General features: G+C 39.8%; 2 long non-coding RNA genes across 2 annotated transcripts; both read right to left on the bottom strand.

Moving 5' to 3' along the window:
• Window positions 1-73,486: 73,486 nt before the first annotated feature.
• On the bottom strand, window positions 73,487-403,110 carry LOC145459873 (uncharacterized). Its single transcript, XR_013921581.1, has 2 exons — window positions 392,223-403,110; window positions 73,487-73,560 (listed from the first exon to the last, which is right to left on the bottom strand). It is a non-coding gene; the product is annotated as an uncharacterized LOC145459873 (long non-coding RNA).
• LOC145459872 (uncharacterized) lies at window positions 245,813-261,341 on the bottom strand. Its single transcript, XR_013921580.1, has 2 exons — window positions 257,559-261,341; window positions 245,813-246,767 (listed from the first exon to the last, which is right to left on the bottom strand). It is a non-coding gene; the product is annotated as an uncharacterized LOC145459872 (long non-coding RNA).
• Window positions 403,111-443,782: the final 40,672 nt, after the last annotated feature.

The following is a 443,782-nucleotide window of genomic DNA, read 5'->3' as shown; positions in this document are numbered from 1 at the left end:
TGCTACCAGATTTTCGCAATGCAAAAGTTACATCGAATGAGCCTATCGGCGTATTCCTGGCTATTGTAGTTTAGGAGATATTGGCAGATTTAGCCATTTTGGGGGGTATGAGGATTTATGAAAAGTTCAATTCCACCAAGATTTCTCTATGTTCCCGAGGGCCTACAGTTACAACTCTGCTACCAGATTGTAGCAATTCAAAAGTTACATCGAATGAGCCTATCGGCGTATTCCTGGCTATTGTAGTTTAGGAGATATTGGCAGATTTAGCCATTTTGGGGGGTATGAAAATTTATGAAAAGTTCAATTCCACCAAGATTTCTCTATGTTCCCGAGGGCCTACAGTTACAACTCTGCTACCAGATTGTAGCAATTCAAAAGTTACATCGAATGAGCCTATCGGCGTATTCCTGGCTATTGTAGTTTAGGAGATATTGGCAGATTTAGCCATTTGGGGGGGTATGAATATTTATGAAAAGTTCAATTCCACCAAGATTTCTTTATGTTCCCGAAGGCCTACAGTTACAACTCTGCTACCAGATTGTAGCAATTCAAAAGTTACATCGAATGAGCCTATCGGCGTATACCTGGCTATTGTAGTTTAGGAGATATTGGCAGATTTAGCCATTTTGGGGGGTATGAAAATTTATGAAAAGTTCAATTCCACCAAGATTTCTCTATGTTCCCGAGGGCCTACAGTTACAACTCTGCTACCAGATTGTAGCAATTCAAAAGTTACATCGAATGAGCCTATCGGTATATTCCTGGCTATTGTAGTTTAGGAGATATTGGCAGATTTAGCCATTTTGGGGGGTATGAAAATTTATGAAAAGTTCAATTCCACCAAGATTTCTCTATGTTCCCGAGGGCCTACAGTTACAACTCTACTACCAGATTGTAGCAATTTCAAAGTTACATCGAATGAGCCTATCGGCGTATTCCTGGCTATTGTAGTTTAGGAGATATTGGCAGATTTAGCCATTTTGGGGGGTATGAAAATTTATGAAAAGTTCAATTCCACCAAGATTTCTCTATGTTCCCGAGGGCCTACAGTTACAACTCTGCTACCAGATTGTAGCAATTCAAAAGTTACATCGAATGAGCCTATCGGCGTATTCCTGGCTATTGTAGCTTAGGAGATATTGGCAGATTTAGCCATTTTGGAGGGTATGAAAATTTATGAAAAGTTCAATTCCACCAAGATTTCTCTATGTTCCCGAGGTTCTACAGTTACAACTCTGCTACCAGATTGTAGCAATTCAAAAGTTACATCGAATGAGCCTATTGGCGTATTCCTGGCTATTGTAGTTTAGGAGATATTGGCAGATTTAGCCATTTTGGGGGGTATGAAAATTTATGAAAAGTTCAATTCCACCAAGATTTCTCTATGTTCACGAGGGCCTACAGTTACAACTCTGCTACCAGATTGTAGCAATTCAAAAGTTAAATCGAATGAGCCTATCGGCGTATTCCTGGCTATTGTAGTTTAGGAGATATTGGCAGATTTAGCCATTTTGGGGGGTATGAAAATTTATGAAAAGTTCAATTCCTCCAATATTTCTCTATGTTCCCGATGGCCTACAGTTACAACTCTGCTACTAGATTGTAGCAATTCAAAAGTTACATCGAATGAGCCTATCGGCGTATTTCTGGCAATTGTAGTTTAGGAGATATTGGCAGATTTAGCCATTTTGGGGGGTATGAAAATTTATGAAAAGTTCAATTCCACCAAGATTTCTCTATGTTCCCGAGGGCCTACAGTTACAACTCTGCTACCAGATTGTAGCATTTCAAAAGTTACATCGAATGAGCCTATCATCGTGTTCCTGGTTATTGTAGTTTAGGAGATATTGGCAGATTTAGCCATTTTGGGGGGTATGAAAATTTATGAAAAGTTCAATTCCACCAAGATTTCTCTATGTTCCCGAGGGCCTACAGTTACAACTCTGCTACCAGATTGTAGCAATTTAAAAGTTACATCGAATGAGCTTATCATCGTATTCCTGGTTATTGTAGTTTAGGAGATATTGGCAGATTTAGCCATTTTGGGGGGTATGAAAATTTATGAAAAGTTCAATTCCACCAAGATTTCTCTATGTTCCCGAGGGCCTACAGTTACAACTCTGCTACCAGATTGTAGCAATTCAAAAGTTACATCGAATGAGCCTATCGGCGTATTCCTGGCTATTGTAGTTTAGGAGATATTGGCAGATTTAGCCATTTTGGGGGGTATGAAAATTTATGAAAAGTTCAATTCCACCAAGATTTCTCTTTGTTCCCGAGGGCCCACAGTTACAACTCTGCTAGCAGATTGTAGCAATTCGAAAGTTACATCGAATTAGCCTATCGGCGTATTCCTGGCTATTGTAATTTAGGAGATATTGACAGATTCAGCCATTTTGGGGGGTATGAAAATTTATGAAAAGTTCAACTCCACCAAGATTTCTCTATGTTCCCGAGGGCCTACAGTTACAACTCTGCTACCAGATTGTAGTAATTCAAAAGTTACATCGAATGAGCCTATCGGCGTATTCCTGGCTCTTGTAGTTTAGGAGATATTGGCAGATTTAGCCATTTTGGGGGGTATGAAAATTTATGAAAAGTTCAATTCCACCAAGATTTCTCTATGTTGCCGAGGGCCTACAGTTACAACTCTGCTCCCAGATTGTAGCAATTCAAAAGTTACATCGAATGAGCCTATCGGCGTATTCCTGGCTATTGTAGTTTAGGAGATATTGGCAGATTTAGCCATTTTGGGGGGTATGAAAATTAATGAAAAGTTCAATTCCACCAAGATTTCTCTATGTTCCCGAGGGCCTACAGTTACAACTCTGCTACCAGATTGTAGTAATTCAAAAGTTACATCGAATGAGCCTATCGGCGTATTCCTGGCTATTGTAGTTTAGGAGATATTGGCAGATTTAGCCATTTTGGGGGGTATGAAAATTTATGAAAAGTTCAATTCCACCAAGATTTCTCTATGTTGCCGAGGGCCTACAGTTACAACTCTGCTCCCAGATTGTAGCAATTCAAAAGTTACATCGAATGAGCCTATCGGCGTATTCCTGGCTATTGTAGTTTAGGAGATATTGGCAGATTTAGCCATTTTGGGGGGTATGAAAATTTATGAAAAGTTCAATTCCACCAAGATTTCTCTATGTTCCCGAGGGCCTACAGTTACAACTCTGCTACCAGATTGTAGCAATTCAAAAGTTACATCGAATCAGCCTATCGGCGTATTCCTGGCTATTGTAGTTTAGGAGATATTGGCAGATTTAGCCATTTTGGGGGGTATGAAAATTTATGAAAAGTTCAATTCCACCAAGATTTCTCTATGTTCCCGAGGGCCTACAGTTACAACTCTGCTACCAGATTGTAGCAATTCAAAAGTTACATCGAATGAGCCTATCGGCGTATTCCTGGCTATCGTAGTTTAGGAGATATTGGCAGATTTAGCCATTTTATGGGGTATGAAAATTTATGAAAAGTTCAATTCCACCAAGATTTCTCTATGTTCCCGAGGGCCTACAGTTACAACTCTGCTACCAGATTGTAGCAATTCAAAAGTTACATCGAATGAGCCTATCGGCGTATTCCTGGCTATTGTAGTTTAGGAGATATTGGCAGATTTAGCCATTTTGGGGGGTATGAAAATTTATGAAAAGTTCAATTCCACCAAGATTTCTCTATGTTCCCGAGGGCCTACAGTTACAACTCTGCTACCAGATTGTAGCAATTCAAAAGTTACATCGAATGAGCCTATCGGCGTATTCCTGGCTATTGTAGTTTAGGAGATATTGGCAGATTTAGCCATTTTGGGGGGTATGGAAATTTATGAAAAGTTCAATTCCACCAAGATTTTTCTATGTTCCCGAGGGCCTACAGTTACAACTCTGCTACCAGATTGTAGCAATTCAAAAGTTACATCGAATGAGCCTATCGGCGTATTCCTGGCTATTGTAGTTTAGGAGATATTGGCAGATTTAGCCATTTTTGGGGGTATGAAAATTTATGAAAAGTTCAATTCCACCAAGATTTCTTTATGTTCCCGAAGGCCTACAGTTACAACTCTGCTACCAGATTGTAGCAATTCAAAAGTTACATCGAATGAGCCTATCGGCGTATACCTGGCTATTGTAGTTTAGGAGATATTGGCAGATTTAGCCATTTTGGGGGGTATGAAAATTTATGAAAAGTTCAATTCCACCAAGATTTCTCTATGTTCCCGAGGGCCTACAGTTACAACTCTGCTACCAGATTGTAGCAATTCAAAAGTTACATCGAATGAGCCTATCGGTATATTCCTGGCTATTGTAGTTTAGGAGATATTGGCAGATTTAGCCATTTTGGGGGGTATGAAAATTTATGAAAAGTTCAATTCCACCAAGATTTCTCTATGTTCCCGAGGGCCTACAGTTACAACTCTACTACCAGATTGTAGCAATTTCAAAGTTACATCGAATGAGCCTATCGGCGTATTCCTGGCTATTGTAGTTTAGGAGATATTGGCAGATTTCGCCATTTTGGGGGGTATGAAAATTTATGAAAAGTTCAATTCCACCAAGATTTCTCCATGTTCCCGAGGGCCTACAGTTACAACTCTGCTACCAGATTGTAGCAATTCAAAAGTTACATCGAATGAGCCTATCGGCGTATTCCTGGCTATTGTAGTTTAGGAGATATTGGCAGATTTAGCCATTTTGGAGGGTATGAAAATTTATGAAAAGTTTAATTCCACCAAGATTTCTCTATGTTCCCGAAGTTCTACAGTTACAACTCTGCTACCAGATTGTAGCAATTCAAAAGTTACATCGAATGAGCCTATCGGCGTATTCCTGGCTATTGTAGTTTAGGAGATATTGGCAGATTTAGCCATTTTGGGGGGTATGAAAATTTATGAAAAGTTCAATTCCACCAAGATTTCTCTATGTTCACGAGGGCCTACAGTTACAACTCTGCTACCAGATTGTAGCAATTCAAAAGTTAAATCGAATGAGCCTATCGGCGTTTTCCTGGCTATTGTAGTTTAGGAGATATTGGCAGATTTAGCCATTTTGGGGGGTATGAAAATTTATGAAAAGTTCAATTCCTCCAATATTTCTCTATGTTCCCGATGGCCTACAGTTACAACTCTGCTACCAGATTGTAGCAATTCAAAAGTTACATCGAATGAGCCTATCGGCGTATTTCTGGCAATTGTAGTTTAGGAGATATTGGCAGATTTAGCCATTTTGGGGGGTATGAAAATTTATGAAAAGTTCAATTCCACCAAGATTTCTCTATGTTCCCGAGGGCCTACAGTTACAACTCTGCTACCAGATTGTAGCAATTTAAAAGTTACATCGAATGAGCCTATCATCGTATTCCTGGTTATTGTAGTTTAGGAGATATTGGCAGATTTAGCCATTTTGGGGGGTATGAAAATTTATGAAAAGTTCAATTCCACCAAGATTTCTCTATGTTCCCGAGGGCCTACAGTTACAACTCTGCTACCAGATTGTAGCAATTCAAAAGTTACATCGAATGAGCCTATCGGCGTATTCCTGGCTATTGTAGTTTAGGAGATACTGGCAGATTTAGCCATTTTGGGGGGTATGAAAATTTATGAAAAGTTCAATTCCACCAAGATTTCTCTATGTTCCCGAGGGCCTACAGTTACAACTCTGCTACCAGATTGTAGCAATTCAAAAGTTACATCGAATGAGCCTATCGGCGTATTCCTGGCTATTGTAGTTTAGGAGATATTGGCAGATTTAGCCATTTTGGGGGGTATGAAAATTTATGAAAAGTTCAATTCCACCAAGATTTCTCTATGTTCCCGAGGGCCTACAGTTACAACTCTGCTACCAGATTGTAGCAATTCAAAAGTTACATCGAATGAGCCTATCGGCGTTTTCCTGGCTATTGTAGTTTAGGAGATATTGGCAGATTTAGCCATTTTAGGGGGTATGAAAATTTATGAAAAGTTCAATTCCACCAAGATTTCTCTATGTTCCCGAGGGCCTACAGTTACAACTCTGCTACCAGATTGTAGCAATTCAAAAGTTACATCGAATGAGCCTATCGGCGTATTCCTGGCTATTGTAGTTTAGGAGATATTGGCAGATTTAGCCATTTTGGGGGGTATGAAAATTTATGAAAAGTTCAATTCCACCAAGATTTCTCTATGTTCCCGAGGGCCTACAGTTACAACTCTGCTACCAGATTGTAGCAATTCAAAAGTTACATCGAATGAGCCTATCGACGTATTCCTGGCTATTGTAGTTTAGGAGATATTGGCAGATTTAGCCATATTGGGGGGTATGAAAATTTATGAAAAGTTCAATTCCACCAAGATTTCGCTATGTTCTCGAGGGCCTACAGTTACAACTCTGCTACCAGATTGTAGCAATTCAAAAGTTACATCGAATGAGCCTATCGGCGTATTCCTGGCTATTGTAGTTTAGGAGATATTGGCAGATTTAGCCATTTTGGGGGGTATGAAAATTTATAAAAAGTTCAATTCCACCAAGATTTCTCTATGTTCCCGAGGGCCTGTAGTTACAACTCTGCTACCAGATTGTCGCAATGCAAAAGTTACATCGAATGAGCCTATCGGCGTATTCCTGGCTATTGTAGTTTAGGAGATATTGGCAGATTTAGCCATTTTGGGGGGTATGAGGATTTATGAAAAGTTCAATTCCACCAAGATTTCTCTATGTTTCCGAGGGCCTACAGTTACAACTCTGCTACCAGATTGTAGCAATTCAAAAGTTACATCGAATGAGCCTATCGGCGTATTCCTGGCTATCGTAGTTTAGGAGATATTGGCAGATTTAGCCATTTTATGGGGTATGAAAATTTATGAAAAGTTCAATTCCACCATGATTTCTCTATGTTTCCGAGGGCCTACAGTTACAACTCTGCTACCAGATTGTAGCAATTCAAAAGTTACATCGAATGAGCCTATCGGCGTATTCCTGGCTATTGTAGTTTAGGAGATATTGGCAGATTTAGCCATTTTGGGGGGTATGAAAATTTATGAAAAGTTCAATTCCACCAAGATTTCTCTATGTTCCCGAGGGCCTACAGTTACAACTCTGCTACCAGATTGTAGCAATTCAAAAGTTACATCGAATGAGCCTATCGGCGTATTCCTGGCTATTGTAGTTTAGGAGATATTGGCAGATTTAGCCATTTGGGGGGGTATGAAAATTTATGAAAAGTTCAATTCCACCAAGATTTCTTTATGTTCCCGAAGGCCTACAGTTACAACTCTGCTACCAGATTGTAGCAATTCAAAAGTTACATCGTATGAGCCTATCGGCGTATACCTGGCTATTGTAGTTTAGGAGATATTGGCAGATTTAGCCATTTTGGGGGGTATGAAAATTTATGAAAAGTTCAATTCCACCAAGATTTCTCTATGTTCCCGAGGGCCTACAGTTACAACTCTGCTACCAGATTGTAGCAATTCAAAAGTTACATCGAATGAGCCTATCGGTATATTCCTGGCTATTGTAGTTTAGGAGATATTGGCAGATTTAGCCATTTTGGGGGGTATGAAAATTTATGAAAAGTTCAATTCCACCAAGATTTCTCTATGTTCCCGAGGGCCTACAGTTACAACTCTACTACCAGATTGTAGCAATTTCAAAGTTACATCGAATGAGCCTATCGGCGTATTCCTGGCTATTGTAGTTTAGGAGATATTGGCAGATTTAGCCATTTTGGGGGGTATGAAAATTTATGAAAAGTTCAATTCCACCAAGATTTCTCTATGTTCCCGAGGGCCTACAGTTACAACTCTGCTACCAGATTGTAGCAATTCAAAAGTTACATCGAATGAGCCTATCGGCGTATTCCTGGCTATTGTAGCTTAGGAGATATTGGCAGATTTAGCCATTTTGGAGGGTATGAAAATTTATGAAAAGTTCAATTCCACCAAGATTTCTCTATGTTCCCGAGGTTCTACAGTTACAACTCTGCTACCAGATTGTAGCAATTCAAAAGTTACATCGAATGAGCCTATTGGCGTATTCCTGGCTATTGTAGTTTAGGAGATATTGGCAGATTTAGCCATTTTGGGGGGTATGAAAATTTATGAAAAGTTCAATTCCACCAAGATTTCTCTATGTTCACGAGGGCCTACAGTTACAACTCTGCTACCAGATTGTAGCAATTCAAAAGTTAAATCGAATGAGCCTATCGGCGTATTCCTGGCTATTGTAGTTTAGGAGATATTGGCAGATTTAGCCATTTTGGGGGGTATGAAAATTTATGAAAAGTTCAATTCCTCCAATATTTCTCTATGTTCCCGATGGCCTACAGTTACAACTCTGCTACTAGATTGTAGCAATTCAAAAGTTACATCGAATGAGCCTATCGGCGTATTTCTGGCAATTGTAGTTTAGGAGATATTGGCAGATTTAGCCATTTTGGGGGGTATGAAAATTTATGAAAAGTTCAATTCCACCAAGATTTCTCTATGTTCCCGAGGGCCTACAGTTACAACTCTGCTACCAGATTGTAGCATTTCAAAAGTTACATCGAATGAGCCTATCATCGTATTCCTGGTTATTGTAGTTTAGGAGATATTGGCAGATTTAGCCATTTTGGGGGGTATGAAAATTTATGAAAAGTTCAATTCCACCAAGATTTCTCTATGTTCCCGAGGGCCTACAGTTACAACTCTGCTACCAGATTGTAGCAATTCAAAAGTTACATCGAATGAGCCTATCGGCGTATTCCTGGCTATTGTAGTTTAGGAGATACTGGCAGATTTAGCCATTTTGGGGGGTATGAAAATTTATGAAAAGTTCAATTCCACCAAGATTTCTCTATGTTCCCGAGGGCCTACAGTTACAACTCTGCTACCAGATTGTAGCAATTCAAAAGTCACATCGAATGAGCCTATCGGGGTATTCCTGGCTATTGTAGTTTAGGAGATATTGGCAAATTTAGCCATTTTGGGGGGTATGAAAATTTATGAAAAGTTCAATTCCACCAAGATTTCTCTATGTTCCCGAGGGCCTACAGTTACAACTCTGCTACCAGATTGTAGCAATTCAAAAGTTACATCGAATGAGCCTATCGGCGTATTCCTGGCTATTGTAGTTTAGGAGATATTGGCAGATTTAGCCATTTTGGGGGGTATGAAAATTTATAAAAAGTTCAATTCCACCAAGATTTCTCTATGTTCCCGAGGGCCTACAGTTACAACTCTGCTACCAGATTGTAGCAATTCAAAAGTTACATCGAATGAGCCTATCGACGTATTCCTGGCTATTGTAGTTTAGGAGATATTGGCAGATTTAGCCATATTGGGGGGTATGAAAATTTATAAAAAGTTCAATTCCACCAAGATTTCTCTATGTTCCCGAGGGCCTACAGTTACAACTCTGCTACCAGATTGTAGCAATTCAAAAGTTACACCGAATGAGCCTATCGGCGTATTCCTGGCTATTGTAGTTTAGGAGATATTGGCAGATTTAGCCATTTTGGGGGGTATGAAAATTTATAAAAAGTTCAATTCCACCAAGATTTCTCTATGTTCCCGAGGGCCTGCAGTTACAACTCTGCTACCAGATTGTCGCAATGCAAAAGTTACATCGAATGAGCCTATCGGCGTATTCCTGGCTATCGTAGTTTAGGAGATATTGGCAGATTTAGCCATTTTATGGGGTATGAAAATTTATGAAAAGTTCAATTCCACCAAGATTTCTCTATGTTCCCGAGGGCCTACAGTTACAACTCTGCTACCAGATTGTAGCAATTCAAAAGTTACATCGAATGAGCCTATCGGCGTATTCCTGGCTATTGTAGTTTAGGAGATATTGGCAGATTTAGCCATTTTGGGGGGTATGAAAATTTATGAAAAGTTCAATTCCACCAAGATTTCTCTATGTTCCCGAGGGCCTACAGTTACAACTCTGCTACCAGATTGTAGCAATTCAAAAGTTACATCGAATGAGCCTATCGGCGTATTCCTGGCTATTGTAGTTTAGGAGATATTGGCAGATTTAGCCATTTTGGGGGGTATGAAAATTTATGAAAAGTTCAATTCCACCAAGATTTCTTTATGTTCCCGAAGGCCTACAGTTACAACTCTGCTACCAGATTGTAGCAATTCAAAAGTTACATCGAATGAGCCTATCGGCGTATACCTGGCTATTGTAGTTTAGGAGATATTGGCAGATTTAGCCATTTTGGGGGGTATGAAAATTTATGAAAAGTTCAATTCCACCAAGATTTCTCTATGTTCCCGAGGGCCTACAGTTACAACTCTGCTACCAGATTGTAGCAATTCAAAAGTTACATCGAATGAGCCTATCGGTATATTCCTGGCTATTGTAGTTTAGGAGATATTGGCAGATTTAGCCATTTTGGGGGGTGTGAAAATTTATGAAATGTTCAATTCCACCAAGATTTCTCTATGTTCCCGAGGGCCTACAGTTACAACTCTACTACCAGATTGTAGCAATTTCAAAGTTACATCGAATGAGCCTATCGGCGTATTCCTGGCTATTGTAGTTTAGGAGATATTGGCAGATTTAGCCATTTTGGGGGGTATGAAAATTTATGAAAAGTTCAATTCCACCAAGATTTCTCTATGTTCCCGAGGGCCTACAGTTACAACTCTGCTACCAGATTGTAGCAATTCAAAAGTTACATCGAATGAGCCTATCGGCGTATTCCTGGCTATTGTAGTTTAGGAGATATTGGCAGATTTAGCCATTTTGGAGGGTATGAGAATTTATGAAAAGTTCAATTCCACCAAGATTTCTCTATGTTCCCGAGGTTCTACAGTTACAACTCTGCTACCAGATTGTAGCAATTCAAAAGTTACATCGAATGAGCCTATCGGCGTATTCCTGGCTATTGTATTTTAGGAGATATTGGCAGATTTAGCCATTTTGGGGGGTATGAAAATTTATGAAAAGTTCAATTCCACCAAGATTTCTCTATGTTCACGAGGGCCTACAGTTACAACTCTGCTACCAGATTGTAGCAATTCAAAAGTTAAATCGAATGAGCCTATCGGCGTATTCCTGGCTATTGTAGTTTAGGAGATATTGGCAGATTTAGCCATTTTGGGGGGTATGAAAATTTATGAAAAGTTCAATTCCTCCAATATTTCTCTATGTTCCCGATGGCCTACAGTTACAACTCTGCTACTAGATTGTAGCAATTCAAAAGTTACATCGAATGAGCCTATCGGCGTATTTCTGGCAATTGTAGTTTAGGAGATATTGGCAGATTTAGCCATTTTGGGGGGTATGAAAATTTATGAAAAGTTCAATTCCACCAAGATTTCTCTATGTTTTCGAGGGCCTACAGTTACAACTCTGCTACCAGATTGTAGCATTTCAAAAGTTACATCGAATGAGCCTATCATCGTATTCCTGGTTATTGTAGTTTAGGAGATATTGGCAGATTTAGCCATTTTGGGGGGTATGAAAATTTATGAAAAGTTCAATTCCACCAAGATTTCTCTATGTTCCCGAGGGCCTACAGTTACAACTCTGCTACCAGATTGTAGCAATTCAAAAGTTACATCGAATGAGCCTATCGGCGTATTCCTGGCTATTGTAGTTTAGGAGATACTAGCAGATTTAGCCATTTTGGGGGGTATGAAGATTTATGAAAAGTTCAATTCCACCGAGATTTCTCTATGTTCCCGAGGGCCTACAGTTACAACTCTGCTACCAGATTGTAGCAATTCAAAAGTTACATCGAATGAGCCTATCGGCGTATTCCTGGCTATTGTAGTTTAGGAGATATTGGCAGATTTAGCCATTTTGGGGGGTATGAAAATTTATGAAAAGTTCAATTCCACCAAGATTTCTCTATGTTCCCGAGGGCCTACAGTTACAACTCTGCTACCAGATTGTAGCAATTCAAAAGTTACATCGAATGAGCCTATCGGCGTATTCCTGGCTATTGTAGTTTAGGAGATATTGGCAGATTTAGCCATTTTGGGGGGTATGAAAATTTATGAAAAGTTCAATTCCACCAAGATTTCTCTATGTTCCCGAGGGCCTACAGTTACAACTCTGCTAACAGATTGTAGCAATTCAAAAGTTACATCGAATGAGCCTATCGGCGTTTTCCTGGCTATTGTAGTTTAGGAGATATTGGCAGATTTAGCCATTTTGGGGGTATGAAAATTTATGAAAAGTTCAATTCCACCAAGATTTCTCTGTGTTCCCGAGGGCCTACAGTTACAACTCTGCTACCAGATTGTAGCAATTCAAAAGTTACATCGAATGAGCCTATCGGCGTATTCCTGGCTATTGTAGTTTAGGAGATATTGGCAGATTTAGCCATTTTGGGGGGTATGAAAATTTATGAAAAGTTCAATTCCACCAAGATTTCTCTATGTTCCCGACGGCCTACAGTTACAACTCTGCTACCAGATTGTAGCAATTCAAAAGTTACATCGAATGAGCCTATCGACGTATTCCTGGCTATTGTAGTTTAGGAGATATTGGCAGATTTAGCCATTTTGGGGGGTATGAAAATTTATGAAAAGTTCAATTCCACCAAGATTTCGCTATGTTCTCGAGGGCCTACAGTTACAACTCTGCTACCAGATTGTAGCAATTCAAAAGTTACATCGAATGAGCCTATCGGCGTATTCCTGGCTATTGTAGTTTAGGAGATATTGGCAGATTTAGCCATTTTGGGGGGTATGTAAATTTATAAAAAGTTCAATTCCACCAAGATTTCTCTATGTTCCCGAGGGCCTGCAGTTACAACTCTGCTACCAGATTGTCGCAATGCAGAAGTTACATCGAATGAGCCTATCGGCGTATTCCTGGCTATTGTAGTTTAGGAGATATTGGCAGATTTAGCCATTTTGGGGGGTATGAAGATTTATGAAAAGTTCAATTCCACCAAGATTTCTCTATGTTCCCGAGGGCCTACAGTTACAACTCTGCTACCAGATTGTAGCAATTCAAAAGTTACATCGAATGAGCCTATCGGCGTATTCCTGGCTATTGTAGCTTAGGAGATATTGGCAGATTTAGCCATTTTGGAGGGTATGAAAATTTATGAAAAGTTTAATTCCACCAAGATTTCTCTATGTTCCCGAGGTTCTACAGTTACAACTCTGCTACCAGATTGTAGCAATTCAAAAGTTACATCGAATGAGCCTATCGGCGTATTCCTGGCTATTGTAGTTTAGGAGATATTGGCAGATTTAGCCATTTTGGGGGGTATGAAAATTTATGAAAAGTTCAATTCCACCAAGATTTCTCTATGTTCACGAGGGCCTACAGTTACAACTCTGCTACCAGATTGTAGCAATTCAAAAGTTAAATCGAATGAGCCTATCGGCGTATTCCTGGCTATTGTAGTTTAGGAGATATTGGCAGATTTAGCCATTTTGGGGGGTATGAAAATTTATGAAAAGTTCAATTCCTCCAATATTTCTCTATGTTCCCGATGGCCTACAGTTACAACTCTGCTACTAGATTGTAGCAATTCAAAAGTTACATCGAATGAGCCTATCGGCGTATTTCTGGCAATTGTAGTTTAGGAGATATTGGCAGATTTAGCCATTTTGGGGGGTATGAAAATTTATGAAAAGTTCAATTCCACCAAGATTTCTCTATGTTCCCGAGGGCCTACAGTTACAACTCTGCTACCAGATTGTAGCATTTCAAAAGTTACATCGAATGAGCCTATCATCGTATTCCTGGTTATTGTAGTTTAGGAGATATTGGCAGATTTAGCCATTTTGGGGGGTATGAAAATTTATGAAAAGTTCAATTCCACCAAGATTTCTCTATGTTCCCGAGGGCCTACAGTTACAACTCTGCTACCAGATTGTAGCAATTCAAAAGTTACATCGAATGAGCCTATCGGCGTATTCCTGGCTATTGTAGTTTAGGAGATACTGGCAGATTTAGCCATTTTGGGGGGTATGAAAATTTATGAAAAGTTCAATTCCACCAAGATTTCTCTATGTTCCCGAGGGCCTACAGTTACAACTCTGCTACCAGATTGTAGCAATTCAAAAGTCACATCGAATGAGCCTATCGGGGTATTCCTGGCTATTGTAGTTTAGGAGATATTGGCAAATTTAGCCATTTTGGGGGGTATGAAAATTTATGAAAAGTTCAATTCCACCAAGATTTCTCTATGTTCCCGAGGGCCTACAGTTACAACTCTGCTACCAGATTGTAGCAATTCAAAAGTTACATCGAATGAGCCTATCGGCGTATTCCTGGCTATTGTAGTTTAGGAGATATTGGCAGATTTAGCCATTTTGGGGGGTATGAAAATTTATAAAAAGTTCAATTCCACCAAGATTTCTCTATGTTCCCGAGGGCCTACAGTTACAACTCTGCTACCAGATTGTAGCAATTCAAAAGTTACATCGAATGAGCCTATCGACGTATTCCTGGCTATTGTAGTTTAGGAGATATTGGCAGATTTAGCCATATTGGGGGGTATGAAAATTTATAAAAAGTTCAATTCCACCAAGATTTCTCTATGTTCCCGAGGGCCTACAGTTACAACTCTGCTACCAGATTGTAGCAATTCAAAAGTTACACCGAATGAGCCTATCGGCGTATTCCTGGCTATTGTAGTTTAGGAGATATTGGCAGATTTAGCCATTTTGGGGGGTATGAAAATTTATAAAAAGTTCAATTCCACCAAGATTTCTCTATGTTCCCGAGGGCCTGCAGTTACAACTCTGCTACCAGATTGTCGCAATGCAAAAGTTACATCGAATGAGCCTATCGGCGTATTCCTGGCTATCGTAGTTTAGGAGATATTGGCAGATTTAGCCATTTTATGGGGTATGAAAATTTATGAAAAGTTCAATTCCACCAAGATTTCTCTATGTTCCCGAGGGCCTACAGTTACAACTCTGCTACCAGATTGTAGCAATTCAAAAGTTACATCGAATGAGCCTATCGGCGTATTCCTGGCTATTGTAGTTTAGGAGATATTGGCAGATTTAGCCATTTTGGGGGGTATGAAAATTTATGAAAAGTTCAATTCCACCAAGATTTCTCTATGTTCCCGAGGGCCTACAGTTACAACTCTGCTACCAGATTGTAGCAATTCAAAAGTTACATCGAATGAGCCTATCGGCGTATTCCTGGCTATTGTAGTTTAGGAGATATTGGCAGATTTAGCCATTTTGGGGGGTATGAAAATTTATGAAAAGTTCAATTCCACCAAGATTTCTTTATGTTCCCGAAGGCCTACAGTTACAACTCTGCTACCAGATTGTAGCAATTCAAAAGTTACATCGAATGAGCCTATCGGCGTATACCTGGCTATTGTAGTTTAGGAGATATTGGCAGATTTAGCCATTTTGGGGGGTATGAAAATTTATGAAAAGTTCAATTCCACCAAGATTTCTCTATGTTCCCGAGGGCCTACAGTTACAACTCTGCTACCAGATTGTAGCAATTCAAAAGTTACATCGAATGAGCCTATCGGTATATTCCTGGCTATTGTAGTTTAGGAGATATTGGCAGATTTAGCCATTTTGGGGGGTATGAAAATTTATGAAATGTTCAATTCCACCAAGATTTCTCTATGTTCCCGAGGGCCTACAGTTACAACTCTACTACCAGATTGTAGCAATTTCAAAGTTACATCGAATGAGCCTATCGGCGTATTCCTGGCTATTGTAGTTTAGGAGATATTGGCAGATTTAGCCATTTTGGGGGGTATGAAAATTTATGAAAAGTTCAATTCCACCAAGATTTCTCTATGTTCCCGAGGGCCTACAGTTACAACTCTGCTACCAGATTGTAGCAATTCAAAAGTTACATCGAATGAGCCTATCGGCGTATTCCTGGCTATTGTAGTTTAGGAGATATTGGCAGATTTAGCCATTTTGGAGGGTATGAAAATTTATGAAAAGTTCAATTCCACCAAGATTTCTCTATGTTCCCGAGGTTCTACAGTTACAACTCTGCTACCAGATTGTAGCAATTCAAAAGTTACATCGAATGAGCCTATCGGCGTATTCCTGGCTATTGTATTTTAGGAGATATTGGCAGATTTAGCCATTTTGGGGGGTATGAAAATTTATGAAAAGTTCAATTCCACCAAGATTTCTCTATGTTCACGAGGGCCTACAGTTACAACTCTGCTACCAGATTGTAGCAATTCAAAAGTTAAATCGAATGAGCCTATCGGCGTATTCCTGGCTATTGTAGTTTAGGAGATATTGGCAGATTTAGCCATTTTGGGGGTATGAAAATTTATGAAAAGTTCAATTCCTCCAATATTTCTCTATGTTCCCGATGGCCTACAGTTACAACTCTGCTACTAGATTGTAGCAATTCAAAAGTTACATCGAATGAGCCTATCGGCGTATTTCTGGCAATTGTAGTTTAGGAGATATTGGCAGATTTAGCCATTTTGGGGGGTATGAAAATTTATGAAAAGTTCAATTCCACCAAGATTTCTCTATGTTCCCGAGGGCCTACAGTTACAACTCTGCTACCAGATTGTAGCATTTCAAAAGTTACATCGAATGAGCCTATCATCGTATTCCTGGTTATTGTAGTTTAGGAGATATTGGCAGATTTAGCCATTTTGGGGGGTATGAAAATTTATGAAAAGTTCAATTCCACCAAGATTTCTCTATGTTCCCGAGGGCCTACAGTTACAACTCTGCTACCAGATTGTAGCAATTCAAAAGTTACATCGAATGAGCCTATCGGCGTATTCCTGGCTATTGTAGTTTAGGAGATACTGGCAGATTTAGCCATTTTGGGGGGTATGAAGATTTATGAAAAGTTCAATTCCACCAAGATTTCTCTATGTTCCCGAGGGCCTACAGTTACAACTCTGCTACCAGATTGTAGCAATTCAAAAGTTACATCGAATGAGCCTATCGGCGTATTCCTGGCTATTGTAGTTTAGGAGATATTGGCAGATTTAGCCATTTTGGGGGGTATGAAAATTTATGAAAAGTTCAATTCCACCAAGATTTCTCTATGTTCCCGAGGGCCTACAGTTACAACTCTGCTACCAGATTGTAGCAATTCAAAAGTTACATCGAATGAGCCTATCGGCGTATTCCTGGCTATTGTAGTTTAGGAGATATTGGCAGATTTAGCCATTTTGGGGGGTATGAAAATTTATGAAAAGTTCAATTCCACCAAGATTTCTCTATGTTCCCGAGGGCCTACAGTTACAACTCTGCTAACAGATTGTAGCAATTCAAAAGTTACATCGAATGAGCCTATCGGCGTTTTCCTGGCTATTGTAGTTTAGGAGATATTGGCAGATTTAGCCATTTTGGGGGTATGAAAATTTATGAAAAGTTCAATTCCACCAAGATTTCTCTGTGTTCCCGAGGGCCTACAGTTACAACTCTGCTACCAGATTGTAGCAATTCAAAAGTTACATCGAATGAGCCTATCGGCGTATTCCTGGCTATTGTAGTTTAGGAGATATTGGCAGATTTAGCCATTTTGGGGGGTATGAAAATTTATGAAAAGTTCAATTCCACCAAGATTTCTCTATGTTCCCGAGGGCCTACAGTTACAACTCTGCTACCAGATTGTAGCAATTCAAAAGTTACATCGAATGAGCCTATCGACGTATTCCTGGCTATTGTAGTTTAGGAGATATTGGCAGATTTAGCCATTTTGGGGGGTATGAAAATTTATGAAAAGTTCAATTCCACCAAGATTTCGCTATGTTCTCGAGGGCCTACAGTTACAACTCTGCTACCAGATTGTAGCAATTCAAAAGTTACATCGAATGAGCCTATCGGCGTATTCCTGGCTATTGTAGTTTAGGAGATATTGGCAGATTTAGCCATTTTGGGGGGTATGTAAATTTATAAAAAGTTCAATTCCACCAAGATTTCTCTATGTTCCCGAGGGCCTGCAGTTACAACTCTGCTACCAGATTGTCGCAATGCAAAAGTTACATCGAATGAGCCTATCGGCGTATTCCTGGCTATTGTAGTTTAGGAGATATTGGCAGATTTAGCCATTTTGGGGGGTATGAAGATTTATGAAAAGTTCAATTCCACCAAGATTTCTCTATGTTCCCGAGGGCCTACAGTTACAACTCTGCTACCAGATTGTAGCAATTCAAAAGTTACATCGAATGAGCCTATCGGCGTATTCCTGGCTATTGTAGCTTAGGAGATATTGGCAGATTTAGCCATTTTGGAGGGTATGAAAATTTATGAAAAGTTTAATTCCACCAAGATTTCTCTATGTTCCCGAGGTTCTACAGTTACAACTCTGCTACCAGATTGTAGCAATTCAAAAGTTACATCGAATGAGCCTATCGGCGTATTCCTGGCTATTGTAGTTTAGGAGATATTGGCAGATTTAGCCATTTTGGGGGGTATGAAAATTTATGAAAAGTTCAATTCCACCAAGATTTCTCTATGTTCACGAGGGCCTACAGTTACAACTCTGCTACCAGATTGTAGCAATTCAAAAGTTAAATCGAATGAGCCTATCGGCGTATTCCTGGCTATTGTAGTTTAGGAGATATTGGCAGATTTAGCCATTTTGGGGGGTATGAAAATTTATGAAAAGTTCAATTCCTCCAATATTTCTCTATGTTCCCGATGGCCTACAGTTACAACTCTGCTACTAGATTGTAGCAATTCAAAAGTTACATCGAATGAGCCTATCGGCGTATTTCTGGCAATTGTAGTTTAGGAGATATTGGCAGATTTAGCCATTTTGGGGGGTATGAAAATTTATGAAAAGTTCAATTCCACCAAGATTTCTCTATGTTCCCGAGGGCCTACAGTTACAACTCTGCTACCAGATTGTAGCATTTCAAAAGTTACATCGAATGAGCCTATCATCGTATTCCTGGTTATTGTAGTTTAGGAGATATTGGCAGATTTAGCCATTTTGGGGGGTATGAAAATTTATGAAAAGTTCAATTCCACCAAGATTTCTCTATGTTCCCGAGGGCCTACAGTTACAACTCTGCTACCAGATTGTAGCAATTCAAAAGTTACATCGAATGAGCCTATCGGCGTATTCCTGGCTATTGTAGTTTAGGAGATACTGGCAGATTTAGCCATTTTGGGGGGTATGAAAATTTATGAAAAGTTCAATTCCACCAAGATTTCTCTATGCTCCCGAGGGCCTACAGTTACAACTCTGCTACCAGATTGTAGCAATTCAAAAGTCACATCGAATGAGCCTATCGGCGTATTCCTGGCTATTGTAGTTTAGGAGATATTGGCAAATTTAGCCATTTTGGGGGGTATGAAAATTTATGAAAAGTTCAATTCCACCAAGATTTCTCTATGTTCCCGAGGGCCTACAGTTACAACTCTGCTACCAGATTGTAGCAATTCAAAAGTTACATCGAATGAGCCTATCGGCGTATTCCTGGCTATTGTAGTTTAGGAGATATTGGCAGATTTAGCCATTTTGGGGGGTATGAAAATTTATAAAAAGTTCAATTCCACCAAGATTTCTCTATGTTCCCGAGGGCCTACAGTTACAACTCTGCTACCAGATTGTAGCAATTCAAAAGTTACATCGAATGAGCCTATCGACGTATTCCTGGCTATTGTAGTTTAGGAGATATTGGCAGATTTAGCCATATTGGGGGGTATGAAAATTTATAAAAAGTTCAATTCCACCAAGATTTCTCTATGTTCCCGAGGGCCTACAGTTACAACTCTGCTACCAGATTGTAGCAATTCAAAAGTTACATCGAATGAGCCTATCGGCGTATTCCTGGCTATTGTAGTTTAGGAGATATTGGCAGATTTAGCCATTTTGGGGGGTATGAAAATTTATAAAAAGTTCAATTCCACCAAGATTTCTCTATGTTCCCGAGGGCCTGCAGTTACAACTCTGCTACCAGATTGTCGCAATGCAAAAGTTACATCGAATGAGCCTATCGGCGTATTCCTGGCTATCGTAGTTTAGGAGATATTGGCAGATTTAGCCATTTTATGGGGTATGAAAATTTATGAAAAGTTCAATTCCACCAAGATTTCTCTATGTTTTCGAGGGCCTACAGTTACAACTCTGCTACCAGATTGTAGCAATTCAAAAGTTACATCGAATGAGCCTATCGGCGTATTCCTGGCTATTGTAGTTTAGGAGATATTGGCAGATTTAGCCATTTTGGGGGGTATGAAAATTTATGAAAAGTTCAATTCCACCAAGATTTCTCTATGTTTCCGAGGGCCTACAGTTACAACTCTGCTACCAGATTGTAGCAATTCAAAAGTTACATCGAATGAGCCTATCGACGTATTTCTGGCAATTGTAGTTTAGGAGATATTGGCAGATTTAGCCATTTTGGGGGGTATGAAAATTTATGAAAAGTTCAATTCCACCAAGATTTCTCTATGTTCCCGAGGGCCTACAGTTACAACTCTGCTACCAGATTGTAGCATTTCAAAAGTTACATCGAATGAGCCTATCATCGTATTCCTGGTTATTGTAGTTTAGGAGATATTGGCAGATTTAGCCATTTTGGGGGGTATGAAAATTTATGAAAAGTTCAATTCCACCAAGATTTCTCTATGTTCCCGAGGGCCTACAGTTACAACTCTGTTACCAGATTGTAGCAATTCAAAAGTTACATCGAATGAGCCTATCGGCGTATTCCTGGCTATTGTAGTTTAGGAGATACTGGCAGATTTAGCCATTTTGGGGGGTATGAAAATTTATGAAAAGTTCAATTCCACCAAGATTTCTCTATGTTCCCGAGGGCCTACAGTTACAACTCTGCTACCAGATTGTAGCAATTCAAAAGTTACATCGAATGAGCCTATCGGCGTATTCCTGGCTATTGTAGTTTAGGAGATATTGGCAGATTTAGCCATTTTGGGGGGTATGAAAATTTATGAAAAGTTCAATTCCACCAAGATTTCTCTATGTTCCCGAGGGCCTACAGTTACAACTCTGCTACCAGATTGTAGCAATTCAAAAGTTACATCGAATGAGCCTATCGGCGTATTCCTGGCTATTGTAGTTTAGGAGATATTGGCAGATTTAGCCATTTTGGGGGGTATGAAAATTTATGAAAAGTTCAATTCCACCAAGATTTCTCTATGTTCCCGAGGGCCTACCGTTGTTACAACTCTGCTAACAGATTGTAGCAATTCAAAAGTTACATCGAATGAGCCTATCGGCGTTTTCCTGGCTATTGTAGTTTAGGAGATATTGGCAGATTTAGCCATTTTGGGGGGTATGAAAATTTATGAAAAGTTCAATTCCACCAAGATTTCTCTGTGTTCCCGAGGGCCTACAGTTACAACTCTGTTACCAGATTGTAGCAATTCAAAAGTTACGTCGAATGAGCCTATCGGCGTATTCCTGGCTATTGTAGTTTAGGAGATATTGGCAGATTTAGCCATTTTGGGGGGTATGAAAATTTATGAAAAGTTCAATTCCACCAAGATTTCTCTATGTTCCCGAGGGCCTACAGTTACAACTCTGCTACCAGATTGTAGCAATTCAAAAGTTACATCGAATGAGCCTATCGACGTATTCCTGGCTATTGTAGTTTAGGAGATATTGGCAGATTTAGCCATTTTGGGGGGTATGAAAATTTATGAAAAGTTCAATTCCACCAAGATTTCGCTATGTTCTCGAGGGCCTACAGTTACAACTCTGCTACCAGATTGTAGCAATTCAAAAGTTACATCGAATGAGCCTATCGGCGTATTCCTGGCTATTGTAGTTTAGGAGATATTGGCAGATTTAGCCATTTTGGGGGGTATGAAAATTTATAAAAAGTTCAATTCCACCAAGATTTCTCTATGTTCCCGAGGGCCTGCAGTTACAACTCTGCTACCAGATTGTCGCAATGCAAAAGTTACATCGAATGAGCCTATCGGCGTATTCCTGGCTATTGTAGTTTAGGAGATATTGGCAGATTTAGCCATTTTGGGGGGTATGAAGATTTATGAAAAGTTCAATTCCACCAAGATTTCTCTATGTTCCCGAGGGCCTACAGTTACAACTCTGCTACCAGATTGTAGCAATTCAAAAGTTACATCGAATGAGCCTATCGGCGTAATCCTGGCTATCGTAGTTTAGGAGATATTGGCAGATTTAGCCATTTTATGGGGTATGAAAATTTATGAAAAGTTCAATTCCACCAAGATTTTTCTATGTTTCCGAGGGCCTACAGTTACAACTCTGCTACCAGATTGTAGCAATTCAAAAGTTACATCGAATGAGCCTATCGGCGTATTCCTGGCTATTGTAGTTTAGGAGATATTGGCAGATTTAGCCATTTTGGGGGGTATGAAAATTTATGAAAAGTTCAATTCCACCAAGATTTCTCTATGTTCCCGAGGGCCTACAGTTACAACTCTGCTACCAGATTGTAGCAATTCAAAAGTTACATCGAATGAGCCTATCGGCGTTTTCCTGGCTATTGTAGTTTAGGAGATATTGGCAGATTTAGCCATTTTGGGGGGTATGAAAATTTATGAAAAGTTCAATTCCACCAAGATTTCTCTATGTTCCCGAGGGCCTACAGTTACAACTCTGCTACCAGATTGTAGCAATTCAAAAGTTACATCGAATGAGCCTATCGGCGTATTCCTGGCTATTGTAGTTTAGGAGATATTGGCAGATTTAGCCATTTTGGGGGGTATGAAAATTTATGAAAAGTTCAATTCCACCAAGATTTCTCTATGTTCCCGAGGGCCTACAGTTACAACTCTGCTACCAGATTGTAGCAATTCAAAAGTTACATCGAATGAGCCTATCGACGTATTCCTGGCTATTGTAGTTTAGGAGATATTGGCAGATTTAGCCATTTTGGGGGGTATGAAAATTTATGAAAAGTTCAATTCCACCAAGATTTCTCTATGTTCCCGAGGGCCTACCGTTGTTACAACTCTGCTAACAGATTGTAGCAATTCAAAAGTTACATCGAATGAGCCTATCGGCGTTTTCCTGGCTATTGTAGTTTAGGAGATATTGGCAGATTTAGCCATTTTGGGGGGTATGAAAATTTATGAAAAGTTCAATTCCACCAAGATTTCTCTGTGTTCCCGAGGGCCTACAGTTACAACTCTGTTACCAGATTGTAGCAATTCAAAAGTTACGTCGAATGAGCCTATCGGCGTATTCCTGGCTATTGTAGTTTAGGAGATATTGGCAGATTTAGCCATTTTGGGGGGTATGAAAATTTATGAAAAGTTCAATTCCACCAAGATTTCTCTATGTTCCCGAGGGCCTACAGTTACAACTCTGCTACCAGATTGTAGCAATTCAAAAGTTACATCGAATGAGCCTATCGACGTATTCCTGGCTATTGTAGTTTAGGAGATATTGGCAGATTTAGCCATTTTGGGGGGTATGAAAATTTATGAAAAGTTCAATTCCACCAAGATTTCGCTATGTTCTCGAGGGCCTACAGTTACAACTCTGCTACCAGATTGTAGCAATTCAAAAGTTACATCGAATGAGCCTATCGGCGTATTCCTGGCTATTGTAGTTTAGGAGATATTGGCAGATTTAGCCATTTTGGGGGGTATGAAAATTTATAAAAAGTTCAATTCCACCAAGATTTCTCTATGTTCCCGAGGGCCTGCAGTTACAACTCTGCTACCAGATTGTCGCAATGCAAAAGTTACATCGAATGAGCCTATCGGCGTATTCCTGGCTATTGTAGTTTAGGAGATATTGGCAGATTTAGCCATTTTGGGGGGTATGAAGATTTATGAAAAGTTCAATTCCACCAAGATTTCTCTATGTTCCCGAGGGCCTACAGTTACAACTCTGCTACCAGATTGTAGCAATTCAAAAGTTACATCGAATGAGCCTATCGGCGTAATCCTGGCTATCGTAGTTTAGGAGATATTGGCAGATTTAGCCATTTTATGGGGTATGAAAATTTATGAAAAGTTCAATTCCACCAAGATTTTTCTATGTTTCCGAGGGCCTACAGTTACAACTCTGCTACCAGATTGTAGCAATTCAAAAGTTACATCGAATGAGCCTATCGGCGTATTCCTGGCTATTGTAGTTTAGGAGATATTGGCAGATTTAGCCATTTTGGGGGGTATGAAAATTTATGAAAAGTTCAATTCCACCAAGATTTCTCTATGTTCCCGAGGGCCTACAGTTACAACTCTGCTACCAGATTGTAGCAATTCAAAAGTTACATCGAATGAGCCTATCGGCGTTTTCCTGGCTATTGTAGTTTAGGAGATATTGGCAGATTTAGCCATTTTGGGGGGTATGAAAATTTATGAAAAGTTCAATTCCACCAAGATTTCTCTATGTTCCCGAGGGCCTACAGTTACAACTCTGCTACCAGATTGTAGCAATTCAAAAGTTACATCGAATGAGCCTATCGGCGTATTCCTGGCTATTGTAGTTTAGGAGATATTGGCAGATTTAGCCATTTTGGGGGGTATGAAAATTTATGAAAAGTTCAATTCCACCAAGATTTCTCTATGTTCCCGAGGGCCTACAGTTACAACTCTGCTACCAGATTGTAGCAATTCAAAAGTTACATCGAATGAGCCTATCGACGTATTCCTGGCTATTGTAGTTTAGGAGATATTGGCAGATTTAGCCATTTTGGGGGGTATGAAAATTTATGAAAAGTTCAATTCCACCAAGATTTCGCTATGTTCTCGAGGGCCTACAGTTACAACTCTGCTACCAGATTGTAGCAATTCAAAAGTTACATCGAATGAGCCTATCGGCGTATTCCTGGCTATTGTAGTTTAGGAGATATTGGCAGATTTAGCCATTTTGGGGGGTATGAAAATTTATAAAAAGTTCAATTCCACCAAGATTTCTCTATGTTCCCGAGGGCCTGCAGTTACAACTCTGCTACCAGATTGTCGCAATGCAAAAGTTACATCGAATGAGCCTATCGGCGTATTCCTGGCTATTGTAGTTTAGGAGATATTGGCAGATTTAGCCATTTTGGGGGGTATGAAGATTTATGAAAAGTTCAATTCCACCAAGATTTCTCTATGTTCCCGAGGGCCTACAGTTACAACTCTGCTACCAGATTGTAGCAATTCAAAAGTTACATCGAATGAGCCTATCGGCGTAATCCTGGCTATCGTAGTTTAGGAGATATTGGCAGATTTAGCCATTTTATGGGGTATGAAAATTTATGAAAAGTTCAATTCCACCAAGATTTCTCTATGTTTCCGAGGGCCTACAGTTACAACTCTGCTACCAGATTGTAGCAATTCAAAAGTTACATCGAATGAGCCTATCGGCGTATTCCTGGCTATTGTAGTTTAGGAGATATTGGCAGATTTAGCCATTTTGGGGGGTATGAACATTTATGAAAAGTTCAATTCCACCAAGATTTCTCTGTGTTCCCGAGGGCCTACAGTTACAACTCTGCTACCAGATTGTAGCAATTCAAAAGTTACATCGAATGAGCCTATCGGCGTCTTCCTGGCTATTGTAGTTTAGGAGATATTGGCAGATTTAGCCATTTTGAGGGGTATGAAAATTTATGAAAAGTTCAATTCCACCAAGATTTCTCTATGTTCCCGAGGGCCTACAGTTACAACTCTGCTACCAGATTGTAGCAATTCAAAAGTTACATCGAATGAGCCTTTCAGCGTATTCCTGGCTATCGTAGTTTAGGAGATATTGGCAGATTTAGCCATTTTGGGGGTATGAAAATTTATGAAAAGTTCAATTCCACCAAGATTTCTCTCTGTTCCCGAGGGCCTACAGTTACAACTCTGCTACCAGATTGTAGCAATTCAAAAGTTACATCGAATGAGCCTATCGGCGTATTCCTGGCTATTGTAGTTTAGGAGATATTGGCAGATTTAGCCATTTTAGGGGGTATGAAAATTTATGAAAAGTTCAATTCCACCAAGATTTCTCTATGTTCCCGAGGGCCTACAGTTACAACTCTGCTACCAGATTGTAGCAATTCAAAAGTTACATCGAATGAGCCTATCGGCGTATTCCTGGCTATTGTAGTTTAGGAGATATTGGCAGATTTAGCCATTTTGGGGGGTATGAAAATTTATGAAAAGTTCAATTCCACCAAGATTTCTCTATGTTCCCGAGGGCCTGCAGTTACAACTCTGCTACCAGATTGTAGCAATTCAAAAGTTACATCGAATGAGCCTATCGGCGTATTCCTGGCTATTGTAGTTTAGGAGATATTGGCAGATTTAGCCATTTTGGGGGGTATGAAAATTTATGAAAAGTTCAATTCCACCAAGATTTCTCTATGTTCCCGAGGGCCTGCAGTTACAACTCTGCTACCAGATTGTAGCAATGCAAAAGTTACATCGAATGAGCCTATCGGCGTATTCCTGGCTATCGTAGTTTAGGAGATATTGGCAGATTTAGCCATTTTGGGGGGTATGAAAATTTATAAAAAGTTCAATTCCACCAAGATTTCTCTATGTTCCCGAGGGCCTGCAGTTACAACTCTGCTACCAGATTGTCGCAATGCAAAAGTTACATCGAATGAGCCTATCGGCGTATTCCTGGCTATTGTAGTTTAGGAGATATTGGCAGATTTAGCCATTTTGGGGGGTATGAAGATTTATGAAAAGTTCAATTCCACCAAGATTTCTCTATGTTCCCGAGGGCCTACAGTTACAACTCTGCTACCAGATTGTAGCAATTCAAAAGTTACATCGAATGAGCCTATCGGCGTAATCCTGGCTATCGTAGTTTAGGAGATATTGGCAGATTTAGCCATTTTATGGGGTATGAAAATTTATGAAAAGTTCAATTCCACCAAGATTTCTCTATGTTTCCGAGGGCCTACAGTTACAACTCTGCTACCAGATTGTAGCAATTCAAAAGTTACATCGAATGAGCCTATCGGCGTATTCCTGGCTATTGTAGTTTAGGAGATATTGGCAGATTTAGCCATTTTGGGGGGTATGAACATTTATGAAAAGTTCAATTCCACCAAGATTTCTCTGTGTTCCCGAGGGCCTACAGTTACAACTCTGCTACCAGATTGTAGCAATTCAAAAGTTACATCGAATGAGCCTATCGGCGTCTTCCTGGCTATTGTAGTTTAGGAGATATTGGCAGATTTAGCCATTTTGAGGGGTATGAAAATTTATGAAAAGTTCAATTCCACCAAGATTTCTCTATGTTCCCGAGGGCCTACAGTTACAACTCTGCTACCAGATTGTAGCAATTCAAAAGTTACATCGAATGAGCCTTTCAGCGTATTCCTGGCTATCGTAGTTTAGGAGATATTGGCAGATTTAGCCATTTTGGGGGTATGAAAATTTATGAAAAGTTCAATTCCACCAAGATTTCTCTCTGTTCCCGAGGGCCTACAGTTACAACTCTGCTACCAGATTGTAGCAATTCAAAAGTTACATCGAATGAGCCTATCGGCGTATTCCTGGCTATTGTAGTTTAGGAGATATTGGCAGATTTAGCCATTTTAGGGGGTATGAAAATTTATGAAAAGTTCAATTCCACCAAGATTTCTCTATGTTCCCGAGGGCCTACAGTTACAACTCTGCTACCAGATTGTAGCAATTCAAAAGTTACATCGAATGAGCCTATCGGCGTATTCCTGGCTATTGTAGTTTAGGAGATATTGGCAGATTTAGCCATTTTGGGGGGTATGAAAATTTATGAAAAGTTCAATTCCACCAAGATTTCTCTATGTTCCCGAGGGCCTGCAGTTACAACTCTGCTACCAGATTGTAGCAATGCAAAAGTTACATCGAATGAGCCTATCGGCGTATTCCTGGCTATCGTAGTTTAGGAGATATTGGCAGATTTAGCCATTTTGGGGGGTATGAAGATTTATGAAAAGTTCAATTCCACCAAGATTTCTCTATGTTCCCGAGGGCCTACAGTTACAACTCTGCTACCAGATTGTAGCAATTCAAAAGTTACATCGAATGAGCCTATCGGCGTATTCCTGGCTATCGTAGTTTAGGAGATATTGGCAGATTTAGCCATTTTGAGGGGTATGAAAATTTATGAAAAGTTCAATTCCACCAAGATTTCTCTATGTTCCCGAGGGCCTACAGTTACAACTCTGCTACCAGATTGTAGCAATTCAAAAGTTACATCGAATGAGCCTATCAGCGTATTCCTGGCTATTGTAGTTTAGGAGATATTGGCAGATTTAGCCATTTTGGGGGGTATGAAAATTTATGAAAAGTTCAATTCCACCAAGATTTCTCAATGTTCCCGAGGGCCTACAGTTACAACTCTGCTACCAGATTGTAGCAATTCAAAAGTTACATCGAATGAGCCTATCGGCGTATTCCTGGCTATTGTAGTTTAGGAGATATTGGCAGATTTAGCCATTTTGGGGGGTATGAAAATTTATGAAAAGTTCAATTCCACCAAGATTTCTCTCTGTTCCCGAGGGCCTACAGTTACAACTCTGCTACCAGATTGTAGCAATTCAAAAGTTACATCGAATGAGCCTATCGGCGTATTCCTGGCTATTGTAGTTTAGGAGATATTGGCAGATTTAGCCATTTTAGGGGGTATGAAAATTTATGAAAAGTTCAATTCCACCAAGATTTCTCTATGTTCCCGAGGGCCTACAGTTACAACTCTGCTACCAGATTGTAGCAATTCAAAAGTTACATCGAATGAGCCTATCGGCGTATTCCTGGCTATTGTAGTTTAGGAGATATTGGCAGATTTAGCCATTTTCGGGGGTATGAAAATTTATGAAAAGTTCAATTCCACCAAGATTTCGCTATGTTCTCGAGGGCCTACAGTTACAACTCTGCTACCAGATTGTAGCAATTCAAAAGTTACATCGAATGAGCCTATCGGCGTATTCCTGGCTATTGTAGTTTAGGAGATATTGGCAGATTTAGCCATTTTGGGGGGTATGAAAATTTATAAAAAGTTCAATTCCACCAAGATTTCTCTATGTTCCCGAGGGCCTGCAGTTACAACTCTGCTACCAGATTGTCGCAATGCAAAAGTTACATCGAATGAGCCTATCGGCGTATTCCTGGCTATTGTAGTTTAGGAGATATTGGCAGATTTAGCCATTTTGGGGGGTATGAAGATTTATGAAAAGTTCAATTCCACCAAGATTTCTCTATGTTCCCGAGGGCCTACAGTTACAACTCTGCTACCAGATTGTAGCAATTCAAAAGTTACATCGAATGAGCCTATCGGCGTAATCCTGGCTATCGTAGTTTAGGAGATATTGGCAGATTTAGCCATTTTATGGGGTATGAAAATTTATGAAAAGTTCAATTCCACCAAGATTTCTCTATGTTTCCGAGGGCCTACAGTTACAACTCTGCTACCAGATTGTAGCAATTCAAAAGTTACATCGAATGAGCCTATCGGCGTATTCCTGGCTATTGTAGTTTAGGAGATATTGGCAGATTTAGCCATTTTGGGGGGTATGAACATTTATGAAAAGTTCAATTCCACCAAGATTTCTCTGTGTTCCCGAGGGCCTACAGTTACAACTCTGCTACCAGATTGTAGCAATTCAAAAGTTACATCGAATGAGCCTATCGGCGTCTTCCTGGCTATTGTAGTTTAGGAGATATTGGCAGATTTAGCCATTTTGAGGGGTATGAAAATTTATGAAAAGTTCAATTCCACCAAGATTTCTCTATGTTCCCGAGGGCCTACAGTTACAACTCTGCTACCAGATTGTAGCAATTCAAAAGTTACATCGAATGAGCCTTTCAGCGTATTCCTGGCTATCGTAGTTTAGGAGATATTGGCAGATTTAGCCATTTTGGGGGTATGAAAATTTATGAAAAGTTCAATTCCACCAAGATTTCTCTCTGTTCCCGAGGGCCTACAGTTACAACTCTGCTACCAGATTGTAGCAATTCAAAAGTTACATCGAATGAGCCTATCGGCGTATTCCTGGCTATTGTAGTTTAGGAGATATTGGCAGATTTAGCCATTTTAGGGGGTATGAAAATTTATGAAAAGTTCAATTCCACCAAGATTTCTCTATGTTCCCGAGGGCCTACAGTTACAACTCTGCTACCAGATTGTAGCAATTCAAAAGTTACATCGAATGAGCCTATCGGCGTATTCCTGGCTATTGTAGTTTAGGAGATATTGGCAGATTTAGCCATTTTGGGGGGTATGAAAATTTATAAAAAGTTCAATTCCACCAAGATTTCTCTATGTTCCCGAGGGCCTGCAGTTACAACTCTGCTACCAGATTGTCGCAATGCAAAAGTTACATCGAATGAGCCTATCGGCGTATTCCTGGCTATTGTAGTTTAGGAGATATTGGCAGATTTAGCCATTTTGGGGGGTATGAAGATTTATGAAAAGTTCAATTCCACCAAGATTTCTCTATGTTCCCGAGGGCCTACAGTTACAACTCTGCTACCAGATTGTAGCAATTCAAAAGTTACATCGAATGAGCCTATCGGCGTAATCCTGGCTATCGTAGTTTAGGAGATATTGGCAGATTTAGCCATTTTATGGGGTATGAAAATTTATGAAAAGTTCAATTCCACCAAGATTTCTCTATGTTTCCGAGGGCCTACAGTTACAACTCTGCTACCAGATTGTAGCAATTCAAAAGTTACATCGAATGAGCCTATCGGCGTATTCCTGGCTATTGTAGTTTAGGAGATATTGGCAGATTTAGCCATTTTGGGGGGTATGAACATTTATGAAAAGTTCAATTCCACCAAGATTTCTCTGTGTTCCCGAGGGCCTACAGTTACAACTCTGCTACCAGATTGTAGCAATTCAAAAGTTACATCGAATGAGCCTATCGGCGTCTTCCTGGCTATTGTAGTTTAGGAGATATTGGCAGATTTAGCCATTTTGAGGGGTATGAAAATTTATGAAAAGTTCAATTCCACCAAGATTTCTCTATGTTCCCGAGGGCCTACAGTTACAACTCTGCTACCAGATTGTAGCAATTCAAAAGTTACATCGAATGAGCCTTTCAGCGTATTCCTGGCTATCGTAGTTTAGGAGATATTGGCAGATTTAGCCATTTTGGGGGTATGAAAATTTATGAAAAGTTCAATTCCACCAAGATTTCTCTCTGTTCCCGAGGGCCTACAGTTACAACTCTGCTACCAGATTGTAGCAATTCAAAAGTTACATCGAATGAGCCTATCGGCGTATTCCTGGCTATTGTAGTTTAGGAGATATTGGCAGATTTAGCCATTTTAGGGGGTATGAAAATTTATGAAAAGTTCAATTCCACCAAGATTTCTCTATGTTCCCGAGGGCCTACAGTTACAACTCTGCTACCAGATTGTAGCAATTCAAAAGTTACATCGAATGAGCCTATCGGCGTATTCCTGGCTATTGTAGTTTAGGAGATATTGGCAGATTTAGCCATTTTGGGGGGTATGAAAATTTATGAAAAGTTCAATTCCACCAAGATTTCTCTATGTTCCCGAGGGCCTGCAGTTACAACTCTGCTACCAGATTGTAGCAATGCAAAAGTTACATCGAATGAGCCTATCGGCGTATTCCTGGCTATCGTAGTTTAGGAGATATTGGCAGATTTAGCCATTTTGGGGGGTATGAAGATTTATGAAAAGTTCAATTCCACCAAGATTTCTCTATGTTCCCGAGGGCCTACAGTTACAACTCTGCTACCAGATTGTAGCAATTCAAAAGTTACATCGAATGAGCCTATCGGCGTATTCCTGGCTATCGTAGTTTAGGAGATATTGGCAGATTTAGCCATTTTGAGGGGTATGAAAATTTATGAAAAGTTCAATTCCACCAAGATTTCTCTATGTTCCCGAGGGCCTACAGTTACAACTCTGCTACCAGATTGTAGCAATTCAAAAGTTACATCGAATGAGCCTATCAGCGTATTCCTGGCTATTGTAGTTTAGGAGATATTGGCAGATTTAGCCATTTTGGGGGGTATGAAAATTTATGAAAAGTTCAATTCCACCAAGATTTCTCAATGTTCCCGAGGGCCTACAGTTACAACTCTGCTACCAGATTGTAGCAATTCAAAAGTTACATCGAATGAGCCTATCGGCGTATTCCTGGCTATTGTAGTTTAGGAGATATTGGCAGATTTAGCCATTTTGGGGGGTATGAAAATTTATGAAAAGTTCAATTCCACCAAGATTTCTCTCTGTTCCCGAGGGCCTACAGTTACAACTCTGCTACCAGATTGTAGCAATTCAAAAGTTACATCGAATGAGCCTATCGGCGTATTCCTGGCTATTGTAGTTTAGGAGATATTGGCAGATTTAGCCATTTTAGGGGGTATGAAAATTTATGAAAAGTTCAATTCCACCAAGATTTCTCTATGTTCCCGAGGGCCTACAGTTACAACTCTGCTACCAGATTGTAGCAATTCAAAAGTTACATCGAATGAGCCTATCGGCGTATTCCTGGCTATTGTAGTTTAGGAGATATTGGCAGATTTAGCCATTTTCGGGGGTATGAAAATTTATGAAAAGTTCAATTCCACCAAGATTTCTCTATGTTCCCGAGGGCCTACAGTTACAACTCTGCTACCAGATTGTAGCAATTCAAAAGTTACATCGAATGAGCTTATCGGCGTATTCCTGGCTATTGTAGTTTAGGAGATATTGGCAGATTTAGCCATTTTGGGGGTATGAAAATTTATGAAAAGTTCAATTCCACCAAGATTTCTCTATGTTCCCGAGGGCCTACAGTTACAACTCTGCTACCGGATTGTAGCAATTCAAAAGATACATCCAATGAGCCTATCGGCGTCTTCCTGGCTATTGTAGTTTAGGAGATATTGGCAGATTTAGCCATTTTGAGGGGTATGAAAATTTATGAAAAGTTCAATTCCACCAAGATTTCTCTATGTTCCCGAGGGCCTACAGTTACAACTCTGCTACCAGATTTTAGCAATTCAAAAGTTACATCGAATGAGCCTATCAGCGTATTCCTGGCTATTGTAGTTTAGGAGATATTGTCAGATTTAGCCATTTTGGGGGGTATGAAAATTTATGAAAAGTTCAATTCCACCAAGATTTCTCTATGTTCCCGAGGGCCTACAGTTACAACTCTGCTACCAGATTGTAGCAATTCAAAAGTTACATCGAATGAGCCTATCGGCGTATTCCTGGCTATTGTAGTTTAGGAGATATTGGCAGATTTAGCCATTTTGGGGGGTATGAAAATTTATGAAAAGTTCAATTCCACCAAGACTTCTCCATGTTCCCGAGGGCCTACAGTTACAACTCTGCTACCAGATTGTAGCAATTCAAAAGTTACATCGAATGAGCCTATCGGTGTATTTCTGGCTATTGTAGTTTAGGAGATATTGGCAGATTTAGCCATTTTGGGGGGTATGAAAATTTATGAAAAGTTCAATTCCACCAAGATTTCTCTATGTTCCCGAGGGCCTACAGTTACAACTCTACTACCAGATTGTAGCAATTTAAAAGTTACATCGAATGAGCCTATCGGCGTATTCCTGGCTATTGTAGTTTAGGAGATATTGGCAGATTTAGCCATTTTGGGGGGTATGAAAATTTATGAAAAGTTCAATTCCACCAAGATTTCTCTATGTTCCCGAGGGCCTACAGTTACAACTCTGCTACCAGATTGTAGCAATTCAAAAGTTACATCGAATGAGCGTATCGGCGTATTCCTGGCTATTGTAGTTTAGGAGATATTGGCAGATTTTCTCTATGTTCCCGAGGGCCTACAGTTACAACTCTGCTACCAGATTGTAGCAATTCAAAAGTTACATCGAATGAGCCTATCGGCGTATTCCTGGCTATTGTAGTTTAGGAGATATTGGCAGATTTAGCCATTTTGGGGGGTATGAAAATTTATGAAAAGTTCAATTCCACCAAGATTTCTCTCTGTTCCCGAGGGCCTACAGTTACAACTCTGCTACCAGATTGTAGCAATTCAAAAGTTACATCGAATGAGCCTATCGGCGTATTCCTGGCTATTGTAGTTTAGGAGATATTGGCAGATTTAGCCATTTTAGGGGGTATGAAAATTTATGAAAAGTTCAATTCCACCAAGATTTCTCTATGTTCCCGAGGGCCTACAGTTACAACTCTGCTACCAGATTGTAGCAATTCAAAAGTTACATCGAATGAGCCTATCGGCGTATTCCTGGCTATTGTAGTTTAGGAGATATTGGCAGATTTAGCCATTTTCGGGGGTATGAAAATTTATGAAAAGTTCAATTCCACCAAGATTTCTCTATGTTCCCGAGGGCCTACAGTTACAACTCTGCTACCAGATTGTAGCAATTCAAAAGTTACATCGAATGAGCTTATCGGCGTATTCCTGGCTATTGTAGTTTAGGAGATATTGGCAGATTTAGCCATTTTGGGGGTATGAAAATTTATGAAAAGTTCAATTCCACCAAGATTTCTCTATGTTCCCGAGGGCCTACAGTTACAACTCTGCTACCGGATTGTAGCAATTCAAAAGATACATCCAATGAGCCTATCGGCGTCTTCCTGGCTATTGTAGTTTAGGAGATATTGGCAGATTTAGCCATTTTGAGGGGTATGAAAATTTATGAAAAGTTCAATTCCACCAAGATTTCTCTATGTTCCCGAGGGCCTACAGTTACAACTCTGCTACCAGATTTTAGCAATTCAAAAGTTACATCGAATGAGCCTATCAGCGTATTCCTGGCTATTGTAGTTTAGGAGATATTGTCAGATTTAGCCATTTTGGGGGGTATGAAAATTTATGAAAAGTTCAATTCCACCAAGATTTCTCTATGTTCCCGAGGGCCTACAGTTACAACTCTGCTACCAGATTGTAGCAATTCAAAAGTTACATCGAATGAGCCTATCGGCGTATTCCTGGCTATTGTAGTTTAGGAGATATTGGCAGATTTAGCCATTTTGGGGGGTATGAAAATTTATGAAAAGTTCAATTCCACCAAGACTTCTCCATGTTCCCGAGGGCCTACAGTTACAACTCTGCTACCAGATTGTAGCAATTCAAAAGTTACATCGAATGAGCCTATCGGTGTATTTCTGGCTATTGTAGTTTAGGAGATATTGGCAGATTTAGCCATTTTGGGGGGTATGAAAATTTATGAAAAGTTCAATTCCACCAAGATTTCTCTATGTTCCCGAGGGCCTACAGTTACAACTCTACTACCAGATTGTAGCAATTTAAAAGTTACATCGAATGAGCCTATCGGCGTATTCCTGGCTATTGTAGTTTAGGAGATATTGGCAGATTTAGCCATTTTGGGGGGTATGAAAATTTATGAAAAGTTCAATTCCACCAAGATTTCTCTATGTTCCCGAGGGCCTACAGTTACAACTCTGCTACCAGATTGTAGCAATTCAAAAGTTACATCGAATGAGCGTATCGGCGTATTCCTGGCTATTGTAGTTTAGGAGATATTGGCAGATTTTCTCTATGTTCCCGAGGGCCTACAGTTACAACTCTGCTACCAGATTGTAGCAATTCAAAAGTTACATCGAATGAGCCTATCGGCGTATTCCTGGCTATTGTAGTTTAGGAGATATTGGCAGATTTAGCCATTTTGGGGGGTATGAAAATTTATGAAAAGTTCAATTCCACCATAATTTCTCTATGTTCCCGAGGGCCTACAGTTACAACTCTGCTACCAGATTGTAGCAATTCAAAAGTTACATCGAATGAGCCTATCGGCGTATTCCTGGCTATTGTAGTTTAGGAGATATTGGCAGATTTAGCCATTTTAGGGGGTATGAAAATTTATGAAAAGTTCAATTCCACCAAGATTTCTCTATGTTCCCGGGGGCCTACAGTTACAACTCTGCTACCAGATTGTAGCAATTCAAAAGTTACATCGAATGAGCCTATCGGCGTATTCCTGGCTATTGTAGTTTAGGAGATATTGGCAGATTTAGCCATTTTGGGGGGTATGAAAATTTATGAAAAGTTCAATTCCACCAAGATTTCTCTATGTTTCCGAGGACCTACAGTTACAACTCTGCTACCAGATTGTAGCAATTCAAAAGTTACATCGAATAAGCCTATCGGCGTATTCCTGGCTATTGTAGTTTAGGAGATATTGGCAGATTTAGCCATTTTGGGGGGTATGAAAATTTATGAAAAGTTCAATTCCACCAAGATTTCTCTATGTTCCCGAGGGCCTACAGTTACAACTCTGCTACCAGATTGTAGCAATTCAAAAGTTACATCGAATGAGCCTATCGGCGTATTCCTGGCTATTGTAGTTTAGGAGATATTGGCAGATTTAGCCATTTTGGGGGGTATGAAAATTTATGAAAAGTTCAATTCCACCAAGATTTCTCTATGTTTCCGAGGGCCTACAGTTACAACTCTGCTACCAGATTGTAGCAATTCAAAAGTTACATCGAATGAGCCTATCGGCGTTATCCTGGCTATTGTAGTTTAGGAGATATTGGCAGATTTAGCCATTTTAGGGGGTATGAAAATTTATGAAAAGTTCAATTCCACCAAGATTTCTCTATGTTCCCGAGGGCCTACAGTTACAACTCTGCTACCAGATTGTAGCAATTCAAAAGTTACATCGAATGAGCCTATCGGCGTATTCCTGGCTATTGTAGTTTAGGAGATATTGGCAGATTTAGCCATTTTGGGGGGTATGAAAATTTATGAAAAGTTCAATTCCACCAAGATTTCTCTATGTTTCCGAGGACCTACAGTTACAACTCTGCTACCAGATTGTAGCAATTCAAAAGTTACATCGAATAAGCCTATCGGCGTATTCCTGGCTATTGTAGTTTAGGAGATATTGGCAGATTTAGCCATTTTGGGGGGTATGAAAATTTATGAAAAGTTCAATTCCACCAAGATTTCTCTATGTTCCCGAGGGCCTACAGTTACAACTCTGCTACCAGATTGTAGCAATTCAAAAGTTACATCGAATGAGCCTATCGGCGTATTCCTGGCTATTGTAGTTTAGGAGATATTGGCAGATTTAGCCATTTTGGGGGGTATGAAAATTTATGAAAAGTTCAATTCCACCAAGATTTCTCTATGTTGCCGAGGGCCTACAGTTACAACTCTGCTCCCAGATTGTAGCAATTCAAAAGTTACATCGAATGAGCCTATCGGCGTATTCCTGGCTATTGTAGTTTAGGAGATATTGGCAGATTTAGTCATTTTGGGGGGTATGAAAATTAATGAAAAGTTCAATTCCACCAAGATTTCTCTATGTTCCCGAGGGCCTACAGTTACAACTCTGCTACCAGATTGTAGCAATTCAAAAGTTACATCGAATGAGCCTATCGGCGTATTCCTGGCTATTGTAGTTTAGGAGATATTGGCAGATTTAGCCATTTTGGGGGGTATGAAAATTTATGAAAAGTTCAATTCCACCAAGATTTCTCTATGTTTCCGAGGACCTACAGTTACAACTCTGCTACCAGATTGTAGCAATTCAAAAGTTACATCGAATAAGCCTATCGGCGTATTCCTGGCTATTGTAGTTTAGGAGATATTGGCAGATTTAGCCATTTTGGGGGGTATGAAAATTTATGAAAAGTTCAATTCCACCAAGATTTCTCTATGTTCCCGAGGGCCTACAGTTACAACTCTGCTACCAGATTGTAGCAATTCAAAAGTTACATCGAATGAGCCTATCGGCGTATTCCTGGCTATTGTAGTTTAGGAGATATTGGCAGATTTAGCCATTTTGGGGGGTATGAAAATTTATGAAAAGTTCAATTCCACCAAGATTTCTCTATGTTGCCGAGGGCCTACAGTTACAACTCTGCTCCCAGATTGTAGCAATTCAAAAGTTACATCGAATGAGCCTATCGGCGTATTCCTGGCTATTGTAGTTTAGGAGATATTGGCAGATTTAGTCATTTTGGGGGGTATGAAAATTAATGAAAAGTTCAATTCCACCAAGATTTCTCTATGTTCCCGAGGGCCTACAGTTACAACTCTGCTACCAGATTGTAGCAATTCAAAAGTTACATCGAATGAGCCTATCGGCGTATTCCTGGCTATTGTAGTTTAGGAGATATTATCAGATTTAGCCATTTTGGGGGGTATGAAAATTTATGAAAAGTTCAATTCCACCAAGATTTCTCTATGTTCCCGAGGGCCTACAGTTACAACTCTGCTACCAGATTGAAGCAATTCAAAAATTACATCGAATGAGTCTATCGGCGTATTCCTGGCTATTGTAGTTTAGGAGATATTGGCAGATTTAGCCATTTTGGGGGTATGAAAATTTATGAAAAGTTCAATTCCACCAAGATTTCTCTATGTTTCCGAGGACCTACAGTTACAACTCTGCTACCAGATTGTAGCAATTCAAAAGTTACATCGAATAAGCCTATCGGCGTATTCCTGGCTATTGTAGTTTAGGAGATATTGGCAGATTTAGCCATTTTGGGGGGTATGAAAATTTATGAAAAGTTCAATTCCACCAAGATTTCTCTATGTTCCCGAGGGCCTACAGTTACAACTCTGCTACCAGATTGTAGCAATTCAAAAGTTACATCGAATGAGCCTATCGGCGTATTCCTGGCTATTGTAGTGTAGGAGATATTGGCAGATTTAGCCATTTTGGGGGGTATGAAAATTTATGAAAAGTTCAATTCCACCAAGATTTCTCTATGTTCCCGAGGGCCTACAGTTACAACTCTGCTACCAGATTGTAGCAATTCAAAAGTTACATCGAATGAGCCTATCGGCGTATTCCTGGCTATTGTAGTTTAGGAGATATTGGCAGATTTAGCCATTTTGGGGGGTATGAAAATTTATGAAAAGTTCAATTCCACCAAGACTTCTCTATGTTCCCGAGGGCCTACAGTTACAACTCTGCTACCAGATTGTAGCAATTCAAAAGTTACATCGAATGAGCCTATCGGTGTATTTCTGGCTATTGTAGTTTAGGAGATATTGGCAGATTTAGCCATTTTGGGGGGTATGAAAATTTATGAAAAGTTCAATTCCACCAAGATTTCTCTATGTTCCCGAGGGCCTACAGTTACAACTCTACTACCAGATTGTAGCAATTTAAAAGTTACATCGAATGAGCCTATCGGCGTATTCCTGGCTATTGTAGTTTAGGAGATATTGGCAGATTTAGCCATTTTGGGGGGTATGAAAATTTATGAAAAGTTCAATTCCACCAAGATTTCTCTATGTTCCCGAGGGCCTACAGTTACAACTCTGCTACCAGATTGTAGCAATTCAAAAGTTACATCGAATGAGCCTATCGGCGTATTCCTGGCTATTGTAGTTTAGGAGATATTGGCAGATTTAGCCATTTTGGGGGGTATGAAAATTTATGAAAAGTTCAATTCCACCAAGATTTCTCTATGTTCCCGAGGGCCTACAGTTACAACTCTGCTACCAGATTGTAGCAATTCAAAAGTTACATCGAATGAGCCTATCGGCGTATTCCTGGCTATCGTAGTTTAGGAGATATTATCAGATTTAACCATTTTGGGGGGTATGAAAATTTATGAAAAGTTCAATTCCACCAAGATTTCTCTATGTTCCCGAGGGCCTACAGTTACAACTCTGCTACCAGATTGTAGCAATTCAAAAGTTACATCGAATGAGCCTATCGGCGTATTCCTGGCTATTGTAGTTTAGAAGATATTGGCAGATTTAGCCATTTTAGGGGGTATGAAAATTTATAAAAAGTTCAATTCCACCAAGATTTCTCTATGTTCCCGAAGGCCTACAGTTACAACTCTGCTACCAGATTGTAGCAATTCAAAAGTTACATCGAATGAGCCTATCGGCGTATTCCTGGCTATTGTAGTTTAGGAGATATTGGCAGATTTAGCCATTTTGGGGGGTATGAAAATTTATGAAAAGTTCAATTCCACCAAGATTTCTCTATGTTCTCGAGGGCCTACAGTTACAACTCTGCTACCAGATTGTAGCAATTCAAAAGTTACATCGAATGAGCCTATCGGCGTATTCCTGGCTATTGTAGTTTAGGAGATATTGGCAGATTTAGCCATTTTGGGGGGTATGAAAATTTATGAAAAGTTCAATTCCACCAAGATTTCTCTATGTTCCCGAGGGCCTACAGTTACAACTCTGCTACCAGATTGTAGCAATTCAAAAGTTACATCGAATGAGCCTATCGGCGTATTCCTGGCTATCGTAGTTTAGGAGATATTGGCAGATTTAGCCATTTTGGGGGGTATGAAAATTTATGAAAAGTTCAATTCCACCAAGATTTCTCTATGTTCCCGAGGGCCGACAGTTACAACTCTGCTACCGGATTGTAGCAATTCAAAAGTTACATCGAATGAGCCTATCGGCGTATTCCTGGCTATTGTAGTTTAGGAGATATTGGCAGATTTAGCCATTTTGGGGGGTATGAAAATTTATGAAAAGTTCAATTCCACCAAGATTTCTCTATGTTCCCGAGGGCCTACAGTTACAACTCTGCTACCAGATTGTAGCAATTCAAAAGTTACATCGAATGAGCCTATCGGCGTATTCCTGGCTATTGTAGTTTAGGAGATATTGGCAGATTTAGCCATTTTGGGGGGTATGAAAATTTATGAAAAGTTCAATTCCACCAAGATTTCTCTATGTTCCCGAGGGCCTACAGTTACAACTCTGCTACAAGATTGTAGCAATTCAAAAGTTACATCGAATGAGCCTATCGGCGTATTCCTGGCTATCGTAGTTTAGGAGATATTGGCAGATTTAGCCATTTTGGGGGGTATGAAAATTTATGAAAAGTTCAATTCCACCAAGATTTCTCTATGTTCCCGAGGGCCTACAGCAGAGTTGGATCAATTGTAATTTGTAATTGTAATTGAGTGTAATTAATTACATTTTTCAATGTAATTGTAATGTAATTGTAATTGAAGCATTTTTATTTTGTGTAATTGTAATTGTAATTGTAATTTGACAAAAATTTTGCTCAATTACAATTTCAATTACATTAAATTGCTATTGAGACCTGACAAGCACAACATAAAATAATTGACTTATAATGCATTCTCTTTAAATGCCGACAAGGAATTTGGTGGATCCATTCGCGGAAGCCCTTGACTTGGCCCTTGCGGGCGAAGTTTTTTTTTAATTTTTACCGCTATGCTGGCCTCGGCTGCCATTGTATACAATTTTTAGATTACTAACCAACGGATGGATTCGCAACACGTGACTCACGATTGAATACGCCGAGCAGCGAACTGCTGAGCCGGCTAAAAGCAGCAGAATTGATAGTCCCATAGCTGGCGATCCAAGCGTCGAAATTTGATATGTATGGTCCTAATCGAAAGCTAGTGTCGCATTGATTCCGCAATAAAAGTATATTTCCAGGCAATGGTACCATCCCAAAATAGTCGTGAAAGTCTGGGAATCGGCATTGTTCTGAACAATCGCTGGGCGTAATTGGTAATTGTTGTGGCCATGCTGATGCAGCGCTCTCACTTTTCAGAACAGTCGGCCTTAAACGGCTATTTTGGAGCAGTTACATTGCCCTGACGAGATTTTTTTTGTATTTTCGGAATCAGTACATCAATAGCTTACGATAAAGACCAGATGCATCAAATTTGGACGCATGGATCACCAGCTCTAGGACTACAAAGTTTTCTGTTTTAGCCGGCTCTGCAGTACGTTTGTCGGTGCATTCATCCGTGACTCACATCTTGCGCATCTATCCGTGGGTTGGCAATCTACAATACGATTTCAGATCACGATACTGCATCGTTACTTCGTCTGGCTAACTAACCAGACCACTGGATATTATATAACGTCTTATCTGACAAAGCACGGTTTTGTTTTACTCCTCATCCTAATTCCTACGTCCCTCGATAAAATTAATATTATTTCTTTAATTATATACTATATACGCAAATCGAACAAGTGCATATATTATAATACTTTTTCAACGACATACTGCACCCTATGCTTAATCCTAGCCCATAGGAAATTAGGTAAATAACATTTTACATTTCCAATTACGTGAGCCATAATTACCGAGCATACAAAACACGCTTATATTACGTCACAATGACATCTTACATAGCATACTATGTACGCACATAAACGCATTTATTACTACACAATCTGAACTAGACTTGAATTGTTGTTAAATACGACGCTACGGTTGTCCAGGAGCACGGTTGAATTTATGATTATTCAATTACATGTTCAACAGCAGCAATTGTAATTGTAATTGTAATGTAATTGAAGCATGCAAGGAGTAATTGTAATTGTAATTGTAATTTGATATTTTTAGCATGGAGTAATTGTAATTGTAATGTAATTGAAACATGCATGAAAGTAATTGTAATTGTAATTGTAATTGAACTGAAATAATGTAATTGATCCAACTCTGGCCTACAGTTACAACTCTGCTACCAGATTGTAGCAATTCAAAAGTTACATCGAATGAGCCTATCGGCGTATTCCTGGCTATTGTAGTTTAGGAGATATTATCAGATTTAGCCATTTTGGGGGGTATGAAAATTTATGAAAAGTTCAATTCCACCAAGATTTCTCTATGTTCCCGAGGGCCTACAGTTACAACTCTGCTACCAGATTGTAGCAATTCAAAAATTACATCGAATGAGTCTATCGGCGTATTCCTGGCGATTGTAGTTTAGGAGATATTGGCAGATTTAGCCATTTTGGGGGGTATGAAAATTAATGAAAAGTTCAATTCCACCAAGATTTCTCTATGTTCACGAGGGCCTACAGTTACAACTCTGCTACCAGATTGTAGCAATTCAAAAGTTACATCGAATGAGCCTATCGGCGTATTCCTGGCTATTGTAGTTTAGGAGATATTGGCAGATTTAGCCATTTTGGGGGGTATGAAAATTTATGAAAAGTTCAATTCCACCAAGATTTCTCTATGTTCCCGAGGGCCCACAGTTACAACTCTGCTAGCAGATTGTAGCAATTCAAAAGTTACATCGAATTAGCCTATCGGCGTATTCCTGGCTATTGTAATTTAGGAGATATTGACAGATTTAGCCATTTTGGGGGGTATGAAAATTTATGAAAAGTTCAATTCCACCAAGATTTCTCTATGTTCCCGAGGGCCTACAGTTACAACTCTGCTACCAGATTGTAGCAATTCAAAAGTTACATCGAATGAGCCTATCGGCGTATTCCTGGCTATTGTAGTTTAGGAGATATTGGCAGATTTAGCCATTTTGGGGGGTATGAAAATTTATGAAAAGTTCAATTCCACCAAGATTTCTCTATGTTCCCGAGGGCCTACAGCTACAACTCTGCTACCAGATTGTAGCAATTCAAAAGTTACATCGAATGAGCCTATCGGCGTATTCCTGGCTATTGTAGTTTAGGAGATATTGGCAGATTTAGCCATTTTTGGGGGTATGAAAATTTATGAAAAGTTCAATTCCACCATAATTTCTCTATGTTCCCGAGGGCCTACAGTTACAACTCTGCTACCAGATTGTAGCAATTCAAAAGTTACATCGAATGAGCCTATCGGCGTATTCCTGGCTATTGTAGTTTAGGAGATATTGGCAGATTTAGCCATTTTAGGGGGTATGAAAATTTATGAAAAGTTCAATTCCACCAAGATTTCTCTATGTTCCCGAGGGCCTACAGTTACAACTCTGCTACCAGATTGTAGCAATTCAAAAGTTACATCGAATGAGCATATCGGCGTATTCCTGGCTATTGTAGTTTAGGAGATATTGGCAGATTTAGCCATTTTGGGGGGTATAAAAATTTATGAAAAGTTCAATTCCACCAAGATTTCTCTATGTTTCCGAGGACCTACAGTTACAACTCTGCTACCAGATTGTAGCAATTCAAAAGTTACATCGAATAAGCCTATCGGCGTATTCCTGGCTATTGTAGTTTAGGAGATATTGGCAGATTTAGCCATTTTGGGGGGTATGAAAATTTATGAAAAGTTCAATTCCACTAAGATTTCTCTATGTTCCCGAGGGCCTACAGTTACAACTCTGCTACCAGATTGTAGCAATTCAAAAGTTACATCGAATGAGCCTATCGGCGTATTCCTGGCTATTGTAGTTTAGGAGATATTGGCAGATTTAGCCATTTTGGGGGGTATGAAAATTTATGAAAAGTTCAATTCCACCAAGATTTCTCTATGTTGCCGAGGGCCTACAGTTACAACTCTGCTCCCAGATTGTAGCAATTCAAAAGTTACATCGAATGAGCCTATCGGCGTATTCCTGGCTATTGTAGTTTAGGAGATATTGGCAGATTTAGCCATTTTGGGGGGTATGAAAATTAATGAAAAGTTCAATTCCACCAGGATTTCTCTATGTTCCCGAGGGCCTACAGTTACAACTCTGCTACCAGATTGTAGCAATTCAAAAGTTACATCGAATGAGCCTATCGGCGTATTCCTGGCTATTGTAGTTTAGGAGATATTGGCAGATTTAGCCATTTTGGGGGGTATGAAAATTTATGAAAAGTTCAATTCCACCAAGATTTTTCTATGTTCTCGAGGGCCTACAGTTACAACTCTGCTACCAGATTGTAGCAATTCAAAAGTTACATCGAATGAGCCTATCGGCGTATTCCTGGCTATTGTAGTTTAGGAGATATTGGCAGATTTAGCCATTTTGGGGGGTATGAAAATTTATGAAAAGTTCAATTCCACCAAGATTTCTCTATGTTCCCGAGGGCCTACAGTTACAACTCTGCTACCAGATTGTAGCAATTCAAAAGTTACATCGAATGAGCCTATCGGCGTATTCCTGGCTATCGTAGTTTAGGAGATATTGGCAGATTTAGCCATTTAGGGGGGTATGAAAATTTATGAAAAGTTCAATTCCACCAAGATTTCTCTATGTTCCCGAGGGCCGACAGTTACAACTCTGCTACCGGATTGTAGCAATTCAAAAGTTACATCGAATGAGCCTATCGGCGTATTCCTGGCTATTGTAGTTTAGGAGATATTGGCAGATTTAGCCATTTTGGGGGGTATGAAAATTTATGAAAAGTTCAATTCCACCAAGATTTCTCTATGTTCCCGAGGGCCTACAGTTACAACTCTGCTACCAGATTGTAGCAATTCAAAAGTTACATCGAATGAGCCTATCGGCGTATTCCTGGCTATTGTAGTTTAGGAGATATTGGCAGATTTAGCCATTTTGGGGGGTATGAAAATTTATGAAAAGTTCAATTCCACCAAGATTTCTCTATGTTCCCGAGGGCCTACAGTTACAACTCTGCTACCAGATTGTAGCAATTCAAAAGTTACATCGAATGAGCCTATCGGCGTATTCCTGGCTATCGTAGTTTAGGAGATATTGGCAGATTTAGCCATTTTGGGGGGTATGAAAATTTATGAAAAGTTCAATTCCACCAAGATTTCTCTATGTTCCCGAGGGCCTACAGTTACAACTCTGCTACCAGATTGTAGCAATTCAAAAGTTACATCGAATGAGCCTATCGGCGTATTCCTGGCTATTGTAGTTTAGGAGATATTGGCAGATTTAGCCATTTTGGGGGGTATGAAAATTTATGAAAAGTTCAATTCCACCAAGATTTCTCTATGTTCCCGAGGGCCTACAGTTACAACTCTGCTACCAGATTGTAGCAATTCAAAAGTTACATCGAATGAGCCTATCGGCGTATTCCTGGCTATCGTAGTTTAGGAGATATTGGCAGATTTAGCCATTTAGGGGGGTATGAAAATTTATGAAAAGTTCAATTCCACCAAGATTTCTCTATGTTCCCGAGGGCCGACAGTTACAACTCTGCTACCGGATTGTAGCAATTCAAAAGTTACATCGAATGAGCCTATCGGCGTATTCCTGGCTATTGTAGTTTAGGAGATATTGGCAGATTTAGCCATTTTGGGGGGTATGAAAATTTATGAAAAGTTCAATTCCACCAAGATTTCTCTATGTTCCCGAGGGCCTACAGTTACAACTCTGCTACCAGATTGTAGCAATTCAAAAGTTACATCGAATGAGCCTATCGGCGTATTCCTGGCTATTGTAGTTTAGGAGATATTGGCAGATTTAGCCATTTTGGGGGGTATGAAAATTTATGAAAAGTTCAATTCCACCAAGATTTCTCTATGTTCCCGAGGGCCTACAGTTACAACTCTGCTACCAGATTGTAGCAATTCAAAAGTTACATCGAATGAGCCTATCGGCGTATTCCTGGCTATCGTAGTTTAGGAGATATTGGCAGATTTAGCCATTTTGGGGGGTATGAAAATTTATGAAAAGTTCAATTCCACCAAGATTTCTCTATGTTCCCGAGGGCCTACAGTTACAACTCTGCTACCAGATTGTAGCAATTCAAAAGTTACATCGAATGAGCCTATCGGCGTATTCCTGGCTATTGTAGTTTAGGAGATATTATCAGATTTAGCCATTTTGGGGGGTATGAAAATTTATGAAAAGTTCAATTCCACCAAGATTTCTCTATGTTCCCGAGGGCCTACAGTTACAACTCTGCTACCAGATTGTAGCAATTCAAAAGTTACATCGAATTAGCCTATCGGCGTATTCCTGGCTATTGTAATTTAGGAGATATTGACAGATTTAGCCATTTTGGGGGGTATGAAAATTTATGAAAAGTTCAATTCCACCAAGATTTCTCTATGTTCCCGAGGGCCTACAGTTACAACTCTGCTACCAGATTGTAGCAATTCAAAAGTTACATCGAATGAGCCTATCGGCGTATTCCTGGCTATTGTAGTTTAGGAGATATTGGCAGATTTAGCCATTTTGGGGGGTATGAAAATTTATGAAAAGTTCAATTCCACCAAGATTTCTCTATGTTCCCGAGGGCCTACAGTTACAACTCTGCTACCAGATTGTAGCAATTCAAAAGTTACATCGAATGAGCCTATCGGCGTATTCCTGGCTATTGTAGTTTAGGAGATATTGGCAGATTTAGCCATTTTGGGGGGTATGAAAATTTATGAAAAGTTCAATTCCACCATAATTTCTCTATGTTCCCGAGGGCCTACAGTTACAACTCTGCTACCAGATTGTAGCAATTCAAAAGTTACATCGAATGAGCCTATCGGCGTATTCCTGGCTATTGTAGTTTAGGAGATATTGGCAGATTTAGCCATTTTAGGGGGTATGAAAATTTATGAAAAGTTCAATTCCACCAAGATTTCTCTATGTTCCCGAGGGCCTACAGTTACAACTCTGCTACCAGATTGTAGCAATTCAAAAGTTACATCGAATGAGCATATCGGCGTATTCCTGGCTATTGTAGTTTAGGAGATATTGGCAGATTTAGCCATTTTGGGGGGTATGAAAATTTATGAAAAGTTCAATTCCACCAAGATTTCTCTATGTTTCCGAGGACCTACAGTTACAACTCTGCTACCAGATTGTAGCAATTCAAAAGTTACATCGAATAAGCCTATCGGCGTATTCCTGGCTATTGTAGTTTAGGAGATATTGGCAGATTTAGCCATTTTGGGGGGTATGAAAATTTATGAAAAGTTCAATTCCACCAAGATTTCTCTATGTTCCCGAGGGCCTACAGTTACAACTCTGCTACCAGATTGTAGCAATTCAAAAGTTACATCGAATGAGCCTATCGGCGTATTCCTGGCTATTGTAGTTTAGGAGATATTGGCAGATTTAGCCATTTTGGGGGGTATGAAAATTTATGAAAAGTTCAATTCCACCAAGATTTCTCTATGTTGCCGAGGGCCTACAGTTACAACTCTGCTCCCAGATTGTAGCAATTCAAAAGTTACATCGAATGAGCCTATCGGCGTATTCCTGGCTATTGTAGTTTAGGAGATATTGGCAGATTTAGCCATTTTGGGGGGTATGAAAATTAATGAAAAGTTCAATTCCACCAGGATTTCTCTATGTTCCCGAGGGCCTACAGTTACAACTCTGCTACCAGATTGTAGCAATTCAAAAGTTACATCGAATGAGCCTATCGGCGTATTCCTGGCTATTGTAGTTTAGGAGATATTATCAGATTTAGCCATTTTGGGGGGTATGAAAATTTATGAAAAGTTCAATTCCACCAAGATTTCTCTATGTTCCCGAGGGCCTACAGTTACAACTCTGCTACAAGATTGTAGCAATTCAAAAATTACATCGAATGAGTCTATCGGCGTATTCCTGGCTATTGTAGTTTAGGAGATATTGGCAGATTTAGCCATTTTGGGGGGTATGAAAATTTATGAAAAGCTCAATTCCACCAAGATTTCTCTATGTTTCCGAGGACCTACAGTTACAACTCTGCTACCAGATTGTAGCAATTCAAAAGTTACATCGAATAAGCCTATCGGCGTATTCCTGGCTATTGTAGTTTAGGAGATATTGGCAGATTTAGCCATTTTGGGGGGTATGAAAATTTATGAAAAGTTCAATTCCACCAAGATTTCTCTATGTTCCCGAGGGCCTACAGTTACAACTCTGCTACCAGATTGTAGCAATTCAAAAGTTACATCGAATGAGCCTATCGGCGTATTCCTGGCTATTGTAGTGTGGGAGATATTGGCAGATTTAGCCATTTTGGGGGGTATGAAAATTTATGAAAAGTTCAATTCCACCAAGATTTCTCTATGTTGCCGAGGGCCTACAGTTACAACTCTGCTCCCAGATTATAGCAATTCAAAAGTTACATCGAATGAGCCTATCGGCGTATTCCTGGCTATTGTAGTTTAGGAGATATTGGCAGATTTAGCCATTTTGGGGGGTATGAAAATTAATGAAAAGTTCAATTCCACCAAGATTTCTCTATGTTCCCGAGGGCCTACAGTTACAACTCTGCTACCAGATTGTAGCAATTCAAAAGTTACATCGAATGAGCCTATCGGCGTATTCCTGGCTACTGTAGTTTAGGAGATATTATCAGATTTAGCCATTTTGGGGGGTATGAAAATTTATGAAAAGTTCAATTCCACCAAGATTTCTCTATGTTCCCGAGGGCCTACAGTTACAACTCTGCTACCAGATTGTAGCAATTCAAAAATTACATCGAATGAGTCTATCGGCGTATTCCTGGCGATTGTAGTTTAGGAGATATTGGCAGATTTAGCCATTTTGGGGGGTATGAAAATTAATGAAAAGTTCAATTCCACCAAGATTTCTCTATGTTCACGAGGGCCTACAGTTACAACTCTGCTACCAGATTGTAGCAATTCAAAAGTTACATCGAATGAGCCTATCGGCGTATTCCTGGCTATTGTAGTTTAGGAGATATTGGCAGATTTAGCCATTTTGGGGGGTATGAAAATTTATGAAAAGTTCAATTCCACCAAGATTTCTCTATGTTCCCGAGGGCCCACAGTTACAACTCTGCTAGCAGATTGTAGCAATTCGAAAGTTACATCGAATTAGCCTATCGGCGTATTCCTGGCTATTGTAGTTTAGGAGATATTGGCAGATTTAGCCATTTTGGGGGGTATGAAAATTTATGAAAAGTTCAATTCCACCAAGATTTCTCTATGTTGCCGAGGGCCTACAGTTACAACTCTGCTCCCAGATTGTAGCAATTCAAAAGTTACATCGAATGAGCCTATCGGCGTATTCCTGGCTATTGTAGTTTAGGAGATATTGGCAGATTTAGCCATTTTGGGGGGTATGAAAATTAATGAAAAGTTCAATTCCACCAGGATTTCTCTATGTTCCCGAGGGCCTACAGTTACAACTCTGCTACCAGATTGTAGCAATTCAAAAGTTACATCGAATGAGCCTATCGGCGTATTCCTGGCTATTGTAGTTTAGGAGATATTATCAGATTTAGCCATTTTGGGGGGTATGAAAATTTATGAAAAGTTCAATTCCACCAAGATTTCTCTATGTTCCCGAGGGCCTACAGTTACAACTCTGCTACAAGATTGTAGCAATTCAAAAATTACATCGAATGAGTCTATCGGCGTATTCCTGGCTATTGTAGTTTAGGAGATATTGGCAGATTTAGCCATTTTGGGGGGTATGAAAATTTATGAAAAGTTCAATTCCACCAAGATTTCTCTATGTTTCCGAGGACCTACAGTTACAACTCTGCTACCAGATTGTAGCAATTCAAAAGTTACATCGAATAAGCCTATCGGCGTATTCCTGGCTATTGTAGTTTAGGAGATATTGGCAGATTTAGCCATTTTGGGGGGTATGAAAATTTATGAAAAGTTCAATTCCACCAAGATTTCTCTATGTTCCCGAGGGCCTACAGTTACAACTCTGCTACCAGATTGTAGCAATTCAAAAGTTACATCGAATGAGCCTATCGGCGTATTCCTGGCTATTGTAGTGTGGGAGATATTGGCAGATTTAGCCATTTTGGGGGGTATGAAAATTTATGAAAAGTTCAATTCCACCAAGATTTCTCTATGTTGCCGAGGGCCTACAGTTACAACTCTGCTCCCAGATTATAGCAATTCAAAAGTTACATCGAATGAGCCTATCGGCGTATTCCTGGCTATTGTAGTTTAGGAGATATTGGCAGATTTAGCCATTTTGGGGGGTATGAAAATTAATGAAAAGTTCAATTCCACCAAGATTTCTCTATGTTCCCGAGGGCCTACAGTTACAACTCTGCTACCAGATTGTAGCAATTCAAAAGTTACATCGAATGAGCCTATCGGCGTATTCCTGGCTACTGTAGTTTAGGAGATATTATCAGATTTAGCCATTTTGGGGGGTATGAAAATTTATGAAAAGTTCAATTCCATCAAGATTTCTCTATGTTCCCGAGGGCCTACAGTTACAACTCTGCTACCAGATTGTAGCAATTCAAAAATTACATCGAATGAGTCTATCGGCGTATTCCTGGCGATTGTAGTTTAGGAGATATTGGCAGATTTAGCCATTTTGGGGGGTATGAAAATTAATGAAAAGTTCAATTCCACCAAGATTTCTCTATGTTCACGAGGGCCTACAGTTACAACTCTGCTACCAGATTGTAGCAATTCAAAAGTTACATCGAATGAGCCTATCGGCGTATTCCTGGCTATTGTAGTTTAGGAGATATTGGCAGATTTAGCCATTTTGGGGGGTATGAAAATTTATGAAAAGTTCAATTCCACCAAGATTTCTCTATGTTCCCGAGGGCCCACAGTTACAACTCTGCTAGCAGATTGTAGCAATTCGAAAGTTACATCGAATTAGCCTATCGGCGTATTCCTGGCTATTGTAATTTAGGAGATATTGACAGATTTAGCCATTTTGGGGGGTATGAAAATTTATGAAAAGTTCAATTCCACCAAGATTTCTCTATGTTCCCGAGGGCCTACAGTTACAACTCTGCCACCAGATTGTAGCAATTCAAAAGTTACATCGAATGAGCCTATCGGCGTATTCCTGGCTATTGTAGTTTAGGAGATATTGGCAGATTTAGCCATTTTGGGGGGTATGAAAATTTATGAAAAGTTCAATTCCACCAAGATTTCTCTATGTTCCCGAGGGCCTACAGTTACAACTCTGCTACCAGATTGTAGCAATTCAAAAGTTACATCGAATGAGCCTATCGGCGTATTCCTGGCTATTGTAGTTTAGGAGATATTGGCAGATTTAGCCATTTTGGGGGGTATGAAAATTTATGAAAAGTTCAATTCCACCATAATTTCTCTATGTTCCCGAGGGCCTACAGTTACAACTCTGCTACCAGATTGTAGCAATTCAAAAGTTACATCGAATGAGCCTATCGGCGTATTCCTGGCTATTGTAGTTTAGGAGATATTGGCAGATTTAGCCATTTTAGGGGGTATGAAAATTTATGAAAAGTTCAATTCCACCAAGATTTCTCTATGTTCCCTAGGGCCTACAGTTACAACTGTGCTACCAGATTGTAGCAATTCAAAAGTTACATCGAATGAGCCTATCGGCGTATTCCTGGCTATTGTAGTTTAGGAGATATTGGCAGATTTAGCCATTTTGGGGGGTATGAAAATTTATGAAAAGTTCAATTCCACCAAGATTTCTCTATGTTTCCGAGGACCTACAGTTACAACTCTGCTACCAGATTGTAGCAATTCAAAAGTTACATCGAATAAGCCTATCGGCGTATTCCTGGCTATTGTAGTTTAGGAGATATTGGCAGATTTAGCCATTTTGGGGGGTATGAAAATTTATGAAAAGTTCAATTCCACCAAGATTTCTCTATGTTCCCGAGGGCCTACAGTTACAACTCTGCTACCAGATTGTAGCAATTCAAAAGTTACATCGAATGAGCCTATCGGCGTATTCCTGGCTATTGTAGTTTAGGAGATATTGGCAGATTTAGCCATTTTGGGGGGTATGAAAATTTATGAAAAGTTCAATTCCACCAAGATTTCTCTATGTTCCCGAGGGCCTACAGTTACAACTCTGCTACCAGATTGTAGCAATTCAAAAGTTACATCGAATGAGCCTATCGGCGTATTCCTGGCTATTGTAGTTTAGGAGATATTGGCAGCTTTAGCCATTTTGGGGGGTATGAAAATTTATGAAAAGTTCAATTCCACCAAGATTTCTCTATGTTCCCGAGGGCCGACAGTTACAACTCTGCTACCGGATTGTAGCAATTCAAAAGTTACATCGAATGAGTCTATCGGCGTATTCCTGGCGATTGTAGTTTAGGAGATATTGGCAGATTTAGCCATTTTGGGGGGTATGAAAATTAATGAAAAGTTCAATTCCACCAAGATTTCTCTATGTTCACGAGGGCCTACAGTTACAACTCTGCTACCAGATTGTAGCAATTCAAAAGTTACATCGAATGAGCCTATCGGCGTATTCCTGGCTATTGTAGTTTAGGAGATATTGGCAGATTTAGCCATTTTGGGGGGTATGAAAATTTATGAAAAGTTCAATTCCACCAAGATTTCTCTATGTTCCCGAGGGCCCACAGTTACAACTCTGCTAGCAGATTGTAGCAATTCGAAAGTTACATCGAATTAGCCTATCGGCGTATTCCTGGCTATTGTAATTTAGGAGATATTGACAGATTTAGCCATTTTGGGGGGTATGAAAATTTATGAAAAGTTCAATTCCACCAAGATTTCTCTATGTTCCCGAGGGCCTACAGTTACAACTCTGCCACCAGATTGTAGCAATTCAAAAGTTACATCGAATGAGCCTATCGGCGTATTCCTGGCTATTGTAGTTTAGGAGATATTGGCAGATTTAGCCATTTTGGGGGGTATGAAAATTTATGAAAAGTTCAATTCCACCAAGATTTCTCTATGTTCCCGAGGGCCTACAGTTACAACTCTGCTACCAGATTGTAGCAATTCAAAAGTTACATCGAATGAGCCTATCGGCGTATTCCTGGCTATTGTAGTTTAGGAGATATTGGCAGATTTAGCCATTTTGGGGGGTATGAAAATTTATGAAAAGTTCAATTCCACCATAATTTCTCTATGTTCCCGAGGGCCTACAGTTACAACTCTGCTACCAGATTGTAGCAATTCAAAAGTTACATCGAATGAGCCTATCGGCGTATTCCTGGCTATTGTAGTTTAGGAGATATTGGCAGATTTAGCCATTTTAGGGGGTATGAAAATTTATGAAAAGTTCAATTCCACCAAGATTTCTCTATGTTCCCTAGGGCCTACAGTTACAACTGTGCTACCAGATTGTAGCAATTCAAAAGTTACATCGAATGAGCCTATCGGCGTATTCCTGGCTATTGTAGTTTAGGAGATATTGGCAGATTTAGCCATTTTGGGGGGTATGAAAATTTATGAAAAGTTCAATTCCACCAAGATTTCTCTATGTTTCCGAGGACCTACAGTTACAACTCTGCTACCAGATTGTAGCAATTCAAAAGTTACATCGAATAAGCCTATCGGCGTATTCCTGGCTATTGTAGTTTAGGAGATATTGGCAGATTTAGCCATTTTGGGGGGTATGAAAATTTATGAAAAGTTCAATTCCACCAAGATTTCTCTATGTTCCCGAGGGCCTACAGTTACAACTCTGCTACCAGATTGTAGCAATTCAAAAGTTACATCGAATGAGCCTATCGGCGTATTCCTGGCTATTGTAGTTTAGGAGATATTGGCAGATTTAGCCATTTTGGGGGGTATGAAAATTTATGAAAAGTTCAATTCCACCAAGATTTCTCTATGTTCCCGAGGGCCTACAGTTACAACTCTGCTACCAGATTGTAGCAATTCAAAAGTTACATCGAATGAGCCTATCGGCGTATTCCTGGCTATTGTAGTTTAGGAGATATTGGCAGCTTTAGCCATTTTGGGGGGTATGAAAATTTATGAAAAGTTCAATTCCACCAAGATTTCTCTATGTTCCCGAGGGCCGACAGTTACAACTCTGCTACCGGATTGTAGCAATTCAAAAGTTACATCGAATGAGCCTATCGGCGTATTCCTGGCTATCGTAGTTTAGGAGATATTGGCAGATTTAGCCATTTTGAGGGGTATGAAAATTTATGAAAAGTTCAATTCCACCAAGATTTCTCTATGTTCCCGAGGGCTACAGTTACAACTCTACTACCAGATTGTAGCAATTTAAAAGTTACATCGAATGAGCCTATCGGCGTATTCCTGGCTATTGTAGTTTAGGAGATATTGGCAGATTTAGCCATTTTCGGGGGTATGAAAATTTATGAAAAGTTCAATTCCACCAAGATTTCACTATGTTCCCGAGGGCCTACAGTTACAACTTTGCTACCAGATTGTAGCAATTCAAAAGTTACATCGAATGAGCCTATCGGCGTCTTCCTGGTTATTGTAGTTTAGGAGATATTGGCAGATTTAGCCATTTCGAGGGGTATGAAAATTTATGAAAAGTTCAATTCCACCAAGATTTCTCTATGTTCCCGAGGGCCTACAGTTACAACTCTGCTACCAGATTGTAGCAATTCAAAAGTTACATCGAATGAGCCTATCAGCGTATTCCTGGCTATTGTAGTTTAGGAGATATTGTCAGATTTAGCCATTTTGGGGGGTATGAAAATTTATGAAAAGTTCAATTCCACCAAGATTTCTCTATGTTCCCGAGGGCCTACAGTTACAACTCTGCTACCAGATTGTAGCAATTCAAAAGTTACATCGAATGAGCCTATCGGCGTATTCCTGGCTATTGTAGTTTAGGAGATATTGGCAGTTTTAGCCATTTTGGGGGGTATGAAAATTTATGAAAAGTTCAATTCCATCAAGACTTCTCTATGTTCCCGAGGGCCTACAGTTACAACTCTGCTACCAGATTGTAGCAATTCAAAAGTTACATCGAATGAGCCTATCGGTGTATTTCTGGCTATTGTAGTTTAGGAGATATTGGCAGATTTAGCCATTTTGGGGGGTATGAAAATTTATGAAAAGTTCAATTCCACCAAGATTTCTCTATGTTCCCGAGGGCCTACAGTTACAACTCTACTACCAGATTGTAGCAATTTAAAAGTTACATCGAATGAGCCTATCGGCGTATTCCTGGCTATTGTAGTTTAGGAGATATTGGCAGATTTAGCCATTTTGGGGGGTATGAAAATTTATGAAAAGTTCAATTCAACCAAGATTTCTCTATGTTCCCGAGGGCCTACAGTTACAACTCTGCTACCAGATTGTAGCAATTCAAAAGTTACATCGAATGAGCCTATCGGCGTATTCCTGGCTATTGTAGTTTAGGAGATATTGGCAGATTTAGCCATTTTGGGGGGTATGAAAATTTATGAAAAGTTCAATTCCACCAAGATTTCTCTATGTTCCCGAGGGCCTACAGTTACAACTCTGCTACCAGATTGTAGCAATTCAAAAGTTACATCGAATGAGCCTATCGGCGTATTCCTGGCTATCGTAGTTTAGGAGATATTATCAGATTTAACCATTTTGGGGGGTATGAAAATTTATGAAAAGTTCAATTCCACCAAGATTTCACTATGTTCCCGAGGGCCTACAGTTACAACTCTGCTACCAGATTGTAGCAATTCAAAAGTTACATCGAATGAGCCTATCGGCGTATTCCTGGCTATTGTAGTTTAGAAGATATTGGCAGATTTAGCCATTTTAGGGGGTATGAAAATTTATGAAAAGTTCAATTCCACCAAGATTTCTCTATGTTCCCGAGGGCCTACAGTTACAACTCTGCTACCAGATTGTAGCAATTCAAAAGTTACATCGAATGAGCCTATCGGCGTATTCCTGGCTATTGTAGTTTAGGAGATATTGGCAGATTTAGCCATTTTGGGGGGTATGAAAATTTATGAAAAGTTCAATTCCACCAAGATTTCTCTATGTTCCCGAGGGCCTACAGTTACAACTCTGCTACCAGATTGTAGCAATTCAAAAGTTACATCGAATGAGCCTATCGGCGTATTCCTGGCTATCGTAGTTTAAGAGATATTGGCAGATTTAGCCATTTTGTGGGGTATGAAAATTTATGAAAAGTTCAATTCCACCAAGATTTCTCTATGTTCCCGAGGGCCGACAGTTACAACTCTGCTACCGGATTGTAGCAATTCAAAAGTTACATCGAATGAGCCTATCGGCGTATTCCTGGCTATTGTAGTTTAGGAGATATTGGCAGATTTAGCCATTTTGGGGGGTATGAAAATTTATGAAAAGTTCAATTCCACCAAGATTTCTCTATGTTCCCGAGGGCCTACAGTTACAACTCTGCTACCAGATTGTAGCAATTCAAAAGTTACATCGAATGAGCCTATCGGCGTATTCCTGGCTATTGTAGTTTAGGAGATATTGGCAGATTTAGCCATTTTGGGGGGTATGAAAATTTATGAAAAGTTCAATTCCACCAAGATTTCTCTATGTTCCCGAGGGCCTACAGTTACAACTCTGCTACCAGATTGTAGCAATTCAAAAGTTACATCGAATGAGCCTATCGGCGTATTCCTGGCTATCGTAGTTTAGGAGATATTGGCAGATTTAGCCATTTTGGGGGGTATGAAAATTTATGAAAAGTTCAATTCCACCAAGATTTCTCTATGTTCCCGAGGGCCTACAGTTACAACTCTGCTACCAGATTGTAGCAATTCAAAAGTTACATCGAATGAGCCTATCGGCGTATTCCTGGCTATTGTAGTTTAGAAGATATTGGCAGATTTAGCCATTTTAGGGGGTATGAAAATTTATGAAAAGTTCAATTCCACCAAGATTTCTCTATGTTCCCGAGGGCCTACAGTTACAACTCTGCTACCAGATTGTAGCAATTCAAAAGTTACATCGAATGAGCCTATCGGCGTATTCCTGGCTATCGTAGTTTAGGAGATATTGGCAGATTTAGCCATTTTGGGGGGTATGAAAATTCATGAAAAGTTCAATTCCACCAAGATTTCACTATGTTCCCGAGGGCCTACAGTTACAACTCTGCTACCAGATTGTAGCAATTCAAAAGTTACATCGAATGAGCCTATCGGCGTATTCCTGGCTATTGTAGTTTAGAAGATATTGGCAGATTTAGCCATTTTAGGGGGTATGAAAATTTATGAAAAGTTCAATTCCACCAAGATTTCTCTATGTTCCCGAGGGCCTACAGTTACAACTCTGCTACCAGATTGTAGCAATTCAAAAGTTACATCGAATGAGCCTATCGGCGTATTCCTGGCTATTGTAGTTTAGGAGATATTGGCAGATTTAGCCATTTTGGGGGGTATGAAAATTTATGAAAAGTTCAATTCCACCAAGATTTCTCTATGTTCCCGAGGGCCTACAGTTACAACTCTGCTACCAGATTGTAGCAATTCAAAAGTTACATCGAATGAGCCTATCGGCGTATTCCTGGCTATCGTAGTTTAAGAGATATTGGCAGATTTAGCCATTTTGTGGGGTATGAAAATTTATGAAAAGTTCAATTCCACCAAGATTTCTCTATGTTCCCGAGGGCCGACAGTTACAACTCTGCTACCGGATTGTAGCAATTCAAAAGTTACATCGAATGAGCCTATCGGCGTATTCCTGGCTATTGTAGTTTAGGAGATATTGGCAGATTTAGCCATTTTGGGGGGTATGAAAATTTATGAAAAGTTCAATTCCACCAAGATTTCTCTATGTTCCCGAGGGCCTACAGTTACAACTCTGCTACCAGATTGTAGCAATTCAAAAGTTACATCGAATGAGCCTATCGGCGTATTCCTGGCTATTGTAGTTTAGGAGATATTGGCAGATTTAGCCATTTTGGGGGGTATGAAAATTTATGAAAAGTTCAATTCCACCAAGATTTCTCTATGTTCCCGAGGGCCTACAGTTACAACTCTGCTACCAGATTGTAGCAATTCAAAAGTTACATCGAATGAGCCTATCGGCGTATTCCTGGCTATCGTAGTTTAGGAGATATTGGCAGATTTAGCCATTTTGGGGGGTATGAAAATTTATGAAAAGTTCAATTCCACCAAGATTTCTCTATGTTCCCGAGGGCCTACAGTTACAACTCTGCTACCAGATTGTAGCAATTCAAAAGTTACATCGAATGAGCCTATCGGCGTATTCCTGGCTATTGTAGTTTAGGAGATATTGGCAGATTTAGCCATTTTGGGGGGTATGAAAATTTATGAAAAGTTCAATTCCACCAAGATTTCTCTATGTTCCCGAGTGCCTACAGTTACAACTCTGCTACCAGATTGTAGCAATTTAAAAGTTACATCGAATGAGCCTATCGGCGTATTCCTGGCTATCGTAGTTTAGGAGATATTATCAGATTTAACCATTTTGGGGGGTATGAAAATTTATGAAAAGTTCAATTCCACCAAGATTTCACTATGTTCCCGAGGGCCTACAGTTACAACTCTGCTACCAGATTGTAGCAATTCAAAAGTTACATCGAATGAGCCTATCGGCGTATTCCTGGCTATTGTAGTTTAGAAGATATTGGCAGATTTAGCCATTTTAGGGGGTATGAAAATTTATGAAAAGTTCAATTCCACCAAGATTTCTCTATGTTCCCGAGGGCCTACAGTTACAACTCTGCTACCAGATTGTAGCAATTCAAAAGTTACATCGAATGAGCCTATCGGCGTATTCCTGGCTATTGTAGTTTAGGAGATATTGGCAGATTTAGCCATTTTGGGGGGTATGAAAATTTATGAAAAGTTCAATTCCACCAAGATTTCTCTATGTTCCCGAGGGCCTACAGTTACAACTCTGCTACCAGATTGTAGCAATTCAAAAGTTACATCGAATAATCCTATCGGCGTATTCCTGGCTATTGTAGTTTAGGAGATATTGGCAGATTTAGCCATTTTGGGGGGTATGAAAATTTATGAAAAGTTCAATTCCACCAAGATTTCTCTATGTTCCCGAGGGCCTACAGTTACAGCTCTGCTACCAGATTGTAGCAATTCAAAAGTTACATCGAATGAGCCTATCGGCGTATTCCTGGCTATCGTAGTTTAAGAGATATTGGCAGATTTAGCCATTTTGTGGGGTATGAAAATTTATGAAAAGTTCAATTCCACCAAGATTTCTCTATGTTCCCGAGGGCCGACAGTTACAACTCTGCTACCGGATTGTAGCAATTCAAAAGTTACATCGAATGAGCCTATCGGCGTATTCCTGGCTATTGTAGTTTAGGAGATATTGGCAGATTTAGCCATTTTGGGGGGTATGAAAATTTATGAAAAGTTCAATTCCACCAAGATTTCTCTATGTTCCCGAGGGCCTACAGTTACAACTCTGCTACCAGATTGTAGCAATTCAAAAGTTACATCGAATGAGCCTATCGGCGTATTCCTGGCTATTGTAGTTTAGGAGATATTGGCAGATTTAGCCATTTTGGGGGGTATGAAAATTTATGAAAAGTTCAATTCCACCAAGATTTCTCTATGTTCCCGAGGGCCTACAGTTACAACTCTGCTACCAGATTGTAGCAATTCAAAAGTTACATCGAATGAGCCTATCGGCGTATTCCTGGCTATCGTAGTTTAGGAGATATTGGCAGATTTAGCCATTTTGGGGGGTATGAAAATTTATGAAAAGTTCAATTCCACCAAGATTTCTCTATGTTCCCGAGGGCCTACAGTTACAACTCTGCTACCAGATTGTAGCAATTCAAAAGTTACATCGAATGAGCCTATCGGCGTATTCCTGGCTATTGTAGTTTAGGAGATATTGGCAGATTTAGCCATTTTGGGGGGTATGAAAATTTATGAAAAGTTCAATTCCACCAAGATTTCTCTATGTTCCCGAGTGCCTAAAGTTACAACTCTGCTACCAGATTGTAGCAATTTAAAAGTTACATCGAATGAGCCTATCGGCGTATTCCTGGCTATTGTAGTTTAGGAGATATTGGCAGATTTAGCCATTTTGGGGGGTATGAAAATTTATGAAAAGTTCAATTCCACCAAGATTTCTCTATGTTCCCGAGGGCCTACAGTTACAACTCTGCTACCAGATTGTAGCAATTCAAAAGTTACATCGAATGAGCCTATCGGCGTATTCCTGGCTATTGTAGTTTAGGAGATATTAGCAGATTTAGCCATTTTGGGGGGTATGAAAATTTATGAAAAGTTCAATTCCACCAAGATTTCTCTATGTTCCCGAGGGCCTACAGTTACAACTCTGCTACCAGATTGTAGCAATTCAAAGGTTACATCGAATGAGCCTATCGGCGTATTCCTGGCTATTGTAGTTTAGGAGATATTGGCAGATTTAGCCATTTTGGGGGGTATGAAAATTTATGAAAAGTTCAATTCCACCAAGATTTCTCTATGTTCCCGAGTGCCTACAGTTACAACTCTGCTACCAGATTGTAGCAATTTAAAAGTTACATCGAATGAGCCTATCGGCGTATTCCTGGCTATCGTAGTTTAGGAGATATTATCAGATTTAACCATTTTGGGGGGTATGAAAATTTATGAAAAGTTCAATTCCACCAAGATTTCACTATGTTCCCGAGGGCCTACAGTTACAACTCTGCTACCAGATTGTAGCAATTCAAAAGTTACATCGAATGAGCCTATCGGCGTATTCCTGGCTATTGTAGTTTAGAAGATATTGGCAGATTTAGCCATTTTAGGGGGTATGAAAATTTATGAAAAGTTCAATTCCACCAAGATTTCTCTATGTTCCCGAGGGCCTACAGTTACAACTCTGCTACCAGATTGTAGCAATTCAAAAGTTACATCGAATGAGCCTATCGGCGTATTCCTGGCTATTGTAGTTTAGGAGATATTGGCAGATTTAGCCATTTTGGGGGGTATGAAAATTTATGAAAAGTTCAATTCCACCAAGATTTCTCTATGTTCCCGAGGGCCTACAGTTACAACTCTGCTACCAGATTGTAGCAATTCAAAAGTTACATCGAATAATCCTATCGGCGTATTCCTGGCTATTGTAGTTTAGGAGATATTGGCAGATTTAGCCATTTTGGGGGGTATGAAAATTTATGAAAAGTTCAATTCCACCAAGATTTCTCTATGTTCCCGAGGGCCTACAGTTACAACTCTGCTACCAGATTGTAGCAATTCAAAAGTTACATCGAATGAGCCTATCGGCGTATTCCTGGCTATCGTAGTTTAAGAGATATTGGCAGATTTAGCCATTTTGTGGGGTATGAAAATTTATGAAAAGTTCAATTCCACCAAGATTTCTCTATGTTCCCGAGGGCCGACAGTTACAACTCTGCTACCGGATTGTAGCAATTCAAAAGTTACATCGAATGAGCCTATCGGCGTATTCCTGGCTATTGTAGTTTAGGAGATATTGGCAGATTTAGCCATTTTGGGGGGTATGAAAATTTATGAAAAGTTCAATTCCACCAAGATTTCTCTATGTTCCCGAGGGCCTACAGTTACAACTCTGCTACCAGATTGTAGCAATTCAAAAGTTACATCGAATGAGCCTATCGGCGTATTCCTGGCTATTGTAGTTTAGGAGATATTGGCAGATTTAGCCATTTTGGGGGGTATGAAAATTTATGAAAAGTTCAATTCCACCAAGATTTCTCTATGTTCCCGAGGGCCTACAGTTACAACTCTGCTACCAGATTGTAGCAATTCAAAAGTTACATCGAATGAGCCTATCGGCGTATTCCTGGCTATCGTAGTTTAGGAGATATTGGCAGATTTAGCCATTTTGGGGGGTATGAAAATTTATGAAAAGTTCAATTCCACCAAGATTTCTCTATGTTCCCGAGGGCCTACAGTTACAACTCTGCTACCAGATTGTAGCAATTCAAAAGTTACATCGAATGAGCCTATCGGCGTATTCCTGGCTATTGTAGTTTAGGAGATATTGGCAGATTTAGCCATTTTGGGGGGTATGAAAATTTATGAAAAGTTCAATTCCACCAAGATTTCTCTATGTTCCCGAGTGCCTAAAGTTACAACTCTGCTACCAGATTGTAGCAATTTAAAAGTTACATCGAATGAGCCTATCGGCGTATTCCTGGCTATTGTAGTTTAGGAGATATTGGCAGATTTAGCCATTTTGGGGGGTATGAAAATTTATGAAAAGTTCAATTCCACCAAGATTTCTCTATGTTCCCGAGGGCCTACAGTTACAACTCTGCTACCAGATTGTAGCAATTCAAAAGTTACATCGAATGAGCCTATCGGCGTATTCCTGGCTATTGTAGTTTAGGAGATATTAGCAGATTTAGCCATTTTGGGGGGTATGAAAATTTATGAAAAGTTCAATTCCACCAAGATTTCTCTATGTTCCCGAGGGCCTACAGTTACAACTCTGCTACCAGATTGTAGCAATTCAAAGGTTACATCGAATGAGCCTATCGGCGTATTCCTGGCTATTGTAGTTTAGGAGATATTGGCAGATTTAGCCATTTTGGGGGGTATGAAAATTTATGAAAAGTTCAATTCCACCAAGATTTCTCTATGTTCCCGAGGGCCTACAGTTACAACTCTGCTACCAGATTGTAGCAATTCAAAAGTTACATCGAATGAGCCTATCGGCGTATTCCTGGCTATCGTAGTTTAGGAGATATTGGCAGATTTAGCCATTTTGGGGGGTATGAAAATTTATGAAAAGTTCAATTCCACCAAGATTTCTCTATGTTCCCGAGTGCCTACAGTTACAACTCTGCTACCAGATTGTAGCAATTTAAAAGTTACATCGAATGAGCCTATCGGCGTATTCCTGGCTATTGTAGTTTAGGAGATATTGGCAGATTTAGCCATTTTGGGGGGTATGAAAATTTATGAAAAGTTCAATTCCACCAAGATTTCTCTATGTTCCCGAGGGCCTACAGTTACAACTCTGCTACCAGATTGTAGCAATTCAAAAGTTACATCGAATGAGCCTATCGGCGTATTCCTGGCTATTGTAGTTTAGGAGATATTAGCAGATTTAGCCATTTTGGGGGGTATGAAAATTTATGAAAAGTTCAATTCCAACAAGATTTCTCTATGTTCCCGAGGGCCTACAGTTACAACTCTGCTACCAGATTGTAGCAATTCAAAAGTTACATCGAATGAGCCTATCGGCGTATTCCTGGCTATTGTAGTTTAGGAGATATTGGCAGATTTAGCCATTTTGGGGGGGTATGAAAATTTATGAAAAGTTCAATTCCACCATAATTTCTCTATGTTCCCGAGGGCCTACAGTTACAACTCTGCTACCAGATTGTAGCAATTCAAAAGTTACATCGAATGAGCCTATTGGCGTATTCCTGGCTATCGTAGTTTAAGAGATATTGGCAGATTTAGCCATTTTGTGGGGTATGAAAATTTATGAAAAGTTCAATTCCACCAAGATTTCTCTATGTTCCCGAGGGCCGACAGTTACAACTCTGCTACCGGATTGTAGCAATTCAAAAGTTACATCGAATGAGCCTATCGGCGTATTCCTGGCTATTGTAGTTTAGGAGATATTGGCAGATTTAGCCATTTTGGGGGGTATGAAAATTTATGAAAAGTTCAATTCCACCAAGATTTCTCTATGTTCCCGAGGGCCTACAGTTACAACTCTGCTACCAGATTGTAGCAATTCAAAAGTTACATCGAATGAGCCTATCGGCGTATTCCTGGCTATTGTAGTTTAGGAGATATTGGCAGATTTAGCCATTTTGGGGGGTATGAAAATTTATGAAAAGTTCAATTCCACCAAGATTTCTCTATGTTCCCGAGTGCCTACAGTTACAACTCTGCTACCAGATTGTAGCAATTTAAAAGTTACATCGAATGAGCCTATCGGCGTATTCCTGGCTATTGTAGTTTAGGAGATATTGGCAGATTTAGCCATTTTGGGGGGTATGAAAATTTATGAAAAATGTTCAATTCCACCAAGATTTCTCTATGTTCCCGAGGGCCTACAGTTACAACTCTGCTACCAGATTGTAGCAATTCAAAAGTTACATCGAATGAGCCTATCGGCGTATTCCTGGCTATTGTAGTTTAGGAGATATTAGCAGATTTAGCCATTTTGGGGGGTATGAAAATTTATGAAAAGTTCAATTCCAACAAGATTTCTCTATGTTCCCGAGGGCCTACAGTTACAACTCTGCTACCAGATTGTAGCAATTCAAAAGTTACATCGAATGAGCCTATCGGCGTATTCCTGGCTATTGTAGTTTAGGAGATATTGGCAGATTTAGCCATTTTGGGGGGTATGAAAATTTATGAAAAGTTCAATTCCACCAAGATTTCTCTATGTTCCCGAGGGCCTACAGTTACAACTCTGCTACCAGATTGTAGCAATTCAAAAGTTACATCGAATGAGCCTATCGGCGTATTCCTGGCTATTGTAGTTTAGGAGATATTGGCAGATTTAGCCATTTTGGGGGGTATGAAAATTTATGAAAAGTTCAATTCCACCAAGATTTCTCTATGTTCCCGAGTGCCTACAGTTACAACTCTGCTACCAGATTGTAGCAATTTAAAAGTTACATCGAATGAGCCTATCGGCGTATTCCTGGCTATTGTAGTTTAGGAGATATTGGCAGATTTAGCCATTTTGGGGGGTATGAAAATTTATGAAAAGTTCAATTCCACCAAGATTTCTCTATGTTCCCGAGGGCCTACAGTTACAACTCTGCTACCAGATTGTAGCAATTCAAAAGTTACATCGAATGAGCCTATCGGCGTATTCCTGGCTATTGTAGTTTAGGAGATATTAGCAGATTTAGCCATTTTGGGGGGTATGAAAATTTATGAAAAGTTCAATTCCAACAAGATTTCTCTATGTTCCCGAGGGCCTACAGTTACAACTCTGCTACCAGATTGTAGCAATTCAAAAGTTACATCGAATGAGCCTATCGGCGTATTCCTGGCTATTGTAGTTTAGGAGATATTGGCAGATTTAGCCATTTTGGGGGGTATGAAAATTTATGAAAAGTTCAATTCCACCATAATTTCTCTATGTTCCCGAGGGCCTACAGTTACAACTCTGCTACCAGATTGTAGCAATTCAAAAGTTACATCGAATGAGCCTATTGGCGTATTCCTGGCTATCGTAGTTTAAGAGATATTGGCAGATTTAGCCATTTTGTGGGGTATGAAAATTTATGAAAAGTTCAATTCCACCAAGATTTCTCTATGTTCCCGAGGGCCGACAGTTACAACTCTGCTACCGGATTGTAGCAATTCAAAAGTTACATCGAATGAGCCTATCGGCGTATTCCTGGCTATTGTAGTTTAGGAGATATTGGCAGATTTAGCCATTTTGGGGGGTATGAAAATTTATGAAAAGTTCAATTCCACCAAGATTTCTCTATGTTCCCGAGGGCCTACAGTTACAACTCTGCTACCAGATTGTAGCAATTCAAAAGTTACATCGAATGAGCCTATCGGCGTATTCCTGGCTATTGTAGTTTAGGAGATATTGGCAGATTTAGCCATTTTGGGGGGTATGAAAATTTATGAAAAGTTCAATTCCACCATAATTTCTCTATGTTCCCGAGGGCCTACAGTTACAACTCTGCTACCAGATTGTAGCAATTCAAAAGTTACATCGAATGAGCCTATTGGCGTATTCCTGGCTATTGTAGTTTAGGAGATATTGGCAGATTTAGCCATTTTAGGGGGTATGAAAATTTATGAAAAGTTCAATTCCACCAAGATTTCTCTATGTTCCCGAGGGCCTACAGTTACAACTCTGCTACCAGATTGTAGCAATTCAAAAGTTACATCGAATGAGCCTATCGGCGTATTCCTGGCTATTGTAGTTTAGGAGTTATTGGCAGATTTAGCCATTTTGGGGGGTATGAAAATTTATGAAAAGTTCAATTCCACCAAGATTTCTCTATGTTTCCGAGGACCTACAGTTACAACTCTGCTACCAGATTGTAGCAATTCAAAAGTTACATCGAATAAGCCTATCGGCGTATTCCTGGCTATTGTAGTTTAGGAGATATTGGCAGATTTAGCCATTTTGGGGGGTATGAAAATTTATGAAAAGTTCAATTCCACCAAGATTTCTCTATGTTCCCGAGGGCCTACAGTTACAACTCTGCTACCAGATTGTAGCAATTCAAAAGTTACATCGAATGAGTCTATCGGCGTATTCCTGGCGATTGTAGTTTAGGAGATATTGGCAGATTTAGCCATTTTGGGGGGTATGAAAATTTATGAAAAGTTCAATTCCACCAAGATTTCTCTATGTTCCCGAGGGCCTACAGTTACAACTCTGCTACCAGATTGTAGCAATTCAAAAGTTACATCGAATGAGCCTATCGGCGTATTCCTGGCTATTGTAGTTTAGGAGATATTGGCAGATTTAGCCATTTTGGGGGGTATGAAAATTTATGAAAAGTTCAATTCCACCAAGATTTCTCTATGTTGCCGAGGGCCTACAGTTACAACTCTGCTCCCAGATTGTAGCAATTCAAAAGTTACATCGAATGAGCCTATCGGCGTATTCCTGGCTATTGTAGTTTAGGAGATATTGGCAGATTTAGCCATTTTGAGGGGTATGAAAATTAATGAAAAGTTCAATTCCACCAAGATTTCTCTATGTTCCCGAGGGCCTACAGTTACAACTCTGCTACCAGATTGTAGTAATTCAAAAGTTACATCGAATGAGCCTATCGGCGTATTCCTGGCTATTGTAGTTTAGGAGATATTGGCAGATTTAGCCATTTTGGGGGGTATGAAAATTTATGAAAAGTTCAATTCCACCAAGATTTCTCTATGTTGCCGAGGGCCTACAGTTACAACTCTGCTCCCAGATTGTAGCAATTCAAAAGTTACATCGAATGAGCCTATCGGCGTATTCCTGGCTATTGTAGTTTAGGAGATATTGGCAGATTTAGCCATTTTGGGGGGTATGAAAATTTATGAAAAGTTCAATTCCACCAAGATTTCTCTATGTTCCCGAGGGCCTACAGTTACAACTCTGCTACCAGATTGTAGCAATTCAAAAGTTACATCGAATCAGCCTATCGGCGTATTCCTGGCTATTGTAGTTTAGGAGATATTGGCAGATTTAGCCATTTTGGGGGGTATGAAAATTTATGAAAAGTTCAATTCCACCAAGATTTCTCTATGTTCCCGAGGGCCTACAGTTACAACTCTGCTACCAGATTGTAGCAATTCAAAAGTTACATCGAATGAGCCTATCGGCGTATTCCTGGCTATCGTAGTTTAGGAGATATTGGCAGATTTAGCCATTTTATGGGGTATGAAAATTTATGAAAAGTTCAATTCCACCAAGATTTCTCTATGTTCCCGAGGGCCTACAGTTACAACTCTGCTACCAGATTGTAGCAATTCAAAAGTTACATCGAATGAGCCTATCGGCGTATTCCTGGCTATTGTAGTTTAGGAGATATTGGCAGATTTAGCCATTTTGAGGGGTATGAAAATTTATGAAAAGTTCAATTCCACCAAGATTTCTCTATGTTCCCGAGGGCCTACAGTTACAACTCTGCTACCAGATTGTAGCAATTCAAAAGTTACATCGAATGAGCCTATCGGCGTATTCCTGGCTATTGTAGTTTAGGAGATATTGGCAGATTTAGCCATTTTGGGGGGTATGAAAATTTATGAAAAGTTCAATTCCACCAAGATTTCTCTATGTTCCCGAGGGCCTACAGTTACAACTCTGCTACCAGATTGTAGCAATTCAAAAGTTACATCGAATGAGCCTATCGGCGTATTCCTGGCTATTGTAGTTTAGGAGATATTGGCAGATTTAGCCATTTTTGGGGGTATGAAAATTTATGAAAAGTTCAATTCCACCAAGATTTCTTTATGTTCCCGAAGGCCTACAGTTACAACTCTGCTACCAGATTGTAGCAATTCAAAAGTTACATCGAATGAGCCTATCGGCGTATACCTGGCTATTGTAGTTTAGGAGATATTGGCAGATTTAGCCATTTTGGGGGGTATGAAAATTTATGAAAAGTTCAATTCCACCAAGATTTCTCTATGTTCCCGAGGGCCTACAGTTACAACTCTGCTACCAGATTGTAGCAATTCAAAAGTTACATCGAATGAGCCTATCGGTATATTCCTGGCTATTGTAGTTTAGGAGATATTGGCAGATTTAGCCATTTTGGGGGGTATGAAAATTTATGAAAAGTTCAATTCCACCAAGATTTCTCTATGTTCCCGAGGGCCTACAGTTACAACTCTACTACCAGATTGTAGCAATTTCAAAGTTACATCGAATGAGCCTATCGGCGTATTCCTGGCTATTGTAGTTTAGGAGATATTGGCAGATTTCGCCATTTTGGGGGGTATGAAAATTTATGAAAAGTTCAATTCCACCAAGATTTCTCTATGTTCCCGAGGGCCTACAGTTACAACTCTGCTACCAGATTGTAGCAATTCAAAAGTTACATCGAATGAGCCTATCGGCGTATTCCTGGCTATTGTAGTTTAGGAGATATTGGCAGATTTAGCCATTTTGGAGGGTATGAAAATTTATGAAAAGTTTAATTCCACCAAGATTTCTCTATGTTCCCGAGGTTCTACAGTTACAACTCTGCTACCAGATTGTAGCAATTCAAAAGTTACATCGAATGAGCCTATCGGCGTATTCCTGGCTATTGTAGTTTAGGAGATATTGGCAGATTTAGCCATTTTGGGGGGTATGAAAATTTATGAAAAGTTCAATTCCACCAAGATTTCTCTATGTTCCCGAGGGCCTACAGTTACAACTCTGCTACCAGATTGTAGCAATTTAAAAGTTACATCGAATGAGCTTATCATCGTATTCCTGGTTATTGTAGTTTAGGAGATATTGGCAGATTTAGCCATTTTGGGGGGTATGAAAATTTATGAAAAGTTCAATTCCACCAAGATTTCTCTATGTTCCCGAGGGCCTACAGTTACAACTCTGCTACCAGATTGTAGCAATTCAAAAGTTACATCGAATGAGCCTATCGGCGTATTCCTGGCTATTGTAGTTTAGGAGATACTGGCAGATTTAGCCATTTTGGGGGGTATGAAAATTTATGAAAAGTTCAATTCCACCAAGATTTCTCTATGTTCCCGAGGGCCTACAGTTACAACTCTGCTACCAGATTGTAGCAATTCAAAAGTTACATCGAATGAGCCTATCGGCGTATTCCTGGCTATTGTAGTTTAGGAGATATTGGCAGATTTAGCCATTTTGGGGGGTATGAAAATTTATGAAAAGTTCAATTCCACCAAGATTTCTCTATGTTCCCGAGGGCCTACAGTTACAACTCTGCTACCAGATTGTAGCAATTCAAAAGTTACATCGAATGAGCCTATCGGCGTATTCCTGGCTATTGTAGTTTAGGAGATATTGGCAGATTTAGCCATTTTGGGGGGTATGAAAATTTATGAAAAGTTCAATTCCACCAAGATTTCTCTATGTTCCCGAGGGCCTACAGTTACAACTCTGCTACCAGATTGTAGCAATTCAAAAATTACATCGAATGAGTCTATCGGCGTATTCCTGGCGATTGTAGTTTAGGAGATATTGGCAGATTTAGCCATTTTGGGGGGTATGAAAATTAATGAAAAGTTCAATTCCACCAAGATTTCTCTATGTTCACGAGGGCCTACAGTTACAACTCTGCTACCAGATTGTAGCAATTCAAAAGTTACATCGAATGAGCCTATCGGCGTATTCCTGGCTATTGTAGTTTAGGAGATATTGGCAGATTTAGCCATTTTGGGGGGTATGAAAATTTATGAAAAGTTCAATTCCACCAAGATTTCTCTTTGTTCCCGAGGGCCCACAGTTACAACTCTGCTAGCAGATTGTAGCAATTCGAAAGTTACATCGAATTAGCCTATCGGCGTATTCCTGGCTATTGTAATTTAGGAGATATTGACAGATTTAGCCATTTTGGGGGGTATGAAAATTTATGAAAAGTTCAATTCCACCAAGATTCCTCTATGTTCCCGAGGGCCTACAGTTACAACTCTGCTACCAGATTGTAGTAATTCAAAAGTTACATCGAATGAGCCTATCGGCGTATTCCTGGCTATTGTAGTTTAGGAGATATTGGCAGATTTAGCCATTTTGGGGGGTATGAAAATTTATGAAAAGTTCAATTCCACCAAGATTTCTCTATGTTGCCGAGGGCCTACAGTTACAACTCTGCTCCCAGATTGTAGCAATTCAAAAGTTACATCGAATGAGCCTATCGGCGTATTCCTGGCTATTGTAGTTTAGGAGATATTGGCAGATTTAGCCATTTTGGGGGGTATGAAAATTAATGAAAAGTTCAATTCCACCAAGATTTCTCTATGTTCCCGAGGGCCTACAGTTACAACTCTGCTACCAGATTGTAGTAATTCAAAAGTTACATCGAATGAGCCTATCGGCGTATTCCTGGCTATTGTAGTTTAGGAGATATTGGCAGATTTAGCCATTTTGGGGGGTATGAAAATTTATGAAAAGTTCAATTCCACCAAGATTTCTCTATGTTGCCGAGGGCCTACAGTTACAACTCTGCTCCCAGATTGTAGCAATTCAAAAGTTACATCGAATGAGCCTATCGGCGTATTCCTGGCTATTGTAGTTTAGGAGATATTGGCAGATTTAGCCATTTTGGGGGGTATGAAAATTTATGAAAAGTTCAATTCCACCAAGATTTCTCTATGTTCCCGAGGGCCTACAGTTACAACTCTGCTACCAGATTGTAGCAATTCAAAAGTTACATCGAATCAGCCTATCGGCGTATTCCTGGCTATTGTAGTTTAGGAGATATTGGCAGATTTAGCCATTTTGGGGGGTATGAAAATTTATGAAAAGTTCAATTCCACCAAGATTTCTCTATGTTCCCGAGGGCCTACAGTTACAACTCTGCTACCAGATTGTAGCAATTCAAAAGTTACATCGAATGAGCCTATCGGCGTATTCCTGGCTATCGTAGTTTAGGAGATATTGGCAGATTTAGCCATTTTATGGGGTATGAAAATTTATGAAAAGTTCAATTCCACCAAGATTTCTCTATGTTCCCGAGGGCCTACAGTTACAACTCTGCTACCAGATTGTAGCAATTCAAAAGTTACATCGAATGAGCCTATCGGCGTATTCCTGGCTATTGTAGTTTAGGAGATATTGGCAGATTTAGCCATTTTGGGGGGTATGAAAATTTATGAAAAGTTCAATTCCACCAAGATTTCTCTATGTTCCCGAGGGCCTACAGTTACAACTCTGCTACCAGATTGTAGCAATTCAAAAGTTACATCGAATGAGCCTATCGGCGTATTCCTGGCTATTGTAGTTTAGGAGATATTGGCAGATTTAGCCATTTTGGGGGGTATGAAAATTTATGAAAAGTTCAATTCCACCAAGATTTCTCTATGTTCCCGAGGGCCTACAGTTACAACTCTGCTACCAGATTGTAGCAATTCAAAAGTTACATCGAATGAGCCTATCGGCGTATTCCTGGCTATTGTAGTTTAGGAGATATTGGCAGATTTAGCCATTTTTGGGGGTATGAAAATTTATGAAAAGTTCAATTCCACCAAGATTTCTTTATGTTCCCGAAGGCCTACAGTTACAACTCTGCTACCAGATTGTAGCAATTCAAAAGTTACATCGAATGAGCCTATCGGCGTATACCTGGCTATTGTAGTTTAGGAGATATTGGCAGATTTAGCCATTTTGGGGGGTATGAAAATTTATGAAAAGTTCAATTCCACCAAGATTTCTCTATGTTCCCGAGGGCCTACAGTTACAACTCTGCTACCAGATTGTAGCAATTCAAAAGTTACATCGAATGAGCCTATCGGTATATTCCTGGCTATTGTAGTTTAGGAGATATTGGCAGATTTAGCCATTTTGGGGGGTATGAAAATTTATGAAAAGTTCAATTCCTCCAATATTTCTCTATGTTCCCGATGGCCTACAGTTACAACTCTGCTACCAGATTGTAGCAATTCAAAAGTTACATCGAATGAGCCTATCGGCGTATTTCTGGCAATTGTAGTTTAGGAGATATTGGCAGATTTAGCCATTTTGGGGGGTATGAAAATTTATGAAAAGTTCAATTCCACCAAGATTTCTCTATGTTCCCGAGGGCCTACAGTTACAACTCTGCTACCAGATTGTAGCAATTTAAAAGTTACATCGAATGAGCCTATCATCGTATTCCTGGTTATTGTAGTTTAGGAGATATTGGCAGATTTAGCCATTTTGGGGGGTATGAAAATTTATGAAAAGTTCAATTCCACCAAGATTTCTCTATGTTCCCGAGGGCCTACAGTTACAACTCTGCTACCAGATTGTAGCAATTCAAAAGTTACATCGAATGAGCCTATCGGCGTATTCCTGGCTATTGTAGTTTAGGAGATACTGGCAGATTTAGCCATTTTGGGGGGTATGAAAATTTATGAGAAGTTCAATTCCACCAAGATTTCTCTATGTTCCCGAGGGCCTACAGTTACAACTCTGCTACCAGATTGTAGCAATTCAAAAGTTACATCGAATGAGCCTATCGGCGTATTCCTGGCTATTGTAGTTTAGGAGATATTGGCAGATTTAGCCATTTTGGGGGGTATGAAAATTTATGAAAAGTTCAATTCCACCAAGATTTCTCTATGTTCCCGAGGGCCTACAGTTACAACTCTGCTACCAGATTGTAGCAATTCAAAAGTTACATCGAATGAGCCTATCGGCGTATTCCTGGCTATTGTAGTTTAGGAGATATTGGCAGATTTAGCCATTTTGGGGGGTATGAAAATTTATGAAAAGTTCAATTCCACCAAGATTTCTCTATGTTCCCGAGGGCCTACAGTTACAACTCTGCTACCAGATTGTAGCAATTCAAAAGTTACATCGAATGAGCCTATCGGCGTTTTCCTGGCTATTGTAGTTTAGGAGATATTGGCAGATTTAGCCATTTTAGGGGGTATGAAAATTTATGAAAAGTTCAATTCCACCAAGATTTCTCTATGTTCCCGAGGGCCTACATTTACAACTCTGCTACCAGATTGTAGCAATTCAAAAGTTACATCGAATGAGCCTATCGGCGTATTCCTGGCTATTGTAGTTTAGAAGATATTGGCAGATTTAGCCATTTTGGGGGGTATGAAAATTTATGAAAAGTTCAATTCCACCAAGATTTCTCCATGTTCCCGAGGGCCTACAGTTACAACTCTGCTACCAGATTGTAGCAATTCAAAAGTTACATCGAATGAGCCTATCGACGTATTCCTGGCTATTGTAGTTTAGGAGATATTGGCAGATTTAGCCATATTGGGGGGTATGAAAATTTATGAAAAGTTCAATTCCACCAAGATTTCGCTATGTTCTCGAGGGCCTACAGTTACAACTCTGCTACCAGATTGTAGCAATTCAAAAGTTACATCGAATGAGCCTATCGGCGTATTCCTGGCTATTGTAGTTTAGGAGATATTGGCAGATTTAGCCATTTTGGGGGGTATGAAAATTTATAAAAAGTTCAATTCCACCAAGATTTCTCTATGTTCCCGAGGGCCTGTAGTTACAACTCTGCTACCAGATTGTCGCAATGCAAAAGTTACATCGAATGAGCCTATCGGCGTATTCCTGCCTATTGTAGTTTAGGAGATATTGGCAGATTTAGCCATTTTGGGGGGTATGAGGATTTATGAAAAGTTCAATTCCACCAAGATTTCTCTATGTTCCCGAGGGCCTACAGTTACAACTCTGCTACCAGATTGTAGCAATTCAAAAGTTACATCGAATGAGCCTATCGGCGTATTCCTGGCTATCGTAGTTTAGGAGATATTGGCAGATTTAGCCATTTTATGGGGTATGAAAATTTATGAAAAGTTCAATTCCACCAAGATTTCTCTATGTTTCCGAGGGCCTACAGTTACAACTCTGCTCCCAGATTGTAGCAATTCAAAAGTTACATCGAATGAGCCTATCGGCGTATTCCTGGCTATTGTAGTTTAGGAGATATTGGCAGATTTAGCCATTTTGGGGGGTATGAAAATTTATGAAAAGTTCAATTCCACCAAGATTTCTCTATGTTCCCGAGGGCCTACAGTTACAACTCTGCTACCAGATTGTAGCAATTCAAAAGTTACATCGAATCAGCCTATCGGCGTATTCCTGGCTATTGTAGTTTAGGAGATATTGGCAGATTTAGCCATTTTGGGGGGTATGAAAATTTATGAAAAGTTCAATTCCACCAAGATTTCTCTATGTTCCCGAGGGCCTACAGTTACAACTCTGCTACCAGATTGTAGCAATTCAAAAGTTACATCGAATGAGCCTATCGGCGTATTCCTGGCTATCGTAGTTTAGGAGATATTGGCAGATTTAGCCATTTTATGGGGTATGAAAATTTATGAAAAGTTCAATTCCACCAAGATTTCTCTATGTTCCCGAGGGCCTACAGTTACAACTCTGCTACCAGATTGTAGCAATTCAAAAGTTACATCGAATGAGCCTATCGGCGTATTCCTGGCTATTGTAGTTTAGGAGATATTGGCAGATTTAGCCATTTTGGGGGGTATGAAAATTTATGAAAAGTTCAATTCCACCAAGATTTCTCTATGTTCCCGAGGGCCTACAGTTACAACTCTGCTACCAGATTGTAGCAATTCAAAAGTTACATCGAATGAGCCTATCGGCGTATTCCTGGCTATTGTAGTTTAGGAGATATTGGCAGATTTAGCCATTTTGGGGGGTATGAAAATTTATGAAAAGTTCAATTCCACCAAGATTTCTCTATGTTCCCGAGGGCCTACAGTTACAACTCTGCTACCAGATTGTAGCAATTCAAAAGTTACATCGAATGAGCCTATCGGCGTATTCCTGGCTATTGTAGTTTAGGAGATATTGGCAGATTTAGCCATTTTTGGGGGTATGAAAATTTATGAAAAGTTCAATTCCACCAAGATTTCTTTATGTTCCCGAAGGCCTACAGTTACAACTCTGCTACCAGATTGTAGCAATTCAAAAGTTACATCGAATGAGCCTATCGGCGTATACCTGGCTATTGTAGTTTAGGAGATATTGGCAGATTTAGCCATTTTGGGGGGTATGAAAATTTATGAAAAGTTCAATTCCACCAAGATTTCTCTATGTTCCCGAGGGCCTACAGTTACAACTCTGCTACCAGATTGTAGCAATTTAAAAGTTACATCGAATGAGCCTATCGGTATATTCCTGGCTATTGTAGTTTAGGAGATATTGGCAGATTTAGCCATTTTGGGGGGTATGAAAATTTATGAAAAGTTCAATTCCACCTAGATTTCTCTATGTTCCCGAGGGCCTACAGTTACAACTCTACTACCAGATTGTAGCAATTTCAAAGTTACATCGAATGAGCCTATCGGCGTATTCCTGGCTATTGTAGTTTAGGAGATATTGGCAGATTTCGCCATTTTGGGGGGTATGAAAATTTATGAAAAGTTCAATTCCACCAAGATTTCTCTATGTTCCCGAGGGCCTACAGTTACAACTCTGCTACCAGATTGTAGCAATTCAAAAGTTACATCGAATGAGCCTATCGGCGTATTCCTGGCTATTGTAGTTTAGGAGATATTGGCAGATTTAGCCATTTTGGAGGGTATGAAAATTTATGAAAAGTTTAATTCAACCAAGATTTCTCTATGTTCCCGAGGTTCTACAGTTACAACTCTGCTACCAGATTGTAGCAATTCAAAAGTTACATCGAATGAGCCTATCGGCGTATTCCTGGCTATTGTAGTTTAGGAGATATTGGCAGATTTAGCCATTTTGGGGGGTATGAAAATTTATGAAAAGTTCAATTCCACCAAGATTTCTCTATGTTCACGAGGGCCTACAGTTACAACTCTGCTACCAGATTGTAGCAATTCAAAAGTTAAATCGAATGAGCCTATCGGCGTATTCCTGGCTATTGTAGTTTAGGAGATATTGGCAGATTTAGCCATTTTGGGGGGTATGAAAATTTATGAAAAGTTCAATTCCTCCAATATTTCTCTATGTTCCCGATGGCCTACAGTTACAACTCTGCTACCAGATTGTAGCAATTCAAAAGTTACATCGAATGAGCCTATCGGCGTATTTCTGGCAATTGTAGTTTAGGAGATATTGGCAGATTTAGCCATTTTGGGGGGTATGAAAATTTATGAAAAGTTCAATTCCACCAAGATTTCTCTATGTTCCCGAGGGCCTACAGTTACAACTCTGCTACCAGATTGTAGCAATTTAAAAGTTACATCGAATGAGCCTATCATCGTATTCCTGGTTATTGTAGTTTAGGAGATATTGGCAGATTTAGCCATTTTGGGGGGTATGAAAATTTATGAAAAGTTCAATTCCACCAAGATTTCTCTATGTTCCCGAGGGCCTACAGTTACAACTCTGCTACCAGATTGTAGCAATTCAAAAGTTACATCGAATGAGCCTATCGGCGTATTCCTGGCTATTGTAGTTTAGGAGATACTGGCAGATTTAGCCATTTTGGGGGGTATGAAAATTTATGAAAAGTTCAATTCCACCAAGATTTCTCTATGTTCCCGAGAGCCTACAGTTACAACTCTGCTACCAGATTGTAGCAATTCAAAAGTTACATCGAATGAGCCTATCGGCGTATTCCTGGCTATTGTAGTTTAGGAGATATTGGCAGATTTAGCCATTTTGGGGGGTATGAAAATTTATGAAAAGTTCAATTCCACCAAGATTTCTCTATGTTCCCGAGGGCCTACAGTTACAACTCTGCTACCAGATTGTAGCAATTCAAAAGTTACATCGAATGAGCCTATCGGCGTATTCCTGGCTATTGTAGTTTAGGAGATATTGGCAGATTTAGCCATTTTGGGGGGTATGAAAATTTATGAAAAGTTCAATTCCACCAAGATTTCTCTATGTTCCCGAGGGCCTACAGTTACAACTCTGCTACCAGATTGTAGCAATTCAAAAGTTACATCGAATGAGCCTATCGGCGTATTCCTGGCTATTGTAGTTTAGGAGATATTGGCAGATTTAGCCATATTGGGGGGTATGAAAATTTATGAAAAGTTCAATTCCACCAAGATTTCGCTATGTTCTCGAGGGCCTACAGTTACAACTCTGCTACCAGATTGTAGCAATTCAAAAGTTACATCGAATGAGCCTATCGGCGTATTCCTGGCTATTGTAGTTTAGGAGATACTGGCAGATTTAGCCATTTTGGGGGGTATGAAAATTTATGAAAAGTTCAATTCCACCAAGATTTCTCTATGTTCCCGAGAGCCTACAGTTACAACTCTGCTACCAGATTGTAGCAATTCAAAAGTTACATCGAATGAGCCTATCGGCGTATTCCTGGCTATTGTAGTTTAGGAGATATTGGCAGATTTAGCCATTTTGGGGGGTATGAAAATTTATGAAAAGTTCAATTCCACCAAGATTTCTCTATGTTCCCGAGGGCCTACAGTTACAACTCTGCTACCAGATTGTAGCAATTCAAAAGTTACATCGAATGAGCCTATCGGCGTATTCCTGGCTATTGTAGTTTAGGAGATATTGGCAGATTTAGCCATTTTGGGGGGTATGAAAATTTATGAAAAGTTCAATTCCACCAAGATTTCTCTATGTTCCCGAGGGCCTACAGTTACAACTCTGCTACCAGATTGTAGCAATTCAAAAGTTACATCGAATGAGCCTATCGGCGTTTTCCTGGCTATTGTAGTTTAGGAGATATTGGCAGATTTAGCCATTTTAGGGGGTATGAAAATTTATGAAAAGTTCAATTCCACCAAGATTTCTCTATGTTCCCGAGGGCCTACATTTACAACTCTGCTACCAGATTGTAGCAATTCAAAAGTTACATCGAATGAGCCTATCGGCGTATTCCTGGCTATTGTAGTTTAGGAGATGTTGGCAGATTTAGCCATTTTGGGGGGTATGAAAATTTATGAAAAGTTCAATTCCACCAAGATTTCTCCCTGTTCCCGAGGGCCTGCAGTTACAACTCTGCTACCAGATTGTAGCAATTCAAAAGTTACATCGAATGAGCCTATCGACGTATTCCTGGCTATTGTAGTTTAGGAGATATTGGCAGATTTAGCCATATTGGGGGGTATGAAAATTTATGAAAAGTTCAATTCCACCAAGATTTCGCTATGTTCTCGAGGGCCTACAGTTACAACTCTGCTACCAGATTGTAGCAATTCAAAAGTTACATCGAATGAGCCTATCGGCGTATTCCTGGCTATTGTAGTTTAGGAGATATTGGCAGATTTAGCCATTTTGGGGGGTATGAAAATTTATAAAAAGTTCAATTCCACCAAGATTTCTCTATGTTCCCGAGGGCCTGTAGTTACAACTCTGCTACCAGATTGTCGCAATGCAAAAGTTACATCGAATGAGCCTATCGGCGTATTCCTGGCTATTGTAGTTTAGGAGATATTGGCAGATTTAGCCATTTTGGGGGGTATGAAAATTTATGAAAAGTTCAATTCCACCAAGATTTCTCTATGTTCCCGAGGGCCTACAGTTACAACTCTGCTACCAGATTGTAGCAATTCAAAAGTTACATCGAATGAGCCTATCGGCGTATTCCTGGCTATTGTAGTTTAGGAGATATTGGCAGATTTAGCCATTTTTGGGGGTATGAAAATTTATGAAAAGTTCAATTCCACCAAGATTTCTTTATGTTCCCGAAGGCCTACAGTTACAACTCTGCTACCAGATTGTAGCAATTCAAAAGTTACATCGAATGAGCCTATCGGCGTATACCTGGCTATTGTAGTTTAGGAGATATTGGCAGATTTAGCCATTTTGGGGGGTATGAAAATTTATGAAAAGTTCAATTCCACCAAGATTTCTCTATGTTCCCGAGGGCCTACAGTTACAACTCTGCTACCAGATTGTAGCAATTCAAAAGTTACATCGAATGAGCCTATCGGTATATTCCTGGCTATTGTAGTTTAGGAGATATTGGCAGATTTAGCCATTTTGGGGGGTATGAAAATTTATGAAAAGTTCAATTCCACCAAGATTTCTCTATGTTCCCGAGGGCCTACAGTTACAACTCTACTACCAGATTGTAGCAATTTCAAAGTTACATCGAATGAGCCTATCGGCGTATTCCTGGCTATTGTAGTTTAGGAGATATTGGCAGATTTCGCCATTTTGGGGGGTATGAAAATTTATGAAAAGTTCAATTCCACCAAGATTTCTCTATGTTCCCGAGGGCCTACAGTTACAACTCTGCTACCAGATTGTAGCAATTCAAAAGTTACATCGAATGAGCCTATCGGCGTATTCCTGGCTATTGTAGTTTAGGAGATATTGGCAGATTTAGCCATTTTGGAGGGTATGAAAATTTATGAAAAGTTTAATTCCACCAAGATTTCTCTATGTTCCCGAGGTTCTACAGTTACAACTCTGCTACCAGATTGTAGCAATTCAAAAGTTACATCGAATGAGCCTATCGGCGTATTCCTGGCTATTGTAGTTTAGGAGATATTGGCAGATTTAGCCATTTTGGGGGGTATGAAAATTTATGAAAAGTTCAATTCCACCAAGATTTCTCTATGTTCACGAGGGCCTACAGTTACAACTCTGCTACCAGATTGTAGCAATTCAAAAGTTAAATCGAATGAGCCTATCGGCGTATTCCTGGCTATTGTAGTTTAGGAGATATTGGCAGATTTAGCCATTTTGGGGGGTATGAAAATTTATGAAAAGTTCAATTCCTCCAATATTTCTCTATGTTCCCGATGGCCTACAGTTACAACTCTGCTACCAGATTGTAGCAATTCAAAAGTTACATCGAATGAGCCTATCGGCGTATTTCTGGCAATTGTAGTTTAGGAGATATTGGCAGATTTAGCCATTTTGGGGGGTATGAAAATTTATGAAAAGTTCAATTCCACCAAGATTTCTCTATGTTCCCGAGGGCCTACAGTTACAACTCTGCTACCAGATTGTAGCAATTTAAAAGTTACATCGAATGAGCCTATCATCGTATTCCTGGTTATTGTAGTTTAGGAGATATTGGCAGATTTAGCCATTTTGGGGGGTATGAAAATTTATGAAAAGTTCAATTCCACCAAGATTTCTCTATGTTCCCGAGGGCCTACAGTTACAACTCTGCTACCAGATTGTAGCAATTCAAAAGTTACATCGAATGAGCCTATCGGCGTATTCCTGGCTATTGTAGTTTAGGAGATACTGGCAGATTTAGCCATTTTGGGGGGTATGAAAATTTATGAAAAGTTCAATTCCACCAAGATTTCTCTATGTTCCCGAGGGCCTACAGTTACAACTCTGCTACCAGATTGTAGCAATTCAAAAGTTACATCGAATGAGCCTATCGGCGTATTCCTGGCTATTGTAGTTTAGGAGATATTGGCAGATTTAGCCATTTTGGGGGGTATGAAAATTTATGAAAAGTTCAATTCCACCAAGATTTCTCTATGTTCCCGAGGGCCTACAGTTACAACTCTGCTACCAGATTGTAGCAATTCAAAAGTTACATCGAATGAGCCTATCGGCGTATTCCTGGCTATTGTAGTTTAGGAGATATTGGCAGATTTAGCCATTTTGGGGGGTATGAAAATTTATAAAAAGTTCAATTCCACCAAGATTTCTCTATGTTCCCGAGGGCCTGTAGTTACAACTCTGCTACCAGATTGTCGCAATGCAAAAGTTACATCGAATGAGCCTATCGGCGTATTCCTGGCTATTGTAGTTTAGGAGATATTGGCAGATTTAGCCATTTTGGGGGGTATGAGGATTTATGAAAAGTTCAATTCCACCAAGATTTCTCTATGTTCCCGAGGGCCTACAGTTACAACTCTGCTACCAGATTGTAGCAATTCAAAAGTTACATCGAATGAGCCTATCGGCGTATTCCTGGCTATTGTAGTTTAGGAGATATTGGCAGATTTAGCCATTTTGGGGGGTATGAAAATTTATGAAAAGTTCAATTCCACCAAGATTTCTCTATGTTCCCGAGGGCCTACAGTTACAACTCTGCTACCAGATTGTAGCAATTCAAAAGTTACATCGAATGAGCCTATCGGTATATTCCTGGCTATTGTAGTTTAGGAGATATTGGCAGATTTAGCCATTTTGGGGGGTATGAAAATTTATGAAAAGTTCAATTCCACCTAGATTTCTCTATGTTCCCGAGGGCCTACAGTTACAACTCTACTACCAGATTGTAGCAATTTCAAAGTTACATCGAATGAGCCTATCGGCGTATTCCTGGCTATTGTAGTTTAGGAGATATTGGCAGATTTCGCCATTTTGGGGGGTATGAAAATTTATGAAAAGTTCAATTCCACCAAGATTTCTCTATGTTCCCGAGGGCCTACAGTTACAACTCTGCTACCAGATTGTAGCAATTCAAAAGTTACATCGAATGAGCCTATCGGCGTATTCCTGGCTATTGTAGTTTAGGAGATATTGGCAGATTTAGCCATTTTGGAGGGTATGAAAATTTATGAAAAGTTTAATTCAACCAAGATTTCTCTATGTTCCCGAGGTTCTACAGTTACAACTCTGCTACCAGATTGTAGCAATTCAAAAGTTACATCGAATGAGCCTATCGGCGTATTCCTGGCTATTGTAGTTTAGGAGATATTGGCAGATTTAGCCATTTTGGGGGGTATGAAAATTTATGAAAAGTTCAATTCCACCAAGATTTCTCTATGTTCACGAGGGCCTACAGTTACAACTCTGCTACCAGATTGTAGCAATTCAAAAGTTAAATCGAATGAGCCTATCGGCGTATTCCTGGCTATTGTAGTTTAGGAGATATTGGCAGATTTAGCCATTTTGGGGGGTATGAAAATTTATGAAAAGTTCAATTCCTCCAATATTTCTCTATGTTCCCGATGGCCTACAGTTACAACTCTGCTACCAGATTGTAGCAATTCAAAAGTTACATCGAATGAGCCTATCGGCGTATTTCTGGCAATTGTAGTTTAGGAGATATTGGCAGATTTAGCCATTTTGGGGGGTATGAAAATTTATGAAAAGTTCAATTCCACCAAGATTTCTCTATGTTCCCGAGGGCCTACAGTTACAACTCTGCTACCAGATTGTAGCAATTTAAAAGTTACATCGAATGAGCCTATCATCGTATTCCTGGTTATTGTAGTTTAGGAGATATTGGCAGATTTAGCCATTTTGGGGGGTATGAAAATTTATGAAAAGTTCAATTCCACCAAGATTTCTCTATGTTCCCGAGGGCCTACAGTTACAACTCTGCTACCAGATTGTAGCAATTCAAAAGTTACATCGAATGAGCCTATCGGCGTATTCCTGGCTATTGTAGTTTAGGAGATACTGGCAGATTTAGCCATTTTGGGGGGTATGAAAATTTATGAAAAGTTCAATTCCACCAAGATTTCTCTATGTTCCCGAGAGCCTACAGTTACAACTCTGCTACCAGATTGTAGAGCTTCTTGGAAGTACAGAACTTCAATATACAATTAAATAGTATATTCATATTGAAATGAACCCGAATATTTTCGGCTGACACTCGTCAGGGGTAATCGTCAGCAACTAGTAGAGAATTGGAAAGAACATTGTATATCAACAATCGTATCACAAAATATGACGTCACCAGCATGAAATTTCGAATGAGAGAGCGTTCAATGTACTATTTTTAGGTGATACACGAACTCCTTTTGTTGACAGAGTTTTGGTTGGTGTATTTTGATAAAAGTTGATTCCAAGGCACACAAATGGAATTGTGAACGGCCTCGGCCTACGATTCGGAATCGGTCGTCTCGATAATTATTCGCACAAATCGGATTATCCAACAGATGTTTGCCGATGGCAGAATTAATGGCTTTTGATCGATCAGCATCAATCTTGAGTGGATGAGTTAAGGGTGAGCTTTTCACATCGCGTGACGCACGTGTTCTGATAAATCTGGGGACATGTTGGTTTATGCGGTCCTGCAGACGTCTTGACGTTCTTCCCACGTAGCCACAATCACAGTGGCACCTATATTCGTACACTACATTACTTTGTTGAAGTGCAGGAAGCACGTCTTTGCGTGTTGAAGGGAGCAGTTGTGTTGTTGTAAAAATCACATTGGTTTTGACTGTATCGTAACATTTACCGACAGCAGAAATCAATTGTTTTTCAAAGCGGGTGGAAATGAAATACGAAACCTGGATTTGCCGAATCCAGACGTGTTTCTGAGCTCATTTGATATCTCTAGTCTTTTTACGAACGTTCCGCTGCATGAGACTATTGATATTTGTGCCAACGCGCTGTACGGTGGTAAGTTACCGCCACCATCAATCCCGCGTAACGTCTTTGTGGAACTTTTACAAGCGGCAACCTGCTCGGTGGAATTTAGCTTTAACGAGGTCATGTTTCGCCAAATAGACGGCTTAGCCATGGGAAGTCCCCTGGGGCCTATTTTGGCCAACATTTTCGTAGGGTATTACGAGGGCGAGCTTCTGTCCCAGCGTGAGTCCGCCAAACCACTATTGTACCGCCGATACGTAGATGATACATTTGTCATTTTCAGGAATGAATCGGAGTGTGACCAATTTCTCATTCGCTTAAACTCGCTTCACCCGGCCTTGCAATTCACAATAGAAAAAGAACGCAATAACTCATTATCATTTCTGGACGTATTAGTTGAAAAGCGCAATACCAACAAATTTGAAACGTCTGTTTTCAGAAAACCGACATTCACTGGCCAATACCTTCGCTGGAATTCATTTAGTCCTCGGCGCAGAAAAATTAACCTCATAGGCACACTCGTGCATAGAGCGCTGATGATATGTTCGGGTAACAAACTGAGTTTAGAACTTGACTACATCCGAAAAATCTTACTTGATAACGGTTACCCTGAACACGTCATCAGCCGCGGCATGGAGAGGAAATTAACGCAATTCAACGCAGAAAAACGAACAGAGCCCACCGCACGAACAATAAAAGATGTTTATATCCATCTACCTTGGATTGGCCCCATTTCCACCCGCTTTGAAAAACAATTGATTTCTGCTGTCGGTAAATGTTACGATACAGTCAAAACCAATGTGATTTTTACAACAACACAACTGCTCCCTTCAACACGCAAAGACGTGCTTCCTGCACTTCAACAAAGTAATGTAGTGTACGAATATAGGTGCCACTGTGATTGTGGCTACGTGGGAAGAACGTCAAGACGTCTGCAGGACCGCATAAACCAACATGTCCCCAGATTTATCAGAACACGTGCGTCACGCGATGTGAAAAGCTCACCCTTAACTCATCCACTCAAGATTGATGCTGATCGATCAAAAGCCATTAATTCTGCCATCGGCAAACATCTGTTGGATAATCCGATTTGTGCGAATAATTATCGAGACGACCGATTCCGAATCGTAGGCCGAGGCCGTTCACAATTCCATTTGTGTGCCTTGGAATCAACTTTTATCAAAATACACCAACCAAAACTCTGTCAACAAAAGGAGTTCGTGTATCACCTAAAAATAGTACATTGAACGCTCTCTCATTCGAAATTTCATGCTGGTGACGTCATATTTTGTGATACGATTGTTGATATACAATGTTCTTTCCAATTCTCTACTAGTTGCTGACGATTACCCCTGACGAGTGTCAGCCGAAAATATTCGGGTTCATTTCAATATGAATATACTATTTAATTGTACCAGATTGTAGCAATTCAAAAGTTACATCGAATGAGCCTATCGGCGTATTCCTGGCTATTGTAGTTTAGGAGATATTGGCAGATTTAGCCATTTTGGGGGGTATGAAAATTTATGAAAAGTTCAATTCCACCAAGATTTCTCTATGTTCCCGAGGGCCTACAGTTACAACTCTGCTACCAGATTGTAGCAATTCAAAAGTTACATCGAATGAGCCTATCGGCGTATTCCTGGCTATTGTAGTTTAGGAGATATTGGCAGATTTAGCCATTTTGGGGGGTATGAAAATTTATGAAAAGTTCAATTCCACCAAGATTTCTCTATGTTCCCGAGGGCCTACAGTTACAACTCTGCTACCAGATTGTAGCAATTCAAAAGTTACATCGAATGAGCCTATCGGCGTATTCCTGGCTATTGTAGTTTAGGAGATATTGGCAGATTTAGCCATATTGGGGGGTATGAAAATTTATGAAAAGTTCAATTCCACCAAGATTTCGCTATGTTCTCGAGGGCCTACAGTTACAACTCTGCTACCAGATTGTAGCAATTCAAAAGTTACATCGAATGAGCCTATCGGCGTATTCCTGGCTATTGTAGTTTAGGAGATACTGGCAGATTTAGCCATTTTGGGGGGTATGAAAATTTATGAAAAGTTCAATTCCACCAAGATTTCTCTATGTTCCCGAGAGCCTACAGTTACAACTCTGCTACCAGATTGTAGCAATTCAAAAGTTACATCGAATGAGCCTATCGGCGTATTCCTGGCTATTGTAGTTTAGGAGATATTGGCAGATTTAGCCATTTTGGGGGGTATGAAAATTTATGAAAAGTTCAATTCCACCAAGATTTCTCTATGTTCCCGAGGGCCTACAGTTACAACTCTGCTACCAGATTGTAGCAATTCAAAAGTTACATCGAATGAGCCTATCGGCGTATTCCTGGCTATTGTAGTTTAGGAGATATTGGCAGATTTAGCCATTTTGGGGGGTATGAAAATTTATGAAAAGTTCAATTCCACCAAGATTTCTCTATGTTCCCGAGGGCCTACAGTTACAACTCTGCTACCAGATTGTAGCAATTCAAAAGTTACATCGAATGAGCCTATCGGCGTTTTCCTGGCTATTGTAGTTTAGGAGATATTGGCAGATTTAGCCATTTTAGGGGGTATGAAAATTTATGAAAAGTTCAATTCCACCAAGATTTCTCTATGTTCCCGAGGGCCTACATTTACAACTCTGCTACCAGATTGTAGCAATTCAAAAGTTACATCGAATGAGCCTATCGGCGTATTCCTGGCTATTGTAGTTTAGGAGATGTTGGCAGATTTAGCCATTTTGGGGGGTATGAAAATTTATGAAAAGTTCAATTCCACCAAGATTTCTCCATGTTCCCGAGGGCCTGCAGTTACAACTCTGCTACCAGATTGTAGCAATTCAAAAGTTACATCGAATGAGCCTATCGGCGTATTCCTGGCTATTGTAGTTTAGGAGATATTGGCAGATTTAGCCATTTTGGGGGGTATGAAAATTTATGGAAAGTTCAATTCCACCAAGATTTCTCTATGTTCACGAGGGCCTACAGTTACAACTCTGCTACCAGATTGTAGCAATTCAAAAGTTAAATCGAATGAGCCTATCGGCGTATTCCTGGCTATTGTAGTTTAGGAGATATTGGCAGATTTAGCCATTTTGGGGGGTATGAAAATTTATGAAAAGTTCAATTCCTCCAATATTTCTCTATGTTCCCGATGGCCTACAGTTACAACTCTGCTACCAGATTGTAGCAATTCAAAAGTTACATCGAATGAGCCTATCGGCGTATTTCTGGCAATTGTAGTTTAGGAGATATTGGCAGATTTAGCCATTTTGGGGGGTATGAAAATTTATGGAAAGTTCAATTCCACCAAGATTTCTCTATGTTCACGAGGGCCTACAGTTACAACTCTGCTACCAGATTGTAGCAATTCAAAAGTTAAATCGAATGAGCCTATCGGCGTATTCCTGGCTATTGTAGTTTAGGAGATATTGGCAGATTTAGCCATTTTGGGGGGTATGAAAATTTATGAAAAGTTCAATTCCTCCAATATTTCTCTATGTTCCCGATGGCCTACAGTTACAACTCTGCTACCAGATTGTAGCAATTCAAAAGTTACATCGAATGAGCCTATCGGCGTATTTCTGGCAATTGTAGTTTAGGAGATATTGGCAGATTTAGCCATTTTGGGGGGTATGAAAATTTATGAAAAGTTCAATTCCACCAAGATTTCTCTATGTTCCCGAGGGCCTACAGTTACAACTCTGCTACCAGATTGTAGCAATTCAAAAGTTACATCGAATGAGCCTATCGGCGTATTCCTGGCTATTGTAGTTTAGGAGATACTGGCAGATTTAGCCATTTTGGGGGGTATGAAAATTTATGAAAAGTTCAATTCCACCAAGATTTCTCTATGTTCCCGAGGGCCTACAGTTACAACTCTGCTACCAGATTGTAGCAATTCAAAAGTTACATCGAATGAGCCTATCGGCGTATTCCTGGCTATTGTAGTTTAGGAGATATTGGCAGATTTAGCCATTTTGGGGGGTATGAAAATTTATGAAAAGTTCAATTCCACCAAGATTTCTCTATGTTCCCGAGGGCCTACAGTTACAACTCTGCTACCAGATTGTAGCAATTCAAAAGTTACATCGAATGAGCCTATCGGCGTATTCCTGGCTATTGTAGTTTAGGAGATATTGGCAGATTTAGCCATTTTGGGGGGTATGAAAATTTATGAAAAGTTCAATTCCACCAAGATTTCTCTATGTTCCCGAGGGCCTACAGTTACAACTCTGCTACCAGATTGTAGCAATTCAAAAGTTACATCGAATGAGCCTATCGGCGTTTTCCTGGCTATTGTAGTTTAGGAGATATTGGCAGATTTAGCCATTTTAGGGGGTATGAAAATTTATGAAAAGTTCAATTCCACCAAGATTTCTCTATGTTCCCGAGGGCCTACATTTACAACTCTGCTACCAGATTGTAGCAATTCAAAAGTTACATCGAATGAGCCTATCGGCGTATTCCTGGCTATTGTAGTTTAGGAGATATTGGCAGATTTAGCCATTTTGGGGGGTATGAAAATTTATGAAAAGTTCAATTCCACCAAGATTTCTCCATGTTCCCGAGGGCCTGCAGTTACAACTCTGCTACCAGATTGTAGCAATTCAAAAGTTACATCGAATGAGCCTATCGACGTATTCCTGGCTATTGTAGTTTAGGAGATATTGGCAGATTTAGCCATATTGGGGGGTATGAAAATTTATGAAAAGTTCAATTCCACCAAGATTTCGCTATGTTCTCGAGGGCCTACAGTTACAACTCTGCTACCAGATTGTAGCAATTCAAAAGTTACATCGAATGAGCCTATCGGCGTATTCCTGGCTATTGTAGTTTAGGAGATATTGGCAGATTTAGCCATTTTGGGGGGTATGAAAATTTATAAAAAGTTCAATTCCACCAAGATTTCTCTATGTTCCCGAGGGCCTGTAGTTACAACTCTGCTACCAGATTGTCGCAATGCAAAAGTTACATCGAATGAGCCTATCGGCGTATTCCTGGCTATTGTAGTTTAGGAGATATTGGCAGATTTAGCCATTTTGGGGGGTATGAGGATTTATGAAAAGTTCAATTCCACCAAGATTTCTCTATGTTCCCGAGGGCCTACAGTTACAACTCTGCTACCAGATTGTAGCAATTCAAAAGTTACATCGAATGAGCCTATCGGCGTATTCCTGGCTATCGTAGTTTAGGAGATATTGGCAGATTTAGCCATTTTATGGGGTATGAAAATTTATGAAAAGTTCAATTCCACCAAGATTTCTCTATGTTTCCGAGGGCCTACAGTTACAACTCTGCTACCAGATTGTAGCAATTCAAAAGTTACATCGAATGAGCCTATCGGCGTATTCCTGGCTATTGTAGTTTAGGAGATATTGGCAGATTTAGCCATTTTGGGGGGTATGAAAATTTATGAAAAGTTCAATTCCACCAAGATTTCTTTATGTTCCCGAAGGCCTACAGTTACAACTCTGCTACCAGATTGTAGCAATTCAAAAGTTACATCGAATGAGCCTATCGGCGTATACCTGGCTATTGTAGTTTAGGAGATATTGGCAGATTTAGCCATTTAGGGGGTATGAAAATTTATGAAAAGTTCAATTCCACCAAGATTTCTCTATGTTCCCGAGGGCCTACAGTTACAACTCTGCTACCAGATTGTAGCAATTCAAAAGTTACATCGAATGAGCCTATCGGCGTATTCCTGGCTATTGTAGTTTAGGAGATATTGGCAGATTTAGCCATTTTGGGGGGTATGAAAATTTATGAAAAGTTCAATTCCACCAAGATTTCTCTATGTTCCCGAGGGCCTACAGTTACAACTCTGCTACCAGATTGTAGCAATTCAAAAGTTACATCGAATGAGCCTATCGGCGTATTCCTGGCTATTGTAGTTTAGGAGATATTGGCAGATTTAGCCATTTTGGGGGGTATGAAAATTTATGAAAAGTTCAATTCCACCAAGATTTCTCTATGTTCCCGAGGGCCTACAGTTACAACTCTGCTACCAGATTGTAGCAATTCAAAAGTTACATCGAATGAGCCTATCGGCGTATTCCTGGCTATTGTAGTTTAGGAGATATTGGCAGATTTAGCCATTTTTGGGGGTATGAAAATTTATGAAAAGTTCAATTCCACCAAGATTTCTTTATGTTCCCGAAGGCCTACAGTTACAACTCTGCTACCAGATTGTAGCAATTCAAAAGTTACATCGAATGAGCCTATCGGCGTATACCTGGCTATTGTAGTTTAGGAGATATTGGCAGATTTAGCCATTTTGGGGGGTATGAAAATTTATGAAAAGTTCAATTCCACCAAGATTTCTCTATGTTCCCGAGGGCCTACAGTTACAACTCTGCTACCAGATTGTAGCAATTTAAAAGTTACATCGAATGAGCCTATCGGTATATTCCTGGCTATTGTAGTTTAGGAGATATTGGCAGATTTAGCCATTTTGGGGGGTATGAAAATTTATGAAAAGTTCAATTCCACCTAGATTTCTCTATGTTCCCGAGGGCCTACAGTTACAACTCTACTACCAGATTGTAGCAATTTCAAAGTTACATCGAATGAGCCTATCGGCGTATTCCTGGCTATTGTAGTTTAGGAGATATTGGCAGATTTCGCCATTTTGGGGGGTATGAAAATTTATGAAAAGTTCAATTCCACCAAGATTTCTCTATGTTCCCGAGGGCCTACAGTTACAACTCTGCTACCAGATTGTAGCAATTCAAAAGTTACATCGAATGAGCCTATCGGCGTATTCCTGGCTATTGTAGTTTAGGAGATATTGGCAGATTTAGCCATTTTGGAGGGTATGAAAATTTATGAAAAGTTTAATTCAACCAAGATTTCTCTATGTTCCCGAGGTTCTACAGTTACAACTCTGCTACCAGATTGTAGCAATTCAAAAGTTACATCGAATGAGCCTATCGGCGTATTCCTGGCTATTGTAGTTTAGGAGATATTGGCAGATTTAGCCATTTTGGGGGGTATGAAAATTTATGAAAAGTTCAATTCCACCAAGATTTCTCTATGTTCACGAGGGCCTACAGTTACAACTCTGCTACCAGATTGTAGCAATTCAAAAGTTAAATCGAATGAGCCTATCGGCGTATTCCTGGCTATTGTAGTTTAGGAGATATTGGCAGATTTAGCCATTTTGGGGGGTATGAAAATTTATGAAAAGTTCAATTCCTCCAATATTTCTCTATGTTCCCGATGGCCTACAGTTACAACTCTGCTACCAGATTGTAGCAATTCAAAAGTTACATCGAATGAGCCTATCGGCGTATTTCTGGCAATTGTAGTTTAGGAGATATTGGCAGATTTAGCCATTTTGGGGGGTATGAAAATTTATGAAAAGTTCAATTCCACCAAGATTTCTCTATGTTCCCGAGGGCCTACAGTTACAACTCTGCTACCAGATTGTAGCAATTTAAAAGTTACATCGAATGAGCCTATCATCGTATTCCTGGTTATTGTAGTTTAGGAGATATTGGCAGATTTAGCCATTTTGGGGGGTATGAAAATTTATGAAAAGTTCAATTCCACCAAGATTTCTCTATGTTCCCGAGGGCCTACAGTTACAACTCTGCTACCAGATTGTAGCAATTCAAAAGTTACATCGAATGAGCCTATCGGCGTATTCCTGGCTATTGTAGTTTAGGAGATACTGGCAGATTTAGCCATTTTGGGGGGTATGAAAATTTATGAAAAGTTCAATTCCACCAAGATTTCTCTATGTTCCCGAGAGCCTACAGTTACAACTCTGCTACCAGATTGTAGCAATTCAAAAGTTACATCGAATGAGCCTATCGGCGTATTCCTGGCTATTGTAGTTTAGGAGATATTGGCAGATTTAGCCATTTTGGGGGGTATGAAAATTTATGAAAAGTTCAATTCCACCAAGATTTCTCTATGTTCCCGAGGGCCTACAGTTACAACTCTGCTACCAGATTGTAGCAATTCAAAAGTTACATCGAATGAGCCTATCGGCGTATTCCTGGCTATTGTAGTTTAGGAGATATTGGCAGATTTAGCCATTTTGGGGGGTATGAAAATTTATGAAAAGTTCAATTCCACCAAGATTTCTCTATGTTCCCGAGGGCCTACAGTTACAACTCTGCTACCAGATTGTAGCAATTCAAAAGTTACATCGAATGAGCCTATCGGCGTATTCCTGGCTATTGTAGTTTAGGAGATATTGGCAGATTTAGCCATATTGGGGGGTATGAAAATTTATGAAAAGTTCAATTCCACCAAGATTTCGCTATGTTCTCGAGGGCCTACAGTTACAACTCTGCTACCAGATTGTAGCAATTCAAAAGTTACATCGAATGAGCCTATCGGCGTATTCCTGGCTATTGTAGTTTAGGAGATACTGGCAGATTTAGCCATTTTGGGGGGTATGAAAATTTATGAAAAGTTCAATTCCACCAAGATTTCTCTATGTTCCCGAGAGCCTACAGTTACAACTCTGCTACCAGATTGTAGCAATTCAAAAGTTACATCGAATGAGCCTATCGGCGTATTCCTGGCTATTGTAGTTTAGGAGATATTGGCAGATTTAGCCATTTTGGGGGGTATGAAAATTTATGAAAAGTTCAATTCCACCAAGATTTCTCTATGTTCCCGAGGGCCTACAGTTACAACTCTGCTACCAGATTGTAGCAATTCAAAAGTTACATCGAATGAGCCTATCGGCGTATTCCTGGCTATTGTAGTTTAGGAGATATTGGCAGATTTAGCCATTTTGGGGGGTATGAAAATTTATGAAAAGTTCAATTCCACCAAGATTTCTCTATGTTCCCGAGGGCCTACAGTTACAACTCTGCTACCAGATTGTAGCAATTCAAAAGTTACATCGAATGAGCCTATCGGCGTTTTCCTGGCTATTGTAGTTTAGGAGATATTGGCAGATTTAGCCATTTTAGGGGGTATGAAAATTTATGAAAAGTTCAATTCCACCAAGATTTCTCTATGTTCCCGAGGGCCTACATTTACAACTCTGCTACCAGATTGTAGCAATTCAAAAGTTACATCGAATGAGCCTATCGGCGTATTCCTGGCTATTGTAGTTTAGGAGATGTTGGCAGATTTAGCCATTTTGGGGGGTATGAAAATTTATGAAAAGTTCAATTCCACCAAGATTTCTCCCTGTTCCCGAGGGCCTGCAGTTACAACTCTGCTACCAGATTGTAGCAATTCAAAAGTTACATCGAATGAGCCTATCGACGTATTCCTGGCTATTGTAGTTTAGGAGATATTGGCAGATTTAGCCATATTGGGGGGTATGAAAATTTATGAAAAGTTCAATTCCACCAAGATTTCGCTATGTTCTCGAGGGCCTACAGTTACAACTCTGCTACCAGATTGTAGCAATTCAAAAGTTACATCGAATGAGCCTATCGGCGTATTCCTGGCTATTGTAGTTTAGGAGATATTGGCAGATTTAGCCATTTTGGGGGGTATGAAAATTTATAAAAAGTTCAATTCCACCAAGATTTCTCTATGTTCCCGAGGGCCTGTAGTTACAACTCTGCTACCAGATTGTCGCAATGCAAAAGTTACATCGAATGAGCCTATCGGCGTATTCCTGGCTATTGTAGTTTAGGAGATATTGGCAGATTTAGCCATTTTGGGGGGTATGAAAATTTATGAAAAGTTCAATTCCACCAAGATTTCTCTATGTTCCCGAGGGCCTACAGTTACAACTCTGCTACCAGATTGTAGCAATTCAAAAGTTACATCGAATGAGCCTATCGGCGTATTCCTGGCTATTGTAGTTTAGGAGATATTGGCAGATTTAGCCATTTTTGGGGGTATGAAAATTTATGAAAAGTTCAATTCCACCAAGATTTCTTTATGTTCCCGAAGGCCTACAGTTACAACTCTGCTACCAGATTGTAGCAATTCAAAAGTTACATCGAATGAGCCTATCGGCGTATACCTGGCTATTGTAGTTTAGGAGATATTGGCAGATTTAGCCATTTTGGGGGGTATGAAAATTTATGAAAAGTTCAATTCCACCAAGATTTCTCTATGTTCCCGAGGGCCTACAGTTACAACTCTGCTACCAGATTGTAGCAATTCAAAAGTTACATCGAATGAGCCTATCGGTATATTCCTGGCTATTGTAGTTTAGGAGATATTGGCAGATTTAGCCATTTTGGGGGGTATGAAAATTTATGAAAAGTTCAATTCCACCAAGATTTCTCTATGTTCCCGAGGGCCTACAGTTACAACTCTACTACCAGATTGTAGCAATTTCAAAGTTACATCGAATGAGCCTATCGGCGTATTCCTGGCTATTGTAGTTTAGGAGATATTGGCAGATTTCGCCATTTTGGGGGGTATGAAAATTTATGAAAAGTTCAATTCCACCAAGATTTCTCTATGTTCCCGAGGGCCTACAGTTACAACTCTGCTACCAGATTGTAGCAATTCAAAAGTTACATCGAATGAGCCTATCGGCGTATTCCTGGCTATTGTAGTTTAGGAGATATTGGCAGATTTAGCCATTTTGGAGGGTATGAAAATTTATGAAAAGTTTAATTCCACCAAGATTTCTCTATGTTCCCGAGGTTCTACAGTTACAACTCTGCTACCAGATTGTAGCAATTCAAAAGTTACATCGAATGAGCCTATCGGCGTATTCCTGGCTATTGTAGTTTAGGAGATATTGGCAGATTTAGCCATTTTGGGGGGTATGAAAATTTATGAAAAGTTCAATTCCACCAAGATTTCTCTATGTTCACGAGGGCCTACAGTTACAACTCTGCTACCAGATTGTAGCAATTCAAAAGTTAAATCGAATGAGCCTATCGGCGTATTCCTGGCTATTGTAGTTTAGGAGATATTGGCAGATTTAGCCATTTTGGGGGGTATGAAAATTTATGAAAAGTTCAATTCCTCCAATATTTCTCTATGTTCCCGATGGCCTACAGTTACAACTCTGCTACCAGATTGTAGCAATTCAAAAGTTACATCGAATGAGCCTATCGGCGTATTTCTGGCAATTGTAGTTTAGGAGATATTGGCAGATTTAGCCATTTTGGGGGGTATGAAAATTTATGAAAAGTTCAATTCCACCAAGATTTCTCTATGTTCCCGAGGGCCTACAGTTACAACTCTGCTACCAGATTGTAGCAATTTAAAAGTTACATCGAATGAGCCTATCATCGTATTCCTGGTTATTGTAGTTTAGGAGATATTGGCAGATTTAGCCATTTTGGGGGGTATGAAAATTTATGAAAAGTTCAATTCCACCAAGATTTCTCTATGTTCCCGAGGGCCTACAGTTACAACTCTGCTACCAGATTGTAGCAATTCAAAAGTTACATCGAATGAGCCTATCGGCGTATTCCTGGCTATTGTAGTTTAGGAGATACTGGCAGATTTAGCCATTTTGGGGGGTATGAAAATTTATGAAAAGTTCAATTCCACCAAGATTTCTCTATGTTCCCGAGGGCCTACAGTTACAACTCTGCTACCAGATTGTAGCAATTCAAAAGTTACATCGAATGAGCCTATCGGCGTATTCCTGGCTATTGTAGTTTAGGAGATATTGGCAGATTTAGCCATTTTGGGGGGTATGAAAATTTATGAAAAGTTCAATTCCACCAAGATTTCTCTATGTTCCCGAGGGCCTACAGTTACAACTCTGCTACCAGATTGTAGCAATTCAAAAGTTACATCGAATGAGCCTATCGGCGTATTCCTGGCTATTGTAGTTTAGGAGATATTGGCAGATTTAGCCATTTTGGGGGGTATGAAAATTTATAAAAAGTTCAATTCCACCAAGATTTCTCTATGTTCCCGAGGGCCTGTAGTTACAACTCTGCTACCAGATTGTCGCAATGCAAAAGTTACATCGAATGAGCCTATCGGCGTATTCCTGGCTATTGTAGTTTAGGAGATATTGGCAGATTTAGCCATTTTGGGGGGTATGAGGATTTATGAAAAGTTCAATTCCACCAAGATTTCTCTATGTTCCCGAGGGCCTACAGTTACAACTCTGCTACCAGATTGTAGCAATTCAAAAGTTACATCGAATGAGCCTATCGGCGTATTCCTGGCTATTGTAGTTTAGGAGATATTGGCAGATTTAGCCATTTTGGGGGGTATGAAAATTTATGAAAAGTTCAATTCCACCAAGATTTCTCTATGTTCCCGAGGGCCTACAGTTACAACTCTGCTACCAGATTGTAGCAATTCAAAAGTTACATCGAATGAGCCTATCGGTATATTCCTGGCTATTGTAGTTTAGGAGATATTGGCAGATTTAGCCATTTTGGGGGGTATGAAAATTTATGAAAAGTTCAATTCCACCTAGATTTCTCTATGTTCCCGAGGGCCTACAGTTACAACTCTACTACCAGATTGTAGCAATTTCAAAGTTACATCGAATGAGCCTATCGGCGTATTCCTGGCTATTGTAGTTTAGGAGATATTGGCAGATTTCGCCATTTTGGGGGGTATGAAAATTTATGAAAAGTTCAATTCCACCAAGATTTCTCTATGTTCCCGAGGGCCTACAGTTACAACTCTGCTACCAGATTGTAGCAATTCAAAAGTTACATCGAATGAGCCTATCGGCGTATTCCTGGCTATTGTAGTTTAGGAGATATTGGCAGATTTAGCCATTTTGGAGGGTATGAAAATTTATGAAAAGTTTAATTCAACCAAGATTTCTCTATGTTCCCGAGGTTCTACAGTTACAACTCTGCTACCAGATTGTAGCAATTCAAAAGTTACATCGAATGAGCCTATCGGCGTATTCCTGGCTATTGTAGTTTAGGAGATATTGGCAGATTTAGCCATTTTGGGGGGTATGAAAATTTATGAAAAGTTCAATTCCACCAAGATTTCTCTATGTTCACGAGGGCCTACAGTTACAACTCTGCTACCAGATTGTAGCAATTCAAAAGTTAAATCGAATGAGCCTATCGGCGTATTCCTGGCTATTGTAGTTTAGGAGATATTGGCAGATTTAGCCATTTTGGGGGGTATGAAAATTTATGAAAAGTTCAATTCCTCCAATATTTCTCTATGTTCCCGATGGCCTACAGTTACAACTCTGCTACCAGATTGTAGCAATTCAAAAGTTACATCGAATGAGCCTATCGGCGTATTTCTGGCAATTGTAGTTTAGGAGATATTGGCAGATTTAGCCATTTTGGGGGGTATGAAAATTTATGAAAAGTTCAATTCCACCAAGATTTCTCTATGTTCCCGAGGGCCTACAGTTACAACTCTGCTACCAGATTGTAGCAATTTAAAAGTTACATCGAATGAGCCTATCATCGTATTCCTGGTTATTGTAGTTTAGGAGATATTGGCAGATTTAGCCATTTTGGGGGGTATGAAAATTTATGAAAAGTTCAATTCCACCAAGATTTCTCTATGTTCCCGAGGGCCTACAGTTACAACTCTGCTACCAGATTGTAGCAATTCAAAAGTTACATCGAATGAGCCTATCGGCGTATTCCTGGCTATTGTAGTTTAGGAGATACTGGCAGATTTAGCCATTTTGGGGGGTATGAAAATTTATGAAAAGTTCAATTCCACCAAGATTTCTCTATGTTCCCGAGAGCCTACAGTTACAACTCTGCTACCAGATTGTAGAGCTTCTTGGAAGTACAGAACTTCAATATACAATTAAATAGTATATTCATATTGAAATGAACCCGAATATTTTCGGCTGACACTCGTCAGGGGTAATCGTCAGCAACTAGTAGAGAATTGGAAAGAACATTGTATATCAACAATCGTATCACAAAATATGACGTCACCAGCATGAAATTTCGAATGAGAGAGCGTTCAATGTACTATTTTTAGGTGATACACGAACTCCTTTTGTTGACAGAGTTTTGGTTGGTGTATTTTGATAAAAGTTGATTCCAAGGCACACAAATGGAATTGTGAACGGCCTCGGCCTACGATTCGGAATCGGTCGTCTCGATAATTATTCGCACAAATCGGATTATCCAACAGATGTTTGCCGATGGCAGAATTAATGGCTTTTGATCGATCAGCATCAATCTTGAGTGGATGAGTTAAGGGTGAGCTTTTCACATCGCGTGACGCACGTGTTCTGATAAATCTGGGGACATGTTGGTTTATGCGGTCCTGCAGACGTCTTGACGTTCTTCCCACGTAGCCACAATCACAGTGGCACCTATATTCGTACACTACATTACTTTGTTGAAGTGCAGGAAGCACGTCTTTGCGTGTTGAAGGGAGCAGTTGTGTTGTTGTAAAAATCACATTGGTTTTGACTGTATCGTAACATTTACCGACAGCAGAAATCAATTGTTTTTCAAAGCGGGTGGAAATGAAATACGAAACCTGGATTTGCCGAATCCAGACGTGTTTCTGAGCTCATTTGATATCTCTAGTCTTTTTACGAACGTTCCGCTGCATGAGACTATTGATATTTGTGCCAACGCGCTGTACGGTGGTAAGTTACCGCCACCATCAATCCCGCGTAACGTCTTTGTGGAACTTTTACAAGCGGCAACCTGCTCGGTGGAATTTAGCTTTAACGAGGTCATGTTTCGCCAAATAGACGGCTTAGCCATGGGAAGTCCCCTGGGGCCTATTTTGGCCAACATTTTCGTAGGGTATTACGAGGGCGAGCTTCTGTCCCAGCGTGAGTCCGCCAAACCACTATTGTACCGCCGATACGTAGATGATACATTTGTCATTTTCAGGAATGAATCGGAGTGTGACCAATTTCTCATTCGCTTAAACTCGCTTCACCCGGCCTTGCAATTCACAATAGAAAAAGAACGCAATAACTCATTATCATTTCTGGACGTATTAGTTGAAAAGCGCAATACCAACAAATTTGAAACGTCTGTTTTCAGAAAACCGACATTCACTGGCCAATACCTTCGCTGGAATTCATTTAGTCCTCGGCGCAGAAAAATTAACCTCATAGGCACACTCGTGCATAGAGCGCTGATGATATGTTCGGGTAACAAACTGAGTTTAGAACTTGACTACATCCGAAAAATCTTACTTGATAACGGTTACCCTGAACACGTCATCAGCCGCGGCATGGAGAGGAAATTAACGCAATTCAACGCAGAAAAACGAACAGAGCCCACCGCACGAACAATAAAAGATGTTTATATCCATCTACCTTGGATTGGCCCCATTTCCACCCGCTTTGAAAAACAATTGATTTCTGCTGTCGGTAAATGTTACGATACAGTCAAAACCAATGTGATTTTTACAACAACACAACTGCTCCCTTCAACACGCAAAGACGTGCTTCCTGCACTTCAACAAAGTAATGTAGTGTACGAATATAGGTGCCACTGTGATTGTGGCTACGTGGGAAGAACGTCAAGACGTCTGCAGGACCGCATAAACCAACATGTCCCCAGATTTATCAGAACACGTGCGTCACGCGATGTGAAAAGCTCACCCTTAACTCATCCACTCAAGATTGATGCTGATCGATCAAAAGCCATTAATTCTGCCATCGGCAAACATCTGTTGGATAATCCGATTTGTGCGAATAATTATCGAGACGACCGATTCCGAATCGTAGGCCGAGGCCGTTCACAATTCCATTTGTGTGCCTTGGAATCAACTTTTATCAAAATACACCAACCAAAACTCTGTCAACAAAAGGAGTTCGTGTATCACCTAAAAATAGTACATTGAACGCTCTCTCATTCGAAATTTCATGCTGGTGACGTCATATTTTGTGATACGATTGTTGATATACAATGTTCTTTCCAATTCTCTACTAGTTGCTGACGATTACCCCTGACGAGTGTCAGCCGAAAATATTCGGGTTCATTTCAATATGAATATACTATTTAATTGTACCAGATTGTAGCAATTCAAAAGTTACATCGAATGAGCCTATCGGCGTATTCCTGGCTATTGTAGTTTAGGAGATATTGGCAGATTTAGCCATTTTGGGGGGTATGAAAATTTATGAAAAGTTCAATTCCACCAAGATTTCTCTATGTTCCCGAGGGCCTACAGTTACAACTCTGCTACCAGATTGTAGCAATTCAAAAGTTACATCGAATGAGCCTATCGGCGTATTCCTGGCTATTGTAGTTTAGGAGATATTGGCAGATTTAGCCATTTTGGGGGGTATGAAAATTTATGAAAAGTTCAATTCCACCAAGATTTCTCTATGTTCCCGAGGGCCTACAGTTACAACTCTGCTACCAGATTGTAGCAATTCAAAAGTTACATCGAATGAGCCTATCGGCGTATTCCTGGCTATTGTAGTTTAGGAGATATTGGCAGATTTAGCCATATTGGGGGGTATGAAAATTTATGAAAAGTTCAATTCCACCAAGATTTCGCTATGTTCTCGAGGGCCTACAGTTACAACTCTGCTACCAGATTGTAGCAATTCAAAAGTTACATCGAATGAGCCTATCGGCGTATTCCTGGCTATTGTAGTTTAGGAGATACTGGCAGATTTAGCCATTTTGGGGGGTATGAAAATTTATGAAAAGTTCAATTCCACCAAGATTTCTCTATGTTCCCGAGAGCCTACAGTTACAACTCTGCTACCAGATTGTAGCAATTCAAAAGTTACATCGAATGAGCCTATCGGCGTATTCCTGGCTATTGTAGTTTAGGAGATATTGGCAGATTTAGCCATTTTGGGGGGTATGAAAATTTATGAAAAGTTCAATTCCACCAAGATTTCTCTATGTTCCCGAGGGCCTACAGTTACAACTCTGCTACCAGATTGTAGCAATTCAAAAGTTACATCGAATGAGCCTATCGGCGTATTCCTGGCTATTGTAGTTTAGGAGATATTGGCAGATTTAGCCATTTTGGGGGGTATGAAAATTTATGAAAAGTTCAATTCCACCAAGATTTCTCTATGTTCCCGAGGGCCTACAGTTACAACTCTGCTACCAGATTGTAGCAATTCAAAAGTTACATCGAATGAGCCTATCGGCGTTTTCCTGGCTATTGTAGTTTAGGAGATATTGGCAGATTTAGCCATTTTAGGGGGTATGAAAATTTATGAAAAGTTCAATTCCACCAAGATTTCTCTATGTTCCCGAGGGCCTACATTTACAACTCTGCTACCAGATTGTAGCAATTCAAAAGTTACATCGAATGAGCCTATCGGCGTATTCCTGGCTATTGTAGTTTAGGAGATGTTGGCAGATTTAGCCATTTTGGGGGGTATGAAAATTTATGAAAAGTTCAATTCCACCAAGATTTCTCCATGTTCCCGAGGGCCTGCAGTTACAACTCTGCTACCAGATTGTAGCAATTCAAAAGTTACATCGAATGAGCCTATCGACGTATTCCTGGCTATTGTAGTTTAGGAGATATTGGCAGATTTAGCCATATTGGGGGGTATGAAAATTTATGAAAAGTTCAATTCCACCAAGATTTCGCTATGTTCTCGAGGGCCTACAGTTACAACTCTGCTACCAGATTGTAGCAATTCAAAAGTTACATCGAATGAGCCTATCGGCGTATTCCTGGCTATTGTAGTTTAGGAGATATTGGCAGATTTAGCCATTTTGGGGGGTATGAAAATTTATAAAAAGTTCAATTCCACCAAGATTTCTCTATGTTCCCGAGGGCCTGTAGTTACAACTCTGCTACCAGATTGTCGCAATGCAAAAGTTACATCGAATGAGCCTATCGGCGTATTCCTGGCTATTGTAGTTTAGGAGATATTGGCAGATTTAGCCATTTTGGGGGGTATGAAAATTTATGAAAAGTTCAATTCCACCAAGATTTCTCTATGTTCCCGAGGGCCTACAGTTACAAATCTGCTACCAGATTGTAGCAATTCAAAAGTTACATCGAATGAGCCTATCGGCGTATTCCTGGCTATTGTAGTTTAGGAGATATTGGCAGATTTAGCCATTTTTGGGGGTATGAAAATTTATGAAAAGTTCAATTCCACCAAGATTTCTTTATGTTCCCGAAGGCCTACAGTTACAACTCTGCTACCAGATTGTAGCAATTCAAAAGTTACATCGAATGAGCCTATCGGCGTATACCTGGCTATTGTAGTTTAGGAGATATTGGCAGATTTAGCCATTTTGGGGGGTATGAAAATTTATGAAAAGTTCAATTCCACCAAGATTTCTCTATGTTCCCGAGGGCCTACAGTTACAACTCTGCTACCAGATTGTAGCAATTCAAAAGTTACATCGAATGAGCCTATCGGTATATTCCTGGCTATTGTAGTTTAGGAGATATTGGCAGATTTAGCCATTTTGGGGGGTATGAAAATTTATGAAAAGTTCAATTCCACCAAGATTTCTCTATGTTCCCGAGGGCCTACAGTTACAACTCTACTACCAGATTGTAGCAATTTCAAAGTTACATCGAATGAGCCTATCGGCGTATTCCTGGCTATTGTAGTTTAGGAGATATTGGCAGATTTCGCCATTTTGGGGGGTATGAAAATTTATGAAAAGTTCAATTCCACCAAGATTTCTCTATGTTCCCGAGGGCCTACAGTTACAACTCTGCTACCAGATTGTAGCAATTCAAAAGTTACATCGAATGAGCCTATCGGCGTATTCCTGGCTATTGTAGTTTAGGAGATATTGGCAGATTTAGCCATTTTGGAGGGTATGAAAATTTATGAAAAGTTTAATTCCACCAAGATTTCTCTATGTTCCCGAGGTTCTACAGTTACAACTCTGCTACCAGATTGTAGCAATTCAAAAGTTACATCGAATGAGCCTATCGGCGTATTCCTGGCTATTGTAGTTTAGGAGATATTGGCAGATTTAGCCATTTTGGGGGGTATGAAAATTTATGGAAAGTTCAATTCCACCAAGATTTCTCTATGTTCACGAGGGCCTACAGTTACAACTCTGCTACCAGATTGTAGCAATTCAAAAGTTAAATCGAATGAGCCTATCGGCGTATTCCTGGCTATTGTAGTTTAGGAGATATTGGCAGATTTAGCCATTTTGGGGGGTATGAAAATTTATGAAAAGTTCAATTCCTCCAATATTTCTCTATGTTCCCGATGGCCTACAGTTACAACTCTGCTACCAGATTGTAGCAATTCAAAAGTTACATCGAATGAGCCTATCGGCGTATTTCTGGCAATTGTAGTTTAGGAGATATTGGCAGATTTAGCCATTTTGGGGGGTATGAAAATTTATGAAAAGTTCAATTCCACCAAGATTTCTCTATGTTCCCGAGGGCCTACAGTTACAACTCTGCTACCAGATTGTAGCAATTCAAAAGTTACATCGAATGAGCCTATCGGCGTATTCCTGGCTATTGTAGTTTAGGAGATACTGGCAGATTTAGCCATTTTGGGGGGTATGAAAATTTATGAAAAGTTCAATTCCACCAAGATTTCTCTATGTTCCCGAGGGCCTACAGTTACAACTCTGCTACCAGATTGTAGCAATTCAAAAGTTACATCGAATGAGCCTATCGGCGTATTCCTGGCTATTGTAGTTTAGGAGATATTGGCAGATTTAGCCATTTTGGGGGGTATGAAAATTTATGAAAAGTTCAATTCCACCAAGATTTCTCTATGTTCCCGAGGGCCTACAGTTACAACTCTGCTACCAGATTGTAGCAATTCAAAAGTTACATCGAATGAGCCTATCGGCGTATTCCTGGCTATTGTAGTTTAGGAGATATTGGCAGATTTAGCCATTTTGGGGGGTATGAAAATTTATGAAAAGTTCAATTCCACCAAGATTTCTCTATGTTCCCGAGGGCCTACAGTTACAACTCTGCTACCAGATTGTAGCAATTCAAAAGTTACATCGAATGAGCCTATCGGCGTTTTCCTGGCTATTGTAGTTTAGGAGATATTGGCAGATTTAGCCATTTTAGGGGGTATGAAAATTTATGAAAAGTTCAATTCCACCAAGATTTCTCTATGTTCCCGAGGGCCTACATTTACAACTCTGCTACCAGATTGTAGCAATTCAAAAGTTACATCGAATGAGCCTATCGGCGTATTCCTGGCTATTGTAGTTTAGGAGATATTGGCAGATTTAGCCATTTTGGGGGGTATGAAAATTTATGAAAAGTTCAATTCCACCAAGATTTCTCCATGTTCCCGAGGGCCTGCAGTTACAACTCTGCTACCAGATTGTAGCAATTCAAAAGTTACATCGAATGAGCCTATCGACGTATTCCTGGCTATTGTAGTTTAGGAGATATTGGCAGATTTAGCCATATTGGGGGGTATGAAAATTTATGAAAAGTTCAATTCCACCAAGATTTCGCTATGTTCTCGAGGGCCTACAGTTACAACTCTGCTACCAGATTGTAGCAATTCAAAAGTTACATCGAATGAGCCTATCGGCGTATTCCTGGCTATTGTAGTTTAGGAGATATTGGCAGATTTAGCCATTTTGGGGGGTATGAAAATTTATAAAAAGTTCAATTCCACCAAGATTTCTCTATGTTCCCGAGGGCCTGTAGTTACAACTCTGCTACCAGATTGTCGCAATGCAAAAGTTACATCGAATGAGCCTATCGGCGTATTCCTGGCTATTGTAGTTTAGGAGATATTGGCAGATTTAGCCATTTTGGGGGGTATGAGGATTTATGAAAAGTTCAATTCCACCAAGATTTCTCTATGTTCCCGAGGGCCTACAGTTACAACTCTGCTACCAGATTGTAGCAATTCAAAAGTTACATCGAATGAGCCTATCGGCGTATTCCTGGCTATCGTAGTTTAGGAGATATTGGCAGATTTAGCCATTTTATGGGGTATGAAAATTTATGAAAAGTTCAATTCCACCAAGATTTCTCTATGTTTCCGAGGGCCTACAGTTACAACTCTGCTACCAGATTGTAGCAATTCAAAAGTTACATCGAATGAGCCTATCGGCGTATTCCTGGCTATTGTAGTTTAGGAGATATTGGCAGATTTAGCCATTTTGGGGGGTATGAAAATTTATGAAAAGTTCAATTCCACCAAGATTTCTTTATGTTCCCGAAGGCCTACAGTTACAACTCTGCTACCAGATTGTAGCAATTCAAAAGTTACATCGAATGAGCCTATCGGCGTATACCTGGCTATTGTAGTTTAGGAGATATTGGCAGATTTAGCCATTTAGGGGGTATGAAAATTTATGAAAAGTTCAATTCCACCAAGATTTCTCTATGTTCCCGAGGGCCTACAGTTACAACTCTGCTACCAGATTGTAGCAATTCAAAAGTTACATCGAATGAGCCTATCGGTATATTCCTGGCTATTGTAGTTTAGGAGATATTGGCAGATTTAGCCATTTTGGGGGGTATGAAAATTTATGAAAAGTTCAATTCCACCAAGATTTCTCTATGTTCCCGAGGGCCTACAGTTACAACTCTACTACCAGATTGTAGCAATTTCAAAGTTACATCGAATGAGCCTATCGGCGTATTCCTGGCTATTGTAGTTTAGGAGATATTGGCAGATTTCGCCATTTTGGGGGGTATGAAAATTTATGAAAAGTTCAATTCCACCAAGATTTCTCTATGTTCCCGAGGGCCTACAGTTACAACTCTGCTACCAGATTGTAGCAATTCAAAAGTTACATCGAATGAGCCTATCGGCGTATTCCTGGCTATTGTAGTTTAGGAGATATTGGCAGATTTAGCCATTTTGGAGGGTATGAAAATTTATGAAAAGTTTAATTCCACCAAGATTTCTCTATGTTCCCGAGGTTCTACAGTTACAACTCTGCTACCAGATTGTAGCAATTCAAAAGTTACATCGAATGAGCCTATCGGCGTATTCCTGGCTATTGTAGTTTAGGAGATATTGGCAGATTTAGCCATTTTGGGGGGTATGAAAATTTATGAAAAGTTCAATTCCACCAAGATTTCTCTATGTTCACGAGGGCCTACAGTTACAACTCTGCTACCAGATTGTAGCAATTCAAAAGTTAAATCGAATGAGCCTATCGGCGTATTCCTGGCTATTGTAGTTTAGGAGATATTGGCAGATTTAGCCATTTTGGGGGGTATGAAAATTTATGAAAAGTTCAATTCCTCCAATATTTCTCTATGTTCCCGATGGCCTACAGTTACAACTCTGCTACCAGATTGTAGCAATTCAAAAGTTACATCGAATGAGCCTATCGGCGTATTTCTGGCAATTGTAGTTTAGGAGATATTGGCAGATTTAGCCATTTTGGGGGGTATGAAAATTTATGAAAAGTTCAATTCCACCAAGATTTCTCTATGTTCCCGAGGGCCTACAGTTACAACTCTGCTACCAGATTGTAGCAATTTAAAAGTTACATCGAATGAGCCTATCATCGTATTCCTGGTTATTGTAGTTTAGGAGATATTGGCAGATTTAGCCATTTTGGGGGGTATGAAAATTTATGAAAAGTTCAATTCCACCAAGATTTCTCTATGTTCCCGAGGGCCTACAGTTACAACTCTGCTACCAGATTGTAGCAATTCAAAAGTTACATCGAATGAGCCTATCGGCGTATTCCTGGCTATTGTAGTTTAGGAGATACTGGCAGATTTAGCCATTTTGGGGGGTATGAAAATTTATGAAAAGTTCAATTCCACCAAGATTTCTCTATGTTCCCGAGGGCCTACAGTTACAACTCTGCTACCAGATTGTAGCAATTCAAAAGTTACATCGAATGAGCCTATCGGCGTATTCCTGGCTATTGTAGTTTAGGAGATATTGGCAGATTTAGCCATTTTGGGGGGTATGAAAATTTATGAAAAGTTCAATTCCACCAAGATTTCTCTATGTTCCCGAGGGCCTACAGTTACAACTCTGCTACCAGATTGTAGCAATTCAAAAGTTACATCGAATGAGCCTATCGGCGTATTCCTGGCTATTGTAGTTTAGGAGATATTGGCAGATTTAGCCATTTTGGGGGGTATGAAAATTTATAAAAAGTTCAATTCCACCAAGATTTCTCTATGTTCCCGAGGGCCTGTAGTTACAACTCTGCTACCAGATTGTCGCAATGCAAAAGTTACATCGAATGAGCCTATCGGCGTATTCCTGGCTATTGTAGTTTAGGAGATATTGGCAGATTTAGCCATTTTGGGGGGTATGAGGATTTATGAAAAGTTCAATTCCACCAAGATTTCTCTATGTTCCCGAGGGCCTACAGTTACAACTCTGCTACCAGATTGTAGCAATACAAAAGTTACATCGAATGAGCCTATCGGCGTATTCCTGGCTATTGTAGTTTAGGAGATATTGGCAGATTTAGCCATTTTGGGGGGTATGAAAATTTATGAAAAGTTCAATTCCACCAAGATTTCTCTATGTTCCCGAGGGCCTACAGTTACAACTCTGCTACCAGATTGTAGCAATTCAAAAGTTACATCGAATGAGCCTATCGGTATATTCCTGGCTATTGTAGTTTAGGAGATATTGGCAGATTTAGCCATTTTGGGGGGTATGAAAATTTATGAAAAGTTCAATTCCACCTAGATTTCTCTATGTTCCCGAGGGCCTACAGTTACAACTCTACTACCAGATTGTAGCAATTTCAAAGTTACATCGAATGAGCCTATCGGCGTATTCCTGGCTATTGTAGTTTAGGAGATATTGGCAGATTTCGCCATTTTGGGGGGTATGAAAATTTATGAAAAGTTCAATTCCACCAAGATTTCTCTATGTTCCCGAGGGCCTACAGTTACAACTCTGCTACCAGATTGTAGCAATTCAAAAGTTACATCGAATGAGCCTATCGGCGTATTCCTGGCTATTGTAGTTTAGGAGATATTGGCAGATTTAGCCATTTTGGAGGGTATGAAAATTTATAAAAAGTTTAATTCAACCAAGATTTCTCTATGTTCCCGAGGTTCTACAGTTACAACTCTGCTACCAGATTGTAGCAATTCAAAAGTTACATCGAATGAGCCTATCGGCGTATTCCTGGCTATTGTAGTTTAGGAGATATTGGCAGATTTAGCCATTTTGGGGGGTATGAAAATTTATGAAAAGTTCAATTCCACCAAGATTTCTCTATGTTCACGAGGGCCTACAGTTACAACTCTGCTACCAGATTGTAGCAATTCAAAAGTTAAATCGAATGAGCCTATCGGCGTATTCCTGGCTATTGTAGTTTAGGAGATATTGGCAGATTTAGCCATTTTGGGGGGTATGAAAATTTATGAAAAGTTCAATTCCTCCAATATTTCTCTATGTTCCCGATGGCCTACAGTTACAACTCTGCTACCAGATTGTAGCAATTCAAAAGTTACATCGAATGAGCCTATCGGCGTATTTCTGGCAATTGTAGTTTAGGAGATATTGGCAGATTTAGCCATTTTGGGGGGTATGAAAATTTATGAAAAGTTCAATTCCACCAAGATTTCTCTATGTTCCCGAGGGCCTACAGTTACAACTCTGCTACCAGATTGTAGCAATTTAAAAGTTACATCGAATGAGCCTATCATCGTATTCCTGGTTATTGTAGTTTAGGAGATATTGGCAGATTTAGCCATTTTGGGGGGTATGAAAATTTATGAAAAGTTCAATTCCACCAAGATTTCTCTATGTTCCCGAGGGCCTACAGTTACAACTCTGCTACCAGATTGTAGCAATTCAAAAGTTACATCGAATGAGCCTATCGGCGTATTCCTGGCTATTGTAGTTTAGGAGATACTGGCAGATTTAGCCATTTTGGGGGGTATGAAAATTTATGAAAAGTTCAATTCCACCAAGATTTCTCTATGTTCCCGAGAGCCTACAGTTACAACTCTGCTACCAGATTGTAGCAATTCAAAAGTTACATCGAATGAGCCTATCGGCGTATTCCTGGCTATTGTAGTTTAGGAGATATTGGCAGATTTAGCCATTTTGGGGGGTATGAAAATTTATGAAAAGTTCAATTCCACCAAGATTTCTCTATGTTCCCGAGGGCCTACAGTTACAACTCTGCTACCAGATTGTAGCAATTCAAAAGTTACATCGAATGAGCCTATCGGCGTATTCCTGGCTATTGTAGTTTAGGAGATATTGGCAGATTTAGCCATTTTGGGGGGTATGAAAATTTATGAAAAGTTCAATTCCACCAAGATTTCTCTATGTTCCCGAGGGCCTACAGTTACAACTCTGCTACCAGATTGTAGCAATTCAAAAGTTACATCGAATGAGCCTATCGGCGTATTCCTGGCTATTGTAGTTTAGGAGATATTGGCAGATTTAGCCATATTGGGGGGTATGAAAATTTATGAAAAGTTCAATTCCACCAAGATTTCGCTATGTTCTCGAGGGCCTACAGTTACAACTCTGCTACCAGATTGTAGCAATTCAAAAGTTACATCGAATGAGCCTATCGGCGTATTCCTGGCTATTGTAGTTTAGGAGATACTGGCAGATTTAGCCATTTTGGGGGGTATGAAAATTTATGAAAAGTTCAATTCCACCAAGATTTCTCTATGTTCCCGAGAGCCTACAGTTACAACTCTGCTACCAGATTGTAGCAATTCAAAAGTTACATCGAATGAGCCTATCGGCGTATTCCTGGCTATTGTAGTTTAGGAGATATTGGCAGATTTAGCCATTTTGGGGGGTATGAAAATTTATGAAAAGTTCAATTCCACCAAGATTTCTCTATGTTCCCGAGGGCCTACAGTTACAACTCTGCTACCAGATTGTAGCAATTCAAAAGTTACATCGAATGAGCCTATCGGCGTATTCCTGGCTATTGTAGTTTAGGAGATATTGGCAGATTTAGCCATTTTGGGGGGTATGAAAATTTATGAAAAGTTCAATTCCACCAAGATTTCTCTATGTTCCCGAGGGCCTACAGTTACAACTCTGCTACCAGATTGTAGCAATTCAAAAGTTACATCGAATGAGCCTATCGGCGTTTTCCTGGCTATTGTAGTTTAGGAGATATTGGCAGATTTAGCCATTTTAGGGGGTATGAAAATTTATGAAAAGTTCAATTCCACCAAGATTTCTCTATGTTCCCGAGGGCCTACATTTACAACTCTGCTACCAGATTGTAGCAATTCAAAAGTTACATCGAATGAGCCTATCGGCGTATTCCTGGCTATTGTAGTTTAGGAGATGTTGGCAGATTTAGCCATTTTGGGGGGTATGAAAATTTATGAAAAGTTCAATTCCACCAAGATTTCTCCATGTTCCCGAGGGCCTGCAGTTACAACTCTGCTACCAGATTGTAGCAATTCAAAAGTTACATCGAATGAGCCTATCGACGTATTCCTGGCTATTGTAGTTTAGGAGATATTGGCAGATTTAGCCATATTGGGGGGTATGAAAATTTATGAAAAGTTCAATTCCACCAAGATTTCGCTATGTTCTCGAGGGCCTACAGTTACAACTCTGCTACCAGATTGTAGCAATTCAAAAGTTACATCGAATGAGCCTATCGGCGTATTCCTGGCTATTGTAGTTTAGGAGATATTGGCAGATTTAGCCATTTTGGGGGGTATGAAAATTTATAAAAAGTTCAATTCCACCAAGATTTCTCTATGTTCCCGAGGGCCTGTAGTTACAACTCTGCTACCAGATTGTCGCAATGCAAAAGTTACATCGAATGAGCCTATCGGCGTATTCCTGGCTATTGTAGTTTAGGAGATATTGGCAGATTTAGCCATTTTGGGGGGTATGAAAATTTATGAAAAGTTCAATTCCACCAAGATTTCTCTATGTTCCCGAGGGCCTACAGTTACAACTCTGCTACCAGATTGTAGCAATTCAAAAGTTACATCGAATGAGCCTATCGGCGTATTCCTGGCTATTGTAGTTTAGGAGATATTGGCAGATTTAGCCATTTTTGGGGGTATGAAAATTTATGAAAAGTTCAATTCCACCAAGATTTCTTTATGTTCCCGAAGGCCTACAGTTACAACTCTGCTACCAGATTGTAGCAATTCAAAAGTTACATCGAATGAGCCTATCGGCGTATACCTGGCTATTGTAGTTTAGGAGATATTGGCAGATTTAGCCATTTTGGGGGGTATGAAAATTTATGAAAAGTTCAATTCCACCAAGATTTCTCTATGTTCCCGAGGGCCTACAGTTACAACTCTGCTACCAGATTGTAGCAATTCAAAAGTTACATCGAATGAGCCTATCGGTATATTCCTGGCTATTGTAGTTTAGGAGATATTGGCAGATTTAGCCATTTTGGGGGGTATGAAAATTTATGAAAAGTTCAATTCCACCAAGATTTCTCTATGTTCCCGAGGGCCTACAGTTACAACTCTACTACCAGATTGTAGCAATTTCAAAGTTACATCGAATGAGCCTATCGGCGTATTCCTGGCTATTGTAGTTTAGGAGATATTGGCAGATTTCGCCATTTTGGGGGGTATGAAAATTTATGAAAAGTTCAATTCCACCAAGATTTCTCTATGTTCCCGAGGGCCTACAGTTACAACTCTGCTACCAGATTGTAGCAATTCAAAAGTTACATCGAATGAGCCTATCGGCGTATTCCTGGCTATTGTAGTTTAGGAGATATTGGCAGATTTAGCCATTTTGGAGGGTATGAAAATTTATGAAAAGTTTAATTCCACCAAGATTTCTCTATGTTCCCGAGGTTCTACAGTTACAACTCTGCTACCAGATTGTAGCAATTCAAAAGTTACATCGAATGAGCCTATCGGCGTATTCCTGGCTATTGTAGTTTAGGAGATATTGGCAGATTTAGCCATTTTGGGGGGTATGAAAATTTATGAAAAGTTCAATTCCACCAAGATTTCTCTATGTTCACGAGGGCCTACAGTTACAACTCTGCTACCAGATTGTAGCAATTCAAAAGTTAAATCGAATGAGCCTATCGGCGTATTCCTGGCTATTGTAGTTTAGGAGATATTGGCAGATTTAGCCATTTTGGGGGGTATGAAAATTTATGAAAAGTTCAATTCCTCCAATATTTCTCTATGTTCCCGATGGCCTACAGTTACAACTCTGCTACCAGATTGTAGCAATTCAAAAGTTACATCGAATGAGCCTATCGGCGTATTTCTGGCAATTGTAGTTTAGGAGATATTGGCAGATTTAGCCATTTTGGGGGGTATGAAAATTTATGAAAAGTTCAATTCCACCAAGATTTCTCTATGTTCCCGAGGGCCTACAGTTACAACTCTGCTACCAGATTGTAGCAATTTAAAAGTTACATCGAATGAGCCTATCATCGTATTCCTGGTTATTGTAGTTTAGGAGATATTGGCAGATTTAGCCATTTTGGGGGGTATGAAAATTTATGAAAAGTTCAATTCCACCAAGATTTCTCTATGTTCCCGAGGGCCTACAGTTACAACTCTGCTACCAGATTGTAGCAATTCAAAAGTTACATCGAATGAGCCTATCGGCGTATTCCTGGCTATTGTAGTTTAGGAGATACTGGCAGATTTAGCCATTTTGGGGGGTATGAAAATTTATGAAAAGTTCAATTCCACCAAGATTTCTCTATGTTCCCGAGGGCCTACAGTTACAACTCTGCTACCAGATTGTAGCAATTCAAAAGTTACATCGAATGAGCCTATCGGCGTATTCCTGGCTATTGTAGTTTAGGAGATATTGGCAGATTTAGCCATTTTGGGGGGTATGAAAATTTATGAAAAGTTCAATTCCACCAAGATTTCTCTATGTTCCCGAGGGCCTACAGTTACAACTCTGCTACCAGATTGTAGCAATTCAAAAGTTACATCGAATGAGCCTATCGGCGTATTCCTGGCTATTGTAGTTTAGGAGATATTGGCAGATTTAGCCATTTTGGGGGGTATGAAAATTTATGAAAAGTTCAATTCCACCAAGATTTCTCTATGTTCCCGAGGGCCTACAGTTACAACTCTGCTACCAGATTGTAGCAATTCAAAAGTTACATCGAATGAGCCTATCGGCGTTTTCCTGGCTATTGTAGTTTAGGAGATATTGGCAGATTTAGCCATTTTAGGGGGTATGAAAATTTATGAAAAGTTCAATTCCACCAAGATTTCTCTATGTTCCCGAGGGCCTACATTTACAACTCTGCTACCAGATTGTAGCAATTCAAAAGTTACATCGAATGAGCCTATCGGCGTATTCCTGGCTATTGTAGTTTAGGAGATATTGGCAGATTTAGCCATTTTGGGGGGTATGAAAATTTATGAAAAGTTCAATTCCACCAAGATTTCTCCATGTTCCCGAGGGCCTGCAGTTACAACTCTGCTACCAGATTGTAGCAATTCAAAAGTTACATCGAATGAGCCTATCGACGTATTCCTGGCTATTGTAGTTTAGGAGATATTGGCAGATTTAGCCATATTGGGGGGTATGAAAATTTATGAAAAGTTCAATTCCACCAAGATTTCGCTATGTTCTCGAGGGCCTACAGTTACAACTCTGCTACCAGATTGTAGCAATTCAAAAGTTACATCGAATGAGCCTATCGGCGTATTCCTGGCTATTGTAGTTTAGGAGATATTGGCAGATTTAGCCATTTTGGGGGGTATGAAAATTTATAAAAAGTTCAATTCCACCAAGATTTCTCTATGTTCCCGAGGGCCTGTAGTTACAACTCTGCTACCAGATTGTCGCAATGCAAAAGTTACATCGAATGAGCCTATCGGCGTATTCCTGGCTATTGTAGTTTAGGAGATATTGGCAGATTTAGCCATTTTGGGGGGTATGAGGATTTATGAAAAGTTCAATTCCACCAAGATTTCTCTATGTTCCCGAGGGCCTACAGTTACAACTCTGCTACCAGATTGTAGCAATTCAAAAGTTACATCGAATGAGCCTATCGGCGTATTCCTGGCTATCGTAGTTTAGGAGATATTGGCAGATTTAGCCATTTTATGGGGTATGAAAATTTATGAAAAGTTCAATTCCACCAAGATTTCTCTATGTTTCCGAGGGCCTACAGTTACAACTCTGCTACCAGATTGTAGCAATTCAAAAGTTACATCGAATGAGCCTATCGGCGTATTCCTGGCTATTGTAGTTTAGGAGATATTGGCAGATTTAGCCATTTTGGGGGGTATGAAAATTTATGAAAAGTTCAATTCCACCAAGATTTCTTTATGTTCCCGAAGGCCTACAGTTACAACTCTGCTACCAGATTGTAGCAATTCAAAAGTTACATCGAATGAGCCTATCGGCGTATACCTGGCTATTGTAGTTTAGGAGATATTGGCAGATTTAGCCATTTTGGGGGGTATGAAAATTTATGAAAAGTTCAATTCCACCAAGATTTCTCTATGTTCCCGAGGGCCTACAGTTACAACTCTGCTACCAGATTGTAGCAATTCAAAAGTTACATCGAATGAGCCTATCGGTATATTCCTGGCTATTGTAGTTTAGGAGATATTGGCAGATTTAGCCATTTTGGGGGGTATGAAAATTTATGAAAAGTTCAATTCCACCAAGATTTCTCTATGTTCCCGAGGGCCTACAGTTACAACTCTACTACCAGATTATAGCAATTTCAAAGTTACATCGAATGAGCCTATCGGCGTATTCCTGGCTATTGTAGTTTAGGAGATATTGGCAGATTTAGCCATTTTGGGGGGTATGAAAATTTATGAAAAGTTCAATTCCACCAAGATTTCTCTATGTTCCCGAGGGCCTACAGTTACAACTCTGCTACCAGATTGTAGCAATTCAAAAGTTACATCGAATGAGCCTATCGGCGTATTCCTGGCTATTGTAGCTTAGGAGATATTGGCAGATTTAGCCATTTTGGTGGGTATGAAAATTTATGAAAAGTTCAATTCCACCAAGATTTCTCTATGTTCCCGAGGTTATACAGTTACAACTCTGCTACCAGATTGTAGCAATTCAAAAGTTACATCGAATGAGCCTATTGGCGTATTCCTGGCTATTGTAGTTTAGGAGATATTGGCAGATTTAGCCATTTTGGGGGGTATGAAAATTTATGAAAAGTTCAATTCCACCAAGATTTCTCTATGTTCACGAGGGCCTACAGTTACAACTCTGCTACCAGATTGTAGCAATTCAAAAGTAAAATCGAATGAGCCTATCGGCGTATTCCTGGCTATTGTAGTTTAGGAGATATTGGCAGATTTAGCCATTTTGGGGGGTATGAAAATTTATGAAAAGTTCAATTCCTCCAATATTTCTCTATGTTCCCGATGGCCTACAGTTACAACTCTGCTACTAGATTGTAGCAATTCAAAAGTTACATCGAATGAGCCTATCGGCGTATTTCTGGCAATTGTAGTTTAGGAGATATTGGCAGATTTAGCCATTTTGGGGGGTATGAAAATTTATGAAAAGTTCAATTCCACCAAGATTTCTCTATGTTCCCGAGGGCCTACAGTTACAACTCTGCTACCAGATTGTAGCATTTCAAAAGTTACATCGAATGAGCCTATCATCGTATTCCTGGTTATTGTAGTTTAGGAGATATTGGCAGATTTAGCCATTTTGGGGGGTATGAAAATTTATGAAAAGTTCAATTCCACCAAGATTTCTCTATGTTCCCGAGGGCCTACAGTTACAACTCTGCTACCAGATTGTAGCAATTCAAAAGTTACATCGAATGAGCCTATCGACGTATTCCTGGCTATTGTAGTTTAGGAGATATTGGCAGATTTAGCCATATTGGGGGGTATGAAAATTTATAAAAAGTTCAATTCCACCAAGATTTCTCTATGTTCCCGAGGGCCTACAGTTACAACTCTGCTACCAGATTGTAGCAATTCAAAAGTTACACCGAATGAGCCTATCGGCGTATTCCTGGCTATTGTAGTTTAGGAGATATTGGCAGATTTAGCCATTTTGGGGGGTATGAAAATTTATAAAAAGTTCAATTCCACCAAGATTTCTCTATGTTCCCGAGGGCCTGCAGTTACAACTCTGCTACCAGATTGTCGCAATGCAAAAGTTACATCGAATGAGCCTATCGGCGTATTCCTGGCTATCGTAGTTTAGGAGATATTGGCAGATTTAGCCATTTTATGGGGTATGAAAATTTATGAAAAGTTCAATTCCACCAAGATTTCTCTATGTTTCCGAGGGCCTACAGTTACAACTCTGCTACCAGATTGTAGCAATTCAAAAGTTACATCGAATGAGCCTATCGGCGTATTCCTGGCTATTGTAGTTTAGGAGATATTGGCAGATTTAGCCATTTTGGGGGGTATGAAAATTTATGAAAAGTTCAATTCCACCAAGATTTCTCTATGTTCCCGAGGGCCTACAGTTACAACTCTGCTACCAGATTGTAGCAATTCAAAAGTTACATCGAATGAGCCTATCGGCGTATTCCTGGCTATTGTAGTTTAGGAGATATTGGCAGATTTAGCCATTTTGGGGGGTATGAAAATTTATGAAAAGTTCAATTCCACCAAGATTTCCTTATGTTCCCGAAGGCCTACAGTTACAACTCTGCTACCAGATTGTAGCAATTCAAAAGTTACATCGAATGAGCCTATCGGCGTATACCTGGCTATTGTAGTTTAGGAGATATTGGCAGATTTAGCCATTTTGGGGGGGATGAAAATTTATGAAAAGTTCAATTCCACCAAGATTTCTCTATGTTCCCGAGGGCCTACAGTTACAACTCTGCTACCAGATTGTAGCAATTCGAAAGTTACATCGAATGAGCCTATCGGTATATTCCTCGCTATTGTAGTTTAGGAGATATTGGCAGATTTAGCCATTTTGGGGGGTATGAAAATTTATGAAATGTTCAATTCCACCAAGATTTCTCTATGTTCCCGAGGGCCTACAGTTACAACTCTACTACCAGATTGTAGCAATTTCAAAGTTACATCGAATGAGCCTATCGGCGTATTCCTGGCTATTGTAGTTTAGGAGATATTGGCAGATTTAGCCATTTTGGGGGGTATGAAAATTTATGAAAAGTTCAATTCCACCAAGATTTCTCTATGTTCCCGAGGGCCTACAGTTACAACTCTGCTACCAGATTGTAGCAATTCAAAAGTTACATCGAATGAGCCTATCGGCGTATTCCTGGCTATTGTAGTTTAGGAGATATTGGCAGATTTAGCCATTTTGGAGGGTATGAAAATTTACGGAAAGTTCAATTCCACCAAGATTTCTCTATGTTCCCGAGGTTCTACAGTTACAACTCTGCTACCAGATTGTAGCAATTCAAAAGTTACATCGAATGAGCCTATCGGCGTATTCCTGGCTATTGTATTTTAGGAGATATTGGCAGATTTAGCCATTTTGGGGGGTATGAAAATTTATGAAAAGTTCAATTCCACCAAGATTTCTCTATGTTCACGAGGGCCTACAGTTACAACTCTGCTACCAGATTGTAGCAATTCAAAAGTTAAATCGAATGAGCCTATCGGCGTATTCCTGGCTATTGTAGTTTAGGAGATATTGGCAGATTTAGCCATTTTGGGGGGTATGAAAATTTATGAAAAGTTCAATTCCTCCAATATTTCTCTATGTTCCCGATGGCCTACAGTTACAACTCTGCTACTAGATTGTAGCAATTCAAAAGTTACATCGAATGAGCCTATCGGCGTATTTCTGGCAATTGTAGTTTAGGAGATATTGGCAGATTTAGCCATTTTGGGGGGTATGAAAATTTATGAAAAGTTCAATTCCACCAAGATTTCTCTATGTTCCCGAGGGCCTACAGTTACAACTCTGCTACCAGATTGTAGCATTTCAAAAGTTACATCGAATGAGCCTATCATCGTATTCCTGGTTATTGTAGTTTAGGAGATATTGGCAGATTTAGCCATTTTGGGGGGTATGAAAATTTATGAAAAGTTCAATTCCACCAAGATTTCTCTATGTTCCCGAGGGCCTACAGTTACAACTCTGCTACCAGATTGTAGCAATTCAAAAGTTACATCGAATGAGCCTATCGGCGTATTCCTGGCTAATGTAGTTTAGGAGATACTGGCAGATTTAGCCATTTTGGGGGGTATGAAAATTTATGAAAAGTTCAATTCCACCAAGATTTCTCTATGTTCCCGAGGGCCTACAGTTACAACTCTGCTACCAGATTGTAGCAATTCAAAAGTTACATCGAATAAGCCTATCGGCGTATTCCTGGCTATTGTAGTTTAGGAGATATTGGCAGATTTAGCCATTTTGGGGGGTATGAAAATTTATGAAAAGTTCAATTCCACCAAGATTTCTCTATGTTCCCGAGGGCCTACAGTTACAACTCTGCTACCAGATTGTAGCAATTCAAAAGTTACATCGAATGAGCCTATCGGCGTATTCCTGGCTATTGTAGTTTAGGAGATATTGGCAGATTTAGCCATTTTGGGGGGTATGAAAATTTATGAAAAGTTCAATTCTACCAAGATTTCTCTATGTTCCCGAGGGCCTACAGTTACAACTCTGCTAACAGATTGTAGCAATTCAAAAGTTACATCGAATGAGCCTATCGGCGTTTTCCTGGCTATTGTAGTTTAGGAGATATTGGCAGATTTAGCCATTTTGGGGGGTATGAAAATTTATGAAAAGTTCAATTCCACCAAGATTTCTCTGTGTTCCCGAGGGCCTACAGTTACAACTCTGCTACCAGATTGTAGCAATTCAAAAGTTACATCGAATGAGCCTATCGGCGTATTCCTGGCTATTGTAGTTTAGGAGATATTGGCAGATTTAGCCATTTTGGGGGGTATGAAAATTTATGAAAAGTTCAATTCCACCAAGATTTCTCTATGTTCCCGAGGGCCTACAGTTACAACTCTGCTACCAGATTGTAGCAATTCAAAAGTTACATCGAATGAGCCTATCGGTATATTCCTGGCTATTGTAGTTTAGGAGATATTGGCAGATTTAGCCATTTTGGGGGGTATGAAAATTTATGAAATGTTCAATTCCACCAAGATTTCTCTATGTTCCCGAGGGCCTACAGTTACAACTCTACTACCAGATTGTAGCAATTTCAAAGTTACATCGAATGAGCCTATCGGCGTATTCCTGGCTATTGTAGTTTAGGAGATATTGGCAGATTTAGCCATTTTGGGGGGTATGAAAATTTATGAAAAGTTCAATTCCACCAAGATTTCTCTATGTTTCCGAGGGCCTACAGTTACAACTCTGCTACCAGATTGTAGCAATTCAAAAGTTACATCGAATGAGCCTATCGGCGTATTCCTGGCTATTGTAGCTTAGGAGATATTGGCAGATTTAGCCATTTTGGTGGGTATGAAAATTTATGAAAAGTTCAATTCCACCAAGATTTCTCTATGTTCCCGAGGTTATACAGTTACAACTCTGCTACCAGATTGTAGCAATTCAAAAGTTACATCGAATGAGCCTATTGGCGTATTCCTGGCTATTGTAGTTTAGGAGATATTGGCAGATTTAGCCATTTTGGGGGGTATGAAAATTTATGAAAAGTTCAATTCCACCAAGATTTCTCTATGTTCACGAGGGCCTACAGTTACAACTCTGCTACCAGATTGTAGCAATTCAAAAGTAAAATCGAATGAGCCTATCGGCGTATTCCTGGCTATTGTAGTTTAGGAGATATTGGCAGATTTAGCCATTTTGGGGGGTATGAAAATTTATGAAAAGTTCAATTCCTCCAATATTTCTCTATGTTCCCGATGGCCTACAGTTACAACTCTGCTACTAGATTGTAGCAATTCAAAAGTTACATCGAATGAGCCTATCGGCGTATTTCTGGCAATTGTAGTTTAGGAGATATTGGCAGATTTAGCCATTTTGGGGGGTATGAAAATTTATGAAAAGTTCAATTCCACCAAGATTTCTCTATGTTCCCGAGGGCCTACAGTTACAACTCTGCTACCAGATTGTAGCATTTCAAAAGTTACATCGAATGAGCCTATCATCGTATTCCTGGTTATTGTAGTTTAGGAGATATTGGCAGATTTAGCCATTTTGGGGGGTATGAAAATTTATGAAAAGTTCAATTCCACCAAGATTTCTCTATGTTCCCGAGGGCCTACAGTTACAACTCTGCTACCAGATTGTAGCAATTCAAAAGTTACATCGAATGAGCCTATCGACGTATTCCTGGCTATTGTAGTTTAGGAGATATTGGCAGATTTAGCCATATTGGGGGGTATGAAAATTTATAAAAAGTTCAATTCCACCAAGATTTCTCTATGTTCCCGAGGGCCTACAGTTACAACTCTGCTACCAGATTGTAGCAATTCAAAAGTTACACCGAATGAGCCTATCGGCGTATTCCTGGCTATTGTAGTTTAGGAGATATTGGCAGATTTAGCCATTTTGGGGGGTATGAAAATTTATAAAAAGTTCAATTCCACCAAGATTTCTCTATGTTCCCGAGGGCCTGCAGTTACAACTCTGCTACCAGATTGTCGCAATGCAAAAGTTACATCGAATGAGCCTATCGGCGTATTCCTGGCTATCGTAGTTTAGGAGATATTGGCAGATTTAGCCATTTTATGGGGTATGAAAATTTATGAAAAGTTCAATTCCACCAAGATTTCTCTATGTTTCCGAGGGCCTACAGTTACAACTCTGCTACCAGATTGTAGCAATTCAAAAGTTACATCGAATGAGCCTATCGGCGTATTCCTGGCTATTGTAGTTTAGGAGATATTGGCAGATTTAGCCATTTTGGGGGGTATGAAAATTTATGAAAAGTTCAATTCCACCAAGATTTCTCTATGTTCCCGAGGGCCTACAGTTACAACTCTGCTACCAGATTGTAGCAATTCAAAAGTTACATCGAATGAGCCTATCGGCGTATTCCTGGCTATTGTAGTTTAGGAGATATTGGCAGATTTAGCCATTTTGGGGGGTATGAAAATTTATGAAAAGTTCAATTCCACCAAGATTTCCTTATGTTCCCGAAGGCCTACAGTTACAACTCTGCTACCAGATTGTAGCAATTCAAAAGTTACATCGAATGAGCCTATCGGCGTATACCTGGCTATTGTAGTTTAGGAGATATTGGCAGATTTAGCCATTTTGGGGGGGATGAAAATTTATGAAAAGTTCAATTCCACCAAGATTTCTCTATGTTCCCGAGGGCCTACAGTTACAACTCTGCTACCAGATTGTAGCAATTCGAAAGTTACATCGAATGAGCCTATCGGTATATTCCTCGCTATTGTAGTTTAGGAGATATTGGCAGATTTAGCCATTTTGGGGGGTATGAAAATTTATGAAATGTTCAATTCCACCAAGATTTCTCTATGTTCCCGAGGGCCTACAGTTACAACTCTACTACCAGATTGTAGCAATTTCAAAGTTACATCGAATGAGCCTATCGGCGTATTCCTGGCTATTGTAGTTTAGGAGATATTGGCAGATTTAGCCATTTTGGGGGGTATGAAAATTTATGAAAAGTTCAATTCCACCAAGATTTCTCTATGTTCCCGAGGGCCTACAGTTACAACTCTGCTACCAGATTGTAGCAATTCAAAAGTTACATCGAATGAGCCTATCGGCGTATTCCTGGCTATTGTAGTTTAGGAGATATTGGCAGATTTAGCCATTTTGGAGGGTATGAAAATTTACGGAAAGTTCAATTCCACCAAGATTTCTCTATGTTCCCGAGGTTCTACAGTTACAACTCTGCTACCAGATTGTAGCAATTCAAAAGTTACATCGAATGAGCCTATCGGCGTATTCCTGGCTATTGTATTTTAGGAGATATTGGCAGATTTAGCCATTTTGGGGGGTATGAAAATTTATGAAAAGTTCAATTCCACCAAGATTTCTCTATGTTCACGAGGGCCTACAGTTACAACTCTGCTACCAGATTGTAGCAATTCAAAAGTTAAATCGAATGAGCCTATCGGCGTATTCCTGGCTATTGTAGTTTAGGAGATATTGGCAGATTTAGCCATTTTGGGGGGTATGAAAATTTATGAAAAGTTCAATTCCTCCAATATTTCTCTATGTTCCCGATGGCCTACAGTTACAACTCTGCTACTAGATTGTAGCAATTCAAAAGTTACATCGAATGAGCCTATCGGCGTATTTCTGGCAATTGTAGTTTAGGAGATATTGGCAGATTTAGCCATTTTGGGGGGTATGAAAATTTATGAAAAGTTCAATTCCACCAAGATTTCTCTATGTTCCCGAGGGCCTACAGTTACAACTCTGCTACCAGATTGTAGCATTTCAAAAGTTACATCGAATGAGCCTATCATCGTATTCCTGGTTATTGTAGTTTAGGAGATATTGGCAGATTTAGCCATTTTGGGGGGTATGAAAATTTATGAAAAGTTCAATTCCACCAAGATTTCTCTATGTTCCCGAGGGCCTACAGTTACAACTCTGCTACCAGATTGTAGCAATTCAAAAGTTACATCGAATGAGCCTATCGGCGTATTCCTGGCTAATGTAGTTTAGGAGATACTGGCAGATTTAGCCATTTTGGGGGGTATGAAAATTTATGAAAAGTTCAATTCCACCAAGATTTCTCTATGTTCCCGAGGGCCTACAGTTACAACTCTGCTACCAGATTGTAGCAATTCAAAAGTTACATCGAATAAGCCTATCGGCGTATTCCTGGCTATTGTAGTTTAGGAGATATTGGCAGATTTAGCCATTTTGGGGGGTATGAAAATTTATGAAAAGTTCAATTCCACCAAGATTTCTCTATGTTCCCGAGGGCCTACAGTTACAACTCTGCTACCAGATTGTAGCAATTCAAAAGTTACATCGAATGAGCCTATCGGCGTATTCCTGGCTATTGTAGTTTAGGAGATATTGGCAGATTTAGCCATTTTGGGGGGTATGAAAATTTATGAAAAGTTCAATTCTACCAAGATTTCTCTATGTTCCCGAGGGCCTACAGTTACAACTCTGCTAACAGATTGTAGCAATTCAAAAGTTACATCGAATGAGCCTATCGGCGTTTTCCTGGCTATTGTAGTTTAGGAGATATTGGCAGATTTAGCCATTTTGGGGGGTATGAAAATTTATGAAAAGTTCAATTCCACCAAGATTTCTCTGTGTTCCCGAGGGCCTACAGTTACAACTCTGCTACCAGATTGTAGCAATTCAAAAGTTACATCGAATGAGCCTATCGGCGTATTCCTGGCTATTGTAGTTTAGGAGATATTGGCAGATTTAGCCATTTTGGGGGGTATGAAAATTTATGAAAAGTTCAATTCCACCAAGATTTCTCTATGTTCCCGAGGGCCTACAGTTACAACTCTGCTACCAGATTGTAGCAATTCAAAAGTTACATCGAATGAGCCTATCGGTATATTCCTGGCTATTGTAGTTTAGGAGATATTGGCAGATTTAGCCATTTTGGGGGGTATGAAAATTTATGAAATGTTCAATTCCACCAAGATTTCTCTATGTTCCCGAGGGCCTACAGTTACAACTCTACTACCAGATTGTAGCAATTTCAAAGTTACATCGAATGAGCCTATCGGCGTATTCCTGGCTATTGTAGTTTAGGAGATATTGGCAGATTTAGCCATTTTGGGGGGTATGAAAATTTATGAAAAGTTCAATTCCACCAAGATTTCTCTATGTTTCCGAGGGCCTACAGTTACAACTCTGCTACCAGATTGTAGCAATTCAAAAGTTACATCGAATGAGCCTATCGGCGTATTCCTGGCTATTGTAGTTTAGGAGATATTGGCAGATTTAGCCATTTTGGAGGGTATGAAAATTTATGAAAAGTTCAATTCCACCAAGATTTCTCTATGTTCCCGAGGTTCTACAGTTACAACTCTGCTACCAGATTGTAGCAATTCAAAAGTTACATCGAATGAGCCTATCGGCGTATTCCTGGCTATTGTATTTTAGGAGATATTGGCAGATTTAGCCATTTTGGGGGGTATGAAAATTTATGAAAAGTTCAATTCCACCAAGATTTCTCTATGTTCACGAGGGCCTACAGTTACAACTCTGCTACCAGATTGTAGCAATTCAAAAGTTAAATCGAATGAGCCTATCGGCGTATTCCTGGCTATTGTAGTTTAGGAGATATTGGCAGATTTAGCCATTTTGGGGGGTATGAAAATTTATGAAAAGTTCAATTCCTCCAATATTTCTCTATGTTCCCGATGGCCTACAGTTACAACTCTGCTACTAGATTGTAGCAATTCAAAAGTTACATCGAATGAGCCTATCGGCGTATTTCTGGCAATTGTAGTTTAGGAGATATTGGCAGATTTAGCCATTTTGGGGGGTATGAAAATTTATGAAAAGTTCAATTCCACCAAGATTTCTCTATGTTCCCGAGGGCCTACAGTTACAACTCTGCTACCAGATTGTAGCATTTCAAAAGTTACATCGAATGAGCCTATCATCGTATTCCTGGTTATTGTAGTTTAGGAGATATTGGCAGATTTAGCCATTTTGGGGGGTATGAAAATTTATGAAAAGTTCAATTCCACCAAGATTTCTCTATGTTCCCGAGGGCCTACAGTTACAACTCTGCTACCAGATTGTAGCAATTCAAAAGTTACATCGAATGAGCCTATCGGCGTATTCCTGGCTATTGTAGTTTAGGAGATACTGGCAGATTTAGCCATTTTGGGGGGTATGAAAATTTATGAAAAGTTCAATTCCACCAAGATTTCTCTATGTTCCCGAGGGCCTACAGTTACAACTCTGCTACCAGATTGTAGCAATTCAAAAGTTACATCGAATAAGCCTATCGGCGTATTCCTGGCTATTGTAGTTTAGGAGATATTGGCAGATTTAGCCATTTTGGGGGGTATGAAAATTTATGAAAAGTTCAATTCCACCAAGATTTCTCTATGTTCCCGAGGGCCTACAGTTACAACTCTGCTACCAGATTGTAGCAATTCAAAAGTTACATCGAATGAGCCTATGGGCGTATTCCTGGCTATTGTAGTTTAGGAGATATTGGCAGATTTAGCCATTTTGGGGGGTATGAAAATTTATGAAAAGTTCAATTCCACCAAGATTTCTCTATGTTCCCGAGGGCCTACAGTTACAACTCTGCTAACAGATTGTAGCAATTCAAAAGTTACATCGAATGAGCCTATCGGCGTTTTCCTGGCTATTGTAGTTTAGGAGATATTGGCAGATTTAGCCATTTTGGGGGGTATGAAAATTTATGAAAAGTTCAATTCCACCAAGATTTCTCTGTGTTCCCGAGGGCCTACAGTTACAACTCTGCTACCAGATTGTAGCAATTCAAAAGTTACATCGAATGAGCCTATCGGCGTATTCCTGGTTATTGTAGTTTAGGAGATATTGGCAGATTTAGCCATTTTGGGGGGTATGAAAATTTATGAAAAGTTCAATTCCACCAAGATTTCTCTATGTTCCCGAGGGCCTACAGTTACAACTCTGCTACCAGATTGTAGCAATTCAAAAGTTACATCGAATGAGCCTATCGGCGTATTCCTGGCTATTGTAGTTTAGGAGATACTGGCAGATTTAGCCATTTTGGGGGGTATGAAAATTTATGAAAAGTTCAATTCCACCAAGATTTCTCTATGTTCCCGAGGGCCTACAGTTACAACTCTGCTACCAGATTGTAGCAATTCAAAAGTCACATCGAATGAGCCTATCGGCGTATTCCTGGCTATTGTAGTTTAGGAGATATTGGCAAATTTAGCCATTTTGGGGGGTATGAAAATTTATGAAAAGTTCAATTCCACCAAGATTTCTCTATGTTTCCGAGGGCCTACAGTTACAACTCTGCTACCAGATTGTAGCAATTCAAAAGTTACATCGAATGAGCCTATCGGCGTATTCCTGGCTATTGTAGTTTAGGAGATATTGGCAGATTTAGCCATTTTGGGGGGTATGAAAATTTATAAAAAGTTCAATTCCACCAAGATTTCTCTATGTTCCCGAGGGCCTACAGTTACAACTCTGCTACCAGATTGTAGCAATTCAAAAGTTACATCGAATGAGCCTATCGACGTATTCCTGGCTATTGTAGTTTAGGAGATATTGGCAGATTTAGCCATATTGGGGGGTATGAAAATTTATAAAAAGTTCAATTCCACCAAGATTTCTCTATGTTCCCGAGGGCCTACAGTTACAACTCTGCTACCAGATTGTAGCAATTCAAAAGTTACATCGAATGAGCCTATCGGCGTATTCCTGGCTATTGTAGTTTAGGAGATATTGGCAGATTTAGCCATTTTGGGGGGTATGAAAATTTATAAAAAGTTCAATTCCACCAAGATTTCTCTATGTTCCCGAGGGCCTGCAGTTACAACTCTGCTACCAGATTGTCGCAATGCAAAAGTTACATCGAATGAGCCTATCGGCGTATTCCTGGCTATCGTAGTTTAGGAGATATTGGCAGATTTAGCCATTTTATGGGGTATGAAAATTTATGAAAAGTTCAATTCCACCAAGATTTCTCTATGTTTTCGAGGGCCTACAGTTACAACTCTGCTACCAGATTGTAGCAATTCAAAAGTTACATCGAATGAGCCTATCGGCGTATTCCTGGCTATTGTAGTTTAGGAGATATTGGCAGATTTAGCCATTTTGGGGGGTATGAAAATTTATGAAAAGTTCAATTCCACCAAGATTTCTCTATGTTCCCGAGGGCCTACAGTTACAACTCTGCTACCAGATTGTAGCAATTCAAAAGTTTTATCGAATGAGCCTATCGGCGTATTCCTGGCTATTGTAGTTTAGGAGATATTGGCAGATTTAGCCATTTTGGGGGGTATGAAAATTTATGAAAAGTTCAATTCCACCAAGATTTCTTTATGCTCCCGAAGGCCTACAGTTACAACTCTGCTACCAGATTGTAGCAATTCAAAAGTTACATCGAATGAGCCTATCGGCGTATACCTGGCTATTGTAGTTTAGGAGATATTGGCAGATTTAGCCATTTTGGGGGGTATGAAAATTTATGAAAAGTTCAATTCCACCAAGATTTCTCTATGTTCCCGAGGGCCTACAGTTACAACTCTGCTACCAGATTGTAGCAATTCAAAAGTTACATCGAATGAGCCTATCGGCGTATTCCTGGCTATTGTATTTTAGGAGATATTGGCAGATTTAGCCATTTTGGGGGGTATGAAAATTTATGAAAAGTTCAATTCCACCAAGATTTCTCTATGTTCACGAGGGCCTAGAGTTACATCTCTGCTACCAGATTGTAGCAATTCAAAAGTTAAATCGAATGAGCCTATCGGCGTATTCCTGGCTATTGTAGTTTAGGAGATATTGGCAGATTTAGCCATTTTGGGGGGTATGAAAATTTATGAAAAGTTCAATTCCTCCAATATTTCTCTATGTTCCCGATGGCCTACAGTTACAACTCTGCTACTAGATTGTAGCAATTCAAAAGTTACATCGAATGAGCCTATCGGCGTATTTCTGGCAATTGTAGTTTAGGAGATATTGGCAGATTTAGCCATTTTGGGGGGTATGAAAATTTATGAAAAGTTCAATTCCACCAAGATTTCTCTATGTTCCCGAGGGCCTACAGTTACAACTCTGCTACCAGATTGTAGCATTTCAAAAGTTACATCGAATGAGCCTATCATCGTATTCCTGGTTATTGTAGTTTAGGAGATATTGGCAGATTTAGCCATTTTGGGGGGTATGAAAATTTATGAAAAGTTCAATTCCACCAAGATTTCTCTATGTTCCCGAGGGCCTACAGTTACAACTCTGCTACCAGATTGTAGCAATTCAAAAGTTACATCGAATGAGCCTATCGGCGTATTCCTGGCTATTGTAGTTTAGGAGATACTGGCAGATTTAGCCATTTTGGGGGGTATGAAAATTTATGAAAAGTTCAATTCCACCAAGATTTCTCTATGTTCCCGAGGGCCTACAGTTACAACTCTGCTACCAGATTGTAGCAATTCAAAAGTTACATCGAATAAGCCTATCGGCGTATTCCTGGCTATTGTAGTTTAGGAGATATTGGCAGATTTAGCCATTTTGGGGGGTATGAAAATTTATGAAAAGTTCAATTCCACCAAGATTTCTCTATGTTCCCGAGGGCCTACAGTTACAACTCTGCTACCAGATTGTAGCAATTCAAAAGTTACATCGAATGAGCCTATGGGCGTATTCCTGGCTATTGTAGTTTAGGAGATATTGGCAGATTTAGCCATTTTGGGGGGTATGAAAATTTATGAAAAGTTCAATTCCACCAAGATTTCTCTATGTTCCCGAGGGCCTACAGTTACAACTCTGCTAACAGATTGTAGCAATTCAAAAGTTACATCGAATGAGCCTATCGGCGTTTTCCTGGCTATTGTAGTTTAGGAGATATTGGCAGATTTAGCCATTTTGGGGGGTATGAAAATTTATGAAAAGTTCAATTCCACCAAGATTTCTCTGTGTTCCCGAGGGCCTACAGTTACAACTCTGCTACCAGATTGTAGCAATTCAAAAGTTACATCGAATGAGCCTATCGGCGTATTCCTGGCTATTGTAGTTTAGGAGATATTGGCAGATTTAGCCATTTTGGGGGGTATGAAAATTTATGAAAAGTTCAATTCCACCAAGATTTCTCTATGTTCCCGAGGGCCTACAGTTACAACTCTGCTACCAGATTGTAGCAATTCAAAAGTTACATCGAATGAGCCTATCGACGTATTCCTGGCTATTGTAGTTTAGGAGATATTGGCAGATTTAGCCATTTTGGGGGGTATGAAAATTTATGAAAAGTTCAATTCCACCAAGATTTCGCTATGTTCTCGAGGGCCTACAGTTACAACTCTGCTACCAGATTGTAGCAATTCAAAAGTTACATCGAATGAGCCTATCGGCGTATTCCTGGCTATTGTAGTTTAGGAGATATTGGCAGATTTAGCCATTTTGGGGGGTATGAAAATTTATAAAAAGTTCAATTCCACCAAGATTTCTCTATGTTCCCGAGGGCCTGCAGTTACAACTCTGCTACCAGATTGTCGCAATGCAAAAGTTACATCGAATGAGCCTATCGGCGTATTCCTGGTTATTGTAGTTTAGGAGATATTGGCAGATTTAGCCATTTTGGGGGGTATGAAAATTTATGAAAAGTTCAATTCCACCAAGATTTCTCTATGTTCCCGAGGGCCTACAGTTACAACTCTGCTACCAGATTGTAGCAATTCAAAAGTTACATCGAATGAGCCTATCGGCGTATTCCTGGCTATTGTAGTTTAGGAGATACTGGCAGATTTAGCCATTTTGGGGGGTATGAAAATTTATGAAAAGTTCAATTCCACCAAGATTTCTCTATGTTCCCGAGGGCCTACAGTTACAACTCTGCTACCAGATTGTAGCAATTCAAAAGTCACATCGAATGAGCCTATCGGCGTATTCCTGGCTATTGTAGTTTAGGAGATATTGGCAAATTTAGCCATTTTGGGGGGTATGAAAATTTATGAAAAGTTCAATTCCACCAAGATTTCTCTATGTTCCCGAGGGCCTACAGTTACAACTCTGCTACCAGATTGTAGCAATTCAAAAGTTACATCGAATGAGCCTATCGGCGTATTCCTGGCTATTGTAGTTTAGGAGATATTGGCAGATTTAGCCATTTTGGGGGGTATGAAAATCTATAAAAAGTTCAATTCCACCAAGATTTCTCTATGTTCCCGAGGGCCTACAGTTACAACTCTGCTACCAGATTGTAGCAATTCAAAAGTTACATCGAATGAGCCTATCGACGTATTCCTGGCTATTGTAGTTTAGGAGATATTGGCAGATTTAGCCATATTGGGGGGTATGAAAATTTATAAAAAGTTCAATTCCACCAAGATTTCTCTATGTTCCCGAGGGCCTACAGTTACAACTCTGCTACCAGATTGTAGCAATTCAAAAGTTACATCGAATGAGCCTATCGGCGTATTCCTGGCTATTGTAGTTTAGGAGATATTGGCAGATTTAGCCATTTTGGGGGGTATGAAAATTTATAAAAAGTTCAATTCCACCAAGATTTCTCTATGTTCCCGAGGGCCTGCAGTTACAACTCTGCTACCAGATTGTCGCAATGCAAAAGTTACATCGAATGAGCCTATCGGCGTATTCCTGGCTATCGTAGTTTAGGAGATATTGGCAGATTTAGCCATTTTATGGGGTATGAAAATTTATGAAAAGTTCAATTCCACCAAGATTTCTCTATGTTTTCGAGGGCCTACAGTTACAACTCTGCTACCAGATTGTAGCAATTCAAAAGTTACATCGAATGAGCCTATCGGCGTATTCCTGGCTATTGTAGTTTAGGAGATATTGGCAGATTTAGCCATTTTGGGGGGTATGAAAATTTATGAAAAGTTCAATTCCACCAAGATTTCTCTATGTTCCCGAGGGCCTACAGTTACAACTCTGCTACCAGATTGTAGCAATTCAAAAGTTTTATCGAATGAGCCTATCGGCGTATTCCTGGCTATTGTAGTTTAGGAGATATTGGCAGATTTAGCCATTTTGGGGGGTATGAAAATTTATGAAAAGTTCAATTCCACCAAGATTTCTTTATGCTCCCGAAGGCCTACAGTTACAACTCTGCTACCAGATTGTAGCAATTCAAAAGTTACATCGAATGAGCCTATCGGCGTATACCTGGCTATTGTAGTTTAGGAGATATTGGCAGATTTAGCCATTTTGGGGGGTATGAAAATTTATGAAAAGTTCAATTCCACCAAGATTTCTCTATGTTCCCGAGGGCCTACAGTTACAACTCTGCTACCAGATTGTAGCAATTCAAAAGTTACATCGAATGAGCCTATCGGTATATTCCTGGCTATTGTAGTTTAGGAGATATTGGCAGATTTAGCCATTTTGGGGGGTATGAAAATTTATGAAATGTTCAATTCCACCAAGATTTCTCTATGTTCCCGAGGGCCTACAGTTACAACTCTACTACCAGATTGTAGCAATTTCAAAGTTACATCGAATGAGCCTATCGGCGTATTCCTGGCTATTGTAGTTTAGGAGATATTGGCAGATTTAGCCATTTTGGGGGGTATGAAAATTTATGAAAAGTTCAATTCCACCAAGATTTCTCTATGTTCCCGAGGGCCTACAGTTACAACTCTGCTACTAGATTGTAGCAATTCAAAAGTTACATCGAATGAGCCTATCGGCGTATTTCTGGCAATTGTAGTTTAGGAGATATTGGCAGATTTAGCCATTTTGGGGGGTATGAAAATTTATGAAAAGTTCAATTCCACCAAGATTTCTCTATGTTCCCGAGGGCCTACAGTTACAACTCTGCTACCAGATTGTAGCATTTCAAAAGTTACATCGAATGAGCCTATCATCGTATTCCTGGTTATTGTAGTTTAGGAGATATTGGCAGATTTAGCCATTTTGGGGGGTATGAAAATTTATGAAAAGTTCAATTCCACCAAGATTTCTCTATGTTCCCGAGGGCCTACAGTTACAACTCTGCTACCAGATTGTAGCAATTCAAAAGTTACATCGAATGAGCCTATCGGCGTATTCCTGGCTATTGTAGTTTAGGAGATACTGGCAGATTTAGCCATTTTGGGGGGTATGAAAATTTATGAAAAGTTCAATTCCACCAAGATTTCTCTATGTTCCCGAGGGCCTACAGTTACAACTCTGCTACCAGATTGTAGCAATTCAAAAGTTACATCGAATAAGCCTATCGGCGTATTCCTGGCTATTGTAGTTTAGGAGATATTGGCAGATTTAGCCATTTTGGGGGGTATGAAAATTTATGAAAAGTTCAATTCCACCAAGATTTCTCTATGTTCCCGAGGGCCTACAGTTACAACTCTGCTACCAGATTGTAGCAATTCAAAAGTTACATCGAATGAGCCTATGGGCGTATTCCTGGCTATTGTAGTTTAGGAGATATTGGCAGATTTAGCCATTTTGGGGGGTATGAAAATTTATGAAAAGTTCAATTCCACCAAGATTTCTCTATGTTCCCGAGGGCCTACAGTTACAACTCTGCTAACAGATTGTAGCAATTCAAAAGTTACATCGAATGAGCCTATCGGCGTTTTCCTGGCTATTGTAGTTTAGGAGATATTGGCAGATTTAGCCATTTTGGGGGGTATGAAAATTTATGAAAAGTTCAATTCCACCAAGATTTCTCTGTGTTCCCGAGGGCCTACAGTTACAACTCTGCTACCAGATTGTAGCAATTCAAAAGTTACATCGAATGAGCCTATCGGCGTATTCCTGGCTATTGTAGTTTAGGAGATATTGGCAGATTTAGCCATTTTGGGGGGTATGAAAATTTATGAAAAGTTCAATTCCACCAAGATTTCTCTATGTTCCCGAGGGCCTACAGTTACAACTCTGCTACCAGATTGTAGCAATTCAAAAGTTACATCGAATGAGCCTATCGACGTATTCCTGGCTATTGTAGTTTAGGAGATATTGGCAGATTTAGCCATTTTGGGGGGTATGAAAATTTATGAAAAGTTCAATTCCACCAAGATTTCGCTATGTTCTCGAGGGCCTACAGTTACAACTCTGCTACCAGATTGTAGCAATTCAAAAGTTACATCGAATGAGCCTATCGGCGTATTCCTGGCTATTGTAGTTTAGGAGATATTGGCAGATTTAGCCATTTTGGGGGGTATGAAAATTTATAAAAAGTTCAATTCCACCAAGATTTCTCTATGTTCCCGAGGGCCTGCAGTTACAACTCTGCTACCAGATTGTCGCAATGCAAAAGTTACATCGAATGAGCCTATCGGCGTATTCCTGGTTATTGTAGTTTAGGAGATATCGGCAGATTTAGCCATTTTGGGGGGTATGAAAATTTATGAAAAGTTCAATTCCACCAAGATTTCTCTATGTTCCCGAGGGCCTACAGTTACAACTCTGCTACCAGATTGTAGCAATTCAAAAGTTACATCGAATGAGCCTATCGGCGTATTCCTGGCTATTGTAGTTTAGGAGATACTGGCAGATTTAGCCATTTTTGGGGGTATGAAAATTTATGAAAAGTTCAATTCCACCAAGATTTCTCTATGTTCCCGAGGGCCTACAGTTACAACTCTGCTACCAGATTGTAGCAATTCAAAAGTCACATCGAATGAGCCTATCGGCGTATTCCTGGCTATTGTAGTTTAGGAGATATTGGCAAATTTAGCCATTTTGGGGGGTATGAAAATTTATGAAAAGTTCAATTCCACCAAGATTTCTCTATGTTCCCGAGGGCCTACAGTTACAACTCTGCTACCAGATTGTAGCAATTCAAAAGTTACATCGAATGAGCCTATCGGCGTATTCCTGGCTATTGTAGTTTAGGAGATATTGGCAGATTTAGCCATTTTGGGGGGTATGAAAATCTATAAAAAGTTCAATTCCACCAAGATTTCTCTATGTTCCCGAGGGCCTACAGTTACAACTCTGCTACCAGATTGTAGCAATTCAAAAGTTACATCGAATGAGCCTATCGACGTATTCCTGGCTATTGTAGTTTAGGAGATATTGGCAGATTTAGCCATATTGGGGGGTATGAAAATTTATAAAAAGTTCAATTCCACCAAGATTTCTCTATGTTCCCGAGGGCCTACAGTTACAACTCTGCTACCAGATTGTAGCAATTCAAAAGTTACATCGAATGAGCCTATCGGCGTATTCCTGGCTATTGTAGTTTAGGAGATATTGGCAGATTTAGCCATTTTGGGGGGTATGAAAATTTATAAAAAGTTCAATTCCACCAAGATTTCTCTATGTTCCCGAGGGCCTGCAGTTACAACTCTGCTACCAGATTGTCGCAATGCAAAAGTTACATCGAATGAGCCTATCGGCGTATTCCTGGCTATCGTAGTTTAGGAGATATTGGCAGATTTAGCCATTTTATGGGGTATGAAAATTTATGAAAAGTTCAATTCCACCAAGATTTCTCTATGTTTTCGAGGGCCTACAGTTACAACTCTGCTACCAGATTGTAGCAATTCAAAAGTTACATCGAATGAGCCTATCGGCGTATTCCTGGCTATTGTAGTTTAGGAGATATTGGCAGATTTAGCCATTTTGGGGGGTATGAAAATTTATGAAAAGTTCAATTCCACCAAGATTTCTCCATGTTCCCGAGGGCCTACAGTTACAACTCTGCTACCAGATTGTAGCAATTCAAAAGTTTTATCGAATGAGCCTATCGGCGTATTCCTGGCTATTGTAGTTTAGGAGATATTGGCAGATTTAGCCATTTTGGGGGGTATGAAAATTTATGAAAAGTTCAATTCCACCAAGATTTCTTTATGCTCCCGAAGGCCTACAGTTACAACTCTGCTACCAGATTGTAGCAATTCAAAAGTTACATCGAATGAGCCTATCGGCGTATACCTGGCTATTGTAGTTTAGGAGATATTGGCAGATTTAGCCATTTTGGGGGGTATGAAAATTTATGAAAAGTTCAATTCCACCAAGATTTCTCTATGTTCCCGAGGGCCTACAGTTACAACTCTGCTACCAGATTGTAGCAATTCAAAAGTTACATCGAATGAGCCTATCGGTATATTCCTGGCTATTGTAGTTTAGGAGATATTGGCAGATTTAGCCATTTTGGGGGGTATGAAAATTTATGAAATGTTCAATTCCACCAAGATTTCTCTATGTTCCCGAGGGCCTACAGTTACAACTCTACTACCAGATTGTAGCAATTTCAAAGTTACATCGAATGAGCCTATCGGCGTATTCCTGGCTATTGTAGTTTAGGAGATATTGGCAGATTTAGCCATTTTTGGGGGTATGAAAATTTATGAAAAGTTCAATTCCACCAAGATTTCTCTATGTTCCCGAGGGCCTACAGTTACAACTCTGCTACCAGATTGTAGCAATTCAAAAGTTACATCGAATGAGCCTATTGGCGTATTCCTGGCTATTGTAGTTTAGGAGATATTGGCAGATTTAGCCATTTTGGAGGGTATGAAAATTTATGAAAAGTTCAATTCCACCAAGATTTCTCTATGTTCCCGAGGTTCTACAGTTACAACTCTGCTACCAGATTGTAGCAATTCAAAAGTTACATCGAATGAGCCTATCGGCGTATTCCTGGCTATTGTATTTTAGGAGATATTGGCAGATTTAGCCATTTTGGGGGGTATGAAAATTTATGAAAAGTTCAATTCCACCAAGATTTCTCTATGTTCACGAGGGCCTACAGTTACAACTCTGCTACCAGATTGTAGCAATTCAAAAGTTAAATCGAATGAGCCTATCGGCGTATTCCTGGCTATTGTAGTTTAGGAGATATTGGCAGATTTAGCCATTTTGGGGGGTATGAAAATTTATGAAAAGTTCAATTCCTCCAATATTTCTCTATGTTCCCGATGGCCTACAGTTACAACTCTGCTACTAGATTGTAGCAATTCAAAAGTTACATCGAATGAGCCTATCGGCGTATTTCTGGCAATTGTAGTTTAGGAGATATTGGCAGATTTAGCCATTTTGGGGGGTATGAAAATTTATGAAAAGTTCAATTCCACCAAGATTTCTCTATGTTCCCGAGGGCCTACAGTTACAACTCTGCTACCAGATTGTAGCATTTCAAAAGTTACATCGAATGAGCCTATCATCGTATTCCTGGTTATTGTAGTTTAGGAGATAATGGCAGATTTAGCCATTTTGGGGGGTATGAAAATTTATGAAAAGTTCAATTCCACCAAGATTTCTCTATGTTCCCGAGGGCCTACAGTTACAACTCTGCTACCAGATTGTAGCAATTCAAAAGTTACATCGAATGAGCCTATCGGCGTATTCCTGGCTATTGTAGTTTAGGAGATACTGGCAGATTTAGCCATTTTGGGGGGTATGAAAATTTATGAAAAGTTCAATTCCACCAAGATTTCTCTATGTTCCCGAGGGCCTACAGTTACAACTCTGCTACCAGATTGTAGCAATTCAAAAGTTACATCGAATGAGCCTATCGGCGTATTCCTGGCTATTGTAGTTTAGGAGATATTGGCAGATTTAGCCATTTTGGGGGGTATGAAAATTTATGAAAAGTTCAATTCCACCAAGATTTCTCTATGTTCCCGAGGGCCTACAGTTACAACTCTGCTACCAGATTGTAGCAATTCAAAAGTTACATCGAATGAGCCTATCGGCGTATTCCTGGCTATTGTAGTTTAGGAGATATTGGCAGATTTAGCCATTTTGGGGGGTATGAAAATTTATGAAAAGTTCAATTCCACCAAGATTTCTCTATGTTCCCGAGGGCCTACAGTTACAACTCTGCTAACAGATTGTAGCAATTCAAAAGTTACATCGAATGAGCCTATCGGCGTTTTCCTGGCTATTGTAGTTTAGGAGATATTGGCAGATTTAGCCATTTTGGGGGGTATGAAAATTTATGAAAAGTTCAATTCCACCAAGATTTCTCTGTGTTCCCGAGGGCCTACAGTTACAACTCTGCTACCAGATTGTAGCAATTCAAAAGTTACATCGAATGAGCCTATCGGCGTATTCCTGGCTATTGTAGTTTAGGAGATATTGGCAGATTTAGCCATTTTGGGGGGTATGAAAATTTATGAAAAGTTCAATTCCACCAAGATTTCTCTATGTTCCCGAGGGCCTACAGTTACAACTCTGCTACCAGATTGTAGCAATTCAAAAGTTACATCGAATGAGCCTATCGGCGTATTCCTGGCTATTGTAGTTTAGGAGATATTGGCAGATTTAGCCATTTTGGGGGGTATGAAAATTTATAAAAAGTTCAATTCCACCAAGATTTCTCTATGTTCCCGAGGGCCTGCAGTTACAACTCTGCTACCAGATTGTCGCAATGCAAAAGTTACATCGAATGAGCCTATCGGCGTATTCCTGGCTATTGTAGTTTAGGAGATATTGGCAGATTTAGCCATTTTGGGGGGTATGAAGATTTATGAAAAGTTCAATTCCACCAAGATTTCTCTATGTTCCCGAGGGCCTACAGTTACAACTCTGCTACCAGATTGTAGCAATTCAAAAGTTACATCGAATGAGCCTATCGGCGTAATCCTGGCTATCGTAGTTTAGGAGATATTGGCAGATTTAGCCATTTTATGGGGTATGAAAATTTATGAAAAGTTCAATTCCACCTAGATTTCTCTATGTTTCCGAGGGCCTACAGTTACAACTCTGCTACCAGATTGTAGCAATTCAAAAGTTACATCGAATGAGCCTATCGGCGTATTCCTGGCTATTGTAGTTTAGGAGATATTGGCAGATTTAGCCATTTTGGGGGGTATGAACATTTATGAAAAGTTCAATTCCACCAAGATTTCTCTGTGTTCCCGAGGGCCTACAGTTACAACTCTGCTACCAGATTGTAGCAATTCAAAAGTTACATCGAATGAGCCTATCGGCGTCTTCCTGGCTATTGTAGTTTAGGAGATATTATCAGATTTAGCCATTTTGAGGGGTATGAAAATTTATGAAAAGTTCAATTCCACCAAGATTTCTCTATGTTCCCGAGGGCCTACAGTTACAACTCTGCTACCAGATTGTAGCAATTCAAAAGTTACATCGAATGAGCCTATCGGCGTTTTCCTGGCTATTGTAGTTTAGGAGATATTGGCAGATTTAGCCATTTTGGGGGGTATGAAAATTTATGAAAAGTTCAATTCCACCAAGATTTCTCTATGTTCCCGAGGGCCTACAGTTACAACTCTGCTACCAGATTGTAGCAATTCAAAAGTTACATCGAATGAGCCTATCGGCGTATTCCTGGCTATTGTAGTTTAGGAGATATTGGCAGATTTAGCCATTTTGGGGGGTATGAAAATTTATGAAAAGTTCAATTCCACCAAGATTTCTCTATGTTCCCGAGGGCCTACAGTTACAACTCTGCTACCAGATTGTAGCAATTCAAAAGTTACATCGAATGAGCCTATCGACGTATTCCTGGCTATTGTAGTTTAGGAGATATTGGCAGATTTAGCCATTTTGGGGGGTATGAAAATTTATGAAAAGTTCAATTCCACCAAGATTTCGCTATGTTCTCGAGGGCCTACAGTTACAACTCTGCTACCAGATTGTAGCAATTCAAAAGTTACATCGAATGAGCCTATCGGCGTATTCCTGGCTATTGTAGTTTAGGAGATATTGGCAGATTTAGCCATTTTGGGGGGTATGAAAATTTATAAAAAGTTCAATTCCACCAAGATTTCTCTATGTTCCCGAGGGCCTGCAGTTACAACTCTGCTACCAGATTGTCGCAATGCAAAAGTTACATCGAATGAGCCTATCGGCGTATTCCTGGCTATTGTAGTTTAGGAGATATTGGCAGATTTAGCCATTTTGGGGGGTATGAAGATTTATGAAAAGTTCAATTCCACCAAGATTTCTCTATGTTCCCGAGGGCCTACAGTTACAACTCTGCTACCAGATTGTAGCAATTCAAAAGTTACATCGAATGAGCCTATCGGCGTAATCCTGGCTATCGTAGTTTAGGAGATATTGGCAGATTTAGCCATTTTATGGGGTATGAAAATTTATGAAAAGTTCAATTCCACCAAGATTTCTCTATGTTTCCGAGGGCCTACAGTTACAACTCTGCTACCAGATTGTAGCAATTCAAAAGTTACATCGAATGAGCCTATCGGCGTATTCCTGGCTATTGTAGTTTAGGAGATATTGGCAGATTTAGCCATTTTGGGGGGTATGAAAATTTATAAAAAGTTCAATTCCACCAAGATTTCTCTATGTTTCCGAGGGCCTACAGTTACAACTCTGCTACCAGATTGTAGCAATTCAAAAGTTACATCGAATGAGCCTATCGGCGTAATCCTGGCTATCGTAGTTTAGGAGATATTGGCAGATTTAGCCATTTTATGGGGTATGAAAATTTATAAAAAGTTCAATTCCACCAAGATTTCTCTATGTTCCCGAGGGCCTGCAGTTACAACTCTGCTACCAGATTGTCGCAATGCAAAAGTTACATCGAATGAGCCTATCGGCGTATTCCTGGCTATTGTAGTTTAGGAGATATTGGCAGATTTAGCCATTTTGGGGGGTATGAAGATTTATGAAAAGTTCAATTCCACCAAGATTTCTCTATGTTCCCGAGGGCCTACAGTTACAACTCTGCTACCAGATTGTAGCAATTCAAAAGTTACATCGAATGAGCCTATCGGCGTAATCCTGGCTATCGTAGTTTAGGAGATATTGGCAGATTTAGCCATTTTATGGGGTATGAAAATTTATGAAAAGTTCAATTCCACCAAGATTTCTCTATGTTTCCGAGGGCCTACAGTTACAACTCTGCTACCAGATTGTAGCAATTCAAAAGTTACATCGAATGAGCCTATCGGCGTATTCCTGGCTATTGTAGTTTAGGAGATATTGGCAGATTTAGCCATTTTGGGGGGTATGAACATTTATGAAAAGTTCAATTCCACCAAGATTTCTCTGTGTTCCCGAGGGCCTACAGTTACAACTCTGCTACCAGATTGTAGCAATTCAAAAGTTACATCGAATGAGCCTATCGGCGTCTTCCTGGCTATTGTAGTTTAGGAGATATTGGCAGATTTAGCCATTTTGAGGGGTATGAAAATTTATGAAAAGTTCAATTCCACCGAGATTTCTCTATGTTCCCGAGGGCCTACAGTTACAACTCTGCTACCAGATTGTAGCAATTCAAAAGTTACATCGAATGAGCCTTTCAGCGTATTCCTGGCTATCGTAGTTTAGGAGATATTGGCAGATTTAGCCATTTTGGGGGTATGAAAATTTATGAAAAGTTCAATTCCACCAAGATTTCTCTCTGTTCCCGAGGGCCTACAGTTACAACTCTGCTACCAGATTGTAGCAATTCAAAAGTTTCATCGAATGAGCCTATCGGCGTATTCCTGGCTATTGTAGTTTAGGAGATATTGGCAGATTTAGCCATTTTAGGGGGTATGAAAATTTATGAAAAGTTCAATTCCACCAAGATTTCTCTATGTTTCCGAGGGCCTACAGTTACAACTCTGCTACCAGATTGTAGCAATTCAAAAGTTACATCGAATGAGCCTATCGGCGTATTCCTGGCTATTGTAGTTTAGGAGATATTGGCAGATTTAGCCATTTTGGGGGGTATGAACATTTATGAAAAGTTCAATTCCACCAAGATTTCTCTGTGTTCCCGAGGGCCTACAGTTACAACTCTGCTACCAGATTGTAGCAATTCAAAAGTTACATCGAATGAGCCTATCGGCGTCTTCCTGGCTATTGTAGTTTAGGAGATATTGGCAGATTTAGCCATTTTGAGGGGTATGAAAATTTATGAAAAGTTCAATTCCACCAAGATTTCTCTATGTTCCCGAGGGCCTACAGTTACAACTCTGCTACCAGATTGTAGCAATTCAAAAGTTACATCGAATGAGCCTATCGGCGTATTCCTGGCTATTGTAGTTTAGGAGATACTGGCAGATTTAGCCATTTTGGGGGGTATGAAAATTTATGAAAAGTTCAATTCCACCAAGATTTCTCTATGTTCCCGAGGGCCTACAGTTACAACTCTGCTACCAGATTGTAGCAATTCAAAAGTTACATCGAATGAGCCTATCGGCGTTTTCCTGGCTATTGTAGTTTAGGAGATATTGGCAGATTTAGCCATTTTGGGGGGTATGAAAATTTATGAAAAGTTCAATTCCACCAAGATTTCTCTATGTTCCCGAGGGCCTACAGTTACAACTCTGCTACCAGATTGTAGCAATTCAAAAGTTACATCGAATGAGCCTATCGGCGTATTCCTGGCTATTGTAGTTTAGGAGATATTGGCAGATTTAGCCATTTTGGGGGGTATGAAAATTTATGAAAAGTTCAATTCCACCAAGATTTCTCTATGTTCCCGAGGGCCTACAGTTACAACTCTGCTACCAGATTGTAGCAATTCAAAAGTTACATCGAATGAGCCTATCGACGTATTCCTGGCTATTGTAGTTTAGGAGATATTGGCAGATTTAGCCATTTTGGGGGGTATGAAAATTTATGAAAAGTTCAATTCCACCAAGATTTCGCTATGTTCTCGAGGGCCTACAGTTACAACTCTGCTACCAGATTGTCGCAATGCAAAAGTTACATCGAATGAGCCTATCGGCGTATTCCTGGCTATTGTAGTTTAGGAGATATTGGCAGATTTAGCCATTTTGGGGGGTATGAAGATTTATGAAAAGTTCAATTCCACCAAGATTTCTCTATGTTCCCGAGGGCCTACAGTTACAACTCTGCTACCAGATTGTAGCAATTCAAAAGTTACATCGAATGAGCCTATCGGCGTAATCCTGGCTATCGTAGTTTAGGAGATATTGGCAGATTTAGCCATTTTATGGGGTATGAAAATTTATGAAAAGTTCAATTCCACCAAGATTTCTCTATGTTTCCGAGGGCCTACAGTTACAACTCTGCTACCAGATTGTAGCAATTCAAAAGTTACATCGAATGAGCCTATCGGCGTATTCCTGGCTATTGTAGTTTAGGAGATATTGGCAGATTTAGCCATTTTGGGGGGTATGAACATTTATGAAAAGTTCAATTCCACCAAGATTTCTCTGTGTTCCCGAGGGCCTACAGTTACAACTCTGCTACCAGATTGTAGCAATTCAAAAGTTACATCGAATGAGCCTATCGGCGTCTTCCTGGCTATTGTAGTTTAGGAGATATTGGCAGATTTAGCCATTTTGAGGGGTATGAAAATTTATGAAAAGTTCAATTCCACCAAGATTTCTCTATGTTCCCGAGGGCCTACAGTTACAACTCTGCTACCAGATTGTAGCAATTCAAAAGTTACATCGAATGAGCCTTTCAGCGTATTCCTGGCTATCGTAGTTTAGGAGATATTGGCAGATTTAGCCATTTTGGGGGTATGAAAATTTATGAAAAGTTCAATTCCACCAAGATTTCTCTCTGTTCCCGAGGGCCTACAGTTACAACTCTGCTACCAGATTGTAGCAATTCAAAAGTTACATCGAATGAGCCTATCGGCGTATTCCTGGCTATTGTAGTTTAGGAGATATTGGCAGATTTAGCCATTTTAGGGGGTATGAAAATTTATGAAAAGTTCAATTCCACCAAGATTTCTCTATGTTCCCGAGTTCCTACAGTTACAACTCTGCTACCAGATTGTAGCAATTCAAAAGTTACATCGAATGAGGCTATCGGCGTATTCCTGGCTATTGTAGTTTAGGAGATATTGGCAGATTTAGCCATTTTGGGGGGTATGAAAATTTATGAAAAGTTCAATTCCACCAAGATTTCTCTATGTTCCCGAGGGCCTGCAGTTACAACTCTGCTACCAGATTGTAGCAATGCAAAAGTTACATCGAATGAGTCTATCGGCGTATTCCTGGCTATTGTAGTTTAGGAGATATTGGCAGATTTAGCCATTTTGGGGGGTATGAAAATTTATGAAAAGTTCAATTCCACCAAGATTTCTCTCTGTTCCCGAGGGCCTACAGTTACAACTCTGCTACCAGATTGTAGCAATTCAAAAGTTACATCGAATGAGCCTATCGGCGTATTCCTGGCTATTGTAGTTTAGGAGATATTGGCAGATTTAGCCATTTTAGGGGGTATGAAAATTTATGAAAAGTTCAATTCCACCAAGATTTCTCTATGTTCCCGAGGGCCTACAGTTACAACTCTGCTACCAGATTGTAGCAATTCAAAAGTTACATCGAATGAGCCTATCGGCGTATTCCTGGCTATTGTAGTTTAGGAGATATTGGCAGATTTAGCCATTTTCGGGGGTATGAAAATTTATGAAAAGTTCAATTCCACCAAGATTTCTCTATGTTCCCGAGGGCCTACAGTTACAACTCTGCTACCAGATTGTAGCAATTCAAAAGTTACATCGAATGAGCTTATCGGCGTATTCCTGGCTATTGTAGTTTAGGAGATATTGGCAGATTTAGCCATTTTGGGGGTATGAAAATTTATGAAAAGTTCAATTCCACCAAGATTTCTCTATGTTCCCGAGGGCCTACAGTTACAACTCTGCTACCAGATTGTAGCAATTCAAAAGATACATCCAATGAGCCTATCGGCGTCTTCCTGGCTATTGTAGTTTAGGAGATATTGGCAGATTTAGCCATTTTGAGGGGTATGAAAATTTATGAAAAGTTCAATTCCACCAAGATTTCTCTATGTTCCCGAGGGCCTACAGTTACAACTCTGCTACCAGATTTTAGCAATTCAAAAGTTACATCGAATGAGCCTATCAGCGTATTCCTGGCTATTGTAGTTTAGGAGATATTGTCAGATTTAGCCATTTTGGGGGGTATGAAAATTTATGAAAAGTTCAATTCCACCAAGATTTCTCTATGTTCCCGAGGGCCTACAGTTACAACTCTGCTACCAGATTGTAGCAATTCAAAAGTTACATCGAATGAGCCTATCGGCGTATTCCTGGCTATTGTAGTTTAGGAGATATTGGCAGATTTAGCCATTTTGGGGGGTATGAAAATTTATGAAAAGTTCAATTCCACCAAGATTTCTCTATGTTCCCGAGGGCCTACAGTTACAACTCTACTACCAGATTGTAGCAATTTAAAAGTTACATCGAATGAGCCTATCGGCGTATTCCTGGCTATTGTAGTTTAGGAGATATTGGCAGATTTAGCCATTTTGGGGGGTATGAAAATTTATGAAAAGTTCAATTCCACCAAGATTTCTCTATGTTCCCGAGGGCCTACAGTTACAACTCTGCTACCAGATTGTAGCAATTCAAAAGTTACATCGAATGAGCCTATCGGCGTATTCCTGGCTATTGTAGTTTAGGAGATATTGGCAGATTTAGCCATTTTGGGGCGTATGAAAATTTATGAAAAGTTCAATTCCACCATGATTTCTCTATGTTCCCGAGGGCCTACAGTTACAACTCTGCTACCAGATTGTAGCAATTCAAAAGTTACATCGAATGAGCCTATCGGCGTATTCCTGGCTATTGTAGTTTAGGAGATATTGGCAGATTTAGCCATTTTGGGGGGTATGAAAATTTATGAAAAGTTCAATTCCACCAAGATTTCTCTATGTTCCCGAGGGCCTACAGTTACAACTCTGCTACCAGATTGTAGCAATTCAAAAGTTACATCGAATGAGCCTATCGGCGTATTCCTGGCTATTGTAGTTTAGGAGATATTGGCAGATTTAGCCATTTTGGGGGGTATGAAAATTTATGAAAAGTTCAATTCCACCAAGATTTCTCTATGTACCCGAGGGCCGACAGTTACAACTCTGCTACCGGATTGTAGCAATTCAAAAGTTACATCGAATGAGCCTATCGGCGTATTCCTGGCTATTGTAGTTTAGGAGATATTGGCAGATTTAGCCATTTTGGGGGGTATGAAAATTTATGAAAAGTTCAATTCCACCAAGATTTCTCTATGTTCCCGAGGGCCTACAGTTACAACTCTGCTACCAGATTGTAGCAATTCAAAAGTTACATCGAATGAGCCTATCGGCGTATTCCTGGCTATCGTAGTTTAGGAGATATTATCAGATTTAACCATTTTGGGGGGTATGAAAATTTATGAAAAGTTCAATTCCACCAAGATTTCCCTATGTTCCCGAGGGCCTACAGTTACAACTCTGCTACCAGATTGTAGCAATTCAAAAGTTACATCGAATGAGCCTATCGGCGTATTCCTGGCTATTGTAGTTTAGAAGATATTGGCAGATTTAGCCATTTTAGGGGGTATGAAAATTTATGAAAAGTTCAATTCCACCAAGATTTCTCTATGTTCCCGAGGGCCTACAGTTACAACTCTGCTACCAGATTGTAGCAATTCAAAAGTTACATCGAATGAGCCTATCGGCGTATTCCTGGCTATTGTAGTTTAGGAGATATTGGCAGATTTAGCCATTTTGGGGGGTATGAAAATTTATGAAAAGTTCAATTCCACCAAGATTTCTCTATGTTCCCGAGGGCCTACAGTTACAACTCTGCTACCAGATTGTAGCAATTCAAAAGTTACATCGAATGAGCCTATCGGCGTATTCCTGGCTATTGTAGTTTAGGAGATATTGGCAGATTTAGCCATTTTGGGGGGTATGAAAATTTATGAAAAGTTCAATTCCACCAAGATTTCTCTATGTTCCCGATGGCCTACAGTTACAACTCTGCTACCAGATTGTAGCAATTCAAAAGTTACATCGAATGAGGCTATCGGCGTATTCCTGGCTATTGTAGTTTAGGAGATATTGGCAGATTTAGCCATTTTGGGGGGTATGAAAATTTATGAAAAGTTCAATTCCACCAAGATTTCTCTATGTACCCGAGGGCCGACAGTTACAACTCTGCTACCGGATTGTAGCAATTCAAAAGTTACATCGAATGAGCCTATCGGCGTATTTCTGGCTATTGTAGTTTAGGAGATATTGGCAGATTTAGCCATTTTGGGGGGTATGAAAATTTATGAAAAGTTCAATTCCACCAAGATTTCTCTATGTTCCCGAGGGCCTACAGTTACAACTCTGCTACCAGATTGTAGCAATTCAAAAGTTACATCGAATGAGCCTATCGGCGTATTCCTGGCTATTGTAGTTTAGGAGATATTGGCAGATTTAGCCATTTTGGGGGTATGAAAATTTATGAAAAGTTCAATTCCACCAAGATTTCTCTATGTTCCCGAGGCCCTACAGTTACAACTCTGCTACCAGATTGTAGCAATTCAAAAGTTACATCGAATGAGCCTATCGGCGTATTCCTGGCTATCGTAGTTTAGGAGATATTGGCAGATTTAGCCATTTTGGGGGGTATGAAAATTTATGAATAGTTCAATTCCACCAAGATTTCTCTATGTTCCCGAGGGCCTACAGTTACAACTCTGCTACCAGATTGTAGCAATTCAAAAGTTACATCGAATGAGCTTATCGGCGTATTCCTGGCTATTGTAGTTTAGGAGATATTGGCAGATTTAGCCATTTTGGGGGGTATGAAAATTTATGAAAAGTTCAATTCCACCAAGATTTCTCTATGTTCCCGAGTGCCTACAGTTACAACTCTGCTACCAGATTGTAGCAATTCAAAAGTTACATCGAATGAGCCTATCGGCGTATTCCTGGCTATTGTAGTTTAGGAGATATTGGCAGATTTAGCCATTTTGGGGGGTATGAAAATTTATGAAAAGTTCAATTCCACCAAGATTTCTCTATGTTCCCGAGGGCCTACAGTTACAACTCTGCTACCAGATTGTAGCAATTCAAAAGTTACATCGAATGAGCCTATCGGCGTATTCCTGGCTATTGTAGTTTAGGAGATATTGGCAGATTTAGCCATTTTGGGGGGTATGAAAATTTATGAAAAGTTCAATTCCACCAAGATTTCTCTATGTTCCCGATGGCCTACAGTTACAACTCTGCTACCAGATTGTAGCAATTCAAAAGTTACATCGAATGAGGCTATCGGCGTATTCCTGGCTATTGTAGTTTAGGAGATATTGGCAGATTTAGCCATTTTGGGGGGTATGAAAATTTATGAAAAGTTCAATTCCACCAAGATTTCTCTATGTACCCGAGGGCCGACAGTTACAACTCTGCTACCGGATTGTAGCAATTCAAAAGTTACATCGAATGAGCCTATCGGCGTATTTCTGGCTATTGTAGTTTAGGAGATATTGGCAGATTTAGCCATTTTGGGGGGTATGAAAATTTATGAAAAGTTCAATTCCACCAAGATTTCTCTATGTTCCCGAGGGCCTACAGTTACAACTCTGCTACCAGATTGTAGCAATTCAAAAGTTACATCGAATGAGGCTATCGGCGTATTCCTGGCTATTGTAGTTTAGGAGATATTGGCAGATTTAGCCATTTTGGGGGGTATGAAAATTTATGAAAAGTTCAATTCCACCAAGATTTCTCTATGTACCCGAGGGCCGACAGTTACAACTCTGCTACCGGATTGTAGCAATTCAAAAGTTACATCGAATGAGCCTATCGGCGTATTTCTGGCTATTGTAGTTTAGGAGATATTGGCAGATTTAGCCATTTTGGGGGGTATGAAAATTTATGAAAAGTTCAATTCCACCAAGATTTCTCTATGTACCCGAGGGCCGACAGTTACAACTCTGCTACCGGATTGTAGCAATTCAAAAGTTACATCGAATGAGCCTATCGGCGTATTCCTGGCTATTGTAGTTTAGGAGATATTGGCAGATTTAGCCATTTTGGGGGGTATGAAAATTTATGAAAAGTTCAATTCCACCAAGATTTCTCTATGTTCCCGATGGCCTACAGTTACAACTCTGCTACCAGATTGTAGCAATTCAAAAGTTACATCGAATGAGGCTATCGGCGTATTCCTGGCTATTGTAGTTTAGGAGATATTGGCAGATTTAGCCATTTTGGGGGGTATGAAAATTTATGAAAAGTTCAATTCCACCAAGATTTCTCTATGTACCCGAGGGCCGACAGTTACAACTCTGCTACCGGATTGTAGCAATTCAAAAGTTACATCGAATGAGCCTATCGGCGAATTTCTGGCTATTGTAGTTTAGGAGATATTGGCAGATTTAGCCATTTTGGGGGGTATGAAAATTTATGAAAAGTTCAATTCCACCAAGATTTCTCTATGTTCCCGAGGGCCTACAGTTACAACTCTGCTACCAGATTGTAGCAATTCAAAAGTTACATCGAATGAGCCTATCGGCGTATTCCTGGCTATTGTAGTTTAGGAGATATTGGCAGATTTAGCCATTTTGGGGGTATGAAAATTTATGAAAAGTTCAATTCCACCAAGATTTCTCTATGTTCCCGAGGCCCTACAGTTACAACTCTGCTACCAGATTGTAGCAATTCAAAAGTTACATCGAATGAGCCTATCGGCGTATTCCTGGCTATCGTAGTTTAGGAGATATTGGCAGATTTAGCCATTTTGGGGGGTATGAAAATTTATGAATAGTTCAATTCCACCAAGATTTCTCTATGTTCCCGAGGGCCTACAGTTACAACTCTGCTACCAGATTGTAGCAATTCAAAAGTTACATCGAATGAGCTTATCGGCGTATTCCTGGCAATTGTAGTTTAGGAGATATTGGCAGATTTAGCCATTTTGGGGGGTATGAAAATTTATGAAAAGTTCAATTCCACCAAGATTTCTCTATGTTCCCGAGTGCCTACAGTTACAACTCTGCTACCAGATTGTAGCAATTCAAAAGTTACATCGAATGAGCCTATCGGCGTATTCCTGGCTATTGTAGTTTAGGAGATATTGGCAGATTTAGCCATTTTGGGGGGTATGAAAATTTATGAAAAGTTCAATTCCACCAAGATTTCTCTATGTTCCCGAGGGCCTACAGTTACAACTCTGCTACCAGATTGTAGCAATTCAAAAGTTACATCGAATGAGCCTATCGGCGTATTCCTGGCTATTGTAGTTTAGGAGATATTGGCAGATTTAGCCATTTTGGGGGGTATGAAAATTTATGAAAAGTTCAATTCCACCAAGATTTCTCTATGTTCCCGATGGCCTACAGTTACAACTCTGCTACCAGATTGTAGCAATTCAAAAGTTACATCGAATGAGGCTATCGGCGTATTCCTGGCTATTGTAGTTTAGGAGATATTGGCAGATTTAGCCATTTTGGGGGGTATGAAAATTTATGAAAAGTTCAATTCCACCAAGATTTCTCTATGTACCCGAGGGCCGACAGTTACAACTCTGCTACCGGATTGTAGCAATTCAAAAGTTACATCGAATGAGCCTATCGGCGTATTTCTGGCTATTGTAGTTTAGGAGATATTGGCAGATTTAGCCATTTTGGGGGGTATGAAAATTTATGAAAAGTTCAATTCCACCAAGATTTCTCTATGTTCCCGAGGGCCTACAGTTACAACTCTGCTACCAGATTGTAGCAATTCAAAAGTTACATCGAATGAGCCTATCGGCGTATTCCTGGCTATTGTAGTTTAGGAGATATTGGCAGATTTAGCCATTTTGGGGGTATGAAAATTTATGAAAAGTTCAATTCCACCAAGATTTCTCTATGTTCCCGAGGCCCTACAGTTACAACTCTGCTACCAGATTGTAGCAATTCAAAAGTTACATCGAATGAGCCTATCGGCGTATTCCTGGCTATCGTAGTTTAGGAGATATTGGCAGATTTAGCCATTTTGGGGGGTATGAAAATTTATGAATAGTTCAATTCCACCAAGATTTCTCTATGTTCCCGAGGGCCTACAGTTACAACTCTGCTACCAGATTGTAGCAATTCAAAAGTTACATCGAATGAGCTTATCGGCGTATTCCTGGCTATTGTAGTTTAGGAGATATTGGCAGATTTAGCCATTTTGGGGGGTATGAAAATTTATGAAAAGTTCAATTCCACCAAGATTTCTCTATGTTCCCGAGTGCCTACAGTTACAACTCTGCTACCAGATTGTAGCAATTCAAAAGTTACATCGAATGAGCCTATCGGCGTATTCCTGGCTATTGTAGTTTAGGAGATATTGGCAGATTTAGCCATTTTGGGGGGTATGAAAATTTATGAAAAGTTTAATTCCACCAAGATTTCTCTATGTTCCCGAGGGCCTACAGTTACAACTCTGCTACCAGATTGTAGCAATTCAAAAGTTACATCGAATGAGCCTATCGGCGTATTCCTGGCTATTGTAGTTTAGGAGATATTAGCAGATTTAGCCATTTTGGGGGGTATGAAAATTTATGAAAAGTTCAATTCCAACAAGATTTCTCTATGTTCCCGAGGGCCTACAGTTACAACTCTGCTACCAGATTGTAGCAATTCAAAAGTTACATCGAATGAGCCTATCGGCGTATTCCTGGCTATTGTAGTTTAGGAGATATTGGCAGATTTAGCCATTTTGGGGGGTATGAAAATTTATGAAAAGTTCAATTCCACCAAGATTTCTCTATGTTCCCGAGGGCCTACAGTTACAACTCTGCTACCAGATTGTAGCAATTCAAAAATTACATCGAATGAGTCTATCGGCGTATTCCTGGCGATTGTATAGTTTAGGAGATATTGGCAGATTTAGCCATTTTGGGGGGTATGAAAATTAATGAAAAGTTCAATTCCACCAAGATTTCTCTATGTTCACGAGGGCCTACAGTTACAACTCTGCTACCAGATTGTAGCAATTCAAAAGTTACATCGAATGAGCCTATCGGCGTATTCCTGGCTATTGTAGTTTAGGAGATATTGGCAGATTTAGCCATTTTGGGGGGTATGAAAATTTATGAAAAGTTCAATTCCACCAAGATTTCTCGATGTTCCCGAGGGCCTACAGTTACAACTCTGCTACCAGATTGTAGCAATTCAAAAGTTACATCGAATGAGCCTATCGGCGTATTCCTGGCTATTGTAGTTTAGGAGATATTGGCAGATTTAGCCATTTTGGGGGGTATGAAAATTTATGAAAAGTTCAATTCCACCAAGATTTCTCTATGTTCCCGAGGGCCTACAGTTACAACTCTGCTAGCAGATTGTAGCAATTCAAAAGTTACATCGAATTAGCCTATCGGCGTATTCCTGGCTATTGTAATTTAGGAGATATTGACAGATTTAGCCATTTTGGGGGGTATGAAAATTTATGAAAAGTTCAATTCCACCAAGATTTCTCTATGTTCCCGAGGGCCTACAGTTACAACTCTGCTACCAGATTGTAGCAATTCAAAAGTTACATCGAATGAGCCTATCGGCGTATTCCTGGCTATTGTAGTTTAGGAGATATTGGCAGATTTAGCCATTTTGGGGGGTATGAAAATTTATGAAAAGTTCAATTCCACCAAGATTTCTCTATGTTCCCGAGGGCCTACAGTTACAACTCTGCTACCAGATTGTAGCAATTCAAAAGTTACATCGAATGAGCCTATCGGCGTATTCCTGGCTATCGTAGTTTAGGAGATATTGGCAGATTTAGCCATTTTATGGGGTATGAAAATTTATGAAAAGTTCAATTCCACCAAGATTTCTCTATGTTCCCGAGGGCCTACAGTTACAACTCTGCTACCAGATTGTAGCAATTCAAAAGTTACATCGAATGAGCCTATCGGCGTATTCCTGGCTATTGTAGTTTAGGAGATATTGGAAGATTTAGCCATTTTGGGGGGTATGAAAATTTATGAAAAGTTCAATTCCACCAAGATTTCTCTAAGTTCCCGAGGGCCTACAGTTACAACTCTGCTACCAGATTGTAGCAATTCAAAAGTTACATCGAATGAGCCTATCGGCGTATTCCTGGCTATTGTAGTTTAGGAGATATTGACAGATTTAGCCATTTTGGAGGGTATGAAAATTTATGAAAAGTTCAATTCCACCAAGATTTCTCTATGTTCCCGAGGGCCTACAGTTACAACTCTGCTACCAGATTGTAGCAATTCAAAAGTTACATCGAATGAGCCTATCGGCGTATTCCTGGCTATTGTGGTTTAGGAGATATTGGCAGATTTAGCCATTTTGGTGGGTATGAAAATTTATGAAAAGTTCAATTCCACCAAGATTTCTCTATGTTCCCGAGGGCCTACAGTTACAACTCTGCTACCAGATTGTAGCAATTCAAAAGTTGCATCGAATGAGCCTTTCGGCGTATTCCTGGCTATTGTAGTTTAGGAGATATTGGCAGATTTAGCCATTTTGGGGGGTATGAAAATTTATGAAAAGTTCAATTCCACCAAGATTTCTCTATGTTCCCGAGGGCCTGCAGTTACAACTCTGCTACCAGATTGTAGCAATGCAAAAGTTACATCGAATGAGCCTATCGGCGTATTCCTGGCTATTGTAGTTTAGGAGATATTGGCAGATTTAGCCATTTTGGGGGGTATGAAAATTTATGAAAAGTTCAATTCCACCAAGATTTCTCTATGTTCCCGAGGGCCTACAGTTACAACTCTGCTACCAGATTGTAGCAATTCAAAAGTTACATCGAATGAGCCTATCGGCGTATTCCTGGCTATTGTAGTTTAGGAGATATTGGCAGATTTAGCCATTTTGGAGGGTATGAAAATTTATGAAAAGTTCAATTCCACCAAGATTTCTCTATGTTCCCGAGGTTCTACAGTTACAACTCTGCTACCAGATTGTAGCAATTCAAAAGTTACATCGAATGAGCCTATCGGCGTATTCCTGGCTATTGTATTTTAGGAGATATTGGCAGATTTAGCCATTTTGGGGGGTATGAAAATTTATGAAAAGTTCAATTCCACCAAGATTTCTCTATGTTCACGAGGGCCTACAGTTACAACTCTGCTACCAGATTGTAGCAATTCAAAAGTTAAATCGAATGAGCCTATCGGCGTATTCCTGGCTATTGTAGTTTAGGAGATATTGGCAGATTTAGCCATTTTGGAAGGTATGAAAATTTATGAAAAGTTCAATTCCTCCAATATTTCTCTATGTTCCCGATGGCCTACAGTTACAACTCTGCTACTAGATTGTAGCAATTCAAAAGTTACATCGAATGAGCCTATCGGCGTATTTCTGGCAATTGTAGTTTAGGAGATATTGGCAGATTTAGCCATTTTGGGGGGTATGAAAATTTATGAAAAGTTCAATTCCACCAAGATTTCTCTATGTTCCCGAGGGCCTACAGTTACAACTCTGCTACCAGATTGTAGCATTTCAAAAGTTACATCGAATGAGCCTATCATCGTATTCCTGGTTATTGTAGTTTAGGAGATATTGGCAGATTTAGCCATTTTGGGGGGTATGAAAATTTATGAAAAGTTCAATTCCACCAAGATTTCTCTATGTTCCCGAGGGCCTACAGTTACAACTCTGCTACCAGATTGTAGCAATTCAAAAGTTACATCGAATCAGCCTATCGGCGTATTCCTGGCTATTGTAGTTTAGGAGATACTGGCAGATTTAGCCATTTTGGGGGGTATGAAAATTTATGAAAAGTTCAATTCCACCAAGATTTCTCTATGTTCCCGAGGGCCTACAGTTACAACTCTGCTACCAGATTGTAGCAATTCAAAAGTTACATCGAATGAGCCTATCGGCGTATTCCTGGCTATTGTAGTTTAGGAGATATTGGCAGATTTAGCCATTTTGGGGGGTATGAAAATTTATGAAAAGTTCAATTCCACCAAGATTTCTCTATGTTCCCGAGGGCCTACAGTTACAACTCTGCTACCAGATTGTAGCAATTCAAAAGTTACATCGAATGAGCCTATCGGCGTATTCCTGGCTATTGTAGTTTAGGAGATATTGGCAGATTTAGCCATTTTGGGGGGTATGAAAATTTATGAAAAGTTCAATTCCACCAAGATTTCTCTATGTTCCCGAGGGCCTACAGTTACAACTCTGCTAACAGATTGTAGCAATTCAAAAGTTACATCGAATGAGCCTATCGGCGTTTTCCTGGCTATTGTAGTTTAGGAGATATTGGCAGATTTAGCCATTTTGGGGGGTATGAAAATTTATGAAAAGTTCAATTCCACCAAGATTTCTCTGTGTTCCCGAGGGCCTACAGTTACAACTCTGCTACCAGATTGTAGCAATTCAAAAGTTACATCGAATGAGCCTATCGGCGTATTCCTGGCTATTGTAGTTTAGGAGATATTGGCAGATTTAGCCATTTTGGGGGGTATGAAAATTTATGAAAAGTTCAATTCCACCAAGATTTCTCTATGTTCCCGAGGGCCTACAGTTACAACTCTGCTACCAGATTGTAGCAATTCAAAAGTTACATCGAATGAGCCTATCGACGTATTCCTGGCTATTGTAGTTTAGGAGATATTGGCAGATTTAGCCATTTTGGGGGGTATGAAAATTTATGAAAAGTTCAATTCCACCAAGATTTCGCTATGTTCTCGAGGGCCTACAGTTACAACTCTGCTACCAGATTGTAGCAATTCAAAAGTTACATCGAATGAGCCTATCGGCGTATTCCTGGCTATTGTAGTTTAGGAGATATTGGCAGATTTAGCCATTTTGGGGGGTATGAAAATTTATAAAAAGTTCAATTCCACCAAGATTTCTCTATGTTCCCGAGGGCCTGCAGTTACAACTCTGCTACCAGATTGTCGCAATGCAAAAGTTACATCGAATGAGCCTATCGGCGTATTCCTGGCTATTGTAGTTTAGGAGATATTGGCAGATTTAGCCATTTTGGGGGGTATGAAGATTTATGAAAAGTTCAATTCCACCAAGATTTCTCTATGTTCACGAGGGCCTACAGTTACAACTCTGCTACCAGATTGTAGCAATTCAAAAGTTACATCGAATGAGCCTATCGGCGTATTCCTGGCTATTGTAGCTTAGGAGATATTGGCAGATTTAGCCATTTTGGAGGGTATGAAAATTTATGAAAAGTTCAATTCCACCAAGATTTCTCTATGTTCCCGAGGTTCTACAGTTACAACTCTGCTACCAGATTGTAGCAATTCAAAAGTTACATCGAATGAGCCTATCGGCGTATTCCTGGCTATTGTAGTTTAGGAGATATTGGCAGATTTAGCCATTTTGGGGGGTATGAAAATTTATGAAAAGTTCAATTCCACCAAGATTTCTCTATGTTCACGAGGGCCTACAGTTACAACTCTGCTACCAGATTGTAGCAATTCAAAAGTTAAATCGAATGAGCCTATCGGCGTATTCCTGGCTATTGTAGTTTAGGAGATATTGGCAGATTTAGCCATTTTGGGGGGTATGAAAATTTATGAAAAGTTCAATTCCTCCAATATTTCTCTATGTTCCCGATGGCCTACAGTTACAACTCTGCTACTAGATTGTAGCAATTCAAAAGTTACATCGAATGAGCCTATCGGCGTATTTCTGGCAATTGTAGTTTAGGAGATATTGGCAGATTTAGCCATTTTGGGGGGTATGAAAATTTATGAAAAGTTCAATTCCACCAAGATTTCTCTATGTTCCCGAGGGCCTACAGTTACAACTCTGCTACCAGATTGTAGCATTTCAAAAGTTACATCGAATGAGCCTATCATCGTATTCCTGGTTATTGTAGTTTAGGAGATATTGGCAGATTTAGCCATTTTGGGGGGTATGAAAATTTATGAAAAGTTCAATTCCACCAAGATTTCTCTATGTTCCCGAGGGCCTACAGTTACAACTCTGCTACCAGATTGTAGCAATTCAAAAGTTACATCGAATGAGCCTATCGGCGTATTCCTGGCTATTGTAGTTTAGGAGATACTGGCAGATTTAGCCATTTTGGGGGGTATGAAAATTTATGAAAAGTTCAATTCCACCAAGATTTCTCTATGTTCCCGAGGGCCTACAGTTACAACTCTGCTACCAGATTGTAGCAATTCAAAAGTCACATCGAATGAGCCTATCGGCGTATTCCTGGCTATTGTAGTTTAGGAGATATTGGCAAATTTAGCCATTTTGGGGGGTATGAAAATTTATGAAAAGTTCAATTCCACCAAGATTTCTCTATGTTCCCGAGGGCCTACAGTTACAACTCTGCTACCAGATTGTAGCAATTCAAAAGTTACATCGAATGAGCCTATCGGCGTATTCCTGGCTATTGTAGTTTAGGAGATATTGGCAGATTTAGCCATTTTGGGGGGTATGAAAATTTATAAAAAGTTCAATTCCACCAAGATTTCTCTATGTTCCCGAGGGCCTACAGTTACAACTCTGCTACCAGATTGTAGCAATTCAAAAGTTACATCGAATGAGCCTATCGACGTATTCCTGGCTATTGTAGTTTAGGAGATATTGGCAGATTTAGCCATATTGGGGGGTATGAAAATTTATAAAAAGTTCAATTCCACCAAGATTTCTCTATGTTCCCGAGGGCCTACAGTTACAACTCTGCTACCAGATTGTAGCAATTCAAAAGTTACATCGAATGAGCCTATCGGCGTATTCCTGGCTATTGTAGTTTAGAAGATATTGGCAGATTTAGCCATTTTGGGGGGTATGAAAATTTATAAAAAGTTCAATTCCACCAAGATTTCTCTATGTTCCCGAGGGCCTGCAGTTACAACTCTGCTACCAGATTGTCGCAATGCAAAAGTTACATCGAATGAGCCTATCTGCGTATTCCTGGCTATCGTAGTTTAGGAGATATTGGCAGATTTAGCCATTTTATGGGGTATGAAAATTTATGAAAAGTTCAATTCCACCAAGATTTCTCTATGTTTTCGAGGGCCTACAGTTACAACTCTGCTACCAGATTGTAGCAATTCAAAAGTTACATCGAATGAGCCTATCGGCGTATTCCTGGCTATTGTAGTTTAGGAGATATTGGCAGATTTAGCCATTTTGGGGGGTATGAAAATTTATGAAAAGTTCAATTCCACCAAGATTTCTCTATGTTCCCGAGGGCCTACAGTTACAACTCTGCTACCAGATTGTAGCAATTCAAAAGTTACATCGAATGAGCCTATCGGCGTATTCCTGGCTATTGTAGTTTAGGAGATATTGGCAGATTTAGCCATTTTGGGGGGTATGAAAATTTATGAAAAGTTCAATTCCACCAAGATTTCTTTATGTTCCCGAAGGCCTACAGTTACAACTCTGCTACCAGATTGTAGCAATTCAAAAGTTACATCGAATGAGCCTATCGGCGTATACCTGGCTATTGTAGTTTAGGAGATATTGGCAGATTTAGCCATTTTGGGGGGTATGAAAATTTATAAAAAGTTCAATTCCACCAAGATTTCTCTATGTTCCCGAGGGCCTACAGTTACAACTCTGCTACCAGATTGTAGCAATTCAAAAGTTACATCGAATGAGCCTATCGGTATATTCCTGGCTATTGTAGTTTAGGAGATATTGGCAGATTTAGCCATTTTGGGGGGTATGAAAATTTATGAAATGTTCAATTCCACCAAGATTTCTCTATGTTCCCGAGGGCCTACAGTTACAACTCTACTACCAGATTGTAGCAATTTCAAAGTTACATCGAATGAGGCTATCGGCGTATTCCTGGCTATTGTAGTTTAGGAGATATTGGCAGATTTAGCCATTTTGGGGGGTATGAAAATTTATGAAAAGTTCAATTCCACCAAGATTTCTCTATGTTCCCGAGGGCCTACAGTTACAACTCTGCTACCAGATTGTAGCAATTCAAAAGTTACATCGAATGAGCCTATTGGCGTATTCCTGGCTATTGTAGTTTAGGAGATATTGGCAGATTTAGCCATTTTGGAGGGTATGAAAATTTATGAAAAGTTCAATTCCACCAAGATTTCTCTATGTTCCCGAGGTTCTACAGTTACAACTCTGCTACCAGATTGTAGCAATTCAAAAGTTACATCGAATGAGCCTATCGGCGTATTCCTGGCTATTGTATTTTAGGAGATATTGGCAGATTTAGCCATTTTGGGGGGTATGAAAATTTATGAAAAGTTCAATTCCACCAAGATTTCTCTATGTTCCCGAGGGCCTACAGTTACAACTCTGCTACCAGATTGTAGCATTTCAAAAGTTACATCGAATGAGCCTATCATCGTATTCCTGGTTATTGTAGTTTAGGAGATAATGGCAGATTTAGCCATTTTGGGGGGTATGAAAATTTATGAAAAGTTCAATTCCACCAAGATTTCTCTATGTTCCCGAGGGCCTACAGTTACAACTCTGCTACCAGATTGTAGCAATTCAAAAGTTACATCGAATGAGCCTATCGGCGTATTCCTGGCTATTGTAGTTTAGGAGATACTGGCAGATTTAGCCATTTTGGGGGGTATGAAAATTTATGAAAAGTTCAATTCCACCAAGATTTCTCTATGTTCCCGAGGGCCTACAGTTACAACTCTGCTACTAGATTGTAGCAATTCAAAAGTTACATCGAATGAGCCTATCTGCGTATTCCTGGCTATCGTAGTTTAGGAGATATTGGCAGATTTAGCCATTTTATGGGGTATGAAAATTTATGAAAAGTTCAATTCCACCAAGATTTCTCTATGTTTTCGAGGGCCTACAGTTACAACTCTGCTACCAGATTGTAGCAATTCAAAAGTTACATCGAATGAGCCTATCGGCGTATTCCTGGCTATTGTAGTTTAGGAGATATTGGCAGATTTAGCCATTTTGGGGGGTATGAAAATTTATGAAAAGTTCAATTCCACCAAGATTTCTCTATGTTCCCGAGGGCCTACAGTTACAACTCTGCTACCAGATTGTAGCAATTCAAAAGTTACATCGAATGAGCCTATCGGCGTATTCCTGGCTATTGTAGTTTAGGAGATATTGGCAGATTTAGCCATTTTGGGGGGTATGAAAATTTATGAAAAGTTCAATTCCACCAAGATTTCTTTATGTTCCCGAAGGCCTACAGTTACAACTCTGCTACCAGATTGTAGCAATTCAAAAGTTACATCGAATGAGCCTATCGGCGTATACCTGGCTATTGTAGTTTAGGAGATATTGGCAGATTTAGCCATTTTGGGGGGTATGAAAATTTATGAAAAGTTCAATTCCACCAAGATTTCTCTATGTTCCCGAGGGCCTACAGTTACAACTCTGCTACCAGATTGTAGCAATTCAAAAGTTACATCGAATGAGCCTATCGGTATATTCCTGGCTATTGTAGTTTAGGAGATATTGGCAGATTTAGCCATTTTGGGGGGTATGAAAATTTATGAAATGTTCAATTCCACCAAGATTTCTCTATGTTCCCGAGGGCCTACAGTTACAACTCTACTACCAGATTGTAGCAATTTCAAAGTTACATCGAATGAGGCTATCGGCGTATTCCTGGCTATTGTAGTTTAGGAGATATTGGCAGATTTAGCCATTTTGGGGGGTATGAAAATTTATGAAAAGTTCAATTCCACCAAGATTTCTCTATGTTCCCGAGGGCCTACAGTTACAACTCTGCTACCAGATTGTAGCAATTCAAAAGTTACATCGAATGAGCCTATTGGCGTATTCCTGGCTATTGTAGTTTAGGAGATATTGGCAGATTTAGCCATTTTGGAGGGTATGAAAATTTATGAAAAGTTCAATTCCACCAAGATTTCTCTATGTTCCCGAGGTTCTACAGTTACAACTCTGCTACCAGATTGTAGCAATTCAAAAGTTACATCGAATGAGCCTATCGGCGTATTCCTGGCTATTGTATTTTAGGAGATATTGGCAGATTTAGCCATTTTGGGGGGTATGAAAATTTATGAAAAGTTCAATTCCACCAAGATTTCTCTATGTTCACGAGGGCCTACAGTTACAACTCTGCTACCAGATTGTAGCAATTCAAAAGTTAAATCGAATGAGCCTATCGGCGTATTCCTGGCTATTGTAGTTTAGGAGATATTGGCAGATTTAGCCATTTTGGGGGGTATGAAAATTTATGAAAAGTTCAATTCCTCCAATATTTCTCTATGTTCCCGATGGCCTACAGTTACAACTCTGCTACTAGATTGTAGCAATTCAAAAGTTACATCGAATGAGCCTATCGGCGTATTTCTGGCAATTGTAGTTTAGGAGATATTGGCAGATTTAGCCATTTTGGGGGGTATGAAAATTTATGAAAAGTTCAATTCCACCAAGATTTCTCTATGTTCCCGAGGGCCTACAGTTACAACTCTGCTACCAGATTGTAGCATTTCAAAAGTTACATCGAATGAGCCTATCATCGTATTCCTGGTTATTGTAGTTTAGGAGATAATGGCAGATTTAGCCATTTTGGGGGGTATGAAAATTTATGAAAAGTTCAATTCCACCAAGATTTCTCTATGTTCCCGAGGGCCTACAGTTACAACTCTGCTACCAGATTGTAGCAATTCAAAAGTTACATCGAATGAGCCTATCGGCGTATTCCTGGCTATTGTAGTTTAGGAGATACTGGCAGATTTAGCCATTTTGGGGGGTATGAAAATTTATGAAAAGTTCAATTCCACCAAGATTTCTCTATGTTCCCGAGGGCCTACAGTTACAACTCTGCTACCAGATTGTAGCAATTCAAAAGTTACATCGAATGAGCCTATCGGCGTATTCCTGGCTATTGTAGTTTAGGAGATATTAGCAGATTTAGCCATTTTGGGGGGTATGAAAATTTATGAAAAGTTCAATTCCACCAAGATTTCTCTATGTTCCCGAGGGCCTACAGTTACAACTCTGCTACCAGATTGTAGCAATTCAAAAGTTACATCGAATGAGCCTATCGGCGTATTCCTGGCTATTGTAGTTTAGGAGATATTGGCAGATTTAGCCATTTTGGGGGGTATGAAAATTTATGAAAAGTTCAATTCCACCAAGATTTCTCTATGTTCCCGAGGGCCTACAGTTACAACTCTGCTAACAGATTGTAGCAATTCAAAAGTTACATCGAATGAGCCTATCGGCGTTTTCCTGGCTATTGTAGTTTAGGAGATATTGGCAGATTTAGCCATTTTGGGGGGTATGAAAATTTATGAAAAGTTCAATTCCACCAAGATTTCTCTGTGTTCCCGAGGGCCTACAGTTACAACTCTGCTACCAGATTGTAGCAATTCAAAAGTTACATCGAATGAGCCTATCGGCGTATTCCTGGCTATTGTAGTTTAGGAGATATTGGCAGATTTAGCCATTTTGGGGGGTATGAAAATTTATGAAAAGTTCAATTCCACCAAGATTTCTCTATGTTCCCGAGGGCCTACAGTTACAACTCTGCTACCAGATTGTAGCAATTCAAAAGTTACATCGAATGAGCCTATCGACGTATTCCTGGCTATTGTAGTTTAGGAGATATTGGCAGATTTAGCCATTTTGGGGGGTATGAAAATTTATGAAAAGTTCAATTCCACCAAGATTTCGCTATGTTCTCGAGGGCCTACAGTTACAACTCTGCTACCAGATTGTAGCAATTCAAAAGTTACATCGAATGAGCCTATCGGCGTATTCCTGGCTATTGTAGTTTAGGAGATATTGGCAGATTTAGCCATTTTGGGGGGTATGAAAATTTATAAAAAGTTCAATTCCACCAAGATTTCTCTATGTTCCCGAGGGCCTGCAGTTACAACTCTGCTACCAGATTGTCGCAATGCAAAAGTTACATCGAATGAGCCTATCGGCGTATTCCTGGCTATTGTAGTTTAGGAGATATTGGCAGATTTAGCCATTTTGGGGGGTATGAAGATTTATGAAAAGTTCAATTCCACCAAGATTTCTCTATGTTCCCGAGGGCCTACAGTTACAACTCTGCTACCAGATTGTAGCAATTCAAAAGTTACATCGAATGAGCCTATCGGCGTAATCCTGGCTATCGTAGTTTAGGAGATATTGGCAGATTTAGCCATTTTATGGGGTATGAAAATTTATGAAAAGTTCAATTCCACCAAGATTTCTCTATGTTTCCGAGGGCCTACAGTTACAACTCTGCTACCAGATTGTAGCAATTCAAAAGTTACATCGAATGAGCCTATCGGCGTATTCCTGGCTATTGTAGTTTAGGAGATATTGGCAGATTTAGCCATTTTGGGGGGTATGAACATTTATGAAAAGTTCAATTCCACCAAGATTTCTCTGTGTTCCCGAGGGCCTACAGTTACAACTCTGCTACCAGATTGTAGCAATTCAAAAGTTACATCGAATGAGCCTATCGGCGTCTTCCTGGCTATTGTAGTTTAGGAGATATTGGCAGATTTAGCCATTTTGAGGGGTATGAAAATTTATGAAAAGTTCAATTCCACCAAGATTTCTCTATGTTCCCGAGGGCCTACAGTTACAACTCTGCTACCAGATTGTAGCAATTCAAAAGTTACATCGAATGAGCCTATCGGCGTATTCCTGGCTATTGTAGTTTAGGAGATACTGGCAGATTTAGCCATTTTGGGGGGTATGAAAATTTATGAAAAGTTCAATTCCACCAAGATTTCTCTATGTTCCCGAGGGCCTACAGTTACAACTCTGCTACCAGATTGTAGCAATTCAAAAGTTACATCGAATGAGCCTATCGGCGTATTCCTGGCTATTGTAGTTTAGGAGATATTGGCAGATTTAGCCATTTTGGGGGGTATGAAAATTTATGAAAAGTTCAATTCCACCAAGATTTCTCTATGTTCCCGAGGGCCTACAGTTACAACTCTGCTACCAGATTGTAGCAATTCAAAAGTTACATCGAATGAGCCTATCGGCGTTTTCCTGGCTATTGTAGTTTAGGAGATATTGGCAGATTTAGCCATTTTGGGGGGTATGAAAATTTATGAAAAGTTCAATTCCACCAAGATTTCTCTATGTTCCCGAGGGCCTACAGTTACAACTCTGCTACCAGATTGTAGCAATTCAAAAGTTACATCGAATGAGCCTATCGGCGTATTCCTGGCTATTGTAGTTTAGGAGATATTGGCAGATTTAGCCATTTTGGGGGGTATGAAAATTTATGAAAAGTTCAATTCCACCAAGATTTCTCTATGTTCCCGAGGGCCTACAGTTACAACTCTGCTACCAGATTGTAGCAATTCAAAAGTTACATCGAATGAGCCTATCGACGTATTCCTGGCTATTGTAGTTTAGGAGATATTGGAATATTTAGCCATTTTGGGGGGTATGAAAATTTATGAAAAGTTCAATTCCACCAAGATTTCGCTATGTTCTCGAGGGCCTACAGTTACAACTCTGCTACCAGATTGTAGCAATTCAAAAGTTACATCGAATGAGCCTATCGGCGTATTCCTGGCTATTGTAGTTTAGGAGATATTGGCAGATTTAGCCATTTTGGGGGGTATGAAAATTTATAAAAAGTTCAATTCCACCAAGATTTCTCTATGTTCCCGAGGGCCTGCAGTTACAACTCTGCTACCAGATTGTCGCAATGCAAAAGTTACATCGAATGAGCCTATCGGCGTATTCCTGGCTATTGTAGTTTAGGAGATATTGGCAGATTTAGCCATTTTGGGGGGTATGAAGATTTATGAAAAGTTCAATTCCACCAAGATTTCTCTATGTTCCCGAGGGCCTACAGTTACAACTCTGCTACCAGATTGTAGCAATTCAAAAGTTACATCGAATGAGCCTATCGGCGTAATCCTGGCTATCGTAGTTTAGGAGATATTGGCAGATTTAGCCATTTTATGGGGTATGAAAATTTATGAAAAGTTCAATTCCACCAAGATTTCTCTATGTTTCCGAGGGCCTACAGTTACAACTCTGCTACCAGATTGTAGCAATTCAAAAGTTACATCGAATGAGCCTATCGGCGTATTCCTGGCTATTGTAGTTTAGGAGATATTGGCAGATTTAGCCATTTTGGGGGGTATGAACATTTATGAAAAGTTCAATTCCACCAAGATTTCTCTGTGTTCCCGAGGGCCTACAGTTACAACTCTGCTACCAGATTGTAGCAATTCAAAAGTTACATCGAATGAGCCTATCGGCGTCTTCCTGGCTATTGTAGTTTAGGAGACATTGGCAGATTTAGCCATTTTGAGGGGTATGAAAATTTATGAAAAGTTCAATTCCACCAAGATTTCTCTATGTTCCCGAGGGCCTACAGTTACAACTCTGCTACCAGATTGTAGCAATTCAAAAGTTACATCGAATGAGCCTTTCAGCGTATTCCTGGCTATCGTAGTTTAGGAGATATTGGCAGATTTAGCCATTTTGGGGGTATGAAAATTTATGAAAAGTTCAATTCCACCAAGATTTCTCTCTGTTCCCGAGGGCCTACAGTTACAACTCTGCTACCAGATTGTAGCAATTCAAAAGTTACATCGAATGAGCCTATCGGCGTATTCCTGGCTATTGTAGTTTAGGAGATATTGGCAGATTTAGCCATTTTAGGGGGTATGAAAATTTATGAAAAGTTCAATTCCACCAAGATTTCTCTATGTTCCCGAGGGCCTACAGTTACAACTCTGCTACCAGATTGTAGCAATTCAAAAGTTACATCGAATGAGCCTATCGGCGTATTCCTGGCTATTGTAGTTTAGGAGATATTGGCAGATTTAGCCATTTTGGGGGGTATGAAAATTTATGAAAAGTTCAATTCCACCAAGATTTCTCTATGTTCCCGAGGGCCTGCAGTTACAACTCTGCTACCAGATTGTAGCAATGCAAAAGTTACATCGAATGAGCCTATCGGCGTATTCCTGGCTATCGTAGTTTAGGAGATATTGGCAGATTTAGCCATTTTGGGGGGTATGAAGATTTATGAAAAGTTCAATTCCACCAAGATTTCTCTATGTTCCCGAGGGCCTACAGTTACAACTCTGCTACCAGATTGTAGCAATTCAAAAGTTACATCGAATGAGCCTATCGGCGTATTCCTGGCTATCGTAGTTTAGGAGATATTGGCAGATTTAGCCATTTTGAGGGGTATGAAAATTTATGAAAAGTTCAATTCCACCAAGATTTCTCTATGTTCCCGAGGGCCTACAGTTACAACTCTGCTACCAGATTGTAGCAATTCAAAAGTTACATCGAATGAGCCTATCAGCGTATTCCTGGCTATTGTAGTTTAGGAGATATTGGCAGATTTAGCCATTTTGGGGGGTATGAAAATTTATGAAAAGTTCAATTCCACCAAGATTTCTCAATGTTCCCGAGGGCCTACAGTTACAACTCTGCTACCAGATTGTAGCAATTCAAAAGTTACATCGAATGAGCCTATCGGCGTATTCCTGGCTATTGTAGTTTAGGAGATATTGGCAGATTTAGCCATTTTGGGGGGTATGAAAATTTATGAAAAGTTCAATTCCACCAAGATTTCTCTCTGTTCCCGAGGGCCTACAGTTACAACTCTGCTACCAGATTGTAGCAATTCAAAAGTTACATCGAATGAGCCTATCGGCGTATTCCTGGCTATTGTAGTTTAGGAGATATTGGCAGATTTAGCCATTTTAGGGGGTATGAAAATTTATGAAAAGTTCAATTCCACCAAGATTTCTCTATGTTCCCGAGGGCCTACAGTTACAACTCTGCTACCAGATTGTAGCAATTCAAAAGTTACATCGAATGAGCCTATCGGCGTATTCCTGGCTATTGTAGTTTAGGAGATATTGGCAGATTTAGCCATTTTCGGGGGTATGAAAATTTATGAAAAGTTCGATTCCACCAAGATTTCTCTATGTTCCCGAGGGCCTACAGTTACAACTCTGCTACCAGATTGTAGCAATTCAAAAGTTACATCGAATGAGCTTATCGGCGTATTCCTGGCTATTGTAGTTTAGGAGATATTGGCAGATTTAGCCATTTTGGGGGTATGAAAATTTATGAAAAGTTCAATTCCACCAAGATTTCTCTATGTTCCCGAGGGCCTACAGTTACAACTCTGCTACCAGATTGTAGCAATTCAAAAGATACATCCAATGAGCCTATCGGCGTCTTCCTGGCTATTGTAGTTTAGGAGATATTGGCAGATTTAGCCATTTTGAGGGGTATGAAAATTTATGAAAAGTTCAATTCCACCAAGATTTCTCTATGTTCCCGAGGGCCTACAGTTACAACTCTGCTACCAGATTTTAGCAATTCAAAAGTTACATCGAATGAGCCTATCAGCGTATTCCTGGCTATTGTAGTTTAGGAGATATTGTCAGATTTAGCCATTTTGGGGGGTATGAAAATTTATGAAAAGTTCAATTCCACCAAGATTTCTCTATGTTCCCGAGGGCCTACAGTTACAACTCTGCTACCAGATTGTAGCAATTCAAAAGTTACATCGAATGAGCCTATCGGCGTATTCCTGGCTATTGTAGTTTAGGAGATATTGGCAGATTTAGCCATTTTGGGGGGTATGAAAATTTATGAAAAGTTCAATTCCACCAAGACTTCTCCATGTTCCCGAGGGCCTACAGTTACAACTCTGCTACCAGATTGTAGCAATTCAAAAGTTACATCGAATGAGCCTATCGGCGTATTCCTGGCTATTGTAGTTTAGGAGATATTAGCAGATTTAGCCATTTTGGGGGGTATGAAAATTTATGAAAAGTTCAATTCCACCAAGATTTCTCTATGTTCCCGAGGGCCTACAGTTACAACTCTGCTACCAGATTGTAGCAATTCAAAAGTTACATCGAATGAGCCTATCGGCGTATTCCTGGCTATTGTAGTTTAGGAGATATTGGCAGATTTAGCCATTTTGGGGGGTATGAAAATTTATGAAAAGTTCAATTCCACCAAGATTTCTCTATGTTCCCGAGGGCCTACAGTTACAACTCTGCTAACAGATTGTAGCAATTCAAAAGTTACATCGAATGAGCCTATCGGCGTTTTCCTGGCTATTGTAGTTTAGGAGATATTGGCAGATTTAGCCATTTTGGGGGGTATGAAAATTTATGAAAAGTTCAATTCCACCAAGATTTCTCTGTGTTCCCGAGGGCCTACAGTTACAACTCTGCTACCAGATTGTAGCAATTCAAAAGTTACATCGAATGAGCCTATCGGCGTATTCCTGGCTATTGTAGTTTAGGAGATATTGGCAGATTTAGCCATTTTGGGGGGTATGAAAATTTATGAAAAGTTCAATTCCACCAAGATTTCTCTATGTTCCCGAGGGCCTACAGTTACAACTCTGCTACCAGATTGTAGCAATTCAAAAGTTACATCGAATGAGCCTATCGACGTATTCCTGGCTATTGTAGTTTAGGAGATATTGGCAGATTTAGCCATTTTGGGGGGTATGAAAATTTATGAAAAGTTCAATTCCACCAAGATTTCGCTATGTTCTCGAGGGCCTACAGTTACAACTCTGCTACCAGATTGTAGCAATTCAAAAGTTACATCGAATGAGCCTATCGGCGTATTCCTGGCTATTGTAGTTTAGGAGATATTGGCAGATTTAGCCATTTTGGGGGGTATGAAAATTTATAAAAAGTTCAATTCCACCAAGATTTCTCTATGTTCCCGAGGGCCTGCAGTTACAACTCTGCTACCAGATTGTCGCAATGCAAAAGTTACATCGAATGAGCCTATCGGCGTATTCCTGGCTATTGTAGTTTAGGAGATATTGGCAGATTTAGCCATTTTGGGGGGTATGAAGATTTATGAAAAGTTCAATTCCACCAAGATTTCTCTATGTTCTCGAGGGCCTACAGTTACAACTCTGCTACCAGATTGTAGCAATTCAAAAGTTACATCGAATGAGCCTATCGGCGTAATCCTGGCTATCGTAGTTTAGGAGATATTGGCAGATTTAGCCATTTTATGGGGTATGAAAATTTATGAAAAGTTCAATTCCACCAAGATTTCTCTATGTTTCCGAGGGCCTACAGTTACAACTCTGCTACCAGATTGTAGCAATTCAAAAGTTACATCGAATGAGCCTATCGGCGTATTCCTGGCTATTGTAGTTTAGGAGATATTGGCAGATTTAGCCATTTTGGGGGGTATGAACATTTATGAAAAGTTCAATTCCACCAAGATTTCTCTGTGTTCCCGAGGGCCTACAGTTACAACTCTGCTACCAGATTGTAGCAATTCAAAAGTTACATCGAATGAGCCTATCGGCGTCTTCCTGGCTATTGTAGTTTAGGAGATATTGGCAGATTTAGCCATTTTGAGGGGTATGAAAATTTATGAAAAGTTCAATTCCACCAAGATTTCTCTATGTTCCCGAGGGCCTACAGTTACAACTCTGCTACCAGATTGTAGCAATTCAAAAGTTACATCGAATGAGCCTATCGGCGTATTCCTGGCTATTGTAGTTTAGGAGATACTGGCAGATTTAGCCATTTTGGGGGGTATGAAAATTTATGAAAAGTTCAATTCCACCAAGATTTCTCTATGTTCCCGAGGGCCTACAGTTACAACTCTGCTACCAGATTGTAGCAATTCAAAAGTTACATCGAATGAGCCTATCGGCGTATTCCTGGCTATTGTAGTTTAGGAGATATTGGCAGATTTAGCCATTTTGGGGGGTATGAAAATTTATGAAAAGTTCAATTCCACCAAGATTTCTCTATGTTCCCGAGGGCCTACAGTTACAACTCTGCTACCAGATTGTAGCAATTCAAAAGTTACATCGAATGAGCCTATCGGCGTTTTCCTGGCTATTGTAGTTTAGGAGATATTGGCAGATTTAGCCATTTTGGGGGGTATGAAAATTTATGAAAAGTTCAATTCCACCAAGATTTCTCTATGTTCCCGAGGGCCTACAGTTACAACTCTGCTACCAGATTGTAGCAATTCAAAAGTTACATCGAATGAGCCTATCGGCGTATTCCTGGCTATTGTAGTTTAGGAGATATTGGCAGATTTAGCCATTTTGGGGGGTATGAAAATTTATGAAAAGTTCAATTCCACCAAGATTTCTCTATGTTCCCGAGGGCCTACAGTTACAACTCTGCTACCAGATTGTAGCAATTCAAAAGTTACATCGAATGAGCCTATCGACGTATTCCTGGCTATTGTAGTTTAGGAGATATTGGCAGATTTAGCCATTTTGGGGGGTATGAAAATTTATGAAAAGTTCAATTCCACCAAGATTTCGCTATGTTCTCGAGGGCCTACAGTTACAACTCTGCTACCAGATTGTAGCAATTCAAAAGTTACATCGAATGAGCCTATCGGCGTATTCCTGGCTATTGTAGTTTAGGAGATATTGGCAGATTTAGCCATTTTGGGGGGTATGAAAATTTATAAAAAGTTCAATTCCACCAAGATTTCTCTATGTTCCCGAGGGCCTGCAGTTACAACTCTGCTACCAGATTGTCGCAATGCAAAAGTTACATCGAATGAGCCTATCGGCGTATTCCTGGCTATTGTAGTTTAGGAGATATTGGCAGATTTAGCCATTTTGGGGGGTATGAAGATTTATGAAAAGTTCAATTCCACCAAGATTTCTCTATGTTCCCGAGGGCCTACAGTTACAACTCTGCTACCAGATTGTAGCAATTCAAAAGTTACATCGAATGAGCCTATCGGCGTAATCCTGGCTATCGTAGTTTAGGAGATATTGGCAGATTTAGCCATTTTATGGGGTATGAAAATTTATGAAAAGTTCAATTCCACCAAGATTTCTCTATGTTTCCGAGGGCCTACAGTTACAACTCTGCTACCAGATTGTAGCAATTCAAAAGTTACATCGAATGAGCCTATCGGCGTATTCCTGGCTATTGTAGTTTAGGAGATATTGGCAGATTTAGCCATTTTGGGGGGTATGAACATTTATGAAAAGTTCAATTCCACCAAGATTTCTCTGTGTTCCCGAGGGCCTACAGTTACAACTCTGCTACCAGATTGTAGCAATTCAAAAGTTACATCGAATGAGCCTATCGGCGTCTTCCTGGCTATTGTAGTTTAGGAGATATTGGCAGATTTAGCCATTTTGAGGGGTATGAAAATTTATGAAAAGTTCAATTCCACCAAGATTTCTCTATGTTCCCGAGGGCCTACAGTTACAACTCTGCTACCAGATTGTAGCAATTCAAAAGTTACATCGAATGAGCCTTTCAGCGTATTCCTGGCTATCGTAGTTTAGGAGATATTGGCAGATTTAGCCATTTTGGGGGTATGAAAATTTATGAAAAGTTCAATTCCACCAAGATTTCTCTCTGTTCCCGAGGGCCTACAGTTACAACTCTGCTACCAGATTGTAGCAATTCAAAAGTTACATCGAATGAGCCTATCGGCGTATTCCTGGCTATTGTAGTTTAGGAGATATTGGCAGATTTAGCCATTTTAGGGGGTATGAAAATTTATGAAAAGTTCAATTCCACCAAGATTTCTCTATGTTCCCGAGGGCCTACAGTTACAACTCTGCTACCAGATTGTAGCAATTCAAAAGTTACATCGAATGAGCCTATCGGCGTATTCCTGGCTATTGTAGTTTAGGAGATATTGGCAGATTTAGCCATTTTGGGGGGTATGAAAATTTATGAAAAGTTCAATTCCACCAAGATTTCTCTATGTTCCCGAGGGCCTGCAGTTACAACTCTGCTACCAGATTGTAGCAATGCAAAAGTTACATCGAATGAGCCTATCGGCGTATTCCTGGCTATCGTAGTTTAGGAGATATTGGCAGATTTAGCCATTTTGGGGGGTATGAAGATTTATGAAAAGTTCAATTCCACCAAGATTTCTCTATGTTCCCGAGGGCCTACAGTTACAACTCTGCTACCAGATTGTAGCAATTCAAAAGTTATATCGAATGAGCCTATCGGCGTATTCCTGGCTATCGTAGTTTAGGAGATATTGGCAGATTTAGCCATTTTGAGGGGTATGAAAATTTATGAAAAGTTCAATTCCACCAAGATTTCTCTATGTTCCCGAGGGCCTACAGTTACAACTCTGCTACCAGATTGTAGCAATTCAAAAGTTACATCGAATGAGCCTATCAGCGTATTCCTGGCTATTGTAGTTTAGGAGATATTGGCAGATTTAGCCATTTTGGGGGGTATGAAAATTTATGAAAAGTTCAATTCCACCAAGATTTCTCAATGTTCCCGAGGGCCTACAGTTACAACTCTGCTACCAGATTGTAGCAATTCAAAAGTTACATCGAATGAGCCTATCGGCGTATTCCTGGCTATTGTAGTTTAGGAGATATTGGCAGATTTAGCCATTTTGGGGGGTATGAAAATTTATGAAAAGTTCAATTCCACCAAGATTTCTCTCTGTTCCCGAGGGCCTACAGTTACAACTCTGCTACCAGATTGTAGCAATTCAAAAGTTACATCGAATGAGCCTATCGGCGTATTCCTGGCTATTGTAGTTTAGGAGATATTGGCAGATTTAGCCATTTTAGGGGGTATGAAAATTTATGAAAAGTTCAATTCCACCAAGATTTCTCTATGTTCCCGAGGGCCTACAGTTACAACTCTGCTACCAGATTGTAGCAATTCAAAAGTTACATCGAATGAGCCTATCGGCGTATTCCTGGCTATTGTAGTTTAGGAGATATTGGCAGATTTAGCCATTTTCGGGGGTATGAAAATTTATGAAAAGTTCGATTCCACCAAGATTTCTCTATGTTCCCGAGGGCCTACAGTTACAACTCTGCTACCAGATTGTAGCAATTCAAAAGTTACATCGAATGAGCTTATCGGCGTATTCCTGGCTATTGTAGTTTAGGAGATATTGGCAGATTTAGCCATTTTGGGGGTATGAAAATTTATGAAAAGTTCAATTCCACCAAGATTTCTCTATGTTCCCGAGGGCCTACAGTTACAACTCTGCTACCAGATTGTAGCAATTCAAAAGATACATCCAATGAGCCTATCGGCGTCTTCCTGGCTATTGTAGTTTAGGAGATATTGGCAGATTTAGCCATTTTGAGGGGTATGAAAATTTATGAAAAGTTCAATTCCACCAAGATTTCTCTATGTTCCCGAGGGCCTACAGTTACAACTCTGCTACCAGATTTTAGCAATTCAAAAGTTACATCGAATGAGCCTATCAGCGTATTCCTGGCTATTGTAGTTTAGGAGATATTGTCAGATTTAGCCATTTTGGGGGGTATGAAAATTTATGAAAAGTTCAATTCCACCAAGATTTCTCTATGTTCCCGAGGGCCTACAGTTACAACTCTGCTACCAGATTGTAGCAATTCAAAAGTTACATCGAATGAGCCTATCGGCGTATTCCTGGCTATTGTAGTTTAGGAGATATTGGCAGATTTAGCCATTTTGGGGGGTATGAAAATTTATGAAAAGTTCAATTCCACCAAGACTTCTCCATGTTCCCGAGGGCCTACAGTTACAACTCTGCTACCAGATTGTAGCAATTCAAAAGTTACATCGAATGAGCCTATCGGTGTATTTCTGGCTATTGTAGTTTAGGAGATATTGGCAGATTTAGCCATTTTGGGGGGTATGAAAATTTATGAAAAGTTCAATTCCACCAAGATTTCTCTATGTTCCCGAGGGCCTACAGTTACAACTCTACTACCAGATTGTAGCAATTTAAAAGTTACATCGAATGAGCCTATCGGCGTATTCCTGGCTATTGTAGTTTAGGAGATATTGGCAGATTTAGCCATTTTGGGGGGTATGAAAATTTATGAAAAGTTCAATTCCACCAAGATTTCTCTATGTTCCCGAGGGCCTACAGTTACAACTCTGCTACCAGATTGTAGCAATTCAAAAGTTACATCGAATGAGCCTATCGGCGTATTCCTGGCTATTGTAGTTTAGGAGATATTGGCAGATTTAGCCATTTTGGGGGGTATGAAAATTTATGAAAAGTTCAATTCCACCAAGATTTCTCTATGTTCCCGAGGGCCTACAGTTACAACTCTGCTACCAGATTGTAGCAATTCAAAAGTTACATCGAATGAGCCTATCGGCGTATTCCTGGCTATTGTAGTTTAGGAGATATTAGCAGATTTAGCCATTTTGGGGGGTATGAAAATTTATGAAAAGTTCAATTCCACCAAGATTTCTCTATGTTCCCGAAGGCCTACAGTTACAACTCTGCTACCAGATTGTAGCAATTCAAAAGTTACATCGAATGAGCCTATCGGCGTATTCCTGGCTATTGTAGTTTAGGAGATATTGGCAGATTTAGCCATTTTGGGGGGTATGAAAATTTATGAAAAGTTCAATTCCACCAAGATTTCTCTATGTTCCCGAGGGCCTACAGTTACAACTCTGCTAACAGATTGTAGCAATTCAAAAGTTACATCGAATGAGCCTATCGGCGTTTTCCTGGCTATTGTAGTTTAGGAGATATTGGCAGATTTAGCCATTTTGGGGGGTATGAAAATTTATGAAAAGTTCCATTCCACCAAGATTTCTCTGTGTTCCCGAGGGCCTACAGTTACAACTCTGCTACCAGATTGTAGCAATTCAAAAGTTACATCGAATGAGCCTATCGGCGTATTCCTGGCTATTGTAGTTTAGGAGATATTGGCAGATTTAGCCATTTTGGGGGGTATGAAAATTTATGAAAAGTTCAATTCCACCAAGATTTCTCTATGTTCCCGAGGGCCTACAGTTACAACTCTGCTACCAGATTGTAGCAATTCAAAAGTTACATCGAATGAGCCTATCGACGTATTCCTGGCTATTGTAGTTTAGGAGATATTGGCAGATTTAGCCATTTTGGGGGGTATGAAAATTTATGAAAAGTTCAATTCCACCAAGATTTCGCTATGTTCTCGAGGGCCTACAGTTACAACTCTGCTACCAGATTGTAGCAATTCAAAAGTTACATCGAATGAGCCTATCGGCGTATTCCTGGCTATTGTAGTTTAGGAGATATTGGCAGATTTAGCCATTTTGGGGGGTATGAAAATTTATAAAAAGTTCAATTCCACCAAGATTTCTCTATGTTCCCGAGGGCCTGCAGTTACAACTCTGCTACCAGATTGTCGCAATGCAAAAGTTACATCGAATGAGCCTATCGGCGTATTCCTGGCTATTGTAGTTTAGGAGATATTGGCAGATTTAGCCATTTTGGGGGGTATGAAGATTTATGAAAAGTTCAATTCCACCAAGATTTCTCTATGTTCCCGAGGGCCTACAGTTACAACTCTGCTACCAGATTGTAGCAATTCAAAAGTTACATCGAATGAGCCTATCGGCGTAATCCTGGCTATCGTAGTTTAGGAGATATTGGCAGATTTAGCCATTTTATGGGGTATGAAAATTTATGAAAAGTTCAATTCCACCAAGATTTCTCTATGTTTCCGAGGGCCTACAGTTACAACTCTGCTACCAGATTGTAGCAATTCAAAAGTTACATCGAATGAGCCTATCGGCGTATTCCTGGCTATTGTAGTTTAGGAGATATTGGCAGATTTAGCCATTTTGGGGGGTATGAACATTTATGAAAAGTTCAATTCCACCAAGATTTCTCTGTGTTCCCGAGGGCCTACAGTTACAACTCTGCTACCAGATTGTAGCAATTCAAAAGTTACATCGAATGAGCCTATCGGCGTCTTCCTGGCTATTGTAGTTTAGGAGATATTGGCAGATTTAGCCATTTTGAGGGGTATGAAAATTTATGAAAAGTTCAATTCCACCAAGATTTCTCTATGTTCCCGAGGGCCTACAGTTACAACTCTGCTACCAGATTGTAGCAATTCAAAAGTTACATCGAATGAGCCTATCGGCGTATTCCTGGCTATTGTAGTTTAGGAGATACTGGCAGATTTAGCCATTTTGGGGGGTATGAAAATTTATGAAAAGTTCAATTCCACCAAGATTTCTCTATGTTCCCGAGGGCCTACAGTTACAACTCTGCTACCAGATTGTAGCAATTCAAAAGTTACATCGAATGAGCCTATCGGCGTATTCCTGGCTATTGTAGTTTAGGAGATATTGGCAGATTTAGCCATTTTGGGGGGTATGAAAATTTATGAAAAGTTCAATTCCACCAAGATTTCTCTATGTTCCCGAGGGCCTACAGTTACAACTCTGCTACCAGATTGTAGCAATTCAAAAGTTACATCGAATGAGCCTATCGGCGTTTTCCTGGCTATTGTAGTTTAGGAGATATTGGCAGATTTAGCCATTTTGGGGGGTATGAAAATTTATGAAAAGTTCAATTCCACCAAGATTTCTCTATGTTCCCGAGGGCCTACAGTTACAACTCTGCTACCAGATTGTAGCAATTCAAAAGTTACATCGAATGAGCCTATCGGCGTATTCCTGGCTATTGTAGTTTAGGAGATATTGGCAGATTTAGCCATTTTGGGGGGTATGAAAATTTATGAAAAGTTCAATTCCACCAAGATTTCTCTATGTTCCCGAGGGCCTACAGTTACAACTCTGCTACCAGATTGTAGCAATTCAAAAGTTACATCGAATGAGCCTATCGACGTATTCCTGGCTATTGTAGTTTAGGACAGTGGTTCTCAACCGCCGGTCCGCGGACCGGTGCCGGTCCACGACGACTTTTCTGCCGGTCCGCGAGGTACGTTAGGATTTTATACCTTAATTTCAAGACGTAAGAAGGCTGCTTGTCCATTGGTAAAATATATAAAACGTCAAATTTTAAACTGATGCATAACTTCGTGAGGTAAGATTAGACTAGGAAACATGTTCGATTTGACTTGAAGTTCAAGCTGTCTCCGGTGACGACATACGAGTGACTCGCAAAGTATGACCTGACTCGCTAAACCGCGCGATTCGTACGATCATTGGTTTTCCATTCAATAATTTTGTGGATAGCCAGGTATCGGCGTTGCCAGGTGTTTTCGTGCGGCGCGTTGTACTCGTAACAGGGCTATACGTCTGGTAGTAGTGGGAAATGAGTAAGATAGCTCGGCAAGGTGCTTGGTCCTACTCCAAAACGCTTCATCTTTGGATAATGTCGAAGAGAAGAACATCATTAGTGTTGGCGGCGCGGTCGGTGAATCCACGGCCTTCGGCGCGAAATTATAGCCTATACATGTTTATCTGGGCAAGTCAATTTTACCTCCACTCAGCACTCAGCAGACACTACCGTAAAATTACATGAATACCATCTTAAACATATTTAATTACGAACAAAACCCTCACCCTCTACAGGGGTGGCCAACCTGCGGTCGTAGAAGGAAGTTTTTGCGGCCGTGGACAAGTAATTCAATGACTATCTGTTGGCGGCAGCAGACAAGAAAATTCAATATACGAATTGACTCCCGAATTTTTGATATATTTTAATGATTCTCGAAATTTTCTTTGCGCCAAGTCGCGGTTCAATGAGACATCATTTTTCGATTTTATTAAAGTCGTTGTCCTACTTGCAATATCAGCCCCCCAATACAGGTGCGAACAGCGGAGGAAATGATGCGCCGCCCGCATAGAAATACCTATTCTTGGAATCGCGCGTTCCTCACGAAAGAAATTTGTTTCTGGTACGTTTGGGAGATTCCCATATCTTTCCACTATACCGACAATCCTGATGGGAGCTGGTCAATAAAAAAGAACACGCAACAAAGTGACTAATAACAATTGGCCCACCCAAAGATGCATCATCATTTATAACTTGCCATTAATTTCCGAAAACACTCCCCCCATCAACTCTGATCTGGTCGCATTGGCTGAGAAAGGATAAATCGTGGCAGTGGAATCAAAGTGACTTATGTCCATTTTACACATTTTGAGAAAATTGTTTTTACATAAAGTTTTCATCTTCTTTAAGCCATATATATTGGCCCTGATTAACCTTGAATTAATAAAACAGACATAACCATGGGCAAGATATTGCCGAAAACCATTGAAAATTATGCAAAAACTTGATTTCTTCAAGTTATAAAAATTGTCATTCGATATTTGAAAACTGTACATAAGTCAATTTGATTCCACTGCGACGAAATATTTGATAGTAATATGAAAAACTAGGAATATTAATGACGGAATTCATTCGTGAATCGGAAAATTTTTTCGCGCTTCGCGCGACTATTGCCGTTGCCAGTCATGACCATGACCCCTACGAAGCGATTTTGGTGAAGCGATATAAAATAGCAGATTAGCCCGGGATTCTCCAGAAATGGACATTTTCAGTCTAACGTGGGAATTTCGCGTTCAGTTAGTTCGTTACGACTATTTTCTGGAATGCGGTCGTAGGTCATATAAGTCATCGAAATGCAGCCGCGAATAGCACAACGGTTTGCCACCCCTGCTCTAGTACCATACTTGCGGAAATACGGCTGCATACATTACATTTTGGGCTATTTCAATTTTTTTAAGGTCCATTGATCCGCAAAATATATTTTCGAATTTTACCGGTCCGCGAGATGAAAAAGGTTGAGAACCACTGGTTTAGGAGATATTGGCAGATTTAGCCATTTTGGGGGGTATGAAAATTTATGAAAAGTTCAATTCCACCAAGATTTCGCTATGTTCTCGAGGGCCTACAGTTACAACTCTGCTACCAGATTGTAGCAATTCAAAAGTTACATCGAATGAGCCTATCGGCGTAATCCTGGCTATCGTAGTTTAGGAGATATTGGCAGATTTAGCCATTTTATGGGGTATGAAAATTTATGAAAAGTTCAATTCCACCAAGATTTCTCTATGTTTCCGAGGGCCTACAGTTACAACTCTGCTACCAGATTGTAGCAATTCAAAAGTTACATCGAATGAGCCTATCGGCGTATTCCTGGCTATTGTAGTTTAGGAGATATTGGCAGATTTAGCCATTTTGAGGGGTATGAACATTTATGAAAAGTTCAATTCCACCAAGATTTCTCTGTGTTCCCGAGGGCCTACAGTTACAACTCTGCTACCAGATTGTAGCAATTCAAAAGTTACATCGAATGAGCCTATCGGCGTCTTCCTGGCTATTGTAGTTTAGGAGATATTGGCAGATTTAGCCATTTTGAGGGGTATGAAAATTTATGAAAAGTTCAATTCCACCAAGATTTCTCTATGTTCCCGAGGGCCTACAGTTACAACTCTGCTACCAGATTGTAGCAATTCAAAAGTTACATCGAATGAGCCTTTCAGCGTATTCCTGGCTATCGTAGTTTAGGAGATATTGGCAGATTTAGCCATTTTGGGGGTATGAAAATTTATGAAAAGTTCAATTCCACCAAGATTTCTCTCTGTTCCCGAGGGCCTACAGTTACAACTCTGCTACCAGATTGTAGCAATTCAAAAGTTACATCGAATGAGCCTATCGGCGTATTCCTGGCTATTGTAGTTTACTAGATATTGGCAGATTTAGCCATTTTAGGGGGTATGAAAATTTATGAAAAGTTCAATTCCACCAAGATTTCTCTATGTTCCCGAGGGCCTACAGTTACAACTCTGCTACCAGATTGTAGCAATTCAAAAGTTACATCGAATGAGCCTATCGGCGTATTCCTGGCTATTGTAGTTTAGGAGATATTGGCAGATTTAGCCATTTTGGGGGGTATGAAAATTTATGAAAAGTTCAATTCCACCAAGATTTCTCTATGTTCCCGAGGGCCTGCAGTTACAACTCTGCTACCAGATTGTAGCAATGCAAAAGTTACATCGAATGAGCCTATCGGCGTATTCCTGGCTATCGTAGTTTAGGAGATATTGGCAGATTTAGCCATTTTGGGGGGTATGAAGATTTATGAAAAGTTCAATTCCACCAAGATTTCTCTATGTTCCCGAGGGCCTACAGTTACAACTCTGCTACCAGATTGTAGCAATTCAAAAGTTACATCGAATGAGCCTATCGGCGTATTCCTGGCTATCGTAGTTTAGGAGATATTGGCAGATTTAGCCATTTTGAGGGGTATGAAAATTTATGAAAAGTTCAATTCCACCAAGATTTCTCTATGTTCCCGAGGGCCTACAGTTACAACTCTGCTACCAGATTGTAGCAATTCAAAAGTTACATCGAATGAGCCTATCAGCGTATTCCTGGCTATTGTAGTTTAGGAGATATTGGCAGATTTAGCCATTTTGGGGGGTATGAAAATTTATGAAAAGTTCAATTCCACCAAGATTTCTCAATGTTCCCGAGGGCCTACAGTTACAACTCTGCTACCAGATTGTAGCAATTCAAAAGTTACATCGAATGAGCCTATCGGCGTATTCCTGGCTATTGTAGTTTAGGAGATATTGGCAGATTTAGCCATTTTGGGGGGTATGAAAATTTATGAAAAGTTCAATTCCACCAAGATTTCTCTCTGTTCCCGAGGGCCTACAGTTACAACTCTGCTACCAGATTGTAGCAATTCAAAAGTTACATCGAATGAGCCTATCGGCGTATTCCTGGCTATTGTAGTTTAGGAGATATTGGCAGATTTAGCCATTTTAGGGGGTATGAAAATTTATGAAAAGTTCAATTCCACCAAGATTTCTCTATGTTCCCGAGGGCCTACAGTTACAACTCTGCTAGCAGATTGTAGCAATTCAAAAGTTACATCGAATGAGCCTATCGGCGTATTCCTGGCTATTGTAGTTTAGGAGATATTGGCAGATTTAGCCATTTTCGGGGGTATGAAAATTTATGAAAAGTTCGATTCCACCAAGATTTCTCTATGTTCCCGAGGGCCTACAGTTACAACTCTGCTACCAGATTGTAGCAATTCAAAAGTTACATCGAATGAGCTTATCGGCGTATTCCTGGCTATTGTAGTTTAGGAGATATTGGCAGATTTAGCCATTTTGGGGGTATGAAAATTTATGAAAAGTTCAATTCCACCAAGATTTCTCTATGTTCCCGAGGGCCTACAGTTACAACTCTGCTACCAGATTGTAGCAATTCAAAAGATACATCCAATGAGCCTATCGGCGTCTTCCTGGCTATTGTAGTTTAGGAGATATTGGCAGATTTAGCCATTTTGAGGGGTATGAAAATTTATGAAAAGTTCAATTCCACCAAGATTTCTCTATGTTCCCGAGGGCCTACAGTTACAACTCTGCTACCAGATTTTAGCAATTCAAAAGTTACATCGAATGAGCCTATCAGCGTATTCCTGGCTATTGTAGTTTAGGAGATATTGTCAGATTTAGCCATTTTGGGGGGTATGAAAATTTATGAAAAGTTCAATTCCACCAAGATTTCTCTATGTTCCCGAGGGCCTACAGTTACAACTCTGCTACCAGATTGTAGCAATTCAAAAGTTACATCGAATGAGCCTATCGGCGTATTCCTGGCTATTGTAGTTTAGGAGATATTGGCAGATTTAGCCATTTTGGGGGGTATGAAAATTTATGAAAAGTTCAATTCCACCAAGACTTCTCCATGTTCCCGAGGGCCTACAGTTACAACTCTGCTACCAGATTGTAGCAATTCAAAAGTTACATCGAATGAGCCTATCGGTGTATTTCTGGCTATTGTAGTTTAGGAGATATTGGCAGATTTAGCCATTTTGGGGGGTATGAAAATTTATGAAAAGTTCAATTCCACCAAGATTTCTCTATGTTCCCGAGGGCCTACAGTTACAACTCTACTACCAGATTGTAGCAATTTAAAAGTTACATCGAATGAGCTTATCGGCATATTCCTGGCTATTGTAGTTTAGGAGATATTGGCAGATTTAGCCATTTTGGGGGGTATGAAAATTTATGAAAAGTTAAATTCCACCAAGATTTCTCTATGTTCCCGAGGGCCTACAGTTACAACTCTGCTACCAGATTGTAGCAATTCAAAAGTTACATCGAAGGAGCCTATCGGCGTATTCCTGGCTATTGTAGTTTAGGAGATATTGGCAGATTTAGCCATTTTGGGGGGTATGAAAATTTATGAAAAGTTCAATTCCACCAAGATTTCTCTATGTTCCCGAGGGCCTACAGTTACAACTCTGCTACCAGATTGTAGCAATTCAAAAGTTACATCGAATGAGCCTATCGGCGTATTCCTGGCTATTGTAGTTTAGGAGATATTGGCAGATTTAGCCATTTTGGGGGGTATGAAAATTTATGAAAAGTTCAATTCCACCAAGATTTCTCTATGTTCCCGAGGGCCTACAGTTACAACTCTGCTACCAGATTGTAGCAATTCAAAAGTTACATCGAATGAGCCTATCGGCGTATTCCTGGCTATTGTAGTTTAGGAGATATTGGCAGATTTAGCCATTTTGGGGGGTATGAAAATTTATGAAAAGTTCAATTCCACCAAGATTTCTCTATGTACGCGAGGGCCGACAGTTACAACTCTGCTACCGGATTGTAGCAATTCAAAAGTTACATCGAATGAGCCTATCGGCGTATTCCTGGCTATTGTAGTTTAGGAGATATTGGCAGATTTAGCCATTTTGGGGGGTATGAAAATTTATGAAAAGTTCAATTCCACCAAGATTTCTCTATGTTCCCGAGGGCCTACAGTTACAACTCTGCTACCAGATTGTAGCAATTCAAAAGTTACATCGAATGAGCCTATCGGCGTATTCCTGGCTATCGTAGTTTAGGAGATATTATCAGATTTAACCATTTTGGGGGGTATGAAAATTTATGAAAAGTTCAATTCCACCAAGATTTCCCTATGTTCCCGAGGGCCTACAGTTACAACTCTGCTACCAGATTGTAGCAATTCAAAAGTTACATCGAATGAGCCTATCGGCGTATTCCTGGCTATTGTAGTTTAGAAGATATTGGCAGATTTAGCCATTTTCGGGGGTATGAAAATTTATGAAAAGTTCAATTCCACCAAGATTTCTCTATGTTCCCGAGGGCCTACAGTTACAACTCTGCTACCAGATTGTAGCAATTCAAAAGTTACATCGAATGAGCCTATCGGCGTATTCCTGGCTATTGTAGTTTAGGAGATATTGGCAGATTTAGCCATTTTGGGGGGTATGAAAATTTATGAAAAGTTCAATTCCACCAAGATTTCTCTATGTTCCCGAGGGCCTACAGTTACAACTCTGCTACCAGATTGTAGCAATTCAAAAGTTACATCGAATGAGCCTATCGGCGTATTCCTGGCTATTGTAGTTTAGGAGATATTGGCAGATTTAGCCATTTTGGGGGGTATGAAAATTTATGAAAAGTTCAATTCCACCAAGATTTCTCTATGTTCCCGAGGGCCTACAGTTACAACTCTGCTACCAGATTGTAGCAATTCAAAAGTTACATCGAATGAGCCTATCGGCGTATTCCTGGCTATTGTAGTTTAGGAGATATTGGCAGATTTAGCCATTTTGGGGGGTATGAAAATTTATGAAAAGTTCAATTCCACCAAGATTTCTCTATGTACGCGAGGGCCGACAGTTACAACTCTGCTACCGGATTGTAGCAATTCAAAAGTTACATCGAATGAGCCTATCGGCGTATTCCTGGCTATTGTAGTTTAGGAGATATTGGCAGATTTAGCCATTTTGGGGGGTATGAAAATTTATGAAAAGTTCAATTCCACCAAGATTTCTCTATGTTCCCGAGGGCCTACAGTTACAACTCTGCTACCAGATTGTAGCAATTCAAAAGTTACATCGAATGAGCCTATCGGCGTATTCCTGGCTATCGTAGTTTAGGAGATATTATCAGATTTAACCATTTTGGGGGGTATGAAAATTTATGAAAAGTTCAATTCCACCAAGATTTCCCTATGTTCCCGAGGGCCTACAGTTACAACTCTGCTACCAGATTGTAGCAATTCAAAAGTTACATCGAATGAGCCTATCGGCGTATTCCTGGCTATTGTAGTTTAGAAGATATTGGCAGATTTAGCCATTTTAGGGGGTATGAAAATTTATGAAAAGTTCAATTCCACCAAGATTTCTCTATGTTCCCGAGGGCCTACAGTTACAACTCTGCTACCAGATTGTAGCAATTCAAAAGTTACATCGAATGAGCCTATCGGCGTATTCCTGGCTATTGTAGTTTAGGAGATATTGGCAGATTTAGCCATTTTGGGGGGTATGAAAATTTATAAAAAGTTCAATTCCACCAAGATTTCTCTATGTTCCCGAGGGCCTACAGTTACAACTCTGCTACCAGATTGTAGCAATTCAAAAGTTACATCGAATGAGCCTATCGGCGTATTCCTGGCTATTGTAGTTTAGGAGATATTGGCAGATTTAGCCATTTTGGGGGGTATGAAAAATTATGAAAAGTTCAATTCCACCAAGATTTCTCTATGTACCCGAGGGCCGACAGTTACAACTCTGCTACCGGATTGTAGCAATTCAAAAGTTACATCGAATGAGCCTATCGGCGTATTTCTGGCTATTGTAGTTTAGGAGATATTGGCAGATTTAGCCATTTTGGGGGGTATGAAAATTTATGAAAAGTTCAATTCCACCAAGATTTCTCTATGTTCCCGAGGGCCTACAGTTACAACTCTGCTACCAGATTGTAGCAATTCAAAAGTTACATCGAATGAGCCTATCGGCGTATTCCTGGCTATTGTAGTTTAGGAGATATTGGCAGATTTAGCCATTTTGGGGGGTATGAAAATTTATGAAAAGTTCAATTCCACCAAGATTTCTCTATGTTCCCGAGGCCCTACAGTTACAACTCTGCTACCAGATTGTAGCAATTCAAAAGTTACATCGAATGAGCCTATCGGCGTATTCCTGGCTATCGTAGTTTAGGAGATATTGGCAGATTTAGCCATTTTGGGGGGTATGAAAATTTATGAATAGTTCAATTCCACCAAGATTTCTCTATGTTCCCGAGGGCCTACAGTTACAACTCTGCTACCAGATTGTAGCAATTCAAAAGTTACATCGAATGAGCTTATCGGCGTATTCCTGGCTATTGTAGTTTAGGAGATATTGGCAGATTTAGCCATTTTGGGGGGTATGAAAATTTATGAAAAGTTCAATTCCACCATGATTTCTCTATGTTCCCGAGTGCCTACAGTTACAACTCTGCTACCAGATTGTAGCAATTCAAAAGTTACATCGAATGAGCCTATCGGCGTATTCCTGGCTATTGTAGTTTAGGAGATATTGGCAGATTTAGCCATTTTGGGGGGTATGAAAATTTATGAAAAGTTTAATTCCACCAAGATTTCTCTATGTTCCCGAGGGCCTACAGTTACAACTCTGCTACCAGATTGTAGCAATTCAAAAGTTACATCGAATGAGCCTATCGGCGTATTCCTGGCTATTGTAGTTTAGGAGATATTAGCAGATTTAGCCATTTTGGGGGGTATGAAAATTTATGAAAAGTTCAATTCCAACAAGATTTCTCTATGTTCCCGAGGGCCTACAGTTACAACTCTGCTACCAGATTGTAGCAATTCAAAAGTTACATCGAATGAGCCTATCGGCGTATTCCTGGCTATTGTAGTTTAGGAGATATTGGCAGATTTAGCCATTTTGGGGTGTATGAAAATTTATGAAAAGTTCAATTCCACCAAGATTTCCCTATGTTCCCGAGGGCCTACAGTTACAACTCTGCTACCAGATTGTAGCAATTCAAAAATTACATCGAATGAGTCTATCGGCGTATTCCTGGCGATTGTATAGTTTAGGAGATATTGGCAGATTTAGCCATTTTGGGGGGTATGAAAATTAATGAAAAGTTCAATTCCACCAAGATTTCTCTATGTTCACGAGGGCCTACAGTTACAACTCTGCTACCAGATTGTAGCAATTCAAAAGTTACATCGAATGAGCCTATCGGCGTATTCCTGGCTATTGTAGTTTAGGAGATATTGGCAGATTTAGCCATTTTGGGGGGTATGAAAATTTATGAAAAGTTCAATTCCACCAAGATTTCTCGATGTTCCCGAGGGCCTACAGTTACAACTCTGCTACCAGATTGTAGCAATTCAAAAGTTACATCGAATGAGCCTATCGGCGTATTCCTGGCTATTGTAGTTTAGGAGATATTGGCAGATTTAGCCATTTTGGGGGGTATGAAAATTTATGAAAAGTTCAATTCCACCAAGATTTCTCTATGTTCCCGAGGGCCTACAGTTACAACTCTGCTAGCAGATTGTAGCAATTCAAAAGTTACATCGAATTAGCCTATCGGCGTATTCCTGGCTATTGTAATTTAGGAGATATTGACAGATTTAGCCATTTTGGGGGGTATGAAAATTTATGAAAAGTTCAATTCCACCAAGATTTCTCTATGTTCCCGAGGGCCTACAGTTACAACTCTGCTACCAGATTGTAGCAATTCAAAAGTTACATCGAATGAGCCTATCGGCGTATTCCTGGCTATTGTAGTTTAGGAGATATTGGCAGATTTAGCCATTTTGGGGGGTATGAAAATTTATGAAAAGTTCAATTCCACCAAGATTTCTCTATGTTCCCGAGGGCCTACAGTTACAACTCTGCTACCAGATTGTAGCAATTCAAAAGTTACATCGAATGAGCCTATCGGCGTATTCCTGGCTATCGTAGTTTAGGAGATATTGGCAGATTTAGCCATTTTATGGGGTATGAAAATTTATGAAAAGTTCAATTCCACCAAGATTTCTCTATGTTCCCGAGGGCCTACAGTTACAACTCTGCTACCAGATTGTAGCAATTCAAAAGTTACATCGAATGAGCCTATCGGCGTATTCCTGGCTATTGTAGTTTAGGAGATATTGGAAGATTTAGCCATTTTGGGGGGTATGAAAATTTATGAAAAGTTCAATTCCACCAAGATTTCTCTAAGTTCCCGAGGGCCTACAGTTACAACTCTGCTACCAGATTGTAGCAATTCAAAAGTTACATCGAATGAGCCTATCGGCGTATTCCTGGCTATTGTAGTTTAGGAGATATTGACAGATTTAGCCATTTTGGGGGGTATGAAAATTTATGAAAAGTTCAATTCCACCAAGATTTCTCTATGTTCCCGAGGGCCTACAGTTACAACTCTGCTACCAGATTGTAGCAATTCAAAAGTTACATCGAATGAGCCTATCGGCGTATTCCTGGCTATTGTGGTTTAGGAGATATTGGCAGATTTAGCCATTTTGGTGGGTATGAAAATTTATGAAAAGTTCAATTCCACCAAGATTTCTCTATGTTCCCGAGGGCCTACAGTTACAACTCTGCTACCAGATTGTAGCAATTCAAAAGTTGCATCGAATGAGCCTTTCGGCGTATTCCTGGCTATTGTAGTTTAGGAGATATTGGCAGATTTAGCCATTTTGGGGGGTATGAAAATTTATGAAAAGTTCAATTCCACCAAGATTTCTCTATGTTCCCGAGGGCCTGCAGTTACAACTCTGCTACCAGATTGTAGCAATGCAAAAGTTACATCGAATGAGCCTATCGGCGTATTCCTGGCTATTGTAGTTTAGGAGATATTGGCAGATTTAGCCATTTTGGGGGGTATGAAAATTTATGAAAAGTTCAATTTCACCAAGATTTCTCTATGTTCCCGAGGTTCTACAGTTACAACTCTGCTACCAGATTGTAGCAATTCAAAAGTTACATCGAATGAGCCTATCGGCGTATTCCTGGCTATTGTAGTTTAGGAGATATTGGCAGATTTAGCCATTTTGGGGGGTATGAAAATTTATGAAAAGTTCAATTCCACCAAGATTTCTCTATGTTCACGAGGGCCTACAGTTACAACTCTGCTACCAGATTGTAGCAATTCAAAAGTTAAATCGAATGAGCCTATCGGCGTATTCCTGGCTATTGTAGTTTAGGAGATATTGGCAGATTTAGCCATTTTGGGGGGTATGAAAATTTATGAAAAGTTCAATTCCTCCAATATTTCTCTATGTTCCCGATGGCCTACAGTTACAACTCTGCTACCAGATTGTAGCAATTCAAAAGTTACATCGAATGAGCCTATCGGCGTATTTCTGGCAATTGTAGTTTAGGAGATATTGGCAGATTTAGCCATTTTGGGGGGTATGAAAATTTATGAAAAGTTCAATTCCACCAAGATTTCTCTATGTTCCCGAGGGCCTACAGTTACAACTCTGCTACCAGATTGTAGCAATTCAAAAGTTACATCGAATGAGCCTCTCGGCGTATTCCTGGCTATTGTAGTTTAGGAGATATTGGCAGATTTAGCCATATTGGGGGGTATGAAAATTTATGAAAAGTTCAATTCCACCAAGATTTCTCTATGTTCCCGAGGGCCTACAGTTACAACTCTGCTACCAGATTGTAGCAATTCAAAAGTTACATCGAATGAGCCTATCGGCGTACTCCTGGCTATTGTAGTTTAGGAGATATTGACAGATTTAGCCATTTTGGGGGGTATGAAAATTTATGAAAAGTTCAATTCCACCAAGATTTCTCTATGTTCCCGAGGGCCTACAGTTACAACTCTGCTACCAGATTGTAGCAATTCAAAAGTTACATCGAATGAGCCTATCGGCGTATTCCTGGCTATTGTAGTTTAGGAGATATTGGCAGATTTAGCCATTTTGGGGGGTATGAAAATTTATGAAAAGTTCAATTCCACCAAGATTTCTCTATGTTCCCGAGGGCCTACAGTTACAACTCTGCTACCAGATTGTAGCAATTCAAAAGTTGCTTCGAATGAGCCTTTCGGCGTATTCCTGGCTATTGTAGTTTAGGAGATATTGGCAGATTTAGCCATTTTGGGGGGTATGAAAATTTATGAAAAGTTCAATTCCACCAAGATTTCTCTATGTTCCCGAGGGCCTGCAGTTACAACTCTGCTACCAGATTGTAGCAATGCAAAAGTTACATCGAATGAGCCTATCGGCGTATTCCTGGCTATTGTAGTTTAGGAGATATTGGCAGATTTAGCCATTTTTGGGGGTATGAAAATTTATGAAAAGTTCAATTCCACCAAGAATTCTCGATGTTCCCGAGGGCCTACAGTTACAACTCTGCTACCAGTTTGTAGCAATTCAAAAGTTACATCGAATGAGTCTATCGGCGTATTCCTGGCTATCGTAGTTTAGAAGATATTGGCAGATTTAGCCATTTTAAGGGGTATGAAAATTTCTGAAAAGTTCAATTCCACCAAGATTTCTCTATGTTCCCGAGGGCCTACAGTTACAACTCTGCTACCAGATTGTAGCAATTCAAAAGTTACATCGAATGAGCCTATCGGCGTATTCCTGGCTATTGTAGTTTAGGAGATATTGGCAGATTTAGCCATTTTGGGGGGTATGAAAATTTATGAAAAGTTTAATTCCACCAAGATTTCTCCATGTTCCCGAGGGCCTACAGTTACAACTCTGCTACCAGATTGTAGCAATTCAAAAGTTACATCGAATGAGCCTATCGGCGTATTCCTGGCTATTGTAGTTTAGGAGATATTGGCAGATTTAGCCATTTTGGGGGGTATGAAAATTTATGAAAAGTTCAATTCCACCAAGATTTCTCTATGTTCCCGAGAGCCTACAGTTACAACTCTGCTACCAGATTGTAGCAATTCAAAAGTTACATCGAATGAGCCTATCGACGTATTCCTGGCTATTGTAGTTTAGGAGATATTGGCAGATTTAGCCATTTTGGGGGGTATGAAAATTTATGAAAAGTTTAATTCCACCAAGATTTCTCCATGTTCCCGAGGGCCTACAGTTACAACTCTGCTACCAGATTGTAGCAATTCAAAAGTTACATCGAATGAGGCTATCGGCGTATTCCTGGCTATTGTAGTTTAGGAGATATTGGCAGATTTAGCCATTTTGGGGGGTATGAAAAATTATGAAAAGTTCAATTCCACCAAGATTTCTCTATGTACCCGAGGGCCGACAGTTACAACTCTGCTACCGGATTGTAGCAATTCAAAAGTTACATCGAATGAGCCTATCGGCGTATTTCTGGCTATTGTAGTTTAGGAGATATTGGCAGATTTAGCCATTTTGGGGGGTATGAAAATTTATGAAAAGTTCAATTCCACCAAGATTTCTCTATGTTCCCGAGGGCCTACAGTTACAACTCTGCTACCAGATTGTAGCAATTCAAAAGTTACATCGAATGAGCCTATCGGCGTATTCCTGGCTATTGTAGTTTAGGAGATATTGGCAGATTTAGCCATTTTGGGGGGTATGAAAATTTATGAAAAGTTCAATTCCACCAAGATTTCTCTATGTTCCCGAGGCCCTACAGTTACAACTCTGCTACCAGATTGTAGCAATTCAAAAGTTACATCGAATGAGCCTATCGGCGTATTCCTGGCTATCGTAGTTTAGGAGATATTGGCAGATTTAGCCATTTTGGGGGGTATGAAAATTTATGAATAGTTCAATTCCACCAAGATTTCTCTATGTTCCCGAGGGCCTACAGTTACAACTCTGCTACCAGATTGTAGCAATTCAAAAGTTACATCGAATGAGCTTATCGGCGTATTCCTGGCTATTGTAGTTTAGGAGATATTGGCAGATTTAGCCATTTTGGGGGGTATGAAAATTTATGAAAAGTTCAATTCCACCATGATTTCTCTATGTTCCCGAGTGCCTACAGTTACAACTCTGCTACCAGATTGTAGCAATTCAAAAGTTACATCGAATGAGCCTATCGGCGTATTCCTGGCTATTGTAGTTTAGGAGATATTGGCAGATTTAGCCATTTTGGGGGGTATGAAAATTTATGAAAAGTTTAATTCCACCAAGATTTCTCTATGTTCCCGAGGGCCTACAGTTACAACTCTGCTACCAGATTGTAGCAATTCAAAAGTTACATCGAATGAGCCTATCGGCGTATTCCTGGCTATTGTAGTTTAGGAGATATTAGCAGATTTAGCCATTTTGGGGGGTATGAAAATTTATGAAAAGTTCAATTCCAACAAGATTTCTCTATGTTCCCGAGGGCCTACAGTTACAACTCTGCTACCAGATTGTAGCAATTCAAAAGTTACATCGAATGAGCCTATCGGCGTATTCCTGGCTATTGTAGTTTAGGAGATATTGGCAGATTTAGCCATTTTGGGGTGTATGAAAATTTATGAAAAGTTCAATTCCACCAAGATTTCCCTATGTTCCCGAGGGCCTACAGTTACAACTCTGCTACCAGATTGTAGCAATTCAAAAATTACATCGAATGAGTCTATCGGCGTATTCCTGGCGATTGTATAGTTTAGGAGATATTGGCAGATTTAGCCATTTTGGGGGGTATGAAAATTAATGAAAAGTTCAATTCCACCAAGATTTCTCTATGTTCACGAGGGCCTACAGTTACAACTCTGCTACCAGATTGTAGCAATTCAAAAGTTACATCGAATGAGCCTATCGGCGTATTCCTGGCTATTGTAGTTTAGGAGATATTGGCAGATTTAGCCATTTTGGGGGGTATGAAAATTTATGAAAAGTTCAATTCCACCAAGATTTCTCGATGTTCCCGAGGGCCTACAGTTACAACTCTGCTACCAGATTGTAGCAATTCAAAAGTTACATCGAATGAGCCTATCGGCGTATTCCTGGCTATTGTAGTTTAGGAGATATTGGCAGATTTAGCCATTTTGGGGGGTATGAAAATTTATGAAAAGTTCAATTCCACCAAGATTTCTCTATGTTCCCGAGGGCCTACAGTTACAACTCTGCTAGCAGATTGTAGCAATTCAAAAGTTACATCGAATTAGCCTATCGGCGTATTCCTGGCTATTGTAATTTAGGAGATATTGACAGATTTAGCCATTTTGGGGGGTATGAAAATTTATGAAAAGTTCAATTCCACCAAGATTTCTCTATGTTCCCGAGGGCCTACAGTTACAACTCTGCTACCAGATTGTAGCAATTCAAAAGTTACATCGAATGAGCCTATCGGCGTATTCCTGGCTATTGTAGTTTAGGAGATATTGGCAGATTTAGCCATTTTGGGGGGTATGAAAATTTATGAAAAGTTCAATTCCACCAAGATTTCTCTATGTTCCCGAGGGCCTACAGTTACAACTCTGCTACCAGATTGTAGCAATTCAAAAGTTACATCGAATGAGCCTATCGGCGTATTCCTGGCTATCGTAGTTTAGGAGATATTGGCAGATTTAGCCATTTTATGGGGTATGAAAATTTATGAAAAGTTCAATTCCACCAAGATTTCTCTATGTTCCCGAGGGCCTACAGTTACAACTCTGCTACCAGATTGTAGCAATTCAAAAGTTACATCGAATGAGCCTATCGGCGTATTCCTGGCTATTGTAGTTTAGGAGATATTGGAAGATTTAGCCATTTTGGGGGGTATGAAAATTTATGAAAAGTTCAATTCCACCAAGATTTCTCTAAGTTCCCGAGGGCCTACAGTTACAACTCTGCTACCAGATTGTAGCAATTCAAAAGTTACATCGAATGAGCCTATCGGCGTATTCCTGGCTATTGTAGTTTAGGAGATATTGACAGATTTAGCCATTTTGGGGGGTATGAAAATTTATGAAAAGTTCAATTCCACCAAGATTTCTCTATGTTCCCGAGGGCCTACAGTTACAACTCTGCTACCAGATTGTAGCAATTCAAAAGTTACATCGAATGAGCCTATCGGCGTATTCCTGGCTATTGTGGTTTAGGAGATATTGGCAGATTTAGCCATTTTGGTGGGTATGAAAATTTATGAAAAGTTCAATTCCACCAAGATTTCTCTATGTTCCCGAGGGCCTACAGTTACAACTCTGCTACCAGATTGTAGCAATTCAAAAGTTGCATCGAATGAGCCTTTCGGCGTATTCCTGGCTATTGTAGTTTAGGAGATATTGGCAGATTTAGCCATTTTGGGGGGTATGAAAATTTATGAAAAGTTCAATTCCACCAAGATTTCTCTATGTTCCCGAGGGCCTGCAGTTACAACTCTGCTACCAGATTGTAGCAATGCAAAAGTTACATCGAATGAGCCTATCGGCGTATTCCTGGCTATTGTAGTTTAGGAGATATTGGCAGATTTAGCCATTTTGGGGGGTATGAAAATTTATGAAAAGTTCAATTTCACCAAGATTTCTCTATGTTCCCGAGGTTCTACAGTTACAACTCTGCTACCAGATTGTAGCAATTCAAAAGTTACATCGAATGAGCCTATCGGCGTATTCCTGGCTATTGTAGTTTAGGAGATATTGGCAGATTTAGCCATTTTGGGGGGTATGAAAATTTATGAAAAGTTCAATTCCACCAAGATTTCTCTATGTTCACGAGGGCCTACAGTTACAACTCTGCTACCAGATTGTAGCAATTCAAAAGTTAAATCGAATGAGCCTATCGGCGTATTCCTGGCTATTGTAGTTTAGGAGATATTGGCAGATTTAGCCATTTTGGGGGGTATGAAAATTTATGAAAAGTTCAATTCCTCCAATATTTCTCTATGTTCCCGATGGCCTACAGTTACAACTCTGCTACCAGATTGTAGCAATTCAAAAGTTACATCGAATGAGCCTATCGGCGTATTTCTGGCAATTGTAGTTTAGGAGATATTGGCAGATTTAGCCATTTTGGGGGGTATGAAAATTTATGAAAAGTTCAATTCCACCAAGATTTCTCTATGTTCCCGAGGGCCTACAGTTACAACTCTGCTACCAGATTGTAGCAATTCAAAAGTTACATCGAATGAGCCTCTCGGCGTATTCCTGGCTATTGTAGTTTAGGAGATATTGGCAGATTTAGCCATATTGGGGGGTATGAAAATTTATGAAAAGTTCAATTCCACCAAGATTTCTCTATGTTCCCGAGGGCCTACAGTTACAACTCTGCTACCAGATTGTAGCAATTCAAAAGTTACATCGAATGAGCCTATCGGCGTACTCCTGGCTATTGTAGTTTAGGAGATATTGACAGATTTAGCCATTTTGGGGGGTATGAAAATTTATGAAAAGTTCAATTCCACCAAGATTTCTCTATGTTCCCGAGGGCCTACAGTTACAACTCTGCTACCAGATTGTAGCAATTCAAAAGTTACATCGAATGAGCCTATCGGCGTATTCCTGGCTATTGTAGTTTAGGAGATATTGGCAGATTTAGCCATTTTGGGGGGTATGAAAATTTATGAAAAGTTCAATTCCACCAAGATTTCTCTATGTTCCCGAGGGCCTACAGTTACAACTCTGCTACCAGATTGTAGCAATTCAAAAGTTGCTTCGAATGAGCCTTTCGGCGTATTCCTGGCTATTGTAGTTTAGGAGATATTGGCAGATTTAGCCATTTTGGGGGGTATGAAAATTTATGAAAAGTTCAATTCCACCAAGATTTCTCTATGTTCCCGAGGGCCTGCAGTTACAACTCTGCTACCAGATTGTAGCAATGCAAAAGTTACATCGAATGAGCCTATCGGCGTATTCCTGGCTATTGTAGTTTAGGAGATATTGGCAGATTTAGCCATTTTTGGGGGTATGAAAATTTATGAAAAGTTCAATTCCACCAAGAATTCTCGATGTTCCCGAGGGCCTACAGTTACAACTCTGCTACCAGTTTGTAGCAATTCAAAAGTTACATCGAATGAGTCTATCGGCGTATTCCTGGCTATCGTAGTTTAGAAGATATTGGCAGATTTAGCCATTTTAAGGGGTATGAAAATTTCTGAAAAGTTCAATTCCACCAAGATTTCTCTATGTTCCCGAGGGCCTACAGTTACAACTCTGCTACCAGATTGTAGCAATTCAAAAGTTACATCGAATGAGCCTATCGGCGTATTCCTGGCTATTGTAGTTTAGGAGATATTGGCAGATTTAGCCATTTTGGGGGGTATGAAAATTTATGAAAAGTTTAATTCCACCAAGATTTCTCCATGTTCCCGAGGGCCTACAGTTACAACTCTGCTACCAGATTGTAGCAATTCAAAAGTTACATCGAATGAGCCTATCGGCGTATTCCTGGCTATTGTAGTTTAGGAGATATTGGCAGATTTAGCCATTTTGGGGGGTATGAAAATTTATGAAAAGTTCAATTCCACCAAGATTTCTCTATGTTCCCGAGAGCCTACAGTTACAACTCTGCTACCAGATTGTAGCAATTCAAAAGTTACATCGAATGAGCCTATCGACGTATTCCTGGCTATTGTAGTTTAGGAGATATTGGCAGATTTAGCCATTTTGGGGGGTATGAAAATTTATGAAAAGTTTAATTCCACCAAGATTTCTCCATGTTCCCGAGGGCCTACAGTTACAACTCTGCTACCAGATTGTAGCAATTCAAAAGTTACATCGAATGAGCCTATCGGCGTATTCCTGGCTATTGTAGTTTAGGAGATATTGGCAGATTTAGCCATTTTGGGGGGTATGAAAATTTATGAAAAGTTCAATTCCACCAAGATTTCTCTATGTTCCCGAGAGCCTACAGTTACAACTCTGCTACCAGATTGTAGCAATTCAAAAGTTACATCGAATGAGCCTATCGACGTATTCCTGGCTATTGTAGTTTAGGAGATATTGGCAGATTTAGCCATTTTGGGGGGTATGAAAATTTATGAAAAGTTCAATTCCACCAAGATTTCTCTATGTTCCCGAGGGCCTACAGTTACAACTCTGCTACCAGATTGTAGCAATTCAAAAGTTACATCGAATGAGCCTATCGGCGTATTCCTGGCTATTGTGGTTTAGGAGATATTGGCAGATTTAGCCATTTTGGTGGGTATGAAAATTTATGAAAAGTTCAATTCCACCAAGATTTCTCTATGTTCCCGAGGGCCTACAGTTACAACTCTGCTACCAGATTGTAGCAATTCAAAAGTTACATCGAATGAGCCTATCGGCGTATTCCTGGCTATTGTGGTTTAGGAGATATTGGCAGATTTAGCCATTTTGGTGGGTATGAAAATTTATGAAAAGTTCAATTCCACCAAGATTTCTCTATGTTCCCGAGGGCCTACAGTTACAACTCTGCTACCAGATTGTAGCAATTCAAAAGTTGCATCGAATGAGCCTTTCGGCGTATTCCTGGCTATTGTAGTTTAGGAGATATTGGCAGATTTAGCCATTTTGGGGGGTATGAAAATTTATGAAAAGTTCAATTCCACCAAGATTTCTCTATGTTCCCGAGGGCCTGCAGTTACAACTCTGCTACCAGATTGTAGCAATGCAAAAGTTACATCGAATGAGCCTATCGGCGTATTCCTGGCTATTGTAGTTTAGGAGATATTGGCAGATTTAGCCATTTTGGGGGGTATGAAAATTTATGAAAAGTTCAATTTCACCAAGATTTCTCTATGTTCCCGAGGTTCTACAGTTACAACTCTGCTACCAGATTGTAGCAATTCAAAAGTTACATCGAATGAGCCTATCGGCGTATTCCTGGCTATTGTAGTTTAGGAGATATTGGCAGATTTAGCCATTTTGGGGGGTATGAAAATTTATGAAAAGTTCAATTCCACCAAGATTTCTCTATGTTCACGAGGGCCTACAGTTACAACTCTGCTACCAGATTGTAGCAATTCAAAAGTTAAATCGAATGAGCCTATCGGCGTATTCCTGGCTATTGTAGTTTAGGAGATATTGGCAGATTTAGCCATTTTGGGGGGTATGAAAATTTATGAAAAGTTCAATTCCTCCAATATTTCTCTATGTTCCCGAGGGCCTACAGTTACAACTCTGCTACCAGATTGTAGCAATTCAAAAGTTGCATCGAATGAGCCTTTCGGCGTATTCCTGGCTATAGTAGTTTAGGAGATATTGGCAGATTTAGCCATTTTGGGGGGTATGAAAATTTATGAAAAGTTCAATTCCACCAAGATTTCTCTATGTTCCCGAGGGCCTGCAGTTACAACTCTGCTACCAGATTGTAGCAATGCAAAAGTTACATCGAATGAGCCTATCGGCGTATTCCTGGCTATTGTAGTTTAGGAGATATTGGCAGATTTAGCCATTTTGGGGGGTATGAAAATTTATGAAAAGTTCAATTTCACCAAGATTTCTCTATGTTCCCGAGGTTCTACAGTTACAACTCTGCTACCAGATTGTAGCAATTCAAAAGTTACATCGAATGAGCCTATCGGCGTATTCCTGGCTATTGTAGTTTAGGAGATATTGGCAGATTTAGCCATTTTGGGGGGTATGAAAATTTATGAAAAGTTCAATTCCACCAAGATTTCTCTATGTTCACGAGGGCCTACAGTTACAACTCTGCTACCAGATTGTAGCAATTCAAAAGTTAAATCGAATGAGCCTATCGGCGTATTCCTGGCTATTGTAGTTTAGGAGATATTGGCAGATTTAGCCATTTTGGGGGGCATGAAAATTTATGAAAAGTTCAATTCCTCCAATATTTCTCTATGTTCCCGATGGCCTACAGTTACAACTCTGCTACCAGATTGTAGCAATTCAAAAGTTACATCGAATGAGCCTATCGGCGTATTTCTGGCAATTGTAGTTTAGGAGATATTGGCAGATTTAGCCATTTTGGGGGGTATGAAAATTTATGAAAAGTTCAATTCCACCAAGATTTCTCTATGTTCCCGAGGGCCTACAGTTACAACTCTGCTACCAGATTGTAGCAATTCAAAAGTTACATCGAATGAGCCTCTCGGCGTATTCCTGGCTATTGTAGTTTAGGAGATATTGGCAGATTTAGCCATATTGGGGGGTATGAAAATTTATGAAAAGTTCAATTCCACCAAGATTTCTCTATGTTCCCGAGGGCCTACAGTTACAACTCTGCTACCAGATTGTAGCAATTCAAAAGTTACATCGAATGAGCCTATCGGCGTATTCCTGGCTATTGTAGTTTAGGAGATATTGACAGATTTAGCCATTTTGGGGGGTATGAAAATTTATGAAAAGTTCAATTCCACCAAGATTTCTCTATGTTCCCGAGGGCCTACAGTTACAACTCTGCTACCAGATTGTAGCAATTCAAAAGTTACATCGAATCAGCCTATCGGCGTATTCCTGGCTATTGTAGTTTAGGAGATATTGGCAGATTTAGCCATTTTGGGGGGTATGAAAATTTATGAAAAGTTCAATTCCACCAAGATTTCTCTATGTTCCCGAGGGCCTACAGTTACAACTCTGCTACCAGATTGTAGCAATTCAAAAGTTGCTTCGAATGAGCCTTTCGGCGTATTCCTGGCTATTGTAGTTTAGGAGATATTGGCAGATTTAGCCATTTTGGGGGGTATGAAAATTTATGAAAAGTTCAATTCCACCAAGATTTCTCTATGTTCCCGAGGGCCTGCAGTTACAACTCTGCTACCAGATTGTAGCAATGCAAAAGTTACATCGAATGAGCCTATCGGCGTATTCCTGGCTATTGTAGTTTAGGAGATATTGGCAGATTTAGCCATTTTTGGGGGTATGAAAATTTATGAAAAGTTCAATTCCACCAAGAATTCTCGATGTTCCCGAGGGCCTACAGTTACAACTCTGCTACCAGATTGTAGCAATTCAAAAGTTACATCGAATGAGTCTATCGGCGTATTCCTGGCTATCGTAGTTTAGAAGATATTGGCAGATTTAGCCATTTTAAGGGGTATGAAAATTTCTGAAAAGTTCAATTCCACCAAGATTTCTCTATGTTCCCGAGGGCCTACAGTTACAACTCTGCTACCAGATTGTAGCAATTCAAAAGTTACATCGAATGAGCCTATCGGCGTATTCCTGGCTATTGTAGTTTAGGAGATATTGGCAGATTTAGCCATTTTGGGGGGTATGAAAATTTATGAAAAGTTTAATTCCACCAAGATTTCTCCATGTTCCCGAGGGCCTACAGTTACAACTCTGCTACCAGATTGTAGCAATTCAAAAGTTACATCGAATGAGCCTATCGGCGTATTCCTGGCTATTGTAGTTTAGGAGATATTGGCAGATTTAGCCATTTTGGGGGGTATGAAAATTTATGAAAAGTTCAATTCCACCAAGATTTCTCTATGTTCCCGAGAGCCTACAGTTACAACTCTGCTACCAGATTGTAGCAATTCAAAAGTTACATCGAATGAGCCTATCGACGTATTCCTGGCTATTGTAGTTTAGGAGATATTGGCAGATTTAGCCATTTTGGGGGGTATGAAAATTTATGAAAAGTTCAATTCCACCAAGATTTCGCTATGTTCTCGAGGGCCTACAGTTACAACTCTGCTACCAGATTGTAGCAATTCAAAAGTTACATCGAATGAGCCTATCGGCGTATTCCTGGCTATCGTAGTTTAGGAGATATTGGCAGATTTAGCCATTTTGGGGGTATGAAAATTTATGAAAAGTTCAATTCCACCAAGATTTCTCTAAGTTCCCGAGGGCCTACAGTTACAACTCTGCTACCAGATTGTAGCAATTCAAAAGTTACATCGAATGAGCCTATCGGCGTATTCCTGGCTATTGTAGTTTAGGAGATATTGACAGATTTAGCCATTTTGGGGGGTATGAAAATTTATGAAAAGTTCAATTCCACCAAGATTTCTCTATGTTCCCGAGGGCCTACAGTTACAACTCTGCTACCAGATTGTAGCAATTCAAAAGTTACATCGAATGAGCCTATCGGCGTATTCCTGGCTATTGTGGTTTAGGAGATATTGGCAGATTTAGCCATTTTGGTGGGTATGAAAATTTATGAAAAGTTCAATTCCACCAAGATTTCTCTATGTTCCCGAGGGCCTACAGTTACAACTCTGCTACCAGATTGTAGCAATGCAAAAGTTACATCGAATGAGCCTATCGGCGTATTCCTGGCTATTGTAGTTTAGGAGATATTGGCAGATTTAGCCATTTTGGGGGGTATGAAAATTTATGAAAAGTTCAATTTCACCAAGATTTCTCTATGTTCCCGAGGTTCTACAGTTACAACTCTGCTACCAGATTGTAGCAATTCAAAAGTTACATCGAATGAGCCTATCGGCGTATTCCTGGCTATTGTAGTTTAGGAGATATTGGCAGATTTAGCCATTTTGGGGGGTATGAAAATTTATGAAAAGTTCAATTCCACCAAGATTTCTCTATGTTCACGAGGGCCTACAGTTACAACTCTGCTACCAGATTGTAGCAATTAAAAGTTAAATCGAATGAGCCTATCGGCGTATTCCTGGCTATTGTAGTTTAGGAGATATTGGCAGATTTAGCCATTTTGGGGGGTATGAAAATTTATGAAAAGTTCAATTCCTCCAATATTTCTCTATGTTCCCGATGGCCTACAGTTACAACTCTGCTACCAGATTGTAGCAATTCAAAAGTTACATCGAATGAGCCTATCGGCGTATTCCTGGCTATTGTAGTTTAGGAGATATTGGCAGATTTAGCCATTTTGGGGGGTATGAAAATTTATGAAAAGTTCAATTCCACCAAGATTTCTCTATGTTCCCGAGGGCCTACAGTTACAACTCTGCTACCAGATTGTAGCAATTCAAAAGTTACATCGAATGAGCCTATCGGCGTATTCCTGGCTATTGTAGTTTAGGAGATATTGGCTGATTTAGCCATTTTGAGGGGTATGAAAATTTATGAAAAGTTCAATTCCACCAAGATTTCTCTATGTTCCCGAGGGCCTACAGTTACAACTCTGCTACCAGATTGTAGCAATTCAAAAGTTACATCGAATGAGCCTATCGGCGTATTCCTGGCTATTGTAGTTTAGGAGATATTGGCAGATTTAGCCATTTTGGGGGGTATGAAAATTTATGAAAAGTTCAATTCCACCAAGATTTCTCTATGTTCCCGAGGGCCTACAGTTACAACTCTGCTACCAGATTGTAGCAATTCAAAAGTTGCATCGAATGAGCCTATCGGCGTATTCCTGGCTATTGTAGTTTAGGAGATATTGGCAGATTTAGCCATTTTGGGGGGTATGAAAATTTATGAAAAGTTCAATTCCACCAAGATTTCTCTATGTTCCAGAGGGCCTGCAGTTACAACTCTGCTACCAGATTGTAGCAATGCAAAAGTTACATCAAATGAGCCTATCGGCGTATTCCTGGCTATTGTAGTTTAGGAGATATTGGCAGATTTAGCCATTTTGGGGGGTATGAAAATTTATGAAAAGTTCAATTCCACCAAGATTTCTCTATGTTCCCGAGGGCCTACAGTTACAACTCTGCTACCAGATTGTAGCAATTCAAAAGTTACATCGAATGAGCCCATCGGCGTATTCCTGGATATTGTAGTTTAGGAGATATTGGCAGATTTAGCCATTTTGGGGGGTATGAAAATTTATGAAAAGTTCAATTCCACCAAGATATCTCTATGTTCCCGAGGGCCTACAATTACAACTCTGATACCAGATTGTAGCAATTCAAAAGTTACATCGAATGAGCCTATCGGCGTATTCCTGGCTATTGTAGTTTAGGAGATATTGGCTGATTTAGCCATTTTGAGGGGTATGAAAATTTATGAAAAGTTCAATTCTACCAAGATTTCTCTATGTTCCCGAGGTTCTACAGTTACAACTCTGCTACCAGATTGTAGCAATTTAAAAGTTACATCGAATGAGCCTATCGGCGTATTCCTGGCTATTGTAGTTTAGGAGATATTGGCTGATTTAGCCATTTTGAGGGGTATGAAAATTTATGAAAAGTTCAATTCCACCAAGATTTCTCTATGTTCCCGAGGGCCTACAATTACAACTCTGCTACCAGATTGTAGCAATTTAAAAGTTACATCGAATGAGCCTATCGGCGTATTCCTGGCTATTGTAGTTTAGGAGATATTGGCAGATTTAGCCATTTTGGGGGGTATGAAAATTTATGAAAAGTTCAATTCCACCAAGACTTCTCTATGTTCCCGAGGGCCTACAGTTACAACTCTGCTACCAGATTGTAGCAATTCAAAAGTTACATCGAATGAGCCTATCGGCGTATTCCTGGCTATTGTAGTTTAGGAGATATTGGCAGATTTAGCCATTTTGGGGGGTATGAAAATTTATGAAAAGTTCAATTCCACCAAGATTTCTCTATGTTCCCGAGGGCCTACAGTTACAACTCTGCTACCAGATTGTAGCAATTCAAAAGTTACATCGAATGAGCCTATCGGCGTATTCCTGGCTATTGTAGTTTAGGAGATATTATCAGATTTAGCCATTTTGGGGGTATGAAAATTTATGAAAAGTTCAATTCCACCAAGATTTCTCTATGTTCCCGAGGGCCTACAGTTACAACTCTGCTACCAGATTGTAGCAATTCAAAAGTTACATCGAATAAGCCTATCGGCGTATTCCTGGCTATTGTAGTTTAGGAGATATTGGCTGATTTAGCCATTTTGAGGGGTATGAAAATTTATGAAAAGTTCAATTCCACCAAGATTTCTCTATGTTCCCGAGGGCCTACAGTTACAACTCTGCTACCAGATTGTAGCAATTCAAAAGTTACATCGAATGAGCCTATCGGCGTATTCCTGGCTATTGTAGTTTAGGAGATATTGGCACATTTAGCCATTTTGGGGGGTATGAAAATTTATGAAAAGTTCGATTCTACCAAGATTTCTCTATGTTCCCGAGGGCCTACAGTTACAACTCTGCTACCAGATTGTAGCAATTCAAAAGTTGCATCGAATGAGCCTATCGGCGTATTCCTGGCTATTGTAGTTTAGGAGATATTGGCAGATTTAGCCATTTTGGGGGGTATGAAAATTTATGAAAAGTTCAATTCCACCAAGATTTCTCTATGTCCCCGAGGGCCTGCAGTTACAACTCTGCTACCAGATTGTAGCAATGCAAAAGTTACATCAAATGAGCCTATCGGCGTATTCCTGGCTATTGTAGTTTAGGAGATATTGGCAGATTTAGCCATTTTGGGGGGTATGAAAATTTATGAAAAGTTCAATTCCACCAAGATTTCTCTATGTTCCCGAGGGCCTACAATTACAACTCTGCTACCAGATTGTAGCAATTTAAAAGTTACATCGAATGAGCCTATCGGCGTATTCCTGGCTATTGTAGTTTAGGAGATATTGGCAGATTTAGCCATTTTGGGGGGTATGAAAATTTATGTAAAGTTCAATTCCACCAAGACTTCTCTATGTTCCCGAGGGCCTACAGTTACAACTCTGCCACCAGATTGTAGCAATTCAAAAGTTACATCGAATGAGCCTATCGGCGTATTCCTGGCTATTGTAGTTTAGGAGATATTGGCAGATTTAGCCATTTTGGGGGGTATGAAAATTTATGAAAAGTTCAATTCCACCAAGATTTCTCTATGTTCCCGAGGGCCTACAGTTACAACTCTGCTACCAGATTGTAGCAATTCAAAAGTTACATCGAATGAGCCTATCGGCGTATTCCTGGCTATTGTAGTTTAGGAGATATTATCAGATTTAGCCATTTTGGGGGTATGAAAATTTATGAAAAGTTCAATTCCACCAAGATTTCTCTATGTTCCCGAGGGCCTACAGTTACAACTCTGCTACCAGATTGTAGCAATTCAAAAGTTACATCGAATGAGCCTATCGGCGTATTCCTGGCTATTGTAGTTTAGGAGATATTGGCTGATTTAGCCATTTTGAGGGGTATGAAAATTTATGAAAAGTTCAATTCCACCAAGATTTCTCTATGTTCCCGAGGGCCTACAGTTACAACTCTGCTACCAGATTGTAGCGATTCAAAAGTTACATCGAATGAGCCTATCGGCGTATTCCTGGCTATTGTAGTTTAGGAGATATTGGCACATTTAGCCATTTTGGGGGGTATGAAAATTTATGAAAAGTTCAATTCCACCAAGATTTCTCTATGTTCCCGAGGTTCTACAGTTACAACTCTGCTACCAGATTGTAGCAATTTAAAAGTTACATCGAATGAGCCTATCGGCGTATTCCTGGCTATTGTAGTTTAGGAGATATTGGCTGATTTAGCCATTTTGAGGGGTATGAAAATTTATGAAAAGTTCAATTCCACCAAGATTTCTCTATGTTCCCGAGGTCCTACAATTACAACTCTGCTACCAGATTGTAGCAATTTAAAAGTTACATCGAATGAGCCTATCGGCGTATTCCTGGCTATTGTAGTTTAGGAGATATTGGCAGATTTAGCCATTTTGGGGGGTATGAAAATTTATGAAAAGTTCAATTCCACCAAGACTTCTCTATGTTCCCGAGGGCCTACAGTTACAACTCTGCTACCAGATTGTAGCAATTCAAAAGTTACATCGAATGAGCCTATCGGCGTATTCCTGGCTATTGTAGTTTAGGAGATATTGGCAGATTTAGCCATTTTGGGGGGTATGAAAATTTATGAAAAGTTCAATTCCACCAAGATTTCTCTATGTTCCCGAGGGCCTACAGTTACAACTCTGCTACCAGATTGTAGCAATTCAAAAGTTACATCGAATGAGCCTATCGGCGTATTCCTGGCTATTGTAGTTTAGGAGATATTATCAGATTTAGCCATTTTGGGGGTATGAAAATTTATGAAAAGTTCAATTCCACCAAGATTTCTCTATGTTCCCGAGGGCCTACAGTTACAACTCTGCTACCAGATTGTAGCAATTCAAAAGTTACATCGAATAAGCCTATCGGCGTATTCCTGGCTATTGTAGTTTAGGAGATATTGGCTGATTTAGCCATTTTGAGGGGTATGAAAATTTATGAAAAGTTCAATTCCACCAAGATTTCTCTATGTTCCCGAGGGCCTACAGTTACAACTCTGCTACCAGATTGTAGCAATTCAAAAGTTACATCGAATGAGCCTATCGGCGTATTCCTGGCTATTGTAGTTTAGGAGATATTGGCACATTTAGCCATTTTGGGGGGTATGAAAATTTATGAAAAGTTCGATTCCACCAAGATTTCTCTATGTTCCCGAGGGCCTACAGTTACAACTCTGCTACCAGATTGTAGCAATTCAAAAGTTGCATCGAATGAGCCTATCGGCGTATTCCTGGCTATTGTAGTTTAGGAGATATTGGCAGATTTAGCCATTTTGGGGGGTATGAAAATTTATGAAAAGTTCAATTCCACCAAGATTTCTCTATGTCCCCGAGGGCCTGCAGTTACAACTCTGCTACCAGATTGTAGCAATGCAAAAGTTACATCAAATGAGCCTATCGGCGTATTCATGGCTATTGTAGTTTAGGAGATATTGGCAGATTTAGCCATTTTGGGGGGGTATGAAAATTTATGAAAAGTTCAATTCCACCAAGATTTCTCTATGTTCCCGAGGGCCTACAATTACAACTCTGCTACCAGATTGTAGCAATTTAAAAGTTACATCGAATGAGCCTATCGGCGTATTCCTGGCTATTGTAGTTTAGGAGATATTGGCAGATTTAGCCATTTTGGGGGGTATGAAAATTTATGTAAAGTTCAATTCCACCAAGACTTCTCTATGTTCCCGAGGGCCTACAGTTACAACTCTGCCACCAGATTGTAGCAATTCAAAAGTTACATCGAATGAGCCTATCGGCGTATTCCTGGCTATTGTAGTTTAGGAGATATTGGCAGATTTAGCCATTTTGGGGGGTATGAAAATTTATGAAAAGTTCAATTCCACCAAGATTTCTCTATGTTCCCGAGGGCCTACAGTTACAACTCTGCTACCAGATTGTAGCAATTCAAAAGTTACATCGAATGAGCCTATCGGCGTATTCCTGGCTATTGTAGTTTAGGAGATATTGTCAGATTTAGCCATTTTGGGGGTATGAAAATTTATGAAAAGTTCAATTCCACCAAGATTTCTCTATGTTCCCGAGGGCCTACAGTTACAACTCTGCTACCAGATTGTAGCAATTCAAAAGTTACATCGAATGAGCCTATCGGCGTATTCCTGGCTATTGTAGTTTAGGAGATATTGGCTGATTTAGCCATTTTGAGGGGTATGAAAATTTATGAAAAGTTCAATTCCACCAAGATTTCTCTATGTTCCCGAGGGCCTACAATTACAACTCTGCTACCAGATTGTAGCAATTTAAAAGTTACATCGAATGAGCCTATCGGCGTATTCCTGGCTATTGTAGTTTAGGAGATATTGGCAGATTTAGCCATTTTGGGGGGTATGAAAATTTATGTAAAGTTCAATTCCACCAAGACTTCTCTATGTTCCCGAGGGCCTACAGTTACAACTCTGCCACCAGATTGTAGCAATTCAAAAGTTACATCGAATGAGCCTATCGGCGTATTCCTGGCTATTGTAGTTTAGGAGATATTGGCAGATTTAGCCATTTTGGGGGGTATGAAAATTTATGAAAAGTTCAATTCCACCAAGATTTCTCTATGTTCCCGAGGGCCTACAGTTACAACTCTGCTACCAGATTGTAGCAATTCAAAAGTTACATCGAATGAGCCTATCGGCGTATTCCTGGCTATTGTAGTTTAGGAGATATTATCAGATTTAGCCATTTTGGGGGTATGAAAATTTATGAAAAGTTCAATTCCACCAAGATTTCTCTATGTTCCCGAGGGCCTACAGTTACAACTCTGCTACCAGATTGTAGCAATTCAAAAGTTACATCGAATGAGCCTATCGGCGTATTCCTGGCTATTGTAGTTTAGGAGATATTGGCTGATTTAGCCATTTTGAGGGGTATGAAAATTTATGAAAAGTTCAATTCCACCAAGATTTCTCTATGTTCCCGAGGGCCTACAGTTACAACTCTGCTACCAGATTGTAGCGATTCAAAAGTTACATCGAATGAGCCTATCGGCGTATTCCTGGCTATTGTAGTTTAGGAGATATTGGCACATTTAGCCATTTTGGGGGGTATGAAAATTTATGAAAAGTTCAATTCCACCAAGATTTCTCTATGTTCCCGAGGTTCTACAGTTACAACTCTGCTACCAGATTGTAGCAATTTAAAAGTTACATCGAATGAGCCTATCGGCGTATTCCTGGCTATTGTAGTTTAGGAGATATTGGCTGATTTAGCCATTTTGAGGGGTATGAAAATTTATGAAAAGTTCAATTCCACCAAGATTTCTCTATGTTCCCGAGGGCCTACAATTACAACTCTGCTACCAGATTGTAGCAATTTAAAAGTTACATCGAATGAGCCTATCGGCGTATTCCTGGCTATTGTAGTTTAGGAGATATTGGCAGATTTAGCCATTTTGGGGGGTATGAAAATTTATGAAAAGTTCAATTCCACCAAGACTTCTCTATGTTCCCGAGGGCCTACAGTTACAACTCTGCTACCAGATTGTAGCAATTCAAAAGTTACATCGAATGAGCCTATCGGCGTATTCCTGGCTATTGTAGTTTAGGAGATATTGGCAGATTTAGCCATTTTGGGGGGTATGAAAATTTATGAAAAGTTCAATTCCACCAAGATTTCTCTATGTTCCCGAGGGCCTACAGTTACAACTCTGCTACCAGATTGTAGCAATTCAAAAGTTACATCGAATGAGCCTATCGGCGTATTCCTGGCTATTGTAGTTTAGGAGATATTATCAGATTTAGCCATTTTGGGGGTATGAAAATTTATGAAAAGTTCAATTCCACCAAGATTTCTCTATGTTCCCGAGGGCCTACAGTTACAACTCTGCTACCAGATTGTAGCAATTCAAAAGTTACATCGAATAAGCCTATCGGCGTATTCCTGGCTATTGTAGTTTAGGAGATATTGGCTGATTTAGCCATTTTGAGGGGTATGAAAATTTATGAAAAGTTCAATTCCACCAAGATTTCTCTATGTTCCCGAGGGCCTACAGTTACAACTCTGCTACCAGATTGTAGCAATTCAAAAGTTACATCGAATGAGCCTATCGGCGTATTCCTGGCTATTGTAGTTTAGGAGATATTGGCACATTTAGCCATTTTGGGGGGTATGAAAATTTATGAAAAGTTCGATTCCACCAAGATTTCTCTATGTTCCCGAGGGCCTACAGTTACAACTCTGCTACCAGATTGTAGCAATTCAAAAGTTGCATCGAATGAGCCTATCGGCGTATTCCTGGCTATTGTAGTTTAGGAGATATTGGCAGATTTAGCCATTTTGGGGGGTATGAAAATTTATGAAAAGTTCAATTCCACCAAGATTTCTCTATGTCCCCGAGGGCCTGCAGTTACAACTCTGCTACCAGATTGTAGCAATGCAAAAGTTACATCAAATGAGCCTATCGGCGTATTCCTGGCTATTGTAGTTTAGGAGATATTGGCAGATTTAGCCATTTTGGGGGGGTATGAAAATTTATGAAAAGTTCAATTCCACCAAGATTTCTCTATGTTCCCGAGGGCCTACAATTACAACTCTGCTACCAGATTGTAGCAATTTAAAAGTTACATCGAATGAGCCTATCGGCGTATTCCTGGCTATTGTAGTTTAGGAGATATTGGCAGATTTAGCCATTTTGGGGGGTATGAAAATTTATGTAAAGTTCAATTCCACCAAGACTTCTCTATGTTCCCGAGGGCCTACAGTTACAACTCTGCCACCAGATTGTAGCAATTCAAAAGTTACATCGAATGAGCCTATCGGCGTATTCCTGGCTATTGTAGTTTAGGAGATATTGGCAGATTTAGCCATTTTGGGGGGTATGAAAATTTATGAAAAGTTCAATTCCACCAAGATTTCTCTATGTTCCCGAGGGCCTACAGTTACAACTCTGCTACCAGATTGTAGCAATTCAAAAGTTACATCGAATGAGCCTATCGGCGTATTCCTGGCTATTGTAGTTTAGGAGATATTATCAGATTTAGCCATTTTGGGGGTATGAAAATTTATGAAAAGTTCAATTCCACCAAGATTTCTCTATGTTCCCGAGGGCCTACAGTTACAACTCTGCTACCAGATTGTAGCAATTCAAAAGTTACATCGAATGAGCCTATCGGCGTATTCCTGGCTATTGTAGTTTAGGAGATATTGGCTGATTTAGCCATTTTGAGGGGTATGAAAATTTATGAAAAGTTCAATTCCACCAAGATTTCTCTATGTTCCCGAGGGCCTACAGTTACAACTCTGCTACCAGATTGTAGCGATTCAAAAGTTACATCGAATGAGCCTATCGGCGTATTCCTGGCTATTGTAGTTTAGGAGATATTGGCACATTTAGCCATTTTGGGGGGTATGAAAATTTATGAAAAGTTCAATTCCACCAAGATTTCTCTATGTTCCCGAGGGCCTACAGTTACAACTCTGCTATTAGATTGTAGCAATTCAAAAGTTGCATCGAATGAGCCTATCGGCGTATTCCTGGCTATTGTAGTTTAGGAGATATTGGCAGATTTAGCCATTTTGGGGGGTATGAAAATTTATGAAAAGTTCAATTCCACCAAGATTTCTCTATGTTCCCGAGGGCCTGCAGTTACAACTCTGCTACCAGATTGTAGCAATGCAAAAGTTACATCAAATGAGCCTATCGGCGTATTCCTGGCTATTGTAGTTTAGGAGATATTGGCAGATTTAGCCATTTTGGGGGGTATGAAAATTTATGAAAAGTTCAATTCCACCAAGATTTCTCTATGTTCCCGAGGGCCTACAGTTACAACTCTGCTACCAGATTGTAGCAATTCAAAAGTTACATCGAATGAGCCTATCGGCGTATTCCTGGCTATCGTAGTTTAGGAGATATTGGCAGATTTAGCCATTTTATGGGGTATGAAAATTTATGAAAAGTTCAATTCCACCAAGATTTCTCTATGTTCCCGAGGGCCTACAGTTACAACTCTGCTACCAGATTGTAGCAATTCAAAAGTTACATCGAATGAGCCTATCGGCGTATTCCTGGCTATTGTAGTTTAGGAGATATTGGCAAATTTAGCCATTTTGGGGGGTATGAAAATTTATGAAAAGTTCAATTCCACCAAGATTTCTCTATGTTCCCGAGGGCCTACAGTTACAACTCTGCTACCAGATTGTAGCAATTCAAAAGTTACATCGAATGAGCCTATCGGCGTATTCCTGGCTATTGTAGTTTAGGAGATATTGGCAGATTTAGCCATTTTGGGGGGTATGAAAATTTATGAAAAGTTCAATTCCACCAAGATTTCTCTATGTTCCCGAGGGCCTACAATTACAACTCTGCTACCAGATTGTAGCAATTCAAAAGTTACATCGAATGAGCCTATCGGCGTATTCCTGGCTATTGTAGTTTAGGAGATATTGGCTGATTTAGCCATTTTGAGGGGTATGAAAATTTATGAAAAGTTCTATTCCACCAAGATTTCTCTATGTTCCCGAGGGCCTACAATTACAACTCTGCTACCAGATTGTAGCAATTTAAAAGTTACATCGAATGAGCCTATCGGCGCATTCCTGGCTATTGTAGTTTAGGAGATATTGGCAGATTTAGCCATTTTGGGGGGTATGAAAATTTATGAAAAGTTCAATTCCACCAAGACTTCTCTATGTTCCCGAGGGCCTACAGTTACAACTCTGCTACCAGATTGTAGCAATTCAAAAGTTACATCGAATGAGCCTATCGGCGTATTCCTGGCTATTGTAGTTTAGGAGATATTGGCAGATTTAGCCATTTTGGGGGGTATGAAAATTTATGAAAAGTTCAATTCCACCAAGATTTCTCTATGTTCCCGAGGGCCTACAGTTACAACTCTGCTATCAGATTGTAGCAATTCAAAAGTTAGATCGAATGAGCTTATCGGCGTATTCCTGGCTATTGTAGTTTAGGAGATATTGGCAGATTTAGCCATTTTGGGGGGTATGAAAATTTATGAAAAGTTCAATTCCACCAAGATTTCTCTATGTTCCCGAGGGCCTACAGTTACAACTCTGCTACCAGATTGTAGCAATTCAAAAGTTACATCGAATGAGCCTATCGGCGTATTCCTGGCTATTGTAGTTTAGGAGATATTATCAGATTTAGCCATTTTGGGGGGTATGAAAATTTATGAAAAGTTCAATTCCACCAAGATTTCTCTATGTTCCCGAGGGCCTACAGTTACAACTCTGCTACCAGATTGTAGCAATTCAAAAGTTACATCGAATGAGCCTATCGGCGTATTCCTGGCTATTGTAGTTTAGGAGATATTGGCAGATTTAGCCATTTTGGGGGGTATTAAAATTTATGAAAAGTTCAATTCCACCAAGATTTCTCTATGTTCCCGAGGGCCTACAATTACAACTCTGCTACCAGATTGTAGCAATTCAAAAGTTACATCGAATGAGCCTATCGGCGTATTCCTGGCTATTGTAGTTTAGGAGATATTGGCAAATTTAGCCATTTTGGGGGGTATGAAAATTTATGAAAAGTTCAATTCCACCAAGATTTCTCTATGTTCCCGAGGGCCTACAGTTACAACTCTGCTACCAGATTGTAGCAATTCAAAAGTTACATCGAATGAGCCTATCGGCGTATTCCTGGCTATTGTAGTTTAGGAGATATTGGCAGATTTAGCCATTTTGGGGGGTATGAAAATTTATGAAAAGTTCAATTCCACCAAGATTTCTCTATGTTCCCGAGGGCCTACAATTACAACTCTGCTACCAGATTGTAGCAATTCAAAAGTTACATCGAATGAGCCTATCGGCGTATTCCTGGCTATTGTAGTTTAGGAGATATTATCTGATTTAGCCATTTTGAGGGGTATGAAAATTTATGAAAAGTTCTATTCCACCAAGATTTCTCTATGTTCCCGAGGGCCTACAATTACAACTCTGCTACCAGATTGTAGCAATTTAAAAGTTACATCGAATGAGCCTATCGGCGCATTCCTGGCTATTGTAGTTTAGGAGATATTGGCAGATTTAGCCATTTTGGGGGGTATGAAAATTTATGAAAAGTTCAATTCCACCAAGACTTCTCTATGTTCCCGAGGGCCTACAGTTACAACTCTGCTACCAGATTGTAGCAATTCAAAAGTTACATCGAATGAGCCTATCGGCGTATTCCTGGCTATTGTAGTTTAGGAGATATTGGCAGATTTAGCCATTTTGGGGGGTATGAAAATTTATGAAAAGTTCAATTCCACCAAGATTTCTCTATGTTCCCGAGGGCCTACAGTTACAACTCTGCTATCAGATTGTAGCAATTCAAAAGTTACATCGAATGAGCTTATCGGCGTATTCCTGGCTATTGTAGTTTAGGAGATATTGGCAGATTTAGCCATTTTGGGGGGTATGAAAATTTATGAAAAGTTCAATTCCACCAAGATTTCTCTATGTTCCCGAGGGCCTACAGTTACAACTCTGCTACCAGATTGTAGCAATTCAAAAGTTACATCGAATGAGCCTATCGGCGTATTCCTGGCTATTGTAGTTTAGGAGATATTATCAGATTTAGCCATTTTGGGGGGTATGAAAATTTATGAAAAGTTCAATTCCACCAAGATTTCTCTATGTTCCCGAGGGCCTACAGTTACAACTCTGCTACCAGATTGTAGCAATTCAAAAGTTACATCGAATGAGCCTATCGGCGTATTCCTGGCTATTGTAGTTTAGGAGATATTGGCAGATTTAGCCATTTTGGGGGGTATTAAAATTTATGAAAAGTTCAATTCCACCAAGATTTCTCTATGTTCCCGAGGGCCTACAATTACAACTCTGCTACCAGATTGTAGCAATTCAAAAGTTACATCGAATGAGCCTATCGGCGTATTCCTGGCTATCGTAGTTTAGGAGATATTGGCAGATTTAGCCATTTTATGGGGTATGAAAATTTATGAAAAGTTCAATTCCACCAAGATTTCTCTATGTTCCCGAGGGCCTACAGTTACAACTCTGCTCCCAGATTGTAGCAATTCAAAAGTTACATCGGATGAGCCTATCGGCGTATTCCTGGCTATCGTAGTTTAGGAGATATTGGCTGATTTAGCCATTTTGAGGGGTATGAAAATTTATGAAAAGTTCTATTCCACCAAGATTTCTCTATGTTCCCGAGGGCCTACAATTACAACTCTGCTACCAGATTGTAGCAATTCAAAAGTTACATCGAATGAGCCTATCGGCGTATTCCTGGCTATTGTAGTTTAGGAGATATTGGCTGATTTAGCCATTTTGAGGGGTATGAAAATTTATGAAAAGTTCAATTCCACCAAGATTTCTCTATGTTCCCGAGGGCCTACAGTTACAACTCTGCTACCAGATTGTAGCAATTCAAAAGTTACATCGAATGAGCCTATCGGCGTATTCCTGGCTATTGTAGTTTAGGAGATATTGGCAGATTTAGCCATTTTGGGGGGTATTAAAATTTATGAAAAGTTCAATTCCACCAAGATTTCTCTATGTTCACGAGGGCCTACAATTACAACTCTGCTACCAGATTGTAGCAATTCAAAAGTTACATCGAATGAGCCTATCGGCGTATTCCTGGCTATCGTAGTTTAGGAGATATTGGCAGATTTAGCCATTTTATGGGGTATGAAAATTTATGAAAAGTTCAATTCCACCAAGATTTCTCTATGTTCCCGAGGGCCTACAGTTACAACTCTGCTACCAGATTGTAGCAATTCAAAAGTTACATCGAATGAGCCTATCGGCGTATTCCTGGCTATTGTAGTTTAGGAGATATTGGCAGATTTAGCCATTTTGGGGGGTATGAAAATTTATGAAAAGTTCAATTCCACCAAGATTTCTCTATGTTCCCGAGGGCCTACAGTTACAACTCTGCTACCATATTGTAGCAATTCAAAAGTTACATCGAATGAGCCCATCGGCGTATTCCTGGCTATTGTAGTTTAGGAGATATTGACAGATTTAGCCATTTTGGGGGGTATGAAAATTTATGAAAAGTTCAATTCCACCAAGATTTCTCTATGTTCCCGAGGGCCTACAATTACAACTCTGCTACCAGATTGTAGCAATTCAAAAGTTACATCGAATGAGCCTATCGGCGTATTCCTGGCTATTGTAGTTTAAAAAATATTGGCTGATTTAGCCATTTTGAGGGGTATGAAAATTTATGAAAAGTTCAATTCCACCAAGATTTCTCTATGTTCCCGAGGGCCTACAATTACAACTCTGCTACCAGATTGTAGCAATTCAAAAGTTACATCGAATGAGCCTATCGGCGTATTCCTGGCTATTGTAGTTTAGGAGATATTGGCAGATTTAGCCATTTTGGGGGGTATGAAAATTTATGAAAAGTTCAATTCCACCAAGACTTCTTTATGTTCCCGAGGGCCTACAGTTACAACTCTGCTACCAGATTGTAGCAATTCAAAAGTTACATCGAATGAGCCTATCGGCGTATTCCTGGCTATTGTAGTTTAGGAGATATTGGCAGATTTAGCCATTTTGGGGGGTATGAAAATTTATGAAAAGTTCAATTCCACCAAGATTTCTCTATGTTCCCGAGGGCCTACAGTTACAACCCTGCTATCAGATTGTAGCAATTCAAAAGTTACATCGAATGAGCCTATCGGCGTATTCCTGGCTATTGTAGTTTAGGAGATATTGGCAGATTTAGCCATTTTGGGGGGTATGAAAATTTATGAAAAGTTCAATTCCACCAAGATTTCTCTATGTTCCCGAGGTTCTACAGTTACAACTCTGCTACCAGATTGTAGCAATTCAAAAGTTACATCGAATGAGCCTATCGGCGTATTCCTGGCTATTGTAGTTTAGGAGATATTATCAGATTTAGCCATTTTGGGGGGTATGAAAATTTATGAAAAGTTCAATTCCACCAAGATTTCTCTATGTTCCCGAGGGCCTACAGTTACAACTCTGCTACCAGATTGTAGCAATTCAAAAGTTACATCGAATGAGCCTATCGGCGTATTCCTGGCTATTGTAGTTTAGGAGATATTATCAGATTTAGCCATTTTGGGGGGTATGAAAATTTATGAAAAGTTCAATTCCACCAAGATTTCTCTATGTTCCCGAGGGCCTACAGTTACAACTCTGCTACCAGATTGTAGCAATTCAAAAGTTACATCGAATGAGCCTATCGGCGTATTCCTGGCTATTGTAGTTTAGGAGATATTGGCTGATTTAGCCATTTTGAGGGGTATGAAAATTTATGAAAAGTTCAATTCCACCAAGATTTCTCTATGTTCCCGAGGGCCTACAATTACAACTCTGCTACCAGATTGTAGCAATTTAAAAGTTACATCGAATGAGCCTATCGGCGTATTCCTGGCTATTGTAGTTTAGGAGATATTGGCAGATTTAGCCATTTTGGGGGTATGAAAATTTATGAAAAGTTCAATTCCACCAAGACTTCTCTATGTTCCCGAGGGCCTACAGTTACAACTCTGCTACCAGATTGTAGCAATTCAATAGTTACATCGAATGAGCCTATCGGCGTATTCCTGGCTATTGTAGTTTAGGAGATATTGGCAGATTTAGCCATTTGGGGGGTATGAAAATTTATGAAAAGTTCAATTCCACCAAGATTTCTCTATGTTCCCGAGGGCCTACAGTTACAACCCTGCTATCAGATTGTAGCAATTCAAAAGTTACATCGAATGAGCCTATCGGCGTATTCCTGGCTATTGTAGTTTAGGAGATATTGGCAGATTTAGCCATTTTGGGGGGTATGAAAATTTATGAAAAGTTCAATTCCACCAAGATTTCTCTATGTTCCCGAGGGCCTACAGTTACAACTCTGCTACCAGATTGTAGCAATTCAAAAGTTACATCGAATGAGCCTATCGGCGTATTCCTGGCTATTGTAGTTTAGGAGATATTATCAGATTTAGCCATTTTGGGGGTATGAAAATTTATGAAAAGTTCAATTCCACCAAGATTTCTCTATGTTCCCGAGGGCCTACAGTTACAACTCTGCTACCAGATTGTAGCAATTAAAAAGTTACATCGAATGAGCCTATCGGCGTATTCCTGGCTATTGTAGTTTAGGAGATATTGGCTGATTTAGCCATTTTGAGGGGTATGAAAATTTATGAAAAGTTCAATTCCACCAAGATTTCTCTATGTTCCCGAGGGCCTACAGTTACAACTCTGCTACCAGATTGTAGCAATTAAAAAGTTACATCGAATGAGCCTATCGGCGTATTCCTGGCTATTGTAGTTTAGGAGATATTGGCTGATTTAGCCATTTTGAGGGGTATGAAAATTTATGAAAAGTTCAATTCCACCAAGATTTCTCTATGTTCCCGAGGGCCTACAGTTACAACTCTGCTACCAGATTGTAGCAATTCAAAAGTTACATCGAATGAGCCTATCGGCGTATTCCTGGCTATTGTAGTTTAGGAGATATTGGCACATTTAGCCATTTTGGGGGGTATGAAAATTTATGAAAAGTTCAATTCCACCAAGATTTCTCTATGTTCCCGAGGGCCTACAGTTACAACTCTGCTACCAGATTGTAGCAATTCAAAAGTTGCATCGAATGAGCCTATCGGCGTATTCCTGGCTATTGTAGTTTAGGAGATATTGGCAGATTTAGCCATTTTGGGGGGTATGAAAATTTATGAAAAGTTCAATTCCACCAAGATTTCTCTATGTTCCCGAGGGCCTGCAGTTACAACTCTGCTACCAGATTGTAGCAATGCAAAAGTTACATCAAATGAGCCTATCGGCGTATTCCTGGCTATTGTAGTTTAGGAGATATTGGCAGATTTAGCCATTTTGGGGGGTATGAAAATTTATGAAAAGTTCAATTCCACCAAGATTTCTCTATGTTCCCGAGGGCCTACAGTTACAACTCTGCTACCAGATTGTAGCAATTCAAAAGTTACATCGAATGAGCCTATCGGCGTATTCCTGGCTATCGTAGTTTAGGAGATATTGGCAGATTTAGCCATTTTATGGGGTATGAAAATTTATGAAAAGTTCAATTCCACCAAGATTTCTCTATGTTCCCGAGGGCCTACAGTTACAACTCTGCTACCAGATTGTAGCAATTCAAAAGTTACATCGAATGAGCCTATCGGCGTATTCCTGGCTATTGTAGTTTAGGAGATATTGGCAAATTTAGCCATTCTGGGGGGTATTAAAATTTATGAAAAGTTCAATTCCACCAAGATTTCTCTATGTTCCCGAGGGCCTACAGTTACAACTCTGCTACCAGATTGTAGCAATTCAAAAGTTACATCGAATGAGCCTATCGGCGTATTCCTGGCTATTGTAGTTTAGGAGATATTGGCAGATTTAGCCATTTTGGGGGGTATGAAAATTTATGAAAAGTTCAATTCCACCAAGATTTCTCTATGTTCCCGAGGGCCTACAGTTACAACCCTGCTATCAGATTGTAGCAATTCAAAAGTTACATCGAATGAGCCTATCGGCGTATTCCTGGCTATTGTAGTTTAGGAGATATTGGCAGATTTAGCCATTTTGGGGGGTATGAAAATTTATGAAAAGTTCAATTCCACCAAGATTTCTCTATGTTCCCGAGGGCCTACAGTTACAACTCTGCTACCAGATTGTAGCAATTCAAAAGTTACATCGAATGAGCCTATCGGCGTATTCCTGGCTATTGTAGTTTAGGAGATATTATCAGATTTAGCCATTTTGGGGGTATGAAAATTTATGAAAAGTTCAATTCCACCAAGATTTCTCTATGTTCCCGAGGGCCTACAGTTACAACTCTGCTACCAGATTGTAGCAATTAAAAAGTTACATCGAATGAGCCTATCGGCGTATTCCTGGCTATTGTAGTTTAGGAGATATTGGCTGATTTAGCCATTTTGAGGGGTATGAAAATTTATGAAAAGTTCAATTCCACCAAGATTTCTCTATGTTCCCGAGGGCCTACAGTTACAACTCTGCTACCAGATTGTAGCAATTAAAAAGTTACATCGAATGAGCCTATCGGCGTATTCCTGGCTATTGTAGTTTAGGAGATATTGGCTGATTTAGCCATTTTGAGGGGTATGAAAATTTATGAAAAGTTCAATTCCACCAAGATTTCTCTATGTTCCCGAGGGCCTACAGTTACAACTCTGCTACCAGATTGTAGCAATTCAAAAGTTACATCGAATGAGCCTATCGGCGTATTCCTGGCTATTGTAGTTTAGGAGATATTGGCACATTTAGCCATTTTGGGGGGTATGAAAATTTATGAAAAGTTCAATTCCACCAAGATTTCTCTATGTTCCCGAGGGCCTACAGTTACAACTCTGCTACCAGATTGTAGCAATTCAAAAGTTGCATCGAATGAGCCTATCGGCGTATTCCTGGCTATTGTAGTTTAGGAGATATTGGCAGATTTAGCCATTTTGGGGGGTATGAAAATTTATGAAAAGTTCAATTCCACCAAGATTTCTCCATGTTCCCGAGGGCCTGCAGTTACAACTCTGCTACCAGATTGTAGCAATGCAAAAGTTACATCAAATGAGCCTATCGGCGTATTCCTGGCTATTGTAGTTTAGGAGATATTGGCAGATTTAGCCATTTTGGGGGGTATGAAAATTTATGAAAAGTTCAATTCCACCAAGATTTCTCTATGTTCCCGAGGGCCTACAGTTACAACTCTGCTACCAGATTGTAGCAATTCAAAAGTTACATCGAATGAGCCTATCGGCGTATTCCTGGCTATCGTAGTTTAGGAGATATTGGCAGATTTAGCCATTTTATGGGGTATGAAAATTTATGAAAAGTTCAATTCCACCAAGATTTCTCTATGTTCCCGAGGGCCTACAGTTACAACTCTGCTACCAGATTGTAGCAATTCAAAAGTTACATCGAATGAGCCTATCGGCGTATTCCTGGCTATTGTAGTTTAGGAGATATTGGCAAATTTAGCCATTCTGGGGGGTATTAAAATTTATGAAAAGTTCAATTCCACCAAGATTTCTCTATGTTCCCGAGGGCCTACAGTTACAACTCTGCTACCAGATTGTAGCAATTCAAAAGTTACATCGAATGAGCCTATCGGCGTATTCCTGGCTATTGTAGTTTAGGAGATATTGGCAGATTTAGCCATTTTGGGGGGTATGAAAATTTATGAAAAGTTCAATTCCACCAAGATTTCTCTATGTTCCCGAGGGCCTACAATTACAACTCTGCTACCAGATTGTAGCAATTCAAAAGTTACATCGAATGAGCCTATCGGCGTATTCCTGGCTATTGTAGTTTAGGAGATATTGGCTGATTTAGCCATTTTGAGGGGTATGAAAATTTATGAAAAGTTCTATTCCACCAAGATTTCTCTATGTTCCCGAGGGCCTACAATTACAACTCTGCTACCAGATTGTAGCAATTTAATAGTTACATCGAATGAGCCTATCGGCGCATTCCTGGCTATTGCAGTTTAGGAGATATTGGCAGATTCAGCCATTTTGGGGGGTATGAAAATTTATGAAAAGTTCAATTCCACCAAGACTTCTCTATGTTCCCGAGGGCCTACAGTTACAACTCTGCTACCAGATTGTAGCAATTCAAAAGTTACATCGAATGAGCCTATCGACGTATTCCTGGCTATTGTAGTTTAGGAGATATTGGCAGATTTAGCCATTTTGGGGGGTATGAAAATTTATGAAAAGTTCAATTCCACCAAGATTTCTCTATGTTCCCGAGGGCCTACAGTTACAACTCTGCTATCAGATTGTAGCAATTCAAAAGTTACATCGAATGAGCTTATCGGCGTATTCCTGGCTATTGTAGTTTAGGAGATATTGGCAGATTTAGCCATTTTGGGGGGTATGAAAATTTATGAAAAGTTCAATTCCACCAAGATTTCTCTATGTTCCCGAGGGCCTACAGTTACAACTCTGCTACCAGATTGTAGCAATTCAAAAGTTACATCGAATGAGCCTATCGGCGTATTCCTGGCTATTGTAGTTTAGGAGATATTGGCAGATTTAGCCATTTTGGGGGGTATTAAAATTTATGAAAAGTTCAATTCCACCAAGATTTCTCTATGTTCCCGAGGGCCTACAATTACAACTCTGCTACCAGATTGTAGCAATTCAAAAGTTACATCGAATGAGCCTATCGGCGTATTCCTGGCTATTGTAGTTTAGGAGATATTGGCTGATTTAGCCATTTTGAGGGGTATGAAAATTTATGAAAAGTTCAATTCCACCAAGATTTCTCTATGTTCCCGAGGTCCTACAATTACAACTCTGCTACCAGATTGTAGCAATTTAAAAGTTACATCGAATGAGCCTATCGGCGTATTCCTGGCTATTGTAGTTTAGGAGATATTGGCAGATTTAGCCATTTTGGGGGGTATGAAAATTTATGAAAAGTTCAATTCCACCAAGACTTCTCTATGTTCCCGAGGGCCTACAGTTACAACTCTGCTACCAGATTGTAGCAATTCAAAAGTTACATCGAATGAGCCTATCGGCGTATTCCTGGCTATTGTAGTTTAGGAGATATTGGCAGATTTAGCCATTTTGGGGGGTATGAAAATTTATGAAAAGTTCAATTCCACCAAGATTTCTCTATGTTCCCGAGGGCCTACAGTTACAACTCTGCTACCAGATTGTAGCAATTCAAAAGTTACATCGAATGAGCCTATCGGCGTATTCCTGGCTATTGTAGTTTAGGAGATATTATCAGATTTAGCCATTTTGGGGGGTATGAAAATTTATGAAAAGTTCAATTCCACCAAGATTTCTCTATGTTCCCGAGGGCCTACAGTTACAACTCTGCTACCAGATTGTAGCAATTCAAAAGTTACATCGAAAGAGCCTATCGGCGTATTCCTGGCTATTGTAGTTTAGGAGATATTGGCAGATTTAGCCATTTTGGGGGGTATGAAAATTTATGAAAAGTTCAATTCCACCAAGATTTCCCTATGTTCCCGAGGGCCTACAGTTACAACTCTGCTACCAGATTGTAGCAATTCAAAAGTTACATCGAATGAGCCTATCGGCGTATTCCTGGCTATTGTAGTTTAGGAGATATTAGCAGATTTAGCCATTTTGGGGGGTATGAAAATTTATGAAAAGTTCAATTCCACCAAGATTTCTCTATGTTCCCGAGGGCCTACAGTTACAACTCTGCTAGCAGATTGTAGCAATTCAAAAGTTACATCGAATTAGCCTATCGGCGTATTCCTGGCTATTGTAGTTTAGGAGATATTATCAGATTTAGCCATTTTGGGGGGTATGAAAATTTATGAAAAGTTCAATTCCTCCAAGATTTCTCTATGTTCACGAGGGCCTACAGTTACAACTCTGCTACCAGATTGTAGCAATTCAAAAGTTACATCGAATGAGCCTATCGGCGTATTCCTGGCTATTGTAGTTTAGGAGATATTGGCAGATTTAGCCATTTTGGGGGGTATGAAAATTTATGAAAAGTTCAATTCCACCAAGATTTCTCTATGTTCCCGAGGGCCTACAGTTACAACTCTGCTACCAGATTGTAGCAATTCAAAAGTTACATCGAATTAGCCTATCGGCGTATTCCTGGCTATTGTAGTTTAGGAGATATTGGCAGATTTAGCCATTTTGGGAGGTATGAAAATTTATGAAAAGTTCAATTCCACCAAGATTTCTCTATATTCCCGAGGGCCTACAGTTACAACTCTGCTAGCAGATTGTAGCAATTCAAAAGTTACATCGAATTAGCCTATCAGCGTATTCCTGGCTATTGTAATTTAGGAGATATTGGCAGATTTAGCCATTTTTGGGGGTATGAAAATTTATGAAAAGTTCAATTCCACCAAGAATTCTCTATGTTCCCGAGGGCCCACAGTTACAACTCTGCTACCAGATTGTAGCAATTCAAAAGTTACATCGAATGAGCCTATCGGCGTATTCCTGGCTATTGTAGTTTAGGAGATATTGGCAGATTTAGCCATTTTGGGGGTATGAAAATTTATGAAAAGTTCAATTCCACCAAGATTTCTCTATGTTCCCGAGGGCCTACAGTTACAACTCTGCTACCAGATTGTAGCAATTCAAAAGTTACATCGAATGAGCCTATCCGTGTATTCCGGGCTATTGTAGTTTAGGAGATATTGGCAGATTTAGCCATTTTGGGGGGTATGAAAATTTATGAAAAGTTCAATTCCACCAAGATTTCTCTATGTTCCCGAGGGCCTACAGTTACAACTCTACTATCAGATTGTAGCAATTTAAAAGTTACTTCGAATGAGCCTATCCGCGTATTCCTGGCTATTGTAGTTTAGGAGATATTGGCAGATTTAGCCATTTTGGGGGGTATGAAAATTTATGAAAAGTTCAATTCCACCAAGATTTCTCTATGTTCCCGAGGGCCTACAGTTACAACTCTGCTACCAGATTGTAGCAATTCAAAAGTTACATCGAATGAGCCTATCGGCGTATTCCTGGCTATTGTAGTTTAGGAGATATTGGCAGATTTAGCCATTTTTGGGGGTATGAAAACTTATGAAAACTTCAATTCCACCAAGATTTCTCTATGTTCCCGAGGGCCTACAGTTACAACTCTGCTACCAGATTGTAGCAATTCAAAAGTTACATCGAATGAGCCTAGCGGCGTATTCCTGACTATTGTAGTTTAGGAGATATTATCAGATTTAGCCATTTTGGGGGGTATGAAAATTTATGAAAAGTTCAATTCCACCAAGATTTCTCTATGTTCCCGAGGGCCTACAGTTACAACTCTGCTACCAGATTGTAGCAATTCGAAAGTTACATCGAATGAGCCTATCGGCGTATTCCTGGCTATTGTAGTTTAGGAGATATTGGCAGATTTAGCCATTTTGGGGGGTATGAAAATTTATGAAAAGTTCAATTCCACCAAGATTTCTCTATGTTCCCGAGGGCCTACAGTTACAACTCTGCTACCAGATTGTAGCAATTCAAAAGTTACATCGAATGAGCCTATCGGTGTATTCCGGGCTATTGTAGTTTAGGAGATATTGGCAGATTTAGCCATTTTGGGGGGTATGAAAATTTATGAAAAGTTCAATTCCACCAAGATTTCTCTATGTTCCCGAGGGCCTACAGTTACAACTCTACTACCAGATTGTAGCAATTTAAAAGTTACATCGAATGAGCCTATCCGCGTATTCCTGGCTATTGTAGTTTAGGAGATATTGGCAGATTTAGCCATTTTGGGGGGTATGAAAATTTATGAAAAGTTCAATTCCACCAAGATTTCTCTATGTTCCCGAGGGCCTACAGTTACAACTCTGCTACCAGATTGTAGCAATTCAAAAGTTACATCGAATGAGCCTATCGGCGTATTCCTGGCTATTGTAGTTTAGGAGATATTGGCAGATTTAGCCATTTTTGGGGGTATGAAAATTTATGAAAACTTCAATTCCACCAAGATTTCTCTATGTTCCCGAGGGCCTACAGTTACAACTCTGCTACCAGATTGTAGCAATTCAAAAGTTACATCGAATGAGCCTAGCGGCGTATTCCTGGCTATTGTAGTTTAGGAGATATTATCAGATTTAGCCATTTTGGGGGGTATGAAAATTTATGAAAAGTTCAATTCCACCAAGATTTCTCTATGTTCCCGAGGGCCTACAGTTACAACTCTGCTACCAGATTGTAGCAATTCGAAAGTTACATCGAATGAGCCTATCGGCGTATTCCTGGCTATTGTAGTTTAGGAGATATTGGCAGATTTAGCCATTTTGGGGGGTATGAAAATTTATGAAAAGTTCAATTCCACCAAGATTTCTCTATGTTCCCGAGGGCCTACAGTTACAACTCTGCTACCAGATTGTAGCAATTCAAAAGTTACATCGAATGAGCCTATCGGCGTATTCCTGGCTATTGTAGTTTAGGAGATATTGGCAGATTTAGCCATTTTGGGGGGTATTAAAATTTATGAAAAGTTCAATTCCACCAAGATTTCTCTATGTTCCCGAGGGCCTACAATTACAACTCTGCTACCAGATTGTAGCAATTCAAAAGTTACATCGAATGAGCCTATCGGCGTATTCCTGGCTATTGTAGTTTAGGAGATATTGGCTGATTTAGCCATTTTGAGGGGTATGAAAATTTATGAAAAGTTCAATTCCACCAAGATTTCTCTATGTTCCCGAGGTCCTACAATTACAACTCTGCTACCAGATTGTAGCAATTTAAAAGTTACATCGAATGAGCCTATCGGCGTATTCCTGGCTATTGTAGTTTAGGAGATATTGGCAGATTTAGCCATTTTGGGGGGTATGAAAATTTATGAAAAGTTCAATTCCACCAAGACTTCTCTATGTTCCCGAGGGCCTACAGTTACAACTCTGCTACCAGATTGTAGCAATTCAAAAGTTACATCGAATGAGCCTATCGGCGTATTCCTGGCTATTGTAGTTTAGGAGATATTGGCAGATTTAGCCATTTTGGGGGGTATGAAAATTTATGAAAAGTTCAATTCCACCAAGATTTCTCTATGTTCCCGAGAGCCTACAGTTACAACTCTGCTACCAGATTGTAGCAATTCAAAAGTTACATCGAATGAGCCTATCGGCGTATTCCTGGCTATTGTAGTTTAGGAGATATTATCAGATTTAGCCATTTTGGGGGGTATTAAAATTTATGAAAAGTTCAATTCCACCAAGATTTCTCTATGTTCCCGAGGGCCTACAGTTACAACTCTGCTACCAGATTGTAGCAATTCAAAAGTTACATCGAAAGAGCCTATCGGCGTATTCCTGGCTATTGTAGTTTAGGAGATATTGGCAGATTTAGCCATTTTGGGGGGTATGAAAATTAATGAAAAGTTCAATTCCTCCAAGATTTCTCTATGTTCACGAGGGCCTACAGTTACAACTCTGCTACCAGATTGTAGCAATTCAAAAGTTACATCGAATGAGCCTATCGGCGTATTCCTGGCTATTGTAGTTTAGGAGATATTGGCAGATTTAGCCATTTTTGGGGGTATGAAAATTTATGAAAAGTTCAATTCCACCAAGATTTCTCTATGTTCCCGAGGGCCTACAGTTACAACTCTGCTAGCAGATTGTAGCAATTCAAAAGTTACATCGAATTAGCCTATCGGCGTATTCCTGGCTATTGTAGTTTAGGAGATATTATCAGATTTAGCCATTTTGGGGGGTATGAAAATTTATGAAAAGTTCAATTCCTCCAAGATTTCTCTATGTTCACGAGGGCCTACAGTTACAACTCTGCTACCAGATTGTAGCAATTCAAAAGTTACATCGAATGAGCCTATCGGCGTATTCCTGGCTATTGTAGTTTAGGAGATATTGGCAGATTTAGCCATTTTGGGGGGTATGAAAATTTATGAAAAGTTCAATTCCACCAAGATTTCTCTATGTTCCCGAGGGCCTACAGTTACAACTCTGCTACCAGATTGTAGCAATTCAAAAGTTACATCGAATTAGCCTATCGGCGTATTCCTGGCTATTGTAGTTTAGGAGATATTGGCAGATTTAGCCATTTTGGGAGGTATGAAAATTTATGAAAAGTTCAATTCCACCAAGATTTCTCTATATTCCCGAGGGCCTACAGTTACAACTCTGCTAGCAGATTGTAGCAATTCAAAAGTTACATCGAATTAGCCTATCAGCGTATTCCTGGCTATTGTAATTTAGGAGATATTGGCAGATTTAGCCATTTTTGGGGGTATGAAAATTTATGAAAAGTTCAATTCCACCAAGAATTCTCTATGTTCCCGAGGGCCCACAGTTACAACTCTGCTACCAGATTGTAGCAATTCAAAAGTTACATCGAATGAGCCTATCGGCGTATTCCTGGCTATTGTAGTTTAGGAGATATTGGCAGATTTAGCCATTTTGGGGGTATGAAAATTTATGAAAAGTTCAATTCCACCAAGATTTCTCTATGTTCCCGAGGGCCTACAGTTACAACTCTGCTACCAGATTGTAGCAATTCAAAAGTTACATCGAATGAGCCTATCCGTGTATTCCGGGCTATTGTAGTTTAGGAGATATTGGCAGATTTAGCCATTTTGGGGGGTATGAAAATTTATGAAAAGTTCAATTCCACCAAGATTTCTCTATGTTCCCGAGGGCCTACAGTTACAACTCTACTACCAGATTGTAGCAATTTAAAAGTTACTTCGAATGAGCCTATCCGCGTATTCCTGGCTATTGTAGTTTAGGAGATATTGGCAGATTTAGCCATTTTGGGGGGTATGAAAATTTATGAAAAGTTCAATTCCACCAAGATTTCTCTATGTTCCCGAGGGCCTACAGTTACAACTCTGCTACCAGATTGTAGCAATTCAAAAGTTACATCGAATGAGCCTATCGGCGTATTCCTGGCTATTGTAGTTTAGGAGATATTGGCAGATTTAGCCATTTTTGGGGGTATGAAAACTTATGAAAACTTCAATTCCACCAAGATTTCTCTATGTTCCCGAGGGCCTACAGTTACAACTCTGCTACCAGATTGTAGCAATTCAAAAGTTACATCGAATGAGCCTAGCGGCGTATTCCTGGCTATTGTAGTTTAGGAGATATTATCAGATTTAGCCATTTTGGGGGGTATGAAAATTTATGAAAAGTTCAATTCCACCAAGATTTCTCTATGTTCCCGAGGGCCTACAGTTACAACTCTGCTACCAGATTGTAGCAATTCGAAAGTTACATCGAATGAGCCTATCGGCGTATTCCTGGCTATTGTAGTTTAGGAGATATTGGCAGATTTAGCCATTTTGGGGGGTATGAAAATTTATGAAAAGTTCAATTCCACCAAGATTTCTCTATGTTCCCGAGGGCCTACAGTTACAACTCTGCTACCAGATTGTAGCAATTCAAAAGTTACATCGAATGAGCCTATCGGTGTATTCCGGGCTATTGTAGTTTAGGAGATATTGGCAGATTTAGCCATTTTGGGGGGTATGAAAATTTATGAAAAGTTCAATTCCACCAAGATTTCTCTATGTTCCCGAGGGCCTACAGTTACAACTCTACTACCAGATTGTAGCAATTTAAAAGTTACATCGAATGAGCCTATCCGCGTATTCCTGGCTATTGTAGTTTAGGAGATATTGGCAGATTTAGCCATTTTGGGGGGTATGAAAATTTATGAAAAGTTCAATTCCACCAAGATTTCTCTATGTTCCCGAGGGCCTACAGTTACAACTCTGCTACCAGATTGTAGCAATTCAAAAGTTACATCGAATGAGCCTATCGGCGTATTCCTGGCTATTGTAGTTTAGGAGATATTGGCAGATTTAGCCATTTTTGGGGGTATGAAAATTTATGAAAACTTCAATTCCACCAAGATTTCTCTATGTTCCCGAGGGCCTACAGTTACAACTCTGCTACCAGATTGTAGCAATTCAAAAGTTACATCGAATGAGCCTAGCGGCGTATTCCTGGCTATTGTAGTTTAGGAGATATTATCAGATTTAGCCATTTTGGGGGGTATGAAAATTTATGAAAAGTTCAATTCCACCAAGATTTCTCTATGTTCCCGAGGGCCTACAGTTACAACTCTGCTACCAGATTGTAGCAATTCGAAAGTTACATCGAATGAGCCTATCGGCGTATTCCTGGCTATTGTAGTTTAGGAGATATTGGCAGATTTAGCCATTTTGGGGGGTATGAAAATTTATGAAAAGTTCAATTCCACCAAGATTTCTCTATGTTCCCGAGGGCCTACAGTTACAACTCTGCTACCAGATTGTAGCAATTCAAAAGTTACATCGAATGAGCCTATCGGCGTATTCCTGGCTATTGTAGTTTAGGAGATATTGGCAGATTTAGCCATTTTGGGGGGTATTAAAATTTATGAAAAGTTCAATTCCACCAAGATTTCTCTATGTTCCCGAGGGCCTACAATTACAACTCTGCTACCAGATTGTAGCAATTCAAAAGTTACATCGAATGAGCCTATCGGCGTATTCCTGGCTATTGTAGTTTAGGAGATATTGGCTGATTTAGCCATTTTGAGGGGTATGAAAATTTATGAAAAGTTCAATTCCACCAAGATTTCTCTATGTTCCCGAGGTCCTACAATTACAACTCTGCTACCAGATTGTAGCAATTTAAAAGTTACATCGAATGAGCCTATCGGCGTATTCCTGGCTATTGTAGTTTAGGAGATATTGGCAGATTTAGCCATTTTGGGGGGTATGAAAATTTATGAAAAGTTCAATTCCACCAAGACTTCTCTATGTTCCCGAGGGCCTACAGTTACAACTCTGCTACCAGATTGTAGCAATTCAAAAGTTACATCGAATGAGCCTATCGGCGTATTCCTGGCTATTGTAGTTTAGGAGATATTGGCAGATTTAGCCATTTTGGGGGGTATGAAAATTTATGAAAAGTTCAATTCCACCAAGATTTCTCTATGTTCCCGAGAGCCTACAGTTACAACTCTGCTACCAGATTGTAGCAATTCAAAAGTTACATCGAATGAGCCTATCGGCGTATTCCTGGCTATTGTAGTTTAGGAGATATTATCAGATTTAGCCATTTTGGGGGGTATTAAAATTTATGAAAAGTTCAATTCCACCAAGATTTCTCTATGTTCCCGAGGGCCTACAGTTACAACTCTGCTACCAGATTGTAGCAATTCAAAAGTTACATCGAAAGAGCCTATCGGCGTATTCCTGGCTATTGTAGTTTAGGAGATATTGGCAGATTTAGCCATTTTGGGGGGTATGAAAATTAATGAAAAGTTCAATTCCTCCAAGATTTCTCTATGTTCACGAGGGCCTACAGTTACAACTCTGCTACCAGATTGTAGCAATTCAAAAGTTACATCGAATGAGCCTATCGGCGTATTCCTGGCTATTGTAGTTTAGGAGATATTGGCAGATTTAGCCATTTTTGGGGGTATGAAAATTTATGAAAAGTTCAATTCCACCAAGATTTCTCTATGTTCCCGAGGGCCTACAGTTACAACTCTGCTACCAGATTGTAGCAATTCAAAAGTTACATCGAATGAGCCTATCGGCGTATTCCTGGCTATTGTAGTTTAGGAGATATTGGCAGATTTAGCCATTTTGGGGGGTATGAAAATTTATGAAAAGTTCAATTCCACCAAGATTTCTCTATGTTCCCGAGGGCCTACAGTTACAACTCTGCTAGCAGATTGTAGCAATTCAAAAGTTACATCGAATTAGCCTATCGGCGTATTCCTGGCTATTGTAGTTTAGGAGATATTATCAGATTTAGCCATTTTGGGGGGTATGAAAATTTATGAAAAGTTCAATTCCTCCAAGATTTCTCTATGTTCACGAGGGCCTACAGTTACAACTCTGCTACCAGATTGTAGCAATTCAAAAGTTACATCGAATGAGCCTATCGGCGTATTCCTGGCTATTGTAGTTTAGGAGATATTGGCAGATTTAGCCATTTTGGGGGGTATGAAAATTTATGAAAAGTTCAATTCCACCAAGATTTCTCTATGTTCCCGAGGGCCTACAGTTACAACTCTGCTACCAGACTGTAGCAATTCAAAAGTTACATCGAATGAGCCTATCGGCGTATTCCTGGCTATTGTAGTTTAGGAGATATTGGCAGATTAAGCCATTTTGGGAGGTATGAAAATTTATGAAAAGTTCAATTCCACCAAGATTTCTCTATATTCCCGAGGGCCTACAGTTACAACTCTGCTAGCAGATTGTAGCAATTCAAAAGTTACATCGAATTAGCCTATCGGCGTATTCCTGGCTATTGTAATTTAGGAGATATTGGCAGATTTAGCCATTTTTGGGGGTATGAAAATTTATGAAAAGTTCAATTCCACCAAGATTTCTCTATGTTCCCGAGGGCCCACAGTTACAACTCTGCTACCAGATTGTAGCAATTCAAAAGTTACATCGAATGAGCCTATCGGCGTATTCCTGGCTATTGTAGTTTAGGAGATATTGGCAGATTTAGCCATTTTGGGGGGTATGAAAATTTATGAAAAGTTCAATTCCACCAAGATTTCTCTATGTTCCCGAGGGCCTACAGTTACAACTCTGCTACCAGATTGTAGCAATTCAAAAGTTACATCGAATGAGCCTATCGGTGTATTCCGGGCTATTGTAGTTTAGGAGATATTGGCAGATTTAGCCATTTTGGGGGGTATGAAAATTTATGAAAAGTTCAATTCCACCAAGATTTCTCTATGTTCCCGAGGGCCTACAGTTACAACTCTACTACCAGATTGTAGCAATTCAAAAGTTACATCGAATGAGCCTATCCGCGTATTCCTGGCTATTGTAGTTTAGGAGATATTGGCAGATTTAGCCATTTTGGGGGGTATGAAAATTTATGAAAAGTTCAATTCCACCAAGATTTCTCTATGTTCCCGAGGGCCTACAGTTACAACTCTGCTACCAGATTGTAGCAATTCAAAAGTTACATCGAATGAGCCTATCGGCGTATTCCTGGCTATTGTAGTTTAGGAGATATTGGCAGATTTAGCCATTTTTGGGGGTATGAAAATTTATGAAAACTTCAATTCCACCAAGATTTCTCTATGTTCCCGAGGGCCTACAGTTACAACTCTGCTACCAGATTGTAGCAATTCAAAAGTTACATCGAATGAGCCTAGCGGCGTATTCCTGGCTATTGTAGTTTAGGAGATATTATCAGATTTAGCCATTTTGGGGGGTATGAAAATTTATGAAAAGTTCAATTCCACCAAGATTTCTCTATGTTCCCGAGGGCCTACAGTTACAACTCTGCTACCAGATTGTAGCAATTCGAAAGTTACATCGAATGAGCCTATCGGCGTATTCCTGGCTATTGTAGTTTAGGAGATATTGGCAGATTTAGCCATTTTGGGGGGTATGAAAATTTATGAAAAGTTCAATTCCACAAAGATTTCTCTATGTTCCCGAGGGCCTACAGTTACAACTCTGCTACCAGATTGTAGCAATTCAAAAGTTACATCGAATGAGCCTATCGGCGTATTCCTGGCTATTGTAGTTTAGGAGATATTGGCAGATTTAGCCATTTTGGGGGCTATGAAAATTAATGAAAAGTTCAATTCCACCAAGATTTCTCTATGTTCACGAGGGCCTACAGTTACAACTCTGCTACCAGATTGTAGTAATCCAAAAGTTACATCGAATGAGCCTATCGGCGTATTCCTGGCTATTGTAGTTTAGGAGATATTGGCAGATTTAGCCATTTTGGGGGGTATGAAAATTTATGAAAAGTTCAATTCCACCAAGATTTCTCTATGTTCCCGAGGGCCTACAATTACAACTCTGCTAGCAGATTGTAGCAATTCAAAAGTTACATCGAATTAGCCTATCGGCGTATTCCTGGCTATTGTAATTTAGGAGATATTGGCAGATTTAGCCATTTTGGGGGGTATGAAAATTTATGAAAAGTTCAATTCCACCAAGATTTCTCTATGTTCCCGAGGGCCTACAGTTACAACTCTGCTACCAGATTGTAGCAATTCAAAAGTTACATCGAATGAGCCTATCGGCGTATTCCTGGCTATTGTAGTTTAGGAGATATTGGCAGATTTAGCCATTTTGGGGGGTATGAAAATTTATGAAAAGTTCAATTCCACCAAGATTTCTCTATGTTCCCGAGGGCCTACAGTTACAACTCTGCTACCAGATTGTAGCAATTCAAAAGTTACATCGAATGAGCCTATCGGCGTATTCCTGGCTATTGTAGTTTAGGAGATATTATCAGATTTAGCCATTTTGGGGGGTATGAAAATTTATGAAAAGTTCAATTCCACCAAGATTTCTCTATGTTCCCGAGGGCCTACAGTTACAACTCTGCTACCAGATTGTAGCAATTCAAAAGTTACATCGAATAAGCCTATCGGCGTATTCCTGGCTATTGTAGTTTAGGAGATATTGGCAGATTTAGCCATTTTGGGGGGTATGAAAATTAATGAAAAGTTCAATTCCACCAAGATTTCTCTATGTTCACGAGGGCCTACAGTTACAACTCTGCTAGCAGATTGTAGCAATTCAAAAGTTACATCGAATGAGCCTATCGGCGTATTCCTGGCTATTGTAGTTTAGGAGATATTGGCAGATTTAGCCATTTTGGGGGGTATGAAAATTTATGAAAAGTTCAATTCCACCAAGATTTCTCTATGTTCCCGAGGGCCTACAATTACAACTCTGCTACCAGATTGTAGCAATTTAAAAGTTACATCGAATGAGCCTATCGGCGCATTCCTGGCTATTGTAGTTTAGGAGATATTGGCAGATTTAGCCATTTTGGGGGGTATGAAAATTTATGAAAAGTTCAATTCCACCAAGATTTCTCTATGTTCCCGAGGGCCTACAGTTACAACTCTGCTACCAGATTGTAGCAATTCAAAAGTTACATCGAATGAGCCTATCGGCGTATTCCTGGCTATTGTAGTTTAGGAGATATTGGCGGATTTAGCCATTTTGGGGGGTATGAAAATTTATGAAAAGTTCAATTCCACCAAGATTTCTCTATGTTCCCGAGGGCCTACAATTACAACTCTGCTACCAGATTGTAGCAATTCAAAAGTTACATCGAATGAGCCTATCGGCGTATTCCTGGCTATTGTAGTTTAGGAGATATTGGCTGATTTAGCCATTTTGAGGGGTATGAAAATTTATGAAAAGTTCTATTCCACCAAGATTTCTCTATGTTCCCGAGGGCCTACAATTACAACTCAGCTACCAGATTGTAGCAATTTAAAAGTTATATCGAATGAGCCTATCGGCGCATTCCTGGCTTTCGTAGTTTAGGAGATATTGGCAGATTTAGCCATTTTGGGGGGTATGAAAATTTATGAAAAGTTCAATTCCACCAAGACTTCTCTATGTTCCCGAGGGCCTACAGTTACAACTCTGCTACCAGATTGTAGCAATTCAAAAGTTACATCGAATGAGCCTATCGACGTATTCCTGGCTATTGTAGTTTAGGAGATATTGGCAGATTTAGCCATTTTGGGGGGTATGAAAATTTATGAAAAGTTCAATTCCACCAAGATTTCTCTATGTTCCCGAGGGCCTACAGTTACAACTCTGCTATCAGATTGTAGCAATTCAAAAGTTACATCGAATGAGCTTATCGGCGTATTCCTGGCTATTGTAGTTTAGGAGATATTGGCAGATTTAGCCATTTTGGGGGGTATGAAAATTTATGAAAAGTTCAATTCCACCAAGATTTCTCTATGTTCCCGAGGGCCTACAGTTACAACTCTGCTACCAGATTGTAGCAATTCAAAAGTTACATCGAATGAGCCTATCGGCGTATTCCTGGCTATTGTAGTTTAGGAGATATTATCAGATTTAGCCATTTTGGGGGGTATGAAAATTTATGAAAAGTTCAATTCCACCAAGATTTCTCTATGTTCCCGAGGGCCTACAGTTACAACTCTGCTACCAGATTGTAGCAATTCAAAAGTTACATCGAATGAGCCTATCGGCGTATTCCTGGCTATTGTAGTTTAGGAGATATTGGCAGATTTAGCCATTTTGGGGGGTATTAAAATTTATGAAAAGTTCAATTCCACCAAGATTTCTCTATGTTCCCGAGGGCCTACAATTACAACTCTGCTACCAGATTGTAGCAATTCAAAAGTTACATCGAATGAGCCTATCGGCGTATTCCTGGCTATTGTAGTTTAGGAGATATTGGCTGATTTAGCCATTTTGAGGGGTATGAAAATTTATGAAAAGTTCAATTCCACCAAGATTTCTCTATGTTCCCGAGGTCCTACAATTACAACTCTGCTACCAGATTGTAGCAATTTAAAAGTTACATCGAATGAGCCTATCGGCGTATTCCTGGCTATTGTAGTTTAGGAGATATTGGCAGATTTAGCCATTTTGGGGGGTATGAAAATTTATGAAAAGTTCAATTCCACCAAGACTTCTCTATGTTCCCGAGGGCCTACAGTTACAACTCTGCTACCAGATTGTAGCAATTCAAAAGTTACATCGAATGAGCCTATCGGCGTATTCCTGGCTATTGTAGTTTAGGAGATATTGGCAGATTTAGCCATTTTGGGGGGTATGAAAATTTATGAAAAGTTCAATTCCACCAAGATTTCTCTATGTTCCCGAGGGCCTACAGTTACAACTCTGCTACCAGATTGTAGCAATTCAAAAGTTACATCGAATGAGCCTATCGGCGTATTCCTGGCTATTGTAGTTTAGGAGATATTATCAGATTTAGCCATTTTGGGGGGTATGAAAATTTATGAAAAGTTCAATTCCACCAAGATTTCTCTATGTTCCCGAGGGCCTACAGTTACAACTCTGCTACCAGATTGTAGCAATTCAAAAGTTACATCGAATGAGCCTATCGGCGTATTCCTGGCTATTGTAGTTTAGGAGATATTGGCAGATTTAGCCATTTTGGGGGGTATGAAAATTAATGAAAAGTTCAATTCCTCCAAGATTTCTCTATGTTCACGAGGGCCTACAGTTACAACTCTGCTACCAGATTGTAGCAATTCAAAAGTTACATCGAATGAGCCTATCGGCGTATTCCTGGCTATTGTAGTTTAGGAGATATTGGCAGATTTAGCCATTTTGGGGGGTATGAAAATTTATGAAAAATTCAATTCCACCAAGATTCCTCTATGTTCCCGAGGGCCTACAGTTACAACTCTGCTACCAGATTGTAGCAATTCAAAAGTTACATCGAATGAGCCTATCGGCGTATTCCTGGCTATTGTAGTTTAGGAGATATTGGCAGATTTAGCCATTTTGGGGGGTATGAAAATTTATGAAAAGTTCAATTCCACCAAGATTTCTCTATGTTCCCGAGGGCCTACAGTTACAACTCTGCTAGCAGATTGTAGCAATTCAAAAGTTACATCGAATTAGCCTATCGGCGTATTCCTGGCTATTGTAGTTTAGGAGATATTATCAGATTTAGCCATTTTGGGGGGTATGAAAATTTATGAAAAGTTCAATTCCTCCAAGATTTCTCTATGTTCACGAGGTCCTACAGTTACAACTCTGCTACCAGATTGTAGCAATTCAAAAGTTACATCGAATGAGCCTATCGGCGTATTCCTGGCTATTGTAGTTTAGGAGATATTGGCAGATTTAGCCATTTTGGGGGGTATGAAAATTTATGAAAAGTTCAATTCCACCAAGATTTCTCTATGTTCCCGAGGGCCTACAGTTACAACTCTGCTACCAGATTGTAGCAATTCAAAAGTTACATCGAATGAGCCTATCGGCGTATTCCTGGCTATTGTAGTTTAGGAGATATTGGCAGATTTAGCCATTTTGGGAGGTATGAAAATTTATGAAAAGTTCAATTCCACCAAGATTTCTCTATATTCCCGAGGGCCTACAGTTACAACTCTGCTAGCAGATTGTAGCAATTCAAAAGTTACATCGAATTAGCCTATCGGCGTATTCCTGGCTATTGTAATTTAGGAGATATTGGCAGATTTAGCCATTTTTGGGGGTATGAAAATTTATGAAAAGTTCAATTCCACCAAGATTTCTCTATGTTCCCGAGGGCCCACAGTTACAACTCTGCTACAAGATTGTAGCAATTCAAAAGTTACATCGAATGAGCCTATCGGCGTATTCCTGGCTATTGTAGTTTAGGAGATATTGGCAGATTTAGCCATTTTGGGGGGTATGAAAATTTATGAAAAGTTCAATTCCACCAAGATTTCTCTATGTTCCCGAGGGCCTACAGTTACAACTCTGCTACCAGATTGTAGCAATTCAAAAGTCACATCGAATGAGCCTATCGGTGTATTCCGGGCTATTGTAGTTTAGGAGATATTGGCAGATTTAGCCATTTTGGGGGGTATGAAAATTTATGAAAAGTTCAATTCCACCAAGATTTCTCTATGTTCCCGAGGGCCTACAGTTACAACTCTGCTACCAGATTGTAGCAATTCAAAAGTTACATCGAATGAGCCTATCGGCGTATTCCTGGCTATTGTAGTTTAGGAGATATTGGCAGATTTAGCCATTTTGGGGGGTATGAAAATTTATGAAAAGTTCAATTCCACCAAGATTTCTCTATGTTCCCGAGGGCCTACAGTTACAACTCTGCTAGCAGATTGTAGCAATTCAAAAGTTACATCGAATTAGCCTATCGGCGTATTCCTGGCTATTGTAATTTAGGAGATATTGGCAGATTTAGCCATTTTTGGGGGTATGAAAATTTATGAAAAGTTCAATTCCACCAAGATTTCTCTATGTTCCCGAGGGCCCACAGTTACAACTCTGCTACCAGATTGTAGCAATTCAAAAGTTACATCGAATGAGCCTATCGGCGTATTCCTGGCTATTGTAGTTTAGGAGATATTGGCAGATTTAGCCATTTTGGGGGGTATGAAAATTTATGAAAAGTTCAATTCCACCAAGATTTCTCTATGTTCCCGAGGGCCTACAGTAGGGCTGTTCAAAAATAACTTTTTTTTCCCGATTCAAGCCGGTCACCTCTTAAATCGTCAGGTTGCAGTAGAAAACCTTGCTCACCAAATTTCACTCGATTCCAACCAGTAAAGGCCTCCGCAGATCCAATTAAAATTTTTAATTTATTATGGGAAATTTAAAAAAAAAATTTTCCAAATTTTTCTGCCAACCCCATGAAATTGTTGAGCTGTCTTCAAAGACGTTGCAAAACAAATTTGAGTCAATTCCGACCAGTAGAAGCGGAGTTATGTAAGTTTTTCGATGATATTTCTCGGATTATCCTTGATCGGTGGATAATCCGCGATTTATCAACGAAAAACTCACATAACTCCGCTTCTACAGGTCGGAATTGACTCAAATTTCTTTTGCAACGTCTTTGAAGACAGCTCAACAATTTCATGGGGTTGGCAAAAAAATTTGGAAAATATTTTTTTAAATTTTCCATAATAAATTAAAAATTTTAATTGGATCTGCGGAGGGCTTTACTGGTTGGAATCGAGTGAAATTTGGTGAGCAAGGTTTTCTACTGCAACCTGACGATTTGAGAGGTGACCGGCTTGAATCGGGAAAAAAAAGTTATTTTTGAACAGCCCTAGCCTACAGTTACAACTCTGCTACCAGATTGTAGCAATTCAAAAGTTACATTGAATGAGCCTATCGGTGTATTCCGGGCTATTGTAGTTTAGGAGATATTGGCAGATTTAGCCATTTTGGGGGGTATGAAAATTTATGAAAAGTTCAATTCCACCAAGATTTCTCAATGTTCCCGAGGGCCTACAGTTACAACTCTACTACCAGATTGTAGCAATTTAAAAGTTACATCGAATGAGCCTATCCGCGTATTCCTGGCTATTGTAGTTTAGGAGATATTGGCAGATTTAGCCATTTTGGGGGGTATGAAAATTTATGAAAAGTTCAATTCCACCAAGATTTCTCTATGTTCCCGAGGGCCTACAGTTACAACTCTGCTACCAGATTGTAGCAATTCAAAAGTTACATCGAATGAGCCTATCGGCGTATTCCTGGCTATTGTAGTTTAGGAGATATTGGCAGATTTAGCCATTTTTGGGGGTATGAAAATTTATGAAAACTTCAATTCCACCAAGATTTCTCTATGTTCCCGAGGGCCTACAGTTACAACTCTGCTACCAGATTGTAGCAATTCAAAAGTTACATCGAAAGAGCCTATCGGCGTATTCCTGGCTATTGTAGTTTAGGAGATATTGGCAGATTTAGCCATTTTGGGGGGTATGAAAATTTATGAAAAGTTCAATTCCACCAAGATTTCCCTATGTTCCCGAGGGCCTACAGTTACAACTCTGCTACCAGATTGTAGCAATTCAAAAGTTACATCGAATGAGCCTATCGGCGTATTCCTGGCTATTGTAGTTTAGGAGATATTAGCAGATTTAGCCATTTTGGGGGGTATGAAAATTTATGAAAAGTTCAATTCCACCAAGATTTCTCTATGTTCCCGAGGGCCTACAGTTACAACTCTGCTAGCAGATTGTAGCAATTCAAAAGTTACATCGAATTAGCCTATCGGCGTATTCCTGGCTATTGTAGTTTAGGAGATATTATCAGATTTAGCCATTTTGGGGGGTATGAAAATTTATGAAAAGTTCAATTCCTCCAAGATTTCTCTATGTTCACGAGGGCCTACAGTTACAACTCTGCTACCAGATTGTAGCAATTTAAAAGTTACATCGAATGAGCCTATCCGTGTATTCCGGGCTATTGTAGTTTAGGAGATATTGGCAGATTTAGCCATTTTGGGGGGTATGAAAATTTATGAAAAGTTCAATTCCACCAAGATTTCTCTATGTTCCCGAGGGCCTACAGTTACAACTCTACTACCAGATTGTAGCAATTTAAAAGTTACTTCGAATGAGCCTATCCGCGTATTCCTGGCTATTGTAGTTTAGGAGATATTGGCAGATTTAGCCATTTTGGGGGGTATGAAAATTTATGAAAAGTTCAATTCCACCAAGATTTCTCTATGTTCCCGAGGGCCTACAGTTACAACTCTGCTACCAGATTGTAGCAATTCAAAAGTTACATCGAATGAGCCTATCGGCGTATTCCTGGCTATTGTAGTTTAGGAGATATTGGCAGATTTAGCCATTTTTGGGGGTATGAAAACTTATGAAAACTTCAATTCCACCAAGATTTCTCTATGTTCCCGAGGGCCTACAGTTACAACTCTGCTACCAGATTGTAGCAATTCAAAAGTTACATCGAATGAGCCTAGCGGCGTATTCCTGGCTATTGTAGTTTAGGAGATATTATCAGATTTAGCCATTTTGGGGGGTATGAAAATTTATGAAAAGTTCAATTCCACCAAGATTTCTCTATGTTCCCGAGGGCCTACAGTTACAACTCTGCTACCAGATTGTAGCAATTCGAAAGTTACATCGAATGAGCCTATCGGCGTATTCCTGGCTATTGTAGTTTAGGAGATATTGGCAGATTTAGCCATTTTGGGGGGTATGAAAATTTATGAAAAGTTCAATTCCACCAAGATTTCTCTATGTTCCCGAGGGCCTACAGTTACAACTCTGCTACCAGATTGTAGCAATTCAAAAGTTACATCGAATGAGCCTATCGGTGTATTCCGGGCTATTGTAGTTTAGGAGATATTGGCAGATTTAGCCATTTTGGGGGGTATGAAAATTTATGAAAAGTTCAATTCCACCAAGATTTCTCTATGTTCCCGAGGGCCTACAGTTACAACTCTACTACCAGATTGTAGCAATTTAAAAGTTACATCGAATGAGCCTATCCGCGTATTCCTGGCTATTGTAGTTTAGGAGATATTGGCAGATTTAGCCATTTTGGGGGGTATGAAAATTTATGAAAAGTTCAATTCCACCAAGATTTCTCTATGTTCCCGAGGGCCTACAGTTACAACTCTGCTACCAGATTGTAGCAATTCAAAAGTTACATCGAATGAGCCTATCGGCGTATTCCTGGCTATTGTAGTTTAGGAGATATTGGCAGATTTAGCCATTTTTGGGGGTATGAAAATTTATGAAAACTTCAATTCCACCAAGATTTCTCTATGTTCCCGAGGGCCTACAGTTACAACTCTGCTACCAGATTGTAGCAATTCAAAAGTTACATCGAATGAGCCTAGCGGCGTATTCCTGGCTATTGTAGTTTAGGAGATATTATCAGATTTAGCCATTTTGGGGGGTATGAAAATTTATGAAAAGTTCAATTCCACCAAGATTTCTCTATGTTCCCGAGGGCCTACAGTTACAACTCTGCTACCAGATTGTAGCAATTCGAAAGTTACATCGAATGAGCCTATCGGCGTATTCCTGGCTATTGTAGTTTAGGAGATATTGGCAGATTTAGCCATTTTGGGGGGTATGAAAATTTATGAAAAGTTCAATTCCACCAAGATTTCTCTATGTTCCCGAGGGCCTACAGTTACAACTCTGCTACCAGATTGTAGCAATTCAAAAGTTACATCGAATGAGCCTATCGGCGTATTCCTGGCTATTGTAGTTTAGGAGATATTGGCAGATTTAGCCATTTTGGGGGGTATTAAAATTTATGAAAAGTTCAATTCCACCAAGATTTCTCTATGTTCCCGAGGGCCTACAATTACAACTCTGCTACCAGATTGTAGCAATTCAAAAGTTACATCGAATGAGCCTATCGGCGTATTCCTGGCTATTGTAGTTTAGGAGATATTGGCTGATTTAGCCATTTTGAGGGGTATGAAAATTTATGAAAAGTTCAATTCCACCAAGATTTCTCTATGTTCCCGAGGTCCTACAATTACAACTCTGCTACCAGATTGTAGCAATTTAAAAGTTACATCGAATGAGCCTATCGGCGTATTCCTGGCTATTGTAGTTTAGGAGATATTGGCAGATTTAGCCATTTTGGGGGGTATGAAAATTTATGAAAAGTTCAATTCCACCAAGACTTCTCTATGTTCCCGAGGGCCTACAGTTACAACTCTGCTACCAGATTGTAGCAATTCAAAAGTTACATCGAATGAGCCTATCGGCGTATTCCTGGCTATTGTAGTTTAGGAGATATTGGCAGATTTAGCCATTTTGGGGGGTATGAAAATTTATGAAAAGTTCAATTCCACCAAGATTTCTCTATGTTCCCGAGAGCCTACAGTTACAACTCTGCTACCAGATTGTAGCAATTCAAAAGTTACATCGAATGAGCCTATCGGCGTATTCCTGGCTATTGTAGTTTAGGAGATATTATCAGATTTAGCCATTTTGGGGGGTATTAAAATTTATGAAAAGTTCAATTCCACCAAGATTTCTCTATGTTCCCGAGGGCCTACAGTTACAACTCTGCTACCAGATTGTAGCAATTCAAAAGTTACATCGAAAGAGCCTATCGGCGTATTCCTGGCTATTGTAGTTTAGGAGATATTGGCAGATTTAGCCATTTTGGGGGGTATGAAAATTAATGAAAAGTTCAATTCCTCCAAGATTTCTCTATGTTCACGAGGGCCTACAGTTACAACTCTGCTACCAGATTGTAGCAATTCAAAAGTTACATCGAATGAGCCTATCGGCGTATTCCTGGCTATTGTAGTTTAGGAGATATTGGCAGATTTAGCCATTTTTGGGGGTATGAAAATTTATGAAAAGTTCAATTCCACCAAGATTTCTCTATGTTCCCGAGGGCCTACAGTTACAACTCTGCTACCAGATTGTAGCAATTCAAAAGTTACATCGAATGAGCCTATCGGCGTATTCCTGGCTATTGTAGTTTAGGAGATATTGGCAGATTTAGCCATTTTGGGGGGTATGAAAATTTATGAAAAGTTCAATTCCACCAAGATTTCTCTATGTTCCCGAGGGCCTACAGTTACAACTCTGCTAGCAGATTGTAGCAATTCAAAAGTTACATCGAATTAGCCTATCGGCGTATTCCTGGCTATTGTAGTTTAGGAGATATTATCAGATTTAGCCATTTTGGGGGGTATGAAAATTTATGAAAAGTTCAATTCCTCCAAGATTTCTCTATGTTCACGAGGGCCTACAGTTACAACTCTGCTACCAGATTGTAGCAATTCAAAAGTTACATCGAATGAGCCTATCGGCGTATTCCTGGCTATTGTAGTTTAGGAGATATTGGCAGATTTAGCCATTTTGGGGGGTATGAAAATTTATGAAAAGTTCAATTCCACCAAGATTTCTCTATGTTCCCGAGGGCCTACAGTTACAACTCTGCTACCAGATTGTAGCAATTCAAAAGTTACATCGAATGAGCCTATCGGCGTATTCCTGGCTATTGTAGTTTAGGAGATATTGGCAGATTAAGCCATTTTGGGAGGTATGAAAATTTATGAAAAGTTCAATTCCACCAAGATTTCTCTATATTCCCGAGGGCCTACAGTTACAACTCTGCTAGCAGATTGTAGCAATTCAAAAGTTACATCGAATTAGCCTATCGGCGTATTCCTGGCTATTGTAATTTAGGAGATATTGGCAGATTTAGCCATTTTTGGGGGTATGAAAATTTATGAAAAGTTCAATTCCACCAAGATTTCTCTATGTTCCCGAGGGCCCACAGTTACAACTCTGCTACCAGATTGTAGCAATTCAAAAGTTACATCGAATGAGCCTATCGGCGTATTCCTGGCTATTGTAGTTTAGGAGATATTGGCAGATTTAGCCATTTTGGGGGGTATGAAAATTTATGAAAAGTTCAATTCCACCAAGATTTCTCTATGTTCCCGAGGGCCTACAGTTACAACTCTGCTACCAGATTGTAGCAATTCAAAAGTTACATCGAATGAGCCTATCGGTGTATTCCGGGCTATTGTAGTTTAGGAGATATTGGCAGATTTAGCCATTTTGGGGGGTATGAAAATTTATGAAAAGTTCAATTCCACCAAGATTTCTCTATGTTCCCGAGGGCCTACAGTTACAACTCTACTACCAGATTGTAGCAATTCAAAAGTTACATCGAATGAGCCTATCCGCGTATTCCTGGCTATTGTAGTTTAGGAGATATTGGCAGATTTAGCCATTTTGGGGGGTATGAAAATTTATGAAAAGTTCAATTCCACCAAGATTTCTCTATGTTCCCGAGGGCCTACAGTTACAACTCTGCTACCAGATTGTAGCAATTCAAAAGTTACATCGAATGAGCCTATCGGCGTATTCCTGGCTATTGTAGTTTAGGAGATATTGGCAGATTTAGCCATTTTTGGGGGTATGAAAATTTATGAAAACTTCAATTCCACCAAGATTTCTCTATGTTCCCGAGGGCCTACAGTTACAACTCTGCTACCAGATTGTAGCAATTCAAAAGTTACATCGAATGAGCCTAGCGGCGTATTCCTGGCTATTGTAGTTTAGGAGATATTATCAGATTTAGCCATTTTGGGGGGTATGAAAATTTATGAAAAGTTCAATTCCACCAAGATTTCTCTATGTTCCCGAGGGCCTACAGTTACAACTCTGCTACCAGATTGTAGCAATTCGAAAGTTACATCGAATGAGCCTATCGGCGTATTCCTGGCTATTGTAGTTTAGGAGATATTGGCAGATTTAGCCATTTTGGGGGGTATGAAAATTTATGAAAAGTTCAATTCCACAAAGATTTCTCTATGTTCCCGAGGGCCTACAGTTACAACTCTGCTACCAGATTGTAGCAATTCAAAAGTTACATCGAATGAGCCTATCGGCGTATTCCTGGCTATTGTAGTTTAGGAGATATTGGCAGATTTAGCCATTTTGGGGGCTATGAAAATTAATGAAAAGTTCAATTCCACCAAGATTTCTCTATGTTCACGAGGGCCTACAGTTACAACTCTGCTACCAGATTGTAGTAATCCAAAAGTTACATCGAATGAGCCTATCGGCGTATTCCTGGCTATTGTAGTTTAGGAGATATTGGCAGATTTAGCCATTTTGGGGGGTATGAAAATTTATGAAAAGTTCAATTCCACCAAGATTTCTCTATGTTCCCGAGGGCCTACAATTACAACTCTGCTAGCAGATTGTAACAATTCAAAAGTTACATCGAATTAGCCTATCGGCGTATTCCTGGCTATTGTAATTTAGGAGATATTGGCAGATTTAGCCATTTTGGGGGGTATGAAAATTTATGAAAAGTTCAATTCCACCAAGATTTCTCTATGTTCCCGAGGGCCTACAGTTACAACTCTGCTACCAGATTGTAGCAATTCAAAAGTTACATCGAATGAGCCTATCGGCGTATTCCTGGCTATTGTAGTTTAGGAGATATTGGCAGATTTAGCCATTTTGGGGGGTATGAAAATTTATGAAAAGTTCAATTCCACCAAGATTTCTCTATGTTCCCGAGGGCCTACAGTTACAACTCTGCTACCAGATTGTAGCAATTCAAAAGTTACATCGAATGAGCCTATCGGCGTATTCCTGGCTATTGTAGTTTAGGAGATATTATCAGATTTAGCCATTTTGGGGGGTATGAAAATTTATGAAAAGTTCAATTCCACCAAGATTTCTCTATGTTCCCGAGGGCCTACAGTTACAACTCTGCTACCAGATTGTAGCAATTCAAAAGTTACATCGAATAAGCCTATCGGCGTATTCCTGGCTATTGTAGTTTAGGAGATATTGGCAGATTTAGCCATTTTGGGGGGTATGAAAATTAATGAAAAGTTCAATTCCACCAAGATTTCTCTATGTTCACGAGGGCCTACAGTTACAACTCTGCTAGCAGATTGTAGCAATTCAAAAGTTACATCGAATGAGCCTATCGGCGTATTCCTGGCTATTGTAGTTTAGGAGATATTGGCAGATTTAGCCATTTTGGGGGGTATGAAAATTTATGAAAAGTTCAATTCCACCAAGATTTCTCTATGTTCCCGAGGGCCTACAATTACAACTCTGCTACCAGATTGTAGCAATTTAAAAGTTACATCGAATGAGCCTATCGGCGCATTCCTGGCTATTGTAGTTTAGGAGATATTGGCAGATTTAGCCATTTTGGGGGGTATGAAAATTTATGAAAAGTTCAATTCCACCAAGATTTCTCTATGTTCCCGAGGGCCTACAGTTACAACTCTGCTACCAGATTGTAGCAATTCAAAAGTTACATCGAATGAGCCTATCGGCGTATTCCTGGCTATTGTAGTTTAGGAGATATTGGCGGATTTAGCCATTTTGGGGGGTATGAAAATTTATGAAAAGTTCAATTCCACCAAGATTTCTCTATGTTCCCGAGGGCCTACAATTACAACTCTGCTACCAGATTGTAGCAATTCAAAAGTTACATCGAATGAGCCTATCGGCGTATTCCTGGCTATTGTAGTTTAGGAGATATTGGCTGATTTAGCCATTTTGAGGGGTATGAAAATTTATGAAAAGTTCTATTCCACCAAGATTTCTCTATGTTCCCGAGGGCCTACAATTACAACTCAGCTACCAGATTGTAGCAATTTAAAAGTTATATCGAATGAGCCTATCGGCGCATTCCTGGCTTTCGTAGTTTAGGAGATATTGGCAGATTTAGCCATTTTGGGGGGTATGAAAATTTATGAAAAGTTCAATTCCACCAAGACTTCTCTATGTTCCCGAGGGCCTACAGTTACAACTCTGCTACCAGATTGTAGCAATTCAAAAGTTACATCGAATGAGCCTATCGACGTATTCCTGGCTATTGTAGTTTAGGAGATATTGGCAGATTTAGCCATTTTGGGGGGTATGAAAATTTATGAAAAGTTCAATTCCACCAAGATTTCTCTATGTTCCCGAGGGCCTACAGTTACAACTCTGCTATCAGATTGTAGCAATTCAAAAGTTACATCGAATGAGCTTATCGGCGTATTCCTGGCTATTGTAGTTTAGGAGATATTGGCAGATTTAGCCATTTTGGGGGGTATGAAAATTTATGAAAAGTTCAATTCCACCAAGATTTCTCTATGTTCCCGAGGGCCTACAGTTACAACTCTGCTACCAGATTGTAGCAATTCAAAAGTTACATCGAATGAGCCTATCGGCGTATTCCTGGCTATTGTAGTTTAGGAGATATTATCAGATTTAGCCATTTTGGGGGGTATGAAAATTTATGAAAAGTTCAATTCCACCAAGATTTCTCTATGTTCCCGAGGGCCTACAGTTACAACTCTGCTACCAGATTGTAGCAATTCAAAAGTTACATCGAATGAGCCTATCGGCGTATTCCTGGCTATTGTAGTTTAGGAGATATTGGCAGATTTAGCCATTTTGGGGGGTATTAAAATTTATGAAAAGTTCAATTCCACCAAGATTTCTCTATGTTCCCGAGGGCCTACAATTACAACTCTGCTACCAGATTGTAGCAATTCAAAAGTTACATCGAATGAGCCTATCGGCGTATTCCTGGCTATTGTAGTTTAGGAGATATTGGCTGATTTAGCCATTTTGAGGGGTATGAAAATTTATGAAAAGTTCAATTCCACCAAGATTTCTCTATGTTCCCGAGGTCCTACAATTACAACTCTGCTACCAGATTGTAGCAATTTAAAAGTTACATCGAATGAGCCTATCGGCGTATTCCTGGCTATTGTAGTTTAGGAGATATTGGCAGATTTAGCCATTTTGGGGGGTATGAAAATTTATGAAAAGTTCAATTCCACCAAGACTTCTCTATGTTCCCGAGGGCCTACAGTTACAACTCTGCTACCAGATTGTAGCAATTCAAAAGTTACATCGAATGAGCCTATCGGCGTATTCCTGGCTATTGTAGTTTAGGAGATATTGGCAGATTTAGCCATTTTGGGGGGTATGAAAATTTATGAAAAGTTCAATTCCACCAAGATTTCTCTATGTTCCCGAGGGCCTACAGTTACAACTCTGCTACCAGATTGTAGCAATTCAAAAGTTACATCGAATGAGCCTATCGGCGTATTCCTGGCTATTGTAGTTTAGGAGATATTATCAGATTTAGCCATTTTGGGGGGTATGAAAATTTATGAAAAGTTCAATTCCACCAAGATTTCTCTATGTTCCCGAGGGCCTACAGTTACAACTCTGCTACCAGATTGTAGCAATTCAAAAGTTACATCGAATGAGCCTATCGGCGTATTCCTGGCTATTGTAGTTTAGGAGATATTGGCAGATTTAGCCATTTTGGGGGGTATGAAAATTAATGAAAAGTTCAATTCCTCCAAGATTTCTCTATGTTCACGAGGGCCTACAGTTACAACTCTGCTACCAGATTGTAGCAATTCAAAAGTTACATCGAATGAGCCTATCGGCGTATTCCTGGCTATTGTAGTTTAGGAGATATTGGCAGATTTAGCCATTTTGGGGGGTATGAAAATTTATGAAAAATTCAATTCCACCAAGATTTCTCTATGTTCCCGAGGGCCTACAGTTACAACTCTGCTACCAGATTGTAGCAATTCAAAAGTTACATCGAATGAGCCTATCGGCGTATTCCTGGCTATTGTAGTTTAGGAGATATTGGCAGATTTAGCCATTTTGGGGGGTATGAAAATTTATGAAAAGTTCAATTCCACCAAGATTTCTCTATGTTCCCGAGGGCCTACAGTTACAACTCTGCTAGCAGATTGTAGCAATTCAAAAGTTACATCGAATTAGCCTATCGGCGTATTCCTGGCTATTGTAGTTTAGGAGATATTATCAGATTTAGCCATTTTGGGGGGTATGAAAATTTATGAAAAGTTCAATTCCTCCAAGATTTCTCTATGTTCACGAGGTCCTACAGTTACAACTCTGCTACCAGATTGTAGCAATTCAAAAGTTACATCGAATGAGCCTATCGGCGTATTCCTGGCTATTGTAGTTTAGGAGATATTGGCAGATTTAGCCATTTTGGGGGGTATGAAAATTTATGAAAAGTTCAATTCCACCAAGATTTCTCTATGTTCCCGAGGGCCTACAGTTACAACTCTGCTACCAGATTGTAGCAATTCAAAAGTTACATCGAATGAGCCTATCGGCGTATTCCTGGCTATTGTAGTTTAGGAGATATTGGCAGATTTAGCCATTTTGGGAGGTATGAAAATTTATGAAAAGTTCAATTCCACCAAGATTTCTCTATATTCCCGAGGGCCTACAGTTACAACTCTGCTAGCAGATTGTAGCAATTCAAAAGTTACATCGAATTAGCCTATCGGCGTATTCCTGGCTATTGTAATTTAGGAGATATTGGCAGATTTAGCCATTTTTGGGGGTATGAAAATTTATGAAAAGTTCAATTCCACCAAGATTTCTCTATGTTCCCGAGGGCCCACAGTTACAACTCTGCTACAAGATTGTAGCAATTCAAAAGTTACATCGAATGAGCCTATCGGCGTATTCCTGGCTATTGTAGTTTAGGAGATATTGGCAGATTTAGCCATTTTGGGGGGTATGAAAATTTATGAAAAGTTCAATTCCACCAAGATTTCTCTATGTTCCCGAGGGCCTACAGTTACAACTCTGCTACCAGATTGTAGCAATTCAAAAGTCACATCGAATGAGCCTATCGGTGTATTCCGGGCTATTGTAGTTTAGGAGATATTGGCAGATTTAGCCATTTTGGGGGGTATGAAAATTTATGAAAAGTTCAATTCCACCAAGATTTCTCTATGTTCCCGAGGGCCTACAGTTACAACTCTGCTACCAGATTGTAGCAATTCAAAAGTTACATCGAATGAGCCTATCGGCGTATTCCTGGCTATTGTAGTTTAGGAGATATTGGCAGATTTAGCCATTTTGGGGGGTATGAAAATTTATGAAAAGTTCAATTCCACCAAGATTTCTCTATGTTCCCGAGGGCCTACAGTTACAACTCTGCTAGCAGATTGTAGCAATTCAAAAGTTACATCGAATTAGCCTATCGGCGTATTCCTGGCTATTGTAATTTAGGAGATATTGGCAGATTTAGCCATTTTTGGGGGTATGAAAATTTATGAAAAGTTCAATTCCACCAAGATTTCTCTATGTTCCCGAGGGCCCACAGTTACAACTCTGCTACCAGATTGTAGCAATTCAAAAGTTACATCGAATGAGCCTATCGGCGTATTCCTGGCTATTGTAGTTTAGGAGATATTGGCAGATTTAGCCATTTTGGGGGGTATGAAAATTTATGAAAAGTTCAATTCCACCAAGATTTCTCTATGTTCCCGAGGGCCTACAGTAGGGCTGTTCAAAAATAACTTTTTTTTCCCGATTCAAGCCGGTCACCTCTTAAATCGTCAGGTTGCAGTAGAAAACCTTGCTCACCAAATTTCACTCGATTCCAACCAGTAAAGGCCTCCGCAGATCCAATTAAAATTTTTAATTTATTATGGGAAATTTAAAAAAAAAATTTTCCAAATTTTTCTGCCAACCCCATGAAATTGTTGAGCTGTCTTCAAAGACGTTGCAAAACAAATTTGAGTCAATTCCGACCAGTAGAAGCGGAGTTATGTAAGTTTTTCGATGATATTTCTCGGATTATCCTTGATCGGTGGATAATCCGCGATTTATCAACGAAAAACTCACATAACTCCGCTTCTACAGGTCGGAATTGACTCAAATTTCTTTTGCAACGTCTTTGAAGACAGCTCAACAATTTCATGGGGTTGGCAAAAAAATTTGGAAAATATTTTTTTAAATTTTCCATAATAAATTAAAAATTTTAATTGGATCTGCGGAGGGCTTTACTGGTTGGAATCGAGTGAAATTTGGTGAGCAAGGTTTTCTACTGCAACCTGACGATTTGAGAGGTGACCGGCTTGAATCGGGAAAAAAAAGTTATTTTTGAACAGCCCTAGCCTACAGTTACAACTCTGCTACCAGATTGTAGCAATTCAAAAGTTACATTGAATGAGCCTATCGGTGTATTCCGGGCTATTGTAGTTTAGGAGATATTGGCAGATTTAGCCATTTTGGGGGGTATGAAAATTTATGAAAAGTTCAATTCCACCAAGATTTCTCAATGTTCCCGAGGGCCTACAGTTACAACTCTACTACCAGATTGTAGCAATTTAAAAGTTACATCGAATGAGCCTATCCGCGTATTCCTGGCTATTGTAGTTTAGGAGATATTGGCAGATTTAGCCATTTTGGGGGGTATGAAAATTTATGAAAAGTTCAATTCCACCAAGATTTCTCTATGTTCCCGAGGGCCTACAGTTACAACTCTGCTACCAGATTGTAGCAATTCAAAAGTTACATCGAATGAGCCTATCGGCGTATTCCTGGCTATTGTAGTTTAGGAGATATTGGCAGATTTAGCCATTTTTGGGGGTATGAAAATTTATGAAAACTTCAATTCCACCAAGATTTCTCTATGTTCCCGAGGGCCTACAGTTACAACTCTGCTACCAGATTGTAGCAATTCAAAAGTTACATCGAATGAGCCTAGCGGCGTATTCCTGGCTATTGTAGTTTAGGAGATAATATCAGATTTAGCCATTTTGGGGGGTATGAAAATTTATGAAAAGTTCAATTCCACCAAGATTTCTCTATGTTCCCGAGGGCCTACAGTTACAACTCTGCTACCAGATTGTAGCAATTCGAAAGTTACATCGAATGAGCCTATCGGCGTATTCCTGGCTATTGTAGTTTAGGAGATATTGGCAGATTTAGCCATTTTGGGGGGTATGAAAATTTATGAAAAGTTCAATTCCACAAAGATTTCTCTATGTTCCCGAGGGCCTACAGTTACAACTCTGCTACCAGATTGTAGCAATTCAAAAGTTACATCGAATGAGCCTATCGGCGTATTCCTGGCTATTGTAGTTTAGGAGATATTGGCAGATTTAGCCATTTTGGGGGCTATGAAAATTAATGAAAAGTTCAATTCCACCAAGATTTCTCTATGTTCACGAGGGCCTACAGTTACAACTCTGCTACCAGATCGTAGTAATCCAAAAGTTACATCGAATGAGCCTATCGGCGTATTACTGGCTATTGTAGTTTAGGAGATATTGGCAGATTTAGCCATTTTGGGGGGTATGAAAATTTATGAAAAGTTCAATTCCACCAAGATTTCTCTATGTTCCCGAGGGCCTACAATTACAACTCTGCTAGCAGATTGTAGCAATTCAAAAGTTACATAGAATTAGCCTATCGGCGTATTCCTGGCTATTGTAATTTAGGAGATATTGGCAGATTTAGCCATTTTGGGGGGTATGAAAATTTATGAAAAGTTCAATTCCACCAAGATTTCTCTATGTTCCCGAGGGCCTACAGTTACAACTCTCCTACCAGATTGTAGCAATTCAAAAGTTACATCGAATGAGCCTATCGGCGTATTCCTGGCTATTGTAGTTTAGGAGATATTGGCAGATTTAGCCATTTTGGGGGGTATGAAAATTTATGAAAAGTTCAATTCCACCAAGATTTCTCTATGTTCCCGAGGGCCTACAGTTACAACTCTGCTACCAGATTGTAGCAATTCAAAAGTTACATCGAATGAGCCTATCGGCGTATTCCTGGCTATTGTAGTTTAGGAGATATTATCAGATTTAGCCATTTTGGGGGGTATGAAAATTTATGAAAAGTTCAATTCCACCAAGATTTCTCTATGTTCCCGAGGGCCTACAGTTACAACTCTGCTACCAGATTGTAGCAATTCAAAAGTTACATCGAATAAGCCTATCGGCGTATTCCTGGCTATTGTAGTTTAGGAGATATTGGCAGATTTAGCCATTTTGGGGGGTATGAAAATTAATGAAAAGTTCAATTCCACCAAGATTTCTCTATGTTCACGAGGGCCTACAGTTACAACTCTGCTAGCAGATTGTAGCAATTCAAAAGTTACATCGAATGAGCCTATCGGCGTATTCCTGGCTATTGTAGTTTAGGAGATATTGGCAGATTTAGCCATTTTGGGGGGTATGAAAATTTATGAAAAGTTCAATTCCACCAAGATTTCTCTATGTTCCCGAGGGCCTACAGTTACAACTCTGCTACCAGATTGTAGCAATTCAAAAGTTACATCGAATGAGCCTATCGGCGTATTCCTGGCTATTGTAGTTTAGGAGATATTGGCAGATTTAGCCATTTTGGGGGGTATAAAAATTTATGAAAAGTTCAATTCCACCAAGATTTCTCTATGTTCCCGAGATCCTACAGTTACAACTCTGCTACCAGATTGTAGCAATTCAAAAGTTACATCGAATGAGCCTATCGGCGTATTCCTGGCTATTGTAGTTTAGGAGATATTGGCAGATTTAGCCATTTTGGGGGGTATGAAAATTTATGAAAAGTTCAATTCCACCAAGATTTCTCTATGTTCCCGAGGGCCTACAGTTACAACTCTGCTACCAGATTGTAGCAATTCAAAAGTTACATCGAATGAGCCTATCGGCGTATTCCTGGCTATTGTAGTTTAGGAGATATTGGCAGATTTAGCCATTTTGGGGGGTATGAAAATTTATGAAAAGTTCAATTCCACCAAGATTTCTCTATGTTCCCGAGGGCCTACAGTTACAACTCTGCTAGCAGATTGTAGCAATTCAAAAGTTACATCGAATTAGCCTATCGGCGTATTCCTGGCTATTGTAATTTAGGAGATATTGGCAGATTTAGCCATTTTTGGGGGTATGAAAATTTATGAAAAGTTCAATTCCACCAAGATTTCTCTATGTTCCCGAGGGCCCACAGTTACAACTCTGCTACCAGATTGTAGCAATTCAAAAGTTACATCGAATGAGCCTATCGGCGTATTCCTGGCTATTGTAGTTTAGGAGATATTGGCAGATTTAGCCATTTTGGGGGGTATGAAAATTTATGAAAAGTTCAATTCCACCAAGATTTCTCTATGTTCCCGAGGGCCTACAGTTACAACTCTGCTACCAGATTGTAGCAATTCAAAAGTTACATCGAATGAGCCTATCGGCGTATTCTTGGCTATTGTAGTTTAGGAGATATTGGCAGATTTAGCCATTTTGGGGGGTATAAAAATTTATGAAAAGTTCAATTCCACCAAGATTTCTCTATGTTCCCGAGGGCCTACAGTTACAACTCTGCTACCAGATTGTAGCAATTCAAAAGTTACATCGAATGAGCCTATCGGCGTATTCCTGGCTATTGTAGTTTAGGAGATATTGGCAGATTTAGCCATTTTGGGGGGTATGAAAATTAATGAAAAGTTCAATTCCACCAAGATTTCTCTATGTTCACGAGGGCCTACAGTTACAACTCTGCTACCAGATTGTAGCAATCCAAAAGTTACATCGAATGAGCCTATCGGCGTATTCCTGGCTATTGTAGTTTAGTAGATATTGGCAGATTTAGCCATTTTGGGGGGTATGAAAATTTATGAAAAGTTCAATTCCACCAAGATTTCTCTATGTTCCCGAGGGCCTACAGTTACAACTCTGCTAGCAGATTGTAGCAATTCAAAAGTTACATCGAATTAGCCTATCGGCGTATTCCTGGCTATTGTAATTTAGGAGATATTGGCAGATTTAGCCATTTTGGGGGGTATGAAAATTTATGAAAAGTTCAATTCCACCAAGATTTCTCTATGTTCCCGAGGGCCTACAGTTACAACTCTGCTACCAGATTGTAGCAATTCAAAAGTTACATCGAATGAGCCTATCGGCGTATTCCTGGCTATTGTAGTTTAGGAGATATTGGCAGATTTAGCCATTTTGGGGGGTATGAAAATTTATGAAAAGTTCGATTCCAACATGATTTCTCTATGTTCCCGATGGCCTACAGTTACAACTCTGCTACCAGATTGTAGCAATTCAAAAGTTACATCAAATGAGCCTATCGGCGTATTCCTGGCTATTGTGGTTTAGGAGATATTGGCAGATTTAGCCATTTTGGGGGGTATGAAAATTTATGAAAAGTTCAATTCCACCAAGATTTCTCTATGTTCCCGAGGGCCTACAGTTACAACTCTGCTACCAGATTGTAGCAATTCAAAAGTTACATCGAATGAGCCTATCGGCGTATTCCTGGCTATTGTAGTTTAGGAGATATTGGCAGATTTAGCCATTTTGGGGGGTATGAAAATTTATGAAAAGTTCAATTCCACCAAGATTTCTCTATGTTCCCGAGGACCTACAGTTACAACTCTGCTACCAGATTGTAGCAATTCAAAAGTTACATCGAATGAGCCTATCGGCGTATTCCTGGCTATTGTAGTTTAGGAGATATTGGCAGATTTAGCCATTTTGGGGGGTATGAAAATTTATGAAAAGTTCGATTCCACCAAGATTTCTCTATGTTCCCGAGGGCCTACAATTACAACTCTGCTACCAGATAGTAGCAATTCAAAAGTTACATCGAATGAGCCTATCGGCGTTTTCCTGGCTATTGCAGTTTAGGAGATATTGGCAGATTTAGCCATTTTGGGGCGTATGAAAATTTATGAAAAGTTCAATTCCACCAAGATTTCTCCATGTTCCCGAGGGCCTACAGTTACAACTCTGCTACCAGATTGGAGCAATTCAAAAGTTACATCGAATGAGCCTATCGGCGTATTCCTGGCTATTGTAGTTTAGGAGATATTGGCAGATTTAGCCATTTTGGGGGGTATGAAAATTTATGAAAAGTTCAATTCCACCAAGATTTCTCTATGTTCCCGAGGGCCTACAGTTACAACTCTGCTAGCAGATTGTAGCAATTCAAAAGTTACAGCGAATGAGCCTATCGGCGTATTCCTGGCTATTGTAATTTAGGAGATATTGGCAGATTTAGCCATTTTTGGGGTATGAAAATTTATGAAAAGTTCAATTCCACCAAGATTTCTCTATGTTCCCGAGGGCCTACAGTTACAACTCTGCTAGCAGATTGTAGCAATTCAAAAGTTACATCGAATGAGCCTATCGGCGTATTCCTGGCTATTGTAATTTAGGAGATATTGGCAGATTTAGCCATTTTGGGGGGTATGAAAATTTATGAAAAGTTCAATTCCACCAAGATTTCTCTATGTTCCCGAGGGCCTACAGTTACAACTCGGCTACCAGATTGTAGCAATTCAAAAGTTACATCGAATGAGCCTATCGGCGTATTCCTGGCTATTGTAGTTTAGGGGATATTGGCAGATTTAGCCATTTTGGGGGGTATGAAAATTTATGAAAAGTTCAATTCCACCAAGATTTCTCTATGTTCCCGAGGGCCTACAGTTACAACTCTGCTACCAGATTGTAGCAATTCAAAAGTTACATCGAATAAGCCTATCGGCGTATTCCTGGCTATTGTAGTTTAGGAGATATTGGCAGATTTAGCCATTTTGGGGGGTATGGAAATTTATGAAAAGTTCAATTCCACCAAGATTTCTTTATGTTCCCGAGGACCTACAGTTACAACTCTGCTACCAGATTGTAGCAATTCAAAAGTTACATCGAATGAGCCTATCGGCGTATTCCTGGCTATTGTAGTTTAGGAGATATTGGCAGATTTAGCCATTTTGGGGGGTATGAAAATTTATGAAAAGTTCAATTCCACCAAGATTTCTCTATGTTCCCGAGGGCCTACAATTACAACTCTGCTACCAGATAGTAGCAATTCAAAAGTTACATCGAATGAGCCTATCGGCGTTTTCCTGGCTATTGTAGCTTAAGAGATATTGGCAGATTTAGCCATTTTGGGGCGTATGAAAATTTATGAAAAGTTCAATTCCACCAAGATTTCTCTATGTTCCCGAGGGCCTACAGTTACAACTCTGCTAGCAGATTGTAGCAATTCAAAAGTTACATCGATTGAGCCTATCGGCGTTTTCCTGGCTATTGTAATTTAGGAGATATTGGCAGATTTAGCCATTTTGGGGGGTATGAAAATTTATAAAAAGTTCAATTCCACCAAGATTTCTCTATGTTCCCGAGAGCCTACAGTTACAACTCTGCTACCAGATTGTAGCAATTCAAAAGTTACATCGAAGGAGCCTATCGGCGTATTCCTGGCTATTGTAGTTTAGGAGATATTGGCAGATTTAGCCATTTTGGGGGGTATGAAAATTTATGAAAAGTTCAATTCCACCAAGATTTCTCTATGTTCCCGAGGGCCTACAGTTACAACTCTGCTAGCAGATTGTAGCAATTCAAAAGTTACATCGAATGAGCCTATCGGCGTATTCCTGGCTATTGTAATTTAGGAGATATTGGCAGATTTAGCCATTTTTGGGGTATGAAAATTTATGAAAAGTTCAATTCCACCAAGATTTCTCTATGTTCCCGAGGGCCTACAGTTACAACTCTGCTAGCAGATTGTAGCAATTCAAAAGTTACATCGAATGAGCCTATCGGCGTATTCCTGGCTATTGTAATTTAGGAGATATTGGCAGATTTAGCCATTTTGGGGGGTATGAAAATTTATGAAAAGTTCAATTCCACCAAGATTTCTCTATGTTCCCGAGGGCCTACAGTTACAACTCGGCTACCAGATTGTAGCAATTCAAAAGTTACATCGAATGAGCCTATCGGCGTATTCCTGGCTATTGTAGTTTAGGAGATATTGGCAGATTTAGCCATTTTGGGGGGTATGAAAATTTATGAAAAGTTCAATTCCACCAAGATTTCTCTATGTTCCCGAGGGCCTACAGTTACAACTCTGCTACCAGATTGTAGCAATTCAAAAGTTACATCGAATGAGCCTATCGGCGTATTCCTGGCTATTGTAGTTTAGGAGATATTGGCAGATTTAGCCATTTTGGGGGGTATGGAAATTTATGAAAAGTTCAATTCCACCAAGATTTCTTTATGTTCCCGAGGACCTACAGTTACAACTCTGCTACCAGATTGTAGCAATTCAAAAGTTACATCGAATGAGCCTATCGGCGTATTCCTGGCTATTGTAGTTTAGGAGATATTGGCAGATTTAGCCATTTTGGGGGGTATGAAAATTTATGAAAAGTTCAATTCCACCAAGATTTCTCTATGTTCCCGAGGGCCTACAATTACAACTCTGCTACCAGATAGTAGCAATTCAAAAGTTACATCGAATGAGCCTATCGGCGTTTTCCTGGCTATTGTAGCTTAAGAGATATTGGCAGATTTAGCCATTTTGGGGCGTATGAAAATTTATGAAAAGTTCAATTCCACCAAGATTTCTCTATGTTCCCGAGGGCCTACAGTTACAACTCTGCTAGCAGATTGTAGCAATTCAAAAGTTACATCGATTGAGCCTATCGGCGTTTTCCTGGCTATTGTAATTTAGGAGATATTGGCAGATTTAGCCATTTTGGGGGGTATGAAAATTTATGAAAAGTTCAATTCCACCAAGATTTCTCTATGTTCCCGAGGGCCTACAATTACAACTCTGCTACCAGATAGTAGCAATTCAAAAGTTACATCGAATGAGCCTATCGGCGTTTTCCTGGCTATTGTAGCTTAAGAGATATTGGCAGATTTAGCCATTTTGGGGCGTATGAAAATTTATGAAAAGTTCAATTCCACCAAGATTTCTCTATGTTCCCGAGGGCCTACAGTTACAACTCTGCTAGCAGATTGTAGCAATTCAAAAGTTACATCGAATGAGCCTATCGGCGTATTCCTGGCTATTGTAATTTAGGAGATATTGGCAGATTTAGCCATTTTGGGGGGTATGAAAATTTATGAAAAGTTCAATTCCACCAAGATTTCTCTATGTTCCCGAGGGCCTACAGTTACAACTCGGCTACCAGATTGTAGCAATTCAAAAGTTACATCGAATGAGCCTATCGGCGTATTCCTGGCTATTGTAGTTTAGGAGATATTGGCAGATTTAGCCATTTTGGGGGGTATGAAAATTTATGAAAAGTTCAATTCCACCAAGATTTCTCTATGTTCCCGAGGGCCTACAGTTACAACTCTGCTACCAGATTGTAGCAATTCAAAAGTTACATCGAATGAGCCTATCGGCGTATTCCTGGCTATTGTAGTTTAGGAGATATTGGCAGATTTAGCCATTTTGGGGGGTATGGAAATTTATGAAAAGTTCAATTCCACCAAGATTTCTTTATGTTCCCGAGGACCTACAGTTACAACTCTGCTACCAGATTGTAGCAATTCAAAAGTTACATCGAATGAGCCTATCGGCGTATTCCTGGCTATTGTAGTTTAGGAGATATTGGCAGATTTAGCCATTTTGGGGGGTATGAAAATTTATGAAAAGTTCAATTCCACCAAGATTTCTCTATGTTCCCGAGGGCCTACAATTACAACTCTGCTACCAGATAGTAGCAATTCAAAAGTTACATCGAATGAGCCTATCGGCGTTTTCCTGGCTATTGTAGCTTAAGAGATATTGGCAGATTTAGCCATTTTGGGGCGTATGAAAATTTATGAAAAGTTCAATTCCACCAAGATTTCTCTATGTTCCCGAGGGCCTACAGTTACAACTCTGCTAGCAGATTGTAGCAATTCAAAAGTTACATCGATTGAGCCTATCGGCGTTTTCCTGGCTATTGTAATTTAGGAGATATTGGCAGATTTAGCCATTTTGGGGGGTATGAAAATTTATAAAAAGTTCAATTCCACCAAGATTTCTCTATGTTCCCGAGAGCCTACAGTTACAACTCTGCTACCAGATTGTAGCAATTCAAAAGTTACATCGAAGGAGCCTATCGGCGTATTCCTGGCTATTGTAGTTTAGGAGATATTGGCAGATTTAGCCATTTTGGGGGGTATGAAAATTTATGAAAAGTTCAATTCCACCAAGATTTCTCTATGTTCCCGAGGGCCTACAGTTACAACTCTGCTAGCAGATTGTAGCAATTCAAAAGTTACATCGAATGAGCCTATCGGCGTATTCCTGGCTATTGTAATTTAGGAGATATTGGCAGATTTAGCCATTTTTGGGGTATGAAAATTTATGAAAAGTTCAATTCCACCAAGATTTCTCTATGTTCCCGAGGGCCTACAGTTACAACTCTGCTAGCAGATTGTAGCAATTCAAAAGTTACATCGAATGAGCCTATCGGCGTATTCCTGGCTATTGTAATTTAGGAGATATTGGCAGATTTAGCCATTTTGGGGGGTATGAAAATTTATGAAAAGTTCAATTCCACCAAGATTTCTCTATGTTCCCGAGGGCCTACAGTTACAACTCGGCTACCAGATTGTAGCAATTCAAAAGTTACATCGAATGAGCCTATCGGCGTATTCCTGGCTATTGTAGTTTAGGAGATATTGGCAGATTTAGCCATTTTGGGGGGTATGAAAATTTATGAAAAGTTCAATTCCACCAAGATTTCTCTATGTTCCCGAGGGCCTACAGTTACAACTCTGCTACCAGATTGTAGCAATTCAAAAGTTACATCGAATGAGCCTATCGGCGTATTCCTGGCTATTGTAGTTTAGGAGATATTGGCAGATTTAGCCATTTTGGGGGGTATGGAAATTTATGAAAAGTTCAATTCCACCAAGATTTCTTTATGTTCCCGAGGACCTACAGTTACAACTCTGCTACCAGATTGTAGCAATTCAAAAGTTACATCGAATGAGCCTATCGGCGTATTCCTGGCTATTGTAGTTTAGGAGATATTGGCAGATTTAGCCATTTTGGGGGGTATGAAAATTTATGAAAAGTTCAATTCCACCAAGATTTCTCTATGTTCCCGAGGGCCTACAATTACAACTCTGCTACCAGATAGTAGCAATTCAAAAGTTACATCGAATGAGCCTATCGGCGTTTTCCTGGCTATTGTAGCTTAAGAGATATTGGCAGATTTAGCCATTTTGGGGCGTATTAAAATTTATGAAAAGTTCAATTCCACCAAGATTTCTCTATGTTCCCGAGGGCCTACAGTTACAACTCTGCTAGCAGATTGTAGCAATTCAAAAGTTACATCGATTGAGCCTATCGGCGTTTTCCTGGCTATTGTAATTTAGGAGATATTGGCAGATTTAGCCATTTTGGGGGGTATGAAAATTTATAAAAAGTTCAATTCCACCAAGATTTCTCTATGTTCCCGAGAGCCTACAGTTACAACTCTGCTACCAGATTGTAGCAATTCAAAAGTTACATCGAAGGAGCCTATCGGCGTATTCCTGGCTATTGTAGTTTAGGAGATATTGGCAGATTTAGCCATTTTGGGGCGTATGAAAATTTATGAAAAGTTCAATTCCACCAAGATTTCTCCATGTTCCCGAGGGCCTACAGTTACAACTCTGCTACCAGATTGGAGCAATTCAAAAGTTACATCGAATGAGCCTATCGGCGTATTCCTGGCTATTGTAGTTTAGGAGATATTGGCAGATTTAGCCATTTTGGGGGGTATGAAAATTTATGAAAAGTTCAATTCCACCAAGATTTCTCTATGTTCCCGAGGGCCTACAGTTACAACTCTGCTAGCAGATTGTAGCAATTCAAAAGTTACATCGAATGAGCCTATCGGCGTATTCCTGGCTATTGTAATTTAGGAGATATTGGCAGATTTAGCCATTTTGGGGGGTATGAAAATTTATGAAAAGTTCAATTCCACCAAGATTTCTCTATGTTCCCGAGGGCCTACAGTTACAACTCAGCTAGCAGATTGTAGCAATTCAAAAGTTACATCGAATGAGCCTATCGGCGTATTCCTGGCTATTGTAATTTAGGAGATATTGGCAGATTTAGCCATTTTGGGGGGTATGAAAATTTATGAAAAGTTCAATTCCACCAAGATTTCTCTATGTTCCCGAGGGCCTACAGTTACAACTCTGCTACCAGATTGTAGCAATTCAAAAGTTACATCGAATGAGCCTATCGGCGTATTCCTGGCTATTGTAGTTTAGGAGATATTGGCAGATTTAGCCATTTTGGGGGGTATGAAAATTTATGAAAAGTTCAATTCCACCAAGATTTCTCTATGTTCCCGAGGGCCTACAGTTACAACTCTGCTACTAGATTGTAGCAATTCAAAAGTTACATCGAATGAGCCTATTGGCGTATTCCTGGCTATTGTAGTTTAGGAGATATTGGCAGATTTAGCCATTTTGAGGGGTATGGAAATTTATGAAAAGTTCAATTCCACCAAGATTTCTTTATGTTCCCGAGGACCTACAGTTACAACTCTGCTACCAGATTGTAGCAATTCAAAAGTTACATCGAATGAGCCTATCGGCGTATTCCTGGCTATTGTAGTTTAGGAGATATTGGCAGATTTAGCCATTTTGGGGGGTATGAAAATTTATGAAAAGTTCAATTCCACCAAGATTTCTCTATGTTCCCGAGGGCCTACAATTACAACTCTGCTACCAGATAGTAGCAATTCAAAAGTTACATCGAATGAGCCTATCGGCGTATTCCTGGCTATTGTAGTTTAGGAGATATTGGCAGATTTAGCCATTTTGGGGGGTATGAAAATTTATGAAAAGTTCAATTCCACCAAGATTTCTCTATGTTCCCGAGGGCCTACAATTACAACTCTGCTACCAGATTGTAGCAATTCAAAAGTTACATCGAATGAGCCTATCGGCGTATTCCTGGCTATTGTAGTTTAGGAGATATTGGCAGATTTAGCCATTTTGGGGGTATGAAAATTTATGAAAAGTTCAATTCCACCAAGATTTCTCTATGTTCCCGAGGGCCTACAATTACAACTCTGCTACCAGATAGTAGCAATTCAAAAGTTACATCGAATGAGCCTATCGGCGTTTTCCTGGCTATTGTAGTTTAGGAGATATTGGCAGATTTAGCCATTTTGGGGCGTATGAAAATTTATGAAAAGTTCAATTCCACCAAGATTTCTCTATGTTCCCGAGGGCCTACAGTTACAACTCTGCTAGCAGATTGTAGCAATTCAAAAGTTACATCGAATGAGCCTATCGGCGTTTTCCTGGCTATTGTAATTTAGGAGATATTGGCAGATTTAGCCATTTTGGGGGGTATGAAAATTTATGAAAAGTTCAATTCCACCAAGATTTCTCTATGTTCCCGAGAGCCTACAGTTACAACTCTGCTACCAGATTGTAGCAATTCAAAAGTTACATCGAAGGAGCCTATCGGCGTATTCCTGGCTATTGTGGTTTGGGAGATATTGGCAGATTTAGCCATTTTGGGGGGTATGAAAATTAATGAAAAGTTCAATTCCACCAAGATTTCTCTATGTTCCCGAGGGCCTACAGTTACATCTCTGCTACCAGATTGTAGCAATTCAAAAATTACATCGAATGAGGCTATCGGCGTATTCCTGGCGATTGTAGTTTAGGAGATATTGGCAGATTTAGCCATTTTGGGGGGTATGAAAATTAATGAAAAGTTCAATTCCACCAAGATTTCTCTATGTTCACGAGGGCCTACAGTTACAACTCTGCTACCAGATTGTAGCAATTCAAAAGTTACATCGAATGAGCCTATCGGCGTATTCCTGGCTATTGTAGTTTAGGATATATTGGCAGATTTAGCCATTTTGGGGGGTATGAAAATTTATGAAAAGTTCAATTCCACCAAGATTTCTCGATGTTCCCGAGGGCCTACAGTTACAACTCTGCTACCAGATTGTAGCAATTCAAAAGTTACATCGAATGAGCCTATCGGCGCATTCCTGGCTATTGTAGTTTAGGAGATATTGGCAGATTTAGCCATTTTGGGGGGTATGAAAATTTATGAAAAGTTCAATTCCACCAAGATTTCTGTATGTTCCCGAGGGCCTACAGTTACAACTCTGCTAGCAGATTGTAGCAATTCAAAAGTTACATCGAATTAGCCTATCGGCGTATTCCTGGCTATTGTAATTTAGGAGATATTGACAGATTTAGCCATTTTGGGGGGTATGAAAATTTATGAAAAGTTCAATTCCACCAAGATTTCTCTATGTTCACGAGGGCCTACAGTTACAACTCTGCTACCAGATTGTAGCAATTCAAAAGTTACATCGAATGAGCCTATCGGCGTATTCCTGGCTATTGTAGTTTAGGAGATATTGGCAGATTTAGCCATTTTGGGGGGTATGAAAATTTATGAAAAGTTCAATTCCACCAAGATTTCTCGATGTTCCCGAGGGCCTACAGTTACAACTCTGCTACCAGATTGTAGCAATTCAAAAGTTACATCGAATGAGCCTATCGGCGTATACCTGGCTATTGTAGTTTAGGAGATATTGGCAGATTTAGCCATTTTGGGGGGTATGAAAATTTATGAAAAGTTCAATTCCACCAAGATTTCTCGATGTTCCCGAGGGCCTACAGTTACAACTCTGCTACCAGATTGTAGCAATTCAAAAGTTACATCGAATGAGCCTATCGGCGTATTCCTGGCTATTGTAGTTTAGGAGATATTGGCAGATTTAGCCATTTTGGGGGGTATGAAAATTTATGAAAAGTTCAATTCCACCAAGATTTCTCTATGTTCCCGAGGGCCTACAGTTACAACTCTGCTACCAGATTGTAGCAATTCAAAAATTACATCGAATGAGTCTATCGGCGTATTCCTGGCGATTGTAGTTTAGGAGATATTGGCAGATTTAGCCATTTTGGGGGGTATGAAAATTAATGAAAAGTTCAATTCCACCAAGATTTCTCTATGTTCACGAGGGCCTACAGTTACAACTCTGCTACCAGATTGTAGCAATTCAAAAGTTACATCGAATGAGCCTATCGGCGTATTCCTGGCTATTGTAATTTAGGAGATATTGACAGATTTAGCCATTTTGGGGGGTATGAAAATTTATGAAAAGTTCAATTCCACCAAGATTTCTCTATGTTCCCGAGGGCCTACAGTTACAACTCTGCTACCAGATTGTAGCAATTCAAAAGTTACATCGAATGAGCCTATCGGCGTATTCCTGGCTATTGTAGTTTAGGAGATATTGGCAGATTTAGCCATTTTGGGGGGTATGAAAATTTATGAAAAGTTCAAATCCACCAAGATTTCTCTATGTTCCCGAGGGCCTACAGTTACAACTCTGCTACCAGATTGTAGCAATTCAAAAGTTACATCGAATGAGCCTATCGGCGTATTCCTGGCTATCGTAGTTTAGGAGATATTGGCAGATTTAGCCATTTTGGGGGGTATGAAAATTTATGAAAAGTTCAATTCCACCAAAATTTCTCTATGTTCCCGAGGGCCTACAGTTACAACTCTGCTACCAGATTGTAGCAATTCAAAAGTTACATCTAATGAGCCTATTGGCGTATTCCTGGCTATTGTAGTTTAGGAGATATTGGCAGATTTAGCCATTTTAGGGGGTATGAAAATTTATGAAAAGTTCAATTCCACCAAGATTTCTCTATGTTCCCGAGGGCCTACAGTTACAACTCTGCTACCAGATTGTAGCAATTCAAAAGTTACAACGAATAAGCCTATCGGCGTATTCCTGGCTATTGTAGTTTAGGAGATATTGGCAGATTTAGCCATTTTGGGGGGTATGAAAATTTATGAAAAGTTCAATTCCACCAAGATATCTCTATGTTTCCGAGGACCTACAGTTACAACTCTGCTACCAGATTGTAGCAATTCAAAAGTTACATCGAATGAGCCTATCGGCGTATTCCTGGCTATTGTAGTTTAGGAGATATTAGCAGATTTAGCCATTTTGGGGGGTATGAAAATTTATGAAAAGTTCAATTCCACCAAGATTTCTCTATGTTCCCGAGGGCCTACAGTTACAACTCTGCTACCAGATTGTAGCAATTCAAAAGTTACATCGAATGAGCCTATCGGCGTATTCCTGGCTATTGTAGTTTAGGAGATATTGGCAGATTTAGCCATTTTGGGGGGTATGAAAATTTATGAAAAGTTCAATTCCACCAAGATTTCTCTATGTTCCCAAGGGCCTACAGTTATAACTCTGCTACCAGATTGTAGCAATTCAAAAATTACATCGAATGAGTCTATCGGCGTATTCCTGGCGATTGTAGTTTAGGAGATATTGGCAGATTTAGCCATTTTGGGGGGTATGAAAATTAATGAAAAGTTCAATTCCACCAAGATTTCTCTATGTTCACGAGGGCCTACAGTTACAACTCTGCTACCAGATTGTAGCAATTCAAAAGTTACATCGAATGAGCCTATCGGCGTATTCCTGGCTATTGTAGTTTAGGAGATATTGGCAGATTTAGTCATTTTGGGGGGTATGAAAATTTATGAAAAGTTCAATTCCACCAAGATTTCTCGATGTTCCCGAGGGCCTACAGTTAAAACTCTGCTACCAGATTGTAGCAATTCAAAAGTTACATCGAATGAGCCTATCGGCGTATTCCTGGCTATTGTAGTTTAGGAGATATTGGCAGATTTAGCCATTTTGGGGGGTATGAAAATTTATGAAAAGTTCAATTCCACCAAGATTTCTCTATGTTCCCGAGGGCTTACAGTTACAACTCTGCTAGCAGATTGTAGCAATTCAAAAGTTACATCGAATTAGCCTATCGGCGTATTCCTGGCTATTGTAATTTAGGAGATATTGACAGATTTAGCCATTTTGGGGGGTATGAAAATTTATGAAAAGTTCAATTCCACCAAGATTTCTCTATGTTCCCGAGGGCCTACAGTTACAACTCTGCTACCAGATTGTAGCAATTCAAAAGTTACATCGAATGAGCCTATCGGCGTATTCCTGGCTATTGTAGTTTAGGAGATATTGGCAGATTTAGCTATTTTGGGGGGTATGAAAATTTATGAAAAGTTCAATTCCACCAAAATTTCTCTATGTTCCCGAGGGCCTACAGTTACAACTCTGCTACCAGATTGTAGCAATTCAAAAGTTACATCGAATGAGCCTATCGGCGTATTCCTGGCTATTGTAGTTTAGGAGATATTGGCAGATTTAGCCATTTTAGGGGGTATGAAAATTTATGAAAAGTTCAATTCCACCAAGATTTCTCTATGTTCCCGAGGGCCTACAGTTACAACTCTGCTACCAGATTGTAGCAATTCAAAAGTTACATCGAATGAGCCTATCGGCGTATTCCTGGCTATTGTAGTTTAGGAGATATTGGCAGATTTAGCCATTTTGGGGGGTATGAAAATTTATGAAAAGTTCAATTCCACCAAGATTTCTCTATGTTCCCGAGGGCCTACAGTTACAACTCTGCTACCAGATTGTAGCAATTCAAAAATTACATCGAATGAGTCTATCGGCGTATTCCTGGCGATTGTAGTTTAGGAGATATTGGCAGATTTAGCCATTTTGGGGGGTATGAAAATTAATGAAAAGTTCAATTCCACCAAGATTTCTCTATGTTCACGAGGGCCTAGAGTTACAACTCTGCTACCAGATTGTAGCAATTCAAAAGTTACATCGAATGAGCCTATCGGCGTATTCCTGGCTATTGTAGTTTAGGAGATATTGGCAGATTTAGCCATTTTGGGGGGCATGAAAATTTATGAAAAGTTCAATTCCACCAAGATTTCTCGATGTTCCCGAGGGCCTACAGTTACAACTCTGCTACCAGATTGTAGCAATTCAAAAGTTACATCGAATGAGCCTATCGGCGTATTCCTGGCTATTGTAGTTTAGGAGATATTGGCAGATTTAGCCATTTTGGGGGGTATGAAAATTTATGAAAAGTTCAATTCCACCAAGATTTCTCTATGTTCCCGAGGGCCTACAGTTACAACTCTGCTAGCAGATTGTAGCAATTCAACAGTTACATCGAATTAGCCTATCGGCGTATTCCTGGCTATTGTAATTTAGGAGATATTGACAGATTTAGCCATTTTGGGGGGTATGAAAATTAATGAAAAGTTCAATTCCACCAATATTTCTCTATGTTCCCGAGGGCCTACAGTTACAACTCTGCTACCAGATTGTAGCAATTCAAAAGTTACATCGAATGAGCCTATCGGCGTATTCCTGGCTATTGTAGTTTAGGAGATATTGGCAGATTTAGCCATTTTGGGGGGTATGAAAATTTATGAAAAGTTCAATTCCACCAAGATTTCTCTATGTTCCCGAGGGCCTACAGTTACAACTCTGCTACCAGATTGTAGCAATTCAAAAGTTACATCGAATGAGCCTATCGGCGTATTCCTGGCTATTGTAGTTTAGGAGATATTGGCAGATTTAGCCATTTTAGGGGGTATGAAAATTTATGAAAAGTTCAATTCCACCAAGATTTCTCTATGTTCCCGAGGGCCTACAGTTACAACTCTGCTACCAGATTGTAGCAATTCAAAAGTTACATCGAATGAGCCTATCGGCGTATTCCTGGCTATTGTAGTTTAGGAGATATTGGCAGATTTAGCCATTTTGGGGGGTATGAAAATTTATGAAAAGTTCAATTCCACCAAGATTTCTCTATGTTTCCGAGGACCTACAGTTACAACTCTGCTACCAGATTGTAGCAATTCAAAAGTTACATCGAATGAGCCTATCGGCGTATTCCTGGCTATTGTAGTTTAGGAGATATTGGCAGATTTAGCCATTTTGGGGGGTATGAAAATTTATGAAAAGTTCAATTCCACCAAGATTTCTCTATGTTCCCGAGGGCCTACAGTTACAACTCTGCTACCAGATTGTAGCAATTCAAAAGTTACATCGAATGAGCCTATCGGCGTATTCCTGGCTATTGTAGTTTAGGAGATATTGGCAGATTTAGCCATTTTGGGGGGTATGAAAATTTATGAAAAGTTCAATTCCACCAAGATTTCTCTATGTTGCCGAGGGCCTACAGTTACAACTCTGCTCCCAGATTGTAGCAATTCAAAAGTTACATCGAATGAGCCTATCGGCGTATTCCTGGCTATTGTAGTTTAGGAGATATTGGCAGATTTAGCCATTTTGGGGGGTATGAAAATTTATGAAAAGTTCAATTCCACCAAGATTTCTCTATGTTCCCGAGGGCCTACAGTTACAACTCTGCTACCAGATTGTAGCAATTCAAAAGTTACATCGAATGAGCCTATCGGCGTATTCCTGGCTATTGTAGTTTAGGAGATATTGGCAGATTTAGCCATTTTGGGGGGTATGAAAATTTATGAAAAGTTCAATTCCACCAAGATTTCTCTATGTTGCCGAGGGCCTACAGTTACAACTCTGCTCCCAGATTGTAGCAATTCAAAAGTTACATCGAATGAGCCTATCGGCGTATTCCTGGCTATTGTAGTTTAGGAGATATTGGCAGATTTAGCCATTTTGGGGGGTATGAAAATTTATGAAAAGTTCAATTCCACCAAGATTTCTCTATGTTCCCGAGGGCCTACAGTTACAACTCTGCTACCAGATTGTAGCAATTCAAAAGTTACATCGAATGAGCCTATCGGCGTATTCCTGGCTATTGTAGTTTAGGAGATATTGGCAGATTTAGCCATTTTGGGGGGTATGAAAATTTATGAAAAGTTCAATTCCACCAAGATTTCTCTATGTTCCCGAGGGCCTACAGTTACAACTCTGCTACCAGATTGTAGCAATTCAAAAGTTACATCGAATGAGCCTATCGGCGTATTCCTGGCTATCGTAGTTTAGGAGATATTGGCAGATTTAGCCATTTTATGGGGTATGAAAATTTATGAAAAGTTCAATTCCACCAAGATTTCTCTATGTTCCCGAGGGCCTACAGTTACAACTCTGCTACCAGATTGTAGCAATTCAAAAGTTACATCGAATGAGCCTATCGGCGTATTCCTTGCTATTGTAGTTTAGGAGATATTGGCAGATTTAGCCATTTTGGGGGGTATGAAAATTTATGAAAAGTTCAATTCCACCAAGATTTCTCTATGTTCCCGAGGGCCTACAGTTACAACTCTGCTACCAGATTGTAGCAATTCAAAAGTTACATCGAATGAGCCTATCGGCGTATTCCTGGCTATTGTAGTTTAGGAGATATTGGCAGATTTAGCCATTTTGGGGGGTATGAAAATTTATGAAAAGTTCAATTCCACCAAGATTTCTCTATGTTCCCGAGGGCCTACAGTTACAACTCTGCTACCAGATTGTAGCAATTCAAAAGTTACATCGAATGAGCCTATCGGCGTATTCCTGGCTATTGTAGTTTAGGAGATATTGGCAGATTTAGCCATTTTGGGGGGTATGAAAATTTATGAAAAGTTCAATTCCACCAAGATTTCTCTATGTTGCCGAGGGCCTACAGTTACAACTCTGCTCCCAGATTGTAGCAATTCAAAAGTAACATCGAATGAGCCTATCGGCGTATTCCTGGCTATTGTAGTTTAGGAGATATTGGCAGATTTAGCCATTTTGGGGGGTATGAAAATTTATGAAAAGTTCAATTCCACCAAGATTTCTCTATGTTCCCGAGGGCCTACAGTTACAACTCTGCTACCAGATTGTAGCAATTCAAAAGTTACATCGAATGAGCCTATCGGCGTATTCCTGGCTATTGTAGTTTAGGAGATATTGGCAGATTTAGCCATTTTGGGGGGTATGAAAATTTATGAAAAGTTCAATTCCACCAAGATTTCTCTATGTTCCCGAGGGCCTACAGTTACAACTCTGCTACCAGATTGTAGCAATTCAAAAGTTACATCGAATGAGCCTATCGGCGTATTCCTGGCTATTGTAGTTTAGGAGATATTGGCAGATTTAGCCATTTTGGGGGGTATGAAAATTTATGAAAAGTTCAATTCCACCAAGATTTCTCTATGTTGCCGAGGGCCTACAGTTACAACTCTGCTCCCAGATTGTAGCAATTCAAAAGTTACATCGAATGAGCCTATCGGCGTATTCCTGGCTATTGTAGTTTAGGAGATATTGGCAGATTTAGCCATTTTGGGGGGTATGAAAATTTATGAAAAGTTCAATTCCACCAAGATTTCTCTATGTTCCCGAGGGCCTACAGTTACAACTCTGCTACCAGATTGTAGCAATTCAAAAGTTACATCGAATGAGCCTTTCGGCGTATTCCTGGCTATTGTAGTTTAGGAGATATTGGCAGATTTAGCCATTTTGGGGGGTATGAAAATTTATGAAAAGTTCAATTCCACCAAGATTTCTCTATGTTGCCGAGGGCCTACAGTTACAACTCTGCTCCCAGATTGCAGCAATTCAAAAGTTACATCGAATGAGCCTATCGGCGTATTCCTGGCTATTGTAGTTTAGGAGATATTGGCAGATTTAGCCATTTTGGGGGGTATGAAAATTTATGAAAAGTTCAATTCCACCAAGATTTCTCTATGTTCCCGAGGGCCTACAGTTACAACTCTGCTACCAGATTGTAGCAATTCAAAAGTTACATCGAATGAGCCTATCGGCGTATTCCTGGCTATTGTAGTTTAGGAGATATTGGCAGATTTAGCCATTTTGGGGGGTATGAAAATTTATGAAAAGTTCAATTCCACCAAGATTTCTCTATGTTCCCGAGGGCCTACAGTTACAACTCTGCTACCAGATTGTAGCAATTCAAAAGTTACATCGAATGAGCCTATCGGCGTATTCCTGGCTATCGTAGTTTAGGAGATATTGGCAGATTTAGCCATTTTATGGGGTATGAAAATTTATGAAAAGTTCAATTCCACCAAGATTTCTCTATGTTCCCGAGGGCCTACAGTTACAACTCTGCTACCAGATTGTAGCAATTCAAAAGTTACATCGAATGAGCCTATCGGCGTATTCCTTGCTATCGTAGTTTAGGAGATATTGGCAGATTTAGCCATTTTGGGGGGTATGAAAATTTATGAAAAGTTCAATTCCACCAAGATTTCTCTATGTTCCCGAGGGCCTACAGTTACAACTCTGCTACCAGATTGTAGCAATTCAAAAGTTACATCGAATGAGCCTATCGGCGTATTCCTGGCTATTGTAGTTTAGGAGATATTGGCAGATTTAGCCATTTTGGGGGGTATGAAAATTTATGAAAAGTTCAATTCCACCAAGATTTCTCTATGTTCCCGAGGGCCTACAGTTACAACTCTGCTACCAGATTGTAGCAATTCAAAAGTTACATCGAATGAGCCTATCGGCGTATTCCTGGCTATTGTAGTTTAGGAGATATTGGCAGATTTAGCCATTTTGGGGGGTATTAAAATTTATGAAAAGTTCAATTCCACCAAGATTTCTCTATGTTGCCGAGGGCCTACAGTTACAACTCTGCTCCCAGATTGTAGCAATTCAAAAGTTACATCGAATGAGCCTATCGGCGTATTCCTGGCTATTGTAGTTTAGGAGATATTGGCAGATTTAGCCATTTTGCGGGGTATGAAAATTTATGAAAAGTTCAATTCCACCAAGATTTCTCTATGTTCCCGAGGGCCTACAGTTACAACTCTGCTACCAGATTGTAGCAATTCAAAAGTTACATCGAATGAGCCTATCGGCGTATTCCTGGCTATTGTAGTTTAGGAGATATTGGCAGATTTAGCCATTTTGGGGGGTATGAAAATTTATGAAAAGTTCAATTCCACCAAGATTTCTCTATGTTCACGAGGGCCTACAGTTACAACTCTGCTACCAGATTGTAGCAATTCAAAAGTTAAATCGAATGAGCCTATCGGCGTATTCCTGGCTATTGTAGTTTAGGAGATATTGGCAGATTTAGCCATTTTGGGGGGTATGAAAATTTATGAAAAGTTCAATTCCTCCAATATTTCTCCATGTTCCCGATGGCCTACAGTTACAACTCTGCTACCAGATTGTAGCAATTCAAAAGTTACATCGAATGAGCCTATCGGCGTATTTCTGGCAATTGTAGTTTAGGAGATATTGGCAGATTTAGCCATTTTGGGGGGTATGAAAATTTATGAAAAGTTCAATTCCACCAAGATTTCTCTATGTTCCCGAGGGCCTACAGTTACAACTCTGCTACCAGATTGTAGCGATTCAAAAGTTACATCGAATGAGCCTATCGGCGTATTCCTGGCTATTGTAGTTTAGGAGATATTGGCAGATTTAGCCATATTGGGGGGTATGAAAATTTATGAAAAGTTCAATTCCACCAAGATTTCTCTATGTTCCCGAGGGCCTACAGTTACAACTCTGCTACCAGATTGTAGCAATTCAAAAGTTACATCGAATGAGCCTATCGGCGTATTCCTGGCTATTGTAGTTTAGGAGATATTGGCAGATTTAGCCATTTTGGGGGGTATGAAAATTTATGAAAAGTTCAATTCCACCAAAATTTCTCTATGTTCCCGAGGGCCTACAGTTACAACTCTGCTACCAGATTGTAGCAATTCAAAAGTTACATCGAATGAGCCTATCGGCGTATTCCTGGCTATTGTAGTTTAGGAGATATTGGCAGATTTAGCCATTTTAGGGGGTATGAAAATTTATGAAAAGTTCAATTCCACCAAGATTTCTCTATGTTCCCGAGGGCCTACAGTTACAACTCTGCTACTAGATTGTAGCAATTCAAAAGTTACATCGAATGAGCCTATCGGCGTATTCCTGGCTATTGTAGTTTAGGAGATATTGGCAGATTTAGCCATTTTGGGGGGTATGAAAATTTATGAAAAGTTCAATTCCACCAAGATTTCTCTATGTTTCCGAGGACCTACAGTTACAACTCTGCTACCAGATTGTAGCAATTCAAAAGTTACATCGAATGAGCCTATCGGCGTATTCCTGGCTATTGTAGTTTAGGAGATATTGGCAGATTTAGCCATTTTGGGGGGTATGAAAATTTATGAAAAGTTCAATTCCACCAAGATTTCTCTATGTTCCCGAGGGCCTACAGTTACAACTCTGCTACCAGATTGTAGCAATTCAAAAGTTACATCGAATGAGCCTATCGGCGTATTCCTGGCTATTGTAGTTTAGGAGATATTGGCAGATTTAGCCATTTTGGGGGGTATGAAAATTTATGAAAAGTTCAATTCCACCAAGATTTCTCTATGTTGCCGAGGGCCTACAGTTACAACTCTGCTCCCAGATTGTAGCAATTCAAAAGTTACATCGAATGAGCCTATCGGCGTATTCCTGGCTATTGTAGTTTAGGAGATATTGGCAGATTTAGCCATTTTGGGGGGTATGAAAATTTATGAAAAGTTCAATTCCACCAAGATTTCTCTATGTTCCCGAGGGCCTACAGTTACAACTCTGCTACCAGATTGTAGCAATTCAAAAGTTACATCGAATGAGCCTATCGGCGTATTCCTGGCTATTGTAGTTTAGGAGAAATTGGCAGATTTAGCCATTTTGGGGGGTATGAAAATTTATGAAAAGTTCAATTCCACCAAGATTTCTCTATGTTGCCGAGGGCCTACAGTTACAACTCTGCTCCCAGATTGTAGCAATTCAAAAGTTACATCGAATGAGCCTATCGGCGTATTCCTGGCTATTGTAGTTTAGGAGATATTGGCAGATTTAGCCATTTTGGGGGGTATGAAAATTTATGAAAAGTTCAATTCCACCAAGATTTCTCTATGTTCCCGAGGGCCTACAGTTACAACTCTGCTACCAGATTGTAGCAATTCAAAAGTTACATCGAATGAGCCTATCGGCGTATTCCTGGCTATTGTAGTTTAGGAGATATTGGCAGATTTAGCCATTTTGGGGGGTATGAAAATTTATGAAAAGTTCAATTCCACCAAGATTTCTCTATGTTCCCGAGGGCCTACAGTTACAACTCTGCTACCAGATTGTAGCAATTCAAAAGTTACATCGAATGAGCCTATCGGCGTATTCCTGGCTATCGTAGTTTAGGAGATATTGGCAGATTTAGCCATTTTATGGGGTATGAAAATTTATGAAAAGTTCAATTCCACCAAGATTTCTCTATGTTCCCGAGGGCCTACAGTTACAACTCTGCTACCAGATTGTAGCAATTCAAAAGTTACATCGAATGAGCCTATCGGCGTATTCCTGGCTATTGTAGTTTAGGAGATATTGGCAGATTTAGCCATTTTGGGGGGTATGAAAATTTATGAAAAGTTCAATTCCACCAAGATTTCTCTATGTTCCCGAGGGCCTACAGTTACAACTCTGCTACCAGATAGTAGCAATTCAAAAGTTACATCGAATGAGCCTATCGGCGTATTCCTGGCTATTGTAGTTTAGGAGATATTGGCAGATTTAGCCATTTTGGGGGGTATGAAAATTTATGAAAAGTTCAATTCCACCGAAATTTCTCTATGTTGCCGAGGGCCTACAGTTACAACTCTGCTCCCAGATTGTAGCAATTCAAAAGTTACATCGAATGAGCCTATCGGCGTATTCCTGGCTATTGTAGTTTAGGAGATATTGGCAGATTTAGCCATTTTGGGGGGTATGAAAATTTATGAAAAGTTCAATTCCACCAAGATTTCTCTATGTTCCCGAGGGCCTACAGTTACAACTCTGCTACCAGATTGTAGCAATTCAAAAGTTACATCGAATGAGCCTATCGGCGTATTCCTGGCTATTGTAGTTTAGGAGATATTGGCAGATTTAGCCATTTTGGGGGGTATGAAAATTTATGAAAAGTTCAATTCCACCAAGATTTCTCTATGTTCACGAGGGCCTACAGTTACAACTCTGCTACCAGATTGTAGCAATTCAAAAGTTAAATCGAATGAGCCTATCGGCGTATTCCTGGCTATTGTAGTTTAGGAGATATTGGCAGATTTAGCCATTTTGGGGGGTATGAAAATTTATGAAAAGTTCAATTCCTCCAATATTTCTCTATGTTCCCGATGGCCTACAGTTACAACTCTGCTACCAGATTGTAGCAATTCAAAAGTTACATCGAATGAGCCTATCGGCGTATTTCTGGCAATTGTAGTTTAGGAGATATTGGCAGATTTAGCCATTTTGGGGGGTATGAAAATTTATGAAAAGTTCAATTCCACCAAGATTTCTCTATGTTCCCGAGGGCCTACAGTTACAACTCTGCTACCAGATTGTAGCGATTCAAAAGTTACATCGAATGAGCCTATCGGCGTATTCCTGGCTATTGTAGTTTAGGAGATATTGGCAGATTTAGCCATATTGGGGGGTATGAAAATTTATGAAAAGTTCAATTCCACCAAGATTTCTCTATGTTCCCGAGGGCCTACAGTTACAACTCTGCTACCAGATTGTAGCAATTCAAAAGTTACATCGAATGAGCCTATCGGCGTATTCCTGGCTATTGTAGTTTAGGAGATATTGGCAGATTTAGCCATTTTGGGGGGTATGAAAATTTATGAAAAGTTCAATTCCACCAAGATTTCTCTATGTTCCCGAGGGCCTACAGTTACAACTCTGCTACCAGATTGTAGCAATTCAAAAGTTACATCGAATGAGCCTATCGGCGTATTCCTGGCTATTGTAATTTAGGAGATATTGACAGATTTAGCCATTTTGGGGGGTATGAAAATTTATGAAAAGTTCAATTCTACCAAGATTTCTCTATGTTCCCGAGGGCCTACAGTTACAACTCTGCTACCAGATTGTAGCAATTCAAAAGTTACATCGAATGAGCCTATCGGCGTATTCCTGGCTATTGTGGTTTAGGAGATATTGGCAGATTTAGCCATTTTGGGGGTATGAAAATTTATGAAAAGTTCAATTCCACCAAGATTTCTCTATGTTCCCGAGGGCCTACAGTTACAACTCTGCTACCAGATTGTAGCAATTCAAAAGTTACATCGAATGAGCCTATCGGCGTATTCCTGGCTATTGTAGTTTAGGAGATATTGGCAGATTTAGCCATTTTGGGGGTTATGAAAATTTATGAAAAGTTCAATTCCACCAAGATTTCTCTATGTTCCCGAGGGTCTGCAGTTACAACTCTGCTACCAGATTGTAGCAATGCAAAAGTTACATCGAATGAGCCTATCGGCGTATTCCTGGCTATTGTAGTTTAGGAGATATTGGCAGATTTAGCCATTTTGGGGGGTATGAAAATTTATGAAAAGTTCAATTCCACCAAGATTTCTCTATGTTCCCGAGGGCCTACAGTTACAACTCTGCTACCAGATTGTAGCAATTCAAAAGTTACATCGAATGAGCCTATCGGCGTATTCCTGGCTATTGTAGTTTAGGAGATATTGGCAGATTTAGCCATTTTGGGGGGTATGAAAATTTATGAAAAGTTCAATTCCACCAAGATTTCTCTATGTTGCCGAGGGCCTACAGTTACAACTCTGCTCCCAGATTGTAGCAATTCAAAAGTTACATCGAATGAGCCTATCGGCGTATTCCTGGCTATTGTAGTTTAGGAGATATTGGCAGATTTAGCCATTTTGGGGGGTATGAAAATTTATGAAAAGTTCAATTCCACCAAGATTTCTCTATGTTCCCGAGGGCCTACAGTTACAACTCTGCTACCAGATTGTAGCAATTCAAAAGTTACATCGAATGAGCCTATCGGCGTATTCCTGGCTATTGTAGTTTAGGAGATATTGGCAGATTTAGCCATTTTGGGGGGTATGAAAATTTATGAAAAGTTCAATTCCACCAAGATTTCTCTATGTTCCCGAGGGCCTACAGTTACAACTCTGCTACCAGATTGTAGCAATTCAAAAGTTACATCGAATGAGCCTATCGGCGTATTCCTGGCTATCGTAGTTTAGGAGATATTGGCAGATTTAGCCATTTTATGGGGTATGAAAATTCATGAAAAGTTCAATTCCACCAAGATTTCTCTATGTTCCCGAGGGCCTACAGTTACAACTCTGCTACCAGATTGTAGCAATTCAAAAGTTACATCGAATGAGCCTATCGGCGTATTCCTGGCTATTGTAGTTTAGGAGATATTGGCAGATTTAGCCATTTTGGGGGGTATGAAAATTTATGAAAAGTTCAATTCCACCAAGATTTCTCTATGTTCCCGAGGGCCTACAGTTACAACTCTGCTACCAGATAGTAGCAATTCAAAAGTTACATCGAATGAGCCTATCGGCGTATTCCTGGCTATTGTAGTTTAGGAGATATTGGCAGATTTAGCCATTTTGGGGGGTATGAAAATTTATGAAAAGTTCAATTCCACCGAAATTTCTCTATGTTGCCGAGGGCCTACAGTTACAACTCTGCTCCCAGATTGTAGCAATTCAAAAGTTACATCGAATGAGCCTATCGGCGTATTCCTGGCTATTGTAGTTTAGGAGATATTGGCAGATTTAGCCATTTTGGGGGGTATGAAAATTTATGAAAAGTTCAATTCCACCAAGATTTCTCTATGTTCCCGAGGGCCTACAGTTACAACTCTGCTACCAGATTGTAGCGATTCAAAAGTTACATCGAATGAGCCTATCGGCGTATTCCTGGCTATTGTAGTTTAGGAGATATTGGCAGATTTAGCCATATTGGGGGGTATGAAAATTTATGAAAAGTTCAATTCCACCAAGATTTCTCTATGTTCCCGAGGGCCTACAGTTACAACTCTGCTACCAGATTGTAGCAATTCAAAAGTTACATCGAATGAGCCTATCGGCGTATTCCTGGCTATTGTAGTTTAGGAGATATTGGCAGATTTAGCCATTTTGGGGGGTATGAAAATTTATGAAAAGTTCAATTCCACCAAGATTTCTCTATGTTCCCGAGGGCCTACAGTTACAACTCTGCTACCAGATTGTAGCAATTCAAAAGTTACATCGAATGAGCCTATCGGCGTATTCCTGGCTATTGTAATTTAGGAGATATTGACAGATTTAGCCATTTTGGGGGGTATGAAAATTTATGAAAAGTTCAATTCTACCAAGATTTCTCTATGTTCCCGAGGGCCTACAGTTACAACTCTGCTACCAGATTGTAGCAATTCAAAAGTTACATCGAATGAGCCTATCGGCGTATTCCTGGCTATTGTGGTTTAGGAGATATTGGCAGATTTAGCCATTTTGGGGGGTATGAAAATTTATGAAAAGTTCAATTCCACCAAGATTTCTCTATGTTCCCGAGGGCCTACAGTTACAACTCTGCTACCAGATTGTAGCAATTCAAAAGTTACATCGAATGAGCCTATCGGCGTATTCCTGGCTATTGTAGTTTAGGAGATATTGGCAGATTTAGCCATTTTGGGGGTTATGAAAATTTATGAAAAGTTCAATTCCACCAAGATTTCTCTATGTTCCCGAGGGTCTGCAGTTACAACTCTGCTACCAGATTGTAGCAATGCAAAAGTTACATCGAATGAGCCTATCGGCGTATTCCTGGCTATTGTAGTTTAGGAGATATTGGCAGATTTAGCCATTTTGGGGGGTATGAAAATTTATGAAAAGTTCAATTCCACCAAGATTTCTCTATGTTCCCGAGGGCCTACAGTTACAACTCTGCTACCAGATTGTAGCAATTCAAAAGTTACATCGAATGAGCCTATCGGCGTATTCCTGGCTATCGTAGTTTAGGAGATATTGGTAGATTTAGCCATTTTATGTGGTATGAAAATTTATGAAAAGTTCAATTCCACCAAGATTTCTCTATGTTCCCGAGGGCCTACAGTTACAACTCCGCTACCAGATTGTAGCAATTCAAAAGTTACATCGAATGAGCCTATCGGCGTATTCCTGGCTATTGTAGTTTAGGAGATATTGGCAGATTTAGCCATTTTGGGGGGTATGAAAATTTATGAAAAGTTCAATTCCACCAAGATTTCTCTATGTTCCCGAGGGCCTACAGTTACAACTCTGCTACCAGATTGTAGCAATTCAAAAGTTACATCGAATGAGCCTATCGGCGTATTCCTGGCTATTGTAGTTTAGGAGATATTGGCAGATTTAGCCATTTTGGGGGGTATGAAAATTTATGAAAAGTTCAATTCCACCAAGATTTCTCTATGTTCCCGAGGGCCTACAGTTACAACTCTGCTACCAGATTGTAGCAATTCAAAAGTTACATCGAATGAGCCTATCGGCGTATTCCTGGCTATCGTAGTTTAGGAGATATTGGCAGATTTAGCCATTTTATGGGGTATGAAAATTTATGAAAAGTTCAATTCCACCAAGATTTCTCTATGTTCCCGAGGGCCTACAGTTACAACTCTGCTACCAGATTGTAGCAATTCAAAAGTTACATCGAATGAGCCTATCGGCGTATTCCTGGCTATTGTAGTTTAGGAGATATTGGCAGATTTAGCCATTTTGGGGGGTATGAAAATTTATGAAAAGTTCAATTCCACCAAGATTTCTCTATGTTCCCGAGGGCCTACAGTTACAACTCTGCTACCAGATAGTAGCAATTCAAAAGTTACATCGAATGAGCCTATCGGCGTATTCCTGGCTATTGTAGTTTAGGAGATATTGGCAGATTTAGCCATTTTGGGGGGTATGAAAATTTATGAAAAGTTCAATTCCACCGAAATTTCTCTATGTTGCCGAGGGCCTACAGTTACAACTCTGCTCCCAGATTGTAGCAATTCAAAAGTTACATCGAATGAGCCTATCGGCGTATTCCTGGCTATTGTAGTTTAGGAGATATTGGCAGATTTAGCCATTTTGGGGGGTATGAAAATTTATGAAAAGTTCAATTCCACCAAGATTTCTCTATGTTCCCGAGGGCCTACAGTTACAACTCTGCTACGAGATTGTAGCAATTCAAAAGTTACATCGAATGAGCCTATCGGCGTATTCCTGGCTATTGTAGTTTAGGAGATATTGGCAGATTTAGCCATTTTGGGGGGTATGAAAATTTATGAAAAGTTCAATTCCACCAAGATTTCTCTATGTTCACGAGGGCCTACAGTTACAACTCTGCTACCAGATTGTAGCAATTCAAAAGTTAAATCGAATGAGCCTATCGGCGTATTCCTGGCTATTGTAGTTTAGGAGATATTGGCAGATTTAGCCATTTTGGGGGGTATGAAAATTTATGAAAAGTTCAATTCCTCCAATATTTCTCTATGTTCCCGATGGCCTACAGTTACAACTCTGCTACCAGATTGTAGCAATTCAAAAGTTACATCGAATGAGCCTATCGGCGTATTTCTGGCAATTGTAGTTTAGGAGATATTGGCAGATTTAGCCATTTTGGGGGGTATGAAAATTTATGAAAAGTTCAATTCCACCAAGATTTCTCTATGTTCCCGAGGGCCTACAGTTACAACTCTGCTACCAGATTGTAGCGATTCAAAAGTTACATCGAATGAGCCTATCGGCGTATTCCTGGCTATTGTAGTTTAGGAGATATTGGCAGATTTAGCCATATTGGGGGGTATGAAAATTTATGAAAAGTTCAATTCCACCAAGATTTCTCTATGTTCCCGAGGGCCTACAGTTACAACTCTGCTACCAGATTGTAGCAATTCAAAAGTTACATCGAATGAGCCTATCGGCGTATTCCTGGCTATTGTAGTTTAGGAGATATTGGCAGATTTAGCCATTTTGGGGGGTATGAAAATTTATGAAAAGTTCAATTCCACCAAGATTTCTCTATGTTCCCGAGGGCCTACAGTTACAACTCTGCTACCAGATTGTAGCAATTCAAAAGTTACATCGAATGAGCCTATCGGCGTATTCCTGGCTATTGTAATTTAGGAGATATTGACAGATTTAGCCATTTTGGGGGGTATGAAAATTTATGAAAAGTTCAATTCTACCAAGATTTCTCTATGTTCCCGAGGGCCTACAGTTACAACTCTGCTACCAGATTGTAGCAATTCAAAAGTTACATCGAATGAGCCTATCGGCGTATTCCTGGCTATTGTGGTTTAGGAGATATTGGCAGATTTAGCCATTTTGGGGGGTATGAAAATTTATGAAAAGTTCAATTCCACCAAGATTTCTCTATGTTCCCGAGGGCCTACAGTTACAACTCTGCTACCAGATTGTAGCAATTCAAAAGTTACATCGAATGAGCCTATCGGCGTATTCCTGGCTATTGTAGTTTAGGAGATATTGGCAGATTTAGCCATTTTGGGGGTTATGAAAATTTATGAAAAGTTCAATTCCACCAAGATTTCTCTATGTTCCCGAGGGTCTGCAGTTACAACTCTGCTACCAGATTGTAGCAATGCAAAAGTTACATCGAATGAGCCTATCGGCGTATTCCTGGCTATTGTAGTTTAGGAGATATTGGCAGATTTAGCCATTTTGGGGGGTATGAAAATTTATGAAAAGTTCAATTCCACCAAGATTTCTCTATGTTCCCGAGGGCCTACAGTTACAACTCTGCTACCAGATTGTAGCAATTCAAAAGTTACATCGAATGAGCCTATCGGCGTATTCCTGGCTATTGTAGTTTAGGAGATATTGGCAGATTTAGCCATTTTGGGGGGTATGAAAATTTATGAAAAGTTCAATTCCACCAAGATTTCTCTATGTTGCCGAGGGCCTACAGTTACAACTCTGCTCCCAGATTGTAGCAATTCAAAAGTTACATCGAATGAGCCTATCGGCGTATTCCTGGCTATTGTAGTTTAGGAGATATTGGCAGATTTAGCCATTTTGGGGGGTATGAAAATTTATGAAAAGTTCAATTCCACCAAGATTTCTCTATGTTCCCGAGGGCCTACAGTTACAACTCTGCTACCAGATTGTAGCAATTCAAAAGTTACATCGAATGAGCCTATCGGCGTATTCCTGGCTATTGTAGTTTAGGAGATATTGGCAGATTTAGCCATTTTGGGGGGTATGAAAATTTATGAAAAGTTCAATTCCACCAAGATTTCTCTATGTTCCCGAGGGCCTACAGTTACAACTCTGCTACCAGATTGTAGCAATTCAAAAGTTACATCGAATGAGCCTATCGGCGTATTCCTGGCTATCGTAGTTTAGGAGATATTGGCAGATTTAGCCATTTTATGGGGTATGAAAATTCATGAAAAGTTCAATTCCACCAAGATTTCTCTATGTTCCCGAGGGCCTACAGTTACAACTCTGCTACCAGATTGTAGCAATTCAAAAGTTACATCGAATGAGCCTATCGGCGTATTCCTGGCTATTGTAGTTTAGGAGATATTGGCAGATTTAGCCATTTTGGGGGGTATGAAAATTTATGAAAAGTTCAATTCCACCAAGATTTCTCTATGTTCCCGAGGGCCTACAGTTACAACTCTGCTACCAGATAGTAGCAATTCAAAAGTTACATCGAATGAGCCTATCGGCGTATTCCTGGCTATTGTAGTTTAGGAGATATTGGCAGATTTAGCCATTTTGGGGGGTATGAAAATTTATGAAAAGTTCAATTCCACCGAAATTTCTCTATGTTGCCGAGGGCCTACAGTTACAACTCTGCTCCCAGATTGTAGCAATTCAAAAGTTACATCGAATGAGCCTATCGGCGTATTCCTGGCTATTGTAGTTTAGGAGATATTGGCAGATTTAGCCATTTTGGGGGGTATGAAAATTTATGAAAAGTTCAATTCCACCAAGATTTCTCTATGTTCCCGAGGGTCTGCAGTTACAACTCTGCTACCAGATTGTAGCAATGCAAAAGTTACATCGAATGAGCCTATCGGCGTATTCCTGGCTATTGTAGTTTAGGAGATATTGGCAGATTTAGCCATTTTGGGGGGTATGAAAATTTATGAAAAGTTCAATTCCACCAAGATTTCTCTATGTTCCCGAGGGCCTACAGTTACAACTCTGCTACCAGATTGTAGCAATTCAAAAGTTACATCGAATGAGCCTATCGGCGTATTCCTGGCTATCGTAGTTTAGGAGATATTGGTAGATTTAGCCATTTTATGTGGTATGAAAATTTATGAAAAGTTCAATTCCACCGAAATTTCTCTATGTTGCCGAGGGCCTACAGTTACAACTCTGCTCCCAGATTGTAGCAATTCAAAAGTTACATCGAATGAGCCTATCGGCGTATTCCTGGCTATTGTAGTTTAGGAGATATTGGCAGATTTAGCCATTTTGGGGGGTATGAAAATTTATGAAAAGTTCAATTCCACCAAGATTTCTCTATGTTCCCGAGGGCCTACAGTTACAACTCTGCTACGAGATTGTAGCAATTCAAAAGTTACATCGAATGAGCCTATCGGCGTATTCCTGGCTATTGTAGTTTAGGAGATATTGGCAGATTTAGCCATTTTGGGGGGTATGAAAATTTATGAAAAGTTCAATTCCACCAAGATTTCTCTATGTTCACGAGGGCCTACAGTTACAACTCTGCTACCAGATTGTAGCAATTCAAAAGTTAAATCGAATGAGCCTATCGGCGTATTCCTGGCTATTGTAGTTTAGGAGATATTGGCAGATTTAGCCATTTTGGGGGGTATGAAAATTTATGAAAAGTTCAATTCCTCCAATATTTCTCTATGTTCCCGATGGCCTACAGTTACAACTCTGCTACCAGATTGTAGCAATTCAAAAGTTACATCGAATGAGCCTATCGGCGTATTTCTGGCAATTGTAGTTTAGGAGATATTGGCAGATTTAGCCATTTTGGGGGGTATGAAAATTTATGAAAAGTTCAATTCCACCAAGATTTCTCTATGTTCCCGAGGGCCTACAGTTACAACTCTGCTACCAGATTGTAGCGATTCAAAAGTTACATCGAATGAGCCTATCGGCGTATTCCTGGCTATTGTAGTTTAGGAGATATTGGCAGATTTAGCCATATTGGGGGGTATGAAAATTTATGAAAAGTTCAATTCCACCAAGATTTCTCTATGTTCCCGAGGGCCTACAGTTACAACTCTGCTACCAGATTGTAGCAATTCAAAAGTTACATCGAATGAGCCTATCGGCGTATTCCTGGCTATTGTAGTTTAGGAGATATTGGCAGATTTAGCCATTTTGGGGGGTATGAAAATTTATGAAAAGTTCAATTCCACCAAGATTTCTCTATGTTCCCGAGGGCCTACAGTTACAACTCTGCTACCAGATTGTAGCAATTCAAAAGTTACATCGAATGAGCCTATCGGCGTATTCCTGGCTATTGTAATTTAGGAGATATTGACAGATTTAGCCATTTTGGGGGGTATGAAAATTTATGAAAAGTTCAATTCTACCAAGATTTCTCTATGTTCCCGAGGGCCTACAGTTACAACTCTGCTACCAGATTGTAGCAATTCAAAAGTTACATCGAATGAGCCTATCGGCGTATTCCTGGCTATTGTGGTTTAGGAGATATTGGCAGATTTAGCCATTTTGGGGGGTATGAAAATTTATGAAAAGTTCAATTCCACCAAGATTTCTCTATGTTCCCGAGGGCCTACAGTTACAACTCTGCTACCAGATTGTAGCAATTCAAAAGTTACATCGAATGAGCCTATCGGCGTATTCCTGGCTATTGTAGTTTAGGAGATATTGGCAGATTTAGCCATTTTGGGGGTTATGAAAATTTATGAAAAGTTCAATTCCACCAAGATTTCTCTATGTTCCCGAGGGTCTGCAGTTACAACTCTGCTACCAGATTGTAGCAATGCAAAAGTTACATCGAATGAGCCTATCGGCGTATTCCTGGCTATTGTAGTTTAGGAGATATTGGCAGATTTAGCCATTTTGGGGGGTATGAAAATTTATGAAAAGTTCAATTCCACCAAGATTTCTCTATGTTCCCGAGGGCCTACAGTTACAACTCTGCTACCAGATTGTAGCAATTCAAAAGTTACATCGAATGAGCCTATCGGCGTATTCCTGGCTATTGTAGTTTAGGAGATATTGGCAGATTTAGCCATTTTGGGGGGTATGAAAATTTATGAAAAGTTCAATTCCACCAAGATTTCTCTATGTTGCCGAGGGCCTACAGTTACAACTCTGCTCCCAGATTGTAGCAATTCAAAAGTTACATCGAATGAGCCTATCGGCGTATTCCTGGCTATTGTAGTTTAGGAGATATTGGCAGATTTAGCCATTTTGGGGGGTATGAAAATTTATGAAAAGTTCAATTCCACCAAGATTTCTCTATGTTCCCGAGGGCCTACAGTTACAACTCTGCTACCAGATTGTAGCAATTCAAAAGTTACATCGAATGAGCCTATCGGCGTATTCCTGGCTATTGTAGTTTAGGAGATATTGGCAGATTTAGCCATTTTGGGGGGTATGAAAATTTATGAAAAGTTCAATTCCACCAAGATTTCTCTATGTTCCCGAGGGCCTACAGTTACAACTCTGCTACCAGATTGTAGCAATTCAAAAGTTACATCGAATGAGCCTATCGGCGTATTCCTGGCTATCGTAGTTTAGGAGATATTGGCAGATTTAGCCATTTTATGGGGTATGAAAATTCATGAAAAGTTCAATTCCACCAAGATTTCTCTATGTTCCCGAGGGCCTACAGTTACAACTCTGCTACCAGATTGTAGCAATTCAAAAGTTACATCGAATGAGCCTATCGGCGTATTGCTGGCTATTGTAGTTTAGGAGATATTGGCAGATTTAGCCATTTTGGGGGGTATGAAAATTTATGAAAAGTTCAATTCCACCAAGATTTCTCTATGTTCCCGAGGGCCTACAGTTACAACTCTGCTACCAGATAGTAGCAATTCAAAAGTTACATCGAATGAGCCTATCGGCGTATTCCTGGCTATTGTAGTTTAGGAGATATTGGCAGATTTAGCCATTTTGGGGGGTATGAAAATTTATGAAAAGTTCAATTCCACCGAAATTTCTCTATGTTGCCGAGGGCCTACAGTTACAACTCTGCTCCCAGATTGTAGCAATTCAAAAGTTACATCGAATGAGCCTATCGGCGTATTCCTGGCTATTGTAGTTTAGGAGATATTGGCAGATTTAGCCATTTTGGGGGGTATGAAAATTTATGAAAAGTTCAATTCCACCAAGATTTCTCTATGTTCCCGAGGGCCTACAGTTACAACTCTGCTACCAGATTGTAGCGATTCAAAAGTTACATCGAATGAGCCTATCGGCGTATTCCTGGCTATTGTAGTTTAGGAGATATTGGCAGATTTAGCCATATTGGGGGGTATGAAAATTTATGAAAAGTTCAATTCCACCAAGATTTCTCTATGTTCCCGAGGGCCTACAGTTACAACTCTGCTACCAGATTGTAGCAATTCAAAAGTTACATCGAATGAGCCTATCGGCGTATTCCTGGCTATTGTAGTTTAGGAGATATTGGCAGATTTAGCCATTTTGGGGGGTATGAAAATTTATGAAAAGTTCAATTCCACCAAGATTTCTCTATGTTCCCGAGGGCCTACAGTTACAACTCTGCTACCAGATTGTAGCAATTCAAAAGTTACATCGAATGAGCCTATCGGCGTATTCCTGGCTATTGTAATTTAGGAGATATTGACAGATTTAGCCATTTTGGGGGGTATGAAAATTTATGAAAAGTTCAATTCTACCAAGATTTCTCTATGTTCCCGAGGGCCTACAGTTACAACTCTGCTACCAGATTGTAGCAATTCAAAAGTTACATCGAATGAGCCTATCGGCGTATTCCTGGCTATTGTGGTTTAGGAGATATTGGCAGATTTAGCCATTTTGGGGGGTATGAAAATTTATGAAAAGTTCAATTCCACCAAGATTTCTCTATGTTCCCGAGGGCCTACAGTTACAACTCTGCTACCAGATTGTAGCAATTCAAAAGTTACATCGAATGAGCCTATCGGCGTATTCCTGGCTATTGTAGTTTAGGAGATATTGGCAGATTTAGCCATTTTGGGGGTTATGAAAATTTATGAAAAGTTCAATTCCACCAAGATTTCTCTATGTTCCCGAGGGTCTGCAGTTACAACTCTGCTACCAGATTGTAGCAATGCAAAAGTTACATCGAATGAGCCTATCGGCGTATTCCTGGCTATTGTAGTTTAGGAGATATTGGCAGATTTAGCCATTTTGGGGGGTATGAAAATTTATGAAAAGTTCAATTCCACCAAGATTTCTCTATGTTCCCGAGGGCCTACAGTTACAACTCTGCTACCAGATTGTAGCAATTCAAAAGTTACATCGAATGAGCCTATCGGCGTATTCCTGGCTATCGTAGTTTAGGAGATATTGGTAGATTTAGCCATTTTATGTGGTATGAAAATTTATGAAAAGTTCAATTCCACCAAGATTTCTCTATGTTCCCGAGGGCCTACAGTTACAACTCCGCTACCAGATTGTAGCAATTCAAAAGTTACATCGAATGAGCCTATCGGCGTATTCCTGGCTATTGTAGTTTAGGAGATATTGGCAGATTTAGTCATTTTGGGGGGTATGAAAATTTATGAAAAGTTCAATTCCACCAAGATTTCTCTATGTTCCCGAGGGCCTACAGTTACAACTCTGCTACCAGATTGTAGCAATTCAAAAGTTACATCGAATGAGCCTATCGGCGTATTCCTGGCTATTGTAGTTTAGGAGATATTGGCAGATTTAACCATTTTGGGGGGTATGAAAATTTATGAAAAGTTCAATTCCACCATGATTTCTCTATGTTCCCGAGAGCCTACAGTTACAACTCTGCTACCAGATTGTAGCAATTCAAAAGTTACATCGAATGAGCCTATCGGCGTATTCCTGGGTATTGTAGTTTAGGAGATATTGGCTGATTTAGCCATTTTGAGGGGTATGAAAATTTATGAAAAGTTCAATTCCACCAAGATTTCTCTATGTTCCCGAGGGCCTACAGTTACAACTCTGCTACCAGATTGTAGCAATTCAAAAGTTACATCGAATGAGCCTATCGGCGTATTCCTGGCTATTGTAGTTTAGGAGATATTGGCAGATTTAGCCATTTTGGGGGGTATGAAAATTTATGAAAAGTTCAATTCCACCAAGATTTCTCTATGTTGCCGAGGGCCTACAGTTACAACTCTGCTCCCAGATTGTAGCAATTCAAAAGTTACATCGGATGAGCCTATCGGCGTATTCCTGGCTATTGTAGTTTAGGAGATATTGGCAGATTTAGCCATTTTGGGGGGTATGAAAATTTATGAAAAGTTCAATTCCACCAAGATTTCTCTATGTTCCCGAGGGCCTACAGTTACAACTCTGCTACCAGATTGTAGCAATTCAAAAGTTACATCGAATGAGCCTATCGGCGTATTCCTGGCTATTGTAGTTTAGGAGATATTGGCAGATTTAGCCATTTTGGGGGGTATGAAAATTTATGAAAAGTTCAATTCCACCAAGATTTCTCTATGTTGCCGAGGGCCTACAGTTACAACTCTGCTCCCAGATTGTAGCAATTCAAAAGTTACATCGAATGAGCCTATCGGCGTATTCCTGGCTATTGTAGTTTAGGAGATATTGGCAGATTTAGCCATTTTGGGGGGTATGAAAATTTATGAAAAGTTCAATTCCACCAAGATTTCTCTATGTTCCCGAGGGCCTACAGTTACAACTCTGCTACCAGATTGTAGCAATTCAAAAGTTACATCGAATGAGCCTATCGGCGTATTCCTGGCTATTGTAGTTTAGGAGATATTGGCAGATTTAGCCATTTTGGGGGGTATGAAAATTTATGAAAAGTTCAATTCCACCAAGATTTCTCTATGTTCCCGAGGGCCTACAGTTACAACTCTGCTACGAGATTGTAGCAATTCAAAAGTTACATCGAATGAGCCTATCGGCGTATTCCTGGCTATCGTAGTTTAGGAGATATTGGCAGATTTAGCCATTTTATGGGGTATGAAAATTTATGAAAAGTTCAATTCCACCAAGATTTCTCTATGTTCCCGAGGGCCTACAGTTACAACTCTGCTACCAGATTGTAGCAATTCAAAAGTTACATCGAACGAGCCTATCGGCGTATTCCTGGCTATTGTAGTTTAGGAGATATTGGCAGATTTAGCCATTTTGGGGGGTATGAAAATTTATGAAAAGTTCAATTCCACCAAGATTTCTCTATGTTCCCGAGGGCCTACAGTTACAACTCTGCTACCAGATTGTAGCAATTCAAAAGTTACATCGAATGAGCCTATCGGCGTATTCCTGGCTATTGTAGTTTAGGAGATATTGGCAGATTTAGCCATATTGGGGGGTATGAAAATTTATGAAAAGTTCAATTCCACCAAGATTTCTCTATGTTCCCGAGGGCCTACAGTTACAACTCTGCTACCAGATTGTAGCAATTCAAAAGTTACATCGAATGAGCCTATCGGCGTATTCCTGGCTATTGTAGTTTAGGAGATATTGGCAGATTTAGCCATTTTGGGGGGTATGAAAATTTATGAAAAGTTCAATTCCACCAAGATTTCTCTATGTTCCCGAGGGCCTACAGTTACAACTCTGCTACCAGATTGTAGCAATTCAAAAGTTACATCGAATGAGCCTATCGGCGTATTCCTGGCTATTGTAGTTTAGGAGATATTGACAGATTTAGCCATTTTGGGGGGTATGAAAATTTATGAAAAGTTCAATTCCACCAAGATTTCTCTATGTTCCCGAGGGCCTACAGTTACAACTCTGCTACCAGATTGTAGCAATTCAAAAGTTACATCGAATGAGCCTATCGGCGTATTCCTGGCTATTGTGGTTTAGGAGATATTGGCAGATTTAGCCATTTTGGGGGGTATGAAAATTTATGAAAAGTTCAATTCCACCAAGATTTCTCTATGTTCCCGAGGGCCTACAGTTACAACTCTGCTACCAGATTGTAGCAATTCAAAAGTTGCATCGAATGAGCCTATCGGCGTATTCCTGGCTATTGTAGTTTAGGAGATATTGGCAGATTTAGCCATTTTGTGGGTTATGAAAATTTATGAAAAGTTCAATTCCACCAAGATTTCTCTATGTTCCCGAGGGCCTGCAGTTACAACTCTGCTACCAGATTGTAGCAATGCAAAAGTTACATCGAATGAGCCTATCGGCGTATTCCTGGCTATTGTAGTTTAGGAGATATTGGCAGATTTAGCCATTTTTGGGGGTATGAAAATTTATGAAAAGTTCAATTCCACCAAGATTTCTCTATGTTCCCGAGGGCCTACAGTTACAACTCTGCTACCAGATTGTAGCAATTCAAATGTTACATCGAATGAGCCTATCGGCGTATTCCTGGCTATCGTAGTTTAGGAGATATTGGCAGATTTAGCCATTTTATGTGGTATGAAAATTTATGAAAAGTTCAATTCCACCAAGATTTCTCTATGTTCCCGAGGGCCTACAGTTACAACTCCGCTACCAGATTGTAGCAATTCAAAAGTTACATCGAATGAGCCTATCGGCGTATTCCTGGCTATTGTAGTTTAGGAGATATTGGCAGATTTAGCCATTTTGGGGGGTATGAAAATTTATGAAAAGTTCAATTCCACCATGATTTCTCTATGTTCCCGAGAGCCTACAGTTACAACTCTGCTACCAGATTGTAGCAATTCAAAAGTTACATCGAATGAGCCTATCGGCGTATTCCTGGCTATTGTAGTTTAGGAGATATTGGCTGATTTAGCCATTTTAAGGGGTATGAAAATTTATGAAAAGTTCAATTCCACCAAGATTTCTCTATGTTCCCGAGGGCCTACAGTTACAACTCTGCTACCAGATTGTAGCAATTCAAAAGTTACATCGAATGAGCCTATCGGCGTATTCCTGGCTATTGTAGTTTAGGAGATATTGGCAGATTTAGCCATTTTGGGGGGTATGAAAATTTATGAAAAGTTCAATTCCACCATGATTTCTCTATGTTCCCGAGAGCCTACAGTTACAACTCTGCTACCAGATTGTAGCAATTCAAAAGTTACATCGAATGAGCCTATCGGCGTATTCCTGGCTATTGTAGTTTAGGAGATATTGGCTGATTTAGCCATTTTGAGGGGTATGAAAATTTATGAAAAGTTCAATTCCACCAAGATTTCTCTATGTTCCCGAGTGCCTACAGTTACAACTCTGCTACCAGATTGTAGCAATTCAAAAGTTACATCGAATGAGCCTATCGGCGTATTCCTGGCTATTGTAGTTTAGGAGATATTGGCAGATTTAGCCATTTTGGGGGGTATGAAAATTTATGAAAAGTTCAATTCCACCATGATTTCTCTATGTTCCCGAGAGCCTACAGTTACAACTCTGCTACCAGATTGTAGCAATTCAAAAGTTACATCGAATGAGCCTATCGGCGTATTCCTGGCTATTGTAGTTTAGGAGATATTGGCTGATTTAGCCATTTTGAGGGGTATGAAAATTTATGAAAAGTTCAATTCCACCAAGATTTCTCTATGTTCCCGAGTGCCTACAGTTACAACTCTGCTACCAGATTGTAGCAATTCAAAAGTTACATCGAATGAGCCTATCGGCGTATTCCTGGCTATTGTAGTTTAGGAGATATTGGCAGATTTAGCCATTTTGGGGGGTATGAAAATTTATGAAAATTTCAATTCCACCAAGATTTCTCTATGTTGCCGAGGGCCTACAGTTACAACTCTGCTCCCAGATTGTAGCAATTCAAAAGTTACATCGAATGAGCCTATCGGCGTATTCCTGGCTATTGTAGTTTAGGAGATATTGGCAGATTTAGCCATTTTGGGGGGTATGAAAATTTATAAAAAGTTCAATTCCACCAAGATTTCTCTATGTTCCCGAGGGCCTACAGTTACAACTCTGCTACCAGATTGTAGCAATTCAAAAGTTACATCGAATGAGCCTATCGGCGTATTCCTGGCTATTGTAGTTTAGGAGATATTGGCAGATTTAGCCATTTTGGGGGGTATGAAAATTTATGAAAAGTTCAATTCCACCAAGATTTCTCTATGTTGCCGAGGGCCTACAGTTACAGCTCTGCTCCCAGATTGTAGCAATTCAAAAGTTACATCGAATGAGCCTATCGGCGTATTCCTGGCTATTGTAGTTTAGGAGATATTGGCAGATTTAGCCATTTTGGGGGGTATGAAAATTTATGAAAAGTTCAATTCCACCAAGATTTCTCTATGTTCCCGAGGGCCTACAGTTACAACTCTGCTACCAGATTGTAGCAATTCAAAAGTTACATCGAATGAGCCTATCGGCGTATTCCTGGCTATTGTAGTTTAGGAGATATTGGCAGATTTAGCCATTTTGGGGGGTATGAAAATTTATGAAAAGTTCAATTCCACCAAGATTTCTCTATGTTCCCGAGGGCCTACAGTTACAACTCTGCTACGAGATTGTAGCAATTCAAAAGTTACATCGAATGAGCCTATCGGCGTATTCCTGGCTATCGTAGTTTAGGAGATATTGGCAGATTTAGCCATTTTATGGGGTATGAAAATTTATGAAAAGTTCAATTCCACCAAGATTTCTCTATGTTCATGAAGGCCTACAGTTACAACTCTGCTACCAGATTGTAGCAATTCAAAAGTTACATCGAATGAGCCTATCGGCGTATTCCTGGCTATTGTAGTTTAGGAGATATTGGCAGATTTAGCCATTTTGGGGGGTATGAAAATTTATGAAAAGTTCAATTCCACCAAGATTTCTCTATGTTCCCGAGGGCCTACAGTTACAACTCTGCTACCAGATTGTAGCAATTCAAAAGTTACATCGAATGAGCCTATCGGCGTATTCCTGGCTATTGTAGTTTAGGAGATATTGGCAGATTTAGCCATTTTGGGGGGTATGAAAGTTTATGAAAAGTTCAATTCCACCAAGATTTCTCTATGTTCCCGAGGGCCTACAGTTACAACTCTGCTACCAGATTGTAGCAATTCAAAAGTTACATCGAATGAGCCTATCGGCGTATTCCTGGCTATTGTAGTTTAGGAGATATTGGCAGATTTAGCCATTTTGGGGGGTATGAAAATTTATGAAAAGTTCAATTCCACCAAGATTTCTTTATGTTCCCGAAGGCCTACAGTTACAACTCTGCTACCAGATTGTAGCAATTCAAAAGTTACATCGAATGAGCCTATCGGCGTATACCTGGCTATTGTAGTTTAGGAGATATTGGCAGATTTAGCCATTTTGGGGGGTATGAAAATTTATGAAAAGTTCAATTCCACCAAGATTTCTCTATGTTGCCGAGGGCCTACAGTTACAACTCTGCTCCCAGATCGTAGCAATTCAAAAGTTACATCGAATGAGCCTATCGGCGTATTCCTGGCTATTGTAGTTTAGGAGATATTGGCAGATTTAGCCATTTTGGGGGGTATGAAAATTTATGAAAAGTTCAATTCCTCCAATATTTCTCTATGTTCCCGAGGGCCTACAGTTACAACTCTGCTACCAGATTGTAGCAATTCAAAAGTTACATCGAACGAGCCTATCGGCGTATTCCTGGCTATTGTAGTTTAGGAGATATTGGCAGATTTAGCCATTTTGGGGGGTATGAAAATTTATGAAAAGTTCAATTCCACCAAGATTTCTCTATGTTCCAGAGGGCCTACAGTTACAACTCTGCTACCAGATTGTAGCAATTCAAAAGTTACATCGAATGAGCCTATCGGCGTATTCCTGGCTATTGTAGTTTAGGAGATATTGGCAGATTTAGCCATATTGGGGGGTATGAAAATTTATGAAAAGTTCAATTCCACCAAGATTTCTCTATGTTCCCGAGGGCCTACAGTTACAACTCTGCTACCAGATTGTAGCAATTCAAAAGTTACATCGAATGAGCCTATCGGCGTATTCCTGGCTATTGTAGTTTAGGAGATATTGGCAGATTTAGCCATTTTGGGGGGTATGAAAATTTATGAAAAGTTCAATTCCACCAAGATTTCTCTATGTTCCCGAGGGCCTACAGTTACAACTCTGCTACCAGATTGTAGCAATTCAAAAGTTACATCGAATGAGCCTATCGGCGTATTCCTGGCTATTGTAGTTTAGGAGATATTGACAGATTTAGCCATTTTGGGGGGTATGAAAATTTAAGAAAAGTTCAATTCCACCAAGATTTCTCTATGTTCCCGAGGGCCTACAGTTACAACTCTGCTACCAGATTGTAGCAATTCAAAAGTTACATCGAATGAGCCTATCGGCGTATTCCTGGCTATTGTGGTTTAGGAGATATTGGCAGATTTAGCCATTTTGGGGGGTATGAAAATTTATGAAAAGTTCAATTCCACCAAGATTTCTCTATGTTCCCGAGGGCCTACAGTTACAACTCTGCTACCAGATTGTAGCAATTCAAAAGTTGCATCGAATGAGCCTATCGGCGTATTCCTGGCTATTGTAGTTTAGGAGATATTGGCAGATTTAGCCATTTTGTGGGTTATGAAAATTTATGAAAAGTTCAATTCCACCAAGATTTCTCTATGTTCCCGAGGGCCTGCAGTTACAACTCTGCTACCAGATTGTAGCAATGCAAAAGTTACATCGAATGAGCCTATCGGCGTATTCCTGGCTATTGTAGTTTAGGAGATATTGGCAGATTTAGCCATTTTTGGGGGTATGAAAATTTATGAAAAGTTCAATTCCACCAAGATTTCTCTATGTTCCCGAGGGCCTACAGTTACAACTCTGCTAACAGATTGTAGCAATTCAAATGTTACATCGAATGAGCCTATCGGCGTATTCCTGGCTATCGTAGTTTAGGAGATATTGGCAGATTTAGCCATTTTATGTGGTATGAAAATTTATGAAAAGTTCAATTCCACCAAGATTTCTCTATGTTCCCGAGGGCCTACAGTTACAACTCCGCTACCAGATTGTAGCAATTCAAAAGTTACATCGAATGAGCCTATCGGCGTATTCCTGGCTATTGTAGTTTAGGAGATATTGGCAGATTTAGCCATTTTGGGGGGTATGAAAATTTATGAAAAGTTCAATTCCACCATGATTTCTCTATGTTCCCGAGAGCCTACAGTTACAACTCTGCTACCAGATTGTAGCAATTCAAAAGTTACATCGAATGAGCCTATCGGCGTATTCCTGGCTATTGTAGTTTAGGAGATATTGGCTGATTTAGCCATTTTAAGGGGTATGAAAATTTATGAAAAGTTCAATTCCACCAAGATTTCTCTATGTTCCCGAGGGCCTACAGTTACAACTCTGCTACCAGATTGTAGCAATTCAAAAGTTACATCGAATGAGCCTATCGGCGTATTCCTGGCTATTGTAGTTTAGGAGATATTGGCAGATTTAGCCATTTTGGGGGGTATGAAAATTTATGAAAAGTTCAATTCCACCATGATTTCTCTATGTTCCCGAGAGCCTACAGTTACAACTCTGCTACCAGATTGTAGCAATTCAAAAGTTACATCGAATGAGCCTATCGGCGTATTCCTGGCTATTGTAGTTTAGGAGATATTGGCTGATTTAGCCATTTTGAGGGGTATGAAAATTTATGAAAAGTTCAATTCCACCAAGATTTCTCTATGTTCCCGAGTGCCTACAGTTACAACTCTGCTACCAGATTGTAGCAATTCAAAAGTTACATCGAATGAGCCTATCGGCGTATTCCTGGCTATTGTAGTTTAGGAGATATTGGCAGATTTAGCCATTTTGGGGGGTATGAAAATTTATGAAAATTTCAATTCCACCAAGATTTCTCTATGTTGCCGAGGGCCTACAGTTACAACTCTGCTCCCAGATTGTAGCAATTCAAAAGTTACATCGAATGAGCCTATCGGCGTATTCCTGGCTATTGTAGTTTAGGAGATATTGGCAGATTTAGCCATTTTGGGGGGTATGAAAATTTATGAAAAGTTCAATTCCACCAAGATTTCTCTATGTTCCCGAGGGCCTACAGTTACAACTCTGCTACCAGATTGTAGCAATTCAAAAGTTACATCGAATGAGCCTATCGGCGTATTCCTGGCTATTGTAGTTTAGGAGATATTGGCAGATTTAGCCATTTTGGGGGGTATGAAAATTTATGAAAAGTTCAATTCCACCAAGATTTCTCTATGTTGCCGAGGGCCTACAGTTACAGCTCTGCTCCCAGATTGTAGCAATTCAAAAGTTACATCGAATGAGCCTATCGGCGTATTCCTGGCTATTGTAGTTTAGGAGATATTGGCAGATTTAGCCATTTTGGGGGGTATGAAAATTTATGAAAAGTTCAATTCCACCAAGATTTCTCTATGTTCCCGAGGGCCTACAGTTACAACTCTGCTACCAGATTGTAGCAATTCAAAAGTTACATCGAATGAGCCTATCGGCGTATTCCTGGCTATTGTAGTTTAGGAGATATTGGCAGATTTAGCCATTTTGGGGGGTATGAAAATTTATGAAAAGTTCAATTCCACCAAGATTTCTCTATGTTCCCGAGGGCCTACAGTTACAACTCTGCTACGAGATTGTAGCAATTCAAAAGTTACATCGAATGAGCCTATCGGCGTATTCCTGGCTATCGTAGTTTAGGAGATATTGGCAGATTTAGCCATTTTATGGGGTATGAAAATTTATGAAAAGTTCAATTCCACCAAGATTTCTCTATGTTCCCGAAGGCCTACAGTTACAACTCTGCTACCAGATTGTGACAATTCAAAAGTTACATCGAATGAGCCTATCGGCGTATTCCTGGCTATTGTAGTTTAGGAGATATTGGCAGATTTAGCCATTTTGGGGGGTATGAAAATTTATGAAAAGTTCAATTCCACCAAGATTTCTCTATGTTCCCGAGGGCCTACAGTTACAACTCTGCTACCAGATTGTAGCAATTCAAAAGTTACATCGAATGAGCCTATCGGCGTATTCCTGGCTATTGTAGTTTAGGAGATATTGGCAGATTTAGCCATTTTGGGGGGTATGAAAGTTTATGAAAAGTTCAATTCCACCAAGATTTCTCTATGTTCCCGAGGGCCTACAGTTACAACTCTGCTACCAGATTGTAGCAATTCAAAAGTTACATCGAATGAGCCTATCGGCGTATTCCTGGCTATTGTAGTTTAGGAGATATTGGCAGATTTAGCCATTTTGGGGGGTATGAAAATTTATGAAAAGTTCAATTCCACCAAGATTTCTTTATGTTCCCGAAGGCCTACAGTTACAACTCTGCTACCAGATTGTAGCAATTCAAAAGTTACATCGAATGAGCCTATCGGCGTATTCCTGGCTATTGTAGTTTAGGAGATATTGGCAGATTTAGCCATTTTGGGGGGTATGAAAATTTATGAAAAGTTCAATTCCTCCAATATTTCTCTATGTTCCCGAGGGCCTACAGTTACAACTCTGCTACCAGATTGTAGCAATTCAAAAGTTACATCGAATGAGCCTATCGGCGTATTCCTGGCTATTGTAGTTTAGGAGATATTGGCAGATTTAGCCATTTTGGGGGGTATGAAAATTTATGAAAAGTTCAATTCAACCAAGATTTCTTTATGTTCCCGAGAGCCTACAGTTACAACTCTGCTACCAGATTGTAGCAATTCAAAAGTTACATCGAATGAGCCTATCGGCGTATTCCTGGCTATTGTAGTTTAGGAGATATTGGCTGATTTAGCCATTTTGAGGGGTATGAAAATTTATGAAAAGTTCAATTCCACCAAGATTTCTCTATGTTCCCGAGGGCCTACAGTTACAACTCTGCTACCAGATTGTAGCAATTCAAAAGTTACATCGAATGAGCCTATCGGCGTATTCCTGGCTATTGTAGTTTAGGAGATATTGGCAGATTTAGCCATTTTATGTGGTATGAAAATTTATGAAAAGTTCAATTCCACCAAGATTTCTCTATGTTCCCGAGGGCCTACAGTTACAACTCTGCTACCAGATTGTAGCAATTCAAAAGTTGCATCGAATGAGCCTATCGGCGTATTCCTGGCTATTGTAGTTTAGGAGATATTGGCAGATTTAGCCATTTTGGGGGGTATGAAAATTTATGAAAAGTTCAATTCCACCAAGATTTCTCTATGTTCCCGAGGGCCTACAGTTACAACTCTGCTACCAGATTGTAGCAATTCAAAAGTTACATCGAATGAGCCTATCGGCGTATTCCTGGCTATTGTAGTTTAGGAGATATTGGCAGATTTAGCCATTTTGGGGGGTATGAAAATTTATGAAAAGTTCAATTCCACCAAGATTTCTCTATGTTCCCGAGAGCCTACAGTTACAACTCTGCTACCAGATTGTAGCAATTCAAAAGTTACATCGAATGAGCCTATCGGCGTATTCCTGGCTATTGTAGTTTAGGAGATATTGGCTGATTTAGCCATTTTGAGGGGTATGAAAATTTATGAAAAGTTCAATTCCACCAAGATTTCTCTATGTTCCCGAGGGCCTACAGTTACAACTCTGCTACCAGATTGTAGCAATTCAAAAGTTGCATCGAATGAGCCTATCGGCGTATTCCTGGCTATTGTAGTTTAGGAGATATTGGCAGATTTAGCCATTTTGGGGGGTATGAAAATTTATGAAAAGTTCAATTCCACCAAGATTTCTCTATGTTCCCGAGGGCCTACAGTTACAACTCTGCTACCAGATTGTAGCAATTCAAAAGTTGCATCGAATGAGCCTATCGGCGTATTCCTGGCTATTGTAGTTTAGGAGATATTGGCAGATTTAGCCATTTTGGGGGGTATGAAAATTTATGAAAAGTTCAATTCCACCAAGATTTCTCTATGTTGCCGAGGGCCTACAGTTACAACTCTGCTCCCAGATTGTAGCAATTCAAAAGTTACATCGAATGAGCCTATCGGCGTATTCCTGGCTATTGTAGTTTAGGAGATATTGGCAGATTTAGCCATTTTGGGGGGTATGAAAATTTATGAAAAGTTCAATTCCACCAAGATTTCTCTATGTTCCCGAGGGCCTACAGTTACAACTCTGCTACCAGATTGTAGCAATTCAAAAGTTACATCGAATCAGCCTATCGGCGTATTCCTGGCTATTGTAGTTTAGGAGATATTGGCAGATTTAGCCATTTTGGGGGGTATGAAAATTTATGAAAAGTTCAATTCCACCAAGATTTCTCTATGTTCCCGAGGGCCTAAAGTTACAACTCTGCTACCAGATTGTAGCAATTCAAAAGTTACATCGAATGAGCCTATCGGCGTATTCCTGGCTATCGTAGTTTAGGAGATATTGGCAGATTTAGCCATTTTATGGGGTATGAAAATTTATGAAAAGTTCAATTCCACCAAGATTTCTCTATGTTCCCGAGGGCCTACAGTTACAACTCTGCTACCGGATTGTAGCAATTCAAAAGCTACATCGAATGAGCCTATCGGCGTATTCCTGGCTATTGTAGTTTAGGAGATATTGGCAGATTTAGCCATTTTGGGGGGTATGAAAATTTATGAAAAGTTCAATTCCACCAAGATTTCTCTATGTTCCCGAGGGCCTACAGTTACAACTCTGCTACCAGATTGTAGCAATTTAAAAGTTACATCGAATGAGCCTATCGGCGTATTCCTGGCTATTGTAGTTTAGGAGATATTGGCAGATTTAGCCATTTTATGGGGTATGAAAATTTATGAAAAGTTCAATTCCACCAAGATTTCTCTATGTTCCCGAGGGCCTACAGTTACAACTCTGCTACCAGATTGTAGCAATTCAAAAGTTACATCGAATGAGCCTATCGGCGTATTCCTGGCTATTGTAGTTTAGGAGATATTGGCAGATTTAGCCATTTTGGGGGTATGAAAATTTATGAAAAGTTCAATTCCACCAAGATTTCTCTATGTTCCCGAGGGCCTACAGTTACAACTCTGCTACCAGATTGTAGCAATTCAAAAGTTACATCGAATGAGCCTATCGGCGTATTCCTGGCTATTGTAGTTTAGGAGATATTGGCAGATTTAGCCATTTTGGGGGGTATGAAAATTTATGAAAAGTTCAATTCCACCAAGATTTCTCTATGTTCCCGAGGGCCTACAGTTACAACTCGGCTACCAGATTGTAGCAATTCAAAAGTTACATCGAATGAGCCTATCGGCGTATTCCTGGCTATTGTAGTTTAGGAGATATTGGCAGATTTAGCCATTTTGGGGGGTATGAAAATTTATGAAAAGTTCAATTCCACCAAGATTTCTCTATGTTCCCGAGGGCCTACAGTTACAACTCTGCTACCAGATTGTAGCAATTCAAAAGTTACATCGAATGAGCCTATCGGCGTATTCCTGGCTATTGTAGTTTAGGAGATATTGGCAGATTTAGCCATTTTGGGGGGTATGAAAATTTATGAAAAGTTCAATTCCACCAAGATTTCTTTATGTTCCCGAAGGCCTACAGTTACAACTCTGCTACCAGATTGTAGCAATTCAAAAGTTACATCGAATGAGCCTATCGGCGTATACCTGGCTATTGTAGTTTAGGAGATATTGGCAGATTTAGCCATTTTGGGGGGTATGAAAATTTATGAAAAGTTCAATTCCACCAAGATTTCTCTATGTTGCCGAGGGCCTACAGTTACAACTCTGCTCCCAGATCGTAGCAATTCAAAAGTTACATCGAATGAGCCTATCGGCGTATTCCTGGCTATTGTAGTTTAGGAGATATTGGCAGATTTAGCCATTTTGGGGGGTATGAAAATTTATGAAAAGTTCAATTCCACCAAGATTTCTCTATGTTCCCGAGGGCCTACAGTTACAACTCTGCTACCAGATTGTAGCAATTCAAAAGTTACATCGAATGAGCCTATCGGCGTATTCCTGGCTATTGTAGTTTAGGAGATATTGGCAGATTTAGCCATTTTGGGGGGTATGAAAATTTATGAAAAGTTCAATTCCACCAAGATTTCTCTATGTTCACGAGGGCCTACAGTTACAACTCTGCTACCAGATTGTAGCAATTCAAAAGTTAAATCGAATGAGCCTATCGGCGTATTCCTGGCTATTGTAGTTTAGGAGATATTGGCAGATTTAGCCATTTTGGGGGGTATGAAAATTTATGAAAAGTTCAATTCCTCCAATATTTCTCTATGTTCCCGATGGCCTACAGTTACAACTCTGCTACCAGATTGTAGCAATTCAAAAGTTACATCGAATGAGCCTATCGGCGTATTTCTGGCAATTGTAGTTTAGGAGATATTGGCAGATTTAGCCATTTTGGGGGGTATGAAAATTTATGAAAAGTTCAATTCCACCAAGATTTCTCTATGTTCCCGAGGGCCTACAGTTACAACTCTGCTACCAGATTGTAGCAATTCAAAAGTTACATCGAATGAGCCTATGGGCGTATTCCTGGCTATCGTAGTTTAGGAGATATTGGCAGATTTAGCCATATTGGGGGGTATGAAAATTTATGAAAAGTTCAATTCCACCAAGATTTCTCTGTGTTCCCGAGGGCCTACAATTACAACTCTGCTACCAGATTGTAGCAATTCAAAAGTTACATCGAATGAGCCTATCGGCGTATTCCTGGCTATTGTAGTTTAGAAGATATTGGCAGATTTAGCCATTTTGGGGGGTATGAAAATTTATGAAAAGTTCAATTCCACCAAGATTTCTCTATGTTCCCGAAGGCCTACAGTTACAACTCTGCTACCAGATTGTAGCAATTCAAAAGTTACATCGAAAGAGCCTATCGGCGTATTCCTGGCTATTGTAGTTTAGGAGATATTGGCAGATTTAGCCATTTTGGGGGGTATGAAAATTTATGAAAAGTTCAATTCCACCGAAATTTCTCTATGTTGCCGAGGGCCTACAGTTACAACTCTGCTCCCAGATTGTAGCAATTCAAAAGTTACATCGAATGAGCCTATCGGCGTATTCCTGGCTATTGTAGTTTAGGAGATATTGGCAGATTTAGCCATTTTGGGGGGTATGAAAATTTATGAAAAGTTCAATTCCACCAAGATTTCTCTATGTTCCCGAGGGCCTACAGTTACAACTCTGCTACCAGATTGTAGCAATTCAAAAGTTACATCGAATGAGCCTATCGGCGTATTCCTGGCTATTGTAGTTTAGGAGATATTGGCAGATTTAGCCATTTTGGGGGGTATGAAAATTTATGAAAAGTTCAATTCCACCAAGATTTCTCTATGTTCACGAGGGCCTACAGTTACAACTCTGCTACCAGATTGTAGCAATTCAAAAGTTAAATCGAATGAGCCTATCGGCGTATTCCTGGCTATTGTAGTTTAGGAGATATTGGCAGATTTAGCCATTTTGGGGGGTATGAAAATTTATGAAAAGTTCAATTCCTCCAATATTTCTCTATGTTCCCGATGGCCTACAGTTACAACTCTGCTACCAGATTGTAGCAATTCAAAAGTTACATCGAATGAGCCTATCGGCGTATTTCTGGCAATTGTAGTTTAGGAGATATTGGCAGATTTAGCCATTTTGGGGGGTATGAAAATTTATGAAAAGTTCAATTCCACCAAGATTTCTCTATGTTCCCGAGGGCCTACAGTTACAACTCTGCTACCAGATTGTAGCGATTCAAAAGTTACATCGAATGAGCCTATCGGCGTATTCCTGGCTATTGTAGTTTAGGAGATATTGGCAGATTTAGCCATATTGGGGGGTATGAAAATTTATGAAAAGTTCAATTCCACCAAGATTTCTCTATGTTCCCGAGGGCCTACAGTTACAACTCTGCTACCAGATTGTAGCAATTCAAAAGTTACATCGAATGAGCCTATCGGCGTATTCCTGGCTATTGTAGTTTAGGAGATATTGGCAGATTTAGCCATTTTGGGGGGTATGAAAATTTATGAAAAGTTCAATTCCACCAAGATTTCTCTATGTTCCCGAGGGCCTACAGTTACAACTCTGCTACCAGATTGTAGCAATTCAAAAGTTACATCGAATGAGCCTATCGGCGTATTCCTGGCTATTGTAATTTAGGAGATATTGACAGATTTAGCCATTTTGGGGGGTATGAAAATTTATGAAAAGTTCAATTCTACCAAGATTTCTCTATGTTCCCGAGGGCCTACAGTTACAACTCTGCTACCAGATTGTAGCAATTCAAAAGTTACATCGAATGAGCCTATCGGCGTATTCCTGGCTATTGTGGTTTAGGAGATATTGGCAGATTTAGCCATTTTGGGGGGTATGAAAATTTATGAAAAGTTCAATTCCACCAAGATTTCTCTATGTTCCCGAGGGCCTACAGTTACAACTCTGCTACCAGATTGTAGCAATTCAAAAGTTACATCGAAAGAGCCTATCGGCGTATTCCTGGCTATTGTAGTTTAGGAGATATTGGCAGATTTAGCCATTTTGGGGGGTATGAAAATTTATGAAAAGTTCAATTCCACCGAAATTTCTCTATGTTGCCGAGGGCCTACAGTTACAACTCTGCTCCCAGATTGTAGCAATTCAAAAGTTACATCGAATGAGCCTATCGGCGTATTCCTGGCTATTGTAGTTTAGGAGATATTGGCAGATTTAGCCATTTTGGGGGGTATGAAAATTTATGAAAAGTTCAATTCCACCAAGATTTCTCTATGTTGCCGAGGGCCTACAGTTACAACTCTGCTCCCAGATTGTAGCAATTCAAAAGTTACATCGAATGAGCCTATCGGCGTATTCCTGGCTATTGTAGTTTAGGAGATATTGGCAGATTTAGCCATTTTGGGGGGTATGAAAATTTATGAAAAGTTCAATTCCACCAAGATTTCTCTATGTTCCCGAGGGCCTACAGTTACAACTCTGCTACCAGATTGTAGCAATTCAAAAGTTACATCGAATGAGCCTATCGGCGTATTCCTGGCTATTGTAGTTTAGGAGATATTGGCAGATTTAGCCATTTTGGGGGGTATGAAAATTTATGAAAAGTTCAATTCCACCAAGATTTCTCTATGTTCACGAGGGCCTACAGTTACAACTCTGCTACCAGATTGTAGCAATTCAAAAGTTAAATCGAATGAGCCTATCGGCGTATTCCTGGCTATTGTAATTTAGGAGATATTGACAGATTTAGCCATTTTGGGGGGTATGAAAATTTATGAAAAGTTCAATTCTACCAAGATTTCTCTATGTTCCCGAGGGCCTACAGTTACAACTCTGCTACCAGATTGTAGCAATTCAAAAGTTACATCGAATGAGCCTATCGGCGTATTCCTGGCTATTGTGGTTTAGGAGATATTGGCAGATTTAGCCATTTTGGGGGGTATGAAAATTTATGAAAAGTTCAATTCCACCAAGATTTCTCTATGTTCCCGAGGGCCTACAGTTACAACTCTGCTACCAGATTGTAGCAATTCAAAAGTTACATCGAAAGAGCCTATCGGCGTATTCCTGGCTATTGTAGTTTAGGAGATATTGGCAGATTTAGCCATTTTGGGGGGTATGAAAATTTATGAAAAGTTCAATTCCACCGAAATTTCTCTATGTTGCCGAGGGCCTACAGTTACAACTCTGCTCCCAGATTGTAGCAATTCAAAAGTTACATCGAATGAGCCTATCGGCGTATTCCTGGCTATTGTAGTTTAGGAGATATTGGCAGATTTAGCCATTTTGGGGGGTATGAAAATTTATGAAAAGTTCAATTCCACCAAGATTTCTCTATGTTGCCGAGGGCCTACAGTTACAACTCTGCTCCCAGATTGTAGCAATTCAAAAGTTACATCGAATGAGCCTATCGGCGTATTCCTGGCTATTGTAGTTTAGGAGATATTGGCAGATTTAGCCATTTTGGGGGGTATGAAAATTTATGAAAAGTTCAATTCCACCAAGATTTCTCTATGTTCCCGAGGGCCTACAGTTACAACTCTGCTACCAGATTGTAGCAATTCAAAAGTTACATCGAATGAGCCTATCGGCGTATTCCTGGCTATTGTAGTTTAGGAGATATTGGCAGATTTAGCCATTTTGGGGGGTATGAAAATTTATGAAAAGTTCAATTCCACCAAGATTTCTCTATGTTCACGAGGGCCTACAGTTACAACTCTGCTACCAGATTGTAGCAATTCAAAAGTTAAATCGAATGAGCCTATCGGCGTATTCCTGGCTATTGTAGTTTAGGAGATATTGGCAGATTTAGCCATTTTGGGGGGTATGAAAATTTATGAAAAGTTCAATTCCTCCAATATTTCTCTATGTTCCCGATGGCCTACAGTTACAACTCTGCTACCAGATTGTAGCAATTCAAAAGTTACATCGAATGAGCCTATCGGCGTATTTCTGGCAATTGTAGTTTAGGAGATATTGGCAGATTTAGCCATTTTGGGGGGTATGAAAATTTATGAAAAGTTCAATTCCACCAAGATTTCTCTATGTTCCCGAGGGCCTACAGTTACAACTCTGCTACCAGATTGTAGCGATTCAAAAGTTACATCGAATGAGCCTATCGGCGTATTCCTGGCTATTGTAGTTTAGGAGATATTGGCAGATTTAGCCATATTGGGGGGTATGAAAATTTATGAAAAGTTCAATTCCACCAAGATTTCTCTATGTTCCCGAGGGCCTACAGTTACAACTCTGCTACCAGATTGTAGCAATTCAAAAGTTACATCGAATGAGCCTATCGGCGTATTCCTGGCTATTGTAGTTTAGGAGATATTGGCAGATTTAGCCATTTTGGGGGGTATGAAAATTTATGAAAAGTTCAATTCCACCAAGATTTCTCTATGTTCCCGAGGGCCTACAGTTACAACTCTGCTACCAGATTGTAGCAATTCAAAAGTTACATCGAATGAGCCTATCGGCGTATTCCTGGCTATTGTAATTTAGGAGATATTGACAGATTTAGCCATTTTGGGGGGTATGAAAATTTATGAAAAGTTCAATTCTACCAAGATTTCTCTATGTTCCCGAGGGCCTACAGTTACAACTCTGCTACCAGATTGTAGCAATTCAAAAGTTACATCGAATGAGCCTATCGGCGTATTCCTGGCTATTGTGGTTTAGGAGATATTGGCAGATTTAGCCATTTTGGGGGGTATGAAAATTTATGAAAAGTTCAATTCCACCAAGATTTCTCTATGTTCCCGAGGGCCTACAGTTACAACTCTGCTACCAGATTGTAGCAATTCAAAAGTTACATCGAATGAGCCTATCGGCGTATTCCTGGCTATTGTAGTTTAGGAGATATTGGCAGATTTAGCCATTTTGGGGGTTATGAAAATTTATGAAAAGTTCAATTCCACCAAGATTTCTCTATGTTCCCGAGGGTCTGCAGTTACAACTCTGCTACCAGATTGTAGCAATGCAAAAGTTACATCGAATGAGCCTATCGGCGTATTCCTGGCTATTGTAGTTTAGGAGATATTGGCAGATTTAGCCATTTTGGGGGGTATGAAAATTTATGAAAAGTTCAATTCCACCAAGATTTCTCTATGTTCCCGAGGGCCTACAGTTACAACTCTGCTACCAGATTGTAGCAATTCAAAAGTTACATCGAATGAGCCTATCGGCGTATTCCTGGCTATCGTAGTTTAGGAGATATTGGCAGATTTAGCCATTTTATGTGGTATGAAAATTTATGAAAAGTTCAATTCCACCAAGATTTCTCTATGTTCCCGAGGGCCTACAGTTACAACTCCGCTACCAAATTGTAGCAATTCAAAAGTTACATCGAATGAGCCTATCGGCGTATTCCTGGCTATTGTAGTTTAGGAGATATTGGCAGATTTAGTCATTTTGGGGGGTATGAAAATTTATGAAAAGTTAAATTCCACCAAGATTTCTCTATGTTCCCGAGGGCCTACAGTTACAACTCTGCTACCAGATTGTAGCAATTCAAAAGTTACATCGAATGAGCCTATCGGCGTATTCCTGGCTATTGTAGTTTAGGAGATATTGGCAGATTTAACCATTTTGGGGGGTATGAAAATTTATGAAAAGTTCAATTCCACCATGATTTCTCTATGTTCCCGAGAGCCTACAGTTACAACTCTGCTACCAGATTGTAGCAATTCAAAAGTTACATCGAATGAGCCTATCGGCGTATTCCTGGGTATTGTAGTTTAGGAGATATTGGCTGATTTAGCCATTTTGAGGGGTATGAAAATTTATGAAAAGTTCAATTCCACCAAGATTTCTCTATGTTCCCGAGGGCCTACAGTTACAACTCTGCTACCAGATTGTAGCAATTCAAAAGTTACATCGAATGAGCCTATCGGCGTATTCCTGGCTATTGTAGTTTAGGAGATATTGGCAGATTTAGCCATTTTGGGGGGTATGAAAATTTATGAAAAGTTCAATTCCACCAAGATTTCTCTATGTTGCCGAGGGCCTACAGTTACAACTCTGCTCCCAGATTGTAGCAATTCAAAAGTTACATCGGATGAGCCTATCGGCGTATTCCTGGCTATTGTAGTTTAGGAGATATTGGCAGATTTAGCCATTTTGGGGGGTATGAAAATTTATGAAAAGTTCAATTCCACCAAGATTTCTCTATGTTCCCGAGGGCCTACAGTTACAACTCTGCTACCAGATTGTAGCAATTCAAAAGTTACATCGAATGAGCCTATCGGCGTATTCCTGGCTATTGTAGTTTAGGAGATATTGGCAGATTTAGCCATTTTGGGGGGTATGAAAATTTATGAAAAGTTCAATTCCACCAAGATTTCTCTATGTTCACGAGGGCCTACAGTTACAACTCTGCTACCAGATTGTAGCAATTCAAAAGTTAAATCGAATGAGCCTATCGGCGTATTCCTGGCTATTGTAGTTTAGGAGATATTGGCAGATTTAGCCATTTTGGGGGGTATGAAAATTTATGAAAAGTTCAATTCCTCCAATATTTCTCTATGTTCCCGATGGCCTACAGTTACAACTCTGCTACCAGATTGTAGCAATTCAAAAGTTACATCGAATGAGCCTATCGGCGTATTTCTGGCAATTGTAGTTTAGGAGATATTGGCAGATTTAGCCATTTTGGGGGGTATGAAAATTTATGAAAAGTTCAATTCCACCAAGATTTCTCTATGTTCCCGAGGGCCTACAGTTACAACTCTGCTACCAGATTGTAGCGATTCAAAAGTTACATCGAATGAGCCTATCGGCGTATTCCTGGCTATTGTAGTTTAGGAGATATTGGCAGATTTAGCCATATTGGGGGGTATGAAAATTTATGAAAAGTTCAATTCCACCAAGATTTCTCTATGTTCCCGAGGGCCTACAGTTACAACTCTGCTACCAGATTGTAGCAATTCAAAAGTTACATCGAATGAGCCTATCGGCGTATTCCTGGCTATTGTAGTTTAGGAGATATTGGCAGATTTAGCCATTTTGGGGGGTATGAAAATTTATGAAAAGTTCAATTCCACCAAGATTTCTCTATGTTCCCGAGGGCCTACAGTTACAACTCTGCTACCAGATTGTAGCAATTCAAAAGTTACATCGAATGAGCCTATCGGCGTATTCCTGGCTATTGTAATTTAGGAGATATTGACAGATTTAGCCATTTTGGGGGGTATGAAAATTTATGAAAAGTTCAATTCTACCAAGATTTCTCTATGTTCCCGAGGGCCTACAGTTACAACTCTGCTACCAGATTGTAGCAATTCAAAAGTTACATCGAATGAGCCTATCGGCGTATTCCTGGCTATTGTGGTTTAGGAGATATTGGCAGATTTAGCCATTTTGGGGGGTATGAAAATTTATGAAAAGTTCAATTCCACCAAGATTTCTCTATGTTCCCGAGGGCCTACAGTTACAACTCTGCTACCAGATTGTAGCAATTCAAAAGTTACATCGAATGAGCCTATCGGCGTATTCCTGGCTATTGTAGTTTAGGAGATATTGGCAGATTTAGCCATTTTGGGGGTTATGAAAATTTATGAAAAGTTCAATTCCACCAAGATTTCTCTATGTTCCCGAGGGTCTGCAGTTACAACTCTGCTACCAGATTGTAGCAATGCAAAAGTTACATCGAATGAGCCTATCGGCGTATTCCTGGCTATTGTAGTTTAGGAGATATTGGCAGATTTAGCCATTTTGGGGGGTATGAAAATTTATGAAAAGTTCAATTCCACCAAGATTTCTCTATGTTCCCGAGGGCCTACAGTTACAACTCTGCTACCAGATTGTAGCAATTCAAAAGTTACATCGAATGAGCCTATCGGCGTATTCCTGGCTATCGTAGTTTAGGAGATATTGGCAGATTTAGCCATTTTATGTGGTATGAAAATTTATGAAAAGTTCAATTCCACCAAGATTTCTCTATGTTCCCGAGGGCCTACAGTTACAACTCCGCTACCAAATTGTAGCAATTCAAAAGTTACATCGAATGAGCCTATCGGCGTATTCCTGGCTATTGTAGTTTAGGAGATATTGGCAGATTTAGTCATTTTGGGGGGTATGAAAATTTATGAAAAGTTAAATTCCACCAAGATTTCTCTATGTTCCCGAGGGCCTACAGTTACAACTCTGCTACCAGATTGTAGCAATTCAAAAGTTACATCGAATGAGCCTATCGGCGTATTCCTGGCTATTGTAGTTTAGGAGATATTGGCAGATTTAACCATTTTGGGGGGTATGAAAATTTATGAAAAGTTCAATTCCACCATGATTTCTCTATGTTCCCGAGAGCCTACAGTTACAACTCTGCTACCAGATTGTAGCAATTCAAAAGTTACATCGAATGAGCCTATCGGCGTATTCCTGGGTATTGTAGTTTAGGAGATATTGGCTGATTTAGCCATTTTGAGGGGTATGAAAATTTATGAAAAGTTCAATTCCACCAAGATTTCTCTATGTTCCCGAGGGCCTACAGTTACAACTCTGCTACCAGATTGTAGCAATTCAAAAGTTACATCGAATGAGCCTATCGGCGTATTCCTGGCTATTGTAGTTTAGGAGATATTGGCAGATTTAGCCATTTTGGGGGGTATGAAAATTTATGAAAAGTTCAATTCCACCAAGATTTCTCTATGTTGCCGAGGGCCTACAGTTACAACTCTGCTCCCAGATTGTAGCAATTCAAAAGTTACATCGGATGAGCCTATCGGCGTATTCCTGGCTATTGTAGTTTAGGAGATATTGGCAGATTTAGCCATTTTGGGGGGTATGAAAATTTATGAAAAGTTCAATTCCACCAAGATTTCTCTATGTTCCCGAGGGCCTACAGTTACAACTCTGCTACCAGATTGTAGCAATTCAAAAGTTACATCGAATGAGCCTATCGGCGTATTCCTGGCTATTGTAGTTTAGGAGATATTGGCAGATTTAGCCATTTTGGGGGGTATGAAAATTTATGAAAAGTTCAATTCCACCAAGATTTCTCTATGTTGCCGAGGGCCTACAGTTACAACTCTGCTCCCAGATTGTAGCAATTCAAAAGTTACATCGAATGAGCCTATCGGCGTATTCCTGGCTATTGTAGTTTAGGAGATATTGGCAGATTTAGCCATTTTGGGGGGTATGAAAATTTATGAAAAGTTCAATTCCACCAAGATTTCTCTATGTTCCCGAGGGCCTACAGTTACAACTCTGCTACCAGATTGTAGCAATTCAAAAGTTACATCGAATGAGCCTATCGGCGTATTCCTGGCTATTGTAGTTTAGGAGATATTGGCAGATTTAGCCATTTTGGGGGGTATGAAAATTTATGAAAAGTTCAATTCCACCAAGATTTCTCTATGTTCCCGAGGGCCTACAGTTACAACTCTGCTACGAGATTGTAGCAATTCAAAAGTTACATCGAATGAGCCTATCGGCGTATTCCTGGCTATCGTAGTTTAGGAGATATTGGCAGATTTAGCCATTTTATGGGGTATGAAAATTTATGAAAAGTTCAATTCCACCAAGATTTCTCTATGTTCCCGAGGGCCTACAGTTACAACTCTGCTACCAGATTGTAGCAATTCAAAAGTTACATCGAACGAGCCTATCGGCGTATTCCTGGCTATTGTAGTTTAGGAGATATTGGCAGATTTAGCCATTTTGGGGGGTATGAAAATTTATGAAAAGTTCAATTCCACCAAGATTTCTCTATGTTCCCGAGGGCCTACAGTTACAACTCTGCTACCAGATTGTAGCAATTCAAAAGTTACATCGAATGAGCCTATCGGCGTATTCCTGGCTATTGTAGTTTAGGAGATATTGGCAGATTTAGCCATATTGGGGGGTATGAAAATTTATGAAAAGTTCAATTCCACCAAGATTTCTCTATGTTCCCGAGGGCCTACAGTTACAACTCTGCTACCAGATTGTAGCAATTCAAAAGTTACATCGAATGAGCCTATCGGCGTATTCCTGGCTATTGTAGTTTAGGAGATATTGACAGATTTAGCCATTTTGGGGGGTATGAAAATTTATGAAAAGTTCAATTCCACCAAGATTTCTCTATGTTCCCGAGGGCCTACAGTTACAACTCTGCTACCAGATTGTAGCAATTCAAAAGTTACATCGAATGAGCCTATCGGCGTATTCCTGGCTATTGTGGTTTAGGAGATATTGGCAGATTTAGCCATTTTGGGGGGTATGAAAATTTATGAAAAGTTCAATTCCACCAAGATTTCTCTATGTTCCCGAGGGCCTACAGTTACAACTCTGCTACCAGATTGTAGCAATTCAAAAGTTGCATCGAATGAGCCTATCGGCGTATTCCTGGCTATTGTAGTTTAGGAGATATTGGCAGATTTAGCCATTTTGAGGGTTATGAAAATTTATGAAAAGTTCAATTCCACCAAGATTTCTCTATGTTCCCGAGGGCCTGCAGTTACAACTCTGCTACCAGATTGTAGCAATGCAAAAGTTACATCGAATGAGCCTATCGGCGTATTCCTGGCTATTGTAGTTTAGGAGATATTGGCTGATTTAGCCATTTTAAGGGGTATGAAAATTTATGAAAAGTTCAATTCCACCAAGATTTCTCTATGTTCCCGAGGGCCTACAGTTACAACTCTGCTACCAGATTGTAGCAATTCAAAAGTTACATCGAATGAGCCTATCGGCGTATTCCTGGCTATTGTAGTTTAGGAGATATTGGCAGATTTAGCCATTTTGGGGGGTATGAAAATTTATGAAAAGTTCAATTCCACCAAGATTTCTCTATGTTCCCGAGTGCCTACAGTTACAACTCTGCTACCAGATTGTAGCAATTCAAAAGTTACATCGAATGAGCCTATCGGCGTATTCCTGGCTATTGTAGTTTAGGAGATATTGGCAGATTTAGCCATTTTGGGGGGTATGAAAATTTATGAAAATTTCAATTCCACCAAGATTTCTCTATGTTGCCGAGGGCCTACAGTTACAACTCTGCTCCCAGATTGTAGCAATTCAAAAGTTACATCGAATGAGCCTATCGGCGTATTCCTGGCTATTGTAGTTTAGGAGATATTGGCAGATTTAGCCATTTTGGGGGGTATGAAAATTTATGAAAAGTTCAATTCCACCAAGATTTCTCTATGTTCCCGAGGGCCTACAGTTACAACTCTGCTACCAGATTGTAGCAATTCAAAAGTTACATCGAATGAGCCTATCGGCGTATTCCTGGCTATTGTAGTTTAGGAGATATTGGCAGATTTAGCCATTTTGGGGGGTATGAAAATTTATGAAAAGTTCAATTCCACCAAGATTTCTCTATGTTGCCGAGGGCCTACAGTTACAGCTCTGCTCCCAGATTGTAGCAATTCAAAAGTTACATCGAATGAGCCTATCGGCGTATTCCTGGCTATTGTAGTTTAGGAGATATTGGCAGATTTAGCCATTTTGGGGGGTATGAAAATTTATGAAAAGTTCAATTCCACCAAGATTTCTCTATGTTCCCGAGGGCCTACAGTTACAACTCTGCTACCAGATTGTAGCAATTCAAAAGTTACATCGAATGAGCCTATCGGCGTATTCCTGGCTATTGTAGTTTAGGAGATATTGGCAGATTTAGCCATTTTGGGGGGTATGAAAATTTATGAAAAGTTCAATTCCACCAAGATTTCTCTATGTTCCCGAGGGCCTACAGTTACAACTCTGCTACGAGATTGTAGCAATTCAAAAGTTACATCGAATGAGCCTATCGGCGTATTCCTGGCTATCGTAGTTTAGGAGATATTGGCAGATTTAGCCATTTTATGGGGTATGAAAATTTATGAAAAGTTCAATTCCACCAAGATTTCTCTATGTTCCCGAAGGCCTACAGTTACAACTCTGCTACCAGATTGTAGCAATTCAAAAGTTACATCGAATGAGCCTATCGGCGTATTCCTGGCTATTGTAGTTTAGGAGATATTGGCAGATTTAGCCATTTTGGGGGGTATGAAAATTTATGAAAAGTTCAATTCCACCAAGATTTCTCTATGTTCCCGAGGGCCTACAGTTACAACTCTGCTACCAGATTGTAGCAATTCAAAAGTTACATCGAATGAGCCTATCGGCGTATTCCTGGCTATTGTAGTTTAGGAGATATTGGCAGATTTAGCCATTTTGGGGGGTATGAAAGTTTATGAAAAGTTCAATTCCACCAAGATTTCTCTATGTTCCCGAGGGCCTACAGTTACAACTCTGCTACCAGATTGTAGCAATTCAAAAGTTACATCGAATGAGCCTATCGGCGTATTCCTGGCTATTGTAGTTTAGGAGATATTGGCAGATTTAGCCATTTTGGGGGGTATGAAAATTTATGAAAAGTTCAATTCCACCAAGATTTCTCTATGTTGCCGAGGGCCTACAGTTACAACTCTGCTCCCAGATCGTAGCAATTCAAAAGTTACATCGAATGAGCCTATCGGCGTATTCCTGGCTATTGTAGTTTAGGAGATATTGGCAGATTTAGCCATTTTGGGGGGTATGAAAATTTATGAAAAGTTCAATTCCTCCAATATTTCTCTATGTTCCCGAGGGCCTACAGTTACAACTCTGCTACCAGATTGTAGCAATTCAAAAGTTACATCGAATGAGCCTATCGGCGTATTCCTGGCTATTGTAGTTTAGGAGATATTGGCAGATTTAGCCATTTTGGGGGGTATGAAAATTTATGAAAAGTTCAATTCAACCAAGATTTCTCTATGTTCCCGAGAGCCTACAGTTACAACTCTGCTACCAGATTGTAGCAATTCAAAAGTTACATCGAATGAGCCTATCGGCGTATTCCTGGCTATTGTAGTTTAGAAGATATTGGCTGATTTAGCCATTTTGAGGGGTATGAAAATTTATGAAAAGTTCAATTCCACCAAGATTTCTCTATGTTCCCGAGGGCCTACAGTTACAACTCTGCTACCAGATTGTAGCAATTCAAAAGTTACATCGAATGAGCCTATCGGCGTATTCCTGGCTATTGTAGTTTAGGAGATATTGGCAGATTTAGCCATTTTATGTGGTATGAAAATTTATGAAAAGTTCAATTCCACCAAGATTTCTCTATGTTCCCGAGGGCCTACAGTTACAACTCTGCTACCAGATTGTAGCAATTCAAAAGTTGCATCGAATGAGCCTATCGGCGTATTCCTGGCTATTGTAGTTTAGGAGATATTGGCAGATTTAGCCATTTTGGGGGGTATGAAAATTTATGAAAAGTTCAATTCCACCAAGATTTCTCTATGTTCCCGAGGGCCTACAGTTACAACTCTGCTACCAGATTGTAGCAATTCAAAAGTTACATCGAATGAGCCTATCGGCGTATTCCTGGCTATTGTAGTTTAGGAGATATTGGCAGATTTAGCCATTTTGGGGGGCATGAAAATTTATGAAAAGTTCAATTCCACCAAGATTTCTCTATGTTCCCGAGAGCCTACAGTTACAACTCTGCTACCAGATTGTAGCAATTCAAAAGTTACATCGAATGAGCCTATCGGCGTATTCCTGGCTATTGTAGTTTAGGAGATATTGGCTGATTTAGCCATTTTGAGGGGTATGAAAATTTATGAAAAGTTCAATTCCACCAAGATTTCTCTATGTTCCCGAGGGCCTACAGTTACAACTCTGCTACCAGATTGTAGCAATTCAAAAGTTGCATCGAATGAGCCTATCGGCGTATTCCTGGCTATTGTAGTTTAGGAGATATTGGCAGATTTAGCCATTTTGGGGGGTATGAAAATTTATGAAAAGTTCAATTCCACCAAGATTTCTCTATGTTCCCGAGGGCCTACAGTTACAACTCTGCTACCAGATTGTAGCAATTCAAAAGTTGCATCGAATGAGCCTATCGGCGTATTCCTGGCTATTGTAGTTTAGGAGATATTGGCAGATTTAGCCATTTTGGGGGGTATGAAAATTTATGAAAAGTTCAATTCCACCAAGATTTCTCTATGTTGCCGAGGGCCTACAGTTACAACTCTGCTCCCAGATTGTAGCAATTCAAAAGTTACATCGAATGAGCCTATCGGCGTATTCCTGGCTATTGTAGTTTAGGAGATATTGGCAGATTTAGCCATTTTGGGGGGTATGAAAATTTATGAAAAGTTCAATTCCACCAAGATTTCTCTATGTTGCCGAGGGCCTACAGTTACAGCTCTGCTCCCAGATTGTAGCAATTCAAAAGTTACATCGAATGAGCCTATCGGCGTATTCCTGGCTATTGTAGTTTAGGAGATATTGGCAGATTTAGCCATTTTGGGGGGTATGACAATTTATGAAAAGTTCAATTCCACCAAGATTTCTCTATGTTCCCGAGGGCCTACAGTTACAACTCTGCTACCAGATTGTAGCAATTCAAAAGTTACATCGAATGAGCCTATCGGCGTATTCCTGGCTATTGTAGTTTAGGAGATATTGGCAGATTTAGCCATTTTGGGGGGTATGAAAATTTATGAAAAGTTCAATTCCACCAAGATTTCTCTATGTTCCCGAGAGCCTACAGTTACAACTCTGCTACCAGATTGTAGCAATTCAAAAGTTACATCGAATGAGCCTATCGGCGTATTCCTGGCTATTGTAGTTTAGGAGATATTGGCTGATTAAGCCATTTTGAGGGGTATGAAAATTTATGAAAAGTTCAATTCCACCAAGATTTCTCTATGTTCCCGAGGGCCTACAGTTACAACTCTGCTACCAGATTGTAGCAATTCAAAAGTTGCATCGAATGAGCCTATCGGCGTATTCCTGGCTATTGTAGTTTAGGAGATATTGGCAGATTTAGCCATTTTGGGGGGTATGAAAATTTATGAAAAGTTCAATTCCACCAAGATTTCTCTATGTTCCCGAGGGCCTACAGTTACAACTCTGCTACCAGATTGTAGCAATTCAAAAGTTGCATCGAATGAGCCTATCGGCGTATTCCTGGCTATTGTAGTTTAGGAGATATTGGCAGATTTAGCCATTTTGGGGGGTATGAAAATTTATGAAAAGTTCAATTCCACCAAGATTTCTCTATGTTGCCGAGGGCCTACAGTTACAACTCTGCTCCCAGATTGTAGCAATTCAAAAGTTACATCGAATGAGCCTATCGGCGTATTCCTGGCTATTGTAGTTTAGGAGATATTGGCAGATTTAGCCATTTTGGGGGGTATGAAAATTTATGAAAAGTTCAATTCCACCAAGATTTCTCTATGTTGCCGAGGGCCTACAGTTACAGCTCTGCTCCCAGATTGTAGCAATTCAAAAGTTACATCGAATGAGCCTATCGGCGTATTCCTGGCTATTGTAGTTTAGGAGATATTGGCAGATTTAGCCATTTTGGGGGGTATGAAAATTTATGAAAAGTTCAATTCCACCAAGATTTCTCTATGTTCCCGAGGGCCTACAGTTACAACTCTGCTACCAGATTGTAGCAATTCAAAAGTTACATCGAATGAGCCTATCGGCGTATTCCTGGCTATTGTAGTTTAGGAGATATTGGCAGATTTAGCCATTTTGGGGGGTATGAAAATTTATGAAAAGTTCAATTCCACCAAGATTTCTCTATGTTCCCGAGGGCCTACAGTTACAACTCTGCTACGAGATTGTAGCAATTCAAAAGCTACATCGAATGAGCCTATCGGCGTATTCCTGGCTATCGTAGTTTAGGAGATATTGGCAGATTTAGCCATTTTATGGGGTATGAAAATTTATGAAAAGTTCAATTCCACCAAGATTTCTCTATGTTCCCGAAGGCCTACAGTTACAACTCTGCTACCAGATTGTAGCAATTCAAAAGTTACATCGAATGAGCCTATCGGCGTATTCCTGGCTATTGTAGTTTAGGAGATATTGGCAGATTTAGCCATTTTGGGGGGTATGAAAATTTATGAAAAGTTCAATTCCACCAAGATTTCTCTATGTTCCCGAGGGCCTACAGTTACAACTCTGCTACCAGATTGTAGCAATTCAAAAGTTACATCGAATGAGCCTATCGGCGTATTCCTGGCTATTGTAGTTTAGGAGATATTGGCAGATTTAGCCATTTTGGGGGGCATGAAAATTTATGAAAAGTTCAATTCCACCAAGATTTCTCTATGTTCCCGAGAGCCTACAGTTACAACTCTGCTACCAGATTGTAGCAATTCAAAAGTTACATCGAATGAGCCTATCGGCGTATTCCTGGCTATTGTAGTTTAGGAGATATTGGCTGATTTAGCCATTTTGAGGGGTATGAAAATTTATGAAAAGTTCAATTCCACCAAGATTTCTCTATGTTCCCGAGGGCCTACAGTTACAACTCTGCTACCAGATTGTAGCAATTCAAAAGTTGCATCGAATGAGCCTATCGGCGTATTCCTGGCTATTGTAGTTTAGGAGATATTGGCAGATTTAGCCATTTTGGGGGGTATGAAAATTTATGAAAAGTTCAATTCCACCAAGATTTCTCTATGTTCCCGAGGGCCTACAGTTACAACTCTGCTACCAGATTGTAGCAATTCAAAAGTTGCATCGAATGAGCCTATCGGCGTATTCCTGGCTATTGTAGTTTAGGAGATATTGGCAGATTTAGCCATTTTGGGGGGTATGAAAATTTATGAAAAGTTCAATTCCACCAAGATTTCTCTATGTTGCCGAGGGCCTACAGTTACAACTCTGCTCCCAGATTGTAGCAATTCAAAAGTTACATCGAATGAGCCTATCGGCGTATTCCTGGCTATTGTAGTTTAGGAGATATTGGCAGATTTAGCCATTTTGGGGGGTATGAAAATTTATGAAAAGTTCAATTCCACCAAGATTTCTCTATGTTGCCGAGGGCCTACAGTTACAGCTCTGCTCCCAGATTGTAGCAATTCAAAAGTTACATCGAATGAGCCTATCGGCGTATTCCTGGCTATTGTAGTTTAGGAGATATTGGCAGATTTAGCCATTTTGGGGGGTATGACAATTTATGAAAAGTTCAATTCCACCAAGATTTCTCTATGTTCCCGAGGGCCTACAGTTACAACTCTGCTACCAGATTGTAGCAATTCAAAAGTTACATCGAATGAGCCTATCGGCGTATTCCTGGCTATTGTAGTTTAGGAGATATTGGCAGATTTAGCCATTTTGGGGGGTATGAAAATTTATGAAAAGTTCAATTCCACCAAGATTTCTCTATGTTCCCGAGAGCCTACAGTTACAACTCTGCTACCAGATTGTAGCAATTCAAAAGTTACATCGAATGAGCCTATCGGCGTATTCCTGGCTATTGTAGTTTAGGAGATATTGGCTGATTAAGCCATTTTGAGGGGTATGAAAATTTATGAAAAGTTCAATTCCACCAAGATTTCTCTATGTTCCCGAGGGCCTACAGTTACAACTCTGCTACCAGATTGTAGCAATTCAAAAGTTGCATCGAATGAGCCTATCGGCGTATTCCTGGCTATTGTAGTTTAGGAGATATTGGCAGATTTAGCCATTTTGGGGGGTATGAAAATTTATGAAAAGTTCAATTCCACCAAGATTTCTCTATGTTCCCGAGGGCCTACAGTTACAACTCTGCTACCAGATTGTAGCAATTCAAAAGTTGCATCGAATGAGCCTATCGGCGTATTCCTGGCTATTGTAGTTTAGGAGATATTGGCAGATTTAGCCATTTTGGGGGGTATGAAAATTTATGAAAAGTTCAATTCCACCAAGATTTCTCTATGTTGCCGAGGGCCTACAGTTACAACTCTGCTCCCAGATTGTAGCAATTCAAAAGTTACATCGAATGAGCCTATCGGCGTATTCCTGGCTATTGTAGTTTAGGAGATATTGGCAGATTTAGCCATTTTGGGGGGTATGAAAATTTATGAAAAGTTCAATTCCACCAAGATTTCTCTATGTTGCCGAGGGCCTACAGTTACAGCTCTGCTCCCAGATTGTAGCAATTCAAAAGTTACATCGAATGAGCCTATCGGCGTATTCCTGGCTATTGTAGTTTAGGAGATATTGGCAGATTTAGCCATTTTGGGGGGTATGAAAATTTATGAAAAGTTCAATTCCACCAAGATTTCTCTATGTTCCCGAGGGCCTACAGTTACAACTCTGCTACCAGATTGTAGCAATTCAAAAGTTACATCGAATGAGCCTATCGGCGTATTCCTGGCTATTGTAGTTTAGGAGATATTGGCAGATTTAGCCATTTTGGGGGGTATGAAAATTTATGAAAAGTTCAATTCCACCAAGATTTCTCTATGTTCCCGAGGGCCTACAGTTACAACTCTGCTACGAGATTGTAGCAATTCAAAAGTTACATCGAATGAGCCTATCGGCGTATTCCTGGCTATCGTAGTTTAGGAGATATTGGCAGATTTAGCCATTTTATGGGGTATGAAAATTTATGAAAAGTTCAATTCCACCAAGATTTCTCTATGTTCCCGAAGGCCTACAGTTACAACTCTGCTACCAGATTGTAGCAATTCAAAAGTTACATCGAATGAGCCTATCGGCGTATTCCTGGCTATTGTAGTTTAGGAGATATTGGCAGATTTAGCCATTTTGGGGGGTATGAAAATTTATGAAAAGTTCAATTCCACCAAGATTTCTCTATGTTCCCGAGGGCCTACAGTTACAACTCTGCTACCAGATTGTAGCAATTCAAAAGTTACATCGAATGAGCCTATCGGCGTATTCCTGGCTATTGTAGTTTAGGAGATATTGGCAGATTTAGCCATTTTGGGGGGTATGAAAGTTTATGAAAAGTTCAATTCCACCAAGATTTCTCTATGTTCCCGAGGGCCTACAGTTACAACTCTGCTACCAGATTGTAGCAATTCAAAAGTTACATCGAATGAGCCTATCGGCGTATTCCTGGCTATTGTAGTTTAGGAGATATTGGCAGATTTAGCCATTTTGGGGGGTATGAAAATTTATGAAAAGTTCAATTCCACCAAGATTTCTTTATGTTCCCGAAGGCCTACAGTTACAACTCTGCTACCAGATTGTAGCAATTCAAAAGTTACATCGAATGAGCCTATCGGCGTATACCTGGCTATTGTAGTTTAGGAGATATTGGCAGATTTAGCCATTTTGGGGGGTATGAAAATTTATGAAAAGTTCAATTCCACCAAGATTTCTCTATGTTGCCGAGGGCCTACAGTTACAACTCTGCTCCCAGATCGTAGCAATTCAAAAGTTACATCGAATGAGCCTATCGGCGTATTCCTGGCTATTGTAGTTTAGGAGATATTGGCAGATTTAGCCATTTTGGGGGGTATGAAAATTTATGAAAAGTTCAATTCCTCCAATATTTCTCTATGTTCCCGAGGGCCTACAGTTACAACTCTGCTACCAGATTGTAGCAATTCAAAAGTTACATCGAATGAGCCTATCGGCGTATTCCTGGCTATTGTAGTTTAGGAGATATTGGCAGATTTAGCCATTTTGGGGGGTATGAAAATTTATGAAAAGTTCAATTCAACCAAGATTTCTCTATGTTCCCGAGAGCCTACAGTTACAACTCTGCTACCAGATTGTAGCAATTCAAAAGTTACATCGAATGAGCCTATCGGCGTATTCCTGGCTATTGTAGTTTAGGAGATATTGGCTGATTTAGCCATTTTGAGGGGTATGAAAATTTATGAAAAGTTCAATTCCACCAAGATTTCTCTATGTTCCCGAGGGCCTACAGTTACAACTCTGCTACCAGATTGTAGCAATTCAAAAGTTACATCGAATGAGCCTATCGGCGTATTCCTGGCTATCGTAGTTTAGGAGATATTGGCAGATTTAGCCATTTTATGGGGTATGAAAATTTATGAAAAGTTCAATTCCACCAAGATTTCTCTATGTTCCCGAGGGCCTACAGTTACAACTCTGCTACCAGATTGTAGCAATTCAAAAGCTACATCGAATGAGCCTATCGGCGTATTCCTGGCTATTGTAGTTTAGGAGATATTGGCAGATTTAGCCATTTTGGGGGGTATGAAAATTTATGAAAAGTTCAATTCCACCAAGATTTCTCTATGTTCCCGAGGGCCTACAGTTACAACTCTGCTACCAGATTGTAGCAATTTAAAAGTTACATCGAATGAGCCTATCGGCGTATTCCTGGCTATTGTAGTTTAGGAGATATTGGCAGATTTAGCCATTTTATGGGGTATGAAAATTTATGAAAAGTTCAATTCCACCAAGATTTCTCTATGTTCCCGAGGGCCTACAGTTACAACTCTGCTACCAGATTGTAGCAATTCAAAAGTTACATCGAATGAGCCTATCGGCGTATTCCTGGCTATTGTAGTTTAGGAGATATTGGCAGATTTAGCCATTTTGGGGGTATGAAAATTTATGAAAAGTTCAATTCCACCAAGATTTCTCTATGTTCCCGAGGGCCTACAGTTACAACTCTGCTACCAGATTGTAGCAATTCAAAAGTTACATCGAATGAGCCTATCGGCGTATTCCTGGCTATTGTAGTTTAGGAGATATTGGCAGATTTAGCCATTTTGGGGGGTATGAAAATTTATGAAAAGTTCAATTCCACCAAGATTTCTCTATGTTCACGAGGGCCTACAGTTACAACTCTGCTACCAGATTGTAGCAATTCAAAAGTTAAATCGAATGAGCCTATCGGCGTATTCCTGGCTATTGTAGTTTAGGAGATATTGGCAGATTTAGCCATTTTGGGGGGTATGAAAATTTATGAAAAGTTCAATTCCTCCAATATTTCTCTATGTTCCCGATGGCCTACAGTTACAACTCTGCTACCAGATTGTAGCAATTCAAAAGTTACATCGAATGAGCCTATCGGCGTATTTCTGGCAATTGTAGTTTAGGAGATATTGGCAGATTTAGCCATTTTGGGGGGTATGAAAATTTATGAAAAGTTCAATTCCACCAAGATTTCTCTATGTTCCCGAGGGCCTACAGTTACAACTCTGCTACCAGATTGTAGCAATTCAAAAGTTACATCGAATGAGCCTATGGGCGTATTCCTGGCTATCGTAGTTTAGGAGATATTGGCAGATTTAGCCATATTGGGGGGTATGAAAATTTATGAAAAGTTCAATTCCACCAAGATTTCTCTGTGTTCCCGAGGGCCTACAGTTACAACTCTGCTACCAGATTGTAGCAATTCAAAAGTTACATCGAATGAGCCTATCGGCGTATTCCTGGCTATTGTAGTTTAGGAGATATTGGCAGATTTAGCCATTTTGGGGGGTATGAAAATTTATGAAAAGTTCAATTCCACCAAGATTTCTCTATGTTCCCGAGGGCCTACAGTTACAACTCTGCTACCAGATTGTAGCAATTTAAAAGTTACATCGAATGAGCCTATCGGCGTATTCCTGGCTATTGTAGTTTAGGAGATATTGACAGATTTAGCCATTTTGGGGGGTATGAAAATTTATGAAAAGTTCAATTCCACCAAGATTTCTCTATGTTCCCGAGGGCCTACAGTTACAACTCTGCTACCAGATTGTAGCAATTCAAAAGTTACATCGAATGAGCCTATCGACGTATTCCTGGCTATTGTGGTTTGGGAGATATTGGCAGATTTAGCCATTTTGGGGGGTATGAAAATTTATGAAAAGTTCAATTCCACCAAGATTTCTCTATGTTCCCGAGGGCCTACAGTTACAACTCTGCTACCAGATTGTAGCAATTCAAAAGTTGCATCGAATGAGCCTATCGGCGTATTCCTGGCTATTGTAGTTTAGGAGATATTAGCAGATTTAGCCATTTTGGGGGTTATGAAAATTTATGAAAAGTTCAATTCCACCAAGATTTCTCTATGTTCCCGAGGGCCTGCAGTTACAACTCTGCTACCAGATTGTAGCAATGCAAAAGTTACATCGAATGAGCCTATCGGCGTATTCCTGGCTATTGTAGTTTAGGAGATATTGGCAGATTTAGCCATTTTGGGGGGTATGAAAATTTATGAAAAGTTCAATTCCACCAAGATTTCTTTATGTTCCCGAGGGCCTACAGTTACAACTCTGCTACCAGATTGTAGCAATTCAAAAGTTACATCGAATGAGCCTATCGGCGTATTCCTGGCTATCGTAGTTTAGGAGATATTGGCAGATTTAGCCATTTTATGTGGTATGAAAATTTATGAAAAGTTCAATTCCACCAAGATTTCTCTATGTTCCCGAGGGCCTACAGTTACAACTCCGCTACCAGATTGTAGCAATTCAAAAGTTACATCGAATGAGCCTATCGGCGTATTCCTGGCTATTGTAGTTTAGGAGATATTGGCAGATTTAGCCATTTTGGGGGGTATGAAAATTTATGAAAAGTTCAATTCCACCAAGATTTCTCTATGTTCCCGAGGGCCTACAGTTACAACTCTGCTACCAGATTGTAGCAATTCAAAAGTTACATCGAATGAGCCTATCGGCGTATTCCTGGCTATTGTAGTTTAGGAGATATTGGCAGATTTAGCCATTTTGGGGGGTATGAAAATTTATGAAAAGTTCAATTCCACCATGATTTCTCTATGTTCCCGAGAGCCTACAGTTACAACTCTGCTACCAGATTGTAGCAATTCAAAAGTTACATCGAATGAGCCTATCGGCGTATTCCTGGCTATCGTAGTTTAGGAGATATTGGCAGATTTAGCCATTTTATGGGGTATGAAAATTTATGAAAAGTTTAATTCCACCAAGATTTCTCTATGTTCCCGAGGGCCTACAGTTACAACTCTGCTACCAGATTGTAGCAATTCAAAAGTTACATCGAATGAGCCTATCGGCGTATTCCTGGCTATTGTAGTTTAGGAGATATTGGCAGATTTAGCCATTTTGGGGGGTATGAAAATTTATGAAAAGTTCAATTCCACCAAGATTTCTCTATGTTCCCGAGGGCCTACAGTTACAACTCTGCTACCAGATTGTAGCAATTCAAAAGTTACATCGAATGAGCCTATCGGCGTATTCCTGGCTATTGTAGTTTAGGAGATATTGGCAGATTTAGCCATTTTGGGGGGTATGAAAATTTATGAAAAGTTCAATTCCACCAAGATTTCTCTATGTTCCCGAGGGCCTACAGTTACAGCTCTGCTACCAGATTGTAGCAATTCAAAAGTTACATCGAATGAGCCTATCGGCGTATTCCTGGCTATTGTAGTTTAGGAGATATTGGCAGATTTAGCCATTTTATGGGGTATGAAAATTTAGGAAAAGTTCAATTCCACCAAGATTTCTCTATGTTCCCGAGGGCCTACAGTCACAACTCTGCTACCAGATTGTAGCAATTCAAAAGTTACATCGAATGAGCCTATCGGCGTATTCCTGGCTATTGTAGTTTAGGAGATATTGGCAGATTTAGCCATTTTGGGGGGTATGAAAATTTAGGAAAAGTTCAATTCCGCCAAGATTTCTCTATGTTCCCGAGGGCCTACAGTTACAACTCTGCTACCAGATTGTAGCAATTCAAAAGTTACATCGAATGAGCCTATCGGCGTATTCCTGGCTATTGTAGTTTAGGAGATATTGGCAGATTTAGCCATTTTGGGGGGTATGAAAATTTATGAAAAGTTCAATTCCACCAAGATTTCTCTATGTTCCCGAGGGCCTACAGTTACAACTCTGCTACCAGATTGTAGCAATTCAAAAGTTACATCGAATGAGCCTATCGGCGTATTCCTGGCTATTGTAGTTTAGGAGATATTGGCAGATTTAGCCATTTTGGGGGGTATGAAAATTTATGAAAAGTTCAATTCCACCAAGATTTCTCTATGTTCCCGAGGGCCTACAGTTACAACTCGGCTACCAGATTGTAGCAATTCAAAAGTTACATCGAATGAGCCTATCGGCGTATTCCTGGCTATTGTAGTTTAGGAGATATTGGCAGATTTAGCCATTTTGGGGGGTATGAAAATTTATGAAAAGTTCAATTCCACCAAGATTTCTCTATGTTCCCGAGGGCCTACAGTTACAACTCTGCTACCAGATTGTAGCAATTCAAAAGTTACATCGAATGAGCCTATCGGCGTATTCCTGGCTATTGTAGTTTAGGAGATATTGGCAGATTTAGCCATTTTGGGGGGTATGAAAATTTATGAAAAGTTCAATTCCACCAAGATTTCTTTATGTTCCCGAAGGCCTACAGTTACAACTCTGCTACCAGATTGTAGCAATTCAAAAGTTACATCGAATGAGCCTATCGGCGTATACCTGGCTATTGTAGTTTAGGAGATATTGGCAGATTTAGCCATTTTGGGGGGTATGAAAATTTATGAAAAGTTCAATTCCACCAAGATTTCTCTATGTTCCCGAGGGCCTACAGTTACAACTCTGCTACCAGATTGTAGCAATTCAAAAGTTGCATCGAATGAGCCTATCGGCGTATTCCTGGCTATTGTAGTTTAGGAGATATTGGCAGATTTAGCCATTTTGGGGGGTATGAAAATTTATGAAAAGTTCAATTCCACCAAGATTTCTCTATGTTCCCGAGGGCCTGCAGTTACAACTCTGCTACCAGATTGTAGCAATGCAAAAGTTACATCAAATGAGCCTATCGGCGTATTCCTGGCTATTGTAGTTTAGAAGATATTGGCAGATTTAGCCATTTTGGGGGGTATGAAAATTTATGAAAAGTTCAATTCCACCAAGATTTCTCTATGTTCCCGAGGGCCTACAGCTACAACTCTGCTACCAGATTGTAGCAATTCAAAAGTTACATCGAATGAGCCTATCGGCGTATTCCTGGCTATCGTAGTTTAGGAGATATTGGCAGATTTAGCCATTTTATGTGGTATGAAAATTTATGAAAAGTTCAATTCCACCAAGATTTCTCTATGTTCCCGAGGGCCTACAGTTACAACTCCGCTACCAGATTGTAGCAATTCAAAAGTTACATCGAATGAGCCTATCGGCGTATTCCTGGCTATTGTAGTTTAGGAGATATTGGCAGATTTAGCCATTTTGGGGGGTATGAAAATTTATGAAAAGTTCAATTCCACCAAGATTTCTCTATGTTCCCGAGGGCCTACAGTTACAACTCTGCTACCAGATTGTAGCAATTCAAAAGTTACATCGAATGAGCCTATCGGCGTATTCCTGGCTATTGTAGTTTAGGAGATATTGGCAGATTTAGCCATTTTGGGGGGTATGAAAATTTATGAAAAGTTCAATTCCACCATGATTTCTCTATGTTCCCGAGAGCCTACAGTTACAACTCTGCTACCAGATTGTAGCAATTCAAAAGTTACATCGAATGAGCCTATCGGCGTATTCCTGGCTATCGTAGTTTAGGAGATATTGGCAGATTTAGCCATTTTATGGGGTATGAAAATTTATGAAAAGTTTAATTCCACCAAGATTTCTCTATGTTCCCGAGGGCCTACAGTTACAACTCTGCTACCAGATTGTTGCAATTCAAAAGTTACATCGAATGAGCCTATCGGCGTATTCCTGGCTATTGTAGTTTAGGAGATATTGGCAGATTTAGCCATTTTGGGGGGTATGAAAATTTATGAAAAGTTCAATTCCACCAAGATTTCTCTATGTTCCCGAGGGCCTACAGTTACAACTCTGCTACCAGATTGTAGCAATTCAAAAGTTACATCGAATGAGCCTATCGGCGTATTCCTGGCTATTGTAGTTTAGGAGATATTGGCAGATTTAGCCATTTTGGGGGGTATGAAAATTTATGAAAAGTTCAATTCCACCAAGATTTCTCTATGTTCCCGAGGGCCTACAGTTACAGCTCTGCTACCAGATTGTAGCAATTCAAAAGTTACATCGAATGAGCCTATCGGCGTATTCCTGGCTATTGTAGTTTAGGAGATATTGGCAGATTTAGCCATTTTATGGGGTATGAAAATTTAGGAAAAGTTCAATTCCACCAAGATTTCTCTATGTTCCCGAGGGCCTACAGTTACAACTCTGCTACCAGATTGTAGCAATTCAAAAGTTACATCGAATGAGCCTATCGGCGTATTCCTGGCTATTGTAGTTTAGGAGATATTGGCAGATTTAGCCATTTTGGGGGGTATGAAAATTTATGAAAAGTTCAATTCCGCCAAGATTTCTCTATGTTCCCGAGGGCCTACAGTTACAACTCTGCTACCAGATTGTAGCAATTCAAAAGTTACATCGAATGAGCCTATCGGCGTATTCCTGGCTATTGTAGTTTAGGAGATATTGGCAGATTTAGCCATTTTGGGGGGTATGAAAATTTATGAAAAGTTCAATTCCAACAAGATTTCTCTATGTTCCCGAGGGCCTACAGTTACAACTCTGCTACCAGATTGTAGCAATTCAAAAGTTACATCGAATGAGCCTATCGGCGTATTCCTGGCTATTGTAGTTTAGGAGATATTGGCAGATTTAGCCATTTTGGGGGGTATGAAAATTTATGAAAAGTTCAATTCCACCAAGATTTCTCTATGTTCCCGAGGGCCTACAGTTACAACTCGGCTACCAGATTGTAGCAATTCAAAAGTTACATCGAATGAGCCTATCGGCGTATTCCTGGCTATTGTAGTTTAGGAGATATTGGCAGATTTAGCCATTTTGGGGGGTATGAAAATTTATGAAAAGTTCAATTCCACCAAGATTTCTCTATGTTCCCGAGGGCCTACAGTTACAACTTTGCTACCAGATTGTAGCAATTCAAAAGTTACATCGAATGAGCCTATCGGCGTATTCCTGGCTATTGTAGTTTAGGAGATATTGGCAGATTTAGCCATTTTGGGGGGTATGAAAATTTATGAAAAGTTCAATTCCACCAAGATTTCTTTATGTTCCCGAAGGCCTACAGTTACAACTCTGCTACCAGATTGTAGCAATTCAAAAGTTACATCGAATGAGCCTATCGGCGTATACCTGGCTATTGTAGTTTAGGAGATATTGGCAGATTTAGCCATTTTGGGGGGTATGAAAATTTATGAAAAGTTCAATTCCACCAAGATTTCTCTTTGTTCCCGAGGGCCTACAGTTACAACTCTGCTACCAGATTGTAGCAATTCAAAAGTTGCATCGAATGAGCCTATCGGCGTATTCCTGGCTATTGTAGTTTAGGAGATATTGGCAGATTTAGCCATTTTATGTGGTATGAAAATTTATGAAAAGTTCAATTCCACCAAGATTTCTCTATGTTCCCGAGGGCCTACAGTTACAACTCTGCTACCAGATTGTAGCAATTCAAAAGTTACATCGAATGAGCCTATCGGCGTATTCCTGGCTATTGTAGTTTAGGAGATATTGGCAGATTTAGCCATTTTGGGCGGTATGAAAATTTAAGAAAAGTTCAATTCCACCAAGATTTCTCTATGTTGCCGAGGGCCTACAGTTACAACTCTGCTACCAGATTGTAGCAATTCAAAAGTTACATCGAATGAGCCTATCGGCGTATTCCTGGCTATTGTAGTTTAGGAGATATTGGCAGATTTAGCCATTTTGGGGGGTATAAAAATTTATGAAAAGTTCAATTCAACCAAGATTTCTCTATGTTCCCGAGAGCCTACAGTTACAACTCTGCTACCAGATTGTAGCAATTCAAAAGTTACATCGAATGAGCCTATCGGCGTATTCCTGGCTATTGTAGTTTAGGAGATATTGGCTGATTTAGCCATTTTGAGGGGTATGAAAATTTATGAAAAGTTCAATTCCACCAAGATTTCTCTATGTTCCCGAGGGCCTACAGTTACAACTCTGCTACCAGATTGTAGCAATTCAAAAGTTACATCGAATGAGCCTATCGGCGTATTCCTGGCTATTGTAGTTTAGGAGATATTGGCAGATTTAGCCATTTTATGTGGTATGAAAATTTATGAAAAGTTCAATTCCACCAAGATTTCTCTATGTTCCCGAGGGCCTACAGTTACAACTCTGCTACCAGATTGTAGCAATTCAAAAGTTGCATCGAATGAGCCTATCGGCGTATTCCTGGCTATTGTAGTTTAGGAGATATTGGCAGATTTAGCCATTTTGGGGGGTATGAAAATTTATGAAAAGTTCAATTCCACCAAGATTTCTCTATGTTCCCGAGGGCCTACAGTTACAACTCTGCTACCAGATTGTAGCAATTCAAAAGTTACATCGAATGAGCCTATCGGCGTATTCCTGGCTATTGTAGTTTAGGAGATATTGGCAGATTTAGCCATTTTGGGGGGTATGAAAATTTATGAAAAGTTCAATTCCACCAAGATTTCTCTATGTTCCCGAGAGCCTACAGTTACAACTCTGCTACCAGATTGTAGCAATTCAAAAGTTACATCGAATGAGCCTATCGGCGTATTCCTGGCTATTGTAGTTTAGGAGATATTGGCTGATTTAGTCATTTTGAGGGGTATGAAAATTTATGAAAAGTTCAATTCCACCAAGATTTCTCTATGTTCCCGAGGGCCTACAGTTACAACTCTGCTACCAGATTGTAGCAATTCAAAAGTTGCATCGAATGAGCCTATCGGCGTATTCCTGGCTATTGTAGTTTAGGAGATATTGGCAGATTTAGCCATTTTATGTGGTATGAAAATTTATGAAAAGTTCAATTCCACCAAGATTTCTCTATGTTCCCGAGGGCCTACAGTTACAACTCTGCTACCAGATTGTAGCAATTCAAAAGTTACATCGAATGAGCCTATCGGCGTATTCCTGGCTATTGTAGTTTAGGAGATATTGGCAGATTTAGCCATTTTGGGGGGTATGAAAATTTAAGAAAAGTTCAATTCCACCAAGATTTCTCTATGTTGCCGAGGGCCTACAGTTACAACTCTGCTACCAGATTGTAGCAATTCAAAAGTTACATCGAATGAGCCTATCGGCGTATTCCTGGCTATTGTAGTTTAGGAGATATTGGCAGATTTAGCCATTTTGGGGGGTATAAAAATTTATGAAAAGTTCAATTCAACCAAGATTTCTCTATGTTCCCGAGAGCCTACAGTTACAACTCTGCTACCAGATTGTAGCAATTCAAAAGTTACATCGAATGAGCCTATCGGCGTATTCCTGGCTATTGTAGTTTAGGAGATATTGGCTGATTTAGCCATTTTGAGGGGTATGAAAATTTATGAAAAGTTCAATTCCACCAAGATTTCTCTATGTTCCCGAGGGCCTACAGTTACAACTCTGCTACCAGATTGTAGCAATTCAAAAGTTACATCGAATGAGCCTATCGGCGTATTCCTGGCTATTGTAGTTTAGGAGATATTGGCAGATTTAGCCATTTTATGTGGTATGAAAATTTATGAAAAGTTCAATTCCACCAAGATTTCTCTATGTTCCCGAGGGCCTACAGTTACAACTCTGCTACCAGATTGTAGCAATTCAAAAGTTGCATCGAATGAGCCTATCGGCGTATTCCTGGCTATTGTAGTTTAGGAGATATTGGCAGATTTAGCCATTTTGGGGGGTATGAAAATTTATGAAAAGTTCAATTCCACCAAGATTTCTCTATGTTCCCGAGGGCCTACAGTTACAACTCTGCTACCAGATTGTAGCAATTCAAAAGTTACATCGAATGAGCCTATCGGCGTATTCCTGGCTATTGTAGTTTAGGAGATATTGGCAGATTTAGCCATTTTGGGGGGTATGAAAATTTATGAAAAGTTCAATTCCACCAAGATTTCTCTATGTTCCCGAGAGCCTACAGTTACAACTCTGCTACCAGATTGTAGCAATTCAAAAGTTACATCGAATGAGCCTATCGGCGTATTCCTGGCTATTGTAGTTTAGGAGATATTGGCTGATTTAGTCATTTTGAGGGGTATGAAAATTTATGAAAAGTTCAATTCCACCAAGATTTCTCTATGTTCCCGAGGGCCTACAGTTACAACTCTGCTACCAGATTGTAGCAATTCAAAAGTTGCATCGAATGAGGCTATCGGCGTATTCCTGGCTATTGTAGTTTAGGAGATATTGGCAGATTTAGCCATTTTGGGGGGTATGAAAATTTATGAAAAGTTCAATTCCACCAAGATTTCTCTATGTTCCCGAGGGCCTACAGTTACAACTCTGCTACCAGATTGTAGCAATTCAAAAGTTGCATCGAATGAGCCTATCGGCGTATTCCTGGCTATTGTAGTTTAGGAGATATTGGCAGATTTAGCCATTTTGGGGGGTATGAAAATTTATGAAAAGTTCAATTCCACCACGATTTCTCTATGTTGCCGAGGGCCTACAGTTACAACTCTGCTCCCAGATTGTAGCAATTCAAAAGTTACATCGAATGAGCCTATCGGCGTATTCCTGGCTATTGTAGTTTAGGAGATATTGGCAGATTTAGCCATTTTGGGGGGTATGAAAATTCATGAAAAGTTCAATTCCACCAAGATTTCTCTATGTTCCCGAGGGCCTACAGTTACAACTCTGCTACCAGATTGTAGCAATTCAAAAGTTACATCGAATCAGCCTATCGGCGTATTCCTGGCTATTGTAGTTTAGGAGATATTGGCAGATTTAGCCATTTTGGGGGGTATGAAAATTTATGAAAAGTTCAATTCCACCAAGATTTCTCTATGTTCCCGAGGGCCTACAGTTACAACTCTGCTACCAGATTGTAGCAATTCAAAAGTTACATCGAATGAGCCTATCGGCGTATTCCTGGCTATCGTAGTTTAGGAGATATTGGCAGATTTAGCCATTTTATGGGGTATGAAAATTTATGAAAAGTTCAATTCCACCAAGATTTCTCTATGTTCCCGAGGGCCTACAGTTACAACTCTGCTACCAGATTGTAGCAATTCAAAAGCTACATCGAATGAGCCTATCGGCGTATTCCTGGCTATTGTAGTTTAGGAGATATTGGCAGATTTAGCCATTTTGGGGGGTATGAAAATTTATGAAAAGTTCAATTCCACCAAGATTTCTCTATGTTCCCGAGGGCCTACAATTACAACTCTGCTACCAGATTGTAGCAATTCAAAAGTTACATCGAATGAGCCTATCGGCGTATTCCTGGCTATTGTAGTTTAGGAGATATTGGCAGATTTAGCCATTTTATGGGGTATGAAAATTTATGAAAAGTTCAATTCCACCAAGATTTCTCTATGTTCCCGAGGGCCTACAGTTACAACTCTGCTACCAGATTGTAGCAATTCCAAAGTTACATCGAATAAGCCTATCGGCGTATTCCTGGCTATTGTAGTTTAGGAGATATTGGCAGATTTAGCCATTTTGGGGGGTATGAAAATTTATGAAAAGTTCAATTCCACCAAGATTTCTCTATGTTCCCGAGGGCCTACAGTTACAACTCTGCTACCAGATTGTAGCAATTCAAAAGTTACATCGAATGAGCCTATCGGCGTATTCCTGGCTATTGTAGTTTAGGAGATATTGGCAGATTTAGCCATTTTGGGGGGTATGAAAATTTATGAAAAGTTCAATTCCACCAAGATTTCTCTATGTTCCCGAGGGCCTACAGTTACAACTCGGCTACCAGATTGTAGCAATTCAAAAGTTACATCGAATGAGCCTATCGGCGTATTCCTGGCTATTGTAGTTTAGGAGATATTGGCAGATTTAGCCATTTTGGGGGGTATGAAAATTTATGAAAAGTTCAATTCCACCAAGATTTCTCTATGTTCCCGAGGGCCTACAGTTACAACTCTGCTACCAGATTGTAGCAATTCAAAAGTTACATCGAATGAGCCTATCGGCGTATTCCTGGCTATTGTAGTTTAGGAGATATTGGCAGATTTAGCCATTTTGGGGGGTATGAAAATTTATGAAAAGTTCAATTCCACCAAGATTTCTTTATGTTCCCGAAGGCCTACAGTTACAACTCTGCTACCAGATTGTAGCAATTCAAAAGTTACATCGAATGAGCCTATCGGCGTATACCTGGCTATTGTAGTTTAGGAGATATTGGCAGATTTAGCCATTTTGGGGGGTATGAAAATTTATGAAAAGTTCAATTCCACCAAGATTTCTCTATGTTCCCGAGGGCCTACAGTTACAACTCTGCTACCAGATTGTAGCAATTCAAAAGTTACATCGAATGAGCCTATCGGTATATTCCTGGCTATTGTAGTTTAGGAGATATTGGCAGATTTAGCCATTTTGGGGGGTAAGAAAATTTATGAAAAGTTCAATTCCACCAAGATTTCTCTATGTTCCCGAGGGCCTACAGTTACAACTCTACTACCAGATTGTAGCAATTTAAAAGTTACATCGAATGAGCCTATCGGCGTATTCCTGGCTATTGTAGTTTAGGAGATATTGGCAGATTTAGCCATTTTGGGGGGTATGAAAATTTATGAAAAGTTCAATTCCACCAAGATTTCTCTATGTTCCCGAGGGCCTACAGTTACAACTCTGCTACCAGATTGTAGCAATTCAAAAGTTACATCGAATGAGCCTATCGGCGTATTCCTGGCTATTGTAGTTTAGGAGATATTGGCAGATTTAGCCATTTTGGAGGGTATGAAAATTTATGAAAAGTTCAATTCCACCAAGATTTCTCTATGTTCCCGAGGTTCTACAGTTACAACTCTGCTACCAGATTGTAGCAATTCAAAAGTTACATCGAATGAGCCTATCGGCGTATTCCTGGCTATTGTAGTTTAGGAGATATTGGCAGATTTAGCCATTTTGGGGGGTATGAAAATTTATGAAAAGTTCAATTCCACCAAGATTTCTCTATGTTCCCGAGGGCCTACAGTTACAACTCTGCTACCAGATTGTAGCAATTCAAAAGTTACATCGAATGAGCCTATCGGCGTATTCCTGGCTATCGTAGTTTAGGAGATATTGGCAGATTTAGCCATTTTATGTGGTATGAAAATTTATGAAAAGTTCAATTCCACCAAGATTTCTCTATGTTCCCGAGGGCCTACAGTTACAACTCTGCTACCAGATTGTACCAATTCAAAAGTTACATCGAATGAGCCTATCGGCGTATTCCTGGCTATTGTAGTTTAGGAGATATTGGCAGATTTAGCCATTTTTGGGGGTATGAAAATTTAAGAAAAGTTCAATTCCACCAAGATTTCTCTATGTTCCCGAGGGCCTACAGTTACAACTCTGCTACCAGATTGTAGCAATTCAAAAGTTACATCGAATGAGCCTATCGGCGTATTCCTGGCTATTGTAGTTTAGGGGATATTGGCAGATTTAGCCATTTTGGGGGGTATGAAAATTTATGAAAAGTTCAATTCCACCAAGATTTCTCTATGTTCCCGAGAGCCTACAGTTACAACTCTGCTACCAGATTGTAGCAATTCAAAAGTTACATCGAATGAGCCTATCGGCGTATTCCTGGCTATTGTAGTTTAGGAGATATTGGCTGATTTAGCCATTTTGAGCGGTATGAAAATTTATGAAAAGTTCAATTCCACCAAGATTTCTCTATGTTCCCGAGGGCCTACAGTTACAACTCTGCTACCAGATTGTAGCAATTCAAAAGTTACATCGAATGAGCCTATCGGCGTATTCCTGGCTATTGTAGTTTAGGAGATATTAGCAGATTTAGCCATTTTATGTGGTATGAAAATTTATGAAAAGTTCAATTCCACCAAGATTTCTCTATGTTCCCGAGGGCCTACAGTTACAACTCTGCTACCAGATTGTAGCAATTCAAAAGTTGCATCGAATGAGCCTATCGGCGTATTCCTGGCTATTGTAGTTTAGGAGATATTGGCAGATTTAGCCATTTTGGGGGGTATGAAAATTTATGAAAAGTTCAATTCCACCAAGATTTCTCTATGTTCCCGAGGGCCTACAGTTACAACTCTGCTACCAGATTGTAGCAATTCAAAAGTTACATCGAATGAGCCTATCGGCGTATTCCTGGCTATTGTAGTTTAGGAGATATTGGCAGATTTAGCCATTTTATGTGGTATGAAAATTTATGAAAAGTTCAATTCCACCAAGATTTCTCTATGTTCCCGAGGGCCTACAGTTACAACTCTGCTACCAGATTGTAGCAATTCAAAAGTTGCATCGAATGAGCCTATCGGCGTATTCCTGGCTATTGTAGTTTAGGAGATATTGGCAGATTTAGCCATTTTGGGGGGTATGAAAATTTATGAAAAGTTCAATTCCACCAAGATTTCTCTATGTTCCCGAGGGCCTACAGTTACAACTCTGCTACCAGATTGTAGCAATTCAAAAGTTACATCGAATGAGCCTATCGGCGTATTCCTGGCTATTGTAGTTTAGGAGATATTGGCAGATTTAGCCATTTTGGGGGGTATGAAAATTTATGAAAAGTTCAATTCCACCAAGATTTCTCTATGTTCCCGAGAGCCTACAGTTACAACTCTGCTACCAGATTGTAGCAATTCAAAAGTTACATCGAATGAGCCTATCGGCGTATTCCTGGCTATTGTAGTTTAGGAGATATTGGCTGATTTAGTCATTTTGAGGGGTATGAAAATTTATGAAAAGTTCAATTCCACCAAGATTTCTCTATGTTCCCGAGGGCCTACAGTTACAACTCTGCTACCAGATTGTAGCAATTCAAAAGTTGCATCGAATGAGGCTATCGGCGTATTCCTGGCTATTGTAGTTTAGGAGATATTGGCAGATTTAGCCATTTTGGGGGGTATGAAAATTTATGAAAAGTTCAATTCCACCAAGATTTCTCTATGTTCCCGAGGGCCTACAGTTACAACTCTGCTACCAGATTGTAGCAATTCAAAAGTTGCATCGAATGAGCCTATCGGCGTATTCCTGGCTATTGTAGTTTAGGAGATATTGGCAGATTTAGCCATTTTGGGGGGTATGAAAATTTATGAAAAGTTCAATTCCACCACGATTTCTCTATGTTGCCGAGGGCCTACAGTTACAACTCTGCTCCCAGATTGTAGCAATTCAAAAGTTACATCGAATGAGCCTATCGGCGTATTCCTGGCTATTGTAGTTTAGGAGATATTGGCAGATTTAGCCATTTTGGGGGGTATGAAAATTTATGAAAAGTTCAATTCCACCAAGATTTCTCTATGTTCCCGAGGGCCTACAGTTACAACTCTGCTACCAGATTGTAGCAATTCAAAAGTTACATCGAATCAGCCTATCGGCGTATTCCTGGCTATTGTAGTTTAGGAGATATTGGCAGATTTAGCCATTTTGGGGGGTATGAAAATTTATGAAAAGTTCAATTCCACCAAGATTTCTCTATGTTCCCGAGGGCCTACAGTTACAACTCTGCTACCAGATTGTAGCAATTCAAAAGTTACATCGAATGAGCCTATCGGCGTATTCCTGGCTATCGTAGTTTAGGAGATATTGGCAGATTTAGCCATTTTATGGGGTATGAAAATTTATGAAAAGTTCAATTCCACCAAGATTTCTCTATGTTCCCGAGGGCCTACAGTTACAACTCTGCTACCAGATTGTAGCAATTCAAAAGCTACATCGAATGAGCCTATCGGCGTATTCCTGGCTATTGTAGTTTAGGAGATATTGGCAGATTTAGCCATTTTGGGGGGTATGAAAATTTATGAAAAGTTCAATTCCACCAAGATTTCTCTATGTTCCCGAGGGCCTACAATTACAACTCTGCTACCAGATTGTAGCAATTCAAAAGTTACATCGAATGAGCCTATCGGCGTATTCCTGGCTATTGTAGTTTAGGAGATATTGGCAGATTTAGCCATTTTATGGGGTATGAAAATTTATGAAAAGTTCAATTCCACCAAGATTTCTCTATGTTCCCGAGGGCCTACAGTTACAACTCTGCTACCAGATTGTAGCAATTCCAAAGTTACATCGAATAAGCCTATCGGCGTATTCCTGGCTATTGTAGTTTAGGAGATATTGGCAGATTTAGCCATTTTGGGGGGTATGAAAATTTATGAAAAGTTCAATTCCACCAAGATTTCTCTATGTTCCCGAGGGCCTACAGTTACAACTCTGCTACCAGATTGTAGCAATTCAAAAGTTACATCGAATGAGCCTATCGGCGTATTCCTGGCTATTGTAGTTTAGGAGATATTGGCAGATTTAGCCATTTTGGGGGGTATGAAAATTTATGAAAAGTTCAATTCCACCAAGATTTCTCTATGTTCCCGAGGGCCTACAGTTACAACTCGGCTACCAGATTGTAGCAATTCAAAAGTTACATCGAATGAGCCTATCGGCGTATTCCTGGCTATTGTAGTTTAGGAGATATTGGCAGATTTAGCCATTTTGGGGGGTATGAAAATTTATGAAAAGTTCAATTCCACCAAGATTTCTCTATGTTCCCGAGGGCCTACAGTTACAACTCTGCTACCAGATTGTAGCAATTCAAAAGTTACATCGAATGAGCCTATCGGCGTATTCCTGGCTATTGTAGTTTAGGAGATATTGGCAGATTTAGCCATTTTGGGGGGTATGAAAATTTATGAAAAGTTCAATTCCACCAAGATTTCTTTATGTTCCCGAAGGCCTACAGTTACAACTCTGCTACCAGATTGTAGCAATTCAAAAGTTACATCGAATGAGCCTATCGGCGTATACCTGGCTATTGTAGTTTAGGAGATATTGGCAGATTTAGCCATTTTGGGGGGTATGAAAATTTATGAAAAGTTCAATTCCACCAAGATTTCTCTATGTTCCCGAGGGCCTACAGTTACAACTCTGCTACCAGATTGTAGCAATTCAAAAGTTACATCGAATGAGCCTATCGGTATATTCCTGGCTATTGTAGTTTAGGAGATATTGGCAGATTTAGCCATTTTGGGGGGTAAGAAAATTTATGAAAAGTTCAATTCCACCAAGATTTCTCTATGTTCCCGAGGGCCTGCAGTTACAACTCTGCTACCAGATTGTAGCAATGCAAAAGTTACATCAAATGAGCCTATCGGCGTATTCCTGGCTATTGTAGTTTAGAAGATATTGGCAGATTTAGCCATTTTGGGGGGTATGAAAATTTATGAAAAGTTCAATTCCACCAAGATTTCTCTATGTTCCCGAGGGCCTACAGCTACAACTCTGCTACCAGATTGTAGCAATTCAAAAGTTACATCGAATGAGCCTATCGGCGTATTCCTGGCTATCGTAGTTTAGGAGATATTGGCAGATTTAGCCATTTTATGTGGTATGAAAATTTATGAAAAGTTCAATTCCACCAAGATTTCTCTATGTTCCCGAGGGCCTACAGTTACAACTCCGCTACCAGATTGTAGCAATTCAAAAGTTACATCGAATGAGCCTATCGGCGTATTCCTGGCTATTGTAGTTTAGGAGATATTGGCAGATTTAGCCATTTTGGGGGGTATGAAAATTTATGAAAAGTTCAATTCCACCAAGATTTCTCTATGTTCCCGAGGGCCTACAGTTACAACTCTGCTACCAGATTGTAGCAATTCAAAAGTTACATCGAATGAGCCTATCGGCGTATTCCTGGCTATTGTAGTTTAGGAGATATTGGCAGATTTAGCCATTTTGGGGGGTATGAAAATTTATGAAAAGTTCAATTCCACCATGATTTCTCTATGTTCCCGAGAGCCTACAGTTACAACTCTGCTACCAGATTGTAGCAATTCAAAAGTTACATCGAATGAGCCTATCGGCGTATTCCTGGCTATCGTAGTTTAGGAGATATTGGCAGATTTAGCCATTTTATGGGGTATGAAAATTTATGAAAAGTTTAATTCCACCAAGATTTCTCTATGTTCCCGAGGGCCTACAGTTACAACTCTGCTACCAGATTGTTGCAATTCAAAAGTTACATCGAATGAGCCTATCGGCGTATTCCTGGCTATTGTAGTTTAGGAGATATTGGCAGATTTAGCCATTTTGGGGGGTATGAAAATTTATGAAAAGTTCAATTCCACCAAGATTTCTCTATGTTCCCGAGGGCCTACAGTTACAACTCTGCTACCAGATTGTAGCAATTCAAAAGTTACATCGAATGAGCCTATCGGCGTATTCCTGGCTATTGTAGTTTAGGAGATATTGGCAGATTTAGCCATTTTGGGGGGTATGAAAATTTATGAAAAGTTCAATTCCACCAAGATTTCTCTATGTTCCCGAGGGCCTACAGTTACAGCTCTGCTACCAGATTGTAGCAATTCAAAAGTTACATCGAATGAGCCTATCGGCGTATTCCTGGCTATTGTAGTTTAGGAGATATTGGCAGATTTAGCCATTTTATGGGGTATGAAAATTTAGGAAAAGTTCAATTCCACCAAGATTTCTCTATGTTCCCGAGGGCCTACAGTTACAACTCTGCTACCAGATTGTAGCAATTCTAAAGTTACATCGAATGAGCCTATCGGCGTATTCCTGGCTATTGTAGTTTAGGAGATATTGGCAGATTTAGCCATTTTGGGGGGTATGAAAATTTATGAAAAGTTCAATTCCGCCAAGATTTCTCTATGTTCCCGAGGGCCTACAGTTACAACTCTGCTACCAGATTGTAGCAATTCAAAAGTTACATCGAATGAGCCTATCGGCGTATTCCTGGCTATTGTAGTTTAGGAGATATTGGCAGATTTAGCCATTTTGGGGGGTATGAAAATTTATGAAAAGTTCAATTCCACCAAGATTTCTCTATGTTCCCGAGGGCCTACAGTTACAACTCTGCTACCAGATTGTAGCAATTCAAAAGTTACATCGAATGAGCCTATCGGCGTATTCCTGGCTATTGTAGTTTAGGAGATATTGGCAGATTTAGCCATTTTGGGGGGTATGAAAATTTATGAAAAGTTCAATTCCACCAAGATTTCTCTATGTTCCCGAGGGCCTACAGTTACAACTCGGCTACCAGATTGTAGCAATTCAAAAGTTACATCGAATGAGCCTATCGGCGTATTCCTGGCTATTGTAGTTTAGGAGATATTGGCAGATTTAGCCATTTTGGGGGGTATGAAAATTTATGAAAAGTTCAATTCCACCAAGATTTCTCTATGTTCCCGAGGGCCTACAGTTACAACTTTGCTACCAGATTGTAGCAATTCAAAAGTTACATCGAATGAGCCTATCGGCGTATTCCTGGCTATTGTAGTTTAGGAGATATTGGCAGATTTAGCCATTTTGGGGGGTATGAAAATTTATGAAAAGTTCAATTCCACCAAGATTTCTTTATGTTCCCGAAGGCCTACAGTTACAACTCTGCTACCAGATTGTAGCAATTCAAAAGTTACATCGAATGAGCCTATCGGCGTATACCTGGCTATTGTAGTTTAGGAGATATTGGCAGATTTAGCCATTTTGGGGGGTATGAAAATTTATGAAAAGTTCAATTCCACCAAGATTTCTCTATGTTCCCGAGGGCCTACAGTTACAACTCTGCTACCAGATTGTAGCAATTCAAAAGTTGCATCGAATGAGCCTATCGGCGTATTCCTGGCTATTGTAGTTTAGGAGATATTGGCAGATTTAGCCATTTTATGTGGTATGAAAATTTATGAAAAGTTCAATTCCACCAAGATTTCTCTATGTTCCCGAGGGCCTACAGTTACAACTCTGCTACCAGATTGTAGCAATTCAAAAGTTACATCGAATGAGCCTATCGGCGTATTCCTGGCTATTGTAGTTTAGGAGATATTGGCAGATTTAGCCATTTTGGGCGGTATGAAAATTTAAGAAAAGTTCAATTCCACCAAGATTTCTCTATGTTGCCGAGGGCCTACAGTTACAACTCTGCTACCAGATTGTAGCAATTCAAAAGTTACATCGAATGAGCCTATCGGCGTATTCCTGGCTATTGTAGTTTAGGAGATATTGGCAGATTTAGCCATTTTGGGGGGTATAAAAATTTATGAAAAGTTCAATTCAACCAAGATTTCTCTATGTTCCCGAGAGCCTACAGTTACAACTCTGCTACCAGATTGTAGCAATTCAAAAGTTACATCGAATGAGCCTATCGGCGTATTCCTGGCTATTGTAGTTTAGGAGATATTGGCTGATTTAGCCATTTTGAGGGGTATGAAAATTTATGAAAAGTTCAATTCCACCAAGATTTCTCTATGTTCCCGAGGGCCTACAGTTACAACTCTGCTACCAGATTGTAGCAATTCAAAAGTTACATCGAATGAGCCTATCGGCGTATTCCTGGCTATTGTAGTTTAGGAGATATTGGCAGATTTAGCCATTTTATGTGGTATGAAAATTTATGAAAAGTTCAATTCCACCAAGATTTCTCTATGTTCCCGAGGGCCTACAGTTACAACTCTGCTACCAGATTGTAGCAATTCAAAAGTTGCATCGAATGAGCCTATCGGCGTATTCCTGGCTATTGTAGTTTAGGAGATATTGGCAGATTTAGCCATTTTGGGGGGTATGAAAATTTATGAAAAGTTCAATTCCACCAAGATTTCTCTATGTTCCCGAGGGCCTACAGTTACAACTCTGCTACCAGATTGTAGCAATTCAAAAGTTACATCGAATGAGCCTATCGGCGTATTCCTGGCTATTGTAGTTTAGGAGATATTGGCAGATTTAGCCATTTTGGGGGGTATGAAAATTTATGAAAAGTTCAATTCCACCAAGATTTCTCTATGTTCCCGAGAGCCTACAGTTACAACTCTGCTACCAGATTGTAGCAATTCAAAAGTTACATCGAATGAGCCTATCGGCGTATTCCTGGCTATTGTAGTTTAGGAGATATTGGCTGATTTAGTCATTTTGAGGGGTATGAAAATTTATGAAAAGTTCAATTCCACCAAGATTTCTCTATGTTCCCGAGGGCCTACAGTTACAACTCTGCTACCAGATTGTAGCAATTCAAAAGTTGCATCGAATGAGCCTATCGGCGTATTCCTGGCTATTGTAGTTTAGGAGATATTGGCAGATTTAGCCATTTTATGTGGTATGAAAATTTATGAAAAGTTCAATTCCACCAAGATTTCTCTATGTTCCCGAGGGCCTACAGTTACAACTCTGCTACCAGATTGTAGCAATTCAAAAGTTACATCGAATGAGCCTATCGGCGTATTCCTGGCTATTGTAGTTTAGGAGATATTGGCAGATTTAGCCATTTTGGGGGGTATGAAAATTTAAGAAAAGTTCAATTCCACCAAGATTTCTCTATGTTGCCGAGGGCCTACAGTTACAACTCTGCTACCAGATTGTAGCAATTCAAAAGTTACATCGAATGAGCCTATCGGCGTATTCCTGGCTATTGTAGTTTAGGAGATATTGGCAGATTTAGCCATTTTGGGGGGTATAAAAATTTATGAAAAGTTCAATTCAACCAAGATTTCTCTATGTTCCCGAGAGCCTACAGTTACAACTCTGCTACCAGATTGTAGCAATTCAAAAGTTACATCGAATGAGCCTATCGGCGTATTCCTGGCTATTGTAGTTTAGGAGATATTGGCTGATTTAGCCATTTTGAGGGGTATGAAAATTTATGAAAAGTTCAATTCCACCAAGATTTCTCTATGTTCCCGAGGGCCTACAGTTACAACTCTGCTACCAGATTGTAGCAATTCAAAAGTTACATCGAATGAGCCTATCGGCGTATTCCTGGCTATTGTAGTTTAGGAGATATTGGCAGATTTAGCCATTTTATGTGGTATGAAAATTTATGAAAAGTTCAATTCCACCAAGATTTCTCTATGTTCCCGAGGGCCTACAGTTACAACTCTGCTACCAGATTGTAGCAATTCAAAAGTTGCATCGAATGAGCCTATCGGCGTATTCCTGGCTATTGTAGTTTAGGAGATATTGGCAGATTTAGCCATTTTGGGGGGTATGAAAATTTATGAAAAGTTCAATTCCACCAAGATTTCTCTATGTTCCCGAGGGCCTACAGTTACAACTCTGCTACCAGATTGTAGCAATTCAAAAGTTACATCGAATGAGCCTATCGGCGTATTCCTGGCTATTGTAGTTTAGGAGATATTGGCAGATTTAGCCATTTTGGGGGGTATGAAAATTTATGAAAAGTTCAATTCCACCAAGATTTCTCTATGTTCCCGAGAGCCTACAGTTACAACTCTGCTACCAGATTGTAGCAATTCAAAAGTTACATCGAATGAGCCTATCGGCGTATTCCTGGCTATTGTAGTTTAGGAGATATTGGCTGATTTAGTCATTTTGAGGGGTATGAAAATTTATGAAAAGTTCAATTCCACCAAGATTTCTCTATGTTCCCGAGGGCCTACAGTTACAACTCTGCTACCAGATTGTAGCAATTCAAAAGTTGCATCGAATGAGGCTATCGGCGTATTCCTGGCTATTGTAGTTTAGGAGATATTGGCAGATTTAGCCATTTTGGGGGGTATGAAAATTTATGAAAAGTTCAATTCCACCAAGATTTCTCTATGTTCCCGAGGGCCTACAGTTACAACTCTGCTACCAGATTGTAGCAATTCAAAAGTTGCATCGAATGAGCCTATCGGCGTATTCCTGGCTATTGTAGTTTAGGAGATATTGGCAGATTTAGCCATTTTGGGGGGTATGAAAATTTATGAAAAGTTCAATTCCACCACGATTTCTCTATGTTGCCGAGGGCCTACAGTTACAACTCTGCTCCCAGATTGTAGCAATTCAAAAGTTACATCGAATGAGCCTATCGGCGTATTCCTGGCTATTGTAGTTTAGGAGATATTGGCAGATTTAGCCATTTTGGGGGGTATGAAAATTCATGAAAAGTTCAATTCCACCAAGATTTCTCTATGTTCCCGAGGGCCTACAGTTACAACTCTGCTACCAGATTGTAGCAATTCAAAAGTTACATCGAATCAGCCTATCGGCGTATTCCTGGCTATTGTAGTTTAGGAGATATTGGCAGATTTAGCCATTTTGGGGGGTATGAAAATTTATGAAAAGTTCAATTCCACCAAGATTTCTCTATGTTCCCGAGGGCCTACAGTTACAACTCTGCTACCAGATTGTAGCAATTCAAAAGTTACATCGAATGAGCCTATCGGCGTATTCCTGGCTATCGTAGTTTAGGAGATATTGGCAGATTTAGCCATTTTATGGGGTATGAAAATTTATGAAAAGTTCAATTCCACCAAGATTTCTCTATGTTCCCGAGGGCCTACAGTTACAACTCTGCTACCAGATTGTAGCAATTCAAAAGCTACATCGAATGAGCCTATCGGCGTATTCCTGGCTATTGTAGTTTAGGAGATATTGGCAGATTTAGCCATTTTGGGGGGTATGAAAATTTATGAAAAGTTCAATTCCACCAAGATTTCTCTATGTTCCCGAGGGCCTACAATTACAACTCTGCTACCAGATTGTAGCAATTCAAAAGTTACATCGAATGAGCCTATCGGCGTATTCCTGGCTATTGTAGTTTAGGAGATATTGGCAGATTTAGCCATTTTATGGGGTATGAAAATTTATGAAAAGTTCAATTCCACCAAGATTTCTCTATGTTCCCGAGGGCCTACAGTTACAACTCTGCTACCAGATTGTAGCAATTCCAAAGTTACATCGAATAAGCCTATCGGCGTATTCCTGGCTATTGTAGTTTAGGAGATATTGGCAGATTTAGCCATTTTGGGGGGTATGAAAATTTATGAAAAGTTCAATTCCACCAAGATTTCTCTATGTTCCCGAGGGCCTACAGTTACAACTCTGCTACCAGATTGTAGCAATTCAAAAGTTACATCGAATGAGCCTATCGGCGTATTCCTGGCTATTGTAGTTTAGGAGATATTGGCAGATTTAGCCATTTTGGGGGGTATGAAAATTTATGAAAAGTTCAATTCCACCAAGATTTCTCTATGTTCCCGAGGGCCTACAGTTACAACTCGGCTACCAGATTGTAGCAATTCAAAAGTTACATCGAATGAGCCTATCGGCGTATTCCTGGCTATTGTAGTTTAGGAGATATTGGCAGATTTAGCCATTTTGGGGGGTATGAAAATTTATGAAAAGTTCAATTCCACCAAGATTTCTCTATGTTCCCGAGGGCCTACAGTTACAACTCTGCTACCAGATTGTAGCAATTCAAAAGTTACATCGAATGAGCCTATCGGCGTATTCCTGGCTATTGTAGTTTAGGAGATATTGGCAGATTTAGCCATTTTGGGGGGTATGAAAATTTATGAAAAGTTCAATTCCACCAAGATTTCTTTATGTTCCCGAAGGCCTACAGTTACAACTCTGCTACCAGATTGTAGCAATTCAAAAGTTACATCGAATGAGCCTATCGGCGTATACCTGGCTATTGTAGTTTAGGAGATATTGGCAGATTTAGCCATTTTGGGGGGTATGAAAATTTATGAAAAGTTCAATTCCACCAAGATTTCTCTATGTTCCCGAGGGCCTACAGTTACAACTCTGCTACCAGATTGTAGCAATTCAAAAGTTACATCGAATGAGCCTATCGGTATATTCCTGGCTATTGTAGTTTAGGAGATATTGGCAGATTTAGCCATTTTGGGGGGTAAGAAAATTTATGAAAAGTTCAATTCCACCAAGATTTCTCTATGTTCCCGAGGGCCTACAGTTACAACTCTACTACCAGATTGTAGCAATTTAAAAGTTACATCGAATGAGCCTATCGGCGTATTCCTGGCTATTGTAGTTTAGGAGATATTGGCAGATTTAGCCATTTTGGGGGGTATGAAAATTTATGAAAAGTTCAATTCCACCAAGATTTCTCTATGTTCCCGAGGGCCTACAGTTACAACTCTGCTACCAGATTGTAGCAATTCAAAAGTTACATCGAATGAGCCTATCGGCGTATTCCTGGCTATTGTAGTTTAGGAGATATTGGCAGATTTAGCCATTTTGGAGGGTATGAAAATTTATGAAAAGTTCAATTCCACCAAGATTTCTCTATGTTCCCGAGGTTCTACAGTTACAACTCTGCTACCAGATTGTAGCAATTCAAAAGTTACATCGAATGAGCCTATCGGCGTATTCCTGGCTATTGTAGTTTAGGAGATATTGGCAGATTTAGCCATTTTGGGGGGTATGAAAATTTATGAAAAGTTCAATTCCACCAAGATTTCTCTATGTTCCCGAGGGCCTACAGTTACAACTCTGCTACCAGATTGTAGCAATTCAAAAGTTACATCGAATGAGCCTATCGGCGTATTCCTGGCTATCGTAGTTTAGGAGATATTGGCAGATTTAGCCATTTTATGTGGTATGAAAATTTATGAAAAGTTCAATTCCACCAAGATTTCTCTATGTTCCCGAGGGCCTACAGTTACAACTCTGCTACCAGATTGTACCAATTCAAAAGTTACATCGAATGAGCCTATCGGCGTATTCCTGGCTATTGTAGTTTAGGAGATATTGGCAGATTTAGCCATTTTTGGGGGTATGAAAATTTAAGAAAAGTTCAATTCCACCAAGATTTCTCTATGTTCCCGAGGGCCTACAGTTACAACTCTGCTACCAGATTGTAGCAATTCAAAAGTTACATCGAATGAGCCTATCGGCGTATTCCTGGCTATTGTAGTTTAGGGGATATTGGCAGATTTAGCCATTTTGGGGGGTATGAAAATTTATGAAAAGTTCAATTCCACCAAGATTTCTCTATGTTCCCGAGAGCCTACAGTTACAACTCTGCTACCAGATTGTAGCAATTCAAAAGTTACATCGAATGAGCCTATCGGCGTATTCCTGGCTATTGTAGTTTAGGAGATATTGGCTGATTTAGCCATTTTGAGCGGTATGAAAATTTATGAAAAGTTCAATTCCACCAAGATTTCTCTATGTTCCCGAGGGCCTACAGTTACAACTCTGCTACCAGATTGTAGCAATTCAAAAGTTACATCGAATGAGCCTATCGGCGTATTCCTGGCTATTGTAGTTTAGGAGATATTAGCAGATTTAGCCATTTTATGTGGTATGAAAATTTATGAAAAGTTCAATTCCACCAAGATTTCTCTATGTTCCCGAGGGCCTACAGTTACAACTCTGCTACCAGATTGTAGCAATTCAAAAGTTGCATCGAATGAGCCTATCGGCGTATTCCTGGCTATTGTAGTTTAGGAGATATTGGCAGATTTAGCCATTTTGGGGGGTATGAAAATTTATGAAAAGTTCAATTCCACCAAGATTTCTCTATGTTCCCGAGGGCCTACAGTTACAACTCTGCTACCAGATTGTAGCAATTCAAAAGTTACATCGAATGAGCCTATCGGCGTATTCCTGGCTATTGTAGTTTAGGAGATATTGGCAGATTTAGCCATTTTATGTGGTATGAAAATTTATGAAAAGTTCAATTCCACCAAGATTTCTCTATGTTCCCGAGGGCCTACAGTTACAACTCTGCTACCAGATTGTAGCAATTCAAAAGTTGCATCGAATGAGCCTATCGGCGTATTCCTGGCTATTGTAGTTTAGGAGATATTGGCAGATTTAGCCATTTTGGGGGGTATGAAAATTTATGAAAAGTTCAATTCCACCAAGATTTCTCTATGTTCCCGAGGGCCTACAGTTACAACTCTGCTACCAGATTGTAGCAATTCAAAAGTTACATCGAATGAGCCTATCGGCGTATTCCTGGCTATTGTAGTTTAGGAGATATTGGCAGATTTAGCCATTTTGGGGGGTATGAAAATTTATGAAAAGTTCAATTCCACCAAGATTTCTCTATGTTCCCGAGAGCCTACAGTTACAACTCTGCTACCAGATTGTAGCAATTCAAAAGTTACATCGAATGAGCCTATCGGCGTATTCCTGGCTATTGTAGTTTAGGAGATATTGGCTGATTTAGTCATTTTGAGGGGTATGAAAATTTATGAAAAGTTCAATTCCACCAAGATTTCTCTATGTTCCCGAGGGCCTACAGTTACAACTCTGCTACCAGATTGTAGCAATTCAAAAGTTGCATCGAATGAGGCTATCGGCGTATTCCTGGCTATTGTAGTTTAGGAGATATTGGCAGATTTAGCCATTTTGGGGGGTATGAAAATTTATGAAAAGTTCAATTCCACCAAGATTTCTCTATGTTCCCGAGGGCCTACAGTTACAACTCTGCTACCAGATTGTAGCAATTCAAAAGTTGCATCGAATGAGCCTATCGGCGTATTCCTGGCTATTGTAGTTTAGGAGATATTGGCAGATTTAGCCATTTTGGGGGGTATGAAAATTTATGAAAAGTTCAATTCCACCACGATTTCTCTATGTTGCCGAGGGCCTACAGTTACAACTCTGCTCCCAGATTGTAGCAATTCAAAAGTTACATCGAATGAGCCTATCGGCGTATTCCTGGCTATTGTAGTTTAGGAGATATTGGCAGATTTAGCCATTTTGGGGGGTATGAAAATTTATGAAAAGTTCAATTCCACCAAGATTTCTCCATGTTCCCGAGGGCCTACAGTTACAACTCTGCTACCAGATTGTAGCAATTCAAAAGTTACATCGAATCAGCCTATCGGCGTATTCCTGGCTATTGTAGTTTAGGAGATATTGGCAGATTTAGCCATTTTGGGGGGTATGAAAATTTATGAAAAGTTCAATTCCACCAAGATTTCTCTATGTTCCCGAGGGCCTACAGTTACAACTCTGCTACCAGATTGTAGCAATTCAAAAGTTACATCGAATGAGCCTATCGGCGTATTCCTGGCTATCGTAGTTTAGGAGATATTGGCAGATTTAGCCATTTTATGGGGTATGAAAATTTATGAAAAGTTCAATTCCACCAAGATTTCTCTATGTTCCCGAGGGCCTACAGTTACAACTCTGCTACCAGATTGTAGCAATTCAAAAGCTACATCGAATGAGCCTATCGGCGTATTCCTGGCTATTGTAGTTTAGGAGATATTGGCAGATTTAGCCATTTTGGGGGGTATGAAAATTTATGAAAAGTTCAATTCCACCAAGATTTCTCTATGTTCCCGAGGGCCTACAATTACAACTCTGCTACCAGATTGTAGCAATTCAAAAGTTACATCGAATGAGCCTATCGGCGTATTCCTGGCTATTGTAGTTTAGGAGATATTGGCAGATTTAGCCATTTTATGGGGTATGAAAATTTATGAAAAGTTCAATTCCACCAAGATTTCTCTATGTTCCCGAGGGCCTACAGTTACAACTCTGCTACCAGATTGTAGCAATTCCAAAGTTACATCGAATAAGCCTATCGGCGTATTCCTGGCTATTGTAGTTTAGGAGATATTGGCAGATTTAGCCATTTTGGGGGGTATGAAAATTTATGAAAAGTTCAATTCCACCAAGATTTCTCTATGTTCCCGAGGGCCTACAGTTACAACTCTGCTACCAGATTGTAGCAATTCAAAAGTTACATCGAATGAGCCTATCGGCGTATTCCTGGCTATTGTAGTTTAGGAGATATTGGCAGATTTAGCCATTTTGGGGGGTATGAAAATTTATGAAAAGTTCAATTCCACCAAGATTTCTCTATGTTCCCGAGGGCCTACAGTTACAACTCGGCTACCAGATTGTAGCAATTCAAAAGTTACATCGAATGAGCCTATCGGCGTATTCCTGGCTATTGTAGTTTAGGAGATATTGGCAGATTTAGCCATTTTGGGGGGTATGAAAATTTATGAAAAGTTCAATTCCACCAAGATTTCTCTATGTTCCCGAGGGCCTACAGTTACAACTCTGCTACCAGATTGTAGCAATTCAAAAGTTACATCGAATGAGCCTATCGGCGTATTCCTGGCTATTGTAGTTTAGGAGATATTGGCAGATTTAGCCATTTTGGGGGGTATGAAAATTTATGAAAAGTTCAATTCCACCAAGATTTCTTTATGTTCCCGAAGGCCTACAGTTACAACTCTGCTACCAGATTGTAGCAATTCAAAAGTTACATCGAATGAGCCTATCGGCGTATACCTGGCTATTGTAGTTTAGGAGATATTGGCAGATTTAGCCATTTTGGGGGGTATGAAAATTTATGAAAAGTTCAATTCCACCAAGATTTCTCTATGTTCCCGAGGGCCTACAGTTACAACTCTGCTACCAGATTGTAGCAATTCAAAAGTTACATCGAATGAGCCTATCGGTATATTCCTGGCTATTGTAGTTTAGGAGATATTGGCAGATTTAGCCATTTTGGGGGGTAAGAAAATTTATGAAAAGTTCAATTCCACCAAGATTTCTCTATGTTCCCGAGGGCCTACAGTTACAACTCTACTACCAGATTGTAGCAATTTAAAAGTTACATCGAATGAGCCTATCGGCGTATTCCTGGCTATTGTAGTTTAGGAGATATTGGCAGATTTAGCCATTTTGGGGGGTATGAAAATTTATGAAAAGTTCAATTCCACCAAGATTTCTCTATGTTCCCGAGGGCCTACAGTTACAACTCTGCTACCAGATTGTAGCAATTCAAAAGTTACATCGAATGAGCCTATCGGCGTATTCCTGGCTATTGTAGTTTAGGAGATATTGGCAGATTTAGCCATTTTGGAGGGTATGAAAATTTATGAAAAGTTCAATTCCACCAAGATTTCTCTATGTTCCCGAGGTTCTACAGTTACAACTCTGCTACCAGATTGTAGCAATTCAAAAGTTACATCGAATGAGCCTATCGGCGTATTCCTGGCTATTGTAGTTTAGGAGATATTGGCAGATTTAGCCATTTTGGGGGGTATGAAAATTTATGAAAAGTTCAATTCCACCAAGATTTCTCTATGTTCCCGAGGGCCTACAGTTACAACTCTGCTACCAGATTGTAGCAATTCAAAAGTTACATCGAATGAGCCTATCGGCGTATTCCTGGCTATCGTAGTTTAGGAGATATTGGCAGATTTAGCCATTTTATGTGGTATGAAAATTTATGAAAAGTTCAATTCCACCAAGATTTCTCTATGTTCCCGAGGGCCTACAGTTACAACTCTGCTACCAGATTGTACCAATTCAAAAGTTACATCGAATGAGCCTATCGGCGTATTCCTGGCTATTGTAGTTTAGGAGATATTGGCAGATTTAGCCATTTTTGGGGGTATGAAAATTTAAGAAAAGTTCAATTCCACCAAGATTTCTCTATGTTCCCGAGGGCCTACAGTTACAACTCTGCTACCAGATTGTAGCAATTCAAAAGTTACATCGAATGAGCCTATCGGCGTATTCCTGGCTATTGTAGTTTAGGGGATATTGGCAGATTTAGCCATTTTGGGGGGTATGAAAATTTATGAAAAGTTCAATTCCACCAAGATTTCTCTATGTTCCCGAGAGCCTACAGTTACAACTCTGCTACCAGATTGTAGCAATTCAAAAGTTACATCGAATGAGCCTATCGGCGTATTCCTGGCTATTGTAGTTTAGGAGATATTGGCTGATTTAGCCATTTTGAGCGGTATGAAAATTTATGAAAAGTTCAATTCCACCAAGATTTCTCTATGTTCCCGAGGGCCTACAGTTACAACTCTGCTACCAGATTGTAGCAATTCAAAAGTTACATCGAATGAGCCTATCGGCGTATTCCTGGCTATTGTAGTTTAGGAGATATTAGCAGATTTAGCCATTTTATGTGGTATGAAAATTTATGAAAAGTTCAATTCCACCAAGATTTCTCTATGTTCCCGAGGGCCTACAGTTACAACTCTGCTACCAGATTGTAGCAATTCAAAAGCTGCATCGAATGAGCCTATCGGCGTATTCCTGGCTATTGTAGTTTAGGAGATATTGGCAGATTTAGCCATTTTGGGGGGTATGAAAATTTATGAAAAGTTCAATTCCACCAAGATTTCTCTATGTTCCCGAGGGCCTACAGTTACAACTCTGCTACCAGATTGTAGCAATTCAAAAGTTACATCGAATGAGCCTATCGGCGTATTCCTGGCTATTGTAGTTTAGGAGATATTGGCAGATTTAGCCATTTTGGGGGGTATGAAAATTTATGAAAAGTTCAATTCCACCAAGATTTCTCTATGTTCCCGAGAGCCTACAGTTACAACTCTGCTACCAGATTGTAGCAATTCAAAAGTTACATCGAATGAGCCTATCGGCGTATTCCTGGCTATTGTAGTTTAGGAGATATTGGCTGATTTAGCCATTTTGAGGGGTATGAAAATTTATGAAAAGTTCAATTCCACCAAGATTTCTCTATGTTCCCGAGGGCCTACAGTTACAACTCTGCTACCAGATTGTAGCAATTCAAAAGTTACATCGAATGAGTCTATCGGCGTATTCCTGGCTATTGTAGTTTAGGAGATATTGGCAGATTTAGCCATTTTGGGGGGTATGAAAATTTATGAAAAGTTCAATTCCACCAAGATTTCTCTATGTTCCCGAGGGCCTACAGTTACAACTCTGCTACCAGATTGTAGCAATTCAAAAGTTGCATCGAATGAGCCTATCGGCGTATTCCTGGCTATTGTAGTTTAGGAGATATTGGCAGATTTAGCCATTTTGGGGGGTATGAAAATTTATGAAAAGTTCAATTCCACCAAGATTTCTCTATGTTCCCGAGGGCCTACAGTTACAACTCTGCTACCAGATTGTAGCAATTCAAAAGTTACATCGAATGAGCCTATCGGCGTATTCCTGGCTATCGTAGTTTAGGAGATATTGGCAGATTTAGCCATTTTATGGGGTATGAAAATTTATGAAAAGTTCAATTCCACCAAGATTTCTCTATGTTCCCGAGGGCCTACAGTTACAACTCTGCTACCAAATTGTAGCAATTCAAAAGTTACATCGAATGAGCCTATCGGCGTATTCCTGGCTATTGTAGTTTAGGAGATATTGGCAGATTTAGCCATTTTGGGGGGTATGAAAATTTATGAAAAGTTCAATTCCACCAAGATTTCTCTATGTTCCCGAGGGCCTACAGTTACAACTCTGCTACCAGATTGTAGCAATTCAAAAGTTACATCGAATGAGCCTATCGGCGTATTCCTGGCTATTGTAGTTTAGGAGATATTGGCAGATTTAGCCATTTTGGGGGGTATGAAAATTTATGAAAAGTTCAATTCCACCAAGATTTCTCTATGTTCCCGAGGGCCTACAGTTACAACTCGGCTACCAGATTGTAGCAATTCAAAAGTTACATCGAATGAGCCTATCGGCGTATTCCTGGCTATTGTAGTTTAGGAGATATTGGCAGATTTAGCCATTTTGGGGGGTATGAAAATTTATGAAAAGTTCAATTCCACCAAGATTTCTCTATGTTCCCGAGGGCCTACAGTTACAACTCTGCTACCAGATTGTAGCAATTCAAAAGTTACATCGAATGAGCCTATCGGCGTATTCCTGGCTATTGTAGTTTAGGAGATATTGGCAGATTTAGCCATTTTGGGGGGTATGAAAATTTATGAAAAGTTCAATTCCACCAAGATTTCTTTATGTTCCCGAAGGCCTACAGTTACAACTCTGCTACCAGATTGTAGCAATTCAAAAGTTACATCGAATGAGCCTATCGGCGTATACCTGGCTATTGTAGTTTAGGAGATATTGGCAGATTTAGCCATTTTGGGGGGTATGAAAATTTATGAAAAGTTCAATTCCACCAAGATTTCTCTATGTTCCCGAGGGCCTACAGTTACAACTCTGCTACCAGATTGTAGCAATTCAAAAGTTACATCGAATGAGCCTATCGGCGTATTTCTGGCTATTGTAGTTTAGGAGATATTGGCAGATTTAGCCATTTTGGGGGGTATAAAAATTTATGAAAAGTTCAATTCCACCAAGATTTCTCTATGTTCCCGAGGGCCTACAGTTACAACTCTGCTACGAGATTGTAGCAATTCAAAAGTTACATCGAATGAGCCTATCGGCGTATTCCTGGCTATTGTAGTTTAGGAGATATTGGCAGATTTAGCCATATTGGGGGGTATGAAAATTTATGAAAAGTTCAATTCCACCAAGATTTCTCTATGTTCCCGAGGGCCTACAGTTACAACTCTGCTACCAGATTGTAGCAATTCAAAAGTTACATCGAATGAGCCTATCGGCGTATTCCTGGCTATTGTGGTTTAGGAGATATTGGCAGATTTAGCCATTTTGGGGGGTATGAAAATTTATGAAAAGTTCAATTCCACCAAGATTTCTCTATGTTCCCGAGGGCCTAAAGTTACAACTCTGCTACCGGATTGTAGCAATTCAAAAGTTACATCGAATGAGCCTATCGGCGTATTCCTGGCTATTGTAGTTTAGGAGATATTGGCAGATTTAGCCATTTTGGGGGGTATGAAAATTTATGAAAAGTTCAATTCCACCAAGATTTCTCTATGTTCCCGAGGGCCTACAGTTACAACTCTGCTACCAGATTGTAGCAATTCAAAAGTTACATCGAATGAGCCTATCGGCGTATTCCTGGCTATTGTAGTTTAGGAGATATTGACAGATTTAGCCATTTTGGGGGGTATGAAAATTTATGAAAAGTTCAATTCCACCAAGATTTCTCTATGTTCCCGAGGGCCTACAGTTACAACTCTGCTACCAGATTGTAGCAATTCAAAAGTTACATCGAATGAGCCTATCGGCGTATTCCTGGCTATTGTGGTTTAGGAGATATTGGCAGATTTAGCCATTTTGGGGGGTATGAAAATTTATGAAAAGTTCAATTCCACCAAGATTTCTCTATGTTCCCGAGGGCCTACAGTTACAACTCTGCTACCAGATTGTAGCAATTCAAAAGTTGCATCGAATGAGCCTATCGGCGTATTCCTGGCTATTGTAGTTTAGGAGATATTGGCAGATTTAGCCATTTTGGGGGGTATGAAAATTTATGAAAAGTTCAATTCCACCAAGATTTCTCTATGTTCCCGAGGGCCTGCAGTTACAACTCTGCTACCAGATTGTAGCAATGCAAAAGTTGCATCGAATGAGCCTATCGGCGTATTCCTGGCTATTGTAGTTTAGGAGATATTGGCAGATTTAGCCATTTTGGGGGGTATGAAAATTTATGAAAAGTTCAATTCCACCAAGATTTCTCTATGTTCCCGAGGGCCTACAGTTACAACTCTGCTACCAGATTGTAGCAATTCAAAAGTTACATCGAATGAGTCTATCGGCGTATTCCTGGCTATCGTAGTTTAGGAGATATTGGCAGATTTAGCCATTTTATGGGGTATGAAAATTTATGAAAAGTTCAATTCCACCAAGATTTCTCTATGTTCCCGAGGGCCTACAGTTACAACTCTGCTACCAGATTGTAGCAATTCAAAAGTTACATCGAATGAGCCTATCGGCGTATTCCTGGCTATTGTAGTTTAGGAGATATTGGCAGATTTAGCCATTTTGGGGGGTATGAAAATTTATGAAAAGTTCAATTCCACCAAGATTTCTTTATGTTCCCGAAGGCCTACAGTTACAACTCTGCTACCAGATTGTAGCAATTCAAAAGTTACATCGAATGAGCCTATCGGCGTATACCTGGCTATTGTAGTTTAGGAGATATTGGCAGATTTAGCCATTTTGGGGGGTATGAAAATTTATGAAAAGTTCAATTCCACCAAGATTTCTCTATGTTCCCGAGGGCCTACAGTTACAACTCTGCTACCAGATTGTAGCAATTCAAAAGTTACATCGAATGAGCCTATCGGCGTATTTCTGGCTATTGTAGTTTAGGAGATATTGGCAGATTTAGCCATTTTGGGGGGTATAAAAATTTATGAAAAGTTCAATTCCACCAAGATTTCTCTATGTTCCCGAGGGCCTACAGTTACAACTCTGCTACGAGATTGTAGCAATTCAAAAGTTACATCGAATGAGCCTATCGGCGTATTCCTGGCTATTGTAGTTTAGGAGATATTGGCAGATTTAGCCATTTTGGGGGGTATGAAAATTTATGAAAAGTTCAATTCCACCAAGATTTCTTTATGTTCCCGAAGGCCTACAGTTACAACTCTGCTACCAGATTGTAGCAATTCAAAAGTTACATCGAATGAGCCTATCGGCGTATACCTGGCTATTGTAGTTTAGGAGATATTGGCAGATTTAGCCATTTTGGGGGGTATGAAAATTTATGAAAAGTTCAATTCCACCAAGATTTCTCTATGTTCCCGAGGGCCTACAGTTACAACTCTGCTACCAGATTGTAGCAATTCAAAAGTTACATCGAATGAGCCTATCGGCGTATTTCTGGCTATTGTAGTTTAGGAGATATTGGCAGATTTAGCCATTTTGGGGGGTATAAAAATTTATGAAAAGTTCAATTCCACCAAGATTTCTCTATGTTCCCGAGGGCCTACAGTTACAACTCTGCTACGAGATTGTAGCAATTCAAAAGTTACATCGAATGAGCCTATCGGCGTATTCCTGGCTATTGTAGTTTAGGAGATATTGGCAGATTTAGCCATATTGGGGGGTATGAAAATTTATGAAAAGTTCAATTCCACCAAGATTTCTCTATGTTCCCGAGGGCCTACAGTTACAACTCTGCTACCAGATTGTAGCAATTCAAAAGTTACATCGAATGAGCCTATCGGCGTATTCCTGGCTATTGTGGTTTAGGAGATATTGGCAGATTTAGCCATTTTGGGGGGTATGAAAATTTATGAAAAGTTCAATTCCACCAAGATTTCTCTATGTTCCCGAGGGCCTAAAGTTACAACTCTGCTACCGGATTGTAGCAATTCAAAAGTTACATCGAATGAGCCTATCGGCGTATTCCTGGCTATTGTAGTTTAGGAGATATTGGCAGATTTAGCCATTTTGGGGGGTATGAAAATTTATGAAAAGTTCAATTCCACCAAGATTTCTCTATGTTCCCGAGGGCCTACAGTTACAACTCTGCTACCAGATTGTAGCAATTCAAAAGTTACATCGAATGAGCCTATCGGCGTATTCCTGGCTATTGTAGTTTAGGAGATATTGACAGATTTAGCCATTTTGGGGGGTATGAAAATTTATGAAAAGTTCAATTCCACCAAGATTTCTCTATGTTCCCGAGGGCCTACAGTTACAACTCTGCTACCAGATTGTAGCAATTCAAAAGTTACATCGAATGAGCCTATCGGCGTATTCCTGGCTATTGTGGTTTAGGAGATATTGGCAGATTTTGCCATTTTGGGGGGTATGAAAATTTATGAAAAGTTCAATTCCACCAAGATTTCTCTATGTTCCCGAGGGCCTACAGTTACAACTCTGCTACCAGATTGTAGCAATTCAAAAGTTACATCGAATGAGCCTATCGGCGTATTCCTGGCTATTGTAGTTTAGGAGATATTGGCAGATTTAGCCATTTTGGGGGGTATGAAAATTTATGAAAAGTTCAATTCCACCAATATTTCTCTATGTTCACGAGGGCCTACAGTTACAACTCTGCTACCAGATTGTAGCAATTCAAAAGTTACATCGAATGAGCCTATCGGCGTATTCCTGGCTATTGTAGTTTAGGAGATATTGGCAGATTTAGCCATTTTGGGGGGTATGAAAATTTATGAAAAGTTCAATTCCACCAATATTTCTCTATGTTCCCGAGGGCCTACAGTTACAACTCTGCTACCAGATTGTAGCAATTCAAAAGTTACATCGAATGAGCCTATCGGCGTATTCCTGGCTATTGTAGTTTAGGAGATATTGGCAGATTTAGCCATTTTGGGGGGTATGAAAATTTATGAAAAGTTCAATTCCACCAAGATTTCTCTATGTTCCCGAGGGCCTACAGTTACAACTCTGCTACCAGACTGTAGCAATTCAAAAGTTACATCGAATGAGCCTATCGGCGTATTCCTGGCTATTGTAGTTTAGGAGATATTGGCAGATTTAGCCATTTTGGGGGGTATGAAAATTTATGAAAAGTTCAATTCCACCAAGATTTCTCTATGTTCCCGAGGGCCTACAATTACAACTCTGCTACCAGATTGTAGCAATTCAAAAGTTACATCGAATGAGCCTATCGGCGTATTCCTGGCTATTGTAGTTTAGGAGATATTGGCTGATTTAGCCATTTTGAGGGGTATGAAAATTTATGAAAAGTTCAATTCCACCAAGATTTCTCTATGTTCCCGAGGGCCTACAGTTACAACTCTGCTACCAGATTGTAGCAATTCAAAAGTTACATCGAATGAGCCTATCGGCGTATTCCTGGCTATTGTAGTTTAGGAGATATTGGCAGATTTAGCCATTTTGGGGGGTATGAAAATTTATGAAAAGTTCAATTCCACCAAGATTTCTCTATGTTCCCGAGGGCCTACAGTTACAACTCTGCTACCAGATTGTAGCAATTCAAAAGTTACATCGAATGAGCCTATCGGCGTATTCCTGGCTATTGTAGTTTAGGAGATATTGGCAGATTTAGCCATTTTGGGGGGTATGAAAATTTATGAAAAGTTCAATTCCACCAAGATTTCTCTATGTTCCCGAGGGCCTACAGTTACAACTCTGCTACCAGATTGTAGCAATTCAAAAGTTACATCGAATGAGCCTATCGGTGTATTCCTGGCTATTGTAGTTTAGGAGATATTGGCAGATTTAGCCATTTTGGGGGGTATGAAAATTTATGAAAAGTTCAATTCCACCAAGATTTCTCTATGTTCCGGAGGGCCTACAGTTACAACTCTACTACCAGATTGTAGCAATTTAAAAGTTACATCGAATGAGCCTATCGGCGTATTCCTGGCTATTGTAGTTTAGGAGATATTGGCAGATTTAGCCATTTTGGGGGGTATGAAAATTTATGAAAAGTTCAATTCCACCAAGATTTCTCTATGTTCCCGAGGGCCTACAGTTACAACTCTGCTACCAGATTGTAGCAATTCAAAAGTTACATCGTATGAGCCTATCGGCGTATTCCTGGCTATTGTAGTTTAGGAGATATTGGCAGATTTAGCCATTTTGGGGGGTATGAAAATTTATGAAAAGTACAATTCCACCAAGATTTCTCTATGTTCCCGAGGGCCTACAGTTACAACTCTGCTATCAGATTGTAGCAATTCAAAAGTTACATCTAATGAGCCTATCGGCGTATTCCTGGCTATTGTAGTTTAGGAGATATTGGCAGATTTAGCCATTTTGGGGGGTATGAAAATTTATGAAAAGTTCAATTCCACCAAGATTTCTCTATGTTCCCGAGGGCCTACAGTTACAACTCTGCTACCAGATTGTAGCAATTCAAAAGTTACATCGAATGAGCCTATCGGCGTATTCCTGGCTATTGTAGTTTAGGAGATATTATCAGATTTAGCCATTTTGGGGGGTATGAAAATTTATGAAAAGTTCAATTCCACCAAGATTTCTCTATGTTCCCGAGGGCCTACAGTTACAACTCTGCTACCAGATTGTAGCAATTCAAAAGTTACATCGAATGAGCCTATCGGCGTATTCCTGGCTATTGTAGTTTAGGAGATATTGGCAGATTTAGCCATTTTGGGGGGTATGAAAATTAATGAAAAGTTCAATTCGACCAAGATTTCTCTATGTTCACGAGGGCCTACAGTTACAACTCTGCTACCAGATTGTAGCAATTCAAAAGTTACATCGAATGAGCCTATCGGCGTATTCCTGGCTATTGTAGTTTAGGAGATATTGGCAGATTTAGCCATTTTGGGGGGTATGAAAATTTATGAAAAGTTCAATTCCACCAATATTTCTCTATGTTCCCGAGGGCCTACAGTTACAACTCTGCTACCAGATTGTAGCAATTCAAAAGTTACATCGAATGAGCCTATCGGCGTATTCCTGGCTATTGTAGTTTAGGAGATATTGGCAGATTTAGCCATTTTGGGGGGTATGAAAATTTATGAAAAGTTCAATTCCACCAAGATTTCTCTATGTTCCCGAGGGCCTACAGTTACAACTCTGCTAGCAGATTGTATAAATTCAAAAGTTACATCGAATTAGCCTATCGGCGTATTCCAGGCTATTGTAATTTAGGAGATATTGGCAGATTTAGCCATTTTTGGGGGTATGAAAATTTATGAAAAGTTCAATTCCACCAAGATTTCTCTATGTTCCCGAGGGCCCACAGTTACAACTCTGCTACCAGATTGTAGCAATTCAAAAGTTACATCGAATGAGCCTATCGGCGTATTCCTGGCTATTGTAGTTTAGGAGATATTGGCAGATTTAGCCATTTTGGGGGGTATGAAAATTTATGAAAAGTTCAATTCCACCAAGATTTCTCTATGTTCCCGAGGGCCTACAGTTACAACTCTGCTACCAGATTGTAGCAATTCAAAAGTTACCTCGAATGAGCCTATCGGCGTATTCCTGGCTATTGTAGTTTAAGAGATATTGGCAGATTTAGCCATTCTGGGGGGTATGAAAATTTATGAAAAGTTCAATTCCACCAAGATTTCTCTATGTTCCCGAGGGCCTACAGTTACAACTCTGCTAGCAGATTGTAGCAATTCAAAAGTTACATCGAATTAGCCTATCGGCGTATTCCTGGCTATTGTAATTTAGGAGATATTGGCAGATTTAGCCATTTTGGGGGGTATGAAAATTTATGAAAAGTTCAATTCCACCAAGATTTCTCTATGTTCCCGAGGGCCTACAGTTACAACTCTGCTAGCAGATTGTAGCAATTCAAAAGTTACATCGAATTAGCCTATCGGCGTATTCCTGGCTATTGTAATTTAGGAGATATTGGCAGATTTAGCCATTTTTGGGGGTATGAAAATTTATGAAAAGTTCAATTCCACCAAGATTTCTCTACATGTTCCCGAGGGCCCACACTTACAACTCTGCTACCAGATTGTAGCAATTCAAAAGTTACATCGAATGAGCCTATCGGCGTATTCCTGGCTATTGTAGTTCAGGAGATATTGGCAGATTTAGCCATTTTGGGGGGTATGAAAATTTATGAAAAGTTCAATTCCACCAAGATTTCTCTATGTTATCGAGGGCCTACAGTTACAACTCTGCTACCAGATTGTAGCAATTCAAAAGTTACATCGAATGAGCCTATCGGCGTATTCCTGGCTATTGTAGTTTAGGAGATATTGGCAGATTTAGCCATTTTGGGGGGTATGAAAATTTATGAAAAGTTCAATTCCACCAAGATTTCTCTATGTTCCCGAGGGCCTACAGTTACAACTCTGCTACCAGATTGTAGCAATTCAAAAGTTACATCGAATGAGCCTATCGGTGTATTCCGGGCTATTGTAGTTTAGGAGATATTGGCAGATTTAGCCATTTTGGGGGGTATGAAAATTTATGAAAAGTTCAATTCCACCAAGATTTCTCTATGTTCCCGAGGGCCTACAGTTACAACTCTGCTACCAGATTGTAGCAATTCAAAAGTTACATCGAATGAGCCTATCGGCGTATTCCTGGCTATTGTAGTTTAGGAGATATTGACAGATTTAGCCATTTTGGGGGGTATGAAAATTTATGAAAAGTTCAATTCCACCAAGATTTCTCTATGTTCCCGAGGGCCTACAGTTACAACTCTGCTACCAGATTGTAGCAATTCAAAAGTTACATCGAATGAGCCTATCGGCGTATTCCTGGCTATTGTGGTTTAGGAGATATTGGCAGATTTAGCCATTTTGGGGGGTATGAAAATTTATGAAAAGTTCAATTCCACCAAGATTTCTCTATGTTCCCGAGGGCCTACAGTTACAACCCTGCTACCAGATTGTAGCAATTCAAAAGTTGCATCGAATGAGCCTATCGGCGTATTCCTGGCTATTGTAGTTTAGGAGATATTGGCAGATTTAGCCATTTTGGGGGGTATGAAAATTTATGAAAAGTTCAATTCCACCAAGATTTCTCTATGTTCCCGAGGGCCTGCAGTTACAACTCTGCTACCAGATTGTAGCAATGCAAAAGTTGCATCGAATGAGCCTATCGGCGTATTCCTGGCTATTGTAGTTTAGGAGATATTGGCAGATTTAGCCATTTTGGGGGGTATGAAAATTTATGAAAAGTTCAATTCCACCAAGATTTCTCTATGTTCCCGAGGGCCTACAGTTACAACTCTGCTACCAGATTGTAGCAATTCAAAAGTTACATCGAATGAGTCTATCGGCGTATTCCTGGCTATCGTAGTTTAGGAGATATTGGCAGATTTAGCCATTTTATGGGGTATGAAAATTTATGAAAAGTTCAATTCCACCAAGATTTCTCTATGTTCCCGAGGGCCTACAGTTACAACTCTGCTACCAGATTGTAGCAATTCAAAAGTTACATCGAATGAGCCTATCGGCGTATTCCTGGCTATTGTAGTTTAGGAGATATTGGCAGATTTAGCCATTTTGGGGGGTATGAAAATTTATGAAAAGTTCAATTCCACCAAGATTTCTCTATGTTCCCGAGGGCCTACAGTTACAACTCTGCTACCAGATTGTAGCAATTCAAAAGTTACATCGAATGAGCCTATCGGCGTATTCCTGGCTATTGTAGTTTAGGAGATATTGGCAGATTTAGCCATTTTGGGGGGTATGAAAATTTATGAAAAGTTCAATTCCACCAATATTTCTCTATGTTCACGAGGGCCTACAGTTACAACTCTGCTACCAGATTGTAGCAATTCAAAAGTTACATCGAATGAGCCTATCGGCGTATTCCTGGCTATTGTAGTTTAGGAGATATTGGCAGATTTAGCCATTTTGGGGGGTATGAAAATTTATGAAAAGTTCAATTCCACCAATATTTCTCTATGTTCCCGAGGGCCTACAGTTACAACTCTGCTACCAGATTGTAGCAATTCAAAAGTTACATCGAATGAGCCTATCGGCGTATTCCTGGCTATTGTAGTTTAGGAGATATTGGCAGATTTAGCCATTTTGGGGGGTATGAAAATTTATGAAAAGTTCAATTCCACCAAGATTTCTCTATGTTCCCGAGGGCCTACAGTTACAACTCTGCTACCAGATTGTAGCAATTCAAAAGTTACATCGAATGAGCCTATCGGCGTATTCCTGGCTATTGTAGTTTAGGAGATATTGGCAGATTTAGCCATTTTGGGGGGTATGAAAATTTATGAAAAGTTCAATTCCACCAAGATTTCTCTATGTTCCCGAGGGCCTACAATTACAACTCTGCTACCAGATTGTAGCAATTCAAAAGCTACATCGAATGAGCCTATCGGCGTATTCCTGGCTATTGTAGTTTAGGAGATATTGGCAGATTTAGCCATTTTGGGGGGTATGAAAATTTATGAAAAGTTCAATTCCACCAAGATTTCTCTATGTTCCCGAGGGCCTACAGTTACAACTCTGCTACCAGATTGTAGCAATTCAAAAGTTACATCGAATGAGCCTATCGGCGTATTCCTGGCTATTGTAGTTTAGGAGATATTGGCAGATTTAGCCATTTTGGGGGGTATGAAAATTTATGAAAAGTTCAATTCCACCAAGATTTCTCTATGTTCCCGAGGGCCTACAGTTACAACTCTGCTACCAGATTGTAGCAATTCAAAAGTTACATCGAATGAGCCTATCGGTGTATTCCTGGCTATTGTAGTTTAGGAGATATTGGCAGATTTAGCCATTTTGGGGGGTATGAAAATTTATGAAAAGTTCAATTCCACCAAGATTTCTCTATGTTCCGGAGGGCCTACAGTTACAACTCTACTACCAGATTGTAGCAATTTAAAAGTTACATCGAATGAGCCTATCGGCGTATTCCTGGCTATTGTAGTTTAGGAGATATTGGCAGATTTAGCCATTTTGGGGGGTATGAAAATTTATGAAAAGTTCAATTCCACCAAGATTTCTCTATGTTCCCGAGGGCCTACAGTTACAACTCTGCTACCAGATTGTAGCAATTCAAAAGTTACATCGTATGAGCCTATCGGCGTATTCCTGGCTATTGTAGTTTAGGAGATATTGGCAGATTTAGCCATTTTGGGGGGTATGAAAATTTATGAAAAGTACAATTCCACCAAGATTTCTCTATGTTCCCGAGGACCTACAGTTACAACTCTGCTATCAGATTGTAGCAATTCAAAAGTTACATCGAATGAGCCTATCGGCGTATTCCTGGCTATTGTAGTTTAGGAGATATTGGCAGATTTAGCCATTTTGGGGGGTATGAAAATTTATGAAAAGTTCAATTCCACCAAGATTTCTCTATGTTCCCGAGGGCCTACAGTTACAACTCTGCTACCAGATTGTAGCAATTCAAAAGTTACATCGAATGAGCCTATCGGCGTATTCCTGGCTATTGTAGTTTAGGAGATATTATCAGATTTAGCCATTTTGGGGGGTATGAAAATTTATGAAAAGTTCAATTCCACCAAGATTTCTCTATGTTCCCGAGGGCCTACAGTTACAACTCTGCTACCAGATTGTAGCAATTCAAAAGTTACATCGAATGAGCCTATCGGCGTATTCCTGGCTATTGTAGTTTAGGAGATATTGGCAGACTTAGCCATTTTGGGGGGTATGAAAATTAATGAAAAGTTCAATTCGACCAAGATTTCTCTATGTTCACGAGGGCCTACAGTTACAACTCTGCTACCAGATTGTAGCAATTCAAAAGTTACATCGAATGAGCCTATCGGCGTATTCCTGGCTATTGTAGTTTAGGAGATATTGGCAGATTTAGCCATTTTGGGGGGTATGAAAATTTATGAAAAGTTCAATTCCACCAATATTTCTCTATGTTCCCGAGGGCCTACAGTTACAACTCTGCTACCAGATTGTAGCAATTCAAAAGTTACATCGAATGAGCCTATCGGCGTATTCCTGGCTATTGTAGTTTAGGAGATATTGGCAGATTTAGCCATTTTGGGGGGTATGAAAATTTATGAAAAGTTCAATTCCACCAAGATTTCTCTATGTTCCCGAGGGCCTACAGTTACAACTCTGCTAGCAGATTGTATAAATTCAAAAGTTACATCGAATTAGCCTATCGGCGTATTCCAGGCTATTGTAATTTAGGAGATATTGGCAGATTTAGCCATTTTTGGGGGTATGAAAATTTATGAAAAGTTCAATTCCACCAAGATTTCTCTATGTTCCCGAGGGCCCACAGTTACAACTCTGCTACCAGATTGTAGCAATTCAAAAGTTACATCGAATGAGCCTATCGGCGTATTCCTGGCTATTGTAGTTTAGGAGATATTGGCAGATTTAGCCATTTTGGGGGGTATGAAAATTTATGAAAAGTTCAATTCCACCAAGATTTCTCTATGTTCCCGAGGGCCTACAGTTACAACTCTGCTACCAGATTGTAGCAATTCAAAAGTTACCTCGAATGAGCCTATCGGCGTATTCCTGGCTATTGTAGTTTAAGAGATATTGGCAGATTTAGCCATTCTGGGGGGTATGAAAATTTATGAAAAGTTCAATTCCACCAAGATTTCTCTATGTTCCCGAGGGCCTACAGTTACATCTCTGCTAGCAGATTGTAGCAATTCAAAAGTTACATCGAGTTAGCCTATCGGCGTATTCCTGGCTATTGTAATTTAGGAGATATTGGCAGATTTAGCCATTTTGGGGGGTATGAAAATTTATGAAAAGTTCAATTCCACCAAGATTTCTCTATGTTCCCGAGGGCCTACAGTTACAACTCTGCTAGCAGATTGTAGCAATTCAAAAGTTACATCGAATTAGGCTATCGGCGTATTCCTGGCTATTGTAATTTAGGAGATATTGGCAGATTTAGCCATTTTTGGGGGTATGAAAATTTATGAAAAGTTCAATTCCACCAAGATTTCTCTACATGTTCCCGAGGGCCCACACTTACAACTCTGCTACCAGATTGTAGCAATTCAAAAGTTACATCGAATGAGCCTATCGGCGTATTCCTGGCTATTGTAGTTTAGGAGATATTGGCAGATTTAGCCATTTTGGGGGGTATGAAAATTTATGAAAAGTTCAATTCCACCAAGATTTCTCTATGTTATCGAGGGCCTACAGTTACAACTCTGCTACCAGATTGTAGCAATTCAAAAGTTACATCGAATGAGCCTATCGGCGTATTCCTGGCTATTGTAGTTTAGGAGATATTGGCAGATTTAGCCATTTTGGGGGGTATGAAAATTTATGAAAAGTTCAATTCCACCAAGATTTCTCTATGTTCCCGAGGGCCTACAGTTACAACTCTGCTACCAGATTGTAGCAATTCAAAAGTTACATCGAATGAGCCTATCGGTGTATTCCGGGCTATTGTAGTTTAGGAGATATTGGCAGATTTAGCCATTTTGGGGGGTATGAAAATTTATGAAAAGTTCAATTCCACCCAGATTTCTCAATGTTCCCGAGGGCCTACAGTTACAACTCTACTACCAGATTGTAGCAATTTAAAAGTTACATCGAATGAGCCTATCGGCGTATTCCTGGCTATTGTAGTTTAGGAGATATTGGCAGATTTAGCCATTTTGGGGGGTATGAATATTTATGAAAAGTTCAATTCCACCAAGATTTCTCCATGTTCCCGAGGGCCTACAGTTACAACTCTGCTACCAGATTGTAGCAATTCAAAAGTTACATCGAATGAGCCTATCGGTGTATTCCTGGTTATTGCAGTTTAGGAGATATTGGCAGATTTAGCCATTTTGGGGGGTATGAAAATTTATGAAAAGTTCAATTCCACCAAGATTTCTCTATGTTCCGGAGGTCCTACAGTTACAACTCTACTACCAGATTGTAGCAATTTAAAAGTTACATCGAATGAGCCTATCGGCGTATTCCTGGCTATTGTAGTTTAGGAGATATTGGCAGATTTAGCCATTTTGGGGGGTATGAAAATTTATGAAAAGTTCAATTCCACCAAGATTTCTCTATGTTCCCGAGGGCCTACAGTTACAACTCTGCTACCAGATTGTAGCAATTCAAAAGTTACATCGAATGAGCCTATCGGCGTATTCCTGGCTATTGTAGTTTAGGAGATATTGGCAGATTTGGCCATTTTGAGGGGTATGAAAATTTATGAAAAGTTCAATTCCACCAAGATTTCTCTATGTTCCCGAGGGCCTACAATTACAACTCTGCTATCAGATTGTAGCAATTCAAAAGTTACATCGAATGAGCCAATCGGCGTATTCCTGGCTATTGTAGTTTAGGAGATATTGGCAGATTTAGCCATTTTGGGGGGTATGAAAATTTATGAAAAGTTCAATTCCACCAAGATTTCTCTATGTTCCCGAGGGCCTACAGTTACAACTCTGCTACCAGATTGTAGCAATTCAAAAGTTACATCGAATGAGCCTATCGGCGTATTCCTGGTTATTGTAGTTTAGGAGATATTATCAGATTTAGCCATTTTGGGGGGTATGAAAATTTATGAAAAGTTCAATTCCACCAAGATTTCTCTATGTTCCCGAGGGCCTACAGTTACAACTCTGCTACCAGATTGTAGCAATTCAAAAGTTACATCGAATGAGCCTATCGGCGTATTCCTGGCTATTGTAGTTTAGGAGATATTGGCAGATTTAGCCATTTTGGGGGGTATGAAAATTAATGAAAAGTTCAATTCCACCAATATTTCTCTATGTTCCCGAGGGCCTACAGTTACAACTCTGCTACCAGATTGTAGCAATTCAAAAGTTACATCGAATGAGCCTATCGGCGTATTCCTGGCTATTGTAGTTTAGGAGATATTGGCAGATTTAGCCATTTTGGGGGGTATGAAAATTTATGAAAAGTTCAATTCCACCAAGATTTCTCTATGTTCCCGAGGGCCTACAGTTACAACTCTGCTAGCAGATTGTAACAATTCAAAAGTTACATCGAATGAGCCTATCGGCGTATTCCTGGCTATTGTAGTTTAGGAGATATTGGCAGATTTAGCCATTTTGGGGGGTATGAAAATTTATGAAAAGTTCAATTCCAGCAAGATTTCTCTATGTTCCCGAGGGCCTACAGTTACAACTCTGCTACCAGATTGTAGCAATTCAAAAGTTACATCGAATGAGCCTATCGGCGTATTCCTGGCTATTGTAGTTTAGGAGATATTGGCAGATTTAGCCATTTTGGGGGGTATGAAAATTTATGAAAAGTTCAATTCCACCAAGATTTCTCTATGTTCCCGAGGGCCTACAGTTACAACTCTGCTACCAGATTGTAGCAATTCAAAAGTTACATCGAATTAGCCTATCGGCGTATTCCTGGCTATTGTAATTTAGGAGATATTGGCAGATTTAGCCATTTTTGGGGGTATGAAAATTTATGAAAAGTTCAATTCCACCAAGATTTCTCTACATGTTCCCGAGGGCCCACAGTTACAACTCTGCTACCAGATTGTAGCAATTCAAAAGTTACATCGAATGAGCCTATCGGCGTATTCCTGGCTATTGTAGTTTAGGAGATATTGGCAGATTTAGCCATTTTGGGGGGAATGAAAATTTATGAAAAGTTCAATTCCACCAAGATTTCTCTATGTTATCGAGGGCCTACAGTTACAACTCTGCTACCAGATTGTAGCAATTCAAAAGTTACATCGAATGAGCCTATCGGCGTATTCCAGGCTATTGTAATTTAGGAGATATTGGCAGATTTAGCCATTTTTGGGGGTATGAAAATTTATGAAAAGTTCAATTCCACCAAGATTTCTCTATGTTCCCGAGGGCCCACAGTTACAACTCTGCTACCAGATTGTAGCAATTCAAAAGTTACATCGAATGAGCCTATCGGCGTATTCCTGGCTATTGTAGTTTAGGAGATATTGGCAGATTTAGCCATTTTGGGGGGTATGAAAATTTATGAAAAGTTCAATTCCACCAAGATTTCTCTATGTTCCCGAGGGCCTACAGTTACAACTCTGCTACCAGATTGTAGCAATTCAAAAGTTACATCGAATGAGCCTATCGGCGTATTCCTGGCTATTGTAGTTTTAGAGATATTGGCAGATTTAGCCATTCTGGGGGGTATGAAAATTTATGAAAAGTTCAATTCCACCAAGATTTCTCTATGTTCCCGAGGGCCTACAGTTACAACTCTGCTAGCAGATTGTAGCAATTCAAAAGTTACATCGAATTAGCCTATCGGCGTATTCCTGGCTATTGTAATTTAGGAGATATTGGCAGATTTAGCCATTTTGGGGGGTATGAAAATTTATGAAAAGTTCAATTCCACCAAGATTTCTCTATGTTCCCGAGGGCCTACAGTTACAACTCTGCTACCAGATTGTAGCAATTCAAAAGTTACATCGTATGAGCCTATCGGCGTATTCCTGGCTATTGTAGTTTAGGAGATATTGGCAGATTTAGCCATTTTGGGGGGTATGAAAATTTATGAAAAGTACAATTCCACCAAGATTTCTCTATGTTCCCGAGGACCTACAGTTACAACTCTGCTATCAGATTGTAGCAATTCAAAAGTTACATCGAATGAGCCTATCGGCGTATTCCTGGCTATTGTAGTTTAGGAGATATTGGCAGATTTAGCCATTTTGGGGGGTATGAAAATTTATGAAAAGTTCAATTCCACCAAGATTTCTCTATGTTCCCGAGGGCCTACAGTTACAACTCTGCTACCAGATTGTAGCAATTCAAAAGTTACATCGAATGAGCCTATCGGCGTATTCCTGGCTATTGTAGTTTAGGAGATATTGACAGATTTAGCCATTTTGGGGGGTATGAAAATTTATGAAAAGTTCAATTCCACCAAGATTTCTCTATGTTCCCGAGGGCCTACAGTTACAACTCTGCTACCAGATTGTAGCAATTCAAAAGTTACATCGAATGAGCCTATCGGCGTATTCCTGGCTATTGTGGTTTAGGAGATATTGGCAGATTTAGCCATTTTGGGGGGTATGAAAATTTATGAAAAGTTCAATTCCACCAAGATTTCTCTATGTTCCCGAGGGCCTACAGTTACAACCCTGCTACCAGATTGTAGCAATTCAAAAGTTGCATCGAATGAGCCTATCGGCGTATTCCTGGCTATTGTAGTTTAGGAGATATTGGCAGATTTAGCCATTTTGGGGGGTATGAAAATTTATGAAAAGTTCAATTCCACCAATATTTCTCTATGTTCCCGAGGGCCTACAGTTACAACTCTGCTACCAGATTGTAGCAATTCAAAAGTTACATCGAATGAGCCTATCGGCGTATTCCTGGCTATTGTAGTTTAGGAGATATTGGCAGATTTAGCCATTTTGGGGGGTATGAAAATTTATGAAAAGTTCAATTCCACCAAGATTTCTCTATGTTCCCGAGGGCCTACAGTTACAACTCTGCTAGCAGATTGTAACAATTCAAAAGTTACATCGAATGAGCCTATCGGCGTATTCCTGGCTATTGTAGTTTAGGAGATATTGGCAGATTTAGCCATTTTGGGGGGTATGAAAATTTATGAAAAGTTCAATTCCAGCAAGATTTCTCTATGTTCCCGAGGGCCTACAGTTACAACTCTGCTACCAGATTGTAGCAATTCAAAAGTTACATCGAATGAGCCTATCGGCGTATTCCTGGCTATTGTAGTTTAGGAGATATTGGCAGATTTAGCCATTTTGGGGGGTATGAAAATTTATGAAAAGTTCAATTCCACCAAGATTTCTCTATGTTCCCGAGGGCCTACAGTTACAACTCTGCTACCAGATTGTAGCAATTCAAAAGTTACATCGAATTAGCCTATCGGCGTATTCCTGGCTATTGTAATTTAGGAGATATTGGCAGATTTAGCCATTTTTGGGGGTATGAAAATTTATGAAAAGTTCAATTCCACCAAGATTTCTCTACATGTTCCCGAGGGCCCACAGTTACAACTCTGCTACCAGATTGTAGCAATTCAAAAGTTACATCGAATGAGCCTATCGGCGTATTCCTGGCTATTGTAGTTTAGGAGATATTGGCAGATTTAGCCATTTTGGGGGGAATGAAAATTTATGAAAAGTTCAATTCCACCAAGATTTCTCTATGTTATCGAGGGCCTACAGTTACAACTCTGCTACCAGATTGTAGCAATTCAAAAGTTACATCGAATGAGCCTATCGGCGTATTCCAGGCTATTGTAATTTAGGAGATATTGGCAGATTTAGCCATTTTTGGGGGTATGAAAATTTATGAAAAGTTCAATTCCACCAAGATTTCTCTATGTTCCCGAGGGCCCACAGTTACAACTCTGCTACCAGATTGTAGCAATTCAAAAGTTACATCGAATGAGCCTATCGGCGTATTCCTGGCTATTGTAGTTTAGGAGATATTGGCAGATTTAGCCATTTTGGGGGGTATGAAAATTTATGAAAAGTTCAATTCCACCAAGATTTCTCTATGTTCCCGAGGGCCTACAGTTACAACTCTGCTACCAGATTGTAGCAATTCAAAAGTTACATCGAATGAGCCTATCGGCGTATTCCTGGCTATTGTAGTTTTAGAGATATTGGCAGATTTAGCCATTCTGGGGGGTATGAAAATTTATGAAAAGTTCAATTCCACCAAGATTTCTCTATGTTCCCGAGGGCCTACAGTTACAACTCTGCTAGCAGATTGTAGCAATTCAAAAGTTACATCGAATTAGCCTATCGGCGTATTCCTGGCTATTGTAATTTAGGAGATATTGGCAGATTTAGCCATTTTGGGGGGTATGAAAATTTATGAAAAGTTCAATTCCACCAAGATTTCTCTATGTTCCCGAGGGCCTACAGTTACAACTCTGCTACCAGATTGTAGCAATTCAAAAGTTACATCGTATGAGCCTATCGGCGTATTCCTGGCTATTGTAGTTTAGGAGATATTGGCAGATTTAGCCATTTTGGGGGGTATGAAAATTTATGAAAAGTACAATTCCACCAAGATTTCTCTATGTTCCCGAGGACCTACAGTTACAACTCTGCTATCAGATTGTAGCAATTCAAAAGTTACATCGAATGAGCCTATCGGCGTATTCCTGGCTATTGTAGTTTAGGAGATATTGGCAGATTTAGCCATTTTGGGGGGTATGAAAATTTATGAAAAGTTCAATTCCACCAAGATTTCTCTATGTTCCCGAGGGCCTACAGTTACAACTCTGCTACCAGATTGTAGCAATTCAAAAGTTACATCGAATGAGCCTATCGGCGTATTCCTGGCTATTGTAGTTTAGGAGATATTGACAGATTTAGCCATTTTGGGGGGTATGAAAATTTATGAAAAGTTCAATTCCACCAAGATTTCTCTATGTTCCCGAGGGCCTACAGTTACAACTCTGCTACCAGATTGTAGCAATTCAAAAGTTACATCGAATGAGCCTATCGGCGTATTCCTGGCTATTGTGGTTTAGGAGATATTGGCAGATTTAGCCATTTTGGGGGGTATGAAAATTTATGAAAAGTTCAATTCCACCAAGATTTCTCTATGTTCCCGAGGGCCTACAGTTACAACCCTGCTACCAGATTGTAGCAATTCAAAAGTTGCATCGAATGAGCCTATCGGCGTATTCCTGGCTATTGTAGTTTAGGAGATATTGGCAGATTTAGCCATTTTGGGGGGTATGAAAATTTATGAAAAGTTCAATTCCACCAAGATTTCTCTATGTTCCCGAGGGCCTGCAGTTACAACTCTGCTACCAGATTGTAGCAATGCAAAAGTTGCATCGAATGAGCCTATCGGCGTATTCCTGGCTATTGTAGTTTAGGAGATATTGGCAGATTTAGCCATTTTGGGGGGTATGAAAATTTATGAAAAGTTCAATTCCACCAAGATTTCTCTATGTTCCCGAGGGCCTACAGTTACAACTCTGCTACCAGATTGTAGCAATTCAAAAGTTACATCGAATGAGTCTATCGGCGTATTCCTGGCTATCGTAGTTTAGGAGATATTGGCAGATTTAGCCATTTTATGGGGTATGAAAATTTATGAAAAGTTCAATTCCACCAAGATTTCTCTATGTTCCCGAGGGCCTACAGTTACAACTCTGCTACCAGATTGTAGCAATTCAAAAGTTACATCGAATGAGCCTATCGGCGTATTCCTGGCTATTGTAGTTTAGGAGATATTGGCAGATTTAGCCATTTTGGGGGGTATGAAAATTTATGAAAAGTTCAATTCCACCAAGATTTCTCTATGTTCCCGAGGGCCTACAGTTACAACTCTGCTACCAGATTGTAGCAATTCAAAAGTTACATCGAATGAGCCTATCGGCGTATTCCTGGCTATTGTAGTTTAGGAGATATTGGCAGATTTAGCCATTTTGGGGGGTATGAAAATTTATGAAAAGTTCAATTCCACCAATATTTCTCTATGTTCACGAGGGCCTACAGTTACAACTCTGCTACCAGATTGTAGCAATTCAAAAGTTACATCGAATGAGCCTATCGGCGTATTCCTGGCTATTGTAGTTTAGGAGATATTGGCAGATTTAGCCATTTTGGGGGGTATGAAAATTTATGAAAAGTTCAATTCCACCAATATTTCTCTATGTTCCCGAGGGCCTACAGTTACAACTCTGCTACCAGATTGTAGCAATTCAAAAGTTACATCGAATGAGCCTATCGGCGTATTCCTGGCTATTGTAGTTTAGGAGATATTGGCAGATTTAGCCATTTTGGGGGGTATGAAAATTTATGAAAAGTTCAATTCCACCAAGATTTCTCTATGTTCCCGAGGGCCTACAGTTACAACTCTGCTACCAGATTGTAGCAATTCAAAAGTTACATCGAATGAGCCTATCGGCGTATTCCTGGCTATTGTAGTTTAGGAGATATTGGCAGATTTAGCCATTTTGGGGGGTATGAAAATTTATGAAAAGTTCAATTCCACCAAGATTTCTCTATGTTCCCGAGGGCCTACAATTACAACTCTGCTACCAGATTGTAGCAATTCAAAAGCTACATCGAATGAGCCTATCGGCGTATTCCTGGCTATTGTAGTTTAGGAGATATTGGCTGATTTAGCCATTTTGAGGGGTATGAAAATTTATGAAAAGTTCAATTCCACCAAGATTTCTCTATGTTCCCGAGGGCCTACAGTTACAACTCTGCTACCAGATTGTAGCAATTCAAAAGTTACATCGAATGAGCCTATCGGCGTATTCCTGGCTATTGTAGTTTAGGAGATATTGGCAGATTTAGCCATTTTGGGGGGTATGAAAATTTATGAAAAGTTCAATTCCACCAAGATTTCTCTATGTTCCCGAGGGCCTACAGTTACAACTCTGCTACCAGATTGTAGCAATTCAAAAGTTACATCGAATGAGCCTATCGGCGTATTCCTGGCTATTGTAGTTTAGGAGATATTGGCAGATTTAGCCATTTTGGGGGGTATGAAAATTTATGAAAAGTTCAATTCCACCAAGATTTCTCTATGTTCCCGAGGGCCTACAGTTACAACTCTGCTACCAGATTGTAGCAATTCAAAAGTTACATCGAATGAGCCTATCGGTGTATTCCTGGCTATTGTAGTTTAGGAGATATTGGCAGATTTAGCCATTTTGGGGGGTATGAAAATTTATGAAAAGTTCAATTCCACCAAGATTTCTCTATGTTCCGGAGGGCCTACAGTTACAACTCTACTACCAGATTGTAGCAATTTAAAAGTTACATCGAATGAGCCTATCGGCGTATTCCTGGCTATTGTAGTTTAGGAGATATTGGCAGATTTAGCCATTTTGGGGGGTATGAAAATTTATGAAAAGTTCAATTCCACCAAGATTTCTCTATGTTCCCGAGGGCCTACAGTTACAACTCTGCTACCAGATTGTAGCAATTCAAAAGTTACATCGTATGAGCCTATCGGCGTATTCCTGGCTATTGTAGTTTAGGAGATATTGGCAGATTTAGCCATTTTGGGGGGTATGAAAATTTATGAAAAGTACAATTCCACCAAGATTTCTCTATGTTCCCGAGGACCTACAGTTACAACTCTGCTATCAGATTGTAGCAATTCAAAAGTTACATCGAATGAGCCTATCGGCGTATTCCTGGCTATTGTAGTTTAGGAGATATTGGCAGATTTAGCCATTTTGGGGGGTATGAAAATTTATGAAAAGTTCAATTCCACCAAGATTTCTCTATGTTCCCGAGGGCCTACAGTTACAACTCTGCTACCAGATTGTAGCAATTCAAAAGTTACATCGAATGAGCCTATCGGCGTATTCCTGGCTATTGTAGTTTAGGAGATATTATCAGATTTAGCCATTTTGGGGGGTATGAAAATTTATGAAAAGTTCAATTCCACCAAGATTTCTCTATGTTCCCGAGGGCCTACAGTTACAACTCTGCTACCAGATTGTAGCAATTCAAAAGTTACATCGAATGAGCCTATCGGCGTATTCCTGGCTATTGTAGTTTAGGAGATATTGGCAGATTTAGCCATTTTGGGGGGTATGAAAATTAATGAAAAGTTCAATTCGACCAAGATTTCTCTATGTTCACGAGGGCCTACAGTTACAACTCTGCTACCAGATTGTAGCAATTCAAAAGTTACATCGAATGAGCCTATCGGCGTATTCCTGGCTATTGTAGTTTAGGAGATATTGGCAGATTTAGCCATTTTGGGGGGTATGAAAATTTATGAAAAGTTCAATTCCACCAATATTTCTCTATGTTCCCGAGGGCCTACAGTTACAACTCTGCTACCAGATTGTAGCAATTCAAAAGTTACATCGAATGAGCCTATCGGCGTATTCCTGGCTATTGTAGTTTAGGAGATATTGGCAGATTTAGCCATTTTGGGGGGTATGAAAATTTATGAAAAGTTCAATTCCACCAAGATTTCTCTATGTTCCCGAGGGCCTACAGTTACAACTCTGCTAGCAGATTGTATAAATTCAAAAGTTACATCGAATTAGCCTATCGGCGTATTCCAGGCTATTGTAATTTAGGAGATATTGGCAGATTTAGCCATTTTTGGGGGTATGAAAATTTATGAAAAGTTCAATTCCACCAAGATTTCTCTATGTTCCCGAGGGCCCACAGTTACAACTCTGCTACCAGATTGTAGCAATTCAAAAGTTACATCGAATGAGCCTATCGGCGTATTCCTGGCTATTGTAGTTTAGGAGATATTGGCAGATTTAGCCATTTTGGGGGGTATGAAAATTTATGAAAAGTTCAATTCCACCAAGATTTCTCTATGTTCCCGAGGGCCTACAGTTACAACTCTGCTACCAGATTGTAGCAATTCAAAAGTTACCTCGAATGAGCCTATCGGCGTATTCCTGGCTATTGTAGTTTAAGAGATATTGGCAGATTTAGCCATTCTGGGGGGTATGAAAATTTATGAAAAGTTCAATTCCACCAAGATTTCTCTATGTTCCCGAGGGCCTACAGTTACATCTCTGCTAGCAGATTGTAGCAATTCAAAAGTTACATCGAGTTAGCCTATCGGCGTATTCCTGGCTATTGTAATTTAGGAGATATTGGCAGATTTAGCCATTTTGGGGGGTATGAAAATTTATGAAAAGTTCAATTCCACCAAGATTTCTCTATGTTCCCGAGGGCCTACAGTTACAACTCTGCTAGCAGATTGTAGCAATTCAAAAGTTACATCGAATTAGGCTATCGGCGTATTCCTGGCTATTGTAATTTAGGAGATATTGGCAGATTTAGCCATTTTTGGGGGTATGAAAATTTATGAAAAGTTCAATTCCACCAAGATTTCTCTACATGTTCCCGAGGGCCCACACTTACAACTCTGCTACCAGATTGTAGCAATTCAAAAGTTACATCGAATGAGCCTATCGGCGTATTCCTGGCTATTGTAGTTTAGGAGATATTGGCAGATTTAGCCATTTTGGGGGGTATGAAAATTTATGAAAAGTTCAATTCCACCAAGATTTCTCTATGTTATCGAGGGCCTACAGTTACAACTCTGCTACCAGATTGTAGCAATTCAAAAGTTACATCGAATGAGCCTATCGGCGTATTCCTGGCTATTGTAGTTTAGGAGATATTGGCAGATTTAGCCATTTTGGGGGGTATGAAAATTTATGAAAAGTTCAATTCCACCAAGATTTCTCTATGTTCCCGAGGGCCTACAGTTACAACTCTGCTACCAGATTGTAGCAATTCAAAAGTTACATCGAATGAGCCTATCGGTGTATTCCGGGCTATTGTAGTTTAGGAGATATTGGCAGATTTAGCCATTTTGGGGGGTATGAAAATTTATGAAAAGTTCAATTCCACCCAGATTTCTCAATGTTCCCGAGGGCCTACAGTTACAACTCTACTACCAGATTGTAGCAATTTAAAAGTTACATCGAATGAGCCTATCGGCGTATTCCTGGCTATTGTAGTTTAGGAGATATTGGCAGATTTAGCCATTTTGGGGGGTATGAATATTTATGAAAAGTTCAATTCCACCAAGATTTCTCCATGTTCCCGAGGGCCTACAGTTACAACTCTGCTACCAGATTGTAGCAATTCAAAAGTTACATCGAATGAGCCTATCGGTGTATTCCTGGTTATTGCAGTTTAGGAGATATTGGCAGATTTAGCCATTTTGGGGGGTATGAAAATTTATGAAAAGTTCAATTCCACCAAGATTTCTCTATGTTCCGGAGGTCCTACAGTTACAACTCTACTACCAGATTGTAGCAATTTAAAAGTTACATCGAATGAGCCTATCGGCGTATTCCTGGCTATTGTAGTTTAGGAGATATTGGCAGATTTAGCCATTTTGGGGGGTATGAAAATTTATGAAAAGTTCAATTCCACCAAGATTTCTCTATGTTCCCGAGGGCCTACAGTTACAACTCTGCTACCAGATTGTAGCAATTCAAAAGTTACATCGAATGAGCCTATCGGCGTATTCCTGGCTATTGTAGTTTAGGAGATATTGGCAGATTTGGCCATTTTGAGGGGTATGAAAATTTATGAAAAGTTCAATTCCACCAAGATTTCTCTATGTTCCCGAGGGCCTACAATTACAACTCTGCTATCAGATTGTAGCAATTCAAAAGTTACATCGAATGAGCCAATCGGCGTATTCCTGGCTATTGTAGTTTAGGAGATATTGGCAGATTTAGCCATTTTGGGGGGTATGAAAATTTATGAAAAGTTCAATTCCACCAAGATTTCTCTATGTTCCCGAGGGCCTACAGTTACAACTCTGCTACCAGATTGTAGCAATTCAAAAGTTACATCGAATGAGCCTATCGGCGTATTCCTGGTTATTGTAGTTTAGGAGATATTATCAGATTTAGCCATTTTGGGGGGTATGAAAATTTATGAAAAGTTCAATTCCACCAAGATTTCTCTATGTTCCCGAGGGCCTACAGTTACAACTCTGCTACCAGATTGTAGCAATTCAAAAGTTACATCGAATGAGCCTATCGGCGTATTCCTGGCTATTGTAGTTTAGGAGATATTGGCAGATTTAGCCATTTTGGGGGGTATGAAAATTAATGAAAAGTTCAATTCCACCAATATTTCTCTATGTTCCCGAGGGCCTACAGTTACAACTCTGCTACCAGATTGTAGCAATTCAAAAGTTACATCGAATGAGCCTATCGGCGTATTCCTGGCTATTGTAGTTTAGGAGATATTGGCAGATTTAGCCATTTTGGGGGGTATGAAAATTTATGAAAAGTTCAATTCCACCAAGATTTCTCTATGTTCCCGAGGGCCTACAGTTACAACTCTGCTAGCAGATTGTAAAAATTCAAAAGTTACATCGAATGAGCCTATCGGCGTATTCCTGGCTATTGTAGTTTAGGAGATATTGGCAGATTTAGCCATTTTGGGGGGTATGAAAATTTATGAAAAGTTCAATTCCAGCAAGATTTCTCTATGTTCCCGAGGGCCTACAGTTACAACTCTGCTACCAGATTGTAGCAATTCAAAAGTTACATCGAATGAGCCTATCGGCGTATTCCTGGCTATTGTAGTTTAGGAGATATTGGCAGATTTAGCCATTTTGGGGGGTATGAAAATTTATGAAAAGTTCAATTCCACCAAGATTTCTCTATGTTCCCGAGGGCCTACAGTTACAACTCTGCTACCAGATTGTAGCAATTCAAAAGTTACATCGAATTAGCCTATCGGCGTATTCCTGGCTATTGTAATTTAGGAGATATTGGCAGATTTAGCCATTTTTGGGGGTATGAAAATTTATGAAAAGTTCAATTCCACCAAGATTTCTCTACATGTTCCCGAGGGCCCACAGTTACAACTCTGCTACCAGATTGTAGCAATTCAAAAGTTACATCGAATGAGCCTATCGGCGTATTCCTGGCTATTGTAGTTTAGGAGATATTGGCAGATTTAGCCATTTTGGGGGGAATGAAAATTTATGAAAAGTTCAATTCCACCAAGATTTCTCTATGTTATCGAGGGCCTACAGTTACAACTCTGCTACCAGATTGTAGCAATTCAAAAGTTACATCGAATGAGCCTATCGGCGTATTCCAGGCTATTGTAATTTAGGAGATATTGGCAGATTTAGCCATTTTTGGGGGTATGAAAATTTATGAAAAGTTCAATTCCACCAAGATTTCTCTATGTTCCCGAGGGCCCACAGTTACAACTCTGCTACCAGATTGTAGCAATTCAAAAGTTACATCGAATGAGCCTATCGGCGTATTCCTGGCTATTGTAGTTTAGGAGATATTGGCAGATTTAGCCATTTTGGGGGGTATGAAAATTTATGAAAAGTTCAATTCCACCAAGATTTCTCTATGTTCCCGAGGGCCTACAGTTACAACTCTGCTACCAGATTGTAGCAATTCAAAAGTTACATCGAATGAGCCTATCGGCGTATTCCTGGCTATTGTAGTTTTAGAGATATTGGCAGATTTAGCCATTCTGGGGGGTATGAAAATTTATGAAAAGTTCAATTCCACCAAGATTTCTCTATGTTCCCGAGGGCCTACAGTTACAACTCTGCTAGCAGATTGTAGCAATTCAAAAGTTACATCGAATTAGCCTATCGGCGTATTCCTGGCTATTGTAATTTAGGAGATATTGGCAGATTTAGCCATTTTGGGGGGTATGAAAATTTATGAAAAGTTCAATTCCACCAAGATTTCTCTATGTTCCCGAGGGCCTACAGTTACAACTCTGCTACCAGATTGTAGCAATTCAAAAGTTACATCGTATGAGCCTATCGGCGTATTCCTGGCTATTGTAGTTTAGGAGATATTGGCAGATTTAGCCATTTTGGGGGGTATGAAAATTTATGAAAAGTACAATTCCACCAAGATTTCTCTATGTTCCCGAGGACCTACAGTTACAACTCTGCTATCAGATTGTAGCAATTCAAAAGTTACATCGAATGAGCCTATCGGCGTATTCCTGGCTATTGTAGTTTAGGAGATATTGGCAGATTTAGCCATTTTGGGGGGTATGAAAATTTATGAAAAGTTCAATTCCACCAAGATTTCTCTATGTTCCCGAGGGCCTACAGTTACAACTCTGCTACCAGATTGTAGCAATTCAAAAGTTACATCGAATGAGCCTATCGGCGTATTCCTGGCTATTGTAGTTTAGGAGATATTATCAGATTTAGCCATTTTGGGGGGTATGAAAATTTATGAAAAGTTCAATTCCACCAAGATTTCTCTATGTTCCCGAGGGCCTACAGTTACAACTCTGCTACCAGATTGTAGCAATTCAAAAGTTACATCGAATGAGCCTATCGGCGTATTCCTGGCTATTGTAGTTTAGGAGATATTGGCAGATTTAGCCATTTTGGGGGGTATGAAAATTAATGAAAAGTTCAATTCGACCAAGATTTCTCTATGTTCACGAGGGCCTACAGTTACAACTCTGCTACCAGATTGTAGCAATTCAAAAGTTACATCGAATGAGCCTATCGGCGTATTCCTGGCTATTGTAGTTTAGGAGATATTGGCAGATTTAGCCATTTTGGGGGGTATGAAAATTTATGAAAAGTTCAATTCCACCAATATTTCTCTATGTTCCCGAGGGCCTACAGTTACAACTCTGCTACCAGATTGTAGCAATTCAAAAGTTACATCGAATGAGCCTATCGGCGTATTCCTGGCTATTGTAGTTTAGGAGATATTGGCAGATTTAGCCATTTTGGGGGGTATGAAAATTTATGAAAAGTTCAATTCCACCAAGATTTCTCTATGTTCCCGAGGGCCTACAGTTACAACTCTGCTAGCAGATTGTATAAATTCAAAAGTTACATCGAATTAGCCTATCGGCGTATTCCAGGCTATTGTAATTTAGGAGATATTGGCAGATTTAGCCATTTTTGGGGGTATGAAAATTTATGAAAAGTTCAATTCCACCAAGATTTCTCTATGTTCCCGAGGGCCCACAGTTACAACTCTGCTACCAGATTGTAGCAATTCAAAAGTTACATCGAATGAGCCTATCGGCGTATTCCTGGCTATTGTAGTTTAGGAGATATTGGCAGATTTAGCCATTTTGGGGGGTATGAAAATTTATGAAAAGTTCAATTCCACCAAGATTTCTCTATGTTCCCGAGGGCCTACAGTTACAACTCTGCTACCAGATTGTAGCAATTCAAAAGTTACCTCGAATGAGCCTATCGGCGTATTCCTGGCTATTGTAGTTTAAGAGATATTGGCAGATTTAGCCATTCTGGGGGGTATGAAAATTTATGAAAAGTTCAATTCCACCAAGATTTCTCTATGTTCCCGAGGGCCTACAGTTACATCTCTGCTAGCAGATTGTAGCAATTCAAAAGTTACATCGAGTTAGCCTATCGGCGTATTCCTGGCTATTGTAATTTAGGAGATATTGGCAGATTTAGCCATTTTGGGGGGTATGAAAATTTATGAAAAGTTCAATTCCACCAAGATTTCTCTATGTTCCCGAGGGCCTACAGTTACAACTCTGCTAGCAGATTGTAGCAATTCAAAAGTTACATCGAATTAGGCTATCGGCGTATTCCTGGCTATTGTAGTTTAGGAGATATTGGCAGATTTAGCCATTTTGGGGGGTATGAAAATTTATGAAAAGTTCAATTCCACCCAGATTTCTCAATGTTCCCGAGGGCCTACAGTTACAACTCTACTACCAGATTGTAGCAATTTAAAAGTTACATCGAATGAGCCTATCGGCGTATTCCTGGCTATTGTAGTTTAGGAGATATTGGCAGATTTAGCCATTTTGGGGGGTATGAATATTTATGAAAAGTTCAATTCCACCAAGATTTCTCCATGTTCCCGAGGGCCTACAGTTACAACTCTGCTACCAGATTGTAGCAATTCAAAAGTTACATCGAATGAGCCTATCGGTGTATTCCTGGTTATTGCAGTTTAGGAGATATTGGCAGATTTAGCCATTTTGGGGGGTATGAAAATTTATGAAAAGTTCAATTCCACCAAGATTTCTCTATGTTCCGGAGGTCCTACAGTTACAACTCTACTACCAGATTGTAGCAATTTAAAAGTTACATCGAATGAGCCTATCGGCGTATTCCTGGCTATTGTAGTTTAGGAGATATTGGCAGATTTAGCCATTTTGGGGGGTATGAAAATTTATGAAAAGTTCAATTCCACCAAGATTTCTCTATGTTCCCGAGGGCCTACAGTTACAACTCTGCTACCAGATTGTAGCAATTCAAAAGTTACATCGAATGAGCCTATCGGCGTATTCCTGGCTATTGTAGTTTAGGAGATATTGGCAGATTTGGCCATTTTGAGGGGTATGAAAATTTATGAAAAGTTCAATTCCACCAAGATTTCTCTATGTTCCCGAGGGCCTACAATTACAACTCTGCTATCAGATTGTAGCAATTCAAAAGTTACATCGAATGAGCCAATCGGCGTATTCCTGGCTATTGTAGTTTAGGAGATATTGGCAGATTTAGCCATTTTGGGGGGTATGAAAATTTATGAAAAGTTCAATTCCACCAAGATTTCTCTATGTTCCCGAGGGCCTACAGTTACAACTCTGCTACCAGATTGTAGCAATTCAAAAGTTACATCGAATGAGCCTATCGGCGTATTCCTGGTTATTGTAGTTTAGGAGATATTATCAGATTTAGCCATTTTGGGGGGTATGAAAATTTATGAAAAGTTCAATTCCACCAAGATTTCTCTATGTTCCCGAGGGCCTACAGTTACAACTCTGCTACCAGATTGTAGCAATTCAAAAGTTACATCGAATGAGCCTATCGGCGTATTCCTGGCTATTGTAGTTTAGGAGATATTGGCAGATTTAGCCATTTTGGGGGGTATGAAAATTAATGAAAAGTTCAATTCCACCAATATTTCTCTATGTTCCCGAGGGCCTACAGTTACAACTCTGCTACCAGATTGTAGCAATTCAAAAGTTACATCGAATGAGCCTATCGGCGTATTCCTGGCTATTGTAGTTTAGGAGATATTGGCAGATTTAGCCATTTTGGGGGGTATGAAAATTTATGAAAAGTTCAATTCCACCAAGATTTCTCTATGTTCCCGAGGGCCTACAGTTACAACTCTGCTAGCAGATTGTAAAAATTCAAAAGTTACATCGAATGAGCCTATCGGCGTATTCCTGGCTATTGTAGTTTAGGAGATATTGGCAGATTTAGCCATTTTGGGGGGTATGAAAATTTATGAAAAGTTCAATTCCAGCAAGATTTCTCTATGTTCCCGAGGGCCTACAGTTACAACTCTGCTACCAGATTGTAGCAATTCAAAAGTTACATCGAATGAGCCTATCGGCGTATTCCTGGCTATTGTAGTTTAGGAGATATTGGCAGATTTAGCCATTTTGGGGGGTATGAAAATTTATGAAAAGTTCAATTCCACCAAGATTTCTCTATGTTCCCGAGGGCCTACAGTTACAACTCTGCTACCAGATTGTAGCAATTCAAAAGTTACATCGAATTAGCCTATCGGCGTATTCCTGGCTATTGTAATTTAGGAGATATTGGCAGATTTAGCCATTTTTGGGGGTATGAAAATTTATGAAAAGTTCAATTCCACCAAGATTTCTCTACATGTTCCCGAGGGCCCACAGTTACAACTCTGCTACCAGATTGTAGCAATTCAAAAGTTACATCGAATGAGCCTATCGGCGTATTCCTGGCTATTGTAGTTTAGGAGATATTGGCAGATTTAGCCATTTTGGGGGGAATGAAAATTTATGAAAAGTTCAATTCCACCAAGATTTCTCTATGTTATCGAGGGCCTACAGTTACAACTCTGCTACCAGATTGTAGCAATTCAAAAGTTACATCGAATGAGCCTATCGGCGTATTCCAGGCTATTGTAATTTAGGAGATATTGGCAGATTTAGCCATTTTTGGGGGTATGAAAATTTATGAAAAGTTCAATTCCACCAAGATTTCTCTATGTTCCCGAGGGCCCACAGTTACAACTCTGCTACCAGATTGTAGCAATTCAAAAGTTACATCGAATGAGCCTATCGGCGTATTCCTGGCTATTGTAGTTTAGGAGATATTGGCAGATTTAGCCATTTTGGGGGGTATGAAAATTTATGAAAAGTTCAATTCCACCAAGATTTCTCTATGTTCCCGAGGGCCTACAGTTACAACTCTGCTACCAGATTGTAGCAATTCAAAAGTTACATCGAATGAGCCTATCGGCGTATTCCTGGCTATTGTAGTTTTAGAGATATTGGCAGATTTAGCCATTCTGGGGGGTATGAAAATTTATGAAAAGTTCAATTCCACCAAGATTTCTCTATGTTCCCGAGGGCCTACAGTTACAACTCTGCTAGCAGATTGTAGCAATTCAAAAGTTACATCGAATTAGCCTATCGGCGTATTCCTGGCTATTGTAATTTAGGAGATATTGGCAGATTTAGCCATTTTGGGGGGTATGAAAATTTATGAAAAGTTCAATTCCACCAAGATTTCTCTATGTTCCCGAGGGCCTACAGTTACAACTCTGCTAGCAGATTGTAGCAATTCAAAAGTTACATCGAATTAGCCTATCGGCGTATTCCTGGCTATTGTAATTTAGGAGATATTGGCAGATTTAGCCATTTTTGGGGGTATGAAAATTTATGAAAAGTTCAATTCCACCAAGATTTCTCTACATGTTCCCGAGGGCCCACACTTACAACTCTGCTACCAGATTGTAGCAATTCAAAAGTTACATCGAATGAGCCTATCGGCGTATTCCTGGCTATTGTAGTTTAGGAGATATTGGCAGATTTAGCCATTTTGGGGGGTATGAAAATTTATGAAAAGTTCAATTCCACCAAGATTTCTCTATGTTCCCGAGGGCCTACAGTTACAACTCTGCTAGCAGATTGTATAAATTCAAAAGTTACATCGAATGAGCCTATCGGCGTATTCCTGGCTATTGTAATTTAGGAGATATTGGCAGATTTAGCCATTTTTGGGGGTATGAAAATTTATGAAAAGTTCAATTCCACCAAGATTTCTCTATGTTCCCGAGGGCCCACAGTTACAACTCTGCTACCAGATTGTAGCAATTCAAAAGTTACATCGAATGAGCCTATTGGCGTATTCCTGGCTATTGTAGTTTAGGAGATATTGGCAGATTTAGCCATTTTGGGGGGTATGAAAATTTATGAAAAGTTCAATTCCACCAAGATTTCTCTATGTTCCCGAGGACCTACAGTTACAACTCTGCTACCAGATTGTAGCAATTCAAAAGTTACATCGAATGAGCCTATCGGCGTATTCCTGGCTATTGTAGTTTAGGAGATATTGGCAGATTTAGCCATTTTGGGGGGTATGAAAATTTATGAAAAGTTCACTTCCACCAAGATTTCTCTATGTTCCCGAGGGCCTACAGTTACAACTCTGCTAGCAGATTGTATAAATTCAAAAGTTACATCGAATTCCTGGCTATTGTAATTTAGGAGATATTGGCAGATTTAGCCATTTTTGGGGGTATGAAAATTTATGAAAAGTTCAATTCCACCAAGATTTCTCTATGTTCCCGAGGGCCCACAGTTACAACTCTGCTACCAGATTGTAGCAATTCAAAAGTTACATCGAATGAGCCTATCGGCGTATTCCTGGCTATTGTAGTTTAGGAGATATTGGCAGATTTAGCCATTTTGGGGGGTATGAAAATTTATGAAAAGTTCAATTCCACCAAGATTTCTCTATGTTCCCGAGGGCCTACAGTTACAACTCTGCTACCAGATTGTAGCAATTCAAAAGTTACATCGAATGAGCCTATCGGCGTATTCCTGGCTATTGTAATTTAGGAGATATTGGCAGATTTAGCCATTTTTGGGGGTATGAAAATTTATGAAAAGTTCAATTCCACCAAGATTTCTCTACATGTTCCCGAGGGCCCACAGTTACAACTCTGCTACCAGATTGTAGCAATTCAAAAGTTACATCGAATGAGTCTATCGGCGTATTCCTGGCTATTGTAGTTTAGGAGATATTGGCAGATTTAGCCATTTTGGGGGGTATGAAAATTTATGAAAAGTTCAATTCCACCAAGATTTCTCTATGTTCCCGAGGGCCTACAGTTACAACTCTGCTACCAGATTGTAGCAATTCAAAAGTTACATCGAATGAGCCTATCGGCGTATTCCTGGCTATTGTAGTTTAGGAGATATTGGCAGATTTAGCCATTTTGGGGGGTATGAAAATTTATGAAAAGTTCAATTCCACCAAGATTTCTCTATGTTCCCGAGGGCCTACAGTTACAACTCTGCTACCAGATAGTAGCAATTCAAAAGTTACATCGAATGAGCCTATCGGTGTATTCCGGGCTATTGTAGTTTAGGAGATATTGGCAGATTTAGCCATTTTGGGGGGTATGAAAATTTATGAAAAGTTCAATTCCACCAAGATTTCTCAATGTTCCCGAGGGCCTACAGTTACAACTCTACTACCAGATTGTAGCAATTTAAAAGTTACATCGAATGAGCCTATCGGCGTATTCCTGGCTATTGTAGTTTAGGAGATATTGGCAGATTTAGCCATTTTGGGGGGTATGAATATTTATGAAAAGTTCAATTCCACCAAGATTTCTCTATGTTCCCGAGGGCCTACAGTTACAACTCTGCTACCAGATTGTAGCAATTCAAAAGTTACATCGAATGAGCCTATCGGCGTATTCCTGGCTATTGTAGTTTAGGAGATATTGGCAGATTTAGCCATTTTGGGGGGTATGAAAATTTATGAAAAGTTCAATTCCACCAAGATTTCTCTATGTTCCCGAGGGCCTACAGTTACAACTCTGCTACCAGATTGTAGCAATTCAAAAGTTACATCGAATGAGTCTAGCGGCGTATTCCTGGCTATTGTAGTTGAGGAGATATTATCAGATTTAGCCATTTTGGGGGGTATGAAAATTTATGAAAAGTTCAATTCCACCAAGATTTCTCTATGTTCCCGAGGGCCTACAGTTACAACTCTGCTACCAGATTGTAGCAATTCAAAAGTTACATCGAATGAGCCTATCGGCGTATTCCTGGCTATTGTAGTTTAGGAGATATTGGCAGATTTAGCCATTTTGGGGGGTATGAAAATTAATGAAAAGTTCAATTCCACCAATATTTCTCTATGTTCCCGAGGGCCTACAGTTACAACTCTGCTACCAGATTGTAGCAATTCAAAAGTTACATCGAATGAGCCTATCGGCGTATTCCTGGCTATTGTAGTTTAGGAGATATTGGCAGATTTAGCCATTTTGGGGGGTATGAAAATTTATGAAAAGTTCAATTCCACCAAGATTTCTCTATGTTCCCGAGGGCCTACAGTTACAACTCTGCTAGCAGATTGTAAAAATTCAAAAGTTACATCGAATGAGCCTATCGGCGTATTCCTGGCTATTGTAGTTTAGGAGATATTGGCAGATTTAGCCATTTTGGGGGGTATGAAAATTTATGAAAAGTTCAATTCCAGCAAGATTTCTCTATGTTCCCGAGGGCCTACAGTTACAACTCTGCTACCAGATTGTAGCAATTCAAAAGTTACATCGAATGAGCCTATCGGCGTATTCCTGGTTATTGTAGTTGAGGAGATATTATCAGATTTAGCCATTTTGGGGGGTATGAAAATTTATGAAAAGTTCAATTCCACCAAGATTTCTCTATGTTCCCGAGGGCCTACAGTTACAACTCTGCTACCAGATTGTAGCAATTCAAAAGTTACATCGAATGAGCCTATCGGCGTATTCCTGGCTATTGTAGTTTAGGAGATATTGGCAGATTTAGCCATTTTGGGGGGTATGAAAATTAATGAAAAGTTCAATTCCACCAATATTTCTCTATGTTCCCGAGGGCCTACAGTTACAACTCTGCTACCAGATTGTAGCAATTCAAAAGTTACATCGAATGAGCCTATCGGCGTATTCCTGGCTATTGTAGTTTAGGAGATATTGGCAGATTTAGCCATTTTGGGGGGTATGAAAATTTATGAAAAGTTCAATTCCACCAAGATTTCTCTATGTTCCCGAGGGCCTACAGTTACAACTCTGCTAGCAGATTGTAAAAATTCAAAAGTTACATCGAATGAGCCTATCGGCGTATTCCTGGCTATTGTAGTTTAGGAGATATTGGCAGATTTAGCCATTTTGGGGGGTATGAAAATTTATGAAAAGTTCAATTCCAGCAAGATTTCTCTATGTTCCCGAGGGCCTACAGTTACAACTCTGCTACCAGATTGTAGCAATTCAAAAGTTACATCGAATGAGCCTATCGGCGTATTCCTGGCTATTGTAGTTTAGGAGATATTGGCAGATTTAGCCATTTTGGGGGGTATGAAAATTTATGAAAAGTTCAATTCCACCAAGATTTCTCTATGTTCCCGAGGGCCTACAGTTACAACTCTGCTACCAGATTGTAGCAATTCAAAAGTTACATCGAATTAGCCTATCGGCGTATTCCTGGCTATTGTAATTTAGGAGATATTGGCAGATTTAGCCATTTTTGGGGGTATGAAAATTTATGAAAAGTTCAATTCCACCAAGATTTCTCTACATGTTCCCGAGGGCCCACAGTTACAACTCTGCTACCAGATTGTAGCAATTCAAAAGTTACATCGAATGAGCCTATCGGCGTATTCCTGGCTATTGTAGTTTAGGAGATATTGGCAGATTTAGCCATTTTGGGGGGAATGAAAATTTATGAAAAGTTCAATTCCACCAAGATTTCTCTATGTTATCGAGGGCCTACAGTTACAACTCTGCTACCAGATTGTAGCAATTCAAAAGTTACATCGAATGAGCCTATCGGCGTATTCCAGGCTATTGTAATTTAGGAGATATTGGCAGATTTAGCCATTTTTGGGGGTATGAAAATTTATGAAAAGTTCAATTCCACCAAGATTTCTCTATGTTCCCGAGGGCCCACAGTTACAACTCTGCTACCAGATTGTAGCAATTCAAAAGTTACATCGAATGAGCCTATCGGCGTATTCCTGGCTATTGTAGTTTAGGAGATATTGGCAGATTTAGCCATTTTGGGGGGTATGAAAATTTATGAAAAGTTCAATTCCACCAAGATTTCTCTATGTTCCCGAGGGCCTACAGTTACAACTCTGCTACCAGATTGTAGCAATTCAAAAGTTACATCGAATGAGCCTATCGGCGTATTCCTGGCTATTGTAGTTTTAGAGATATTGGCAGATTTAGCCATTCTGGGGGGTATGAAAATTTATGAAAAGTTCAATTCCACCAAGATTTCTCTATGTTCCCGAGGGCCTACAGTTACAACTCTGCTAGCAGATTGTAGCAATTCAAAAGTTACATCGAATTAGCCTATCGGCGTATTCCTGGCTATTGTAATTTAGGAGATATTGGCAGATTTAGCCATTTTGGGGGGTATGAAAATTTATGAAAAGTTCAATTCCACCAAGATTTCTCTATGTTCCCGAGGGCCTACAGTTACAACTCTGCTAGCAGATTGTAGCAATTCAAAAGTTACATCGAATTAGCCTATCGGCGTATTCCTGGCTATTGTAATTTAGGAGATATTGGCAGATTTAGCCATTTTTGGGGGTATGAAAATTTATGAAAAGTTCAATTCCACCAAGATTTCTCTACATGTTCCCGAGGGCCCACACTTACAACTCTGCTACCAGATTGTAGCAATTCAAAAGTTACATCGAATGAGCCTATCGGCGTATTCCTGGCTATTGTAGTTTAGGAGATATTGGCAGATTTAGCCATTTTGGGGGGTATGAAAATTTATGAAAAGTTCAATTCCACCAAGATTTCTCTATGTTCCCGAGGGCCTACAGTTACAACTCTGCTAGCAGATTGTATAAATTCAAAAGTTACATCGAATGAGCCTATCGGCGTATTCCTGGCTATTGTAATTTAGGAGATATTGGCAGATTTAGCCATTTTTGGGGGTATGAAAATTTATGAAAAGTTCAATTCCACCAAGATTTCTCTATGTTCCCGAGGGCCCACAGTTACAACTCTGCTACCAGATTGTAGCAATTCAAAAGTTACATCGAATGAGCCTATTGGCGTATTCCTGGCTATTGTAGTTTAGGAGATATTGGCAGATTTAGCCATTTTGGGGGGTATGAAAATTTATGAAAAGTTCAATTCCACCAAGATTTCTCTATGTTCCCGAGGACCTACAGTTACAACTCTGCTACCAGATTGTAGCAATTCAAAAGTTACATCGAATGAGCCTATCGGCGTATTCCTGGCTATTGTAGTTTAGGAGATATTGGCAGATTTAGCCATTTTGGGGGGTATGAAAATTTATGAAAAGTTCACTTCCACCAAGATTTCTCTATGTTCCCGAGGGCCTACAGTTACAACTCTGCTAGCAGATTGTATAAATTCAAAAGTTACATCGAATTCCTGGCTATTGTAATTTAGGAGATATTGGCAGATTTAGCCATTTTTGGGGGTATGAAAATTTATGAAAAGTTCAATTCCACCAAGATTTCTCTATGTTCCCGAGGGCCCACAGTTACAACTCTGCTACCAGATTGTAGCAATTCAAAAGTTACATCGAATGAGTCTATCGGCGTATTCCTGGCTATTGTAGTTTAGGAGATATTGGCAGATTTAGCCATTTTGGGGGGTATGAAAATTTATGAAAAGTTCAATTCCACCAAGATTTCTCTATGTTCCCGAGGGCCTACAGTTACAACTCTGCTACCAGATTGTAGCAATTCAAAAGTTACATCGAATGAGCCTATCGGCGTATTCCTGGCTATTGTAGTTTAGGAGATATTGGCAGATTTAGCCATTTTGGGGGGTATGAAAATTTATGAAAAGTTCAATTCCACCAAGATTTCTCTATGTCCCCGAGGGCCTACAGTTACAACTCTGCTACCAGATAGTAGCAATTCAAAAGTTACATCGAATGAGCCTATCGGTGTATTCCGGGCTATTGTAGTTTAGGAGATATTGGCAGATTTAGCCATTTTGGGGGGTATGAAAATTTATGAAAAGTTCAATTCCACCAAGATTTCTCAATGTTCCCGAGGGCCTACAGTTACAACTCTACTACCAGATTGTAGCAATTTAAAAGTTACATCGAATGAGCCTATCGGCGTATTCCTGGCTATTGTAGTTTAGGAGATATTGGCAGATTTAGCCATTTTGGGGGGTATGAATATTTATGAAAAGTTCAATTCCACCAAGATTTCTCTATGTTCCCGAGGGCCTACAGTTACAACTCTGCTACCAGATTGTAGCAATTCAAAAGTTACATCGAATGAGCCTATCGGCGTATTCCTGGCTATTGTAGTTTAGGAGATATTGGCAGATTTAGCCATTTTGGGGGGTATGAAAATTTATGAAAAGTTCAATTCCACCAAGATTTCTCTATGTTCCCGAGGGCCTACAGTTACAACTCTGCTACCAGATTGTAGCAATTCAAAAGTTACATCGAATGAGTCTAGCGGCGTATTCCTGGCTATTGTAGTTGAGGAGATATTATCAGATTTAGCCATTTTGGGGGGTATGAAAATTTATGAAAAGTTCAATTCCACCAAGATTTCTCTATGTTCCCGAGGGCCTACAGTTACAACTCTGCTACCAGATTGTAGCAATTCAAAAGTTACATCGAATGAGCCTATCGGCGTATTCCTGGCTATTGTAGTTTAGGAGATATTGGCAGATTTAGCCATTTTTGGGGGTATGAAAATTAATGAAAAGTTCAATTCCACCAAGATTTCTCTATGTTCACGAGGGCCTACAGTTACAACTCTGCTACCAGATTGTAGCAATCCAAAAGTTACATCGAATGAGCCTATCGGCGTATTCCTGGCTATTGTAGTTTAGGAGATATTGGCAGATTTAGCCATTTTGGGGGGTATGAAAATTTATGAAAAGTTCAATTCCACCAAGATTTCTCTATGTTCCCGAGGGCCTACAGTTACAACTCTGCTACCAGATTGTAGCAATTCAAAAGTTACATCGAATGAGCCTATCGGCGTATTCCTGGCTATTGTAGTTTAGGAGATATTGGCAGATTTAGCCATTTTGGGGGGTATGAAAATTTATGAAAAGTGTAATTCCACCAAGATTTCTCTATGTTCCCGATGGCCTACAGTTACAACTCTGCTAACAGATTGTAGCAATTCAAAAGTTACATCAAATGAGCCTATCGGCGTATTCCTGGCTATTGTGGTTTAGGAGATATTGGCAGATTTAGCCATTTTGGGGGGTATGAAAATTTATGAAAAGTTCAATTCCACCAAGATTTCTCTATGTTCCCGAGGGCCTACAGTTACAACTCTGCTACCAGATTGTAGCAATTCAAAAGTTACATCGAATGAGCCTATCGGCGTATTCCTGGCTATTGTAGTTTAGGAGATATTGGCAGATTTAGCCATTTTGGGGGGTATGAAAATTTATGAAAAGTTCAATTCCACCAAGATTTCTCTATGTTCCCGAGGACCTACAGTTACAACTCTGCTACCAGATTGTAGCAATTCAAAAGTTACATCGAATGAGCCTATCGGCGTATTCCTGGCTATTGTAGTTTAGGAGATATTGGCAGATTTAGCCATTTTGGGGGGTATGAAAATTTATGAAAAGTTCAATTCCACCAAGATTTCTCTATGTTCCCGAGGGCCTACAATTACAACTCTGCTACCAGATAGTAGCAATTCAAAAGTTACATCGAATGAGCCTATCGGCGTTTTCCTGGCTATTGTAGTTTAGGAGATATTGGCAGATTTAGCCATTTTGGGGCGTATGAAAATTTATGAAAAGTTCAATTCCACCAAGATTTCTCCATGTTCCCGAGGGCCTACAGTTACAACTCTGCTACCAGATTGGAGCAATTCAAAAGTTACATCGAATGAGCCTATCGGCGTATTCCTGGCTATTGTAGTTTAGGAGATATTGGCAGATTTAGCCATTTTGGGGGGTATGAAAATTTATGAAAAGTTCAATTCCACCAAGATTTCTCTATGTTCCCGAGGGCCTACAGTTACAACTCTGCTACCAGATTGTAGCAATTCAAAAGTTACATCGAATGAGCCTATCGGCGTATTCCTGGCTATTGTAATTTAGGAGATATTGGCAGATTTAGCCATTTTGGGGGGTATGAAAATTTATGAAAAGTTCAATTCCACCAAGATTTCTCTATGTTCCCGAGGGCCTACAGTTACAACTCTGCTAGCAGATTGTAGCAATTCAAAAGTTGCATCGAATGAGCCTATCGGCGTATTCCTGGCTATTGTAATTTAGGAGATATTGGCAGATTTAGCCATTTTGGGGGGTATGAAAATTTATGAAAAGTTCAATTCCACCAAGATTTCTCTATGTTCCCGAGGGCCTACACTTACAACTCTGCTACCAGATTGTAGCAATTCAAAAGTTACATCGAATGAGCCTATCGGCGTATTCCTGGCTATTGTAGTTTAGGAGATATTGGCAGATTTAGCCATTTTGGGGGGTATGAAAATTTATGAAAAGTTCAATTCCACCAAGATTTCTCTATGTTCCCGATGGCCTACAGTTACAACTCTGCTACCAGATTGTAGCAATTCAAAAGTTACATCAAATGAGCCTATCGGCGTATTCCTGGCTATTGTGGTTTAGGAGATATTGGCAGATTTAGCCATTTGGGGGGGTATGAAAATTTATGAAAAGTTCAATTCCGCCAAGATTTCTCTATGTTCCCGAGGGCCTACAGTTACAACTCTGCTAGCAGATTGTAGCAATTCAAAAGTTACATCGAATGAGCCTATCGGCGTATTCCTAGCTATTGTAGTTTAGGAGATATTGGCAGATTTAGCCATTTTGGGGGGTATGAAAATTTATGAAAAGTTCAATTCCACCAAGATTTCTCTATGTTCCCGAGGGCCTACAGTTACAACTCTGCTACCAGATTGTAGCAATTCAAAAGTTACATCGAATGAGCCTATCGGCGTATTCCTGGCTATTGTAGTTTAGGAGATATTGGCAGATTTAGCCATTTTGGGGGGTATGAAAATTTATGAAAAGTTCAATTCCACCAAGATTTCTCTATGTTCCCGAGGGCCTACAGTTACAACTCTGCTACCAGATTGTAGCAATTCAAAAGTTACATCGAATGAGCCTATCGGCGTATTCCTGGCTATTGTAGTTTAGGAGATATTGGCAGATTTAGCCATTTTGGGGGGTATGAAAATTTATGAAAAGTTCAATTCCACCAAGATTTCTTTATGTTCCCGAGGACCTACAGTTACAACTCTGCTACCAGATTGTAGCAATTCAAAAGTTACATCGAATGAGCCTATCGGCGTATTCCTGGCTATTGTAGTTTAGGAGATATTGGCAGATTTAGCCATTTTGGGGGGTATGAAAATTTATGAAAAGTTCAATTCCACCAAGATTTCTCTATGTTCCCGAGGGCCTACAGTTACAACTCTGCTAGCAGATTGTAGCAATTCAAAAGTTACATCGAATTAGCCTATCGGCGTTTTCCTGGCTATTGTAATTTAGGAGATATTGGCAGATTTAGCCATTTTGGGGGGTATGAAAATTTATGAAAAGTTCAATTCCACCAAGATTTCTCTATGTTCCCGAGAGCCTACAGTTACAACTCTGCTACCAGATTGTAGCAATTCAAAAGTTACATCGAAGGAGCCTATCGGCGTATTCCTGGCTATTGTGGTTTAGGAGATATTGGCATATTTAGCCATTTTGGGGGGTATGAAAATTTATGAAAAGTTTAATTCCACCAAGATTTCTCTATGTTCCCGAGGGCCTACAGTTACAACTCTGCTACCAGATTGTAGCAATTCAAAAGTTACATCGAATGAGCCTATCGGCGTATTCCTGGCTATTGTAGTTTAGGAGATATTGGCAGATTTAGCCATTTTGGGGGGTATGAAAATTTATGAAAAGTTCAATTCCACCAAGATTTCTCTATGTTCCCGAGGGCCTACAGTTACAACTCTGCTAGCAGATTGTAGCAATTCAAAAGTTACATCGAATTAGCCTATCGGCGTTTTCCTGGCTATTGTAATTTAGGAGATATTGGCAGATTTAGCCATTTTGGGGGGTATGAAAATTTATGAAAAGTTCAATTCCACCAAGATTTCTCTATGTTCCCGAGAGCCTACAGTTACAACTCTGCTACCAGATTGTAGCAATTCAAAAGTTACATCGAAGGAGCCTATCGGCGTATTCCTGGCTATTGTGGTTTAGGAGATATTGGCATATTTAGCCATTTTGGGGGGTATGAAAATTAATGAAAAGTTCAATTCCACCAAGATTTCTCTATGTTCCCGAGGGCCTACAGTTACAACTCTGCTACCAGATTGTAGCAATTCAAAAGTTACATCGAATGAGCCTATCGGCGTATTCCTGGCTATTGTAGTTTAGGAGATATTGGCAGATTTAGCCATTTTGGGGGGTATGAAAATTTATGAAAAGTTCAATTCCACCAAGATTTCTCTATGTTCCCGAGGGCCTACAGTTACAACTCTGCTACCAGATTGTAGCAATTCAAAAGTTACATCGAATGAGCCTATCGGCGTATTCCTGGCTATTGTAGTTTAGGAGATATTGGCAGATTTAGCCATTTTGGGGGGTATGAAAATTTATGAAAAGTTCAATTCCACCAAGATTTCTCTATGTTCCCGAGGGCCTACAGTTACAACTCTGCTACCAGATTGTAGCAATTCAAAAGTTACATCGAATGAGCCTATCGGCGTATTCCTGGCTATTGTAGTTTAGGAGATATTGGCAGATTTAGCCATTTTGGGGGGTATGAAAATTTATGAAAAGTTCAATTCCACCAAGATTTCTCTATGTTCCCGAGGGCCTACAGTTACAACTCTGCTACCAGATTGTAGCAATTCAAAAGTTACATCGAATGAGCCTATCGGCGTATTCCTGGCTATTGTAGTTTAGGAGATATTGGCAGATTTAGCCATTTTGGGGGGTATGAAAATTTATGAAAAGTTCAATTCCACCAAGATTTCTCTATGTTCCCGAGGGCCTACAGTTACAACTCTGCTACCAGATTGTAGCAATTCAAAAGTTACATCGAATGAGCCTATCGGCGTATTCCTGGCTATTGTAGTGTAGGAGATATTGGCAGATTTAGCCATTTTGGGGGTATGAAAATTTATAAAAAGTTCAATTCCACCAAGATTTCTCTATGTTCCCGAGGGCCTACAGTTACAACTCTGCTACCAGATTGTAGCAATTCAAAAGTTACATCGAATGAGCCTATCGGCGTATTCCTGGCTATTGTAGTTTAGGAGATATTGGCAGATTTAGCCATTTTGGGGGGTATGAAAATTTATGAAAAGTTCAATTCCACCAAGATTTCTCTATGTTCCCGAGGGCCTACAGTTACAACTCTGCTACCAGATTGTAGCAATTCAAAAGTTACATCGAGTGAGCCTATCGGCGTATTCCTGGCTATCGTAGTTTAGGAGATATTGGCAGATTTAGCCATTTTGGGGAGTATGAAAATTTATGAAAAGTTCAATTCCACAAAGATTTCTCTATGTTCCCGAGGGCCTACAGTTACAACTCTGCAACCAGATTGTAGCAATTCAAAAGTTACATCGAATGAGCCTATCGGCGTATTCCTGGCTATTGTAGTTTAGGAGATATTGGCAGATTTAGCCATTTTGGGGAGTATGAAGATTTATGAAAAGTTTAATTCCACCAAGATTTCTCTATGTTCCCGAGGGCCTACAGTTACAACTCTGCTATCAGATTGTAGCAATTCAAAAGTTACATCCAATAAGCCTATCGGCGTATTCCTGGCTATTGTAGTTTAGGAGATATTGGCAGATTTAGCCATTTTGGGGGGTATGAAAATTTATGAAAAGTTCAATTCCACCAAGATTTCTCCATGTTCCCGAGGGCCTACAGTTACAAATCTGCTACCAGATTGTAGCAATTCAAAAGTTACATCGAATGAGCCTATCGGTGTATTCCTGGCTATTGTATTCCCGAGGGCCTACAGTTAACGTAGAGAAATCTTCGTGGAATTGAACTTTTCATAAATTTTCATACCCCCCAAAATGGCTAAATCTGCCAATATCTTCTAAACTACAATAGCCAGGAATACGCCGATAGGCTCATTCGATGTAACTTTTGAATTGCTACAATCTGGTAGCAGAGTTGTAACTGTAGGCCCTCGGGAACATGGAGAAATCTTGGTGGAATTGAACTTTTCATAAATTTTCATACCCCCCAAAATGGCTAAATCTGCCAATATCTCCTAAACTACAATAGCCAGGAATATGCCGATAGGCTCATTCGATGTAACTTTTGAATTGCTACAATCTGGTAGCAGAGTTGTAACTGTAGGCCCTCGGGAACATAGAGAAATCTTGGTGGAATTGAACTTTTCATAAATTTTCATACCCCCCAAAATGGCTAAATCTGCCAATATCTCCTAAACTACAATAGCCAGGAATACGCCAATAGGCTCATTCGATGTAACTTTTGAATTGCTACAATTTGGTAGCAGAGTTGTAACTGTAGGCCCTCGGGAACATAGAGAAATCTTGGTGGATTTGAACTTTTCATAAATTTGCATACCCCCCAAAATGGCTAAACCTGCCAATATCTCCTAAACTACAATAGCCAGGAATACGCCGATAGGCTCATTTGATGTAACTTTTGAATTGCTACAATTTGGTATCAGAGTTGTAACTGTAGGCCCTCGGGAACATAGAGAAATCTTGGTGGAATTGAACTTTTCATAAATTTTCATACCCCCCAAAATGGCTAAATCTGCCAATATCTCCTAAACTACAATAGCCAGGAATACGCCGATAGGCTCATTCGATGTAACTTTTGAATTGTTACAATCTGGTAGCAGAGTTGTAACTGTAGGCCCTCGGGAACATTGAGAAATCTTGGTGGAATTGAACTTTTCATAAATTTTCATACCCCCCAAAATGGCTAAATCTGCCAATATCTCCTAAACTACAATAGCCAGGAATACGCCGATAGGATCCTTCGATGTAACTTTTGAATTGCTACAATCTGGTAGCAGAGTTGTAACTGTAGGCCCTCGGGAACATAGAGAAATCTTGGTGGAATTGAACTTTTCATAAATTTTCATACCCCCAAAATGGCTAATTCTGCCAATATCTCCTAAACTACAATAGCCAGGAATACGCCGATAGGCTCATTCGATGTAACTTTTGAATTGCTACAATCTGGTAGCAGAGTTGTAACTGTAGGCCCTCGGGAACATAGAGAAATCTTGGTGGAATTGAACTTTTCCTAAATTTTCATACCCCCCAAAATGGCTAAATCTGCCAATATCTCCTAAACTACAATAGCCAGGAATACGCCGATAGGCTCATTCGATGTAACTTTTGAATTGCTACAATCTGGTAGCAGAGTTGTAACTGTAGGCCCTCGGGAACATAGAGAAATCTTGGTGGAATTGAACTTTTCATGAATTTTCATACCCCCAAAAATGGCTAAATCTGCCAATATCTCCTAAACTACAATAGCCAGGTATACGCCGATAGGCTCATTCGATGTAACTTTTGAATTGTTACAATCTGGTAGAAGAGTTGTAACTGTAGGCCCTCGGGAACATAGAGAAATCTTGGTGGAATTGAACTTTTCATAAATTTTCATACCCCCCAAAATGGCTAAATCTGCCAATATCTCCTAAACTACAATAGCCAGGAATACGCCGATAGGCTCATTCGATGTAACTTTTGAATTGCTACAATCTGGTAGCAGAGTTGTAACTGTAGGCCCTCGGGAACATAGAGAAATCTTGGTGGAATTGAACTTTTCATAAATTTTCATACCCCCCAAAATGGCTAAATCTGCCAATATCTCCTAAACTACAATAGCCAGGAATACGCCAATAGGCTCATTCGATGTAACTTTTGAATTGCTACAATTTGGTAGCAGAGTTGTAACTGTAGGCCCTCGGGAACATAGAGAAATCTTGGTGGATTTGAACTTTTCATAAATTTGCATACCCCCCAAAATGGCTAAATCTGCCAATATCTCCTAAACTACAATAGCCAGGAATACGCCGATAGGCTCATTCGATGTAACTTTTGAATTGCTACAATCTGGTATCAGAGTTGTAACTGTAGGCCCTCGGGAACATAGAGAAATCTTGGTGGAATTGAACTTTTCATAAATTTTCATACCCCCCAAAATGGCTAAATCTGCCAATATCTCCTAAACTACAATAGCCAGGAATACGCCGATAGGCTCATTCGATGTAACTTTTCAATTACTACAATCTGGTAGCAGAGTTGTAACTGTAGGCCCTCGGGAACATAGAGAAATCTTGGTGGAATTGAACTTTTCATAAATTTTCATACCCCCCAAAATGGCTAAATCTGCCAATATCTCCTAAACTACAATAGCCAGGAATACGCCGATAGGCTCATTCGATGTAACTTTTGAATTGTTACAATCTGGTAGCAGAGTTGTAACTGTAGGCCCTCGGGAACATAGAGAAATCTTGGTGGAATTGAACTTTTCATAAATTTTCATACCCCCCAAAATGGCTAAATCTGCCAATATCTCCTAAACTACAATAGCCAGGAATACGCCGATAGGCTCCTTCGATGTAACTTTTGAATTGCTACAATCTGGTAGCAGAGTTGTAACTGTAGGCCCTCGGGAACATAGAGAAATCTTGGTGGAATTGAACTTTTCATAAATTTTCATACCCCCCAAAATGGCTAATTCTGCCAATATCTCCTAAACTACAATAGCCAGGAATACGCCGATAGGCTCCTTCGATGTAACTTTTGAATTGCTACAATCTGGTAGCAGAGTTGTAACTGTAGGCCCTCGGGAACATAGAGAAATCTTGGTGGAATTGAACTTATTATAAATTTTCATACCCCCCAAAATGGCTAAATCTGCCAATATCTCCTAAACTACAATAGCCAGGAATACGCCGATAGGCTCATTCGATGTAACTTTTGAATTGCTACAATCTGGTATCAGAGTTGTAACTGTAGGCCCTCGGAAACATCGAGAAATCTTGGTGGAATTGAACTTTTCATAAATTTTCATACCCCCCAAAATGGCTAAATCTGCCAATATCTCCTAAACTACAATAGCCAGGAATACGCCGATAGGCTCATTCGATGTAACTTTTGAATTGCTACAATCTGGTAGCAGAGTTGTAACTGTAGGCCCTCGGGAACATGAAGAAATCTTGGTGGAATTGAACTTTTCATAAATTTTCATACCCCCCAAAATGGCTAAATCTGCCAATATCTCCTAAACTACAATAGCCAGGAATATGCCGATAGGCTCATTCGATGTAACTTTTGAATTGCTACAATCTGGTAGCAGAGTTGTAACTGTAGGCCCTCGGGAACATAGAGAAATCTTGGTGGAATTGAACTTTTCATAAATTTCCATACCCCCCAAAATGGCTAAATCTGCCAATATCTCCTAAACTACAATAGCCAGGAATACGCCGATAGGCTCATTCGATGTAACTTTTGAATTGCTACAATTTGGTAGCAGAGTTGTAACTGTAGGCCCTCGGGAACATAGAGAAATCTTGGTGTAATTGAACTTTTCATAAATTTGCATACCCCCCAAAATGGCTAAATCTGCCAATATCTCCTAAACTACAATAGCCAGGAATACGCCGATAGGCTCATTCGATGTAACTTTTGAATTGCTACAATCTGGTAGCAGAGTTGTAACTGTAGGCCCTCGGGAACATAGAGAAATCTTGGTGGAATTGAACTTTTCCTAAATTTTCATACCCCCCAAAATGGCTAAATCTGCCAATATCTCCTAAACTACAATAGCCAGGAAAACGCCGATAGGCTCATTCGATGTAACTTTTGAATTGCTACAATCTGGTAGCAGAGTTGTTACTGTAGGCCCTCGGGAACATAGTGATATCTTGGTGGAATTGAACCTTTCAGAAATTTTCATACCCCCCAAAATGGCTAAATCTGCCAATATCTCCTGAACTACAATAGCCAGGAATACGCCGATAGGCTCATTCGATGTAACTTTTGAATTGCTACAATCTGGTAGCAGAGTTGTAACTGTAGGCCCTCGGGAACATCGAGAAATCTTGGTGGAATTGAACTTTTTATAAATTTTCATACCCCCCAAAATGGCTAATTCTGCCAATATCTCCTAAACTACAATAGCCAGGAATACGCCGATAGGCTCCTTCGATGTAACTTTTGAATTGCTACAATCTGGTAGCACAGTTGTTACTGTAGGCCCTCGGGAACATAGAGATATCTTGGTGGAATTGAACCTTTCATAAATTTTCATACCCCCCAAAATGGCTAAATCTGCCAATATCTCCTAAACTACAATAGCCAGGAATACGCCGATAGGCTCATTCGATGTAACTTTTGAATTGCTACAATCTGGTAGCAGAGTTGTAACTGTAGGCCCTCGGGAACATAGAGAAATCTTGGTGGAATTGAACTTTTCATAAATTTTCATACCCCCTAAAATGGCTAATTCTGCCAATATCTCCTAAACTACAATAGCCAGGAATACGCCGATAGGCTCCTTCGATGTAACTTTTGAATTGCTACAATCTGGTAGCAGAGTTGTAACTGTAGGCCCTCGGGAACATAGAGATATCTTGGTGGAATTGAACCTTTCATAAATTTTCATACCCCCCAAAATGGCTAAATCTGCCAATATCTCCTAAACTACAATAGCCAGGAATACGCCGATAGGCTCATTCGATGTAACTTTTGAACTGCTACAATCTGGTAGCAGAGTTGTAACTGTAGGCCATCGGGAACATCGAGAAATCTTGGTGGAATTGAACTTTTCATAAATTTTCATACCCCCCAAAATGGTTAAATCTGCCAATATCTCCTAAACTACAATAGCCAGGAATACGCCGATAGGCTCATTCGATGTAACTTTTGAATTGCTACAATCTGGTAGCAGAGTTGTAACTGTAGGCCCTCGGGAACATAGAGAAATCTTGGTGGAATTGAACTTTTCATAAATTTCCATACCCCCCAAAATGGCTAAATCTGCCAATATCTCCTAAACTACAATAGCCAGGAATACGCCGATAGGCTCATTCGATGTAACTTTTGAATTGCTACAATTTGGTAGCAGAGTTGTAACTGTAGGCCCTCGGGAACATAGAGAAATCTTGGTGGAATTGAACTTTTCATAAATTTCCATACCCCCCAAAATGGCTAAATCTGCCAATATCTCCTAAACTACAATAGCCAGGAATACGCCGATAGGCTCATTCGATGTAACTTTTGAATTACTACAATCTGGTAGCAGAGTTGTAACTGTAGGCCATCGGGAACATAGAGAAATCTTGGTGGAATTGAACTTTTCATAAATTTTCATACCCCCAAAAATGGCTAAATCTGCCAATATCTCCTAAACTACAATAGCCAGGAATACGCCGATAGGCTCATTCGATGTAACTTTTCAATTACTACAATCTGGTAGCAGAGTTGTAACTGTAGGCCCTCGGGAACATAGAGAAATCTTGGTGGAATTGAACTTTTTATAAATTTTCATACCCCCCAAAATGGCTAAATCTGCCAATATCTCCTAAACTACAATAGCCAGGAATACGCCGATAGGCTCATTCGATGTAACTTTTGAATTGTTACTATCTGGTAGCAGAGTTGTAACTGTAGGCCCTCGGGAACATAGAGAAATCTTGGTGGAATTGAACTTTTCATAAATTTTCATACCCCCCAAAATGGCTAAATCTGCCAATATCTCCTAAACTACAATAGCCAGGAATACGCCGATAGGCTCCTTCGATGTAACTTTTGAATTGCTACAATCTGGTAGCAGAGTTGTAACTGTAGGCCCTCGGGAACATAGAGAAATCTTGGTGGAATTGAACTTTTCATAAATTTTCATACCCCCCAAAATGGCTAATTCTGCCAATATCTCCTAAACTACAATAGCCAGGAATACGCCGATAGGCTCCTTCGATGTAACTTTTGAATTGCTACAATCTGGTAGCAGAGTTGTAACTGTAGGCCCTCGGGAACATAGAGAAATCTTGGTGCAATTGAACTTTTCATAAATTTTCATACCCCCCAAAATGGCTAAATCTGCCAATATCTCCTAAACTACAATAGCCAGGAATACGCCGATAGGCTCATTCGATGTAACTTTTGAATTGCTACAATCTGGTATCAGAGTTGTAACTGTAGGCCCTCGGAAACATCGAGAAATCTTGGTGGAATTGAACTTTTCATAAATTTTCATACCCCCCAAAATGGCTAAATCTGCCAATATCTCCTAAACTACAATAGCCAGGAATACGCCGATAGGCTCATTCGATGTAACTTTTGAATTGCTACAATCTGGTAGCAGAGTTGTAACTGTAGGCCCTCGGGAACATAGAGAAATCTTGGTGGAATTGAACTTTTCATAAATTTTCATACCCCCCAAAATGGCTAATTCTGCCAATATCTCCTAAGCTACAATAGCCAGGAATACGCCGATAGGCTCCTTCGATGTAACTTTTGAATTGCTACAATCTGGTAGCAGAGTTGTTACTGTAGGCCCTCGGGAACATAGAGATATCTTGGTGGAATTGAACCTTTCATAAATTTTCATACCCCCCAAAATGGCTAAATCTGCCAATATCTCCTAAACTACAATAGCCAGGAATACGCCGATAGGCTCATTCGATGTAACTTTTGAACTGCTACAATCTGGTAGCAGAGTTGTAACTGTAGGCCCTCGGGAACATCGAGAAATCTTGGTGGAATTGAACTTTTCATAAATTTTCATACCCCCCAAAATGGTTAAATCTGCCAATATCTCCTAAACTACAATAGCCAGGAATACGCCGATAGGCTCATTCGATGTAACTTTTGAATTGCTACAATCTGGTAGCAGAGTTGTAACTGTAGGCCCTCGGGAACATAGAGAAATCTTGGTGGAATTGAACTTTTCATAAATTTCCATACCCCCCAAAATGGCTAAATCTGCCAATATCTCCTAAACTACAATAGCCAGGAATACGCCGATAGGCTCATTCGATGTAACTTTTGAATTGCTGCAATTTGGTAGCAGAGTTGTAACTGTAGGCCCTCGGGAACATAGAGAAATCTTGGTGTAATTGAACTTTTCATAAATTTGCATACCCCCCAAAATGGCTAAATCTGCCAATATCTCCTAAACTACAATAGCCAGGAATACGCCGATAGGCTCATTCGATGTAACTTTTGGATTGCTACAATCTGGTAGCAGAGTTGTAACTGTAGGCCCTCGGGAACATAGAGAAATCTTGGTGGAATTGAACTTTTCCTAAATTTTCATACCCCCCAAAATGGCTAAATCTGCCAATATCTCCTAAACTACAATAGCCAGGAAAACGCCGATAGGCTCATTCGATGTAACTTTTGAATTGCTACAATCTGGTAGCAGAGTTGTAACTGTAGGCCCTCGGGAACATAGAGAAATCTTGGTGGAATTGAACTTTTCATGAATTTTCATACCCCCAAAAATGGCTAAATCTGCCAATATCTCCTAAACTACAATAGCCAGGAATACGCCGATAGGCTCATTCGATGTAACTTTTGAATTGTTACAATCTGGTAGAAGAGTTGTAACTGTAGGCCCTCGGGAACATAGAGAAATCTTGGTGGAATTGAACTTTTCATAAATTTTCATACCCCCCAAAATGGCTAAATCTGCCAATATCTCCTAAACTACAATAGCCAGGAATACGCCGATAGGCTCATTCGATGTAACTTTTGAATTGCTACAATCTGGTAGCAGAGTTGTAACTGTAGGCCCACGGGAACATAGAGAAATCTTGGTGGAATTGAACTTTTCATAAATTTTCATACCCCCCAAAATGGCCAATTCTGCCAATATCTCCTAAACTACAATAGCCAGGAATACGCCGATAGGCTCCTTCGATGTAACTTTTGAATTGCTACAATCTGGTAGCAGAGTTGTTACTGTAGGCCATCGGGAACATAGAGATATCTTGGTGGAATTGAACCTTTCAGAAATTTTCATACCCCCCAAAATGGCTAAATCTGCCAATATCTCCTAAACTACAATAGCCAGGAATACGCCGATAGGCTCATTCGATGTAACTTTTGAATTGCTACAATCTGGTAGCAGAGTTGTAACTGTAGGCCCTCGGGAACATCGAGAAATCTTGGTGGAATTGAACTTTTCATAAATTTTCATACCCCCCAAAATGGCTAATTCTGCCAATATCTCCTAAACTACAATAGCCAGGAATACGCCGATAGGCTCCTTCGATGTAACTTTTGAATTGCTACAATCTGGTAGCACAGTTGTTACTGTAGGCCCTCGGGAACATAGAGATATCTTGGTGGAATTGAACCTTTCATAAATTTTCATACCCCCCAAAATGGCTAAATCTGCCAATATCTCCTAAACTACAATAGCCAGGAATACGCCGATAGGCTCATTCGATGTAACTTTTGAATTGCTACAATCTGGTAGCAGAGTTGTAACTGTAGGCCCTCGGGAACATAGAGAAATCATGGTGGAATTGAACTTTTCATAAATTTTCATACCCCCCAAAATGGCTAATTCTGCCAATATCTCCTAAACTACAATAGCCAGGAATACGCCGATAGGCTCCTTCGATGTAACTTTTGAATTGCTACAATCTGGTAGCAGAGTTGTTACTGTAGGCCCTCGGGAACATAGAGATATCTTGGTGGAATTGAACCTTTCATAAATTTTCATACCCCCCAAAATGGCTAAATCTGCCAATATCTCCTAAACTACAATAGCCAGGAATACGCCGATAGGCTCATTCGATGTAACTTTTGAATTGCTACAATCTGGTAGCAGAGTTGTAACTGTAGGCCCTCGGAAACATCGAGAAATCTTGGTGGAATTGAACTTTTCATAAATTTTCATACCCCCCAAAATGGTTAAATCTGCCAATATCTCCTAAACTACAATAGCCAGGAATACGCCGATAGGCTCATTCGATGTAACTTTTGAATTGCTACAATCTGGTAGCAGAGTTGTAACTGTAGGCCCTCGGGAACATAGAGAAATCTTGGTGGAATTGAACTTTTCATAAATTTTCATACCCCCCAAAATGGCTAAATCTGCCAATATCTCCTAAACTACAATAGCCAGGAATACGCCGATAGGCTCATTCGATGTAACTTTTGAATTGCTACAATCTGGTAGCAGAGTTGTTACTGTAGGCCCTCGGGAACATAGAGATATCTTGGTGGAATTGAACCTTTCATAAATTTTCATACCCCCCAAAATGGCTAAATCTGCCAATATCTCCTAAACTACAATAGCCAGGAAAACGCCGACAGGCTCATTCGATGTAACTTTTGAATTGTTACAATCTGGTAGCAGAGTTGTAACTGTAGGCCCTCGGGAACATAGAGAAATCTTGGTGGAATTGAACTTTTCATAAATTTTCATACCCTCCAAAATGGCTAAATCTGCCAATATCTCCTAAACTACAATAGCCAGGAATACGCCGATAGGCTCATTCGATGTAACTTTTGAATTGCTACAATCTGGTAGCAGAGTTGTAACTGTAGGCATCGGGAACATAGAGAAATCTTGGTGGAATTGAACTTTTCATAAATTTTCATACCCCCCAAAATGGCTAAATCTACCAATATCTCCTAAACTACAATAGCCAGGAATACGCCGATAGGCTCATTCGATGTAACTTTTGAATTGCTACAATCTGGTAGCAGAGTTGTAACTGTAGGCCCTCGGGAACATGGAGAAATCTTGGTGGAATTGAACTTTTCATTAATTTTCATACCCCCCAAAATGGCTAAATCTGCCAATATCTCCCAAACTACAATAGCCAGGAATACGCCGATAGGCTCATTCGATGTAACTTTTGAATTGCTACAATCTGGTAGCAGAGTTGTAACTGTAGGCCCTCGGGAACATAGAGAAATCTTGGTGGAATTGAACTTTTCATAAATTTTCATACCCCCCAAAATGGCTAAATCTGCCAATATCTCCTAAACTACAATAGCCAGGAATACGCCGATAGGCTCATTCGATGTAACTTTTGAATTGCTACAATCTGGTAGCAGAGTTGTAACTGTAGGCCCTCGGGAACATAGAGAAATCTTGGTGGAATTGAACTTTTCATGAATTTTCATACCCCCAAAAATGGCTAAATCTGCCAATATCTCCTAAACTACAATAGCCAGGAATACGCCGATAGGCTCATTCGATGTAACTTTTGAATTGTTACAATCTGGTAGAAGAGTTGTAACTGTAGGCCCTCGGGAACATAGAGAAATCTTGGTGGAATTGAACTTTTCATAAATTTTCATACCCCCCAAAATGGCTAAATCTGCCAATATCTCCTAAACTACAATAGCCAGGAATACGCCGATAGGCTCATTCGATGTAACTTTTGAATTGCTACAATCTGGTAGCAGAGTTGTAACTGTAGGCCCTCGGGAACATAGAGAAATCTTGGTGGAATTGAACTTTTCATAAATTTTCATACCCCCCAAAATGTCTAAATCTGCCAATATCTCCTAAACTACAATAGCCAGGAATACGCCAATAGGCTCATTCGATGTAACTTTTGAATTGCTACAATTTGGTAGCAGAGTTGTAACTGTAGGCCCTCGGGAACATAGAGAAATCTTGGTGGATTTGAACTTTTCATAAATTTGCATATCCCCCAAAATGGCTAAATCTGCCAATATCTCCTAAACTAAAATAGCCAGGAATACGCCGATAGGCTCATTCGATCTAACTTTTGAATTGCTACAATCTGGTATCAGAGTTGTAACTGTAGGCCCTCGGGAACATAGAGAAATCTTGGTGGAATTGAACTTTTCATAAATTTTCATACCCCCCAAAATGGCTAAATCTGCCAATATCTCCTAAACTACAATAGCCAGGAATACGCCGATAGGCTCATTCGATGTAACTTTTCAATTGCTACAATCTGGTAGCAGAGTTGTAACTGTAGGCCCTCGGGAACATAGAGAAATCTTGGTGGAATTGAACTTTTCATAAATTTTCATACCCCCCAAAATGGCTAAATCTGCCAATATCTCCTAAACTACAATAGCCAGGAATACGCCGATAGGCTCATTCGATGTAACTTTTGAATTGCTACAATCTGGTAGCAGAGTTGTAACTGTAGGCCCTCGGGAACATAGAGAAATCTTGGTGGAATTGAACTTTTCATAAATTTTCATACCCCCCAAAATGGCTAAATCTGCCAATATCTCCTAAACTACAATAGCCAGGAATACGCCGATAGGCTCATTCGATGTAACTTTTGAATTGCTACAATCTGGTAGCAAAGTTGTAACTGTAGGCCCTCGGGAACATCGAGAAATCTTGGTGGAATTGAACTTTTCATAAATTTTCATACCCCCCAAAATGGCTAATTCTGCCAATATCTCCTAAACTACAATAGCCAGGAATACGCCGATAGGCTCCTTCGATGTAACTTTTGAATTGCTACAATCTGGTAGCACAGTTATTACTGTAGGCCCTCGGGAACATAGAGATATCTTGGTGGAATTGAACCTTTCATAAATTTTCATACCCCCCAAAATGGCTAAATCTGCCAATATCTCCTAAACTACAATAGCCAGGAATACGCCGATAGGCTCATTCGATGTAACTTTTGAATTGCTACAATCTGGTAGCAGAGTTGTAACTGTAGGCCCTCGGGAACATAGAGAAATCTTGGTGGAATTGAACTTTTCATAAATTTCCATACCCCCCAAAATGGCTAAATCTGCCAATATCTCCTAAACTACAATAGCCAGGAATACGCCGATAGGCTCATTCGATGTAACTTTTGAATTGCTACAATTTGGTAGCAGAGTTGTAACTGTAGGCCCTCGAGAACATAGAGAAATCTTGGTGGAATTGAACTTTTCATAAATTTCCATACCCCCCAAAATGGCTAAATCTGCCAATATCTCCTAAACTACAATAGCCAGGAATACGCCGATAGGCTCATTCGATGTAACTTTTGAATTACTACAATCTGGTAGCAGAGTTGTAACTGTAGGCCATCGGGAACATAGAGAAATCTTGGTGGAATTGAACTTTTCATAAATTTTCATACCCCCAAAAATGGCTAAATCTGCCAATATCTCCTAAACTACAATAGCCAGGAATACGCCGATAGGCTCATTCGATGTAACTTTTCAATTACTACAATCTGGTAGCAGAGTTGTAACTGTAGGCCCTCGGGAACATAGAGAAATCTTGGTGGAATTGAACTTTTCATAAATTTTCATACCCCCCAAAATGGCTAAATCTGCCAATATCTCCTAAACTACAATAGCCAGGAATACGCCGATAGGCTCATTCGATGTAACTTTTGAATTGTTACTATCTGGTAGCAGAGTTGTAACTGTAGGCCCTCGGGAACATAGAGAAATCTTGGTGGAATTGAACTTTTCATAAATTTTCATACCCCCCAAAATGGCTAAATCTGCCAATATCTCCTAAACTACAATAGCCAGGAATACGCCGATAGGCTCATTCGATGTAACTTTTGAATTGCTACAATCTGGTAGCAGAGTTGTAACTGTAGGCATCGGGAACATAGAGAAATCTTGGTGGAATTGAACTTTTCATAAATTTTCATACCCTCCAAAATGGCTAAATCTGCCAATATCTCCTAAACTACAATAGCCAGGAATACGCCGATAGGCTCATTCGATGTAACTTTTGAATTGCTACAATCTGGTAGCAGAGTTGTAACTGTAGGCCCTCGGGAACATGGAGAAATCTTGGTGGAATTGAACTTTTCATTAATTTTCATACCCCCCAAAATGGCTAAATCTGCCAATATCTCCCAAACTACAATAGCCAGGAATACGCCGATAGGCTCATTCGATGTAACTTTTGAATTGCTACAATCTGGTAGCAGAGTTGTAACTGTAGGCCCTCGGGAACATAGAGAAATCTTGGTGGAATTGAACTTTTCATAAATTTTCATACCCCCCAAAATGGCTAAATCTGCCAATATCTCCTAAACTACAATAGCCAGGAATACGCCGATAGGCTCATTCGATGTAACTTTTGAATTGCTACAATCTGGTAGCAGAGTTGTAACTGTAGGCCCTCGGGAACATAGAGAAATCTTGGTGGAATTGAACTTTTCATGAATTTTCATACCCCCAAAAATGGCTAAATCTGCCAATATCTCCTAAACTACAATAGCCAGGAATACGCCGATAGGCTCATTCGATGTAACTTTTGAATTGTTACAATCTGGTAGAAGAGTTGTAACTGTAGGCCCTCGGGAACATAGAGAAATCTTGGTGGAATTGAACTTTTCATAAATTTTCATACCCCCCAAAATGGCTAAATCTGCCAATATCTCCTAAACTACAATAGCCAGAAATACGCCGATAGGCTCATTCGATGTAACTTTTGAATTGCTACAATCTGGTAGCAGAGTTGTAACTGTAGGCCCTCGGGAACATAGAGAAATCTTGGTGGAATTGAACTTTTCATAAATTTTCATACCCCCCAAAATGTCTAAATCTGCCAATATCTCCTAAACTACAATAGCCAGGAATACGCCAATAGGCTCATTCGATGTAACTTTTGAATTGCTACAATCTGGTAGCAGAGTTGTAACTGTAGGCCCTCGGGAACATAGAGAAATCTTGGTGGAATTGAACTTTTCATAAATTTTCATACCCCACAAAATTGCTAAATCTGCCAATATCTCCTAAACTACAATAGCCAGGAATACGCCGATAGGCTCATTCGATGTAACTTTTGAATTGTTACTATCTGGTAGCAGAGTTGTAACTGTAGGCCCTCGGGAACATAGAGAAATCTTGGTGGAATTGAACTTTTCATAAATTTTCATACCCCCCAAAATGGCTAAATCTGCCAATATCTCCTAAACTACAATAGCCAGGAATACGCCGATAGGCTCATTCGATGTAACTTTTGAATTGCTACAATCTGGTAGCAGAGTTGTAACTGTAGGCATCGGGAACATAGAGAAATCTTGGTGGAATTGAACTTTTCATAAATTTTCATACCCTCCAAAATGGCTAAATCTGCCAATATCTCCTAAACTACAATAGCCAGGAATACGCCGATAGGCTCATTCGATGTAACTTTTGAATTGCTACAATCTGGTAGCAGAGTTGTAACTGTAGGCCCTCGGGAACATGGAGAAATCTTGGTGGAATTGAACTTTTCATTAATTTTCATACCCCCCAAAATGGCTAAATCTGCCAATATCTCCCAAACTACAATAGCCAGGAATACGCCGATAGGCTCATTCGATGTAACTTTTGAATTGCTACAATCTGGTAGCAGAGTTGTAACTGTAGGCCCTCGGGAACATAGAGAAATCTTGGTGGAATTGAACTTTTCATAAATTTTCATACCCCCCAAAATGGCTAAATCTGCCAATATCTCCTAAACTACAATAGCCAGGAATACGCCGATAGGCTCATTCGATGTAACTTTTGAATTGCTACAATCTGGTAGCAGAGTTGTAACTGTAGGCCCTCGGGAACATAGAGAAATCTTGGTGGAATTGAACTTTTCATGAATTTTCATACCCCCAAAAATGGCTAAATCTGCCAATATCTCCTAAACTACAATAGCCAGGAATACGCCGATAGGCTCATTCGATGTAACTTTTGAATTGTTACAATCTGGTAGAAGAGTTGTAACTGTAGGCCCTCGGGAACATGGAGAAATCTTGGTGGAATTGAACTTTTCATTAATTTTCATACCCTCCAAAATGGCTAAATCTGCCAATATCTCCTAAACTACAATAGCCAGGAATACGCCGATAGGCTCATTCGATGTAACTTTTGAATTGCTACAATCTGGTAGCAGAGTTGTAACTGTAGGCCCTCGGGAACATGGAGAAATCTTGGTGGAATTGAACTTTTCATTAATTTTCATACCCCCCAAAATGGCTAAATCTGCCAATATCTCCTAAACTACAATAGCCAGGAATACGCCGATAGGCTCATTCGATGTAACTTTTGAATTACTACAATCTGGTAGCAGAGTTGTAACTGTAGGCCATCGGGAACATAGAGAAATCTTGGTGGAATTGAACTTTTCATAAATTTTCATACCCCCAAAAATGGCTAAATCTGCCAATATCTCCTAAACTACAATAGCCAGGAATACGCCGATAGGCTCATTCGATGTAACTTTTCAATTACTACAATCTGGTAGCAGAGTTGTAACTGTAGGCCCTCGGGAACATAGAGAAATCTTGGTGGAATTGAACTTTTCATAAATTTTCATACCCCCCAAAATGGCTAAATCTGCCAATATCTTCTAAACTACAATAGCCAGGAATACGCCGATAGGCTCATTCGATGTAACTTTTGAATTGTTACTATCTGGTAGCAGAGTTGTAACTGTAGGCCCTCGGGAACATAGAGAAATCTTGGTGGAATTGAACTTTTCATAAATTTTCATACCCCCCAAAATGGCTAAATCTGCCAATATCTCCTAAACTACAATAGCCAGGAATACGCCGATAGGCTCATTCGATGTAACTTTTGAATTGCTACAATCTGGTAGCAGAGTTGTAACTGTAGGCATCGGGAACATAGAGAAATCTTGGTGGAATTGAACTTTTCATAAATTTTCATACCCTCCAAAATGGCTAAATCTGCCAATATCTCCTAAACTACAATAGCCAGGAATACGCCGATAGGCTCATTCGATGTAACTTTTGAATTGCTACAATCTGGTAGCAGAGTTGTAACTGTAGGCCCTCGGGAACATGGAGAAATCTTGGTGGAATTGAACTTTTCATTAATTTTCATACCCCCCAAAATGGCTAAATCTGCCAATATCTCCCAAACTACAATAGCCAGGAATACGCCGATAGGCTCATTCGATGTAACTTTTGAATTGCTACAATCTGGTAGCAGAGTTGTAACTGTAGGCCCTCGGGAACATAGAGAAATCTTGGTGGAATTGAACTTTTCATAAATTTTCATACCCCCCAAAATGGCTAAATCTGCCAATATCTCCTAAACTACAATAGCCAGGAATACGCCGATAGGCTCATTCGATGTAACTTTTGAATTGCTACAATCTGGTAGCAGAGTTGTAACTGTAGGCCCTCGGGAACATAGAGAAATCTTGGTGGAATTGAACTTTTCATGAATTTTCATACCCCCAAAAATGGCTAAATCTGCCAATATCTCCTAAACTACAATAGCCAGGAATACGCCGATAGGCTCATTCGATGTAACTTTTGAATTGTTACAATCTGGTAGAAGAGTTGTAACTGTAGGCCCTCGGGAACATAGAGAAATCTTGGTGGAATTGAACTTTTCATAAATTTTCATACCCCCCAAAATGGCTAAATCTGCCAATATCTCCTAAACTACAATAGCCAGGAATACGCCGATAGGCTCATTCGATGTAACTTTTGAATTGCTACAATCTGGTAGCAGAGTTGTAACTGTAGGCCCTCGGGAACATAGAGAAATCTTGGTGGAATTGAACTTTTCATAAATTTTCATACCCCCCAAAATGTCTAAATCTGCCAATATCTCCTAAACTACAATAGCCAGGAATACGCCAATAGGCTCATTCGATGTAACTTTTGAATTGCTACAATTTGGTAGCAGAGTTGTAACTGTAGGCCCTCGGGAACATAGAGAAATCTTGGTGGATTTGAACTTTTCATAAATTTGCATATCCCCCAAAATGGCTAAATCTGCCAATATCTCCTAAACTAAAATAGCCAGGAATACGCCGATAGGCTCATTCGATCTAACTTTTGAATTGCTACAATCTGGTATCAGAGTTGTAACTGTAGGCCCTCGGGAACATAGAGAAATCTTGGTGGAATTGAACTTTTCATAAATTTTCATACCCCCCAAAATGGCTAAATCTGCCAATATCTCCTAAACTACAATAGCCAGGAATACGCCGATAGGCTCATTCGATGTAACTTTTCAATTGCTACAATCTGGTAGCAGAGTTGTAACTGTAGGCCCTCGGGAACATAGAGAAATCTTGGTGGAATTGAACTTTTCATAAATTTTCATACCCCCCAAAATGGCTAAATCTGCCAATATCTCCTAAACTACAATAGCCAGGAATACGCCGATAGGCTCATTCGATGTAACTTTTGAATTGCTACAATCTGGTAGCAGAGTTGTAACTGTAGGCCCTCGGGAACATAGAGAAATCTTGGTGGAATTGAACTTTTCATAAATTTTCATACCCCCCAAAATGGCTAAATCTGCCAATATCTCCTAAACTACAATAGCCAGGAATACGCCGATAGGCTCATTCGATGTAACTTTTGAATTGCTACAATCTGGTAGCAGAGTTGTAACTGTAGGCCCTCGGGAACATAGAGAAATCTTGGTGGAATTGAACTTTTCATAAATTTTCATACCCCCCAAAATGGCTAAATCTGCCAATATCTCCTAAACTACAATAGCCAGGAATACGCCGATAGGCTCATTCGATGTAACTTTTGAATTGCTACAATCTGGTAGCAGAGTTGTAACTGTAGGCCCTCGGGAACATAGAGAAATCTTGGTGGAATTGAACTTTTCATAAATTTTCATACCCCCCAAAATGTCTAAATCTGCCAATATCTCCTAAACTACAATAGCCAGGAATACGCCAATAGGCTCATTCGATGTAACTTTTGAATTGCTACAATCTGGTAGCAGAGTTGTAACTGTAGGCCCTCGGGAACATAGAGAAATCTTGGTGGAATTGAACTTTTCATAAATTTTCATACCCCACAAAATTGCTAAATCTGCCAATATCTCCTAAACTACAATAGCCAGGAATACGCCGATAGGCTCATTCGATGTAACTTTTGAATTGTTACTATCTGGTAGCAGAGTTGTAACTGTAGGCCCTCGGGAACATAGAGAAATCTTGGTGGAATTGAACTTTTCATAAATTTTCATACCCCCCAAAATGGCTAAATCTGCCAATATCTCCTAAACTACAATAGCCAGGAATACGCCGATAGGCTCATTCGATGTAACTTTTGAATTGCTACAATCTGGTAGCAGAGTTGTAACTGTAGGCATCGGGAACATAGAGAAATCTTGGTGGAATTGAACTTTTCATAAATTTTCATACCCTCCAAAATGGCTAAATCTGCCAATATCTCCTAAACTACAATAGCCAGGAATACGCCGATAGGCTCATTCGATGTAACTTTTGAATTGCTACAATCTGGTAGCAGAGTTGTAACTGTAGGCCCTCGGGAACATGGAGAAATCTTGGTGGAATTGAACTTTTCATTAATTTTCATACCCCCCAAAATGGCTAAATCTGCCAATATCTCCCAAACTACAATAGCCAGGAATACGCCGATAGGCTCATTCGATGTAACTTTTGAATTGCTACAATCTGGTAGCAGAGTTGTAACTGTAGGCCCTCGGGAACATAGAGAAATCTTGGTGGAATTGAACTTTTCATAAATTTTCATACCCCCCAAAATGGCTAAATCTGCCAATATCTCCTAAACTACAATAGCCAGGAATACGCCGATAGGCTCATTCGATGTAACTTTTGAATTGCTACAATCTGGTAGCAGAGTTGTAACTGTAGGCCCTCGGGAACATAGAGAAATCTTGGTGGAATTGAACTTTTCATGAATTTTCATACCCCCAAAAATGGCTAAATCTGCCAATATCTCCTAAACTACAATAGCCAGGAATACGCCGATAGGCTCATTCGATGTAACTTTTGAATTGTTACAATCTGGTAGAAGAGTTGTAACTGTAGGCCCTCGGGAACATGGAGAAATCTTGGTGGAATTGAACTTTTCATTAATTTTCATACCCTCCAAAATGGCTAAATCTGCCAATATCTCCTAAACTACAATAGCCAGGAATACGCCGATAGGCTCATTCGATGTAACTTTTGAATTGCTACAATCTGGTAGCAGAGTTGTAACTGTAGGCCCTCGGGAACATGGAGAAATCTTGGTGGAATTGAACTTTTCATAAATTTTCATACCCCCCAAAATGGCTAAATCTGCCAATATCTCCTAAACTACAATAGCCAGGAATACGCCGATAGGCTCATTCGATGTAACTTTTGAATTGCTACAATCTGGTAGCAGAGTTGTAACTGTAGGCATCGGGAACATAGAGAAATCTTGGTGGAATTGAACTTTTCATAAATTTTCATACCCTCCAAAATGGCTAAATCTGCCAATATCTCCTAAACTACAATAGCCAGGAATACGCCGATAGGCTCATTCGATGTAACTTTTGAATTGCTACAATCTGGTAGCAGAGTTGTAACTGTAGGCCCTCGGGAACATGGAGAAATCTTGGTGGAATTGAACTTTTCATTAATTTTCATACCCCCCAAAATGGCTAAATCTGCCAATATCTCCTAAACTACAATAGCCAGGAATACGCCGATAGGCTCATTCGATGTAACTTTTGAATTACTACAATCTGGTAGCAGAGTTGTAACTGTAGGCCATCGGGAACATAGAGAAATCTTGGTGGAATTGAACTTTTCATAAATTTTCATACCCCCAAAAATGGCTAAATCTGCCAATATCTCCTAAACTACAATAGCCAGGAATACGCCGATAGGCTCATTCGATGTAACTTTTCAATTACTACAATCTGGTAGCAGAGTTGTAACTGTAGGCCCTCGGGAACATAGAGAAATCTTGGTGGAATTGAACTTTTCATAAATTTTCATACCCCCCAAAATGGCTAAATCTGCCAATATCTTCTAAACTACAATAGCCAGGAATACGCCGATAGGCTCATTCGATGTAACTTTTGAATTGTTACTATCTGGTAGCAGAGTTGTAACTGTAGGCCCTCGGGAACATAGAGAAATCTTGGTGGAATTGAACTTTTCATAAATTTTCATACCCCCCAAAATGGCTAAATCTGCCAATATCTCCTAAACTACAATAGCCAGGAATACGCCGATAGGCTCATTCGATGTAACTTTTGAATTGCTACAATCTGGTAGCAGAGTTGTAACTGTAGGCATCGGGAACATAGAGAAATCTTGGTGGAATTGAACTTTTCATAAATTTTCATACCCTCCAAAATGGCTAAATCTGCCAATATCTCCTAAACTACAATAGCCAGGAATACGCCGATAGGCTCATTCGATGTAACTTTTGAATTGCTACAATCTGGTAGCAGAGTTGTAACTGTAGGCCCTCGGGAACATGGAGAAATCTTGGTGGAATTGAACTTTTCATTAATTTTCATACCCCCCAAAATGGCTAAATCTGCCAATATCTCCCAAACTACAATAGCCAGGAATACGCCGATAGGCTCATTCGATGTAACTTTTGAATTGCTACAATCTGGTAGCAGAGTTGTAACTGTAGGCCCTCGGGAACATAGAGAAATCTTGGTGGAATTGAACTTTTCATAAATTTTCATACCCCCCAAAATGGCTAAATCTGCCAATATCTCCTAAACTACAATAGCCAGGAATACGCCGATAGGCTCATTCGATGTAACTTTTGAATTGCTACAATCTGGTAGCAGAGTTGTAACTGTAGGCCCTCGGGAACATAGAGAAATCTTGGTGGAATTGAACTTTTCATGAATTTTCATACCCCCAAAAATGGCTAAATCAGCCAATATCTCCTAAACTACAATAGCCAGGAATACGCCGATAGGCTCATTCGATGTAACTTTTGAATTGTTACAATCTGGTAGAAGAGTTGTAACTGTAGGCCCTCGGGAACATAGAGAAATCTTGGTGGAATTGAACTTTTCATAAATTTTCATACCCCCCAAAATGGCTAAATCTGCCAATATCTCCTAAACTACAATAGCCAGGAATACGCCGATAGTCTCATTCGATGTAACTTTTGAATTGCTACAATCTGGTAGCAGAGTTGTAACTGTAGGCCCTCGGGAACATAGAGAAATCTTGGTGGAATTGAACTTTTCATAAATTTTCATACCCCCCAAAATGTCTAAATCTGCCAATATCTCCTAAACTACAATAGCCAGGAATACGCCAATAGGCTCATTCGATGTAACTTTTGAATTGCTACAATTTGGTAGCAGAGTTGTAACTGTAGGCCCTCGGGAACATAGAGAAATCTTGGTGGATTTGAACTTTTCATAAATTTGCATATCCCCCAAAATGGCTAAATCTGCCAATATCTCCTAAACTAAAATAGCCAGGAATACGCCGATAGGCTCATTCGATCTAACTTTTGAATTGCTACAATCTGGTATCAGAGTTGTAACTGTAGGCCCTCGGGAACATAGAGAAATCTTGGTGGAATTGAACTTTTCATAAATTTTCATACCCCCCAAAATGGCTAAATCTGCCAATATCTCCTAAACTACAATAGCCAGGAATACGCCGATAGGCTCATTCGATGTAACTTTTCAATTGCTACAATCTGGTAGCAGAGTTGTAACTGTAGGCCCTCGGGAACATAGAGAAATCTTGGTGGAATTGAACTTTTCATAAATTTTCATACCCCCCAAAATGGCTAAATCTGCCAATATCTCCTAAACTACAATAGCCAGGAATACGCCGATAGGCTCATTCGATGTAACTTTTGAATTGCTACAATCTGGTAGCAGAGTTGTAACTGTAGGCCCTCGGGAACATAGAGAAATCTTGGTGGAATTGAACTTTTCATAAATTTTCATACCCCCCAAAATGGCTAAATCTGCCAATATCTCCTAAACTACAATAGCCAGGAATACGCCGATAGGCTCATTCGATGTAACTTTTGAATTGCTACAATCTGGTAGCAGAGTTGTAACTGTAGGCCCTCGGGAACATAGAGAAATCTTGGTGGAATTGAACTTTTCATAAATTTTCATACCCCCCAAAATGGCTAAATCTGCCAATATCTCCTAAACTACAATAGCCAGGAATACGCCGATAGGCTCATTCGATGTAACTTTTGAATTGCTACAATCTGGTAGCAGAGTTGTAACTGTAGGCCCTCGGGAACATAGAGAAATCTTGGTGGAATTGAACTTTTCATAAATTTTCATACCCCCCAAAATGTCTAAATCTGCCAATATCTCCTAAACTACAATAGCCAGGAATACGCCAATAGGCTCATTCGATGTAACTTTTGAATTGCTACAATCTGGTAGCAGAGTTGTAACTGTAGGCCCTCGGGAACATAGAGAAATCTTGGTGGAATTGAACTTTTCATAAATTTTCATACCCCACAAAATTGCTAAATCTGCCAATATCTCCTAAACTACAATAGCCAGGAATACGCCGATAGGCTCATTCGATGTAACTTTTGAATTGTTACTATCTGGTAGCAGAGTTGTAACTGTAGGCCCTCGGGAACATAGAGAAATCTTGGTGGAATTGAACTTTTCATAAATTTTCATACCCCCCAAAATGGCTAAATCTGCCAATATCTCCTAAACTACAATAGCCAGGAATACGCCGATAGGCTCATTCGATGTAACTTTTGAATTGCTACAATCTGGTAGCAGAGTTGTAACTGTAGGCCCTCGGGAACATGGAGAAATCTTGGTGGAATTGAACTTTTCATTAATTTTCATACCCCCCAAATTGGCTAAATCTGCCAATATCTCCCAAACTACAATAGCCAGGAATACGCCGATAGGCTCATTCGATGTAACTTTTGAATTGCTACAATCTGGTAGCAGAGTTGTAACTGTAGGCCCTCGGGAACATAGAGAAATCTTGGTGGAATTGAACTTTTCATAAATTTTCATACCCCCCAAAATGGCTAAATCTGCCAATATCTCCTAAACTACAATAGCCAGGAATACGCCGATAGGCTCATTCGATGTAACTTTTGAATTGCTACAATCTGGTAGCAGAGTTGTAACTGTAGGCCCTCGGGAACATAGAGAAATCTTGGTGGAATTGAACTTTTCATGAATTTTCATACCCCCAAAAATGGCTAAATCTGCCAATATCTCCTAAACTACAATAGCCAGGAATACGCCGATAGGCTCATTCGATGTAACTTTTGAATTGTTACAATCTGGTAGAAGAGTTGTAACTGTAGGCCCTCGGGAACATGGAGAAATCTTGGTGGAATTGAACTTTTCATTAATTTTCATACCCTCCAAAATGGCTAAATCTGCCAATATCTCCTAAACTACAATAGCCAGGAATACGCCGATAGGCTCATTCGATGTAACTTTTGAATTGCTACAATCTGGTAGCAGAGTTGTAACTGTAGGCCCTCGGGAACATGGAGAAATCTTGGTGGAATTGAACTTTTCATAAATTTTCATACCCCCCAAAATGGCTAAATCTGCCAATATCTCCTAAACTACAATAGCCAGGAATACGCCGATAGGCTCATTCGATGTAACTTTTGAATTGCTACAATCTGGTAGCAGAGTTGTAACTGTAGGCATCGGGAACATAGAGAAATCTTGGTGGAATTGAACTTTTCATAAATTTTCATACCCTCCAAAATGGCTAAATCTGCCAATATCTCCTAAACTACAATAGCCAGGAATACGCCGATAGGCTCATTCGATGTAACTTTTGAATTGCTACAATCTGGTAGCAGAGTTGTAACTGTAGGCCCTCGGGAACATGGAGAAATCTTGGTGGAATTGAACTTTTCATTAATTTTCATACCCCCCAAAATGGCTAAATCTGCCAATATCTCCCAAACTACAATAGCCAGGAATACGCCGATAGGCTCATTCGATGTAACTTTTGAATTGCTACAATCTGGTAGCAGAGTTGTAACTGTAGGCCCTCGGGAACATAGAGAAATCTTGGTGGAATTGAACTTTTCATAAATTTTCATACCCCCCAAAATGGCTAAATCTGCCAATATCTCCTAAACTACAATAGCCAGGAATACGCCGATAGGCTCATTCGATGTAACTTTTGAATTGCTACAATCTGGTAGCAGAGTTGTAACTGTAGGCCCTCGGGAACATAGAGAAATCTTGGTGGAATTGAACTTTTCATGAATTTTCATACCCCCAAAAATGGCTAAATCTGCCAATATCTCCTAAACTACAATAGCCAGGAATACGCCGATAGGCTCATTCGATGTAACTTTTGAATTGTTACAATCTGGTAGAAGAGTTGTAACTGTAGGCCCTCGGGAACATGGAGAAATCTTGGTGGAATTGAACTTTTCATTAATTTTCATACCCTCCAAAATGGCTAAATCTGCCAATATCTCCTAAACTACAATAGCCAGGAATACGCCGATAGGCTCATTCGATGTAACTTTTGAATTGCTACAATCTGGTAGCAGAGTTGTAACTGTAGGCCCTCGGGAACATGGAGAAATCTTGGTGGAATTGAACTTTTCATTAATTTTCATACCCCCCAAAATGGCTAAATCTGCCAATATCTCCTAAACTACAATAGCCAGGAATACGCCGATAGGCTCATTCGATGTAACTTTTGAATTACTACAATCTGGTAGCAGAGTTGTAACTGTAGGCCATCGGGAACATAGAGAAATCTTGGTGGAATTGAACTTTTCATAAATTTTCATACCCCCAAAAATGGCTAAATCTGCCAATATCTCCTAAACTACAATAGCCAGGAATACGCCGATAGGCTCATTCGATGTAACTTTTCAATTACTACAATCTGGTAGCAGAGTTGTAACTGTAGGCCCTCGGGAACATAGAGAAATCTTGGTGGAATTGAACTTTTCATAAATTTTCATACCCCCCAAAATGGCTAAATCTGCCAATATCTCCTAAACTACAATAGCCAGGAATACGCCGATAGGCTCATTCGATGTAACTTTTGAATTGCTACAATCTGGTAGCAGAGTTGTAACTGTAGGCCCTCGGGAACATGGAGAAATCTTGGTGGAATTGAACTTTTCATTAATTTTCATACCCCCCAAATTGGCTAAATCTGCCAATATCTCCCAAACTACAATAGCCAGGAATACGCCGATAGGCTCATTCGATGTAACTTTTGAATTGCTACAATCTGGTAGCAGAGTTGTAACTGTAGGCCCTCGGGAACATAGAGAAATCTTGGTGGAATTGAACTTTTCATAAATTTTCATACCCCCCAAAATGGCTAAATCTGCCAATATCTCCTAAACTACAATAGCCAGGAATACGCCGATAGGCTCATTCGATGTAACTTTTGAATTGCTACAATCTGGTAGCAGAGTTGTAACTGTAGGCCCTCGGGAACATAGAGAAATCTTGGTGGAATTGAACTTTTCATGAATTTTCATACCCCCAAAAATGGCTAAATCTGCCAATATCTCCTAAACTACAATAGCCAGGAATACGCCGATAGGCTCATTCGATGTAACTTTTGAATTGTTACAATCTGGTAGAAGAGTTGTAACTGTAGGCCCTCGGGAACATGGAGAAATCTTGGTGGAATTGAACTTTTCATTAATTTTCATACCCTCCAAAATGGCTAAATCTGCCAATATCTCCTAAACTACAATAGCCAGGAATACGCCGATAGGCTCATTCGATGTAACTTTTGAATTGCTACAATCTGGTAGCAGAGTTGTAACTGTAGGCCCTCGGGAACATGGAGAAATCTTGGTGGAATTGAACTTTTCATAAATTTTCATACCCCCCAAAATGGCTAAATCTGCCAATATCTCCTAAACTACAATAGCCAGGAATACGCCGATAGGCTCATTCGATGTAACTTTTGAATTGCTACAATCTGGTAGCAGAGTTGTAACTGTAGGCATCGGGAACATAGAGAAATCTTGGTGGAATTGAACTTTTCATAAATTTTCATACCCTCCAAAATGGCTAAATCTGCCAATATCTCCTAAACTACAATAGCCAGGAATACGCCGATAGGCTCATTCGATGTAACTTTTGAATTGCTACAATCTGGTAGCAGAGTTGTAACTGTAGGCCCTCGGGAACATGGAGAAATCTTGGTGGAATTGAACTTTTCATTAATTTTCATACCCCCCAAAATGGCTAAATCTGCCAATATCTCCCAAACTACAATAGCCAGGAATACGCCGATAGGCTCATTCGATGTAACTTTTGAATTGCTACAATCTGGTAGCAGAGTTGTAACTGTAGGCCCTCGGGAACATAGAGAAATCTTGGTGGAATTGAACTTTTCATAAATTTTCATACCCCCCAAAATGGCTAAATCTGCCAATATCTCCTAAACTACAATAGCCAGGAATACGCCGATAGGCTCATTCGATGTAACTTTTGAATTGCTACAATCTGGTAGCAGAGTTGTAACTGTAGGCCCTCGGGAACATAGAGAAATCTTGGTGGAATTGAACTTTTCATGAATTTTCATACCCCCAAAAATGGCTAAATCTGCCAATATCTCCTAAACTACAATAGCCAGGAATACGCCGATAGGCTCATTCGATGTAACTTTTGAATTGTTACAATCTGGTAGAAGAGTTGTAACTGTAGGCCCTCGGGAACATGGAGAAATCTTGGTGGAATTGAACTTTTCATTAATTTTCATACCCTCCAAAATGGCTAAATCTGCCAATATCTCCTAAACTACAATAGCCAGGAATACGCCGATAGGCTCATTCGATGTAACTTTTGAATTGCTACAATCTGGTAGCAGAGTTGTAACTGTAGGCCCTCGGGAACATGGAGAAATCTTGGTGGAATTGAACTTTTCATTAATTTTCATACCCCCCAAAATGGCTAAATCTGCCAATATCTCCTAAACTACAATAGCCAGGAATACGCCGATAGGCTCATTCGATGTAACTTTTGAATTACTACAATCTGGTAGCAGAGTTGTAACTGTAGGCCATCGGGAACATAGAGAAATCTTGGTGGAATTGAACTTTTCATAAATTTTCATACCCCCAAAAATGGCTAAATCTGCCAATATCTCCTAAACTACAATAGCCAGGAATACGCCGATAGGCTCATTCGATGTAACTTTTCAATTACTACAATCTGGTAGCAGAGTTGTAACTGTAGGCCCTCGGGAACATAGAGAAATCTTGGTGGAATTGAACTTTTCATAAATTTTCATACCCCCCAAAATGGCTAAATCTGCCAATATCTCCTAAACTACAATAGCCAGGAATACGCCGATAGGCTCATTCGATGTAACTTTTGAATTGTTACTATCTGGTAGCAGAGTTGTAACTGTAGGCCCTCGGGAACATAGAGAAATCTTGGTGGAATTGAACTTTTCATAAATTTTCATACCCCCCAAAATGGCTAAATCTGCCAATATCTCCTAAACTACAATAGCCAGGAATACGCCGATAGGCTCATTCGATGTAACTTTTGAATTGCTACAATCTGGTAGCAGAGTTGTAACTGTAGGCATCGGGAACATAGAGAAATCTTGGTGGAATTGAACTTTTCATAAATTTTCATACCCTCCAAAATGGCTAAATCTGCCAATATCTCCTAAACTACAATAGCCAGGAATACGCCGATAGGCTCATTCGATGTAACTTTTGAATTGCTACAATCTGGTAGCAGAGTTGTAACTGTAGGCCCTCGGGAACATGGAGAAATCTTGGTGGAATTGAACTTTTCATTAATTTTCATACCCCCCAAAATGGCTAAATCTGCCAATATCTCCCAAACTACAATAGCCAGGAATACGCCGATAGGCTCATTCGATGTAACTTTTGAATTGCTACAATCTGGTAGCAGAGTTGTAACTGTAGGCCCTCGGGAACATAGAGAAATCTTGGTGGAATTGAACTTTTCATAAATTTTCATACCCCCCAAAATGGCTAAATCTGCCAATATCTCCTAAACTACAATAGCCAGGAATACGCCGATAGGCTCATTCGATGTAACTTTTGAATTGCTACAATCTGGTAGCAGAGTTGTAACTGTAGGCCCTCGGGAACATAGAGAAATCTTGGTGGAATTGAACTTTTCATGAATTTTCATACCCCCAAAAATGGCTAAATCTGCCAATATCTCCTAAACTACAATAGCCAGGAATACGCCGATAGGCTCATTCGATGTAACTTTTGAATTGTTACAATCTGGTAGAAGAGTTGTAACTGTAGGCCCTCGGGAACATAGAGAAATCTTGGTGGAATTGAACTTTTCATAAATTTTCATACCCCCCAAAATGGCTAAATCTGCCAATATCTCCTAAACTACAATAGCCAGGAATACGCCGATAGGCTCATTCGATGTAACTTTTGAATTGCTACAATCTGGTAGCAGAGTTGTAACTGTAGGCCCTCGGGAACATAGAGAAATCTTGGTGGAATTGAACTTTTCATAAATTTTCATACCCCCCAAAATGTCTAAATCTGCCAATATCTCCTAAACTACAATAGCCAGGAATACGCCAATAGGCTCATTCGATGTAACTTTTGAATTGCTACAATTTGGTAGCAGAGTTGTAACTGTAGGCCCTCGGGAACATAGAGAAATCTTGGTGGATTTGAACTTTTCATAAATTTGCATATCCCCCAAAATGGCTAAATCTGCCAATATCTCCTAAACTAAAATAGCCAGGAATACGCCGATAGGCTCATTCGATCTAACTTTTGAATTGCTACAATCTGGTATCAGAGTTGTAACTGTAGGCCCTCGGGAACATAGAGAAATCTTGGTGGAATTGAACTTTTCATAAATTTTCATACCCCCCAAAATGGCTAAATCTGCCAATATCTCCTAAACTACAATAGCCAGGAATACGCCGATAGGCTCATTCGATGTAACTTTTCAATTGCTACAATCTGGTAGCAGAGTTGTAACTGTAGGCCCTCGGGAACATAGAGAAATCTTGGTGGAATTGAACTTTTCATAAATTTTCATACCCCCCAAAATGGCTAAATCTGCCAATATCTCCTAAACTACAATAGCCAGGAATACGCCGATAGGCTCATTCGATGTAACTTTTGAATTGCTACAATCTGGTAGCAGAGTTGTAACTGTAGGCCCTCGGGAACATAGAGAAATCTTGGTGGAATTGAACTTTTCATAAATTTTCATACCCCCCAAAATGGCTAAATCTGCCAATATCTCCTAAACTACAATAGCCAGGAATACGCCGATAGGCTCATTCGATGTAACTTTTGAATTGCTACAATCTGGTAGCAGAGTTGTAACTGTAGGCCCTCGGGAACATCGAGAAATCTTGGTGGAATTGAACTTTTCATAAATTTTCATACCCCCCAAAATGGCTAATTCTGCCAATATCTCCTAAACTACAATAGCCAGGAATACGCCGATAGGCTCCTTCGATGTAACTTTTGAATTGCTACAATCTGGTAGCACAGTTGTTACTGTAGGCCCTCGGGAACATAGAGATATCTTGGTGGAATTGAACCTTTCATAAATTTTCATACCCCCCAAAATGGCTAAATCTGCCAATATCTCCTAAACTACAATAGCCAGGAATACGCCGATAGGCTCATTCGATGTAACTTTTGAATTGCTACAATCTGGTAGCAGAGTTGTAACTGTAGGCCCTCGGGAACATAGAGAAATCTTGGTGGAATTGAACTTTTCATAAATTTCCATACCCCCCAAAATGGCTAAATCTGCCAATATCTCCTAAACTACAATAGCCAGGAATACGCCGATAGGCTCATTCGATGTAACTTTTGAATTGCTACAATTTGGTAGCAGAGTTGTAACTGTAGGCCCTCGAGAACATAGAGAAATCTTGGTGGAATTGAACTTTTCATAAATTTCCATACCCCCCAAAATGGCTAAATCTGCCAATATCTCCTAAACTACAATAGCCAGGAATACGCCGATAGGCTCATTCGATGTAACTTTTGAATTACTACAATCTGGTAGCAGAGTTGTAACTGTAGGCCATCGGGAACATAGAGAAATCTTGGTGGAATTGAACTTTTCATAAATTTTCATACCCCCAAAAATGGCTAAATCTGCCAATATCTCCTAAACTACAATAGCCAGGAATACGCCGATAGGCTCATTCGATGTAACTTTTCAATTACTACAATCTGGTAGCAGAGTTGTAACTGTAGGCCCTCGGGAACATAGAGAAATCTTGGTGGAATTGAACTTTTCATAAATTTTCATACCCCCCAAAATGGCTAAATCTGCCAATATCTCCTAAACTACAATAGCCAGGAATACGCCGATAGGCTCATTCGATGTAACTTTTGAATTGTTACTATCTGGTAGCAGAGTTGTAACTGTAGGCCCTCGGGAACATAGAGAAATCTTGGTGGAATTGAACTTTTCATAAATTTTCATACCCCCCAAAATGGCTAAATCTGCCAATATCTCCTAAACTACAATAGCCAGGAATACGCCGATAGGCTCCTTCGATGTAACTTTTGAATTGCTACAATCTGGTAGCAGAGTTGTAACTGTAGGCCCTCGGGAACATAGAGAAATCTTGGTGGAATTGAACTTTTCATAAATTTTCATACCCCCCAAAATGGCTAATTCTGCCAATATCTCCTAAACTACAATAGCCAGGAATACGCCGATAGGCTCCTTCGATGTAACTTTTGAATTGCTACAATCTGGTAGCAGAGTTGTAACTGTAGGCCCTCGGGAACATGAAGAAATCTTGGTGGAATTGAACTTTTCATAAATTTTCATACCCCCCAAAATGGCTAAATCTGCCAATATCTCCTAAACTACAATAGCCAGGAATATGCCGATAGGCTCATTCGATGTAACTTTTGAATTGCTACAATCTGGTAGCAGAGTTGTAACTGTAGGCCCTCGGGAACATAGAGAAATCTTGGTGGAATTGAACTTTTCATAAATTTCCATACCCCCCAAAATGGCTAAATCTGCCAATATCTCCTAAACTACAATAGCCAGGAATACGCCGATAGGCTCATTCGATGTAACTTTCGAATTGTTACAATTTGGTAGCAGAGTTGTAACTGTAGGCCCTCGGGAACATAGAGAAATCTTGGTGTAATTGAACTTTTCATAAATTTGAATACCCCCCAAAATGGCTAAATCTGCCAATATCTCCTAAACTACAATAGCCAGGAATACGCCGATAGGCTCATTCGATGTAACTTTTGAATTGCTACAATCTGGTAGCAGAGTTGTAACTGTAGGCCCTCGGGAACATAGAGAAATCTTGGTGGAATTTAACTTTTCCTAAATTTTCATACCCCCCAAAATGGCTAAATCTGCCAATATCTCCTAAACTACAATAGCCAGGAAAACGCCGATAGGCTCATTCGATGTAACTTTTGAATTGCTACAATCTGGTAGCAGAGTTGTTACTGTAGGCCCTCGGGAACATAGAGATATCTTGGTGGAATTGAACCTTTCAGAAATTTTCATACCCCCCAAAATGGCTATATCTGCCAATATCTCCTGAACTACAATAGCCAGGAATACGCCGATAGGCTCATTCGATGTAACTTTTGAATTGCTACAATCTGGTAGCAGAGTTGTAACTGTAGGCCCTCGGGAACATCGAGAAATCTTGGTGGAATTGAACTTTTCATAAATTTTCATACCCCCCAAAATGGCTAATTCTGCCAATATCTCCTAAACTACAATAGCCAGGAATACGCCGATAGGCTCCTTCGATGTAACTTTTGAATTGCTACAATCTGGTAGCACAGTTGTTACTGTAGGCCCTCGGGAACATAGAGATATCTTGGTGGAATTGAACCTTTCATAAATTTTCATACCCCCCAAAATGGCTAAATCTGCCAATATCTCCTAAACTACAATAGCCAGGAATACGCCGATAGGCTCATTCGATGTAACTTTTGAATTGCTACAATCTGGTAGCAGAGTTGTAACTGTAGGCCCTCGGGAACATAGAGAAATCTTGGTGGAATTGAACTTTTCATAAATTTTCATACCCCCCAAAATGGCTAATTCTGCCAATATCTCCTAAGCTACAATAGCCAGGAATACGCCGATATGCTCCTTCGATGTAACTTTTGAATTGCTACAATCTGGTAGCAGAGTTGTTACTGTAGGCCCTCGGGAACATAGAGATATCTTGGTGGAATTGAACCTTTCATAAATTTTCATACCCCCCAAAATGGCTAAATCTGCCAATATCTCCTAAACTACAATAGCCAGGAATACGCCGATAGGCTCATTCGATGTAACTTTTGAACTGCTACAATCTGGTAGCAGAGTTGTAACTGTAGGCCCTCGGGAACATCGAGAAATCTTGGTGGAATTGAACTTTTCATAAATTTTCATACCCCCCAAAATGGTTAAATCTGCCAATATCTCCTAAACTACAATAGCCAGGAATACGCCGATAGGCTCATTCGATGTAACTTTTGAATTGCTACAATCTGGTAGCAGAGTTGTAACTGTAGGCCCTCGGGAACATAGAGAAATCTTGGTGGAATTGAACTTTTCATAAATTTCCATACCCCCCAAAATGGCTAAATCTGCCAATATCTCCTAAACTACAATAGCCAGGAATACGCCGATAGGCTCATTCGATGTAACTTTTGAATTGCTGCAATTTGGTAGCAGAGTTGTAACTGTAGGCCCTCGGGAACATAGAGAAATCTTGGTGTAATTGAACTTTTCATAAATTTGCATACCCCCCAAAATGGCTAAATCTGCCAATATCTCCTAAACTACAATAGCCAGGAATACGCCGATAGGCTCATTCGATGTAACTTTTGAATTGCTACAATCTGGTAGCAGAGTTGTAACTGTAGGCCCTCGGGAACATAGAGAAATCTTGGTGGAATTGAACTTTTCCTAAATTTTCATACCCCCCAAAATGGCTAAATCTGCCAATATCTCCTAAACTACAATAGCCAGGAAAACGCCGATAGGCTCATTCGATGTAACTTTTGAATTGCTACAATCTGGTAGCAGAGTTGTAACTGTAGGCCCTCGGGAACATAGAGAAATCTTGGTGGAATTGAACTTTTCATGAATTTTCATACCCCCAAAAATGGCTAAATCTGCCAATATCTCCTAAACTACAATAGCCAGGAATACGCCGATAGGCTCATTCGATGTAACTTTTGAATTGTTACAATCTGGTAGAAGAGTTGTAACTGTAGGCCCTCGGGAACATAGAGAAATCTTGGTGGAATTGAACTTTTCATAAATTTTCATACCCCCCAAAATGGCTAAATCTGCCATTATCTCCTAAACTACAATAGCCAGGAATACGCCGATAGGCTCATTCGATGTAACTTTTGAATTGCTACAATCTGGTAGCAGAGTTGTAACTGTAGGCCCTCGGGAACATAGAGAAATCTTGGTGGAATTGAACTTTTCATAAATTTTCATACCCCCCAAAATGGCTAATTCTGCCAATATCTCCTAAACTACAATAGCCAGGAATACGCCGATAGGCTCCTTCGATGTAACTTTTGAATTGCTACAATCTGGTAGCAGAGTTGTTACTGTAGGCCCTCGGGAACATAGAGATATCTTGGTGGAATTGAACCTTTCAGAAATTTTCATACCCCCCAAAATGGCTAAATCTGCCAATATCTCCTAAACTACAATAGCCAGGAATACGCCGATAGGCTCATTCGATGTAACTTTTGAATTGCTACAATCTGGTAGCAGAGTTGTAACTGTAGGCCCTCGGGAACATAGAGAAATCTCGGTGGATTTGAACTTTTCATAAATTTGCATATCCCCCAAAATGGCTAAATCTGCCAATATCTCCTAAACTAAAATAGCCAGGAATACGCCGATAGGCTCATTCGATCTAACTTTTGAATTGCTACAATCTGGTATCAGAGTTGTAACTGTAGGCCCTCGGGAACATAGAGAAATCTTGGTGGAATTGAACTTTTCATAAATTTTCATACCCCCCAAAATGGCTAAATCTGCCAATATCTCCTAAACTACAATAGCCAGGAATACGCCGATAGGCTCATTCGATGTAACTTTTCAATTGCTACAATCTGGTAGCAGAGTTGTAACTGTAGGCCCTCGGGAACATAGAGAAATCTTGGTGGAATTGAACTTTTCATAAATTTTCATACCCCCCAAAATGGCTAAATCTGCCAATATCTCCTAAACTACAATAGCCAGGAATACGCCGATAGGCTCATTCGATGTAACTTTTGAATTGCTACAATCTGGTAGCAGAGTTGTAACTGTAGGCCCTCGGGAACATAGAGAAATCTTGGTGGAATTGAACTTTTCATAAATTTTCATACCCCCCAAAATGGCTAAATCTGCCAATATCTCCTAAACTACAATAGCCAGGAATACGCCGATAGGCTCATTCGATGTAACTTTTGAATTGCTACAATCTGGTAGCAGAGTTGTAACTGTAGGCCCTCGGGAACATCGAGAAATCTTGGTGGAATTGAACTTTTCATAAATTTTCATACCCCCCAAAATGGCTAATTCTGCCAATATCTCCTAAACTACAATAGCCAGGAATACGCCGATAGGCTCCTTCGATGTAACTTTTGAATTGCTACAATCTGGTAGCACAGTTGTTACTGTAGGCCCTCGGGAACATAGAGATATCTTGGTGGAATTGAACCTTTCATAAATTTTCATACCCCCCAAAATGGCTAAATCTGCCAATATCTCCTAAACTACAATAGCCAGGAATACGCCGATAGGCTCATTCGATGTAACTTTTGAATTGCTACAATCTGGTAGCAGAGTTGTAACTGTAGGCCCTCGGGAACATAGAGAAATCTTGGTGGAATTGAACTTTTCATAAATTTCCATAACCCCCAAAATGGCTAAATCTGCCAATATCTCCTAAACTACAATAGCCAGGAATACGCCGATAGGCTCATTCGATGTAACTTTTGAATTGCTACAATTTGGTAGCAGAGTTGTAACTGTAGGCCCTCGAGAACATAGAGAAATCTTGGTGGAATTGAACTTTTCATAAATTTCCATACCCCCCAAAATGGCTAAATCTGCCAATATCTCCTAAACTACAATAGCCAGGAATACGCCGATAGGCTCATTCGATGTAACTTTTGAATTACTACAATCTGGTAGCAGAGTTGTAACTGTAGGCCATCGGGAACATAGAGAAATCTTGGTGGAATTGAACTTTTCATAAATTTTCATACCCCCAAAAATGGCTAAATCTGCCAATATCTCCTAAACTACAATAGCCAGGAATACGCCGATAGGCTCATTCGATGTAACTTTTCAATTACTACAATCTGGTAGCAGAGTTGTAACTGTAGGCCCTCGGGAACATAGAGAAATCTTGGTGGAATTGAACTTTTCATAAATTTTCATACCCCCCAAAATGGCTAAATCTGCCAATATCTCCTAAACTACAATAGCCAGGAATACGCCGATAGGCTCATTCGATGTAACTTTTGAATTGTTACTATCTGGTAGCAGAGTTGTAACTGTAGGCCCTCGGGAACATAGAGAAATCTTGGTGGAATTGAACTTTTCATAAATTTTCATACCCCCCAAAATGGCTAAATCTGGCAATATCTCCTAAACTACAATAGCCAGGAATACGCCGATAGGCTCCTTCGATGTAACTTTTGAATTGCTACAATCTGGTAGCAGAGTTGTAACTGTAGGCCCTCGGGAACATAGAGAAATCTTGGTGGAATTGAACTTTTCATAAATTTTCATACCCCCCAAAATGGCTAATTCTGCCAATATCTCCTAAACTACAATAGCCAGGAATACGCCGATAGGCTCCTTCGATGTAACTTTTGAATTGCTACAATCTGGTAGCAGAGTTGTAACTGTAGGCCCTCGGGAACATGAAGAAATCTTGGTGGAATTGAACTTTTCATAAATTTTCATACCCCCCAAAATGGCTAAATCTGCCAATATCTCCTAAACTACAATAGCCAGGAATATGCCGATAGGCTCATTCGATGTAACTTTTGAATTGCTACAATCTGGTAGCAGAGTTGTAACTGTAGGCCCTCGGGAACATAGAGAAATCTTGGTGGAATTGAACTTTTCATAAATTTCCATACCCCCCAAAATGGCTAAATCTGCCAATATCTCCTAAACTACAATAGCCAGGAATACGCCGATAGGCTCATTCGATGTAACTTTCGAATTGTTACAATTTGGTAGCAGAGTTGTAACTGTAGGCCCTCGGGAACATAGAGAAATCTTGGTGTAATTGAACTTTTCATAAATTTGAATACCCCCCAAAATGGCTAAATCTGCCAATATCTCCTAAACTACAATAGCCAGGAATACGCCGATAGGCTCATTCGATGTAACTTTTGAATTGCTACAATCTGGTAGCAGAGTTGTAACTGTAGGCCCTCGGGAACATAGAGAAATCTTGGTGGAATTTAACTTTTCCTAAATTTTCATACCCCCCAAAATGGCTAAATCTGCCAATATCTCCTAAACTACAATAGCCAGGAAAACGCCGATAGGCTCATTCGATGTAACTTTTGAATTGCTACAATCTGGTAGCAGAGTTGTTACTGTAGGCCCTCGGGAACATAGAGATATCTTGGTGGAATTGAACCTTTCAGAAATTTTCATACCCCCCAAAATGGCTATATCTGCCAATATCTCCTGAACTACAATAGCCAGGAATACGCCGATAGGCTCATTCGATGTAACTTTTGAATTGCTACAATCTGGTAGCAGAGTTGTAACTGTAGGCCCTCGGGAACATCGAGAAATCTTGGTGGAATTGAACTTTTCATAAATTTTCATACCCCCCAAAATGGCTAATTCTGCCAATATCTCCTAAACTACAATAGCCAGGAATACGCCGATAGGCTCCTTCGATGTAACTTTTGAATTGCTACAATCTGGTAGCACAGTTGTTACTGTAGGCCCTCGGGAACATAGAGATATCTTGGTGGAATTGAACCTTTCATAAATTTTCATACCCCCCAAAATGGCTAAATCTGCCAATATCTCCTAAACTACAATAGCCAGGAATACGCCGATAGGCTCATTCGATGTAACTTTTGAATTGCTACAATCTGGTAGCAGAGTTGTAACTGTAGGCCCTCGGGAACATAGAGAAATCTTGGTGGAATTGAACTTTTCATAAATTTTCATACCCCCCAAAATGGCTAATTCTGCCAATATCTCCTAAGCTACAATAGCCAGGAATACGCCGATATGCTCCTTCGATGTAACTTTTGAATTGCTACAATCTGGTAGCAGAGTTGTTACTGTAGGCCCTCGGGAACATAGAGATATCTTGGTGGAATTGAACCTTTCATAAATTTTCATACCCCCCAAAATGGCTAAATCTGCCAATATCTCCTAAACTACAATAGCCAGGAATACGCCGATAGGCTCATTCGATGTAACTTTTGAACTGCTACAATCTGGTAGCAGAGTTGTAACTGTAGGCCCTCGGGAACATCGAGAAATCTTGGTGGAATTGAACTTTTCATAAATTTTCATACCCCCCAAAATGGTTAAATCTGCCAATATCTCCTAAACTACAATAGCCAGGAATACGCCGATAGGCTCATTCGATGTAACTTTTGAATTGCTACAATCTGGTAGCAGAGTTGTAACTGTAGGCCCTCGGGAACATAGAGAAATCTTGGTGGAATTGAACTTTTCATAAATTTCCATACCCCCCAAAATGGCTAAATCTGCCAATATCTCCTAAACTACAATAGCCAGGAATACGCCGATAGGCTCATTCGATGTAACTTTTGAATTGCTGCAATTTGGTAGCAGAGTTGTAACTGTAGGCCCTCGGGAACATAGAGAAATCTTGGTGTAATTGAACTTTTCATAAATTTGCATACCCCCCAAAATGGCTAAATCTGCCAATATCTCCTAAACTACAATAGCCAGGAATACGCCGATAGGCTCATTCGATGTAACTTTTGAATTGCTACAATCTGGTAGCAGAGTTGTAACTGTAGGCCATCGGGAACATAGAGAAATCTTGGTGGAATTGAACTTTTCCTAAATTTTCATACCCCCCAAAATGGCTAAATCTGCCAATATCTCCTAAACTACAATAGCCAGGAAAACGCCGATAGGCTCATTCGATGTAACTTTTGAATTGCTACAATCTGGTAGCAGAGTTGTAACTGTAGGCCCTCGGGAACATAGAGAAATCTTGGTGGAATTGAACTTTTCATGAATTTTCATACCCCCAAAAATGGCTAAATCTGCCAATATCTCCTAAACTACAATAGCCAGGAATACGCCGATAGGCTCATTCGATGTAACTTTTGAATTGTTACAATCTGGTAGAAGAGTTGTAACTGTAGGCCCTCGGGAACATAGAGAAATCTTGGTGGAATTGAACTTTTCATAAATTTTCATACCCCCCAAAATGGCTAAATCTGCCATTATCTCCTAAACTACAATAGCCAGGAATACGCCGATAGGCTCATTCGATGTAACTTTTGAATTGCTACAATCTGGTAGCAGAGTTGTAACTGTAGGCCCTCGGGAACATAGAGAAATCTTGGTGGAATTGAACTTTTCATAAATTTTCATACCCCCCAAAATGGCTAATTCTGCCAATATCTCCTAAACTACAATAGCCAGGAATACGCCGATAGGCTCCTTCGATGTAACTTTTGAATTGCTACAATCTGGTAGCAGAGTTGTTACTGTAGGCCCTCGGGAACATAGAGATATCTTGGTGGAATTGAACCTTTCAGAAATTTTCATACCCCCCAAAATGGCTAAATCTGCCAATATCTCCTAAACTACAATAGCCAGGAATACGCCGATAGGCTCATTCGATGTAACTTTTGAATTGCTACAATCTGGTAGCAGAGTTGTAACTGTAGGCCCTCGGGAACATCGAGAAATCTTGGTGGAATTGAACTTTTCATAAATTTTCATACCCCCCAAAATGGCTAATTCTGCCAATATCTCCTAAACTACAATAGCCAGGAATACGCCGATAGGCTCCTTCGATGTAACTTTTGAATTGCTACAATCTGGTAGCACAGTTGTTACTGTAGGCCCTCGGGAACATAGAGATATCTTGGTGGAATTGAACCTTTCATAAATTTTCATACCCCCCAAAATGGCTAAATCTGCCAATATCTCCTAAACTACAATAGCCAGGAATACGCCGATAGGCTCATTCGATGTAACTTTTGAATTGCTACAATCTGGTAGCAGAGTTGTAACTGTAGGCCCTCGGGAACATAGAGAAATCATGGTGGAATTGAACTTTTCATAAATTTTCATACCCCCCAAAATGGCTAATTCTGCCAATATCTCCTAAACTACAATAGCCAGGAATACGCCGATAGGCTCCTTCGATGTAACTTTTGAATTGCTACAATCTGGTAGCAGAGTTGTTACTGTAGGCCCTCGGGAACATAGAGATATCTTGGTGGAATTGAACCTTTCATAAATTTTCATACCCCCCAAAATGGCTAAATCTGCCAATATCTCCTAAACTACAATAGCCAGGAATACGCCGATAGGCTCATTCGATGTAACTTTTGAATTGCTACAATCTGGTAGCAGAGTTGTAACTGTAGGCCCTCGGGAACATCGAGAAATCTTGGTGGAATTGAACTTTTCATAAATTTTCATACCCCCCAAAATGGTTAAATCTGCCAATATCTCCTAAACTACAATAGCCAGGAATACGCCGATAGGCTCATTCGATGTAACTTTTGAATTGCTACAATCTGGTAGCAGAGTTGTAACTGTAGGCCCTCGGGAACATAGAGAAATCTTGGTGGAATTGAACTTTTCATAAATTTTCATACCCCCCAAAATGGCTAAATCTGCCAATATCTCCTAAACTACAATAGCCAGGAATACGCCGATAGGCTCATTCGATGTAACTTTTGAATTGCTACAATCTGGTAGCAGAGTTGTTACTGTAGGCCCTCGGGGACATAGAGATATCTTGGTGGAATTGAACCTTTCATAAATTTTCATACCCCCCAAAATGGCTAAACCTGCCAATATCTCCTAAACTACAATAGCCAGGAAAACGCCGATAGGCTCATTCGATGTAACTTTTGAATTGTTACAATCTGGTAGCAGAGTTGTAACTGTAGGCCCTCGGGAACATAGAGAAATCTTGGTGGAATTGAACTTTTCATAAATTTTCATACCCTCCAAAATGGCTAAATCTGCCAATATCTCCTAAACTACAATAGCCAGGAATACGCCGATAGGCTCATTCGATGTAACTTTTGAATTGCTACAATCTGGTAGCAGAGTTGTAACTGTAGGCATCGGGAACATAGAGAAATCTTGGTGGAATTGAACTTTTCATAAATTTTCATACCCCCCAAAATGGCTAAATCTACCAATATCTCCTAAACTACTATAGCCAGGAATACGCCGATAGGCTCATTCGATGTAACTTTTGAATTGCTACAATCTGGTAGCAGAGTTGTAACTGTAGGCCCTCGGGAACATGGAGAAATCTTGGTGGAATTGAACTTTTCATTAATTTTCATACCCCCCAAAATGGCTAAATCTGCCAATATCTCCTAAACTACAATAGCCAGGAATACGCCGATAGGCTCATTCGATGTAACTTTTGAATTGCTACAATCTGGTAGCAGAGTTGTAACTGTAGGCCCTCGGGAACATAGAGAAATCTTGGTGGAATTGAACTTTTCATAAATTTGCATACCCCCCAAAATGGCTAAATCTGCCAATATCTCCTAAACTACAATAGCCAGGAATACGCCGATAGGCTCATTCGATGTAACTTTTGAATTGCTACAATCTGGTAGCAGAGTTGTAACTGTAGGCCCTCGGGAACATAGAGAAATCTTGGTGGAATTGAACTTTTCATAAATTTGCATACCCCCCAAAATGGCTAAATCTGCCAATATCTCCTAAACTACAATAGCCAGGAATACGCCGATAGGCTCATTCGATGTAACTTTTGAATTGCTACAATCTGGTAGCAGAGTTGTAACTGTAGGCCCTCGGGAACATAGAGAAATCTTGGTGGAATTGAACTTTTCCTAAATTTTCATACCCCCCAAAATGGCTAAATCTGCCAATATCTCCTAAACTACAATAGCCAGGAATACGCCGATAGGCTCATTCGATGTAACTTTTGAATTGCTACAATCTGGTAGCAGAGTTGTAACTGTAGGCCCTCGGGAACATAGAGAAATCTTGGTGGAATTGAACTTTTCATGAATTTTCATACCCCTAAAAATGGCTAAATCTGCCAATATCTCCTAAACTACAATAGCCAGGAATACGCCGATAGGCTCATTCGATGTAACTTTTGAATTGTTACAATCTGGTAGAAGAGTTGTAACTGTAGGCCCTCGGGAACATAGAGAAATCTTGGTGGAATTGAACTTTTCATAAATTTTCATACCCCCCAAAATGGCTAAATCTGCCAATATCTCCTAAACTACAATAGCCAGGAATACGCCGATAGGCTCATTCGATGTAACTTTTGAATTGCTACAATCTGGTAGCAGAGTTGTAACTGTAGGCCCTCGGGAACATAGAGAAATCTTGGTGGAATTGAACTTTTCATAAATTTTCATACCCCCCAAAATGTCTAAATCTGCCAATATCTCCTAAACTACAATAGCCAGGAATACGCCAATAGGCTCATTCGATGTAACTTTTGAATTGCTACAATTTGGTAGCAGAGTTGTAACTGTAGGCCCTCGGGAACATAGAGAAATCTTGGTGGATTTGAACTTTTCATAAATTTGCATATCCCCCAAAATGGCTAAATCTGCCAATATCTCCTAAACTAAAATAGCCAGGAATACGCCGATAGGCTCATTCGATCTAACTTTTGAATTGCTACAATCTGGTATCAGAGTTGTAACTGTAGGCCCTCGGGAACATAGAGAAATCTTGGTGGAATTGAACTTTTCATAAATTTTCATACCCCCCAAAATGGCTAAATCTGCCAATATCTCCTAAACTACAATAGCCAGGAATACGCCGATAGGCTCATTCGATGTAACTTTTCAATTGCTACAATCTGGTAGCAGAGTTGTAACTGTAGGCCCTCGGGAACATAGAGAAATCTTGGTGGAATTGAACTTTTCATAAATTTTCATACCCCCCAAAATGGCTAAATCTGCCAATATCTCCTAAACTACAATAGCCAGGAATACGCCGATAGGCTCATTCGATGTAACTTTTGAATTGCTACAATCTGGTAGCAGAGTTGTAACTGTAGGCCCTCGGGAACATCGAGAAATCTTGGTGGAATTGAACTTTTCATAAATTTTCATACCCCCCAAAATGGCTAATTCTGCCAATATCTCCTAAACTACAATAGCCAGGAATACGCCGATAGGCTCCTTCGATGTAACTTTTGAATTGCTACAATCTGGTAGCACAGTTGTTACTGTAGGCCCTCGGGAACATAGAGATATCTTGGTGGAATTGAACCTTTCATAAATTTTCATACCCCCCAAAATGGCTAAATCTGCCAATATCTCCTAAACTACAATAGCCAGGAATACGCCGATAGGCTCATTCGATGTAACTTTTGAATTGCTACAATCTGGTAGCAGAGTTGTAACTGTAGGCCCTCGGGAACATAGAGAAATCTTGGTGGAATTGAACTTTTCATAAATTTTCATACCCCCAAAATGGCTAATTCTGCCAATATCTCCTAAACTACAATAGCCAGGAATACGCCGATAGGCTCCTTCGATGTAACTTTTGAATTGCTACAATCTGGTAGCAGAGTTGTTACTGTAGGCCCTCGGGAACATAGAGATATCTTGGTGGAATTGAACCTTTCATAAATTTTCATACCCCCCAAAATGGCTAAATCTGCCAATATCTCCTAAACTACAATAGCCAGGAATACGCCGATAGGCTCATTCGATGTAACTTTTGAACTGCTACAATCTGGTAGCAGAGTTGTAACTGTAGGCCCTCGGGAACATCGAGAAATCTTGGTGGAATTGAACTTTTCATAAATTTTCATACCCCCCAAAAAGGTTAAATCTGCCAATATCTCCTAAACTACAATAGCCAGGAATACGCCGATAGACTCATTCGATGTAACTTTTGAATTGCTACAATCTGGTAGCAGAGTTGTAACTGTAGGCCCTCGGGAACATAGAGAAATCTTGGTGGAATTGAACTTTTCATAAATTTCCATACCCCCCAAAATGGCTAAATCTGCCAATATCTCCTAAACTACAATAGCCAGGAATACGCCGATAGGCTCATTCGATGTAACTTTTGAATTGCTGCAATTTGGTAGCAGAGTTGTAACTGTAGGCCCTCGGGAACATAGAGAAATCTTGGTGTAATTGAACTTTACATAAATTTGCATACCCCCCAAAATGGCTAAATCTGCCAATATCTCCTAAACTACAATAGCCAGGAATACGCCGATAGGCTCATTCGATGTAACTTTTGAATTGCTACAATCTGGTAGCAGAGTTGTAACTGTAGGCCCTCGGGAACATAGAGAAATCTTGGTGGAATTGAACTTTTCATAAATTTTCATACCCCCCAAAATGGCTAAATCTGCCAATATCTCCTAAACTACAATAGCCAGGAATACGCCGATAGGCTCATTCGATGTAACTTTTGAATTGCTACAATCTGGTAGCAGAGTTGTAACTGTAGGCCCTCGGGAACATAGAGAAATCTTGGTGGAATTGAACTTTTCATAAATTTTCATACCCCCCAAAATGGCTAAATCTGCCAATATCTCCTAAACTACAATAGCCAGGAATACGCCGATAGGCTCATTCGATGTAACTTTTGAATTGCTACAATCTGGTAGCAGAGTTGTAACTGTAGGCCCTCGGGAACATCGAGAAATCTTGGTGGAATTGAACTTTTCATAAATTTTCATACCCCCCAAAATAGCTAATTCTGCCAATATCTCCTAAACTACAATAGCCAGGAATACGCCGATAGGCTCCTTCGATGTAACTTTTGAATTGCTACAATCTGGTAGCACAGTTGTTACTGTAGGCCCTCGGGAACATAGAGATATCTTGGTGGAATTGAACCTTTCATAAATTTTCATACCCCCCAAAATGGCTAAATCTGCCAATATCTCCTAAACTACAATAGCCAGGAATACGCCGATAGGCTCATTCGATGTAACTTTTGAATTGCTACAATCTGGTAGCAGAGTTGTAACTGTAGGCCCTCGGGAACATAGAGAAATCTTGGTGGAATTGAACTTTTCATAAATTTTCATACCCCCCAAAATGGCTAATTCTGCCAATATCTCCTAAACTACAATAGCCAGGAATACGCCGATAGGCTCCTTCGATGTAACTTTTGAATTGCTACAATCTGGTAGCAGAGTTGTTACTGTAGGCCCTCGGGAACATAGAGATATCTTGGTGGAATTGAACCTTTCATAAATTTTCATATCCCCCAAAATGGCTAAATCTGCCAATATCTCCTAAACTACAATAGCCAGGAATACGCCGATAGGCTCATTCGATGTAACTTTTGAACTGCTACAATCTGGTAGCAGAGTTGTAACTGTAGGCCCTCGGGAACATCGAGAAATCTTGGTGGAATTGAACTTTTCATAAATTTTCATACCCCCCAAAATGGTTAAATCTGCCAATATCTCCTAAACTACAATAGCCAGGAATACGCCGATAGACTCATTCGATGTAACTTTTGAATTGCTACAATCTGGTAGCAGAGTTGTAACTGTAGGCCCTCGGGAACATAGAGAAATCTTGGTGGAATTGAACTTTTCATAAATTTCCATACCCCCCAAAATGGCTAAATCTGCCAATATCTCCTAAACTACAATAGCCATGAATACGCCGATAGGCTCATTCGATGTAACTTTTGAATTGCTGCAATTTGGTAGCAGAGTTGTAACTGTAGGCCCTCGGGAACATAGAGAAATCTTGGTGTAATTGAACTTTTCATAAATTTGCATACCCCCCAAAATGGCTAAATCTGCCAATATCTCCTAAACTACAATAGCCAGGAATACGCCGATAGGCTCATTCGATGTAACTTTTGAATTGCTACAATCTGGTAGCAGAGTTGTAACTGTAGGCCCTCGGGAACATAGAGAAATCTTGGTGGAATTGAACTTTTCCTAAATTTTCATACCCCCCAAAATGGCTAAATCTGCCAATATCTCCTAAACTACAATAGCCAGGAAAACGCCGATAGGCTCATTCGATGTAACTTTTGAATTGCTACAATCTGGTAGCAGAGTTGTAACTGTAGGCCCTCGGGAACATAGAGAAATCTTGGTGGAATTGAACTTTTCATGAATTTTCATACCCCCAAAAATGGCTAAATCTGCCAATATCTCCTAAACTACAATAGCCAGGAATACGCCGATAGGCTCATTCGATGTAACTTTTGAATTGTTACAATCTGGTAGAAGAGTTGTAACTGTAGGCCCTCGGGAACATAGAGAAATCTTGGTGGAATTGAACTTTTCATAAATTTTCATACCCCCCAAAATGGCTAAATCTGCCAATATCTCCTAAACTACAATAGCCAGGAATACGCCGATAGGCTCATTCGATGTAACTTTTGAATTGCTACAATCTGGTAGCAGAGTTGTAACTGTAGGCCCTCGGGAACATAGAGAAATCTTGGTGGAATTGAACTTTTCATAAATTTTCATACCCCCCAAAATGGCTAATTCTGCCAATATCTCCTAAACTACAATAGCCAGGAATACGCCGATAGGCTCCTTCGATGTAACTTTTGAATTGCTACAATCTGGTAGCAGAGTTGTTACTGTAGGCCCTCGGGAACATAGAGATATCTTGGTGGAATTGAACCTTTCAGAAATTTTCATACCCCCCAAAATGGCTAAATCTGCCAATATCTCCTAAACTACAATAGCCAGGAATACGCCGATAGGCTCATTCGATGTAACTTTTGAATTGCTACAATCTGGTAGCAGAGTTGTAACTGTAGGCCCTCGGGAACATCGAGAAATCTTGGTGGAATTGAACTTTTCATAAATTTTCATACCCCCCAAAATGGCTAATTCTGCCAATATCTCCTAAACTACAATAGCCAGGAATACGCCGATAGGCTCCTTCGATGTAACTTTTGAATTGCTACAATCTGGTAGCACAGTTGTTACTGTAGGCCCTCGGGAACATAGAGATATCTTGGTGGAATTGAACCTTTCATAAATTTTCATACCCCCCAAAATGGCTAAATCTGCCAATATCTCCTAAACTACAATAGCCAGGAATACGCCGATAGGCTCATTCGATGTAACTTTTGAATTGCTACAATCTGGTAGCAGAGTTGTAACTGTAGGCCCTCGGGAACATAGAGAAATCATGGTGGAATTGAACTTTTCATAAATTTTCATACCCCCCAAAATGGCTAATTCTGCCAATATCTCCTAAACTACAATAGCCAGGAATACGCCGATAGGCTCCTTCGATGTAACTTTTGAATTGCTACAATCTGGTAGCAGAGTTGTTACTGTAGGCCCTCGGGAACATAGAGATATCTTGGTGGAATTGAACCTTTCATAAATTTTCATACCCCCCAAAATGGCTAAATCTGCCAATATCTCCTAAACTACAATAGCCAGGAATACGCCGATAGGCTCATTCGATGTAACTTTTGAATTGCTACAATCTGGTAGCAGAGTTGTAACTGTAGGCCCTCGGGAACATCGAGAAATCTTGGTGGAATTGAACTTTTCATAAATTTTCATACCCCCCAAAATGGTTAAATCTGCCAATATCTCCTAAACTACAATAGCCAGGAATACGCCGATAGGCTCATTCGATGTAACTTTTGAATTGCTACAATCTGGTAGCAGAGTTGTAACTGTAGGCCCTCGGGAACATAGAGAAATCTTGGTGGAATTGAACTTTTCATAAATTTTCATACCCCCCAAAATGGCTAAATCTGCCAATATCTCCTAAACTACAATAGCCAGGAATACGCCGATAGGCTCATTCGATGTAACTTTTGAATTGCTACAATCTGGTAGCAGAGTTGTTACTGTAGGCCTTCGGGAACATAGAGATATCTTGGTGGAATTGAACCTTTCATAAATTTTCATACCCCCCAAAATGGCTAAATCTGCCAATATCTCCTAAACTACAATAGCCAGGAAAACGCCGATAGGCTCATTCGATGTAACTTTTGAATTGTTACAATCTGGTAGCAGAGTTGTAACTGTAGGCCCTCGGGAACATAGAGAAATCTTGGTGGAATTGAACTTTTCATAAATTTTCATACCCTCCAAAATGGCTAAATCTGCCAATATCTCCTAAACTACAATAGCCAGGAATACGCCGATAGGCTCATTCGATGTAACTTTTGAATTGCTACAATCTGGTAGCAGAGTTGTAACTGTAGGCATCGGGAACATAGAGAAATCTTGGTGGAATTGAACTTTTCATAAATTTTCATACCCCCCAAAATGGCTAAATCTACCAATATCTCCTAAACTACAATAGCCAGGAATACGCCGATAGGCTCATTCGATGTAACTTTTGAATTGCTACAATCTGGTAGCAGAGTTGTAACTGTAGGCCCTCGGGAACATGGAGAAATCTTGGTGGAATTGAACTTTTCATTAATTTTCATACCCCCCAAAATGGCTAAATCTGCCAATATCTCCTAAACTACAATAGCCAGGAATACGCCGATAGGCTCATTCGATGTAACTTTTGAATTGCTACAATCTGGTAGCAGAGTTGTAACTGTAGGCCCTCGGGAACATAGAGAAATCTTGGTGGAATTGAACTTTTCATAAATTTGCATACCCCCCAAAATGGCTAAATCTGCCAATATCTCCTAAACTACAATAGCCAGGAATACGCCGATAGGCTCATTCGATGTAACTTTTGAATTGCTACAATCTGGTAGCAGAGTTGTAACTGTAGGCCCTCGGGAACATAGAGAAATCTTGGTGGAATTGAACTTTTCATAAATTTGCATACCCCCCAAAATGGCTAAATCTGCCAATATCTCCTAAACTACAATAGCCAGGAATACGCCGATAGGCTCATTCGATGTAACTTTTGAATTGCTACAATCTGGTAGCAGAGTTGTAACTGTAGGCCCTCGGGAACATAGAGAAATCTTGGTGGAATTGAACTTTTCCTAAATTTTCATACCCCCCAAAATGGCTAAATCTGCCAATATCTCCTAAACTACAATAGCCAGGAATACGCCGATAGGCTCATTCGATGTAACTTTTGAATTGCTACAATCTGGTAGCAGAGTTGTAACTGTAGGCCCTCGGGAACATAGAGAAATCTTGGTGGAATTGAACTTATCATGAATTTTCATACCCCCAAAAATGGCTAAATCTGCCAATATCTCCTAAACTACAATAGCCAGGAATACGCCGATAGGCTCATTCGATGTAACTTTTGAATTGTTACAATCTGGTAGAAGAGTTGTAACTGTAGGCCCTCGGGAACATAGAGAAATCTTGGTGGAATTGAACTTTTCATAAATTTTCATACCCCCCAAAATGGCTAAATCTGCCAATATCTCCTAAACTACAATAGCCAGGAATACGCCGATAGGCTCATTCGATGTAACTTTTGAATTGCTACAATCTGGTAGCAGAGTTGTAACTGTAGGCCCTCGGGAACATAGAGAAATCTTGGTGGAATTGAACTTTTCATAAATTTTCATACCCCCCAAAATGTCTAAATCTGCCAATATCTCCTAAACTACAATAGCCAGGAATACGCCAATAGGCTCATTCGATGTAACTTTTGAATTGCTACAATTTGGTAGCAGAGTTGTAACTGTAGGCCCTCGGGAACATAGAGAAATCTTGGTGGATTTGAACTTTTCATAAATTTGCATATCCCCCAAAATGGCTAAATCTGCCAATATCTCCTAAACTAAAATAGCCAGGAATACGCCGATAGGCTCATTCGATCTAACTTTTGAATTGCTACAATCTGGTATCAGAGTTGTAACTGTAGGCCCTCGGGAACATAGAGAAATCTTGGTGGAATTGAACTTTTCATAAATTTTCATACCCCCCAAAATGGCTAAATCTGCCAATATCTCCTAAACTACAATAGCCAGGAATACGCCGATAGGCTCATTCGATGTAACTTTTCAATTGCTACAATCTGGTAGCAGAGTTGTAACTGTAGGCCCTCGGGAACATAGAGAAATCTTGGTGGAATTGAACTTTTCATAAATTTTCATACCCCCCAAAATGGCTAAATCTGCCAATATCTCCTAAACTACAATAGCCAGGAATACGCCGATAGGCTCATTCGATGTAACTTTTGAATTGCTACAATCTGGTAGCAGGGTTGTAACTGTAGGCCCTCGGGAACATAGAGAAATCTTGGTGGAATTGAACTTTTCATAAATTTTCATACCCCCCAAAATGGCTAAATCTGCCAATATCTCCTAAACTACAATAGCCAGGAATACGCCGATAGGCTCATTCGATGTAACTTTTGAATTGCTACAATCTGCTAGCAGAGTTGTAACTGTAGGCCCTCGGGAACATAGAGAAATCTCGGTGGAATTGAACTTTTCATAAATTTTCTTACCCCCCAAAATGGCTAAATCTGCCAATATCTCCTAAACTACAATAGCCAGGAATACGCCGATAGGCTCATTCGATGTAACTTTTGAACTGCTACAATCTGGTAGCAGAGTTGTAACTGTAGGCCCTCGGTAACATGTAGAAATCTTGGTGGAATTGAACTTTTCATAAATTTTCATACCCCCCAAAATGGCTAAATCTGCCAATATCTCCTAAACTACAATAGCCAGGAATACGCCGATAGGCTCATTCCATGTAACTTTGAATTGCTACAATCTGGTAGCAGAGTTGTAACTCTAGGCCCTCGGGAACATAGAGAAATCTTGGTGGAATTGAACTTTTCATAAATTTTCATACCCCCAAAATGGCTAAATCTGCCAATATCTCCTAAACTACAATAGCCAGGAATACGCCGATAGGCTCATTCGATGTAACTTTTGAATTGCTACAATCTGGTAGCAGAGTTGTAACTGTAGGCCCTCGGGAACATAGAGAAATCTTGGTGGAATTGAACTTTTCATAAATTTTCATACCCCCCAAAATGGCTGAATCTGCCAATATCTCCTAAACTACAATAGCCAGGAATACGCCGATAGGCTCATTCGATGTAACTTTTGAATTGCTACAATCTGGTAGCAGAGTTGTAACTGTAGGCCCTCGGGAACATAGAGAAATCTTGGTGGAATTGAACTTTTCATAAATTTTCATACCCCCCAAAATGGCTAAATCTGCAAATATCTCCTAAACTACAATAGCCAGGAATACGCCGATAGGCTCATTCGATGTAACTTTTGAATTGCTACAATCTGGTAGCAGATTTGTAACTGTAGGCCCTCGAGAACATAGAGAAATCTTGGTGGAATTGAACTTTTCATAAATTTTCAAACCCCCCAAAATGGCTAAATCTGCCAATATCTCCTAAACTACAATAGCCAGGAATACGCCGATAAGCTCATTCGATGTAACTTTTTAATTGCTACAATCTGGTAGCAGAGTTGTAACTGTAGGCCCTCGGGAACATAGAGAAATCTTGGTGGAATTGAACTTTTCATAAATTTTCATACCCCCCAAAATGGCTAAATTTGCCAATATCTCCTAAACTACAATAGCCAGGAATACGCCGATAGGCTCATTCGATGTAACTTTTGAATTGCTACAATCTGGTAGCAGAGTTGTAACTGTAGGCCCTCGGGAACATAGAGAAATCTTGGTGGAATTGAACTTTTCATAAATTTTCATACCCCCCAAAATGGCTAAATCTGCCAATATCTCCTAAACTACAATAGCCAGGAATACGCCGATAGGCTCATTCGATGTAACTTTTGAATTGCTACAATCTGGTAGCAGAGTTGTAACTGTAGGCTCTCGGGAACATAGAGAAATCTTGGTGGAATTGAACTTTTCATAAATTTTCATACCCCCCAAAATGGCTAAATCTGCCAATATCTCCTAAACTACAATAGCCAGGAATACGCCGATAGGCTCATTCGATGTAACTTTTGAATTGCTACAATCTGCTAGCAGAGTTGTAACTGTAGGCCCTCGGGAACATAGAGAAATCTTGGTGGAATTGAACTTTTCATAAATTTTCTTACCCCCTAAAATGGCTAAATCTGCCAATATCTCCTAAACTACAATAGCCAGGAATACGCCGATAGGCTCATTCGATGTAACTTTTGAACTGCTACAATCTGGTAGCAGAGTTGTAACTGTAGGCCCTCGGTAACATAGAGAAATCTTGGTGGAATTGAACTTTTCATAAATTTTCATACCCCCCAAAATGGCTAAATCTGCCAATATCTCCTAAACTACAATAGCCAGGAATACGCCGATAGGCTCATTCGATGTAACTTTGAATTGCTACAATCTGGTAGCAGAGTTGTAACTGTAGGCCCTCGGGAACATAGAGAAATCTTGGTGGAATTGAACTTTTCATAAATTTTCATACCCCCAAAATGGCTAAATCTGCCAATATCTCCTAAACCAGTGGTTCTCAACCGCCGGTCCGCGGACCGGTGCCGGTCCGCGACGACATTCCTGCCGGTCCGCGAGGTATATTGCAATTTTATACTTTAATTTCAAGATGCAATGTTGAAGGCTTGTCCTTTGATAAGATAAATAAAACATATAATTTTAAACTGATTTAATACTTCGTGAGGTAACATTAGGGCCGGAAACATGTTCGATTTGACTTAAAGTTCAAGACGTTTCATTTGACGACATGCGAGCGACAAATACAGAACAGATACGAGCTCACTCGCCTCCGTAAACAGCGAAGTTTGATCATTGGTTTTCGATTCATTTATTTTGTGCAGGACCGTAACTGGGGCGCCCCAAACCTCTCAATTGGAGAGGGGCCAAGCTTGAAAAGGGCCAAAAATTATTTCGCAAATGAACATGAATCATAACGTTATATTTGAAATTTTTTCCAACATTTTTCAATTTCTTTTCGGGCTTTGCACGATTTAGTGTCCCTAAATGTCTTGCTTATTAGGTGCCATACCCCGATAAATACGCATGATTTATAGGCATTTCGGAGTCAGCCATTACCGCACCACGAAGTATCCACACAGAATGAAGTTTAGGTTAACATATGGGACTCCGAAATTTTGCCCAAAATTTCGACCGCGAGAAAACCGCTTCAGTCGTGAATGATCGAAAATTTTCGCTGTTGTCGCGATAAGCTACGTAAACTCTCTGCTTACGCTGAGTAGAATGAATGTGATCACAAGTACAGGTGAAAACATCACCCAAGTGTAGGGTCTTGAGGCGAAGCCCCCGAAAGTTTGGCTTATTGCCCTGTGGGGGCTCCAAGACCAGCGTTTTTGGGGGAGGGCTGACGAAGTGCTTTTTCGGCCCGGATTTACGGATGGCTGTTATAGCTGCTGTAACGTGTTTTCTTGTGGCACGCATTGCATTCG

Source organism: Botryllus schlosseri, unplaced genomic scaffold, assembly GCF_051294905.1.
Source record: "Botryllus schlosseri isolate E-star unplaced genomic scaffold, Bs_hap1 Bs20a, whole genome shotgun sequence".
Lineage (NCBI taxonomy): Eukaryota > Metazoa > Chordata > Ascidiacea > Stolidobranchia > Styelidae > Botryllus > Botryllus schlosseri.
Note: the sequence above shows the minus strand (reverse complement) of the source record. Positions and strands in the feature narration are given on the sequence as shown.